General features: G+C 41.6%; 2 protein-coding genes across 3 annotated transcripts; one reads left to right on the top strand and one right to left on the bottom strand.

Annotated features, from left to right (window-relative positions):
• Positions 1-1,199: 1,199 nt before the first annotated feature.
• On the top strand, positions 1,200-290,817 carry EXT1 (exostosin glycosyltransferase 1). Its single transcript, XM_025922725.2, has 11 exons — positions 1,200-2,984; positions 254,064-254,157; positions 256,465-256,572; positions 261,470-261,589; positions 270,399-270,531; positions 273,007-273,125; positions 274,228-274,323; positions 279,203-279,292; positions 284,593-284,753; positions 287,048-287,219; positions 290,254-290,817. Exons 1-11 carry the CDS (start codon positions 2,023-2,025, stop codon positions 290,437-290,439), a joined length of 2,241 nt encoding a protein of 746 aa, XP_025778510.1. The 5' UTR covers positions 1,200-2,022; the 3' UTR covers positions 290,440-290,817.
• Positions 290,818-525,211: 234,394 nt separating this feature from the next.
• On the bottom strand, positions 525,212-545,677 carry MED30 (mediator complex subunit 30). 2 transcript variants are annotated; one of them, XM_086695923.1, is made up of 5 exons: positions 545,337-545,677; positions 537,644-537,802; positions 535,619-535,723; positions 535,461-535,525; positions 525,212-525,712 (listed from the first exon to the last, which is right to left on the bottom strand). In XM_086695923.1, the coding sequence occupies exons 1-4, from the start codon at positions 545,511-545,513 to the stop codon at positions 535,493-535,495; spliced, it is 474 nt and encodes a 157-aa protein (XP_086552049.1). In that variant the 5' UTR covers positions 545,514-545,677; the 3' UTR covers positions 525,212-525,712; positions 535,461-535,492. The 2 variants fall into 2 exon arrangements, with proteins under 2 accessions (XP_086552049.1, XP_025778547.1); XM_025922762.2 differs by lacking the exon at positions 535,461-535,525 and having other exon boundaries at positions 545,337-545,675.
• Between the last annotated feature and the right edge of the window lie 31,039 nt (positions 545,678-576,716).

The following is a 576,716-nucleotide window of genomic DNA, read 5'->3' on the forward strand; positions in this document are numbered from 1 at the left end:
GACCAGAAACCTTGTTTGGGACCTAGCACATCTTTGTGGGCCTGGAGGACACCTTCCAGAGGCTGCAGGTCTTTATCTGAGCTAATGAAGTTCCCTGGGGGCAGCTGGAGCTTGGGGCTGCAGTGTGGGAGGGCAGTCCAAAGAAGACCAACCATCTTGCACTAACTGGAAATAAGGTCATTTCCTGCCTCAAGTTCCCCTTGTACAGCTGGGACAGTTGGCAGTTCTACTAGTCATCCATTCCTAAGAGACATCTCCTTAGAAACCACCACCCCACCGCTACAAAAAGAGGAGAACATCACGTTAGGGACTGGAACCAGCTTAAATTTACCAGTTCCTCTTTAACCATTAGAAAATCTTTTTTTCACTGTGATTGGATCTCTTGGAAGCTATCTACAGAATGGACTAGGGGCTTCAGGAAGCAAGGAAAGGATGTGCATGTAATGAGAATTTAGAATAGATGTCCTTTCTCAGCACAGAAACAGACATGAATTGCAACGACTCCTCTTGATTATAAGATTTCCTCTGTATTTTTTTCGGGGGGGGGGGGGGGAATTGGGGTGTGTCTCTGGCGACCGAAAAAGCAAAGATGGGCTATGTAGGGAATAAGGGACCTGTTTAAACGCTTGGTAAGAAATTAAAATACTGGTCCTCAGAGGGTCGAAGGTGGGCGGGGAGAGACTTCCTTCTGGTCAGCGGTCGCGTTCTTTGAAGTCTTTCTTTCCTCCCCCATCCCTCGGGCTCGCCTCACCGCTCCATTTTCGAGCATCCTTCCCCAGGAACCCGCACACTCCCTGCCGCCTGCCCGGGGAGGCGTTCCCGTCAGGCAGCCGAGAAGACGGGATTCACGGGGGCGCCCGGGGAGAGCCGACCGGTCCCTGCCTCGCCGGCGGCCGCGCGCCCTCGGGCGCCTCTGGGCGGCGCTGGCTCCCGGCGTGGCGGCTGCAGGCGGTGCGGCCCAGGCCCGCGTACCCGCCCGGGCGCCCTCTGGGCCGCGGGGCTCGCACCGGGCCGCCCCGCGCTCCGCCCGCCGACCGCGGCCGAGGCGCCCCAGGTTCCCCGCGCCCCCGCGCCCCCGCGCCGCGCCGGCGCCTCTGCCGGCGGCCGGGGGTTATGAATGGGCGCAGCGGAAGCACCGCCCCCCCCGGACGTGACGCTCGGCCAATGGAAGCGCGGGCTGCGTGGATGGATGAGGTCAGCGCTGTCGTGTCGGGAATGGAATGTGTAAGTGTAACATTCAGAACCGGGTAACATTCGGCGACCGAACGCGGCGGTCGGCGGCGATCGCGCGGGGGCCTGCGAAGCGCCGCTCGGGGCCGGCACTGCCCGCGGGGAGGACGCGCCGCCGCCGTCACCCAGCGCCGCCGCCGCCGCCTCCAGCCGGGCCGCCGCGCGTCCCGGGGGCCGGCCCCGCGAGCGCAGGAGTAAACACCGCCGGAGTCTTGGAGCCGCTGCAGAAGGGAATAAAGAGAGATGCAGGGATTTGTGAGGTTACGGCGCCCCAGCTGCAAGATGCACTAGCCGGCTGAACCCGGGGATCGGCTGACTTGTTGGAACCGGAGTGCTCTGCACGGGAGTGTGGATGAGTTGAAGTTGCTTTCCCGGGGCTCGTTTTCCACGCTGCCGAGAGGAATCCGAGAGGCAAGGAAATCACTTCGTCTTGCCATTGATTGGGCATCGGGAGCTTTTTTTTCCCCCCTCTCTTTCTTTTCCTCCGTCTTGTTGCATGCAAGAAAATTACAGTCCGCTGCTCGCCCGCCCGGGGTGAGAAATATTCAGCCCCGCTTTCTCCCGTCCATTGTGCAACCCAAAGATGAAAGACCGAAGGGGAGAAAGTTAAAGAAATCGCCCACATGCGCTGGATCAGTCCACGGCTTGGGGAAAGGCATCCAGAGAAGGTGGGAGCGGAGAGTTTGAAGTCTTTACAGGCGGGAAGATGGCGGACTGGAGCTGAAAGTGTTGATTGGGAAACTTGGGTGATTCTTGTGTTTATTTACAATCCTCTTGACCCAGGCAGGACACATGCAGGCCAAAAAACGCTATTTCATCCTGCTCTCAGCTGGCTCTTGTCTCGCCCTTTTGTTTTATTTCGGAGGCTTGCAGTTTAGGGCATCAAGGAGCCACAGCCGGAGAGAAGAGCACAGCGGTCGGAATGGCTTGCACCACCCGAGTCCGGATCATTTCTGGCCCCGCTTCCCGGACGCTCTGCGCCCCTTCGTTCCTTGGGATCAATTGGAAAACGAGGATTCCAGCGTGCACATATCCCCCCGGCAGAAGCGAGACGCCAACTCGAGCATCTACAAAGGCAAGAAGTGCCGCATGGAGTCCTGCTTCGATTTCACCCTTTGCAAGAAAAACGGCTTCAAAGTCTACGTGTACCCGCAGCAAAAAGGGGAGAAAATCGCCGAAAGTTACCAAAACATTCTAGCGGCCATCGAGGGCTCCAGGTTCTACACCTCGGACCCCAGCCAGGCGTGCCTCTTTGTCCTGAGTCTGGATACTTTAGACAGAGACCAGCTGTCACCTCAGTATGTGCACAATTTGAGATCCAAAGTGCAGAGTCTCCACTTGTGGAACAATGGTAGGAATCATTTAATTTTTAATTTATATTCCGGCACTTGGCCTGACTACACCGAGGACGTGGGGTTTGACATCGGCCAGGCGATGCTGGCCAAAGCCAGCATCAGTACTGAAAACTTCCGACCCAACTTTGATGTTTCCATCCCCCTCTTTTCTAAGGATCATCCCAGGACAGGAGGGGAGAGGGGGTTTTTGAAGTTTAACACCATCCCTCCTCTCAGGAAGTATATGCTGGTATTCAAGGGGAAGAGGTACCTGACAGGGATAGGGTCAGACACCAGGAATGCCTTATATCACGTCCATAACGGGGAGGACGTGGTGCTCCTCACCACCTGCAAGCATGGCAAAGACTGGCAAAAGCACAAGGATTCTCGCTGTGACCGAGACAACACGGAGTATGAGAAGTAAGTGGCTCGGCTGGCGGGCCTCTGCCGGTCACCCTGGGCCCTGCCCACCTGGGCCAGGTGTGAGGTTGGGGGATGGGGCGCGGCCGAGGGGCCCTCTCTCAGCCTGGGACTGAGCAGCCTGGTTCTGGCGTGTGGCTAGGAGCTGGGGACCCAGAGTTGGATCTCCGGGCCAACGGAAAAGCCCGGAGCACTTTCGTGGGCCAAGTAGGCGCCCGTGTCTCCCTCTTGCTTGGAAACCCTTCAGGGCCATGTGTCTCCTATGAAAGGTGTGGGTTTGCTCCAAGTTTGGAGACCGCTTCTTTAGTGGGTGTGGGAGGGTGTTTGTGAGGAGGTCTAGGGACCCCGAAGAGGCTGTAAATCCACCCACAGTCTGGAGACCTTCCATCCCAAGATTGATGCTTTATTTGTTTTTCTCACGAGCGGGGGGCGGGGTGGGGGGGGGGGGGGGGGGTACTGTTTTCCCCGGGGATTTCCCAGCCTCCAGTTGTCAAATTTCTGTAAGCCTTGAATTTGTGTTAGCGCTGCAAGTGTTTTAATTTTAGCTACTAAACTTTCAGTGCCTGTCCCTCCCCTACCCTCCGGGGCATTGGCCTCTGTGAAGGGATACCTCAAGCTGATCTAGGCCTGTGATCTTTCTTTCTTTCTTTCATTCATTCACTCATTCATTCATTCATGTGTATGTTTGTATCCTGTCTCCTTCCTAGGGAGAAGCTGTTTTTAAAATCTGGGCCTCAGCCCCACTGCTGTAAACTCCAGTTGCTAATTTAGATTTTCCTTTCCCTTTTGTCTTTATTATTTGCATGTAAATCGAAGACTTACTCTTTGAATGGGCATGAGATGCCTCCTTACCCTCAGTAGTGAGGCAAGTTTTGTCTAGTTGCTAAGTAACTGAGTTGGATACTTTGTAGCCCTTCTTTCTCTTCCTTTTCCTTCCAGGAACAGTAACTGACACACGGGATTTGGGGGTCAAAGCTAGTTTCCACAAATCTGCTTTAACCTGAGCTTTGGCGGGCCAGTTCCCAAGTTGGTGGGGTCGGAGCCCCAGACTCTCACTTGCATCTCGCTGTGAAAGAGTTAGTGAGCTCCTACAGTGCATTTCCACGTTACGCCAGTTAAAAACCCGAGCAGCCTTGTGCTACCCAGGGAAGGAAGGGGAACCTCTCAGCTGAGTACAAGAGGAACTGGCAGAGGTTGGCAGATTTTGCAATTGATTCATGAAATGCAGAATAGGGGAAACGCTTCGCAGACCTGATTGGCACAGGAAGGGCTATGGTGGGAAGCAGCCCTGAAAATGAAAGGTTTGATTGTTGTCTGTGGATTTCCTCAGACACTCAGGCCTCCGTAGGAGTGATTGGAAGGGAAATTAAAGTCCTCCTATCCTTGATCATAGACAGTGAAAAAGAAAGTATCAAACCCCCAACCCCCAACCGAATTCCCCAACCCCCAACACCTCTTGCTTTCCAAGCATAAGAGAAAGCCCGAGGCTAGGGTCAATTATGAAATCTGTATTTCCCCCTTCTTCAGGGGCAGTTGTGTGTGGATGTTGGGTGCAATTGCAATGGATTAAAATTTTCTCACAAGGGAAACAAACTATGGTTAGTAATAAACTGCTTTGTTTTCACGACATTTACATTGACCTGTTCCTTTGGGTGCTTGTAAGAAAAAAATGCTTGTAGCCTTTCAGGAATTTCTTTGTCTGGCTTATGGTGGAGTAACTCGCAATGAAGTCTAACCCTTCAGTGTCTTCTAAAGCATTCTCACTGAATTTTGTGCAGGGGTCTCGGTGGTCCTCATTCTTCCAGAGCGGCTGGAGCTGAGTTCTCAGTTTAGGAAATCTGAATTGCACATTTCTTTGGGAAACACCCTCAATCCAATAGAACAATCATCTTCTTTACCTTCTTATTCCTCCAAATAAGTATTAAGTCTCTACATTCTCCACTGAAGCTTTTTCTAGAGCTTGGCAATGAAGGAAGGAAGGGTTGGTTTCCTAGAACCTCTAATTTTTGCCAATTAAATGTAACTAATTTTTGACCTCTTTGGGATCCGGCCAGGAAATCTGACACCCACACTCTTGTTTTGGTTTATGTTTAGAGACCACAAGGGGTCAGGCCCTCAGGATTGGGTCTCATCTGAAAAGTGGCATTTAGTTAGGAAACCAAGTTTTTTGCTCTTTCTCCCGAGCAGGGATTTCTTTAGCAGAGGCACTTCTGGATGTTTTTCATGTTCCCCTTTTGCATACTTTCCAGCTCTAACCTTGCTCAGTAGGACGGGATGCTGCTGTGGAACGTTTATGTTCATTAGCCTGGTCTACCTGGAGTTTTAACTCCTTCCTCTCCCGGATTGTCAGAACTCTTGATCACTGAGTAACAGTGCTTGCAAACATCATCGCCTTTTAGTGTTGCCTTTGAAACACATGCAGATAAAGACTGACCCCTGAAACACCGTGAGAAATGCGCAGCCAGCAACTGCGTGTTGGGCTCAGAACGAAGAGCCGCTCCTTTGCTCTCTGTTGCTTTCTCTAAGTCTGTCATGCATATCTGAGATGCAGAACTCAAATCCAATGCTAGTGTCCCTTCAGGGTTTTAGAGAAGGAAGTGATAGTGAAGTTGGGTTGTCCAAGTCATGTAAGTCTGACTTCTTACGTACGACTTTTGATTTGTCACCTTGAACATCAGTTTATCCTTCTGTGGAATGGGCTTTTGACTGCTCCGGGAGAGCTGTACTCATTCATTTGGTGATGGCTTGTAAAAACACGATCAGTTTTCATCCACTTCTCTTCTTTATTAGCAAGTGCCTCTGAAAAGTCTTCGGTTTAATTTGCTCCCCAAGCAACTGACATAGAAGTTTGCTTTGGTCTTACGGGGTCAGATAATTAGATTGAAAATGTATGGTATCATGGCCTAGCTAGGGTATGACAGAATATATATAAGCGTATCAACTAAAAAAAGAAAAAAAATGGCTTTTAGTGAAATTGAGCCTCATAAAGGTTTAGTGCTAAGGGGTTGAGGACTTCCATCTCACCTGCACTTTTGTGAAAATCAGACATTTGTTATTCAAAGTACAAAAGAAAGACACAGAATGAGGGGAAGTACTTTTTCTCCTGTCATAGCAATGTTTTTGAGCGCCAGACTTCTAGGATTACATTAAAACATCCATCTTCACGACACCCATAATTAATTGTCATCAGTTACATACATTAACAGATGTCGATGATACTGGCTAAAACAAGTGGCTGCAGCTATTACATGATTCGTAGTGAAGCTTTAGAGAAATTCTGTTTCACTCCTTTGAGCTTCTCATGCATCCTTACAGGGCTCCTATATTTCTTGCATGAACTTCGTAGTTCAAATCCCTTGAAAGGGCATTATTGTGAAGCTTCAAATTTGGCTTTCTGAAATAGAAGAAAGAGAAGGAAATGAGAGGTGGCTTCTATCTTTGACCCCTCCGAGGAAAGCAGTGGCGAATATTTTAAGCAGCTCTTCTGGGAACAGGCAGGATTTTGTGCAGGCCTTTTTGATATCTTTCCCTGTGTCTGCTGAAGCTGTACCTCACAATCTTGGCATTTTTAAGAGTCTTGAAGCTAAGTGATCATTCAGCTTCCAGGATCCTCCTTTCACAGATGTGGAAACTGAGGGATGGAATGTTTCGGGGATTTGCTGCAGGTTAAGAAACTGGTTAGTGGCAGGGGTGGGTGAATTTTCCCCCTTGACATACAGTGCTCCGTCTTCAATTACAGATACACTTGAAAGCCCTCCAGCCACTAGGAGAGCCTTACTGATGCTGTTCTTACGGGATTTCTCTTGGAATCCTCGGGGAAGCTGATGAAGACCTTGGACAAACTTTGAAAAAAGCCCTAGGAACTACATACATGCACAGCCTGTCACAGAATTTTCTGGGTGGATGCACAGCCGCTGGTCCGGGCATCCTCAGACTTCCAAATTCTTGCTGTAGGGCTCACCTTCTGTTTTTCATTGCTGCCTAAGGTGTAGGTGCCTGCAGCTGTTTCGCCTAAGTAGGAGGTTCTTGGACCTTGCATTTTGGACCTAAGGGATTTGGGGACTGGACTGTGACTTAACCTAACAGAGAAGCAGAATACAGATGGAGTTATAGAAAAAGAAAATGTGCACAACAAGTAGTCTTTGTAAATGATTTATTTGTTTACTCCCCACCATCCCAAAGCATATTAACAGACCCCTTGAGCAAGTTCATGAGCCAGCAGTGAACCTTAGGTGAATGCTTTCCTCCTCTGAAATGAAAGGTAGAAATTGTGCTTCTTGGGTTTTAAATGTAAAATATGAGTGCCTTCCCCCCTACTCACCACAGTTGTATGAGAGCACAAAAGCATTTCTAAAATAAACCATACAAGCACAGTTTAAAAATAAAGATAGGGAACATTATGCAAAATTATGAAATTGGCAAATGTGTCTTCTGGTGCCATGGTTCTAGTTCTCTCTGCTCCCCTCTTCTTCCCTCCATCTGAACTTGCTTTCTGGAGAGGACCCGGGAGTCTCATTTACAAGGAATCCCCCACATAAAGGTAGGGGTGCTGTGTGCTACATCTGGGGACGTTTGCATATTGATTGAGTCCCCTTCACCAAAGGACTTGGTTTCAAGTAGAATCTGACCTAAACTGGGATTCTGCAGGATTTTGTTATACAGCGAATGGCTTGCTCCTGAGGCTTGGACAGGCCAGACCGATGGGAGGCCACCTTTGGTGCTGCTGACGGAGCCAGCAGCTTTAGATGGCACAGACTTGGCAGAGGGGGAAGCTGTCACACCTTCCGCTGGTGATTGTTCTCTTTGTCTACAGACCTGTAGCTCTGCCTCCCCAGAAGACAGTGCTAGAAAGTCACCTTGAGTATGCTAATATCACTTCAAAGATTGCACTGGATGCGGCCTGGCTGCTTTGCTCACAACCATCTTGCAAGGTGTCTTGTGAGGCCATTTTACAGATGTGTAAACTGAGACCACAGGTGGCACAGCTCATAAGTGGCTGAACTGAGACCACAAAGCCAGGTGTTCTGGCCCCAGTTCTCCGGTTCTCACTGAGGCCTGCTGCTGCCTCTGCACAGCTGCTCAGGGTGAACCAGGTCAGGCTAAGTGGTCACTGGATTCTGCAGTCTCCTGAGCGTGTTCCATGTGCAAACGTGAACACCGGGCTCATGTGTCCGTGAGCCTAGTGACTAATTGCTTTCCCTTGGAGGCTCTTCCACTTGTGACCACATTCTTTTCATAAACAGGGACTCCCTCAAAACTGCGAGATTTGTTGAATGCCTGTTATTTGAGCCTTTCAACAACGGTGTGAGGTGGGTTAAATCCCCATTTTACAGATTAGAATGCAGGCCGGAGAGGGGAGAGTAAGGTGCCCAGAGTCACATGTGGTGAGTCAATGGTGGCGTTCTAACCGGGGGTCGTGGATTCCCGAGTCCGTTCTTTTTTCCTCTACAAAATGATACCACCTTAAAGGATCTAATGAAATTTCTACCTTATGCTATTTATTATGTTTCTTATGTTATTTATTAGTGAGTGTAGTGTGATCCAGGTATTGGTGGATCTTATCTTTGTTTCCACTGCTTTTTAAAAACACATGTTTCCCAAGGAGAAAATTTGGCTCAGGGATGTGATCAAGGTGGCCCCTAATTTTGACATTTAAGCATTGAACTCCTTAAACCCTTCCCATAAAAGCAGATTCTGCTTTTAGTTCTCTTCGAGAGATCTTCCAAAAAAGAAAAAAAAAAAAAGCGAGGAAAAGGGACAATGGATGACCTTTGCCCTCACCGATAAAGTGCAGGGGTTTCCCTTTCTAGTTGTAAGTGAACTGTGAGATGGCACAGCACTGACTGTCGCCCTAGGTAAACAGCATGTTCCAGTGGAAACGGGAGACCCAACGGAAGATTCCATTTGTGAAAGAAATGCACCACACCACTGCTTCCGGGTCCTCAGGCTCCGTGAAGAAGAGCAGTGCTTAAGATATTATAAAAGTCAGGGGTGCCTGGGTGGCTCAATCAGTTAAGCATCCAACTCCGGCTCAGGTCATGATCTCGTGGCCCAGTCCGTGGGTTCGAGCCCCGCGTCGGCCTCTGTGCTGACAGCTCAGAGCCTGGAGCCTGCTTCAAATTCCGTCTCCTTCTCTCTCTGTCCCTCCCCTATTCTTGCTCTCTCTCTCTCAAAAATAAATAAACATTAAAAAAATTTATAAAAAAAATATTATAAAAGTTACCGAGTGCCTTTGTGGAAAATTGGGAAAATAGAGAAGATATAAACCTGCAAACAAATTCCTTCTCTAATCCCCTTGACAAGAGCTCCCTGTTAGGGGAAGTAACCACTATGATCAAGCTTCAGGGTAGCTGGCCTGTGAGCATACACGCCTTTACGAGGGTATCATTGTACCTCTCGGGTCCAAGTGCTTCATATGGATATGTTAGTTACTATTTAATTAATAGGAAGCAAATCATGAATTCCACACATTTTCCTTAAGTGCCTTGTTTGTGCCAGACGCGCAGGGGTTGGAGCTAGGGCTGTGTCTGCGAACAAACCACTCAACTGTCCTCCTTCCCATTCCGGTCCGTCGGTCTTGAAGTCAGACGTCAGATGTTTTTTTGCATGTTGCTTTTCTCTTTACGTTATCCAAGAACATTTTCCACTTCTACTAAGTAGGAAAATCCTATTAAAATATTAAAATCGGGTGTTAATGGCTGCATGAGGTTTTTCACTAACCCGTAGCTGGTGCCATTTACATTTTCTTAAGAGATTGGTTGTTGATTATTTCTCATTTTTATTATTACAAATAAGAGGTTTTTTAGTGTTGGTTTTTTTATTATTATAATTGTTATTATTTATTATAAGTAAGTCTGTGGTGAATTTCACTGTCGTATTCGTCTTCCCCTCCCCCCCTCCCGCCAGTGAGGTCTCTCAGAAAACATGGCAGAACTTCCTCTCCCCACCCACCCCCCAACCCAGTCTTTTTGAGAGGAACAGCTATTTTTGAGGGGAGGCTGTGCACCCATTTAGTGAAGTAGCCATCATTAAATGGCTGCCTAGATAAACATTTGTAGGTGTTAATTGGTCCTGCAGGGGGTCTTTGAAGCTCCCACAGCTTCTGCTCCCTTTGAAGTTTTGTTTTTGCTGGAGCCAGAAACCTAGGGGAGCCTCTCACTGAGCAGGCGCCCTCAGACTGCCTTCTCCTCACAGCCTTCCCTCAGGCCTGACCTGAGTAGATGTCATTCTCTCAGCGAACAGTATCACTTCGTCAGGGCCCTGTTTGTATTTCCTCCTTATTATTTGTATATTATTGTTGACTCCACGGTGCCTTGGAGGTGGATTGGGGCATCCACTTAAGGTCTGGACTCCTCGGTGCAAACGAGGCCCTCGTCCAAGTGATTTAAAAACCAAGACTGAAAACAAAGCCGGCCACCAGTTTACGACTAGTTCCGTTCAGGGCCTTCTCTGCATCGTAACTGCTTTGAACAGCAGTGGGATTTGTGGGGATACAGGGCCTCATTTTGTGTGCCTTCTAGTCTTCTTGGAGAACCTTTAGAAGACAGCCTGTGACCCCAGACCGAGGAAGGAAGTGACCCCCACAGATTCATGGATGAGGTGCTCACTCTCTGCCTCAGTTTCCATATCTGCGAGTGGAGACCCTAACACTTGCCTCACAGGGTCGTTAAGGGGTTCAGATGAGGCGGTGTGTATGAACCTTCCTTGTAAATGCTAGTGTGTTCTGCAGGGTGGTGTTATTACTAAAAACCATCTTCCTGCCATTTTCTAATCAACTGTAGTGGTTTGCTTAGTTTCATCACTTGGCTTTTCTTTTTTTCTTTTTTAGTTTTTTTGAGTTTATTTATTTTTGAGAGAGTGAGAGACAGAGCAAGTGGGGGAGAGGCGTGGGGGGAGAGAGAGAGAGAGAGAGAGAGAGAGAGAGAGAGAGAGAGAGAGAATGAATATCCCAGTCTGCTGACTGTCAGCACAGAGCCCAGTGCAGGGCTTGAACTCATGAACCATGAGGTCATGACCTGAGCCAAAACCAGGAGTTGGACGCTTCACCGACTGAGCCACCCAGGTGCCCCATCACTTGGCTTTCCTTAACTAAGTCCCAGAAATAACTCTGCTCCTCTTTTCCTTGGCACCTAATCCCCAAGAAATGGTGGTAGGCACCTGGGAAACATAGCTACTGTGTCTGTGGGCTGTGGAAAGACCTACACAGGGCCTTCAAGCCGCAGCCTACAGGTGGCATGGGGCAGGGACAGGGTGGTCTCTGGGGCCATCAGGCCCTTCCTTGACTCCACCTTCCCCAAGTTCCCTGGTGGGCTGTTCCAAGAATACAGGTTACCTTTCTGCAGTTGACTTGTGCGCCCTCACCGGCCAAGGGTGACATTTGTGAGGGACCCGTCGTAAGAATGGAGCTGAGCTACTCAGTAACCTCCCTGGGCTGGTTCGCCAGGCCCTTAGGTTGCCAAAAGCAGAAAATTACTCAGGTCACTTTAAGCCACAGGATTTATTTGAGGGGACGTGGAACAGACACTCGTCTGGAACTGCTCCAGGAGGTTCTCAGAACTCAGCAGAATACCCTTCTTCCCACTCTGCACCTTGATATCTCCCTTGGCTAGCACCCCTGTTCCTGTGTGTGTCTGCCAGCTACTGCCCTGTCTTTCCTGAAAACTCTTGTCCAGGCCCGGGAGGAAACCAGGCTGGTTGACTTTACTGGCCATTGTTACTCCTTCTGGGGAGAGCCGTTCACAGTTGGCCACATCTCGGGTATGGTGGTGATCTCATCAGTTAAAAGACTGCCCCGCCACTTTGCCGCTCTAGATTTAAGTGGCCATCCTTTTGCAAAGAACAGCCTAAAGTTGCTTCCTGGAACAGGGGACTGTGGTTAGGGGAAGTTGGCGGTGGCAGGCACTGTTGAAGCCATATCCTGTTGGCATGACATATTTGAGCCCAGATGAGACGGCGATAATGGCAATAGCAACTAATCCTTCTTGAGAGTGTACTGTGTGCCTGGTGATGGGCCGTATCTCCTTCAGTCTTTATGCCCACCCAGCAGGAAGATACGCATTTTGGATGCCTAACCGAGACAGAGGGTCTCTGTGAGTCACTTACCTGAGAGCGCACACCTGGGATGTGACCCAGGCCCGCCCGGCTGCTGAACCCGCCTTCTTTCCCACGGCTCCTTACTGCTTCTGCACAGCTGGACTTGATGTCAGAAAGACCACATCCTCACCCACAACAGTGTGATCGATTATCCCTTGGACTTGCCCCCTAGTATTTATTTAATCTTACTTTAGAGAGACAATTCTAACCAGTTTGGCAGTCTGGTTTCTCAGCCCACAGTAGATTAGACGCAGTAAAATGGAAAAAGAGGGGGATTCTTGCAGACAGATCTAGGAGGACGGGACAGCCAGCAATGTGAACGTGAGGAAGCAGGCCAGGGAGTTATAAACTGTAATGCCCAGCAGAAGGAGAGAAGCACTACAGTTGGAGAACAGCTGGCTCAGTGCCCGAGACAGTGTCCTAGAGACTGTGCGGGAGTGTCCCTGTCAGCCCCACCGCCTAGTGCCACGCCTGTCAGAGGCATGGCTGCTTTAAATATCCGATGAACGACTTTGTGGGCCATCACGCCGTCCTCTGTTAAAGAAAGTAGAGGAACAAGCAGTACATTTTATAACTTTTTCTTTTAACCCTGACGGTTAAAAGCAAAGTGTTTTGCTGCTCCTAAGTTCTCCATTTGAAAATTTGTCTACCAAGCCTAGGAAGTTCCCCAAGGGCTCTAGATACATGGGGTGCCCTCGGAATTAGCATTGAATTTCTGGGTGTTTGTTGCTAACTCAGATTTCTTGGGGTTTATGACACATATCAGTACTTTAAAGTTATGAGAAATGAAAAGTTTCCTGGTATTGCGGTGTGGGCCTGTGACGCTAGCTACTCTTGATTGACTAATACCCAGAGTGACTTGGGCCGTGGGCTCAGGTGAGAGAGTGGCCCCGGGCCAGTGCTTGCCGGCTTGCCCCAGGTGTGGCACATAGAGGTTGGAGATTGGAGAAGGGAGGTGCCCATGAGAGTAGAGGAGGCATGAAGTGTGTGCCTGAGGGGTCGTCCTGGCGGGCGAGTCAGAGCACGTGACGTCAGCTTGCTTTGCCTTTTCCCTGCACCCAGGGGTGCCCGGGATGGGCACTGATGGGTGGAGGTATAACATGGATTTCACGCTTCCTGCATGTGGTCTGGCACCCTGACAGGTTGGTGGAAATCACCACAGCCCCTGACGGAAACTACGACCTGCCACCACCCTGGCTGGACTTGCCTTGGAGGCTTCTCCTAGTTTGACGTGATATCAAGGTGGGGTTGGTCCAGCTCTGCCTGCCTGTCCTGCAGCCAGCCCATGGCAGAGCCCCTTTCCTCCTCCTCCCTCTCCCCACATGCCCTTTTCTGTCCTTCTTGGAAAGCTCTCCCCGTGCTCCATTTTTTCTTCTTCTACGGTTACTTCCTGATGCCTCAGACTTGGTCAGATTCTCCTGGTATGTGCTCTAACAGAACGTGTAATACTTGGCTGCAGCTACCGTTTTATGCTCATTTAACTGTTTGTTTTTCTCTTTTCTTAGTAGATTGTACAGGCCCTGAGGGGAGGATTCGTGTTGGTTTTTCAGTAATGTACTCAACAGATATTCATTAAGCACCTACTGTAGGCACAAGGATTCAACAGTGCGCCAAACATCCCCGCCCTCTCGGCGCTCCCCCTCTAGTGGCTGGAGGCTGGCAGCTGCCGGCGATGGCATGTATGAGAAGGTGCCAGACGGCTGCAGAGAGAAGCAGCACATGGCAGGGAGTAAGGCAGCGGATCTCAGCCTGGGTAGTTTCTGGAAATGGGGCCTGGGCTCTACTTGTGGCTAGACTGTAGGGACGAAGTTCCAGGTTTTTAAAAAGCTCTCACCAGGTGATTTGGGGGCACCATGCAAATGGGGGTGATGGAAGGTTTTGCAGTGTTAAATACGGAGGGGAAGGAAAGCCTCGTTAGGAAGGGCCAATGAGCTCAGTGGCCCTTACATTTCCACATCCTAGCACTGTGCCTGACCCACCCATACCAGGCACTCAGTTCTGGCTGGGTAAGTGAAAACAACTTACATTTATTTAACTGATGGAAACGTTACCACCGCTGACTGTGTATTCAGAGTACGGATTCTCTAGACGCCACGCTCTGGTTTACAGGACAGACCTTCCCATGTGCCCTCCGGGTTCATTGAATCACTTGTTGATTCACCCAGAATTTCTTTTCATTTTCGTTTTTTTTTTTTTTTTAACTAAAAGAAATATGTTTTATATATATTTTTAAGTAATCTCTACACCCAATGTGGGACTCAAACTCACAACCCTGAGATCAAGAGTCACACGCTCTACCGACTGAGCCAGCCAGACGCCTGTTTCATTTTCATTTTCAAGGGGATGTTTCTATCAATAAACTTTTTAACCCTAAGGTAGTTTCTCTCTTTTTTCTTTTTCTCTTTCTTTCTTTCTTTCTTTCTTTCTTTCTTTCTTTCTTTCTTCTCTTTCTCTTTCTCTTTCTCTTGCTACCATTCTGTTGGGTAAGTGTGTTAGTGAAACCAAATTAAAATGAATTGAGCGGGTTTGCTGCATAATATGAATCTAAATAATTTATTGTTATACGAGAAGCCGTTATGGTCTTTTTATTATTTAATTTTAACAGTCTGTAGATATTGAGACTTTTTGTTCCTCCTTAACTGCAATTTTTCTCCGAAATGGTTGGTCAGGTATAACTTTTGGCTTGTGTTTTTCACTCAGGTTACTTCCAAATTCTGTTAACTGATATTGAAGCATTGCCCCAGAGTATATAATAACATAGTGCTTAATTGAGCCATCAGGCTTCTAATGAATTCATACCGAGATTTATCATTTAATTAAAGAGCAAAGGGGAGAAAAAGCAAAGGGAAAGGTGTATGATTGTTTCTCCCACTGGCCTCCATTTCCTGCATTTACAGTCTCCTGGTTTGTGTTAGCTTGTGTGTGCAGTATCGTGTACAAGTGCTGCAGGTGTAGAGAGAAATAAAATGGAGGACGCACTGTATCACAGTTACTTCTAATAGGTCTCAAAAATTGATTCAGCCTTGGTGGCAATCATATGGCCCTTGATTACATATGAATTATGTTTCATGTTTTTACAAAGCTTGGTGAGGTCACTCACTAAAATTATTGCTAGATCTGAATATCTAAGCCAATCTGAAGACCTAATCACAGGGAATCTCATACTGAAATGCTTTTGCTTTACTGAGAGGTGGAGAATAAATTTTTCTTGAAAACACCATTTCTTATATGCTACATGGCTCCTTTAAAATTCACACTGCATTAAAAAAGCTACCTGTAAGCAACACCTTTCATGATAACTGCACTTTTAAGTATGCAAGTGTAATGTTGCCAACCTGTAAATGTAGGGCAGTCTTTTATTGATTCAAAGACTGGAAATGTATAATATTTTCTGTATTTAGGTTGGAGAGTTATATTACATGTTTTTTTTTTTTTTAAAAAAATGAACAGTATTTTGTGTTAAGATAAAATTTAGGTACCTCTCTGTTTGGTATAGTATAGTTTAAAGGCTTGGAATGATATTTCCTTGTGCTTCGTTTAGATTTAGCCGTGTCTAAGAAGTAACCCAAGTAGGACAAAAGAGGCCAAAAAGATTAAATATCAAAATAAATCCTTCTTTAAACCAATATATAATTGACATTTAACATTGTATTGGTTTTAGGTGTATAGCATAATGATTTGATACATAACAGTTTTTTTCTTGTGATGAGAGATTTTAAGATCTTTCTTAGCAGCTTTCCAGTATATGATACATTCTTGTTAACCATAATCAACATGCTGTATATTGCATCCTCGGGACTTATTTATCTTACAACTGGAAGTTTATACCTTTAGACCCCTTTTACCCATTTTGCCTATCTCCCACCTCTTGTCTGTGGCAACCATCAATCTGTTCTCCATATGTATGTTTGGTTTGTTTTAGATTCTGCATAGAAGTGAGACCATACAGTATTTGTCTTTCTCTGACTTATTTCAGTTAACGTAATGCTCTCAAGGTCCTTTTGTATTGTTACAAATTGCAGGATTTTCTTCTTTTTTTTAGGACTGAATAATATTCCATTGTGTATCTATACCACATTTTCTTTATCCATTCATACGTGAATGGGCACGTAGGTTGTTTCCGTGTCTTGACTGTTGTAAATAATGCTATCAGAATAAATCTTCAGTTTTTATAAAAATAAGTCAAGAAATGAACATCCTTAAATTCAAAATACAAAGTAGATATTCTCTGGGAGTACTGGTGACTGTTGAGCCTCCTTGGGCCTCAGTCTCCCTCATCCAGTTTTCTTGCACAGAGACTTATGAGCTCATGGCTGATTGCGACTTCTGTACACATACATTTGTGTCCGTATGTCTGTCATATGTTTGTCTGAGGATGGTGTTCAGTCATGGTACCAGATAGTTTTGTCTGGAAGACAGCCATAAGATCATGGAAATACCTTAAAGATTCAGTGTAACTCTTGCATTATACAGATAAGGAAATAGAGACCCAGGGAAGTTGGGCAACTTGCCCAAGGTCACGTAGCCAGTGGTGACAGAATCGGAAATGGAACATACATCTCTTGACTTCCAGCCAAGTGTCACATGGAGATTATACACGTGGGCTCTGGAGAGTAGTGGCTTGATTTCCAGTGGCGGCTCTGCCACTGTGAAACCTTGGGCAACTTTCTTCTCTGCGTCTGTTTTTTCACTGGTAAAATGGGGAAAATAATAGTCCCCACCTCATAGTGTTACTATGAGGATTAAATGAGTAACGTTACGCATTGTGCTTCCAATGGTATTTGGTACATAGTAAGGGCTCAGTCAATAACCACTCTTAACCATTGCCTTTAATCTGATCCGTGAAAACATGTTACACTGTGTATCATTTCAGACTTAGCGTTTGTGTGTGTTTATCATTGCTTTCATTTCATTTCTTTTATTTGACCTATCTGTTTACAGCTCATTATAATTGTAGTGCGCAATATGATACAGCAGCTTGCCAGTCATATAGGTGCTCAAGGTGGTTTGGCAGGTGCCCAGAATTCCAACCACCTGTTCTAACTGTTGCCAACATACAATAGATTTTCATCTCCAGGAAAGTGTTCAACCAAGAGTCCGAATCATTAGTATGACTCTGTGTCTTTAAAAAAATTCTTTCTCCTCTTACAGAAGTGTTATGTTTCCTACTGGTTCTGTGCAGCTGAGCAATCACATGGGTCTTCCTGTCCCTGCCTCTTGGAAATGCATTAAAACAGTGGCAGATGTACCAGTGGGATCACCTGAAATGACTTTCCGGGATAAACCTGGGCGAGATGGAGAAGATAAAACTAGTTTGTCTTCGCCAGCAATTCTGTGATCCCATCACTGTGCAGTACATAGCAAGTCAGGAAACGTTAACAAGGAATACCTTTCTACTCTCCACAATCTGCATGGCTATTAACAATCAGTGGCTTTTCCTTTAGGATGGTCTTACCAGCAGTAACAGTGCCTGTCCTCTAACTGTAGTCGGGGTGAACGTTAGGGAGGAAATTTTAGCCGGTGTTTGGAAGATCTAGGTGGCGGGGGGTGTTCAGGCACAGCATAAGTTACATTTCCATCCTTTCTGCAAGGGGACCCAGCTGCAGTAATGCACAAACATATCGTAAGAGCTTTTCCAAAATACCAGTTTTGCCACCAAACCCAGATGTGATCTGCTTCCTACTGGATTCCACACGGTAGCAGCCCTCGCTGTGATTGGGATATACCACCAGTGAAATCCTGTCTCTCGGAGCTTCATCATATCAGAACAAATGAACAAACATGTTAGAACGGCATTATATCCTTGTGGTAAGTCACAGAATCACGGAGGGTTCTCTAATGTCAGCTCTTGGAAAAGGGACTCTGCGTATGGTTCACTAAGGGTAAGTGAAGTAAGGGTATATACACAGGAAGCAGTGTATATATTTTAATGACAAGGTTGACTATAGGTATTTGTATTTGTCTGTGGAATAAATATTCAAACTCTAAAAGTTTTTTTTCTGGAAACATTCCTGAGTCAGGTGTCAGATATTATTTTCTGCCAAGAGTCAAGGTGCTATTTTTTAAAAATACTACTTTTTTCATCTCACCCCTTCCCATTCTTTGTCCCAAAGTCGTCTTATCTCTTCTCCACAAAGTAAAAATGGCCTTTCTTTCTCCTGGTAAGCTGACTTGTAGATTCAGGTAGCAGATTGATAAGAATACCGTATTGTATTTTCAGTGAACTCATTTCATTAGATGAGGTGAATTAATTGGATTTTTTTGACATGTCTCTGAAAGTCTAAAATACTCGCTTTTGGAACTCCAGGGTATCATGGCTTGGACGTTTTCTCAGTTTGCTCCTATTCAGGACCTGGTACAAGACCTGTCATTTGAGGCTGTCATTTGAGTTCCCCTTGGGGGTATAGAAATGGTCTAGCGAATTTTCAGAGAGCAGAACATAAATCAGCCCGCTACTTGGCCTGCCCTTCAGTCCCGGGCATTGTCTGGTCATCACCAACCTCATCAGCAGTAGCCTGGATGAAGCATTTCTCTGTCCACACAGGGCAGGTGAGATGGTAATCTAAGGGACTCTCTGAAGTTTTTCTACCCGCCACCCCCATCCTCTCACCCTGTGTAATTTTAGGGATCTGGGCATGCAGGCTTTGAGAGGGTCCTTCTTCTGTCCTGTCATGACAGGGCCCAGAGAAACTCTAGAAGTTAGGCTGAGGCAGTTTTAAACCTCAGATCATTCTGCCTTGCCTTGCAATTACTTAGTTCTTGTCTCTCTAGCTTTCTGTGCCTTCCTGGGGAAAGCTGGCCCCTCTTCTGTACCCTAGGGTTTACCCACCCCTGCAGTAGTTTGCTCGACAGTGCCTCCTATATCTGATTAGCTCGCCATCCTCCTTTCTTTAGTCTAGAAATTCCTGAACCAAAACAGATGGAGGAAAGGCTATGGTACATTCTAGAATTCTTCATCTTTTAAAGTTTTTTTTAGCGTATGTCTTTTTCAAGTACAGATCAAGAGGGCCAGACCAATATATGTACGTATATTTTGGGATCAAAGTATACAGCACCTCCTTTCACGGTGGAAAAATGTAGCCAATAGGCTCTTTCTTTCCACCATTTGTCTCCAAATACCTTTTAATCACAAAGTTACTGGGACATTTCACACTTTATATTCTACTTGCATTCAAAGTCCATTGTAAGTTATGAGTCTGTAGAAGTCAGATTTAAGTCAGGTCATAGTCTTGAATGTCAGTCAGCTGAGAGAGAACAGAGATGGTGTGTATTTCTTTAGAATCTGTTTCCCTGGCATCAGCACAGTGCTGAGCATGCAGTAGGTCCTCGAGAAATACTTGCCAATCGATTGTCTTTTGGTCATGGTGGCCTGTGGTACAGAATAGAAGACTTTGGAACTGAATTATCAGGATCCTTTAATTTTGTTTGGAATCAGCAACCCAGAGGGGATGTTGAATAGGGAAATGTGGTTAGAAGAATTCCTCCTTCCTGCTCTCCACCTTGAGGTGTGAAATTAGAGATTCACCGACATCACACGATGATTTGCAGCTTTGGAATAAGCTGTGTCTTTGTCATTTTAGCTGTGAGTGGGTTCCCGATCATAACTCTGTAATATCTCTAAATGCCTGCTTTATGGAGCCTGAACTGCACTGTATGGCGTGGGACAGGCCTCGGTTCTTGGCTAGCTATGGTTTCTGTCGCTCCGAAGCTTGCTTCCTTTTGAGGAGCAGGCTGACATTGCAGAGATCCATTGCAGAGAATTGTGGTGGATCCAGGCTACCCCACGGCGGAAGGGCCCTCTCTGTCTGTCCCTTGGTGGGTGCTCTGACTGCCCCCCTCCAAGGAAGGCAGCCACTGTGCTGTTGGGAACCGCGGCTCGCTCCCCGCCGGCGGCTGCCGAATGGTACAACAGCCTGCCCCGCTTGGCCAGCCGCTGGGGGGGGGGGGGGGGGGGGGGAGCCTCTCTCCTGGGCTCTCACCCTGTAGCTCCGGCCTTCCTGCGGAGGCACAGGGGTACAGTTCTGTGGCCCCCTCTGCCAGGAACATGGTTTCCTACAAGCTGGCTTTGGCTTCCAAGGCTCGTCCCCAGGCCACTTCATTCTTTTTTACAGGATTTCAGTTGACCCTTCTCTGCGAAGCAGCACCTGGCACCTCCCACTCCCACCCACAAGGATGGATTTTTTACCACTCCTCTTTTTCCTTAGGTCCTCTCCAGCTGTACCAGGGAGCCACCAGAGGCATTTGTGGCCTTTCTGAAAGCTCCCCTCCCAGCCGGAGTCACCCCACTTACTTTGTGCCTCTTCCTTCTCATTCCTTTTTTTTCCTTCGTAAAAATTTTATTATTTTTTATTATTTATTTTTTAAAATTTATGTATTTTGAGAGAGAGAGAGAGAGCAAGAGCATGAGCATGTATGTGGATAAGAGGCAGAGAGCGAGAGGGAGAGAGAGAATCCCAAGCAGACTCTGCACTGTCAGTGCAGAGCCCCACACCAGGCTCGAACCCACAGGGAGATCATGACCTGAGCCAACATCAAGAGTCAGATGCTTAACCAGCTGAGCCATCCAGGCTCCCCTCATTACTTTGCCTTTCAATAACTGACTCTCCCTCCCTCCTGGGAAGGTTTGTGCTTGCATGCACATCCAAGGGCAGGTGCACACACACTCACTCTTCTTGACCCCTTGCTGTCCCTCATCCTACGTCAGGCCTGCTCGGGCCATTCAAGTCAAGCTGTTCTCACTTCTAACAATTCTCATCTTGGAGACTCAATTTTACATTTAACCTTGAAGATAGAGCCACCCAAGAGTTACAGCACAAACCGCAATCTGGTGATGTTTTGGGGAAAAAAATTCTTTTAAAACTCAGATTGCAGATGGCAGCAATAATACTTGAGCATTGTTCAAAGTTCAAATATTACAGAAAGTGAAAGTTACCTACACTATGTCTCCCATTCACTACCTATTTACTAGAACATATATATATATATATATATATATATATATGTTCTCTTTTCTAATTTCTTTTTTTTTTTTTTTAATTTTTTTTTTTCAACGTTTATTCATTTTTGGGACAGAGAGAGACAGAGCACGAACGGGGGAGGGGCAGAGAGAGAGGGAGACACAGAATCGGAAACAGGCTCCAGGCTCTGAGCCATCAGCCCAGAGCCCGATGCGGGGCTCGAACTCACGGACCGCGAGATCGTGACCTGGCTGAAGTCGGACGCCTAACCGACTGCGCCACCCAGGCGCCTCTAATTTCTTTTTTTAATCACTTCATTATATATCAAGCATCATTCCATGTCCATACATATAGATGTCTCACTTTATTTTAACAGCTGAAACTATTCTGTTGTGAAAATAATCCTTTGGTTAGATTATAATAGAATGTAAAATGGCATTTGACTCCTGATCACAGTCTGTTTTCCTGTATATTCACCCCCAGTTCCTTAGTCAGAATGAGGAGTAGCCCCAAGCTGGTTTTTTTGTTTATTTGTTTGCTTTTAGCAAAATGAGTTTTTTGGAGGGATCACTAGTTTAAATGCTTTGTTTTCTCAGTTTCCCACAACTGTTTAAAAATCTATTTTAAAGGCTAAAAAAAACCTTAGGATTTTAATCGCTTTTTTTAAATATAAAAATCATAAACAGGTTAGGGCGCCTGGGTGGCTCAGTCAGTTAAGCGTCTGACTTTAGCTCAGGTCCTGATCTCATGGTTCATGGGTTCGAGCCCCACATCGAGCTCTGTGCTGGCAGCTCAGAGCCTGGAGCCTGCTTTGGATTCTGTGCCTCCCTCTCTCTGCCCCTCTCCTGCTTGCATTCTCTCTCTGTCTCTCAAAAATGAATAAATGTTAAAAAAATTTTTTCTTCAAATCATAAACAGTTTATTTTTTCCATCTAAGCAAGAGACCACGGTCCACTAATTGAAAAGACTTAGTCTCCTGTGGAGGGAAAATTGAGTGAAAGCTTTGCCTCAGTCAGGACAACCCGGAGGTTCAGAATCACAGGTCTTAGAAGTTGAGGGGTGCCTGGGTGGCTCAGTCGGTTGAGGGGCCGACTTCGGCTCAGGTCACGATCTCGCGGTCCGTGAGTTCGAGCCTCGCGTCGGGCTCTGTGCTGACAGCTCGGAGCCTGGGGCCTGTTTCAGATTCTGTGTCTCCCTCTCTCTGACCCTCCCCCATTCATGCTCTGTCTCTTTCTGTCTCAAAAATAAATAAACATTAAAAAAAAATTAAAAAAAAAGAAAAAAGAAGTTGGGGTGTAACCCCTGTCAGTAAGCATGACCGGGAAAAGGTTTGTTGATATTCTTTGTGGAAAGTTGGTTGCCAGGTACAACTACAAACTCTTCCACGTTTCTTCACACGGTGCAGTCAAACTGTTTCTTGTCGGCTTGGCACCGGTGTCTGCAAACCAGGACTGGTGGGATGGTACGGCTCTGGGCCCGAGGCAGCGAGTAGGGCTCACTCGGACTTTATCAAAAGCGAAGAAGGAAACAGAAGCAAAGGGGGAGAAAAGTAACAGAAGTATACCACATTTCCTCATCTGGGGACTAACATGCTGGGTGCTGGATTTTCACTTTCCGATTAGAACTGACAGTTGAACAGATATGATTTGTTTCTGAGGTTGTGTGTCCATTGCTGCAAGAATAATATAGACAGGAAGAAACTGTCAGATTGTAGTGTGACTGTTCTTTTCTCTGTCCCTGCCCCCCCGAGCTTTTTTTTTCTCTTTCCTTTCCTTTCCTTCTCTTCCCTTCCCTTCCCTTCCCTTCTCTTTTCTTTCTTTTTCTTTCTTTCTTTCTTTCTTTCTTTCTTTCTTTCTTTCTTTCTTTCTTTCTTTCTCTCCTTTTTTTGTTTTTAAGCATGGCTGTATTAATCAGACAGCTACTGTTTGACATGTCCTTCTGTGGTAAGTGTTTGCAGATCAAGTCTGCCAGAAATCACCATGTCAGAAAGAACCATGCCAGAAATCACTTTGCATTTTTCTGATGTAGCAGAAATGAACCTGGTTCATTCCATCTCAACAGCTTTACCCAAAGGGCTCAGAATGGACCAGACTGATTTCATAAAGGAAGGCTAACGTGGGGTCTGGTTCAAATGGGTGCCATTAAAACAGGTAGATTTTTTTTTTTTTTCTTCTCACCTCCAGGTTTTATATTTCCATGAACATTGGCCTTAATTTTCCCCAAACGAGTCTGTGAATAACCTTGTTTGAGTATCCCTGGCTGGTTTTCGCTCCCAAGTAATAAGCCTGGGAATGTCCGCTTTCTCAGCTCAGCAGGAAAAAAAGGGGTATTCCACTATTGTGTTCGATACATTTACTTTCTACCTGCTGGCTTCAACCAGTATTAATTTTTATGTGCTCATTGTGCATTGTGTTTAATTAAAAGCAGTTCTATCCGCAGAGGTACTTGTAGGATTTTTTTTTCCCCCTGAAATGAATAAAACAAATAGGCATCTGGTATTTGTTTTGTATAACACAATCCCCATAAAATGAAGAGTAATAAAACATAATTATCTGTAAAGGCTTGTTTTATAAGCCTGAGAATGGGCTTGTTTCTACCAGGTTTTTAAACTCTACTTACACGATAAAGAATCTCTTTGTACATGAATCCGTAAGAGCAGTAACAACAAAAGCTTCCCAATTACACGTGTGAATTCAACTTACCTTTTATTAAACAAATGGGTTTTTTTTCTGTTATAGTGTGTATGATAAAAGTTTGTCATCACATTTCTTTTACACAAACACATTAGGTTGAAGGCAGTTTCTATATTCTGTTCAGCCGGTATAGCTTTATTTCTGATTGTTCCCTTTAATTTTGTAGTCACTTGTTGCATTTTTTTTGGTCTCAGACCACTCCGTGGATTCTGAACCCTTGCGGAAAAGTACACATCAAACTTTTGCATATGTTTTTATGAGATTTGGAGACATTCTGATCCTTGGTTAAAGACCCCTGCTAATGTCTGCTGATGATTTTGAAAAGTGTGCTGATAATCTGAAGCTAGGGTTTTAGCTTTCGTGCATGGATATCTGATGGAATAAATTTGGTTTTGGAGCATTGGATTTAATTTCAGGGTTGGGCACCTTTCTAGGAATGGAGGAATCCTCTCATCTGAGGGAAAAAAAAAACATTCAGAATGTGGGAAGTATAAAAATTATTAATTCAGAGGTGGATTTGCTGTCAGATTAGATGGCAGTGCCTACCTCCCTGGGGGCTCCTGTTCCCGAGACTGTTTTTATTGTTTCTATCCAGCGCTGGGCACGAGCCTTGAAGTGGCAAATCCATCCTCTGAGGGTGTGTGTCCGTTGCGGCAAGAATAAAAGGGGCAGTAACAAAATCATGCAGCGCGGTATTTCACGATGACAGTTTTATGTGGTTGTGTGATGTCGCGGAGTCTCGTATGTGGTATCGCCCCTTTTCTTTAGAATCAAAGCACAGAGTTTTACTGGAGAAAGGAGGCTCTAGAAATAACAGAGTCTAACACAAAATTAAGCCCCTAAATAGTTCTCCCATTCTGTCTACTATTATACTTAATTGCTTACAGGAAGTGAAAGTACATGTATGTAATATTTATATCCAGTTTGAGTAGTCATTTCTAATTTTAGAGTTCTAGCCCTTCTTTACACTATCCTATTGCGTTGAAATCGCACTGAAACATTCGTGTTATTATGAATGTGCGCTGAATTAAATAGACATAGCTACTTGATTTCTCCCTTCATGTTGTCATCTGTTGGAGAATGAATAGCTTAAAATAAGAGCATCAGTTCCTCATCCAAAGGGAGGCTGAATATTCCAATTCTAGATCAGCAGTCACTTTGTGTGCTTTATTCGAAATACCATTTTTGAACATACTTGGCAACTTAAAGTGCCCAATTAAAAAGAACTGTAGAGAGAGGAAGTCTGTGGATGTGCAATTAGTCCTTAGGACTCGGGGCATTTCCTTAATGTATGGAAGTCACTGGACACAATAGCTTTATGTCAGGTACTTAGAATAGAAGACATTTTCAGGATTATTTCTGTACTCTTGCTCCTAAACCGGTTTACCTAAAGAGACTCCCAAGTCCATCAAAATACTGGTTGTGGTGGTGGTGTGAAAAATATTTGGTGGTATGCTCTCGTACAATTTCAGGCAGTTGATAACTACAGCTAGCCACGTAAGTGACAATCTTTATTACACAAGAGTGCCTACGTTCTCGGACTCTATTCTATTGCGTTGGCCACCTCCTCCCAGCTCTTATTTTCTTTTATTTAATTTTATGTTTTTCAAGAGGTGAGGGTTAGCTGCCGGAGAATTTGCCAGATACTGTGCTACCCCTTACTACAAAATGAAGCCCTCGTGAGGAGAGCCCAGTGAGCTGTATATGCTGAGACTATTTTTAGTATTTATGGTAGAAAGACCAAAAACACTAAGCACTTAATGGCTTTCCTTATTTACAAGTCAGCTTCATCTAAGGGGCATTGCTCTTGTATTTTTCTGGTGCTTGAAATATTCCTTTAAAATAGATTATTGGGGAGGAAACGCAGGGCCACAAGATTTGTTGGTGGTGAAAATGCAGAATGGATAAAGCTTTCCGTTTTTAGTGCTGTGCACCAAAAAGAAAAAAAAAATGTTCATTTTATTTAAGTGAAAGCACTGCTTTTTGTCTGAGCAAAGTCATACACATGTAACATAGGTGAGTGTGTGTGAGCATTGGGTAATCCCAATTCTATAACAGAAGCATCCCGTTAAAGTTGGCAGTAGAGTGAGGGTCTACTTAAGTGAATTATTTTTCCCTAGTGACTTCTGTAGAAATAGTGTTGTCTTCCGCTGGCTGTGAATGTAATATGTTTTCATGTAAGACTACCAAGAAAAAAGAAGAGAAAGGAGAAATCCTTTCAATACCGTAAATCTAAAGGAAGCAGTTTCTGACGAAGCTTCTAATGACACTCAAAATATGGCCTGTCACAGTTAAGCGAGAGTATATGGCATTAATAACAGAATGGCAGTACACAGGCGGGTCACAGCTCTGAGAATGGTACTTCTTCCCATCGTCCCCTCGGGAGAGAGAAGAGTCCCCAAGGTTTTAACACGTAGGTTATTTTAACAGTCTCAGCAGCCTTGTCTCCCTACCTGTATATACTTGACGTCCAAGTTTTGTTTTGATAACTTAAATATAGAAGTTGAAAATACCTCTTTCTAAACATTGTGTCCTCCCTCTTCACCAATTTGCGACAGCATCTGTGCACAGAGGAGTGTTAGCCATGATAGTTAATGCTTAACCATCGAAACATCCACACCTCTGAAGCAACAAAGTCTTACACACCCCAGTTCCTTTCAGTTATCAGCTATCGGGAGGCAGCATGGACTGTCGACGGAGCTGTGCTTTGGGCCCCCTCCCCAGATGCCTGACACGTATTAAGCACCATCTGTATCAGGAAGGCGCGGTGCTTCACACGCACTCTTTCTTCTCATCCTTGCAAAAGCCCCACGTCCTCATTTTACAGATGAGGACAGTGAGGCACAGACTTGTTAAATGACTTGCCTGGAGTCACTCAAAGAGTAAGAGGCAGAGCTGGCATCTGCCCTCAGCTGAGCTGGAACTTTGGAACCTGGACACTTACCTCCTGCCGTGCCCTGGGTATGTGCCCGGGCTGTGCTTGCAGAATCACCCAGGGACTCACCAAAACACTGATGACTGTGGACTCAGCATCTTGAGAAGCTGGGCCCTGGGCATTGTGTCTTGAAGGTTCACAAGTGACTCTGATGCTGTCACGCAAGCCTGACAGCGACTGAATCCTGTCACCTCCGTGGCTCGGTTTCTCGCTTGGTTGTTGAGCTGCTGACCGATCTCATCCTCACAGTCTTCAAGCCTGCATTCCAGTGAGGGAAATGCGTGCGCGCACAACCAGACCTGAGCAAGATGCATTCCGATGAGTGCCGCGGCGGTGTCTTAGTCTGTTCTGGCTGCTATGACAAAATGCCGCAGACTGGTGGCTTCTAAACACCAGACGTGAATTTCTCACGGTTCTGGAGGGTGGACGTCCAAGATCAGGGTGCCAGCATGATCCAGGAGGGGTTGCAGACTCCTGACTTCTCCCTGTGTCCTCACAGAGTGGAGGGGGAGAGCCTCTTTTATAAAGACACTGATCCCATTCATTAAGTTCTGCCCTCATGATTTAATCACCCCAAAGGTCCCACCTCCTAATTCCATCATCTTGGATGTTAGATTTTAACATACGAATTTTGGTGGGTGGGGGCACACAAACATTCAGATCATGGCGGGAGATAGAGGCGTTGTGCTCTGTAGTAATGCTCATGAGGGGCGTTACAGTGGAAGAGGCAGCGTCTAGAACATAGTCACTTCTGCAAGTCCTGTTTATTCTAGCTCAGAAGAGTTGTTGCATCTTTACCGTGCAAACCCTACAATTAAATACCGGAGAGCCTTGGTCTCGGTTCTCCTGAAAGCCCCAGTCAGGGATCTTGAATCTTCTCCATTCCGTTTGTCTGGGAGAGCTTGGGTGGTAAGACCAGTCGTTTGTCTATTGCTTCAATTTTCTCCCCAAACTAATGAGTGTATTCCTCAGGGTCCACCTTAATGGTATTATTAGATCAAGGATAAAGCATCAGCTAGGACTAAGAAGGAAGACAGGCTTTGCTGGCTTTTCTTATTGAGACCCATTGAGCAAAAGCTAATGCTTGATTCCTGAGTTTAGAAAACCTCTTTTGCGCTGCTTGCTTCCGTTCTGGGCAGTGATGACATCAGCATGACAGTGGTTCTTTAGAAGCCGATTAAACTTGTCTAGGTTAGGAAGGCAGGTGTTGAGGTGTCAGCTAAGGCATAGGCAGAAGACCCATCTCTCTAATGATCCTGGGATTTAGTTCTTGAATTCCTTATATTCAAAATATGGATTAAGGCCAGGCTGGCTTTGACCACCAGGATCATTAAACACTTATGGTGACCGTTGGGGGATTGGCCACATTATAAGGAGATGTGTTCATAACAGCGAATAGGAGCAGTGGGGACCTGATGGAGGGTATTGAATAGTAAGGTGTTCTCCATAATTGTTCTTTAATTGTGGAGAGGACCATTCTGTGGATTTATTCATTCACGCATTGAAGACGTATTTATTAAGTGCTTTTTGTATGTCAGACTCCTTGAAAAGTCTAAATTTCAAAGTTGGCTCTTTGATCCCTTAAGTCTAAAGCTTAGCTAAAAAGCATTTTTATATCTCAAAAAGGAATTTTATCAAATTATGCTTAAAATAAGGGAGAAACTGTCTCTCCATCCTCCAAGCCCCATCAGTTCTGCTATTGATTGGTCTTGTCCAACAGTTTTAGGAGGTATAAAAATTTCTTGAGCCATAAGTACCACACTCCACAGCATATCCTGGTAACACAGATTGAGAAGCTGATTGGAAGAGAAGTGTAATCATTACCGGTGGCCTCGGGGTTCTGAGATTTCAGGTTTCTTTCCCTCACCACAAATTTAATTCTTTCATCTCTGTTTTCAATTGCAGAAGAACTTTAGAATGAGTGAGGGAAATCAAAAGGAAGTTGGGAAGACCAGCAAAGATGTCATTGGTAGTGTGGAGAGGGGTGACTTGTGACAAACTTATCTGAAGTTGGATTTTAAAACATGTGGTCGGCTCCATATGTAATTACTTTTAGCCCAAAATAGTGTTCTGGGTCACATTATCTGTGTTTGGAACTTTTTTTTGTTGTAGAGGCGCCTGGGTGGCTCAGTGGGTTAAGCGTCTGACTTCAGCTCGGGTCATGATCTCACAGCTCGTGAGTTTGAGCCCCTAATCGGGCTCTCTGCTGTCAATGTAGAGCCTGCTTCAGATCCCCTGTCTCCCTCTCTCTCTCTGCCCCTCTCCCTGTGCTTTCTCTCTCTCTCCCTCTCTCTCTCTCTCAAAAATAAAATTTTAAAATAAAAAAAAATAAAACCCTTTTTTTAAAAAAAAACAAACTCTTTTTGTTATAGGGGATATTGACACCCTACATTTTCTTAAATTAGCTCATCCTTTTCTTGCTTAAAAAAAAAACTGTGGGCATCTGATAAAATATCTTTGTTTTAGTATATAGTGATCTTACTGTGACTTTGTAACGGGTTCATTTCTGGAGAGCTTTATTCACATTGGTATGATTGAGACAGAGCAGGCAGATCTTATAGGAAAATAAATGTAGAGCTTTCCAAATAATAAAATGAGGTTTCCAGTTGTAATCTTAAGATGCCCTCTCTTGGTGTCCACTTTTAGAAACCCATTCTCCCCCAGGTGTGAGTAACAATGCTCTGTAGGACAATGGCGACAGTGCTTGAGAATTGTCCTTCTTGCATTGTGTTATGGTGCATGAGGTTGAGGTTTAGAAATAAACACACCCCTGGACACAACAGGCCTTAGTTAAGACATCTACTATCTTTAATACATTTTGCTATTTTTGGCCTGGTGTGTTATCTTAGGGTGAGAAAAACCATCCACTTGCCTTGTTCTGAGGTCATACGTAGCCGTCAGTTCTCTGTAATGGATTAGATGATGTTATGGGTTTAAAATAACTGAAAATTAACATTTCTTGCCCCCATGATCGTGGTTGCAGCCCTCTATCATTTTTATGCTATTAACGACACTCCTCTTTTACGAGAATTCCACTTCCCCTCCCCCTCCCCCAGAAGTGAAATGCCATAATTTAATACACCTAAGTAATGCTTGGCTCAAATCCTGTAATGTTTTGTTTTGTTCTCAGCTTTTGTGATGGTGTTAAGAGGAAGGCAAGTGGTGTAGGGATTGGGTTGAAAGAGGAGAGAATGGAGCAGTTGTATCCCCCAGGGACAGGGTAGGAGATTGTTAATACATTAATGGCAGGAGGGCTTCTCCAGAACATATGATGGTACAATTAAATGGGGGCTATTAAAAGCATGTCGGGGTCAATTCATTAAATGACAATGGCAATTTCTTTGTCAGCCCCTTTGGTCTTTCTCCTCTTGCAAGTCTGTATTTTCCGGGAGGAGAGCAGAAGCCCAGAGAGCAAGGAGGCTGCCAGGGAAGTGGCTACAGTTACTTACATGCCCCCCATCTGTCTCCCTCTCTTCAGAGGCCGGTCCTCTGATGCAGAGATTTTATACAAGACCCCCCCTCCCCCCCGACAAATACCCCTTTGCAGCTGTAGACATTGGGAATGAAAATGGGGCATCGTGGGGGGACGATCTGGGACTGCATTCCAAAGCACTCTGGACTTCATCATCAGGTCCTGGGTAGGAGAAATCTGCTTGAGGGTAGAACGGAATGAGTCTTGTGGAAAATTTTGGATTAGAATCTTTTTATTCCTCAAGAATACTGAATTCACATTTGGCAGTCTTGTGTAAAAAAACTGCAAAAATGTTTCCACTTAGGGAAACAATGTGTTTTAAGAATCAGTTGGAATCTGATTGCCTGCATGGTTTAGTGAGACCTTCAAGGCTTGAGTTGAGTGGTTAAGCATGTTCGATGTCAAACAGTGTAGTGGGGAATCTGTCCTAGCACCTGAAGCCCCCACTTACTCGTCAGGAAAGTGGGGATTCTGTCTTACTCTAGTTGCCCTGTGAGATTAAACAAGATGCTGAATGAAAAGCATTTAGCATAGTTCCTGGCACAAGGTACGTGCTCCCTAAATATTTACTGGTTTTATTTTCAATTTAAATTTAGAATTAAAAGAACTGCCACAAAACCTGAAAAACATAGCGATTCTATCTGCCTATTGAAAGGTAAGCGACGAGGAAGCTGAGACCCAGAGAGATTACGTGTTAATTTTTGGTAGAGCCAGAATTAGGATCCAGATCTTAGGACTTTTCATGGGACCATGGTGCTGCCCATAGGTAGGGGGTTTTTCTGCATTCTGTAAAGGAGAGTGCGCCCTTAAGAATTCTTCTGTTTTCCCAGGCATCACACAGCCCGTAGGGATTGTATGAACTTTTCCATTTGGCCTCTATACTTTCTCATTATTGTATACCCCATTACATACATTATTACCTACATACATATGTGTATTACATACATACATACCCCTATTACATACATACAATACCCCATTGTATATTTGAGGCATGGTATTTATTCCTTTAAGAATAAATTTTTATATATTTAAGAACCTCCATTGCCTTGATTTTTTTTGGTGGCAAAAATCTCTGCACTTTGGAAGGCATTATCATTGTCCAGGTTTTAAAAGAACTACCTTCAGGGGCGCCTGAGTGGCTCAGTCGATTGAGCGTCTGACTTCGGCTCAAGTCATGATCTCATGGTTTGTGAGTTCGAGCCCCGCGTCGGGCTCTGTGCTGACAGCTCGGAGCCTGGAGCCTCCTTCAGATTTTGTGCCTCCCTCTCCCTCTCTCTGCCCCTCCCCAGCTCACATTCTGTCTCCTTCTCTCTCTCAGAAATACATAAGACATTTAAAAAAAATAAAATTAAAAAAAAAATAAAAGAAGTACCTTCAGAGAAACATTCACAGTTTTCGATTATGCATGAAGATGGCAGAACACCATTTGAACCACAAGTGATAGAAAAAGGCAAAGTATTTGATTAAAACCAATGTCCCTTAAAGACTAATGTCTCAATCTCCATCCGATCTTCTCCAAGGGAGCTTCGATGTTTGCTGATGGTGGGGTCCCATTTCTCGGGAGTTAAAAGAAAAGGCAATCACTTCCTTAACTCGTTTATTAACTTCCAGACTTGATCTATTGAATCTAAAAAATGGTGTTAGATAATAGAAGAAGTCCAGTGCTTACAAAATGTGTGACATGTCTTGTACTTTCAGGAAGCAGCTATTTGATAAGATTTCAGTGTGGTATGAAGTTCTCATTGATAACAGGCAAGTGGCATTTATCAGCTGAGCGACTCAGGCAGCACAGATGATTTGAACTAGTGCAGACATCCTCCGTCCAATTTTCTGCATTGCTTTTGTGACTGTCGTGACTGTCTGAGTTCTCTCCCAAGCAGACACGGACATTCATAGCTCCAGTCCACACTCCAGCATGTGCTTTTCCCCAGCCTGGTGCACCGGCTACTGTGAGCCTCACCTCGCCTGACTTTTTGGCTTAGGTTTGTCTCTTTCAAGACTCCGCTACAGCACCTCCTCTGAGAAAGTTGCTTCTTGCCTTCCTCTGGCCATCCTGGGCCAGGGGCCCCTCTCATTTGGATTCCATAGCACCCTACTTTTGCTTCTTCTCCTGGCCCTTGTGGCGCAGTGTTACAGTTGTATTACAATCATCTGTGTAGTGGTCTCTCTTTTGCAGTTATTCTGTGAGCTCTGCGGGGACAAGAACCACTTTTATCTTTTCATGCAGTGCCCAGCAGGGTGCCTGGACAGAGAAGTGAATGTTCATTGAATGAATGAATGAATGAATGAATGAATGAATCACTTTCTGCCCAAACCTGGCTTCCCTGACTTGATATGCCCTGTAACCTTTTGTAAGTGAAACCATTTCTATATAATTAGCCATTTCTATTCTTTTTATTTTCCATGTAAATCTTGATGTGTACACCCCATGTGGCTCATGCTTTTTCCTTTTCTTAAAAAAATGTTTTTGGAGAAGTGTGAAGTACAAGATAGAATATAATGTGGGCTAAAGCCAGGGCTATTCAAGTTGACTAGACTCTTAGCCTTCCAGAATGTTGAGAAAGTAATTAGTGGGAAGGAAAGTGTTAGAAGAGATGGCTGCAAGTCTTTGTATCGGAAAGAATGTTTCTCCTTGGTGATGAGGTAGGCATTGTCACCCTTCTGAATAAATCTTTAGCAAAGTACAAAAACACCAGCAGGCGAAACAATGGCTGGCTGCTCTCCCTTTGGGGTTGCAGTACCTTGTATGGGTAAGTTTAGAATTGGGTTTCCTGTTCAGATTTTTGAGGAGTCATAATGTTGAGTGGCAGGCTAACCTTTGAACTTTCTGTGTATTTGACATCAAAAGGAATTCTGTGCTGTACCAAAAATGTTTAAGCAAGGAATTGATACTCTCAAGGTTCAGAGGGAAGTTAGCATCAGACGTGTGGACTGATGGTGGAAAAACTAGTAACTTTCATTTGCTTAGTTTATTTGGACTATAGTTGTTGTTGTTGTTGTTTTTTAAGACGGGAAGGTCTCATTTCTCTAATGTTTCCACATGTTGCTTTTAATACCCTTAAAATTGTTTTCCTTATGCAAGATTGAATTTGATGAAAGGTTGTTTTATTTTGTTTTTGGTGACTTAAATATTCCCCTGATTCTCCAGTACATCTAACTGTGTTAACCTTACTCATGAAAAATCTTGCCCATGGGGGGCATGTTCTTAGTAACATTTTTATAGCATCTAACACCTTTTATAGGAAAAACATGAGTCAGGAAGGGTGTGCTTCTCACAGAACTTCTCTTTTAATGGAATTTAAAATCTTAACTCGTTTTGGCAGCAAAGTTTTGCCACATGGTAAGTTCTTAATATTGAATTGAATCCCCTATTCTTTGTATTCTCAAAGTTTGGTATTTGTTGCATTTTGTCCTTCATAGAGAGGTGTTTTTGTTTTTTGTTTTTTGTTTTTTTCTCCAGTGCACATGGAGATATCATGTTTGGTTTTTCTAGTCTTAATTTTTTTTTTTTTTAACTAAATACGTCCTTTACTCACTGTTTCCCTGTTTTTGAATAAGAGCGATTTAAACCTTTCCGACATGGTGTTCTGCGAGGTGTATCCTCACTGGAGGCCACCCCTTGTTTGCCTTTATTTCTTCGCTCACCTTTCAGTTTTAGAAAGATGACTTACATATTTATTACCTAAAATGTCTCTCCCCATGACCTTGAGGTTTTTTTTTCTAAAATGGTCTTCACCTAGGAAGACTGATTATTAAAATTTTTAAATTAAAAATCTAGGCAAATGCCCCTCATTTTCTAACAGATGAATAGTAAGTTATGTGAGGAAAGGGTTAGAAGGGCAACCTGTGGAGCCACAGACATAAAGGATATAACAAATTCTGTTTTAAAAAATGGGCAAGTCTAAATCATAGTGTCTAGGGAGGCACAGTTGGATGATAAAACTGTATGGAAATGCAACATATGACTATTAAAAGCAGTCTATGTTGCTAGTAGTACACAGAATGATCACTTAATTTATGACAGAAGCATTTTGGTATTTATAAGTGTTCTCTCTAATTTTTTAAGAAAATGCAAATGAAATCAGATTATAGGCTCTAGGCACAGGTGTTAATTGTACCTAATATGAAAGTACTGAGTTATTAGTAAAAATATAAGGAATATTTTTTGAAGTACAGACCTAGCAGGAATACTAAGTAGAAAGGTGGCTCTGTTTTGTTTTTTTTTTAAACTGTGAAGTAAATTTATCATCATTGCATTTGATATTTATTACTAGAGTCCCTATGTTAATTCTGGTTTTATTGCTTTTTAGAATAATTAAGACCTAAATCTTCTGCTGAATTCTGCTTGATTTTCTGGCTTCTTTTGCTTCGTTCATGCATCTTACAAATATTTTTGGTCACTTTCACTATGCTGGGCCTTGCACTGAGGCTACTGTGATTAAATACCATAGGGTAACCCTGCTTTTAAGGATTGCCCAGAATAGGGTCTTAAATAGTCGTAAGGACTCAAATTGTTTTTGCTGTAAAAGTGTATTCAAGATACATCCTACAATGCCATTCCTGGGGTATATGGCTTTTCTTTTTTGGTTAAATACACATTTTGCCCTGTTCTGTGGGAATTTGCTCAGGGTGGTCTCCGTTGAATCTTCATTAGGGAGGTTTCTGAGCTGGATCCTAGGGGATTGTCCAAAGCCTAGTGGTGGTCTGAAAGGCTTGTGAATGTGTGCAGCCAGAAGCCCACTGCCCACTGATGATCCCTTCGATGTACAGCAGGAGCCTTGGGGTTCTGAGTCTGCTCCTTTGAAAGACGGTTCATTGCCTCCTAGGAATTCTGGACCTTGTGGGAATCATTTGTGTCCATTATTTTTCACTACACTTGATCTTAGCCAAAAGGCCGAGAAGCGATGTGTCCATTATTTTTCAAAATAAAATCTAAAATGCACTCTTTGGGGAGAAAAATGAACCTGTTAATTTCACTGCAACCACTTAGACTTTTCCATATGTGTTGGTTCCTTAACTGAAAATTCTTTCTGGAAACTGATTTTCAGCCTCTTCCCTTCTCTCTAGTTTAAAAGGAGGAATATGGGAACATTGCTTTCTAAACATTTTAACAGAAACAACCCCTCCACAAGTAAAATCCATGTAAGGTCTGTGATTATTTACATTACTATTCCATTTTAATTTTCCTATTAATAATTTTTCTTTATGTCTTACCTATGTGAAGTCAACCAAAAATTACGATGTCATTTCCTTGCAGTTACACGGTCTTACAGTCTGAATACACGATAAAAATAATTTCAGTAAATAATTGATTTTTCTAAAAGAAGCGTCTCTGTCTCCAAAAGTTCTATCAAATGTTCATTCAACAGACACTTTTTTATAATAGTAGCTCATGTTTATGGAACATTTACTCTGTGCCATGCATTCGGTCTCCTGAAGAGTCTGTGCAGTACCCAAACTGGTCTTGGGGAGGATGGTGATGTAAAGCCATTGATTGGCCTCCAACAGCTCAAAGATGGAGGGTGTGCTGTGGGGAGAGGGCCCAAGGTGGACGCCTGCAAGGGGGGAGTACTTAGCCCTAATGTAAAAGAGTACAAGGATGTTGAGAGCAGCAGAGATGAAGACATTCTGAAAACATTTGTTGTTAAAACTCATTGGAAAGCAGCCAGCGATATCTACACCCTCAGGAATGAAAGTACACAAGGATTATCATGGACAGTGTTCAAAACTCCACAGCTGAAACCATTCCCTTTCCCTTGTAGAATGGGAATGTAAAGGGGAAAATGAAATTTGTTCTGGAAACCTTAGCAGAGAGGATAGCGTTTACATTAAAAAGCAGCCAATTTTGTGTCTTATGGCCTTTGAGATCATATAATCCTTGTATTATCGACTGGTGACTAATCTGTGAAGATATTTTTGGAATTATTTTATGTTTGGTTTCAGGGATATGGTTTCCTCTCCCCTAAATTATAATGATGGGAACATATAAATCTACCCCCAACCGAAAGCATAACCTTGGTTGTATTTATTTTCTCTTTTCAGCATATAAAATATAAAAGAAAACAGAATAAGTCCCCCCTGCAGTACAAATAACAACTTCTTCTTCCAAAGGAACTTATTTCTTTGTTTAAATAATGAGAAATGTGTGTCCTTAGTACCATTATTTGTTATACATTGTCCCCTTACTACAAACATTTCCGTGCCTCCTAGTGTTTTCCTGACCCTTCCTTAAGATGAATAGATTAGCTTCTCTTCCATTTGTACAGCTGGAGTGAGATGTAGAGACCCCACACAACCAAGATTCCCGAAAGCACAGAGGCTTGGGTCAAGCCAAGCCTACATGTTAGGATTCCCTGACCCTGTCCTCTGTCACATGCAAACACTACACAGCATGGTCTCTCAGAACCCAAGACTTTGGGTGTTTTCTGAAAGACCTTCTGCAGATACCGCTGGAAAGATGTCTCAGATCCAAGTTTATTGCATCTCTCATTTTCTTGGTCAAGAGAGATTGTCTGTGTCAAGAATTTGGACCTGTGTTTAAGCATGGCTTAAAGCAGTTAACGTCTGTCAAATGTTGACCATGTCGTAATATTTGAGGGGAAACATTTTTATGGGAAAAATGCCCTTGAGGAGAGTGGGGGTAATTGAAAACCCATTTTCTGAGTAGTGTTTTATTGTAGTCATTGGAAAGGAATAGGATTGGGATCCACACTAGTGGAATGGGTCTAAATGGAACCTGCAGCCAGCCCTGCTCTCCTGGATCCCAACCTCCTGCAGTCCAGATTTTCATATTCTTCCCAGTTTGCCCCAGAGCGTGCTGTGACCCTCATCCATCTTTTTTGCATTTAACCAAGTTGTAAAGGGATTTATATGCTTTCCATTAGCCTTAGCAAAGCTGCTGTCATGAATATTTAATGGTGAGCACAGTTTGTTTTCTTTTTCTTTCTTTCCCAGCCTCGTCCCCCTCCCCCGCTTAGGCAGCTAGGAGAAATGTAAATATCTCAGCCCCGCACCCCTGGCTGGGTCCCAAAGCGGTCCTGGGCTCCCTCAATTCAAAGCCTTGACCCCGTAAGGCAAGGGCTTTTTTCTTTTTTCCTTTCTCTGCACTTTTTTCCCCTCCTCCCTTTCTTTCAGTTCCTCTTCCTGCAGGATTTGTGAGCCCCTGGCGCGGTGGCCCTCGGTGGCGCTGGGACAGTCGCGCGTGGGGCTCTGCCTCCCCTCCCCCCCCCCCCCCCCCCCGGGTCTCCTGAGCCCTGCGCTGCAGCCCATCCGCACGCCCCCCCCCCCCCCCCCCAGCAGTCCTGGACGGTCCTTTCCTTTGAACTTCACTGAAGCACAATAGCTGCCCTGCAACTTTGCTGGGGCTCCCTCAGATGCATTCCTGACACTTCACGGGTCGCTGGTCCCTTTCTCTTTGCAACAGCAAAAAGGGTGAATGTCTGGGACAGAAAATGACTTTTGAAGACACTAAAAGATTTACCGTGTCTAGAGCAACCTCTGAACTCTGGTGGTTGTTATCTCAGAAAAATGCACTTTTCCCATTGGTAGCTTGGATCACCCCCTTCCTGCCTCCCTTCCTGCCTCCCTTGCTTCCCTCATCCCAGACTTTACTGTGGAATTTCTCCATCTCTTTCCCGCCTCTCCCCACCTCCCATCCTGGCTCTCCCTTTTTCCTGTTTGCCTTGTCTGCTCCTGGAGACAGGGGAGTGTGAAGATTCTAAAGGTGAGGATGGGAGGGGACCGATGAGCTAAATCTTTAACTGAAGGGGAAGGTTAAAGGCAGTAAAGTCTCCCTTCCCCATTGAAGTTGAAGCTGTTTAAATGTGCGATCTCCAGTAACCAATCCTCTAGATACCTGGAAGGATTCTTTGAAAGAGTAGGCAAGGAAATCCAAATGAAATGTTGAACACGGTATTTGACTACAGTAATTGCTCAATAAATGTTATCTGTATGTTATAATTAATATTATACACATTTCCTCCTTTCAGAAACTCCTCAGTGTAGTCGCAAAAATTCCTATGTGTTCTAAATCTTTTTCCATTTAATTAATTGTAGAGTGGGAATAAACGTTAGGGCAACTGAACTGGATTCTGTTTATTTTTTACGTGTCCAAATATAGCTTTCTTTTTGCACGGTTAAATACAAAGCTAAGGAGCATGAACTTGGATTTTTCTTTATTGGCTTCAGACTTTCCCCTTTTCCATGTATCCCGGGCCTCTCTTCTACCTTTTTCTATCTCTTGGATCAGACTTTAATCTTAGTTCCTTTTGGTGTGATTTTACCCACTAAGCACATTTTCTAAACCCTCAAAAGTAATGTCTCTTCCTGATCCCGAATGCAGGGCATTGTGTTGGCACTTCAGCTGGTCTCCATACCTCTCCCACTTCCTCTGTTTATAACAGTAAAAATTCTCTGTGTCTCCTCCTACCTTTAATTGCAGACACTATTAAAAGATGTTGTAACATCACAGCAAACACCATGTCCCAAGTGATATCTAATCCTTTTAGACTTCCCAGTGAAACTTACTGTAAAGCTAGTAGTGAACCTGGCCTGTGTGTAAGTCAGATTTATTTGAGGATATTAAGTGGTTATTTCTTATAGGAAAGAGTGGGAAAAAATTGCCGCAGCTTCAGGAAAGTCACCAAACAAATTTTATAGGAGACTCTGTTAGCCTGCCCTTGGGTTCCTGTAGAATCATCCTGTTTGCCTGCCAGTGAGTAGTATCGTTATTTGGTGAGCTCAGTGCACTAGCCATAGGAATGCACATAGCTATTGAAGGAACTGAATGGGAACGTGAGTAAGCTTTATCTTCTGGGAGCCTGTTCATTTGCAAATCCATAAAAACATATGACAGTGAGTGGGTCCCTCTCTCAGAACAAATTATTTTTACTAGATCCTTAAGTGCTTATCTATCTCTAATGAACACCTACCGCTGTGTGCTTAATTGATGGGAGTGTTGTTTCATTTCTCTTTGGGTAACCTAAAATTAATTAGTTAGCATGTGGGTAACCTTATCTCACTAATTCATAGTGTAGTTACAATCAATGAAAATCTCTCAAAGATTTCTACCTGGGCTACTAATTAAACATCTCCTTCGCTCTCCTGTTTGGTGGGCTTGACTACAACTTTTATAGATTTCTATATTAAATTTCTTGTTAATAGATTTGGCCCCTAATTCCAGCTGATGAGATAGTTTTGGATTCTGTCCCTGAAGTCTGTCAGATCACCCTTTCTCAGCTTCAGGCTTTCTTCCGATTTGGTCAGCATGCCCCTGGTGTCTGCGATGGCTTTGTTGACAGACTAGTAAGTGGGAAGGAGCTCTTTGGTGCATCTCTATAGACCTACTTGCCTTGAGTTGATTCAGACCCATTAGTAGGTCCCTTTGGGTCAGAGTTCCCACTGGCAGTATTTTCCTCTCCATTTCTTTATCATGTTTTGAGGCTGACTGGAAAGATCTTGTCAGATGTCTTGCAAAAATTCCAATATACTTGTGAACAGATGTTGGTATGATTAGGCTGGATGAACAGAAAACACATATAGCCAGATCCGTTTCTTGAATAAACCAATTTCTACATTGCTTTTGATCTCATCCCATTATGTTTCCTGTAAGTAAGACTTCTGGTGCAAATATTAATTGATGTTAAGTCAACAAGCGCGGAGGGTCTGGTCACAGGGGACTAGGAAAGAGGGAGAGAAACAAAAGGGGTCTCTCCTCTGGAAGTAAGCTAGAGCCTTGCTGGGTCAGACAATTAGGTAACAGTGTAAGGTAATATGTAATTAAGTGCTAAATTACCTGGAGGAGATGATAGGAATTCTGAAATGGGAAAAATGACTCTTACATCTCTTACATCTGGAACGGATTTCAAAATTGTTTCACGCAAGCCTCTCTTCTTTATTCTGAGGCTCTTCACTGTCAGTGACACTTACCTTTCTTGAAGCAATGACAATTGTTAGTATTTTCTGAGCACTTCCTATGTATGAGGGGATAGGTGTAGGAACTGTACCAATACCAACTGATTTGACCCTCACCACATACTTCTAAGGTGGATATGCTTCTTTTCTCCATTTTACAGATGAGGAAACCGAGGTGGGGTGGCTATTACTCACTCAACATGAGCTTTGATTAATTCCTTCCTCTTGCTGTGGGTGGCCTGTAGTGAAGGGAGCCAAGGAGAGGCAGTATTGCCTTCTGTGAAGAGAGCCTAGATTTTATTTTAGTCCTGGCTTCTTTTTACCTACTTCTACCTCTGTAGGTAGGACCTTGGGGCAAGTTGCTTAACCTGGTCAGAGCTTCTCATTTGTAAAATGAATCCTTATTTTAAAGGATTTAAGTGCTTCCCGTATAATAGGTGCTCAGTGAATGGGAACTGTTGTTTATTAAAAATAATGATAAGAATATCATTATCACATTCTCCACCCAAAGAGACCTGTTGGAATTGTGCAGAAAAGGAACATGTCAGCCTTGACAAGTTTTTAAGCTCCAGTACCAAGTACAGTATCAGTCCTTTGTGGAAGATTTGTGGAATGGATGGGTAAACAGACAGAACAGGACAGGGGCCAGGAGAGCTCTTGTAGCGAGCAGAAGCATCATCCTTTTCCAATGGAGTTATTCTGTTCCTTACTCATCATTTATTAATTTTATTAGCCTTAGCCGCCACCATTTGTGATGGAAACGGTCACCGCCTGACTTATTTCCTTTGGAAAACACAAACAAAGGTGTCTCTTTCTCTCACGGAGATTTTAATAGTACAAACTCACTGCATCGTTACTCCTGTCTTGTATTCCAGACAATAGTAAAGGACGTTGTACCATCACAGTGTCAACACAAACGAAGAACTATGTAATTTCACCCCATATTAATACATTGTCGCACAGAAGGTCCTATCATTAGCAATCTATAAAAATGGCTCCTGAGACCAGGCGTGGGCACGATTATTTATTCTTCAATTATTTATTCAGTCCGAAGGAAGGGAATGCTGACAGATGCTGCAAAATGCACTACCTACCAATTTGCAATAATTGAATGACGGAATCATTTGCAGACTGAAGTAGCTTTTTATTGACACTATTTTTATTTACTTAAATTCTTACTTTCACGGCCTAACTATGTTTACTACACCCACTTAGACGACCCAAATGAGAGGCTGTTTTGTTGGTAAAAGCTACTTCAACACAAATAAATTAGCATTTAGTCTGAAAGGGTCAGATCATAAATGGAGGCTTTAAAACAGTCTCGGGAACGTTCAAATCAGTCTTAATATTTTACATGGTTTTGTGTTTAGATTAGATATTTTATGGAAAGCCTTTTTTTCTAAAGCACTAAAAACTGCTTGTACCACCTGAGATCCCTTTTCTAGCTGGGTTGGGGAGAAAGTTACACGAAGCTCCATTTGCAGTAAGTAATTTCAATTCAGTGTATGTCAGGGGAGATCACCAGAAAGTTCCTGCCCTTGTCTCTTTTTTCTCCACTTAACTGTATCGATAGGTGCTGTTCTGGTGATTCCAGCGTGTTATTTGTGTGTGATAAAGTAGGATTCGTAAGACTTGGCACACAGCTGTCATGAAGACATTAGTTTGGACTTAACTCCTGAAGTTTCAGAGCTTATTTGTATTTGTATTGATACGCAAGTCCAAAAATCGAATCTTTTCCCAAATGGTATGGCTTTCTTCAGAGATCAGTTTCAATTTTCATTAAATCAGTTATTTTCAGTTTTGATTTTACAAACTCTTGGGTGATTCCCAGTTAATCCTGCCTTCTGAGACTTCTGAAAGGAAAGTAACTTTAATTTACATTAATTTCCAAAATCCTTATGCCAAACACTAGTTGATTTGAGAGGATTGACTATGTAAACAAAAATCCTAAGAGAGAGAAAGAACTTCCAGTGTTTTAGAGGTATTTTTTGAAATAGCCATAATGCTTATATTAGGTCTATATGTGTGTGTGTATTCGTTTATGATGCACACAAACACATATATGGAAATTTATGACGTGTTTTTAGAATCCTGGATCTGTCAGAAAAAGTAAAGTAAAATAAAAATTTTTGAAAATATATGTCCTGGAATAAAAGTATACCATCAGTGTTACATTTCTGTATGAATTAAATTTACTGAAATTTAAAAACAATCCACATTTTTATAGTTACTTTAAGCTTGGACATAACCAGATATATCTAATGTTGACATCAGTTACAGTATAAAAATGATCACTTTTTTGCTTAAAGCCTCATTCCCATGGCTAAAACAGGTAAGCAAGGATATCATCCTGTTCATGAGGTTCTTGTCAGAATTAAATTAGCTAATACAGTACAGATCTTTGTAGTGTGCCTAGATGACGGGTAACCCATACAGAAATATCATTGCATTATTACATTCCTAGAGGTAGGCTTTCATGCTGGGTCTTACCATGAATCATTTGGTAGTAAAGTACATGATACAGAGTAGCAGATTAAAAAATCCCTCCCAAACACCCATGACATTGCTACAAAGTATCTTTCAACTTTTCCTGGGAAGCTATTTCCTGGAGGTAAAGTTGGCCATCCAGATGACCCGTCTTGGTGTTCACTTGATTTCTGCAACACCTCTCAGCCTGTCCATCTCCACTAACTCTAAATATGTACTCCTGCCAAATACACATTTGGCCCCATGCGTTTTGCTTTCTTTTCAGCTAAATGGGAGAATTTTATGATTTGCAAGTCGGAGAGAATATTAGGTTTGCAAGATTAACCTCCAGCAGGAGTTCTGAGACAACTAGTCTAGAGAGGAGGAAATGGAATCAGAATAACAGAATGGGAGCGGACAGGGCACCAGCTGAAGATCACGTGGGCAGGCAGCCTTTTGGGAATGACACTGCCAGAGTGACAGGTAGGAGACTGTCCTTTGGTTCTATGTGAAGAAACCTTAAGCTAAAAATGACAGGTTGTCGGGGCGCCTGGGTGGCGCAGTCGGTTAAGTGTCCGACTTCAGCCAGGTCGCGATCTCGCGGTCCGTGAGTTCGAGCCCCGCGCCGGGCTCTGGGCTGATGTCTCAGAGCCTGGAGCCTGTTTCCGATTCCGTGTCTCCCTCTCTCTCTGCCCCTCCCCTGTTCATGCTCTGTCTCTCTCTGTCCCAAAAATAAATAAAAGTTGAAAAAAAAAATTTAAAAATGACAGGTTGTTGCCTCTCTTTCTGTAAAGTTATTACAGGTGGGAAGTTAACCTCTGCTACATAATACTGACAAAGACAAGTCATGGGCAAGTAGAAAAATCTAAGTGGCTTATCTTCAGCCTCCTGTAGTCTTTCTCATTGTCTTGGGTTACTTCATACTACTTGCTTCTTCTAGCTGGTCCAAGCTGTGTTTATCCAAGTAGGACCTGCCATTTAATGAGCACTTGCTATGAGCCAGGCACTGTGCTGTTGGTGGAGGGTAGGTATTCAGGGGGAAGGCCTCCCCAACAGGTTAGCTTGGCCTTGTTCACGTGGCCCAGTGTTCCAGGATGGCAGGAGTGGAAGCCAAAGGGCTTCTCGCAGTATAGACCTGGACTGAGCGAATAACAACAGTGGCAAAACAACAACAGGAACAGTAATAATATAAACCACTCTTCTAGGAAATCTGAGACAGATCTCTTTGTTCATTGAATATCAGAAATATTTAACGTTAAAGATTATTTTAAAAATCGTTCTGAGCGTTGTGTATCAGGCATGTGCACTTGGAATAATGTGTTTTTGTAACATGTTCTGCCACCTCAAAAGAGCCAGTATTTATTCAGACACAGGCACTGTGCAAGTTTATCACTTTTAGTTTCTGTTTATCTTTCATGTTATTGCATTTAGCCAGTCCTGTTACCACATTAGCCATGTGGATTAAAAAAAATGTGCTTTTTCTTCAAGACAAGATTTTGGAAGTATTATCTACGTTTTGAGTTCTCTTTCAAGATGCCAAGACGAGGCTGACCACTGTGCTGTGTTTTAGGAATTGTTAAGAATTCAGGCTTTGGAGTCTGCCAGACTCCAGCGGTCCTTGCCCAGCTCTGGAGTAGGTAAGTTCTGTGGCCATAGCTTGCTGAACCAATTTACTGAACTATAAAATGAGAATAATAATATCTTTGTATAAAGATGAAATGAGAATGTAGTTCTAAAGATCTGAGTACACTGGTGGGGGGTGGCTATCTCGGGTCTTCAGAAATTGTAGTTGTTACTGCTTTAGCAAATGCTCAGAAAGCAGGCATCAGTGGCTATTTCTTTTTTTAAATATATATATTTTTATGTTTATTTATTTTTGAGAAAGAGACAGACAGAGCACGAGTTGGGAGGGCAGAGGGAGAGGAAGACACAGGCTCCAGGCTCTGAGCTGTCAGCACAGAACCCGATGCGGGGCTCCAATTCACAAACAGCAAGATCACGACCTGAGCCAAAGTGGGACACTTAACTGGCTGAGCCACCCAGGCGCCCCTCAGTGGCTGCTTCTTATAGATGGTGACAGCAGCTCACCCTCCCCACCGGAGAAATAAGTGACTACTTCCCTTCCATAGCTGTCACCGGGTTGCTCTGGCCTCGCAGTGCATACAGCATGGGGCCTATGAATCATGGATCAACACAAATGTTAACCAGCTGGGAGAGAGTTTAGCAGAAGTAGGCCTGTCTCCAGATAAGGTCTCTGACTTAATGTGCAATTTCTAAAAACCAGCCAGCATTTAACTGGCCTTATCCCTGCTGAGATAAGATCTCTCTGGATAGTTGCTTTGCAATTTTAGTAATTGGGGGAGGATAATTCCCATAATTCCCAATTAGTATTGATCTGACTGCTGCTTTGGGGACGAAATCCCTTTGTCTCGGTCTGATTTCCTCAGCTGTGGCATGCATTGTCCACACCTAAAACTGGGCTCAGTTTTGTCCCCGGTTCAAACTGGAGAAAACTGAGCAAGGAACAGAGAAGAGCGGGTCTCCTAAGCAGAAAAGGCGTCAGCCAGTGCATGCTGTAGAGCTTACTTCCATCTCGCTAGTGCGTCCTTTCTCGTTTTTGTTGTGTTACTTCATGCTACTTGCTTCTTCCAGCTGGTGCATGGCAAGCTATGCTTGTCCAGGTAAGAACAGCCACTTAATGAGCACTGGCTATGGGCCCGATCCTCTGCGGGGGGGCCTGGAGGGGGGCGGTCTAGGTGCCCCCAGGGGGAAGGCTTCTCCAGTGGGTTAGCTCAGACTTGTTTTTGTGACAGCAGTGTCCCAAGAAGGCAGTAAGTGGAAACAGTAAGATTTCTCACAGGTTAGGCCTGAAAGCCTTGTGTTGTCATTTCTACTACATTGTTTTGGTCACAGGTCTGTGAGGGAGGGGACTGGTCTGTGTCATGCATGTAGGGAGAGGGACTATGATGGCCACGTTGCAGACAATCTACCAGAGACATAGAGATGGCATCTGTCTTTTTTCCCATTTGGCTTCATCATTTATGAGCAAACATTTGTCAAACAAATATTGGATGGCAGAGTGTCATGCTATTAGGTTTTAAGTTTTCCCTTTTTAACATTTTTTTCAGAGTTTAACTTCATCTGCAAATCATTGATTGGCACTTCTATAAAGCCTACATTTCAAACAGGGGTGGTGGCTAAGCAAGAACTTTTAAGACTGTTCAGGACAGGGGCGCCTGGGTGGCGCAGTCGGTTAAGCGTCCGACTTCAGCCAGGTCACGATCTCGCGGTCCGGGAGTTCGAGCCCCGCGTCAGACTCTGGGCTGATGGCTCAGAGCCTGGAGCCTGTTTCCGATTCTGTGTCTCCCTCTCTCTCTGTCCCTCCCCCGTTCATGCGCTGTCTCTCTCTGTCCCAAAAATAAATAAACGTTGAAAAAAAAAAAAATTAAAAAAAAAAAAAAAAGACTGTTCAGGACAGTAACCTCATTAGAACTAGAATGGTCTTGGGGCACCTAGTGGCTTAGTCAGTTAAGCGGCCAGCTCTTGATTTCGGCTTAGGTCATGATCTCATGGTTCGTGAGTTTGAACCCTGTATAGGCTCTGTGCTGACAGTGCATCCTCTGTCTCCCTCTCTCTGCCCCTACCCCGCGCTTTCTCTATTTCTCTTTCTCTCTCTCTGAAAAATAAATGTTAAAAAAAAAAAAAAAAGAACTAGAATGGTCTTTAAACTCTTGAGTTCAGTTTCTTTTCATCTCCTTTCCATGAGCTTTTTCTCCCAATGTGGCAGCTGGGACCAAGGGCAATTTCAGACCCATGGCCTAGGTCAGGCAGGTATTTAGTGACAGAGCAAAGACTCTGGCCCGTTTTTGCAGCCCCCCTGCTCTGTTGCAAAACCTGGACGAGAGGAAATTTAAAACATGCTCACCCACTGAATTTTATCTTTCTAATTCTGCTCCCCTGCCCCCACAGGTACGCTCAAATTGGTAAAAAACTTATCTTTGATTGGGGTGCGCCTAGGTGGCTTAGTAGGTTAAGCTTTTTTTTTTTTTTTTTTTATTAAATTTTAACATTTATTTATGTTTGAGACAGAGAGAGACAGAGCATGAATGGGGGAGGGTCAGAGAGAGAGGTTGACACAGAATCTGAAACAGGCTCCAGGCTCTGAGCGGTCAGCACAGAGCCCGACGTGGGGCTCGAACGCATGGACCGTGAGATCATGACCTGAGCCGAAGTCGGATGCTTAACCGACCGAGCCACCCAGGCGCCCCAGGTTAAGCTTTTGACTTAGGCTCAGGTCATGATCTCGCGCTTCTTGAGTTTGAGCCCCGTGTTGGGCTCTGTGCTGGCAGCTCGGAGCCTGGAGCCTGCTTCAGATTCTGTCTCCGTCTCTCTGCCCCTCCCCTGATTATGCGCTCTCTCTCCCTCTCTCTCTCAAAAATAATTAAACGTTAAAACATTTTTTTAAAAACTTACCTTTGATTGTGCTTGGTTTACAGAATGTGTGATTGGAACCACCCTTTCTTTAGCAAATTCCCAAGAAGTATGTTAAAATGCAGAAGGTTTTTTTTTCCCCCGAATGCTTTAACAGTATGCAGTTTTACAACACGTACTAGATTCTTAGATTCATTTGGTGAAGGCTCTGATTTAAAACCTTTAACATTTTTCTGATTTGAAGCTAGAGAAGAAATAGAGAATGGACCTTCTTTTTTTTTTTTTTTTTTTCTTTCTGACACAACTTTGTGAAATCACGGTGTTCCTGATCTTTCTGGTCTGTTTGTTGCTACCGTTTTGTTCCTCACTTGATCTGTCCTAGTGTTGACTTTAGAGAGTTTCTGGAATGTAATCCATTGGCTCCTGGGGAATTGATTCTTTTCAAAGACTCCATCTGGAGGCATATTTAAAGGCATGTTTAAAAGCGTGTAGCTCCAGTCTTAACTAAAGTGTATGATGTTTGTTTCCATGTAAATAATAGTAATGTAAGGACTGAGAAGTTCATACTTTAAGTAAAACCTTCGGTCTTCTGAATTGGGCTGGTGATCTCCCAGTCCCGTTGTAAACTCAAGGTCAGAACTTACAACGAGTGCTGCAGTGTTATTTGTAAGAGGGTATTTAGTCCGTCACAGTTAAACAGACTCCTCCGTATCCCCACAGAGAAATAAGGCAATTTGTTTTCAAGACTCCAAAGAGCAAAACATCTGCATGTGGTAGGAATATCAGCAAATGCAGTGAACCTGGTTGTCACATCAGTTGCCATGTTTCAACTCTGTCCAAACCGATTGTGTGATTAGGGCTTCAGTGAAGCTTAGGAAAATGCCTCAGCCACTTTTGTGCGAGGGAGAAAAATAAGTGGTTGCTCTCAGTGAACACTGCCAGCCTTGTCGAAGTGTACACCTTTCATACAAAGACCGCTAGATGAACTGCAGTGGAAAATACGGGTTTGTGATAATTTTGAATGATGTGTGATTGCCTTGATTAGCACTATAGTTACTAAGCAGATATGCGCTTCTTTGTTTTAAAAGGGAACTTGAATTTTTTTTTTTTACTGTAACTGTCAGTTGCTTCATCTCTACCATCTTAAAAAAATTTATTTTGGCCCCACTAATCTGTGCTCGTCAGTGATGTCAAGTTTTAAAAGTAACTCCAGTTAAAAAAACAAACAAACTGGGGCGCCTGGGTGGCTCAGTCGGTTGGGCATCCGACTTCGGCTCAGGTCATGATCTCACGGTTCGTGAGTTCGAGCCCCGCGTCGGGCTCTGTGCTGACAGCTCAGAGCCTGGAGCCTGCTTCACATTCTGTGTCTCCCTCTCTCTCTGCCCCTTCCCTGCTCATGCTGTGTCTCTCTCTGTCTCAAAAATAAATAAACATTAAAAAAAAAATGAAAAAAAATTTAAAAAAACGAATAAAAAACAAACTAACAAACGTACCAACTCTACAGAAGCCATCGTCTGTTAAAAAGTTTGCATTTGATTTTTCCTTTCAGGGAGAAGTGAGACATTTTCTGCTTTTTTTTTTTCCTTCCAGATTTGCACCTTTGAGGTTCCAGAAAGGTTGGCGTCCATGTTATTTTGAGTTTATAGGTTTATAATGACCTAATAATAGTTATGACGTGGTTGGGGGTGGAGGAAGTGGGTAAGTCACAGAAAAATGTTAAGCGGAATAAATTGTACATTCTTATCTCTGACACATAGTCTAACATGCGGCTCCTTGCTTTCTTTAAATTTTTTTTTTTTTCAACGTTTATTTATTTTTGCGAGAGAGAGAGACAGAGCATGAACGGGGGAGGGGCAGAGAGAGAGGAGACACAGAATCGGAAGCAGGCTCCAGGCTCTGAGCCATCAGCCCAGAGCCCGACGCGGGGCTCGAACTCACGGACCGCGAGATCGTGACCTGGCTGAAGTCGGACGCTTAACCGACTGCGCCACCCAGGCGCCCCTCCTTGCTTTCTTTAATCCACATACAGAACTTCTCTTTCTGAAGCACTGATCCAAGTAGGCCAGTTTCTTGTTGAAAAGCTTTTTGTATCTGCCCCTTTCCTGTGGGCAAAACACTCAAGCCTGGAGACGAAGTTCTTCCAAAATTGGCCCTAAGCATTCTTCTTAGCTCATCTTTACTTCTGGTACTCATGAATGTCTCACATCCTTAGACTGCTAACGTGCTATTCCTTCTGCTTTGGGTGCCCTGAAAATCCCCTCTTCTGCCAGCTGGTAACTTTGGAGACTTAGATCAAATGTCCTCACTTTGTTGAGTCTTGGGATAATGCCCTGGGTAAAGCTGGCCAGGTTGGTTCCTCTTCTGCTTTCCGAACCCTTGAGTGATCTTTTGTGAAGCACAGACCGCCCTGCATTGTGAAATCTTTGTCTACCATTCTGTCTCCCCCACTGGGATGTGGCTTATTCATCTTTGGACTTTGAGGCTAACCAGGACTTGACATGTCACAGGCCTCTGCCTAAATATTGAGAAAATCAATGAATGAGCCTTCGTTGTAGCTTACCAGGCACCAGATGATCTTTCCATAGAATCCGTGTTAACTGGAGAAGGATTATTGCGACGCAGAACTCATAATGATCAAGAAGCTCGAAAAAGGTCATTGAATGTACGATGTCCCTTTAGTTCACCTCTAAAGATGAATGAATGCTACCTGACTACAGGTGTCTTTGTTTCGTTAATGAAGCTCTACCATTACAAACCATTTCCTCTCTCCGAGTTTCCTGTGGAATTTCTTTCCTTGTCAAGATAGTAATGTTTTGGCGTTTTGAAATTTGTAAATCCAGTCAAGGCAGTTTTTTTCATTTTGCCTCGTTACTCAGAGTCTTGTCCTGTAAAATGGGGATAGTGTCCTTGCTATTAATTTATCTTGAGGGAGATAGAATGGAAATACTATCTGATCTGCAAATCTTTGGAGATGAACAACTCTGTTGACTGGTCTCCATACCCGAAACCAGCCTGTGATTTTAAAATCTTGGAATATTACTTTGCTGACCGACTAGACGTAGAAGTATTTTCCTTCTAGCTTTCCCCCTTTCACATGACTTGTGGTTGAATTCTGAGTTTCAGGTTGAACAAAGTGCTTTTCAAACTTCCCCAGAGACCTAGCCAATCCTAGCCCTCACCCAAGGGTGTGCTGAGCCAGTCATGGGGGCAATTTGCCTTATTTTTCATTTGAACATTCGGGTAGAAAGTTTAGGGTATTAAACCTTGTGGGTTATGAAATGGTTTTAGGTATCTAATGAGCCACACCATGTTTCTACACAGATGAACAGTTTTATTACCACATTTTCTAGCAAATGTATTTGCTGGTTACTCCTGGAGCAAACCAAACACCGTCTCCAAACTGCATCCCAAACAGCCCCAACTTAAAGACTCTTGACTTACAAATGTCTTGATTTACAGCTACTGGAGTGGCTGCCAAAGGCGTCCCCTTCCCTGTCTTGGTTGAATGTGCTTTTAATTTTGGCGTGAATGGTCTTTGTTGATAGTAATAAAACAATAACAGTCATTGGAGCCTTTATTGAATGTGTATCCCAGCCCCTCTGCCAAGCACTTTGCATGCAGTGTTTACTTCTTCCTCACAACAGTGCTCTTCTGATGACCGATTTCAGATCAGAAAACCAGGGCAGCAAGGAGGAAAGTAGCTTACCCCAGGTGCCTGGCCAGTTTGCAGAAACGGACTTTCTATGGAGTTTTTGCATATCTTTCTGACACTCCTGCTTTCTTCTCTCAGGCTTGGGCATCTGGGCTGCAAAGCATTTTCACCTGAGAGCATCCCTTGTGCAGCGACTTCTGCTTTTCCTTTCGCTGTCTTCTGATGTAAAGAAAGAGAAAACAACACTAGCCAGTGTTTTTAATAATAGAAAGCAGATACATATATATCTTCCTTAAACTGCTCTCCTTGGGGGAGAGTAACAGACGTGCTCCACAGGCTCTGACGGCGTGATTTTTATCTGGAGCTGCCGAGCGGGGTGGTGTTACAGCTTGCTCCTGGACATGTTGATACAGCCCCTTAATTGCTTCAGGTATGTACCTCTTCTTAATCACCTCTGCTTTAATGTGAGAGCTGTGCTACACTGTGACCTGGAAAATGTAGGCATTTCTAGCAACCCCAAATGTAAATGGCCCTCCCTGGCAGAGACTCCTCAAAACTACAAGTCACCAGCCGAGAAACACCCTAGGACAAAACAGTTGAGGAAGCTCAGACGGCACGCAAAGGCTACGTCTTTGAGCCTTGGAGGCCCCCGAGTACTGGCTTCCCAAGAATGAACACCAGTTGGCGGCTGCAGCCTCACATGTTCTCAGGGTCTAAGCAGGTAGTGAGTGGAATGCAAAGTGGAAACCGAGATGGTGGCCATGTAGGAAAGTGGGGCTGGGGCGGGAAGGGGGTAAAATTGTCTGGTTTTTCCGGAGAAGTTGGAAATGTGAAATTTGGGGAGGAATCTCCCTATTTCTCAAGATCTGGAACCAATTCAAACATTTGGAAAAGCCTGAAGGCCAAACCGAACATGCCTGTGGGCCGGAATCATTCAGGAACCGAGCTGGCGACCACTGTTGGTATGTGAATTTATCGGTACTTGACTAACAGGGTCTGGGAAAGATTTATTTTATCTTTCGGGTAAGAACATAACTCACAGGAAGGAAGTCACTTATTCATCATTACTCAAGAGTTAATTGTTCGACTAGCAAAATATTGGAAACTTAGCTGTTTGGGGTACTTGGTGCGCTGTAGAGGGCTGTCTGCCATGGTAGTCAGCTTTGGCATGCAGATCTGCAGGGGTGCCGCGTGGCTCTAGTGTGTGGGTAGGTCATATGTGTGGGACTGTAGAAGCGTGTTCCTTACTGAGCTGTGTTTTGGTCCCTGGGTCTTGTTGCTGGTCGCAAGTGGGTCAGTAGTATGCATTATTATCCTTTTATCAGCTAGGTTTCAGTCTAAGAGGCAGAGCCATGGTGAGTGCTATAGGATTAAGGGATTTATAGAAATTGACCCTTCCTGAAATATGGGAGGAGCTGGGAAATGAAAGTCTGAGGAGGGGATGGGAGTGTCAGGGAGTTAGAGGAAGTTCCACCAGGAGGCCACCCAATGGGGACCATGAAAGGAAGCACATGAGAGGAGTCTAAAGGCCATTGCCACTGTGTCTGTGTAGTTCCTACCTCTGCCAGGTATGGCCAAGCATCTCCTAGTAGGCTAGGGCCGCTGCTGGGTGGCAGGGCCATTTTGGGGAAGACAAGGGAGTGAGAGCAGAGGGAGACAGGGACAAGCTGGGACCCACCAGGAACCTTCCATCTGTTTACCAGCTGTTTGAGAGTAATGGACTGGACTTAACCTGTGCTTTCAAATCTCGCACAAGCCCCTCATGTGGCTAGCTGGAGCTGGATCACAGCGGGAAGTGCATTCTGTTTAATGGAGTTCCCAGCTAAGCAAGTTGACAGTGGTAGTGTCCGTGTAGTCTGTGAATAAGAACGACTGCCTCCTTAGAACTGGGTTCAGAGAACTGCTGGATTCTCCCCTCTGCTCCTGAAGGACTTCTTCCCACTCTGAAGCAGAGGACTTAAGTAATGGGGTTTGGGCTCCTGCCATGGTCAAGCCAACGTAGGTATTTTTCTGTTTAAGATCCTCTCCACGTTTAATCAACCGTTTACATGCATTTTCAGGTTAATTATTTTATCTGATCTTTCTTCCTGGAAAATTTTGGTCTGGCAGGTTGGAGGAAAGAGGGATGTTGGGGACCAACATGCCAAGAAGCAACGCGGGCAAGACAGAAACTTTGGAGGTTGGGTTGAGGGAAGCTGAGTTCAGTTTTTGCCTTGGGTCCAACCCGTGTAAATCTCCTACATTATAGTTTTGTCCATCTGCTTATCCCTCTGTCTGTCAGTCAGTCCATTCATCCATCAATCATATAGATATATATATTTATTTATTTACAGTATATCTATCTAATCTATATCATACTATATGCACATACATGACAAGCTTTATAATGGGAGATTTTATGGGTTTTTGACCCTCCTGTGTTAAAAGTGTTCTGTATCAGGTAAACACCTTTATTTATTATTTACTTATTTAGTACATTTATTTATTTATTTATTTAATTGTAGAGAGACCACGTGTGTGCACGTGCATGTGAACAGGGGAGGGGCAGAGGGAGTGAAAGAGAGAATCTTAAACGGGCTCCACGCTCAGCACGGAGCCCAATGCAGGGCTTGATTCCATAACCCTGGGATCATGACCTGGGCTGAAATCAAGAGTCGGATGCTCTATTGACTGGGCAACCCAGGTGCCCCTCGTAATAAGAAATTTCAATTTTAGAAATTCTCATGTAAAATAAAACCATCTTAGGTGTCTGCTCTTTTTGACCATGTAGTGAGATCATTGGTTTCTTTCCATATGAGGGGATGCTAAGGTGGATAAGAACTCCCGAGTTTGTCCACCCTCTGCCTGACTCCAGAGTTGTTCTTAAAGAGTTAAGTCTTGGTGGTAAAGGGAAACATCTTTGTATTTTTATGGCTGAAGTTTGGCAATTTTTGCCAAAGTATGAGCTGCTTTTAGGTGATACTTCAGCTTTTTATTGAAATATTGGCTACTTGCACTTCTTGACTGGTGGGTAGTATGACTGCTGAATAAGAGAAGGTAAATTACTTTCAAACCTCAGAACATTGATTTGGAAATTCTAGAGCACAGGATCAGGTTTCCCCCTTATTTCCTCTTGCAGCAACTAAACTCTTTCTTATCACCTACTCCCAATTTGATAGATGTTTCTTAGTAAGTTTTGCTTGCCTCCAAAATGATCAAGCCCCATTTTTCCTTCTCATGTTGTATGTTTCTGGTGTATATTTATGTCTCTCTCTCTCTCTCTGTGTGTGTGTGTGTGTGTGTGTGTGTGAGAGAGAGAGAGAGAGAGAGAGAGAGAGTGGGGGAGTCACGTGGTGTCGAAGTTTTGAGAGATATGTTGTCATCAAGGAATATTCTCATGAAGCAGCTAAATATTCTGAGTAGAGATAGCTTTTGGCTCAGGTGCAGATCATTTTAGATTTTTTTTTAACGGAGCAGACATTTATTCAACTCTTCCATGGGCCAGTCACTGCTCTGGGTACTTGGCCATCCTAGGTGCTCAATAGGAAGATTGCCTACTGGTCATGCCCATGCCCAGGTGCAGAACAAAAGAATGGAAATTGAACGTTCGTGAATTCAACCCATTACATTCATTAATTTCGTACCCATTTATTGAGCACGTAGTATATGCCTCAGGCATTGGGCTGAGTGCCAAGGATATAAATGGTGAGCAAAAAGACAGCCCTGTTAGAGCTTACAGTGTAGCTGGGGAGCGGACAATAATCAAATGATTATGCAAGCAAGCATATACATTCATTACTATGGTAAATGTCTGAGGGGACCTAACAGGTGTGACAGGAGCATGAACTGGGGACCTAACTAGGGGAGTTGGGGAAGGCTCTTGAGAGAATGCATGGATTTGAACAGCTGAGGCTGTGAGAGGAGAGACTGGCCTTTCTGCTGTGTCTGCCTCATGCTATCCTGCTGCCCTCTGCAAATGGTAATCGGAAAGGAGAGCATCCTTGAACGTGTTCCTGTTCTGCATCCTTAGTTTTGGGAAACTAAGTCATACCCCCAGGGCTGTTGGTTAACAAGGCATAGCTGCCTCTTACTCCGAAGAACTGTTGTCCAGGCTGACTGAGTCGCCTCCTGAGTTCTCTGGCTACACCTGCCAAGCTCACTGGGCACTTCATCGCCAGCCAGGGTCGGAAACTCACACAAAGTTCCCCCCCCCCAGCCTCTTTCTCTGGGAGCAGTCCCTGACACTCTGCCCTGTCCTGCCGTTCTTCCCATTACATCAATGTCTAGTTAGTGTGCCCTTCATCTTTGTGGGAAGCTTACTGTTTGTCTAGGCCAGACTGCCCCGTGCAGGATCCCTTCCTGGCCTTCCTCACAGATGGTCACCCAGGCTCAAATTACAGAGCATATTTCTTCTCCACCCAGGGCCAATTACTTCCCTTCCGAACACTCCCTTGTCAGACTTGTCTGCACATGTGCAGGTAGGTACAAGGGGTGGGTGTTAGGGGCCAGGTTGATGGGGGTGGGGGAGGTGGGGTAAGTAAGCCAGTGTTCAAGAATTATTTATCACCGTCTTCCTGGAAACTAGTTGGGTTTCATTGAATCCATTCATTTCCTTCTCTCTGATGAATGAATAATCAGGTGACTCACAGTGAGCTACTGGTTAGAAGGTTGCAACATGTCCTCACAAGCTCTGTCCTATCAGACTGGAGGAAAAGCTTATATTTGATATGTTTTTAGGCACAATGTGTCAGTTCTTCTGAGATTTTTATTAAGAGCTTTTTTTTTTTTTTTTTTTAATTTCCACACAGGAGGCAGAGTTTAAAAAATGTTTAAGAAGTACTGTGTTAGATCATCTTTTGTTTGTTCTCTGATTTCGAACTGGTACTGTGATTATCTTAAGGTAAAATCAGTATAAAGGAATTTGGGAGAAATAATAGGAATTTGTTTGAAGGCATAATGAAGCTTAGTCATTTTTCACAATAGATATTCACGTTAACAGTAATCATATCCCATAGTTAGCAACACTCACCATCCATTGGGCGCAGGGTTATGATCGTGTATGGATTATCATCATCATTTAATCTTTACAACAGCCCTGTTCAGGAGCTTCTGTTATCTTGATTTTATACATAAGGAAAGTGAAACAAGGTTAAAGTATTACTAAGGGATGAATCCAAACGACGGGACAAGCCATCTGTCCTGGAAGAACACGCTCCTCGCCATTTCTGCAACATGCGCTCAGTAAGAGGGCGTGCTTGATGCTGGAAAAAGGGTTGGAATTTAACACAGTTTGATGATCTGGCAAAATTTTTCTTTGGATGCGGCCGAATTTAAAAGAGAGCGGTGACTTGTACACGAATGCTCGTAGCAACTTGTAATGTCCCTCAGCATTTGGATAGATAGACAGTGCATATCCATACGATGGCATGATACCCAGCAGTAGGAGGGGATCAACTATTGACACACCCTAACATGGACGAGTCTCAAAATGTTACACTAGAGGAAAAAAAAGAGTATTTGTGTTATATGATGCCATTTATGTACAATTCTGGGAACTGCAAATTAATTTACACTGACAAAAAGCAGGTTGGTGGTTGGCTGGGTAGAGTTGGGGGTAGGTGGGGGTGGGGTGGTGGTTAAGGAGGGGACCGTGAAGAAACTTTTTGGGGTGATGAATATATCGTTAACTTGATTTTGGAAATGGTTTCATGATCATGTGTCTATGTCAGACTTCCGAAGTGCACATTTTAAAAATGTGTGAGGTTTATTGTATATCAATTTTACTTTCATAAAGCTGTTAAAAATATATATATGCAATCGGAAAAAGCAAGGAGAATGGTGTGTTTGTGTGTGGGGGTAAGAAAAGAGAAATTTGTACAGCGGGAACCTCATTCGCAGCGTGACCTCTGAACCCCAGAGAGGTTGTTATTGTGAGATCAGACTATCAGTGGGTGTTTATTGAAGAAGGCACTTTGGGAGAATTGGAGGTTTGTGTGAGGCATGAGTTTTGCTGTGTGCGGCAGTGGGACCCATTCAGAAAGAGCCCGAGCATTACAGTCAGCTGGATGGATATAGACTTGAATCCTGGCTCTCTCACTTTTCAGGCTGAAGCCTTTGAATTCCCTTAACTTCTCTGAGCTTCAGATTTGTGATGGGGAGAATGGAGATAACAGTATCTTTATTTGAGGTTGTCTTAAGGATATAAATATATATCAAATGCTTGGGCAAAGTCTGGAGCACATGGTAGGAACGTAGTGGCAGTGATCATTCTTGTCAAACCTGTGAGCTGGGGGTGCATTGTAACTGGTGAACTGGAGACACACATTATAGGGGGAGGAAATACTGGCCGTAGGCTGGTCGTCTCAGGCAAAACTTCACTTGAAATAGCTTTTGAAGCCTGTGCAGGAGTTAGATGAAGTAGAATGAGCTGAAATGTACAAGTGCAGAAATGGCACTACATAAATCGGTATTTGGGGGGGTGGGTAGCAAGGAAGAGGTCAAATAGGGGAGGAGCAAGAAAGCCAACTTTAGGAAAGTTGGTTTCCTAAATAGTTTTGGGTGCAAATAGTCAATAGATTTGAAGGCAGTGGTTGAGGAAAGGAATGGAAGGAAGATCTTTGTCAAGAAAGGACTTACCTGATTATTCGTCATTATTGACATTTTGTTCTGGACAGTTCTTTAGTGTGGGGGCAGCCGTGTACATTGTAGGATGTTTAGCAGCATCCCTAGCATCTACCCATTAGACGCCAGCTGCACCTGCCTTCCCGTTCAAGTCAACCAGAACTGTCTCCAGACTGCCAAGTGTGCCCTGGGGGGTGGGGGGGGGTAGGCACTGAGGACCACTGCTCCGGTGGTTAGACCAGGCTTCATTGAAGAGGATAGTTTCTTTTCCACATTGGAAGGGAGAAAGGATTGGAGCTTGTATAATAATGCAGTAAGCTGTTCTCTTGTAGAGGTTTAGCAGAAGGAGAGTGGTTTCCAGCATTGATCAGGAGTCAGAACTGATTCAGATCCTGGTACCGCCAATTACAAACATGGCCTTTGGCAAATGACCTCTTTGTATTTGAGTTCACTTATCTGTAAAATGGGGGCAATTATGGTACTTACTGATAGGACTGTTGTGAGAATAAATAAATTGTAACTGAAACCATTAATTATTTGCTTAAAGAAAACAGCCTACCGTTTCTTCCTGTATTCACAAGACTTTGAAAGCCACATATGGGAAGACAAGCAAGTCTTTACGTCTCTAGCAATCTTCAGTTGATTTTTAAAGCGCCCATGTCTTGAAAAGACCTGTTAAAAAAATTAGCCTGAAAGGAAGGTATTGAAAGATAAATGTAGGAAATGGTACTTTGTCCCCAAGCTCATTCTTCTTCCTCCGTGGACCCACTGAGAGATCCTTGTGTTATTATGTAAGAGCCAGGTATCCTTGAGCAGAGCAGAAAATGACATGGAGGGCATGAGTGGCTGTGTGCTGTAAAGGAACTTGTGAGAGCAGCACTGGCCCCAGGCAAATCTCCATCTTCTCACCACTGAAGGAAGACCATCCCAGACACAAAAGCAGACCGTGAAAGGGCCTTCATTCCAACGGGACTTTTCAGTGACACTGGAGACCTCGTGTGGTAGCCAGATTGTCTTCTGTGACCATTTCCAACTGAAGCCTTCTGTTGCTTTTACAACACACTCGTTTTAGAGGCTGCTTAGGAAATGCTATTAGGGATGTGTCAGGCTTCAACAAATGAGAATTTCCTCCCCGCCACCCCAGCGAGGGCGGGAGCAGCGTAGAGCCTGGCAGAATGACTGATGCAGTGGCTTATCAAGGTCAGGAGTGGCAGCTGGCCCCATTGTCCCACATTCAAAGAAGGATTCCCCAACACTGCAACACTCCAGGATTCTCACCCAAATTCCTCAGATTCCACACACACAAAGGCAGTGCCATAGTGCTGGAGCGATCCTCCCCGGGGAAGGCAGATTATTTTAAGCCCCTGTGTTGCTTTTACTACAGAAAGATGGGCCTCATCTATTCTAAATAAAGAATATTTAATAACATTTGCTTCTTATCACGAACTTTCTTTAATCACCTAATTTCATGAATCTAAACTGCTTTGGAACATCATTTGAAATGTTCCAAAACAAAATGAGAATCATTTGGCCCCACACTTCCTTTGCAGAAGGTGGCTGTTAAAAAGGGTTTAAGGATTTTTTTTTTTTTTTTTTAACCTTACAAGAGTTGAAGCTTGTTCTGTGGCCTAACATATGTTATTCTGTGAGTACAACGTTTAAATCAGCCTAGTTGTCTTAAGAGTATATACAATCCAGGGCACCTGGGTAGTTCAGTAGGTTAAGTGTTCAACTCTTGGTTTCGACTCAGGTCACGATCTCATGGTTTGTGAGAGGGAGCCTTGCGCTAGGCTCTGCGCTGACAGCACGGAGCCTGCTTGGAATTCTCTGCCCCTGCCCCTCCCCTTCCCCCCCCCCCAAATAAATAAATTTTAAAAAAAGTATGTAAAATCCTCCCAATAATTTAGATTCATTTGACATTCTTGGCTAAATTTATTATGGTTAGGGCTGATTCAAATGTGAAAACAACAGAAATACAAGTAACCCAAAACAAAAGAAAAGAGCTAGTAAAGCAGACAGTGAAATAAAAGCAAAGTGTCTGTCTACGTGTTGTCGTTCAGACCTGTTGATTGAGAAAAACAAAGTGCACAGATGTTAAAACTTCAAATGCCAGTATCAGGAGGAAATGTTCTAAAGATTTTCTTGGACAGTCTTTCCTAAACATTTCAAGCTGACAATACGGATAAAAACCTATCCTGTTACCCACTGGCTAGTGTTTTGTGGTACGTTAGTCTCTGAATTTTAGGCAGTAGTGTTTCTGTTGCTCACTTGTAAGTCTCTTTCCTATTGCTCAAGGTGGGACAATTGTAAGGGTCCGTTGACATGATTCACGGATGACTTTAATGCATAAAGACCTTCAAGGCAAAGTCTCCCAGTGTCTATGTGTGTAAGCTTCTTCCCCTCAGAGGTGCTTCTGACACTTAACAGCGCTCCCACCCATTAGCATACATTTACTTTGCGGGTAGCATGTGGTATGGTAACCCCCTTTCCAAAGGCGAATGGTAAAGCCATTGCTGATTTCAAAACGTGGTTACACTTTATGTTGGGAATGCATAGCAGAAAATAGCCGGCCAGCCATGTGGAGAAACAGAACCAGAAGAGACAGTATATTTTCAGGAGCAATTTAGTGCATGATTGATCTTACTGATACTGCTAGTGTAGTGGTTATCGTTGACTGGCTTTACCCAACTGGCCAGCACTCTGTGTTTGGGGGAAATCCTGGGAGGAAACACATTGATTAGATGGTAAGTTAACTCCACACTAACGTTAGGAAATCAGCCTGTCATTGCTATCTCGGAAAGACGTTCAAAGTATTGGATGCCTTACTAATCTCTGGCCGTGGTTGCTTCTCTCTATTTTCCTTGCCGAGTCAAGTCGTCTCCAGTTTTATGATTTTCAACTGATTTTATTTATGATTTTATGTTATTTTTTACAGTTTGTTTATTTATTTATTTTGAGAGGGGGTAGGGGCAGGGAAAGAGGGAGAGACAGAATCCCACGCAGGCTCCACGCTGTCCGCGCAGAGCCAGATGCAGGGCTCCAACTCATGAACTGTGAGGTCATGACCTGCGCTGAAATCATCAGTTGGCACTTAACTGACTGAGCCACCCAGGCACCCCTCAACTGGTTTTATTTAATCTCCTTTTCCTTCTAGAATACCTGAGGGGCAGTTGTACCCAGGAAGCAAACTGATGCTTCAGAGATTTTTTTAAATAGAGCAAATTTCAAAATTGTATGCTAGTGTGTGAGCTGAGTTCATTTGAATGAAACATCGCTATATCTGTATGTGTGGATTATTCTTTCTCTGCTAGTATCAGTGGCAGCAATTTATTTTTTATTTTTTATTCCACTGGTGTGATGGAGAAGATACCTGGCCTGCCATGAAATGGGAATGAGGTTTTAGATGAAACAACACAGGACACCTTCCCCCGATTCCCCCCTCTAATTCTTAGGACAGTATACTCTCCCTCCCTCTCCCCTACCCACAGCTTAATCAAGATGTTCAGTTCATTGAGTGTCCGACTTCGGCTCAGGTCACGTTCTCGTGGTTCATGAGTCAAGCCCCACATTGGGCTCACTTCAGAGCCCGTTTCAGATCCACTATCCCTTTCTTTCTGCCCCTTCCCCACTTGTAGTTTTTCTCTCTCTCTCAAAAAAAAAAAAAAATGTTATCTATGAATGTCGTAGAGCAAGGCTGACTGACAAACTATGGCCTATGGCCTACGGGCTAAGAATGGCTTTCACATTTTTAAATGGTTAAAATAATCAAGAGAAGAAAAACATTTTGTGATGTGAAAATTACATGAAATTCAAATGCTAGCATCCATAAATAAAGCTTTATTAAAACCCAGTCATGCTCATTCCTTTACTTACTGTCTTGGGTTGATCTCTCCCAGTAGTGGAAGAGGTGAGTCACTGCAACGGAGACCTTATAGTCAGCAAAGCCTAGAGTGTTTACTCTCTCTGGCTGTTCACAGAAAAGTTGCCCACCCCTTCTGTGGAAGCCGACTGAAAAAGCCATCAGCAAGAAAAGGAGCACAGGCTTAGAGTCAGGTGGTATGGAGTCCATTCCTTGGTTTCCTCAAAGGTAAAATGACTCCAGATTGTTCTACTTCTGAAGGTTTTGGTGAGGATGAAATGAGATAGTGAATGTAACATAAATAGATATGTTTATAGACACATGTGTGCACACATATATATGTATACACACATGTATATATATACACACACACATACACACACACACACACACACACGTGGCCCTTGAACAACACAGGTTTGAAGTTTGTGGATGCACTTACAAGGATTTTTTTTTTTTTTTTTTTTTTATAAATACAGTCCGGTACTGTAAATATATTTTCCCTTCCTTATGATTTTCTTAATGATGTTTTCTTTTCTCTAGCTTACTTAATTCTAAGAATTCAATATGTAATACATATACAAAATGTGTCTGACTTGACAGATGACGCTATGGGTAAGGCATCCAGTTAACAGTAGGCTGTAAGTAGGTAAGTTTTGGGGAGTCAAACGTTATAGGTGGATTTTAAACTGAGTCAAGGCCCCTAACCCCCTAATGTTCCAGGGTCAGTTGTACACGTGCGTTTATACACATGCAGACTTTACACAGATGTATTATATATGTGTATGTATATATGAGGTGGAATAATCTGTAATTGTATCTGTATAATACATATTTATATACACACCTCATGGGCACTCATCGTGTCTTTCCTTTTCAGTGTTACCGATATCTCAAGTTCATTTCCTCACGAATTCAAATAGAACTATAGCAGAAAATACCTTTCCCAAGTAGCCGAAGAATTTAGAAGGAAACTCCTCCTTCACTCCCACCGTCTTTTTTCCTTTATTCAGTGTCTTTCTTTCCTCCACGAAACTTGCCGGCATTCAGCCCTTGAGAGGGCAGTGAAATGTCATTTTACCTTGAGGTGAATGGGTATATAGAATCGGTCTTAACCTTGAATGAGAGCAAAGCACGTCAGGCAGCATCCAGTCAGTGGAACTTCAGAGGAGCCGCTGGCTGAGCGTAACGTGGTGCATTGACCTCTGGTGGAGACTTTCACACGTGACATTCTGAGCCCGGTGCAGAATGTCTCCGCGGACAGAAGGGGGAGGGGCGGAGGGAGGGACCCCCGCAGTCACGTGGCCACCTCCACCTACAGAGCTGTGTTCTTTCCGTTATCACGCTTCTTGTTCAGCCCCTGTGGTTGCTTTCTAAACTGCATATCCACAGGCCAAAAAGAAATAAAAAGCTTCTCCGCGTGAGGATGAAGGTTCTTTGGCACTATTTTCCTCCGTCTCTTAGTGAGCACAGCAAACAGAGAACTCCTTTCTGACTTAAGTTACACATATTTTTTCCCTCTTTTTTACTTTCAAAGCTGGCAGCCTCATAAGAGCAGAATTCAAGTAGACTGAGCCAAGGATGCGGGGCGTCATGAAAGGAGCATTTCTTGTCCTCCTGGCCCCCCTTCCCTTTGTGCTGTCTCTACCACGTATTATTAGCCACCTTGTGAAGTCGGAACTTTGCCAACGCCTGGCTTCTGGATCCCGTGGGTCGCTGCCTAAATCTGCCGCTTGTCTAGCAGAATGAGTTCGTTTCTACAGTTCGTAGAAAAAAGCTAATCAGATTTTATCAAACCTATTTAGGTTATTAGTACATGTGGTAGCTCATCTAAGTACACTGGGGGTAAGGCTGATGCTATGCACTCTTTACAGTTTGGTTTTTAATGTGAATTTTGCACAAGTTGATGAATGGTTGTGCCCATTTGGCCTTTTAGTTCTCTTGCTGGTTAAAAAAAAAAAAAAAAGACAAATTTCTACCTTCCTATCTTTTTCCTCTTTTAAAAGTATTTTCATGTGATCTATCAGCCCCAGTTAGCTGGCCATAAAGCAGGGTGGGAGAATGTCATTTCAGATCTTTTATAACTTGGGAGGTTTTTTGGTGGGGGGAGGTGAATAACAGAGCTACTTTAGTTCTTGTTATTGGCTTATGATGATAGTCTGGAATTATTTTATAGATTGTGTTTGGCTGCCAGCATGGTGCTTGGGTGTGATTAATTTGTGCAGCTTGCCATTGGATAAATAATATTCATTCCTTGGATCCTTGTACAGAAGGGATTAGCCAAGTGAACTGGAAAACATGCCTTTGCAGGAGAGCTTTTGGTGTTTGTGATAATCAATGAACAATCTAGTGGCTGATTTAATTCAATTCTTACAGAACTAGCTGACTCATTGGCTCTTAATGCTTCTTAACTTCTTGTGCAGTGTTTTAATCTTCAGTTTCTTACACATATACCAATATTACAGTGGACACAGTTCAGAACTTAACATTTCCCCAGGGACCTTGCTCTGAGAATTCAAAATAAATACCTTGTGAAATGGGTTTCAAGAAAATTGTTTTTCTGATGGGTCTGTTTTTTCTGCCTTTCTTTTAATGGGAAAAACATTGCTTTGAAAAAGTAAAATAAACTTAGCTTTTTTTTTTGTAAAGGGAGGATTAAAACAAAATAAAACATAAAGCACGTGACACCTTAGAGACCTGTGTGGCTTAGAACTCTCAAAGCCTATACCATGGCTTTGGGTTTTGGTCTTGCATCATTTATAGGGCTAAATAATTTATAGTTAAGCTTTTGCCCTGTGGGATGGTTGCAACATGTTCCACCAAGAGGCAAGGGTTTCTGTTCAAATTTACAGTTTGCTTGATTTATGTATCAGATAAATGACTGCAAAATAGAGGGGCCAGCTCAGGAAAGCTTTCTTCTTTCTGCTCTCCTTTGCCTTTGAATAGTTTCCCAGTGCGTTTTGTTCATCTGAACAATGCATTGACTTGCCCTACAGGGGAGCTGGCTAGTTGCTTATCATTATAGTAACATGTCTTTTGGCTACCAGGGAGCGAAGCGGTAAAGGTCCCAGGTACTGATTTGTTTTACCTTTCTTCGTTTGGTTTTTGTTTTTGTTTTTTGGTTCATCCATGGACTGGATTCTGCCTCCTCACCTCAATTTCAGCCTACGTTTAGATGACAGGTGAATGTAGGCTTGCGAGATCTAACTAACAAAGATATGGGGTGACCAGGTAAGTTTGAATTTCAGATACACAGCAAATAATTTGTAAATATTGAATATGTCCCTGTATTTTATCTGGCAACTCTAAGGGACTGTTAAGGAGCTAGGTTTTTCTATCCTGAGGGCCCTCAAATTAGATCAGGAACACAGAGATAATTGTGGGTGGGATATAAGAACGGGAAAAGAGGGATGCCTGGCTGGCTGAGTGGGAGGAGTATGCGATTCTGGATCTCGGGGTCCTGAGTTCGAGCCCCACGTTGGGTGTAGAGATTACTTAAAGTAAAACTTTAAAACAGTGGGAAAAGAGAGCGCCATTTACTAAGCATTTTTAATGTCAAATCCTGCGTAGTTAGTCCTCACCTTGTGAGATAGGCATTACAAACCCCTTATTCCTTTAGGGATAACAAGAGCTAACGTTTATTGAGTGCCTTCAACATGCTGGGGCACTGTTCTAAGAACTTCCTTGTAACCTCTTCATTCAGTGCTGAAAATAACCTCTGTGAGGGGTAAGTACTCTTAGGATTCCCACTGGACAAAGAGGAAACGGAGCTGAGGTCTTGTAGCTAGTAAAGGATTGTTTGGGGTTGAAGAAAAAGGATGCAGGAGCAGTCTCTTGCTCAAGGTCACATAATTAGTGGTAATTAGTGGAGCCAGGATTCCAATGCAGGACCTTCATTCCAGCAGTTTTTACTTTGGCTGCATATTGGGATCCCCTCAGGGTGGTGGCGGGGGTGGGGGGGGAGGAGCCATTAAAAGCCACAGATACCCAGGCCCACCCCCAGAGAGCTGGATTTACTTGGTCTGAGATTGGCCTGGCTCTCAGGATTTTTAAAACTTCCCCAGGCGATTTTCATGTGCAGCCAGGGTTGAGACCGGCTGCTTTACCCCATTTTTGGCGTAAAATGAATTACTCTCCTTAGGAAATCGAGTCGCTCTATGTGGCCATTCCCTTAGTTCCAACCCCTCCTCCACAGAAACTCACCATTCCAAATCTGGCAGCTAATTTTTCATGGTCTTTGTTTCCTCAAAATTATTTTCAGGAAGTCCTGGTGAATATATGTTGGGGTATAAACAAACCACAAAGAAAGACCTCTTGGGGGCATTCTGTTGATGGATTTTCAGAGCGATCTTTTCTTTCTCATTCCTGTTCTACTTCCTGGAGGAGGGAATAGCCCTTTGTTCTTCATTTAGCCCCAGCTGGGTACCAGGCTGGGTATTTGAGGAGGTTTACAGATTAATAAAACTAGACCACTACCCTCCAGGGGTTTTCAATTTTGGAAGGGAAGTATATAAATGTAATTCTAGGTTTAATTTTCTCAAAGTCACTTCGGAGGAGTACAGAGCAGGAGGGAATCCGGGGACGGCAGAGGCCGGGGGCGAAGCGGTGTGGAGAGTGGCCTCTGCCGGCCGCAGCCCTGGGATGAGTTCCCGCTCTGCCACTTCTCCTCAGCCCCGCCGGTCTCCGTGCCCTCCTTGGCACAGTGGACGTGCCAGGCCTTTGATGGGGAGCGGGAGCCGGTCGGTGCCCGTGGAGGGCAGACCGCCGACGTGGCCGGGGTGACGGCGCTGTTCCAGCAGGCCGCGGAGCCAGGGCGTGAATAGTAGGTTACTAAGCTCTAGCTATTGTTGCTTGAATTCACGGGGCCAAGGACTGTCCTTTGTTTGGTAGCTGGTGAGCAGTCAGGAAGGGGCAGGAGTGGGAAACTAGATGTATTTCTAGAAGATAACCTGTGGCTGGCCCAGTAGGAACTGGAGTGGGATGGGAAGGGACCCCCAAGAGCCTGAGTTGGCTAAAAAAGAAAAAGGAGAAAGGATTTCTAAGCCAGAGTGAATCGGGGCCTTAACAAGCTTGAACGCAGCAGAAATACAAAGGGGGAAGGCTTTGGGTGCAAGGACTCGGATACCTATGACATATGGTGAGTGAAGGAAAGAGGGTGACGGCTTCCAGCCTTGATGGTGACGTTCACAGATGGACAACAAAGGAGGAGAGTCTGAGTGTTAAAGGGAAGAGGATGATGAAATAGGTTCTGGGCAAAGTTACATTGCAACCTTCATCACAAGCCAAGGGCCACATTCCACATTATTATGTACACGCTGTGGCTGCACATTGGGGCTGATGTAGCATCTCCCTTTAACTTACACTGGCTGTAGCACCTGCGTGAAGAAAGGTCCATACCACTACTACCCATCCCACCTGTCCTTTATGTTGAACTTGGGCTTTCCTGGCCTGGTTTGGTGAGGTCTGAGTGTAATACTTTGAAAAGGAAATCGATAAATCTTCTTCTATTGCTATTGGCCAATGGGGCCGTTTCTTTATTATCAGACAGTTCTGCGAGCAATAAATACTTCTGGGATCCTGAGTGTACTTATTTCTAAAGGGGAGTGAGAGTAATGAGACATTTACTAATGCCAGGCTCAACTTATAATTCACAAACAGAAGGCAGATGACTCGGAAAGACTGTTCCCACTCAAGATTTTTAAGGTCATTGGAAAGCTTCCATTTTTGTTGCAAGCGCTGTACTTTGTGTATGATATGTTGAGCCTTTTAGAAGACTGCTAACACTTAAACATTCTATCTTTGCCAGTATAGCCTGGACCAGGGGTTGGCAAACTTTTTCTGTGAAGTGCCAGACAGTAAATATTTTAGGCTTTGTGGGCCACACAGTCTCTGTGGAAACTCTTCAGCTCTGCTGTTCTAACACGAACACAGCCATAGACGACATGCAAAGAAATGAGCTGTGCAGCATTTCAATAAAGCTTTGTTTACACAAATATGTGGTAGGCTGGACTTGGCCCTCAGGCCTCAGTTTTCTGACTCCTGGGGTAGTAGTTGGGCCGCGGAGGAAGAGCGTCTGGTATCACCTACCAGTTCTCAGCTGTGTGCCTTACTCTCCATTTTGTCCGCTGTAAAATGGGATCAGTAGAAGAGCCACCCTCATAGGGGTTATTTTGGCATGAAATGAGATGACAGGACTAGTTTTACATAGTGACCAGAACATAGGAAGGGCACAGGAAAGTTAGTGAAAGTGAAAAAGCAAAACAAAAACAAAACCGATGTCCCGTTTCAGTCTGTATCATACACAACCCTGATGTTTGATTACAGTCATTTTTTTTTAAAAGTTTATTTATCTTGAGAGAGAGAGAGCGCTCACGAGCACGAGTGGGGAGGGGCAGAGAGCGAGGGAAAGAGAGAATCCCTAGCGGGTTCTGTCCTGGTAGTGATGTGGGGTTCGATCCCTGGAACCGTGAGATCATGACCTGAACCGAGATCAAGAGTCGGATGCTACCAACCTATCTGAGCCACCCAGTTGCCCCTGACTACAGTCATTTTTAAGGTAAGACAGAGAGAATGTAAAGCAACATTTTTGCAGGACGATGTAAGATCCCAGCCTTGCACAGTGAACCGATATTATAAACTAGTTATGTATTGGCTTTCACAGACTAGAAGTTGATGACATCATGGACACTCCACATGGCCAGCACTGTTTATTCTTTTGGATGGTTTTCTTCTTGGAAATTCTGTGTCATTCCCCTTCTGGGAGTGAATTCGACTTTGACCTAATTTTTGGCATTGATTTGGGCTCCCCTCCAGCCCCCCCGCCTAGCAGAGGTGTAGGGAATAATTTCTGCAAGTGAGATGTAACAAGCGCTTATTGAGCGCCTGCTGTATGTTCATATTGAGTGTTGTGTTTTCCGTTATCCTAGAGCTTGTGGTGGAGTTAGAAAAGAAATATGGATGTATGTGAAACAGCCAGGCACGATGCTAATGTATATAATCGGATATAAAAAAAGTGAGGGCTCATATGACACAGGGGACCATATAAAGGTGCTGAGGAGATTGAGCCTGAGGAAAAAAGTCAAATCAGGTGGCGTTAACCCCAGTGGATACTTCCTGGAGAAAATCCGGATGGAGCCTTGTGAGTACAGTTTATCTTGGCTGCATAGATATCTTTCCTAGGAAATAATTCAGTTCTGTTCCCCACAGGCATCAAGGTCGATTTTTGGTGGATAAAGTGTCTCCTCATTTTAAAAACGGCACCGAGTCACCAATGCAGTGACATAGAGGGTAGAATTTTGTGGTGACAGCCCATGGGGACAGTAATGGCTTTAGGCATTTAGTTTTCCTTCACACTTCAAAGAACCTAAAAGTGAGGTGATTTATTTATTCATGAAAACATGCTGCACACACCTGCTCGTTGCACCTGGAGTTCTTGTTGTGGGTGGTCAGGCTGGTCTGGTGAGAAGGGCTGGAAGAGGGATGAGGAGTAGTCCCTCGCCAGGATGGCAGCCGCCTGGAGCAGGCATTGGGGGCTGTTGGGTTCACTGCCATAAACCCAGCGGCTTGAAACAGAGTGTGCCATAGAGTCAGAGCTCGATGTTTTCTCGATAAGTGAGCAAAAGAAGTACGTGAGGTGCACCTACTGCCCTCAATCTGGTGTTGGGCGTACAAGCAGGGTAGTCTAATGGCAGAATGGATATGAAACAAGTGAGAATTATTCCACAGATGGGGGCTGTGATAAGTGTTCAGGTGGGCAGAGATGAGAGTGCCAGCTGTCCACCCCGGAGTTCAGGAAGGCTTCGGGTGTGGTATTGTATGAACTTGATCTTTAAAGGGTGGGCGGAACGATACCAGGCGTACCAAGGTAAGGAGAACAGGGAAGGGCACGCCTAGCAGGCGAGTGAATAGCTGGGCAAAGACATGGTGAGATGAAAGAACAAGATGGATTCGGGGAGTCACAGGCCCTCCTTGATGGGAGCCAAAGGCTTAAGGGTCATGGGCACATATCCCTGGAGCCCCATTGAAGCTGACTTCTTCTTTTTCTTTTTTTTAATGTTTGCTTATCTGTTTTGAAAGAGAGAGTATGTGCACTTGCACAAGTGGGGGAGGGGCAGAGAGAGAAGGAGACAGAATCCCAAGCAGGCTCCACATTGTCAGCACAGAGCCCAACTCGGGGCTCATACTCATGAACCATAAGATCATGACCTGAGCCAAAATCAGGAGTCAGACGCTTAACCAACTGAGCCACCCAGGCACCCCGAAACTGACTTCTTGACGTTCTTTGATGCAGGGACCACAGTTAGATTTCTTGGGGTCCCTTCTTGTGTTCTAAGCATCGAAGACCCTATGGATGTTCCCACCCTTAACGGGAGAAGTGTCTTCTTCAGCAGGGCAAACAGTGGGGTGAGAGTAGAGAGCAGGGGTCTCATCCATGCAGTTGGCCAGATCACCTCACCCAACCCTGGGTTCCATGGGGTGACAAATGTGATACTCAGCCAACATAACCTGCCTTGAAAAAAAAAAAAAAAGTATACCCAGCATACTTCTTCCTCCGTCTTGTAGGAAGACATTTCCTTCTCTAAATAATAGTTACTGTTTATTGAGGAGCATGTTCATGCACCAGATACTGTTCTAACGGCTTTACCTCTAATCCTTGGTGTGGAATTACATGATATCCCTATGACATGGGTACTGTTATTATCCCTGTTGCTACTGCTTTCAGGCAGACCTCATCTGTTCTCTGCTGTATGCCCCATGCATAGAAAGACGCCTGGCACGTAGTAGGTGCTGGACTTTGAAAGGATTAGTGAAATGCAGACATAATCTATCCAAGTCATACTGGCTCCATGTGGGAATCGGAGACCAGAAACATGATTTCAAAGTGTGGATCCTTCACTCTGTACGATATCACTTCCCTGATGCCTACGGAGGAGATCCCCATGTTTTTTCGGTCTTGAGGACTCCTTTTTAATGTTCCAGTTGTGAAACACCCTGCACAGATACTTCTGGTCATTCTCGTATTTGTTATGGATAAAAAGTTTACAATAAACGAGGTGATGTTTAGAAATGGCTTTGTATGTCATATATTAGCAACAACGTGTGTGTGTACTTCTGGTTCCATCTCCTGACAGTGCTTGCTCTGTACAAGAATTGGGTCTGCTGCAGGAACCCAACTCCCAAATGGACAGACTGGGGGAGATGTGGCTTAGCACGTGAAGCCTGCTCCTTGGGTGTGAGTCAGGCCCGAGTCTGGACTTACCCTAGAGCTAGAGATTTAGTGGCTCAGCTGACAGAGGCCCTGTGAGCCCTTGCTGCCAGTCCTTATCAGACAAGGAGTTCGTTCCTTGTCTTCTCAGGCCATGTCTTCTGTACTGGGAGAAGTAAGAACGTTCTTTGCCCCAGGGAGCTTGTCTTCCTCGGGAGGAGATAAAGATGGAAATGGGACAGACCACCGTAAGTGCATTAGTAGAGGCTGCAGGAGAAAAGAGGAGAGAAGAGATGAACGTTGGAGGCCGTCTCACAGATTTCTCCGTGGTCCTTGGATCTGGACGAACACCACGATTTTCTGTCTCGTTCCAGTTGTAGCATGGGCGTTCTTGAAGGAAGCATAAAGGAAACTTCCATTAATAGAGCTGAACATGGCACTGGTTCAGGAGGCTTGCTATCCAGCTTATGGAGTCAAAGCAAAAACAGAGACGATGGGAAGGAGGAAATGAAGAGAAAGGTGTCTAAGCAATTCAGGAACCCAAACAACTCTGTCTAGCGGCTCCTCCTACCCTCATCTCCCAAGGTGACCAGGAGAGAGTTTCATAAAGATAGTTCCCTGCAGCCTTCCATCACTTTGACTTCCATCACTTGGGATTCCCATCTCTGGGGAACAAAGACACTCTCGGAAGGGAGTTGCTACCGGGGTTAGCATGAATCTGTAGTCTGAGGACTGGGAATGAGGCCAGCAGATTTTGTGTTTTATTTTGTGTATTTTTTTTCTTTTTTAGTGATAGAGCAATTTGTTAAAGATAATGTTTTAAAAAATACATCAAAATCTTGTTTCTCACCATAATGAGAAGGAAGGTACGAGAGGTCAAACATTGGCTCTTTCTACTTCTCATTTGAAATTTTTATGAGCCAGAATAGCTTGTTCATGAAACAGCAGTTTCGACATTGCAGGACTCTCTGTTTTGGGGAGCTGTTGTGCTTTTCACACAATTTTTGAAATGTAGCCACACTTTGGGAGGAAAATGCCAAGTGCAGATGCTAACATGGACAGAGTGGATGTGCTTTTATCTGCCTTCCTCCCATAGTGGGTTTGTTTTGTGTGTGTGTTCATTTATTTTTGGAAAAAAGCATCGAGCCTGCTCAGTCCTTGACCTCACCAGCCCAATGAAGGCAGACCATTTCAGATCCTGTCACCTTCTCCCATAATTTATGTGAATTTTTGGTGCTGGCTTGGGTGTTCAAGGAAAATAATTCATTAGCATTTTCTTCACAAAAATTCTCATTTTTCTGTCATTTTGCCTTGATATTACCAGATGGCGTCTTTTCCATTGCACTTCCTGGTTCTTCATGTTGAAACAGAATGTAGACCTGAGCCTTGGAGTAAAAGAAAGAATTAGCAAATAGATTATTTGGGCCCATCTAGCCCAACATACTTTTTTTTTTTTTTTTAGATGAACTTGTGGGGCGTCTTGGGTGGCTCTGTCGGTTGAGTGTCCAACTCTCGGTTTCTGCTCAGGTCACGATCTCATGGCTTTGTGGGTGTGAGCCCCGCATCAGGCTCTGCGCTGGCAGCATGGAGCCTGCTTGGGATTCTCTCTCTCCCTCTCTTCTTCTGCCCCTCCCCCACTAGCACTGTCTCTGTCTCTCTCAAAATAATCAATTTAAAAAATAATAAAAAATGAACTTCTGTCATTTGGAATTAGATGATGCCACAAAAGCTGTTGAGTTATTCATCCATCCCTACACATATTTATTGAGCTCAGTCTTCCAGATGGCTAGCGACAGGGGACTGAGCTAGAAATTCAAAATCACTGCCCTGAAGGGGCCTCCATTCTTCTTGTCGGAGTGTGTGTAGAGAGAAGATAGATAATCTAATAAACTGACAAGATTGTTTCAGAATACAGTAAGTTCTGTGAAAGAAATAAATGGTCCATGTGAAAGGGAAGATGATAAGAAGGAAGCATCTATGGTCAGTGTTCAAAGGATCCTTCTCTGAAATGGATGGAGGCACCAAGTGGACAAATTTATTAGGATCTTTCTGGTATCATTTAATGAGGAATGCTTATAAACTGAATGTTTGTGTTATGCACCACCCCCCCAACTCCTTCATGTTGAAACCTAATCATCAGTGTGACAATATTTGGAGGTGGGGCTTTTGCAAGGTGATTAGGTCATGAGAGTGAGCCCATATAAAAGAGACTCCAGAGATACCTACCCCTTGTCCCTTTCTACCATGTGAGAAGACAGAGTCTATGAACCGCAAAGTGAACCGGACATTGAACCCCGCCTGAACTTTGATTTTGGACTCTCCAGGCTCCAGATCTGTGGGAAGTAAATTTCAGCTCTCAGCCACCCAATCTGTGGCATTCTGTTAGAGCAGCCGAGTGGACTAAGTCAGAATAATGGCTTAAAATGAGACAGTGCTAACTTTAAATCTCAGCTTTATTCTTGGATTTCCTCTTAGCAAGTAGGAGAAGTAGTTATCTGCAGGGTTGTTAAAAGGACCAAAGACAAAACACAGCGTCCCAGGGCACAGTCCGTGCTCAGTAAACAGGAAGGGCTGTTATTAGTGTTTGGTGTCCTATACAGGTCCTCAAAGTGAATTACAACTTTGGAAGAAGGGGACGTGGCTGATCTGAACCGTTTTTAAATTAAAATTAAAACCACCTGATATAATTTGGCAAAGGCAAGCCTGGAGGCTATGTTGAAACAGAGTCCAACACAGGGAGGGTAGCTGAACTTGGTGGCCCTCGAAAGGTCCACCCCTCCTGCCTGATATGCAGGTTCGACCCCTACTGGGGCATCGTGCAGTGTCCCTGGCACAGAGCGAGCACAACAGTCTGCAGTATGAAGTAGCCGTTGACTTCCTCAGAATTTATATTTAATCCATTAAGGGAGCCAGTAAGCCTCCAACGTTAAGTTGTTCTTTTTAGAACTTGTCCTTATTCAACATTTTCTTTTTTCACGTGTTGCATGTTTTAAATACCATTAGGATGTCTCTCCCTCTCCCACTGAAAACAGAATACTTTTGGGGCCCGGCACTCACATTCTTCTTTTCCAGCTGATTTTTCCTTCCTTTGAAATCTCTTCCTTATACAAGGAGGATCTAGAATGTTTCATAGGAGGAATATTGAAAGACTGGTCAGAGAGAAAAGAAGAGGTTTTGCAGTTTTCAGTTTGCAGTGGAGAACCCATATTTGGCTTTAACTGTGTGTAACTGGTAGAACACGCTCAATAATGCACGTGCGCGCTGCTTAGAGGCAGTCAGGTCATGAAGCATGTGTGTGCGTAAGAGAGAATAAACACGAATTTCTCTTTTAGGGCATGTCATAAGAGGGGAATGCTTACAAGAATGTTCTCATGGTGGGGGTGGGCCGGCGCCTGGGTGGCCCAGTCGGTTGAGCTTGAGCGTCCGACTCTTAGATTTCAGCTCAGGTCATGATCTCACAGTTCATGGGATCTAGTCCTCATCGGGCTCCGTGCTGACAGCATAGAACCTGCTTGGGATTCTCTCTCTCTCCCTTGCTCTCTACCCTTCCCCTGCTCTCTCTCTCTTTCTTAAAATAAATAAGCTTAAAAAAAATGTTCTCATTGGAATATCGTAAGGTCCGTGAGGGCAGACATCAGTGTCTTTAGATCTATGTGTGTTTAGGTGTGCAAGCCTGTGCGAGCTCACGTCCCACATCTCCTGCCTTTACATACTGCACACCTGTAACTTTCCAAGGTCAGTTGGGGCTAGCTTATTTCACACAGACATTTTACTCAGGTTATCCTGGAGAAAATTCTGAAGAGTCATATGCATTGATCATGAAATTAGAAAATATGACTTGTAAAAGGACACCGAAATAGGAATTTAACATCCCTTTCCCTTTTTCCCTCAAGCATTTTCGAGGTCAGTGTTTCCCACTCTTGCTCGGATACAAGCAGCACCTGGGGAGCAAAATCTGGTTTATGAGGTTTTTTTTTCCCCGCCTAGGGATTCTGATTGCCTTGGTCTGGTGTGTGCCACTGACCTCTGGTGATTCTCACGATAAGGCAGATTTGGAACACACAGGGAGATGAGAAAAGGGGCATAAGACACAAGTTCACTAGGAGGTGACACTAGGAACAGAGTTGGCAAAGTCTTGCAGGTTCTAAGAGTATTGAAGAAAGGGGCGTGGTCCTGGGTCGGGGGTTAGGGTGGTGGGAAGAGAAAGTCTGTAAATTCTTTGACAGGCACTTGAGGAAGGCCTTGTGTTCAAGGCTAAAGAGTTTTAACTTCATTGCTGGCCCGGTGCTGTGACCTTCTTCACCATGTACATTTTTTGTTCTTACTGATGATCACAAAAGTGATGTTTGTTTATTAAATTGAAACATTATAGAGTTAAGTTGACCCCCAAAGAGAAATTTTCCCATAATTCTACCCCACCCCACTCAAATGAAATTACCACTGTGAAGTGTTCGGCATGTCAGATGAGTGATTTAGAATTCTAGCTCTGGCAGTGGGTGCGCAGGAAATGTAGTGGGAAAAGAGAGAGATTACGCAATTTCACTGTCATAGGCAGGGGCTGAAAGAGGCTCCGAACTAAGGCACCGGAGAATATAGACCAGGGGAGGCAGCCTGGAGGTGCTGGGACGTGGGGGAGCAGGGAATGTGGGGAGAATCCCAGGGAACGCTGAGGTTTCTGGCTCTGAGTTAACTGGCTGGGTAGTGGTATCATTAAGCATGCTTAGGAATCTAGTGGAAGATGTATGTTCGGGGACCTGTCAACACTGAAGTGTCCAGGGTTGTGTGTGTGTGTGTGTGTGTGTGTGTGTGTGTGTGTGTGTGTGAGAGAGAGAGAGAGAGAGAGAGAGAGAGAGAGAGAGAGAGAGAAATCATTGGAAATCATTGTCTTCTGGGGTAAATTTTGTTCATGAAATACATTTTTTTCCTATTTCTCTAAATATTCTAGATTAGGAAGAATTGACCAGGATTGTATCTTAGTTTAAAAAGTTTGAACTTTAAATAAAGAGGGCACAAAAATAATTTTATTTTTCAAATTTAAAATAGGGTGTTACGTGTACGTGGGTTTGTGGCAGATTCGAACAGCGTGGGTTTGGAAAGCACGCTGACCTCCCGCGGCTTCAGCCCCGTCGGCTTCCTAGGGCTTCCGAGCATGGCTCTGGAGGTGACCCAGTGCCTCTGAGCTTCAGCCCTCCTGTTTGCACGTGAGGATAGCAATCAGCATTGCTCAGGATGGTTTGAGGATTAAGTTACACTCTAGATGAAAAGCCCAAGAACAGTTGGAACCTGCCCAGGGTCGGTATTCAAAAAATGTCCATTGCCTTTCCGTTCTGTCCTTTCTGGAAAAAAAAATCATGCTCTCTTTCTGTTAAGACTCTTTTGTAACATTCTGTTTTAACAGGATACTTAATACACTGTCAGAAACCATGTTTCCCAATGCATTTAGTGCACTTTATAATTTTTCATTAAAAATTTAAAGCTTTTTAGTTTCATAAACTCATCTTTTACTGCTGACACCCAGCAGGGTGGGGATTTCTATTTCTGCTTTGCTGGTAACAACGGAGTCCCTGCTCTCCCAGTAGTAAGTTGAACCCCTGCGTCCAAATAGAACGTGATGAATGCCATGTTTTGGCCATCGGTGGAATTACTGCTCCTGCCTCTGCAGCCTGTGGCAAAGGTAGAATCAGAGAGGCCCCTATGTCAACTGGTAGTCATTCTGAATATCACAGCGGCCCAGAAATGTAGACCACGTCAGGAAAGTAGCAAGCAAGGATCCTCTCCAGTGCCACCCCATTCAGACATGCTGCCAGTCATCAGGACCGCTGTGACTTCGCATGTGTGCATGAGGCCGAGCCACTGTCACATTAATATCTGTGTGATCTAAATGCCATTTTGGTTTTCCATCATTGTCAGGGCTGCTGTTGTTTCTGTGTCTAAAAAATGTCGCCTCAAATAAACAGCCCACGGCCCACAACTCTGAGAGATGTTATCGGCCTTTATCACTTTTCTCTTTGAGAAGAAGGTAGACTCGGGTTTCAGAAATGTTGTCTTAAGATAGCTGGAAGGAAGTGTTTGAAATGGCACATGGGCTTGTGATTCTGGTAACCAAGGAAACACGTCCCTGATCCAATGCTTCCTTTAAAAAAATGCTAGTGTCTTTTGGAGATTGTCTCAGAAGCACCCACAGGATTCCAGAGGGATTTGAAATTAAACTAGGTCACTTCCAGAAACTGTATCAAGAATTAGCAAAGTGCACAAGGAACCACCTCGTTTAAAACACACTGTTTACAAGAGCAACTCAGTGCATTGTGGGTATAATATCCTCCCACCTGCATAATCTGAATCTTGCATCCACTGAAATGGATGTTGAATAAATCTTACCTGGGATGAACTTCCCTCTGCTCTTGCCCCATTATTTGTATTCTAATTCTTATTCTTAGTTTGCCTCCTATTCCCAGTTGATTTTCAGATTCTTCCCACCCCTTTGTAACAGTCAGTGATTAAAATTATATAGTGGCAGTGCAGCTCAACAGCTACCCAGCCTGCATATGGATTTTGCCAGTACAGGCATCTTGTCTAGAATCCTAGAAATTGGAGTTGATTTGGGAGATAATAATATACAAACTTTTCTTTCAATAAATGAGAAGCTGAATCTTTAGGGAGAGTTCCTTAGAGGCAGAGGCCGTGCCTTGAATCTGAATATACACATTTTGGTAACGTTCTTCACACAGAGACCGAGCGTCGTACAGATCATGTCGAATGATTACCGACACCATCTCAACATTTCTTTGTGTTAACAAAAGATTTCCGAGCACCGGACAGCAGGAAAGAAATACAGAATTCACAAACAGTAAAAGGATGAAGACAATCCTTCTGAATGCAAGGGTCTCAGTCTCATGGGCCACAGCGGCCAGGCAGGCTTTACAATGTTGCAGACTGGTCTGGCGTAAGAGAACAGGGGGTGGGCAGGTATTTGGTGAAGTGCAGGGGGGCACAAACTTAAAGTTACCTAACCTTTGGTGGGACTCTTGATAGCCAGACTCCCGATAGCCAGATGGGTAGCCACCTCAGCCTTGGGCTGTCTCGAAGTAAGCTGTAAATTGAAATCATGCTGCATTTTTCTAAGGGATATGTTTCACAGTTTAGGAGTTTGAAGTGGAAAGAAGTAGAATTTTCACTTGAGAGCACATTTTACTTATTCAGTATTAATTTTTGTTTTGTTATTTTATTTATTTCCAAGTTAGTTCACATACAGCATAATCTTGGCTTCAGGAGTAGAGCCCAGTGATTCATCTCCTACAAATGATGCGTGTACTCCTCCCCACATGTGCTCTCCTTAATGCCTGTCACCCATTTAACCCACCCCCCCCCCCCCAGCCACTCCTACCCTCCAGCAATCCTGTTTTCCCAGTATTTGGTTTGTCTCCCTCTCTGTGTTTATCTTATTTTTCCTTCCCTTCCCCTATGTTCATCTGTTGAGTTTCTCAGATTCCACATATGAGTGAAATCATGTATCTTTCTCTGACTTATTTTGTATAGCGTAATACCCTCCAGTCCGTCCACGTTGTTGCAAATGGCAAGATTTCATTCTTTTTCATTGCCGAGTGGTATTCCATCACACATATACACCACATGTCCATAATCCATATGAATGTCCATTCATCAGATGATGGACATTTGGGCTCTTTCCATAATTGGACTGTTGTCGATAGTGCCGGAGAGCACATTTTAAGCCGAATGCCTGGGTATTAATTAAATTATATTTTTGAGATTAGAATTTCAGCTTAGTTTGAAAGTTATATTCTCCCTCTCTGTGAAAGACATGGTAGGGTTTTGATGGGATTTTCGATTCCAGATGATTAGAGTCATGAGAAATTCCACAGACCTCGAAGCAAATCTCTTGCCCTAAAGCACTATTTTGCGACTGCGGTCTGTACCAGAATGACCTGGAAGGCTTCTTCCTGCAGGTTTCTGGGCCTCATCACCCTCAAATTTCTGACTCACTAAGTCGAGGGTGGGACCTGAGAATTTGCATGTCTAACCAGTTCCCAGGAGATGTTGCTATTCTGCACTTTGAAGACCTCTGAATTATAGAAAACCCAACTATTTACTTACTCTAATAGAAGTATTTTGTTTATTTATTATTTTTCATATTAGCTAACATTTATTGAATACTTGTTACATATCAGCAACTGTGCCAGAAGTATTCCATTGACTTTGGCACTTTTTACTCTCAGCCTGGTTGCTCAGCCCATCACCCAGAGGCCTTGGCACCTTCTCTAGAACATCATAAGCAGCAGTGTGCTGGTAAACAGCTCACAGTTGGCTTTATGTTTCAGGAGGAGACCTAATTTTAGTGTTGCTGGTTTCTGTGGCATAAATACTTCCATCATGACCAATTTATTCTTTTTTTTTTTTCAATCTATGAAATTTATTGTCAAATTGGTTTCCATACAGCACCCAGTGCTCATCCCAAAAGGTGCCCTCCTCAATACCCATCACCCACCCTCCCCTCCCTCCCACATCGTGACCAATTTAAAAGCTACCTATCAACCAGTTTGTGTAAAATTCCCGAAATTTAACAATCATCTGTCTTCAGCACACCTCTGAATCCTAAGGAAGTATCAAAGGTCACGCTGACATTTAACTTTAAGAAAAGGGAAACTGTGCACTGTTGGTAGGAATGTGTACTGTTGATGGGAACGTAAGTTGGTGCAGCCTTACGGAAAAACAGCATGAACGTTCCTAAAAAAAATTAAAAATGGAACTACCACATGATCCAATGATCATCTATATTTCTGGGTATATATCCAAAGTAAATGAAGTCAATTTCCCAAAGAGATATCTGCACTCCCATGTTTGCTGGATCATTATTCACAGTAGCCCAGATATGGAAACGACCTGACTGTCTGTCAGTGGACGAGAAGATAAAGGAAATGTGTGTATATACAGTGGAGTATTATCCAGTCATAAAAAAGAAGGAATCCTGTCATATGCAGCAGCATGGATGAAACTTGAGGGCATGTTGCTAAAGTGAAATAAGCCAGCCAGAGAAGGGCAAATACTGGATGCTATCACTTGTGTGCGGAATCTTAAAAACTCATACTCCTAGAAACAGAAAGTAGGACTGGTTTTCATGGGCTGGGGGATGGGAAAAGGGAAGATGTAGGTCAAAGGGTATAAGCTTTCAGTTATAAGATGGACAAGTTCTGGGGATCTAACGTGTAACGTGGTGACTGTAGTTAATAATACTGGGTTGCATACTTGGAATTTGCTACAAGAGTAGACCTCAGGTGTTTCCTCCACTGCCACCACCATCAAAAAAAAAAAAAAAGTATAGGAAGTAAGAAGGAAAACTAATTTAATCTTGAGAGACGGAGGCTTACCTTCTCTTTGAGAGTCAGGTATGGAGCGGGATGAAAAATAAACCCTTGTTTATCCCTGGGGGGTCAGACGGAGATGGCTGTGCTCAAAGCACAGTGGACACTAAGGTTCAAAACTCAAAGGCTGGCTGCCCACGGAAGCGTTTTTACTGGCTCTGAAGCCTTTTAATCTTGAATTCGTTGCTGACTTGGAGATTCTTTGCATGAAAAAAAAAAAAAAAAGAAATAGACAAACCCTAAATTTCTATCTTTTATTGAATGAAACATTAGAAGTTGTGGCAACTCAAGGCCCAGATTCTTTCTCAACAGCCAGGGACTGGAGCTGAGTAGCAGCGGTTTCCTCTTCCTCCATGAGCATTTGGTTCAGAAGGGACAGGCTTTCCAGGCTTTCCAGGCTTTCTCCAGGCCCTCAGCTCTGCCTCATGAGGGGCCTACTTCTTTCATTTAGCTAGCTCTAGCTTGCCCTTGTGCCCTCTGCACCATTTGAGGATGCAAATCCGGGAGAATGAATATGCATCCTCCTTTCTGAGTGCAAATTTCCAGTGGGGGAAGGAGAAGCATTTGATCACCTTGGAGAACCTTTAAGAATTTAACAGTGGAAGTGAGTTGGGCGTTTCTTTGTGTTCCTTCTCCAGTGTTCTCACCACGTCGCCTCCCCCCCCCCCCCCCCCCCCCCCCGCTTTACTTTGGGAACTGTAAAGGAGGAAAGAGGAATTACCCTTTCTAGAAGCAGAAGTCAAAACACGGAGAACCCTCTTATTTTGCTTTCTAAACTATAGACCTGAGGTCTAGGTGAGGGGATTCCAGATAAGAAAACACACGCTCCTAGGTGCTTTAATTATTGTTTATATGGTATAAACACTTTCCAGAATCCTGTTATTTATTTGTCACTCCACTGTTTCTTTTCCCATTTTTCTCTCAGCGTCTTGAATCTGCCCTGGCCAGGTTGGCTTTTATATCCTTAGCTTTTGTTAGTATGAGAAAACCCAGGTCAGAAGAAAATTCTTCTGGCAAAATCTTCCACCTGCCCGAGCTGCTCTGTGGTTATTATATTTGAGGGTGGGGTGTGGTGAGGGAGACAGAAGATTCTCAGAGAGAAAAGCCGTGGATTTAAATCTGATCATTATCAGATTGAGAGCTAAATATTTTGGCAATTTTCATGAGGAAGTATCCCTGGGAATTTTCTGGATAAATACCATTCTTAACTTTTAGCAGCCTGCGGAATTCAGGCCCCCCACATCGTGTGGGGCATAGACCTGTTCAGAGAAGTTTAAATGATGCGTTTCAAGAGTTTGGGTGAACTTGTAACTTAACCTGGGGGAGAGCAAACAAATACTTGTGGGAAAATATTTGTACTCGGAATCGGTAAGGAAAGTGCAAGTAAGTTGCCTGCATCTGGGAGCGCAGTTGAGATTAGTGCCGGATGGCATTTGTCCACAGCAAGCAGAGAAGAGCAAAGATGTTGACTCTCGGTGGGGTACATTGACTAGCTAAGGAACATTACTACTGGCTGCTTGGCTTATCACGTGCAGGTCAAGTTTTTTCACACATGAATGATCGGTAAGATTTGTTAAGCGTTTTCTTTGTGCCATGTGGTACAACACAGGAGTTTAAGCGCTGTCACACTGTCAGCATGCTCACTTGTCAGATGGGGAAGCTGACTTCTGGAGATCCGTTACTCTGTGATGGTCTCACACTTGTGTGTGAAGGAGCCAGGATTTGGGCCCAGCTCTACTTGACTCCACACTTTGAATCACATATTATGTGAGCAGGTCATGGTCCTTAAAGAGGATTGCTTGCAAATCTTAGGGTTTTATATTCATAAATGTTGAATCTACAAAGACATCTCTATAAATGTTTCTTATTTTATTTATTTTTTTTTTTTATTTTTTAAATTTTTTTTTTTTTCAACGTTTATTTATTTTTGGGATAGAGAGAGACAGAGCATGAACGGGGGAGGGGCAGAGAGAGAGGGAGACACAGAATGGGAAACAGGCTCCAGGCTCTGAGCCATCAGCCCAGAGCCTGACGCGGGGCTCGAACTCACGGACCGCGAGATCGTGACCTGGCTGAAGTCGGACGCTTAACCGACTGCGCCACCCAGGCGCCCCTAAATGTTTCTTATTTTAAACTGGGTACATATAGCTCTTTGTATATTGCCTAGCATACATACACTGTCTATCCAACTAGGCATGAACATATTTTTTAAACCCTTTTTTAAAAATATTTATTTTTGAGAGAGAGAGAGCGCGCACGCGCGCCCATGTGTGAGTAGGGGAGAGGCAGACAGAGAAACCCAAGCAGGCTCCTCACTGTCAGCACAGAGCCTGCCTGACACAGGGCTCGAATCCACAAAACTGAGATCATGACCTGAGCCACAATCAAGAGTCAGATGCTTAACCCCCTAAGCCACCCAGGTACCCTATTTTTATAGGGTACATATTTTTATTTTTTATTTTTTATTTTTTAAACTTTAAAGTTATTGAAGTGTAGTTGACATACAATGTTATATTAGTTTCAGGTGTGCGACGTAGTGCTTTGACAAATCTATACGTTACTCACTGCTCACTCACCCTGGTAAGTGTAGTCGCCACGTCACCATACAACATTATTACAGTATTTGTGGTTATATTGCCTATGCTCTACTTTTCATCTCCATGATTTATTTTGTAACTGGAAGTTTATCTCTCTCTCTCTTTCTCTCTTTTATTTTGAGAGAGACAGAGAGAGCTTGAGGGGGGTGGGGGTGGGGCACAGTGAGAGAGAGAGAGAGGAAGAGAGAGAGAATGAGAGAGAATGAATCCCAAGCAGGCTCCACGATGTCAGCGCAGAGCCCGACTCGGGGCTCCAACTCACAAAACTGTGAGATCATGACCTGAGCCAAAATCAAGGGTTGGATGCTTAACCAACTGAGCCACCCAGGTGCCCCTGGAAGTTTGTATCTCTTGATGTCCTTTCCCTATTTTGTCCATCCCCCCACCTACCTTCCCTCTTTCAACCGCCAGCTTTCTGTATTTGTTTATTCATTTTGTTTTTTGGATTCCATATATAAGTGAAATCATACGGTGTTTGTTTTTCTCTGCCTGACTTATTTCACTTAGTGTATTACCCTTGAATTCCATCCACACTGTTGCAAATAAATGGCAAGGTCACATTCTTTTTTATGGCCAAGTAATATTCCATTGCATGTATAGCACATCTTTTTTTATCCATTCATCTGTTGATGGATACTTTGGTTGCTTCCATATCTTAGTTATTATGAATAATGCTGCAATAAACATAGAGGTGTGTATATCTTTTTTGAATTAGCGTTTTTCTTTTATTTGGGTCAGTGGCCAGTAGTGGGATTACTGGACCATTTGGTATTTCTATTTTTATTTTTTGAGCAACATCCATACTGTTTTCCACAGTGGTTGCACCAATTTACATTCCCACCAACAGTGCACAAGGGTCCTCTTTTCTCCACATTCTCTCTGGGACTTGTTATTTCTTGTCTCTTTGATCCTAGCCACTTTGTTTTTATTTTTGGTTTTTGGTATGAGGATATCATTTATTTACTTTTCTGTTGGTGGGCATTTGGGTTGTTTGCAGCGTTTTACTCTTCCGAACAGTGCTGCTAAGAACTTTCACATGTCAGCTTGCACCCATCTTCTCAAGTACATGGCACAAGACTTCTAGCTTATCACTGGGAGCGATTTAATGATCATTAAGGTGTTAGGATCTTCAACATTTATAGGTCATATTCCTTAAAAGCTTTTAGAGGGATGAAAGGCTTGTGTTTAGGGTGCTTCAGGAAGCTCGACATCACAGAAGTGTGAAGTATAGAATGGAAGAGACAGACCTGGAGGAGGCTGGGCAATGAGGAAATGCTTAAAACCAGTCCACTGTTGAGACAGAGTACAGCACAGAACTGAACAGTAGAGAACTGAACACGAGTACAGCACTGGGCAGTGTCGGTGAAAATGGAAAGGAAGAGGTGGATGTAAGAGACCTCCTAATGGATTTCCTGGGACTTAATAATTAACCATATTATGAAGCGGAAGACTTTAAGGCACTGTTCATTCATCCAGAAGTCTGCTTTGGGCCATATGTCCTGCTGGGCCTTGGTGAAAAGTACACAAAACAGAGACAGACAAGCTGTCTCTACCTTCATGAAGCTGGCAGACATGAAGAGATCAGGAGACAGAGGGGAATATAGATCAATAAAGAGGCAATTAGGTCACAGGATTATATATTGGCTAGGAGATGTACAAGATGTTACAGAGCATCCCCAGAGGGACGTCTGGCCAGAGGAGTAACACAAAAGAAAAGTATCCCAGGGGCTAAAACACTTGGTACCCTAGAAGTAAAAGTAGTTCAGAGTGGCCAGACCACAGTTTTGAAGGATACTAGCCAGTTTGACTCTCTGAAGTGATATCTCATTGTGGGTTTGATTTGCATTTCCCCTGATGATTAGAGACGTTGGGCATCTTTTCATGTGTCTGAACATATTTTGATTTTTAACGAGTATTTATTTACACATGTGTATCTGTTATGATGAGTACATCTTACCATATAACACATTGCTTTATGCCTTACCTTTGTTTTTTTTCCTTCTTGTAGTCAATTTCGCCACCAACCAGCCATGTATATATAAAGAAATTCATGTTTTAATCTCCTTTCTTTCACTTAGTTAAGTTGGAAACCACTTAACTTTCATTTAGTTAAGGTTTTCACACACCCACCTAAATAAAGTAGGCAGATTCTAATATCGTTTAAAAAAAAAAAAAAAGAGCAGTGTCTGGTGAATGGAGCATGTTGGAATTTCCATCGAGGATTCTTTCGTGCGTCAATTATCTGGTGATGCGTGGTGCTCTCCCAGTTGACCCGGAAGTATGCTTTTCTAAAGAGTTCCTGTTTCCTCAAGGCCAGATGTGTCCTTGCCCTTTCTCTGACATGGCTGTGGGCCGCTAGTGGAGTGTTGGTATCTCTAGAAGAGAGTGACTGCTTCTGGGGCCCGAGCAGTGGACTCTTCCCCATCTGTCCAGTGTTGTAGGCTCTCATGGCTTCAAATGTTGTCCTCACCACAAGGGCCTCTGAGGGTCGGGGCCACAACTCTCCCTCTGATTCTTCCCTTACAGCTGCATAATTGGATGTAAAACTTTCACTGTAGGTGAAAACTCATTTTGGCAACCATTAATTTCCACCGTAATTCAGGTAGAAACTGCAGCATTTCTATTAATGGAAAAGTGAGCTCACGCATCAAACAGCCTGGCTAATATGTGTTGATAATTGCATATTGTTGATAACCATAAACTCCTGGATTCTGCTAATAAAAGGTCATAATTTCCAGGACAACCAGGAAGGGGACTGGGGAGTGGTTGTAAAGTCAGCCCTTGCCATTTTGCCATTTCGCTATGTTTAAGTTAGTGGGAAATGATCAGAGTGCCAGTAATGCATTGGGATGCTGGGGGCGGGGGGGCCTGCTAAATAAGGGTGACTGGAGAGTGAAGACTTTGTGTCCAGGTGGGGACATGAGATGTGACTGCTGACGAGGCAGGTGGTTACTCTGATAATTGCTCAGAGCGCGTGGGCAAGTGCTTCCCAGAAGATTGCAGCTCAGCACAAAATTTGTATGGGCAAAAAGGAATCTGCTCGCCTTTTGGATCCACATTCCATGTAAGCTGATAGCCTGAGCAATCCCTTGTAGAGACCAGGTGATGAGGACAATCAGAAGGTGGGGGCTGGAGTCTGGCTCTGTCCTTTAGCCAAATGTCCCTGAGCCACAGCCCTTCAATTCAGTGACCTCAGTTTCTTCTGCACATGAGAATGTAGCTGTTGCTTTGTGGCTATTGTGAACATTAACTGAGATAATGTATATATGGGACGTTCCTCTGCAAACCGGAAAGCACTCTTTAAACATGAGGAACCTGGATACCTACCTTTCTTAATTTTCTGATGAGACAAATGGACCCAAGGGAAACATCCCTGTAAAACTGTCTCTTGTACTGCAGGTTCTTTCAAAACACCAACCCTGAGTACTCAGTGCTTGTAGTTTGTCTCTTTGAAAAAAAAAAAAAAAATTTTTTTTTGTTAAAAAAGTCAGCCCATGACTCATTGCCTGGGGCTGGAAGTGCCATTTTTGGTAATCCCGATCCCTGCGGCTGCACATTGAGTCATTAGTTTGGACAGTCTGATGCCTGAGAAGATCCTGTTCCCTGTGTTCCAAATGAACCCTCTTGGGTTTGAAGACAACACTGCCCAGAATGTGTGACTAATGGATCATTGAAGGTGTTAGATGTGGTCCCAACAATCCAGTGAATCAGTGACTGACTGTGGGCTTCAGTAGCCAGCACCAGGTTTATCTCCAAAGATAAAAGACCCAGGAGATAATTAAGTTGACTGTAACAGCATTTGTGGCAGAGCTGGAAGTCAAATGAAAATCAACTTTGCTTCTCGTCTTCAGGGGATTTTTCCCAGTGGCTTAACGTCGGTCATACTCAAGATGAGGATGACGATGAATATATTGATTATCTCACGGAGAGAGCTAGAAGTCATGTTTGTTATGGTTAGTTAAAATTTAAAAAAAGATTAGAGGAATTGAAAGAGAAAAGAGTATAGAGATTGTTACCTTTTTAAATTGTTATCAAGATTATGCCACAGACTCTGAGTAAATAAAAAATAACAACCCAAGCTTTTCATCTTGGGACCCTAATGAGATCATTGCTACAGCTGTGCTATTTTCTCTCCGAGTCATCATTTCAACTGGGTACCAGGGGTGTCGTGGACAGAGGGGTTAGTGTTTTCTGTGAGCTAGGTGCTAGAATGCTCTTAGAGCCAGCGTAAATCCCATGAAGACGGTAGGGCTTGGCATTGGCCCCTGGGTTTCTTGTTGTGCAGGTGGAGACCTATGTATTTTCACTATGGTGACAGAGGCGGGTGGTATCTCTTTCCAAAATCTCTGCATAGCTGACCCCCAACCTCTGTAACTCAAGGGACAGTCCTGACAACAGAGAGCCATCCTTTGCCACCGGCGTGGGGCACCCCTTTTCTGCATGAGCCTTTGTCTCACATTTTTGCTGTCTGCAGAGCCTTCTCCAGCCAAAGATTGATGTGCCTGGATGATTTATGGCAGTGATTGTCAGGGACTTTTGAAGCCCATCCAATTTCAAGATTCAGGTTCTCATTTCTTGTCATTTATGGCACATTTGATGAATTTTCACTATCAGCTGATATGTTTCATAATTGTCAAAACTTTGATTGAAATGGTAGTTCTGGAAAAAAAGATATGGGGGGAAAAAACAACAACAAAGCTCCTTGACCACATTTTTTCCCCTGTGCCCAAAACTGCTTTGCCTGAGGTTCGCAGCCCATCATTTAAGCCACTCAGCGACTTGCTGACCTTGCAGACGACTCCCCCCCTCACTCTCCTTTTACAGTCTTGTGCCTACATTTGCTGGGCCTCATATTTTGCTTGATGGGGCCTTTTCTAGTCCAGATGGTAAAAACCGTTGAAAGTGGCACTTTGGAGAAAGTTTCTCGGTTTTTCTTCAAGTCTTTCAAGATACATCAGAGTGGGGCCTGCATAGATGGTGTCAAGCTCTTTCCGTTATCTTAAACCTGGTGTGGTTTGTTTTGTTTTTATTCCATAAGCCAACATTCTTTGGCTGGAACACAGGCTCTCCAGGTCTTTGGCTGCTTTCACAACCTAGAAAACCGCTCTTGCACTTTGGAGTTCTCCCCACACTTCAGCCAGCGAAAACCTGTCAGGAATGGATCTGGTTCTTTACTGTGTAGAGTGATTCTGTTGTTGTTGTTGCTTTTTTTCTACTTTTGCTCACCTCAATCCTTCCTAATTCAGTGACGGTTTTTTTCTGTTTTTAAAAACATTTCTTTTTAATGTTTATTCTAGAGAGAGAGAGAGAGAGAGAGAGGCAGAGCATGAACAGGGGAAGGGCAGAGAGAGAGGGAGACACAGAATCCGAAGCAGGCTCCAGGTTCTGAGCTGTCAGCACAGAGCTCGACGTGGAGCTCAAACCCATGAACCCACAAACAGCGAGATCATGACCTGAGCCGAAGTCAGACGCTGAAACGACTGACCCACCCAGGCTCCTCCATGACAGTTTTTTTCTATAGCAGCAGACTCCTTTCCCTTCCCTCTCTATCCCCAGGGTATGGTGACAATGAAGTCTCTCTTCTACTTCTCGCTTGTAGTCTCTTGGTCTTTTCCCCCAGATGCAACCAATAATATCAGTTCTTTTTATATCCTTCTAGAAATATTTCACGAGCTATAAGGATTCACTCACACACATATGTAGAAGCACATACGTATACAACAACATCCCTGATAGGATCCGAACTCATAAATCTGGATTTCTGACTCTGTTTAAAACACGTTGATATCTGGCGTCTCCTTCCTGCTCTTTTGGTGGAAGACAATCTTATTAAAGTCCTACAGTGCTGACGGGCCTCGTGTGGTCTGGTTCCTTCCTGACTCTCCAGCCTCATCTAGCATCATTTTCCCTCTCTTTCTGAGTTCCCTTGCCTATGTCTTGTTCTTCTGTTAGTTTCTCAAACAGAAGTCTTCCTTGCTTCCTTGTATCAGACCAGTTACCCCGCTATGTGCTGCATAGTGTCCTGGACTGTTTGTTTATAGTATTTATCACAGTTTGTAAATTCTATATTTGTGTGACTATTCAGATAGCACTTCTTCCCCCGTATTTAAACTACAAGTCCCAGGGTGCCTGGGTGGCTTAGTCAGTTAAGCATCTGACTTTGGCTCAGGTCATGATCTCGCGGTGTGTGGGTTTGAGCCCCGCATCGGGCTCCACACTGACCGTGCAGAGCCTGCTTGGGATTCTCTCTCTCTCCCTCTCTTTCTGCCCCTCCCCCACTTGTGCTCTCTTTCTCAAAATAAGTAAACTGAAAACTACGAGTTCTATGGAAATAAACTTTTTCCTTTCCTTTCCTTTCCTTTCCTTTCCTTTCCTTTCCTTTCCTTTCCTCCCCTTTCCTCCCCTTTCCTCCCCTTTCCTCCCCTTTCCTCCCCTTTTATCCCTAGAGCTTGTGCATTGCCTGGAATATAGTAGGGTCTCCATAGAAAATAGTTGAATGAATGGATGAGTGAACGAAACACAAACGGGTGGCTGGCTAGATGAATGAATACATGATATAGAAGCTTCCTTTGGGTAGGGAGGAAATGCTGCCTTTTGGAAAATAGTTGCACTTCAGTATCCAAACACATTTTTTATCTTTAGATTCTAGACATTTCTTGTTGTTGTTTTTAACCAATTCCTAAGAAGTCAGCCATCCTGGAAAGGTTGATCATAAAGCACTGTCAAGAAAAACCTTGGCGGTTATATTGGGTATTAACTCACAGTGCTTACACTTCCTCACCTTTCTTGATCTATTTTGTTTCAGCTGTGGTTTATTTTTTCAAACACGAATACCCCCTATTTTTATTTTGAAATTTCTCCCACATTGTCAGCTACTGGTGAGGCATCTAGCATGTAAGAAGGGGAAGATCAGAGATAAGAAGAAGGGGAAAGTGAGTGACTGCCAGCTAAACTTACAGTCCGCTGAGGGCAAGATCCACATCAGATCTCTGTTTCCAGCATCTGGCACAAGTGATGTGCTTAATGCGAGGTGTGGAGCCGAAGATGACGGTGAGCGAATGTGCAGGAAGAAAAGAAGAGACAACACTGCTAATTCTGGAACTGACATTATCATTAATGAGCAGCTCTGTTTCTTTGCTCAAGCCCTGGTCCTGAAAAGCTTCTAGAGATGTGCGTTGCTCACTGCTGTGGTCACTTTTTCTTCCAAACTGACCATCGCTTCTTTCCCATTTATTTTTTTCATCTTAACTCCTCAGTTCCATCTTTTGTCTCCAAAAAAGAAAGAAAAGATAGGGAGAGTTTGGGGCCAGGGCAGGATGCTGAATATTCGGGAACTGCTCTGTGTCTGGACTTGGTGCTTATTCATTTCTGAAGGCTGAGGGTTAGCTGATGACACCACACTTTCTTTGTAGCCCAGGACTCAGTTTTCCTTTCCATCAGTCCACTTCTTGCATCTAAAGTGGCCAAGGGTGGGCCGCCTGGGTGGCTCAGTCGGTTGAGCGTCCGACTTCAGCTCAGGTCATGATCTCACGGTTTGTGGGTTCAAGCCCCGCATCAGGCTCTGTGCTGACTGCTTGCTCAGAGCCTGGAGCCTGCTTCAGATTCTGTCTCCTTCTCTCTCTGCCCCTCCCCTGCTCACGCTTTGTCTCACTCTGTTTCTCAAAAATAAATAAAATGTAAAAAAAAAAAAAAAAAAAATTTAAAGTGGCCAAGGGAGTGGAGCCATTCCTGTTTTGAGACTCCCCCTCTGCTGACTGAGCTTTCTTATTCTTCTTTATTTATTTTTTTATAATGTTTACTTATTTTTGAAAGAGAGAGAGCACACACACATGAGTGGGGGGAAGAGCAGAGAGAGGGGGACAGAGGATCTGAAGCAGGCTCCCTGCTATTGACAGCAAGCCTGTTGCGGGGCTCAAACTCAGGAACCATGAGATCCTGACCCGAGCTGAAGTCGGATGCTTAACCCACCCGGGTGCCCCTGACAGAGCTTTCTTCTAAGCAAAGCCAGGGCAGGAGAATTTGTTGCCCGCTACCTTTGTGTTGAGTGGGGTAACGCCATACTTAATTGGCAGTGGTCAGGGTCATTCCTTCTTAATAGGAATTTTTGACGTTTTTATAATTAGCCCATCGTATACCAGTTGTGTTACCGTATTTGAAGTGCTCGAAAATAGTTTAATCTCCTGTAAGTCAAGGATATCTCCTTGTTTACCTGATTCTCTGCAAACTTCCTTTTTTCTCAGCTAATAGGAAAGTCAACTTTCCTCTAGTTCATCCTAAGTAATGAAACCATTTTGCCCTTTTATGGAACATTTTGAATACTTCTGTAACATTCGGTTATTTTCCAGGAAATAATGGGACCTTGTCTTGAAACGTTGTGTGCTTTATGACTGGGTTTATGACACCAGACGGAAGCGACGGACTTAAATCCTCTAGCCACCTGGCCTTCCTTGCTACCCTTCATTCGTTTGGCTTTTGACTTTTGATGAAGTTCTCACATCCGAAAATATGCCTGGGTGCCGAGCCTTATGCAGTGAATGTTCTAGGGTTTCAAATATTTGACCCTCACCAGTTTCCCCAGGCTTTTTACCTCCATCAGTGATAGGACACACTTTCTTTTTGTCATAAAAAGTAATTGGTTGTTTCTTTTAATCTGCTCAGCTGCATTCCAGAAAGTAATAAATCTTTGAAATTATTGAAATAATGAGCAACAATTATAGATGTTGTTGGGTTAACCTTGGGAACTAATCCTAAGGGAAATGAAGAATTTATCCTATTTCAACATCCCTCCCATTCTTCTGTGTATTTTTTTGTTTGTTTCCGTTATTACAGATTCATTTATATTAACTTTACAGATAACCAAACAAGTTATTGCTCTTGGGTACCATAATCTGCACCTACTATGAAAGCTGTGTCCAGGTTTCTCTGATGGGGTCAGTTTACCCGGAGTTTTATCAGTTGGGAGACTTACTGAAATTCTTGGTTTTCAGCCAAGTTTCTATTTCATTACAGGTGGAAAACCTGGATCTCGCTCTACATTCACTAAAATAGGTTGATGGGGGCAAGTAAAATGATCAAGAGGGTAGCGTGGGTTCCAGAAAGCAAAGAGCAAAAAAATTAGGACTCCAGAGTTACAGGATGAAGGGAGAGTGTAGGGGAAGGGCAGGTAGGCCGTGGGCCTGCTCTGGCACAAAAGGGCATGTCTCTGAGCTAGAGGGAGGTAGCTTTAGTTCAAATCAAGGGAACTGGACTGTCTTAGAGGCTAGCAGGCACATCGAGCTCATTATCCCAGGCCCCTGTGCCCTCTGGCAGGCCAGGGCTGTGGACTCAAGAATGATTTAGGCAAAACCTGCTGATGTCCTTGCGACATCCAGGCAACGTGCAGACGACACCTGAAACCTTTGAGTGTGCCGTCACACAGGCGAGTGATTCTGTTGCACAGACTAGGTTTTGATGCCCTTGTCAGACATAATGTCTGGTGAGACGTGGACTTCTGGTCCTACCCAGGGTGGCAGTTTTTATGTTCTTCAAACTGGCCATCTTCCAGAAGTCTCCATTTTACCGTGCTTATCCCTGAGTACCTGAACTTCTGTAGAGAATTTTTATTTGAGTCATAAATTTTTAATGTCAAAACCTTCCTGACAATTATTAGCAAAATGTTTAGTCCAAGAAGAGAGATTAAATACATATATCTTATAACTTAGCTACCAAATGACTTCACCCAGTGAGGGTTTTCAGTTTAGAAGTAGTTTCCTCAGACTTTGGGGACAGACACCTAAAGATCTCCTAGTTTAGTGGTCGTAGCATAACCTGTGTAATATATTGTCAGCTGCCTGCCATGTAAAACATATGTTCACAGAAGCAACCCAAAATATATAGTTAGGCAGTTCTTGCCAATTAAAGCCTCCTTCTTTAAAAAAAATTTTTTTAATAAAAGTTCATATTTGCACAATAAATGATTTATAGAGAAATTTTAATGTGTAAGCTTTCCACCGAGTCTAACTGAAATTAGAAAGCTTTGAAATGAACTCATAAATATTGTTGTAACATACAAAATATACTGGAAGCTGTAAAATGTACAGCAGTTTATCACTGGAAAGTTAAGCTACATTAAAGGATGTAGATTTGGTTTAACTCTGTCTTCCCCTCGTGGCTCAGCGATAACTTTGTACAATGCTGAATAGTTTGCAAAGTACCCTTTATGTATATCGTTTAATTTGATCTGTGTAACCAACCCTGTAAGTCAGGAGGGGTAGGTCTTAACATCCTGGTTTTATAGCCAATGGAGCTGTGGTCACAAGAGGCTCGTGGAGGGTCACCGAGTAGCTGAGTGAGGACTGAAGAACACACAGACTCTGTGACTCACAAATCCAGGCCTCTCTCCCTTCAGCCGTGCTAACCCATAATATAATACCATTCGGTCAGGCACAGTCCTGGAATAACCTCAGACAGTGCTTAACGCCGAAGGGCATATGCTCCGTTTTAATCAAAGAAGACTATGGCAGCAAGGATTAGCATCGCTGTCCCTGTGTCTAATGCTGGATAGCTGCATGTTTGAAAAAGCTCTGTATTTGCATCTTCGATCAGATAATACACTAAGCATTGTTTTATAGAGGATTACCATAGCATCTGTAGTGTGTTTTAGATAACACAATTAAAATAGCTCCTATTTTGTGTGATGCCTTTAAAGCCACCTCTGACCTTGGACACATACATCAATAACTAGATCTGGATTGAAATGTAGCACTGACATTACAAGCAAAGGTGTGTAGAGGACAGACCATGAGCTGTCTCTAATTCTAGCAAGGCGGGGGGGGGGGGGGGAGATTTGTAAATAGAATCTCTAATAATGTCAGAGTGAACTCTAAGAGTGTCACAGTGAACTGTGTTTACATTTTATGTTGCTGTAGGAACTGAGACCAGATGGGTCGATTGCATCTGTCGATCATTTCCAAATGAAATTTTATTAAAATTCTCTCCAGACAAGTGTCTCTGTAAGGATTATTAATAAAGCCTAAAATACAAATTTTAGGTTCCTTTCTTTTATAAAAACAAAGCCAAGGGTTTTTTTCGAAGCTGTTGGAGGAACATTAAAATGATAACTGCCAATAAAGGTGGAGGGGAAGCAGAGACTAAATAATCCCCCAAGTTGGTAACCAGGGCTGACTGAGTGGCCCATGTTGCTGGAATCACTTTTTCACATTGGAATCACCGGGGTTCTGGACATGAGACTAAAGACGCATTTCCTCATGCACTGGATATATTGCTTCTGGTTACTTAACTGTTGTTTTTTAGACAGCAGCATTGGTGGCGGTTAAAAGACCAGAATCTGGAACCTGGATTCTAGATTCCAGGTGAGTTCAAATCCTGGCTCTGCCATTTACCAACCGAGTAAGTACCTTTGGGCAGTTGTTTAACCTTTGCGACTATAAAAAGCGATGCTGACAGTAATCCATTTCAAGTTTTCAAAGTAGTTTGTGGCCCACAGGATCCTCATTCTGTTCAGATCACCAGGTTAGAATGGTTGGGGATGGTGGGAAAAGAAAGGTAAAGAATCTGGGGACTTTACGGCATGGTAGAAGATCATTCCAACAAAGATTTAAGGATTGCTTTCCTGGGTCCGGATGAGGTGGGATGAATAGCCACAGGAAATGAATCTTTCCACAGTAGAACCGGAACCTACCATTTCCCTGAGGCTCTGCTAACAATTTAATGCTGGGTTATTCATTATTCATCATTATTCCTGTTCTGACAGGCAGGTGTCCGATTCTCACACACACACACACACACACACACACACACACACACTCTCTCTCTCTCTCTCTCTCTCTCTCTCTCTCTCTGTCTCTTTCTCCTCATGTGCATGCACATGCACACATATGCATGCACACCTTTTTTCAAGTGCAACAGTTCAGAGGACTACTTAGGGTTGGTTATATGCGCTCAAGACTTGAGTCTTCCTCTGTATGAGAGTTTGAGTCTGTTTCTCTATGTCTCCCTCCTGTTTTGGACTGTCCCACCTTCCTATTTCCTAAGTGAAGGGGGAAGGAATCATTTAAAGAGAGGGAAATAAAAGGTTTCAGAAATGAAGAACCATGGATTTCTAAAGCCACTCACATTGTACCGGGTTATTTTGTGTATATTTCTTTAAGGTTTTTTTCCCCCCCGCCCCGTCTCTGCCTCTGAAGCTACCGAAAGCACATTGATCACTTTTTACAGCTTTTCCATGATAGGTGCAGTAGTTGCTTTTTTATTGAACCATAGATTGCAGCATTATAAAACACACTCATTCAGAGGAGTAATGAAGGCCATTTTTAATTGCACTTGGGAAGCAGGGCGCTATTATTAAATTATACCTGCATCTGTATTGGAAGGAAGAGAGAGAAAACCAGATCATGTTTCTCTTTGGGATTTGAGGTTTCCCAGAGCTGAAGTGAATTCAGGGCTGCGTGACAAAATTTGGAACTTTAGCCTTTTGGGATTATGAGTCAGAATTTCCCCAGTCCTGTGATTAACCTCACACACCCACAACTATTGCAGATCTAACAGCCGAGAGGTTAGTAATCTAAGGTTATTCACTGGTGGGTGACTGCCTATATACAAATAGGACACATTGGCACACAAGGTTTTTAGTTAAAATTTTTGTGTAGATACATGTATTTGTTTGCGAGGGCTGCCATAGCAACGTCTGTAAACTTGATGGTTAAACACAAACCTCATAGTTCTGGAGGCTAGAGGTGCAAGATCAAGGTGTCGGCAGGCTTCCTTCTGTGGGGCTGTTAGAGACAGTTCCATGCCTCTCCCCTAGCGGCTGGTGGTTTCTGGCAGTCTCCGGTGTATTTTGGCTTATAGAAAGAAGGTTCCTAACTCTGCCTTCATCCTCGCATGGTCCTCCTTCTCTCCTTCACTTTTTCTATCTCCCTCCCTTCCTCCCTTTCCCTCTCTCTCTCTCTCTCTCTCTGGGTGTGTATGTGTATGTCTGCGTCCCTCCAAATTTTCCCCTTTTATAAGGATGCTAGTCATTGGATTAGGGGCCCATCCTACTCCAGAATGACCTCATCTTAACTAATTATATCTGCAATGATATATCTTATCATTATCTTATCTCCAAACAAGGAACTTCAAGATATAAATGTGGGGGTGGGGGAGGACACAATTCAACCCATAACATACAGCTATAGATTTCTCTCTATTGGTGTATGTATATATATCACAATGTTCATGCTATAGGTTGTTGAGAATTTCTAAGAAGTGTAGGAATTAGTTGCAAGAAAAAGAATTTTGTGCAACGAACGGTACTAATTTCCTTCTTGACATTTCTGGAAAGTGAAATTGCTCTGAGCCAATGCATCAATGCATGGAAAATCCTGTGCGAGAGCTCGCTCCTTTTGTTGCATTCTTCCAAGGATTCTTTTGGCAGCCTTGTGTTCAGTCCAGATGCCTTCCACGTCCGGTGGTTATGCATGTGTGTACACGATTGTGTGCAGGGTTGTGCGAAGCCAATTACGGTTGGAAGCAGTTGCTTAGCTGGCAATTAGGTTCCTCGCAGGCTCGAATTACGCTGCTTTGAATTAAGATTGTGCAGATTTGAGTTGCTTTGGTAATTTGCAAAAGCCATCGCGGGGTTATAACTAGAAATATAATCTTCCAATTAGGTTTTCTATCCAATACCTGTTTTGTTCATTAGACTGCAGGCCCATTTTAAGTATTTTTCGAAACCAACGGTAAGAGTGTTTGCATGCCAACCAGGGGAGTCCCCAACCGCAGATTTTTTGAGGACCCAATTCTGGCATTATTATTGTTTAGCAACTCAGGTACAAACAAGCATCAGATAACTCTTCCATTGCATATAAAACGTGAGGTTTTGCCATCGACAAAACCTTTCAAAAGTGAGATCTGTTGTTTAAATATGAAGTAGTAGTCTATTATTAACCTAGGCCAGCCAAGACCCACTCTTTAATTAGCATGCAAAAGAGAGGATAATACAGGAGGAGAATGAGGTTGATTTTACTTAGTAATGTTTTGGGGTTTTAAAATCCACCCTAAAGTGATCAGATTAGGGTCCAGGGAGACAAATGGATAGAAGTATCTTAAATTCAAGATGATGGACGTCTTCTCCTTAGAAATATGCTTGTACCAGTCCATCTGGGGTAACAACATGCTAAATGTTACATGCCTTGCCTCTTTCGCTGGATATTTTATAAACGCCGCACGCAGACAGAGAAAGAAGTTCACGAGTCGCACACTCAGCTGGATGATTTTTCACAGAGTGGACCCCTTCCTGTGTAACCAGCGTGCAGGTCAGGACGCAGACCCCCAGAGGCTGCTCGTTCCTCTCTTCCGGTCGCTAACTCAGACTTCCGATTGTGCTGAAAAGGTGCTTTGTTTTCCACCGGCAGTAAATACTGGTAAATTTTTTGAGAACATGCTTCCATCGCGGTGTTTCTTTAGCCATAGTTTAATTTTGACTGGGGGTGTTTTCGTGTGTCTTGTTCACCCTGCTGGAGGCTGGGTTTCACCCCTTAGAGTTGAGGCTTCTGGCTGACATGACACCGAGCTGACGATGGCCTTGACTGTGGAGGGAAGTGTCCTCTTCACTGATTGCGCACGCATGTCCGGGTCTCATCCCCTTTACCTCCCTGCTGCTGTGTTAGTTCCCAGGGCTGCTGTGACCAAGTACCACCGACTAGGTGGCTTTAGATGACAGAAATTTGTTCTCTGACAGATCTGGAGGCCAGAAGCCCCAGATTAAGGTACTGCCGGGGCTGCGTTCTCTCTCAAGACCCCAGATGTTTTTCCACGCCTCTTCCAGCATCCGGTAGCCCCCAACATTCCTTGATTTGTGGCAGGACAGTTCCAGTCCCTGCTTCTGTCTTCACATGGCCACCCTCCCTGTGTCTGCGTGTGTCTCTCTCTTGGTGAGGCATTCTCCTCACTGTCCCTTTCCAGTTCTTATAAGGATTCCAGTCATATTGGATGATCTCATCTTAATGAACTCTATTTCCAACAAGCCTATTTCGAAATAAGATCGCATTCGGAAGTGCTGGGGTTATGACGTCAGCATAGCTTTTGGGGACACAGGTCAAGCCATAGTATCTAGTTTTCCCTCATTCTTGGTCTAGATGTCACCTTCTCTGGGAAGTCTTACGTGATACTGCTTTCTCCAACATCTGGCTTTGACATCCCTTTTGACGCCAGAACTTCCTCACTGGAATGCCTCTTAGCCTATCTCACAACTGATTCTGTGTTTTTAGCCCTCTGCTAGGCTCTAAGAACCCTGATGTCAGAGATAATTCAGGATATTTTAGAAATATTTTTTCAAGTTCTTGGAAGTGTTACGTTATAGAAATGTGGATACCTTTATGCATTTTGATGTAACTTGAAATATTGGTATCGTTCCTCTTTTGGGGGAAGAAATGATACTTAAACACTTACCTAAAAGCAAAACCTTGGGTGAAACGTTAACCCCTCCCTTGAGTTTTTGTCATTGTGGACAAATGCAGTTTCTAAATCCTTGGCTTGAGATCACACAATTGTGGAACAGATGTGGGATCCAGTGCTCTCGAGGACCTTAAGCAGCTTACCGATCCAGCCGTTTAAAGACTGTTTACTGGCTGTGGCAACATTACTTCTGGTTGCCTGTCTTAATTCATTTTAGATTAATCTGTCTTGTAGTTCGAAGGAAAATGAATTGAGTCAGTAACTTCAAGAGTTATGTAAAATCTGTACAGTGCTAAATAATTGAATGGGGTTTTATGTACGGTCTTGAAATTGGAATGTCAATTTGACACAAATGCTCCAAAACAGAGTGTTAGATGAGCTGATCTGTTCCTTATATAAAAGCTCTGAAGCTTCCATTCCTGTATCACTCTAGAACTTTCCATGCCCCTCTGTCACAGCATAGTTAGGACCCATTTCTTTTCCTTGAGGATGTTAACTTTGGGAGAGGCAGATCTGCCACTGTGGCTGCTGGGCCTGGAGTTGAGGGTTTGGGGGTAATGGTGTCCAGACTTCTCTGTACTGATGAGTCATCCAGGGGGTTAAGTTAGGAAGGATGCTTTCTGCGCCCCACCCCCGAAACTTTGATTCAGCAGGACTGTGGTTGGGTCCAGGAAAGTCCTTTGGAACCACTGGTGGTTCCAGTACTGACATCCTCAGACCACATGTTAAAGAAATAACAAGTTTAGGGGCTGTGAGGGAAAGAGTATGTGGACTCTCGAGGGGAGGCTTAAGATGATTTCCCATTAAATATATTTATCACAACTAGGTGGACCAAATATTATTTGAGTGGGAGAAGGAGTTTTTGCCAACCCAAAGAAAAGAAATGCTGGAGATTTTTCCCAGACATCTGTGGGAGGAAGGCTAAAGTATCATTCTTACCAGAGAATATATTAGAGTTCTATTGCCATTCCCTTTAATCCCATTTTTCAGATGGGAAATATTTGAGGCTCAAAGAGCAATGAAAACTAACATTTGTTGATCACTTAAGAAATGAAGCAGCAACAATACTCATAGGTATTGTCATTATTTTTATTTCATTTACCCTGTAGAACAGCCCTGTGAGATGTCATCACCGTTTATAGATATAGAAAGTGAGAGGTCGTTCGCCTAACTTCCAAGGATTACACATTTAACATGTGGTTAAGTTGGGATTCACACACAGCTGTATTTGAGTTCAAAATCCATTGTGTTGTTACTACATCAGGTAGATTTTTAAGATTGTCAAAACACAGGATGCCCAGTTTAATTGGAATTCCAGGTGAACAATGTGTATTTTTAGTATGGCTCATGATGTATTTGGGACATATACTAAATTTACTAAAACCTTAGTGGGAACACCTATACTTTCCAAAATTAGTGGGTATACTTATACTAAAAAAATTCATTGTGTATATGAAATTCACATCTGACTGGGCATCTCTATTTTTATTTGCTAAATCTGGTCACCCTGTATATGGCTAGGGGGTTTCACATCATAGGGTCATCTCCTCCTGACTTCTGACTCCAAGTCCATTCCCTCCTTTCTAAGTGCCACATTCTGTACTCCTATCTGGGGTTCTTCCCTCTTCTCTTTGGGGCCAAAATGAATGGCCTATCTACTCTGTCCTTTATTCTTAGGTAGGTAGATCATAGCTCAGGTAAGAATAGGGTCTGTCTGAAGTCAGTGAACACCTGGACATAGCTCGCACTTTCTTCAGCCATAGCATAGATATTTTCATTTGTTGAATTTTAGAGATAAGAGCAAGGGCCAGGGTCAAGTACCTTCTTAGTGGTGATAGAATCAGGCCACTACTCAGCCACAACAAATTTAGGGAAAAGGCTTTTATTTTGGGTATCAATGATTAGAGTCAGAGCGGTAAGGGTGAGTTAAGAAAAATATTCCCTGGAGTAAAATTTTTGTGAGAAAAATAATAATTATATTTTGGTTAATGTTAGATCCAGTGCCCGATAACAATTATATTCCAGTTAATGTTAGATTGAGTGCCTATTACGTGCCAGGCAATTTACATACATCATCATTCTTACAGGCTGCCCTGTGAGGCAGTCATTATTATCAGCCCCATTTTAAAGATGTGGAAGCTGATAGAGAAGTGACACGCGGCCCCAGCCCCAGGTCTAATGGTAGTGACGCACAGGACTGGAGTCTCTCCCCACAGCACTGTTCTTCTGTGCCCTATGCTGCCCTTAGTGCTATAAATCCTGTTAGTTGGGCGCAGTCCTCCCCCCTCTGCCGCTGTAAACTGTCCTGTCAGGTGGCCCTTGTAGTAATCTGTGCTCTGGCGTCAGAGGCCCACAGTCCCCGAGGGTTTTGTGAGCTCGGCCCGAGTGTGCTGGTGAGGAAATCGGGACTGTGCACGGGGACACGAGCACCTCACTCCCTGTAGTTTTAGACATAGTAGCTTCCCAGGAACGGGGCCATGCCAGCAGTGCCTTTTAATACCTGTGGCAAACTGGGAAAGCCACTGCAACTTCTTGAGGACTTAGCTGTTGTCCCAGGGGAAATACTGTCAGATGTGCCCTGTGTGCGGTGGAAGCTTCCAGCAAGCTGCTTAACTCTCGATGACTGCAGAATTGCTTTGGACTTAAAACTGGCTCTGGCATGCACTTAAACCAAGATTCCCTGCTTTTGGAGAGAGCTTGTGAAAGCCTGCATCTATGGGTTTTCCTTTATTAGTAAATGATAATGAAGACTTTAAAGAAAAGAAACACATCCACAGTAGTATTCCATGCTGTTGTGAAGACGGAGTGTGAAGACCGAGGGCAGGACTTTGGACGTGCCCTTGCCTCGTGCCCCTGCAGCTACATGTGTGAGCGTCTCTGTTCGCCCCAGGGCCAGCTGCTTCTGTTTCTCTCTGGGCCTCGCCGGTACTCTGGCTGCAGCAGACATTCTCCCTTCTAGAACCGTTGATAAATACAGACTCTCCCCATTTCTAAGCAGTTAAAAGGGTTCCTTGAAATAGTGAGATCCAAGCTGGGGATTTGTCTTTAAGTGAATCTCAACTACGTGTCAGAGGCGTGGCAGAGCCATACCTGATCCTTGAAAACTCAACCAAAAGCCTTCTAAGCCAGAAAAGGGGGGAAAGTGGGAGGCAAAAGGTGGGGAATTTTGGAGTTCGAGAAACCAGAAAAAATCACTTTTCACATCTATGATTTTGGATAAGTTGCCTTAGTTTCTCAGGACCACATTTTTCCTAATCTTCTCCATATCATAAGGTGGTAGTGGGAAATGGATTTTGATTTATAGAAATCTCATTTTACTTAACATTTTTTTTTTTCAGTGTTTATTTATTTTTGGGACAGAGAGAGACAGAGCATGAACGGGGGAGGGGCAGAGAGAGAGGGAGACACAGAATCAGAAACAGGCTCCAGGCTCTGAGCCATCAGCCCAGAGCCTGACGCGGGGCTCGAACTCACGGACCACGAGATTGTGACCTGGCTGAAGCCAGACGCTTAACCGACTGCGCCACCCAGGCGCCCCTAGAAATCTCATTTTATAGGAGTTTTTAAATTAAAAAACAGCTATTGCATAATTCCAGGTATTCATTTATTGATGTTCATTATAGAAATACTTTGTCAACGCCTATGGCAGGTATGCTTTGAGGCACTCGGGGATAGAGTATTCACGGGGCAGGTTTCCATTCTAGGCAGGGAGATGGCTAATAGACAAATCAGTAGATGGAGTGTACTTTTTTCTTTTTAAAGTTTCTTTATTTATTTTGAGAGAGTGAGAGGAGAGGAGGGGGCAGAGAAAGAGGGAGCAAGAGAATCCTAAGCAGGTTCTGCACTGTCAGCTTGGAGCCCAGTGCGGGGCTCGAACTTACAAACGGTGAGATCATGACGTCAGCTGAAATCAAGAGTCAGACGCTTAACCGACTGAGCCACCCAAGTGCCCCTGGAGTCTACTTTTTTTTTCTTTTTAATTTTTTTAACATTTATTTTCGAGAGATAGAGGGAGAGAGAGAATGCAAACTGGGGAGGGGCAGAGAGAGAGGGAGACACAAAATCCAAAGCAGGCTCCAGGCTCCGAGCTGTCAGCACAGAGCCCGACGTGGGGCTCGAACTCATGAACCGTGAGATCATGACCTGAGCCGAGGTCGGGTGCTGAACTGACTGAGCCACCCAGGCGCCCCTGGAGTGTACTTTTAATGGCAGGTATGATGGTGAGGACAAGAGACACAGGGGATTTAGCTGTGGGGGCAGGGAGTGCTTGCCTCCCTGAGGAGATGGCTGCTTTGCTAGAGATGACAAGTAGCCATGGCGGGCAGGCGCACCTTCCCCTCATGGAGACCCCATTTTCTTTTGTGCGTCTTTCTGGCCCTCACTTTTCTTTCCCCTCTTCTCTCCTTCACCGTTGCGCTCCCAGCGTCACATTACCGGACAGAATAGAATTACCCACAGAAAGCTTTCGTTGATGTTGCTCTCCTGTTGGAGTGTTACCGGAAACCTTGGCACCATGAGAGCCTACCGCCGAAGGAGCTTCTAGCGAAAGGAGAGACTGAAGCCTGAGATGGGCTAGAGTGAGAAAAAGGGAGACGTGAGCCGACAGAGTTCTTAAAACTTTCATGAGGTTCGGTAGACCCACGACACTTGGGGGCCGCTCTGCCGCTTGAGAGAATTGATGCCTTCAGCCCCGCTAATGGAAGGCTCCCCGCAAACTGAGGTGCTCTGTAAATACACTTCTGATGGTCCTGAAAGCTAATATCAGCACTAACTGCTCTAAAGCTTCTCCTTTTAAATAGGTGAGATGGATTTCAGGAGGTCAGCGTAACACATGCAAGTGAAATTTGTGTTGGTTTTCTTTGTAAACAGCCACAGCTGGAAGTCTCCCCAGCTGGTGGTCCAAGTGCTGTTTTCTTCTTGTTATTTTGCTGAGATTTGGGGAGAGTTGAAGTAGAGGTGGGGGTGAATAAGCTGCCAAGTGTGAAAATATACATGGATCCTGCCAACTCTGAGTCTCAACATCCATCTTTTTAAAAAATATTTTTAATGTTTATTTTTGAGAGAGAGAGAGAGACAGACAGACAGAGACAGAGCACCAGCCGGGGAGGAGAGAGAGAGGGAGACGCAGAATCCAAAGCAGGCTCCAGGCTCTGAGCTGTCAGCACAGAGCCCGACATGGGGATCAAACCCATGAACCGTGAGATCATGACCTGAGCCAAAGTCGGACACTTAACTGACTGAGCCACTCAGGCGCCCCTCAACATCCATCTTTTTATAGACAAATAAAGACACTGGGGCAAGGGCTGCTCTAACTTCCCGTCTGTCTTACACGTGGTACAGTGCCCTGTTGGCGGATTTGCCCTCCCTGGTTCTTAAGCCTGTCCCTAACTCTTGTCCACCTCCTACACCTCCATACCCTCAGCAGCCTCTTCCCCTCTTTGTACTGGATTCATTTCTGGTGCAGGCAGATGTAGACCGGGTGTCAGCGTGTGTGATACCCCTGCCATTACAGAGCCCGCAAACGTTGGCCAGTATCTGGTCATTGCTTGCTTCGACCGGTCCTTTTTCTCCACACGCTTTTCTCAAATTGCCCCTCTGTGGACCAGGGCCATGACTCACCTAAGGGCTCATTTTGTAGTACTGAAAATAGGGATGTGAGATCTTGGCCAAGTTTTTGATGTTTCTTCCAGGATCGAGAGGTAATCTGGGAAATGCAGTTTGGCTGCCAAAAATTTGGCATTTCCAGGATACTTCGGTGGTTCCTTAGAACAGAGAAGGGTATTAGAGTCTGAGAGGTGTGGTTACTTTCCCGAAAGCAGCTCAAAAGCCACTTTCACCAGAAAGGACTAGCAAACTTCTGAAGTCCCTATTGTGCTGTGTGGCCTCTGGAGCACCCGGGGCCTCCGATCCCCCTTCGCTGAAGCCCACAGCCGTCTCATTTCACATACTGATTTCCCCAGTCTTCTGGGGTTTCCACCACTAAAACCCCCTTCCCATTTCCTCTTAAATGTCCTGGAAGTTCTACTACTAGGAATTTAGCCTCCAGATAGACTTAAATAGGCATGAGATGACCTGTGTAATTAATAATAACCACACCTGACACTTGCTGAGCACTTACCCTGTTTCAGGAACTAAGGATTTAACAGCTCTGTGAGATAAGGCTAATCACATCTTTATTTCTAGATAAGGTCATTGAAGCAGGAAGAAGTTAAGTAACTTGACTGACCTTTTTTTTCCTTCTTTTTTTTTTTTACTACACTTTTGTTTTTAATAACAGGAGATTGGAAACAACCTATTCAATGTATGTCTAATTAAATATAACATGTTTCATTTGTACCATGGGCTTGCTGTGCATGCGATGGGAGTAGGGACAGAGAGAGTTGTGGGGTTGAGGGGTGATACAGAGGACCTGAAGTGGTCACCGTGCTGTCAGCACAGAACCCGATGTGGGGTTCGAACTCATGAACCATGGGATCATGACCCGAGCCAAAGTTGGATGTTTAACCGACTGAGCCACCCAAGCACCCGGTGTGTGGTGACTCTTATGTGACCTGTCTGCAGACATGTTTTCTTTGACCATCAAACAGTTAAAAAAAAATTGAATTTATTACCATCTCCAATGATTGGGAAGTTTCACATAAATGTTGGGATCCAGTGCTTAGGTAGGAAAATTGGAAGGAAGACAGTAGGAATCTGACAGTACTAGACTTGTATCACTCTGTGGGGGCTCCCTTCCAGAGCCACGTGGGGGGTCGTTTTCTCAAGTTTGCATCCGATCACACTCAAAGCCAGCTCTAGTCTAAATGGCATTGGCTTGGTCTGAGGATAAGCGGATTCTAGTTTCTTTTATCCCTAAAGCAACTCATGACAATGATGTGCATCGTTGTCTGCTGAGGATGGAAAGGAGACTCTGAGACATGAAATGACATCAGCCCATGTTGCACAGTGAAGTGGGTTAGGATAACATGAAACTTGAACTCAGATCATCCGACTGTAATGGTTTCTCCGCCAAACCACAGTTGTCTCTCATGATTTTATTGGACCTTTATAACATTACTAGAGGTGGGTAAAGTATTACATCCATTTTTTGGATGACCAAACCAAAACGTGGTACTGCTGTGAAAAAGGAAGGTGACATAACAAAAGGGCAGAGCTGGCATCTGGTCCCAGGTTTTCTGAATCCAGACACTTTACCCTTTTAGTTGTATCCATAAACTACATGGACCTATATGAATTCCAAGACCCTTTGCAGTGGAAACATTAATGATTCTAACATATTTGATTCTGAACAGAAGCAGGAAAGGTGGAGGGAGCCTCATTGTTGATGTTGTTTTAGAACAAGTGGAAAGTTCATGGGGGTCAAACAACAACTTGTAGGAGATTCACTCCTTGCAAGGCACTAACTGGTCTGGGAGCTATAGAACATGAAAGCAGGAGAGATGTGAACAGGGATAACAGATTGCTTTCCAGAGCTCTATAAACTCTGATGGGGACCTAGCTGTATACAGCTGGAAGGATTTAAGCACTTTTATAAAGACTACACCTCAATAAGTACATGTTAACATTATTTCAACTGTGTTCTTATAGAGTAAAAGGGTTGTCGTGCTGTATGATATCAGTTAGAGATGGCTGCTTGATGCTTGATGGAGAGTTCTTTTAAGACATTGTATAGTGCTATTTGGACCATATTAATTAATGCTGGGTATCAGCCACTACATTTCTAAGGTGGAGGTTCTCTGCCATGAATGAAGAAAGATGGGGTGTGCTATTCACCCTGATGAGATTGTCCTTTGAAGAGTTGGCAGTCAGCCTACAATCTTCACTTCCAGTAATGTGGAAGAAAAGGTGCCAAGCAGGCCCAGGATCCCAAAGACAGTCGGTATCGTGGTGGAGATCCTGGACCCAGAACCAGCCTGCCAGGTTTAAAATCCTGGCTTTGACACTTACCAGTTGTGTGACCTTAGATCATTAATTTATTGGACTGTTTGTCGCTTCATATTTCTCCTCTGTAGAACTAAGGAAATAAATTCATAGGTCATAGTATTGTTGGGAAGCTCAGTAAGTAACTTGTGAAAAATTTGGAGGACGGAGCCTGGCACATGCTAAATAGTGCATAGGTATTAGCTGCTGCTGCTGGTTTTTGTTTTTGTTTTTGTTCTTGCTTTTGTTTTGTTGTTTGTTTTCTTTTTTTTTTTTAAATCATTGTTGAGATGCCTGTCTCTGAATTGCTGTGTTGTAGCAGACAGAGCTTGGGATCCAGAGCCAAGAAAGTGGTGGGCACAGACACTGTAAATGGGTATCGTCTCGGGCTTCATTCCCTAAACCTTAATGCGAAGACACTGACTAATTCCCTGTAGTGAGGCTGGGACAGCCCCTTGCATACAAACCCCTGGCTGTCAAAAGACCCGTGACCTTGGGGAGGAACATGAGACTTGACCTTGAGTTCTGACTCTACCCGTCCCCAGCTCTAGGATCTCATGCAACTCACCTTTATTCAGGGTTTTGTCTCCCTCACCCCCATGTAATAGTGGGATAAAAATAACATCTTTCAGGATCTGTGCAGGGAATAAGTAATGTTTGGTAAATGCCCAGAGAGTGTGGTGTGTGGTGGGCTTGTAGATGCTCAGTAAGTGCCAGCGTCTCTCAGTATTATTATCAATGAAAAAATGAAAAATTCTGGTCTCGGATCCCGGAAATCAAAATACTTTACCCTAACTCCATAGGCTATATATATATATATATATATATATATATATATATATATGCAAAATATATATATGCACTATATATATTGCATATATATATGCAAAATATATATATGCGAAAAAAATATATATGCTATATATATATATATATATATATATATATATATATATATATAGTGTGCGTGTGTGCCTGAAGTCATACAGATTGCATGTTACTTGGAGAACGTGGGTAAATGAATTGCAGCCTGGCAGGGAGTGACTTGCTTGAGATGAAATTAAAAAGAATTTCCTGGATTTGTGATGCAGGGAAGTTCACAGTTGGCAGTGGTTAGAATAGAGGGTAACTGAAACACCCCATGTACAGGACCCAGGATAATGATTGCAAGTGGTTGCAAAAGTAATAGAAAGATTGAGCCATGGACTGAGTTTAGTTGGACATCTACACTCTGCTCCGGGTCCAGTTTCTCCCCTCCAATGGCTTAAAGATTTAGAGTGTTAGCGCTCTTCCTCCCCAGCCAAATCAATCTCATTTTTTTTTTCCTGTATTTTGTCCACACTCTCTTGCTTGCATTTGCTGATTCATTCAATAAATATTTAGCTTCAGGGGTACCTGGCTGGCTCAGTCAGTAGAGTGGGCGACTCTTAATTTCGGGGTTATAGGTTTGAGCCCCACATTGGGTGTAGAGATAACTTAAAAATAAATTCTTTAAAAATATAAATGAATGAATGAATGAATGAATGAATGAATGAATATTTAGCTTCTATTATGCGCTAGGTTGTGCAGGTGTAGCAGTAAAACACACACACACATGCATGTGCATATATGTAAACACACACATGTGCACGTGAATCCCTCCCTTTATAGAGTTTACGTTCTAGCTGAGGAGGACAGAAAATTTATTTCAAAATTTCAGTGATATATGTAGTTTATTTTCCTTAGGATTGTTGAGGGTTTCTCCATATTTTTTTTTCCCCTCTGCTATTTGGGAGGTTGTGCGTTCTGCTTCTCTTCTTTGAAGGACTTCTGGTCTATTTAAAGTTCACAAAACCTGTTCTTTGTAGAGCCTCACAGGATTTCAGGGAGCATGGTTTGATCTGCAATTCATTCAAATGTTTGGTAACATATTAGAATGTGGTGGTGATCTTGCTTTTCTGTTGTGCTAAAAGCAAAAGTATAGATAAGTACACAAAATGTGAAAATGTACCTGTTTGGAGTCAATAAATATGAAAATGAAGTATATTATTAAGCTCTGCTGGAGGTCAGTTTCAAATGTATTCTGTTTTTCTGTGGGATTTTTCTTCAAAAAGTTAGTAACTACTGGGTTGGTATGTTGAGCAATATTTAAATTGAAATCAAAGTAGAATAAATCTATATTTTGACCAGAACATGTATGCCTGATTATGGGGAAATGGAACTTGCTGACAATAAAATTAAGCTTCAATTTGAGCTTGTAGATACATTTGGCAAAATCTCTGAGCTTATGGTGCAGCTGGCTGGCCCGTGAGAAAACTGATGGCTTTCTTTTCCATTTCTTTGTTTCTATCTTTTTGACTCTTGACTTGAGGAGTCCAGATTCCCATAAACATTGCGTAAATAGGTATATTAGGGCCTCAGAACTAGAAAAATCTCATTGCCTAGTGGCTGGTTGGAACTTTAGAAAACATACAAACACATTTTTTATTTAAATCTCTCTAATGTGAAGATAACAGTTAACAGTGTGTCAAAATGACATCTTTTTTAAGTGGAATTCATACTAAGGAAAAATGACTTTGAAAATAGTGTATGGATGTATTTCCATTGTTAGATTTTGTTGCTATAAAGAATATAGCACCCCCCCTTTCCTATCTTCTCATTTTTGAACATTAGACAATGACTATTTACTTTGTCTAAAAATCTCCCAACAGGAATCTCAGTGGTATTCTTTTGAAATTGACTTGTTAAAGGGGCACCTGAGTGGCTCAGTTGGTTAAGTGTCCAACTTGTGGTTTCGGCTCAGATCATGGTCTCATGGTTCATGGGTTCCAGCCCCACATCAAGCTGTGTGGAGCCTGCTTGGGATTCTGTCTGTCTGTCTCTCTCTCTCTCTCTCTCTCTCTCTCTCTCTCTCTGCCTCTATCCTGCTCATTCTTTCCCTCAAAATAAATAAACTTAAAAGATAAAATTTATTTGTTAAAAACACAAAGATCCAATTTTTTCTGATAAGTTTTAGAGAACATTAGTAAAGTAACAATATATTGGTGAGTTTCAGTAGACTCTTTCCTATGAACTTGCTGGGTAGGATTTATCATCTCGGTCATGGTTATTTAAGTATATCCCCAAATGTACTTACATTTAGATTTACTTTTCTTTGGTAGCTCTCTTACTGCAGTGGTAACCCTCATTAATCCCAGGTGTTGGGGGAGAAACTTTGAATTTCAAACCCGGCCTTTGAATGATTTGCCTATAAAATAAAAAGTATAAAAATAATGAAGCGTGTTCTTTTTCTTTTTAAATTTTCTTATAATATTTACTTTTGAAAGAGACAGACACAGAGTATGAGTGGGGGAGGGGCAGAGAGAGAGGGAGACACAGAGTGCAAAGCAGGCTCCAGGCTCTGAGCTGTCAGCACAGAGCCCGACGTGGGGCTCGAACTCACAAAGCGCAAGATCATGACCTGAGCTGAAATTGGGCGCTTAACTGACTGAGCCACTCAGGTGCCCCTAATGAAGCATGTTCTGTCTGTTGCTTGTAGTTTTCACTAAATTTTTTCTTACTATTAAAAAATAAGATAAAATTTATTTAAAAATATTATTGCATCTTAAGTTTGTTCTTTTTATTGTATATTCCATAATACATATTTTTATTCGTAGAGTAGAACATGTATATTACATGCTCAATTAAAAAAAATTTTTTTTTAATTACTAGGGTGGGTACTCAGTAGGGAATTTAGAAAACTGGTGTATGAGATGATATCCTATTAGTGCCAAAGGGTTAAAAACACTTAACTGTCTGGTGTGTTACTCTCCTGGCAGGGGCATCCCAGGAACGGGCTCCTTGTACATTTTACTGTAGGTGTTTTATGAATGACATGCATTTCTGTTACTGAATGATGAAAACATACAGGATTATGGGGAATGACTTTTCCCTTCTTAATCCATCTTTTTTCAGATCCCTTTCTCTAGGATATGCTGAACTCCTAGTTTCAATTATGTGGACTAGTACATTTTGCTGTATATGGGTCAGATCCCCTTCTTAGAGCATGTAGATCTGTCTCCCTCCCTCCCTTCTTTCCCCCTCCCTTGGCCGCCCCCCTCTCTCCCTCCTTATCTTTCTTTCATGGAAATAATAGCGTAACTCCCATATCCATGATATGATTTGCCCAGCGCTCTATTTCTAGTTACAGTTACCAAGGAGTCGTAAGAAGGCGCTGGAAGTGGCACTCGGCCTCTGCTTACCTTTGTTCAGATTGGCTCTTTTCCAAAGACCCATAAGATCAACGACGCATGTAGTGCTAAAGGGCAGCCGCAGGGTCAGGGTGTATTTATTGCTTGCTGGGGCATGTTATTGACCAATAAGAAGTTAAACAGAGCCTTCCAACATTGGCTAAGACATTGCTTCCGAGCCAGGAAGACAAGAGATCACCTCCGGCCACTTCCGTTTACGTGAAGAGGTGTGCAAACGGAAACAAGGCTTGCAGCTCTAGGCATCCCACGTGTCTGTCAGAATTTTGGCCTATTTGGTCACGGTGGAAAGGTTTTGAGACAGGTCCATGATGCTGTTTTGTTTTTTCTTTGTTTTTGTTTTTTGTTTTTTGGTTTTTTTTTGACTTAGCCTTCCTCAAGGTGGACATGGAGTATTCATTTTGAAACCTCTGTTAGGTACACCCAAGTTCACTGCAAGGTTTTGGTTTGGTGAGGTGTTTTGGTTCATGTTTCCTAATGCTGATCTGTCTACTTATTTGTGTGTATCTTAACCTGTGTATCTATCTATTAATCATCTTTATGCACACAAACCTATTTATAATTTTTTTTCCTTTGAAAGTCATAAATTAGCATTAAAATGAGAGAGGGGCAGGAGAGATTTTGATAACATTTGATGAAATACAAGCACACTTTACATGTGCTTCAATGAATAAAGAATTTCAGAGGTGCACTAATCAGGAAAAAAATCAAGCCATAATAATATAACATATAATAAATATGATATTACATAATAATATATTACATTATAACATATAACATATGTGTGTGTTTAAATTTTTTATTTAATTTTTTTACGTTTACTTATTTTTGATAGAGACAGAGCACAAGTGGGGGGGAGGGGCAGAGAGAGAAGGAGACATAGAATCCGAAGCAGGCTCCGAGCTGTCAGTACAGAGCCTGACGTGGGGCTCGAACTCACAAACTGCGAGATCATGACCTGAGCCGAAGTCGGACGCTTAACCGACTGAGCCACCCAGGAGCCCCTATATGTGTGTGTGTTTAAAAGAAATATGTAGTGAAAAATCTCCTTTTAGCTTTAGGTTGTGTTCTGAAGCTCAACTCTTCACGTTTATAGTCTGGCTGTGAAGAAATAAAAGAAAAATTATGAAGTTGTCAAAGAATGTTTCTTCTCTCTTTTTTTCTTAAATGAAAAATGTGCTATTTTTGTCAATTATCCAAGGAGGAAGGACAGGCTAGAGCAGGGAAAACACTAGGAATCTAGACTCCAGGGCCCCAAGGAGTAAATACTAGTGTTTGTCACCCACCCCCACCACCAAGTAAGATAATTTCATTTGGTTCCTCTAATTGAAAGAGCATTGAGGACTAGGTTTCTGTGTGAGCCACGCAGAGTTTGTGTTCCGTGTGTTTTTCTAACCACTTGCTTATAGTGAAAAGTTTTGTTCTGTTAGGGGCAGTGTGTTAGGGGTGAGGAGGATCAATGAGAGTGACATTAGGAGTTAAAGAAGAGCATCTGGGGGCGTCTGGGTGGCTCAGTCCGTTGAGCAGCCTGCTCTTGGTTTCCGCTCAAGTCGTGATCTTGCAGTTTGTGAGTTCAAGCCCCACATCGGGCTCTGTGCTGACAGTGCAGAGCTTGCTTGGGATTCTCTCTCTCTCTGTCTCTGTCTCTGTCTCTCTCAAGGGTAGGTAAATAAACTTAAAAAAAAAGAGCATCTAAAACTAAAGCACAGGTATATTTTGTATTGTTGTTTAATTACATTTAATGAATCTACAAAGATGATAAACCGTGTATGCCTGAGTTAGGAAGGGGGGTCAGGCTGGGGACACAAATCTTTGGGACCACCCTGTATTTTCTGCAATCCTAGTCTTTAATACGATTGAAGTATAGGAGTTAAGTTGTGGGGCGTTTTGTATCAATTTAACCAGACGGTTCTCCTTTAAAATTGGAATCAAATATTGACTTGTTTGTTACTTGGGCATTCTTTGTTCAGATTTTCACTGTTTCAGGTAATGGGGGGATGTTTTATGCAGAATTTGGTTGTTTTTAAACCCTAAAGTTATGCATTCTATTGTTTATAAATAATTTGATCAGACACTAAATTAGAACAGCCAACTTTATAATTGATGGTACTGTTGGTTTTTCACATTCTCTTTTAAAATCTAGCTGGTGTGCTATATGCCAGCCTCTCATTCCAGAATTTCTGAGAGGATGAAGAGAAGGTGAATTAGCATCTCCCAGGGCCTGCTGGGTCCAGGGCATTGTGCTCTGTAAGACATACGTCTTCTCCTTTCTCAGGAGAAAGGAGAACATCCTGGGATGTTAGCCATATCACCATCTTTCCCCAGTGCAGAAGGGTTAGTTTACCTGGGCGGGGCCACCTAGTTAGGGAGTGGTCAAGCTGGGATTCTGATTTCAGTGCCTGGAATCATCCTGCTTTGCTTTCGTGAAAATGGGCTCATTTGGACTCATCTGGGGTTTTTCCAGTTGGCGTTTGGTTTCAAGGGCCTAGGAGCCTTCACCCATGTTCAGCTCTCTTGTATCTGTGTGATAGGCACAGAGCACTTTCTTATTTATGCTCTCTTGTTTGCAGACCAGCATGATCCTACCAACAGAAACAAATTCCCTGCCTCAAAATGCAGAATTTACCTATACGTGTGAATGAATAAGAGTGGGTTCCCTTTTTCAAAGAAGATGCTTTGCAAAAACATACAACTGCCAGTCACAGAGGATACTGTAGGGAAGGACTATGCAGTCAGCATGGCTTTCCTGGGGCCAAGGAGCTGTGGGAGCTCCTTGGGGAGCAGAGGTGACCCCAGATGAAGCAGCTTTGCATGAAACCATAGGGCAAGGAGATGAGAGATGGGGAGGGAGTGAAAAGCAAGCATCCTGCTTAAATAAGATGCTTATTAGCTTGTTAAGAGATGAGCTTATTGTCTCTGACTAAGAGACATTTGAGGAGACCAGTCTCCGTAAAATAAAGGGTGTGCTTTACCGAGGAGAGCATCTCTGGACTGCGCGTGTGTGTATCATTTTAACAGCCCTCTGGAAGAGCTCTCCCTTGGCAGCGTGCGGATGGCCAGTGGAAGGCTTGGTAGGGAAAACCAGCGTGGGAGGTGAGATTCTGTGCCACCTGGGAATAGTCACTGATGACAGCCTACATTTTGTGGAGTTTCTTAGGAGGAGGGAGAACCACTGGTACTGAATTTTTTTTAAAGTGTAAGTTTTGCATCTTGAGACCAGAGTCATCTGTGGAGGGCATGAGCTTTACTGTAGGAAAGAACTGGAAAAGTGTATGAGCCGTGTGGTGCTTCCTGTACATTTGCTTTGTGACTTTAGATCCTGGGTGATCACACAGGTCACTATGATGTCATGGAAACAGTCAGGCTGGGATGGCTCTATTCACAGATTGGCCAGGGTGTGCCTGGGGGTAACAACCATGTGCTCCTGATTTTGTCATCTGTAAAGTGAGGATGTAAATTGTCGAAATGCTTACCTAACCCTGAGGTTGTATGATCTGTTGCCTTCATCTCCAATAAGAAAAGAGCAATCCAGACACTTGATTAATCCAGTAACCATCCAAGCAAACTATTTTCCTTTTTACATTCTTGCCAAATGAGGGGAAAAGGTTTTGTAGTTTTGTGACTTCAAGTGCCCTGGGATATTAATGGAACAGACGTTGTGCCTATTAACTTATAAAAAATAATCAGAATAAGCTGAATCTGAGCCCATGCTTTCAGACAAAGGCCAGAGTTGGCTGTTTACTATTCCATGCCCCTACTGAATGATGGAAAATGTGCATGTCAGTTCAGCTAGTTCAAGTTTTAATTTCTCTTGATCTCTTTCCCAAAGCAATTCCTATTTGAGTTCATGGCATTAACCCTTTATCTTTCAGTCTATATATGGGTTTGGCAAACTATGGCCCAGGCACTTTACAGAAAAACTGTGTCAGTCTTGACCTATATTAATGATTTTGGCTTGATTGTATCTGTGCATTTATTGTAAACAACTTCAAATTCTTCCTGAACATAGGTGGGTAGAAGTCTAAATATATATCTGTCGCTGTATTCCAGTTGATCATACTGAAAGTTGGGAATTATCCCTTCCCAGTGTGCTATGGCAATTTGGAAAAAACAAACACAAAACAACCACCAAAACACAGAGAAGGGCCAATGCCTAACTTCCAGGATCGCCTCTCAACTTGACAGACAAATGGAAGGGAACTCTCCCTCTCTCCTAACTACTGAGTTGCATTGTAATAGAGGATTTTGAGAGTGGCGCCATGTTTTTCAGATGGCCTTCCCAGTTTCAAGACTGCCACTGCAAAGGGGTAGGAACGTGGAGAGAGAGCTGACCGCTCCCTGAGATTTTGGCATCTCATCTCTCAGTGAGATGTCCAAGGGCAGGATAAGACCATAGAGTAGTGTTCCAGAACGAAGGTGGTTATTCCACTGGCCTGCACTCAGAAAAGAAACTGGTAGAAATTTTTGCTGCTTCTCCTCCAAAATGTTGACCATCAGCCCATTCTGGGTAGAGCAGTTAGTGATAGATACTGAGTGTTCAGGTGTTGTAGTAAAAGCCATCTCAACAATGACTGCCCTCTGCCTGTTGCTTTTCTCTTCCCCTTTTCCAATCCTGCTTTAAGGAATGTAGGAATAAGGTAGTTTTACAAAGAAATATGTAGAAATTGTAATGCAAAATACTGTTTTTCCGGTTATTAGGACTGTATCACAAATTACTCCAAAATTTACTGGCACAAACAGCTGTTTATTATGTTGATGGATTCTGTGGGTCAAGCATTAAGACAGGGCAGAGCAGAGATGCCTTGTCTTTGCTCTGTGATATATGGGCCCGCAGCTGAAAAGCTCGGAGGCTAGGGTTGGAATCATCTGAAACTGTGTTGTCTAATGAAGCTTTCTGTGATGATGAAAATATTCTATATCTATGCTGTCCAATATGGCAGCCACTGACCACACACAGCTACTAAGCAATTCAAGTATGGCTTGTATAGTTATGGAACTGAATTTTTATTTTAATTCAGATTTAAGTAATCACTAGTGATTATTGGGCAACACAATTCTGAAGACTTGTTCACTGAGCTAAATGTAGATTTGCACTATCTAGTATGGCAGCCAATAGCTACTAGTTGAGAATTTAGTTTGGGCTGTCTCCACTGGAACACCCCTGTTTGACCTCATGACGTGGCCTGCTCTTCCTCAGCATACAGTGGCTGGGTTCCAAGGGTGAGCTTCTTGAGAGAAGGAGCTGAGGGACCCAGCATTGGAATAGATAGTAACTGTTTCTGCCATATTATATTCATCAAAGCAATCACAAAATCCCACCCAGGTTCAAGAGGAGGGGCAGTAGACTCCATTTCTTGATGACATAGTGGCAAGGTTCTGGAAGAGCATTTGGACTAAAAATACCACTCTAGTCATTTCTGGAAAATACAGTCTGCCCCAGTTGTTCTAGTAGCCAGTTCATCGATTCATTTATTCATTCAGCAGACACTTAGTGCCCACTCCAAGGCTGGCATCCAGTTATTTAGGGGATGGCAGTTGAGAGTAATGAAGCATAGGGTGGAAAGGGTGGGTGCAGAGGGTACACATAAGTATTTCCAAGGTAGTGTGGTCTGTGCCACAATAATATGTAGGAAGAGATGAGTAGCTCAGATGCACAGGAATCTCTTTGAAGAAGCAACATGAAAACTGGATCTTTTTTTTTTTAAATATAATTTATTGCCAAATTGGCTTACGTACAACACCCAGTGCTCATCCCAACAAGTGCCCTCCTCAGTGCCCATCACCCATTTTCCCCTCTCCCCCCACCCCCCATCTACCCTCAGTTTCTTCTCTGTATTTAAGAGTCTTTTGTGGTTTGCCTCCTTCCCTCTCTGTTTGTAACTGTTTTTTCCCCTTCCCTTCCCCCATGGTCTTCTGTTAAGTTTCTCAAGATCCACATATGAGTGAAAACATACATCTTTCTATGACTGACTTATTTCACCCAACATGATACCTTCCAGTTCCATCCACGTTGCTGCAAATGGCATGATTTCATTCTTTCTCATTGCCAAGTAGTATTCCATTGCATATATAAACCACATCTTCTTTATCCATTCATCAGTTGATGCACATTTAGGTTCTTTCCATAGTTTGGCTATTGTTGAAAGTGCTGCTATAAACGTTGGGGTACATGTGCCCCTATGCATCAGCACTCCTGTATCCCTTGGATAAATTCCTAGTAGTGCTATTGCTAGGTCATAGGGTAGTTCTATTTTTAATTTTTTGAGGAACCTCCATACTGGAAAACTGGATCTTAAAGACAGACTAGACTGACCAAGGAGTTTGCCAGAGAGAGATGAGTAATTTAGGGAAAAGGTTGAACATATTACAAAGGAGGAAAGTGCAAAGCTAAGCTTTTCCTGGGGATGCCTCAATTCTACAGTGCTTGTTCAAGAAATAAGACTGTACAGTTAACCCTGCCAACCACGTCCTTCATTTTGAGTGTGTGTGCCCACCCATACCATGCATATTGAGAACCAGCCACATACCTAGCAGGTTGCCAATCCAGAAAAATCCATAGCCCAAGGGGATATCATTGATGAATTACAGACAAGTTGCCTGTCAGCAGGAAACATGGATTGGATTAGAGAATCCTCATACCATGCTGGCTTTTCTAAAGAAGGTCTGGCTCTGAGAGAGGAACAAAGATGCCTGAACACACATGGTCAGCATTGAAAACAAATATTGATTGGCCCCTGCTAGGAAGCTGAGCTAGAGTGGGTTAGAGTCTGATGTCAAAAAGTGCTGGGGTGTGGAAAACCATTAGCTGTGCTGATTGACCAGAATAAAAGCTCCGTCTATTTTTAAGATCTCAAAAATGAAGGTGAAATATTTAAACGGGTGGAAGGGCAGAAGTGACAGTGAGAACCCACAGCTGGGCAAAGGTCCTGTCTCCCAGTTGGCCTCTGTTGCTCTGGCCACAGGTCTTGGACCACACTTCTCTATCTCCTATTCGGCGTAGTGTTTTTCCGGATCTGTGACTATTTCTTAATGTTGTGCTAAATCCCCTTAACTGAACGAGAATGTCCAAACGGCTAATGTTCAATGGTGTTCAGATTTAGAATTCAGACCGTCTGCTGGTTTCTTCATAAACTGGTAGAAAATGCTGTGGCTCTAACTGATTGCATCTGACTGTCAACTGAGTTAGAAATATCTCCTTCACTGCCAGATGTACAAGATACTGTAAAAGCATTTCTCCAGCAAATTAGACTTGCTAGCTCCGTGGATCTAGATTGAGTGAAACAGCTTGTTATTTGAGGGATAAGTCTGGATTTAGTTCAGTCATTTCTTTTAAATACAGGACGTTAGAAGCCTGATCTAGAGTCCTTTCAATGAAGATTTTCAAATTCTGTTCCTTTACTTTGAAACCTGTAATTTGTTTGTCCTTCCAGAGCTGTATTCTCAATAGAACTTCCTGCAGTGATGAAAAATTCTAAATGTGCACGTTAATCATTAACCACATGTGGATACTGAGTACTTGAAGTGTGGCTAGCACAACTGAGGAGTTCAGTCTTAAAATTTTATTTAATTTAAACTTAGCAACACGGTGCTAGAGAGTATCCCATTGGGCAAGACAGTTCTAGGATCTGTTTTTAGAAATGGTATTTACTGACGTGAGTATAAGAACTTTGCTAACTCTCTAACTTTTTTTGTTTTTTGTTTTTTGTTTTGTTTTGTTTTGTTTTTGTTTTTTTTTTTTTTTGAGAGGGAGCATGAGCAGAGAAGAGGGGCAGAGAGAGAGAGGAGGGGAGAGAGAATCTCAAGTAGGCTTCATGCTCAGTGTGGAGCCTAATGGGGGGGCTTGATCCCACGACCATGAGTTTTTAAGTTTATTTTTTATTTTTTTAATAACCTCTATACCCAACATGGGGCTTGAACATAGGACCCAGAGATCAAGAGTCACATGCTCTTCTGGTTGGCTAACTCTCTAACTTGTTAGCAGTGCCTTAACTCGGGAGTCACTTCTTTTCTGTAGCAGCCATCTCTAGAAGCATGGCTGGGGTGGCATTGGTACACTAAGGCCTGGGGGGAGGAGGGGAATGGGACAGGATTATGAAAGGACCACCAAGCCAGCCATGACTCATTTTTCCTATAGCATTCTCTATAAGATGACCAGGATATTGCTAGTGGGTTAGATAGCCGAAACAGTTTGGAGAAGGCCTGGCTAAATGCAATCATGTAGGTTTCCTTTCTGAACCTTTTCTCAGCCTTAAATATGCTCATATGGGTGGTGAATCTCCAAAGGGGACTGAATATATCAGTACCAAATATATTTGATCTCAACAGACCCCTTTTCTCTTTCTGATGGTATTCTATGAGACGTGCTTTGGGAAGTATGGATTTAAGCAATGATATACTCTCTGCCAAAATAGAGGATAAACTTCAGGTGTGTTATAGGCAACGCATCTATCCTCTTCTGGATTTCCATAGAGTTTAAAAATCTGCTTTTGTGTTTAGAGTCTAATCATTCCTTCACTGTATTTGCATTGCAGTTAACTCCTGCAGTCCATAAATATCCAGGCTGGCCTGGCCCGACTGCATACCCTGCAAAGCCAAGGACACAAGTGTATTCTTTTTACAGCCTTATCCCTTTAACCCAGGGCCGAAACACCCAGCGTTGGCACAAAATGTAGGTGCCGGGGAGCTAGGCTATCCTGTTCCCTTGACACGAGGCAGATTAACAGGAGAAAATTCAAATTTAATTTCATATGTACAGGGAATCCACACAGACGTGGACATTCCAATGATAGTGAGGTAAAACCAATGATAGTGAGGTATATATGTCATTCTGAACTAAAGAGAAGGGGTTAGGGATTTGGGAATGTCATTCTCAGGAAGATGAAAAAGAGTAAATGTTTAGTAAACAAATGTTTGCTCGGTAAACATTCCCATCAGAAACAATGGGATATAGAGGACTTTGATCCATCAGGCCTTGCTAAGTTCCTCCCTGTCTGCCAGACCTAGTCCATAGGATGATGTGATTATCTATGGTAATAGCTCTCTTCCTGGTGCAGATCTCCTATCTAAATTCATTTTAGGCAATTGGGTGTGTATGGGGGGGTGATAAAGAGCTTTTTCTGAATCTGCTGGGTTTTGATTGTTTATTAACTCAAAATCATCTTCATGCCAAAGCGGCCCATCTTGGGGACAGCCTGCTTTCAGCCTCTGCATAGGAAAAGGTGGGACTTACTATCCCCACTACTTTTGTGCCTCTGCTGTTGACTTTCTGAATGGCCGAATTTAGTTCTTGTACTGGAGAGATGCTGGCCTTTCCTTCATCCGTAATTATTCACTCTCTCTCTTTTTTCTCTTTTTTCCCTTGATCTCCATATAGACATGTATATGAACGCATGCTTGCTTCTCCAATTTTTTTTTTTTTAATAACTTGATGAGCCAGCAAGAGACCAATACAGCAGAGCACATCACCCTGTTCATTTAATCAAGTGAGTCACAAAAGGTGGGGAAAAGAAAGAAATGCAAAACTGGAAGAAAGAAGTATTTCCCTACTGTCCTGCTCTTTCTTCTCTCTCTCTCCAAAAAGCGTTCAACAAGTTATCTGCAGAAAACATCTGTCTCCCAAAGAATAAATGTAATTTGGTTTCTGAACTCGGCATGTCCCCCTCTGGTTGGAAGGGAGAGTTTCTGTCACAAGACAGAAGTGAAATCAGCCAAATGCTGTCTGTGAAGCTGAAATACTGAGCTTGATGAGATGACAAGAAAGTAGCAAAAAGTGGTGTTTTTCTGCTTGACGGTGTCACCATCGCGGGGGTAAGAAAGCATTCCGAGAAGAAGACAGGCTCAGAGTCTACAGCTGTCCCTCCCCGTGTCCTTCTCCATCTTGCAGGCCTGCTGCTGTGGAGTGAGAGCCCTCGCCACTCCCTCCCTCCCTCCGCCTCTGTGCTTATCAGGCTTGTGCTGATTATCTTGTCAGGAGACAAAGGGTCTGCCAAGTAGGTGCCTGTGAGGAGTGTCAACAGCATCTCTGTGGGGAGCAGGACCTGGAAGACCTGGGGAGAAGATGCTGGGCTAGTGTATGAGGCCTGGAAGCTTCTTCTTTGTTAAGGAGATTCATGGGTCTCCAAGGAGTGGAGTAATCAGGGCTAGGGGAAGATTTGGGGCCAAGTCTTTGTATCCTGTATCCATCCGCTTAAAAAAAAAATTTTTTTTAGCTAGTCAAAAAGAAGAGGTCCCATTGAGGCTTATTTGAACAAATATTTGCTCTCCCTAATTATGTACCCAGAGCAGCTCTCCTGAATGTTTAATGCAAACCTTAATATTTACAATAGCACAAGGAAGAGTTTATAACGTGTTTGGGAGGCTTCTGAAGTTGGGGCAATAATTCTTCTTTGCACTTATATAAGATCTTTCTTCCTAAGAGACCTCAGCCACATTTACTTTAGCCGCTGTTCACAGAATGAAGCAGGGAGATGAAACCCCAAGGAAAGGAGGAACCCCTCCGGGCAGCTGCCAGCATGTTCTGTAAGGTAGTGAAACACTTGTCTTTGCCAGAAGTTTTGTGCCAGCCACAAACTTGTATTTCTGAGCACGGAGAACAGGCAAGCTAGGGATGACGAGTACCTCCTGTGACACGAATGGCGAGAGTCCCTAGCAAGGGTCGGGCAGGGCTGTTGACCTTGTGATGGTGGTGGTCTTCTGGCCCTTTTCCTCCTCTGTGATAGGCCTCGCCCATCTCTTTTTTATTCTCAAGATTTGGTGAGTTTGAATAAGATAATATTTGAAGACCTACATTGAAGACATTTGGGTCTAGAAGAACTGAATTGCAACCTTCCATCCCGTGTATGGACCTTCCATCCCGTGTATGGACCTTGGGAAGGTTGTTTAACTTCTTGGTGCCTCGGTTTTCCCATCTGTGAAGTAGGCACAATAGACACCATTTGCACACGTTTGGTATTAAGATTACAGAGTTTGAGCCCGTTTCAAGCCCAGCACTCGACCCCGGGGATGGACCATTGTGCTGGAGCGGTGGTTATTATTTCTGTCATCAACCTAAAACGCCTTTTGACAGCTGAGGGCCACCTTCATTTTGCAGGTTAAGTGAAAAGGGCTTCTGAAGTGATTTCCAGAGTTTTTCTTCCATGCAATTCATGGTGCCCAGCACAACACAAACTGGGCAAAAACTGCCCGTAAAAGAGATGAAAACAGGACAGTTGTGCCTAAGGCAAGTAAGGGGATGAAGCACATGGCCACGTCCCCATCTTTGGAAATCTCTAGGGAATCAGGTTGTGGGCAGCGAGGATACAAATGGAAGGTCTGACTTCCGGCCGTGGGTCAGCACACCTAACTCCTGTTTGTCAGTCTCAGTACTGAGGCACTAACCACCCAAATAGGTACAAACGGCTCCTGAGCATTTTGTTGTCAGGAAAAGCATATATTTAGGTGAATACGTACAAATACTCACTTTCTAGGAGGCTGGAATGTGTCAAGATGCCTCCTCAGCTACTTTTCGTTCAATCCGGTTCATTGGATGCTGTGCCCAGCTGCTGGGTGGTTCAGTTCTCTGGAAAAGGAAGCCAGTTGTTTCCGGTCTACAGTCTTGAAACAGAATCACTGTGCTTATTACTGTCTACGGGGGCAGGAGGAGAGGGAGACCCCCACCTGGCTTCCAAGGGGTCATTATATTTTTTTTCCATTTTGCACACAAGCAAATGCATTTGATTTGTGGCGTCGTTGGTGTCACATGTGCTGGTGTGGGCACCTTCTGGCGGGGCAGGGCTTCCGGAGTTCCTCGGCACTGACAGCACCTGTCAGTAGATGACCTCTGACCCCGACTGATGACTGCCAATCCTGAAATCTGACTTCCTGTCCTGGACTTTTCTCTTTTGAGCGGTCCGAGTGGGTGACTTGGCAGTTTGTAAATGATGCCTAACAGACTTCTCCAAGCGGTACTTCCAAAGGAGAGGAATAGTTAACAAATGGTGGGCTTTGAAGTCGGTCAGTTCAGAAGAACTACTGAGTGTACTCACTGGGCTCCATTATGAGGTCTGGGGCCACAGGAATGAAAGGCACAGTTAACGGTCCTTTTTCTCTAGGAGAACATAGTCTAGTGGGGGCTGATGGACAAGAAACATGGCAGCAAAAAGAAATAAACCTACAGAAGACCGGGAGAGGGGAGCGGAAGCAGGAGAGCCCTCAGGAGGCACTTGATATACTCCAGACCATAGTAATTCAGCTTAGAGCTAGATGGGAGCCAGGGGAGACGGGATATTCTTCCCTCCCTGGTGGAGGGAAAGCCAGTGGAATTTGCTGGGTCTTGCCTCTGCTGTGGCCTCTTGTCTTTAAAACCTTCATTTTTTTTTTCCTCCATAAAAGGGAGATAGTAGTGAACTTACTCCACAGAGTTTCAAATGCGCCTATGTTTTAGTTGTTATATAAGTTGTTGTCAGAGAACAGGCACCTCACGCTGGTTTTCAGGGGACAGCCCCTCCCCTGTCTTCTCTCTGTGTGGCCGCTTGCCTGGCTCTGAGTCGGGCCAGCCGGAACTTGTGCTGCTGCGTCCACAGGGACCTGGTTGGCGTTTGGCATTAGGAGGCAGCGGCCCCTTCCATTGCCGGGTCTGCTGCAGGGAAGAGGCAGCTTCAGCCGCTCCCGCTGCCACCTCTGCAGGGCTGTTTCTGACACCGTGGGGGGCTGGAGGCGGGGCAGTTGGGGGTCGGGAGGAGGGCAGCCGCACACCTGCCTTGCCCTTCCTCTTCGCCGTCCTATGGTCTCTCGGTTCCTAGCAGCTGCGCCTTCTTCCCTGATAACGCAGCGCTCAGCCCTTCCAGCACTGGTTCTTACCGTGTGGCTTGCGTTTCCGGTTGCAGCAGAACCACCTGAGATCACTGTTAAATAAACCTGCAAACTCTTGGCCTCACCCCTGACCTCCTGAATCGGCATCATTGAGGCCGGCCCAAGAATCTGCATTTTCCGACGAGCTATTTTGCGAGCCCTGTGCACCCTAAATTTGGGGAAGCTCTCCATTCAGAAAGTCTGATTTTGTTTTTGTACTAATAATAGTCACTAATATTTGTTGTAGATTTATTGTATGACGCTGCTCAATGTTTTGCATGCCTGAGAGATAGATCCTAATAACAACGTTGTCTTATCGGTGGGTAAATTGAGGCATAAGGGATTTAAACAAGTTGTTCAAATACGGATTAAAGGGTCAGTGTTTAAACCCAGATTTCCAGCCCTTGTCCTTCTCTTCTCTTTGGCCTCTCTTATGTAGTGATATTCCATGAATGAATCTTCTAAGTTTGTTTTTTTTTTAATGTTTTATTTATTTTTGAGAGAGAGAGAGAGAGAGAGAGAGAGAGAGAGAGAGAGTGCCAGCGGGAGAGAGACAGAGAGAAAGAGAGGGACATCCATAATCCAGAGCAGGCTCCAGGCTCCAAGCTGTCAGCACAGAGCCTGACGCGGGGCTTGAGCACACAAACCGCGAGATCGTGACCTAAGCCGAAGTCAGATGCCCAACCAACTGAGCCACCCAGACACCCCTGAATCTTCTAAGTTTAAACCGAGTACAGGGCGACTTCATGTTGTATAAAAGCTAACAAATTAAACATAGAATATTTTAAAATTGAGCTTTAACTTCCATTAAAGCCTGAGGTTTGACTGGGATTTTGACTTAAGTCTCCATCATGAGTACATCATTTTTAAGGAATATTCTTTTTTGTCCACTTTGGTCCATCAGACCCTATTGTGTGGCTCTGCTTCTCTCGTAAACTTTATCCCCTGTGCTACTTACTCTGTGTGCATGAGATGCTCTCAACTGCCCTGGGCCAGCACCTGGAAAGTTCTCTGCTAAGGGGCCAGCACCCATGCAAGTGTCAAAGGCCATGCTTCTCCCCCCTCCCCCCACACCCCTCACCATTATTCTGCTTCTTGGGAGGCTGTGTGAAGAGACGGAGAATCTGGGGTTTTCCCGATGTCTGGAGGTCGCTAAACGTATTTATTTTCTTCTTCGTGGTTCCAGATTAGTGTCTGAGAAAAGTTGGCCATCAAAATAGGACCAGCCCAAGCAGGTCTGAAGATAAAAATCAATCATTCCATTCATAGTACTTTCTTCAGATTACCGTTGCTTCCAACTCCAGGGAGGAATTTGCTAAATAGACGACCTCACACGTAAGGTAAGGTGGAGAGAGGTTTTCAGTATGCATGGACCTGTGGGTCGTTAGAGAATATCTTACAGGATCAGATGGGTGGGGAGAGGTTTCTGCCAACATGCTCTGCTTGCATCTCAGATTCTGAACCCTGCACAAAATTTCGACTTGTGCCTCAACCTGGGTCACAATTGCGCTTCTGAAAGGAGTTTTGTTGGCTTTAACTTCACTAGAGCTGTGACCGCATTGAAGATCCAAAGGCGAGTCTTTATTAAAAAGTAATTTTAAAACATAATGATCTTTCACCTTAAACATTTGCAAGTGTGGTTTGTTTGTGGCAATGTGAAGATTTAAGACTAAGTGTCCCATTAACCACTTGCCAGATGTTTCCATGTCTTTGTATGCATTTTACAAGTTGTTTGTGATAAGAACTCTTCATATTTTCTGGCATGTTTTTTTGGAAAATGAATGTATGATCCATGTACCAATTTTCTCTAGAGCTTGTATCTCATTGTTAGTTTGAGATTCTTCCCTCTGTTGAAGGGCTGGGTATAGAACACACATACTGCAGAGATGTGCCATGTAGAGACTTTATTTCCATAATGTTCTGGATTAATCGGCTTTGGTCTTCTTTTCAGTCTTAAAGTTATTCTCTATGAAAAAAAGAGGTAAATAGGAGCATTTTTGAGATGAGACAGGGACACCAGAGTGTTGGAACTTCGTAGAAGAGAGGAGTATAGGTCCAAGCAAAAGACCAGTTTCTAGCTTTCTATCAAGAGCAGAAAGAGGAGGGTTTGAGCAAAGTGTGTGTGTGTGTGTGTGTGTGTGTGTGAGAGAGAGAGAGAGAGAGAGAGAGAGAGAGAGAGAGCGAGAGCGCAAGCACGCGTACATGTAGATACATACATACCTAATGGTAGGATTCGCCTTAAACATCACAGAAAGACCTTGATACCCTTTTATTCCTGAAGTGGATGTGGGCTATCGATTGTGAATTGGTTCCTTTTTATTTTAACCCAGAATATGTAGGGTCACAAACAGTAACAGATATTTGGTACCTCTATGAAAGGAATAGCCTAATATCCAGGAACTGCCACTTTCCTTTTTCAAAAAGGCAAGAGTACAGTAGGTTTCTGTTAAGGAAGAAGTGTACAGTCCAAATCCCTGAAATAGGGACACAACATCACATTATATTGTTCAAGCTGAGGAAGACTCTGCGGGAAACTGTCCCTTATTCCAATATTCGAAAAAAGTGATTTGTGAGTCAACCGTAACGTTTTTAGGCCTGTGTAAATCACAAAATTGATAAATTAGCCAAGGAGCCAGCAATTGATGTCATCTCATGTTCGCATATGTTTTGATTTCAAGAATACAAATGCAATCACGGTGTCTGTACTCCCCCCCACCTCCACCCCCCGTCACTTCGTCCCTATACAGTTTATAAAGTTAGAAAAAGTAGCTGAAAATGAAGAGTTTATTTCTTTACATTTTCAGTGAAAGTTTTTCTAACATTTTTCTTCAAATGACCTCTTAATTTATTTCCCATTTCCTCTCTTCCTCGAAGGCATAGGATCACTTTATACTCAGAGCACCCTGTACATGCAGACTCAAAGGCATCTTTTCTTTTGGCTGTTTTGCCAAACCAGGAACACTTTCTGCTCCCGGGGGTCCCATTCTAAAGATCGCCATGAATAGAGAAATCTGCAAACATTGGGCTGTGCCTGGTGCCATGTGCTGGGAAGTCTCCCTAATTGAGGGACTGAGTTACAAGGTGTTAACAGGCAAGATCAGCGCTGACTCACAACTTTCTCCCTGGTATCATGGCCAGGAGAGCCTTGGTACTGAAAGGGCAACCGTGTGCAAAGCTGCAAAGCAAAAGGGAAGTTAGGGAGAGAGATACGTGGCTTGTGCCTTCGAGAGCTGGCAGGATGAGCGAGCAGAGACTTGGTGAGTGGCCAGGCCACTCCTCTGTCCTCCAGAGGTTTGATTTGGTACGCATGGGTTCTTTTTGTTAATTCCTTCATTCAGTGGTTCAGCGTTCCAGAGTTCCATAGAACTGTTAACAGAGTTTCTTCCTGATTCTTGGGGAGCCTGGCAAGTGGACACCGCTTTCTCATAAGCAACCATTTTGAGGAACTTTCCTTGAGATCACAAGTGGGGAGCCAGAGCTCCATGGACTCATTTGGCCATTTCTGAGGTGGTGGAAGGAGTTAAACTGTTTTGTTTGTTTGTTTGCAGAGGAGGGTCCCTCTCACTCAGCCAGTTTGTGATCAGCTCCGTATCTTCAGATTCTTACCAGTACCCTCTTTCAAATCCTTTCTGGTCTCCTCTCTGCACTCTGTGGGAATGCTCTTTTTTGTGTGTTAAGCCAGATCATGGCATTCATCTGCTCAAAACCTGTCAATGGCTTCTCATCAAAAGATGTGGTTCGGGTGCTCAGGCCTCCCTCCTCACCACACTGGCCGCTCAGTTCACTCTGCCTCAGCCACCCAGGGTTTCCAGCTCCCTGCAGACACTCTTGCAAGGCTCCAGCCTCCAGGTTTCTACCTGGACCACTCTTCCTCAAGACTTCTATGTCCTTTTTCATGCCTTCACCTTGTGCTCAGTCGTCCAAGAAGCGTTCCTTGTTTGCCACATCTAGAAGTGTCTCCAGCCCCTGCGGCCACCACCCTGCCTTATTTTTCCTAATTACCACTTGTTACATTTCTTCCCCTGCCCTGGAATAAAGTAGGGTGCCACAAAAGTAGGGGAGTTCTCTATTTTGTTAATCAGTCTCTCCAATAGCACCTAGAATAGTGCCTGGCATATTGTAGGGACTTAAGAAGTCTTTATTGCTGAAGTATGTTGAATAGTGGATTTTTGTTCTACATTTCTTTATGATGTAATCTCATTTTCTGAAAATTACAGTAGGAGGGGGAGCCGAGAAGACAGATACCATCAACAAAATAAGGCAAGATAGATAAATTTAGAGTATGGAGGACCAGGCAAGATGCATCATCATGACTAAGAAAAATACCTCTGCTTCAATATTATGGTTAGGTCTGAAAACAATAATGCGTCTATTTGTGTAGCCCTATGCAATAAACACACACACATATATTAAATTGTTAGATTTCCCCTAAAAGGCCCTATTAAAACGGTATTCCATTTTTTTTAATGTCTGTGATGTTGACCTTGTTTGAAGTAGGATTGCCTTTATTGTTTTGAGGGGAAGGAAGGGTATTAGAACTACTGGTAGGTATTTAGAACATGCCTGAGAAGTGGGGGCTGCTATTACTGAGTCTTGCATGTTGATGTTTGGAGTTTTCTGATAGTCTTTATTGTGATATTTAAGGCTGATATTCATTACTCCTTCTTCCCTGCCCTGACTGATGTTACTTATGTGGAGGAAAAGAAGAGAAAGGCCTTAATAGCTGCCTTCAAGGAAACTACAAATCTTGTTGGCGGGGGGGGGGTCTTAAAGTAACACTGTTTTATGTTGGCCTTGATGAGGTATCAAGAACACTTAAATCCAGAGCAGAAGACTGGTGCTGGCTGGGCAGCAAATTTAAAGTTATATTTTATCTCATGAAAACATCATTAATTTTTTTATAATGGGGGAGTAGGCAGAAAACAAAAATGACCCCCAAGATTTCCACACCCTGGTCTATGCACATCTTATCCTAGCTATCTAATTGAACGTTAACGTGGGTGCCACTTTGAAAAGATGATCACAGTTGTAATTAAGGCTCTAAATAGTTGGCCTTAAGATAGGGAAATTATCTTACGTGGATCTGACCTAATCAGATGAGCCTTTAAAAAGGGACTCGATACTTCCCTTAAGATGCGATTCAAGCCATGAGAGGGATGCTACCTGAGGGAGCTTCTCCATTGCTGGCTTTGAAGATTGGGGGTCCAAGGTGTGGGGGATATGGCAAGACATGAAGGTGGCCTCTCCTGGCTGTGAGTGGCCCCTGACGGATGTCCGGGAAAGAGATGGACCTCAGTCCTACAACCACAAGGATCCGAATTTTGCCACAGCCATATGTGCTTGGAAGAAGCAGAGAGAAATTCATCATGCTGTGCCAGGACTTTTGACCTACAGAACTATGCACTAATAAATTGGTGGTATTTTAAGTCCCCATGTTTATGGTAATTTACTACAATAGCAATAGAATACTAATGTAGAAGGAGATGTCATCCATATTAAATTTTTAAAAAAAACCCTCCTAAAACTTTAAACACAAAATACAGTTTGCTTTCTGAAGGAAAGTACCTCTCTCAGGTACAAATAGCCAGCACACAGCCAGTGGGATCAAGCTCACATCCAATTGCCTATTCCTTTGGGTCCTGGTTGAATGAACCGATAAAAACGTTTTTGTAATTAGTAGATCAACTGTTTATAAATTAATGAGTAGCTCCAAATTACTAGGGAAGACCTAAAATAGTTTCTGCCAAGTGTTTTATCCATTCTTGGAACCAGCCTTATTCGTGCATTATAATTTAACAGTTCTTTCTTGGTAGACAGTAAAAGATTGGTTTCAGCTCTCCTCCTGTCTGAATACTGTAGTTTCTGAATTAGCAGGGATGGAATTGATTGTCTTAAAAAAATAAAGTAAATAAAGCACTTAAGATTCCCAGTGTTGCTGGTTTCATGCAGAGAGATAGCCCTCTTTGATGAATATCATGATGTTCATAGATGCTTTGCTACAGAGGCAGATTTTAAAATGGGTTTGAGTAAATGAGGTCCCTTTCCTTAGACTTGAGCAAGGCCTTCTTACACAAGATGCTGTCTACATGCAGTCAAAAAACTCATGCAAACAGTCCTTTGTGCAAGGAAGCCACGGATGTAATCGCAGGCTGGCTTTTCATGAATGACGGCGCAGTAACGGGAGAGCAGACAGCCGCTCCCTGCTTGTCCCCTGCCATGACTCGCACACCGCATGGGGCTGCCCTCCCAGCGGGAGTGTGTGTTTGTCCTGCCGACTGGGGACTGTGGTTTGGCCTCTTTGTTTACAAGAGGGAGGACGGCAGCCTCTGTCCTCCAGCTGCTGTGAAAACAGGGTTGGAAAACCAGAGCGAAGTTTCCACTCATGAACTTATTAGCCTGGAAAAACCCTGCCCAAACAAACAAACCTTTCTTAATGAAAGACCATCTGGGTTAAAACACAGCCCTCTGGGTTAGAACCCAGATGACAGGAAAAATGTAATGAGAATAGTTGTTCTTTAGCAAACTTTCCGAGCGGGATTTCCATATATTAAGTTGGCAAATGGCCCAGCGGTGAGAAACCGGAAACTGGCTCACATGCAGTTTGTACGGTTTGTAATGAAGATTTTTAGCAGTGGGATTAATTGTGCATGTTGGTCAAAGACTCCCCATCTCTGAAGGTCTCCCCAAAGTGAAGTATGTGCTGAGGATCTGGCTTCATATGGTCTGCAATTTGGGGGGGATTTACTGTGTCCCAGGAGCCAGGCTTACATTCTCAGCACAGGATTGGTAAAAATACACCACGATCTCTCCTTTCTTGGAGCCAGTGCTCTCCTGGGGGAGATAGAAAATACCAATTATTTTAAATTGGGATTTAAATATAATAATTGGACAGGGTAGCCTTATCGTTAGAAATTTTGCTGTGAAATGGAAGACAGTCACAGAATGTAGTGATACACAGTGTGCTGGGGTGGGCCGTCGGGAGGGCACAGTGACAATAAGACACAGCCATCAGAGGAGGCCGCTTTAAGGAGGTGGCATTTAAGCAGAGACAGGAATTCAGGATGAATCAGCCCCTGAAGAGTTAGGGAAGAATCCTCCAGACGGAGGAAAACACACTCAAAGCCTGACTCAGGAAGGAGTTTGATATAGTCTGAGAACTCCAAGATGGCCGGTGTGGCTGGGACAGTGATCACTAGGAGGATGTCACCAGACAAGGATGGAGAGGTAAGCGGGGGTTCCTCGCATGTGGTCTTCAAGGAGGTTTTGCTTTATAGTGTCAGAGTGTTGGGGAGCCATTGAAGGTTATACAGCAGGGGAGTGCCGTGCTCTGCTGTGCATTTCAGACCTCTCTGCCTACTTTTATGAAGAAGGGACTGTAGAGGGGAAGGGGAGCAGCAAAAGGCGAGGTGACAGCGGAGGCAGATAGGGATGGATTGGAACAATCCTTTGGCAGAAGCAGGACTTGATGATGGGTGGCATGTGGAAGGTGGAGAATGGGGGAGGGGGGGAAAGGCCAGGATGATACCCAGACCATTTTTTCAACCCTTTGCCTTGCCCCTCTTCTTATCTATTAGCATCTCAGGAAAAATAAGAATGGGCTTCTGAGATCATTGCTTTGATCAGTCGGTGCCAGAACCCAGTCATCTAGAATTCTGTGCAGAGCATCTTAAGCCCTCTGGACATTGATATAGAGCACCGACCTGCTGAATTAATAACATACCCATGCTATTGTAGACAGGCAGCCACAGTCACTTACACCACCGGGCCCTCTTCATTACAGCTTTGCTACCTTGTCCATCGTGTCTACAAGCTTCACATTAAAGACTTTGGTCCCAAGGTATCACTGAAAACACCTGCACTAACCCGTGGGACTCTGGGGGAAATATTGGGATGCAGGCATATAATGAAACAATTTAGTTACGTGGGAATTTATTTTTTCTAGCTTTTGTATGTCACTCACTAAAGGTGCAGTGGTCCAAATAAAGGCTGTTTTGTATGTATGTTTCCCCATGGCACTCTGTTTTACTACAGAGCTTTGGAAAGATGAAAAGAGTCACTTAACTCATTCAGGGGTACAAGTTAGGGGTGGAAAGATGGAACATTTCATTGCAGAGATGATGCATTTACTTATGTGTTAACTATGTGTTGCCTGGTCTGGTTATTAAACTGTGGAGGGGAGCTGTCTTTGTAATGTTCTTGTTACCCCCTTTTCCAGTGTCTTTGTACCATGATAGTCTGGTGTCTTCCATTGTCTAGAGTACATTTTTCTCTTCTTTGATATTTTTCAGGCATCACACTCAGTTTTAGAACTTTTGTTACCTGCTTTACCATGACTGTCCAACCCCCGCCCCCCCCCTCCCCAATTATAAAAATATGCCCTGGTAATCGGTAATGAAGGCAAAAATAAATGGTAGATGGGGATTGCAGACTAAATGATTCCATTTGGTTTTCAACCCATCATAGTAATGATATCTTCCTCTTGGGACCAGGGCCTGGGGGACTTAGCCTGAGATGGTGGGAGAAGCCTGTGTCTCGGAATCATTTGCACAGGGTCCAAAGCTGAGCTGTGCCGGTAACTCACAGTGGGACCTCGCTCTGCTCCGCTTCCTCACGTGTAACGTGGTAACAGCACCCGCCCTGCCTCCACCACAGGGCTGGAGTGAAAAATCAACTGGGAGAGAAAAGTCCGGCATGAAGCGGCTTTTGTCAGTTGTACAGACCGTGTTAGCATCCGTGGCTGTTGATGTCGTTTCTCCACCAGTCACGGGAATGTTAGGTGTAGCCCCCAACCAAACCTAGCCTTCCTAGTTGCTTTCGTCTGGTGGTAACCACTACTTTCAAACAAGCACCCAAAGGCCCAAACTGAAAGTATGAATAATACAGCTGCAGCACATTTGAAAAAGGATAAACCTTCCTGGACTGTCTTGGGAATGTTTGGTTAATTATTCCTATATATGTCATCTAGAGGAGATCTCTCCCCGCTCTACCCTCCCACAGACTCATATGGAAACACAACCCAGTCTTGCTTCCCCCCCCCTTCACTAGTTTAGATAAATTGTGAGTTTTAGGGAGAACATTTCAGATAAGAAGTACTTTTACATGGTTGAATGTGACCTCTAGATTCTTTTATGTCTCCTAGCATTTGCATTAAAATTCCAAAGGGGTGATATACTGGCTGAGGAAGCTGACACGGAGGAGATGGGAAAAAGTCATTAGCTCATTACTCGGTTTTTATTTTGTAACCACTTAGAATAAGGCTCTGTATAAAATAGGAGTGTAATGATGTGGTTTTAGTTGGAGCCAGATGTGGTTGTTCAGAAATAAGTAAGCAAAGGGTTGCCAGACATTCACATTTCACTGGGCATCCTGTATCGTTGTTGTTTACTAAATCTTTGCAATCCTTGAAGCAAAGTAGGATATCTCCATTTATTGCACAGCACCTACGCCCTTCCTCGGCAGAGAGGCTCCTTCACATCATGGGACAGAGTGGATATTGAGAGGGCATGCATTCCACACCACCTTTGTGCAAACAGATAAGGTCCTAGGCGCTGAGTTAAAGTAACTTCACTGTTAATTATTGTGCTCTGGAGTTATTTTCCTTGAAATGAAACTCCTATCACTCTACCTATTTCCACACTCACTCTTTTGTTAAATGGCTGGGTTATGCATAGCCCCTCTTGGCTAACTTCAGGGTTTGATGTTATAGATTTGTGTCCTTTATTGTGTACCCATCAGGCCACCGATCTTGGATACCGAGTACAGAGATGTTTATGTGAATCTCATCCCTCTCACCGAATCCTTCCTATGACCAAGGCCAGGCTGTGATTGAGAGGACCCCAAAACCTGTTGAGGGACCACCTGTGCTTCATTTCGTACAAGGATTTCTCTACCTCTTCTGCCATCTGTGTTCCTTGCTCTTTTTATATGTGTTCTTTGTATTAGGTTTACAGATTTAAAATGGCTTTTGGTCTGCTGTGAGCCCCACATCATCTTTGCCTCTTGAATTTATCAACTCATTCTAAGTTCATCCTAGCCTCAAGCAGTTTCTTTTCCAGCTAGCAGTTTCTTTTACTATTTTGTCATACTAGCTGGTGTCCCTACTAAAGAAGCACTTGGATATATGAAAGATCTTAGGATTAAGGGTCCTTATAAACCCTAATGCACTGCATAACAATGGGTTTCCTGAGAGATCAGTCCCAAAAGATTCTGCTCACTCTATCCAGGGATGCAAACACTAGAACATTAATATCCAGGGCCACTCCTCCCTTCAGGGGGTCACGCCTGGGATACCAATTTCCTGACATCTTTTTTGCTATCACTACTCCGCTCATCCAAGAAAGTCCCTATCCCTCTCTCCCCCAGGATCATGTCCCTCTCCACCACCAGCCCTTCTCCTACTGTACTGTTTTAGGATTAAATCTTACATTTGAATTGTTAAACAAATGTATACTTATTTAAACTTCCATTGAAGTGTAAACCTTATAAAATGTTATGCATGTATGCACCCATGTAATTATCACCAGATTCAAGATATAGAACATTCCCAGTGCACTGTAATAACCCCCATGCAATTCGTTGATATTTTCTTTGCATGATTTTAGACTTCATACAAATGGAACCATACTGCATGTACCTTTTTTGTTCCCACCTTCCTTAATTCAGCATTATGTCTGTGAGATTCCTCCAGGAGCTTGTATTCATCTTGGTTCATTCTTTGTTCTTGCTGAGCAGTATTCCATCGTATAAATGTGCCACAGTGTGTTTACCCATTAATGTTATGGATGAACATTCTGGTTGTTTCCAGTTTGAGGCTCGTTATGAATATAGCTTGTATAAACATTTTTATACATTATCTTTTGATGGAAACACTTTTTTTTCCCCTGCCGGCTATATAGCCACAAGTGGAATTGCTAAGTGATAGGTTATTCAGATGAGACTTTTAAAAAATTTTTTTTTCAAGGTTTATTAATTTTTTGGGACAGAGAGAGACAGAGCATGAACGGGGGAGGGGCAGAGAGAGAGGGAGACACAGAATCGGAAACAGGCTCCAGGCTCCAAGCCATCAGCCCAGAGCCCGACGCGGGGCTCGAACTCACGGACCGCGAGATCGTGACCTGGCTGAAGTCGGACGCTTAACTGACTGCGCCACCCAGGCGCCCCCAGATGAGACTTTTAATGGGAGAAATTGAATTTGATTTTGAGAATTATGCTTCACAGTAAGTTTTGTGGGGTATATTTTTCCATAAGTTGGGAAATAGCTCTAATGGAGGTCTGAATACTTTTTGCTTGCTACTCTTGGAGAAACTGTTCCTCCAAGTTTCCAGTGTTATTTTGAACATGAATTGGGGTTTGTTTATTTTCTTTATGTCTTAGCCCACGTTTTGTAGCTCATGTGACTATTTTCTATATTAGCCTCTTTTCTCCTCCAGCATTCAGGTTCTTTTTGAAAAATAGTAACATATGGATCCAGGGTCAACGCTGTCAGAGTCTTTCTTGTGAAACTCCTCCTGGGTTGACACTGAACTACAGATGACAAGTTTGCCAAATTATATGAAGCAAAACTAAAACTCAAGTGAGGAGGTTAATTTTTCAAATGGATTTATTTGGGCAACTAGCGTTGTATGAACCCATCACTCTGTCAGGTACCGTAAAACATAGCCATTATTTGTAAGGAGCTGACAGTTTGGTACTGGCAGGGGGCGGGGGCCTGCAGAAAAGGAAACCAATGTTTTTAATGTCCTTTATATATTGTCCTGCATGTTAGAGGGGAGGGCAGGGGTGTGGGGGCATGTATGTCAGACCCGGGGACTCAGAGAAGGCTTCCTAGAGGAGGAGATTTTGAAGGAAGAGAAAAATGGACGTATTATGAGAAGGTAGGGTTGGGATAAGGGACTTGTACTATAGGCAAGGGGTCCAGACAGCATATTTAAAGGAAGGGACGCATGAAATAGTATTATGCATCTGGTAGCCATTTTTAGGGAACAACAACAATTTTAGGGAACAACAACAAACACCTAAAAAAAAGTTTTTATTCCATTAATGGTGCTATTGCTGTATACATTTCTGAAATACCTCTTTTGGAATGACTTTCAGAGCTAATTTTCAAGCCACACCAGAAAATCACCCTTGATACTTTATAGCTTTGACCCAAATGGTACACCCCAGCTGGATACTCAGCCAGAGCTGTCTCCTGAACACTTTTGGCTCATTTCAAAGAAATACAATCTGTCTTCAGAAGGCTTTAAGACTTAACCACTATTAAGGACATTCAAAAGCTTGTGTGTCTCAGGCATCAATTCCAAAACGGTACTTGTGTGCAAAAAGCACTTCTCATTGGAATAAGTCTGTAACCTTCTCCGGTTGAGGCTCAGTTTCCCAAAGACTTGTCTTTCAACCATATTTCTATTTTAGAAACTTTTTTGGTCAAAATTGGATCATTTTATGTGGCGAGAGATAGTGGATGTGCTTCATCGTAAACCCAGGTCTTTGTGAGGAAGAACTTTATTATGTAGCATTATAATTAGCCTAGGCTTGGTGAAACTGGCTTGTAACCCGTGGAAACAAGGGTCCTCTGGGAGACAGCCCTGAGAAGCAAAAGCAAAATCCAGGTGATGGTCATCAGTGGTATCAGCCTGATTTCGGCCAGCAGGAGGATCCATGAAGCCATGGGGCAGCAGGGGAAGGATGAGGGAGGGTAATAGAGTAGAGAAGAGGGCCGGGGAAGTAGGAGGCAGAGCCTGGAGAGTCATGGAAGCTGGCCCCACAGAGCAATGCTCAGTTAAATGCCTAGCCTCTGGCTGTATATTTTGAGTTGACCTTTTCTTAGTTCTTTGGCTCGTATGACATGTAAACAAAAATAAACCAAATGATAGGTCTTATCTGTTGTTTCCCATGTTTTTAATCAATCTGAGTTATTTTTGAAGATGGGAATAGTTTTATGACCCAGTGAGGTGAAAGGGGATGGGAAAAATGATAAAATTTTTCACATCATGTAAAGACTTTATTTAACGAGGGACTAAACTTTGGAGCTGGCCTACACTGGTCTACAAGCTTACGCAGAGTCCTGTCCGTCATTTATTTGTTTCCACTGCCTCAACAGTTTACTTGAGTTGTTATCGTGAACTTGGCTTCAACAAAAACACATACACCATGTAATTCCCAGTAATTAGGTTCCCAGCTCAGTTTTGCCAGCATCTTTCAGGTGTATTTGCAGACTTTTTCTATAAGGTGTAAAGACCCCATATTAAACTAGCATCACTGTTAATATGCAAATACCCAACAGCATACTTGGGGATGGAGATCCTGAAGACTGCTAGAGTTGTCATGTATTTCTTCACACACGTTACAAATTCTCATGCAGTTTTGGTTAGGATGCCCCCGAGGATGTACCTGCGCACCCGAGCCAAGACCGTTTCCAGTCGAGCGGTTGTAGTGGACGAGGAGGGACTTACTGGTGATCCCCACTCTCCTGTCATTTTGTCTACTGCCCTTGCATCACGTGTGGCCGTCAGTTCATTGTCGGCACTGTGGGAGTGTCCACATCAGATCGAGGAGGAGAACCAGCCCTGAATTTCTTGTAAAAATAAAACATTTCCACTGGGTCTACGAGTTCTCCCACCACCACCACCACCACCACCACCACATAATGTGTGTCTGCAAACAGCATTGAGCCTCACACGAGGGCTTTTCTTGGGTTTCAGGATCTTTCTTTGACTTCTGCTGAAACTTATGAAAACTAGTGAAGAAAAGTTACTGGTATTAGACTTTGCATTTGCCACCGTAATATGTGTGCACGCATGTGTTGTGTGAGCACATGCCCTTTTTTCTCCCCTGGAATAGACAAAAGGTGCTTGGAGTATAATGAAGTTGCTCCACTCACAGCTCTTCACCTCTTCCTGCCATCTGAACGAGGATGGTTTCATATATTCTCTGCCAGCAATTGACCTTTCCCGTGTCTACCTATTACTTACTAATTTTATTTGTGCCCAGCGCCCTTGCCACAAATTTGCTTTTCAAGTAGAAAACGATAAATATTCCTCTACAATGTTCTACTGCTCTGCAAAATAAATGGGCAGAGGTTATAAAATATGGCACATCGCACAATGGATTCTTCAACTGCTCTCCGGAAAGCCAGGAACCTCTTCTAGTGCCAAACTTGATTTAATTTTTCTGTTGTTCAGGTTGTCTTGTGTTATGAATGGCCCTCTTGGTGATCCCAAACACATTGGCAGAGACCTCAAGAATGTCTTTTCGGAAAAAATCAAGATGGGGGGTAGCATTTGCAGAAGGACTCAACCCAGATGACCATCAGGCATCTATAATTTACACTAACCATTCATTCAATAGGTTTGAGGGCAGAGGAAGGATGCTGAGCATTCTTTGGCTCTTCATCACTGATGTTGGTTTCAATGGCTTCTTTATTTCCTTGCAGTTAAGTCATTAATAATCATGAGGAGTCTATAAACTTTGGATTTAATCTTCACCAGTAAGTGAAACCCAAGGAGTAATATCCTTTGACTATAGACCGTTTCTCTAATTTATCCTCAAAACTGACTTTGTCCCTTCAGGTTTCTGTGGTCCCCTTCACTACAAGAAGTAAATCCCGTGGAATGATTTTGATCAGGAAACTATTTGATCAGTAACTATTTTGTGCCTTTTAGCTCCAGCTGTGCTTTGTGTGGGTTGGCCAGAGTTTATCACATCATTTCCACTCCAGGAGTTTGCCCATTACTCAGGCTCTGGGGGCAGGGGAAATGTAGTAGCGTTGTGGAAAGAGGTACGAGATGCATTTTCCTTTGACTTTCTATAGCAAGTGAAATGGTTTGGTTGGAAATAAGTTCAGGTGGTTACAGGCCCCTCCCTTTCCAAACAAGACAAATTAAGGTCATTTTGCTCTTTCAGAGAGCCAAAGGCAAGTCTACACAGGGGAGGACACCTGGGGGCTGGGACTGGAGCCAGGAAAGGATGTCACAGGGTTTGAAGACCTTCTCTGTAGGACAGACCATGCTAGGTAATCCCTCAAGGTCCCTCATCCTTCCTAGAATCCTGTGAGGTAATTCTTACTGGCTTTATTTTTCCACATGGAAAAACTGAGATAACCTGTGATTACACTGTCTAGAAGTAACAGAAAATGGCAGATTTAAAACCCTTGTTTTTCAAGTATAATCCACCATGTGCGTTCTCCCACATATGTGTTCTCAGTTCATTTAAATCAGATTTGCAAGGAATTTTGGCTCTATCTCAGTCAAGTTTATAATTGCTAAATCATGATGTGAGCATCCAGATCACTAAGAATTTCAACTAACCCAGTTTCTCAAGTGTGGTTGTAGACCACTTACCTTGAAATCACTTGGGAGGACGGGGCGCAGGGAAGGAGTTGTTGACTATGCTGATTCCTGGGCCCTGCCTCCGACTAACTAGATCAGAAGTTCTGAGGGGTGAGGCCCAGTTGTAAACACTCTGGGTGATTCGTTTGTGCACTAAAACGTCAGAGCCATGCAATACAGCTTTTTCTTTTTTATAGATTCCCCGTCTCCCCCTCCCCCTGCAAAGGCCTTGGGGACAGAGTATGTCTACAAACTGCCAGTTTGTGAATTCTGCTCGAAGATCACCTGGTTTCATCTCCTCCTCTTACACAAAAGGAAGCTGTGGTTTACAGGGTTTAAGTAACTTGTTAAAATTCTCATGGCTTATTTGTGGTAGAGTGGAGTAGACTAGAACCAGTTTTCCTTTCTCTACGCTGAAGCTTGCTGCCTCCAGCCTTTTAAAAATCAGCTAATCAAGGAAACTTGGATCCATTTCAATCCTGTCAGTGACCCTACACTCCACATAAAAGATGAATCCTGTGAGAACCACCGTTCTGATTCACACTCATTTGAATGTTGAAAAAAAAAAAAAAAAACAGTGCATTTTCCTGCATCCTCTGTAGGAGGTGGAAAGATTCAATAAGCTAGCTAAAAAGGGTTCTGTCTAACACAGGCACATGCACACGTGCACACACACACACACCCTGCAGGTGGATCCATCACAACATGAGGCACGCATGCAGGATTTAGGCAAGACTTCCATGGATTTTTTCAGTATTTGGAGATGATTGCTTTTTTTTTTTTAATAAAAGAAATGTTTTTAACATTTATTTATTTTTGAGCGAGAGAGAGCGAGCATGAGTGGGGGAGGGTCAGAGAGAGATGGAGACAGAATCCAAGGCAGCTTCCAGAATCTGAGCTGTCAGCAAAGAGCCCCACGCGGGGCTCGAACTCACGGGCCGTGAGATCGTGACCTGAGCTGAAGTCGGCCGCTTAACCGACTGAGCCACCCAGGCACCCTGGAGATGATTTCTTAAACTGTACATTGAAATAGTTCCTTAAAGATTAAGCTAGAATTTCACCATGGCCTCAGAAGTAAGAGAATTTGCATCTCTGGGATCCACGTGTATATTTTAACAGGGGCGTTTCACTTTTTGTTACACAGGGAGCCTCACACTGTGGTTGACATTTTAGTTTACAGGGCTGGATGCATCGATTGTGGTACAGTCCTGGAAAAACAAAATGTGGAGGAGATTGCTTTGGAAAACTGTCCAATTCAGTTAAGAAACAAATTCCTGAGTACAGTTTATTTTTTTATGAGTGCTCATAGACTGAATAGCGTGAAAGATACTTTTTGGATGGGGGTCCGTGGGGAAGACACTGAATCCTGCTTGTTTGCATTTTCACTTGGGATCCCAAATAATGAGTCTTCTCATAGAAGGCTCGGACCCTGCCTGCAGGCCTTCAGTAATAATGAAACTGCTTTGTTTTGCTCCCTAATTGTTTCATTTGTAAGTCTTCCCTTTCCATTGGAGGTGGTAAACTCCTTTGCACGAGATCTGCTTTTTGCACTTTTTGGTTTGTTTATATACCATCATAGGTATAGAACCTATTTTTGCTTAATAAATACTTTGGGGCACAAAAGGAGGTACGTATTTGTTTTTTCTTTCAACATGGTGTTTTTGCATGCCTTCTCTGCTAAATGTTATACTTCATCCAGATTACTGAACACAGCTGCATGCAGTAGGTAGTTTGTAGTCAAATATTGATTGCTTTGCATAAGGCAGGATGGGTAGGGTTTAATGCAGAACATGCGCTTTGGGAGGAGGCAGGCTTTCTGATCCCCAGCGGTGATCCTTACTGCCCCTTGTGTGATCTTGGACAAGTTGCTGAATACTACTTACCCTTTGTTTAGTGTGAGTTAGAAATAACTCGGCAATGTTGTGAAGATTAAGTAGCAGAATGCATGAGTAAGCAAATGACAAGTGTGATGGCTAGTATTATTGTTTTTAGCAGGAACAGTAACAGCAGTAGGTCCATTTTTGTTCTGTTGTTTAAATGTAATTTTTAAAGTTTTATTTATGTAAGTGATCTCTACGCCTGACATGGGGCTCAAACTCACAACCCCGAGATCAAGAGTCACACACTGTACCGACTGAGCCAGCCAGATGCCCCAATCGGTCCATTTTTGAAGGGGGTGGCTGTGCCGGATTATTTAGGTAGATGCCAATTTCATTTGACTTTTGACCTTTGGAAGGAACAGATAGGCTTAATTTTGGGGTTTTCCCCCAAAGTATGGTGTGTTCAGTTCACATCCATATTTATGATGCTTCCATTTTAAACATAGTCTCCCAAGTTAACCAAGCTGAAATTCTAAGCTTGGCAGCCTGAAGGTGTCTCCTGTTCGGGAAGAATTTGGTGTTGTTGTTTGATGACTGTTTCTTCTCAAGTTTTTGGTCTGAGGAAAGGGCAGCATTTCCTTGGCTGTGGGCCCAAACAAAGACATAAAAATAAGAACAAGAAACTGAATAGAAATGGGGGGTTTTTGAGTGAAGAGTTGGTCATCTCAATAGCTCCCCTCCCATCAGACATTCAGGTGCATTCTGGGAGAGTTAACTGAATTCAAAACACTCACCTTGACAGGGTCACCTTTAAGTGCCAGGCGCAAAACTGTAATGAGCTTTCTCTTCTCATAATTCTTCTTTTCATGATTTTCTCAGCTGGATTCTTCAAAGGATTATTTGTAAAGACCTTTATGGTGTGTTATGATTTAATCAGATGTAGCTTGAATTTCCCAAGATGTGTTAATTATCATCGCCACACAAGTGCAACCGAGGAAGCAAAATGTTTTTCATTTGGGCAGGTTGAAGGTTTGTTTAAAATGTACTTAGGGCCATTAGGATCAAATCAAAATATAGTGCATGGTAATTATGCATGAAATAAAAGATTACCTGCTGTTTAAGTAGCCAGTTTCCTGATAATATTGCAATAAGTCTCGAGAGAAAATTGGTTTCCCAATAGCAGTAAAACACCTTATTTAAGGGACAAAGTGAACTGTATTAGATTGAAAAATGAAGAAGAGATCAAGAAAAAAAATTTTTTTACCTAAATTATCAGTGGATCTTATCATCAGTGTTAAGGAAAAATTACTGTGTTAATCTTTCCCTTGATCAAAATGGAGAATGATTTGTTAGCATTTAGATGGCAGTGAAGTTGGTGTATTTCAGATTTGATTAAATACAGGAAAGAATAAATGTCTCATGTAAGAAAGGAAATGCATATGCGAATGCCTTACTATGAGAGCAGTATGAAGCCTGACTTCAGACAGGTCCCAAAATGGAAGCCCAGTTCCCATGCTTACCAGCTGTGTGACCTCTTCCTTCCATGTTACTTAGCCTCCGTCCCTCATTTTCTTTATTGGCAGAGTGGGGATGTTAGTCCACCAGACCTTGCTGTAGAGATTAAGTAAGATAATGTATATAAAGCACTCAGACACATTTATCATATAGTAGTGATAAATTAATATTAGATGTGGTTATCATCTCAGCCAGGGGTGTGGCTGATTAAAAATAGTCTGGAGAGCAAGGGGGAACCCTAAACAGTCATATGATATACATAAGGTAGACATCTCATTCTGTGTTGGAATTGGACGCTGCTTTGTGGACCTATCATAATGAGGACGATACAAAGTTTACAAGTGTGCTGATGTGAGGAATTTCCCGTGTCACCCATTGGATCATTTTTTACCTTTTAAGGAGAATTAAATGTTGAAATAGACCCGTTTGTGGTAATTTGGCTAGCAGAATAGGTGGTTTCTATGGAGTTGTTTTATTTGTTTGTGGATTGTTTTTGTGTTTTATTTTTTGGGTTTGTTTGTTTGTTTGTCATACACTTGCCCTGGATGAAGAAGAAAGACTTCTCTTGGTTATTCCTCTAGGGGGAAATTTGTACATTGCCCCTCTCCTCTGTTCATGGTGAGAGGAGTTGCTATTTACTCCACAGGTCTGAACCATCACACATATGGTTAAACATTGACTAGTTTACAGAAAGTCTTTTTTTTTTTCCTTCTAATTCTAAAAATGTAGCTTCTTTTTGAGTATTAGGAATGAAGTTCAAGAGATTGATTAATATGTATTGAGCCTATTACATAGCTGATGATGTACTTAGTGCTTTCACAGTTTCTACCTTAAGCATAACTGGAAGGAGGGAAGCTTGGGCGGCTCAGTCGGTTGAGCATCAGACTCTTGATTTCAGCTCAGGTCATGATCCCAGGGTCATGGGATCCAGCCCTGCGCTGGGCTCTGTGCTGAGCATGGAGCTGCTTGGGATTTTCTCTTCCTCTGCCCCTTTCCCCGGCTCCCCTGCTCACACTCTCCCTCCCTCCCTCCCTCCCTCTCTCTCTCTCTCAAAATAATTAAAAAAAAAAATAACTGGAAGGGAAGAGGAAGAAAGAGATTCTTTGTCTCTGTGTATTAGAGAACTACCCTTTAAGTGTCAAGGTTTGTATATGGTCTTCTCAATTGCAACATATCTATTGAAACTATGTAATCAGCGGCTTCTGACCCCAAAATGCCAGCATCATCTTTGGTGGACTTTGAAGCTAATTTCCCCTTGTTTTCCATGTAACCATTGAAAAACTAAATGGAGACATCTAGTGCTCTGCTGTGGGGGAGCCCCCCGAATTGGCAGCACTGATTTGGCTCCAGGTTGGTAATTGAATGGTAGCAATCAGCCTGTGTGATCTTTAATATTCTAATATTGCCGACTGACGCCCAGGACACCAGACGTCTTGTAATTGAACACGAAATCATCCTGTGCATAAGACTGAAGAAAAACAACACATAATTTAGACCATATTTTATCTTCACCCTCAAGTTCCAGTGGAAATGCTGGTTGTATCTTTCCACTCTCAAGTCCTCCCTTATCTCAAGTACAAGGTGAGGGAATACTGAGAGTAAATTAGGGTGAATTCATTTCTTTCTGACTCTCCTTTTTGCTTCGTTTGTTTAGCCAACAAATCCTTATTGAACGCCCACCGTGTACTAGGGGATACATGTCTAGGCACCTGGAATGTAACAGTGAGGAAAACAAAAATTTTTATTTGTGTGAAATTCACTCTCCTCCTGAAGGGAGGTTGTTAGGATTCTTCAAGTTGTCCTTTGCCTCCTGTGGTTGTATTTGGAATGAAGAATTAAACCAGAAGGCAAAATGCACCGCACATCCTGTTTTGGTAAGCAAACCTCTATTCCCACACCCCCCACAATTTCCACACTTCTACCCACACACCTTGGTGGGAGGAGGAGGGGAAGATAAGATAAAATACACTGTACATAACAGTGTTTGCTGTGATCATACCAAAGTGTGTATAACTCAGTCTCTAGTCTCAATAATTGGTATTTTATGGAACCGGCATTGACTCTTTCCTTGTTGCCCCAGTGGACAATTCTTCATTTTCCTGGTACCAAAAGTTCTACCTTCTCCATAAATTTATGATTATGGCAGTTTTTATTTCTTTCTCTTTCATGTGCAGTAAGTACTCTACAAGCCAATGTGATAGCTGACCTCAGGGGATCCTTATAAAAACTTAGCAGACAAAAATTGTAAGCACTTCATTGGAATTCTACTAATTCTGGAGTTTGGATCAACTGGGAGGGTTGTCTAGACTGAAGCTTATCTTTGTTTTACATTGCTATCTTCAAAGATCATGCAAATTAAGAGGATAGAGAGGGAAATATTTAAAGTATATAAGTAAACAAATGATAAAAAGCATTGTAATTCCCCAAAGCAGGTTCTTTGAGAATGCACAATGGTTTGTGCTTAAAATTAATATTCCATATTTTATAGCTTTCACCAGCTTTAATCAGCATAACCACTTAGTCAAAATTATTAAGACTTTCTTCAAATGAACCTGACTCCCCAGTGATGGGGAGAGGAGGTGGGTTGCATGTAATAAAATCAATTTATATTTGGGGTAAACAACCGTACACATTACGCTCTTGGGAATAAAATAGTTAGCAGTGGCTAAATTTGATCTGCCACATTTCCAGCAGCAACATTAGCAGGTTTTGCTTTTCATAGCACAGATTCCTAGAAAGAAGAGTATTCCAAATGGATAATGGCTTCCTATAGCCGCGGTATAGCCCACAGTACATTCCTCTACCAGGAGGTGGCGACTCTTTCAATTCAGGAGGCTGATCCCCTGACCAAGATTGAGATTACCTGGTAACTGACTGAGGGAGAAACCAGTGACCAAAACTGACACATGAGCACTTTGAGGTGAATCTATATAAATGGACAAAATCTGAAGCAACTGAAAGACTGAATTGAGTGTCTTGTGAGCTTTTTGCCCGCGTGTTGATCATTAGTTATAAACTGAGGTCTTGCTTACAAAACAGATATTGAATCACTAATTTATGAAGGCTACTAAGTGAAGAATTCATAGTTCACTCAGAGAGTTGGGGGGATCTCTAAGACTCCCCCTTTTTTAAAGTAGGTTCGAAGCCCAGCATGGGGCTCGAACACACGACCTTGAGATCAAGCATTGCATGTTCTACCAACTGAGCCAGCCTGGCACCCCTCTATGACCCGTTTTCGACTGTGGTTCTGTGCAAGGCAACCACAAGGGAAAGGGTTGTTTAGACACCATATTTCAAGGCTCCAGCTGCTCTTCTGCCTGTAAAAGTACTGTTCTGGCTGCATCTTGTTGTAGGGACCTGCAGCTGGAAACTTTCTTGAGAAAGACCTATCTTTCAGGTGCAAGACCTATGCTTATTTTCTGTGAGAATATTTGTTCCAAACAGAATACAGCTGCGTCTCACTCTATGTGAATTCTGAAAATAAGTGTGTGTAAGTTGCATGTTTGCAAATAGTGTCCCATTTGAAAACTTAAAAGCTTTTAGGAATCCACATAAATGTCAGCTCACTTCATAATGATTCTTTGGGTACATCCAGATTTCTGTACGTTGGGTTTGCTTGAATTCACTATAAATTTTAATTGCAGAGCATGTTCAAGTCAGTGATTAATGTCAAAGATATCTATTTATCCTCAGGCCTGTGCGCTAGGATCCCCCCCACCCCCCCCCCCCCCCCCCCGCCACCTCAATTCCATATGCTCTTTCCTGGACATCTGCTTCAAACTCAAGAAATTCTTTGGACAAGCAAATGGCCTGAAATTTCATCAGGCTTAGAGTCTCCTCAATACTAAAGCAAATGGTACTGAGATTATTCCCCAATAATGTTTTCTTGCTGGGAGAATCACCGGGGCAAGGAGGGCGTAGCATAGAACATCTTGGGCATATCTCACCACTGTGGAATTCTACCTCGTTATTATTTGAAAAACAAAGGATTCCTTGTAGCCCTTCAATGCACTAACACTCGCATAGTTTGCCCCAGGCTTCTCATAAGTAGCAGTATCCAAAATTAAATGTCTAATTTCACTGCTTAAACATCCTTTGTCGGCACAGTATCCAGGATGCTTATTATCACTTCCCCAAGATGGCTGCCTAAGGCAGTCGACTCCGTCAAAACCAAATTGTAATTAAACTATTTTTGTTTTTCACGCACATGCCTTCACATTTTTGTGCGTTTATTATGCATGGTGAAAATTCCTCATTGCCCAGATCCAGGTACTTCTAATTATGTACAAAAGAAATTGTTTCCTAAGATTCATTCACTCCTTAATTTCCTTTTCTATCTAATCTCAGTGGAGTACCTCTAAGACGAGGTGATGGTGGTGGTGGTGGTGGTGGTGAATAATTTGTTTTTGGTGTAGGTGAATGAAAACTGGAAGAGTCCATTAGGTTTGGAACTTTTTGTAAGTTTTTGAAGAAAGCAAAGGCATAGTGGGGATAAAATTTGGGGGGAATACATTTAGATTACTCTTACAAAATAGTTTTGAGGTTAGCCATAGAAAATGCAAATCTTACTCAATTTGCAGGTAAATCCATAACTTAGGTTTTATATTGGGTATCTATTATGTGTACTCACTGTGCTAAATCTAATGTTCTAATCAGTGTCATCATAACCCTATGAAGTCATATTGAAGCTTTGGAATTCTAGGTATCTTAACCCATGGTTATGGAGAAAGTAAATGGCAAAAACTGGGCATCCAGGGAAGAGGTGGGATGTGAACTTAAACATCCAGCCTCCTTCAGTGTGGGTTCCTCACCTCTAATACCGGTCTTCAATGCTTGGTTCAGTGTAGCTTGGACAACTGTATCATGAGGAAACATTGCAATGTGCTCTTATGAGTCTGGGCTCTGGAATCAGACAAACTTGGGCTTTCTCTCCATCTTTTCTCCTCTCTATGACCTCGAGTGTTCCCACCCCGTGAAATGGGGACAATGACTAGTTACCACAGAGGGTGACCGGGAGGTTAAGTAAGATACTCGAAGGTATTTATCTTGCACCTGCCTCGAGCAGGTGGTGACAATAGTGACAACCATGAGAATGGTGTAGTTACATGTTCCCCTCCCGAGGAAGCACCCCCATCCCTGTGCTTGTAGCATGAGGTCACTGCTGGCTTGGAAGGATGGAACATCTTTGGTGTATGGGGATCCTGAAGCAGAGCAGGATGATGGAAGTGCCAGTAACAAAGCAGGGCTGGTCAGCAGCAAGGCCGGGGAGGGAGACAGGAGGTCAGCAGGCGGGCCCTGTGCCAGGCGTGAGAGTTCTGTGTCTCCTCCAGGAAAATGGGCTGCCCGCAGCCAGCTTTCCCCAGTGAGTGCAGCTTTGCCACACACTAACCATTCTCAAGCTGTGCTCATTTCCCTCACTCCAACCGACGTGTTGCGATTTTCCCAGGTGGAAAGTGATGCTTATTGGAGCAGGTGTTGAACATTAGACCCCAGAGTTCATCCGTGGGGCCCCCAGCTGATAGGCGCCCATTGATTTTATCAAAAACTAGACGCTTTGATAAAGGGCAGTAATGGGAACTCAGTGCAGATAAGCCCATCCTACTGCTGGTTTTCTGTGGCTTCAGTGGCAAGACTTACACATGGAATACAATGGGAATGCTTTAATAGAGAAGCCAGAAAGGAAGTGCAGGACTTGTAGGTGGAAATGGTGTGTTGGAGGTGAGGGGAGAAGATCTTTGAATCTATTTTTTTTTTTTTTTAATGTTTATTTGGTTACTTTGAGAGGGAGAGAGAGAGAGAATCCCAAGAATGTTCCACGCCATCAGCGCAGAGCCCAATGCGGGACTCAATCCCATGATCCGTGAGATCATGACCTGACCCGAAATCAGGACTCAGACACTTGACCCACTGAGCCATGGAGGTGCCCCATATTTTTAGCCAAACAATTTAAATTTTAGAAAATCACTTACTTTTGACTGGGTGAACTGAAGAAAGGATCTGGTTCTACAGGCAGGGATTAAAACTGGTGCCTTTGGGTCATAGTTAAATGCCCAATAAATATTTGCTAAGCAGTGGATCAAGATTATTGTGTTTCTCTGAGTTTAGTTTATTATTGTTGTTGTTTTAATTTGGAAAGCAAATAAGCAGCCAAAGAATTATGTTAGAAGTAGCAATTTCAGTAGAAGGAAAGATGAGTTTTTAGACTAGATTTGATTCAGAGAATAGTTTGATGACCCAAGTTTTGTCTTGGTTTATGAGTGGATTCAGCATCCCTGTTTTTCCTTTACCAACAGTGGTTTATGTTTGACTCAAGTGTGGGACACACACTTTGGACACAGGTCTGGTTCGTTTTGGAATTCAGGTCCTTTTTGGAAGGTTTAGGCGTGTGATGGGTCATCATGGCGTGTCTCTGTGGGTTTCATCTTCTGGGCCCTGTCCACACTCTGGCACTTCTCATTTTCCCTCAACTTTTGTTCTCTTGTGTACTTCAGTACTTGGAGGCTTTCCTGTGGGATTGGAATATTGTTCACAAAGAACCCTGCCCTTGAGAAAAGTCTTGCAGGATTCCCCTTCTGCTTTAACTTTGTCCCCATTTCAGTGAGTCTCTAAACCTTTGAAAATAAAGGGCACCCAAGTCGGGACACTTGTTAGCAGAAACTCTCGAGGTGGTGTTTGGTTTTGCTAGAGGCATTAGAAGCTGTCTCGTTCCTTCCCTTTCCAAAGAAGCCAGAGTTCTGTTGTCTCAGTTTTAGAATGAGCCGATTGTAATAGCCCTGAAGGTAAGATCGTTATGATACCTACTGGTGATATTCTACGGAAGCCCATTTCAGCAGAAACATAGTTAAGTATCTTGACCTGCATAGATACACTTCCAACTTAAAGCTGGAAATGAGCATTTTAATCTTCCTTTAGAAACTGGTCAAAGAGAGAAAGAAAAGAAAGAAAAGAATGGACTTTTTGCACTCCTTCTACCCCAAACCATCCGTTAAAAAATAAAGAGCGAATACAAATATGCTCCCATTCTTTGAAAGTCTGTGGGGCGCCATTAAAATGTCTCACACGTTTGTTCTGAGTGTATAACATGCAAGACAGGGTGTAGCTGTCTTGAAAACTTACATGTACAGGGACCTGGAGGAGTTTGCATTTCTATAACCGCCCTCCCCACACACATACACAGATGTACATAGAACCGTCTCAGTCAAATCCCTAATACTTTTCAGATCAGATTAGGACTCTGCAGACGCAATTTCACAGTGAGACACAGTCCTGATTAAAACATTACATGGTACCTAGTAAGCACTTGCCTCCTTTATTGTTTCGATAAAATTTGGATTTTCTACTCTACAGCCGTGGTTATATCCCATTCCAGAGTCATGGACTGGTAGAAGTGTGTTGGGTTTCTGATCTTCTGGGCGAGGAAACTGAGGCCCAGTGAGCGGAAGTCACTTCTCCGGGGCAGGGCCAGGCCTATGCCAGGGCTTTCTCATTTCCTATTTCAGGGTCTGTCTACCGTTCAAGGCCCCGTAGGTAAGATCTGCAGCCGATGAAGAGCAGTCTTTCTGTTCTGAGCACGGGCAGCACAAACTCATCGGCATTCAAGGAATTATTGGCTGTTTATCAGAGGCCCTGGCATCCCTTTAGACAATTTAATTTAGTGGCACTGTTTTGCTGGTTGAATAGGTTGCAACTTTGTCAAAAGTAATGGATTTAACCAATTCCCTGCTTTTATCTTGGTGTCTCAGCAGTCTTCAAAGAACATCCGCTATAATGAGGCGATGACGAATACTCTTGAAACACTTACACGTGGGATTTTCTGCTTTTCGTGTTTGCTACCGTTTCTCTGCACTTGCAAGCCTCTAACCCCCGGCCTGGGTATAACTCTTTGTGACTGCTAACACACTGTTGTCACCAAGACACAAAGCTGGGAGGACCACTTTTCCCAAGCTGTCAGATGGGTCAAGTTACAAACGAGATTATGACTGTGTTGTTACAGCCTGGCAGAAGTGAAACGGCGGGTTTCAAACTTGCCACCTCATTTATCAGGCTGGAGATTGCCTCGGTCCTAGGATTCAGTTCAGCAGAACTGAAGGCAGTGCCTTCCGCATGGAGGCAGGTATCTTGAGCCGGCTCTCCAGTGTATTGATACCCCCCAGACTCTCCTCTACCTCCTCTACCCGTGGGGAATATTTACCCATTGGGAAGGAACCCTAGGTCAGTATGTCCATTGCCTTGCACCGGGGACTCTTAAGCTGAGAAAGCAAATTAGCTGTTTTCTGTGATTTAAAATACTTTCTTGGAATCATCTGTGCCTGTTCATAGGATAGAAGTTGGGGTCTTCCAACAGTAGTAAGGAAATACTGTTTTTACTTTTCCATTTGGCTGTTTGTTTTTTTAATGTTTATTTAGTTTTGAGAGAGAGAAAGAGAGAGTGTGTGGATGAGCAGGGGAGGGGCAGAGAGAGAAAGGGAGGCAGAGAATCTGAAGCAGGTTCCGTGGACTTGGGGCTCAAACTCATGAACCGTGAGATCATGACCTGAGCCGAAGTTGGATGCTTAACCAACTGAGCCACCTAGCTCCCCCTGCCCCCTGCCATTTTGCTATTTGGGAAAAAAAAAAAAAAATCCATACTTACAACTTTGGGACCTTTTGCTATCGTGTCGTGATTTATTAATAACCACACTTTGCAGAGGTACAGGAGGTTCGGGTTATCTGTAAACAGCAGATATTCTAAAATCATTTTGATGTACCTTTTAAATTGACTGCTTTTGCTGTTACTTCTATGATTCCATCTTCTTTGAGTCTGTTGTTATAATGAGAGAACTAGTCATGCCCATACACTTGGGGTGGGACATTGTCCTAGGGAGGCTGGGGTTAGGTGGTGCTTTGCTCTTGGTAGCACATTTGTCTAAAATAATTCACAGATGCAGACAGTTTGCAGAATGGAGTTTTAAATTATAACCCTGCTGGGCACTGGTGGGGTTTAAAGCAAGGCTCGCGATTCAGGCCAGGGTTTGAAGCTCCAGTCCATTCATTGTTTGTATCATTTAGCAAAAGGACATAGGTTAATCTGCCCGCAAGGAGTACGGTGGTGGGTGGGGAGCTCCAGAGTTGGTTTATTCCGTGGCTCAGGCACACCTGTGGCTTTACAGGCACTTTGCACCCTCCTGCTTTTGCGCTCCAGCTTTGGTCACAAGCTGATTCTTTTCCTCACCTCAGGGCATGGTGACTTTTAGAAGCAGTCTCCTCCTTGGTCTTCTCTTAGGAGTAAGGAGACCTTTCCGGGAACCCCTTGGCAGACCCCCTGCCCACATCATCCCTGGAGAGCAGAAGGGCAGCGCTGTGACAAGCTGACCCAGTCTTGATCAGCTGGAGCTAGGGTTAGTTCCCTCAGGCAAATAGCCCTGGAAGGGAGTAGATATGCGATGGAGATTCTTCTAGAAAGGAGGGCCCAGCACAGAAATGGATAATCAGGATGCTTACCACAGCCCCAGTTTCCTCAGAGGTAGAGGCAAGGATAATAATGGTACTTAATAGGGTTATGGTGAGAATCCAGTGGATTAATACATATAAAGCACCTGGAAGAGTCTCAGGCACATTAGAAACACTTAATAAGCAGTAGCTATGATTATTACAATGTTGAAAGTCTTATCATTCATTGGTCTCATAATAAATGTTAAATTTGAAAATGGAAGAGGCAATAAAACAGTGGTGGGAATGACCCAACTACATGGCTGCATAAGAGACTGCCGTCTGGACGAGAAGCACAGGCATCATTCAGGCTCGATCATTTGAGGCTCCTCATTTGGCATACCTGAGCCATAGGTATTGGGAGCTTTCGGGAAGGCATGGTCGGAAGAAGGGTGGCCCACCAGGATAGGAGCAGCAGCAGCAGAAGCAGAGCAGGACAACTGAGTGCACTCTCAGGGCATTGTTGAGGCCGTAAGCTTTATTGGCATTCACAGTACTGGAACAAAACCATTCTCAGAATCATGGGAGCAGAATGGCTATTCCTCCCATAATCTGAGGACCCAAACACAGTTATGCCGACTGGATGGTTTTATGAGGAAAGATTAAAGCAGCAATACGTATATTTGTGTAGCTTGGGTAAGTGACAGCGGAGGGGCCACCTGGATTAGAGCTCAAAATAAGATCATAGTCTACAAATCCCTGGAAGGCTTGAGAAACAAACGAGAGAATTGTTATTTGGGGACACTGTTGGGGAAAGTGGGTAGAAAGCCGACAAGCAAATTAATTAAAATACACACGTCCTTGCCAGTATGAAGAGCTATTACATATTTTAGTTTTCTAACTATATTATTCAGCCCTGTGCTAAATATGGCTTGTAAATAGGTCAGTCAGTGAAGACCATATTACTCGGAAGTTGCTGAACCTCTTTGGTGCACACAAATCCTTCTCCTGTCTTTCCGTGGCTTACCTCGCGTAAGGCAATGCAGAATCGGAAGGGAGAAGAGAATCCTGAGGCTTCTTTAGAAAATGTCTTCTCACCCACATTTTTTTGACAGTTGATTTTGTTTTCGTGCTAAATTATAGATTCCTTCAAGGAATTGTGGCAGCCTCATGCTTTTCTCCCCTTTAGCAGAATACCTGGAATGAAGTCCTTACTCTGCAAATGTTGGCTGAGTAGGTGTTGAACATGTGAACCAACTCTATTTCAAAGGTAATATGACACTAATTTTGTGTTCAGATAACATTTTAGTATTTCACTCTTTATTATCTATACTACTGAGGCATGTGCTAGCTATTTATTTATTTGTTCGTTTATTTTGAGGGAGAGAGAGGGAGCCTGAGTGGGGCAGAGGCAGAGAGAGAGAGGGATAGAGAAAGAATCTCAAGCAGGCTCCACGCTGTCAGCATGGAGCCCGACGTGGGGCTTGAACTCATGAACCATGAGATCATGACCTGAGCCGAAGTCAGATGCTTAACTGACTGAGCCACTCAGGCGCCCCAGGCATGTGCTATTTAATAAAGACAGAATGTGGGAGCACCTGGGTTGGCTCAGTTGGTTAAGCATTCAACTCTTGATTTTGGCTAAGGTCTTGATCTCATGGTTGCTGAGTTCAAGCCCCAAGTCAGGCGCCGTACTTTCGGCTTGGGATTCTCTCTTTGCATCGCCCACCCCCCACACTCTCTCTCTGTCTCAAAATAAATAAACTTAGAAAAAAAGAGTCTAGGTTTGTCTCTTAAAAAAATATATATATACACACACACACACACACACACACACACACACACACACACACACACAGAATGTGATGATGTATATTAAAAAAAAAAAAGGATTATTTATGACTGACTTGAGGTGGGTCCTAGCATTGTCCTAAGATGATCACAAAATAAGCTTCAAAAGCCACTTAGGAGCCATGTTTTTGTATTTTCCAATATTAATAATTTCTGATAATGATTTAATTTACCCTTCAATAAGGTCCTAACCTTCTAGACCAAGGGTCAGCAAACTTTTTTCTTTGATAAGCCAAATAGAAAATATTTCTGGTTTTGTGAGCCATATGTACCGTGTCATAACTATTCAGTTCTGCCATTGTAGCGTGAAAATAGCCATAGATCATACTTAAATGAGTGAGCATGGCTGTGTTCCAATAAAACCATTTATGAACATTGAAATTTGAATTTCATGTAGTCCTCTTTTTTTTGACTTTTTTCTTTTGTTATTCCCAACTATTTAAAAAGGTGAAAATCATTCTTAGTTTGCAGGCTGTACCAAAACAGGCAGCAGGCCAGATTTGGCCCTGGGCTGTAGTTTGCAGACCCCCTATGTAGACTGAAGTCGTCTACTTACTAAATGTGCGGTTAGCAGAGGAGGTGCTCTATATAAAGAGCCTAATTTAAAGAATCAGGAGTAGGCAGAAGAATGGCTTATAGGTAGCCATTTGTACCTACCTCGATTGTAGTCCTAATTCCACTGGTTCTTTACTATCTGTTTTTTCTTAAGGCAACAGATATCCCAAGTGAGGACAGAGTCCTGGTTCATTCTTCCCTGTAGTCCTGGGGTCTGGTGCTTATGAGTGAATGAGCAAAAGAATCAAAGAATCAGATTTACGTGTCACAGGAGGGGCTTATGATTATTGAATTACAAAGGATGACATTTCTTTGGAGGAAAAACAAAGAGGAGACCCACTGCCGTGCTATCATTTTGTCTGGAGACATTGTACCTTCATAAATAGGCTTTGTAGAACATCTGGAGGAGTGACCAGTGAAGGGGGGGGGGGGGCTGTTTTAGTTGGGAAATATGCAAATCATTTTTAGAAGATTTCCATTCCTGGGGCACCTGAGTGGCTCAGTTGGTTAAGCGTCCGACTTCAGCTCAGGTCATGATATTGGGGTTTGTGGGTTTGAGCCCTGCATCAGGCTCTGTGCTGACAGCTCAGAGCCTGGAGCCTGCTTCAGATTCTGTTTCTCCCTGTCTCTCAAAAATAAAATTAAAAAACAACAGCAACAAAAAGTTTTCCATTCCTACTGACCCAGGGTTGCCAAGGTGTTTCGGTTCTTCCCTGAAAATGATCTCGCATTAATGATACTCTAAAATGTTACCTCTTCTCCATCTTTCCACTTAAACAGAGGGTCTGATTGGCCAACCCTTAGGAAAGGTTTCCATAAGTAAATGATCTCAAATGGGATTAGATTTTGTAACTAAGAACCATCTTTTTATATGTATTGATACTCTTACTTCTGGCATTGATTATCTAATTAAAGGTCAAAGTTCAATAATGTTCCCCCCAAACACAGATTGCTCCCCTTTGTTTAAAAATAAGGAAACCTACATTTTTTTCTTTTTACATTTTTGTTTCTCCATGGATACAGTATAGAGAGCCAGTAAAATCCTCCCACTAATAAATATGATAGATAAGGGCATATACTCAGTGTAGTTAAAGCTCTGGGCTAGTTTCCATTAAAACAATCAAGGTGAATTTGAGTATTATATTTGAGCACAATTCATAGGCCATCCATTTAATGGTCCAATATACAGATTTTTTAACTTCTTTCAAAGCCTGTCTTTTCAACCTGCTTTTTACCCTGGTGTGATCATACCTGGTTCTATCAGGTTAATATTATGTAAGCCCAAGAGGGAAGATTCAGACTTGGCTATGATACTGGCCGAACACAGCTTCTCTTCCTATTGTGACCACTTGCATTTAACTATCATGTTGTTCTATTTGACAAAGTAAAGGTTCACTGTGGCAGGAGATTAAATAAACAGGAATTGGACTCACACCCCATTTCCAGGAAAAAATGGGAACAGCAAGTATTATCTGATGTAATTAAAGTGTGTTGAACCCTGAACAAAGTACTAAGTGTAAATCCTCATCTGGCTTTTACAGCCAACTGGTTTAGAATCAGTGATATGAATTACCTGTTGGATGGAAGGTCTATGGCCTCTCCAAGGTCATGTTGTAGATTTTATGGCCAGCCTACTAGAGGTTTCCTTGGTAGTAATTTTAGAGGGACACTCAGATGTCCCCTAGTCACCCCTCTCTGAGCACCAGTTACCTTGTCTACAAAATGGATATAATTTCATTTCCCATGTGGGATTGATGTTGGGCTTAAAAGAAGTATTTTTAAGTACTTAGCAGTTTCTCAGATTAGTATGTCCTCAAGAATGAGTGACTGTTACCTATTGTTCTCTTTCCTTTTCTAAACATCTCCCAAAAAAGTCTCAATTTGTAAAAGATATATTTTTTTTTTTAAACCAGGTTGAAATCTTTACCATATAACCTACTTGCTATCTTATATTGTTGGAACTACATGTCATATTATTAATGATGTGTAAAAAAAGCTGAGTTCTAATTTCAATTTATTTTGTTAATTCTTCACAATTGACTCCTTAAGGAAGCCTGAGAAAATAACGTTCAGACGTTTAGATCTTTGTGCCCCGATATTTGTGTCATCCACATACATGTATATGAGCATGTACATGTGCACGCGCATGTGCATATATACATGTACATATACACGTATGTGTGCATAAACACATGCGTGTACATATACATATATGAATACAGGTATTGACATTAAAACTACAGGTACTAACATTACTTTTACCTGCAAATTTTAAGTGTCAGCTATCTCTCCAGTCCACTGTTGATTTTTTTTCTAATGCTGTCAAATATTTCCAAAGCTTTAACTATGTAGGCTTATGATAGATCTGTTGACCTCAAATGGATATTTGTTATTTCACCTCAATGCTATTTAGCCAGTTTCACCTGCCTTTCTGTTTATTCAACTTAATTTTTTCTTTCTTCTGAAAATGATCTTAACAAATTTCTGACATATTTAAGACAATAAGGATTAGAAAATTGATTGGGAGTTTGCAAATTCATCTGGTTCTGAGGGTGGGGATGAGTGTTTGGGATATTTGTCTCCTAAGGATACATTAACCTATCTCAAACACAGTCAACAAAAGTATTAGCGTCATTAGACAACATTTAAAATTCAGCCCTATCCGCCCTTCCAGTTCCAAGTTGGAATAGAGTTGTCTTCCACTGGGGAATAATTTGTCTCCATTAATGGAGAACAAATGTGCATGGGTGTTTTAATTACACAGTAAATTAGGGGAATTTAAGATGCAGAATATGTGAAAGCCAAGAATTCAAAACCAACAACTCAAAAACATAAGTAGATAAACAGGGAAAATATCTCAGCATACGAGTGCAAGCAGGTCCCAAGATAAAGAAAGAAAAAAAAAAAGAACAAGATCAAGACAAATTACTAGGGTTTTACTAAAGCTCCCTTCAAGCGGAACGATTCTGATTTATGATTACAAGCCATTGTTGGCTGTTGCATGGCAGGTGGAAGAAACCGTATTCATAGGGTTACTCCAAGGTGTCTGCCTTCAATAAGTGGCCTTGTATGCCTTCAGTGAAGAAGAAATATTGAGGATTTCCTAGGTGAATATAAACTTTAAAGAGAATTCCCATAGCAAGTATATAGCCTAGGTCTGTGGAACCCTGAAGAGTATATGCAAAACTATATGATTATGAGCTGATGCGGGAACGGGGTCTAGAACTTTCCTTAGATTCTCACTGGAATCCATGATCTTAAGACATAAGAGTCAAAGCTGCTGATGAGCAATGTGGCCACTTGTTAACTTTGGTCTCTGTCATTTAAATGAACTAAAAGTTGTCTTCTCATAAATGTACAGCTTTTTTTTTTTCAGGCAAGGAGAGTTAAATGGCTCCACCACTCCCACCCCCACGCCCACCCCCATTGTGACCACTAAAATGCTTTCAACCGAACTTGGTGCTTTCTAGCAAGACCACCTAGTTTGTATCTGGTTCAGAACATCTTTCTCTCTCTTCTTACTACATACATATTTAGGTATTTCACTTTATTCTTTTTCTTAAAAAACTGCTCTGGACATATGTGTATTTATTGCAAGCCACTGTCAATCTTCTCTGGAAGCAGGTGGAATATAAATAACAGGCCTCCGCAAGATCTCAGAGTGCCTGTTGATTGATTACAGAGTAAGGGGGAATGGAGGATACTTGTCTGTTCCCCATGATGGTTGAGGGAATACCTACATCCTCTAATTGTCCTACTTCTGGAGAGTGGGGAAAGCTCTCTTCAAATGAGCGGCCCAGGAAGGGAGGAACGGGGACTTTGGCTGACCTTTGGAGTGAAACAAAGATAATTTCTGCCTTCCTGGTACTACTTATTCAAATATGCTTACTTACACTGTTTTCCTGCTTCCACTAGAGGTTACGTCCTTGCTGTTGTTGGTTCATCTTGTGTCCCCCGCCTTCCGCACCCCCCAGCAGACTTTGAGCTCCTTAACAATGAGGGCCCTCATGCCTGTTTGTCCGTTGTTCTTCGGCAGCATTTCCCACAGAGTAGGCAAGAATGTGATTTCAGTTAATGATCAAGACACTAATCTCTCACCGATGCAAGTTATCAGCTTTTGACTTTCCTGCCTGGGAGCCTAACGTTGTCTGCTTGTGGAGGACCCTGACGTGAGCCGCACTGGCCCATTTGTGGTCCACGTGTCATCAGCTTCCCAAAAGTTTCAGAACTTAGTGATGACCTGTGCTTTCCCCAAACAATTTGCTGGCACCAGCGCTTCAGAAACGTTCCCTTTTAAAGACAGGTGATCGAGTCTAACCTCCTAGTAGCCGATCCCTGAAAATTACAAGACACAGGTATGTCTTTTCCATACAAACATTATCTCAAAAGAAATGGAAAGGAAAGGGTGAATTTAGGTAAATGTCAAGTACAACTTATGTGTTATGTGTTTGAGACCTGAACTAACTGCTAGATCTTGAGGTCCCTGAAATGTAGAACGTTCTACCCCTCTGTAACTGGGATGCAAGTGTATTTACCCACAAACGTGGCTTATTTTCCTTGTGTATGTGGATTCAGCACATCTGTGTATAATCATGTCTGCCCTTTCTTCTCCCTCAAATCCTAAGTGGAATTAATAACTTATTATGGTCCCTTTAAACAAGATAGGACAGATCTCTGCTTAAAGCTTAGAAGGTTCCTTTATAACAGTTCTTGGCTCAGGTGCCCATATACTTCTCAAAAATACATCCCGTAAGGTTATGAAATTGGCCACAGAGTCCTCCCTGGTTTCCTCTGTGAAATGCTGATGAAGCAGTTGTGGAAGAAGGAAGGAAGGAGCGTTCTCAAGGAGGAGCCAGAAGTCAATTCTTTGCTGTTCCCCAATGTAAGTTTCCCTTTCCCCAAAGAGAATGGTGGAAAATCCCTCAGGACAGTGCCAGGTGGCACAAGGGCCTGTGGTGAAGCCCACATGGGAGCATGAGAAGTTAATAATCACGAAGCTGTGGGCCTCCCGCCTCCCCCTGGATCAGTGCCTGTTGTTTGCTGGGACACGCTGCAAGCCTGCCCCTGGTCCTCATGCCAAAGCCCCATTGTTGACGAAGCTTTTTGTCTGCCTTCTTATGATCCCAGTCTACATGCTGGCTCCTGTGGGTTGTTCAGCTCCCTGGTTGTGTCTCAGCAGGCCTTGGCCTGTCTGTACCTTCCTTCTGTGTGACTGGCTTCAGGAACAGGCCCCGGAGGGTGCCAGGATTAAGCACCACAGCCCTTAACACAGGGTTTTCCTGTGTGCTAAGTGCTTTGCCTTCTCTTTTATTGGTTCTCACTGAGAGCATTGATGTAAAGTGAAAAATCATTACTTGGGTCTTAACGCCAAAGGGGAAACTGAGATAGGCAAGTCACATAGGCCTCACAAGTATGTCCTGGTTAAAATGGGCACCCTCGAAACCCCGGTCATGCTTTTTTACATAACATTAGTTTCCTCGAATATAACACAACATAGGAATCTTCTACGTCGACACTTGTCAAATACTCTGTAACTCTAGAATCTCAGGGGTATCTGAGAGAGGAAGGTATCTGAAAGAGGAGGGTAGAGCTCTCTCAGATCCATTAAACTCAGCCCCTTGTGTCCAAATGGCCTCTGAGGGGGCTCTGGATTGAAGCTTGGGAAAACCCCCAGGGCCCCTAAGTGCTAGCACGGAGCCTCACAGAGGGAGAGCCTGACGACATGACTGAGGAAAGGTAGCACATGGGGAGAGCTGGCGTCAGTTCCCAGCTTTGCCAACTTGCTAATTAATCGTGTGCCCTTAGGTTCTTAACCTCTCCAATCCTCAGTTTTGTCATCAATAAAGTGGGAACAGTGAAAGGGATCATGCCATTTAGAGCCCTCTGCATGGGCCTGGTCCACAGAAGTGCTGAGTGAGTTCTGGCAATATTATTTCTCTTGTTATAAAAAATCAATAACCGTACTTTGAACTTGGGAGAATAGGTTTAAGAACAGAAACGGTCTCAGTAATAAAAACTGCCCGTTCTTGTAACAGGTGTGTTCTTAGTAGGCATTCCAAACATGGTATGGGTTTTTCCAGTTGGGAAGTCCAGAAGTGGTTCTGTCTTACAACCCGTCATGTATGTCCTAAGTAGAGCCTGTATGCGCAGCATAGTTGCAGCTGGGCAAAGCTGGTATCTAATGAATTTTTACTTCCTCACAATCAGCAAGTGGGAAAGAAATACCAAATAGCTGTAAAGAGTAGTAAGAGAACAGTTAGAAGTGACTGAGCGCTGGGTCAACGCACAGCCGTAGGGGCTTTCTATTCCCTGTACCCATTTCCTTTCCTGTAGTTAAAGGTAGAATTAGGGAGAGATCAACAGATAAAAAAACACCACACCTTCCTGATCTCCCCTGTACCCATTATACAGAAATGAAGCTGAGGAACTGGAACTGAACAGCCAGTAGATAATGGGACAGTCACCTAGGGAACAGACCGCGGCGGTGAAGCTTGGTGAGGTTTGCCGGGGCTGCCTGCAGGATGCCACCAGGAGTAGGAGGCGACCATCAGAGGGTAGCAGTGCCCGAGCTACCCATCCTGGCCTGGTATCAGGAAGTTATTTCACGTGGCAAACGAGAGACAAAATCCACATGTTAGTACACGTGTGAGAAATACGAGTGTTACCCACCTCGGATATTCCTGTGCATTTTGAACTGTGTGCCCACATGTGCACTGCACACGTGCATACGTACGTACTTTCCTTTGCAAGAATACCACCATTGCTTTTTGACATGCTTTTTTCAACCAGCAGTCCACTGTAAGCAGTTTTCCATTCTAGCAGATTTCCCGCCATAAACGTTTTTTTGTATGTGGCCGTGTAGTGTTCCTTGGCATAGATGGACTATTACTTATCGAAGTATTTATTGTGGGCCACGTGGTTGTTTGCCATACGCATTGTCATATTTGGGGCTGTGATTATAATAAACGTAGGCCTTTTTTTTTTTTACATGCCTCCTTAGGGATTTCTGTAGGAGAAATAGTCAAATTGCCCTCCACAAAAGACCTCTCAGTTTACTTTCTTACCAGCAGCTTCTAAGTGTCTATTTATTCTCACCCTTGCAGGTATCAGGTAGTCATCTTAAGGGGGAAAAATTCTTGCCAATCTGTTAGACTAAAAAAGGTACCTCGCTGGGGCATCTGGGTGACAGTCGGTTAAGCATCCGCCTCTCGATTTTGGCTTATGGGATCAAGTGGAGCCTGCTTGGGATTCTCTCTCTCTCTCTCTCTCTCTCTCTCTCTCTCTCTCTCTCTGCCCCTCCCCTGCTCACCTTCTCTCTCTCTCTGTCTCCCTCTCTCTCTCAAAATAAAAATTTTTTAAAAAGGTACCTTGTGTTAATTTGTATATTTGTGATTACTGATCAGTTTGCAAATCTCTTCATCTGTTTATTGACCATATGCATTTTTTTTTCTTCTGTGACGTGCCTGCTGATGCCCTTTGCCTAATTTTCTATTATGGTGGCTCTATTTTTCTTATTTTATAAGAATTCTTCACATATTCAACCTTATTTTCTCATTGTTGGTCATAAATCCTGGCAGAATTTCCTCACGACAGGGACATGATCTTCCAGGAAAGGGAATATCCTGGGTACAGTATGATTCTCTGTAGGCAGGAGAAAGAAAACCCAAGTACGGCAGATTCCTCGTTTCTTCACAAATAGGAAGCCACTGTTTGGGGACTGTTTAGGGATTGGTTGCCATAAAGAGAGTATGCTTCTACATGAATTAGTTATATGTGCTCGCCTGACGTACTTGAGAGAAGACAGGCAGTCACCACTTCATTATTAGAACATTAAGAGTAGCTAGTGATTCTCTACCTCTCCCTTTCAATAAAGACGGAGTAGGAGAAAGCTTCTGTGCAGAGCAGTCATATGATGGTGCTGGGATATTCATGGCTTCAATCTGGATGGTTCAGGGCAGAATATCATGTTTACATTAAAGATTTTATAAAACCACTTTTAAAAATTGCCTGAATAAATGTTTCCTTAAATACTCTGAAAAGAAGAAAGTCAGGCTTTCTGGTTAAGTCGCTTAGAGCTTCTGCATGAGTATTTTCCACAAATACACATTTAAGAGAGCTGCTAGAGAATTAGATGTGGGCTATCTCATTTTAGCATAAATGTGTATATCGATTAGATTGGAACAGATCTGGGGCGCCTGGGTGGCGCAGTCGGTTAAGCGTCCGACTTCAGCCAGGTCATGATCTCGTGGTCCGGGAGTTCGAGCCCCGCGTCAGGCTCTGGGCTGATGGCTCAGAGCCTGGAGCCTGTTTCCGATTCTGTGTCTCCCTCTCTCTCTGCCCCTCCCCCGTTCATGCTCTGTCTCTCTCTGTCCCAAAAATAAATAAACGTTGAAAAAAAAAAATTAAAAAAAAAAATAGATTGGAACAGATCTTTGTAATCACTGGAGAGTTTCTAACCCAGTGGCCTCACAGGTTCCTGTGATCCACGGGCCTGGGGAAACTCCGTATTTTCCCGTGATCACTTGATCACTATGTGCCGGGAGAGGAGGAGACCCCTAGACCATCTGACTTTTTATCACATGTGATTCTTGTTGCATGAGATTGTTTGGCAGGACTTGGTGGGGTTTTGAAATTAGAAGTTTTCTTATCATGTATACAGTTTCTACCAACTAGTATGCTGGGCTCTGGGAATATAAAAGACGTGGGTCAGGTCTACCCCTGCCCTGTGGCGTTATAGTCTCCTTGGGGAGAGGCCCAGAAGAGTCGTGGTAAAGGAATAAATGCCTCAAGAATACAGAATACAGATGAGCACAAGGGTACAGAGAGAATGCAGGGGAAGCTGTGTTTCATTTGAGGTAAAGTAATAGGAGTGAACCATGAGCTGAGTGTAAGGGAGTGAGGAATTGGGATTTAATCGATCAGTGTGTCCTCGTGTTAAAATTAACGAGTGCGGACATTAATGAGGCTGAGGAGGCCGTATGACATGGAGGAAAGATCGTGGGCTTTGGAGACAGTTAGACCTAAACACATCAAGAGGTCGGTCTGGCCCCTTGAACAGTTATTATTTTCCGTGAGCTTCCATAGTCCCCGCTGGAAATAGGATGAGAGTATGTATTGAACGTGTAGAAACTGGATTGTGGGATTAGCCCAGCGCCTGGCAGGCAGATGGCAAGTAGAAGTGGCAGAGAGTGACCGTGGTGGCGTCAACACTATGCAGTGACCTGGCCGGGGCCGGGGGGTGGGGTGGGGGGTGCGGACCGCTCAGCTTCTCAACTTCTCACTCTGTCGTACATTGGACGGCATGAGGCTCAAAGCTGTGATGTCTGCCCTGTGGTTGCAGGACAAAATGACTGGTCCCCTAAAGAAAAGGGACAGTGCGGGGTGCCTGGGTGGCTCAGTCGGTTAAGCGGCCGACTTCGGCTCAGGTCATGATCTCGCGGTCCGTGAGTTCGAGCCCCACGTCGGGCTCTGTGCTGACAGCTCAGAGCCTGGAGCCTGCTTCAGATTCTGTGTCTCCCTCTCTCTCTGCCCCTCCCCCGTTCATGCTCTGTCTCTCCCTGTCTCAAAAATAAATGAAATGTTAAAAAAAAAAAATTTAAGAAAAGGGACAGTGAGCTTTGTGTTTAGAGCTTTCCGCAGGACCTGTTCTGGAATGACGGAGGATTCCGGTAGGAGGGTGTGAAAGGTGTAAGAACAAAGCCCTTCCGTGACATCTGGCTGGAGAAGGTTCATTTACAATCAGCCCTTCGTACATGGTACGTGGCGAAGGCCTTGGTCCGCTGTGGCGGCGGCTAGTTTGCAAGGTGTGTTTGTTGCTGTTTCTCGAGCTGCCCCTTCTGCATCCACCCTCCTTCCCAGTCCCCATCGCCACAGCCCCAGATGCAGCCTGCCTGGAGTTTGCTCAGTCCACCAATTTGTAAAATGACAGGCCTAGCCAAGGCATTTCTTCCCTCCATAGATAATAGGAGCCACGTTGTGGCTTTCAAATTTTGCAATTTAGAGACTCTGATGACCCTCTCCGCCTCTAAAGCTGTCCAGTGGCTTTGCACTGCTGTCATAAGAAAATGCCAAGCTTCTTACCATGGCGTTTAGTAGGTTGCCTGTATTCATCACATGGCCATCACCCTGCCTTCATCCCCTGCCCTCCTCCACAGCTTCTCTGTCTTGGTTGCTGTTTCCCTTCTTGCCCATTGTGATGGATAGGGTTCCTTAGAGACAGGGACTGAGATGGAAATTCTCCTGTGGTCATTGACTGAGAGAGCATGCTTTATGAAACCAGTAAAGGCATGAAGGAAGCAGGATAGGGCAGGGCAAGAAGTGAGGCAAAGATGTGGGTTCAGTTATAGTCTGACCCTGGGAGTTCTTAGAGCCTTTAGGTTCCCCGTATCCATCAGTCCCTGGGCTGCAGGCCGCCCTCTGGGTCGGGGAGGTAACCACCCAAGCATTTCTGATGGAGGTGAAAAGGCCAGCTACTGGGACAGTTCTCTGAAGACATGAGCAGCCAACACTCAAGGCACAGGAACAACTGCTGGTCCAATAAGGGGGATCTGGGTAGGATGCCAGCAGCTCCCACTCTTCTCACCATTCGGACTCCTGATCCATCAAGACCCAGACAGATGCCACCCACCTGTGTAAAGTTTCCCCCAGCCTAGAAATCCTCATTCTGAATTAATGATGTTCTCATCTCTGCTTTTGCTTATCAAGCTCTACCGTGTGTCACTGGATTGGCTTAATGTCCAGCTCCCTGCTAGACTAATGAATTTCTTGAGGGCACAGTATGTTTTAATTCACCTTTAAGTTGACACACTCCAGACCCCAGGACTGTTTCTATGTGGCTGTTTAGTAAAGGCCTTTTGAATTTAAATGAGCTGGAACATTCTTCCAGGCTACCTAGTGCTTTAGCTCCAAGGGGCTATTCCTCCAAGCCTTTCCAATGTGGGGTATGTGGGGCTTTTCCAGTAATGCTGGCTCAGCTTGCTGCCCTTTTCTCTGCAGAGTTTCAGGGCCATTGAGATGGTGCACCCCTCTCTGGGTTTTCTTCCTGGGCTAGTCTTTTCTTCCACCTGTATCCCTGCATGCACCCTACTCCAACACCAGTCAGCCCAGGCCAGTGGCTTGCTGTCATCTGCTGCCCACGTGGGCTGGACCCCAAGGGAGAGGAGTCAAAACAAGCATCACTTCTTGGATGACACTCTGGCTGCCACTCAGAATCTGGCAGTTGGTAAATCCTGGCTTGTGTTGTTGAATGTCATGGCTTATTGGTGCAACTGTGAAAATTGTTCAGAGGACAGTTGAGACCTCCCTGGCATACCCCTTTGGCAAATCACCATTTCTGGCCATGGAAAAGGGCTACCACTTTGTAGTTTGGTCCAGAACTGGTTTCTGAAAGATGCAGTCCTAGTCCGATAGTCAAATGAAAGCGTTTGTTCACTCATTCGCTTGTTCAGTCTTTTATTCCCTGTTTTCTGTTTTGTGCCGGGTGAGGGCAGAAATGTGTCAAGTGTGGTCTTTGCATTCAAGGGATTTCTAAGGAAGGAGGATGGGATTGAGGCAGATAGGTACACAACTTTCAACTATCAAAGGAATAATAGAATATGCTCCACAAGAAAAGAAACATATAAGGCATGGGTTAAGAATTTAGTCTCTGAAGCTGGAGGGCCCTGAGGTCAAATCCCAGCTCTGTTATTTATTAGCCGTGGGACTTTGGGCAAGTAATTTTTCTAGGCTTCACTTTTTTCATCTGTCAGATGGAAATAACAGTGGTATCCACCTCTTAGGGCTTGGGAGAATTAAATAAGATTATCTGTGTAAAGTATTTAGCTGGGCACAATTGATAAATGTTAGCCATTATTAAGACTGTTATTGATGGGCCAATTCTCACAGAGGGTAGGAGTCCATAGAATAGGTGGTGTTTGAGTGAAGTCTTAAACTGAAGGCAAGAGAGGCTTCCAAGTGGAAGAAACAGCCTGGAAAAAGAAGTGAGGGGGTAATTTATTAGGGAATTTACAAGTGGTCTGGACTATCTGGGATATACTGAGGAATGTTTGATGGGTTTCTGTGGGTGCTGAAGCTGTGAAGATAGGCTAGGGTCCGTACCTTCCAGTCAGTGAATGCTCAATAAATATTTTCTAAATTTCTTTGATCTGTAAACTTTGAATTACTTTTTTTGTTCATGTGTTAACTAACATTTATGTTAATGGTAGGGGGCATTGGGTCCAAATTTATCTTACTACAAAATGAAAATAATTATGAGCATACCGCCTTTAACAGGTAGGGGATTTTCAGAGATTGGCATGCTTCTTAATCTGGGTTGTCCAGTGCACCAGCCATAAATCACATCGGGCTAGTAAGCACTCAAAAGGTGGCTTCTATGACTAAGAAACTGAATTTTAAATTTTATTTGATTTTAATTCATTTAAATTTCAGTAGCCCCATGTGGCTAACGGCTACCATGATGCATGGCACCTGAGTCTAGAAATTATTTGGGGTATCCATAGAGGGAATATACAGATGTGAAGCATTGGGTTTGGATTGGTGTGAGATAAGGGAGAGGTTGCTTATTGAGGCTTCTGCTACTGCTGTAATTCCAAAAGGGAAGGACCACAAAACTAGCTGTTTATTTTGATTAGTATTGTTTCAGAGAACATTCAGGCAATCTATGACTAGGATAAGCAGTGCTTTAGTAGAGTGCCTTGCAAAATACCAGGCTGATTATGGAGCCACAGGAAGCAATTGTCATAATCAGGCTCTGTTAATAAACTACAGACCACAAACCAATGTGTGTTCTCCACCCATCCCACCCCCCCTTCTCCCTCTCTCCTCTCTCCCTCTCAACCCAGTGTTCACTCTGGCACATTGTTATTTTTCTACCCAGCCTCAGCTTTTAAACAAATGGGAAAAGGCTCTGAAACACATTGAATACGGGGAAAACCTTACAGCCTTTATTGTGCGTGAACGGCTAATGAGGAAACCGTTTGACAAGAGCTCACTTTGTGTCCTGGCTTCTGGCCTCCAGCCAGTTTATTTGCTTGCTGGGACGACTATATTCAGGCAGGCAGAGTTGAGCAATGGGGAGGGGGCAGCATGAAGAAACACAGACTTCATAAATCAGGACGATTCAGCAAGATTCCTTTTGAATTGAATCTGGGCCAGGGGCATGAGCACCATGGAGTGTCTGCACGGAAGCTGACATTTTAATGATTTGATTAGTTTAGGAAGAATATTTTTATGGGTTGTGTCGTCGGTTATATTAAGTACTGAGTGAAGTTGTTACATGATGATGAACTTCCATTACCTAGCTTGGCTGTGTTCAAGTCTCTGTGCAATGATTTCAGCCCAAGACCCTAAGGGTAATCTCGTGCAATCCTCTTAAAGAAAGCACTGTTTAATGACTAAAGCTGTTAATCATATTAAATACACACAGCCACTCTGGAAACAAAAATGCCCAATAAGCATAAAGCTAAAAAAGGTTTTTGAATTAGCTAAATGGGGTTTTGGGGGTGGGGGGGGCGTGTTAGGCCGGTGGGTTGTAATGGGGGAAGGGGATGGATGAGGAGTTGGAGGAAGACAGTAATAATAGCTCCAGGAATGGTGCTGTTTATTGATCTCCCATATGGCAGGCACTGGGTTAAGCGAATGTATCAGAATGCTTTGGGCCACACATAAGAGACTGTCCAAGTAGCTTAAAAATAAGAAAGTTATGATCTTACCTAAAAAGAATTGAGAAGGTAGACAGCTCTAAAGTGGTGCTTCTCATTGTGTTTTGTGTGTAAATCAGCAGACCCCTGTGTCAGGATTCCAAGTTGACATGTCCGTGATTCTCTTCGTTTTCTCTGCATTGGTCTTGTTGGGTGACATTCAAGTTGAAGAGTAAAACTATCAGCTGCCTCCATACTTCTTGATGTGTGCAGATTTCATTGACCAGAGAGGTGCCTGGGTTGTGAGAAATCCCATGTAGAGATCTCTGAGGTGTCAGTGACAGGGGATTTGGAAATTCTAGACCCACACTCCATTGGAGGCACTGCTGAACAGGCTCCAGCCCTCACCTCACCAGAAGCCAGGCAGGGAAATTCCAGTCTCAGAGGTTTTTGTTTAAGCAGAACATGGATACGGAGGTAATCATGATCCCGCGGCACCTGTTTTGGGGTTTTGTTTTCATTTGTTTTTGTTTTTGTTTTTGTTTTTGTTTTTGTTTTTGTTTTGCACGAAGCATTAGGATTAGGTTGCCAAATCAGACCGCCATTCTACTTGAGGAAATATCGTGCCCGGTTTTCCAAATAAAGAAGTTTTGTGGGGTGTTGAGCTGAACTGAAGAACAACCCTGCTCTTTTTCCTTAGCCCTTCTGTTGACCAAGGCAAGATTTTATAAGAGCGTCTTCGTTCATTCCTCCACTTGGTGTTCTTCTGTAAACCAGAAGCAGGGAGCCTGGTACATAGTATTGAGCTGTAGAAGATGGCTTTCACTAAATATTATACCTGCCTGTAAGGTTCACAACCTAGTGTTTTGACAACCCAGGCTCTCTCTGCACTGTGATTTTCTGTGTTGAGACTATTACAGAGGTCCATACATGAAAAATAAAATAAGTCAAGAGTTAGAGAACTACATATTTGCATTGGGCAGTATTCAAGAAAGGAGCTTGGATGGCATGGATTGTAAGTGTGACAGTGACAGAACAGAATTTTATGCAGAAGACAGATCTGGGTTTGATCGGGTGAATAGAAGTGGGCAGCCTGACCTTGGCAATGACCCCATTGGTCTCCTGCCCCTATAGCTGCTGTGTTTTCTTGAAAGCCCACTTCTTTAACCCCCTTATCACTTCATTGTGCCCACAATCCTGGGGACTCCGCAGGTCCTTATTTTAGAGATAAATCGAGGCAGAGTTTAGTAAGTAATAGTGGATTTTCAAGCCCAGGTCTGTTTCGATAACAAAGGTCTGCGTTCTCCCCAGGGATGCTCTTGAGGCTGTGTTCTGCTGAATCCTAGAGACCATCTAGGACAGATGCATGTCTGGGATCGATTCAGGGAGAAAGAGCCAGAGTGGCTTTGAGACTCCCAACCTCTGCTTTTAATGGGTTCCTATCTTGAGTTTCAACAGACCACTTTTGTGGAGGAAAAGGCCCTGTGCTTTGATAAAGGAGAGAAGCATGCGCAGGGCTCTCCTTAGCCACAGTACAGGGCACCCAGTGTGGTGGCATTATAGAGAGAGCAGAGGCAGAGCGGTCCCAGCTTTTCTGAGGCCCAGCCTGCTGGCTGCCTGTGGGGACACTGCATTCCAGCTCTCTCTCTATAGGAAGCCAAAGGAAGGGGCCCTTTGAAGAGACTGGGAAGTGATGAGGGCCATCAAGACAAGAAGGAAGAGAAGTGGAGTGTGACATTCCTCAGAGGGAATTTCCCCAGAGGGCACTGCCTCCAGAAATTCCACACTAAAGCTTAATGGGAAATCCGATTTCCACTGTGTCTGCTGATGCCCCGGGGGCCTCTTCCCACACCCTGCGGACTCCCCAGATTCCGCCATTTCTCCTTACTGGAAGCCCAGAAACTGGCCTACCTCCCTGCTCTCCCTGTTCTCTTACAGAGCCAGCCTTGTCCCACAGTGTCCTCATGCCTTCTGGATCCTTCCTTCTTCCTTCTTCCTTCTTCCTTCTTCCTGAAGGCAAGTCACAGGCCTTTTCTCTCCTTTATGGCATGAAGCTCTGCAGGGAAACTGCGGAAGAGAACAAAACAAGCTCTCCTTGACCTTGCTCCTCGTGTGGTGTGGGGGGGGGGGGGGTAGTGAAAACTTACAGGTGTATCCCCAACCGAAAGAGTTGTGAAATGCTGTGCTGCAAGCCATGCCTGCTGAAGGAGGCACAGGCTATGCCAGCCAGAAGGTAACCTTTGTCCAGAGTCTGAGATGGGAAAGGACTGTGGCAGAGCTGGGGCATGGAGTGGGGACGGCTTCAGGTGGGGCAGGGCCAGGGGGTAGGACCCCACCAAGCCTGCTAGCAAGTCTGGACTTGGTCATTTGGGAACAAAGCAAGAAGAGGAGTGTGATGTGGCCCACTGAGAATGGGTGATAGCGGACAGAGTCAGAGAGAGGGCCAGCTGTGTCCTCTTCCTGTGCCCTGTGCTTCCTCCTTCCTTTGTTGATTCATCAGGTGATTATTAATTACTTATAATGGAAACTGTGGTCCAGGAACATGGGGCACAGCTGTATTCAAGACCAAGAAGAACCAGTTCTCATGGGGCGTATATTCTGGTAAACAGAAAATAACCGAACAAGACAGTACTCAGAATGCATTATCCCTGGGGCACCCGGGTGGCTCAGTTGGTTAAGCATCTGACTCTTGGTTTCAGCTCAGGTCATGATCTCACAGTTTTTGAGTTCAAGCACCACATGGGGCTCTGTGCTGACAGAGCCTGCTTGGGATTCTCTTTCTCTACCACCACCATCCCCCCCCCCCCCCCACCACACACACACGCAAGCACGTGCTCTCTCTCATTCTCTTTCTCAAAATAAATAAACTTAAAAATTTTTTTTAAACTTCAAAAAACTTAAAAACTTAAAAAAAAAAAAAAAGAATACAATGTCCCCAGATAATTAAAATAGGTTTATGGTATGGGGTACCTGGGTGGCTCAATTGGTTGGGTGTCCGACTTCAGCTCAGGTCATGATCTTGCAATCTGTGTGTGATCGAGCCCTGCGTTGGGCTGTGGGGTTCTGTGCTGACAGCTCAGAGCCTGGATCATACTTCGGATTCTGTGTCTCCCTCTCTCTCTGCCCCTTTCCCACTCATGCCCTGTCTCCCTCAGTCTCAAAAATAAATAAACATTAAAAAAAATTTTTTAAATAGGTTTATGGTAATGCTAGGAAGTGACTGATCTTCTAAGACGAGGAGGCCTGTCTGAGGGGGACTTTGAGGTAAAATGTGAGCATAGAATGGCCCCAGTCTTGTGAAGGTCAAGAAAGAACATTACCTGTGGGTGAGAAGAGCCAATGAAAAGGCCCTGAGCAGACCAAAAGAGTAATATGTTCAAAGAACAGCAAGAAGGCCAGTGTGGCCGGAGGTGAGTGAGCAAGGGGGAGAGTGTTGGGAATGATAAGTCTTATATCCCTGCTAAGTGCCCTTGAGCAAATCGCTCAGCCCCTCTGTGCTTCTCTGGCCTTGCTGCCAGCTCTGGGCTTTACAGACTGGATTTCGGGTGCCCACAGATGTGAATCCAAGTTCTCTTTCACTTTATGTCTTCATTTTGATCATAATCTTGAGAACAGTCATAAAAGCATTTTCTGGGTCATCTTGATGATCCCAGGTCTGAGCAAAGCTGCAGATTTCATAACTATCCGTGCTTGTTTTTGCAATCGGCTCATGCCAAAATGAAGGCCCAGGAAGTCGGGGCATGCTTCTTGCAGGAAGATTTTTGCAGTAGCTTGACTAGAACAAAAGGGGCAGGGGAAGTGAGCCATCCTAGATACTGAGGCGTGTCCCGGCCTTGCTCAAGAACCTGAGCCAGGTACTCAGTACATGTGTGTGCAGAGTGGGATTCCACTTTCACCTTTCAGCTGGCCACGTGTGTTCAGAGCAGGCTTAGCACGTGTGCACCGTAGCTCTGTCCCCTGGTCTCTGGCTCAGTACCTGGATTAGACACCATTTAACACAGCTTTCAAATGCCTCAAAACTAGCCTTATCTTCATTTGAATGAAACACCTTTTCAGATTTACCCTAGTGACTGCTCAGTCAGGTCAGCATCAAAGGCAGGATGGCTGCCTGGTCTCCATTTGGTTAAGCTGAAGGCTGATTATCTTGAAAACCTGAAAACAAAACTTTGAAGTCCCTGATAACTTTTTGTTCAGTCTGCCTCTGTAAAAGGAAGTTAAAACACCAAAAAAAAAACCAAACCCCAAAAAACCCCTTAAGTACAGAACCCAGCCAGCACGCTATTTTTCTACTGTAAGACTTAATACGGACCGGTGGGTTTTAGCAAAACAACATGATTTCAATGAAAAGAATGTAAATTTCTCTCGTTTTTAAAATTTTTGTATTTGTGCATAAGGAGGAGCGTTTCAATAATAAAATAATAATTTAAGCAAATGAATTCACTTAATGCATTCCCCATGTGGGCATTTTCTTCTTCAAATATGGTCCACAGTTACTTGAGATTCACTGCCCCAGTTTATAAACTAGCTGCAGAGCATTTCAGGTTGTCCAGATTCTAGGGCCCAGATGCAATGAATGCAAAGCTTTGAGATTCTGCCTTTAGCTCCTTGAGGGGTGCATACAGTTATTGCTGTGACGTCCCAGGAAAGGAATGGGATTTTGCAGCATGTAGTTGTTGTTCACTGGTGTAACTGGAGTCAGGTCCCTTTGGAAGCATATTTTTGAAAGTCACCGTCTTCAGCCTCTCCGTGTCTCTCAACTTTGGGTTTCTGAAAGACTGATAAACGCCGTAAACAGTCATCTTAATATCCAGCTGATAACCACTCCTGTCTGGTTTTCCCTCCCTCCTTCCACACCCTCCTCTTTTCTCCTTCCGTTCCTCCTTCCGTTCCTCCTTCCCTCCCTCCTTCACACATGCACGCATCAACATAGTTTGTAATTTATAAAGATTTATCAATTTCTAATATCTCAGTCTGCGTTGTTCCTAATCACACATCCTCTGGGGTTCATGTACAGGAAATGTATCCATATATCAGTCTGCTTGGCTGTTGGAGAAAACGTTGTCACCTTGTCATGTTGCCTATATAAATATAGAAACATATATTTAAAACCCGATAGACGTTTTGTCATCACATTCTCTTCTCTCCCACATCCTCTAGCCCAGTCCATTTTTAGAAATGGTTTTTGGGGGTGGGGAAAAGACCAGATGTGGATATTCAAAGATAGGTCTACCAGCTTTCCAAATGGAGAAGTCTGTGTTGTCTTTGACACCTGGATTGTGTGTATAATTGCCCTATTCTTTTTGTATGTATGGATAAAAGAATTAATTTGCATTTAATTGCCTAAGTCTGCCTTCATAGCCTGGGGGGGAAATGATGGTTTGTTACTTGGTGTCACTCTTCCCGCCTCTCCCCCAGTATCTTTTGGTGCTTCATTTCTTCCTGTCGTGTGTGAAGATTTCAGGAAAAATGAGGACTGACCCACTGGTAGGGGTGACAGTGAGTGACAGGTAGTCTCACACTTCTCGATTAATGACAGGATCAGCCACTTGGCCAGCTCTTCGTGTTTGTTCCCATCAAACACGTAGCTGCAGACAGATATCCCATATTGAGAGAAGCACGTTAGTGTCTGTGCAAGCCTTGCTAGTTAGGGGTTGCTGGGAAGGTCTTCATCTTTGGGACACTGCTCCGACCTCATCCCTACAACCCAATAGGACATTCCAAAAAAATCTGTTGAGCCTACTTCTAATTGTTGGATTTTTTTTTTTTTTTTTTTTTTTGGTCATCATTTTTCATTGGTTCATTCAATTCAACAAATCCTAAGCTCTGACTCCATGTCTTGTAACTGCTTTCCTGGCTAGTCTGTAAGCATGACAACAGGAGGGCAATGTGCATTGTATGCTATCGTGTCCCTGTGTCTCTCGCAATGCATAGCGTGGCGTAGGCGCTCCTATTCATATCTGTGCACGGAGCCATCGGGGAAGTGCTCTGAGAAGGTGATGCTCGTATATTTAGGTCACCTGCCCATAGATCATCTTTTTTGAGCGTTTGACCGGTGTCTTCACCACATGTATGTGTCTTCACCTTCCTCGGATCTCTCTCTCTTGAGCTCGGCATCACACACACTACTAGACAGAACACTACGTGGTCAGGCTTAACCCAGAAACAGACAACACTTCTCGAGAACTCTTCCTCGCACTGCGTATGTCCGCACGCATTTCCTTCTCTCAGAGACTCAAGAGGTATATGCTTCCATTAGCACGCGATTGGCAAAGCCAAGGATCACAAGGCATTCAGACTTAGCTCACGTGATCCACCCAAATAAAGGAGGCTTCGTTAATCAACCAGCGGATCAGGTATTTCCGTTTTTGTTTTGGCCTTGGGCTTTGGGCTTGTTTTAATGGGAGCGTTACTCAAAGTCTTTGGCCTTTTCAGACCCATTTTAATCTGTGTCACAGGTAGTTGCTCCATAAAGAAATAGTCTCACTTTTACTTCAGTCTTTAAAATCCTCCTCTAATGCATCGGCTTAATCCTTTGTTTCTGAAATATCGACCCATGTGCCAGAAGACCCCATGGGCTCAGAGTACATGCATCTGCAGACCTGTCTGGTACACACTCAGGCCCAAGGTTCCACTTACTCCAGGGCAGCTGGGGCGGGGGGAGGCAGGGGGGAGTGGATAGAGCTCCCCTCTGTTGGATGTGAGGTCTGAGCCATTTGCCAGAGAGGTGTCTCGGCCTTCCTCAACTGTCGCGTTCTAAATAAATGTTATTGTGGTAATTATCATCATCATTATTTTGCGAACCCTGCTTGATATTTTTCCGGAGAGGCATTCCTTTCTTGAAAGATTTAAAAAAAACCAAAAAACAAAAAGCTGAAGGTTTTCAAGAAAGTTTAAGTAAACAAAACAGAGTTTTTAGGTTCTGTGCCCTGTGGGATACAATTTATTTTATTACTTTTTTTGCTTGCTCGTGCATACATACATACATGTGTGTATTCAACCAGATATTTATTTGCCCCATATGGACAGTGTGCCAGGCTCTGTTCAGAGGTGCAGATTTACAATAATCAGCCAGCCAGACGGACTCCTGCCCCTGGCTCGTCCAGCTCATCAAATGGAACCTAAAGTAGTCAAAGAGCAGTGGCCTTGGTTTTATGCTGTCTTCTAGGAACTTTTTATTCTTTGGCGAGTCACCCAAATGTCCAAGCTCTTCACCTGCAAAACGAGGCTGTTGGCCAAGATGTTCTCGATCGACTCCAAGGTCTCAGGGATTTATGACGAGGGATGTGCCCACCCAGTGAAGATCGGCAGGCATCATTCATATCAGGTGTGTTCCATGAAGAAGTTGGCCTGTCAGCGTGAGGCTGTCCTGAACCAATAATCTTCCCTATTCTGCCTGCGGTAGGGTTTCTCATTTGACCACGGCGGCTAATTTGAAAGGGAGCTGTTCATAAGCCAGCGAGACTAATGTTTGCAGGTCTTAGCCTGCAGGCAGGACCAGCTACATAATTCACAGGGTCTTACACAAAAGGAAAACATGGGCCCCTTGTTCAAAATTGGTTACGAATGTCTAAGACTCTGGAGAGCATTAAAGCAAGCACAGCACTGCTCTGGGAGTACAGGGTTCCTGTGTCACCTCATAGGCCACACACCCACGAAGCCAGCCCTACCTGCACGTGAATCTAAGGACGGAAACAAGTATCTTCCTATTGTGTAAGCAGATTTAATGGGTATGAGTTATTATTTTTATTCTTACTATGATTAGAGGCCACCCCCTGCCTCTCTTCTCTTACGAGAGTATAAACTCTCAGACAGGGTCTGCAGGTTACCTAAATTTATGATTGCCTGCAGCCAGATGACTGGCATGAGGTATGTGTCAAATGCAGTGAATGCAATGTCCATTTGTTGTAAGGAGAAATTGTGATTTTTTTTTTTTTCCAGAGAGACTACTTTTTTCCCAGGGAAATGGGTTTGAAAAATCCAGTTGAAAGGAATCCAGTTTAATTAGGTGTTTGTAGGAACTGAGATGGGCCATTTGGCGAAGTGCTCTGAAATCAAACTGGGCCTATACACTGTAAGAGGGAAGAGACTCCTATCACAGTGAGTTGGAAAAAAACCCTTCCAGTGCAACACAAATCAGTATTTTTGTTGCTAGTAGGGACTTTATGAAAGATGGTAGCCCGGTGAGGTAGAGCTAAGAAAGAAAATCCGTGAGCGAAATTTACAGGCTGGCGGTGTTCGTAATTCTGCATTTATTCTGCGTGATATTTTAAATAAATGGTTTTCTTATGTAGGGGATAGTTATTACTGAGTATATCCCACATAGCAGAGAACCCAAAAGAGGGCTCACCGAAGGAGTTATAAATTGCACATGTAAACGGCTGGACTTCTGAGTGCTGGTAAAGCCTCTGAGCAGAGATTGATGAAATTCATTGTGACATTTGGGGCTTTAGTTGCTAGCTTTCTTTTAGAATTTTTGGCAGGTCTTTAACCAGCAGAGCAGTTATTTTCAATAACCTGGACTCTCCAGGAAAATTTAGAAATCCGTCCAAATAGAAGGTAAATAAAGATGTTTGTAGGCAAAGGCTTTTCTGTAAAGCATTTTTGCTGGGTGTGGATCTTCTAAACGGACAGAGTTAAACTGCCTGCCCTATTTTCCATATTCTCTTTGACCTCCTACGTTGTGGCTTTGGCTTCAGTGACCTTCTTCTCCCCCCCACTTTCCTAGAAGCAAGTTGTCATTATGAGCTAATGCATTCAGGTCCTTTGGATTTACTCAGTGATTTTGGCAATTAATGACTTTTTATGGGTTCGGTCACCAGGCCCCACCACTCCATCTCTGCACGGAGCCATGACAATGTACATTAATGATGAAGCCTGAAGGAGGAAACAGCGTATACAAGAAAGTAAGGGACCGTGTCTAAAGAGCAGTCAGTTAGGTGAGCATTAGATGAGGGCCTGATCTGGGCTTTTGCCTAATTTGTCTATTTTTGTTTCTCTTTAAGATTTTTAAGTCTTCTTGGGGCACCTGTGTGGCTCAGTCGGTTGGACACCCGACTTCGGCCCAGGTCATGATCTCACGATTCATGGGTTTGAGCCCCGCGTCGGGCTCTGTGCTGACAGCTCAGAGCCTAGAGCCTACTTCAGATTCTGTGTCTCCCTCTCTCTCTGTCCCTTCCCTACTCACACTGTGTCTCTCTGTCTCTCAAAAATAAATAAACATTGAAAAAAAATTAAAAAAAAAAAAGATTTTTAAGTCCTCTCTACACCCAATGTGGGGGTCCAAACTTACAGCCCCGAGATCAAGAGTCGCATGCTCTACCAACTGAGCCAGCCAGGTGCCCCTTCCCTGGTTTGTTTTAAAAGGAACTCACCCGAGTCCTAATCCTTAGAATTGTAGGCCGTGAAGCCGTGATCAGCTTATGTCCCTTTGGGGACCGGTAAATCTTCCTAAAATATTGTGACTATAGAGAAGGTAAAAGATAAAGAAAAAGAGAAGTTCTACCACCTGAGTGATCTGAAGAATAGGGTCAAAGTCTGCTATGCCCTCACCCTTGCACTGGGATTGTACTGGGCTTACAGATCTATGTTCCTCTGGGAGGCTCACAGTTCCCTCTTAGAGCAGGAGGTGTCAGCATGACCGAGTGAAAAAAAGGCTGTACTGAGCTGGGGAGCTGCCCAGCCTGGGCTCTGTCTGGTCCAGGCTCTTCCTTCAGACCCAAGATAGATCGCTTAACCCTCAGGGGCTTGGCTTCCTTACTTTTGAAAGGAAGCAGCTCAAGGAGACAACCTATGAGATGGCTAGTGCAAGATAACTAGGGTTTTAGAAAAGCTGTTACTTGTTTGTTTTCTTAGTTTCTACGCCCAGTGGTAGGGCATAAACGCACCATCCCCAGATCAAGTGTCACGCTCTACTAACTGAGCCAGCCGGGAGCCCTGGCAATTTCTTGTTTTTAAGCCCAGAGTGCATCAGATATATTCTCATATACCCAGAATCCTGTGCCTTCCATGACTGGAGAAGGCTTAGGGAACGCCGGGAGGTTACAGCACCGTTAGTCTGCAGGCTTTTTGAGAGCAAGATACTTCTCTCTGCAACCTTCGACTCTAACTCTAGAGTATGCTGCTAAGTTTACACCTGTAATAATAAGTGTTGTTATTGTTGTTGTTGTTTAATTGATCTGTTCCCTCGTTCAACACTTAGGTGCCAATGACTATATTAAATGCTGTGAAAAGAATGTCAACAAGACAAGCACAGCTCCTGCCGAGAAAGCTCTTACAGCCTTCTCTCATGTAGGAAAGCCATAGACTACAGTGTGGGGGGCGGGAGGTGACAAGTACCGTGGTCCCTCTTATCTGAGGTTTCCATTTCTACGGATTCAGTTACTCATGGTCAACTGTAGTCCAGAAGCTGGTGATGCTCTTTCTGACGCATCGTCGGATGGTCCACAGTGACCTAAAGCTAGCTCACAGTGCCTGTATCATGCCCTTTACATCATTTCATCACGTAGACATTACATTGTCTCCCACTGTCATAAGACAGAGGGTAAGTAAGGTACAGAAAGGCATTTTGAGAGGTAGACCATTCACCTAACTTAACTACAATATATTGTTATAATTCTGTTTAATTATTAGTTATTGTTACTCTCTTACTGTGCTTAATTTATAAACTTTATCATAGGGATGTACGTATAGGGAAAAACATATTACCGAACCCTATATATACTGTCTGCAGTTTTGGGTATCCAGTGGGGGGTCTTAGAATGTATCCCCTGTGGATGGTGGAGTGGGAGCTACTGTTTTTATAAAATATTTCAAAAGCATTCTTTAGGGGCGCCTGGGTGGCGCAGTCGGTTAAGCGTCCGACTTCAGCCAGGTCACGATCTCGCGGTCCGTGGGTTCAAGCCCCGCGTCGGGCTCTGGGCTGATGGCTCGGAGCCTGGAGCCTGTTTCCGATTCTGTGTCTCCCTCTCTCTCTGCCCCTCCCCCGTTCATGCTCTGTCTCTCTCTGTCCCAAAAATAAATAAAAAACGTTGAAAAAAAATTAAAAAAAAAAAAGCATTCTTTAGTCTAAAGATCTCTACTGTAGCATTGGGATGGCTTTAATACAGTCCCTAACTCCCTGAAAGATTTCAGATCTATCTTTTGGGATATTTTCCTCCATGGAAACATGTCTACATTTATAATAAAAATCGTTTAGGAAACAAAATTAACAGAACACATTCTTAGGAGTTTTTCGATTATTAGAGAAATAGGAAATAGGTTGCAGTTTGGGGCATCTTATAGCCAGTCCATTACATATCAGAAATTGTATGTATTTCAAGGGCCATTTACTTAAGTGCCTTATTAATAACTCCTATGGATGATATAAAATCGCCTTTAAACTGGCGGACTCCAATACACAGAATAAGGGGATGTAAATTTTGCGAACCCTCTAGCCAATTTGTGTTGGTTTTATGTCCTTCTAAACCTTACTGGAACCGTTGCCCCCACTCCCACCCCACCCAGCCCCTACCCCTGCCCTTCTTCTCTCGAAGTCTGTTGTGCTTCCCTGGATTTCCTACTTACTCTACCTGTTTCGACCTGTAGTGGTAATTGTTTTTCTCTAAAACGCGTGATGTTACCAAGGAGGCCAGTGTGAGGTCAGTAGTATTCACATGGCACAGTCATTACTGGAAACTGTTGATTGCCTTTGTGCCCAGAAGATTTGGAAAGATGTTGCATAAAGGCATAAACAGATAATTTTCTTTTAGCTTCTGTTAGCAATGCAACCTAAAGGAATCCCACTCATTTAGCATTGCTCCCATTGGCTTTTATAGCAGCCAAAAATACCTCCTCCCCTCCGCCAGTACTACTCTGGAGGGTAGCTGATGACATATAAAGTAAATCTCTTCATTGTATATGAGCTATAGATCAGTCAGTTCCTTGTATGTATTCCAATAGTTCTAGTCCCAATACCATGCACAGAGGGGCATTTAAGAAATGTCACTAATAAAGTAGAGAAAGAGAAAAGAATTGTTTCCAAATCAGGCAATTTTAGAATTGACTGTGTGAATCATCTGTTTAATTTCTTAAAATGCAGGTTGCGATTCAGTCGATTTAAGGTGGAGTCTAAAAGTCTGGGTTTCTAACCTGCTACCATGTGATGTCGGCTCCTCTGATCCGAGAGCCTCCTTGAGTACAAGCTAAGCAATACTGGGACCAGAACCCAGCTGTTGTAACTCTCAGTCTGGGAGTTCTTTCCCCCACGTCAGTGGTGGTGAATACATTCCCCCGTGCTTTCCTTCTCCCTCTTACACAGCTTTTAGCCCTAGTTGACTGGTGAGCTCATTCCCTCTGAGCCCCCAAGATGCAGCGTCAGACTTTCTCAGTGGGGTATTTCATCCCCAATACCGGTCAAGTAGAGCTTTGTTCCAGACCATACTTGCTGGAGGCGTCCAGGAAGGTCATCCTTATATTCCCTGTTTCTTAAGTCAGTTACACACATGATAATCCCCAGCCCCATCTGGCATTAGCTTTAGAAAATGTTGCCTCTGTCCCATGATAAGTCCAGTGAAGGTTCATTGCAACGAACGATAGAAACTGACTATAGCCAAATTCAGCAGAAAAAGAAATAACCGAGGAACACTGGACAGTTCATAGCATTGACGGGATGGTAAGAATGAGACTAGAAATACTGGTTAGAACCCTGACTGGGTCCTTCTCAGGAAATGCCAGGTACTGGATCCTGGGCAGTGCCACAACTGGATCCTAGATGCGGCATCTGGCTGGCTACCTTAGGTTCCATACCTGACCGCCTTGGGGCAGGGAGAGAGAGAGAGGGTGGCCTTTTCCTGCTTCCATAATGGGAGGCAAACCCTGCCCCCTCCCAAAGCCTCTCACAGTGGAGAATTCCTCAGTCAAAAAGATGGGATCAGTTATTAGGAAGTCAGAAAAACGGTAGGTGTCCGCTGTCACTTTTATGCTCTACTTAGCAAAAGTTTCTTGATGAAACTCAAGTTGCCTACCAGCCAGCTCAAGTCACACAACAACTTGCCCCTCTGTTCTTCTGAATTCTGACTTCTACTGATAGTTTCTCACTACACTGTCAACCTGTTGGGGAAATACTGTATATGTGTTTGAGCAAATTGCCAGGTTTCTTTTGCATTAGACCTTGCAAGACAAAATCCGTTTACTTCTTCAAATGGATGGAGGTGTGTCCCTTTCTCCTTTAGGAAGGGAGGCCCTGGGGAATTGTAGGAAGGCGTTTGGGGCCAAGTGCTAAGGGCCGCATAGTTCAGGTAGCCCATGATGGTTTTGAGAAGACATATCTCCTTTCCAGGAGCAGCCTCCTCTGAACCAAAGTGGATTCTTTCCTCCAGCGGCAAATCCAATTGGCAATTGAACATTTGCAGTTCTTAAAGGGATTTAAGTGCAATTTCAAAGCTGCAATTTTTGTAACTGGGGTGAAAAAAAAAGAAAACAAATCTGAATAAGGCAAGATAATCCTATGTAGAGTTTGAGTGTGTAGGTCTATTTCTTCTATCCTGAATGTTTTCCAGGCAGAGGAAAAAAAATTTTTTTTGAATGTTGAATATATGCAAACATTACAATCAAGGATAATTGTTGTGTCTGTATGCTCTGACTCTGATTTTGCTTTCTCTCTTTCATCTCCTGTACCCTATAGGAATATGATCACAGACATAGAAATAGAATTTGCATCTATATAAATAATGCCCAAGCTGTTTGGAGGAAAGGCTTCCTGTCTAGGGCAAAATGTTTAGAGATGGCATTTTCCACCTCAAATCTAGGTTTGGCTTGGATCATAGAAATAAGGCCTTTTACTTGTAGGCATCAGAGTTTACTCAGCACCTTTACATCTATTCCTTGACTTGAACTTGACTCTAACTCGTGAAGCTGGCTGGTCGGACATTATTACTCTCATTATGCCAATGAGGGAATGAGGCTCAGAAGAAAGCATCCAGATCAGAGATTTCTAGGCAATGTTTATAATGGCATCCTCCAGTAAAATTGTTGTTATTCTGTCTAGTATATGAGCTGGTTGCCTTTTTCTCGCTCTGGTGAGCGGGCTGCCCTTTTATGTTCTGGTTGGGTCTGGCTCTGAGCGGCCTCATGAGACTTAATGAGTAGTATCTGTAAGGAGCATCAGAAGGACCCTCGGATGAGAGGCGCCCCTGTTAGTATTGGTTAGGAAAGAGTAGAGCTTCTTGAAGTGCTGCTCCCTTTTTGTTCGAGACGCCGGCCAGATGTCCTGGGCTTTGCTTGAAGCCTTTACTAGTCATTACTGTCAGGAAATGCACCCCGACTAGGATGGTACTTTATATACTGTAAGTGCATTTTGAAAACAGAGCAAGGAAAACAGAAATCATCTTTTTGATGTAAAAGGATAAAGGATAATCTGTTACTATGATCCTGTGTTCTATGAATTTGAAGACCTGGGTTTGTTCTGAATTTTACGTCTCCTGTGTTTTAGGGCTGGAAGGTACCAATAGATCCATGCTGTTAGCAGGGCCATGCAAAATTTTTTGGAGGAGCAAACTGGGAGCACGCTGGACACAAATTACTCCTAAAGTTTGCTGTTGTTGTTGTTGTTGTTGTTGTTGTTGTTTTTAATTTATTTTGAGAGAGACAGAGACAGCACAAGTGGGGGAGGGGCAGAGACAGAGAAGGAGAGAGAATCCCAAGCAGGCTCCACGCAGTCAGCACAGAGCCCCACGTGGGGCTTGAACCCACGAAGCCTCGAGATCATGACCTGAGCTGGAGCCAAGAGTCAGACGCTTAACTGACTGAGCCACCCAGGCGTCACATGAACCAGCCACTCCTCTTATTCCAGGACAGCCGTGAATAAGTTGCTTAAGTCCATAGGCCTGTTTCTTCCTCCCTCACGGAATCCCGGACATGTTTAATGCTGACCTACTTCCCCAGGCGTTTGGAAAGAGTAACTAGGGGATGGTTGTAAAGGCATTTTGGACATATGAAGGCACACCACGAACACTAACTGCAATAACTAATAAGGACACAGCAGTTCCTCTTCCCAGGAGATTTTATGGCGGTGATTTTCCATCGTGTTTTCTTTGGGAGGTGAAAATGCTGCCCATGCTTAGGACATAATGCGGGAGAAAAACAACACTCTAGACCAGGACCCAGGAATATGTTACTATTGGTATATAATTTTGCTGCTAAAATCTCAGTGATGCTGTTAAAAAATAGACATTTGGTTATTTCCTCTCTTATTCCTTCCACTGGTTCCTTTCCCTCCCTTCTCACCACCATCCACATCGTTGAGTGATCTTGCCTCATATGAATCTGAGAAAAAGGAACCAGACTTTAAAAACTCATGACACATTGTACATTAATCTTTTACTACATTAATTGTTTATAAAATATCATATTAGCTGACCTTGAAATAACATAGACTGAGTCTATGTTATTTTGAATTTGGACTTGAAATATAAAGAGGTTATTTCTAGAGAAGTCAGGTGTCCTTGGGGCGCCTGAGTGGCTCAGTCGATTAAGCGTCCGACTTCAGCTCAGGTTATGATCTCACAGTTCATGGGTTCGAGCCCCACACTGGGCTCTCTGCTGTCAGCACAGAGCCTGGAGTCTGCTTCAGATTCCGTGTCTCCCTCTCTCTCTGCCCCTCCCCCACTCACACGTGCATGCACGCTCTCTCTCTTTTCAAAAATAAAACATTAAAAAATATTTTTTTAAAAAGGCGGGTGTCCTTTTATTTTTCACTTTATTGAGTATGAAAGTAAAGAGAAATCCTTTTAGTATTTTTCTATAAAGTTGCATTCTTGGTTGTCCAAGGATATGTGGGGCAAAAACAAGAGTCTCTTCCACGAGGGGTATTGAATTTAGTAAACCTGTAGATTTGTGTTTCCCTCAAGAATTTTAGATAGTCACTTAGGGGAGCTGATCCATGGATTTTGTTCTCATGTTCTACTCCTACAGTCGGTCTAATGCCTCATGTTAGTGATTAATCACATGAGTATTAAGACACTCCTAAACATAGGAACTTAAAACAACAATTTATAATTTCTACATTGACTGGGTTGTTTGTCTGTTCCACGTGGTGTCAGCTGGGGTTACTCATGCGGTCACGTTCAGCTGGTGGCTCAGCTGGGGCACCTTGGTTCCCCTCTGTGCAACCTCTCTCCAGCACGAGAACTTGGACTTCCTTACAGCAGGTCCCAAGAGCAGATTCCTAGAGAGCAAAAGCAGAAAGACTAGGCCACTTAAGGGCTACACTCAAAATAGTGTCACATCTGCGGTAGTGCTGCTGGTTAAAGCCAAGTCACAAGACCAGCCTGGATTCAGGAAGAGGGGAAACGGATTTCACCTCTAGATGGGAGAAACAGCATACACATTCAGGGAAGGGAGGACTTGATGGAGGCCGTCAGTGGAGACGAGCGTGTGCATTATACCTGTGCAGTGATCATTACTATGCATGCTGGACCACATTTCCAGGTGAAAATGACACATGGCATTCCCTTGGGGCGGGAACCATAGTATTTTTCATGTTCCTCATAGGACCTGACACCGTGCCTCATGCAAGGCAGGAACTCACTGTTGTTGAACGAAGAGCATGCTGTGAAATTTTAGAAAGTTGAGTATCACATAAATCCTAAGATAGGAAATACTAACTTCATGTGTCGTGTAGTGATGTCTCTTGTCCCACCATGTCATGCTGCTTAAAGCTGCATTACAGGAGTCTTTGAAGCTCAGAAAGGCAGTCATTCGGCAGAAAGCAGTGCTCGCTGGTGGTTTAAGTCACATCTCTGGAAAGAACAGAGGACTCCCCCATTAACATTCACTGCGGCAGGATCTGTGCTGCCAGCTCCCCCAACAGTATGCTGGCCGAGCCTTGGTCATCTGTGTATCTCCAGAAAGGCACAGAGCGCACGTTAGGCACTCGATAAATCCCCAGTTGGTGAGTGAGTGAGTGAAAAGAAATGAGGGATTGTAGGTCCTGTACACCAGTATCCGCACCAGGCGAGGACTTCTGCACGGAATGTATGATTGCTTGTTCAGGCACACCCTCGTGTCCCGTTCTGTCTTCTGTGCTGACCGACACCATTCTACTGGACAGACGGACACGTGTACTCTGTGCTCATGGGAATGTGCAACTGTTCTAATCCTGCCGGTCCGAGGAGAGCCTTCAGGCTATGCCATTAGCTCTGTTAGATGCGTATTAGCCCATCCATTCTCAAAAAATCTCGAGTGAGGATTTTATGAGGGTGTATTAACAATGAAATTTTAGAGAAGCATAAATGGTTTTGTAGACTTTGCTGTGAGTATTAGGATGAAGATTTTTGAAAAAGACTGTAGCTACTGGTAAAAAAGATGTCTATTAGGTTGTGGTAGCTTCTGAAAATCCTTTTCCTCTTCTCCTTGTGTTCTTCCTTCCCATCAATACTAATGCTAAGGCTACTATTTCGGTAACGTCCAGAGGGAAGAAATTGATTTTGATAGGTGTTCTTGAATGATGTGTGTTCTCTTATCGATGATACTCTGAAATAGTGTTTTCCTTAATCAGTATTGTTAAGTAACATTTGGATAGTAATCCCAATTCTTTGTTAAAAGTGCTAATTACCGACTTTAATTCTTAGTCATTTTTAACTTTTCTACCCTTTCATGCCATTTTAAATACGTGCATATTGTCATTCCAAAAACAAAGTTTCAGGACAAGTGAAGGGCTCCATCCTTGTAAACTATAAATCTCTTAAAGAAAAAGAAAGAAGAGATCTAGCTAGGTTTCCAAGAAATGACTGTGGTTTTGGGGGGGTGGGGGGCGCGTGCGTGTGTGTGTGCTCGCACAGGCATGCGTGTATGCGTGCGTGCTTGTGCTCTGGGCCCTGGAAACTGGTATCAGAATTACTTTGACCTAAAAATGCACTCTAGATTTTAACACACCTCCAGTAGAAGAGAGGAAAAAACATTTGCTGCGTGGAATTATCGGTCCCATTACCACACAGGTGTCAAAGAAATGAAGCTGTTCTATTAAAAGATTGCAATAAATCACACAAGAGGATGACAACCTCATTAACATGGGTAAAGTTACTGTAATTTATGTATAAATAACTTTTCTATGTCAAGACATAGTATCACTCAGTCCCTCCAGAATAACGTCTTTTCCTTGAAAAAAGTGAAATGCCAAAAAAAGCAGTTTCTGTCAGAGAAATCCACAGAAGGCAATGGCTTCCTGCTATAAAACTGGCTCTCACACAGCCCACAGCAATTCGGCTTTATGGTGTTAGGTTTTTGCGTTCAGCGTAAGTGGAATATCTCAGGTCTTATCTCAAATAGTGATTTGCTATATTGTTGGCTTTGATACCTAAATTGGCTGGGAACCAGTTTCGGGCCATACCAATTAAGGATCTCTTGGGTATTCTCTGGAAAAGGGGCCATGTTGAGTGAAGAACGTCTCCACTCTTGATTTTATACCCAACTCATAGTATCGTCAAGAGGATCTTCCACTTGGCTTAAGGAGGGGAAACTTTGCCCAGAGTCCCTGGAATGATTGAAACATCTAAGAGAGATCCTGAACTGCCATCATGTGCTGAGGCCCCAAGACTGGAGGTGAGCCCAGGTGTTGTTAGTAGGGCATTCCCATGGTTTGAGGTTAACCCCCGGTGAGGGGACAGGCAAACAAGGGAGACTGGGACCCTTATGTAGGCAGGGGTTTCCTTGGAAGGCCTGATACCTTCTAACAGATGCTCAATGGTCCTGTTACCAGTGGGAGCTCTACCACCCACATTATTACCTCCCTGTATTGGGCTATAATCTGGAACCTGTCATGGCTTTCACATGGTAGCCTGTCCACAGTTATTACCAATAGTGTACTGGTTTCCAGATATTTCTATAAACTCTGGGAGGAAATTTTTCAGGGCATTGGTCTTGACTTTGAGACATTATATTTATATACTTTCTGATGGCCATGTTGGTTAGAGATACATTTCACTGGTCGGGGTCAGTATCCAGTCTAGCCAGAATAAACTCATCACGCTTTGCTGCCTCACCTTGGCTTCTGCAACCCAGGGCTATGAGTGTCGACATGGTAAGTGCAGGAGGCACAAAGAACCCGGAACCCCGGGTTAGCAAACCTGCATCCTAGCCCTGATATGGTCTTGCTTATGCCCCCAGTTTTCTCCTCAGTGAGTGAGGAGATTGAAATTAACCATTTTCAAGACCTCTTCTAGCCCCGAAGGAAGATTATTTTTTCTTTCTAATTATTTTTTCAAAAAAATTTTTAGCGTTTTATTTATTTTTGAGAGAGAGAGAGAGACTGTGTGCGAGTAGGGAAGGATTAGAGAAAGAGGGAGAGAGAATCCGAAGCAGGCTCCAGGCTCCGAGCTGTCAGCACAGAGCCCAATGCAGGGCCTGAACTCACAAACCTGAGCTGAAGTCAGATGCTTAACCAACTGAGCCACCCAGGCACCCCCTAGTTATATTTTAAAATGCCAATTTTATTTTTTTTTAAACACAAAACTAGTATCTGCTCATTGAAAGAAATAAATGAAATTAGAAAGTATGGAAAAGAATAAGGTAAAAAAATGGAAGTTGTGCCCCCTCCGTAGGTCCCAGAAGATAAAGGGGGATATCTCTGGGCTTGAAAATTGTCAAGGTTATCTTTAATGATAGCATCGTGTAGCCCTGTAAGGTTTTCTAAGGTATTGTGTTGCATGCTCTGCTAATAGGCAGAACCATTCCCAGGGAAGGGATCTTTGCAGCTGGTGCCTCCAGTGGTCAGCAGCTGGCATGTCTCTGTTTGTAACTTACTGCTTCAGTAGTCTTTCTTCTGCTTGTGTTTAAAATGTAGCTCTCTTGTCTCCTGTCTCTGTCCTCCTCCTTCTTCCAGCTCCCCTCTTCTTTCATTTTTCTTTCCTCTTCTGCATTTCTCCAAGGGCGTCCTAGAAATAACTAAGTCCTTGTACTCCCTGTGACAAAGAATGTTCCTATTGTAGACCGCCACTGGTTTTAAAAAATAAATTAATTCCATTAGTCAAATCCACAAATATTCACTGAGCTCACTGTGGATAAGACATCAAAGCGAGTCCGAGAAAAAGGTGCGATGATGTGGTATGACACTAAAATTTGTGGCTGGCCAGCTCGGATGGAAATGAAAGCTGAGGGAGGGTTCTGGGTGTCCTGGAAATCGGCACTCTTTGCTGAGAAGGTGAAACAGATGTTAAAGATAATGCTTCTTATGAGCTCCCCCAAAAGCATATGGGAAACGTACAGTTTGGATCCACCATTTGCCTTCTCCCCGAGGCCGATTCCCTGAGAAGGTTTCCCATTTGCTCTTTGCTCTTGATTTGCTTCTGTTCGGCTTGTCAGGTGTTACTTTTTGTTGACGGTCAGTTGTAGACTTTTGCATCTCTAAGTGCTTCATTTGTGGTTTTTAGGCTCAATTACTCATCGGGTAGGGACTGCGAGCAGGCCATTCAGACTGAGCGGATTTCATCTCTCCGGGTATTGTGGTCGGAGTAATCACGCTTCAGAGTCTCTGCTTTCTTCCGATGGTTAGTGGTACATGCTTTCCAGCTACCCCACTGGATACCAGGAGATAGAAAGCGTTGGCCTGTGTCTATGGCCTATCTGAGGATCATCTAGTCTGTGATCCTGTCCTGCCCTTGGTTTGATTACATAACTGGGGAAAATTGATCATGGACGAGCTTATTTAGTAACTCTAAAGAACCCACTGCGTACCAGGATCTGCACGAAGCACCTGCTTACACCCAGAGGCAAGTACTATTATGCCCATTGTAGAGATAAGGAAGCTGAAGTGTGGAGGGGGCCAGTGACTTGCCAGAGTCACTCAGCTAATCTTGGAGTCAGAAGTCAGCCTTGGGCGGTTGACTCCAGAGTCCAAGCTCTCCTCCTGATGCCTTCCAACATCATCCATCCCTGTAGCCTGACATCTCGCAGATTTACACCTCCTGGGCATGTCTGTGGTTTCATTATGTACAGGTGGTGCCTAACAGCAAAACTGTTTCTCCAACATGCGCTGAGCGCTAATTGACTGCATCGTTTTGCTAGTCTAGGATCTTATGGATCTTGGCACAGTCTTGTAGAAAGGTTTCTCAAGGTGGAGCCCCAACAGTCGCATTGCTAGACTTCTCTCAGCCTTGGTCAACTGATCTGCAAGATGAGGACAGTGGCCCGTGATGGGGGGTTGTGAAGATGGGTAAGCTGCGTGACACATGAAATAGAGATGGGCTCACACGTCATTGGTTCTCAGTTCATTTCATTTCCTTTTCCCCACTCATTCATCTCCCTCTCTGCCTTTATTTCTTGATTTTCTCTCTTGCTGTTGCAGTAATTCAGCACATCTACTGCCGGGCGTCGTTTCAAGTCGCAAGAAAGCAGAACTGGCCGTGTTTACGGCAGTCTCAGGCTCTCGGGGAGCCGGTTGCTTGCGTGTGTTAGCTGTGGTCAGATTCTGCACCAGGTGAACCCCATCCTTCCTGGAGCGGAGAGGCAGCACCTGCAGGCAGACAAATGCATCACAGGGGGAGGTGGCCCGCAAGTGGAACACACTCCAGTTCCCGTCTCTCTCTGATGGGGGAGTGATTTTCATCTTCATCAGCAGGTCCGTCTTGACCTCCCCAGACTTGACTCATGGCAATCCAACAGGGCTTGTGAAAACGTTGGCTCTTGTGTTGCAGACCTCCCGGGGGGGGGGGGGGGGGGGGCGTTTCACCTGCTTGTGGAAGCAGCCTCCTAAGAGGAAAGGGAACGCAGATGGAGCTCATCCTAGGGAAAGCGTCTGAGACCCCATTCTGGACATCCTGTAAATGAATTCATTTATAAATTTCCTCCAGCGGGAGTTTCCAGGAAAGGAAAATGATCCTAGAAATGGTGACAATGAATATAAACCTCCTGCTGTGATTTTTTTTTTCCGAGTTGAAATTATTAACAACATAAAGTTACTGACATAGGAAATAAAAATAGCAAGTTTTTAGGAGATCTATATCACCAACAAGTATAGGCCACAAATCAGCCTTTCCTATTTTAGCTTATTTCAAAATAATTTTATGCTTTACAAAAAGTTCTAGAAGTAGGATAGAGACTTCCTTCATATTCTTCACCCAGCTTTTCCTAAAGTTCACATATTACATAACTGTAGTATAATTATGCAAACCAAGAAATTAGCATTGGTACAATACCATTAATTAAGCTACAGACTTTATTTGGATTCTATCAGATTTTTCATTGCTTCTCTTTCTGTTCCAGGATCCCATCCAGGATCCCACACTGCCTTTAGTCTTCATGTCTCCTTCAGCTCCTCCGGTCTGTGACTGTCACCAGTCTTATCTCTCATGACATTGACAGTCATTAATTCATTGTATTGCTCCTTTCCAGTCCTTATCTCTAATTTGTTTTATAGTCAACATTATTGTACTGTAGCTATATTTTTCCATTTAGCGTCCCAAAGTAAGACACTCTCAATGAATGAATGGCATGGTAAGTGGCTAGAATTTCTGTCTGCAGTGAATGTTAGGGTTTGGCTTAATGATTCAGGCCTTACACTCTAATAATCACAGAAAGAGCAAGAAACAAGTAGTTTTCTCCAACCACCCTTGTCTTGCCCACAAAGAAACTGAGGGCAGCGGAGTGAGGGGACATGCCAGAGACACACAGACTGGGATGGTTAATGGAGACCCCAGCCCCAGTGTTTTGGAATGTGGGAACCTTCTCTATCTGTATAGGCATAATTACAGTCGTGGCTCCCATACCCAAAGCTGGAGATAGGCTCTGAAGGTTAGGCAGGTGTGGCATTGTCCTTGTATTAAAAGCTTTTCTTGGGGCACCTGGTTGGCTCAGAGTGGCTGACTCTTGATTTTGGCTTAGGTCATGATCCCAGGGTCGTGGGATCAAGCCCTATGTCAGGCTCCCCGCTGGGCACAGAACCTGCTTTGGGGTTCTCTCTCTCTCTCTCTCTCTCTCTCTCTCTCTATTTCTCTCCTTCTGCCTCTCTCCCCTGCTCATGCTCTCTCGCTCTCTCAAAAAAAAAAGAAAAAGAAAGAAAGAAAGAAAGAAAGAAAGAAAGAAAGAGGCCTTCCTTAAGACCTGTAAAGTTTTTCCCATTGTACTTAGAATTAAATCTAGTCCTGTGATGTACAAGTTCCTCAGAGACCTAGCCTTGGCTTGCCTGCCCACCGCATCTGCCCTGTTTCCCCACCTCACTCATTAGTTTCTAGCCACAGCGGACTTTTCTCCCCCTCAGGCATTAAAAGCTTATTCTAGGGGCGCCTGGGTGGCGCAGTCGGTTAAGCGTCCGACTTCAGCCAGGTCACGATCTCGCGGTCCGTGAGTTCGAGCCCCGCGTCGGGCTCTGGGCTGATGGCTCAGAGCCTGGAGCCTGTTTCCGATTCTGTGTCTCCCTCTCTCTCTGCCCCTCCCCCGTTCATGCTCTGTCTCTCTCTGTCCCAAAAATAAATAAACGTTGAAAAAAAAAATTAAAAAAAAAAAAAAGCAAGCTTATTCTTACTTCCCACCACCACAGGGCCCATGCACTTGTCAATCCTTCTGCCAGCATAGCTTTCTGCCTAATCTTCACAGGGCTACTTACATCCTTCTTCCCATTTTGGCCTCTCCAGTATTCAAGGACAGTCTCTTCAGACAGGCCTTCCTTGGCCATCCTTTTTAATATGGGATGCCCCCATATCACTTTCAATTGCTAAACCTTGGTTTATTTTCTTCCTCTCGCCTTTTACTGTTGCAGGTGACCTCTTGCTTGCTTGCTATCCCGCAGTAGAACATGAGCTCCATGAGTGTGGTAGTCTCCTCCTGCTCAGGACTGTATCCCTGAGCCCAGAACCCGTGCCTGGAGTCCAAGAAGTAGCTCAATAAATAAGCTGACCAAGTAAGGCCATTTTCTGAGAGAGTGGTTACATTGTCCTTCTCTTTCTTCTGGAGCATGTGAGAAGTCTTTCCTGAGTCCCAGTCAACAAGAATTTATTGGAGGTCCCCACACCTAGCGCCACAATAGCACTTTTGTTAAAGCTGCCCATCCTTTTTTTTTTTTTTCCGTTTAACTTGAATAGTATAAGAGACAGCAAAAATGATGAGCATTTCAAAGGCATTTAAATTAATGTCAGCTCTGCCCTAGGCCTTTGGTGTGTTCTTTTCATTGAGAAACCTCCCCTTCCCTTAAAGGTGTTACAGGACACCACTTTCCCAAACATTTGGAGTAGAATTAGAGTCTTTAAAGGATAATAAAATGCCACGGTTTAAACACATTTCTGTGACTTTTGACAGCTCCTTTATACCGTATTGTCATAGGAGTGGCAATGGAGGAGCCTGGGATGGGCCTCTGCCTGCAGATCAAAAGAACGGAAGTCCTTAAGGCACCCCGGCAGGACTCTCAGCCTGAGACAAAAGGGCAGCTCGTCTTTTCCTCAGGCCTGTACCTCACCCCCAGGCTATGCTTTCGTATTGTTCCATCTGGGTGGAGACCTGTTTCATTGGAGAGCTGGGCAGGCTTTTATTGTTTATTTATTTATTTTTGTAATGAAGTTTACTGAGCCAACTCATTAGGTGTGATTTACAGGGACCCTCCTGCCATCGACTAGAAATGAACAAACCGTAGGTCATTGTGAGCCATTCTAAACTAAGAGTAGGACGTTAAGAGATGCCAAATGAGGCCATTCAGATGCAATTAGAAATGTAAGACAACCCTTTTGGCTTACAGGGAAAGAAACTTCACTTCTAGCGTGCCATCTTTATAATGTTACCAGTCCATTTTATGGATGAGTGCAAAGATATCAGATAATAATAGGCAATGAAATGTGAACCGATTTTTTTTTTTAACATTTTATTTTTAAGTAATCTCTACCCAGCATGAGGCTTGAATTTAACAGCCCTGAGATCAAGAGTTGCACGTTCCGGCTGAACCAGCCAGGCGCCCCTTTTAAAATTATAAACATGAGGGGCGCCTGGGTGGCGCAGTCGGTTAAGCGTCCGACTTCAGCCAGGTCAAGATCTCGCGGTCCGTGAGTTCGAGCCCCGCGTCAGGCTCTGGGCTGATGGCTCGGAGCCTGGAGCCTGTTTCCGATTCTGTGTCTCCCTCTCTCTCTGCCCCTCCCCCGTTCATGCTCTGTCTCTCTCTGTCCCAAAAATAAATAAACGTTGAAAAAAAAAAATTTTTTTTTTAAATTATAAACATGAATATATTTGATCCTGTTTGTGGACCAGCAAGCATTATACTAATTTATTTAGTAAACAATATGAATGATGAATAAGTTCTAAAAAAGCTTTTTGGTTTTTGTTCCCATTTTGTTTTGTATTTATTTCAAATGCACAAAAACACCAAATTCAGGCTGAGCAAGAACTCCTTGAAAAGGAGGACCATATATGGACCCAGGAAGCCTGGGTACCGCCTGCTTCCTTTCCTCACTAACTAAACCATTTTTGAAGGGGGGGGGGGGGGGGGCGGGGCACTTAGCATCTCATTTCACCACAGCTCCGTTTACCTGGATGGTTCTAAATTTTTAATCGTCTGATCCGATTGTAAAATGAAATCTTCAGAAACTGGTTTGTATGAGACATAGAGCAGTTTTAAGTTGCATTTATTTTCCTCTCCAGGTTTGGAACATAGTTCTCTTGGCAGAAAAAAATAACCATCTTCCTTAATTCTATATCATTGATAACATTTCTTTTTTTTTTTTTTTTTTTTAATTTTTTTTTTTTTCAACGTTTATTTATTTTTGGGACAGAGAGAGACAGAGCATGAACGGGGGAGGGGCAGAGAGAGAGGGAGATACAGAATCGGAAACAGGCTCCAGGCTCTGAGCCATCAGCCCAGAGCCCGACGCGGGGCTCGAACTCACGGACCGCGAGATCGTGACCTGGCCGAAGTCGGACGCTTAACCGACTGCGCCACCCAGGCGCCCCGATAACATTTCTTTGTATAAAAAGACCAGGCTCATTTGTGGATATCAAATAAATGTTGCCTAACTTAGTGGAAAAGTAATGTTGGCTAAAATGAGCCAGAGAGTTGTTTCTTTGAAGTTTAGACCTTATTTGAGCAAGAGAAGTGTAATCCATCTTGATAGATTGACTCTCAATGTTACAAATGATGAGGAAGTCGGTGTTTAACTTTTTCCAAAATGTTTTCTAACCACCTCTATCTTACTACTCAAGTGTGTTTAAAAACAAACAAAACTCTCAGAGCCTGGAGCCTGTTTCCGATTCTGTGTCTCCCTCTCTCTCTGCCCCTCCCCCGTTCATGCTCTGTCTCTCTCTGTCCCAAAAATAAATAAACGTTGAAAAAAAAAACAAACAAAACAAATCCCATATGTGGCTGTTGTGTTTTATAGGCATATGAATACCTGAATTTACCAACAGGCTGATCAGCAAACTTTCTAGGTTACTTTAAAAAGTAAGAACTTAAAAAAAAAAAAAAAAAAAGTGAGAACTTCCTAATAGTGGAAAAATACCCACCAGTTCCTTTGTTTAAAAAAATGTCAATTTGATCAGGAAGACCAAGTGACATGTGAAATGACAGTAAACCTCACAGCAGCTTTTCTTAATTCATACATAATACGGCAAAACTAGTGGCTACTGGAAACAGCAAAGCAAGAGGCTATTTTTCATTCAGAGCATCTCATTTTCCATTATTAATAATTAATAGAGCTTTTCATTTCTAAGTGTCAGTACTGAAAGCACCAGTGTGCTCAGCAGTAAGCGATTACAGAATGTTATTTTAAGGTAACGGTGTTCCCACTAACAACAAAAGTCAGAGGATGGGCAGAAAATGCACTTACTGTCAGAGACGGGCCTCGTCCTGAAACAGACAGAGGCTTTCTGGATTGCACAGGACTGTGTTGGTAGGTCCCTACACCAAGCATGTTATAGTGTTCCAAACCTCTGGAAAATGGAGATGAGGAGGGAACAAAATTCTTAATGGTAAAAATTGCCAGACCCTTAGATGGGCTAATGGTCTTAACTATGAAAACTTTGAGAATTCATTGTCACCTGTTTGTGTTTGGGCAACAGTCTGGATATTGGTTGACTTGCCTTTGTGAAAGCATGTGCTTTGCCGAGGCAGCCTTGTTTGATCTGAAAATTGTTTGAACAGGGGGTGTGGGGTGAAGGATATCAAGAAGGACTTCTATGGGGAATGCTATGTCTTTTACTAGAAATCAGGGCTGTTGATGGGTGAAAATGTAGGGTCCGGCATGGTCTGGGCCATCATGATACTGAGGGATAAGGGAGATGTGTTAAAACAAGCCATCTGTGTTTTCTGTAGTTGGAATTCTTCAAATTTTGAATAATGACAGTTCCATATCAGCCAAATAATTTAGAATGGGTTTGTGGAGTGGGATAAGTAGACCTGTATGACATGACCTCTGTCTTCTGATCTCATAGATCTGATACCTGTTAATGTGTCATCATCATTCTCCTTAAAATAGATGTAAAACCTACACTATTCTTTCCCATGGAGACAAGTGTTTTCCCTGTAAAGTATTTTTCATTAATTTTTCAGGTGCCCATGGTATATACCATCTTTTGGTTGTTTTGAGGTATACCATTTCCATGTAAGAAGTTTGACGTATAAAGTATGAATGTTTTGTGCTGTGAGGATTTACACAGGAAATGGTGCATGTACTAGGGCAGATTTCGGAAATGTGCTCTGAGGTTATAAGGTCTTGAAGAGATGTCATTTGGGAGGATATTTATTTATGGGGATAATTAATAGATTTCAACTGATGGCAACTCAGATCCCTTGGTAGTGGCTTCCTGGACTGCTGTGTTGAGAAGGATTCTAAGGGCTCCTGAGCGCAGTGGGAAAGAAATCCATTACTTATATCTGCCACAGGAATCAGTCTTATCATGTGTTTTGCCATTGCTGGTTTATATATTTTTCTTACATGAGACAGATTGAGTAGTGATTTTGGCTAAACCAATATTTAGATGGTTCTTACCGGTGTTCCAAGACTTAAGTCAATCAAAACTAATTATTTGTCGAGCTCTTTATCATGTGTTACTTGCTGTGAAGAAAATAGATGTGAAAAGTTAAAGTGAAAGCTTTAGGTAAGATATTGAATGGTGGAGAATGGGCAGACACCTGCCATGGGAATTGGGAGGGAGCAAATACCAGGCCAGAGTTAGGAGAATTCTGGAATCAGCGACACTAAGGAATGGCAAAGAGGAAGCTGCTCCCGCAGGGAGAGATGGTTTTATGTAAGCAAAGGCAGCTAGCAAGAAGGGTAGTCTGTTCAGAGGAATGTGAGAACAGCCTCTTTGCAGAGATTGTTTGTGATTGGGAGAAATGGGGAGCCACAAGCTGGTAGAGGGTCTTGGAAATGAATGGTTTTTATGAGTCCCTCTTGCTACTGTGTTCTAGATTATAGGTCTCTAGAGGGTAAGAAACGGGCTATCAATCACCTCCTTCCGTGCAGCTAAGATTTATTAAGCTGCTTGCCATATACTAGGCACCGTATTGAGATGACAGGACTTGGTGTAGACTCTGACCTTGAGGATTTTTCAGAGTAGGAATCAGGAAGGCAATTACTGCCTGGTCATACCTACATGTCTCTTGAAGGAACTTATCATTAGCTTCATTATATAGAAGGGAAAATGAAGTCCCCAAAATGTTAACTTGCCCAAGGTCAGCTTGAAGAGCTAGACTTGACTCTGGATCTCTTGCACTTGAATTCTGGCGTCTTGTCACAGGAATACTTCTAAGTACACTTGGATCAGGTGGTCTATTTATGGGCCTTCTTGATTTAGATTCTCCTTTGCCCAGAGCTAGAGATAGAATGTTCTTGTAGTTCTTTTTGAAAGACATTTAAAGGAAGCATTTTTATTGAAGCATACATACTATTCATGCAAAAAAGTCCACAAATCAGAAGTCGACAACTTGAGCACTTTTCACAAAGTGAACACACCCTTTGTAACCACTGCCTAGAGGAATGGACTTTCATTTCACTTGGAGTGGAGACGATCCATAGAGTATTTTTTTTTTTTTTATATATTTCTTTCTCTCTCTTTCTTTGTCTCCCTCCTTCCTCCTCTTTCTCTCCTATTCCCCTCTCCCCTGCCTTTTTCCCACTAATTCCTCCAGGCCGAAGTGTGATCTCTTGGACTTCTTGAGCTCAGAACTTTGTCCCAAGGACTTGCATGAAGCTACCTGAGGGACCGGAGGGGACAGTGCCCTGAGGTACCCCTTGTCTGGGAATCACTTAATAGAGAATGAATATGACAAGTAACAGAAATCATGAGTGCTGATTTAATTCTACTTCAAGTCACATTCTACTAACATTTATCATATACTTGGAATATATTAAAGAATATAGCTGTGAAATGGCTATATATTCTTCATAAATATGCCCATACAAAGAAACGGAAGTTCAAAGAGCTTAAGTGACTTGTGCAAAGTTATAAACTACCTCGTAAATGGTAAATGTCTTTACACTCCTCCATTTTTCTTTAAAATACACCATAGCTGCCTGCTTTTACCTTCACTCTTTGCTAAACATAAGTTTGCTCGCTTAAGAATAAAACTCAAGAAGAAGAGCATAGACACCAGGTTTGTTGTAGGACCTGTTTTGTTTCTTCCCTTTCTTTTTTAGAATAAGAACTCTGATTCCAGATAATTGCAGTCCTGGAAATAAGACTAAGTCCCGTATTTTAAGGAGCTGTTCTCACATTTCCAGATCTCTGTAGAAGCTGGTCTTTACAGCCTTGTTTACTAACACTGTTGTCTTAAAGCTGTTGCAACTGACTTTCTTAGCAGAACTAGAAGTTCCTAAGGAGATATCAGCAAGAGATAAATCTGATCTCTTTTGCCTTCTAGTTAATTAAAAAAACAAATTTTAAGAACTTAAGTTCAATTACTGTCCCTTGAGTAACCCAGGAAATATTTTACATGCCCTTTGAATTGATACAAATAAAGTTCAAAAGAGGGGCATCTGAGGACGTGATTGTTTCCACCTTCTATCAGTAGAACAAGCTCACAGATTGAGTTTTGTGGGCTGAGAGTCTATTATTTCTAGTTCTTTCTCATATCTTTGCAAATGCAGGAATACTAACCGTTGGGATTGAGCCTGTTGCCCTTAGATTCTTGGCTGTAGGCACCATACAGTTTGATATTTTGGTAAAGACTCTGTCAAGTTGTAAGACTAACTTCTATGTGCAAGCAAGGGTCTCTGCGTGGAGGAAATGGGAGTTTCCGTACAGGCCATCAGAGATAGACAGTAATTTTTTTTTTTTAATTTTTTTTTTCAACGTTTATTTATTTTTGGGACAGAGAGAGACAGAGCATGAACGGGGGAGGGGCAGAGAGAGAGGGAGACACAGAATCCGAAACAGGCTCCAGGCTCTGAGCCGTCAGCCCAGAGCCCGACGCGGGGCTCGAACTCACGGACCGCGAGATCGTGACCTGGCTGAAGTCGGACGCTTAACCGACTGCGCCACCCAGGCGCCCCTAGACAGTAATTTTTAATACTGTCCACGTCCTTTCAGGAATGCCCTTTTGCTTCATGTTTAGTTGAATCCGTGGTAAATCTTTAAACGTTTTGTGTTGTTTAAGAGTCCATTCTAATTTGAGTGATCTGATGCTTTGGAAATTTATAAAACGCTATAATATATTCATAAGAAACATAGAGTTTTTAAAGTGGAAAATGAGTCTTCTTTCCTCCTATCACTCATCGGGGAGTTCTGACTCCTCCGTGAAGTGTGTTCTGTGGACGTCTGGGGAATCCACGGAGCTAAATGAACACCCCTGTCCTTCCCCCTGTTCCTTTCCTTCATAGCTTCTGGAGTATTAGAGTTTTTGCCTTGGCAACTTCCTGCTTCTTCTTCTTCTTAGTTTGAGCCTTCAAAGAGAGCCGAACTTAATAAAACATCCCCCAAATAGGCAAATACCACAAGGAAGGATACATGGCCTTACTCTTCCTTTGTGCTTGGCGGAGTTGTAGACACACCGGTGGCGTGTGCGTATTAAGGACTTAAATACCCTTAACGGAGTGAATGGATGAACGATTTGACACTGAAGATTGTATAGTTCAGTGGTGCGGTGATATACGCAGATCCTGGTTTATAGCTCTCATTGGTGGAATGAAAACAAACAGCTCCCTTTATAAAGCTAGAGATTTGATGGGAAAACCAAGGAAGACCTTAGTGAAGAAAGAAAGACATTTCTTATGCCCAGATTATTGAATGTATTTGTAATATCCCTGTTTCTGACAGTGACAAGGATTCTATTTAAGGGTCTGTGAGCTAAATCAAGAACCTGAGCTCCTCCTTGGGCTTAACAGAGGAGAGAGGGAAAAGTGAGTGGGAGAAGATATGTCATATATTGTTTCAACCTCAGGAGCCCCTCCCTTACCTGCTTTGCACAGGGTTACCGGAGGCTGTCGCAGGGCATGGTGTTATGTTCTTTATATGTTTTGCTATGCCACCGTGTTTGGCTGGCAAGCCCTGTAAGTGCTGGGTGGCTAATTATCATAACAGTGCTTGGCCAAGTATCGTAAAATGCTCTGATCTTGCCAAGTAGTGCCTTGGAAAATGCTGGACTCAACACTACTGGATCTCATGTCTGGCAGATCAGAATTCTGGCTTCACTGGGACTTCTTACGGGGTCCTCTGCTTCTGTATAGGACTAACTCTTTGCAGAGGCCACACAGTTTCTATCTCAGTAGGAATCAGAAAAAAAAATTTTTAATGTTTATTCCTTTTGAGAGAGAGAGAGAGAGAGAGAGCGAGCAGGATAGGGGCAGAGGGAGAGGGAGACACAGAATCTGAAGCAGGCTCCAGGCTCTGAGTTGTCAGCACAGCTCGAACCCAAGCTGTGGCTCGAACCCAAGAACTGTGAGATCGTGACCTGAGCTGAAGTCAGATGCTTAACCGACTGAACCACCCAGGAGCCCCTCAGAAAATGTTTTTAATGGTACAGTAGGCTTTCAGATCAGGCAGACCCGTGCTTGAACCATGGATGTTCCGCTCATTAACTGTATGTCCTTGGGCATGTTACTTAACCTCTGAACTTCATCTGTAATTCCAGGAGTGGTATTATCTACTTCCAAAAGTAACGAGGACTTGAGGAAAAGTAACTGCCAGTAATGGTAGCTACTAGTTTACTGATATCAACTTTCCCTTTTCTTCATCTTGCCTTTACCCCTAGTTCCAGGAGCCATCGAATCTATTGCTACTAAAAGCGAATCACACAAAGGTTGTGGGATCCCGGGCTTAGAGACAGTACACTGCGTTGTGGAGGTTGGGTCTCCAGCTAATTCTAGGCTTCTGCTGCTTCCAAGCCAACGGAGTTGAGTTCACTCACCATGGCGTCTGCAGCTGAGCAATATGTGGTAGTTTTCCCCTATTTGTCAGTAACGGGAGTGATTTGGGTTAGAACACATTTCTGCTCCTGAAGAGACTGGCAGTGAACACCCACCATCAGCCGTGTAGCCAGCCATTCTGAATCTTGACCTGGGATGAACTCCGTAAGCAACCATGTGTAGGTATTCTCTGCCAGACACAAAGAATACGGTACAATTGTTTTCAGCCTGCTTTTAAAAATAGAAGAGCTTCCTCACATTTTCTGTACGAGAAGCATGTAACATTTATAAAATTCCATGTCTGTGAGGAATGACCGTGTTCACGTGGCCCTAGCATTATTGTCCTGCTTAGCTGAGTGCCTGGAGACCACACTCAACTCAGATGTCACTTCTGGCATCTTTCCTCACCTCCAGGTGGGCCTCCGTCCTTGCCATGCTCCTGTGGAACACTTCTGTCAAAGCACCCGCCACACGGTGTAGAAGTGAACTGTTTACATGTTGGCTTACCCCACAAGACTCAAGCCCCACAAAGGCAAGGATTTTCCTGGTAGCCATCTTGGTGAATCTCCCTTTCAGCCCAGCACCTCGGATGAAGTGAGCTCCATCCATTGTGCTGGTTGGTCTAAACCTCACCAGTGCATTAGAGGGCTCCATGCCTGTCCTAACTCCAGTTTGGATTTAGACTAACACTTCTGAGCACGCATGGAGTGCAAGGGAAGATATTTTGACTCAGAGCATCCTTTGCACAAATTGCCACATCTAGAGAACCGTTTTCCTCAGATATATACTTTCCTGCTTCTCCAGCCCCAAAAGGTGGCACCAACTACAAAACCCCAACAGCTGATACGCTTTGATTTTATGCTGGTTGCATTTATCTTGCTGCTCCTTCGAAACACGGGCCTATATTGCCTCTGAAACATTATCTTTGGTCTCCCCCTTCCCTCCAGATTGGATTAATAGATGTATGTAGCTGTTGAACACAAGCTGTCTCAGAATGTTTGTGTTTTAACCCAGTAGGAACCCAGCTGATCCTTTCAAAAGCAACTTTTAAGAGAAGCTGATGTCCTGTGAACATGTTAGCAAGCTGTCATTGTGACTCTGTCAGCAGGCTCATCTCAGAGCAACTGCAGACTCATTTTGCGATCGCCTAATTATTTATACACCCAGATTTCTCTCCTTTCCGGCGGTAGGCGGTAGGCTGAGACTGAGCCAGCTTTTAAGTATGAGAAGATATGTTATGAATGCTTTGTCGTTAAAATCGGTCACTTTTGGGGGCACCTGGTTGGCTCACTCGGTTAAGCATCCGACTTTGGCTCAGGTCATGATCTTCCGGTTCGTGGGTTCGAGCCCCACGTCGGGCTTGTGCTGACAGCTCAGAGCCTAGAGCCTGCTTCAGGTTCTATGTCTCCCTCTCTCTCTGCCCCTCCCCCACTGGTACTCTGTGTCTTTCTCTCTCTCTCTCTCTCAAAAATAAATATTTTAAAAAATAGGTCACTTTTCTATTATGTTTTCCAGGTCCTTAAAGCTGGTATTAGAAAATTATATTTGTACTAGCTTCAAAAGTCGTAAAACTGTTCTTTAAAAAACTTGCCTTATTAGTCTTTGCAAATGTGAGGGCAACACGTTCCACTCGGTTTAAAGTACGTGTATTTGTGTATTTGTGTGTGTGTGTGTGTGTGTGTGTGTGTGTGTGTGTGTGTGTTTAGACAGAGGATGTAAATTTAATCCTAGTAAATGCCTATTCTGAAGACAGTCTTCTCTCCTGTGTAATGTGTGTTTATCAGTATGGAATAAATGTATTCAAAAAATAGAGTATATGGCCTTTTACTCAAATTGCATATATGTACTTTTGAAATCGTGAACACTTTATTATCAATGACTTTATTTTTCCTCCACCTACAGATTTGGAGATTAGAGAAAGAAAGCATGTGGGGCTGTTTTTTTGTTTTTGTTTTTGTTTTTAAATCAAAACAAATCAGGAATTGGCAAAACTGTAGTTTTCTGACTGTTTACTGACCTGATTGGTATCATTTTCTGAGCTTGGGAGAGCCGTGTTCATTCATTTTTATTTCTCTTCTGCGGACTGAGTTTAGTAGGTAATGTTAAAACCATCTACCATAAATAAATTGCTGCAAGATAACAAACAGAATTGGAATCCATGCTTGCATTTGTCTGAGTTTTGTTTTGTTTTGTTTTCCTCCCTTCTATCCAGCTCTGCCTGGAAAAGCCATTAGTGTGCTTTTTAGGATGTTTACCGTTACGACTTACAAAGCTTCATGTGGCCCTCAGCTGTTCACACATTTCACAAAACCTGCAGAGGTGGCAGTGGGGGAGGTTAGAAGTCAGCTTGTCACAGAGGTATAATTTAACAATAGCTGAATCAAAAAGATGTGATTAAAATCACACTTGAAAATGTGAGGACATCGCGATGCCATTAAACAGACTACATCTCTGAGCCACCTCTGTCTCATTCACCATTTCCATGGCTGAAAGTCCCAACCTCATATTCCACCGCACTCGCAAGATTGATGCTAGGAAAAAAGAGTGAATCTTCAGAACAGCTTCATGATAGCCACATCTGGGACAGTGTGCCTGGGGTCCCATAGGGAAGCGTTTCCTTTGAAGAAGCGACTCACCACACATTCCTTCTGAGATGAAGGAAATCGTCGAGACTCCAGTATGGGATTATGGAAGCCCTGAGATCATTCATGGCTAATTTGAAGGTTGGATTGTAATAGAGCCCTAGGCACCTCCATCCTTGGTGTTTCTCCCCAGAATATGGAGATAATAGGGTGTCGTAGAAAAAGCACACACGCTTTGGAGTCAAGTCAGATTAGGAGCGCATTCCTGGATTTGCTTCCCGGACAAACGACTTTACTTTGCATCTATAAAATGGATATTAAAATAATCACAAGAGCCACTTAGGAAGCACTTCCTATGTGCCAAGTCTTGTGCTCAATATTATTCTTGTAGCCACCTTATAAGGTAGGTTCTTACATTCAAAGAGGAGCAAACTTAGAGGCTTAAAAATGCCAGCTGACCAGCCAAGATGGCACTGTTAGCAAGTGATGAAGTGTGATTGAAACCAAGGTGGGCTTTCGATCTAGAACTCAGGTTCTTAACCAGTATGACTTTACAGATTGTTACAAGTGTTCATCGACGTATTTGAATAGTGCCTGGCATTGGATTCTGGCACATAGTAGGCCCACAGCAAAGGTGAACCTGGAGCTTCCATTCCTTGGGGAAAGCAGTCAGACCTTTAGTTGGGCCCTTAGAGTTAAGAATGCCATGCCCCCAATACGAGATGACCAGCCACTTTTGAAATCACCTCCGCTTAGATGGGTGATGTGTATGCTCTGTGCCCTGCTGGATACAGTTTAATATTCTCATTTATATATGGGGGGAGGGGGAGTCAACATGCTCTACATTACAGGTAAAAAAGCCACAGGCAGCTACTTTTGTCCTGAATGGCGAGAACAACTGGTTCTGGTTGAATTACCCAATTTTTGACTAGCTGCTGCTTTGGCATCGTAGAAACAACAGCCTATTAGCCTCGTATTCTTTCCAGTTGAAAAATGTAATGTAGTCGCACAGCAGAGAAATTCTGTGGACACATAACTGGCAAGTAGGGGCACTCAGTGGGGAGGAGGAGATGATGACGGGGATGGGAGCTAAGTGGGTTGAGGCCAGTGAAAGAACTTCAGCACAAAAGTTCACCATTTCCCTTGGGGACAAAACCTGCAAAAGTGAACCCTTTGTTTAAGGGCAGTGAGTTTAGAAGGCAGCTATTCTGTGCCCTGTTCTCTCTAAATGTAATTAAGAAGACTTTGAAGAAGCAATACTGTGCTAAAGCCGAGATAAGAACCCGCTCTCTGTCCACTTCCCCAAATCCCTAAAGCCTCATTTGATTTTAATATTTTTCTTTTAGATTCCACTCTGCTGCTATGTTGAGGGGGCAGCAGGTGGGGAGGGTAAAGTGGAGGGTTCCTGGGGAGGCAGGAACCTTATGGAAACCCGTTTTTAATCTGGATGATGGCTTGGTAATATAAGCAGTGAGTTGGCAGAGGAGTGAAAACTGTAGGATTAATGGCCTTGAGCCTAATTCCCAGATAGCTTTTAAAAGGCCAGCTAACCAGCTGGTTTTCTCTTTTTGCTCCACATATGCTCCCTCCCATATCGCCGGTGTTTTTTTAATGTTCTTTTGGCCGACTTTTAACTCCTCTGAATCTGAATTTTTGCACCAAAGCATGGATGAGAGAGTTGTTATGTATATGATCATTTGCACTATAATAAAATATCGGGTTGATTATTTGCATTCTAATCTGTGAGGTTTGGGGATACAGGTTTTTAAAAAATATAAACTCTTGGGTGCCTGGGAGGCTCAGTGGGTTAAGCGTCTGACTTCGGCTCAGGTCATGAACTTGCAGTTTGTGAGTTCCAGCCCCACATTGGGCTCCGTGCTGACAGCTCAGAGCCTGGACCTGCTTTGGACTCTGTGTCTCCCTCTCTCTGCCCTTCCCCTGCTCATGCTGTCTCTCTCTCTCTCTCTCTCTCTCTCTCTCAAAAGTAAACATTAAAAAAATGTTTGAAAAAATGTAAACTCTTACTGATTGTGTGCTCATGTATACATATATTCATGCATACGTCTGCACGCACACGATTTTCGAAGTTTATACCCTTGAAATCTGTATTTTCTATGTGAGGAGAAATAAAACCCAACACATGTCATCAATTCTAGCAATGTTCCATATAAAATATAAATATGTAACCGTCACATTTTAAAATCTTACTACTTTCCGTAAGTGCCCATTTATGTCTTTCTTTTTTGAGAGAGTGTGTACGCGTGTGTCTGGTAGGGAGGGGCAGAGGGAGAGGGAGAGAGAGAATTTTAAGCAGGCTCCATGCTCCAAGCCCACACAGGGCTTGACCCCACCAACTGTGAGATCACGACCTGAGCCGACAGACGCTTAACCAACTGAGCCACCCAGGCGCCCCTCATATATGTCTTTTACAAACCCATGCACTCTTTAAGACGGGGAGGCCAGTGTAGAAGTAAAAGGCAATGTTTTGGGATGTGCCTGTGATCTCCTGAAGGCATGAGTGCCCAGGTGCTGAGCATCACTTTGGGTGTGAATGGAGGCACTGGGCAAGAAGCAAAAGGAGTGTGGCTGACTCCAGCAGACAAGGATGTGATTAGTGTTTCCAGCGTGAAACCTTTGAAGTGGGTCAGCAGGAAAGGAAGGAAAAAGTAAAGCCAGTGAGGTGTCAGAGAGTAAGATTTCTTCTTGCCTGGGTTATTCCGGCCGGCGTTGAAATACCAGCTCCTATTAGTTTGGTGGGTAAACATTCTCATTATTTTCCATAATTTGCATTATGATTGGAAGGTAATTAACGACATGAACATTTTCATATAACACTTAGACCTGGATGGGTCTTAATGACTTCCCTTTAGTCTTGCGTGAAGTTGTTTACTGTTTGATTTTGGAGTGCTTGAAACTACTTACGATTCTGGCTGAGAGTGGACTCTGCTGGGCCTGCTGTATTTTATAATATGATTGCATTTGCCTTGCCAGTCAGATTATCTTCATTCTTTCTGCCCTGGCCCAGTGTCTGGCCAAGGTGGGTGCTCAATGAATGATAGCCGTTCTTATGATATTTGTTAAGCAAAACATGGGAGCCTTTTATAACTCTTGTCATCGTGACTGCTTTGTGTCTGTCGACACTTTGGGATATTTTTGGACTATAGAGTGCTTTTCCCAAGTCACAGATAAACCCCCATGTAGACTCTATCAGAGCTGAGCCCAAGCAAGCTAGGATGTTATCAAATCAGTCTCTGTAACTTCACAGCCTTCCTTGGTTTACAACCATTTTGATCATGTCATCCAAGATTTCCCATTGACAGTGGATTAGTTCACCCATCCAGAGGTTTGGCCAATTTGATGCAGCAAGGCCACGGAGCTTACAGACCTTGTTTTCACTGGTTGATCCTCTATCCATTCAGCCTGTTTATATTCAGTGAAATTCACATCTCCACATCTCCACGCTTATTTTTAGCTCCTTTATCACTTCCTGTCATTTTCTTTTGCTGCCCTCTCCTTATCCCCAGATACAGTGCCAGGATTAAACTGGACATTGTGATAAAGGAGGCAGCATCACTGGGAGTCTGTTTCTTACACTTTATTTAACCTGCCGCCATCAGGATCAGCCAAGGCATCTCTAACTACAAGGGACAGAGGTGGTGGTCTTGGGAAGAGACACAGATACTGTCCATTCTCTGCTTTGAAACGGGGCCCTGGACGAGGTGGGAAGGATGTGGCATAAGTAACTCATAGTCACTTTAAGTGCATTACCAGTGGGGACGTGTTTCTCCTGTATTCCTTAAAAAGAAATTCAAGGTGGGGGTGAGCAGAGCAAGCAGTCTTAGTTAGGAATGTAAGTACACACGGGGCTGTCTTCTTTGTTGTCTTCTCTCTGGACTGATTCTGTCCATTTTAACAGCATTGTGCGATAAAGATGGAACCAGGAACCCTGTGCCACCGCCAGTCACCTCACTCACCTTACTGCCATCCTCATTCATAACTCCACCAGGACCACTATGGAGGGAAATACTCCAAGAGGTGTTTGCTCCATTGGTCACTGTCTGGTCTCAGTAAATGTACCCACCCGTTCAAAGCGCAGTGAGTTCCCTTCAGGGTCAGAGAGGAAGGCCCCAGGGATTAGGGACAGGCATAGATGTTAGGCACCACTTGGAGTTTATCAGCCTGCTTGAGTGCAAACATCTTGAATTTACATGCTCTACCCCACAGAGGTCAGCCTGGATGCCTCTTGCCTCACTGCCCAAATTCCATTTTCACCCAGCAATCCTCAGAGGATTCCAGAGACCTTTTGTTTCTTTGTGCTATTCTCCCGGTAAGCTTCCCATATGGCCTTGGCGTGGAACAGGTTTATCTAACCCCGTGGCATTAACGGCACGGCTTTGGCTGGTCTTGGAGATCTTTGGTTCGGCCCAAATGGCTTTTCTGTGTCTCCTCTTGAAAGATTAGAAAATGCTCATAGTTTTCCTTTAACTTCATTATACTGCTACTCGTTTAATTATTATTTAGCAGAGAGTTCACTTAGACAAGAAAGATGGCATATCATGGCCATTTCTGTTTTGAGAGAATTGCCCAGCTCATGAAGAGAGGGGAGCATGCCATCCATCCATCAATCCATTCTTATTTTCAATACACATATAATGTGCACATACACATTCACATAAATAGATATACATGTGTGTATAAATGTGGCTATAATGTGTCAGATACCTTTTTTCAGGAATGTCCAGAAATGAGACAGTGAACACAGTTTTTTAAGCATAGAAGATGGTAATACATTTTGGAATAACATATCCAAAACCAAATTCTTAATTTCTCCCTGTTCACCCTCCCAAATGTGCAATATCTGTAGGCATCCCATCTCTGTGAAAGGCAAGTCCTTTCGCAGTCACTGAGGCCAAGCCCTTGGTGTTGTCCTTGACTCCTTCCTTTCTCTCATAAACCACGTCCAACTCATCGAAACATCCTGTTTGCTGTGGCTTTGGGATTCATTCAGAATCTAACCCCTCACCATCTCCACGGCCTTCTCCCTCGCCCATGCTGTGGTCACCGCTCACCTGGCCATGGCAACAGCCTCTAAGTCCATCTGGGCTCCTGTAGCAAACACCACAGACTGGGTGGTTTATTACCAAGCATTTATTTCTCACAGTTCTGGAGGCTGAAAGTCTGAGATCAGGATGTCAGCAGGGTCAGGCAGGAGCCCTCTTGTGGGTCACAGACTTCTTTCTGTGTCCTCACATGGTGGAGGAAGCTATGGATCTCTCCAGGCCTCCTTTTTTTTTCTTTTTAAGTTTATTTATTTATTTTGAGAGAGAGAGAGAGAGCACACGCAAATGGGGTGGGGGTGGGGGTGGGGTTTATGGAGAGAGATAATCCCAAGCAGGCTCTGCACTGTCAGCACAGAGCCCAATGTGGGGCTCAAGCTCATGACCGACCATGAGATCATGACCTGAGCTGAGAATAACAGCCTGACGCTTAACCCGTGGGCCACCCAGGCACCCCTCTAGGTTCTTTTTATAAGGACATTAATTTCATTCATGACCTAATCACCTCCCAAAGACCCCACCTCCTAATCTCAGTGGGCATTAAGGTTTCAACAAGAGTTTTTGGAGGATGCGAACGTTCAGACCATAGCAGCTTCCTAACGGACTTCCGTGCTTCAACCCCCACCTGTGCCCCACTACAAATTCTTCTTCGCGCCCCATCCCCCAGAGGAATTCTTTTAAAAAATCAGTCGGTTCTCGGGGCGCCTGGGTGGCTCAGTCGGTTAAGCGTCCGACTTCGGCCCAGGTCGTGATCTCGCAGTCCGTGAGTTCGAGCCCCACATCGGGCTCTGTGCTGACAGCTCAGAGCCTGGAGCCTGTTCAGATTTTGTGTCTCCCTCTCTCTCTCACCCTCCCCTGTTCATGCTCTGTCTCTCTCTGTCTCAAAAATAAATAAAACATTAAAAAAAAATTTTTTTTTTTTTTAAATAAAAAATCAGTCGGTTCTCATCCCTCCTGTACTCACAATTGTCCATAGTTTCCTCACAGCAGGATCCGCGTCCCTTCATGTGACCTGCAAGTTGCGAAGCCTGATACCATCTTCCAACACTTCTCTTCCTCACCAGTCTCCCGGTTGACGTGTACTGTTCAAACAGTAATAGTAGTAGAAGAAGTGGGGATAATTTTCTTACCAGATTTAAGCTGACTTGTGCTGGCCAGAATCCTCACATCAAAAATATCCTTGTGAGATTATTTGCTTTGAGCCATTTCCTAGGTGGGTGCGTTGCAGACCTTACTGAGCAGTCCTGAGGCAGCACCTGGCACTGGGTTGTATGCTTTGGGGTGGGCTGGAATCTTTCTTCGACTGTCCAAAGCTCAGGAGATGGTTAAATTGGGAACAGAAGCCACTGTCAGGGGTCAGCCTCTGCCATCAGTAAACTCGTGCTAAGAAGGCATTTCCTGCTTAGGACACCGCCGTCAGCCTGTGTCACTGGGATGGGGAAAGCCCTTCTGAATGGTTTCTATGTCTGGAGTAATCAAGAGCAAAATAAGCATCGTGGCATTTGGTGCTGCCACTACATCCAGGAATGCTCAGTGACTTCTTTTGACTTCCTATGAGAAGCATATTTAAATATATTGGATCCAGGGCCATGATGTTGATCGCACCCACTCTGTCTTCCTGACTTGGAGCCTTTTTTTTCCCCCCTCAAGGGCATTTCCAACAAAGGAGTATAGCTTTCAGATTTGTAAACTGCCACCTTATTATCCTATTAGTCAATTACAGCTGCTGAAGAGCAGGGAAAGTGACAGTCTGGCAGATTACAGCAATTTATTTGCCGTTCTCATAGTCTTGTTCAGCATATCATCAGGCTGTTTAAATTTAATGATAAGACTTTCACATGTGTTTTAGAGCAGTTAAAGTTGTAATCAAAATGTTTAGGAAAACCCCCACTGACCCGCCTGAGAGCTGCCTTTAGTGTCGCTCGTAATGCCTTGTTGTAATCTTTATTAGCCAAGCTGCCTCTAATTAGGAAAGGCAGCCTACTTTCCAAAGAAAAGCAGGGCTTTTTTGGCATGCTTGTGCACAAAGCTCGGGAAAGATGGAGGTGGTTGAAATTTTTTACTTCTGTTGGTCCTTAGGGATAAGTAAGTAACTCAGTCCCCCTGAGAAACTTGATGGACTCTGTGGAAATAGAAGGGATTGGGCCATGAGGTCAGGACGGGTGTGCAGTGTGGGATTGGGAGTTACTTGAAGGAAGGAGAGCAGTGGGTCATGGAGGAAAAAGAGCTGCCCTCTCTTATGTTTGGTTCTCTTTCAAGCTTCAGGCGATACTTTTTGTAGTAGGGGCCGCAGTGAAACAACAAGAAAATGTGTGTAAAAAGAAAAAAAATTGAATGCTTATATAGAATCTTTGGCTCTTATGTGACAGGATGAGATATTGGAGAACCTGTTACCTTGAACTTGTTCACACCTTTGGTGTCAGCTGGTGGACGTGAGGAACTGTTATTAACTGAATAATCGAAAGAGTCAAAATAAATGCCATGAGGTAGAAGAACAGGTGTACAATAGATTTGGCTCAGGGACTGTCTGTTCTATAGCTTGCACTGGTATTTGCATTTTTGAATCCATAACCACTAGGTCACAATTTCCTTAAAAGCTGAGGTTGTTTCTCATGTGATTTCACATCCCTGGAGGGCTTGCACAGTCTGGCTCAGAGAGCCCCATAAATCTTTGATGAATGTCAAAGGATGTATATTTTATCTCCATGATGATATGCAAGTTCCTAAAAGTCAGAAACCACTTTTAATCCCTAACTCCATGGCTGTGCATAGGAAAGGTGCTCTGTAGACCTGTTTTGATAATTGCTGACATATTCGATGTGTTCCCCCTCCCCTGCCATCCCCAGAAAAACATTTGCAGAAATTACTGTGCATTCAGTGATCCTTAATTATGGAAGGAACACAGTGTGCCAAAGATATGAAATTATCGTTAGGTCTAACTGCTTAGGAAAGTTCATACAACCCCACTGTTCTGCTTTACGGCAGCAGTTTTAATTAGGGTGATAAATAGCTATGAATGACACAAAACTCAAGGAAGCAGTGCCTCAAGCAAGATACATGTTTGACTCTCAATCACCTAAATGTAGGCAGCTCAGGGCTGGTAAGCAGGCTCCACAATCATTAGGGATCCAGGCTCCTGTTTTGTTTCCCTACGTTATTCATTAAACATAGAGCTTTCATCTTGTGATCCAAGGTGGCTGCCCCAGCTCCAGCTATCACAAGTGCATTCCATCTCTTGGAAAAGAAGGAAAGGGATCAGAGAAGGGCCCCTCCCTTAAAGAACATTTCCTGGAAATTACACCTTCTATCTCTCTTGGACCATAGGAGCTAGCTCCTGGCAAGCCACCATCAAGGTGAGGAATGTGTTTGGATTGACCATGTGAACATCATCAGATTAGGTTTTTGCTTCAGGGAAGAAGATTGGTTCCTTAATAATGAAAAGAGAATGGACTTGGGCAGGCTAAAATTTGAATACAGTCTGTATTACCTACTAGTTAAGGGAGGAGAAAGTAAGTGCTAATTGACAACAGATGTTACCAGAATTTAAACAAAGTGTGAGATCAGGGGCCTTGGCAGTCCAGGAAGGCAAAGGCAAGGAAGTGGGACTTGAACGGGACCTTGATAGAAAGAGCTTGGGTAAGCAGAGACAGAGCGAACCCAAACAGAGTCCACTAACAAGAGACATACCAGTTTCTGGCTTCTTTACAGGCCATAGTTCAAGGGCATTTAGCTAAGACCTGAGAATAGAAAATAGATTTGTACATGGAGGTCCAGTAAGTATTCTGTTTTTTTTCTATGCCACTTACAAAACCTTTAACCCATATTGCCTTTTCTATATATATATATATATATATATATATATAATGACTGTATGTGGTGACGGCCTTCAGGATTTTGCAGAATGAGAAATATCACGTTACTCGATTCAACCTATTTCCCAAGCTATTAAGCAACCAATTTAGAAGGTCTGAGACTCATACTGTTTCCATCTACAAGGATCATGAATCTATATGAATGTAACTGTATTATTTAATCTATTATTATATCATCTGTTATTTTTATTATCACCATAATCTTGAGACAGTTCATCGTAGCATGAAATGACAACCTCTGTGCAAATGACTTGACATGTATTTCTGCTAACTTCATATGTGTGTCTAGGTACCACAAGTCTGCAGAATTTTTGTTTTTAATGTGTTCTTTAAAAGTAAATATTTCAGAGAAGTGGCATTTCGTTTAATAGAATAGTCTTATTGTTATCCACTTTTTGTCAATAATCCTTCAAACTGTGGATATTTGATAAAAAAGAGAAGTCAGATAAGCAATGAGAGACAGAAAAATTATTGAATGAAAAGAACAGGAAAGGGTTTGGAGACATTCTGAAAACATGTTCTGCTTGGTGTTAAGTCCTTACAGTATTTCTGGAAGATTGACTATGGCATAGTCTGCCTTAGAGGAAGAATAAAAAGTACCTGAGTCATATAAATATGTATCATTCTGAGTGAACCCATAGATCTGTGTAATGAATTGTTGGCCAGTAGAATATTGGCCTTCGAATATTAAGGTATGGCCTGGAAAATAGAACAATATTTGTTACAATAAAAGTAAGACAAAGATGATCACTTTTCATGAGAAGAAAGCTTTCTTCGTTGAACTGTAGAGCAGAGATGGTGTTATCAATGGCATGCTTCCCATGACTTCTTTTATTACTGTTTAATAGATGTGTAGCTGAGGCACAGAGAAATTCATTAACGTGACCATAGTCACAAACTAGTAAGTTGCAAAGCTGGGATTCAAACTCTGTCAGTCTAACCAGATCCTAAGCTTTTATTTTTTTATCCTAAGATTTTAACTTCTATATTATACGGGTTTTCCAAGTAGGAAGATTGAAACCCTTGAATAATTTTGCCCATTTAAGCACCACATGAGAGCAGGTAAGTTCACCATCTGAAACTAATAAGTGATATGCACATAATTGACTTAGTTAGCCTGAGCACAGAAAGGGAAAACCGAGGGTAAAGCAGAGACCTAGGAGTCTCTCCAGAGTCTTGCCCAGTGATTGCGTGAAGATCTAGTTTCTGATGTGTAACTTTCCTTGGGATTTCACATTTTTTGTGCTCAGCCAGTTTACAGGTGAATCAGTCACCGATGCCAAGTAGCACTGGCCATTTGTTTAGTAAATGTTTACCAAGTCATCAACCTAGACACTTTGTCTTTGAGGGTAGGAATGTTTACACTCATTTTTGTATGGAGGACACAATAGGTAGCTACCAAACATTTGTGGAATCAGATTGACTGACGAATTGCTTGGGTTGCATTTCTGTTGGAGCTCACTAATATGAGATGGAAAGAAATTAACACTGAAGAAACCCTAGAGACCAGCATTCACCATGTGACTGAATGCAGTACAAGGTGTTCCATTCTTTACTACACCCAAGAAGAATTAATTGCTGAGACATTAAAAGAACTTTATTCTGAGGTAAGCTCACTTAAAAGGTATAATTTTACATTTAATGTAGTTGCCATTTTTTAAATATCTATATTATGTGTCAGGTTTTTAACAAATATATCATCTCATTCATGGCTAATAACAACCTTATGAGGTGTGTATTCTTAGATTGATCATATAAACATGAAGACTGAGATTCAGAGGTCACACAGTTGAATTTGTACACAGTTACACAACTTTCTTAGCTTTTTTTTTTTTTTTTTAGAGAGAGAGAGCACACACGTGTGCAAGCATGAGCAGGGGGAGAGGCAGAGGGAGAGGGAGGGAATCTTAAGCAGGTTCCATGCCCAGTACAGAGCCCTACACAGGGCTTGATCTCACCACTGTGAGATCAGGATCTAAGCCCAAATCAAGAGTCAGACGCTTAATTGACTGAGCCACCCAGGCCCTCGAGTTATGCAACTTTTAACTGGTATTTGAAACCAGCTCCAATGGACTCCTAATTCTAAATTGATTTCACCATTCCCTTGGCATATTCTACCAGTGGTGGATTAAAGACCAAAGGGCCAGTATCCTGGAGAAGACCTTAGAAATTGTGTCCTTCAGGGAGATTGTGGAATTAGGAAGTCCCCAGCTGTACACTGGATTAGAGTGAAGTGTGAGGCAAGTTAAAAAAAAAAAAAAAAAAAAAGAGTGACTTCTTTCATAAGTTAATCACTAAGGAGGAGCCCTGAACTTCTTTGAATGTGTGAATGGCTATGAAAACCACAGAGTCAAGGGTGCCTGGGTGGCTCAGTTGTTGAAGCGCTTGACTTCAGCTCAGATCGTGATCTCACAGTTTGCAGGTTTGAGCCCCATGTCGGGCTCTGTGCTGACAGCTTGGAGTCTGGAGCCTGCTTGGGATTCTGTGTCTCTTTCTCTCTGCCTCTCCCCGCCTTATGCTGTCTCCGTGTCTCTGTCTCTCTCTCTCTCTCTGTCTCTCTCTCTCAAAAGTAAATAAATAACAAAATAAATAAATAAAAAATTTAAAAAACACAGAGTCAAGACAGGAAGGAAAACCTTGATGGTACCAGCTAGTTGGGAAAGAACCCTGTCAAGAATTCTGCCACTACCTTTTGAGCCAAGAGATGTCTCTATCGCCTTCCCTCTTCCTGACATACCCTTTTAAATCTCTAACAGGCACTGAACGAGTTGTATGAGTTGATAGTCTAGATTTTTTCTTCCGTTTTTCATTTTCAGAAAAAAATATTACAGGGTTTCTTTCCCCCTCCTCCACCAATGCTAATGTCAATATTGCTAGGACAACTTTAGATGATAGATATTAAGAAACAGTGAGTTAATATACCAATTTGATTTTACTGTTTAATTTACATGTAAATCTCTAGGCGAGTTCTCATCATTTAATATTTACTTAAAATATTTACTTTTATACATATACACAGCACTTGGTGGGAATGCATGTAAGATAAGTATTGATTTATTTGGTTTGTTCTTTACTAGATAATGCCATCTGTATCGGAATGAGTTAGAAGGGGGTCATTACATCCACTAACTCTTCATCCTAGAGAGTATATCGATGCTATGCCTGGCACCATTTTCTCTACTTCGATAGTGTAAGGTAGCTGGATGTTTTCAAAGTAAATAATTATTTTTAGCTGCATTTTTAAGATTCATCTCTAATGTAGCACTCGGGGGGAAAAAAAACCTCAGGAGACCTGTATTCACTGGGAAACCACTTTTGTGTTGCATTTCGATCCATTTAAGCTAAAGCTGATTAGCACTTTTTGAAAAGTAAATCTAAATCCTTGTGTTAATCAAGGGAAATTGAGCCATGTTGTTACTTCAGAAAGCCAGAGAGAAGAACAGATGTAATAGTAACTTTCTTTTTTATTAATCATACACATACAACTTGGTTCCATGCCCACCCCCTTCCCCAACAAACCCCTCTCCTAAGTGCTTGTTTAATAAAGTAACCCAGCAGGTGAATATTTAGGTGTTAGTGGGATGCAGGTAGTTTCATTTCGGTGCAACAAGAAGAATAGAAAAGAATGGGGGCAGGGGCTATTTCCAGCATGCTGTTAAGGAAAGTGTGAGGCCTCTTATACGTTACGGACACAGTGGTAATTTGAAGCATGATGTGTTTGTGAATTTGATGCATGTGTTTACTGTAATTAGTGGCTATTCATCCTTGGGTGCTGTTTTATTTGATCAAATGTTTATTTATTTTTGAGAGAGAGACAGGGCGCCAAGTGGGGGAGGGGCAGAGAGAGAGGGAGACACAGAATCTGAAGCAAGCTCCAGGCTCCGAGCTGTCAGCATAGAGCCCAGCGCAGGGCTGGAACTCACAAACTGTGAGATCATGACCTCAACTGAAGTCATATGCTCAACTGACTAAGCCACCCAGGCACCCCCTGGGTGCTGCTTAAAAAAAATTTTTTTAATTTATTTTTGAGAGAGAGAGAGAGAGAGAGAGAGGGAGAGAGAATGAGTGGAGGAGAGGCAGAGAGAGGAGGAGACAGAAGGTCTGAAGTGGGCTCTGTGCTGACATCTGAGAGCCCGATGTGGAACTCAAACCCACAAACTGTGAGATTGTGACCTGAGCCGAAGTCAGCCGCTTAACCGACTGAGCCACCCAGGCACTCCACCTGGGTGCTGTTTTAAAATGCACCTTTTAAGGGCTCCTGGGTGGCTCAGTCGGTTAAGCGGCTGACTTCGGCTCAGGCCATGATCTCACCTTTCGTGGGTTCCAGCCCCGCGTTGGGCTCTGTGCTGACAGCTCAGAGCCTGAAGCCTGCTTTGGATTCTGTGTCTCCCTCTCTGTCTCTGCCCCTCCTCTATTCATGCACATGTGCTCTCTCTCTGTCTCAAAAATAAATAAAAACATTTAAAAAAATTTTTTTTAACTTTTTTAATGTTTTTATTTATTTTTGAGACAGAGAGAGACAGAGCATGAGCAGGGGAGGGGCAGAGAGAGGGGGAGACACAGAACTCAAAGCAGGCTGCAGGCTCTGAGCTGTCAGCACAGAGCCCGACGTGGGGCTTGAACTCATGAAGTGTGAGATCATGACCTGAGCTGAAGTCGAACGCTCAAGCGACTGAGCCAGCCAGGCGCCCCTAAAAAAATGTTTTTAAATAAAATGTACCCTTTTATTATTATTCAGGTATGGTGGGGCCAACAGGTGATTACTGTTGCTATTGAAAAGACAGTTTGTTACTGACCATTCCCAAGGGGACGGGGGCATGCCCAGGGCCACATGGGGAAGCACCTAAGTTGGTCAGGAGGCAGAATAAGGGGAAAATCTGGACAAGAGTCTTTATTGTGGTTTCTGTTGGAAGGACAGGGTGGGGCAGAGTAAACAGGTTTAAGATTGGCTAATTTGAATAATTTCAGCAGACCCTGGAGCAGAGTGGCTACTTCTAGTTGTCTGGTACCCAGCCCTGGGGGGATTAGGGCAAGGGAATAGTGGCATGCACAGGGTGTAAAAGCCTAATAAAGGAGGTGATTAGCAGTGTGGGCTCTGGGCTGGTTGCTTTGCATATGAAAGACACACTCAGACTGTTTCCTGCCTCTGGGAATTAGCTGGGGGCCCACAGTAGGAATGGGCAGCCCCACTAGTGTCTGCAAGACCCCAGACGTCAAAAGCTTTAGAAGAAAACAACTTGCTTAATCCAGGTGGTGGGAGCTGATGGCCCACTTCATACATTTGACATTGATGATCATATCTAGGAAGACCGCTCATCTGCCTCTGCCATTTCCATTGGGTACAAATGCCAACAGCTGGGCAGGTGGGAGTAGGGGCAATAAACTTGTGGCTAATTTCACTCTTTACTAAGCAGTGATATAGCAGAGGTATTTGCTAATCCCTTTCTTCCTTCCTTTTCTTTGTGGGGGGGGGGGGGGGTTGGGTGGGGCGTGACTCTTGGGACTACCAGACACCTCTTTGTCTTCCTGCTGTCTAGTATGGAGAAACTGATGCCACGGAATGGGGCGGAGAAGTGAGAGGGAGGTATGATAATATTTACTTTTATCCTTTTCATGCTTAAACAGATTTAAGGAATTTTCATTTTCTCAATTAGAGTCACTTATTAACCTCTATTTCCGTAAAGAGGAGCTCTGGAGTCTCTTTGGAGACACAGAGAAAAGATCCAGCACTCCCTCCAACCCTCTCCAAATCACCAGTGCTACTCAGAGCTGGTTGAGAAGGTTAAAAGCTCAGAGATGTGAAGACAGAAGCAGATTTGCCCTTCGTGGCATGAAAACTTTGATGTCTTCTTACAGAGAAAGTACCCTGTATAATCGAAAATTCTCAATGTACGTTCAAGACTGACGGCAGTTTCCCTGCTCATACTATCACAGTGATATCTTACCTAGACTCCAGCTGATCTGTGGTCTCTGAAAAGACAGACACGTAAAGTCCCAAGCGTAGCTCCTTACCCCTCTGAAAGGCCTCTCCAGGGCACACTCCACTGCAGCCACTGCTTAGCTAGGGGACCTTCCTAAGAATAGCTCTGGTTTGAGTTTGTCTAGTTGTGTGCTGTGAAGGTAGCAGGGATCTTAGAAAGCCAGAAAGAGAAGTGGTATGGAGAGACGTGCCTTTGGATGAGAGCCCGAATGACTCAAGAGTTAGCTCCAGTCTTTCCAAATTGCCAGTGTTTCATAGCTGTGATGATTTTGATGGGACTTTTATTGTTGCTTTCACTGATAGAACCATCCAGAGGCAATGAGAGTAAGTTCTGTCTGGTGAAGAGCAGTCTCTGAAATTATTTGAAAGTGGTTTGTAATCTCAGGAATGGTAGCACAGGGTCCAGAAAGAAGTTTATAAAGGAAGTAGAAGTTGGCAAGATGCCAAACAAATGGACGTTAAAAGTTGATTTTTTTTTTTCAAATGCTGGGTGCCAAGACCACTTTTTAAATGCTCTAGTACTTAAAAGGAACATTCAAGACCACTTCTGTGGACGCTTTTCTTATGTGTGATTGAGGACAACATGTACACCTCTGGGGTGGGCCAAGTGGATTAGAAGCCTTCACTGAAAATTGAGTTGTAGTATTTTGTATTCATTGCTTTTTTTTTTTTTCTTTTTTAGTCCTTGGTATTTCATGGGCTTAGACATTTTGTTCTCCCATACAAACCAAAAACGTTTTAAACAAAAGTAAAATGCCATATCATATTTTTTATACCCAGAGCACCTAGCACAGTGATAAGCACAAAGGACTGATTGCGAGATCCTGCCTTGGATGAAATGAGTCAACTTACAGCACCTCTAAAGCTGCTAAGTAATGGTCCCTGTCCTTATTCTACCCTGAAGAGTTTACTGAGGCTAATTAGGGATTGGTAGAACTGAGTATTAATGGGGTAGACAGCCTTAATAGCAGTGACATTAACAGACAATAGGAAATTAAGGCAGGTTGCTAGACATCTCTCCCCCTGCCCAACAAACAAACCTGCCACTTGCTACTTAAACTAAATAACAACAGTAAAAATCCAAGTCACTTGGTTTTGTCTGGTGTGTTTCCTTCAGTCTTGAGGTAAGTGTTAAATGGCAAAAAATTCCCATTAGATTTATCACTTTTGGCTTTTCTTAATTGCATTTCTCAGAGAATAACGTTTGGGGAAGCTACTGTATGCCAGAACAATCCCAGGGAATCTCTGGAAGAAGACATGTATTTTGTGTGCAGCAGCAGCTACAGTTTGGGAGCGGCAGTGGGCGTGGTTTCGTGGTTTCCTTCTTCTCAGGGCAGCTCATCACTTCAACCACAGAATCACTGCCAGCCTTCAAGAGGGGAAAGAAATATATTGGCCAGCCTACATTTTCTTTCCTTTTTTTAAGGACAAGCAGTGACTCGGGTTTTTAGAGACCAGGCAACTTAGTTGTCTTTGGAGCTCTTCAATATAGTCTTTGCAGAAATGTGGCTTAGTTTCTACATTGCTGCAAACCAAGTCGTCTGTGCTAAGGTTGGCCTCTCTCCTGGAACCGCAGAAGTGGTTTGCTGTACCAGTTGACTCATGCTGCCTAACTCCTGTGTCACCATAAGGAACCAGCTCCACTCACCAGACAGTGAAAAATGAAAGAATGGACACTGCTGGCCAGCCTATGGTAAAAGACCAAGAGTTATCCATTCATTCATTCTACTATTTTTTTTACGGAGACCCCCAAATTAGACAGGCATGACTTTGGGGGCTGTGGCTATAGCAACAAACTGGACCAGCAGTTGCAGACTTTTTCTTTGAAGCGCCAGGTAGTAAGTATTCCAGGTTTTACCATTTCTGTTGCAACCATGCATTTCTGCTATGTTTTGCAAAATAGGAGCCATAGCAGTGTGCAAATATTGGCTGAATGTTCTAATGAAATTTGATTTATAAAAACAGGCAGTCATGGCCCATAGTTTACCACCCCTGAACTAGCCAGCCCATAATATTTTTGTTCTTGATGAGTGTACATTCTACTAGGGCATACGTGCACTTGATTTCTACTAGGTGGTTATATTTTATAAGGAAGATCTGTTCCGAAACACCTCACCTAATTCAAAACAAGAAAAATTCAAAACTTGAAGCTTAGTTTCACAAGGTATAGGATTCCTGAAAAGATTACAGTGTCAATAAAACAAACAAAAAGATTCAAAAACGAGTTAAACAAAGTGATTATTTTTTTTAAATCATGCCGATTCATTTACTAATTATGATAAATAATTTTGGAATATGTTTCCCAGATATTAAACATTCCAAAGAAAACTAAGTCATCTGTAGTTTTGGATGAACGGACCTTTCCTTCAGTGCTGTGTAGACAAGATGGAATCTCATTATTAACATCAGAAATATGAAGTTTTTAAGACTACTCCATGCATAGTTTAAAGGAAGAAGATGGTCACAAATTTGGTGAATCCAGCAAAGTGGTTATTCAGCATGCTGTATTTGGTGAAATGGTCATTCATTGATTTGGTAGCTTGGCATGTTGACTTTGAGCAAATCAATTTTTGACAGGTGAAGCTAGAACAAATAAGTGTAGTTCTAGGTACATGTTGTGACTTAAAATGCTCTTTGGATTTCTCAATCCATTATGAATACATGCATGGAACCAAACTTGCTGGTAGAATGGTATTAGTTGTTTAGGTTATAGGGCTTATCAAAAATTCCTGAATGACAAGGAAATTTCATCCATGATTGTGTACAGGAAGTGTTTGCTTCTGGAGTTCAAAGGCTGATTCAGTTCTGGACATACATCTAATTTTTCCCTTGACATTTTATTTAATTCTCAAACATGTAGAAAAGTTGAAAGAATGGTCCAATGAACACCATTCTGAATTTTAATTTTAATTTTTTACTTTTTTTTTTTTAAGATTTTATTTTTAAGTAATCTCTACACCCAGTGCTGGGCTCGAACTCACAACCCCGAGATCAAAAGGTACATGCTCCACTGACTGAGCCAGGCACCCCATGGATTTTTAATCATAAGTGATAGGCTCTTGGTTTCCAAACTAGCTAAAAGAATACCAATGCAGATCTCTTTTAGGACCACATCTTCTCAGGAGTGACCAGAGACTGACCGAACAATTTCTGGTTCTCCTTTGTGTTTCTTGGGGAAAACCATGAAATATACCTTCACCTTAGGTTGTCCTTGCTCACTCTCGCTTTCAAAGAGTTAAAAAAAGACAAACCCTCATGTCTACTGGGTTTCTTTGAGTGTCACAGAGTCACCATTGCCAACCCTTACAGTAACTGAAATCGGCATCAAAAGTTTTAATGCCAGGTATGAACTCATATGGCTGAATACTGAAGTGTCATTCCTCAGCATGTTGCTAAGAAACCAGAAGGGCTATGATGGCCTTTTGAATTGTTACGGTATGTCTTTCCCGTATCCCACTTCCATTTAATTGCTGCAGAAGGAAACTCCCAAGAGATGTGTGTTAACCCAGCCTGTCTCCTTCTACCTGGCAGTGTAAAGTATCACGTGGATCTCAGAACGAATTTACTAGCTGCAAAGTAAAACGCAGTCTTCCACACTGTAATTTCTTGAGTTCCTTTTCCTTCAAGTGGGAAGGAATGATTGAGGGGAAAAGAAATTGTTTGACATCTAACCACAGAAGGAAAAATTGGTCTCCTCAAACTTCTCCGGGCTCTGTTTCTGTTCCATTCTGCATCCTGTGTGCTTTTGGTCTGGTGAGGAATCATGATGTGAAAGGGAGTTATTTCCCTTCAGAAGATTCGGCAACAATCTAATAGTAATCACAAGTTTGGGGAAATTGAAGGGTTGGAAATATTTTCTACGTCTTTTTTGGTAGTTGGCTACATTCTGATAAATGCTACAACCTACCCATCATTGATTGTTTTGTTCGCCACTCCTGCCTGTGGGATAATAATATATCCTTGCCCTGTTGACCTCATACTGTGTTACCTGCTTTGGCCAATGAAATGTGAGCTCAAGTCACCTGTGCCACTTGTGAGGAAAAGCTTTAAGAGCCACTGAATGGCTCTGTCATTCTCTGTGTTCCTTCTGCCATGAAGGCAGTAATGTCCTAGGGGCAAGCTGCCCTACATCCTGGGTCCCCTAGTGAAGATGTGGAACATAGACCACAGCTGACCCACAATGGACACCTTGTAGAAAGCCATTGATGTAGATGCTGTGGTTGTTTGTTACTACAGCTGCCTAACTTCACCCAAGCTGACTGGAATGCCACCCATATGTGGTAGTGCCTGTTCATACTTCTGTGGTCCTGGAATAGAGTCATGGAAAGATTGGAAACCTGGACTTGCATGAATGTGGGAAGAAGGGAGGGCTTTGGGCCATTGCCTTTAGAACAGTGGATTCTTCTGTGTATAGTGATAGGTGATTTTAAAAATCCTCTTTCCCCTTCCCTGATTCTCCTCAAATTAGCCCTTGAGAGGCTTTAAACTGAGTCACAAGAACTTGGCCATCCTTATGGCAGGACACCTAATTTGTAGAGGATCTTTGTGTACGTAATGATTGCCTGTGGGCAATCCATGTGTTCCATGTGGGCGGGGCACCTGGATGGCTCAGTTGGTTAAACATCTGACTCTACGTTTCGACTCGGGTTGCGATCTCCTGATTCCTGGGTTTTCAAGCCCCACATCAGGTTCTACACAGACAGTGCAGAGCCTGCTTGGGATTCTCTGTCTCCCCCTCTCTCTTCTCTCTCTCTCTTCTCTCTCTCTCTCTGTGTTTTCCTCACAAAAATAAATAAACATTAAAAAAAAGTAAGTTCCATGTGGGCAACAGCTTGGTTACAATGAAGTGTCTCAAGTGCCTGGTGTAGAGTGTGGCAGGATTCTCACACAGAGAGTCGTGACTCCGAGGCTGTTCTTTTCAGGAAGCAACTTTATTTGTGCCAGCATAGTTGGCAGTTGGGTTCAAACCCGAAGAACTGAGCCCTGAACGCCACGTGGCATAGTTTTCTATATGTTTTCTACTTCTTTGTCTCCCATATGTGGTAACACACAAACATGTATTCTGATTAAGTGGTCTCCCGTTACAAGGTTGTGAGGGATGTCGTCATGTACGCGTATAACCAGGTTGCCTTGAGGTTTTCTGTTCTTTTTCCCCCCTTACAGAGAGGACCCTACCACAACAGTACATGCTCACCAGATATTTGGTGAATTAATGAACTACGTCATTTACTTCCAATGGGTTTCTCTTTTGATTTTAGTGAGTGTGTAGTCAAAATAATCACATTCCTTAACTATTCCTCTGTGCCTCTACTAGAAAATCAGATTCTGGTTAATAAGCCGAATATTTACTTTTCTCAATAAATGAATAGATACCACAAGGTTAAGTCACCAAGATTCATGACCTCAGTTTATTATAACCGAGGTATTGTCAATTGCTTGAAATATTGTCTTCGCCTCATCTTGGCAAAAAAGTTTAAAGACTGGTAGTTTAAAGGAAGGGTTGATTCTGAACGAGTACCTTTCCCAGATTCTGCTTGACTTTGGCATTCTAAAGACTGAATTGGATCAGGAAGGAAATATACGTCATTATATTGTATTCATGGCCTTTCTAAGCCATGCCTGTCATTTAAGGGTGAGGGGCCGGCATATTTCCGCAGACTTTTTAGCACATTCACTCATTTCCTCTGCTTTGTCATCGTTAGGCTGGTTTTAAGTAGCATTTCTGTAAGGTTTCCCACTGTGAAATTTCAACACGAAGAGGTTTTCGGATCTCTTTAAAATAAAATGGTTAAAAATAGACCTTGTGGGAACAGTTTTCCACTTCAAGAACAAAATCCTGCAAAAATGTTTTAATGCAGATTTGGGACCTAATTATTTTTTCTCACCTCAGCTTAGCTATAGTTGCGCTGCAGTGGGAACAACAAGCCTCAACTTTATAGACTCCGGCCAGCGAGGCTTCCTGTGGTTTCCTACGGAGCTGGCCGGGCTTGCTTCCCCTCCCCTCCCTGTGGACCCTGGAGTTCCTCATTCATTCACGGACCTCCCCGTCGGAGGCGCACAAAGGCCCAGCCACGTCAGCTGCCCTGGTCTCCGGTGACTGCACACCTTGACATCTGCCCTGGGCAAAGTTGAAGGACTGGGAGGGAAAATAGCGAGGAGAGACTGTAATTAAGGTCCAGGATGCCCCGTTGGCTCAGTCGTTAGGGCCGCTTAAATCAAGCCTCTGTGACTTGGTTAGTTTGGGGCAGATGCAGGGGGCTCTCTGTGTACAAAAGTAGACTCCTGCCTGGCCGTATCATGCTCTTATTTTAATGTCATCCCCTTCACCACGACCGAGGGGCACCACTATCTATGGACACTGGTTTTTGTCGTTGCTGGTGTAGCTCTGCTACCTTAGAATAGCGCCTGGCCCTTAATACATGCTCAGTAAATAGGTGTTCCATGAAGAGTGCATGACAGACCGATAAATGAATCTCTGACTCCTGGTGATGAGTCGTCATTTTAATTCTATGTCTGTGTTCAGTACCTTACTGACCGTGGGGTCTGATTATTGACTATATCAGGAAGAGGACTCAGACAGAGTTCAGATCTTCTGCCGCGTGATGATTCATTCACCGTGACCCACATGCATCATCATCCTCATCATCGGTCATTATTTACCCTCTGCCCTTACCTCGATCAGCAGGTAAAAATCCTTTGTGAAAAATGGCAGATGATCCCAGCACTGTCTAGTGACAAGGACTGGAATACATTTCTCTAAACTCCCGCTGGACCACAGGTGTGGGGCATTTTTACAAAGCAGTTTTATAAGAATCCGTCTTCAGCCAGTGGGTCCGGGGTGTAGTCTCTCTGAAAATGAATTTGAATGCTTCAGAAATAAACTGCTCTCTGCTTCTGCCTGTTTCCGGTGCAAAGTTCTCACTTCTCTTGCGCTCTTTTGCATTCTCTCCCACTGCACAAGTGTGTTTCCTCCTTTCCCTGTCCTGATAGTCCTGTCCCTTTAAGATCCCTATCCTTTTAAGATCCATTTCAAGTGTCACTTCCTTTGGACACACCCCCCTGTGAATTAGATGCTTCTCAATCTCCATGTCTCCCGGTACACTGTGAGTACACTTCCAGCATTGAGCATTTATCACCGTTTATTGTTGCTGCTTGATTAGCAGTTAGATGGTGAGACTCTTGGCTCCTGTAGGTCATGGCCTGAATATTATTCATTTCTGTTTGGTGGGCATCTGGCATGCTGCCTGGCACCTACTGGTGCTCAGAATATTTGTTGCATGAATCGAATTGTTTATGTTCTAAAGAAAGCCTCAGTTAGGTGCTTATCGCCCTTAGCATCTGTCTTTAGGTTAGGTAATCGCCTTCTTCTCTGCCTAGGAGGTTTGAATTTAGGGCTTGATCGTACTTGCGGCCGCAGAGCCCATAGCCACTGCTGTGTGGGAAGAAGGGCCAGAGAGGCATTTGTTGAATGGAATCCTGGGTCCTGATACATGTTGCTCGGCTTCCAACCATATTCTTCCCTGTCCTTTTTTTTTTTTCGCCTCCCCTCAACTCCTCTCCCCTTAGTGGGGCTTGAGAGCTGATTATTTTGCTCACTTGAATGTCACAGAAATACAGCAAATTAAAGAGTGACCCTGACAAAGTCACTGAACACAGCTGGAACATTGCCTAAAACAGTTTTGCGTGTGGAATTAGTAGTCAGGGCTCTGAAATCCCAGCTGTTGCTTTCGAAACAAGAGGCTGGAAGGGACACATACAGAGGCTTCTTCCTTCTTCATCCTTTACTTCTAGCTGGTCATCCTGGGCAGGTGATTCTCAGCCTTGATATCAAAGCATAGGGAAGACGACCACCATTTCTTTTGACAGTCTCCTTAGCTGTCTCATCCGTGGAAAACCTGACCAACATCTTCATTTTTTTTCCCTCAAGCTGCAGTTTAAAATCTTTCCCTCTTGCAGCTTCTATATGTAGAAAAAATAGCTAGCTGGGTAACTCTGTCGTAGGAGCACCTACTGGACCGTTGGAGAGAAGGAATTCAGGAAATAAAGCAATGTTAGAAGCTGGATAAAGTAATTTTTAAAATGCAGCCAGTCACCTGTATCTGTGACTTGACACTAAGGAAGATGGAAAAGGAACATATTTACTAGTTTCTGTGGTCGTTAGTATTGGAATCCATTTGGCTGAGAGACCTTTTGAGGTTGATGTTGTCAGTGAAGTCTTGCCTACATTTTTATGGACACCTGAGTGAGGGTCAGGAGATCAATTGGTGGGGCTGTATGAAAGTTCATGTAGCTAATGACCCAGGATAATTGGGGGAAAGGTATAGGGTTTTTATTTTAAAGATGTAGTAGGAAAAATCGCCAGACTTGTCAATTTGCATTCACTCCTCATTATGCATTATGAACTGGCCTACTAAAACTATTTTGCACCTCTCTGTTCATTTCTGTTCGAAATAAATGCTTACTTAAAATTTGGGAATTCCTCACAGAATCAATTGGGCAAACTCCTATCCAGATCTACTCAGCCACTGGGGATTAACATGTAAATTAATGCTGAGGTTAACAAGGTTGAAGAGGACTGGAGTGTCTTGAACAAAGGAGATACCTGAGAAGCTGGCCCAGGCCACCAGTAACCTTACATTCGCTCCCACCTGTCTTTCAAGATGGAGGGAGATAGGCTTTAGTGTGTTGTGTTTTCCTGGCATCCTAAACAAACCAACTAGAAATGCAGCCCAGAAATACAGAGTGAATGCCCTTTCGGGTACTGACGAACTCTTATCTGTATGGATGTCAAAAGTCACTCCGATCCTGTGGGCGTGCACATCTATAGATACCACTTTGGTTCTCTTTTTGTAAGTGAGAGAGAGATCAGTCTTGGTCTTAACTGTGCTTGCTAGTTTTCTCCAGTTCCTTAACCTCTCCCAGTTTCAGCGGAAATTATAGTTACCTTCAAAAAGAGTTTTGTGGTCAGAGATTTCTCTTTTAGGGAACTAGTGTGAACTGAGCAATCCAAGTATTTACTCTAAAAATGAGAAAACCCTCTTTCTTTAACTTTTCCCTAGTCCTTGTACAAAATTCAGAATCTGTTATGTAAAATTCCATTTGGCTTCCTCAACCCTAAACTGGATATTCCCTTTCAGTTTTTTCACTACCTCAGTATTTGATTTTCATGTGCTTGGAAATCTTAGAAATTGAGTAAATAGTAGAAGAATGTATATTATAGAAATTAGATACCAAATGGCATCGTATGATGTTGCCATTTCTTTCTTTTCCACATTGCTCACATTAAAAATAATAATTTATCTTTTGACTAAAATACCAACAACCAAAAAGGTCAACTTTTTTTTTTTTTTTTTTAATGCTGCACAATTAGCAACTATCCAGACATCTCGTGGTAAACATGTTAAAATCCACACTCAGCATTTAGGTAACAAAATGTACATCAAGACACTCTTCATTTTGTAAATTAGGCAATCCCCTTAACATTTGATATTGTTATTCTCAATTCTTATCTGTAGCTATACAGTCATTGAGCTGAATAAAATGTCGCAGTGTAGCAATTAAGAACACCCTATCCTTTTTTTTTCTTTAATCCACAAGTTCAGTAAATTACGACTTGATTGTCTGAGTAAACAATGGTACCGGCTGTGGCTGCTTTGTTATAGAACAGAGTTCTGCATGCAAATTAACAACAGTCAGTAATTCCCAGTATGACGGAGCATACTTTTTCTAGAACTTAAATTTCCCCTTCTCCATCCCAGGAAAACAGATTAAGACAAACGCGTCGTCATATTATCCTTTTTCTCCACAATTTCTTGGCCACAGCCAGCCATGCCAACCCCAGCACTACCCTGGGGGGCACTGTGGAAGCACTGTCGGGAAACATGCTTGAGTGTGCTTTATCAGCCCTCCGCTCTCTCAGTGGCATTGAGCAGGACTTCACCAAGACATACACAACTTAATCAGAGTAGAGGAAATGCCAACTCGTTTTCTCATTAGGGGATAGAAATTCTTAGGGACTGGAGTATGCGTAGTCGTTCTTGCATTGGGGTAACCTGTGGTATTTCAGTGAGGTCCCGCTCTTGTGTACCGCATATGGTTCGCTGTCAGATAATTTAACACCCAAGAAAATCTTCCTTGAATAAATTAGAATATATTTGCAAATTAATTGGTTAATTAGATTTTAGACATCTCTGGGGGACTGAGCTGAAACAGATGTGTGCAAAAGCCCCTCACAGAGCAAGGGATGAGGGATTCTTGCTGAGCTTTCAGAAGGAAGAGCTCTCCTATCACTTGATCCTGTTGTCGGTGCCAGTGTATTCCGATATGTGCATTTATGCAGCATAAAGCGGCAGAACTACAATTCCGCCTTGGGAGTTAATTGTTTTAGGGACATGCTCAGAAGGTACCAAACTCGTCAAATAACTGGACTGTAAAATAAAGTACTAGTAGAGTGTTGATTCTTTCTTAATTATGTCAGGAAACCATATGGGGATCCAGTTACAGCTAACGAAAGGCAGATTAGAGGATGCTTTTAAATAATTCCGTAAGACATGGGCAATGCATGTGAAAATACCATTAAAAAGCGAAAGCTAGAGCTCAGGCCTTGGAGTTAGCAATCAACTCGTATTTGTCATTTAACTTTCTTTTTCTTCTCTATTGCTTTACTATAGAACAGAAACTGAGTTGGCATTCCTGCGAGTACTGTTTATAATATGTGACTTTAATCACTGAACCATTAAAGTGAATTTCATTTTGTTCCTTTATTCGTTTTCCTCACGAAGCAGTTAATATTTATGGTGCACCTGATGGGTGCTGAGATGGATGCCGCACACAAAATAGACTGATGTAGCCCCTACCTTCAGTGGGCTCCCAATCTCTTGACGCTTCCTGGAATGGTGAAGTTGGTTTCTATTTTCTAGACTTGCAGTGGGAAGAGGCGACCACCCTGCAGCAAGTTGCGTAACAGGAAAAAAAAAATGTAGAGCTAAAGACTGATCATAAACGAGCCTCGTGTCCACAGTTACAGACGCACTGTTAGCATGAGCCACTCAGCGGGGACTAGTATAGGCTGTCGGGCAGTGTGCTAGAAGTAGGGAACTAATGGCAGAGCCAAGCTATAAACACCACCATTACACCTTTCCTTCTTTCTGCTTGGTGCCCACTTGCTCCATTAATTGTCAGCTCCCAGAGGACTGACATCTGTGTGTCACCTGTGCCTAGAAAAGTCCCTAGCAAAGAACACCCTGGCAGCAAATATTGAATGTGAGCAGATGCTCAGACATAGTGATTCTCAGATGTTTGAATAAAGGGGACCCACACCTTGAAAGTCGCAGGGGAAAATTAGGGGTCAAAGATGGATTTTTAAGGCAACATGCATCCCATTTTACTGAGATTTGAGAGGTATGTCATATTGTCATAATTAGTTGCTTCGATTTTAGTTTTGCTTACGCGTTAAGAAAAAGGAGTCATCATGGAAATAATTTATGAATAATTGGGTCATCTTTAAACAAAGTGTCCGTTTCCTAAATCTGGTTTTTATTTTTTTTTAGGTAAGAAGTAAAGCCCTAAAGCCCTCAATAATACAGCAATGATATTCTCATTTGAAATCAGTAGTGCTTAAGCTTTGGGGACCGTTGTTTCCTGTAATCAGGATAGTAATGTCACCTCATGCTGTATTCTTGCTTTATCTTACATGGTAAATATTTTTTTCCCTAAATCTCAGAAAATTAGTTCATAGTCTAAAGTACTATTACATATCTGGGGCACCTGGGTGGCTCAGTCGGTTAAGCATCTGACTTTGGCTCAGGTCATGATCTCATGGTTCGTGAGTTCAAGCCCCACATCTGGCTCTGTGCTGACAGCTCAGAGCCTGGAGCCTGCTTCAGATTTGAGTCTTCCTCTCTCTGCCCCTCCCCCACTCGCACTCTGTGTGTGTGTGTGTGTGTGTGTGTGTGTGTGTGTGTGTGTGTCTCCCTCTCAAAAATAAACATTTAAAAAAAATGAAAGTACTATTACAAATTTTTGTAACTAAAAAAAAAAAAATGTTTTTAAATAATCTCTACACCCAACATGGGGCTCAAACTCACGACCCTAAGATCAAAGCTCACATGCTCTACTGACTAAGCCAGCCAGGCAGCCCAAAAGTGTTATTATATTTGATTTTATTTTCTCAGAGCTACATTATTAATAGCACTATTCACCTAGCATAACCTTATTTCAAGGAGAAAATCTCAACATGCATATTTTTTTTAATGTGAGGGACAATAAATACTTATGGCAAAAGAATTTAAATTCCATTCTTTTCCAAACAATCCATTAAAATGTAGCTTAATCAAATAAGATTATTTTAAAATCAGAAATGTATGTGCTGGTTGTGTTTATATTTGACATTAAGATAGGAATAGCATAAAATGAAATATTGTATTGAAAATGGGCTTTGTTCCTGCTATGCTGTCCTTCAGTAAGAGCCAATGATGACCAGAAAAAAAGGAAATTTACTAAGATATTTTATTTTGATTTCCAGGCATGGTTTATAAGGGAGGGAGGGAGACGTTTTAGAGGATTTAAAAAGTTTCTGGTAATTGAATTCACTCGAGACTAAAACATTCCTATGCACTCTGTACTCTGGAACAAGAGTTGCCCTTTAGCCAGTCCTGAGTGGGTTGAAGAGAAGAACTGTTCACAGGCAAGATGGAGCTTCTTAACCTATGGGAATTTCCATTTGAATACCACAGATTGGCAAATAGGGGTTCTTTCATTTAAGTTCTTCCCAATTCTGGATGTGGAGACAGGTATGGACAGATTAGTTGAGGGTCACAGAGCAGACCAGAAATCCTGCACCTGGAGAGAAGCCTTACCCACTGGAGAGGGACGGGGTGGACATCTACAGGTGCTGGCAGCAACTCGAGCCCACCAGGCAGAACACACACAGCAGGGAAACCAGAGTTGTGCAAAAAGTGAGATTTTTGGCAGGCACTTGGCACTGGGGAGGTCCTGAGAGCTCCAGGGCAGGTGAGTGGAGGAAGTTGAGGAGCAGAGGTATGGCGAGAATGCACATACTCGGCTGCTTTTCATCAGCATTAATATGGTCTGACATTGGTATCAGGCCCTACTTCCTGGGATGGGATTTTGGCAGGACTCCAGAATTTGTTCTGAGACATGTTTTCATGGTAACATACCACTTGATAGTGAGGATGTGTGGAAAGATGTATGTATAGTTTCTTCCTACACTCTTGCAGATACTACCAATATTGAGTAAAAGAACCTGACAGTAGGAAGCAGCCATATTGGCTTAAAGGATTCCCAGCACCATACCTGGAAAACCGTGGCCTGGGGAATGTGGTTTTGTGCTGGTGGCTTACACTTAGATCACCAAGGCCCCTAAGGCTAGGAATAAGGATCAGTCCCACCCACCCCAAAGGGACTGGGTAGCTCCCCAGAGGAGAAATGGGTATTGGAAAGGAAGGAAGTGAAAAATTATTCAATGTAGGATAATCCCACCAGAATTCCACATGTGCTTTGGACTGAAATCTACCTTGGACTCTTTTCCTCAACGTTGTTCACCTCAGTGGGAGGCTCCATTTGCCTGGACAGATTGTGGACAAAGATGTTGTTGGCTAGTGGGGGGTGGTTCCTGGAGCCAGCGTCTTGAGCCTGAAGTACAGAGCATGGACTTGGAGTCTGGAGCAAGGGGAAGAAGTCGAGACCAATAAGTAAAAAGAGCTAATGGCATTGGTTGTTTGCTGAATCCCTCAACTTGAATTGAACCTAAGTTTCTCAGGGCTTCTCTCAGAGGAAGGACTGGTTCTAGAACCTTGTAGGTTTGGTGGTAATGGGTTTCACTATGGGGTTTTGAAGACTACAGGGATAGGGGACTAAAAAACTTACACGCTACAGTGTACAAATTATTATGGGGTTCGTTGGTCAGTAGGTATGGTTTTGTTCAGAAGAACATACATCCTCCCAATTAGCAGGAGAGCATTTTAAAAAATAGAAGTTAAGAGAGAAAAGAAGGGAAAAGAAAGAAAGGAAAAGAAAAGGATATGTTTAGAGGAAGTAGGTAGGTTTGAAGGAATCAAAGTCCCTCTGAAGACTGTTACATTCAGCCTTTTTACCTCCAAGCCTTCAATCCAGCCAGGGTGTTGGTGACTGAAAATCATTATTTTATGACCATTTGCTATTTGGTGGGGTGTTTGGAATAGCTAGTTAATCCCATTCCAATTCATAATGGGCAGGTAGCCAATTCATACAAAACACCTTGACAATCCATACTAATTGGTTTGTCTCCATGGAGCAGCCAAAATTGAATTGCCCGTGGAGATGGGCATTTCCTTCCACCCACCCCCTTCTTTCAACTCTCCTCCTCTCCCTGACCAGCACCACCCACCCACCCACACACACACACACACACACACACACACACACAGTGTGCACACATACACAGCCTGCTAGAGTGATTTTGCATTTAAATAGCATCATTTTTCCACCCATCTTCCTGGGCTATAAATTTCCCCAAGCTTTCTTTCTAAAAGAGGGAGCAGATCAGAGGTAAGAAAAGTAAACTGAATGTCCTTGGGACATTTTCAGGGTCATTTGTATTGTCAGAATTGGTTTCATTGCAAAGGATAGTAGAAGGGAAGTTATCTGTGAACAAAGCAAAATGCACTTCATGTTTTGGATGGCCAGGGAAACATTCCTAGACAAAGATTCATACCACCTAGAAATAGTTCCAGAAAGATCTACTGACCCACAAAAACAGCCAGCCCACAGAATCATCTCTAAGAATGTCTAATCATGTACTACTGAGAGGACCCCCCCCCAAATATAAACATATGGGTTTTTATAACTGTGCTATCTGGTTCCTTTACACCTGAAAGTTGGCCTTATCAAGCACTGACTACCTTTGCGCTCAAGCATTTCTAAGGGGCAGGTGGGATCGATAGCATTCCCTCCATTTTGTTAAAGGACCTGTTCAGTTAGCTAGCTGGGAATGCAGTAAAACAGTGGAGCTGGGCAGAATCCTGCGGGTGCTCCTTACCAGCTGTGTGACCTTGAGCAACCACTTAACCTCCCCGTGTTTTCACGTTTTTTTTTTAAACCAACCATTCTTGAGATAAGGTTTCTACTTAATTGGAAATTGTATATTATAATTAAATAACATCTTTATCTTCAGTTTTAAATGGCTTAACTTTTTATACATTTGGGTTTTACATAAAGAAGGGAAACCTCCATGTAATAAGTTGTAATACTTTCTTCCTTTATTAATGTGATATTGCCCTCACCTTTCTCCCCCCGCAACCGAGGGTAAATTAAAATAGTATAGCTCAGTGCAAACATTTGTCAGCCCAAATGCATTTCTAGATATTCAGTGTGCACAGACACCTGGTTATTTACACAATTTATACAGTGAGTGCCATCATCTGTAGGTCGCATGATTATCTATCAAATACCTGCTCCTAGTAAGCCTTGCTGTGAGTTTTGACAGTCAGAAATACATAACTTTACCCATAATTATCTCTGCCTGTAGAATGTGGTAGATAGAGAACAAGGTTATGAAACACTCTAGCCTCCTAGGGTCAAGAAGGATGAAGGAAATAGAGAAAGTTTTCATAAAGTCTAAGACAAAAAGTAAGTCATTTCAAAGTAAGTTCATCTGATACTTTTCTCGCTGTGTCATCTGAAGGCCTAGCTACCACTGAGTGGAAGACGATCTGATAGACTTCCCTTCACCACAGGGTGAGAGTCAGGGAGGTTTGATTGGAGCCTCCAGGCCTCCATGAAAAGTCAAACTGGAAGTGAAATTTACGAGGAATTGTAACAAAATCAACAAATGTTTGCTTTGGGCTCACATCACAGCTCACACTCATTCTGGCCTGCAGATGTTCTTTGGGCTTCTGTCGTTGTAATTGGTCTCTTACGCAGATGAATAGATACTAGAGGCCTGGAATCCATAAAGAAACCCGGCTTCTGCTTTCTTTTTTTTGTTTTGTTTTGTTTTGTTTTGTTTTGTTTTGTTTTGTGTTTTTTTAGTGGGTTTTTTTTTTTTGTTTTTTTTTGTTTTTGGAAAAGTCTGTGTATCTTTGGAGAAAAGGGACTAAGGGAGGGAATCTCTAGACTTACCAAAAGAAAACAAGCCAGGCTTGATAACCAAGCTCTGCCCCCTGGGGTTCCTCATCACCCATGTGCACAAATCACTAGATAATCTCAAGGATACTTATAGGAAGAAAGAATAGTGGGTAAACCTGTTCCTTGGTCTGGGAGAGAATGGATTTTTTTTTTAATTTCAGATTTTTGTGTTTTGGCACTTGGTTTGGAACGTCTACTTAAGCACTTTTTAAAAAACGTTTTGCTGTAATCTGTTTTTCAGGATGACTCTTCACCCTCTTGAGAGGATGGGGGTGGGGGTGGAATTGTCTTGCGATTATGTCAATATAGTAAAATTCCGTGCAACTTGTTGCCTATGAAAGAGGTTGGAATATATCATAGCCGACCCAGACTCACTGGCAGCAGAAACTTCCCCCAACAAGTAAAACAACTTCATCTTTTGGAAAATCGTACCCAGGTAGTAAAGGCTGACAGTGATTTATGCTGACTCGGCTCTCGGCTCCTGATATGCATATGTGAAATACCGCTGGGCTCCACTGGGTTGCTTAAAGAACTGCTCTGGAGCTGCTTCTTGCAGCCTTCTTCCTCAGCCTGGATTGCTGACATGTCTGAAGTGTGATTTGAGGGTCTGCAGAAGGAAAGAGCCAGGATCTGGAGCCATCTGGAGCCTGGGAGAGTAAGCACAGGGTGAACATCTGTTTGAAACTTCATGGAGATATGTAGCACACTGATTTACAGTCCTTTGGGGAGCCTGTGTACAGAACCCAGACTCATGAGGAAGCTGGCGTCTGGCAAGAGTCGGGGTACACAATTGTGCTTGATTATCAGGACGTTTGATACGTCTGTCTAGTCTTGTATTCAGTGCCAAATTGTAGATTTCTTATTTGGGGCCACATCGGTCCTCTGTGCCACCAAAAACAAAACAAAAATGCAAAGAAAAAAAAAAAGCCCAGACTTATACATCAAAATATACACGGCAGTAATGAAACAAAATGATGCTTCTCACAGTCTTTAGAGTGTGGAAGTCAAGAGCATGCACTTTGGAGTCAGACCACCGGGGTTCCTGTGGTCACACAGTAGCTGTGTGACTGTGGGCAAGGCACTTAGCCTCTCTGTGCCCTAGTTTCCTCATCCGTAAAAGGGGGATGATAGTATTTACCTTTTAGGGTTATTTTGAGAAGTAAATGAAGTTTATACATGTAAGGAACTTAAAATAGCACCTGGAAAATAAAGCTCTATCTAATTTTGTGTGTGTTTGTTTTTTCCCTGGAAGGCGTGAGTGTGCATCAGAGTGAGGGACGCCCACTGCCCTGTTGGACAGATGCCTTTGGTCGTTATCACGTACCTTCCTTCTTCTGCCATCCCGTCCGCCACCAGCACCCTGACTGGCATGGTTTCTTTCCCTCGTTCCTTGAGTGCGTCAGGAATGTTTGAAACTGGGGCTCTGTCCAAATGGCCCCCACTTGCTGAATCATTCTTTCCATGCCACTTTTAGGACACTGGCTTCTCTTCAGTCCTTAGGCCCAGTGTCAGTGTTGCTTCTTCAGAAGGGCTTTCCTGATCACCTCATCTCCACTTCTATGCCTCTGCCGGCTCATAACTGCTTTAACGCCTACCTGTTCTACAGCGTCTTTAGGATCTGTAGCTGTAGCTACCTATGACCTGCATGTGTATTTTAACAGGGTTTGCATCCCACAATGGATGATGGGGCACGTCCCATTTCTGTTTGAGCCCCTGTTGTAGATTTAGCATGCAATCCGGTATAGTGCCACCATATATAGGCACTCAGAAAATATTGGTCCATAGTTAGAGTCAGTGACTGACTGTATAACTGATGTGCTTTCTAGAGTATATTCACAGTGTGTGGGCAGGGAGAACATTTCTTCCTTTTGAGCTGGCCAATTCTCATTCTCCCCAGTGCAGCTGGTCTTTACCCCTTTTTATTTACATTGTAATAGGAGTGCAAGAGAAGTCCAGGAAATAATCAAATGCCTCTTCTAAAGATGAGCTATATCCTCCCCCTCCCCATGTATCTTTTTGACTATTTGGGAGCGAAGGAGGGGGAAGCAGGACCTATTCCCCTTTCTCACCAGGCAAGTTCAGTGGGAACACTTGCATGTGGATGTGCCCCATCTACTGGTTGAATCCGGTGGCTACATTCTTTGTGGATGGCATTACCCTGTGCAGTTAAGGTCTTTAAAAGCAGTTGAGATGATGCTGGTGTTTGGGTCACAGGTTGCTATCCTGCTGGCAATGAAATTAAAGGTAAAGCACAGTTTGTTTATGGAGCACGTGTTCTAGCATCTCTAGTGCGTAGGTATTTATTTGAGTTGCACACATTCTGTCATGTGGGTTTTGCAAGCTTGAAGTTAGTTTCACGCTTGTGTCCACGGGTTAAAATCCATTGTTTAACATCTGCGTACACCATTTTGTTGTTCCCTATGTGCATTATGCTTGTGTAATTTATGGATTAGCTCGTAAGTAGATGTAGCAAAGGCTGCCCAGCAGGTCTGTGGGCTGAGGGCTAAGTGGGCAGCGTTTCTGACACCCTGCTGCTGTTGTATTGGGGATGCCGCTGTCTGAACGTGGAATTCAGGTGGGTATTTTATAGCTTTTTATAACTTGTGCTACCTTCCAAGGATTTGTCTAACATACCCATCCAGAAGCATCTTACCTCACACCACCCCCTCCAGATTGCCACATCAGAAATAGCAAAAGCATGAAACCATCTTAATTTTAAGTTTTAAGGCCACTTGCTGTCAATTACGGGGTTTTTTTCTTCTTTTAAAAATTATGAGGTAGTTGTTAACTTACTCTTCCTCACTGTTATTCTGTAGTCTCCACTCAGTCCCCAAAGGGGAAGGTGTTGAATGCAGCTGGGTTTTCTGAGCCTTTGTGTTTCGTCGCTGAGTTGTTTAGCACGAGAGGATTTCACGGTGTCAGTGCAAAGTGAACAGACCAGTAGCTTACTTTGGTTTCTCATGGTTCAGGATGATTTCAGACACCTGAGAGTGCCTAGCACCCTCTCAGAGCAGAGATGTAAAAAACGGAAAGCCAAGCAACCAATGCATTAACTTAACCAGAACGCAGCCATCGGGAAAAACCTCAGAATAAGCCATTGTAACGTCCGCGCGCATGTAATGTCTGAATGTTAAGGTTTGGTAATACTTCATTGGAATTGCCTGTTGGAACAAGCATCAAAATATTTCCAGTGCTGATGCTTTGAAAGATCTCCTCTATGCCTCTTTCTTCTGGAGACCTCAAATACTGCCAGTACAAAACACCGCTGAAGAACAATAGGCAGGTTCTCAAACTTCTCAGAACACACTTGAATTCTGATTGTCTTTATTTACCGGCTTTATAATTCTGGGCAGATTATCGAACCTCTGTCAGCCTCCGTGTTCAGTTGTAAAATGGGGGTGATCGTACTGACTTCCGATTGTGACCCCCGTCTGTCAAGCAGTTAGCATGGTGCTTATTAGCATACACGTGTGCTGTCAGCTGGAGCAATTGTTATATTTTTGCCATTATTGTATTTGAGTATTTATTTTTTACCGGGAGTCTTTCCTTGGACTCTCATCATCACCTTTCTTTTTCTAGGCAGGATTCTGATTTCAAGAATGGAGAATGTATGTTGTGATGTTAGACACACATATATTTTTCCCTCCAACCTTTTCTTCCAATTCTTTCCTAAGGGCTTAGCAGCCTTAAAGATACAGGTGGCAGCGGTTTGCTCTGGTCTGACCTCACGATCCGATCTTTATTTTGCTGTGTCGGAGGTTCTTGGTAGGTCCTGTAATCCCTAAGTGAGTCTAGGAGGCAGATGCATGAAAGCCATGTCTTTGTTGGGCAAAGCCCAGTTGTGGCTTTTCTTTTGTTCCCGGCTCCAATCCAAACTAATGCCTTAATAACTGAAATTCCCTCTTGCACCCTTCACCTTAAGGACTATTAAATCAGCAGGAAGGACGTATCACAGTGGCAGAAAGATGCCTTCACAGCCCTCCCCACCCCCCACCCGGCCACGGGCCCTGGGCCAGGCCACACAGCAGTCAGCACGGGAGGACGGGCAGAAGCCAGACCCCAGGGGCCAAGTGCACCCTCCCGGTGGGAGCTCTGGCTGCCTTTTCCTCTCCATGCACTTTGACGGCACTGTGAGGCTGCCTTTTTCTGAGACTGTGTCACCTCTGCCTTTTCTCTCATGATTTCCTTCCCCCTGGAGATGTTCAATGGTAGGGCAAAATACAGGCATTCAAGCTGCTCGTAGCATTTAGGGAGTTGGGGAATTTGCCTTTTAATTACTGTGAAAATATGATTATTTAGGGACTCAGCACAATCTCTACAGGCTTGTAGAATTTTGTGACGACAGGAAAAGGGGCTCACAAAAGCTATAATAGGTGAGTTGGCAGGTCCTGGGAGGGAAGAGCAGGTAAAACGAACAGAGCAGTCCCACGTAGCTTTCGTTAACTCGAATCAAGATGTGAAGGCTCTTTCCTGCCACAGCCTTCCTTCTGTAACACAAGTTAAGACCCGCTGCCCGGTGCCATTGCCGAGAGGGTGCGTGGCGTCTAGAATGCTGTGCACAATGGACGTGTTTCACGGAAAGTGCTTATCTGCCCGGACAGCCAATCCTTCGTTCCACTCCATGTTACCAGGCAGCAAGAAGCCCCAACCTTTGTTTTACACACACATCCAAAGAGTTCATCTTTGTCACAAGACGTTTTTGACTTGTTGAGATGACAAGATGTGTAGTATGTGTCTTTTGCTTGCCCAAACGTATTTTAAATTTCTCTATGGCCTTTGACAGTTTTCTGTCAACACTGCCCACAGCACTTCATCTCAACCCCAGGCCTCCTGACCCTTACGGGGTCTCAGCTCAATCCCCTCCTCCTGACAAGGTCACTCTCCTCTTTTATGTGCTCTTGTAGAACCATTAGACTATCCTTTGAACACTCATTAAAAATTATTTAATATCGGGGCATCTGGGTGGCTCAGTCATTTGAGCAGCCAACTCTTGCTATTGGCTTAGCTCATGACCCCAGGGTTGTGGGATCAAGCCCCACATTGGGCTCCACACTGAGCATGGAGCCTGCTTAAAATACTCTCTCTCTTCCCCTCCCCCTCCCTACCCCCATCCTTCTCCCCCACTCATGTGCATGCTCTCTCTCTTTCTCTCTAGTAAATAAATAAATATATAAATAAATAAATAAATATTTAATATCAGCCCTCCCAACAAGACTGGAAATTCTGTAAATTTGTTCCCCATGTACTCCCTACTCCTAACAGCAGTATGCCTGGTTCTCAGGTGGCTTCATAAGAAGCATTATTGGTAAATGGGTGGATGGATGAGTAAGTGAATGAGCGAGATGCCAGTGTCTCCTATAGATGCCAGTGTTCATTTTGTGTCTCTTCCCTGTCCTATTCACATGGCCTTAGGGATCTGCACACATAGGAGTTCCAGGGACCTGCACACATAGGAGGGGTTCCACACAGTTTCCTAGGTAACCAAAGGATGCATTGTGGGTCTTGGTACCAAAGCCCTGTGGTGGATTGGGGATGTAAACTTATCTAAGTTCTTAGAAAGAGGCCTTGAGGTTCACTGTTCTGACAGTGGTCCTGACCGGGATAAAATACAGCAGACGGGCAGCCGTTTGTTTCTCACCTGCTCTGTCTACTCCCCAGGATCTGGGAGTAACACTTCTCTTGGGAGGGGACCTCAGGAAGGATGCCTTCTCTGATTCAGAGCCAGATAAAAGAACTGGTGCAGTGCCAGGCCTGTCTCTAGCCAAAAGACCATGAATCTACCCAGAAGATTCCATAGTGGTTCTCATGGTGTCTCTCAAGACAGAGCTCACTTAGCTAGTCCCTGGGCCATCTCCAAGAAGCATTATAGAAGCAAGATATTGTGCTACTATATGTTAAGTTGGGCCCTCCAGTCAGAATGCCTGAGTTCAGGGGCACCTGGGTGGCTCAGTCGGTTAAGCGTCTGACTTCGGCTCAGGTCATGATCTCACGGTCTGTGAGTTTGAGCCCCGTATCGGGCTCTGTGCTGACAGCTCAGAGCCTGGAGCCTGCTTCGGATTCTGTGACTCCCTCTTTCTCTGCCCCTCCCCCGCTCATGCTCCATCTTTCTCTGTCTCTCAAAAATAAATAAATGTTAAAAAAAAAAAAAAAGAATGCCTGAGTTCAGATTCTACCTGCCTGCTTATTAAGTGAATTTAGACAACTTAGGTATAATCCTCAATTCATTCTTCTATAAAGGAGGAGACATAATATTATCTACCTCACAGGGTTGTTGGAAGATCAAATGGCCAGATATAAAGTGCTTTGCAGAAGGTTGAGCATGTAAGAAGCTCACAAGAAATGTTAGCTCTAATTGTTATCATCTTTTCTTGAGAGAGGGAGAAAGAGAGAGAGCACGCGAGCAAGCAAATGGGGGGGGTGGGGGTGGAGGTGGGCAGAGAGAGAGAGAACAAGAGAGAATTGCATGGAGCCCAACAAGGGGCTCAATCTCAGAACTGTGAGATCATGACCTGAGCTGAGATCTAGAGTTAGACACTTAACTGACTGAGCCGCCAGGCGCCCCTAATTGTCATCATCATTTTTATCGATAGCAAGAATTCCATTGCAATTCCAAGCCAGTCCCCCTGAATGCTTGTCCATCCAACCCCTTTTAGTCTGTGCTGGGACCCATGTTTTCTTGCCCTCCCTGCTCTGCCTACGTGTACTGAGCTCCCATTTTTACTATGAGGCCCCAAGCACAGTATCCAGGAGTGACACCAGTGATGCTGCATTTTGCCTTCTAATACCTCAACCACTACTGTAAAGGCCAACTTGGACCACCTGAAAATCTGTACTGTATGGTGATTTGCCGGTGCGCACACACTGTGTACAGGTATTAAATAAATTTTAATTTATTAAATTAAATAAATTTAATGTGTGTGTGTGCCCCACCAGATTGCCCTGCTTTCTTAAAGCATTTAAGCACACTTAATCTCACGGAACATATTATGACTGCAGCAGCTTCTGGAGAAAAGTTGGAGAAAAAAAATTTTTTAACGTGGCACCAACTAAAACTCCCATACGGTTATTTAAGGCAACTTCGGCACTTCCACGGAAACTGGGCTCTGTTGAAGAAATAGCCACTCCTCTTACAGAATGATTTTTTTTTCCCCTTTTAAAAAATTCCTTCTTTTATTTTTAGAGTTTGGATGAGATTGGAACTCCAAATCTATTTTCAAGCTGTCTCTTTCTTTCTCCGCTTGCTCTGAACTAACCTTTTTATCTTGCTTCTGCCCCTGGTGGTAGTATCTTGGGCAAGTTACTTGACCTCTTCCTAGCTTCGCTTTTTTCATCTGGGATGTTTGGAATGGATGATCTTTGTGGTGCCTTCTAGCTGTTAACATTTTTTTGATTTCATGATTTCTCTCCCTTGTTATTACAGAAAGCACAAGTGTTGTGCCGCAAGCATAAGATAGGAAAGTATTCATTGATCAAGTTGAAAAACCTCCGCTTGCCACGTTCCAGGACTCTGAGTTTGGCCTTAGAGAGTTACAGTTGTTTTCAGGCAGTTTTTTTGTGCTAATGGTGGTAATGGTGGTTTGGGTTTTATCCCTGTTGTTGTTGTTGTTGTTGTTGTTGTTGTTGTTGTAGACCTTATTGGACGTGTGGCCATTCGATCTTGGTAGAGACCTACTGTGTCATGACATACACCGTTGCCCTTACCCTTGGCGTGTCTTGGAAGCCCACAGGCAGGACCTTAAGGCTGTCTGAGTCACTGTGAATGAACCAGGCCGCCTAAAATGCTGTGATGGTCACCTTTCGGCACTTGGCAGGAAAATCCTTTTCATGTTAGTTTCAAGGTTGTCAGATATCATTATCTCCAAGTATTAAAAATTTCAAAGAAAGGAGGCAGTGTGTTTGATTTATAGAATAATTATCTAGCTTTAGCTCTCACTTGGCTTTGGCAATGGTTTTGCAGGCACTCGAAAATTAAATCCATTTTTTATGGCACTACAAGGTATTATCTCACAGCAAATGATAATTAAACACCTGTGAAATCAATTAGCCCTTTAAGCAGGAAAAAAAAGTTTTCCAATTATGTTTTCACACCTCCAAAACTTTTATAATTCCAAAACCAACACTCGTGAAGAGGGATGTGGTCGATCGGCGTTGCAGGGTTAACTTTCCATAAAGAGCATCCCTAAATTTTGCTTTGACTTAACCCCAAGCAAGGAAGGCAGTTTATGGTACCAGCTCCCTTCCAGAGAGGATGCAGCCACCTTTGGAGCTGACTCTTAGCAGCTATCTATCTGACACACCGCCAAGCTGTCAGCTCTTCTACAAAGGAAGTTACTCACTTTGTGTTTTGATGCCAAGTTTTACTTGACGGTTTATTTAAAAGCCAAGATACCTTAGTGGAAACTAAGCAACAAGAGGTTCCATGTGACAGAATTGCTCTCTCTTTAAGGGCCCTGTAGCCAAGAGTTCTGAGCCATCTTCATTACAGGTTCGTACTCTGAAAACAGACTGATTGGCTAATAGCTGAAAACTAACACAGAAGAGCACTGGGAATCATGGCCGGTTTTCCAGACCCTTTTAGGGTCCTGCGTGTTTCATCATTGGCTTTGGTAACAAATTAACTATTCCAGATGCTTCTTCTGGAAAATGACCTGCACTTCTGAAGCATTGAATGTGTTTGGGGTCGAGGCCATAATAATTGGGACTCAAAAAAGAGGAAAGGAAACGAAACAGCACCAAACCTCTGACATCCTCTCCATTATGCCTCACAATATGCAGACCATTCCAAGAAGCCTCTTTCCTTGTGTTCCCTGATGTTGCTACGTGCTTTAGTTTCCAGAAACTTCTCATGCACTCTGTCCCGTTAGATCATCAGTAGACCTCGTTAGGCAGGCAAGACTAGTATGATTGCACCATCTTACAAACAAGTGCGCATTTAGAACCAAAGCGCCTTGCTTAAAATCAAGCCGTTAATGCCAAAGTCAAGACCAGAAACTATAGTTTCTAATATTTGTTCATGCAGGTTTCATCCTATCACTCTACATAAGCCTCTCTTAAAGACATTCTTTTAAAAAAAATTTTTTGATGAATCTTAACATTAACCGGAGAGATGAGGCTGGTATTGCACACACACAAAAAAGACGAACAAGAACTTCTCTATGTTCTTTTAGAAGGTTGTCCTGTGGGTTATCACCACAAGCATGGCCAGCAACTGGGACACTTTGTGGCCTCGTGAGTATTATCCCTTGAGGAATGAGAGATATGGTATTTATGCAACAACAAATTTTTTTTTTAACCTGTTAGCGTGATCCAGGGAGAGGCAGAGGGAGAGAGACAGAGACAGAGAGAGAGGGAGAGAATCCTAAGCAAGTTCCACACTCACTGCAGAGCCCGACACTGGGCTCGATCCCACAACCCTGGAATCATGACTTGAGCTGAAATCAAGAGTCGGACGCTCAACCGTATGGGCCACCCAGGCAGCCCAACAAAAAATATTTCTTAAGGTCACTACGGTCCAGGCACAGGTCTAGGGGCTGAATAAGAGCAGGTAAACCCCTTTCCTCATTGTGTGTGTGTGTGTGTGTGTGTGTGTGTATATATATATATGTATATATATATATACATATATATATATACACACATACATACATGTGTGTGTATAATATATGTGTATATATGTGTGTGTATAATATATATATTATACACACACACATATATATATATTATATATATATAATATATATTATATTTAGGGAGAAGGAGAGTGACCCTGTAAAACAACAAAACGGGTGAATTCAGACTAGTAAATCCTAAGACAGAGATGAAACACAGCAATGGGACAGTGAGTGTTTGGAACACAGGCTAGTCTGTGAGGGCCTCTCTGAAGACGTACTGTTTATCTGAAGGCTGATTTGCATCTGGGGCAGACTGGGGAGAATGTTCCCAGCAGAGGGCGTAGCAAGTACAAGCCCAGGAGATGGTGATGAGTGATTTGTGTGTAAAGAAGCTGAGAGGGCAGTATAGCAGTAGCTGGTGAGTGAGGAGAAGGGCAGTCTGAACTGTGGGCAGAGGCCAGTTCTCACGGAGTCCTGTTGGCCATGGCAAGGGGTGTGAATATTATTCTAAGTGCCATGAGGAGCCACTGGGGGGTTTTCAGCCTTGGAGTTAACATTTTAAGGGTAACTTTGGTTGCTCTATGGATTGAACCCATAAAGATTGAACTTACTCTGACCTGAAACTAACATGAACCAGAGCATGCTTCTAATTGCTCTGTTCATGTGGAGACCCAAAGGAATAGAATTAAGGGAGATCTAGGGAAGGGCGTGAAGAGACCGGGGGGTCCTGTGTAATTACAAAAACGATTGAGGGCACCATTGTTTCCCCTGAGTGCAGTGTGCTGTCTGGCACAGAGGAGTTGCTCAGGATTCATGTGTCCAGTGAACAAATATCAGAGCAAGAAGGCATCTTAGGGCCATCTGGTCTACCCCTCCCCTATTAAGTGCTTAAATTTCCTCTGTTTCACAGCCTCTTCCCAAAATGAGGCCACCTAGGAGCTGGCTAGCTTCTCAAGGGGAGCTGAGCTGACCAGAGCCAGCTGGAGGAGGAAGGAGGGGTGACGCTGAGCTCAGACTCTATCCCCCAGGCACTATAGTTCTTCTTCCAAAGGAAATGGCACAATCTGAGTTTATGGGCCTTTCCAGTCTCCAATGACCAACCCCTCATGGGAGGGTGTTCTGGTAAATAAACAATATGCACCGTCAGGTCATTAACCATAACACACATTTGTATGTCCCATGGACCCATATGCACCTGGACATTTATACATTCTCATACCCAGAGGGAAAGAATAAACTTTCCCTAGTTAACTAGCTTCACGCAGCTTTCATATTATGTTGGTGTCCCATAATTTCTTGAGGATGCACCGTCTTCACCTGTGCAGAATTCTGAGACCTCATTTGCTTATTCAGCATGAAGAGTCCCAGAAGTGAGCTGGCCCTGACTGTCAAAGTCAGAAGGTAGATGCCCAGGAATGGCAAAAATAGGAGCAGACTTAGGAAGGTGAGGTTGGCCGAGCCAGCTGTTATTTCATTAACTGTAATTGGATTCTCAAGGTATTTTATAATCACTTAAGTGCAAGGACCAGACGAAAGGCTTAAGGGCTGACGAAGAATGCAGGGCATGTCGTATTCACCACTGGGCAGCCACTCCGTGGGGACGAGAACAGCCCAGAAGGAATTCCAGACATCCTCCTAATCCCAGGGCTGACCAAGTCCGGCTGGGCAGGAAAGAATGTTTTGGCTCAAGAATGGAAGTGGTCAGAACACTAGGTTGAGCCCAGTTTTCTTTGGGGGATGGGGAGGCCTTGCCTTTGGACCAAAGCAGTGTTTGTCGTGATGAAGCCAGGAGGAGGGTGGACCGTGTTTGTTTTTTGGTTTTCGGGGTTTTTTTCCTTCAGCTCAGACGTGGAGGAAGACCAGGAGAAGGTTCACTTTGAATAGCACTGCCCATACATTTGACTCGATTTGCAAATAATGCTATTTATCAGGGCTGGTGAAACACAAATCCCCCACCCTCACCACGGTGCAGAAAGAAAATGAAACTTTTAACAAACTGCCAGGCCTTTAGAAATAAAGACAAAGAAGAAGGGATAGAAAATGTACAAAAGGAAGAGAAAAAAAATAGTTAAATAAAAGACCCTGTTTTCCACTGTCTAGCTTGGGCTCAGCCTCAACAGAGAAGTGCAGGTCGTCCTCGGAAGACCAGGCACACACAGAGATGTTTGTTACAGCTAAATGGAGATGATCGTAATGAAGAGGGGCTTGCGTCTCTTGGTCTCTCTGTTGATCTCGCACCCGCTGCACCCGAAATGCAAACCAGTGCATGCTGACACTTTCCATCCATTTACTATTTTTCAAGTGGCTCCTGTAGGGCCAGGCCCTGGGGGAAGGGCTGGTTCAACAGCAAGTAGGACCGAGGTCCTGTCTCCTGGAGTCCAATGAAAGGAAAACAAGAAAACAGGCAACTTAATACAATGTGAGCGGAAGACAGGTCAGACCAGGGCGCTGGGTGAGCAGCAAGAGGGTCTTTGGCCAAGACTCAGGGTTGCAGCGAGGCTTCCTCCAGCAATGCATGTAAAGCAGAGGAAGGAAAGAGGGCCGTGCTGAGGGGACATGCCCCTGCTTCTGCTCCCTAAGACTCAGCTTGTCCGGGGCGGCGGGGGGGGGGGGGGGGGGGACCCTGGGGGGTGGCGCGGGGAGCTGCCATTTAGGACGGATACTCCGTGCTGGCACTCTCAGCTTCAGTCCACACTTCCTGGCCCCGCTCCCGTTGGCCAGTCTCCCTGGTGCAGAGCCTGGTGAAAAGTTAATGGTAAGATAATAACCTCGGGATTCCCAGTGGCCCTTGGGAACTGAGAAGACATTTAGCTCCTGCAGCCAAGACCTTGGTGTACCTCTTGTGGACCCATTTATCCACCTGAGGTCATTGTTGCTGCTGGCTTTTTTTATGGCCTCTCCCTTTTCTGTCCCCCTGTACCCAGGTAGCACTTTGTGTAGCATTTTCAGAAATGCTTTCTTTCTTTTTTTTTGTTTTTAATGTTTATTTTTGAGAGATAGAGTGCAAGCAGGGGAGGGGCAGAGAGAGAGGGAGACACAGAATCCAAAGCAGGCTCCAGGCTCTGAGCTGTCAGCACAGAGCCCAATGCAGGGCTCAAACTCACAAACTACCAGATCATGACCTGAGCTGAAGTTGGAGGCTCAGCCAACTGAGCCACCAAGTGCCCCAGAAATGCTTTATTTCTAACCAGAGAATTGATGAGACCCACATGTCCTGGAATTGCATTTACCTTGGAGCCGTTTGAGTTTGGCTATTGCTGAGCACAGAAACCGGTGCTCTAAAACCTCACCCCGCCAGACAGCTGAGATCAGGGTCACCTGGCACAATGTGGTGGAAATTCTTTGTTTTCACCTTTGCTGTCCCCGTGTTACTCCTTCCTTCTAGGCAGCCCTGAGAGACAACAGAGCATATTGTGGATTCTGCCCTCCTTCTACAAGTCTCATAAAACTTTTACTACTGTACTTCATCATCTGTAAAATGGGGCCATTTCACGTGTGCTTGTAGAGATAAAGTGCAATAATGAGCACAGGTTGTTGCCCTGCACACAGGGAACATGTAATCAGCATGTGTATGTGGCAGGGGAGGGGGCCAGGTGGTCATTACTGTAATGTTACCTTTCACGACTGTCCTATTTTATCACTTTTACATATTAGCCGTTGTGCTGCTATTTAATGACGGGGAACCAAGATGGTCTTCTACCCATCTTGAAATAAGAGATGCATCTAGCACTTGTTGTATTCATTAGTATATGCAGGTGGCGATTACCACATGGTCCAGGTTTACAGTTCTGAGCTGTCAGTAGCTAGGGTAAAGATGGTGTAAGGGAATTTTGACATGATATGGGGTTAGGATCCAGCGTGTTCAGACGGGGTGTTGGATTCCAAGTGTCTTCTGACTCCTGTTCCCTGTGAGAAGCTGGCATAACCATACTTACCTCCTAGTGTGGCTGCGAGGCTTAGGTGAGAAAATGTGTGCAAGAGTCTGGCTTCCCATGGGGCCTCATGCCCCAACGAGAGCCTGCAAAACCTTAACCTCCATCCCTTCCCTACACTGAAATGGATTTTTTTAAGATTTTATTTTTAAGTAGTCTCTCCACCCAACGTGGGGCTCAAACATGCCACCCCAAGATCAAGAGTCACATGCTCCACTGACTGAGCCAGCCAGGCGCCCCTGAAATGGATTTTAAATGGACAGTAAAGAGGAGATGGTCTTCTCCTTCAAGTGTGAAGGATGCCCTTCAAGTGTGAAGGATGGATGTAGATGCATGTCCCTCCTTGTAGCCAACCACTGCTCTCTGCATTGGGAAACTTGGGGCCAGCAGCATCCTTTTGAGAAGCATTAAAGAGAAATCGCATCCTAACCTATGGCATGACCGGGTGCCCCTGAGGTTCTGGCAGCAGGCAGCGCTCCAGGCAAGAATCACCCATGTGAGGAATCACAGCACCTCCACAGCAAGTGCCTTCCGGCTGCAGGGCAGTAAATGTCCCTGAGGCTGCAGCCAATCTGGTCAGCCTGGGCCAGTACCACACATTAGTATAGCTCTGGTCATTTACCCGACACTGGAGCATATGGAGTTCATTCATGTGCACAAGAGCTGTGTGAGCAAGTGGTGAAGAAACTGAGGCTTAGCGTGTCCCACGAATTCTCAAAGACCACGGGGGCCTGTTCTCCTCTGTATGTATGCTTACGTGACAACAGATAGCCATACTATAGTGGCCAACTGGACCCATTTTCTGACTGAAAGGTATGTTTCTCAGTTCAAATTTGTGTCTTGGGCCAATTTCATGTTATTACATGTTATGGGCTTTGGGTTTTCTCAAAAGTCATTGAAATTTTACGTGTTGAATCTGTGAAGTCCAAGAAAGGGTCTAAGGCAACATGGTAAATAAAAACAGAGCACCATCTTGGACCGAACTGCTCACGTGACATGATGCAGGGCTTTGAGTAGAGGAGAAAGGGTCCTCTTAGCGGTAGCCACTTGTTACCAGTGCTTGACACTAGATGAACTGCTTAGGGATTCGCTCCGTAAGAAACATTTCGGGGGCGCCTGGCCAGCTCAGTCAGTGGAGAGCGTGACTCGTGATCTTGGGGTGGTGAGTTCGAGCCCCATGTTGGGTGCAGAGATTACTAAAAAAGAAAGAAAGAACTTTCAGACCTTGCATTTGTGTGAGCTGACCAAAGAGGCAGCATGGTGTGGTGGAAGGCAGAGGCTCTTTGGTATCAGAAAGCGTGGAAGTGGAGCCCTTTATGGCTCCATAGTTGTGACCTGCATTGTTGGCAAGGTTACCAGACTGTCTGCACTAAGCACTCGCCTGTGAAGTTGTGTTCTATCAAGTTGTAAGAATGCCATTGGGAGCGTGTCCTTCTTCTGCTTGAGCCCTTCAGTGACTCAATCCACCACACAGGATTATGTCTGAGCTCCAGGAGATACCACATTGTCCTCCCAGTGGGACCCCACCCTACTGGTAGTTTCACTCCCCTCCCCCCTCCCCCACTGCCTCGCCCTCCCCAAACTGCGGTGGGTTCTCTCATCTTGGTGTTTGCTCCCGCTGTCTGTTTCTACCCCCAGAAATGCCGATTGCCTCCTCTCAGCCTTACCAGGCTGATTCTTGCTCTTCCATTAATAATTAGCTCCGTCTCCCTTCCTCCTGGAGGCATCCCTGCTTCTCAGTCTCCCCACCAAAGCCAAGTTGTCGCTGTTGTTTCTCTGCATAATCTCCACCTCATACCTCCATCCTACCGATAAATAATAATCATTGATCATCATATTCCCTCACTGAATAACAATCAGTTGATAACACATCTGCCTTTTCCCTGGACCGTTGGTTCTTTGAGGAATGCGTGACACATGGTAGGCATTCAGCTAATTAATGTTGTTTGAGTGAGTGAAAGAAAGCACAGGGGAGGTGCTAAGGACCTTGTTTTATTTCCCTCATCCAGTGTACTTAATGGAACTACAGCGGCCATACATTGGTTTTGTTTTCTTTCTTTTTCTCCTAAAGGATACAGTTCAAACCTGGGTGTAAGCAAAGAAGATTAAGTACTTATGAGGATGGGGACTGGAGGGAACAGATAGCGTAGATGTTCACTTTATAAATAAATACTTGAGACAAACTGTAGCAACATCACGGGGAGACTGGAATTGCGTGCCTACACAGATGAGAGGCTGGATCGCTTGGCTTCTTCCCTACCCTCTTTGATTCTTTGATTAGCAAAAAGCAGGCTCACATGGCAACTGTGTGTGCTACAGAGGGGTTGAGGGAAGCACGGGACGGCCGGTGGGCACGCTGCACCGGCAGCATCCTTGTCTGTGTAGCTTTTGAAAATAAGGCAAAATCCTTTCAATTAGAAGCTGCTGTTCTGTTGTGATTCCCAGCTTCTGTTTGCATTTTATTTTAAAGGGTCTGTTCCACATTTGTCTCTGGCTCTGTCTTGGGGAATCTGTTCTTTCTTTTCTTTTTTCATTGTTCTTTTTTTTTTTTTTTTTTAATGTTTTTATTCCTCTGGTCCCGATGTAATTTACCACAACAGCTTACAGTTTGCCTAGTGCATTGCAGTTTATAGGGCATGGACTCGATCTCATTTGATCTTAACTGCTTTGGAGCATGGAGAACTTCTTTTACACAGGGCCATACAGGAAGTGGCAGATCCAGAACCCAGGTTCCTCAAGCCAGCTCCTCTAACTTTTCAGGTCGGCTTTGTTTTCCATTATATCTGTTGCCTTCCTTCAGCTGTAATGATAATAGCTACCATTTATGGATGGGTTAGGATATGCCCGTGCTTCAGTTAAATTGTACCAGCTAAGCCTCACAGTAGAAGTATCTCCATTTGCCCACCAGGAAACCTGAGATTTCGTCAAATAACTTTCCCAAGATCACCCAGCTTGTAAATAGCAAAGGGGAACCCAGGTTTGGCTGTGTCTAAAGCTGCTTAACCCACAAAGCTTTGTGTTCCTGACCTCTTAACTCAAATCTTCTCTGAGCTCTTCGCACAAAATTTAGGATGCGTCCTAATTACCTGGAGGGCTTGTGGCAACAGGATTCTGGGCCCTTCCTCTGGAGTTTCTACACCAGTGGGCCTTGGTGGGCTGGGCATTCCCATTTCCACAAAGTTCCCAGGGGGTGTGGATGATGTTCCTGTGGGGGAAGGCACTTGGGGAACCCTGCACTTGCCACGCTGACCCCCCCTTCCTCGGGTACACTGAATTGCCGCCAGCTACAATGTGTTTCATGTGGGGGGGAAGGACTTCAATTTTGCATTGTTACAGGGCCCATTTTAAATGGGGTGTATCCCATCCATTATTCGGCACAACTTTAAGGCGAAAATTATTGCAGCCATAGAGTGGTTCCTGGTTTCTAGGTTAAATTCAGGCCGTGTCACTTTATTGCGTTTTTCTTTGCAGCCATTTATAAAAACTGCTCTAACTTCTGTATCACCACCTACACAATGGGGAACTTAATGCCCATCTGAAGAGGGTAACAAAACCATTTATTGACTTGAAGTGGAAAGGTGTCTGAGATTAGTTGCCTGCCCTATCTACTTACCTTTTTGCTTAGGATATCATGTGTTAATTACCTCTCATTTTGAAGATGTTTATGATTCCGATGTGATTTACACTTCTAAACTTAGTAGGGGAGAATTCATCCCTCTGAGAAGCCCGTCCCCCTCACTTGACCTGTCCTCTCTCTGCCTGTCCTTCTCCCCCATCTCTAACCTTTCGTAACTACTAATCTGTTATGTATCCCTAAAATTATGTTACTTCACGAATGCTATATAAATAAATAAGGCAGTATTCACCTTTTTGAGACTGGCTTTTTCACTTAGCATAATTTCATTGAGGATGTTGTGTGTATCGATAGTGCATTTCGTTTTATTGCTGAGAAGTATTCTAGGCTGTAGATGTACCACAGTTTGTTGAATTATTCACCCATTGAAGGACATTTGGATAGTTTCCCGTTTGGGGCTATTAAGGATAAAACTGCTGTGAACATTCATGGACAAGTTTCTGCGTGAAAATAAGTTTTCATTTTCTCTGGGCTAAATGCCCAAGAGTGCAATTGTTGGGTCATATGCTAATCCCACTTTTAGTTTTAAAAGAAACTGCCCAACTTTTTTCCAACGTGACTGCACCATTTTACATTCCCGGCAGGAATATGCGAGGGTTCCAATTTCTCCTCAGCCTCATGAGCACCTGTTCTCACCTGTCCTTTTGACGATAGCCATCCTCGTGGGTGATTTGCATTTCTTTAACGGTTAATGATGTTGAGGATCTTTGTGCTTATTGGCATTTTGTATATTTTCTTTGGAACAATATCTGGTCAATCCGTGGCTTGTTTTAAGATTGGATTATTTGTCTTTTGATTGTTGAATGTCAGAATTCTTTACATATTCTGGATAACAGACTCTTACCAGATCAATGATTTTGAGATATTTTCTTTTTGCTGTGGGTTGTCTTTTCACTTTCTTGATGGCAACTTGTGGGAGAAGGAGCCCAGCCTTCTTGACTGAACTTGCCTGAGATGGAGCTTCTATGAAGCAGAGCTGGGAGGGGTTGGTAATGGAGCAGACCATGGTTCAAACGCCACAGACACTCAGTGTTCTTGCCAAGATTCTGTAGCTTCTCCCGAACAAATGTTTTTCCATTTGTCATTAGACCTTTAGGACAATTTCCAGAAAATTTAAATGAATGAGGTTTTTGGTTTTGGGTTTTTTTTTTTTTAATATTTTTTACCAGTTAAACTGTTGTTTTGTTAGGGAGAGTGTCCAGAGTTCCTTAGTGTCTCCCTTTGCAAGGCCAGTCTTCTCGAGTGTTGTACTTTATAATGCAGATTTCCAGGTAATTTTACACCTGGAGTTCTGATCAGCCTCTCCTAATTATCAGATGATTCCTTGATGATTCCTTGATAAGCCTAGTGACTGGAGAAGGGTCTTCTCTGCACAACATCTGCAGGACTAGAACAGGGCCTGGGACATAGTGTTTTTTGAGACAGTGACTAAAAAATTGAATGAGTTCAAGCATTGAGAAGGAGGTAGATGTGGGTGTGTGAGAACACCAAAATGGAGAGATGGGTCCCAGAAAGGCTGAGTGGGAGGGCACCAAACACAAGTGCGGCCCGCCTGGGAAAACTACCCCCCCTTTCAGGGTATCATTACTCCCTCAGTTAGAACACACTTATCCATTCATAGGTTCCCTCTCACTAGAGCCCAAAAGAGAGGCTGGCTGACAGACTGAGCATGGTTAGAAGTCTGAAAATCATTGTTCTAAGTTTTGTGTGCACATGTTCTGTATATGTCTTTATGTGTTAAACATACATTGTATACACATGAGCAGATATTTATACATATATATATGCATATATGTATGTGTGTATATATATATATATATATGCACACATACATTTATACAAGGGTTTTGGAAACCTTTGGAGCAGTGGGATATTCTGAAAGGACATTCTTCTCTTTTTTTTTTTTTTTTAAGTTTGTTTCTTTATTTTGAGAGAGAGAGTGTGTGTGACCATGAGCAGGGGGAGGGGCAGAGAGAGAGAGAATTCCAAGCAGACTTCACACTCAGTGCAGAGCCCTACACTGGCTCCATCCCATGAACTGTGAGATCATGACTTGAGCTGAAATCAAGAGTCGGATGCTTATCAACTGACGGAGCCACCCATGCACCCCAGAAGATTCTTCTTCCTCACCTACAAATAACATAAAGAATAATGGAGTGTTCAGACAATCTCTAGTCATTTTGCTGATGAGGAAAGTAAGGCCCGGAGTGCTCATGTGTTTTATTCCTAATGTCACAGCTACCTAGTGGCAAGGATGTTCATCCCACATCTCCCTTTACCTGCTGTATGAATGAACACAAGCTTCAATCATGTAAGCTTTATCCCCTACATCAGCAAATATTCCTGTGCCACCACTTAAAAACCAACACCCTAGAATAACTGTCAGGTGATTTTTTTGCTGTAAGTTTTCTGCCTTCTCTCTACCTCTACTCCTTCCCCAAAGTAAATTCTGCAACTGGCAACTTTGAAACTTGTTACAATCCAGAACATTAATAGGGTTCTACATTTTTAGCAGCCTAATGATGAGGGTGTAGGACCTTCTGTGCTAATCCCTCAGGGTTTTCTATTCTGGGCACTTACTAAACTTTGCTGTAGTCTGAAGTATATTTGACCTTTTTATATTAAAACAATTTGAGTTTAAACTTTATATGTGTGTGTGCACATATTTCCCTCTTCATCGGTTAAGGGAGAGAGCCAGACATTTTTTAACAGTTGAATTTGAAGATAGTTATCAATTACTTCCCCGTGTTTGGTGAGCAAAGGAGAAGGCATTACCATCATAATTTAATATTTCTTATTTAGCCAAATTTGAGCCCTCTTAAAAATCTTTTCTACTTTCAAGTCTATTTTGCAGTTTAATTAATGCAGCAAGGGTTTTTATTTTACTCTCAATGGAGATAATCTTAATCCATTCATGGTGACCTTTTCTTGTGCAAATTAGTTGTACAAGCTTGTTTAAGCAAATGGTCCTTTGCATGATGTCTCTTCTTAATGACGGGTTTATAATTGAAAATTGGCTTACTCCCATATGCCTAGTTTGTATGAGAATATAAAAATAGATGTGGACTTTAAAAATATAAATGTATATATCAGTATCCTAAAACGAGGAGGGAAGAATCCGATGCCTTCAGGCTATGATTAAATTAGACTATTAGAGTCAGAAAATGCTGGTGACATATGCTACTGTCAAAGTCACACCTGTCTGCCGAGCATTGCAAGCTCTTGAAAAATGAGAGTGATTTCATCTTAGCTCTGAGAATCTAGGCTTGCACAGGGCACGAGCCATTTCTGCTTCCCCAAGTTTGCTTAAACTCATAATGAATCTGAAACTGCGTGTTTAGGAATGTGTTTGCGGAAGCCACTTTTAAGGGCATATCCCTAAACAAAATGAAATGCTTGTTGCCTTTCCTGCACTTCCCCAGCCTAAAGAGACAGCCGGCGCTCATGTTATATTTTGCCTTTTTTCAAGCGCAAGAACCGTGTTGTACCGTCAAGTGGTATCTGAGTAAAAGAAACAATCCTCTCTTCTGCACCCTGGTTTTCCGCACCCCACGCTATGCTTTTTTTTTTTTCTCCTGTTATTCTTATTTTCACATTTCTTAGGCCAGCTCCTTCTGTCTCTCTTGTGTTTCCGCTGTAAGTTATGTTATCCATTCTTATATATGAGTATTTGTCTGGCGTCGCTGCATATTCTTGGTTAAACGTAGAAACTCCAGCTTGAAGGAGAAAGTAAATGTTCTGTGCTTGTAATGGAGGTTTCCTGGGTAGGTTTTAACAGCATGGTTTTGTGGGGTGGGGAACAAGGACAGTCTTAGTTTTGCTGAATGACATGGCATTAAACAAGAACTACTCGTTGTGATCTTTTGCTTTTAAGCTCATGGGGACAAGACATTTCATCAAGACACAAAAAATCTGATTTTTGGAAGCAAACCGTGGGCAAGCCAAATTGTTACTGGGAACATCAGACTTGCCTTTCATGTACTGCTTGCAAAACACCCTAACTACTTTGCCCCTCGTGAAAGTTCACATTTGTTGTTCATGCAACACCCCCCACTCCCCAAAGGGGAAGTGAGAACTGCCTGCCCAGCGTGTCTCCTGAGCTGCTCTGGGTAATTCCATGTTACGTATACACCCGCAGATGTTCACTGACCCCTCCCCACACCCCACCACTCCTCACGGGTCTTCGTCTGCTGATTGTTCCTGATTGTTCCTCCTCTCTTTCTAGGTATGATTATCGGGAAATGCTGCACAATGCCACTTTCTGTCTGGTTCCTCGTGGTCGCAGGCTTGGGTCCTTCAGGTTCCTGGAGGCTCTGCAGGTAAGAGACCCTGAGACCTCCCCAGAATAGGGCTGAGGGCTGAAGTCAGGGTGGGTTTAACCTTAACCCTTCTGCAGGGATCTAAGCAGAATGCATAGTTTGCCTTGAACACCTGGAATCTGTTTCCCCAAGAAAGTCTGTGACATTTTTTATAAGAGAGGGGGTGGAAAGAGGATTCACTCCTTGTCTTTGGACCTGAGAAGATTAAACGGTTTCACTACCAAGGAGGAGGTGTTCAGAGACATGTTTGCCGACAGAGGGTGGATCTGACTGCCCAACAGCAGCCTTGCAGACACTATTCTGCTCCTGGAAGCCGGTCTCAAGAGCACTGGCTTAAGAAAATGACTTATTGGGGGCACCTGGGTGGCTCAGTTGGTTAAGCATCCGGCTTCGGCTCAGGTCATGATCTCGCAGTTTGTGAGATTGAGCCCCACATTGGCTCTCTGCTGTCAGTGCAGAACCTGCTTCAGATCCTCTGTCTCCCTCTCTCTGCCCCTCCCCCCACTCAAAAGTAAGCATTAAAAAGAAAAGGAAAGGAAAGGAAAGGAAAGGAAAGGAAAGAAAAGAAAAGAAAAGAAAAGAAAAGAAAAGAAAAGAAAAGAAAAGAAAAGAAAAGAAAAAAAGAAAGAAAATGGCTTATTGGTGGTACTTCCAAAAAATAAATTGTCTTGGGGCACCTGGGTGGCTCAATCAGTTGAGTGTCCAACTTCGGCTCAGGTTATGATCTCATAGTTCATGGGTTCGCTCCCCATGTTAGGCTTTCTGCTGACAGCTCAGAGCCTGGAGCCTGCTTTGGATTCTGTGTCTCCTTCTCTCTTCTCTCTCTGCCCCTCCCCCACTCATACTCGATCTCTGTCTCTTGAAAATAAATGTTTAAAAAAATTTTTTTTAATTAAAAAAAAAGCAAATTGTCTTTTCTGCCCATCCTCCTCAGTCATCTCTTGGTGCCTCTAAATTCCAAGAGTGATGCACAATGGGTCATGCTATTCTCTTGGCCCAGCTATTCTGAGGCTCTGCAGCTCCGGGGCCTGTGTGAGGTTCTGCTCATTAACCTCACTCTGCAGAAATGCCTCACCTGATGAGACACTTGTCCGACATTAACCACCTGAGAGTTGCAACCAGCCCTCCTGGATCTCGAGAAAGCGTGCTCCCAGCTAAGATTCTCCTCCTCCACTCCTTACCTCTTGGCCTCTCTGTTCTTCCCCCTCTATGTCCTGCACCTTGCCAGAATCTATGCTTTTTGCACAGTACTCCATAATGTATGCCATTCTGTCATGTCCTTCAACAGAAGAGCTTCCTTTTCTTTAAGGTCCTTTCCAGTGCGCTCTGTGTTCCGTGAAGCATACGGTCACTAATGTTCTGGTAGCCTCGTTCGGATGTGGCACGAAGCAAATTGTTCTCTGCTTTGGAACCAGACCCGTGTCCTTAGCCTGGCATTTCTTGGCTGTCAGATCACTGTGCAGACAGTACATTGTTACGACAGTGGTTTGGATCCCTCCACAGTGACACGGAACAAGGTTCTGGCTCAGATGTTTGCACAGCAAGGGAAAGGTGAACACCCTGTAATAGTTAAGTCCACAAAAAGCTTCATTAGGAATGCCAAGCCCCATTTTGCTCTTTGTTGCACCTGACAGTGGGATAAACCACTTCACAAGCAGACTTGTGGCAGTTACATTGACAAAACTGTTTATATTCAAGGTTGGTTTTATGCTAGGATATTGTTGGTGCACGATTTTGTTACATCAATAAAACTTCTCAAACAAGGCCAGCCGTCTCCATGGAGGTAAGGTCAGCCAAACCATGTACTAGAATAGAAATGGGGTTTTAGCATTTGAGGGCAAGACTTGCAAACATTAAAATCTTGGCTGGATATGTACAGCCTTCACATGACTTGATAACTCATATAAGCTTACTTTTCCTTTTTGGTTTTTTAACTTTCTTTATTTTGAGAGAGAGAGAGAGAGAGAGAGAGAGAGAGAGAGCATGAGCAGGTGAGGGGCAGAGAGAGAGAGACAGAGACAGCATCCCTAGCAGGTTCTGCACCCTCAGCACAGAGCCTGACATGGGGCTCAAAGTCACAAACTGTGAGATCATGACCTGAGCCAAAATCAAGAGTCAGAAGTTTAACCAGCTAAGCCACCCAGGCACCCCCGTAAGTTTACTTTTCTTCTGGACTAAGCAGTCCAGGATCCACGCAATGATCCAAGCAAGAAATGCCAGTAATTGAATTTGCACTGATGTCACCTCTGATTGGAATGTCCCCCTGCTGCTTCCTTCACACTCATGAATGCCCCCTTCCTCACCCAGGCTGCCTGTGTCCCTGTGATGCTCAGCAATGGATGGGAGTTGCCATTCTCTGAAGTGATTAATTGGAACCAAGCTGCCGTCATAGGCGATGAGAGATTGTTATTACAGGTAAGGAAGGGGCTCCAGCCTTCAGCAGATGAGTGTATTATTGCTGCCGCCGTCCAAACTTTCAAAGAAGATGAATCCAAAAGGTCAGCTCTATAAAAGAAATTTTATCAGGAGAAAATTGCCTGTGTCGTGGCGAATATGAAGTCATTTAATATGACATTGTTCACTTTCCAACACAAAATCCGCCCAGGTCTAGGGAATATATTTGGAAAAGGAGAAGTGGCAGGTGAAGGGCATGAACTTGAAAGGAAGAAGAGGTGTACACCCATCCTCTTCCCTATCCAGGAGTTTTAGAAATGATACAAGAGAGCTTTTGTACCATCCTGCCACTCCATATTCCTTTCCCTTGTTTCTGTAATTGCCTTCAGATTAATTTTCAGAAAGAGGGAGGTCTCTAGGGTTGATTCGTATAATTAGTGTTATCATTGCTCAAATGATCTGGTCTGGGAGCCTGAGCAGTGTTAATCTTTAACATGTATATTTAAAAGAGCGGCCCCTGATAAAATAGGTTTTTTAAATGTGTTTTTTTGCCATTTGGATCTCTATTTTATTTTATTTTATTTTATTTTATTTTATTTTATTTTATTTTATTTTATTTTATTTTATTTTACTGTAGCAAGAACACTTAAGATGAGATTTATCCTCTTATTTTTAAATGCACGATACATTATTGCTGTGGGGAAATGTACTGCATATTTCTTGAGCTTATTCATCTCGCTTAACTGAAACTTTATGCCCACTGATTAGTAACTCCCCATTTCTTCCTCACCCCCAACCCTGGCAACTAGCATTCTGCTCTTTAGTTCTATGAATTTGGCTGTCTTAGAGACTTCAGGTAAGTAGAATCATACAGCATTTGTCTTTTCTGTGACTGGTTTACGTCCCTTGGCCTAATATCCTCCAGGTTCATCCATGTTCTCCTGTATTGCAGAAATCAGACTTAATATTATTAAAATGGTCATCTTACCTAAATTGATCTACAGATTCAATGCAGTCCCTATCAAAATCCCAATGGCATTTTTTTACAGAAGTAGAAAACTAATTTTAAAATTCATATGGAACCACAAAAGACCTCAAATAACCAAATCAGTCTTGAGAAAGGACAAAGCTGGAGGCATCATAATTCCTGATTTCAGAATACATTACAAAGCTACAGTGATCAAAATGATATTGTACTGGCATATAGAGAGAGATACAGACCAAATGCACAAAATAGAATGCCTAGAAATAAATCCACTCATATAAGGTCAACCAGTCTTCTACAAGGATACCTAATAAAAGTTTGAACTTCTCAGGAGCTGCCTGGGGAGAGGAATATGATACAGAGAAATCCAAGGGCAGTAATTGTCAGTCACTGAGGATTTCTAAAGCCCTTTCATGTAATAATATTGTAGGTTCCACATAATTTGTCATACTCCTTTCTCTAAAATTATAGAATATTTTAATGTTTTCCTTTGATGGCAGTATATACTCTATCTTGAACTACCACAATACGGTAGAATGGTTTTTTTAATGTCCTAGCTTTAAAAAAAAAATTATTGGGAAAATTGAGTTTCTGGGGCACCTGGGTGGCTCAGTCAGTTAAGCGTCTGACTCTTGATTTCTGCTCAGGTCATGATCTCATGGTTTGTGGGTTCGAGCCCCACATCAGGGATGTGCTTGGGATTCTGTCTCCCTCTCTCTCTGCCCCTCCCCCTCTTGCTCTCTATTTCTCTCTCAAAATAAAGAAACATTAAAAAACAAAAAAAAGAAAATTGAGTTTCTAACTCTCTTGTTGCTTCTGCTTGTGCTGCTGGCCAGTCTGCTAGCTGGCTGGTGAAGTAACACAGTAGTCTTCCTAAAGTAACGGGTGACGTACCTGTAATCAAGAGCGCTAGGGATTAGGCAAGCCAAGCTGAACACAGCTCCCAAAACATGGCTCTCTCCGGTACTCAGGTAGATCACTCTATGGCCCCTGGGACCTCCAACACAAAAGAAGAATATGTCACCTAGCAAAATCCTCCCCAGGCAGAATGGCATATGCTGAAAACATTGACTCATGAAAGGCCAGACAAAACTGATCTGTGTGGGTCCTTTCCACGTTGCCTCTTTCCTCCTTTTTATGATTTTTTTTTTAAATAATACATGATCATTACAGAAAGTTTGGGAACTAAAAGGAATAAAAAACATCAGCCCTAATATCTCCCGTTGTTCACCAATGCTCCTGTGAATTTGATGTGAATAACTTGGGAGTTTGTCTTGGACAGGAGGGCATTCCGGGATACTTGAGTGCAGTTGTCCAGCTTCTAATGTTTCACCAAAGGTGATATGTATTTCACCTTCCGCAGCAGTTTTTGGCTTAACTCTGAAGATTTTGTTTTCGATCCTGCACCCACCCAAACTTGCTTTCGTTCTCCCATCTCGTACGCAGTCTGTCTTTGCACAGCTGCCTCCATGTTGAACAGCGACTGCACTGTCGTTGACAATGGTTGTAAAGGGCTGGCACCGAGCCCAAATGTCTGCTCTGGGAAATGTTGTTGTTATGTTACAATTTTTCGTTTCTTGTTTTAGAACAGCTCGGATGTTTTTATTTGAATATATTCTTGTCATTATGTCACCAGGAGAGCTGAATGTTGCTTTCCTATATCTATTTTGGTAGATTCCATTAGTTTTGTTGCCATACGTGACCTTTTATTAAGACTTCATTGAGTTCTGCGACACTGAACAATCCGGCCAAATTGGAATTAATTTATCACTCTCGCATATACCTGTCTCTCAGGACAAGCAGATTAATAACCAATAGCCAAATGCCATTAAAACTTGGAACTCTTGTCTTTTCAGTCACTTGGAATTCTCTTCCAGAGCACTTTGCAAAGGGCTGTCACTTATATTATACGTACAAACAGGTAGCATGTATTTTATTTGATGTCCCAACATCAAGTTGTGGCTTCTATAAAAGAGGGCAATGTACTGGTAGGTTAATGTATATATTCCCTCTCTTCTTTCATAACTTCAGCCCACTTAGTTTTCTGGAGACTACACAGTGGCAGTAGCTTTTGGCATTTTCTAATGGACTGGTTTCCTGTGATCATGACAAAACAGTGAAGTCTACCTATAGGACTCTTAGAAAATACCATTGGCATTTAGAAGAGAACCTGATCATGAAATTGGTCATGGTAGCTTTTTCCTAGTCTTTTTTGGCAATCTTGGTAATTTTCTCAGTAAATAAAAATAGTCTTTGACGTAGCAAGGATCCATAATATGGATGGTTTTTCTGCCTTCTCCAAGGGTATTTTACTTCCATTTGACCTTGAGCTCTGATTCTGGGCTAATGTTTGCCTGCCATTGCTTTTCCTTTACCTGTTGCCTCCATGCTTCTTCAGTGGTGGGCATCCAGATACACACTTTGGGGCACAGATTTGGTATCTGCTTTAGGATATTGCCAAAGCAAGTGAGCTTGTCCTTGTGTTCTTATTGTGAGGCGGTTTCATTGCTCCTTCGAAGAATAGTCTTAAGTCAAAAAATGTGCTACCACCTCCTTCTCCCCTAGTGGAAATTCAGATACAGGCTTGGTCACAATGCCGTGAGTAACTTTCTTATTAAAGCAGCTAACAGAGCATCCCTACTTCAGCCCAGGCCCCCACATCTGTCTGATTAGTTACACATTAGCAAAGCAAGCATGCAGAAAGAGGTGAGCACAAGACAGCAGTTGCTAATCACAAGGACTCTCCTCTAAGAGTATAGACTCCATAAATGAAATAGACCTTGAACTATAGGTGAAGATAGGGAGCAAGCCCAGCAAACTCACCAGAAACCCAGGAAGTACATGTCAGACAGAGCTCCAGATCCAAGCAAGTTCACATGCAGACATTAGGCAGCAATTGATCCAACTTTGACCCTTATGTAAATAATAATAATAATAGTGGTAGTAATAATTTGCTATGTTAATTAAGCTTCCCATGTTCTAGGCACTGTGCGAAGCACTTAGATAATTTCCATTACAACCTTGTTATGTTCGTACAGTATCCCCATGTTATAAATGAGGAAATAGAATCTTTGAGAGATCAAGTAACTTGTCCAAGAAAACACAGCTGGTAAATGTTAGAGCCAAGAATCCCACTTTGGTCTAACTTCTGGTGTCCCTGTGCTTAATCATTAAGCTATATTGCTGGTAAAAAATAATGATATCCCTATGGTGGCTTCAGATAGCCATGTTCAGTTTAACTCTTATTTCTTGAATAAAAATCACTCTTCTAGCCTTAAAATGTGTAGCATGATGGACAGGACATAGATCTCTCCTTTAAAATCATGTAGCCTGGTAGAGAACAGTGATGGCTGAACATGGATGATGTTTGGCAGATCATTGGGGTAAGTGCTAGAGGCAGGAAGAGAGGTCGGGGAGCAGAAGAGCTCTCAGGGTGAGATAGCAGGTGTGTGCATATAGAAATGACTGTCCAGCTGCAGATTAAATGGAGAGACTCAAAGACATTCCCTTAAAAGCCCTTTTGTAGATCATTTGTCGTCCCTGGCATGGCATGTCTTGGAAGTGTTTGGAGGATGATATCTTCCAGCCTTTCCCCAAAGCTGATAGCTTCTTTCTCTATAGAATGTGGTTGTGTGCAGGACTGAGGATTTGTGGAACCCTGAACAACTGATAAGCTGCTACCAAATCTTAGAGGTAACTTTAACTTCCATGCATTAAAGGTGGTTAAAGCTGATCCCCAGTAAGTATTGTTTGTCTGTACCTGACACCTTCTTAAGGGCATTTCAGTTTAAGGATTGGTGATTTTTGGGAGATCTGTACACTAGAACCTGAATGCTATGAAGTATAAAAGCCTAACCCAGGTGGGTTATTTTGATCAAATGGTATCTCATTGTTTTACAGTTCTAGTTATTATGTGTTCACCTTGTGTTACAGATTCCTTCTACAATCAGGTCTATTCATCAGGATAAAATCCTAGCACTTAGACAGCAGACACAATTCTTGTGGGAGGCTTATTTTTCTTCAGTTGAGAAGATTGTATTAACTACACTAGAGGTAAGTGAGACCACTTAGCTCTTTGTCTTGAATAATGGTCCTTTATACACTTCTGTTGGCTTTCTTGTCTGTTATTGGTGAGGTGTAATTGAGTCAAATGCGACAAAACTGAATTTTATATACTTGGATATGTCAGTTAACCCTCTTTTACCTGCCCTGCCAAGCCCAAGCAAATCCCTCCATTCCTAACAAAGCTCCATAGGAGAAAACTGACATGAGGAGAAATTCCACTCCTTGACACAGAGATTGGCTCAGTCTTACATCATTTCAGCAGTATGTGGTTAATGACTACCCTCCTGTCCTTCACACTCAGTGACATCCTTTGAAGACATATTTCTGGACCTCATTTAGAAAACCAATAATGACCAAGTAGGGGAATATGTTCTACCATTCTAAAAATATAAGCAGTTTATTGGACACCAATGGCATTGGGGTACAACAAAAGTAATTTTCAACCCCACCTGCGCAACCCAACCAGCATCAGTGTTGTCGAGAAGAAACCAGCATCAGGATGTGTCGAGAAGAAAATCAGGATTGCACCTCTCTGGTGCAGAAAGTGTTAAACTTTATGAATGCAGAAAATCTTCTAGGCATATGGGTGCCCCTTGTAAGTTGCTTTTTATTAAGGCAGGAGGGAAAAAGGAGAGGGAAGCATGGAGATGATTAAAACCTTTGGAAGTAGAACAGATAGTGATGGCCCGAGGCTACACCACACTAGCACAAAAAGCTAAGAAAAGATTTAGGAAACTGCACACTCATGAATTACAGGCTTGCAGGAAGGAGAGCAGAGGTCCTCTCGTGAGGCACAGCATTGAGGTGATTCTGAGGTGTTCGCATAATGCAACGGGGGCATTTGTGGCCTCACTTTGGAGTATTTACTTTGGAAAAGTGTTTACTGCTCCAGAAGCTAATGGGATTTGTAACATACACTGAGAAGTCTCAGTAGTACCAAGGAAAATTGAAAATCACCCTGTCTTGTCCACAACACTGTTCTCCTGCCATCCTGGGTATTACAGCCTGTGCTGGTCATGCCATGAGCACAGTGGGGTGTTTACTTGCCCCGAGCCTAGCCTGGGCCCTTGCTCTGGTCAGAGTCTTCTCATGAATGGTGCACATTTTTTTTTCATCCTGGACCTAGGTGAAAAGGGCTGTTTAGGACCCAGGCCCAGTCCATGAAGGGGACAAGGTCAGAATGGCTTCCAAGGGCTTCCTTATTGCAAGCAAAGCTCTTACTCCTTAACATTGATTGCATTTTCTCTTCTGTTCATAGCAGCAGATTTGAATATATAATAGATCTTACTTTTCTATCCTATCTTCCATCCAAGACCCTTCCTGGGCCCTTCTTAAGGAAAGTTGAATGTCAATTCTTTTTCTTTGTGGAATGAGTGCTTTTTATTTAAACAAGTACATGTATAATGGAAAATACTTAAAGCATACAAATAAAATCATCTCCCCATACAAAATCACTATTTATGTATAGGTATGCACAAACACATATATATTGTCTTTTTCTATGTGAATTTATACATATGTTGCATTTTTTAATTTAAAGAATAGTCTTTCAGGGGTATCTGGCTATCTGGGTTGGTAGAGCTTGCAACTCTTTTTTTTTTTCAAAGGTAAATTTATTTATTTTTGAGAGAGAGAGAGAGAGAACAACCAGAGGAGGGGCAGAGAGAGACAGGAAGAGAGAGAGTCCCAAGCAGGCTGGCTCTACACCGTCAGTGCAGAACCTGACATGGGGCTTGAACTCACAAACCATGAGATCATGACCTGAGCTGAAATGAAGAGTTGAACACTTAACTGACTAAGCTACCCAGGCTCCTGAGCACGTGACTCTTAATCTCAGGGTTGTTCAATGTGAGTTCAAGCCTCACATTGAGCATGGAGCCTACATGGAGCCCATACGTACCTTGGATTGCAGGTAACTTGTTCTGTGAGTGTTCCGCAAGACGTGCAAACATTTCTACTAAACTTTAACATGATGAACGGGTGATGTCTTGCAATATTAGTACGTGATGCCAAATGTCACATCATCACAGCTGAGCCAATGGTTCTTGAAATTCACTTTGATATACAAGTGTTTTCGATTACAAGCATATTTCCAGAATGAATTATGCTCGCAAACCAAGATTTCACAGTGTATATATATATATATATCATATATATATATACTATATAATCATATATATATAACTTATATATATAATTTATTTAGATTATAATTTATTTATTTATTTATTTATTTTTAATTTTTTTTTCAACGTTTATTTATTTTTGGGACAGAGAGAGACAGAGCATGAACGGGGGAGGGGCAGAGAGAGAGGGAGACACAGAATCGGAAACAGGCTCCAGGCTCTGAGCCATCAGCCCAGAGCCCGATGCGGGGCTCAAACCCACGGGCCGCGAGATCGTGACCTGGCTGAAGTCGGACGCTTAACCGACTGCGCCACCCAGGCGCCCCAATTATAATTTATTTAGATTATACATATAATCTAAACTTGTTTATAATCTGTTTTTCCTGCTTTTAATAATATGCTGTTAACATTTTGTCATGTTAGATGTTTCTATACTGATTTTAGTGACCATATAATATTCCATTCATAATATCACTTAATTTCTTTAATTATCCTCAATTTGAAGACATTACAGTGGTTTCTGCTTTTTAAATATTTATATGCATTGTTGAGGCAAATAGTCTCAGCACCAAATTGTTGTGCAGGTTCAAAATGACTTCCTGAGGATTAATTCCTTGAATTCAAAGTCCTGGTTCAAAGAATGTGACAAATGCTAAGATTTCTAATAAGTTGTCAATTTTCCTGCAATAGAATGGAACTAATTTATATTCCCTCCAGCTTATATGAGAGGACCTGTTTTTATTATTTTGGGTAATTTTCACTTTCACCAATATTGGACATTATATCTTTCAAAATGATAAATCATTATTATTTAATTTATATTTCTTAGGCTATTAGTAAGAATGAATATTTTTCATATTTCTTAGGCAACTCACAAAGAAATAGAAATGGCCACAACTTTGTCCCACTTTTTCTCACTAATTTTTAAGAGCTTATTCTACTAAAAATATTAACCCTCTGACTCTCTTGTTGCAAATATTTCCCCCAACTTGTAGTATCCCTTTCTATTATGAGGCAATCTTTTCATCTGTGGCGTTTTCATTTGCTACTACTGTTTAGAAAAGATCTTTTGACCGATAATTTAATTTATACGCACACTCCCTTATATTTTTCTAGTACTTTAATGGTTAACTTTTTTACATTTAGCTGTTTAATCCTATTTACTTTTATATATATGATCATATATAGGATCCATGTTGAAAAATCTTTTTTGACAGATTATTGTGTAGTTTGTCCCAACATATTGTTTTCTTTCCTCAATATTGTCACATGCCACATTTATGCATCTTTGAGTCTGTTTCTGGCCTTTTGTGGGTTTTTTTTATTTTTTTATTTTTTTTTATTTTTTATTTTTTTTTCAACGTTTATTTATTTTTGGGACAGAGAGAGACAGAGCATGAACGGGGGAGGGGCAGAGAGAGAGGGAGACACAGAATCGGAAACAGGCTCCAGGCTCTGAGCCATCAGCCCAGAGCCCGACGCGGGGCTCGAACTCAAGGACCGCGAGATCGTGACCTGGCTGAAGTCGGACGCCAACCGACTGTGCCACCCAGGCGCCCCGTGGGGTTTTTTTAAATGTTTATTTATTTTGGGATAGAGAGAGAACAGGAGAGGCAGAAGGAGAGAGAATCTCAAGCAGACTCCACATAATCAACACAGAGCCCAACATGGGGCTTAATCCCATGAACCATGAGATGATCATGTGAGCCGAAACCAAGAGTCGGATGCCTAACTAACTGAGCCACCCAGGCGCCCTGTTTCTGGCCTGTTGATTTTGCTCTATTAGTTGTCCACTCTAAAATACCGAGGCCACGGGGCGCCTGGGTGGCGCAGTCGGTTAAGCGTCCGACTTCAGCCAGGTCATGATCTCGCGGTCCGTGAGTTCGAGCCCCGCGTCAGGCCCTGGGCTGATGGCTCGGAGCCTGGAGCCTGTTTCCGATTCTGTGTCTCCCTCTCTCTCTGCCCCTCCCCCGTTCATGCTCTGTCTCTCTCTGTCCCAAAAATAAATAAAAAACGTTGAAAAAAAAATTAAAAAAAAAAAAATAAAAATAAAAAAATAAAATACCGAGGCCACTTGTTTTCATTTTCCTGCTCTGTATGTCATCCTTTGGCGGACCTCTGTTTGTTTACCTAACCTACTATTATTGACTATTAATGTTGTTTCTAGTTATTTATTTTGTATAGATCTAGATCTAGATATCTTTATCCAAGCAATGAGTTTCTGCATGTATCTTAGGCTACAACTCTATTTCTTTAGGCTAGAGTCCTTAACGTGGGATTGTTGCTGAGCCAGAGTCTAGGTTCATGATAAGCATTGCCAAATTACCCTTACAGAAGGATGCATCAGTCTGGACTCTCATAAGCCATCTGGGGGGACACCTTCTCTAGCTATGCTCTTGTGAGCCTTAAGGATCATAATTAAAACACACACATACACAACTTTGCAGATTTGCCAGATGAAAGATGGTATCTCATTAATTACACTTCTTTTGAGTATTCTGCATAGAGCCAGTCTCTTGCCTATTCAGTTAGCAGTGTGCAGTTATCCCGAGAGAACAGTTGGATGTGTTATATTCATCAGAGTAGAATCTTAAGTCAAGCTGTTGTCATCTCTGCTGGAAAGGCCTTCTTCCCCTTGGATTTAAGCCATGCAGTTCTTTAGCGACACAGTTGTTTTGAAAACACTATGAACCATATACTTCATTCAAATTTATAGCAACTGTCAAATCTCCGTATATAGTTCCAAGATTGGATTGTAACAGTTTGACCTCTCAACCGAATTGCGTGAAAGATACCATCCAATTTCCCTTTTTAATTCAGAATCGGATTACCCCAGAATTCAATGTAACTAGAAAAGCAGAGAAAATAGCAAGAAATGCCATCCTCATACACAAATAAAGCCAACATGTTTATGAGAACAACCTAAGTATCACATATCAAAAATGTCTCCTCGGCTTAGAACTTAGATGATATAAGTCAGTCTGTACTAGAGCTACTAAGTTATGAGGATAATTCAAAATTGCCCTTAGACAACATAGATTTGAGGATCCTTTCTTTTCAGGATGTTCTACACTCAGACTCTAAAACTTTGGGTCTTCCTTGCTTGCTATACATGAGGCCATGGAAGGGGATTACTCAGTCTTTGAAGATTATGAGCCTTAGTGTTGTAGGTAATGCTTAGACACAATTGAAAACAGGATGTCTTCTCTCCAATGCCAGGGTCAAGTTGTTAGTGCATTCCGCTGCACTGCACTCTGTCATGCTTGGGAGCTGGCTAGCATTTCCAGTCTGATAGAAACTTCCTCATTCTGCATCTTGGAATTAAGGAGCTATTTAATAGAGCTGGGCTCTTTGGAGCTCAGTTTTTGTGTGTGTATGCAAGTTGAGAAGTGATGATGGGACAATGATCAAATATTGCAAAGACAGTGCTCCTTCATGGATTCCATTATTTGTCAGAATATTGCACAGCAGTGACCTGGCACTAATGATTAAACCATACGAGCTCAGGCAGAATCAAGGTGAGTGAAAGAAAAGTGCACTAGATCGTAATAATATATGAATAGAGCTAATGGTAGTTTGGAAAGCACATTTTTAATGGGGTTTTATGAATTTTTTGTCTTCAGTTACCTAACAATGCACATGCAAACCGTGGTATTGCTGATGCTGTTGTACAGTGAAATATTAAAATCAATGAAATAATGGAAATAGAATGCTTTGGCTCAGAGTAAGGTGGCATATGGTGGCACTGTGTGTGAGAGGCAATATTGCATTGGTCAAAAGACCAAGTCAGGGCCACACAGAATGACTGCAACCTGTAACCAGTAGTCCATTATTTAGAATACAGATGGCACATAAAAAAAAAGAAAAATAAGGAGCCTGCCATTCTTCCCTTTGAATTCCTATTAATGAGAAATATTATCCTTATCGAGGGTACCATTTGGGTCTATAATGAAGAACTTTTGTATTATGAGTGTATATGTATCTATGTGTATGTTTGTGTTGATTTTCTTTATAGCCAAAGAAATGCCCAACTTCTAAATGTCGTGTCTTCTTCCACAATGATAAAGATTGAGCTCTAGATCCCTGAAAGGACCCCAGGAGCTGTCCAGTGTAGCAATAGGGAGAATTGGCCATTAGGAGAGGGACAGAATGACTTTTCTGTTTGGTGAGATGAGATCCATACTTGTTCAGACTTTTGAGAAGGCAAGTTGATACAAACCTTTTAGAAAACATTTGTCAGTACATATGAACTGTTTTAACAGTGTTTATACCCTTTGACAAACTTCTAAAGAATCAATTTTAGGGGCGCCTGAGTGGCTCAGTTGGTTGAGTCCAACTCTTTATTTTGGCTTAGGTCATGATCTCACAGCCTGTGGGTTTGAGCCCCACATTGGGCTCTGCTCAGAGCCTGCTTGGGATTCTCTGTCCCCTCCTCTCTCTGCCTCTCTCTCTCTCTCAAAAATAAATGAACATTTTAAAAATGAATCAATTCTAGATGTGGAAATTTTTAACTCGTAAATATATTCATTGCTCTGCATGGAAAAAATTACACTATTGTTGGTCCTTTAGGATACATAGCCCATGAATACTATTAACCATATGGAAAGACACCTATAATATCTAATATCTGTGATATTAAAACTATGTACAAATGGAAAAATCTATGCCTAGAAAATGGATTCAGGAATGAGACTTTTTTAAGGCAAAAATTCAAGTCTTAAGTATAAAAACTTGGGCAGCTCTTCCTAACAAATTCTGAGAGGTTGCTAGAATTTACATGATATTTTATTTTACTACAAATGAGAAAAGTGAGACATAAAGATGGCAAGTTGCTTGACCCAGGTTAAATTAAACATTTCCTGTTGCTCTTATAACTTTACCGGTATCTTCCTAATCAAGATTCATTTGAAGAGAGTATAACATGCCTACTGGTATCTCAGAAGATTGCTATAACTTGTTGTATCCTTGAATTTGAAATGATAACAATATTGTGATACTGAACCAGAAGGAGTATGACAATGAGAAGCATACTGCCCCGAGACTCGAAGTGAATGGTGAACCACTTTGTGGCATCCTGAGCTCCATGTCATTCATATATATGTCGGATTTATGATGCTGTCTACTTTCAATTTATTCTGTGTCTTGATGTCCAAATTCATTTAAGTGACCACATAAATTTGGAAAGCAAAAAAAGAGGATCTAAATGAAAAACTAAAAGGGAAAATAGACAATAGATTTGGAAGGTATAAATAATATTATAAAACTTGAATAAATGGTATAGAAAGTGAAATCGTTAGCCACATAAAAACCCTTAACAACCATAAGAAGTTTCTCATAATTAATGCCTACACAACAGCATTTTTAACACACCCCTGTTGTACCACAGAGTGTAAACATTCATATTTTAGCTAGCTTCTTAAACTCTCCACCAAATTAGAAACCATTACCTAGCCATATAAAATTAGCAGTTTTGATCTGGGAGTAAGAGAAAATACAGAAATCACTAAACTAAGATATTTGAGTTCTTTCAAATTACCTCCTTGCTTCCTTTCTTCTCTCTCATTAAGAAATATAAACATGATAAGGTTTGCAAAAATAAATGTAGCTTGCTTTATTACTTATCTATCACTATGTGGGATGAGACAAATGTGTTAATAACCTTAACAAATAATAAAGCTCCAGTTAAAATGGTCTTTACTTAAAATCACGTTGCATTAAATGGGAACCTGGAAAATAATGATTTAGGTCTTAAATCTCTTGAGAGGCATGGTAGACTTTTTCTTTTTTTTTTTTAAGTGCAAAAAAAAATTGCTACAAACATGAGATCCTGTATCAAGTTAATTATTTGCCAAATCATATCTTAATGAGTGGATGGTATAATTACAAGAGTTTGAAAGTCACAGAGAGAAATCTGTAAAGTGGACTAATCATGTTCATCTGACAAATGATTCAGGATGGGAGAATGTTTGACTCTAAATGTAGAATTTAATGATCTGCGAGGTCCCAAAGTCCAAAGAAACTAATGAACTAGCATGGCTATTAGTCTTTATATGCCATGATTCTTGTCCTATTATGTGGGATGTTTGGAGCAATTGTTAACTCACTGCTTTTTGAGGTGAAATGTAAAAAACGTCAGCTAACCAGTATGCCAAAGTCCTACAGTTGACTTTGGAAGGAAAATGAAATATGACAGGTAAATCTGCCTCCTAAATTTAAGGAACAGATCAGAACTTCAACAGCTTCTAGAATGTGCCATGCCTTCTGTACCCTCCCCACCCTGTCTCCACATGGATATGTGTGTGAACCAAGAGTAGATCATCCTGGCAAGGATCTAGAACCGCAGCTGGAGGCTCGACCATCAAGGCAACTGTTCCATGCACTCTGCTTTCAAATGAGAATGGACTTACTATTATAGAAAGCCAAGGTAGAATTTATGGTTAAACTGAAGTTTAATTAGGAAATTTGATTAGCCATAATTCATCTCTTTCTCTCTCACACTCTCTTCCATTGCTCTGTCACTCTGTTTGTGTCCCAGACGCTTTTATCTGTGAAGAATTTGGGGGTAGTCGCTACTTTGAGGGTCATCATTCCCCAAATTTGGACTGAACACGCTCCTTATCAAATACCATCAGGGTTTCATCCTCACCACACACTGTGTTTTTATTTTCTAGATTATTCAGGACAGAATATTCAAGCACATATCACGTAACAGTTTAATATGGAACAAACATCCTGGAGGACTGTTCGTACTACCACAGTATTCATCTTATCTGGGAGACTTTCCTTACTACTATGCTAATTTAGGTAAGTGAGTTCCTTTCAGGGTGCTACCTTGTGTTTACCCTCCAGCTGTTGTCCAGGTTAAAGTCCCTTGATTTTTCTGTTCTAGAGCAGGGTCTTCCTACCAGCCTGCATGGGACATTGCTTCCTAGGGCCCTGTCATACATGGCGTATTGAGATCAAGAATTATAAATCTAGCAGAACATTGCAAGATGAAAAAACTCCTTTCTTGTCGGAGCAGCACTTCACATTTAGTGGAGTCATTCCCTTTTGAGACATGGGCTCCCCAAATGATGGATCATTTTGAACATGACAAAGGGTTTGCTGTAATTTTACGTCTCCTCTTATATGAAATGGAACCAGAAGAGCTCTCCCTAACTCTTTCTTGTTTCTTCGTTTGCGATCTCAACGTATCTCTCTCCTACCAAAGAAAAGTGGAATTAACAAAGGGAATGGAGAAAGATTTAATAATGTATGACAAGAGAAAAACCTATTCACCCATTTAACATTTATTGTGCTCCTCTTATATGTTCCATTAATGCAATGCTAGGTGGTAGAAATAAAAAATCAGATGAGACACAATCTCTGCTCTCTGGCAGCTTCTAATCTAATCCCAATGAGGAAAAAGGAATGGGCAGGGTCCTAGACAGAGCTCGGCTATTACTGCCATAGACGTTTACGTTTTTGCAGCCCCACTTGTGCTAGTGTTAACAACATCTTAGACATTTCCCCTCATTCACAGTTCCAAATTGGAGAAACTCTGGGACAGTAAAGCATCTTTCAAGATATTGTGGGGAAAAGACTCTAGATTTTCCGCCCTGTGCAGATGTTCCCCATAACGATCTCACCCGTGAGTTGTGGGTGTTTAATTTGAAACTGCTAAAAAAGAAACTGAACGAAAGTCCTGGCCCGAAGTATCAACCAGTGACAAAGAACCCTTTAATCCAAACCAAACATGTTATGGGGACTGGTGGTAAAACCAGGGTATGGTCCACACTGGGTAATACATTTAGAATTTGGTAATTTTTAGAATAAGGCCATATTTGATAAAAATCCCTACGTACTTCTTGTAGAGCTAGTGAGATCTTCATGGGAGCAAGCACATTAGAAGTGTGTACATGATGCTGCTCAAACTAGTACAGGAAACGTTAAAGCAGTGACTTGTCCTCACCGTGAAAAAGGAACCCCTCCATCATATTTATTCTTCCTTGGCAAAATTTTGATTGTGTATCTAGATAGTGAGGAAGTTAGCTTCTTTCTAACATGCTATTAAAGTACCAATTGGAAGATACAATTTGCTCTACAAAACACCCATTGAATTCTTTAATATGTATAGTCTGATTCTTCCCTTTACTCTACCAACACCAAAGCTGAACTTGAATGTCACTGCACACTCTTGTTTGCATTTAAGCTACCAAAATGCAAAATTTGTGGGTCTAAACTAGTGAAGTCTTAAAAAGCTTTTAAACCTGTCTCCATTTTCTTAGTGAGTTCTTACGTAAAAACTCACTTGAGGGAGAAGCCATCTCACTTCTTTCGCTTTGGTGGCAGTGCCTGTTTTGCATATTTATGACACCTTTCTACCTAAGGCTTCAGAGCACAACAGTTGGCAGAGGTCTGGGTCACACACTTATTCTCTCAGCTTCTGTCAGCACCGCACAGAAAGAGCTTCTTGGGAGCATAGAAGCTTCCACTCCCAAATGATGGTGATGATGACAGTGATGATGACGGTGATGGAGATGATAGCCATGAACAAATATTGAGCACTTACTATTTGCTGTTTCCACTGCTACCTGCTTATAAAGCATTCACTCCTTTAATTCAGTTCTGATAATAACCCCACAGGTTTGATGCTCTGACCCTGAGCCCCATTTCATAGCAGGGGAAACACCGAGGGGAAGATCCCACCGCCACTGGGGGGTAGCACAGAGATTCAGACCTAGACAGTGAGGCTCTGGATGCTGTTCTTTTAACCTTTACCATTTGCTGGTTATAATTTGAAATAGTAATAATCAGGCAAAAAAAAAACCACACACAAAAAAAACAATAAAAAACCCTTAACTACTTTATTAAGAATAAGAGCTATTCAAATACCCAAGGAGAGAGAGTACATTTTCTTAAGTCCATATTACGATATAAGTGCCTAGCATAGACTCTTTCTGGAGTAGAGGGAGGTGAGTGGTGGGGTGTGTGTTAAGACTTTGGGTACCTAAAGAGCAGACGGGTGATCAAAGATGCATCCCCAGGGGAGGAAAATGTTATCAAAGGAAGAACCTGCAGATACACATTGAGCTGTAAATTATCGAGGTCCTGGAGCCTCAGGCAGCAGTTAACTAGCAGCTTTTCACCTTGTTTTTGTTCTGTCAGGACATAAGAGGGGCAGGACAAATATGCTAGGAGGGAACATTAGCTTAGGGTGAGGCAATGGAGCGAGGAGGAATGATTTTCTGAGTGTTGTTTTTCAGTGTTTCATTGGCTCCTCTCCCCTTTCTATTTCAGGTTTAAAGCCCCCCTCCAAATTCACTGCAGTCATCCATGCAGTGACCCCCCTGGTCTCTCAGTCCCAGCCAGTGTTGAAGCTTCTCGTGGCTGCGGCCAAATCCCAGTACTGTGCCCAGGTGAGTGGGGGTGCCAGCAGCACCTGCCTCCTCCAGCTCAGTGGACCCGAGACCCCCCCCCCCAGCCCCCGCTTTTACCTGCCCTCCGCTTTGCTCCCTGGGACTCGTCTAACATCATGCCCTGCTACTCCCCTTTCATTTGTCATGCCTTGTTACTCCCTTTTCATCAACTTAGAGGTTCTTGGAAGTGAAATCTAGCACAGGTAAGGGATGGGTTACAAAGAGATTTTCCACTGGGGTTACGTTTAAATATATACACCAACACGTTCTTTAAAGAATGCGTAAGCACACTATTTTGTTTTTAAATGTCACCGTGGTAAAGTAACATCAGAAATGCCATGGGAGGACCCAGAAAACTAAGTTTCAATGGAAGGAACAGACTTGCTGGTTTCAGGATGCATCTTTCATAGCAACCATGACTTAATTATAAAATTGGGAGCAGAAGATTACATCTTTGACAATAAAATTTTCCAAATCAGTGTCACTCCAATACTCTTAACAGTGGTTTTCTGATTTATAATTGAGGTTGTATAAGAAGGCTTACAAACAAGGAAAGAATTAAATCATGTTGAAGTATGCCTTTTGGAACACATTTATTGGAAATAATAAAGTCAATAAAATCAGCAACCAATGCTGATTTGGAGAATCCAAATCGTGAGCTTACCAGGCTGGTTCCTTCTTGAATTCTGTTCTCTCTCCCACATTGTGTGGAGTAGCACTGGCTCATAGCCAGAATTCAGATGCTCACTATATGTTTTTATTTAATTTGGTCAGTGTTGTTATCTTGCTCATAGTAAGACATCAGAACTTAGGAAACCACTATATTAAGATTCAGCAACCCTGAAGTTTACTTCTTTTCTCCCCAGCTTTCCCCTACCTCCTTGTTGTGTTAGGTTACTCTTTCTGCCCTGTCTCTCTAGTTGTTGAGGTCACCAGGTTCTGAAGGTTGTGTGGGAGGGGACCCTCTTTAAAATTCAAGGTTGATGTCTGCCTCCTGCTAAGGCTTCCGTCTCTTCTCCCTCTGTCTCGAGAAGGAGCTGGGTTGGAGGCCTATATAAAGCCAGCCTTCCCGAGCCATCTAACGATCCCCTTTCCCTTTCAGATCATAGTTCTATGGAATTGTGACAAGCCTCTACCAGCCAAACACCGCTGGCCTGCCACGGCTGTGCCTGTCATCGTCATTGAAGGAGAAAGCAAGGTAGGATGGGAAGGTGGCCCTGAGTGTGGAACCACCATGGAGCCTTTGTTTCTCTGTGGGGTGCTTTGGGCATTGGCTCTAGATTACTTCTTCCTGACCAGGGGAGCTTCTGGCCCTGGACTCTTTTCTCTAAAATTGCCTCTGGGGCCCCTGGGTGGCTCCGATTCGTGAGTTGGAGCCCCACATCGGGGACTCTCTGCTGTCAGTGCAGAGCCCACTTCAGATCCTCTGTCTCCCTCTCTCTGTAGCCCCTCCCCTGCTTGAGTGCACTCTCTCTCTCTCAAAAATATAAATAAATAAATGAATACATACATACATACATACATACATAACATACATAAATGAAATTGTCCCTGTCACTGAATATCCTCAGCTTTGATTGGGTCCTAATAAATAACTCTTTAGGAGCTTTGTGACCCTGAATATATTTTCCTTCTCTGAGCCTCAGTTTCCTCATCTATAAAACAGAAGTAATAACACATACTTGTAGGGTAGCTATTAGGATTAAATGCATTCAGGACCTGGCAATGGTGATCTTTCTATAAAAGATGAGTATCCAGATGAGGCTGCCAATGCTGGTGATGCATGAGGTTTGCTTGGCTGGTTAGCCTGGATTACTTGTGCCTTTCAGAATAGTTGCTGGTCCTCACATTTGTCCTCCAAAAGACATTTGCATTTTAATTTCCTTTGCGTGTCTCCACCAGAGACCCACAGGTGCCACCTAGCTGGCCTCTTGCTTCCATTCTCCAATTCATTTTGCCTAGAGCGGGATGAACTTCTTAATCATCTTTCAGCCTCAAGGGATTCTGTTTGCTAGTGCTTTACATTAACATTTGAGGCCATGTGTAATCTGTTCTTGGCCAGCCTTACCAGTCTTCTCTCTCATTGCTTTCCCCCACAGACCTTGTCCTCTCACCAAATTTGATCATCCACGGTTACCTAAATTGCCTTCCTGCCTCTAATTCTTGTCTTTCCCTTTTGCTCTAAGTCTTGACTATCCCTTCTCAACTCTTCATCTCTGTTATCAAAATCCCCATGTATTCTTTCATCCCTGCTCCCATGCACCCTCCCCTTTGGAGTTTCTTCCACTCTTGGCAGCATTCTTTTTTTCTCTAGCTTCTGCTTGTTACTTCTTGTAGGCCATAATCCATTGTGAGGCAATTAGTGGCTCCTAAATAAAACAGATTGGTGAAGCAGTCATCCAAGAGACCTCTTTTGTCAGTGCCCAAGGAGTCCAGTCATGAGAGATTGTCTCACACTAAGTAAAATATCTTTGAGCCAGAATAAAAAAATATCAATTGGGTCAGACCATTCAAAACAATCACTTGACTTGCTAAAAGTGGCAGTTTCACACAGTTCAACATGATGCAGTGAGAACTGTGACTGTCATGTGGGCAAGATGATCAGTGCATTATCCTGTCATTTCCAATGTTATGACTGCCTACTGTGTGCTGGGCACCATGCAGTGTGATGGAACACAGTGTAGAGTACGATACATAGAATCCCAGCATTCCCAGGGCTGGCATCCAGCGACGTGGGTATCCAAGAGCTGCTTTATAAGCATTTAATGAGTAAAGATGGCAATTAGAAAATCACCTGCCTCTCGGCATGCGTCTTACCTACTCTTATGAAATCCGTCTCCCCACAGATGTGGTTTTACAAGAGGGATGGGTGCACAAAAATCTCCCGCCTATAATCCCATACATCTTTCACGCCATTGCCAACGCCTGAGGTCCTGAATGGTGCTCAGATGCATGCTGTCAACTTTGGACTTGGAAATTCATTGTTTTTGTGCTTACATGGGTGACTAGATCTTCTGGTAAAGAAGTCTTCCTTTGGATTTGTTAGAATATCCATACAGGTTCCAGTCGGACTGACTGGGAGCCGTTCTGACTTCTATGGCTCACAGATTCATTGGTTGATTTTATATTTTTACCCTGCAAGTAGTCCCAGTTTCTTTATTTACGAGACAGTGGGTTTTATCAGATGTAGCTTATAAGATACTTCATTTTCTCCCCGCCATATCTGTGGCCTCTTGCCATTTGTTGAGTCCTAGCCTCCACCTTGGCCACTGATTCCAGTGGGCCATGTGATTCCTTTGCTCTCACTCCCACTACTCTGGGATTGCACCACCTAGTAAAGCATTTGCACTCAATTAAGTATTGCTTAAGGCTCTGTATTCCGGTTATCCTAGGCTAAGACTCAGGCCCATTTTGAGGATTCAGTGAGATAGTACATTATAGGTGCTTAGCCTGGTTCCTGTTATACACCAAGAGTACAATAAATGTCAGCTACTCTTCTGCGGAGGTATTGTAATGTTCGTATCATGGACCGTAAGACGAGTTACAACTCTCTGTGCCTCAATTCCTCCTTCAGTAAATGGAAGCAATCATAATACCTAACAGGGTAGCTAAAAGATCAAATGGTACAACACTGTACTTGTAAACGCGCTTAGAAGTATGTGTGCACGTGGTCAGTGTTTGGTAAACGTTAACTCTTATTGTTCTTTCTATAATTGCTTATGGATATTTCTTATCTTGCCCATTAGATAATAAACATCTTGAGTCTTGGTAGTCATTTTTGTTAATCCTAGAAGAGGTTGGGCTGGTATATGGTAGCTAACTGTTTCTTACACGAACTAACAAGCAAAAGCCAGTTCACTCAGGATTGACTTTGTAAGTACACCAGTTCCTTTCATGCTAAAGCATTCAACTTTTGGAATGTAGCTGAGGCAAGGTATTTGAAAGAGAGCATCTAGTTTCTACACTAGAATTTGAAGTGGCTAGATTATGGGCTCTTAACCTCTGTCGATGAAGCATGTTCAGAAAAAGGAAGTGGATCCTTTTAAAACCAGTGGTTGGGAACATAATGGGAAAGGAGTCATAGGTCTCCTTATTCCCCATTTTACATTTCCATATCTAGCCTTGAGTTTAGAGTTGATGTGTTTGCTGCTTTGGCTGCAAAATTCTCTTTTGAATTTATAGGCCTTGTCTTTGCAGCTCTCCCCCTAAAGACTTAACAAGGGAAAGGTCAGGGCATCACTAAGCTGGCAGCTAATGGTTTCTGTGTTAGTCAGTGGACATGTAAACAGTATCAGGAGAATTGCTTCAGGCTGAGATTTCTGAGCACTGGGTATATGGGGTTGCTGATCACTTTATATTTTATTTTATTTTATTTTATTTTGAAAGCCTGAAAAAGAAAAAGAAAACTTGACCCAGTTGACAGATGTGTAGGAGCAGACCCTGGAGCCATTTATGCTACAGATCCATCCCTTGAGCTCCCAGAGATGGGAAATGTGGGCACTTCCCACCCTTTGATGTCAGAAGCCCTCCAGTAGCTACACAGGCACAGAAGCCGATTCTGAGATGTGGGTTCATGGATGAGCTAGCTTCTTGGGGGTTGGGGGCCTCTGATTTGTGGAGAGCTGACCCTTGGTAGCCAGGTTCAGGGTCTCCCTTCTCCCTCTGTCTCCAATGACCAACTGCTGCATTCCCTGGCCCTTTGTGCCTTGGAAGTTGGTGGCAAATGTGCCTTTTCTCTCAGTCTCCAAGTGTGAATTTAGAGAGGATGTCACAACTGTGAATATAATTTCCAGAGGAAGGTGGTGAATATGAGATCACTTTATGTGCCCCCAATTCACTTTTGGGGTCCTTGTCAAACCTGAGGCAGGTCCAGCATGGTGGATGAGGTGCTCTGTAGAAGCTCACCATCTGGGATGCAATGCTGGTGGGTCCATCTTGAGCAAGACATCTAACCTTTCTGTGCCTTAATTTTCTCAGCTGTACAATGGGGTTATTATAAAGATGAAATGCAATGACGTGTATAAAGAACTTGGAACATTTCTGACACAAAGTAAATGGGTTTTTTACCATGTTAGTTATTCTTACATCATCATTCTCATGGTTAGTTATCCTGTGGTACATTCAGCACAGAGGTCGAAGGTATGACTGTCATAGAGAAGTCTTTCTAGACTTAATTTTACCAGCTGGTCCCTTTATCCCCAAAGCCCTCACCACCACCACCACCACCACCCCCCCACCAAAACACACACACCTCACCATGCCTTATCCTGGAGTTGCCCAAACTTTATTCATATAGTACCTTCACAGTGTGCCTAAATCCATAGACCACATGTGCTATGTTTATTTAATATTTTTCTATAAATCAGCTTACTTTTCGTTTCAGTGAAATTATTTTTGAATAAGTTTACTGCTCCCTGTTATTGCTATAGCCACTAATCTCTGTGTATGTATATTTTCTCATCTGTGCTAACATCAGTGAAGAGTAGAATTTTCAAATGTGTGTCTACACCTCCTGAAATGACATGGCCTTCCAGTAGTGTGTGCCCCACACTTGGCATCATGGCTCCATCCATCCACTCTCTCCAGGCCTCAGGGTGCTGGTTCTTTCCTCTGTGCCTTATGTCTGCTGAGCGCTGTTTCTGCCTCACTTCTTTTCATACCCGGTGGATTCCTGTCCATCAAGTCCTACTTAAATGTCCCGCCTTCTCTAAGGTTTTCACCTGCGCTTCCAAGTGGCTGGCTGCTGCGTCCTCTGCACCCCTGGCATGGTCCATATCGGGCTAGGACTGGTCAGTGGCATCTCGATGGCTGCGGACTGTGAACTTTCCCAAGACAGGAGAAAATGTCTTATTTACCTTGTCCTCCTTTTGACTAGCAAGGTGTCTGTACACAGTAGGTGCCCAGTAAGGGTACATGATTCTCCACCGATGGGAAGTGGAAATATTCAGTGTTGAAGGATGACACGGTGGTAGAACATTCTTTTAGAAGGTGAGGATGGGGGAATTTTCCTGAAAACGGGTCTCCAAATTTACTTTTCTTTAATTCCTTTCCTCCTGTCTGCTTTCTCCCCACCCCAGGTTATGAGCAGCCGTTTCCTGCCCTATGACAACATCGTCACAGATGCAGTGCTCAGCCTTGATGAGGACACTGTGCTTTCCACCACGGAGGTAAGGAGCGGGCGTGGGCTCTTCAGGCAGGTGTCCGAAACCCCAAGGGGCCAGCGTTTCCTTTGCCCTTGCCTCGGCTAACTTGAAAACCTTTTTCAAAACTTCCTGCACAGTCGGTTTTAATCAACCTGGTTCCTGATAGCACCTTGCCACCACCTGGAACCCTGATGAGGGCATTTTTTCCCCCTTTGTTTTCTCTGCTAATTGGCTCCTCATTTGCATGGCTGTGCCTCACCTCTCCCCTCCTGCCTGCCCTCCTTTTGTTTTTCAACAGCACATCTGTGGGCACGTGTGCAGAGCCAAGGGGAGTAGTGGGGGCGGGGGTGGGGAACCTGGCTAGCATCATCTTGAGACCACACAATCCAGAGCAAACAGCCCATCCTTCCCCGGTTATCCTAATGCCTATGTGCGTGTGTGTTGCCATTGTTAGGGAAAACTATTCTGGGTTCTGAAGGCAGGCCTTGTGTCTCGGATTCAAGCGCTCATTTTCCTTCACCCACACCAGAGCAAACGGTTTCACTCTTAAGACGGAGTCGGAGATCCTTGCTATTTCAGACGTTCAGGTATTTGTGCCAAGAATAAGATTGCACAAAGAACGTGTGAGGAGGAGAGAGAGAGGAGGAGAGATAGATATGATAGAAAACCAATTTTTACAACCCGAATGAGTATTGATCTCAGAAACCTTACTTTAAACCATCGAGGGGACCAAAGACAGTTCTATAAAAATGTCATATATCGGAAATGCATTATTAATGGTGGCTGCTGAAAAGCACAGAGACTGAGCTACTTATACCTCTACCTTTTTTCCTCCCTCTTATTCATAATCATTTTCTTTCCAATTTAAACCTCGACACTTACCAGCATGCACTTTCCTGGACGCTGGACCGATTCTAATGGCCTGCTGCCTGCGCAGCTAGTGCTTGGTGTTAACCTAGGCCAACAGTCCCACGGCCTCTTTCTTGAAATTCGGTGGATGCTTCCAATTTCCATCAAATGGAGTTGAACAGAAGTTATGTGCAAGAGCTGCCTAAATAACCCCAGGATGAAATGCCCTGGGCCTCACTCACCTTGGTAAATGCTTTTTCTGCAGCCCAGGCTCTATAAATACTCAGTGAATGAATGATTGGAGAGATGTGTGCTGAGGTGTTTAAAGCCTGAGCACAAAGCCAGTTGCAGCACGTGCAAGTCTACAGGAGAAAGGGGTTTGGGGGGGACAAGCTCTGCCTAATGTTCGAAGGGAAAGACAGCTGTGGAGTACAGGGTGTGGGACACTCCAGCTTGCATGTTTCTGCTGCTTCCTGCAAGGGAAGCCGGCATCCCAGGAGCACATTCATTCAACAAGTATTTATTGGGGGATTTCCTTGTTCTGGTCTCCACGCCGGGTACCTTGATGACCCAGCTCCTGCCTCTAGCCATCACAGTGGTGGCAGCAAACAGAATTCAAGTCTAGTGATTTCAGTGAAGGGCTTTAGGATGACTTAGGTGGGCGGGCTTGTAGGCACCGGGGTACCTGGAGAGCGACAAGAACCACAAGCAGCCCCCACCCCCAGGGGTGAAGAAGGGAGAGGAGGAAATCGTGTTTCATCGTCTTTGAGAGGAGACTGCTCTCCAGGAGCTGTGACAACAGCGGAATATGGCAGATGGGGGCGAGATAGGGCAGATAACGGCGGGATAGGGAAGATGGCGGTGGGATAGGGTAGATGGCGGCGGGGTATGGTAACTGCCAAAACTCTGATGCCAAACCTAGGAGGGAGCCGGGAAGAAACACCCGGACCTCTCTCTTTCTCCCTCTCTGTCCCACCTCCATGTTCCTCCTGGTGACTGCCATTGACCCAGCTCAGTCGGCCAGCAGCCTGCAAGGGAGACCAGGTTGTGCCATCCGTAGGGTTCCATCCTGCCCGGCCACAGAGCATGGCCAGAAGAGCAGGGAGGGGACGTCGGAGAGCAGACGCGGGGAAAAGCAGCACGCTGGCCTGGTAGAATGTGTGGTCGAGACATCTGCGGCATCTATTTAAATCATTATCCCATGGCCTCAAATACTGATGAGCGTTACATCTTCCCCTGGGCAGAAGGCACTTAGTCCCACTCTACAGGTGTTTTTATCTGTCCCACGGGCAGGTATCTTGCAGCTTCTTTGACGTTTCCATGGGCTGGTGAACGTCTTTTCAAAGACTAGCAATTCCAGCCGCCCAGGGCGTGCTGGGAGGGACACGAGTCCTGTGTGAAGTAATGAGAAGTCAGCGTTGGGGGGGGGGGGGGCGGGGGGAGCGGTGTCAGCGTCGTTGGCCAGGGGTCTGGTTTACTTTTGCCTGCTGACCGCGAAGTGCTTGTGTGACCTAAAACGGCCAAGGACAAGGACTTCTCTTTTCCCACTTTTTAAGTGAATGGATGTCGGTTCATTTTATTCCCTCTCTGAGGATTCTTTGGTTGTTTAAATGCCTCTCTGTAGTATTAAGGATAGATTTTTAAACAGCATTCTGTAAAGGGTATTAGATATAGTTGGTTTACAGTTATTTACATTTATCTGGGTTGCTGCAAATTCTCAAAAGGAAACAGATGTTGGTTTTTAAGAGAAAAGGCCCTAAGCTGACCTTTGCCTCCTTTGATGTGTTAATGATCTTCGTGAAAGCAGAACTATCACAAGAATCGTAGTTTTATCTGAATTTACTTTCCAGTTCCTTTGAAATGACTTGAAACGGCTTTGAGATAGTAAGAAATTCATGTGATGAAAAAAACCCCATCGGGTTCTATAGCAGTTGCCAGTGCGTGTGTTTCCTTTTCAAAGAATAATGGAAAACCCCAAAGAGCGCTGACAGCCAGGCTGATTCTTTGACGCCGGGCTGCATAATATACGGGCCCATCAGTTGGCGCCATTAGTATCGAGCGCCAGTGACGGTGTGCAGGTTATCACAACCGATTTCAATCTTCTGGCAGATACGGTCCACTCCCCTGCTGCTGGCTCCGAGATACCCTGCCCCCAACAAACTTTCTTAATGTATTTTCCAACGCCTGGCTGCTTTCCACCACCCCCGCCCCCCGCCCGGATGTTTGCATTTGGGGGAACAAGCTACGTTCTTAAAGCCTTTCTTATCTTGAGTTAGGGAAACTAGATATTCAGAAAATTTTGAATTTATGGCTGGTCACAAAAATAGTGACTTCTGGCCCCCAGTGAATTCAGAGATAGAAGGACCCTCACAGATGATTCAGGCCAGTGTTTCCTAGAGGATGGTTTGTGCACAGTAGTTTTGCATGGTTCATGGCAAGCATATCTCATTTCAACAATTGTATTTACTGTTTGCTAGAAAACAATATAGCCAGCAGTGAAACCTAGGATTTCACTGACATGTTTACATAGGATGAGCCTAAGTAAGAAAAGGAAAAAAACAAACATAGGCAATTTAAAGAAAAATATTAAATACGTGATTGTGTGGTGTGGGAGTGTGACAGAAAAGAGAATGATGTTATGCATGTGGTGAATGCTTGGGAAATACTGATCTAGGCTTATTTTCTGTGCTCTTTATTTGACGTAAAATTCACAACATAACCATGAAATTAACCATTGTAAAGTGAATAATTGAGTGGCATTTACTACATTCACAATGCTGGACAGTCATCAGTTCTGTGTCATTCAGAAACATCTTCATCATCCCACAAAAGGCTCCATATCCATTAATCAGTCACTCCGTAGCTTTTGGAACCGCCGATCTGGTTTTGTCTCTATGGATTCCCTTATTCTGGGCATGTCATACCATATGTGGCCTTTTGTGTGTGGCTTCTTTCACTCAGCATACTGTTTTCAAGGCTCAGCCATGTTCTAAGTACTTCATTCTTTTTTATAGCTGAATAATATTCCATTGGATGGAGATACCATGGTTGGTTTATGTATTCATCAGTTGATAGAACTGGGTCGTTTTCGCTGCTGGCTGTTGTGAGTAGTTATTGTAAAGTATTATGCTTTTCAACCTCTGGGGTGGTAGGTACCGGCCTTGCTGCCATCACTCAGTTCCCAGCCACCATCCCAGCATAGCAACTGGAAAAATTTGTAGAATAAATGGAATTTCCATTTGCGTGGCTTATTGAGAAGAGATTGGAGACAGGTCATGGGGTGAATGTGGGACCTGTATAAGAGTTAAATTGCTCTCAGTACTGTAGCAACAGAGGTAAAAAGGAGGCTAATGGTAACAGTACATACCAAGTCTGAAACCAGATGGCTGGATTGAAATCTTGGCTCTGCCTCTTACTAGCTCAGGAGAATTACGTGAACTTCATATACCTTAGCTTCCCTCTCTGTAAATTGGAGACTATAAAATTACCCACTTCACGGGGTTATTATGTGGGTTAAATGAGTTAAAATGTGTAAGTACCTTGCACCAAAGCATTACATGATTATGAGCATTAGCTGATCACTTGCTGTTACTGTTTTTATTTTTTATTTATTTTTCATTCATCAAACAATCATAGCAAGTCAGAAATCAGCCCACACATTTGAAAACAGATTATTTGCTAATTATAAATGTCAGTTTCCAGCATGTTTAGAGAAGTACCTGCTTTGGGTTAGTATAAGCACTGGAAAGTCATTTGCCTGCGTTTCCTTTAAAATAATCATGTGGCAAATAATAATAATAATAATAAAATAACCATGTGGCTTCACTTGGAGCTTTTCCCCACTTACCCTTAGTGACTTTTCATTGTGGCTGCTTCTTCTAGATTTCCTTTTTACTGAGCATCTTCAAAGCTGAGAGGTCAGACTTACATTTCTTTATGATATCTGCTCTGAATTTCTGGTAGAACTTGTGTGGTTTTTAAGCATCTTTTCTCTTGCTCTTAAGAGGATGCTTTGATTCTAGTCACTTTGGCTTTGCCGTATGCTAGTCATGTTGCGTGCTCTATATTCATACTCTGGATGTATACAGGAAATCTCCCGTTTATAAAACAGACACATTTGTGCCTCGTGTGAATCAGTGGTCACGTGCACCCTAGAGGAAGGAGGGGAGAAAGCAACTGCTTTTTTGACTTGTGTTTTTTCTTGAACAAACTGGATTCTGAAGGACCTATCAGCAATTTCTTTTCTTCTTTCATTTCTACACTCATCTGAAGTTTCTTCAACAGAAAACATTAAAATGTGCATAATTATGGGGCAAAATGTCAAGCAGTCAGTTTAATTTGCTGATGAATACATGGAATTAATGTTGCGCAACAGTCCTGGGATTTCGCATTATGAATTAGCAGGGGGAAGGTAATGTTTTGTTGACATTTGTTGACGCTGTTGATTGCTTGTTTGGCTTGTGTTCTGCCTGCAGGTGGATTTTGCCTTCACAGTGTGGCAGAGCTTCCCCGAGAGGATTGTGGGGTACCCCGCGCGCAGCCATTTCTGGGATAACTCTAAGGAACGGTGGGGGTACACGTCCAAGTGGACAAACGACTACTCCATGGTTTTGACAGGAGCTGCTATTTACCACAAGTGAGGAATTTAGACATCTCTCATATAGATTTTTACGTAACTCCTGTAGATTAGCTTCTGGCTGTTGCATAAATCGGAACTTGGGCCAGATCTTGTTAACAGTATTAACAAAAATTAGTTTGCATCACTGTTTAAGTTCTGTCAATGTGGCCAGCATGTGTCTTTGAAACCAGTAAAACCCCTTGGCTTACTGCATTTCCAGAAATAACGGTAGAGTAACGTCTTCAATTTGTCTGAAGTTGGAAGACATACTCATGTACATTGAGTAACTGAACATTTTGAATAACAACTACAAAAGTAAATACTTAATTGTGCACTCCCCATTCTGAGTGCTTGGGGTTTACCTTTGAGTAAAATTAAAAAAAAAAAAAAAAAAAAGGAAAAGAAATTCCTGCCTAAGTAGGCTTTCTCTTTTAACAAGGGGAGGACACAATATTCATAATAATTTTACAATAGGTTAAGGGGGTGAGTTATATAGCAAAAAGGCAAAGTCAAACAGGTCAAGGATCATGAGTGCTGAAGGTAGAGGGGAGGTTCGAAGGTGGCCGGTGATCCTTATTGAACAGGTGAGATCAGAGCAGAGCCTTGAGAAGAAATCATCCAAGAGGATATTTGTAGAAAGAGTGCTCTGGTGTAGGGAACAGCTGAACTAAGCGAGTGCCCTGAGCCAGAATATCAGGAAGACGAATGTGCCAAGAGTGGAGTGAGTGGAAAGCAGGGGAGAGAGGCATGGGAGCCAGTGCAAGGGTTTGAACAGAGTAGAGACATCTTTTTTAGGCATCCACTCTGGGTGCTGTGATGAGAACAGATGATACAGGGGACAGGGTAGAAGCAGGGTGACCTATCAGGAGGTGATTGACATCTAGGCAAGAGATGATAGAGCCTGGGACCTGTAAGTGAGCACTGGAGGTAGTAAATAGGGATCAGATTATGGGCATATTTTGAAGATGCTCCAGTCTGATGACTAAGTTTTTTTGACGTAAGGAACTGGACGGATAGGAGTCATTAAAAGATGGAAAAAGCTCATATAGCTGAATTACGTATTAGGGAAAATACAGGAGTTCAGTCTTGTGCATGCTAAGACCTCCAAAAAGGTATGTTGGAAAAAGGGCAAGGATAGAGATACACATATGGGAGTTGTTTAAATATATTTGGTCTTTAAAGCCAGGGGACTTGGGTAAGACTACCAAATTAGTGAGTGTAGGTGGCTAATGTTAGTGACTCAGTCATTAATAAATTCCCCATTCTTCTGCCTTAGTAAGGTGAACACACTAATCTTAACCTAGTCTTCTTTAGTAAAGAATAGAGAGTCTTGCCATCTCAGGGACAGAGTTACAAGTGCACAAGGTAGAAGCATTTAGGTTGACTGAATCTTGATCTTAAGACCTTACCTCTTTTTTTTTAATGTTTATTTATTTTGAAAGAGAGAGAGCAAGGGAGGGACAGAGAGAGAGAGAGAGAGAGAGAGAGAGAGAGAATCCCAAGCAGGCTCCATGCTGTCAACGCAGAGCCTAACACGGAGCTCAAACTCACAAACTGTGAGATCATGACCTGAGCCAAAATCGAGAATCGGATGCTTAATCAACTGAGCCACCCAGGTGCCCCTTAAGACTCTACCCCTTGAAAGTTCATTGTTCCCTTTCTTCCTGTCCCTACCACTCAATGAATCCGATTCATTCAAATGATTTTTCCTATAAATATATGCTATTATATCTATCTTAATAGTAGAAAAAATAGTAGAGGGAGAAATAATTCAACTTAATTTTGGGTTCTCCATAACGATTGACCACCAGATTAATTAGGGTTTTGATCTAACAGTGTAAAAATGTATGGTTTATAGGCCACAAAAATGGAATATTGTTGGACTCAGAGCCTTAGGATAGTTGAATACAGTTCTGATTAAGCCAAAAATTAAAATTATACAGCAGTTTTTAAGGATAGGTAGATAATGTGTGAATAACTTATCTTACCATCTGAATATTCACCTTCTAACCAACCACCCTGATATTAAAGTCACACTGGCCAAGCATATCTGCATGTTATTTCCTTATCTGTGAAGCACGGGTAATGACGGTACCTGTATCATAGGCTCCTTATGAGGGTTACACAAGGCCTTTCTTGTAAAGCATTTTAGAACATTATGTGGCATATAGTAAGTACCATATAGTGATAGCTATTGTCATCATCTGTGATCCGTTTAGGGATTCAAAGAGTAAGTATAGGTTTCCTGTCAAAGAAGACCACTTGTCATTATATAATGATGGCCACCTATGAAACCTGTCTGGTTTTTACAGATATTATCACTACCTGTACACCCATTACCTGCCAGCCAGCCTGAAGAACATGGTGGACCAACTGGCCAACTGTGAGGACATTCTCATGAATTTCCTGGTGTCTGCTGTGACAAAATTGCCTCCAATCAAAGTCACCCAGAAGAAGCAGTATAAGGAGACAATGATGGGGCAGGTAAGAATAGAACTCTCCTCCTCTGCTTTGCTCTCTGGTGGTTCAGCCTAAGGTAATAAGGACTCACTGTTCTTCTAGGAAGCATGATGAAGAAATATACGTGTGTGTTTATATATACATACGTACACACACACACACACACACACACACACACACACACCCCTAAAAGCTTTAAGGGAGTATATGGTTGGCACATGGATGAATAGGAAGACCTAAGTCAAGGGTACCTTTCTATCAAGAACATAAAAGCTCTTACATGACCTACAAAGTGCCATGAGAAAGATGTATCTTATCCAGAGTTAAAGACCTACAAGAATTTATGTAAGTTTATTGTAGGTGCTTTATGTAATAAATAGCTAATAATACTGTCTTCAGCAGAGCCTTCTGGTAAGTGCTCTTGAGTTGGGTGAGCATCACAGTGACAGACCAGGAGTCATAAGCCTTGATTTTCACCTAGAACTAACATCTATAGGCTATACACTTCTGAAACTCAGTTGGTTCATTCTTAAAATGGAAATAGTAAAAGTCTACCTCACGGGGTTGGGGTGACATGTATGAAAACTTTTATGAAAGTAAAATATTGTTGAGTCATGTAAGGTTAGTAGTAAGTGGTAGTAGTAAGTTTAAGATACTTGCAAGGAAATATAATTCAACTTTCTCTTTTTACAAGTAAGGAAATTAGGATCCAGAGACTTTAAATATAGTGCCACAAGTCACCTACTATTAGAGACAGAACTGGGAGTTGAATCCCAGGCTCTGTTCCTTCCACTGCTCATTATTTTACACTTCTAGGTTCCATAGCAGGATGATCTAGATATGCTGTAGTTCATCCACCTTTATTCGTCCTGGACAGAGCCCAGTACCAACAAGAAGCCAAAAACCTTTAGACCATTTAGATCCACCCAAGTTAAATCGAGAATCCAACAGTATGTGAGTCAACCTGGAAAGATGTACTTTTGAGGGTTCTATCAGTTCACTTGTTTGGAGCTTCCCATGTACCTGTTCCAATCGTTATTGAAAATCGTATATAGATCTAGTTTTTTGCAAAGGAACACTTAGCCAGGGCTCATATTAACACAATTGATGATTTTTCATTCACTGAATTTAGTAAGAACAAAAAACGTGCAGGATTTTAAGTATATAAAATTTCATAATTCAGTATTTATGAATGTGTAGAGTATCAGACACTGTTTTAGATACTGGTTGTGACAGAGCTGCTGTCCTTAATGAGCAAAGAGTGTAGTGGAAAATTTTGTTTCCCTCTAACTACTAAAAGAACAAGCAAGAGGATTTGCAAGAATTTTTCATCTTGAAGGCTGACAGAGTATTCAAATGCAAGCAAGATGTATTGAGTGGCTACTGTGTGCCTAGCCATTTTCATCTATGTCACTTAGGGATACAACATTCCTTTAACATTGTTTGCTCAGAGAGTTCAGTGAACTTCCCTGAGGTTATACACTAATTAGGGATGGAACTCTAATAACACATGTTTTCTTGGGCATTGGTTTTATGTTCTTTTCATAGACTTGCCAGTTCTACCAAACCAGTATTTCAAGTGATTTTGCACATATTTGGGGACACATCTAAATTCAGCCTTAGATATAACTTGATGTATCTAGTTAATATGTACTATACGTGCCCCTGCTTCCTATCATGCACATTAGTTTGTTGAATGTATGACTGGTGAAGTAAATGGATATCATGTGGTATGATTGTTTTTATTACACAGGAAATGGATCTTCTCTAAGGTGTTGGTTGACCAAAAAATAAATGTTGAAATCTAGAGGCAAAAATGATACTTGAATGACTCAACTGGATTCTTTTTTTTTTTTTTTTCATTTGTAAGAGAGACTAAGCAAGCTCTTGACAGTAGTTTCATTTGCATACATTTGCATATGTGAGCAAATGTCTGGGGGTAGGGAGTCTGGCCTTCGGGACAGTCTGCTCTGCTATGAACTCAACTGGTCAGCTTAATTAGAAACTTTCTCTGACTTACCAAGTAGAGTTCTCCTACCATAAATGGTAGAGGATGGAACTCGAGATCTGCCCCTTTCTAGCCTTGAACAAGTAAATGTAATTTCCCTAAACCAGCTTCCTCATCTATGCAGGGGGGGGATGTTATTACCTGGGTAGATAACTTGACCAGGTTGTTGTTATGAGGCTCAAATGAGCTTCATGGAAACACTTTACAAGTAGTGTTTTGTTTGTTATTCTGCTGCTCAGAGGTAACTTGACATTCGTGTTTACCCTCAATGGTTCTTTTCAAGCACGTTGACACTTAGGTTTTTAAGTACTCTGAGTGATTCTCACAGTAAAACGTACCTTCCTAGGAAAGTATTCTCTAACAGTACATGAGAATAAAAACACACACACGTGCATATACATCATTGTACAGTTGCCTATTGATAAATGTGTTTGTGTTTTTCCCCCATAATCTGGTAGCTCCCTTTTTCTTTGTTTCATAAAAACATGGTTTCAGAGATATTATGCTTGTTTAAATTTCAGTGCTTAAGCCATTTAAGGCTTTCTTTTAAATCAGTGTTATCCACATGATCTAAAAATATTTAAGCAACCTTAGGGGAAACACAGAGAGCTAAAGAGATGGTAGGCATCTTTCCTACTTACCCAGAATCAACCAAGTAAACCAGAAGGTTTTAGAAACTGTCTTTGAAACCATAAACACATTGTTAGTCATAGTATTTGATCGCAAGTACAAAGGTTTATGTTTACTGACCATAGTAGTTGGAATTCAACCGGTATATCATTCCAGACCAGGGAATTAGTCAATATGGAGCTTTGTCTGTTCGCCTGTTTTTAACATCAAGGAAAGTCGCGTATCTTGGGAAAACCTTCTGGCGAGGCTGAAACCCAGGACTAGTGCTGTCATCATCTTCTGCGGGCGCGTGGGACGTTTGGTGGCCCGTCCAGACCCCAAGCTCTGTCACTTGCCCTGGAACCTGACTTGGTTTTCTGCGGTGTTCCAGCTCACCTTGCACTGTCTCATTGTCTCCCTCATCTCTCTCCCTTTCCCCAGACTTCTCGGGCTTCCCGCTGGGCTGACCCCGACCACTTTGCCCAGCGACAGAGCTGCATGAACACGTTTGCCAGCTGGTTTGGCTACATGCCGCTGATCCACTCTCAGATGAGGCTCGACCCTGTCCTCTTTAAAGACCAGGTCTCCATTCTGAGGAAGAAATACCGAGACATTGAGCGACTTTGAGGAATCCGGCCAAGTGGGGGAGGGGCAGCGAGAAGGGACGGGGTCAGGCTGCTCTCTCTTCCCAGTGCAGATCCGCTAGCAGCGGAGCCAGATTGTGCCAAGTATCCAAATAATCTTAGATGAACAGAATGACAAAAAAAAAAAAAAAAAAAAAAAGGAAAAAAGAAAAAAAAAGGCCAATGAAAACTCGACTCCTGGCTCCTGGGACTGCACAGGACTGCTCAAACTCACCTCACTGGCTTCTATGTCCCAAGACTAGGTTGTGTACAGTTTAATTATGGAACATTAAATAATTATTTTTGAAATGATTGCTATGCAGGTTTAAACTTTTTTAATGATCAAAACTATTAAAAACCAGAGTTCTTTCTTTAATCAAAATTGTGTTGGTTGTGAATATTTCAAAGCTGCTACTCTTCTTCCCACAAACATCATTGCCGTCGGTCACGCAGGGTTCGCAGCAGTTACAGACGCTCAGACTTCATGGAAGACACAAGAAGTCACTCCACCCAGTGTCAAGAAATAACCGAGCCTAAGTTTAAGACAAGTTCATGATTCCACTTTGCCAGTGCAAATGTTTTCCACTTCCGAATTTGCAGATCCACTTGAACGTCTATCTCTAATATGTTGCTGCATGGGAGAAAGTATTATGACCTCCAGGTAGACAGTTGTAGCAGAAAACTTTATGTTTGAGACACAGAGGTCTGATCATCTTTGGCATCGGAGGGTGGGGGGAGTTAGTAGCAGGAAAAGACTGTACAGTTAAGAATGTTCAGTACACACAAGGAACCATCCAGACAATCCACCAGCATATTAGTGAGATGGAAATAGCGACCCACAACAGTGACCCAAGGCTCTTCAGGGATGTGGGCTAGATCATACCTTTAACCGTTGACACAGGGCCTCTGAGAGCTGGGGGAAGGCTTTGGTTTAGAGGCAAAGGAACAGTGAATGTGTCCATGGCAGATCAGCAATCACAAGACAAGCTCTTTATATTTGTGAAAACTTCGAGTTTCAGAAGCTTCTCATGAGAAGTAATCATATAGACACTCTCCCCATTGAACATGAGCATTGCTGACAAGGAACTGAGGGTACACCTCACCTCACCACTGGGATCCTTATACCACTCTTTGGTCAAACCTTGTTTTGAGCAAGAATCCAGCAAACAAAATAACCAGAAACAAATGTGAATACCGTTTCCTGACACGTTAATGTCTCGGTGTGTGGAGAAGCTGTGTAGGGCTTCTTGTTAAAAAGAACACTTCTATTCCTGCAAATGCTGCTTTCAGTCTCTGATTATTGTGAAACTGCAAATAGAAACAGAAAATATATATGTATCCATTCACTCCCTTCTAAAAGACGGAGATTTCTGGTATCAAATGCCCCCTTCCACTGGGAAGAGGCAAGAGAGAATAGAGGAGAACATTATTCTGTTATTCTGAATAAACAAGGTGCACTTTAGTTCTTTCCCCCTGGACTCCCATATAGCTCATAAACTTATTTCTAGTGTTGCTTAGAAGAAAATCCCATTACAGAATTATGTTCCAATCATTCCAAGTGCCTGGCTTAGGTCAGTGGGAACCATAAATTCGGGAGACTTGAACTCCTCTTGCTTTGTAGATGTCCGGAAGGGAAAGAGGGGTGGGCTAGAAAGCAAGGACGGAGGGCCCCCACAAACAGGACAGACACTGGGTGTTTGCAGAGTCCCAGAGAGGTGACTCCATGCTGCCTCACGACAGCACGAGGGCCGGCCCACGCATCCAGACGCTGTGTTGTGAGTGGTGGGCAGGCAAGGAGGTTCAGCGAAAGGGGGGGCCTTCCTTTGCAGCCTCATGACTCAGAACAGTTGTTGAAGTCTCTCTCTCTCATCCAGTTTGACCCAGCTTTAGCCCACTCTCAAGCATGTTTTCTCCTAAGTGGATGCGATTCTGTCTTCCGTATTTGTTGAAAACTAATTCTTAGGTCCACGGTACCTGCACTTGTTTCTCTGAAATGCCCCGTCTAATAGGTTCTTTGCCATTTAAGCTGCAACTCTTAGTGACTTAAGCGGTAAGCAATTAATCCTTACTCATCTGGCCTTTGCAAATTTGTATTTAAATTAATTTTTGAGGACTGCCAAATTATTCTTGCGTCTTTCTCTTTTGCAAAAACGCATGCAATGTTTTGTTCAATGACCCCAAGCCAACTTGAAACTCATGTTGTCACTTGGCTTGCAGAGCAGTGTCCCTGATTGTACCAGTCAGTCACATGAATGGATTTGAGGGACTGCTCTGCCAGATTTACCTGCCCCAAAGCTCACAGGGCATATTCTCCACGAACAGTATGTGTTCCATGGAAAAAAAAAAAAAAGTAATTATAAATGAGAACAACATCTGACACACTCAGCCACTTCAAATCTCCATGGTTTCATTTCATGTCATTGTCTGAGCAAATCTCTTTGGGATGCTAGCTAGTATGTTCTTTTCCCATTCGGAACATACAGCTGGGAATTGAACAATGCTTAGCAAATCAGTGAGGCTCAGCAGTAAGATGTAATTTTAATTCACTTAGGCAAGAGTTGTATTTCACTGCAGCAAGTTGACAAATCATAAGCATCTCTGTAGGGTGTCCAGAGTTATCTCTCTCAGTCAAGTTTAATGATAACCAGGTGTCCCTAAGTGGGCCAACATGAATTGGGAAGAAGCCAAGGCCAGAGTACAATGCCAATCCCATAATGAATTACATGCAGAAACTCCGTAGAGGACTCAGCCACTTAGGATTTCCACACGTTTTCCAGTTCCACATTAGAATAATTTTTTCAAAGCTGGCTTCTGTATTTACATGAAATGGTTTGCAAATACACAATCAAGTTTGCACATACCTGAAATAGATCACCTTTGTTGAAAACGAGATAACCGAAAACGGAGAGCGTAGAGAAAAATCTATGAACTAACCCCAGTAGCCATGCACAAAATATCACATATCTAGGTGGACCCACCTGGACATAAAAGCACACTCTCCAGAGGATGCTTCAGAAGAAAGTGAAATCTCTCCTGCCCGGAATCTCATGTGCATCACGGTTTAATTTCTTCTTGTTGCCACTGCTGCTCAAAGGACTTCCTTCAATTCTTTTGGAGTGATTTTTGTTTTTCATTTCCAGTAGGCTATGTTAGCCTTTATTTTAGCTGTTCTGGATACCTGGTCACTTGAAGGTCTGTCGTGCCGGTGGCCTTTCATAAAGGCTACTGAACTTAATCTAACCGGGGGCGACATGAATGAATATGAAGAGACCCATATACTGCCTTCTTTTTTTTTTTTTTTTTTTTTTTTTAAGTGGGCTCTTGATTTAAGAACTAATGAAATTTTCATCAAACCTGTTTGGAGGGCAGGAGTAGGGAAAAGGCAGAGAACTCTGCCAGGTTAGAATCTGAATAAGACTCTTGCTGGACAAGCTGAATTAAGGATGCAAAAGCCGAGGCAAACTTCCAGACCTGAATGTGTCTTATGTTCCCCCCGGTCTGAGACCTCCAGTTAAAAAAAAAAAAAAAAAAAAGTACCACTTACTGCCATGAACTCTGAAATAAAAATGTCCCTGCCTTCTAATAGTTAATAAAATCGACATTCAGCCAGTGCAGCAGGACATCAGTTGCTGAATTCATTTACCTAGTTTCCATTTTCAGCTGGCCTTGTCATTCTTGGCCAGATTTAACCCAGAAAGTTCTTTTACTGCCGGCCTCATTTTCTCAGGCATGCTTGAGGGGGACAAAGTTGCTTTGACTTGCGTTTTCAGGCAATAAGCATTAATATCAAACTGTGCTGAACTTGTCTCCCTCAGTCTTAGAACTTCAGCACGCAGACATTAGATGATTCTTCGACTCCGGGTCTACTTTTATTTTTTTTTTTTAATTTTTTTTTTCAACGTTTATTTATTTTTTGGGACAGAGAGAGACAGAGCATGAATGGGGGAGGGGCAGAGAGAGAGGGAGACACAGAATCGGAAACAGGCTCCAGGCTCTGAGCCATCAGCCCAGAGCCTGACGCGGGGCTCGAACTCACAGACCGTGAGATCGTGACCTGGCTGAAGTCGGACGCTTAACCGACTGCGCCACCCAGGCGCCCCTCCGGGTCTACTTTTAAAAATGGGATCCAGCCTCCTTAAGAACACGGCCTCCCCCATCGATTCTGTCGTGACACTGTCTGGATGCTGTGGATGGATATGGAAAAGCTGCTATTTACAAAATAATCTCAATAATGAAGATGACTCCTGAAAACCATCTCTTCTTTTACCTTTTCCAGAAACCAAAGGATTTTATTGTCATCGTTTTTACTTAGGTTCTTATCTGTAGTCATTAAAGTTCCAACATGTTCCATGTTGGGAGCCTAGATGAACTCTCCAAATTGCTGACCTCCACAGCCCAGTTAAGTAGGTGAGGAAGTCTGTGTTATCCTCTGGAACAAGAGGCAAGTAGCCGCCCTCAAGAAAGCCCTCAGATTGGCATGGTCCCACCCTTGTTTAAAATCAAGTCAAGCTAGCTTTACAGTCGCTCTGCTTTTGTAATAAGTTGCCCTTTAGGCTTCAAAGGCCATTTGATTTCTGCAATAGTTCTCTGTTCTTCTCCTACAGGACTACATCCCTTTCCTTTGGGTTGTGATTATTACTAAAACTGGGGCCATGCAAATGACCTGGTTACCATGTAATGAACCTTGTATGTTTACTTTGAGAGAAAAATATGTGTAGGATATGTTGAGGGGTAGAAGAAAGGCAGTAAAAACGAACTAATTTAGGTGGCAAATTGTAAAGCAGAAAAAAAGAAAAAGAAATATACCTTATTTTGTGTCCGATGTACATTTGGGACAGTTTTCCAACAATGTTGCCAATATCTCTGTAGTATCATCACAGGACTTCTCGGAAGTGTTTACCCCGTTTGTGATAGACTATTAATTAATGCAACGAAGCCCTGAAGTGCATTGGAGAGAGTGTGTGTGAGAAAATACAAAGCCATAGATCTTGATTTACTTCATTGACCTGTGTAACTTTATGTCTGAGTTTGCCATCCAAGATAGATTGTTTTATAGCAAGTGTCGCCAAAGACTGTTTCCTTCCAATTTATAGAAGAAAAAAGAGAGAGAGAGAGAGATTATTAATAAATGACATGACTTTTCATCTGCGTGGTTTTCATTCCACCTTTTCTGTTGATGACAGAAAGGTGTCGGTTCTCAGGAGGACTCTGTGTGCTGGGGAAGGCAAAGCTTTGGGGAGATTTGGGGCGGTGGGGGGCAGGCAGAGGAGGTTGGACCACGTGTACTGGGTGCAGGTCCAACTCTCCCCGCCCGGATGCAGCCCAGCGCCCAGCCTCTTGGGCACCACGGTGCTGCCAGCAGCCGTCTTCCAGGCCAGACGCAGCTGGGGCTGCTGGAAGCTGGCCAGGGTGAATGCTGGTGATGTGCCCAGTTCCCAGTGTTCCTCCACACAGGCGCTGGGACATCGTGGTGAGGCCGGGTCCAGAGCATCTGGAGCCTGACAGCTGTGGCCATTACCTCCTTTGGTTTCAACTACTGTGTAGAGCTCGTGAATTACTGGCTGGCGAAGCATTTATTAGACTGGCATTTCTCAAAAGAATTTATAAATGGTTCCAGGTGTGAATGCAGCGCCACGCGTCAGGACCATCGTAGTCAGGTTTATCCAGTAAGGAAACTCTTGTCAATCCCTCTTCCCTCCTTCCTTTCCAGGGGCATCTCCTCATTGCTTTTTCTACCCTCTTTCTTGGGACATTTTTAGAGAAAAAACATCAGTCACCAATGTCACCAAGTTGCAGGGGAGCAAACGCCCAACTGCACTTGGGGGTGTTGATTTCCTTTCGGGTATCAATCAAGGTTTATGTTTTGTGTTTCAGTTTGTCCATCTGTAAAATGGTTACTTCCGAATATTTATTTACAAGTATTTTGTAAGCAACTACTGTATACTCAGCCCTGTGCTAGATGCATCGGAGGGAATTTTTTAGAAATCCAACTCCCTGTCAAGGGAGAGAGAGGTCAGGGTCTGGTTGGACAAGGCAAGCCATCAAAGGAGTCTCAGCAAGGAATTTGCCAAGTCCGGGGTTCTATGGTTCTGACAGTGCTACTTGTAAAATCTGGCCCCATGGTGTTACTGATGATAGAATCCCAAGTGTGAGTGCACATTAGAAGGCCCATTGGAGAAGCAGCTTTAAAATTCAGTCCAACCCTACCTCACAGATGTTTCAACGAATGCATAGCATGCAAAAACACGTTGAGCAAACCTACTTAATAAATTAAACATGGTGTTGCTTTATAATCTGAGCGTTTCCACCAAGTTTCATGACAAGAGAAAACTAGAAGTTATTAATGGACACCTGAGTCATTCCATACTGGCCACCCTTAATGTTAGTCTGATTGCAGGAACTCATAATACAGGGGGAATGAATTAGGCTATGTCTCCTACTGTTTGAGGCTCAGCTATACTTTGGAGGATATAATGGAGGTATTTGTTTACTACAGAGGATCCAAGGTTTTTATTTGCATTTGACCTCACTCAGATGAGCTGTTCAAGTGCACTGGTTAAAGTCCCAATCTTCTTTTTTAAGATTTATTTTATTTTTAGGGAGAGAGAGCATGCAGGGGTGAGGGGCAAGGAGTGGGGTGAGAGAGTGAGAGAGAGATTGAGAGAGAGAGGACCTCAAGCAAGCTCCACACTAAGCAGAGCCTGATGCTGGGCTTAATCCCACAACCCTAGGATTGTGACCTGAGCTGAAATCAAGAATTGGATGCTCAACTGACTGAGCCACCCAGGTACCCCAAAGTCTTTGGAACACAGCCACCTGGTTTGAATCCTGATTCTGGTCTTGATAGTTCTGTGACCTTATGGAAACTACCTGCCCTCTCTGTGCCTCATTTTCCTCAGAATTGCATTAGCCTGTACCTCATGAGGGTTCTCATGAGGGTGAAATAAATTAATAAACACAAAGTTCTTAAAATAGCATTCAGTATAGCATAAGAAGTACGTAAGTTTTACCTAACATCAGTAGTTAATATTTTGCCAAAATGGTTTAAGAATCGTTTCCTTAATCTGTTAAAAAGGAAACATTCTGAGTTTAATGTTCAGGATATTAATACTGACCCAGATTAAACTGTGATCTTTCTAGTGTCCCAGGCATCTCTTGTTTTCATCTACAATTATATTTTAATGTCTGTTGACATGAAATCATCATAGCATCCAGGAATAGGCAATCCATCAGCAGAAATTACACAAAGTCAGGTTTTTATTTTCTGGCTGAACTTCTTTGAGGAATGGTCTGTTTTTTATTCTCATTAAATGGAATATAGTCAAGGTGGCTGAGGACTAAAAGGAAGTTTAGGTGCCAATTATTAATGTTTCTTTCCTGGTGGCTTCAATCACATTACGAAAGAGAACGTGCTCTTGCCAATATGTAAATGATTTGCCAAGTTGAAATTTCTTTTCCAAACTAAATGGCAAATAACCTGGTTTCTTTGGCTAAATCTACTTGTAAATCAAACCTAGAATGTGTCTTTAATCAGAGAGGATCAGTTATCCCATCTCAGAGTAGGGAAAACAAGGTTAAGCAATGAAAAGGGAGACTTGGAGGATATTTGCACTGCTCCCCAAAGATTTATATATACATGTTATTTTATAACATGCTTTTTAAAACACATAATATATAGCAAACATATTTCTATGTCATCACATCTTGAATAATCAAATTATAATGAATGCATAGTACTGTGCTTTATGGCCATTCTATATTTTCTTTACCCAATTTTTAACTGTTGGAAATTTACATTTTTTAAATTTTCTTATAATTATGGGATAAATATTGTAATCAACATTCGGTCAATGTAAGCCATGTTACGATAAGTATTCCCAAAGAAAAATCTTTGTTCACATCCATAACCAGTCTCTTAGGATAAATGATAGACCTAAAATTAGCAGGTCACATATTATAAATGTTTTAGACTTTTGCTGCATATTCACAAGATATTTCAATGTACTGTAATGCCTACTGAAAGAAAATTTAAATTGACCTGATAAAAAGCTATCTAGAAAATACAATTGCAGTTTGGCATCCATCATATTTTTAAAATTGGGGTCCAAAAAAATATAAAATTGGGGTCCATGAAGGCAAAATTAACAAATGGTCATCTTCAGTGGTTAAAGAAAACAGTTGGATATCATTCCCCAGGAAGGACTAGCTTACTGGTATTAGCCCTCTCGTTGAATATTGGAAAATTTTTTCTAGGTAACATGTCCCTTATGTCTTTTCTTTTTTCAAGTTTATGTATTTATTTTGAGAGAGACAGAGATAGCATGAGCAGGGAAAGGACAGAGAGAGAGGGAGACACAGAGTCTGAAGCAGGCTCCAGACTCTGAGCTGTCAGCACAGAGCCTGACTTGGGGCTGGAACTCATGAACCATGAGATCATGACCAAAGTTGGATGCTCAACCAACTGAGCCAACCCAAGCACCCCCACTGGTACCTTAAAAAGGAGATACCATCTTTTCTCTAACATTATGTGCATAATACAACGTGGTAACCTTTACACTAATGGCATAGCAAGGCTATCCCAGAAATGTTGGAGAGTAGGCATTTCACATGTCTTGGGGGGAGACTTCATTGAAGATGTGTGTTTAAGTGAGACCTTAAGAAATAAGTAGCAATTTAGGGCACCTCGGTGGCTTAAGTGTCTGACTCTTGGTTTTGGCTCAGATCATGGTCTCATAGTTATGTTGAGTTCAAGCCCTGCATCGGGATCTATGCCGACAGCCTGGAGCCTGCTTGGGATTCTCTCTCTCTCTCCCTCTCTCTCTGTCCCTTCCCCATTCATGCTGTCTCTGTCTCTCTCAAAATAAATAAATAAACCTCAAAAAAAAAAAAAAAAGCCAGGGCTGGGCTTTTTAAAGAAATAAGTATTGGGGCGCCTGGGTGGCGCAGTCGGTTAAGCTTCCGACTTCAGCCAGGTCACGATCTCGCGGTCCGTGAGTTCGAGCCCCGCGTCGGGCTCTGGGCTGATGGCTCGGAGCCTGGAGCCTGTTTCCGATTCTGTGTCTCCCTCTCTCTCTGCCCCTCCCCCGTTCATGCTCTGTCTCTCTCTGTTCCAAAAATAAATTAAAAAAAAAAAAAAAAAAAAAAAACGTTGGAAAAAAAAATAAAGAAATAAGTATCAATTCAATTAACAGAAAAGAGTGGAAAGGACACTACTTACAAAGGGACATGAACTCAAATACCATCCATCAGAAGTATGTACAGAGGGAAAAGTGAGAGCCTAGATCTGTGAAAGACATCCTCACACAAAGACGTTGTTGGTTCAGTCTGACATGGCTTAGGACGACTGTGTGGCTAATGGCAGGTGCTCTCAGCAAAAACTAGAGTAAGGAGGTAATAATAATAGTAATAGTAATAATTTCATTGAATCCCATTTTCTTTTCTCCTAATGCAAAATTTTCAGTACAGAACACTGAAATTGTGGGTCATATCTGATTTTACTGCACTCACCAAAGTATGCAGAGGGGAGCAGAAAGCATATTCTTCTCAAAATCTTTAGGAACGGTCTGGATCTGAAGACTTTTGAAATGGAAAAATTGACTTCCATTTCTGGTTAGGATGTAGAAAGTTGCAGGAGACTGTCACACTCATCCTGATAATGAGTGTAAGTCCGGTAAGTTACAATATCATGGTAATTTAAAGCCTGGCAGAAAACAGTAACTTAAAAACAGAAACTTAAATGAGCTAAATCTTAGGAGGAGACAATCCATTCCCAAGAGAAGAGTATCCTATAGCTGCTTTCATCCTAGCAACACCAGAGTGTTACTCCCTTAGAGAGTGGGGAAAGGAGAAATCAAGTGAGTTGCTAATAAACTTTCAGTGGCCATGTGCAGGCTGGCATGAAGGACTCAAATTCCCAGGCGATACCGTCGCCTATTGATCCATGCCCACCTGCCAATTCTTTCCCATGACATCCTCACCAATTTTGTAGAGCAGGAGACCGAATGCAAGGCAAGAGAACTCATAGAAACCATTTGAGTCACACTGAGTCTTCACTGGGTGAAGATATTCGTATACCACTTCAGTGGTATACGAATATCTGGAGGAAGGGGAGGAAAACAGAAAATTCTTCTCATCCCAACATGTAGAGGACCATCACAGTGCAAAACAGTGGCCCACTGAAGGTTGGGGGAAGATCAGGAAAGCTGAGATCCCCCCAAAACACGCAGGAGAGACCCCCTTCAAGATTCACTGGACTTCCACTTAATACATGACCATGACCAACCGAAGGCTGGGAGAGGACAAGAAAATTATGAAAAAATCCCCCTGAGGTTCACAGGACCCTCACCAAATGCAAAGCAGAAACTCCTCAAATTGTGGAAGCAGGGCATGAAAGACGAGAGCGTCCCTTCAAGGTACATAAAGCCTGTATCAAATGCAAGTCATTGGCTTACTGGGAGCTGGGGACAGGGCAGGAGAGCTAAGATAGATGCCCTGAGACACATAGAACCATCCATCTGGCAAGAATGTGAAGAAAAGGGAGACCTTGTGAACTGTTGGAGCAAATTTATATTGCACTAGTGACTATGGAAAACAGTATGGAGGTTCCTCAAAACATTAAAAATAGAACTACCATATGATCCAGCAATCCCACTTATGAATATATATCTGAAGGAAATGAGATCACTTTCTGGAAGAGATAGCTATACCTCCAAGTTCACTGAAGCATTATTTACAATAGCCAACATAGGGAAACAATGTAAGTGTCCATCAATGAATGAATAGATAAAGAAAATGTGATATATACACATATAATATTATATATAATATTTTGTATATAATATATATTGCATATATGTAATAATTATATATATTATTCAGCCTTAGAAAATAAAGAAATCCTGTCATTTGCAACAACATGGATGAACTTTGAGGGCATTCTGCTAAGTGAAATAAGTGAAACAGAGAAAGACAAATACTGTATGTTCTCATTTATATGTGGAATCTAAAAAAACCAAAGTCATAGGAATAGAGAGTAGAATAGTGGTACCAGGCAATGGGGGTTGTGAAGGTGGGGAGATGGGTGAAGAAGGTAGTCAAAGGTAAAAACTTCTAATTATAAGATGAATAAATTCTGGGGATGTAATGCATAGCATGGTGACCATAGTTGACAATACTGTATTGTATATTTGAAAGTCGCTAAGAGAGATCTTAAGTTCTCACCACACACACACACACACACACACACACACACACACACACAAATGCAAATATGTGAGACAATGGATATAGTAACTAATCTTACTGTGGGAATAATTTTGCAATATACACACATATATCAAATCACCACATTGTACTTACAATTACATTAAATTATATCATACACCTTAAATTTATAGAATGTTATATGTCAATTATATCTCAATAAAGCTGGGAACAAAGTAAGTTCAAATGTTAAAATTGATGGTATTTAAGAAAAGATTAGAAACAATCTTCTTGACCTTGGCTTTGGAGTAAGCAAAATGTCGAAGGATTAAAAAAAAATTACCAACCATAAAGGAAAAAAATTGATCTCCATTAAAATAAAAACTTTCTGTTTACAAAAGACATCATTAGGAAATACTCCTATGAAGTCTGAAATAGGCAAAACTAATATACAGTGATAAAAATAAGAACAGTGGTTGCCTCTAGGTTGGGGTAGATATGAAAGTAACTAGAAAGCAGTATGAGGCAACAGCCTAGGGTGATGGATATCTTTCTATATCTTGAAATAGGAGATGATTATATCAGTGTGTGTAATTTTCAAAACCCAAGGAATTGTACACCTGTGTATTTTATTGTGTGTTATTTATACACATCAATTTTTAAATATGTTAAGAATACATAAATTCACTAGCAATAAAATAAACACAATTTTGAAAAAAATTAAAATAGGGTGCCATGATTCCAACCTTGGCTAATGAGGGCCTCAAATATTAGCCAATGAGAAGACAAAGCAGCACCTTTCTTAAAAGTAGGGTGGTGCACCAAAGTGACACATTTGAACATAGGAAGGAAGGTTTTATCCTACTATGAGACACTAAAGCAATTGTTTTTCAAACTCTTGGGGTCTCCGACTCCTTTGAAATTCAATCAGAGCTATGATATCTGGCACAGAGATATGCATAAGCCACATTCACACAATATTCGACACACTATATAAGAGGTCCATGATCTCTCTGAAAGGTATCCATGGGCTCCTATGATTCCAGTGACACCAGGATAAGAATTGCTTCCCTAAATCCTCAAAGCCATAGAAAGCTACAGCACAAGAACCTAGTTTTACAAAATAAGACAGTCATGTTTCCTAAGTGCTCTTTCTAAATACTGGATTGTAATTTTGTAAGAACATTTCATCCTCCAGTTTACATGACATTTCCACTAAATATAACATGTCAAATCCCAACACACCTTCTGTTACTGTTTGCTATCCAAACTGGTGGGAGTGCCCAAGGTTAATGAAAAGTGTCAATTACCTAAGGTCCTAAAATGGAGTTGAATTCATTGGCCTTTGGATTCTTGCTGGGAAAATGAACCCAATTCTAAATGGAAGTCATTCTAGGGGCACCTGGGTGGCTCAGTCAGTTGAGCATCTGACTCTTGATTTTGGCTCAGGTCAGGATCTCACAATCATGATCTCAGAGTCATGAGATTGAGTCCCACATCAGGCTCCACACTGAGCATGGAACCTGCTTGGGATTCTCTCTCTCTCTCTCTCTCTCTCTCTCTCTCACACACACACACACACTCTCTCTCTCTCAAAAATCAAATAAATAAGTCACTCTGAGTCAAAGGATCAACCAGTGAATAGATATTACCAAGAATATGATTCATGACACAGAACCACTTAGTAGAAACAAATGCCTGCATGGCCATGATATATAAAACTGCTCTAAAAGATGGGAGAAGAGGCCAGGTCTATGAGATGGTAGACATTTTGTATTTTTGACAGATGTGCAAAATTATCTTTGGCTAATTAATTTGTTTTCTTCACGATCCCAAGTGCTTGGACTAGCTCTGGTTTAGACTATCTATGCATGGATATTATCTGACCTAGTTTTTCCAATAAGTGGGTATGATATTCCACCCCCTTCCTGAGGTAAGAAGAGAACATTCAGATTTTTTTAGAGTATCGTATCTACAACCTATTTCCAACTTTTTTGAAGAAAAAAATCTCTTTAAGCCAAGCATATCTCAGAAGGATTTCATGCTGGTTTCTTCTTTTCACTCCCTAACTCCTTATTTATAGCTTCTAGATATTGGCAGGAACAAATTCCTTCAGCTATTTTTTGCATAACATTGTCTAAATACTTTATTTTGAGGCCCCTTTTTCCTCACCCATCAACTCATAGTGTCTATAAAAATAAAGCCTTAAGCTGCTTAAAGGCAACAACTCTGCAGTATATCACTGAATCTTTAATTACAAAAACAACTGTCTTCATGTTATTTAGGTGAATACCTTAGGCATTCTACATGATGCTAAAAACTACTCCCAAGATGGCCACCCAAAAGCCAAGTATCCTTAGGTCATCCAGGTCTCGGATCATCTAAGAGAATCACTTCACTATGTTATTCTGAGTAGGTTATAGCCATTACATGAAAACCTTATTCAGTTAGGATTATTCTATTGTAACCTTTGAGAGTAAAATCACATTCTTTGTGAAGTTAGGACCTCACTTGAGGGGTGAAGTCATTCATGATGTGAATAAACAAAAGAGACAGGAAATGAAAATGTGGGTGATTCCTGGGGAGGCAAGAGTTAGGGCCTAGCCCTCTTGTTCCAGACGAATCGTTCCTGAATTTATCTGGCTATGAACTCTACCAAAGAAGTTTTACAGATATACATAGATTACTAAGCCCATGTTTGGAGTCTGATTCAATAAGCATGGGGTGAGTTCTATCATCTAAATATTTTAAAATGTGACCAGACATTTTTCATATATGCTCACATTTACTATTCCTTCTTATATCGGGATCCATAATCCTTCTGTGTCATTGATGCCTTTCAGAATCTGATGAAAGCTATGGGTCAATTTTGTAGGAAAAAAAAAAGCATATATACAAAAAAAGCATGTGGAGTGGTTCATCTAAATAACATGTCTGATTACATTTCTCTGCTGCCTATAAGCACTCAAGAATTCTCTATTTCCTGGCATTCTCAGATTCTTAAACTCCTTTACATGGTTTTCTAGGTCTCCCATAATGTCACCACTGAAGCCTCTTGTGTCCTTCTAAGTTTCCTTTCCTATTTGTTTTTAGCCTGTTGCCTTTGCTCATGCTGTCCCTGCTGCCTGGGATCTGATTCTTTCCTTCCCAAACCTATTTTTTCATTGATTCCTTAAGAGTAAACTCAGCCAATACTTCCTCCAGAATTTCTTTTTTTCTGTTAACTTTTATGTTTATTTATTTTTTGAGAGAGAGAGAGAGAGAGAGAGAGAGCAAGCTGGGGAAGGACAGAGAGAGGAAGAGAGAAATCCTAAGCAGGCCCCATGTTGTCAGTGCAGAGCCAGATGCAGGGCTTGAACTCACAAATTGTGAGATAATGATCTAGGTCAAAATCAAAAGTTGGACGCTTAACCAACTGAACCACCCAGGTGCCCCCTCTTCTAGAATTTCTGATCCATTCTCCCCAGTCCTCTTTCCAAAATGTATTAGGTCCCTTCACCTGTTATACCATAGTATCCTGTATATATTGCTTTTATAGCACATACCACATTATGCTGGAGGTTTCTGCCTAGGTGTCTATCACAGATGGAGAGATAGGTGAGGGCAAGGAGGGTATCTTTGTCATTTGGTGTACCACTAAATAAAGCTGGGATTGGATCTGGGATTACTTGTGGCACCACTATCATTTTTAGGCTTTACCCCTTCTCCTTCCTGGACCATGTCCTTTGACCTATTTGAGTCCAATATGATATACTAGCTCCTCAAGAATAGGGGAGTGTGTGTGGAATTCTCTCAGTGGGTTTGGTGAAGCCTGAGTATGGTTCTAACTTCTTCATTTGGCTCAATTGCTTTCCTGCTGCAAAACCTAAGGAGGATAATGATTCTCTGAGCCAAAAGATCAGGACCAATTGCTTGGAGGGCTCAGCTTGAAGAAAGCAGCCGCTGGGGCCATTTGGCTCAAACTTCAAACTTTGCTTCAATTGAATAGTCAGCTGACTAGTTAACATAATGCATGGGACCCAGAAGACAATGGAAGGAATATTTATGTTTCTGAAAGAAAATGATACCAACGTAGAATTTTTTACCCCAACAAAATATCCTTCGCAATTGGAAATGAAATAAAGACATTTCCACACAAACGAAAACTGAGGAAGTTAATTTCCAGCAGTCCTGCATGAAGCATGTAATGAGAATTCTTAAGGAAAAGACAAAGACTCCATTTGTAAACCTAAAAATGCAGAAATTAATGAAGGAATATGTTCATTAATTCAGACAATATTATTTCATGTCTACTTGAGGGAAGATTTTACTGTGTTTTGACTACAAACACAATCTTTGTATTCAGGAACACTGTTCATCAGCCTTTATTCATGCCATTCAGGGCTCATCCTTTTTTTCTTTCAACATGCCAGGCAAATTTATGCTTCAGGACATTTGCATTTTCTGTTCCTTCTGCCTTGAGTGCTCTTCCCCTGAGATATTTGCATGGCTGGCTGCCTCACTTCTTTCAGAATTTCTCTCAAGTCACCTTCCTGACCACTGCATCTAAAATGTCAAACCCCTCATGCAGACTTCCTATCCCCTTCCCTGATTTCTCCTTCCTCTTTAGCACCCACCACTATCTAATGTAATACAGATTTTTCTTAATATAATAATTTCTCCCCTCTAATGAAGTATAAACTGTAAGCAAGGGTTTTTGTCTGTTCCATACATTTGTTATTGTATCCATAGTGTCCACAGCAAGAATAGCAGTGTACTCGATAAATACTCCTTGAATTAATGAATAAATGAGTTGAATACAGTGAGAAAGCTATGGTTTATATTTTGGGGGGAAAAAAAGAGTGTAGATGTAATAGGGGAAAAAATAACACTTTCTGGATATTCAGAAGATGGAGAGGTCCCAAGTGGTTGGTGTCACCTCCAAAGCCATGGCTTCAGAGCTGGGTCTTAGAGGATGGAAAGATGGCAGCTGAAAGTGGGGATTTGAGGGATTCCAGGTCAGGTGGATTCTTGAGTAGGAACCAGAGAGGGAAATGTGGAGGATCATGAGAAGTACTGTTTGAATAAATATACACAGAGGTGAGACTGGTATGTCAGAACACTGAAATTCTCTGATTCTCTGAAAGTAAACCACTGATTGTCGTTTACTTTCATAGGAAAGAGGACTCACTGAAGTTTTTCAAGCAGGGATGTGACAGAACTGAAGCTCTGCTTTATGAATGTCAATTCAACTATCAGTAGAGCGGTTTGGGCAACAGGGAGATGGGAGGTGGATAGACCAGTTATGAGGCCATTTTAATAACCCAAGCAAGAGTTACTAAGGGTTTGAATTAGGGTGACAGCAAACAGAATGGAGAGGAAGAGGCAGAAAGAAGAGGAGTCGAGGAGGTAGAAGTGACAGGTCTTGACAACTGATTAGGAATGGTGGGTGAGGGAGAAGGACGCCTTCATCCTCACTGTGAGGCTTCAAGCTTGAGTGACTGACAGATGGTGAAAGCATTAACAGAGTAAAAGAATTGAGGGAGAGAAAGGACTTTGAGGATGGAGTTGGGATTTAGGTTCTTGACTGACTCTGGGATTGCTCGTGGCGCCTTTATATGTTTTTAGGCTTTATCTCTTCTCCTTCCTGGACCATGCCTCTCTGCCTTATGGAATCTCACACTTTCAAGTCTGACCTGATATATTAGCTGTTCAAGTGCAGTGGAGTGTGTATGGAAGTCTCTCAGTGGGCTCTTCTGGGCGGGGGCTCAAGCTTCAGTGAAGCCTGAGTATGGTTCTAATTTCTTCATTTGGCTCAATTGCTTTCCTGCTGCAAAACCTAAAGAGGATAATGATTCTCTGAGCCAAAGGATCAGGACCAATTGCCTGGAGGGCTGGGCTCGAAGAAAGCAGCCTCCAGTGCCAAGGCCTCTGCAGGAAGGAGCTGCAGCTCCCCCAGCGTGCCCCCACACCGCCTCCAGGGATGCTCTGCAGCTGAAAGCACAAGGTTGGCAATCATGATGGTTTCCTCCTGAGACGCTTGTCGATAACTTACTGAGCCCTTGTTAAGAGTAATGTTATCTACTTTAATGAGCAGCAAAATACTGTTTGTAACGAAATAGTGGCTTCCAGTATTCTTGGAGTAGCCCTAGTTGTATTTAGTGTACAGAAAGGGGGGACAAGAGAGAGGATGGTTTGTATACAGAAAGACCTTGCTTGGTGTTAGTAACTTATTCTTGAAAGTTCTAGGAAAGTCAAAATTCCTATATTGTAGCCACTTTTAATTGCTAGCGAGAAGCTCACTATTTAAAGAAACTAGGCTACACTTGTGTTGGGAAAAAGTTGTTTAACAATGTGACTAACCATTTTCTCATTTATTTGGCTTGTAAATTTTGAAGTTTCTTCAGATAGGAATAGTGAGGTAGACAGGAAAAAGCCTGGGCATTGGCATGAGCCAGACCTGCTTCATGTTCCAGCTGGACCACGGTGGTGGGTATAGATGATTGCCTATCTCACATACTTTCTGTCTTTCTCATTAAGAGAGCAGCTTTTTTTTGTGGTTCAGGAATATATGCCTGATTGGCTTTAGATAGTTCATCTCCCCTTGCCAATGATCGGTTCATGAATGGGCATATGAACCCAAATTGGGCCTCAGAGAAATGAGGAGAGGTCTGCTGGGGCATTCTAAGAAAATTCTTGCTCACCCTTCAGGGATGTCTTCTTAAAGGGACCCTACTAAATGTGAAGTAAAAGCCACCATCCCCATGGGTGTAAAAAGAACTGTCTGTAGGGTGACACTGAACTGTGAATGTCTGGCAGAAGGAACATGAATCCTTGTGCACACTTTGGAGTTTCTAGATAGAATAATTCTAAATTATGTGCTATTTCTGGATTTGCAGGTTTGTGAACCAGCAAATTTCCTAGTTGTTTACAGCTGTTTGAATCACTACTATTCCTTGCCTCAGAAAGCAGCTTACTTGGTAACAGCCACTAACTAGTTTGGGATTTGGGCAGGTTGCTTCACCATGTTAGCCTCAGTATCTATACCCATAAAAGGAAAAAAGAAAAGGAATAGGGAGTTTGGGGAAAGATGGCAAAAATCTACCTGTTGAGTTGTGGTGCTTGAGGCCATCGAAGTTGACTTCTCTCATGTTGCATTTCCTCTGAAAGCCATGGATTCTTCCAAATAGGTTAAGAGGTTTCTAGCTGGACAAGATTCAGTGGCATGACTACATGAACGTGAGATCATGACCTTTGCTGAAGCTAGATGCTTAACCGACTGAGCCACCCAGGCACCCCATGCTGTTCTTGATTCCTAAATGGACTTGGACCTGACTCCTTCTATGGGTGTTAGAAGTCGTTAGATGTTAGACGTTGCTGGAGTATCATTGTCTTTGCCCCAGTGACCTTTCATGCAAAGCATCTTCTGAGCCTCAAATAGGAGAGAGGGTTAGGAGTCCACGGAGCTTCCAGACCTGCTTGTGTGACTAGTTTCTGTCTAGTCACGATAAATGTGTGGCTGCATGTGGTCTGAGACCTACTTTCACCAAAACCTGGGTGTCAACTATCAGCTGCTGCATTTATCCTTGTATTCATTCAACAAGTAATTACTGAACACCTACTGTGTGCTAGACACTTTTCTAGGCCTTGGGATCAGTTTGTTAGAGCTGCCATAACAAAATACCACAGACTGAGGCAGGGGCAGGGGGACTTAAACAACAGAAATTTATTTTCTCCCAGTTGTGGAGACCAAAAGACTGAGACCAAGATACCGATTGGCAGGACCAATTTCGTTTGAGGCCCCTCTCCCTGACTTGTAGGTGGCCGTCTTCCCTTTCTGTCCTCACATGGCCTTTCCGCAATGTGGGCACATGTCTGTGTCCAAATTTCCTGTTCTTTTTTTTTTTTTTTTTTAATTTTTTTTTTTCAACGTTTATTTATTTTTGGGACAGAGAGAGACAGAGCATGAACGGGGGAGGGGCAGAGAGAGAGGGAGACACAGAATCGGAAACAGGCTCCAGGCTCTGAGTCATCAGCCCAGAGCCTGACGCGGGGCTCGAACTCCCGGACCGCGAGATCGTGACCTGGCTGAAGTCGGAGGCTCAACCGACTGCGCCACCCAGGTGCCCCAAATTTCCTGTTCTTAAAAGAACATCAGTCATCCTAGATTAGGGCCTACTCTAATGAACTCATTTTGATTTAATGACTTCTTTAAGACCTTATCTCCAAATTCATTTACACATTCTGAGATACTGGAATTTAAGGCTTCAACACATGGATTTGGAGGGAACACAAGTCAGGGCACAACAGATGGGATATAGCTGGGCACAAAAAAGACAGATCCTGAGAGGCAGCTTCTTTTGAGTGGGAGCAGTTTGCCCGTGATGCTCTCTTGATTTGTTTCCTGAGCCATCTCTCAGTAAAGTGATAGACTGAAGGGTAGCAAACAGAGCAGCAAAGGAGCTCTCCTAGATGGGGTCTGAATCCCTCCTGTTCTTTACAGGAAGCTCTGATCCCTTACAAATATATGCCATTACTCACTGACAGTACATCCTATTACTGTTTTTGCTGATTCTATGCAAAGTGATAAATTTAGCCTAACTCTTTCTGAGTTGTAGGTAAAACGCATTTGGAATTACAGATGAAGAAACAGCAAGCTGTCTGCAAAAATGTATTCAGTGGCAGGATGACTATAATCCATGGAGATAATGTTCACCTGTAGGTATAATACAATTACAGATCGCCTTCATTAAGCATTTGTTCTATTACAGGCTTTGTGCTAAATTTGTTATATATGCCACCTTGTTAATCCACAAACAATGCCTTGATATCATCATTCCCATTTTTTAGATGGGAAAAATTGACACTGAGAGAAGTAAAGTGACTTAGCTCAGATTTGAGCTAGACCAGGTAGACCAGGATTCCGAGCCTGTGCTATTAACTGTAATGCCCCCGGTTTCGAATCCGAGAGACCACCAAGGAGCCGATACCGATGCAAATGCACAAGGGTTTATTTGCAAGCTCGAGCTTGGGCCCAAGTATACCCGACACAGCGGAGCAGGGACTTGGATCCCTAGGTTAAGAGGCGTAGCAGTTTTATAGGGGCCAGTGGCCAATGAGATTGTAACACACAGAGAAAGTTGCATAGTCATGTCAGTCCACATGCAGGTGGCAATTGAATTACAATTTACCCTATAGTAACTGTTTGAACTAGCCTATCACTCTGGTCAGAATTGGCGCGCAAGTTTGGCGGGCAAAAGGCGGGGTTTACATTCTTTGGCGGTTAGTGGTTCCGCATTCCTATATGAGCCGGTTTCCAGTAAGGGTGTGCTCAGCGGCTTGACTAGGGTGGGGGAGTGTCTTAAGCAATAAGTAGGTCATGTGGGGGTTATACGTGAGATGGTGGGTGTAGCACAAAATGGAGTTAGTCATGCTCTGCTTGTCCAGGGGTAGGGGATTTTTGTTAAATTCCTTGGGTCCCACATTAACCACCAAAGAATACTGCTAAGGAAAAGTGGCATTGATTTTTGTTTAGGGAGGCATGGAGGAGGAAGTGATAGCTGGTGGTGCTTTGCTGAACTTTAAATTATATAACTGGAGCTGGAAGGGACTGATGAGATCATCCAATCTTCGCTCAAAGACATACCTTGGGTGAATTAAAAAGAAGTATAATTCTGGTTTTCTAATTCCACATCTAGTATTCTTTACTGTATCCCCATGAGGTCCCTCTGATTCCTCAATTACCACATAATAATAACAACACAAAACCATATTGTTATTTTTAGAGTGCCTTTTTGTTCTCATAACGTTTTCACCTACTTAAATTTAAAACAAAACAAAACAAAACAATGGGCTTTAATTGGCTAAACAGGAAATGCCCTGGGCTCTTCCAGGCAAAGAGAAATTTAACCAAGCTTAACGGGAAATGTCTGAGCAGTTGTGTTTCTCAACAATTCTGTGTTGTTTTTATCCTGGGTCCCAGTCATGAAGATTGACTAGAAGGAGCAGACTGTAAGGCTTTTGGTCATCAGGTGAGGCAGAGAACAAAACTTCAGAATCAGGACACACAGGACTCAGTGTAAAGAGTAGAACTGTAGCTTAGAGGAAACACAAAGAGAAGGCATTTCCAGGGTAAAGCAAGAAATTAATAAATCATTAAGATTCCTTGGGAGCAAGCAACAGAATCCTATGCTGGCTAAACTAGAGGGAAAGAAACAAAAAGAAATGCATTGTCCTGCTCGAAGGAACCTCATCAGGTGAAAAGAAAGGCTGAAGAAATCAGGCTTAGAACAGAGGAAGCAGGCAACTCCAGATTATCTCAAAAATTAGAATGAATGAACAGAAATTGTATGTTCTGCCACAGTTCTAGAAAATACAATTGGCCAAGCTTAGGTTATGTGCCTGCTGTTGACTCGATGGTGTGGTTAACAAAATACCTATAGAGGTGGCCTCCAGGGACAACTTCAGTAGCCATGGGAGAGGAGCAGGCACTGGGGTTTACCATCCTTCCCACTGAGAATACAAAATGATCTCAGGACCCTTTTAAAATTACTGGGGACCCCAAAGAGCTTTGACTTGTGTAGATATCATATTAGAAATTAGAACTGATAAATTTTAAAATATTTATTTGCTAATTTATTTAAAAGTAACAATAAACCAGTTTCTTTTTATTTATTTATTTATTTTTACATGTTTATTTACTTTGAGAGAGAGAGAGTGAGAGCGCAGGAAGGACGGTGACAGAGAATCCCAAGCTGGCTCTGCTCTGACAACAACACAGAGCCCGACCTGGGGCTTGATCTGGCAAACTGTGAGGTCATGACCTGAGCGGAAATCAAGAATCAGATGCTTAACTGACTGAGCCACCCAGGAGACCCTATAAATGTTATATTTTAAAAATAAAAATAGCTGTATTTAATAAAGCCAGAAACATTAGTAGGAAGAGTTTTGTATTATATTTTTGCAAATGTCTGGTTAAATAGAAGACAGCTAGGGGTGCCTGGGTGGCTCTGTCGATGAAGCAACTTACTCTTGGTTTCAGCTCAGGTCATGATCTCATGGTTTGTGAGTTTGAGCCTCTCCGCGCTGACAGCATGGAGCCTGCTTTGGATTCTCTTTCTCCCTCTCTCCTTCTGCCCTTCCCTGGCTCGCTTGCTCTCTCCCTCTCTCAAAATAAATAAATAAACTTAAAAAAAAGAGAGAGAGATAGCTAGATTCTCATATTGTACTCACTCTGTTGTGATATTTTATTCTGTTTAAAGTATTTAGAGAAAAGCTGTCCTCACAAAGATGTTTAGGAGAAAGAGGGAGGAGTATTTTAATAGCCTTTCACACAATTGTGGAGATTCTTCTTTCGTATTATACCAAAGCTCAACAAATAGTAACTTCTTAAAAATCTGAAACTTTATTAGTAAACATTTCTTCCTAAGATACTTTAAAATCCATTACTATCTTTTGCATTTTGAATGTGTCTTTTACCCACAGGAGATTTTGTATCATCCTGCATTGGTCATTTGGAAAATATTGGCTCACTGAGTTATGCAGATCTTCCAAATATTGACATGCTTTATTTACAATGTGCAAAATCATAGTGATTAATATCACCACTGATCTCATGAGTAAAGTATTTAAGCATCGGGACACTGTCAGACTCATGGTGGCAGATTCTAAGTTTTGTAATATTTTCTAAGTTTTACGTGAAGTCTTAAGTGTTATTAGTAGCAAAAATACTGTTAGTGGCTTTCCTTGAAGTGACTGGCCCACTTTGTTCATTTTTGAGAAAGTGTCTGCCCAATCAGTACTCAGGTCTGAAAAACCATAGTTCATCTGTGAGTCATCCTTTTGAGTCGAAATGGAATTCCATGGGAGGAAAAAAAACCCAGTTAATCCAGCTTGCACTCAAACAATTGTACAAATGCTTTTCCTTGAGACAATGATCATAATTTTGCAGAAAATGGAAATGCTTTATGGTGTGCTTCCCATTTCATCATAAAGAATATTAAAATGGCATGTACCCATGGGTCGAGACTTAAGAAGTTAATCAGTCTTATTGCACCATCAATGACTATTTATTTATATATTTATTTTTAATGTTTATTTATTTTTGAGAGAGCCAGAGATACAGTGCAAGTGGGGGAGGGACAGAGAGAGAGGGAGACACAGAATCTGAAGCAGACTCCAGCTCTGAGCTGTCAGCATAGAGCCCGATGTGGGGCTCGAACCCACGAACCTTGAGATCATGACCTGAGCTGAAGTTGGAGGCTTAATTGACTGAGCACCCAGGTGCCCCCATCAATGACATTTTAAAATGAAACTGGCCTTTAAAAAGTTGTTAGCATGTGGCTGTGAAGAAAGCAGTACGATGGCCACAAGAGCTGTTGGGGACACAGCCTGAAGGTGTGCCAAAGTGCTAGTGATTTGACTCACTGTTACTTTTTCATCACTTCTTACTTGGAAATAATTGTCAATTTAAACGTTTTCAAAAACGAAAGCAACACAAAGAACATCCATATATTCTCCATATGTTTACTTTGATTCACTATTTTTAACATTTTATTCCCTTTGCTTTATTGTTTGCCTTTTCCCCACCCCCACTCATTTTTCATCTTTATTTTATTTATTTATTTTTTTGCTGAATCATTTGAGGGTGAGTTACACACATCGTCATTTACCCTTAAATATATCAGTTGGTATTTCCTAAGAAGAGAGGTATTCTCTGCCATAACCACAGTACAGCTATCAACTACATAAAGTTACATTAACAACACATTTCTATTGTCCTTCTTCCAGTTTTGTCAGTTGACCTAATGAGGTTATATGTACAAGATCCAGTGTGGAGCTGAGTGTTCCATTTAGTTCTCTTCCTTAGCCTCCTTTAATCTGGAATATATTTCCACAATATTATTTTTTCCTCTTTTAAGACGCTGATATTTTTGAGAGTAAAAGCCACATTCCTCCCTGCCCCCATGGGGAAAACAAACAAATGAACAAACAAACAAGAACATTTCCTCATTTTGAGTTTGTATGATGTTTCATTGTGATCAGATTCAGATTATGCATTTTAGGCCAGAATCCTGCAGAGGTATCTTTCTCAGGAACCACATCTGGAAGCCCGCCATCACCATATGTCTCTCACTGATGATGTTGATAATGTTCATTGTGATCACCAGTCAAGGGGTGGTCCAAGCTCTCCACTGTATAATTACGATGCTCTATTTTTCTCCTTTACCACAGAAAGTAGTCTGGTGCTCAGAATGAGGAATGGTGCTCAGGGAGAGACATGCCAGGAGCCTCACCCATAGCTAAACTTTATTTAGTTGATGCACTCCTGGGCTTCAAACGAGTGCTGTAATTGTTTGAGATTTGGTGGTCTTGGGAGAAGGGAAGATGTACTTTGTATGAGAGAAAGGGGTGAACTTTCTGTTCCCTCCCCCTTGAATCTGGGAAAGCCTGTGGCTATGGCAGAAGTCATGCTACCAGATGTTCAAAGCTACACCATAAAAGTCAGTGCAGCTTCCACCAGGGGGTCTTGGACCCTAGCCCCATGCTGTGAGGAACCTCCAGCCACAGGGAGGGGCCACACACCGATGTTTTGGAAGGCAGCCTCAGGTGAGGTCTCAAATGACCTGACCTGTGAGCAAGGAAGCCATGATGATATGTATCTTCAGTGCGGGTGCTGTCTGACTGAAGCCACATGAGAGACCCTGAGAAAGGACCACCCTACTGAGTCGAGTTAGCCCTCGGAGATTATAATACACTGATGATGTTGTTTAAGCTGCTACATTTTGGGATGTGTGCTCATAGACTCTTAAACAGTAGCGCCTGTACATAGGTGGGCAAGGCTAGAAGCTATATGCCAAACATGGGCCATGAAAGAGGTGACAGGTGACAGTGGACACTTGTACCTGCTCGGCGAAAGCCGCGAGAAGAAGCCTGACGAAAGAAAGACTTCAGAGACTTGTTGAATGTGGCTGTCCTAGAACCAAACCAGAAAGTGAGGAGGGGGTGTTTTCTGATGTCGATGTCACACCCTGAGTGCCACATGATGCAGCTATAGATGATCCCCCACTCTTCCCTTCCTTTCCTTTCCCTCTCCCCTCCTTTCCTGTACCTCCTTCTCTTATCCTGACTCTTCCTCCGTTTCTCATAGCAAATTGATGCAAAATGAAAGAACATGAGTTTGAAGTTAAGCAGGCCTGGGTTTGAACCCTCTCATTCGTCACTCAACTTTGGGCAGATTGTCCCCCTTCTCCCAGCCTCACTTTCTCCATCTGTAAACTGGAAGTTCTGCTACAGAGTTGCTGAGATGACCCACTTTTGTTAAAAGCACTCAGTGCCTTGCAAAGTGCACAGAAGGTCCATAGCCCAGGGTCCACATTCATTTGCTTCCCCGTCCCTGATCCAAAGCCAGTTTTCTCCTTTGCTTACTCCAAAGCTCCTTGGCCTTTGTCTGTAGGTTATCCCATTTCACAGATGCTGTTTTGTTGTCACTCCTGGTTTGCTCTGCCAATGCCTCCAGCAGACCTACAAATTCCAGATGCTGAGAGAAAAGCCCTTGATTCAGGCTGAATGCAGGGATGATACGCGCTCCAATGCAGATGGCACATTAGATACCTGTGGGAAGCTTGTGTACTGGATCAGAAACAGACAAAAACAAAATTTCTTGGCAAAAATCGGTTCCTGGTATAGGGCAGGCGAGAAGAAGCAGAGGCCAATGGAGGCTGACTGATGACGCAAGCTTGCCCTCTGAAGCCAGGATCTCCCGACCACGGCCCCTGTGAAGTGTAGAAGAGGGAGTGATTTATCTGAAGGACATGAGAGGGAGAGCTGGGGCTCAGGGAGATGATATCTTGGAGAATAGACCCAAAATCCACAGGGTGTTTGATTACTCACCTTGGTGTCAGATGGTTATGCAGGTTAAATGGGCCCTATCGGCAGCGAGTGCACAAAGTCAGTGGGAATTTTGAGGGCAGATCAAATGCACCACTAGGAAGACTGTGGACAGACTTTTCTCCCTGTCTTCTCAAAAATTACAGATTCTATACTTCCTTTGGCCAACCGCTACTCATGAAAAATATCTCTTAGATGTCACCATTTACATTTTGGCTCTAAAGTGAGGTCACTTCCCCTTTTGGGAGCTTCCTAATATTCTGAAAGACAGGTAATAGTTTAAATTCACGTTACAGTTCAGTGGAAACTAATTCAAGATTGTTTATAACATTCATTTGACAGATGTTTATTAATCACCTACTGTGTGCCAGTTATTGTGTTAATCACCATGCTTTCAGTAATGAGTGAACAGGTGAACAAACACCCCCCCACCCCCCCCCACCCCCCCACCCCCCCCCCCCCGCCAGACGCACATACAGCTACAGAGAACAGAGAGACAGAACACACACATATACGGCAGAGAAAGTCCTGGCATTCATAGCTGGTCCTCCATTTAATACATTGTTGGGGAATAAGGGGAGTATGTTCAGAGGTAGTTATTTTTGCTATAAATTAGTCAGATCTTATACTGTCATATTTGGCTCATGAAACTGTAGGAGAATTAGAAAAAAAGATTATTTAAAAATGACTCCCATAGGGACAGAAATAAATGACAGTGAGGTGTTTAAATTAGAATTTAGAAACCTAAAGATGACTTAAAACTAACTGGAGTATGTGAACTGGCCATGCTCTGTCTTCATAGAGAACTTTGCAAAAGGAAATGAACTTAAGCACCGTGGAAAAGATTGCGTTGTTACCTAAGGAAGAAACATTTCTTAACACTCAAGGTGAGAAACCTAGGCTCTGGGATCTAGAAAGAATCTGGAGAGGAGAAAAAAGCTCCTTTTCTTGTTGGTCAGTTCTCTCCTTCCAAGTTCTTGGTCAGAAACTGTTATGGTGATCTTTCCATTCTTTTCTGCAAGATTTAGGCAGATGCATGAGATTCCTGGGGGCTTGTGGTCCCCAAGTTCCTGCTCTGCCCCTCTGGGCCTGTCCACGGCACTGACCCCATCAGACTTCCCTAGTGAGAGCTAGCCTCCCGGGTCTCAATGCCATGCTCTGTCTCGCAGCCACCCCAACCATGTTCTTCTGCACAGGGGTTTAGGATCTTGTACTCCAAATGTCATTCTGGGCTCAGCAAGATCATCACCACCCAAGATCTACTGACTCAGTCTATAGTTTAATACAGTCCCCAGTGATCTCTATGCATATTAAATTTTGAGAAGTTTTGCTCTAGAATACTGGCCACCAAGCCAGCCAGACTTGACTCCAAAGCTTGGCTCTGGTACTGTCTGACTCTATGACCTTGGCTAATTCACCAACTCTGAGACTCAGTTTCTTCCTCGATAAAATGAGTACAATAGTTCTTACTTATTAGGCTCTCAGGCCCTTTCTGGTTACCTTATTTTATGTGGATCCTTCCTTTTATATTTACCTCAGTACTTTATTATATTTTTTCCTTGAGAAAAATTATTACAACTTGAAATCACCTGTGTCTGTAGTGTTCTGAATGTCATTTCCATGAAGGCAGGAACCATTTCATCCTGTTTCTCCGGATATCCTTGGGATCTCATACAGTGCGTGGACCTAAAGGATGGCTCAATACTTATTCAAATAACAGAATGGTACAAGGATTAAATTAGATGATGCAAGAGAAACCTCAGCTCAACTTTGACTTGTAGAAAATGCTCATTAATGGTAGTGAATGATGAAACTGCATAATTTGTGAGGCCCAGTGCCAAATAAAAATGCAGGACCCCTTGTGAAAAAGTTATTAAGAATTTCAAGGTGGTGACAGCAGAGAAGTAAACCAAGCATGAGTCCCTCTCATAGCCAGAGGCTTTGCAGTCATACAGGCTGCATACCCAGCAAGCCAGCCTTGGGGACTGACAGTCTTCCTATTATGGTGGTGACTGTGGGAGATGTTGCCACCACCACCCAAGGATGGGGTGTCTCGCCTTTTCCCCTGAGGTGGGACGTCCTGGGCAAGAGCCCCAGTCTCACATTGCCTTCCTGAGCTCAGCTTTTCCCTTCCTCACCTCCTCAGACCATGAGGCCAGGAGATAACTTGAAACTTGAGAAAGTACAAAATGGACCCCTTTGGGGTGGCCAGTCCCTCAGTACTCCTCACAGCAAAATGCTGATTTATACCTGATGGGTAATTGTGGCAGCCATTGAATCAGCAAAAGTTCTGAAAATGTGTGCTAAACAGAATTTTAAATGAGCTTCCATAATGCACGTACACATAATGTATGGCTTTTAATTTACTTGATAATGTAAAAATACAGTCTGAGATGAGGAGGGAGGCAGACAGAGTCACTCAATTCTAATGTAACAACTTTTCTTTATGAGAGCCTGAAAATAAGGGCAGGGCTCAGAATATAAAACAGTCATGAGGAATTGAAGCTAAAAACAGGACAGATGAGTTCACTAGAAAACAGCCCGCCTGGCCTGGTTCCAGGATCTGCTGAATTGTTGGAATGTGGTTACTAAAAGCAAAAGAAAGATATTTCCAGGGGTCCTAGCCTTTCCAGATTGAGAATGACATCCTTAGTGGGTTAAGTTTGTCCTTTCAGAGGCTGGGCTCCGTTAGCTGTTAAGTGGGGAAAATCACCCACCTGTCTCACAGACTACATTGTAAGGGGATCAAAGAATGCTGCTTCTCTTGTGAAAGTGCTTTGTTTGACATTATGGCGTACACAAATAAGGTGTTGTACTCCGTAGACAAGGGCACTACACTGGAAGTCAAAAAACCTAGTTTCTGACATAAATTTGCTTATTTATGAACTGCCCGTCATCGGTGTTTGGGAGCTGCACAGATAGAACTGGGTGAAAATCCCAAGCCTGTCACTATCTGGCTGTGTAAGCTTGGGCAGGTTCTTTATGCTCTCTGAACCTCAGTGTTCTCATCTGTAAAGTGGGTTGAACTCCATCCTGGGGAGTATTAGCATACCTGACCCACGGCAAGTCCTTAGAAAATCTTTCTTGGCTTCACATTTCTGTTGATTGGGATAATGATAATAATAATAATAATATATGAATATATATATATATTTATTTTGAGAGAGAAAGAGAGCACAAACACAAGTGGGGGAGGGGCAGCGAGAATGGGAGAGAGAACCCCAAGCATGCTCTGCACTGTCAATGCAGAGCACAATGTGGGGCTTCATCTCACCAACCATGAAATTGTGACCTGAGCCAAAATCAAGAGTTGGATGATTAACAAACTGAGCCACCTAGGCGTACTGGGATAATAACGTTTAGAAAACTTCAAAGCACTCTCCTGCTATAGGATATCCCTGTGTGCTGAATTCAAGCTGGGGAAGCTGAATTGCCCCTACAGCTCCTCTTCAACCTTCCACCGGCCCCAAATTTCCAGTAGTTTTCTAGTTGTGGTGCTAGAGTCTTTTGTTCAGTTATTTGTTATCTACCCTTCCCGAGTTGTTAATTTGTAGCTATGATAGTAGCTCTCTTATAGGGGTTTGTGCTTCACTGAAAGATTTTGAAACTAAAAGAGCTAGCTGTCCAGAAGCAAAAAGGCAACAGGTAAGGGGAGATAATATTCGGAGACGCCTTGCCCTACTGGGTGTACCTTCAAAAGGTACAGCTCACGTACCACACAAGTCTAGGATCTTAAATACACATTTGGCTGGAAATACAAGTATCCCTTGACATTGCTGCTTGGCTTTAATGATTGTTTGGTATTGATAATGACCCCACTTCTGCCATCTCTTATTTTATTGGGCATAATTCTCAGCATTACATGTGTTTAGTTAACACAAAATGATGGTGGCTTCACAGTTCATTATTTCCCCAGTAGCTGTGTATGTGACTCCCCAGCTCTTTTAGCAACAGACACTACCCAACTCTAGACAGCTTCAAAGACCTTGGACCTAGGTTGGACTGATCAACATTAGCTTCCCCTGTCAGAGTGAATGGGTCAAGAGGTGGCCATGTGACTCAAACAGGCCAATTCTGTCCTTTGTCTGGATTTTCCCAACAAACTGGTGACACAGGGGAAAATGTGAGGTCAGAATGGTCTCCAGCCCAGTTTCCTTGTTGGTACACAGCTATAGAAATGAGACAGATGGATAAGTTGTACAGAGCATCCTGATGATGCTCTAGCCAGGTCCACTCCTTCCCTTCCCCAGGGTTGAGGATGTGAACCAGTATGCCCCCTCTCACCCTTAAATCCTAGAACAGTTGAGTTTGTTCTTGTCCCTTATAAACAGAAGTCCTCATTGTATAATTTGATACAAACATCCATATGGATAACCAACAAGAAGTGGTTTCTCTTGGAGTTGTGGTAGCAGACATGATATTACAGAAACAATAGAGTGAGGGACTGTCACTAAACAGAGGCTGGTGGGTACAAATTACTCTTGCAAGAATGTTGGTGGAGAATGGAAAGAAAGAGATTAGGCTATAGTAGGTGTGATATTGTGGTATGACAAGAAGTATATATTTGGTCTTCCTCCCTGGTTCCTGGCACAGGACTTCTGGAACCCTTGGAATTTCCTGAGAAATATGGATGAGAGGAGTATCTTATTATTCATAGTAAGCCCTTTTCAACCATACCTGAGTTTATGCTAATGAAGTGACTCTCAGTAGGCCCCTAGATAGCTTCTGGTTGGGAGCTGGTTGCCAGAGAAACCAACTATGTGATTAGAGGGTTGGAACTTTCAGCCCCACCCTCTAACCTCTGAGGAGAGAGGCTGGAGATTGACTTTATCACCAATGGCCAGTGATTCAATCAACCATACCTACATAAAGGCATCTCTATACAAACACCAAATGAAGGGGCTCTGAGAGCTTCTGGGTTGGTGAGCTCATCCACGTGCCGGGAGAGTGGCAAACCCCAAACCCTATGGGAGCTCGTGCTCTTGAGACCCTTCTGAACTTTACCCTACGTACCTCTTCAACTGGCTGATCACTTGTGTCATTTATACCATCTTTTATAATAAACTAGTAGTCTAAATAAAGTGTTTCCCTGAGTTCTGTGAGCTGTTTAGCAATATACTGAGCCTGAGGAGGGGGTCATAAACACCCCCGATTTATAACAGGTCAGACAGAAGTACAGGAGGCCTGAACTGGCATCTGAAGTATGAGTAGTCTTGTGGGTCTGTGCCTCTAACTTGTGTGGTCTGACTCCAACTCCAAGTAGTTAGTGTCAGGATTGAACTGAATTGTTGGACACCCAGTTGGTATCTGGAGAGTTGAAGAATTGGTTGCTGTTGTGAAAAAAACCTCCACATTTGATGTCAGAAATTTTCTGGTGTTATAAAAACAGTAAATATTACTAGTAGGGTAGCAAGCTCAAGGGAAGGTATGCTTTTCAGGCTGGAGGAGAACTTTAACTGCCTGACTTATCTCACTTCTCTTTAAGACAGGGAGGAGCATTATTTCAGGAGAAATGGAGAATACTGTGCCAGTAAAGGCAGTAACATTGGTCAATAGGGAGAGAATTCTCCTTTGAGAGCAAGGGAAGAGAAGGTGAAAACAGAGAAATCTGAAAGATGAAAAGAAGTCAAGAAAGCTCATGCTGGGGTAGCCACAATTTTTTCAGTGCCAGAGAATATTCGTGGGATTGAATTGCTATTTGTACAGAACTGGGGTCTCTCTGGGGCTGGTGCTATGCTTCCTCCCAGAGCCAAGGAAAGAAAGGAAAGAATGGTAGCAGGAACAGATCTAGGAATGGCGAGGTCTTTGGGATTGATGTCCATCTTGTAATTGATAATTTGGCATTGACTGTCATATCTCAGACTCCCTCTCATGGCAAGGGCATCTGTTGAGACTGTGGAGATGTGTTGTGCACGTAGCTATGGAGAGAAGACAGGTTCTGCTAAGTCAGTGAACCTGACAGAGCAGAGAGAATCAGTGGGCTGTTTGCCCTTGTAATCTTTCTTTCATCTCCCGGTCAACTGCTATATTTCCCATGGGGACATTTTCTGATATCCTGGTCCCCCTGGTATTGTGGAGAGTGACTGTCCTGCATTGCCATGGCTGTTTATTATTCTCTGGTCCCTGAGACAACAGACTCATATGAAGACTTTCAGTAGTCTCCACTGTCTTGGCAGCTCTTATCTGCCTTAAGAATATTCTAGACCATATCCATTGTTTGCCAACTTAGCTTTTTGTCTTATTTTGACCTTCAAATATTTAGCGGAGACAATATAAATGTAGAGTTTAACCTACACTGTATAAACTCTGTATAAACTCTGAGGTGTCTGATTGTAAAGTTAGGTGGACCTGGTTTTGAACCTCATTGCTGCTTCTAATCACCTCATGTGACCAAAGTTATTTAACCACTTTAATATTCCATTATTCATTGGTGAAAAAAGATACTAAAAATCCCTACTTACTGTGTCATGTAGATTAAATGTGATAACATATGTAAAGTTCTTAGAATATAGCCTCTTAGAATATAGCCTTAGAATATAGCAGGTATTTACATAGCTAAATTTAATTAGATAGCTAGTGAGGGAATCCAGGGTTCCTTATTTCTTCTTCTTTTTTTTAAGTTTATTTATTTATTTATTTTGAGAGAAAGAGGCAGAGAAAGAGGGAGAGGTAGAATACCAAACAGGTTCTGTGCTGTCAGCACAGAGCATGGATTCGAACCCACAAACCATGAGATCGTGACCTGAGTGGAAACCAAGAGCTGGCTGCTTAACCAACTAAGCCACCCAGGCATCCCCCATATTACTTCTTATATAATGAGTTTTTGAGGATTTTTTTTTGTTTGGTTGTTTTTGGTTTTGTTTTGTTTTGTAAGTTTATTTACTTATTTTGAGAGAGACAGAGACGGAGAAACACACGCATGCACGAGCAGGGCAGGGGCAGAGAGACAGGGAGAGAGAGAATCCCAAGTAGGCTCCAAGCTGCCAGCTCAGAGCCCAGTGCAGGGCTGGAACCCACAAAGTGTAAGGTCATGACTTGAGGCGAAATCAAGAGTCAGATGCCCAATTGACTAGCCACCTAGGAGCCCCAGAGATTTCTTTACAGAATTAATAGGGAGGTCACTTTAAAGCATCCATTATTAGCTTTATTTTTAATTCAGGACTTGTTTAAAGGTAAACCACTAAATATCTCTGGTGTCAGTAAGTGTTATCACCTGCAAAATCTAATCCATTGGTATGACCACCTGGGGCATGGTCATGAGGATTTTCTCGGCAAAATTGAAAGGAATGGTGTGATTGATTAGTGATGTCTACCATGGAAATGGTTAAGGGTACTGACTTCCCCTGTTCCCTGTATAAACTCTGTATAAACGCTGAGGTCATAGATCACAGGTGCAAGTCATAGACCAAGGAGTGTTACATAATTTCCAGAATTGCCAATGCTCAAGGAGAAGGTACTGGCTAATTTGAAGAAGCTAGAGAAGCAGCTGTCATTAAACCCAAGGTCATGGAACAGTGGATAGCAATAATGAGAAAGATACATTGCATTCTGCAGTCTTGTACTTGGAGAATGACAGAGCAGTGTGCATGCGTAAATCTGGAGCCTCTAGAATTGACAGGTTTAAGACTATGTCTGCATGATCTCAGGGAAACTGTTCGCAAAGCTTTAAAAAATGTGCCAATCAACTGGTTGCTGATGTCGGGACTTGTGTCTTCTCATCTGTTCCTCTGCATAGCTAGATCTACTTGAATCTCACCTGTAGCTCAGCTGGTACCACCCTATACCCTGAGCCTAACCCTTCCTGCTGTCAATAGGGATTTTAAGAACTCTGGTAGGCTTCCAGATAAGCTGGCACCACCCACCCTGGTATCTAAGCCAGTTCTGCTCTGAGTCTGGCCATGTTGCCTTGAGCCCTCAAGAGTTGGGATCTCCTTTTCTGATGGCCCTCAATGCAGCCTATTGTCCTCCTGTCTGTCCAGATCTCTGAAGAGATTTTTCTTCTGGATCCTTCATACTCAGGATGTCCTGCTACCTCTTCCTTTCACTGGCCAAAGCCTTTCTTAGATTACAGCCTATATCTTATTAATGAGACTTTTCATTTCCACAGTGTCAGGATGGGCAATGGAGATAATGTGCACTTTAAAATAAGCTAGACCTAGGTTCCAGTTGTAGCTTGACTTTTTCTTAACTATGTGGCTTTGGACATGTTGCTCATTTTTCTCATCTATAAAATGGAGATGGTAATTAATATGGCAGAGTGTTATATCTTGGAGGAAAATAGACAAATATATTGGAGGACCTAACACATAGTAGCTGCTAACACATGAACAATAACAACAACCTAACACTAACAATAGCTGTTATTTATTGAGAAATTAGCATGTATGAGGCATTGAACCAAGTGCTTTCTTTAGCCTTTTGCCCATAATGAAATTAATACTACAATTCACATTTCATAGACAAAGAATCTGAGGATTAGCCAGGTCAGTGACTTACCCAGTATTACCCAGCAAATAAAGGGCAGAGCCTGGATTTGAGCCAAGATCTGTCTGTCCAACTCTAGAGCCTGACCTCCTTCTATCCCACTTTATGGTCAACAAATAGTTTAAGCATCTCCCACCCATTTGGATGAATTTTCCCCTGTTCTCTGAAGCTAGGTTTGTCCCAAGCATTTACTAGACTCTTCTAGACATAAATGATTGCAACTTTCCTCTTCCCACTCCTCCCGTTCCCATGGAACATTTTATGACTGGCCATGTCACAAGTTATGACATCCTCAAGTCTATTATACCAAACAAATTTGAGTTTTAAAATATTGAATCGGTTTTAGATACAGCCATGGGAGTAATTTAAAAATCTGGGCTCCCAACCAACAAAGTAATTTCCCTTTATTAATGGGAAAATAAACATCTCCTGTAAAGAATGTTTTCTTCCTTCCATGGCCCTTGTCCTCAGAAATACAGGGCTAGGTAAGCATCAGTCATGCCTGAGGATATCATGTGAGACTAGGTGAGCAGGTTGTGGATCCACAGCAAACCTTGTGTATGTGTCTACTTGATCCTGCTTCCTGCTCCCTCAGTTCCTACTGACTGTTAGCTCTGTCTTCTCTTTAAAGGTCAGACTGGAGTCATAGAGGGACCCCTTTTTGGGGTGTTTTTAGCAAGCCAATGAATTAAGATTTGGCCCCTCTAGGTACCAATCACCATCAGGGTAACGTGGCAACAGAGAAGAGGAAAACTGTAATTTACGGATCCAAATATTGGTCCAAGTATTTTGTATACATTATCTTATTTAATTATCCAATAACCCTATAAGAGAGTCATTAGTATTTCCATTCTTACAACACTGTGGTTCAGAGAAATTAAATAACCTGTTTTACATTAAACAGTTACTAAATAATGGTACAACCCAACACATTTTATTATAAAGGCACATCTTTTGAACCCAAGGTTCATATAGTGAATAATGAGTGTTAACTCTCAAAACTGGTGTCAGAATTTCTCATTGATTCAATACCTATTATATCAGATGCATAATTAGAATCTACCCAAAACTGATGTGAGTTTACAGCCAGAGCCTGAAATGGAGAGATGCCGTTCAGCTATTTGCATACAAATAGCCTACAATTATTATGAAGTATAGTCCATTATAGAATTTGGTTTAGCTTGCATTTTAGCTGAAACCATAAAGTCAGCTAGGAAAGAGTTAGCTTTATCAATTACATTTGTGTGAACCCAGTTTTGTTTTTTAAGGTTTCTAAATGGATATGCTAAGGGAAAAAATACCCATGGGCTAAAATTATGTAATCAGCATTGTGGGAAATGAGATTGAAGTTTTTGAAAGTCTGAATCTCTTTCTAAGGAATATGCCCCAAATCCCAACTAGTGTGTTATACTTTTGGCTGTGATCTCAGTATTGGATCCGCACTTGACTGTCCACTCTCGAGAAACTTGAGGTAGCTCCCTGGGGCATAAGAGTCCCAGATTCCAGGCACATAGCTCTGGCTCTTTCTCTTTATTTTTGGACAACAATGGACCCCTGGCTACCACAAGAGATAATGTATTGGATTTAGTTTTCCTATAGCCTCCTCATCAAAAAAATAAGGATTTAATAGATACCTCGAAGAGGTTCTGTAAGAGTTAGATAATAAATGTAAAATCTTTAGTACAGTTCATGGTACATAGTAAATCACTCTGAATACAAATTATTATAATTGTTATAAGATGATTTTGAATGTGCATAACCTAATAAATTCAGTGACCCATATGGTCCAATCATAAGAGTGGTATGTCACATTCAAGGAAACAATTTAACAACTAAAGGTAGTTAAAAGCAATAGAAATCTCTATTTGCATTTCCTGGGGATCATCAAAGAGAATCCCATTACTAAGCCACCTTGACATTTTGTAACATCACTTTTCCTTTTTTCCTGCAATTCCCTTACATCCTGTAGCCACTCCAGTATCTCTCTCTTAAAAATTTAGCTCCAAAAGACTCTTCCTATGGTAACAGGCTGTAAAGTTTTTGATCTTTATTCTCCTTATCCCTCTTTCTATCACTTTATTATGTGGGTTGACTTAGCTTCTTTCAGTAAGCAAAAATCCTTCCTTAGCAGGACTGGGAAGGAGTGGGGACTGAGCAGGCAATGTAGGATTATTTTTATTGGACTGGAGGTGGAGTGGGGGTGGCTGTGAGCACTCAAAGACTAATAACTTTAGTTACATCACATAAATATAACTCTGGAGCGAGGAAAGTTCTGGCTTCTAAGCTGCTCACCCTGTACCTGAAGCCCTACTTGATGAGGAAATTTGATACACTTAACTACATGGAGAGGGAGAGATAGATAAGAAAATCCTATGTCAATGAAAGGTCATTCCATATGAAAAGTAATTGAAGGGCCTGGCAAAAGGGAAACTCAGGGATGTTATGACAGCTGCCTTGAGGATATCCATAGATGGCAAAACTAGTCCAGAGAACTTAGAGAGTAGACTGTTAGCTCAGTGTATTGAAGAATGTTCTTGTAGTGAAAGCTGGAAGGCAAAATGAGCTCCCCTAAGAAGCAATGAGTTCTTTCTCACTGGAGATATTTAAAATAAGACTGATAACTTCCAGGCAGACCTATTGCAAATGGTGTAAAACATCTGAGAAGAGTTGGAAGAACCATAGAGTTCCCTTTCCATGCTAAGATTTCAGAATTTGATTAATTAGAACAGAGTTCAATACATACTTCTGATATCAACAACTGGTAGCTCCTTACTTGAGGTCCTGCTCATGTATGGCAACTGAGGAGTATATATTTTGGTGGGATTCTGTGCTCTAGTGCCTTCTCTGGCCCTGTCTTTTCTTCCCTTGGTTTTAGCAGCATAGTTCTCATCCTTATCCTAGCCCTTGTATAACTTCTATGAAGTGGTTGGTGTGATTTCAAACACCATTGCTCTCTTTATGCCAACCGAGAGGGTCAGAGGAGGCATGAGTCCAACAGAACAATACTATGGCATAGGTCAAAGTAATGACCCTTTGTCTGGACTTAAGGGGTTTTTGGCTCTTGGCCAGGATCTGACACTAATTCTATAAGCCTCACCACATCCTTCCATCTCCTTATCTTTAAATGAGGTATGCATCTTTCTAAGGTTCCCATGTTCCTTTGAACTCATGACACTAAGGACCTAAATACCCCTCCAGTGCTAGTGCTTGGAGAAAGCTGAAAGTTAATTTGGGGCTCTGAACCTCAACTAAACAAAGCTTCCATATTCTGGCTCCTCCTCACCACGACTTTAACTTTATTTCTAAAAATCTGTTTTGGAATTCCCCAATGTAATAGGCACGTAATGAATGTAAACTAAATAATAACATGTCTAGTCAAGGGGGGGTCTACTTTTTAAATTGACAGTAAACATTTCTTTCTGTACAGAAAGGTGACTAAAAGTGTATCTAATGATATCAAAGAGAGAAAAATTTTTTCTTCCATGCACATAATTACTAAGATCTATGCACATTGGGCAATGCATTCTGATTTCCTATAATTTTGCAGCCAGTTGCGTCTTCAGAGATCAAAAATAGCCTTTAAAAGAGAAACTTTCAGGCTGATTCCAGGAACAGGAATCAAGCTGAAGGAACGCGTTTAGTATTTTAGCTCTTAATTCCAGGAAGGTGAGCTTCTTTTCCTCTTTAAGATATCTGGAGTAACAACAAAAATTGGTGAAGGTGTAAGAATTAAGCCAAGTCCACAGGGCGCCTGGGTGGCTCAGTCGGTAAGCGTCGGACTTCAGCTCAGGTCGTGATATCGCGGTCCGTGAGTTCAAGCCCCACGTCGGGCTCTGTGCTGACAGCTCAGAGCCTGGAGCCTGTTTCAGATTCTGTGTCTCCCTCTCTCTGACCCTCCCCCGTTCATGCTCTCTCTCTGTCTCAAAAATAAACAAACATTAAAAAAATTAAAAAAAAAAAGAATTAAGCCAAGTTCTATAGTGATAGGTTGGGGATATTGCCAATTTCTCACTGTTTTACCATCATTCATGGACTGTCCTTTAAGGACTAATTGAAGTTGATGAAGCTACCTTTCTTACATCTTTACCAACTCCTCCTTCTTCTGATCTACTTTTACTTCTGGAACATGATTCCATGGTACATAACTAATCCTAATAAATTGCAATGTTGTATGATTGTGTGTTTGCCAAGATTAGGCTGTGAGTTCCTTGAAAGTTGATTGTATCTCATTGATCTTCATATGTTCTAGTAGTTAGAATGTATATGTATGCAAGTAACAGAAAAAAGTCAAGCTAACTGAACAATAAGGAAGTGTATGAGATTAAATAATTGGAAACTCAGACCTAGAGCAGTGTTAAAAGCTGAGTTAATCTGGTAGTACTGATCCTGTTTCCCTATAGTGCATTTGGCCCTTGTTTCTCTGTCTTCAAACTGGTGGCAAGATGTGAGCAGTAATTAGGGTCTTTACATCCATATGAGGTCATAACCAGAAGAAAAGGGAGGTGTTTTCCTGTGATGGTTTCTTCAGACCAAGGAAGAGATTTCCCAGAAGTCTCTAGCCAACTCTTCTTAATCTCAAAGGCCGTGTAGGAATAAATCACAAGCAAGATGAATGAGTGTGTCATGATTGGCTTAGGTGAGTCAGTTCCCCTAACCATATGGATGTTATCCCAGGGAATACTAGCAGGGAAGAACAGGACTGTAGTGAAGAAAGACCACAGTGCTCTCTCCGTACATCCAATCTCTAACACAAGACATGGTGCTTAGATAATGCTCAGTATGTGTATGTGGAATGAATAAGTGAATTACCATGACCCCTTACCTGATATGCTCTTTTTAGAAATATTGTGTTTATAATCAGTATTTACTTAATTATATACTTTCTATTGTTTGATAATGTCATATGTGTCAGTCTTGTCTTAACAGATAAAGGCAGGATCCGTGGCATGTAAGTGTTGGTTGATTGAATTAATAATGCTTTCTTGGTGTCCTTTCAGTGTGGAGACTGGAAATGTATACATGTGGTAAGTGTAGTGGGTTGTTTGTGAATTCTACTCTCTATTAAAGAGCAAGGCATGTGTTTCTTTGATAGGAAACCAGTGAAAAGGGGGAATGTGCTTTTTGCGTTTAATTTAGCTAAGGCTTTGTGGAGCTCGGTTTAAAAAAACCTGGAGCCAACAAGATATTAATCACTGGATCAGAAAATCTTAGCACTTACTGTAATGCTTTGCTCTTCATTAGGCACGATGTGTTTGCGTGACTGAAATAAGTGCTCTCTCCTCTGTCTGCTGGAGTGAACTTGGCATGGTTTTTCAGGTGTAAAGTACCTGGAAGATAAGCATCAGTGAGACGATGAGCTGTGCCAGGTTGATGAAAGTGTCCACGTGCCATAGAAGTGGTAGAAAAATGCCTTGCAACTGCTAACATTTACTAAGCAATTCTATGGTGCCAGGCATTGTTTTAATTGCTTTTCATATAAGCCATTTTTATCTTCTCAACAATTTCAAGATGTAGGTGCTCTTATGAGCACCATTTTGCAGTTGAGAAAACTAAAGTTTAGAGAATTAAAATAACTTTTCCAAGGTCATACTGTTAATATATTGGTGGTGTCAAGATTTGAATTCAGACATGCTGGCTTTTGAGTCTGTACTCTTACCCACTACCGATGAATGTCTCAAATTCAAGGCTAAATACAAGGAACAAGGAAAGGTTATCTATCAGAAGAAAGACTAGAAGGTTAAAACCAGGAAAAATAGTTCAGGAAGCAAGAAATGGGATGAATTAGAACATATGTCTCAGGACTCTATTGTGAATAATGTAAAACATGGAATGAAGGCCTTCTTGTATGTGAAGCCAAGTGTACAGTATGTTGGGAGGATGAGTTCTAATGTTCAAGAACTGGATGGTTTCTTTCCTTATATGACTTATGACCTAGCTGAGAAGGTAAGAATTATATAGGGAAAATATTAGTGAATTATGTAAGAATGTAGATACTCAAGGGCAACTGAATGAGCATTGTGGATTATAGAGAGATTAGATGAGAGATCTCTTTCTCTGCTCATCATTCCATGTCTAGCAGAGACTGGATTCACGGCAAAACTGCGCATTGTCTTCCCTGGAGTCCGAAGTTCCAAGTGCCAATGGACATCTTTTCCTAAAGTCTGTAGAACTGTCTTTATGAGCAGTACTTGGAGAAAGCAGTAGCAGAACAGCTCTGGCCTGCCTGGCTGAAATACGTCCGGTGGTGCTGTATCATGGAAGCCTTTACAGCCTGAGACTGGTTGTTGGATGCTGTTCATCTAGGCCTTCTGCAAGAAGGCTTGTTTCCTTTACTGTATTTGGCTAGGACAGCACTCCTGTGGGTGGCTTCAGTATTAAGTTTGGAACAGAGGAAGTATTCCAACACATGCCAAGAATTGAATTTTATTTTTAAAAGCTGCTTTTTACAGAACTGAATATATCTGTGACCCTCCCTGGTTATAGCAGACCCACACATGGGAATTGGTGTAGGGTGGGTGACTTGGGTGTCTTTTAGTAACGGGTATATCTCAAGAACTGTTCTCAAGGGATACCACTTCCTTTTGAGAGCCCTAACATGCTCTCAGCCTCTTTCTTGTGGCTCTTGTTTTGTCTGTTTCTATCACTGTATTTTAACATCATGACAAGCTTTGGGACTGAGGTATGTTGCTTTGCTTTGTGAAAGAGAAAGTGTATTTTGTTGTTTCACACTTGAGTGTCCTGTTCCTCTGTCTGAGCACCAGGATGGAAGAGTTCAAGCATAAATCTGGGAAGGGGGATTGATGGAGCAAATCAGGACCTCCCACAGCTTGTCCTGTGGCCTTGGGAAAAGCATTCACCTACTCTCTGCTTCAGGTAGTCCTGGGTACCCCAGGATGACTGTGTTCCCTGGAAGATCTGGTGAGAGAAATGATGGACATATGAAACACTGGAGAAGTCTGCATGGAAGATGGTGGGGAAATACCAATAGCACCATTACCCTCCTATCCCACCAATTCTCAGTCCTCTTCTTTAATTTTTTAGCTGTGGCAATGCCCTGGTTTTTAGGGGATGAGTGCACTGGTGACGCAGTGGCCAATGGGCAGGAATCCCAGATCTCAGGGATTCAGAGGTAAAGCTGACCCACTGACTATGAGAGGAAAACATATATCTGTTTCCTCAACTGCAGCATGGGGATCCTGATCTACTTTTGTGAAGGCTGTAGGCAAGATCAGTGTGCTAGTGTTGGTGTGGCATTAGGAAAATAGGACAAACTGTTATTGTTCGTGGGTGGTCTGCCTTCCCCTTCCTCAGCTCTTGCTCCTGGAACTAGAGGCGTCTCTTTCCAACAAAACAGTGGACTGCCAAGCTGATTGCTTAGAAGGACTTTGAAAGCATTTCAGAGTAGTGTCTTCATCAGACACCTGCCAGGACAAGCTTTGCTCAGGATTGCTATCCAGTTGGCTGTGTCCTCCCTTGAAATGAGCTTTTAGTTAAGTGATTGATGTATTTGATTTTTGACTTAGCTTAATGTAGGGTATTAACTCAATGCTCAGTCTTGTCAGCTGTTAGTAAATGCTCTGGAGACAGGATTGAGGCGGCTTTGGAGAGAGGTCCTCATGGTAAAGACTGCAGCTCAACGCTTTAAACATCAGTTTTAGATCTGCCCTTCCCCAACTACTTGAAATGGGAGGGGGTGAGGGGTAAGGAGAGGCACCTCTGCTTCTTCTCTTGAAGGCTTAAATCTTTCAAAAGGCTTAAGTGATTTCAAGGATACTTTAAATTGTTGCAAAAATTACCACATGCACAAAAACACCACAGAAAGATAGAGCCTAAGAGAGCGATATGCTTAGAGTCCAAAAGTCATACTTATCAACTAAAGGCAAAAGGATATGTGTAGTTTTTATTAGTATTTGTGTACATATGTATTTGATTGATATCCATCCTCCAGGCAGGAAAACATAAGGGGCTTTCATGCCAACACATGGCACATTCTTGACGTGTCATGTGATCTAGCCTAGTTCACGGAGAGTGATTACTGGCATCTAGAGCCCAAGCCTCACACGTCCTTTTCCTGGCCCTGTCTCCCGTGAACATAAAGGACTGTGGCTATGACAGGATAGGGTGGTGTTTACCACTGGTGATTCCAGGTCACTAATGGGACTGAGATGGGAGTGTGGTGGCTGGAGAAAATCCAGGGGCGAGAATTACTCTGAGGTTTCTTTCCCTCCCAGAAGAGAAAAGTGGTCTGATGTTTGGCATTTACATCTCAAAACCAAGCAAACAAACAAACAACAACAAGGACAAAAAAAAAAAAAAAAAAAAAAAAAAAAAAAGAAAAAAAGAAAAAAATGCTTGGGAAGTTGGGAAGACAATAGCTAGAGACTGGAAAGGTTAGTAGAATCCCCTTGTATCTGCTGATAAAGAAATGTGAGGCCCAATCTATAAACATAAAGTATCAGTTAAGCAAGATGAATATAAGCTCTAGAGAGCTGCTGACATTTTACCTCTGGTCAAAAATAATGTTAGTACACTTAAAATTTTGTTAAGCAGTAGATCTCATGTTAAGTGTTCTTCCCACAATAAAATAAAATGTAAAATAAATAAATGCATAAAGACAAAGGAAAATCAAAGGGTATGCAATACCTAGACTACGGAGGTGGGTCAACATTGCCTTCCTGGGGTAGAGGCAGCATATTCTGGGTAAAGGACTAATGGAATCCTAATTGTATCACTTATTGGCTAGAACCTCTTGGGCAAGTGACTTAACTTTTCGAAGTCTCCATTTCCTCATCTATTATATGAAGTTATTTCTTTTCATTTTTTTAAAGTTTATTTATTTATTTTTAGAGAAAGAGTGAGTAGAGGAGGGGCAGAGAGAGAGGGAGACAGAGAGAATCTTAAGCAGGCTCTGCATTGCCAGAGCGGAGCCTAACACGGGGTTTGAACTCATGAACTGTGTGGTAATAACATGAATCAAAATCAAGAGTCCAATGCTTAACTGACTGGGCCACCCCGGTGCCTCCAGAGTTATTTCTTTTTCTGATAGACTTATTACATGCACAAAATGATATTCTATATAGGCATACCTCAGAGACATTGCAGATTTAGTTCCAGACCACCACAATAAAGCGAATATGGCAATGAAGTGAGCCAAAGGAATTTTTTGGTTTCCTAGCATACATAAAAGTTATGTTTATCCTATTCTGTAGCTTGTTAAGTGTGCAATAGTATTATGTCTAAAAAAAGCAATGTACATACCTTAATTAAAAAATACTTTATTGCTAAAAAATGCTAACCACCATCTGAGCGTTCAGGGAGTCATAATCACCGATCACAGATCACCATAACAAATATAATAATAATGAGAAAGTTTGAAATATTTCACGAATTACCAAGATGGGACATAGAGACATGAAGTGAGCAAATGCTGTTGGAAAAATGGCACTGTTGGGTTGTCACAAACCTTCATTTGGTAAAAGAATGCAATTATCTGTGTGAGGTAATAAAATGAAGCAAAATAAAAGGAGGTATGCTTTGTGTGTGTGTGTATGTGTGTGTGTGTGTGTGTGTATACACACACACATATATCCCTCAGAATAGTCCCTGGCACTTAGAAAGAGCTAAATAAGTGATGCTTTTGCAGTTTGATTAAAGGATAGAATTTTGGGGGAACAGCAGGCCATGGGCCAGTATTCTTAAACTCAGCTTATGTCAGAAGCACACTCTCTTCCTCTTGATGGTTCATAAAGATGTGGGACTGGAAAAGCAGAGTTCACTCACATCCTTGTTTGGTGCTATGCTCCAATCACTATTTTGATTATCTAAAGCTATTTAACAGGGGCTCCTGGGTGGCTCAGTAGGTTAGCATCTGACTTCAGGTCATGATCTCATGGTTCATGGGTTTGAGCCCCACATTGGACTCTCTGCTGTCAGCACAGAGCCTACTTTGGCTCCTCTGTCCTGCCCTGTTTCTGCTCATCCCCCACTCTCTGTCTCTCTCAAAAATAAACATTAAAAAATTAAAAATAAAAAAAAATTCTGTTACATTCTTTATCTTGTTCACAAATACAACATGTAAAACTTCATCAAAAGTCCTGCAGAAAATCAGATATACTATACCTACAGCATTTCTCTGATCTATCTATCTAGTGGATCTCTACAAAGGACATACATGTGTAATAGATTCATGCTAGTTCCCAGAAAAAAAAATTCTGTGCAAAAAAAAAAAAAAATTTTTTTTTAAAACTCTATATAACAAACTACCCCTAAACATTAGCTTAAAATTACAGCAGTCATTTATTTATTCATTGTTCTGCAATTTGGATGGGATTTAGGAGAATCAGCTCATCTCTGCCCCATGGAGCACTGGCTAGAATGGCTCATCTGTAGAGGGTCAACAGGGACCTGAGGATCTTCTTCACTCACTGTTGTTCACTCAGCAGAGATGGCTAGTGAGTTGATGCTGGCTGTTGATGAGAGCTTAGCTGGGACTCTCAATGCCAGACTTAATTCTCCTCCATTTGAGCTTCTCACTGCATGGTGGCTGGGATTTGGGTAGGCATGTCTCCAAAAGAAGCATTCCAAGAGCATTCTCTCTTTACATCATGCTTGCTAATGTCCCTTTGGCCAAAGCCAGTCCTGTGGCCATGCCTAGATCAGTAGGGGCAGTAGGACAGGTAAGAAGTCACAAGTCATGGATGCTGGCATTCATGGTTTGTTAGTGGCCACCAAAGTGAGGTTTACTAAAAAAAGTGAGAACTGAGAATTTGCCACCAAAATCCTGTGTTCAGAGCAGATTCTATACCTATTAGCCTCTCTTCTTCATTATAATAGATTCTTATGAATTATTCTTGGAATCAATGCTATCTTCAAATAGCCTTGGAAGGTGCCAAGCAGCCTTTGTTAATGTGCTGCTTCCCTCACCCTCCATTTCCCAAAATATAAACATTTTAGATTAATGTGCAAAGAGTCCAAGGCTGGGTGGATCAATGATTTAGATCTAAAATGTGCAGTTTTCTTGAGGCTGAGATGAACCATCTAAAAATGTCCTCAGATCTCATGTCCCTCTGTTCGCTGTGCATGAACAACTTTTTAAAAAAATATTTTATTGACAAGGAATGAATTCTCTGAAACCAGGAGCAGAGCCACTACGTTTTAATGATAGGTGTACATTACCTGAATAAATGAATAAAAGGCTTTATTTGCAACAGGAAAAAAAAATCCATTTAGTGATTGAAACAACTTGCTCTTTTACAGCTTGTAATATTAATTAGCCTCCCCTTTTATCTCCCCTTTTAAAAAGAACATGTTTTAATTGTTGCCTTTTCCATATTCCTTGTTTTATGTCTGCAGTTTCCAAATTGATACAGGGCCTGCTAGTAAGAGCTTAAAAATAGGCTTGCATTATTTTTGAGAAAGACAATTTTCAATTAATTATAAATGATTTCATTTCAAAACTCAGAAACCTACTGCGAAGCCTGAACCTAATACTTATCTTCTCTAATTGCATGAAGGAGAACGCAGAAATAAATGTGGTTGAATATGTAATTGGCATGCTTGGATTAAGGTTATTGTTTTAGCCTATTTAGGCTTCCCAGGGAATGTACTGAAGTCTCCACTCCCACCAAAAGCTTTTGAATTCTTTGGCATCAAATGGGTTTAGGGCTGGAAGCATGCAGATGACAAGTAGGGCACCCACAGATGAACCAAAAAGTGGGGGATGGGGCCGCTCTCCCTGGAGTCCTCTCCAGATGTCTTTGGGTAGATGAAGTCATACTCACAAGTGTTCCATGGTGCTGATTTGTGCTAGAGCCAGAGGCAGGAAAAGAACCTCAACAGTCCCATTCACTCACAGTTTTGTTTGCTTTCTCTTCCTCCTTCTTCCTTAACCTCCCTCTTTGTCCTAGGCCTGCCTCAACACATACAACCTGATAGAATGGGGTTAATAATGACTAAGCTCTTATGAAGTAGCTGTTGACTACTTCATAAGCTGCCTCTTATGAAGGCAATGCTGTTGACATGCATCTCCCACGTCTAAGAAGTAGATGTCGCTACTCTTCTTTTATAAATGAGGCAACCAAGGTGTAGAAAGTTTAAATGATTTGTTTAAAGTTACCCTGCTTGGTCCTGAGCTTCATTTAAAGTTCATTTCTCATAAAAGACTGTGTATTATATGATCCTATTGATATTAAAAGTCCAGAGGAGGCAAATCTATAGAGATAGAAAGTAGATTAGTGATTGCCTAAGGCTAAAGAGGATGGGGGATGGGGAGATACAGTTGAAGGTTATGGGTTTCTTTTGGGAGTGATACAAATGTCCTAACTGTGATGTTTGCACAACTCGGTGAACATGATAAAAACCATTGAATTGTACACTTTTTATGGTTCAATTGTATGGTATGTGAATTATATGTCAATAAAACTGCTTTAAAAAAAAAAAAAAAGAGGAGCGCCTGGGTAACTGTCTGACTTCAACTGAGGTCATGATCTCATGGTTCATGACTTCGAGCCCCAAATCAGGCTCTGTGCTGACAGCTCAGAGCCTGGAGCCTGCTTCAGATTCTGTGTTTCCCTCTCTCTGCCTCTCCCCCATTCATGCTCTGTCTCAAAAATAAATAAATATTTTAAAAAAATAATAATGTGGTCTGAGAGGCAGAATCCTTGTCTGTGTTCCTGTCAGACCTCCTCCAGTCAAATACCCATGTGCTGGTGGCCCCAGTAGATAACTCTATGCCTCAACTTCCTTACTGGTAAGATTAGAATCATTGTACCTGTTCTATGGGGCTGTGGAAAGGACTTTGTGCATTAAAATATATGGGGCGCCTGGGTGGCGCAGTCGGTTAAGCGTCCGACTTCAGCCAGGTCACGATCTCGCGGTCCGTGAGTTTGAGCCCCGCGTCGGGCTCTGGGCTGATGGCTCAGAGCCTGGAGCCTGTTTCCGATTCTGTGTCTCCCTCTCTCTCTGCCCCTCGCCCGTTCATGCTCTGTCTCTCTCTGTCCCAAAAATAAATAAACGTTGAAAAAAAAATTAAAAAAAATAAAATAAAATAAAATATATAAAGAGGATGGAACAGTACCCAACACCCATAAGTTCTTTTTTTTTTTTAAGTTTATTTACTATTTTATTTGAGGGGGAGAGAGAGAGAGAGAGAGAGAGAGAGAGCACTGAGGAGGGGCAGAGAAAGAGAGGGAGAGAATCCCAAGCAGGCTCTGCACTGTCAGCACAGAGCCCAGTGCAGGGTTTGGTTTCATGAACCGCAAGATCATGACCTGAGCCAAAATCAAGAGTCAATGTTTAACTGACTGAGCCACCCAAGAACTCCATAAGTTCTTCATAAACATCTTATTCCTGTTCTTACCATTCTTATTATCATTATCAAATGAATGCAGCATCTGACCTATGAGAAATGCTTAATAGATGGTAATAGCAATGGGGGTTGTTAGGACCTCACTATTTAAGGGGATTACCTGAATTTTAGAAATTCCGTGATGGGACTGCTTTTGAAAAGTCAAGCATAACGAACCTGCAGTATGCTGGTTGTCCTGCCCCAGAGGCCGAGTTTGGGGTTCTGGTGCTTCTCTCTTGGTCCCATGCCCTGGTTGCATCATTGGAAACTCAGTGTTTCCAGGCATCATCAGGAAAGTCCCAGTGTGACCTCTTCTCAGCCCCCAGGGCTCTGCACAGGGTGGGAGCTCCCACTCCAGGGCTGAGCAGGAAGGGGCTCCTGCTGCCCCTGGAGCTCCCTCAGGAAAGAGATGCTGACGCCTGTCTCCCAGTTTCTCAATATTCGAATTCCTCAGTGCTGACTTACAAACACTTCCAATCTGTTCCTTTTCTCTGGCTTAGTTTCAGGAAAACTTTAAGCCAACATTTTGCCAGAGAATGATAATCAACTCATTTCAGGCTACGGATAGCACGTATCCCTTCTGTTTCCTTCAGATGAACTGCACTGTTTTATTCGTAAACAGCATTGTTTCTTAAATCCTATCAGGAGCAGAAGGTGCTAGAACCTTCACTTAATGGAAGCATAAACATACTTAATCTTAACCAAATAATACTTGTAACTGGAAATGTAAGTAGGGCTATTTTTTAATGCCTAACATGAAGTTCATCTAGAAACTATAGAGACCATTCAAAACCAAAGAAATTTGCAGGATGAGGAAAAAAGAGGAGGATTCGATTCATGAAGCCAGTTTCTCCACTGTGTTCGTGAAACTTCTGGGAGATTTGCACATCAGAGCCGAGGGAGAAGTGGACATCCTTAGCTACGTAAGAGCAGAAAGCTGGGGACCCACTGGAAGACCGTGCCTTTGGCAATCCTCATCACTTACCTTGTTATCTGCCAGGGAGAGAAGTTGAGCGCCACAGGCATGATTGATAGAGCTGGGCTTTATATTGGACTGCATTTGTTTTTTTCGTTTTAAAGGGGCAAGTTTGTGTGAAAGCCTCCATTCCTCACATGGCAGCTCTGAATCATCACTGGAGCCGGATCCGTCATGGAACGCCAAGAGCCTAATACAGGCTGATGTGTTGTCTTGGCCAAGAAATCTGGGAAAGCGGCATTGTGATAAAGTTGCTTCTTATTTGACTGCCTTTCTTTTAAAATAGAAACTTCTGTTACTCACAGGAAGGTGCCAGAGGCTGTTTGCGTCTCCTTTTTCTGTGCAAAAGTGCTTGATTTTTAAGCAGCCTATTTTTATCATCCTTTCCCACACTTACCAGGACTTCTTATTGTTGTTTGGAGGACATTGGAGTAATGTCTTTTGAACATGAACATTAGCGGTGGGCTATGAGGCTGAGGGCAAAGGGATGGACCGTGAAGTTTGCTTGGCTTTTATCCTATTTGGAAACTGGAGAAGAAAGTCACATTTACAGTGAAAATCAGAGTCCTTGAATGTAAAACAACTGCAGCTTTAGATTTCCCCTGAGAATGCATTCATTTCAAACCCTTGGACTGAGTGCTTACTAAGGACTAGGTGCTGTGCTAGGTGAGGTCTCGGGAAGGTAAAGATAATTAGGCGTGGTCTCGGAGCTCCAATGAGGAGCTAATGGGGAAGTTGTAAAGGGATGAGTATATGATCAATAATGGCAAAGAAAGTATTATAGTTCCCGTGCTAGCATCATGCATAAGTCATGGTTGGGGGCACAAACGAAAGGGTGGTCAGTTCTTCCTGGGAGGTGTCAGAGAAGTCTTTATATTGGAAGTGACGCTCAGGAGCTTTAACAAAGAATAAGTGTTCACTTTGTGGAAGGGGGTGGAGGGCATTTTTGCTCCAATGATTCATCCTAATTATGACATGAGGGAATTTATGTAATGCAACAAGGATTCTCCACAGTAAACAATAGCAAGGACAATGCTTGACATATCATTGGATCCCTGCTGTGTCAGTGGATGGGAATCAAAGAGAGACAATAGGGTTTGTACATGGTAACAAGATAGGACTGTAGCACTATTGACACTTGGGGCTGGATAATTTCCTTTTTATAGAGGGGCTACCTCATATGCTGTAGGATGCTTGTCAGCAACCCTGGCCTCTACCTGCTATATGCCGGTAGTACTCCACCTCCACCGGTTACTGCAACTTGAAATGTCTCATTGCCAAATGTCCCCCAAGGGTCAAAATTACCCCCAATTGAGAAACAATGGTTAGGAAGATAGGTGGGACAATTCTGGACATGAAAAATAGTAGCTAATAGAACTTTAGAAATATTAGACACTTGCAGGCCTATATAGAGTTGCTTGGGAGAATTGTTGATTATTGATTTTTGTTGATTATTATTACAAATAACTCCCTGGAGCTACTCACCTGGGGAGCAACATAGAATATAAGAAGCGCATGATTGTGCATTAACACCCATGTTTCAAACATCTGAAAATTACTAATAAATGACTTTCCATTTGGAACTCATAATTGAAGCCACTGTTGATGTCCTCAGTCTATAGAGTCAAAACACAGAGTAGATCTCTCCCACGTGGCATTGAATTTTGACTTCTCTGAAAGATACCAGCCTTTCTCAGTGAGGTGGCCCCAGGGACTCACCAAATAAATTTGACCTCTAAGTCAGACCATCACAAATGTACTCACCAAATGTGTCCAAATTCATCTGACCATTTTTGCGTGATTTATTAAGATACATGCAGATAGCACTTGCATTTTATTTTACAAATGTGTTAATGTGTATTCAAAGCATTAAGACAGAGGCTCTTTTTTTAGAGCCACACCATTGTGAAGCATACAGCTATGAGGGACACACAGTCCCTGTTATGTGAGAGCTCATGGAACAAAGATTACAATTCATAGTAATCTTAAGTTAATTAATGTCTCTGTATCTCAATTTTTTACCTTTGTAAAATGAGGTAATATAAATACATACCTTCTTCCAGTGTTGGTGAGAACTATAAAAAGACCCCAACCAAGTAAGCCATCAGCACAGTAGCTGCTATTCAGCAAGTACTTTATACATGTTAACTGCAATTTATTATCACCAATATTTTATTTTATTTTATTTTATTTTATTTTATTTTATTTTATTTTATTTTATTTTATTTTATTTTTAATATATGAAATTTATTGTCAAATTGGTTTCCATACAACACCCAGTGCTCATCCCAAAATTATCACCAATATTTTAAAGGCTACCACAATATGCCTGCATGTTTTGAGAGCATTGAGATGGGATCCTTAATTGAGAATTGGCAATGGGAGTCAGGAAATGCTCTGACTGGTGGGAGGCACCCAAGAGGAGTTCTGAGAGATGAGAAGTTAGAAGAAGCTGGGCAGAGTGAGAGGGACAAGGAGTGGTTTTCAACTTTGCTGTTCCCTCTGCTTGAATGACCTTCCCCAGGTATCTGCAAGACTTCCTCCAGCAGAATTTTTCTCATTGAGGCCTTCCATCCACATTCTATTTAAAACTGAACTTCTTATTCTTTTGCATCCTATCTTCTTTCTTGCTCTGTTTTTCTCCTTGGCATGTGTCACCATATGACATCTTACTTACTGATTTTGTTTATTGTCTGCTGGTAGGTAGGCTCCATGAAGACAGAACCTTTTTTGTACTTTTATGCAGGTATATAACCACCATCTAGATTGTAGAACAGTGACTGTCACAGAGCTGGAGTTCAATAAATATTTGTTAAATAAATGAATTCCAGGCATGTGGGCAGAAGCATGGAAGTGAAAGAGAACATCTGTTTAGGAAAATGAAAGTAATTTGCTATGGCTTAAATATAGAATATATGCTTTGAAGAAATAAGGAATTAGGCTAGAGAAGTAAGCAGGGACTTGATCACAGAAAGCCTTCTGTGAAGGGATGAAGGCCGAAACCAGACACACATGATATGGATGAGGAGACAACTTTGAAATGAGGAGGTTGAATTGGCGAGGTATAATGATCAGTATGAAGAAGGTAAATGTATAGCAGGAATCCAAGATTATTTCAAGATTTTGGATCTGGGCATTTAGGCAGCCAAAAAGCAGGTAGGTACCCCGGGCTTAGTCCATCTGAGGCTCTAGTCTAAGACTTTGGATCTGGAGTGAGGCATGGAAAGACAATGCACCCCTGGAATGTTTTAGGACCCCTGGTCAGCAGCAGTGCCCTGCAGAACAACAGAGGTAGGCACCCTGAGGCCATGTTTCTGACTGTTTCCTTTGCCCTCTAATAAGAGGTTTATTTGCCTCTTGCTCTGCCTTTGTCTTGGTTTAGATTAGTCCTGGAAGCAGATGCTGAGCCTAGGATTTGAATGCAAGTAGTCTGTTAGGGAGGTGATCCCTGGAAACACTGGTAGAAGAATGGGAATATCAAACAAGGAAGGGAAGAAAGAGTGCCCTGTTGAGGAGATTACCACTTCTAGCAGCTGGGGCTCAATCCCCCAGGGGCCTCTGGGAGATCAGGTAGAAAGTAATTCTTAAAATAGTCCTAGTAGTAGCAGCAGCAGCAGCATTACCTATAAACATGTTGGAAATGCAAGTCCACAGCCTCTGCTCTGACCTAGTGAAGTAGAATTTCTGGGGATGGCACCTATTAAACTATTTTAACAAATACTTCAGGTGATTCTTATACATAGTCAACTTTTAGAACCACTGGGATAGGATATGCTATAGTTAGTGTTAGCCCCCATGAGCAGCAAAAAATTGGGTGTAGTTTCTACTAATTCATTTCTTTAGGCCAGGAAAGAGTAAATGGGGAATGGATGGTTATACTATAACCTTGAGTGAATTGATTTGGCATTTTTAGGTATATAATAATTCTGTGCAATGAAGCACTTTCCACGATTATACCCAAATATTATGACTTACAAGGTAATATTTTCAAAGCACTGTGGGAAGACTTGAAATTGACCTTATTCTATTTTTTCCCACACTAGGGCCCTGCTTCACTAGCTGGCACGTATTTCTTCTCACACTGAGACCTCTTTTCCTTGTGTTTGACCTGTGCTGAGTTGGGCACCATTTACAAGAATCATAGAAAAAAAAAAGAAAGAAGAGGTGCATATGAAAATTGGCATACTTGAAACGAGCTGAGTGACAAAGACTCACTGGCTCTTGATGTGAAGTTTTAAGTAAACTTGGTTACATTTCAGAAAACTTCATAGACTCAGAGGTCTTTGAAATGAAGACGCAGGTTGTTGCCTAAATACCAACCTAGGGAGTGGTGTGTGGGAAGATTGCTGTTTGGTGTTTGGCTCTTCCTTTTGTGATTTACTCACTGAATTTCCGTAAAGCATCTGCATGGTAGGATTTGGTAGGAGACCTGCTCTCTGGCTCCTTAGAGATTTCACTTGGTTAACAGGGCTAGTGAGAACATTAACACTACAGACTTGCAGATGGTACTCATGTGGAGAAAACCTAATCCTCAAAAGTAAATAACACACATCCAAGAGAGTATTTCTCTACTCTCACCTAACAAGGACTCTTACATCCCAAAGTGCTGTCCTTTTATAGATGAATTTCAGAATCGGGAGAGGGAGGAGATGCCAACTACTGGGGTGGCCTAGAAAAGTCATAGGCATCCTCTCTTCCCCACATCCTAATCCTATCATTTTAATTGAAAGAAAACCTGTACGTTATTCTTTGAGCATTCAAAGCCAAGGTCTCCCCAGTGACAGTTAACAGTAGTTAATTCTGTTGGTAACCGGATCTCACTCTCTCCATCTCTTCTCTTTTTCATTTTCACTCTCCCTAGGGGATCTCCTCACTCACAGGGCTTTAAATACCATCTGTATGTTGACGAATTCTAAACTTCTATCTTCATTTTAGTCATCTTGTGTGTGTGTGTGTGTGTGTGTGTGTGTGTGTGTGTGCGCGCGCGCGCCGTAGATTCAGGTATCTGCCTGACTGTTGACAGTTTGTGTGGACATCTCCTAAAACTCTACCTGTCTAGAAGGAAGCTCTTGATCCTTCTTTGGGGTCTTAAGGGGCTTCTTCTGCAGTTTCCCATTTTTAAAAAAAATGGCATCTGTAATCCAGGCAGTTGCTCAAGCCAGATATTTGGAAATCATCTTTGTCACTTTCTTTTCCCTCATTCTTTGTAATCTCCAACTACTTAGGGTTGTTGATTCTACCTCTAAAGTGTATCTTGACTCCATCCACTTTTCTCCATCTTCGCTGCTTCCATCATGGACCAAGCAATGGCCTCTGGACTGGTCTCTCAGCAGCCTCTTTGCAATCTATTCATTACAGGGCTGCCCCGGGTGACACATAACTGATCACGTCCCTCTCTTGCTTAAAATTTTTCAGTGATTTCCCATTGCTTTGAAGATTAAGTTATAAAGATCAGGAAGACCCTCTATGATATGGCTCTCTAGCCTCATCCCTTCTTTTCTGTGACTCAAATTCTTTCTTTATTCAAGGACTTTATCTCCCCTCCTCTCAATCTTGGTGATTCATATCTCACTCACAGAAATGTAGACTTTTCTGAAGGTGGCCTTGCATCACTCCACTGACCAGGTTAAAATTGTCTTGCTCATGATCTATTGTTTACTCAACTTTTCTTTCACAGCATGTATCAAAAGTGCAGTTATAAATTATCCAAATGATTGGGGCGCCTGGGTGGCGCAGTCGGTTAAGCGTCCGACTTCAGCCAGGTCACGATCTCGCGGTCAGTGAGTTCGAGCCCCGCGTCAGGCTCTGGGCTGATGGCTCAGAGCCTGGAGCCTGTTTCCGATTCTGTGTCTCCCTCTCTCTCTGCCCCTCCCCCGTTCATGCTCTGTCTCTCTCTGTCCCAAAAAAATAAATAAACGTTGAAAAAAAAAAAAAATAAAAAAAAAAAATAAAAAAAAAAAATAAATTATCCAAATGATTATTTATTTACTATCTATTGCCCAAGCCAGACTATATGTTCACAAGGACAGAGACCATATCTCTTTGGTTTACTGCTGAATCTCTAAGACATTTCACAGAGCTAGACACTGAGTACTCAAGTATCTGGTGAGTGAGTGAATGAATGATATTGGCAGTAGTTAAATTTCAGCACATAAATAGTGGTAAGAGTATTTTCAGTCCACCAGAAAAGAGGACTGGCATGGTGAGCCAGTGTAAGATGTTGGAGATGGAGAGGCTAAGACTCTTCCCTCTTCATTCTATGTACTGAACTATAGAGAAGAGATAATAAGGATCACAAGTCATACGGGACCAAAGTGTCTACTTAATGATGCTGAACAAGAGTCAGTCTTACCCTATAATTCAGAGCTCCTGGTAACCTTGCTGGAGAAGCTTACCTGCCTAAAATCTTGGGCCTAATTCACACACCCAGTCACTGGTACAAGATGGAGGTGGAGATGAGGAAGAGATGGAGTTGGAGGTGGGGGTGGAGATAAACACATAAAGAGATGAGGGTAGAGGAACAGAGAGGTCCTTTATAGTAGGGAAGCCCTTCCCACACTGAGGCAAGAAGCAGAAAAGAAAGACCCTTTCTGGCTGAAAGCACAAATGTCCAAGTGATCAAGAGGCCACTTTGAGGGGCTCCATCAATGGCAACTAATTAGCCTGACTGCTGTCTCCTGAGAGAGTAAACCAGTAGCTGGTGAAATAAGGGACCTAAGTGCTTGTTCTCATATGGCCCCCATTATCATTAGAGAACAAAAGTCCTTCTAGTGAGGACAAGAAATAAGGTTTCTCACCTTGTGGCTAGGAGGTTGAATGTTATTAGCACCTGTGGAGAGAATCCTAAGAATTTTCTCCTTTAATCTATTAGTATGATGATTTCCCATTGCACCTTGTATCCATATTCTTTATATCCCTTATATTATTAGATGGTTATTACTTCCTTATAAATCAATGTCTCCCAACAGTTTGAGCTTTTGGAGAAAAGACCACACATTTTCATCGTTGTAACTCCTAGGTCTATGCAGCTTTTGGCACATTTTATACTCCATATTTGTTAAACGAATATCCATGTAGCTCCCATACTGTTCTGAATCGCTACAGTAGTCCCTGATCATTAAAATTCTGTAATGCTCCAAATAATCCATGAGTATATATTTTCATACCTTTTTCTCCATAAACAATGCAGGGAGAGACACGAGGCAATCATGATTCTAGACATGCACCATCCACATAGATTTGCAGGACCATTCTAAGCTTATGAAAAAATCTCTGGGGCTTGTTGCATTATTTACAAATAATGAACCAAAGTGACTAACCTTCTCCTGTGTGTCTGAATAAGAGTATGCTTTTTATTTTTTAACCAAGGTTTTGTGTATGAGAGTGCAGGGAAACACTTTGAAATTAGAATAACTAGTACCTTGCTTTTAATAAGGACCCCAAAATAATGAGATCATAGAACCAGCGTGAACTTGATGCTACACAGCTAATTTAGTCCAAGAATTTCTATGCTACATAACAAGACAAAGGGCTTAATCTTTACTGAGGTCTCTCTCTCTCTAATGATGGATTTACCAAAACACAGGGATGTATGTCGCAGCTGCTCATGTTTTAAACTAAAAACTATGTTTTTATCTTGGCTGTAAAATCAGTGAGATGCATCAGTCCTCGAGACACCATCAACCAGTGTCAAAGCAGGAATGAAAATGTACACATTTTCTGCATAACACTTCTTTTTAAAAACATTTTTTATTTTAGAGAGAAAGAGTGTGAGTGTGGGAGGGGGCAGAAGGATTGAGAGAGAGAGAAAGAGAGAGAGAGACAGAGAGAGAAAGAATCTCAAGCAGGCTCCACACTCAGGGCTCAGCATGGAGCCCAATGCAGGGCTTGATCCCACGACCCTGCGATCATGACCTGAGCCAAAATCAAGAGTTGGCTGCTCAATTAACTGAGCCACCCATGTGCACCTCTGCATAATACTTCTTAAGGCCAACAGGAGACTATTCAGAGATTTGAGACCAAACATTATAGTAGTAATATTTCTTTTTTTTTTTTTTTTAATTTTTTTTTAATTTTTTTTTTCAACGTTTATTTATTTTTGGGACAGAGAGAGACAGAGCATGAACAGGGGAGGGGCAGAGAGAGAGGGAGACACAGAATCGGAAACAGGCTCCAGGCTCTGAGCCATCAGCCCAGAGCCCGACGCGGGGCTCGAACTCACGGACCGCGAGATCGTGACCTGGCTGAAGTCGGACGCTTAACCGACTGCGCCACCCAGGCGCCCCTATAGTAGTAATATTTCTAATAGGAGAAGCTTAGTTGTTATGAGAGTCACATCTATGTATTTGGAAGCAGAGAATTGTTGCATGTAGAGCAAAGAGAGAGAGAGAAAAAAACATGTTAAGTTATTCAAAGAAGTGTTCTCAGTCTTAAGGACTTTTTTGAAGACTGTTTTAATTTTATATATTTTATTAGATATTAGGTATTCTAAAAATATGTGTATTAGATAATTAGTTATTTTTAGGTACTTAGATATCTTAGAAATTAAATAAAACAGGATTGGAGGGGAGACACTGTGACAATGTGCTACATAGATTCTGTACTTTCGTGTGTAGGGTGAGAGATGAAGGTCTCAGGTGAGCCTAAAAAAAATTCAGGATATTTGGGCATATTTATGAGGTGGTGGGGGCAATAGCCTTGAGCCATCTATTTATCTGAGGTGATTTATATAAGTTAGGGATTTTTTTAATTTTTATTTTTTTAAGTTTATTCATTTTGAGAAAGAGAGAGAGAGAGAGAGAGCACAGGCAGGGGAGGGGCAGAGAGAAGGAGAGACAGAATCCTAAGTAGGCTTCACGTGCTGTCAGCTCAGAAGCCTGACGGACACAGGGCTCGATCCCACAAACTGTGAAATCATGACCTGAGCGGAAATCAAGAGTTGGACATCAACTGAGCCACCCAGGTGCCCCAGGAGGGCTTCTTTTAAAAAGAGATTGATGCTTGGTCCATGAAAAGAAAGAGGGTTGGAGGACATGATGAAAATAACTGAGTGTCTGAATCCATACTCATAGATTCATATTGGTGCCCTGTGGTGGTTCAGGTATGGGTGTGCAAGGGCTAATTATTGGTAGAAGTTGGAGGCCTCATTTCTACCAGTGAGACTTGAGAAGAAAGTGGTCCTGTTTGGGGGAAATAGGGGCTAACAATATGATGGTGACTGTGAAAAAGAGGTATCTCCCTACTTCTAAAGGACACTACTTAGACATTATAAAGGTTTGCTTATGGATCACAAGCAATTAGGATGGTCTATCCTGGTGTTACTGGAGGGAAAACATTAATTGTTTAAGTTCAACAAGTGTTCTGCACAGATGAAGAGTATATCACAGTATTGAGAAGGACATCAGCATTCTTCAGTCCTACTCCTCCTTCATCATCCTCTCCAAACAAGAGGATGATGATGTGAATATTAAAGAGGAGAGCAGTTAATGGGTCACTGTGCTGGGCATGTAGCCTCATTCTTCCTTGGGATTTCTTCTAATATGCAACACTCCTGAGAGAAGTAACCTACTAGTTATTAATACTGAAGATGTAGAATAATGTGAAAAAAAATGACATAAGGAAATGGAACACTTGATGAAGAAGAAAGAGTGCAGGAAGAGAAAGGATAGGATGGGTCACAGATTTCATTGACATTACAAGTTGGTGTGGGACAAGATTTGCTCACAACCATTCTGTTTTCAGTGTGCTATACCCACTTTTGGTGTTCCCACCTAAAAATGCAATTTTGCCTTCTCTGATCTCATGAATTCAGAGTAAAAGTACTCCTGTAAAACTTGAAAGTGATATATTATAACACAACGTGGATCTCACAACATGATTAGTTCGGAGTTTGTGCTGGCCATAACACAGGATCTTTCATCCAAAAGCGACAAAGTGCTTTATACCCAGTCTGTATTCTTCTCAACTTTTTCTAATTAATGGAGAGAGAGGTAGAGAGATGGCTGGCTGGTTAGAAAACAGAGGCAGAGCCAGAAATAGAACCTAAAAGTCTTCTTTTTTTCTTCACACTCTTTCTAAAATTATGGAACCGTTTCCTTCCTTCTCCTTGTCCCATTGCTCTTCCCACTTGTGACTGTTGTTCACACCAGTGCTTCACGGAAATGACTTCCCTGGAAGTAAAAAAGACAGAATTGTGAAAGCAAAGTTCTGAATTTTTAACAGACTATATTCTTGGAATGCTAGAATAGGATATTTCTTGTCATCTAGACAGATGTTTAGAACTCATTATGAAAGTGTTACCAGGAGGGCTAGACTCATATCTAAGTCAGTTATCACTGGACTTTGTTTCCTTATGTTAAAACTTAGTGTTATGATCTATAAATTGGAGGTAAAGTTGCATCCATGGCAGGGTGTTATTAGTTTTAAATGAGATTAGTTACATAAAGTGCTTTAGCTACTTTTTATTTTATGGCCACAGACTAAAGGGAAACAGGTACCACACTGCAAACTTCAATTTAACACAATTGAAAAAATTTCAGTGTCATAAATATTTCCCACGTAACTATTTAAAGAAGTGTACATTCCTGGGAACAGGAGCTGGTATTAGCTGAGAGGTGTCAAGTTTTGATTCTATGTGGGTAACTACGGGAACCACTGTGGAGGAAAACAACGTACCAATAACAGTGTTGGTACCATCTTTATTGGGTGTTTCTTTAATATAGTGTTTCAGAGCATGGATTCTAGAACTAAAACTGCCTTGCATCCAATCCTGCCCCTCACTCTTTCTGGCTGTGTGATCTTGGCAAGCTTTTTAATCTCTCCATGTTGCAGCTGCTTCATAATAGTGCCTATTTCATAGAGTTTTTGTGCCATTTACACTCAATTCGTGTAAGACATTCAGAGTTATACCTGGTTTGGTGATAAGTGATGATATGCTGTTACCTCATATTCTCATTTGTGGTAGTTTGACCCATCAGGATGTACTATCCTCTAGAGGATTTGGCTGACTATCCATCATGGCCTCACAGGAGAAAGAAACTTACTGGGTAACTGTGTTCTAGAATCTAGTTCTCCATTTACATGTTCAGGCTCATAGATTTATAAATTCACTAAAGCTTAAAAATCTGAAGGCCAGTTTACTAATTTGTCACAATAAATATAATTGCTATGTGCTGTATTGGTTAAAATTATGGACTCCAGAGATGTGTTCTTTTTTAAAATTTTGTTTTAATGTTTATTTATTTTTGAGAGAAAGAGAGAGACAGATTATGAGCAGGGGAAGGGCAGAGAGAGAGGAATATACAGAATCTAAAGCAGGCTCCAGGCTCTGAGCTGTCAGCACAGAGCCCAGTGCAGGTCTTGAACTCACAAACCATGAGATCATGACCTGACCTGAGCCAAAGTCAGACGCTTAACTGACTGAGCCACCCAGGCAGCCCTCCAGAGATGTGTTCTAACCTTGCTTTTGTTCAGACATAGTTTTGTGTTCTAGGACAAGTTACTCATCTTAGCTATGCTTTAGTTTCCTCATTTGTAAGGTTAGGATAATATGAGTACCACTTTTTAAGGAATGGGGTGAAGATTACATGCTGTAATTCATGTAAAGAAGTTAGTAGACGTGGAAGAAATTTTTGGATCTGTCAATGTTTAGGTTCTCCTTTCTGAGCACTCAGAATGTCAGAAATGTCAGAAAGACATTTCTCAGCTTCTCTTGCAGTTAGATGTGACTATGTGCCTGAGTTCTGGCCATTCGAATGTGGACAAATGTGATGTGCATCAATTGCAGACGGGCTCAACATACCTACTATGTGCAATCTTTGCTCTCTTTCTCCACTGACCAATTGAATTAATACGTTTCTGAGAACTTGGAGGACAATGGTGCCAATGATATGAGAGGCCTGGATGTCTGACTGAAAGCCTGGATTAATGCCTCCCTATTCTTTCTCACCCAAGACAATAAGCTTGACAATAAGTGAGGTGGAAATTTAAAAACTTATTGGGTTAATCCACTGAGATTCAGGCTTTTTAATGTAGCACTTTTAGCCTATCCTGATTTAGCTTATCAAAATGATTAACAAATGTTAGCTAATAACCATTGCCAGCAATCAGACCATGATGCTCAGGGTCCCATTCTCTCCCCGCATATGATTCCACTTGGGAAATTAAACAAAGCCTCTTTACCTTTCTCAAAACATTTATGAGCAAAGGAATCAGAGGAAATGAGTGTTTAGACCTAAAAACAATTTCATCCAGGCAATGAACTCCACTTATCCCTCAATAATTAACTCCTTTCTACTAACCATGATAGCCTCTGATCCAAAGTCAAGACGAGGTAGGTAAATATTGATACATTTGTTCCCTTTAGAATAGGCTTTTATAGATGGCATGCCCACCAGCCCCATTATGCTTGCACATCCTTTCTTCCAACAAGATTCAATGCAGTTGATGAGATAAAAGCTCTGACCACGTTACCAAGAATCAATTTTTTTTTTCTAAGTTGGCTCTCCCTGATGACGTGTGTATGCAGTTTGAGATACATTCATATAACTTGCACTTCCTTACACTACTCTCTACTTGCCTTGATTGGAATTACTCTTTAAGAACTGATTGGTCAGCACTGACAGATGTCTTGGGTCATATTTTAGGCCTTGATTTTGGTAATGTTATGTTCAGAGTAACCTCATTTTTAAGTTATTAAAGTCACTCCACTTTTGTCCATACTATTGCCTAACTGTGTTGAATTTCATTTATATTGGATGCCCTTCAAACTTTTACTGAGGCCATTTGACATCACTGGACATTCTTTTACATCTCAGCATTCTTAGATATCCCTCAGTTTCTGGGCTTATTTGGGATTGGTGTTTTCAAAACCTTGACTATCTCCATGTGATAGCTGGCATGATTTATTGGCCCAACACAGTGGAAGCAATGGATTCCTAGAGATTTGCCATCTGAACTACATCATCGGATGAGTTAGAGAAAGCACTCTAAAAGGGGAAACATGATAAACCTATGCCCTCTCATTATTGTAATTCTGTTCAATTCAATAATTACATATTAAACACCTACAAGGTGCCAAGAAGTAAGAATATAATTGTGAACAAGCTCCTGTTTTGTCTGGAGGAACCCATAGCCTTGTGAGGAAGAAAAAGGACTATTATTATTATTATTATTATTATTATTATTATTGCATGGCTGTTGTTTTTAATACCTTAATTGTTTTTCTTTGCTTAAAGAATGCCTAAGTAATGCACAACTTTTGTTTTGTACCTTCTAACTGAGGTACAATTCATATATAGTGAAGTACACAAATCTTAGGTATGATGCTCAATAAATCTTTATATATATACACATGTATATATACATATATACACATGGAACTATCATTCAGTTCAAAGTATAGAACATTCCCAGCACCCCAGAAGGCTATTGATGCCTCTTATTAACCAAGACGCACCATCCAAAAGGATACCTCTGACCCTATAGATTAGTTTTGTGGCTTTGAATTTCATAGAAATGGACTTGTATGGATCTGCTTGTGTCCAGCTTCTTTGGCCTAATATTGTCTGTATCTACAGCAAAGCTTGGTTTTGTTAGTTAGTTCTTTAATTTTAGTCATCCTCATGCAGGGGTGATGATATCTTATTGTGGCTTTAATTTTCATTCCCTTGATGATTAATACCTTTATTTGTTGACATTTGAATATTCTTTTATGTGAACTGTCTTTTAATAATTTTGCCTTTTAAAAAGTTGGAGGTGCGTCTGTGTGGCTCAGTCAGTTAAGTGTCTGACTTTTGATTTTGGCTCAGGTCATAGTCTCACAGTTGTGAGATTGAGCCCCACATCAGGCTCTGTGTGGAGTATGGAGTCTGCTTGGGATTCTCTCTCTCCTTCTCTCTCTGTCCCTCCCCTGTTTTCTCTCTCTCTCTCTTTCTCCCTCAAAATAGATAAATAAACATTAAAAACATTTTAAGTTGGATTGTTTCTTTTTGTTATTATTTGTGTGAATTATTATTTGGACTATGAGTATTTTGTAGGACTTATGTATTATATTCTTATAATTTCTGTAGGAACTGTAGTGGTGTCTCTCTCTTTTTCCTTATATTGTGTCTTCTCTGTCTCTTTTTTTATTGATCAGTATTGTTCGGGGTTTATAAATTTTGTTAATCTTTAAGAAAACATTTTCTTTGCCTTTGTTGGTTTTTCTTAATTGCTTTTCTGTTTTCTATTTAATTGATGTCTACTTTTGTGATTATTTTTCACTTTTTTCTATTTACTCTGGGTTTAATTTTTCTTCGTTTTTTAGCCCCTTAAAATAAAAACTTAGAGCATTGATTTTAAACGTCTTTTTCTAATATATGCATTGTTTTAGGTTTATATTACACATTTTAACATGTAGTCTTCTCATTGTCATTCAGTTTGAAATGTTTCTAATTTTCCTTATGACTTTTTAGAATTTGCATATGGTTTCAGGTTTGCTTATTTCACCTTTTAGTTCTGCCAACATTACTTTAAATATTTGGAAACTGTGTTAATTGCATAAAAATTCAGAATGTTATATCTGTCTATTGAGTTGTCTCTTTTATTATTATGAAATGCTCTTTTTTGGTTTGCCTTGATGTCTACTTTATCTGATATAAATGTGGCATCAGCTTCTTTTTATTAGGTTTGTATTGAATAGCTTTTTTTATTTTTTTAGTTTCACATTTTTTTTTTTGTGGACTTTTATATAAGTTTTGATCCTTACATACAACATGTAGATTTTTGTTTAATCTAGTTTGACAACATATGCCTTTTAATTTGATCTTCAAAACCCATTTACATTTAATGTAATTCTGATACAGTTTTTATGCTTACTATCTTATTATTTATTATATCTATTTTTTGTTCCTTATTTCTTTTTCTTGTCTTCTTTTGTATTAATCAAGCATATATTTTGTAAATATATGTTATGGGTACTACAAGATATTAATATTGTTGTTACTTTAAGGCTTTATTACTTATTTTTATATTAATAGTTGTTACCAGAATTCTTCTGGTAAAAGCTTGCGGTCAGGATGGGGCCACAATTAGTTTGCTGCTGGCAAAGGACTCTGCTTAATATTTGATGAAGGGGGACACAAAAGAGAATGGGGGGATGGGAAGTACAGCAGGAGCTAATGTGATGACAAAAAGCCAAGAACTCTCTGATATGGTTGCCAAGTGGACTAGGGAGACTCCTGGACCTGAGGCCTCTACCCAGCCTGTCCCCAGAATGTCGCCAGAGGCTCTCAGTCTCCTAGCAGGAAAGAATTCAAGGAAAGACCAGACACAGTGGTTGAGCAGTAGAAGTGAGAAAGTTTATTAAAGTGAGAATACACTCTTGAGATGTGACAACAGGCAAGCTCAGGAAAGAGTTGCATGCCCCAGGGTTTGGGTTTCTATCTTTTATTTACAGTTCTTAACTAGGGGTGTAATATTTATTATTTGGGGAAGGGATTTCTTAGGAGCTGGATTTCATGTCTTTTCTCCTTTACTTGGTCAGGGTTTCTGGCCTTCTTTGTCTTGGGTCTGTCTGGTTTGATCCAGTTTGTTGTGGCTTTGTTTTTGGAGTGCTTCCAGGACAGGAGGACAGGTCTCTAACCTTGCTGACAGTTGACCCTGACTCCCTCTTTACTGGCCTCCTCCAGGCATCCTGTTAAAATCTAATTAACTGCCTACTCTAAAAATATGATTTCTCCTTGAAATTCCTCATTGCCAGATCTTTTATAAATACTACAGAAATATCGAAATACTTGCTAAGTATTTTTTTTTGTAGAATAATTTATTTATTCAACCATTATTTATTCATCTGTAAAACAACTGACTATGTATCCAAGTACTGGGTTAGTTCCTTAGTATAAAATGATGAACATAACATAGACACAGTTTCTGGTTTCAAAGAACTGATAGTCTAGTGGGCAAAACTTACATGTAAGTAGATATGAAGAAGTTCTTGTCTTGTTCAGACAAATGGTTTGATAATTTAATTAGGTCATTGGTATCTTAAAAATCTCTGATAGAGTTCCATTAAACTTATGAAAAAAATCTAAGCCTTTTACGTGATCTACCACTACCTGTCTATTGTTGTCTTTTATGGCCATGCTCTCACTTACTACCTTTTTTTCAGGACAGACAAAATTTATCACTATCTCAGAGTTTTTGTCTTTATAATTCTTTCAGTTTACAACATTTGTCTCAAGCTCATCACAAAGCTGATTCTACTGTATATTTAACTCTCAGTTCAAATATCCCACCTCCACAGATAGTCCATGCCTGACTACACTATCCTAATTCATCACTGTCCACCCCTCCAAGTAAATATCACATCACCACAAGATGAGATCATCTCATTTACCAGGTTTTGTGTGTGTGTGTCCCCTGTACTAGAATGTAAGTTTCATAACAGTAGAGCTCTCATCTGTTTTTCTTCATCTCTGTATTCCAATTTCCTCACATATAGGGGTGCTCAATAAAAAATTGTTGAATACATGAGGGCTTGGAGTAGGTTATGACTCTCAATTTTCAATACTCTATGCCTACTTCTTTGTGGTTCCTTCATTCCAAGACCTTGATGGTAATTGGTATCAGGATTCTGGGGAAAATTGCTCTGCATATGAAGAATTTGAGGAAATATTTTGCTTATAAGAAAGAGGAGAAAAAGTAAGGGTCAGAGCAAGAAGACAGTAAAAGGCAAAGTACTGCACTTCCTGACTCCTTTTGATGTCCTAAATCTCCAAAATTATGAGATTCATGAATACCTGGTATTGATTATAGAAATCAAAGAAACTGTTGAGTTTCATCTCAAAGTGTATGATGACAGGCATATTCAATAATAGAGAAAGATGAAGCTTGAGAGATAGAACAAGGCAGGAGATGCAAAACCTTTGGGAATTAACAAATATTGAGGGAGTACTTCCTGTGGTCATGGAATGGGGAGTTCAAGGCAATTTTGCTTAGCTGTAATGGTTAGAGAGATAATTAAAATCTCTGATACATAAAGAATTGTGCCATAATAAAGATATGTGAAAGTGTGAAGGAAATGGTTATGAAAAAGATTAAGACTATCACCTAGATGTGGGAAGGGTGCTTTTCATACTGTACATAATAACTAAGATACATTTTGAAGAATTGTTTGAGGTTTCCCAGGTAGACAAAGTAGTTGTGAGTGAAGAGTGTTTCAAGAAGAGAGAACTATCTCTATAAAAACATAGTGGTATGAATCAGTCTTCATTTAAAAAATAATCATTCAACCAAACTTTACTGAGTACCCACTGCCAGGCTCTGGTCCAACAGGGAACTGCAGGGGTTCAGATAGGCTGGCATATAGGCAGCAGAATGGAGTAGAAGTTCAGAGCATAGGCTCTGGTGTCAGATAGACTTGTGAACTACTTCTGAGTTGTGCAAACTTGGGTAAATTATTCAATCTTTCTGTGTCTTGGTTTCCTCGCCCATCAATACTTGCTGTGAGTATCCATGAGAAAATGTATATAGAGCACTTTGCCCAGTGTCCTGTATGCCATCAGATGTCAGCCACCAGCACTTCTTTAATATTGCTAATTTGGTATAAATGAGTACATAGTACTTGTATGGGTGTATACGATAATAAACTTTTTGTAAACATTGAGAGATCTTTTTGTGAATCATTATGAGGGAAGCAGGATGCTTTTTCAAACTTATCTCCTGGGAGCAAGGGTGGGGATTCTTGATCTCATTCCATTGGTTATGGGAGAGTTTTCACACAGAGACAGCACACACTGGCCTCTCTCCTGGGGTGTGGGGAGTGTTGTAGGGTGGATACATCTGCATCACAGCTTTTCTGGGTAAAGTGGTCACTCCCCACTGATTTGTTATCATGCTAAATGTTCCTCCTCCCTTCCTTTCTGGAGCTTTTGCAGCTGTTCCTTGAAGGAGACCCAATTGAAAGGGTTTGTTATGGATCAGGAACAGCTGGGATCTTTAATGATCTGTCAGCAGCTCCTAGCAAAGTTCCAGCACCCTGAGGTAATGGTGGGGGTGGGGAAAGACTCAGGGAGGAGCTGGTTTTGCAACAAGCTGAAAGCCCCCTTTGAAATCAGGAGACACAGCTATTGAGAGGCTAGCACTGGAGAAGGACCTGGGGAAGGCTGATGAGAGACATTCCTCTCTGGGGATGACCTAAGGCAAACAAATGAGATCCTGTGGGAGATTCCAGTATGAGCAGTGGGGGAGAAATCCTAGGGCCAGGAAATTACATGCTCATAATTAGCTAGTCAGGGCAATCAATAGTCATGTCGATTGTCATTTGCTTGCAAATTGCACACCTGGTGTCCCTCAGAAAATCTTGGCCACTAGACTTACATTAGTGTTTCTGAAGGTTATAACAGTAATTACTCTGTGTCCCATCAGTCAACACAGTATCAGCCCAAAGATCCTTGCTATCTGGATTCCAAAACAAAATGCAAAGGACCCAGCAAATTCGTTTGGAGATGCTGGAGGCAGAGGGGCACTTCCTCTTGCATTGTTGATGGTCCCTTTTGTTTGGTTTTCAGCAAGACTGATAAAGAGCTAAGAGATCTCAGGCCTTGGGATTTAGTCCTTGAGGGGGGTTGTTCTTTAAAAAATTTTCCCACAACCCTAGATTACCACTGCATGTTTTCAGCAACCCCCACCCACCTTTTTCTGTTATTGTTGCGAGGGACAAAAACCTAACTTAAATTAATAAATGAGAAAGTGCTTGTGTTAGAGGAAATTTAAGTCAAAGGGTATTTATTTAGTTTATTCATAAATTCAGAGGATCACATGCCTTGGGCATGGTTCAATCCAGAGGCTCATGATGTCTTCAGGACTCAGTATTTCAATATTTCTCTATTGTAATCTCTTAGCTTTACATTTTTCTGTCTTTTCTGTTATGTAGGAAGTCTCCCCCAAAAGATGGCAGAGAGAGCCATCTAAGCCTTTACTGGCTGCATAAACTCAACATAAAAGGGGAACTCCTTTCCCACAGATTTCAGTGTACAAGTACTGAAAGACTCTCATCAGCTGAATTGCACTGTGTCTATCTTGGAATAAATCCTGGTTCTTCTTCCTGGCAAAGCCTGAGTCACATGCGAGTCTGTCCTTGAAAGGGTAATAGGGTCATTCCCACATGAACCAAATGAATGGAAATGGGAATATGGTGGTTCCCTAATGGCAAATCGGGGTGCAGTAAGCAGAACATTAATGAATGTGTGCTGGGGAGGTAAAAATTACAGACATTCTACCCTACCCCTAAGCAGACTAGGTTTCATACCTGTGTTGTTCTTCTGTTCATAAATCCCCACAACAGAGGATAGAAGGTCTAGTTCAATTCAACAAACATTCACCAAGTATTTATGTGTCAAGATCCATGGGAGTCTCTGGAAAAGCAAAGATGAATGAATCTTTTGCTGTCAGAGATTCACAGTTTGGTGACTAAGATTATATTAGTATAGTAGGTTCTGAAGTGGTGAGATGGGCAAAGTCCCATGAAAACACAGAGAAGGGAGTATTTAACACTGGTCGAGGGGTGGTAGGTGCTGAGAAGACCCCCCCCCCAAAAAAAGTGGTAGGTGCTGAGGAGGATTTTGTTGAAGCAACTGAAACCAAGAGAAGTATTCATAGCAGAGACACTGGCCTATGCGAAGCTGTAGAGGTGCATCATATGGATGAATATGGATGAGACAAGACAAGGTAAGAGCACATGTTAGGTTGTAACAAAAGTTCATGTGAAGTTTTAAATTCCCAAATTTGATCAGGGTTGTGTTGTAGGCAGATTCTAAGATGATATCCAATGATTAATACCCTTGTGATGAGGTTTGAAGTGTTGGGGTTCGGAGCTGACAACCAATAAAGAATTCTTGAGACATCTTTCGTGCACAAAGGTGCTTTTGTTAAAGCATGGGACAGGACCTGTGGGCAGAAAGAGCTGCATTGGGGGTTGTGAGGAGTGACTGATTATATACTATGGAGTTGGGGGTGGGGATAAGGAAATGGGAGGTTTCCAAATGGACTTTCATATGCTAAAGAGGACTCTTAAGATACTGGAGGCCTTGCTATTGTTGAGCTAAACTTATTTTTCCCTCTAGTAAGACATTAACATTAAGGCAAGACAGTTGGGAGTTTCTTGGAAGAATGTTTTCCTCTACCTTTCTCAAGCATTTATCAGTGGGCTGAAGTTTATAAAGAAATTTAGTTTTATCTACATTTTCTTCCTCACATCACTATGGAGGAGAGGGTAATGTTAGGGCTCTAGAAAACTGAGTCTGGGTTTCCAGAAGTTAGGCTATTGATAAGATTGCTTTTTTTCTTGTAATTCACTACAAATATCTATTTGTAAACAGTTGGAGACTCATATCCTCCATGACTGTGGTCTCTATCAGTTAACTATTTGTCTTTTCCTTCTCTTAGCTTTAGGGCAGCCAGGAATGCCTGAAGAGTGTCACACAAGTCCCACCCAAGAGTCATCAGTGGCAGGTGGGGAGGGTAGTTGTGAGGTGTCAGCTTGCCTTTTGCTGCCTCATCACTTGTATAATCTTCTCCTTTTTGAGTGTGGGTAGAATCTATGAATATGATGACATATCAATTAGTGATTAGATCATGTTATATGGCACAGTTGACTATAAAAAAGAGAGGCCTGGTGGGCCTGAATACTTTAGGGGCAGAAGGTTTTCTCCAGCTGGCAGCAAAAGCTAACAATGGATGGATGGATGTGGTCACCTGGGAAAGACTGGAGGGTGGCCTCTGGCAGCTGACAGCAAACCCCAGCTGAGAGCCAGCAAGAAAACAGGGACCTTAATCCTACAACCACAGGAACTAGATTCCACCTATAACCAGAAATGAGCTCCAAGGTAGATTCTTCCCTAGAGCCTTCAGATAATAGTTCAGCTGAGCTAGCGCCTTGATTTGGGCCTTGCAAGGCCTTCAGAAGAGAATTCAGTTGAGTTTGCCCAGTTTTCTGAAATAGAACTGTGAGTTAATAAGTCGATATTGTTTTTAACTTCTAAATTTGTAGTTATTTGTTCTGCATCAATAGAAAACTAATACAGGTAAGAATAATGAAGAGTTTATCACTAGATTGTACATATTTGATTCTAAAACTCTCCCAGAGGTATAAGCTCCTCAGGGCCGGAGTTGTTTTATTTACCAATATATAGCGAACACCTATCACCGTGCCTGGTATATACAAGACAAAAAACAAGAATCAGTTGAATGAATGGATACATGAATAGCTAATTCTAAGCACTATTAGATGAAGGTTTCACTTTGTACATCCTCCAGATGCTAGTGAGCAAATAGCCTACCTGTGTGTGTACCACCCTGCCTGCAAGGCTGAATTCCCAAAATGACCCAGCTAACAGCAGCCAGGTGCCCATTTCCTCAACCAACAAGTTATTTTGGAGTATCAATCCATAGTGCTGTGCTGGGCTTTCTGCAGGTAGAACCCTAAGGCAAAAGGACATGCATCCTACCTTCAAGTTGACTTAGTGGGAAGTCAAAATCATCAAATAGAATATAATTAGAGGCAGTGAATTATAGGAAGAAAAGCAAGGGATTTGTCATGAGAGGGCCTGGGTTTAGGAGCTATCTCTGCCACTAACTAGCCATGTGACTTCAAGTTATTACATTTTCCTTTTAAGCCTCAATTTCCTCCTTAATCAGGGCACAATGATAATATTTATCTCTCAGAGCTGTTGTGACACTCATACAAAATGCTTGGGAAAGTGGTTTACAAACTGTGAATTTTTACTCCATGTTAGTAATGAAAGAAGATCACAAGAGTGTTATAGATACCCTGGGAAGTGCTAGAGAGAAACCAAAGGAAGGCACTGACTTTAGAGAATACTCAGGCAAGCCAAAGAACTCCAGTGAGTCTTGCAAAAAGTCTGGCTTAGGTTGAGATTTCAAAGAAGTCATGGGTGTGGTTTGGTAGGAGGAAGCAAGGGCATGGAAAATGTAGGGCGACTCTGGGGCAGAGTTATATCCAGAATTCATGTTTTTAACCACTCACGGCAGAACCTTGAAAGACTTTTCTCCTGGTGGGAACCAGCTGTGTTCAACAAGTGCTACAAAATTTGGCAAACTAAGAACACAGAGACCTTGAGATTCTTTTGTTATTCATGGATGCCATTTTTTCCCCCACAGTGACTAGAGCAATTCAGTATCTTCTGAAGAGTTTGGAGAATAACTCTGATCTCAATAAAAAAGCAAACTACTTCATTGGATTACCAAGTACTTTCTTGACAGGCTAATCGGGCAAGTCACTAAGGTCAAACTGAATTTCTTTCCTACAAGAAAGGAATGCCTAGAAGCAGAGCCCCCTTGTGTGGCATCACCAGGGACTTGCTCCAATTACCCCAGACCCTATGTTTGAGGCAGTTAGGAGGTAAAGCAGATTCCCAAGTAAAGGGTGCCTACTCCCTTTCTGTTTGGTAAACTACTAACTATAATTTGATACTGTAGAGCAGGCAGGCAAGGGAGAAATACTAAAGAAATGTTTTAAGGTGACTGCAGGATAATAACAGTGGCAAGAAGATGGTAAGAAGAAATCCAGAATGGTGTGGGTTCCAGGCAAAAACCTTGGGCAAACTGAATCTGGGAAGAGGTATCAGCTCCAGGATGGTGATGGCCATAGTGATTCAAGAATGGACATGTGTTATCAGCCTGTTCCAATTGGTGAAAACACTCTATGATCTCATTTTGGGTGGATATGGATATTAGGGAACATTTGGGTGGATATGGATATTAGGGAACATAGTTTTTGTTAGGCTGCTGGGGTAGCTAGGCTAGATCTTGGGCTACTGGAAACAATCAGGAAGAGACTCCATAGAAAGGCACATCTAAGACAAGGAGAGGGACAGAACCCTGATGATGTATTTTGATCCTCTGGTCTAGCACTATCTGAAGTCACTTACTTGACTTCCCTGTTATATGAGACTGAACTGTTTGTTTGTTTGTTTGTTTTTTGCATATGTCAGTTTATCAAGCCCCTACTGCTTGCAATTGAAAATGTTTTAACTCATGTGAGTACCAAACCCAAAGATCAAAACACTTCCTACCCTGGCAATACCTGCATTAACTCATTAGCCTAGAGCCATGCAGGCATTAAGTACAAGGTATCATTCTAAATGTTAGCAGGCTACCAAAATACATTTATTCATCAATTAATAAGTACTACTGAGGTACATGTATGAATCAAGTGCAGAGGTTATTATAATACATTTTTTCCCTTTGAGGACATCACAATTTAAGGCTATATATAAACAAATCACTAAAGTCCACAATGTTTTCAAAGTTCAGAGCATGATGCTTCATGGTTAAAGATTACTTCCAAAATCAGATAAAGATACAAACATTTGATTAAAATGTCAAAAGCTTGGTTCTAGCTGTCAATGAGTTTGCTGTTAAGATAAGGAGGAAAGGTTCTCAACAAAATGAAATGAAAACCCATGGCCTAGAAAATAGTGTGGGATTGAGACCCAGTCATAGTGGTATAGTTAGCTGCTATGGAGCTCAGACAAGGGAGAGATCCAGGAGTGCAGCCATTCACCAAGGATGAGGATGGCTTCATAAACAAGGCTGATCTTGGAAGAGGCTTTCATGACTAGGTTAGATTCTGACTGGTTGCCCATGATGTGGCTGAGGACTTTAAATCTGTGGATAAGCAAGCCAGTAAGGAGATGGGCAGGCAGCACCAGCCAAGCAGACCAGCCTTGTCTGGTGCCTGAAAGCACTTCAGGGGAGACTGAAAAATTGCCTGAGGTGAGGATTTGTCATTAACAAGTCTGGGATATTCACAGATCTCCTGATACTTCTGTATTAGATCCGATTTACTTTCATCTGCAATAACTAAGACTGACAATATCTTTGATTTAAACAGGACAGATATTTATTTCTCTCTCATCATTTGGGGGCTAACATGATTCCTCCAGGGTTCAGGGACTTAGGCTACTATTATCCTGATATCAACTTTCCAGAGGGTAGTGCCCTTGCCCATGTTGTCCAAGATGGCTCACCACTGTGTCTGTGTCTCATGCAGGGAATGAGAAAGAGAAAGGGGAGGAAGTACACCCTTTCCCCATAAAGGCAGGACCTAGAAGTGCATTCATATTCCATTGGTTAGAACTCAGTCACACGGCCATGGCTAGCTACAAGAGAGGCTGGGAAATGTAGTTTTCTTCTGAGCATCCTGAGAAACCCAGGAATTTTAGCCTTGAGGAAAAGAGAAGCATAAATTTTAGAGTACAACCAGTTTCTGTTATACTCTCCTTTTTCCAGGAGGCTGTTGAAGGGTTAATGACTAAGAAACACATACACGCACTGAAATTCTTTACAAGGACTGATCTACTTTCTTTCTTCCCACCCCACCCTTCCACCTCCTAATGAAATTGAGGAAAATGAAAGAAGGGAGAGAATATTTGTTGAGCACTGTTCCAGGAACTTTCTGCAGCAAATTAATCTTCTACCACCTTTATAAAATAAGCATTATTACCTTCACTTTAAAAATAATGAACTGAGATTCAGAAACAGGACATAGAGGTGGAGAACTAGGTGTTATGACCTATTAAAAAGAACCAGGCACTTTATATTCATTAAATCTGCCAAACATTTAACGTTTGTTAATTCATTAAATCCTCACAGTTCAGTCAGATAAATATCATTATTTTCTTTTATAGATGGGGACATCAAAATTGAGAATATAAGCCTGGAATTTGCATTCAGGTCTAACTCCAAAAACCAAAATATTTCTATTGTACAAATATATTATTTCCACTACTGTTGGGTTACAACTTTTTTTGGCATGAGTTGATTACTTTAGTCACTCATTAATTAATTAATCCATCACTTCAACAACATTTAAGTACCTAGGATATGTCAAGTTCAAGTCCCTGACTTAGAGCTCCCATTCTAGTTGGGGAAATATTCATCCATTGAAACAAACAAACATTTATTGTATGCTTATTATGACTAAGACTGGTGTTACAAAAACAAAAATGCAGAACATTTGGCCTATCGTACTACTTAATAAATATTGAAGTAATTAAAGACATAACCCTCAGGGACCTCACAGTCCATTAGTTCAGATTCAGGACTATGTGAACTTGGGAAAAGATGTTCTGAACATCATTATCTTGGCTACAGCTGCAAACTAAAAGGCCATCTTTGGATGTGCTGGGTGTGGACAAACTGTTGGAACTAGGTCTGTCTTCTTAGTGTCTCACATGTACATTCTCTTTCTCTGAGCTCCCTGTGAATAGGATTTTCTCTGAAAACTAAGGACATACAGAACCCAGGTGGGAAACAGTACCTGAGCTTGGAGCCAATGACTAGCAGATGCGTTCATTCCTTGGGTCTGTAGGGGTTGCCTTTGTACTAAAAAAATCTGGCCATGATTTCAGGGTGACTAAGGGCTACTTAGAAAGAGGAAAAAGACAAGAACCCCTTAAGTACATCTGTATCAAATCATCCCTGGGTTTGGTTTTGAACATGAGACATTCCTGAATCAGATGGGCCCAACATGAGGGACATGTTGCTGGATACTTCTGTTTATTACTCTTTGTTTTCCCTCCACTGCCTGTCTCCCTCTGGGGTACTTTGAACCACATATGTAAGACTTATCTATGCTAGAGGCAACGGTAAAGATTAGTTGTGATGGAGATTTCTTAAAGGAAGATATGAATTTTAATGGCTGGATGGGTGCCCAAGTATGAAAAGAGGAGAGAGCATTGAAATAGAATGCCTCTAGAATGGAAAATAAGTGGGAGAGTGTGTAGGATTCTCATTATTCCAGGCACTTCTATGGGGCTGCTGGCTTTTTTGTGGGATGATCACCATCTCTACTCCTGTTTGATGGTTGGGCTGTTGACAGTTGGCAAGAGAATCTCTGATTCTGAAAGAGGCAAAATGGGAGATGATAGCAATTTCTTCTTGAACTTTAGGCTATCCAGGGCCCCATCTTCTAATGAGATTGTGTTTTGAGTTGGAGGGATGGTTATATGTTATTTCTTTAAAGATAGAAACATTTAGTCTCAATGTGGGTGCACACCTCCACAGTGGTATCAAGCTTGGAATATCTATAGAAGGAGAGAAAATGATTTAAATTAAGTGAACAAAGCAATCAATCCAGATGTGTATACCTAAAATCAACGCTACCATTAACTGAGTCACCTCAGAAGGTTACACATGGATTTCTGTGAAGCTACCACTTAAAATACATTTTTAGAATTTCTTTCTCATTTTTTAAAATCCCTTTACAGCCATGGTCTGTGCACATCAATAAAGTAAATCTCTTTGCTTTCTAGTTATTCTTTGTTTTAAAAATACATTGGTGTATTAGGATCGATGTTAAGAAAATTAGAAAAAGAAAAGAAATATAGTTGATCTGTTAGCAAGAAAAAATTAATTGCATTCCTTTAAATAATAAAATGACCTATGTTAATTGTAGAAAATTTAGAAAATGATAATAAATACAAAGAAACACATATGAATTTTCCTATAATCCTAATACCCAATGAAAAACACTTGTAACATTTTTCAGGCTTAAAATATATATATATATGACACCTTTTAGGCCTTTTTTAAAAATGTATTTATTTATTTTGAGAGAGAGAGCTCACATGCAAGTGGGGGAGGCGCAGAGAGAGAGAGGGAGAGAGAGAATCCCAAGTAGGTTCCTCACTATCAGCACAGAGTGGGACACAGGGCTTGAACCCACGAACTGTGAGATCATGACCTGAGCCAAAATCAAGAGTCAGACGCTTAACCAACTGAGCCACCCAGGTGTCCTGACATCTCTCAGGCTTTTTAATGCACATATATGTGGCAGGTTTGATGACCTGTTCTCAGTGCTGAGTTGAAAGAGGATAAAAATGTAATTAATTCCCCCACTTCTCCCATTCCATGCCTTCCATTTTTATCCTCTTCTCTCAACACACACAAACTTTTGAGAAGAAAAATATAAAAACCATTTTTCCCTTTGTATTCTAAGGTTTAAGCTCATCTGTGTGTGGGCTTGCGTGGGGTTTGATTGTGAGTGTGCATGTGAATGTGGATTGGGTTTGAGGGATGGAGACTGACAATTTATTTGGATCTCAGGGGTCATTGAAGAAATAACCAACCAAGGCCTTAGTTTGGAAGATTGGACTGATCATGGAATTAAGGCAGAATTGTCTTATATGGGGAGGAAAATACAATGGCACTTAAAGGGTAGAATGACCCTAGAAAACAGCTGAAGTCCCTAAAAGAGATAGAGAGGAGGGGCGCCTGGGTGGCCCAGTCGGTTAAGTGTCCGACTTCAACCAGGTCACGATCTCGCGGTCCCTGAGTTCGAGCCCCGCATCAGGCTCTGGGCTGATGGCTCAGAGCCTGGAGCCTGTTTCCGATTCTGTGTCTCCCTCTCTCTGCCCCTCCTCCGTTCATGCTCTGTCTCTCTCTGTCCCAAAAATAAATAAACGTTGAAAAAAAAAAATTAAAAAAAAAAAAAAGAGATAGAGAGGAGAGAATAGCACAGGCTCCTTTTGAGTCAGAGATTTGTGTCCCTCCCACCCAGCCCCCCCCCCCCCCCGCAAGGGGCAAAACCTCTGGTGGCATATCCTTGGGGATAGAACACTGACAGCCATGGCTTTGAGATCAGCAGTACATGGGTCCCATAGCCACCCAATGACAAGTCCAGTGATACAAGCATCCCCTCTTCTCCCACCTCCAGAACTGCAGCCCTTGTCAACAGCAAGGGGTGCTTTGAGGAGCTGTGGAGACAGAGACACTGACCATGGTCTAAAGATGGGCACCTCTTCCATTTCTTGGTACCACATGAGCCCCGGGAAAATAGGAAGATCCAGAGGAAGGCATGAGCTGCGTGTGCGTGAGGGTGGGCAACAGTCCCTGACACAGTTCTTCCTCTCAGCCAGGCAGGATGGGACTCTAAGCCAGATTTCATTCCATTTAGAGAAATAAGGAAATGTAATAATTCTTGCACCTGTATGGAAGAAGAAAATTCATGCCTGATATAGATGTGTTTTTAAAAACACAGTAAGAATGGAATCACACTGTATAATGTATCATGATCATTCCATGCTGTTGAATATTATTTTGGAATATAATTTAAAATAGTTGCATAGTAACTCACTGTGTAGCCAAAGTAGAATTTGTCCACTTCCCTATAACTATTTATGTGGCTTCTGCTAGTCTTATAAAAATTTCTGACATTGACAATACTTCTGCTATATATTTTTACTCAGATCTCTTATTTCATTAGGATAATTTCCCAAAGAATCACTAGGTCAAGGATTTTACAGAATTCTGAAGTTTTTGGACTCCTGATGCATGTTGACAAACTAAGCCACAGAAAGGCAGCATCAACTTACTTCTCACCAGTAGTAGGATAGGAAATGGCCCATTTCCAGGCACTCTGTTCAATCCTGGGAAGTAACATTTCTCAGATGTTGGCAGTTGAATTGGTGACAAATGATATTGCCATATTTTAACACCATTTTTTAAATGAAAAGGACAATTATCTCTGCTATTCATACACCTTTAGTTTCAGACTTTTGACTAATTTATAGATCTGATCCTCTTGTATGGATTAGTGTTTGCCCTGTGGACAAATTGTGTTGTCACAGGATGTATATCTCGCCTTCTGGTAAGGTGGCTCCACCTGGATGCAAAGTCATAGGGGCTACTGGGGAATGCCTCTGGCTTGGCAGCTGCTTCCTAGCCACAATTCTCCATTGCAGAGGGGAAGGTGTGCATCTTGGGGGGCAGCTAACCATCTTTGTGATGAGTACTAAAATTGAGATTCTTAGGGTGCCTGGGTGGCTCAGTTGGTTGAGCACCCGACCTTGGCTCAGGTCTTGATCTCACGGCTCGTGAGTTTGAGCCCCGCGTCAGGCTCTGTACTGACAGCTCAGAGCCTGGAGCCTGCTTCAGATTCTGTGTCTTCCTCTCTCTGCCCCTCCCCTATTCATGCTCTGTCTCTCTCTCTCTCTCTCAAAAGTAAATAAACATAAAAAAATTAAAAAAAATTAAGTTGAAATTCTTTTCTGTATTCTTTCTAGTTTTTATTTGCATGTGTTTGCATAGCTATAGTCATTATGCATATATAACTTTATACCCTAATATATGCATTTATATTAATTTTATATTGATATTTGGTCTTTATATTTGTCCTTTTTGGTGTTTCTACATTATTCCCTTGAGTGACTGTCCTGTAGTTTCTGACAATTTGGATATTTGGAAGTATTTCTAATTTTTGATTATCATAAATAACCATGAATATAAACATTGTCTTTCAAATGATGTTTTTCCAAATTTTGACTTAGTCTTTAGGGTTTCAGAAAAGGGGCATCTGGGTGGTTCAGTCAGTTAGGCACCTGACTCTTGGTTTCAGCTCAGGTCATAATCTTACAGTTCATGAAATCAAGCCCCAAGTGGGGCTCTGTGCTGACAGTGCAGAGCCTGCTTGGGATTCTCTCTTTCCCTCCCTCTCTGCCCCTCCCCCACTCTCTCTCTCTCTCTCTCTCTCTCTCAATAAATAAATAAACATTAAAAAATGCATTGCCAAATTGTATTTACCAATTGATGATGCCACTAACAAACTAAAAATACATTTTACTGAACTTCAAGTATCAAGGTTTTCTAGCTTTTTGTTATTGTGTTATGCAAATTTGCAAAGTAATCTCATTGCCTTTTGTTTTGCATTTTTTTATGACTTGTGATAAACAGGTTTTTTTTACTTACTAGAGCTAGTTATTCTTTCTCTTTTGTGATTTTCTTAGAATGATTATGATAGCTTCTTGAATTGAATTCTCTTAAAACTAGTTTTTTTTCTCTACCTCAGAACACTATTAAATTGCCGCCAATGGTTATTAAATACACACCTGTGTGCAGAACTGTCCAGGCTCTCAGTGTGGGTATAATAATGAGGGAGAGCTGGAGTGGACAACAACATGCAGAGGCATGGTAGAGAGACAGGACTCAGGATAAATAATATGCAGCCCAAAAGGAGGAAATAATGAGGCTAAACATCTTCTTGGATATTTATTGGCATTTGATATTTTTTGTGAAATATCCATTTAAGTCCTTTGTCCTTTTTTCTATTTTTTCTTGAATACTGATACTCTCTCTCTCTCTCTGTCTCTCTCTCTCTCTCTCTCTCTCTCTCTCTCTCTATATATATATATATATATATATATATATGTTTTACTTTATTTATTTTTTAAGTAATCTCTATGCCCAGTATGGGGCTCAAACTCATGACCCCAAGATTAAGATTCACATACTCTTGCAACTTAGCCAGCCAGGTGCTCATCTTTGTATCTTTTGATTATGTTTTGAAATGTTATGGTGTGTGTGTGTGTGTGTGTGTGTGTGTGTGTGTGTGTGTGTGTGTGTGAAAGAGAGAGAGAGAGAGAGAGAGAGAGAGAGAGAGAAAGATATCTCTATATTTCTATATAGATTGGATTTGTTTTCTAGGACTCCCATAATTAAACACCACAGTCTGGATGGCTTAAAGAACAGAAATTTGGGGCGCCTGGGTGGCGCAGTCGGTTAAGCGTCCGACTTCAGCCAGGTCACGATCTCGCGGTCCGTGAGTTCGAGCCCCACGTCGGGCTCTGGGCTGATGGCTCAGAGCCTGGAGCCTGTTTCCGATTCTGTGTCTCCCTCTCTCTCTGCCCCTCCCCCGTTCATGCTCTGTCTCTCTCTGTCCCAAAAATAAATAAACGTTGAAAAAAAAAAAAAAAAAAAGAACAGAAATTTATTTTCTCACAGTTCTGGAGGCTCAGAGTCCAAGATCAAGATGTCTGTAGGTTTGGTTTTTCCTGAGGCCTCTCTCTCTTTGGCTTATAGATGGCGCCTGTGAAATAATAGAAGAAAAATAATATTTTGTCCCTGGTCCCTGACACAGAGCTCCCAAACCCCTTATAGCTTCCTAAGTGATTAGAGAACTAGGAGCATCTTTAATTCTGACATTTGGTCTTTGATCCTGGTTCCTGACACACGTCCCTAAATCTCTTGACACTTCCTGGGTGATAGGACTGTCTTCTGTTATAATGAAATGACTCTTTGTGGGTTCTTGGATAGTTTCAGGATGGGGGCTGGTCACCAGAAAGATCAAATCATGGTTAGAAGCTTGAAAATTTCAGCTCTCTCCCCATCCTCTGGGAAGGGCAGAGGGGCTGAAGACTGACTTATTGATTGATCATACCTACATCTACATGATGAAGGCTCCATAAAAATTCCCAAAGTACAGAATTTGAAGAGCTTCCAGGTTGTTGAACATATGTATGCCCTGGGACAATGGGGGAACCCAAAATCGACAGGGATGGAAGCCCCTGCACTTGGGACTCTTTTAAACATTGCCCTATGTATCTGATACAGCTGACTGTTCATCTATATCGTTTATCATATCTTTTACTATATAATAAAACAGTAAATGTAAGTGTTTTTCTGAGTTCTGTGAGGTGTTGCAGCAAACAATTGAATTAATAAGGTGTGGTGGGAACCTCTAATTTGTATCCAAGTTAGAAGTTGTGGGCAACCTGGGGACTGACTACTTGCAATCTGAGTTGGGGGGCAGTCTTAAGGGACTGAGGGTCTGCTCTTACATTGGTTAGTGTCAGTCAGTTAGTGTCAGTTAGTGTCAATTCAATTGAATTGAATTGCAGGTTACCCAGCTGGTGACAGAGAATTGGTTGATTTGGGAGAGAGGGGGCAGAAAGAACGTGCATCTGGTGTTAGAAGTATTCTGTGTGTGAGTAAAGGAAAAACACAGGGAGTTTCCCTGGACAGCTGCCTTCTCACTGCGTCGTCAGATGGTCCTCCCTATGTGCAACTATGCCTCTGTGTGTTCAGTTTCTTCTTATAAGGAGACCAGTCAGATGGGATTAGGGCCCACTCTAATGACCTCATTTTAACCTAATCACCTCTCTTAAGGCCTAATCTTCCAATATAGTCACATTCTTAGATACTGGAGATTTAGGACTTTAACATGTAAATTTGGGAGGAACACAGTTATACCCATAACATAGATATATGTCTATACACACATATATGCATACATGTGATAAAATATCTTTTCAAATTTATTCATGATATCTTTCCACATAATAGTCATTTACATTTTTATTTAGTTATATCAGGTATCATAGTTGAGGTACCTAGAAACAGAGGCTGAACTGGAGATTTGTCTACAAGTGATTTAATAGAGAAATACTCTCAGGGGAAAACTAAGTCTTTAAGTGAAAGTTGGGAAGAAGGAAGGGTATACTCTTGGGTTGAGTCCAGCCTCAGTTTCAAGCAGGTGATGAAAGAAGGTCAGAAGGTCACAGCAACTTTGCCTTAAATTGACAATGGGCAATTCTCCAGAGAATCTATGGTAGCAGTACCTGCAGAAGTGGGGCCATGGCACTCCCAAGAGAAAAAAGATCCCAGGAGACCTGGACGAGGTACCAACAGCATCCATAACATCATCTTTCACTTCATTCTTCCTAACACTTTGCTTCTAGGTAGAAGAATGGTCTCCAACATTGGCTCATATTTTCTTCTCATATTTTTATGGTTTAAAAGGCCTACCTGGAATTAATTTTTCAGTCTGGTGTGAGGTAGAGATATAAGATGATCTTTACTCAATGGCAAATGAGTTTTCTTAACACCAGTCATTGAAACAGACCATTGGGACAAAAAAAAAAAAAAAAACAAAAAACAAAAAACAAAAAAAACAAACAAAAAACCCAAAACCCTGGAAATTGCTGTTTGGTGCCAATCTGGGGATAGAAGTTTATAGACAAGCTTTTGGCAAAGCTCTTACTTCTAGCTCCCTTACTAGTTCTCCTTGGTTTAAGACCAAAGTGTTCATCCCAGCTCTACCCCCAGAATAGCAGGAAATATAGAGGCTGAAAGGAAATTTGGGTGTAAGGAAGGGGGTTCATAACCAGCCTTGACTTTCAGCTCAAGCAGTGAGGTCCTCCCACATCTAAAGTTTGGAGAGGTGGGTCATGCCTGATCTCTGACCTCCTGAAGTTAAGACTCTGAACGTATGGAAGACTAAGCCTCTCTCACTGGGCTTGTGCTCATAACAGCTTCTCTTCCTCCTCAGGAGCTCCAGGGATTCCCTGGCTTGAGTATTTCCAAGTGGACTTCCAGATTCCCTCTACCCTGGAGATGTTGTTACCCCAGTGGTTGTCACTACTCATTGTTTTCCTTAGTGAAATCTCTTCTGCCTTGCTCTCCGAGCATTTTCCTCCCTGGTGAGTGCTGAAAAGACACATCCATCCATATTTTCTGTAATGTCCAACTCCTCTGACAAGTGACCTTCCTTCTAGTCTTGGCAAACCCTGCTGAGTCCTTAGTTGGCCTCTTACTCTGTTTATAGTAGAAAAAGAATTGTTCTATTATTTGTCTTAACTTCTCATAAAATCTTCATTTCATTCTTGACTTCACTTTTCTTATCATTTTGGTGCACTCCCTTAACCTCCAGTAAACTTCTCCTTCCTCCTCAGCAAGGATACCTGATGTGTATATTTTTAAAACTCCTGTGGCTTTTTCTTATCTCTGATTACTTCATGTTAAATTAGCTCCGTCTGGCTGGGGGCACTCACACATGATTGCTTCGGTGGTACAGCGACCTTGCTGGAAAGGTCTCCTAGTATTGCTGATGAACTATCTGAAAAATGCTGACTTCAGCTTAGCGTGTGACCAAGTCAGGGATCGGAGTGGGATATATCCCTGACTTCAGTCCTATAATTTGCTTGCTCAGTTGAGTCTCTCAGAAGCTAATGTCACAGGGAATAAGTCCTCCTAGCAATAGTGAAGAAGGAAGAAGGGTTACTTTCCATGGTAAATTATACCACATGATCATTAAGTAGGAAAATGGGCAGAGGTTAATGAATTTCCAAATTGAGGCTGAGGTTCCTTTTTTTTTTTTTTAATTTTTTTTTCAACGTTTTTTATTTATTTTTGGGACAGAGAGAGACAGAGCGTGAACGGGGGAGGGGCAGAGAGAGAGGGAGACACAGAATCGGAAACAGGCTCCAGGCTCCGAGCCATCAGCCCAGAGCCTGACGCGGGGCTCGAACTCACGGACCGCGAGATCGTGACCTGGCTGAAGTCGGACGCTCAACCGACTGCGCCACCCAGGCGCCCCAAGAGGTTCCTTTTAATCAGCCTACAAATGGCTTCGTCAAGGTCAGAGTCAAGGGACAAGGCAGGGTCAATGATCATTGGGTCTAGGTGTGGGTCCTGAATATCAGTGGAGCACATATGGGGCAGCAGGCAGGCATCCTTCCTGAAGCTGCAGGAGCTTCTGTGCAGCTCCAGAAGCTCATATTTGGAGATGAGATCAATATAGCCTGTTTGATCCAGTCTCTAACCATTTATATCTGTTCTACAGCAGGTCGAGGCTAGCCCTGGGTCAAAATTGCGAAGTTAGTAGTTGATGTTTCCTGTGCCTCTCACCACATCTTTAGTTGAGGTGCTCTGCTTCTCCCCTTCATCCTCAGGTGCTAAGGGCCACCATTTTTACCCTCTCTCTTCCTAAATGACCCCTTCTCCTTCCTCCTAAGCATTGAGTTGCTTCTTTTGACTCTTGCCACCTCTCCGAAACATATCCCTGTTCTCACAGAACTCTGATGAGTGATGAGCTGGACAATCTAGTTAACCATTCACCTAAGGTGAAATGCAGTCTTAACTGTGAATGACCCATATGGGAATTTCCAGCTTTGGAAATTTCCAGCATTGGGGAGCTGTTTGGAGAAGTTTTTTAGAGAGTGCCATCATGGCAGGCAAATTAAAGGGGTATACAAGAAGCTAAGTACTTTCAAAGCATAATTTTTTAAAAGTTGAAAAAAAAGGAGTTTCATACAAAATACCATGAATTTATGTCAAAAATGTATTCAGCTCTTTAATGAGGGAACCAATAATATGACAAAACTAATTCAAGGGGAAATGGAGGAACTAGGTATTTATAGACAATGAACAAAGATAGTTAGAATAGGATTGATAGGTTAGACATAGGTTGTCAGATAAGATACAAAACTGCGTAGTGTCCTATAGGGCAATTTAAGCATAACCTCGGGTTATCTTTACTGCTGGACAGGAACCGTTTGCATGTGGACTGGATAAAAATGTACATGTTGACTTGTAAAAGTGCTGAGCTCTAATCAATAGCAAGGAAAAGGTCAAACAGAGGTATATTCCCCTAGGTGATTAAATGATTTTGGGGTAGGCCTGTGAAATAATACTGTAGCATGATGCTAGAAAGGATATACTTTCTTTTTTCCAAGTGTTGGGAAATGGATGTTTTATATCTGTGTATGTGCATTTTTGTGTGTGTTTATATGTGTATATGTATGTACTGTATATATGATATATATCCAAATTATATGTGTATATATATATATATATAGTATATACATACATATTTATATATAACAACATGCATAGTCTATATATTTATGTACATACAGATGTACACACATATACACACATTTTCTATTTTACAGATATATACGTAAAACCTCCCTAACTTCTTTTTTTTTTAAGTTTATTTGTATATTTTGAGAGAAAGAGAGAATGGGGGAGAGGCAGAGAGAGAAAGAGGAAGAGAAAGAGAATCCTAAGCAAGATTTGGTGCAGGGCTCGAACTCACGAACTGTGAGATCGTGATCTGAGTTGAAACCAAGAGTCGGATGCTCAAATGACTGAGCCACACAGGCACCCCCAAACCTCCCTAACTTCTAAAGCAGTGATACTGCTGCTTGGTAGCACTGGTAGCGCACTGCTGTTGGCATCTGGATATTGTCTCCACAGATTCTGCTTTAAGTGGTTTAGGATGTACCCTGGGCATCAGAATTTTTCAATGTCTGCCCCAATAATGACCTTTATCCCTTTCCTAAGGGAGCTTTTCTGTAAATGAGTAGAGAGTTTCTTTTACCTCATGGGGAGGGAATCCTGCACCATCTTGGTGGGTTTTTCAGGTTTCCTGCATTTAGATTCTCCTTGGTCTCATTATTCTTCATTAGAAGAGTGGGACATCCAAATAGCTCCTCACCTGGCTGGCTAAAATAGCTGAGCTCCAAACCCGTGTAGAATCAGTATTTTCTGCCAGGAATCTGGTAGCCTATTAAGATGGGGCAGCCAGTGTAAAAAGGGTGCATGGAGGTGCAAGCCTCCTTAACCAGGAGAAAGATCTGGCATATGCAGCTGGTGGCAGAAAGGGCAGGGTAGCAATAGCAAGCATTGGATTTCTCAAGCACAGTCTTTGCACAGATGGCTTCACTGTCAGCCACGTCCTTTATGAAAAGCTGCTGCTTGCTCTCTTCTTGGGAGGCCTATGGCTACCGTGAGCCATTGATCCTGTAATTTCTCAGCTAAGAATGTCATTTTCACCTCCCCACTGCACTTTTGCCTTTTCCATCATGTCCTGCAAGCTCTTATTACATGACCAGCTCAGTTTTCTTCACGGTCTCTTATGTTCTGCCCTGGCTTCCAGTGCTCTTGGGACTTTTCCTGGTGAGGTGGGATGGGGGGCACAGTGTCGAAAAGGAGCATGAGATGCTTTGGAAAGTACCAGAAGTTCAGTCCAAGCTTGGGACTGTCATGTGTTGAGTGCTGTCCCTCAAAATTTATATGTTGAAGTCCTAATTTTCAGTACTTCAGAATTTGACCTTATTTGCAAAATGAGTCACTGTAGATGTAATTAGTTAATGTGAGGTCATTAGTGTGGACTCTACTCCAATATAACTGATATTCTTATAAAAAATGGGAAATTTGGACCCCGAGACAGACAGATGCCCAGAACTTCACGTAAACATGAAGTCAGAGACTAGGGTGATGCTTCTTCAGGCCAAGTAACACCAATGATTGCCCCCAAACTACCAGAAGCTAGGAGAGAGACGGCACAGAACAGATTCTACCTCCTTTCTCTCAGAATGACCCAGCACTGCTGATGACACCTTGATCTTTGACTTCTAGCCTCTAGAGCTGTGAGACTGTAAATGTCTATTGTTTAAGCCACTCAGTTTGGAAACTTTGTAGTGGTGGCCGTAAGAAGCTAGTACTGGACCCAAAGATGAGGGACCTCTTCTTCCTCTTCTGTTTGTCCCTCAGGCAATGGAGCGGTTCTCTTCTAACTTGCTCCTGAGAGATGAAAACTTCTCAGAGCTGCCTCAGGGTCCGAGGAGGACCAGCCAAGGGGCCCCTTTCAACAGAGCAGCTCTATATCTTGTCTTTTTATACCCTGAACCTCCATGTTAAATTTCATTTGCAGAAACAGATCATCTGTCAAGAGAGTTAGAAACCCCCACTGCTCTCAAGATGAGCACCTCTTTTTGCCAACATTTTGTTAGTCTTCCAGATGTTCTCATTCTAAGTGTTTTCTTAGTTGATTCCTGGACTACAGTAAGCCCCTCTTCTTTTAAAAAAAATTTTTTTTAATGTTTTATTTATTTTTGAGACAGAGAGAGACAGAGCATGAGCAGAGGAGGGGCAGAGAGAGAGGGAGACACAGAATACAAAGCAAGCTCCAGGCTCTGAGCCATCAGCACAGAGCCTGACACGGGGCTCGAACTCACAAACCATGAGATCATGACCTGAGCCAAAGTCGGACCCTCAACTGACTGAGCCAGCCAGAAGCCCAAGTCCCTCTTCTGATCAACTCTTTTTAAGGTTGAACTATGGACCTGCTTCTGAAAATGTGGAGTCAGGAAGGGGGAAAACTGAGAAAACAGGCCTGTTTTTCCCTGATCCTGAAGGCCAGGTTTCCACCAGGCCCTTCCCAGAGGGCAGGTCCTATGAGCAGCATGGCCTTGTGGGAGTCGTTCCATGTGGCAAGAGGAGAATGAGAATGGTGAGGGACCTCACTGCTGACACAACTCATCCCAACCCCGTGTTAATTTCTTAGCTGGCTTGGGTCTCTCACTCACCCCTCTGGTCCAGAGTCATGCTTACCACCTTTGCTATCATCTGGTAACACTGAATTCCTCCCTCCAGGAACAAGGCTTCATTTGCTCCATCACATGGTGGGTGCCTACGGCTACCTCCACTGTGGCTGCTTCAGACTCTGAAGCATACTCTGACCTTCCTGCTGGCCTCTCGGAAATGTTAACTGTTCTCATCACTTCCATGCTCCAACAACTCTGCATTACCCACTTAGGGAGTAGTTCGTGAGGACTTATAGTTCAAGGGCACTTTTGTAACTATACCTGTGACCAGGGGAGCAGGCAGAAAGAGCTATGCAGTAATAAGAGATAAAAATTAGCACTTGGGCCACGCATGATTTTATGTGCTCTTACAACAACCCTATTAGGTAGGCACTATTATCCTCAACTAACAGATGATGAAATCGAGGCTCAGAGAGGTTAAGTAAGTCGTTTAATGTTGCATGGTCAATCAATAGCAGAATAGGAATTCAACCCAGGTAGTCTGGCTCCAGAGCCCTGTTCTGAAGTACCATGTTAACCACCCTTAATGAATATTCACAGCAGAGGGCTGAGTTCCAAGCCCAGGAGCATGTATGTCTGGATGGGTTTCTGAGGTCTAAGAGAGAGCATTGAAAACAGTGGGGAAGGTGCAGGTTGATAGTAATTCACAAATCAACAGGAATGTTGCCTGTTACGTAAAGAGCATAATGAGGCCTATAGGAAGTACTGAACTAAATGGCCACTGTGAAATTTTTTCAAGTATGTATTTATTTTTGAGGGAGACAGCACGAGTGGGGGAAAGGCAGAGAGAGGGGGACAGAGGATCCGAAGTGGGCTTCGTGCTAACAGCCCTACATGGGGCTCAAACTCATGAATTGTGAGATCATAACCTGAGCTGAAGTCAGATGCTCAACTGACTGAGCCATCCAGGTGCCCCATACCAAATGCATAAGTGGCAGATAATTACAGCTTCCTTTTGGGCCTTAGGCCAACCTACAGGAAATGTTAAAGTATCAAAAAGGACCTCTGTCTGAGCCACAGTGAGGTGGTTCTACATCTTTAAATATCCAATCTGTTTTATTGTCATTACTATATCTAATTTTCCTGGGAAGGTAGGGGCCTTTGCCAAGAATTTCCTGGGAATAGATACAAACAAAAAATTATTTCCTATACAGAGTAACAGATTTTTAGTATCATACTGGTCATATGGTCCTTCTTTTTCGTGTTGTGGTATTGGACTGCTTTGTTGGAATGATAGCCTTTGCCACTTGCAGGGTCAGCCGTCCCAGTCCTCCTCTGGAAACAGGTTTTCAGTATGATCTCTATGGCAGGATCCAGACTCAACCTGCATGCAGGGAACCCCGGTCACACTTGATTGATGGCCACAGCTGCCTGGCTAATTGGTGTGTGGGTCCTTCCCGCTTCCCTGCCATGCTGGGCTGTAGCTTAGGCTTTATTGAATGTCATTCTCTGCTTGTCCCCATGTTGGTGGAAAGTGCAATTTCCAGCTTCGACATGCGGTGCTGTGGGCTCCCGTCTAGCCAGGCTGTGTGCTGGTGAGGTAATTGGAGCTGGAGCCTCTGCTGGACTCCCACTGCCAGGCTGACCCGGAGGTTAAAAGACACAACTGCTAACAGGCACTGAAAGCACTGGTGTCTCCCTGGAGGCATGAGGAGCTTGCACAGGAAATCGATATGGCAGAGATTATCCTGCTCTACCTTTGTCCCTTTTCACCAAGACTAGATAATAGGAGGGATGTCCCCAGGGTACGTCATTCATTTTGCATGAAAAGTTGGAGGTGAGACCAGAGAAGGCAAAAGCCCCTCTTTCGAAATGCCTTCTGCTGTGGACTTTTGATTATAGAACTATTGACCAGCCTGTTCTTCCTCACAGATCTTCTCTTAAAAAATATATCCTACATGGAAATTCAATATATGAAACAGAGGAGCAGATGTAGCAGGAGCCATAGATGCCTTGCTCCATGTTGCACTGGCCTGGTTTGAGTTCACCAGCCAAGATGGGCAGATTGTATCCCTGCTTCTCTGCCCGTGAGTTTTCTTCTATAGCCTCTACAGAGGTTCCCTCAGGTGGCCTGCAGGAGTGTATGGGATTGAGGGGTTTGTGATCCCCTCAGGGCTGCCCTCAATCAATGGGTTCCAAACATGGTGGAAAAATTCTCTAGATTCCTGCCACTTGGTGGGAAATATTTGAGGTGAGTTCCACACAAATCTTCAGAGGGCCTCCAACAGACTTTGTCTCTGCTATCCTCAGAAAATCTACTCATTAATACACAACTTGTGGCTCTTTCTCCCTTTCCAGTTTCACTATCTGTATTTGTGCTTCCTGGGAGTCTAAATTTGGGGGAACCAAATCAAGACAGTAGAACTTACTCTGGTATAGAAAGGATGAGGAACCTAGGGTGAGATAGCTTGACTTTCTCATGTCCTTTTCTCATGTTGCTGACCCCACCATCCTCACGAGGTTGGTCCCTGAACCTCCCAGAGAGCTCCAGGTATGCTATTCAAGAGGAATCTATCTCCTTTTCAAACTGAAAATATCCAAGGTGTGCCTGGGTGGCTCAGTTGGTTCAGTGTCTGACTTCGGCTCAGGTCATGATCTTGCGGTTCCTGAGTTCAAGCCCTGCGTCAGGCTCTGTTCTGACAGCTCAGAGGCTGGAGCCTGCTTTGGATTCTATGTTTCCCTCTCTCTGCCCCTCCCCCCACTCACGCTCTGTCTTTCTCTCTCTCTCTCTCTCTCTCTCTCTCAAAAATAAACATAAAAAAATTTTTAAAAATACCCAAGACAGAATTGATATATCCTTCTAAGTCCTGCCCTTTTCCTTTCTTTCCGTATCTTGAAGATGGTCCCACCACTCCTGCATTTCCGTAGGGCCTGAGTATGGTCTTGTACTTCTTTTTTTTTTTTAATTTTTTTTTCAACGTTTTTTATTTATTTTTGGGACAGAGAGAGACAGAGCATGAACGGGGGAGGGGCAGAGAGAGAGGGAGACACAGAATCGGAAACAGGCTCCAGGCTCTGAGCCATCAGCCCAGAGCCCGACGCGGGGCTCGAACTCACGGACCGCGAGATTGTGACCTGGCTGAAGTCGGACGCTTAACCGACTGCGCCACCCAGGCGCCCCAGGTCTTGTACTTCTTATGGTCCATCAACTAATCTCCCCTTGTGCCTTCATATGCAGTTAGCTCTATGTCCTCCCAATTCTACCATCTAAATAGTAGCTAGACACCTCCCATCCTAACTAACTCCACACCATACTTACTTCAGACTCTAAGTGTCCTGAGTTCTGTGTGGTAGATGCTGTTGGTGCCATAGCTGGGGTCCCTCTGCAGCTGCTATAGCTCTTCCCCCAGGTACAGTGCATGTATAAGCTAAGAACTTATACCTGTTGACTTCTGCAGAGAATTACCCTTAGGTTCTGATCCATCTAACCCAGGAATACTGAGTGGCACATCCAATGACTGACTGAATCAGAGTACATATGATACCCAGGCCCTCGCCTCAAAGTGGGACAACTCCATCATGCAGTCTAGACTCCAGCACACCCTGAGGATCAGGTAAAGTTTAGACTTTATCTGAGACTGTATCCTTGTTATGTTTCTGCTCTTTTCCTTTTCCCTCACTTGCTTATCTATTTTTTCCTAGAGAATAGTCCCTCAGCAAATCATGTGCACTAGAATCTCTGTCTCAAGCTCTGCCTCTGGACAGCCCAACCAAAGAATCTTCGTGAACTAAGTGGTGGGGACTCTCTGTAAAATACCCTCCAGTAGATCAAATGCCTGGGAAGTTCGTATAGACAATGTCGTCCATCATTTGCTTTCAACCTTCTTTGGATTGAGTTTCCCACATTTCCTTTCCCTGAATTTTCTCCTTCTCCCCTGCTCCTTTGAATCAGTTGCTCTGTGGGACAATAAAACTTTGCTGCTTAACTGTGTTAAGAATTTCAGTACCTATTTTCACAGTATTGATATTGGTCTGTAGTTTCTTTTTTTTGAAATGTCTGTGTCTGGTTTTGGTGTCACAATAATGCTGGCCTCATAGGCTGAGTTGATAAGCAATGTAGAATTGGTTTAAATTATTCCTTAAATATTTGGTAGAATTCACCAATAAAGCCATTTGGGCATAGAATTTCCTTTCCTTTCTTTTTCTTTCCCTTTTTTTTCTTATAGTTCATGAGTGACCTCTGCCCACTCTCCACTCTATCTAGCTTAGGCCTTACAGTATGAAATTTTCTTTGCTGCTGGATGTCAGGGGATATGCTTGTCCCTCTTTCAGATGGACAGGAATATTCCCTATCCACTCCCACAGTTCTCCATGTGTGAGTCCTACTGAAATAGCTGTGTGGTTGCCTGTATTCTGTAGAGCCAATAATGGTAAACATATAGAACTTTCTGCTCTGGATTCCCAAGTCCCTTTCACTGTTGCTATGTTGAGGCATCCACAGCCATGTTCGGAGATGATGATGGAATACTAACACAGCCCAGGTTAAGCTGTACCTGCCAGCTCTGGGCATAGCTGATGTGGGTTTAAGGTCTGGGCCCTGGAAACCTTGGGCTACCAGCACTCCTGCTTGGTAAAGAAACTCAGCAGAGAATATACCACTCTGTCCCTCTTCAGTATCAGGAAATATTAAATTTAATTCTCAGTTTATGTTTCATTCTTGGTCTTAGTGAGAAAGATAGTGAGATGGTAAGGATCCTGGCTGTTTGAAGACAATCCACTCTTTTTGGGAGAGGTGAGAAATGCTTGGCTACCTCTCCAGGTACCAGGAACAGGATCTACTACTGGAATATTGGTATTTCTTGCCCAGGGTGAAACACTTCCTAGGGTGGTCTCCAGTGTCAGTATCCTGGTTGTAGCCACAGTGTCAGTATCATGGTTTTAGCCACTTTATACCTGGCTTTATCCTTCCTATCTTTTTGTCCCTTCTCAGCATCCAGCCTCCCTCCCAATCCAGAATTCTGCAAAGCCTTCTATAGTCATATAGACTTATTTTACACATTTATAAACTGACAGTGTTAAAATATATAGGTTCCAAAGTCCCTTGCTGTGCTAGCATTCTGTATTTCCAAGATTGACTTGCATGCCCCTTAAATTTTTATCTGTTTAAAGAGGGGGATTTTCCATCCCCTCTTGGTGACTGAGAATTTTATTATTTCCTTGATTGAGACATCAGACTCTGCAGACACATGGCAAGTATATAAACATCAAACAAATATACAATTCTAATGAATTATTTACATTGTGTATAAGCATTAGTGCAAGTGGTTTTGTTGAAATGGAATTATAAGTAAAAAATCTGTGCTAGATGAAGGGAGGGGAATCTTTCTTCACTTCCAGTTAGTTGGAAGAGAAAACAAACAAACTGGAGGTTTTAAAGACTTTTGTATAGGAAGAGAGCAGAAGTAGCCTGAAGCCATTTTGGCAAAGAGGAAATCTCCAGTTATAGAATTTGGAACAAAAGAAAAATTAGGATGCGGGCAAGAGGAGGTGTGAATTAGTTTCATGGGTGGGCTCTGGGTATGCCTTTAACAAAGCAAAAGCCAGAGGACTTCCCACTCTAGGCCACTTGTATTGATGCCCAAGGGTATGATGCACTTCATAAAGGAAGGGAGCAGAAAATATTATGAAAATAATAATAATAATGAACGTAAGTACAGACAATATTTCCTGCGTGGTTACCATATGCTAGGTTTGGGGCTAAATGCTTTACGTACAGGACCTTGTTCAATCATCTCAACATGTGGATGCAAAAGGTAACATGATTTCCCCTTTACCCATGAAGAAACTGAGGTGTATTGTTGCTAGCAATCTGCCCAGGGTCATACAACTATTAAATGTTTGAGAGCTGGAATTCAAATTAAGGTTTGTCCAACTCTAACGTACTATACTGTTTCTGATGCACCAAAATAAATTCTTAAATAAATAAATAAATAAATAATATACATATCTAGAACAAACTTAACCCTGAGGATATTAATTCAGCTCTCTGGTTGGGGTGACCTTAGCTCATAACCTTGAAATTTTCTCTTTATTGAACATGGACTCTTTAGGCCCTCAAGACTTTCTAGATATTCAAACCATTTTCTTAGGAATTGACTGTTTCTTTGCTGAGAATTATAATTGGGATAACTTCATCACTGGCAGGCAAACATTTCAAATTGCATGAGTATAAAGAAATATTGATGTGGTTTTCAGAAAAAGAAATGTTATCTATTGTTTAATATTTTTCCTTCCCTTTTGTTCCCTGTCATGTTTTCCTTCCCCTTTTCCTTTCTTTTTCCCCCCTTCTATGCCAATCTGAATAAAGTCTGCCTTTATCTTTCAGATTCCAAAAAAAGTTTTACCTTCCAGAATAAATAACACCTACAAAGTTTTCCCATGAAATGATATTAGAAGGGAAATTTCAAGCAACCAAATTTAATATCATTTCTTATGAAATCACTATCCACAATTGAGCTTTTTTGAACGTGCCGGACATTGTGCTTAGCATATACATTATCTCACAATACCTTGTGGAAGTAAAGGCTGTTATTATCACAGGTTTAAGTGAAGTGATATCATGATCTCCATTTTTAAAAAGAATAAAAAAATAAAAATAAAAAAAAAAAGAATAAACTGAGGTTGATAGAGGAGAAGTCACTTGCTCAGGGTCACACAGCTAGTAACTGGTGGAGGCGGGATTGAACCTAAGCCGCCTAATTCTAAGGATGGTGCACTTATCATACATCATATTGCACGTCACCAGAGGAAAAGCCAGTCTTGCCAAGTCCATAGGTGACAGAAATCATGGTTAACTATTAGATATCTATCCATCTCTTTGTGCATTCTTTCATCCACTCACCTATCCAAAAAGTATCTATGATGTACAAACAGTTCATTGGCTTTCTTAACAAGCAGGGAAACCAGCTTCTTGGAGTTTTACATTTCCTTACTCGTCTGTAATGTTTCTAAAAAGGATAGAACTAGAGGAAGAAGGTGCTGAAAGAGTAAAGTCGGGAACCTTGTTTCTCCAAGTAATTAAGGTAGTATGTGGCACAAAGAGGCGAAGGATTAAGAGGCTGGGCAGGGCATTCCAAGTGGGGTCAAAATGATACATCTCTTATTCTCTGATTCTTGGCAGTTTCCTTTAATGAGGACAGGAAACACGGTGTGAGTCACTCAGTTTGTCCCACTTTCTTCCTGCCATAGCAGGCTTTCCAGATTTCCCCTTGCTCCTTGTTTCTATGGACTCCCTCTATCTGGAGTATAGTCAACAGCATTCTGCACATACTCTATGCCAGGCACTGAGGAATATGGAGTCCCTTCTCTTTTGTAGAGTTCAGTAAATGAAATTTTCTCGCGTTTACAGTGTTGTGCTTTTCAAATGCTGGTTTGGCAACTGGATTCATCAGAATCACCCAGAGAGATTTGCAGCCTTCACTTTCTTTTTTTGAGAATCAGTACAGCACAGCGATTAAAGGCAGGCTCTGCAACCTGACTGCCTGGGTTCAAATCCCAGCAGTATATGGCATTCTCTGGGTTTCAGTTTTCTTATCATAAAGGATGATGATAATAGTTCCTAATTCATACAGTTATAATGAGGATTTAGAGTTAATATTATACATAAAACACAAGCTAAATTCTGTCAAATAGTAAATGCTACAGATTATCAGCGATTATTATTATTACTAAAATTATAAATCATGAAACTCTGCTCAGATGGACTGGATGAGAACTTTTGGAGTTGGGGCCCAGGATCCTTATTTTTTATTTTATTTATTTTGGTTTTTCAGGTGATTGTGCCACTAGGCTTTGTTTTAGACCCACTGATGTAGAATGTCCAGTGACATATTCTTAAATGCATGTCTGTGTCCTACCCTAAGTCTCTTTCTCTCATTATAATGTATTGCTTTTACTCCTTTATGTCCTGTTAGAATCTCATTTCTTCCAAGTATCTTTTTCTTGCCTGGTTTCTACTGAGGCCCCCTAAGAAGTTCTGATGTTGATCAGAAACCGCTGCTCAGAAACTAGTGGCTGATTAAGTCCTTCCCCTATATGGGATCCATCTTCTCTGGTTGTTATCCACACAGTTTGGTTGGACCTGTGAGATTATAAATATCTTGTTATAGACCCCACACCTATGGGGTTGCACACAGAGCTCAATAAATATCAAGTCTGGTAATGATCCAGACACCTAGTTCAAGCAGGTGTTCTGATTATACCTGCTGCAAACATTTGCAAAGGCTCCATTCAACTGATAGAAGTACTTTTCTTGATATTAGCCACTATAAATAAGTATTCTACTTTTATACGTCTTAAAAATATGAAATCGATGGGGAAAAAATCACATAGTGAACAAAATATCAGGAGTTTTCTTCTAGCTTTATATATCTAGGACCCGTTGTCTACGTGATGTTCATCACACAGCATAAATAAGACTCACAGAATCAGAACATAGTTCTAAGAAAAGCAAGTAAAGTAAACATGCTTGCAGATAACTATATTCCTAATGACTTCAGCAGGAAGGACAATAACTTTAGAAGACACAGATTGGCTTCCTGGTCAACAGTGATTCTATTCTCCTAAGACTATAAAGTAGTTGTTCCTCTCCTGTTCCATCCAGTATTCTAGACCCCTCTATCCTGATTTGCCACTCTGATTGTCCAAGATATGGGCACAAGACCTGTGTTGGGTGCTTTAGTTTGGGCTGCTATAATGAAGCACCATAGGTTGGCTTGGCTTACAAACAACAGATAATTGTTTCTCACCCTTTGGGAGGCTGGAGGTCCAAGATCAGAGTACCAGCATGGTTGGGTTGTGGTGAGAGCCCTCTGCCAAGTTGCAGATGGCTGACTTCTCATATCCTCAAATGGCTTGGAAAAAATGGTAAGAGAGCTCTCTGGGGTACTTTTATTAAGGCACTAATCCCATTTATGGGGGCTCCACCCGTATGACCTAATTACTTCCCCAAAGCTACAGCTCATGATACTATCACACTGGGGGTTAGGATTTCAACATGAGAACTGGGGGCACACAAAATTGAGACCATTGCATTGGTTCAGCAGAAGCTTCCCCTGGGAGTTTCTGAATTGAAATTGCAGATGAGGATCATCTAGATCTGCTATGGCCATGACTGGCCTCACACAGTTGGTGGCTTAGAGAATAAATCCAGCAGGCAGAGAGATGCATAGACGGGAGATAGTAACAGGGAGATATGGAGTCATAGCAGCATGGAGGCCCTGGTTTAATTCTTATAGCCTGACTCCAATCTCATCCTCTCTACAACGCAGTATATGAAGTCACTGCTTTCTCCTTTTTGTTTATGTTAATATGAATTAGTTTCATTTAAATGTTTTGGAATTCTGCCTCGGTAGAGTGGAATACATTTAGACTGGAGACCCTGTAAAGCTTATTCTTCTATTAATAAAGTTGTGTCAGCATAAATTTTTGAGTCTAAACAGTGTCACACTGTTGGTTCACAGCAAAGTAGAGGTTAAGTAACATCCCTACACATTTTTCAGATAAACTTTTGTCTAGTTATATTTCTGCCTTTCTGCAATGGGCATTTAGTTCTTTTGAATAAATGCAATATTTTATCCTTGTCTTTCTTGAGTTCCATCTTGGGGTTACAATCCCATGTCCTAACATACATAAAGTTTGAACATTGATTTTTGTCATCTAACACGTTCTCTCTCCTTTCTGGGTTCGTGACATCTATAAATTTGATATGTGTGTGTTTTACATCTTCATATGTGTATCCAAGTTATACATATTCAAAATGTTGAAAAAACTTGAGTGTTTTTGACCTTGCAATTTCCCTTCTACACATTAATCCTCTCACATATACTTAAGAAGACAGGTTGAAGGCTGTCCTTTGCAGAATTATTTTAGAGAAAAATGGGAATAACACAATATGCCATAATTAGTAGAGAAATAAACACATGGTATATTCAGGCAATGAAATACATCATATAACTAAAAGAAGCCAACTATAATGCTAAGTATGAACACTGTTCCTAAAACATACCAATGACAAAGAAAATGTGCAGCTTGACCTGTACAATGCAACATGGTATTATAACAAAATGTTATATGACAAATGTTAAAAATGGTCAATTCTCGGCAGTAGGAACATGGGTAATGTTATTATCACTATAGATTAAATGTTTGTCCCCCCAAATTTGTATCTTAAATCTTAATTCCCAATGTGATGGTGTTTGGAAGTAGGACCTTGGGGGGTGTTAGGTCATGAAGGTGGAGCCCTCAAAAATGGGATTGGTGCCCTTAGAAGAGAGATCCCAGAGAGCTCCCTCACTTCTTTCTGCCCTATGAGGTTAGAGCAAGAAGCTAGCCCTCTACGAAGCAGGAAGCAGGCCCTTACCAGACAGAGAATCTGCTAGTACCTAGATCTCAGACTTTCATTCTCAGCATTGTGGGAAATGAACGTTTGTTGTTTAAGCCACCCAGTCTGTGGTATTTTGTTATAGTAGCCTGAATGGACTAAAACAATTCTATTATACTTGGGATTTTTTATATTAAAAAAAAAACTAAGATACAGTCTTTGGCATTTTTACAGCAGCATCCATCAATATGGCTGACCTACTTCATAAACTTATCAGGAAAGCCAATGAATTTGGTTTGACATGGCCAGTTTATCGGAGATTGGGTAGGTATGCCCTGATCTTATTCTTCTTGGGCATTAAGGAAGATTACATTTACCAAGATCCCTTGCATTTGAGTCTGGGCCATGTGACTGGCTTCTGATCAATGGAATGTAGATCTGGCCATCAAGCTTCCTGCATGATCCTCTGTATTCTCTCCTACCTTTCATAGTGACAGTGGAGTCCAAGAAATGAAAGGAGTTACTACTCAAAAGACAACCAATGAGGGCAGCTGTCCCACCTACATCAGACTATGATGTGAATGACTGATGAACCTCACTTGTGTTAAGTCACTGAGAGCCAGGGGACTAATTTTCCATAATTAGTGCTGCTTATCCTTTTGATGCCCAGCTCTCCCACAAGGATTTATTTCTTGTGATAGTATTATTAAAACATTAAAGGGAAACAAAACAGATAATGTTATATTTTCCTAAAGCAGCTTTTAGCATTTTCCCCTTTTTACATTCCATTATAACCTATAGACACATTTAAAGGGAGTTATAATTAACTTGTTGCAAAATAATTGGGAACATTATTCTCTAAGGACAAGATTTCTGAAGAAATCTTTTTTCCTTCTTTTGAGAGTTATTTTAGGATACATTCTTGAGGTGCAGACATACTTAATTTTTTCCAAAGTAATTGTATCAGTTTGTGATACCATTGGCAATTTTCCTGCAGTATTACAGTATTAGCTTCTAACAATTTTATTTTTTAAAATGAAAATAGTTGCACCTTTCTGTATATAAAAATCTTAAAATATGCTTTGGGAACTTCAGACAATGCAAAAAAGTTTGAGGAAGAAAGCAAAAGTCACCCATATTGCCACTCTCTGGCACCTATGATGACATTTAGGTGTGGAGCCCTCAGTTGTATGTACATGAGCACCTACACTTGTGCACACACACAAAAAAGTGAGCTGTAAATACTCCCTATGTGACCTACCTTAGCAATATATTATGGATATTTTTTATGCCAACAAATGCAGATTTCTCTTATTTTAAATATGAGCTGATGTTTTCAGAAGTCACTAGCCAGTGCAACTATTTAAATTCAGTTAAATCAATTAAAATGATATCAAATGAAATTAAATTAGAAGTTCAGTTTCCTTAGTCCCACCAGCTACATGTCAAACCCTCATTAGCCACATATGAGTAGTGACTGCTTACTACACAGCATGGGCATGGAACATTTCCATTAATGCTAAAAAAATTTGTTGTACAGCACTGTTACACATTTATAAAGGTGTGCACAGGTTCGTTGAACTAATCTTCTGTTCTTTTTTTTTTAATGTTTTTTATTTATTTTGAGAGACAGAGAGAGAGAGAGCTCGCAGGAGAGGGTCAGAAAGAGAGAAGAGAGAGCATTCTAAGCAGGCTCTGTGCTATCAGTGAGAGCTCAGCATGGGGCTTGAACTCATAAACTGTGAAATTGTGACCTGAGCTGAAATCAAGAGTCAGACGTTCAACCGACTGAGCCACCCCGGCGCCTCACAAATCCTCTGTTCTTGATATTCAGTTATCCCCAACTTACTTCTTCCTCTATTCTAAATGATACGGCAAAGAACATTTTTGTAGTGATCTTCGGGCAGATCCATGCTGACTTTCTAAACTTCAAGGCCTGACTCCAACATAATGGCACATACCAGTCTCAGCCCTGACCCAGCTCTTGCTACACTGGTTTCCTGATTTTCTTTCTTTGACTTTGCTACCTCACTGTTAATCACATCTGGGTTCCGTCTTTGTCCTTTGAGACTGCTATCATCAAGATCCCATAAACTGAATGCTTAAATAACAAACATTTATTTCTCACTTCTGGAAATTGGGAAGTCCAAGATCAAAGCATTAGCAGATTCTATGTCTGGTGGCAGCCTGGCTTCCTGGATCATGAGGACTGTCTTCTCACTCTAGCCTCACGTGGTGGAAAGGGGGATCTCTTTTCTAAAGGCACTAATGCTATTCATGAGGGCAGAACCTGACCACCTCCCAAAGGCCCCATCTCCGAATAGCATCACATTGGGGCTTAGGATTCTAACATATCCATTTTAGGGGGACACAAACATTCAGTCTATAAGCAGATATCTTGTTATCTCACATTTTAACTATTGTTTCATAGGCCTTTTTAATCTTTGTGGTCTCTGTGTAATTTTTCTTTACTTTGTTTTTCCTCTTTTCTTGAGGTAACCTTTCAAAAACAGTCTCCTCATTTACCTTATACTTCTGTGTAAACCAGTACAGGTGAAGTTGTGCTACAGTAACAAAAAAAAAGTCCTCAACTTCTTAGTGGCTTAAGACCATAAGATTTTTATTTGCCTTCATGCGATAGCAATTGGCTGGGGCTCACTCCTGTGATAGAGAAGTTGCTTGGCAAGTTCATGCAGTAACTCAAAGTGGCACCCCAGAAGGGATAGACTTGACTTCTACTCACATTTGGATGATCAAAACAAGTCATACCACCCTGCCTAACTCTAAAGGAGATGGAAAGTTCACATACCTGGGAAAGCAACTGGAATACTTGGTAAAAAGCCATAATGATACATCCAATATTTATTTTGCAAAAGGCATAATACTATAGTGATGATAACAATTCCTAACAGGTACCATGCACCAAACATTTTGGAAATATTTTACATACATATCTCATTTAATCTTCACAATGTTCATTTTCTTCACAGCGATTTCCCTTATTTTATAAATGAGGCATAGAAAGGTTAAGCTTCAAGGGTGTATAGCTACTAAATGGTAGAGCTGGGATTCTGATTCTAGAAACTCAATGCTTAAATGCTTCCTATATGACTTTATGTTGTCTTCTAGATGCATATTGGTGGTTTTCTCCTTTCTTATCTTTGAATGAGGGAAATTTTATCCCTCAATAATGCATAGGTAAGCTTCCTTCTATGGTTGTTTGTGTACGACCGGGCTTTTCCCCATAGAAATAAGTAGAGGGCTGGATGAGGCAACATCATATGAGCAGGTGAGTCTGTTTTACCTAAGAAAGGTGCAAAGGCCCCATGGGCCATAAACATTGAAAACCTGGGTACTTTACATAAATGTTCTCTTGAAACTACCATGGAAGCGGTGGCTTCACTGAGCTAGGAGAGTTTCCCTCCCTTGGGGAGGGTCTTTCCAGTCCTGTGTTGAGCTTCTGGCTTAGAGCAAAGGAACATTGTTCAAAATAATTCAGTTAAGAGAAAAACCCTTTGGCCTGAGGGCTTTCTGCTAGATGTGGCTGCAAATATAAACTCCCCAAGTGCTGCCTTTCCTTGTTATTCACAGTTAATTAATCTTCATCTCTCCCACAGTATGAGTTTGCTTTTAGATCTTACCCCTTCAAATCAGGAGAATTTCCCCTCTCAAGCCCATATTTACCTTGACTAGTGCCACTACAATTTTCCAAAGATGAGAAAAATGGCCAGGAATGGCACCATGATTTCTCTTCCCTTTCTTGCCAACAGGGCTATGTATATCCCTAGCTGTGGAGAAGTGGACTCCAGATATGGCTGTCTTCTGTCTGCTCTTAAACTGCTCCATGCCTTCACTCTAATTCTACATCCCCTTCCTTCCTATAACTGTCTTTGAGAGAAAGTAGTTACTTCTTTCACTGTTGGTACCAAAGCTGGAAGGAATCCGCCACTTTGTGGTCCATGTGTGATTGGCCCCCGTTCCCTGGGTTGCTGAGGGCAGCTTATCCCTGCCCTATCTCTTTCCACTTTGGTCATTTCAGGACTTTCCTGGGGCCGGGGTGGGTGGGAGAGGTGGGGTGGGATGCGGAATAGAGACCATGTTTATGTTGTTATCCTTCCTGTAAGTCTGGTTTTTATTTTTTTCAAACATTTTTTTAGGCTTAGCAGATGTTAAAAAGTTGCTTAAATTTGCATTTCTTGATTACAAGTTAGTTTGAACATGTTCCCAGACATTTGTTTCCTATTTGTATTTTCTCTTGTGTAAATTTTGTTTGTTTGATATTTAATCATGCTAGTGCAGTCCTGTGGGTAGTTTCTAAAAATATATGTTGCATTCTGAGATCATTAAGGAATCATTCCTTTCTATCACTTTTGATGCAAATATTTTCCTTGTAGCTATGTTTCTTTTTTATTGTATATACATTTGATAATAACTTTCTGTCATGGTATCACTCTTCAGAATTGCCTTCTTTCCTAATCTGTGTACCTGTTTAGTGCCCGACTCTTCTCCCTAGAATGTAGGTTCCTTGAAGGCATGGGTCCTGTCTACCCTGTGCTTGGGCACTATGTACTGACACTGACTTCCTAGTACATAGAGTAGTTGCTTAATAAATATTTATTATATAAAAATATATTTTATCCTCCAAAGTGACCATCTCTTCTTGATGGTATAAATGTGTAATCTGTTTTTTCCCCCAGATTGCTTGATTAAAATGAAAGCATTTGATTCTTTAATTTTACTGGAATACATCTACATTGTTTTCCCTCAGACTATTACCTCAATCTCATATATTATAACACATTTCTTCTTTTGCTTTTGTACTAATTTAAAATAATATATTAAATTATTGTGTTTCATGGATTAAATTTCCTAATTTTGAAATATTACCATATGAGTTTTATTTATTGCTTAAAATAAGATTTAAACCAGATCTCATAAGTTTAATTTTCCCTCACAGTTCTTTTATGAATACTACTTAATACTTGTACTCCTATTCTTTCAAGTTAATTTTAGAATCATTTGGAGGTCATTATTGATGGGTGATCATAATTACTACCATCTTTTCTAAATGACTACAAGCAAAATAATTGTTAATTTGGTTATGGATTGACATCAAGCTTCTTAGTTTGTCACTGCCAGCATCCACCTTTCCCACATTCTAAAGCCCTGAATAATATTTTACCATCTCTAAGCTTCTGAAGGCTCTTCCATTTTTCATGATTGCTTGAATGTTAATAACAGTAGCTCTGAGATTACACCTGTGAGTTTCGTTAAGTGTCTTGGAATGCAATTCTCTATGGATTGTTGGTTAAAACTTATTAAACAAATGAAGGGCTTTTTATATGATCTTCATTGATATCTTAAATTGCAATCTCCACCCCATATGCATTCCACCCTTCTACTTTAATGATTTTAGCCATAGTTAAATGAGAAAGTGAACTCTTTTATATAATCTATGTAGCCATCCATTCACTTCCATTTTCTTTCAATCAAAAAAAAATACTTATGTTCCAGGTTCAGTACTAGGCTCTGTGGGTTTTTTTTTTCCACTTAGTGCTAAACAAAATAGTCATAGTCCTTGCTCATCTGTACAGTAAAAGCTGAAGTCTTCTTTTCTTCCTTAGTCCTAAAAATAACTAGAAGAAGGGAGGAAAAAGAAAAAAAGAGAAAAAAAACCACTGGAGTTTTCTAGCCGTCAGATTTCTAATGAGAATTGTAGAATTTTTAGACGCACATTTGAATTATTTTCTCCAACTTTGTCATTTGTTCCACATTCATCAAAAGTAAGTAGCAATTTGTGGGCTCAATGAGCCTTGTCAGACTTTCTGCCATTTCTTGGATGTATGTTTCAAGACCACAAACCTACGCAATTGCTTTTTTCAGGTCTGAGCCCCGTAGAAGGAACTTACCAGCCACCTTGATGAGTCGCTTCCCTTTGGGGAACTAGCTGTGTTCTTCCCCAAAGTATGAACCTTTATATTCTTAGCAGTCAGTACAGGGTAGTCCTCCTTCACCAGGACGTTTGAAGTTAATCTCCAGGAGTAGACTCTGTTGTGCTCTCTCCACTTACTTTTCCCTTCTTTCTTGCATTCTTCTCTCCTAACTCTGACCATTCACTTCTCTAGTCCATACTGCTCTACTGCTTTCTTTCTTTTTATTTTTTATTTTTAATGTTTGTTTATTTTTGAAAGAGAGAGGGAGAGACAGAGCATGAGCATGGGAGGAGGAGAGAGAGAGACAGACAGACAGAGAGAGACAGAGACAGAGACAGAATCTGAAGCAGGCTCCAGGCTCTGAGCTGTCAATACACAGCCTGACATGAGGCTCGAACTCAAGGACCGTGAGATCATGACCTGAGCTGAAGTCAGATGCTTAACCCACTGAACCACCCAGGTGCCCCCATACTGCTCTACTGCTTTCTGTTTGCATTCTTTCTACCATCCATTTTCAGAAGTTATCATCCTCTTTTATAAGGGTAATGTGGGAGAGTATTTCTCAACTCTTTCATTCATGTTCTTCTCTAACAGGATACATAAACAGTAAACAGCAAATGCAGTTAAGTATTTGGCATGCACTTTGAAGTCCCTTAAAACAGTTCCTTTGGTATTCATAATTTTGACGATCAGATTAACAAACTCTCTCCTTACCTCACCCCCCCCCCCAAGGAGTTCTTTCTGTAAAATTTGTAAATAGAGTTTAAAAGACTCAAGTGTTTTTTTTTTAATCATGGAGATTATAAAATTGAGAGATACAAGTATAAGCTGGGCTTCTGGCATATATAGGAGTTGATAAAGGAAGTTAGAAAGAAGTTTAAGATGTATAAAAATGGCACCATCTAAAGGAAAGGCAAATTGAATAGAATCTGCTTAAAGGGCCAAAGAGAGTCTTACTCTGGTCAGTGTCCTAGGGATGACCAAGCCTGAGAAAACTCATACCAAGTACAACACTTTGGAATCTGAGGCAGATCCACAACCAGAATGATTAACATTGGCCAAATCAATACATTCTCTTCTTGTAGTCAAACTGTATTCATTAATTCAGTGCTTTTTATTCAGCATCTATAATGTGCCAGACACTGTGCTAGCTTCTCAGACTCTAAGGAGACAAAAGAGAGACCTGGCTCCTGATATTAGGAATCTTAAAGAAGTTTTGAAATACCAAGGGACAGATAATAACATACTGATAAGAAGGGCTATGATAAAAGAAGTGTAGGATGCTGTAGAAACATACAGGAGAGTTATCAAATTTAGATCAGGTGTGTTGGAGAAAGCCTTCCAGGAGAAACTTATTTATAACCTAAGACCTGAAGCTAAAAAAGTCAAAGGTGAGTTGAGGATTGGTGTGAGTTGTGGTTCTGGTTGGGGGAACAAGGTAATATAGATGTCACAAACCATCAAGTTTTATTAAATGTAGGCCTCTATTTCATCATAAATAAATTGAAGTGAAATCCACTTAAAATCTACAGTCTCTATCCAGCTACATATTGGAATTACATTACTCTATAAACTAGAATACTCTAAATCCAATAGCTAAAGCTCTGTTCTTCCTGGACAGTGCTTGGCTGGATACCACCAATATTGGCTTTGATGATTTCCTTTTTTGTTTTCATAATTGACCAAATTTCTTCCTTTCTCCATCCTCAAACTCAAGATCTACATAATCTCAAAACTATGATAATACATTCAAAGTTCTGTTGGCCTGAAAGCCATCCTTCCTCCATCAAGGGTCTCTACATATGTATGTTCTGACCAATAGTTCTTATTTTGCAATCTGATGTTCAGAAGGCAATCTATTTTGTCTGTGGTCAAGAGTCACTTAATTGTGATTTTCCAAATTTGTGTACTTCTATATATGTTTGCTTTCTTTTCTGTAGGCAAAAAGAGCATACATTTAATATGGAATCAAACAGACCTTCTTTTAAAAGGATCACTGTCCAACAAAGGAAATCAACTGAAAATATTCAAGGCTACCATTGAAAACATCCAAGCATTGTTTGGTGATTTTCAGCAATGGTATAAATGTGACTCTAGCAGTTGAGTGGAAGTTGACTCCATTTTCCAAAGATCCTTTGAACCTTAGACTCTTGCTTAAAACTAGTAGAGATAAATGTAAGAGGATCATCAGAGGATAAATTTAAGAGTTGATATAGTCCAATGGCACACAATCTCTGAAATGAAGATGAAAATGTCCAGAACAAAAGATCTTAACGGCTGTTGTTCTCACTGTATGAACAGAGGAAAACATATCTTTATGAGACTCCTGGCTCAATAATACTGCAGAAAAATCAGGTCATGCTGCACTTTAAAAACTCTTAGATGACCTTTCTGGCCTGTCAAAATTAGTGGAGAAAATTTTAATGATATTCAGATCTATTGATGTTTTATGCACTGAACTTTCCTAGAGAAATCAAGGGACAATTTGCCATTATAAAGTTTTAGTTCTACTTCTTCTCTCTCACTGACATAACTTTTGGTCACATGTCTTTTTTTTTTTTTTTTTTTGGAAGAAAAAGACTATAAAATGTCATCCTTGAGAGTCTTGGTCGATGTTTTCAGGGTTTGTCATTTTGGTTAGTCATCAGATGGCTCTGTGTCATTTATGTCAACATATGGGAATAATTGACCAAGACATTTCATTGACTGATAACATTGATCATTCATACACAAGTATCTAGACCTCTCTGCAATAATATTTTTTAGAGGAATGATCTCCCTAACTTGCCATTTTTAGCCCTTGAGAAGTAAGTTGCTCCTGAAGAATTATATGATCTTTGACCTCTCCACATGAGGGAAATGAAAAGTGGCTTGTCTGTGGGTAACCACAAAGTGGTCCTTTGGTTATGAACTCATCCAGAGTTGACTTGCCAATGTTTGTGTAATAGTTACACAGAGACTCGAACACTGTGGGTGCATTGAGAGGTATCTGGGAAATGTAATGTGCTTTAAATTACCAAGAAGTAATTTGATCTGAATAAGGCAACTCCAAAGAGAGCTCATTATGTTTCACCAAAATGCAATTGCAAACTGTAATTGGATTTCTTTTTAAGATGAACAGCAAACCCAGGGAAGTGGTGCATTTATCATTTTTGTCAGTCCCTCTCTAGAATGTGAGCACTAGGGGCGATGGCACAGTGTCACCCCCTCAGGAACAGAGAGGGTAGGCAGACATTGCTGTTGCTCTTCTCTTGTACACAATGGCCATGAGTGGATTTTAAGCAGAAGAGGCAGTGTTCAGTGAACATTTTTAGAAGGTTAATCTGAGAGAATGTTTAGAGAAGACGAGGGGTCAGAGAAGAAATTAGACGAAGATAGAGTATGAGACTATTATACTAGTTCAAACCTATAATGTTAGGGGTTTGGACCTAGGTGTGGACGGTGGGATTGGAATGAGAGATGTGGGTATGAGTAATAATTCAATGTCGCTGCACCCATAGCATTTAATAACTAGCTGCCTATTGGGGATGGTGTGTCATGGGAATAACCCTCATCTAAGTATGAGGAAGAAAGAGGTTTTCAGAGCAAGGTTGAGGCCAAGTTTCCTATTTTATGAAATAAAGGAATTGAACTAACAGGAACTCCAATTCCTTTCCAAGCCTAACATTTTAAGATAGGAAGATTTTAAGGCATCATAGATTTGCCCTCCATGCATGTGGGAAAGAGTGAAAGGCACAGTTGCTCTTTGGGATCTCCCTGTTTGGTGTGTCACTGGCACCCAGGCACCCCAAATAGACCCATGGCTAACAGAGGTCCCCAGTTTGACAACCATATCAACATTTCTGGTCCTTCTTCAGAGTCAAAGATGGTCTGTCTTAGATGTACTTATGTTGGTGGATTGCGTCTCTTAAAATAATTTATAGTCTACCATGGCTGAAGCATTTTTTCTCAGAGATAATATTTTATCTTTGTATAGTCAGCCCAATTTTTCGAAAGATTCACATTTCATTTAGACTTTTCAGGAACACTGTGAGGCATATAAATATTGGAGGCATCAGTATGCCAATTCTACAGATGAAGAAACTGAGGCTCAGGACAATTAAGTATGTTCTATAGGATCACACATCCAATAAGTGGCAAAGATAGAATGGAATATAGGTTTTCTTCAAACCCAGTACACTTTCTACTATATTTGCATATTCATGGAAATTTTAAATACCTGGGCCAGAATCTGAAAGAAGTATCTTTGGGCCAGGGGTATTTGAAAACATTCAAAGATCACCATTTGGCCTGCTTTCCTACTTCCAAATATAGTTCCTGCAACCATCTCATTTTGAATAGTTCTGACAATATTCTACCTAGTAATCCATAGCAATAATGATCATAATCACGCTTTCTCCCTGACCATCCCAAAGAACGTTTAGTGTATTAATGTTGTTAATTAATCTTCATGACATCCTGGCAAATGAAGCAGATTGCAAGTAGGATGTCCCACTTGGCTGACTGGGAAGCTGAGGTAGAAAGCAAGGTTACAGAGCTGCCTCAAGGTGAGAATAAATCAGCAGAGCCGGTGAGCCAAGAATAGCCTTTTCACAGCTGAAGCTTAAAAGTCTGTTGGGAAGGGGCTCTTGTTATTCTCCTTAGAAGACTACTGTTCAGACACCAGAAGAAACAAAAATTTCACTTCAAAGCCAAGCTTTTCTTTGCTTAGTTATTTTTCAGTGATTTTGAATTCACTATTTTTCTTCTATGGGATTCCCATCCTTTTGCAACTGAGGTGACTCAATCTTTGTCTCTTCTGGGAGAACATGCCTAATTGTCCTATGGATGACAATTTCCTTTACCCCTATAGTGTCACCTCCCTTTTACCTTCTGTTGGGTTTTTAATGGTTTCCCTGGAATTTTGTTCATTGGTCTTTGCTTCCTTTACTCAGAGATGTAGAATGGAGTCTGGTCTTCCTAGCACACATTTCCCCATTGGGAGGAAGAATATTTGTTTCCTATGCTGTATTTCAATATTTTATTTTCATCAGAGAGAAGACTGAGTGACTTCATCTGTGTTAAAAATGATGATTGTGTCCACAGTCACGTGCTCAGTCCAAGCTCTGTGTGGTTTCTGTGGTTACTGCAGCACTGGGAGATTGGCTCGTGTAGCAATGACTGATTGCCCTGTGGTGAAGCGAAGGAGGAGAGTGTTGTTTCTCTGTGGCAGGGAATCCAGTTACACCGGGGGAAAGGGAATGGGATTCCTGTAGGCTGACAGGAAGACCAGGGTTATCTGTGGGAAAAAGAACAATTATGTTGCTCTGTTGTTGGGAAATGTGGTTGTCTTTAACCTTGAGCCTGACCAAAGAATCCTGTTGTGATTTACTTTGACACTGTATTTAAAGCCCCCACAATAATTAACTGTCTTTCAAACATCACCAGGAAGTGGGTTATCAAAATAATATTACTCTGCTGGTAAAAGTATCTTTAAAAGCCTAAGCCACTTAGCTCAGCAAAGATAAAGATGCCAAACGAAGCCCACACCAGAACATTACCAAAATGTTTGCTGGCCCTTTTTTTCCAAATCACTGTCTGTGATATTTTCTGAAAATTTCATGTGATCCAGATGAGTAGTATAGGAGGGGAAAGAGCTCAAGTTATCTTTCACGAAATATTTGCTCAATACTTATCATCTGTGACTTGAGACAAATGAAATGGTAGACGAGGGGGTTAAAAATGCTGGCAGAGTTCTAGCAGTTTCAGAGGCAGGGACAGCAAATAAATGCTATATTTGTTGCTGTCTGCCATTCCCAAGTTCATGGAAGACATCACTAATGGATCATACCACTCTTCCCTGCTGAGACTGTTCTCAATTCACCGTCTATTTCATCATGGCACTAAACATAGCCACAATCGAATGATAGGACTTGGTTCTCTAGTTGAAAACCTATTACTATCTCTGTTTTAAGGCAAGCTGACTTGCCCTGTTTTCCTCCGGAACAAAGCCAAAGAAATTCGGTGTATGTAGTGGGCAGGGAAAATTGTTGGTGTTAATACAACAGTTATTTTCCAAGAGATCTGAGCTAATCTGATGTCTGAGGCTATGATAGAACTATCTCCAAATTTAGGACACTTAAAAATATTGCATCATTAAAGAAAGAAAGTCAATTTAAAATGTCAATGTTTTATTTTTGGAATTAAAAGTTTGATCATGCAAAGAGTTTGGGGAAGGTTTGGAGAAACATTGTCTCATTCATCTTGGGTTAAGAGAAACTGGATTCACCATAATTTTGGAAGTCAACTTAGGAGTGTCCAACACAAAAATTAAATGCATGTATCACTTGTCCCAGTAATTCCACCTATAGATATGTTTCCATAAGTATTTAAAAATATGTATTTCAAGGGTATTTATTACAGCATTGGTTGCAAAAATAAAAATAAATGTATAATCTATATCCCTCTCCATAGAATATTATGGAGATATTCAGAAGAATGGTAGATGGCATTGTTTCTTTTTTAATCATTCCATTCCTTTTCATCCTAGCTGTGCTTCATTGCTCCATTGACTTATGCTTGGCCATATCACATGTCTTGCCATTGGATATGAATGGGTATAATATATGCCATGTTCCAAAATATGATTGCCTAGCTTGGCTAAGCCTTTTGCTCCAACTCTTTATCACATGAGCATAATGTTACATAGTGGCTACTTTATTAGCTTAGATTCCAAAATGAGAAAATGAGTTGAACAGAGCTTATTGGGGAAGAACCAGAGGAGCCCACCTAAGTCAAATGAAGCCCATGGAACCACAGATGATCTGTAACCATCATCTAGCAATAGCAATGAATAAATACTTGTTGTAAGCCACTGAGATTTTGAGGATGTTTGTCATATAGCACTACTACAACAAAACCTGACTGGTACATCTAACTTCAAAAAAATGTCAGGATAAATAGATACTTTTCCAAAGACACCCAGATGGCTAACTGACACATGAAAAAAAATGCTCGACATCACTCATCATCAGGGAAATACAAATCAAAACCACAATGAGATGCCACCTCACACCCGTCTGAATGGCTAACATTTAACAACTCAGGCAAAAACAGATGCTGGCAAAGATGCGGAGAGAGAGATCTCTTTTGCACTGCTGGTGGGAATGCAAACTGGTGCAGCTACTCTGGAAGACAGTATGGAGGTTCCTCAAAAAATTAAAAATAGAACTACCCTACGACCCAGCAATTGCACTGCTAGGTATTCATCTAAGGGATACAGGTGTGCTGTTTCAAAAGGGGCACATGCACCCCAATGTTTATAGCAGTGCTATCAACAACAGCCAAAGTATGGAAATAATCCAAATATCCATCAACAGATGAATAGATCAAGAAGATGTGGTATATATGTACACTGGAGTATTACTCGACAATCAAAACAAATGAAATCTTGCCATTTGCAACTATGTGGCTAGAACTGGAGGGTATTATGCTAAGCAAAATTAGTCAGGGAAAGACAAATATCATATGACTTCACTCATATGTGGAATATAAGATACAAGCAGATGAACCTAAGGGAAAGGAAGCAAAAATAATATAAAAACAGGGAGGGGGACAAAACATAAGAGACACTTAAATATAGAGAACAAACTGAGGGTTGCTGAAAGGGTTGTGGGAGGGGAGATGAGCTAAATGGGGAAGGGGCATTAAGGAAGACACTTGTTGGGATGAGCACTGGTGTTATATGTAGAGGATGAATCACTGAAATCTATTCCTGAAATCATTATTGCACTATATGCTAACTAACTTGGATGTAAACTAAAAAATAAAGAAATAAAAAAGATGAAAAAAAATTAATGTCAGGAATAAGCTTAGTGAAGAAAGTATATAACCTAACAATAAATGTAACTGGCATTAAAAAATCCATCCATCCGTCCATCCATCCATCCATCCATCCTAACTTGTGTATGTATAGAAAATATCTGAAAAGATGTGCAGAGAACTGTCAACAGTAGGCATCTCTGAAGTGGTTGAGGGAAGGAAGGTTAGAGGGATGAGGCATTTCGTATTTAATTTAACTTACCTGTTTGAGTTTTTCATCAAAATGTGTTACTTTTAATAATAAAAATATTAAGGAAGGTTTTTCTTTTTAGTCTTTGCTATTTTGGGTATTTGTTCTAATTTTGACTATTGATTTTATTATGTCACTATACCTTTATTATGTCATTATACTGTACTGTGGGTTCTGGTGGGGAAAACATCCACAAGAAATGTCAAGCCTCTGATAAACAAAACAAAAACAAGTTCTGTATTCATTCCTTAGAGACTTAACTCGAGATCTAACCTGAGATTAGTCCCAAGTGCTGAGGAAGTAGGTGGAGAAAAGTGAAGGGAGGTGTCCATATGAGTCGCTGCCTGAGTTTGTGTTTCCGAGTCACCAGGATGAAGACAAACAGGGAAATTTGAAAGCAGATTGGCAAATACATTCTCAATCTCTCTTTCTCACCAGATTTGACCCTTTTCTCTGAGAAAATCAAGGAATCATAATCATAGCGTGTGTGACTTTTTTTTTTCTAATTTAATGAAAAACCTGACCCCAGACAAGACTGAGAAGTAATCCTTTCCCTGACCTATCCTAGACCAAGAAAACCCACCTTTCCTTTGTCCTATTCCTTTGTGATTCATATGCTGGAAAAACAAAGATCTCTTATTCCTTGAGGCCATTGTTCCTACAGTTTCCTCTCCACGGAATATCCCTCCCTTACCTCTACTTTCACCTCCAATAATTTCTGGTAACCTTCAGAGCTCAGATGTCACCTCATCCAGACACCTGTCCTGCCCCCAAGGCCAGGTAACTGCCCTCCTGTGTGTCTTGGTATCACGGCATGTATAAGAGAGTATGGGGCTATCCTACTCTGCTGTCATTGCCCACTTGTGTTCATGTCCATTAAGCTCTTTCAGGTTGGGCATCCTGGCTGATTTGTCACCATATCCCTAGTAAGTCATCCTGTGCCTGGGTTGCAATAGGTGTCCAATAAATATTTGAATATATATTCAATTGACAAAGTGTGATGATTTGATAGTGATCTGTACTCAGATGTCAATATCTGGCTTTTCAGGAATTTTTGCCTTTTAAGAGAAATTGGCATGGGCGCCTGGCTGCTCAGTTGGCTAAACATCTGACTTCGGCTAAGGTCATGATCTTGCCGTTTGTGAGTTTGAGCCCTGCATCGGGCTGTGTGCTGACAGCTCAGAGCCTGGAGCCTGCTTAGGATTCTGTGTCTCCCTTTCTCTCTGTCCCTCCCCTGCTCGCACTCTGTCTCTCTCAGAAATAAATAAACATTAAAAAAAAAATGTAAAAAAGGCAGGAATTTTAGATTCTTCCATTAACAAGCTCTTAGTGCACCAATTCCCCCCCAACCTCCCCCACCCCCGGAGGAGCCTCTGACTCGTGGAGTGATCAAGTGTCTTGATTTGGTCTGTGACTGAGGGGTTTTCTGGGATGTGAGACTTTCACTGCTAATGCAGGAATAGTTGTGGGCAAATTGGAATGACTTGTCACTCTGTTTTTAGATCAATCACATAAGAAAAACTTTTACACAGACCAAGGCACACTGTACCATCCTCCTCATTAAAGTTCAGAAAGAATACCACAACTAATATGTTATTACCAATATTGCTATCTCTTCTACCCCTCAGAGGATAATCACATCTTCATTTATAACACATAAGTGATGTTGATTGAAATCTCCCATCCCTTCCTGCTGTGTCCACAAGAAGTTATCACTCAATGCAAAAGGCTAATTAAGAAACTAGTGTAAGTACTTCGAGGGCAGGGGCTCTAGCTGTTTTTATAGTGACAGGAACAGTGCTGAACCAATGCTGCCTTCTTAACCTTCTCATACCAGCAGTGGTGATGAGAGAGAAGGGTTTCAAGACTGTTAGACACACTACAAGATATCACAAATTATGCACTCTGGCTAGGAGTCAAAGACCCCTATGCAAACACACCTCAAATAGTCTTCCAAGGAATGTTATGTGCTACAGGTAAACAGACAAGCTCTTGTCTCTGTCAAGTCTGCAGGTTTCTACCAGAAGTCAAACTGCCTTCCCCGTAACAGGCAAAAGTTGGCTAAGGCCAGGTGGTGGGCACAGCTGTGACTTACAGGGATTTCCAAATCCAGACTCCATCAGGAAATCAGTTCTCTGGCCGGCAGCTGTGCTCCAGCTGTGATGGACCACAAAGCGCTCTCCCAGAAGACAGCTGAGACTGAACTAGATCTCTGCTCCCAACTGTTCAGTCTTCTCCAGAACACTGAAGTTTTCTCTGGAAGCATCAGGTTACACCAAATAGGGATATTCACCAAACTGTGGCTTGGCAAAGCTTTAACCTCTCCATGGTCTTCCTCTTTTTTCTGTGCTTTCCTCTGAGCTTGTGTTTTGGGCCAGTTAGAGGCTTGGGAGAGAAGGGGCAAAGAGAACATTAACTTGAAAAGAGAACTGCCTTGGCCATTTATGCAGTCAAGAAATATTTACTGAGCATTTATTCACAGCTGGGTATTCTCTGTGGCAGCAGGCTCATAATATGTAGTATAGCTGTGACTTTCCTTATTTCTTATATTCAGTGGTGAGGCTCTTAGAGCATCCTGGGGCTGAACACCAAAGTGGTGTGTTTCTAGGTGTAATCTAGGCACAATCCACAAAAGGGATGTATTCAAAATATGTTTTAAAGATAATATATTGACAGCATACTTGTTAAAAGTGATAATAAAATGTTAGAAGAATCAGTATAAAGGTAAGACAGTAAAACAGAGTAGGAGGCAGAGAGAAGGAGGACATCAAAGATTGACTATGTAGCCCATTCCTTCTTCCTTTCCCTATCCTCAATTCAGGCTTGCTCTCCTGACATTATTACCTGGATAAGCCTCTTATTCTGGGGATGTTCATGATGCCTACCTTTGTTGGCTTCTCCTGTGGCTCTGGGTAGAGCTGACCCCTTGAATGGGAGTGGTAGCCTTGAATGGTGACATGGCAAGCAACACCTGCCTCCACAGAAAGAGAAGGAATATCTCCTGTCCTAACTACTATTCTGTGTAATAAGCCACCCTAAAACCCTATGTCTTAGAATATGACAGATATCTATTTTTTTCAGAGATTCTGTGGGCCAGGAACTAGGACAGTACAAAGTAAGGATGGCTTGTCTCTGTTGCATTATGTCTGGTACCTTAGCTGGAAAAACCAAAAGACTAGAAGTGATATGATAGATGGAGGCTGGAATCATCTGGAAGCATCTTTTATCTTTAGAGGTTGATGCTGACTGTCAGCTGGAGACTTCAGCTAGGCTGTTGGCCGGAGCATCTTCATGTGGTTTCCTCTCCAGTTAGTCTCTCTGAATGGACTAATTGGACTTCCTTACAGCACGGCAGCTGGTTTCCCAGAGCCAGTGTTCTGAGACAGCAAGAAAGAATGGCATTCTTGATACATCCTTCTGTTCTCTTCTATTGGTTGAGACAATAACAACTTTCTACCCAGGTTCAACATGGAGGAGACTTGAAAAGGGGAATGTTAAGGTCATGGTGTAAGGTGAGCATGTAGGATGGTAGGTATTGTTGTGGTCATCTTTGGTAAATACCATCTGCCACATCTTCCTAAGTTAAAAGTTCAAGAAAAGAGGTTAGAATTTAGGTGAGATTGGGGGACTGGAAGCCATTAATTTTTTTCTTTGGAAATTCTTCTGACTTTCTAAATATGCTCTGCTGATTTAGCCTCCAAACCATTCCCTTGTGGTTCACTCTACCATGTATGTACCTTCTCATCTTCTTTACCAGGCATTCTTTGATTTGGTGTCCCAGACATTATTCTGTTTAGCACTTCATTGCTTAAATCTCTTCTGATGAATCAAGATAGAATTAATCACACATTTCCCTATTCTCCAAATAATAACTAATATGTAATCAGCACTTTTCTATGCACTAGGCACAGTTCCAAGTAATTTACATGTTTTAAATAATTTATTCTTCCCAGCAAGCTTATAAGATAAAGAACATTATTACTCATATTTTACAGATGAAGAAACTGAGGCACAAAAAGATGAAATAACTTGGCTTAAGGACATATAGCTTAAAAGTGATGGCAGAGCCAGGCAGTAAGCCAGACCCACCATAAGGGACAATTGGGAGAAAGACTTCAAAATGATGTTTATCATTTACTGAGTCATTTACCCAAAGAGAAGAGGTGGGAGGTGTAGCCAAATTCCTGAAACCTTGGTCAGTTCAGTCCTTTCAGTAATTTTAGGCACCCTCCCCCATAGTCTCCAATGAATCAAAGACCCAATTAAGACTGGGTATCAAAGTACTAACAGGAAAAATTTTCTAGCAATGCAAACCTACTTTTAGAAGAAGAGCATAAGAGAAGCCTGAGAACATACACTTTAAAAATCATTATTTTATAAATATTTCTTGAAGTCTGGGAAGGGTTAACGATGTGATCATCTCTTTTCTCCCCATGGAAGAAAAGCAGAATTTTAAATAGCTCTTCTTCCCCTGCTTGGCAGTATTCTGACTTCGGAGGATGCCTCTAATTGCTCAGAAGCACAACCTTCTCTCCTTGAGAATCCTGGCAAGTGATTTAGGCATTTTGCTGTTTCTTTTCAGCTTTCCCTGCCTTTCCTACCATTCTCCCACCCAACACACATCTGTGCAGTTGCTAAGCATCAGTGAGAGTTTATTTGACCTCATATTCCAGGCACCCCCCCCCCTTTATTTTTTTTCAGAAGAGTTTCTAAAATGAAAGGGGCTAGGGATGTTTCAATGTAATTGGGTCATTTTCATTTTTTTGGAAGGAAAATAATGTTAACTGTAGTCTGATTACATGGGTAGTTAGCATCAAATATCCATACGCCTGATTCATTTGGAGAGAGTTACCAGTCAAGATGCCAGAGATTGTGGAAGCTCCAGGGAGGGAAAAACTCAAACTTCTCAGAGGCAGAGACTTCATCCAAAAGTAATCTGGGACTTTTATTTCCTGTCAGAGGCTTTCCAAAGTCTGTGTGGTCTCATTTTTCTCCTGCTACTACTGCCACAGACCTGAATTCTCCCTCCAAAGTCTAAGTAGGGTTACAGGAAGCCATGAATCCTTTCTAATTTTGGAAATTGAACACTTGCTCTCTGTCAGAGGTTTACAAAGTGATCCAGTAGCCAAGAGGCAGGTTAAAATGCTTACCTGATTCCTTGTTGGAGGAGGTCATTGAGAAGACTTGAGGGCCAGTTGACCTGTGAGCTTAATTGGGACAACTGGAGGCTCAATAGCCCCTCCGCCTGTTCCCAGAATAGAAGTTCTTCCCATTGTTTCCACAGTAGGAGCTGTTCCAAGGATGTAGCCTTGAGAGAGTAAGGTGTTATTGAGACCATCTTGATGGTATACTAACTGAACTCAGCTAAGATCTCTATATAAACTTTTAAGATTCTGGTGGGGAGGGGGTGGAGATCTATCCATCTTGTGATGTCCAAGACAAGCCTAGTATGTATGTTCCTCCACGAACAGGGGCCAGTTTATAAACCAACACTCAATGTGACCAATATCCTCTTCTTAACCCTCAAGCCTGAGATTCCCAACAGGGCAGTCATCTGCATACCACATTATTACCTTATAATTCATCTTTTTCTAGTCTTATTTTTTATTTGCCTATGATCAGATGGTGGAAGTTTAAGGAAATAATGATTGGAAGCAACTGTAGGGTTTTGAGACTGAATATATCAGAATTTAAGATTTACGGTATTTTCAATGCGTATTCCCTGAGGGGACCATTAGCTTTCAAAAGTGATCTGTATTGACCAGCATTTTCTTTTTGATGAGTTTCAGTCCAACATGGCTTCTCAGTCATTTTTGTGCACTTCATTTCTGGTTCTTTGTTAAATGATTGATTGGAAATTTGTTCTTTGGGCTAAATATCATTGAAATACTTTTGTTTTCTGTATTTTTTCTATTCTTTTGAATCTCAAGTAACATTTCAGATATATTACATTGGCTCTGCCTATGGCTACTTAATACTCAAGTCAATCCAAATATGTGCTTTGGAAGAAGGGACACGTGGCATGAAACGTAAATTGCTGTGCTCTGCTCCTCAGCCATCAAACATCCTTTGTTAACATTCTCATTTTCCATTAAATGAGCTATTGTTGCTACAAGTCAGTGATTCCACTACAGAATTTGTAGCACAATAAACAAAGTGTAAAATGTATGTAATGAGGACTGCCTCTAATTTCCCTTAATTGCTCATTGAATTACAGCCAGCATGACCCTGACACCAACATTACTTCCTCAATACATAGCCTTGATGTACAGCAAATTTTTCTTCCATGACAGGTTTATTTCTTTGTTGAAGAACTGTTTAAGAGGTATTTCATTGTATGTTGCAAAGATGTAATTGGGCTCTGGCTGGTTTATTCACTTAATAGGTGTGGTAATAATTATGTGTCACTTTTTAGTATATGGGCTCCTCATTCCTTTCCGGGTTGATTGCTTTATCTAGGAGGCATCTAATGGAGTTGCTCCAAAATAATATCTGTGGGAAGATGAACTGCAGATTTATTTCTCTCTGTAAGCTCAGAGCTTTGGTGTGTTCAGAAAGAAATGGCAGCTTCATATCAAATAATCAAAAAAAGAAAGGTAGTGGAATGTGTACAGAGGATTATTTTTACTTAATATTTAAAGTATATTTTTCTTGAATGGCAGAGAAAATCATTCATGTTGATAGATATTATCTTCATCATATTATGTAACCCAAAACTACTTTTATTTTATCTTTTGCACTTCCAATCTTAGTCCTAACTGCTTATCCACTTTGAGTGTTGTTTTTCTTATTCAATTTCTGTGTCTCCTTTTGCTTTTTCAACTGTATGTTGAGTCTAAGGTGTATTTATCATACACTTTAGAAATATTAATGTAGGTATTGAGGATAGGTACAATTGAGAGTAGGAAAAATGCAAAAGTTAGGAAGGGACTGTTAATTCTGGGTGTAGCACAGTAGGACTCAATGAATCTCTAGCAGCAATCTGATCTGAAGGGTCATTGGGTGATAGCACAGTAGCACTGCTTGGACAAGCAGCAGGTTGAGTATAGCTACGATGACATTGGTGATGACAGGAACATGGTTGGTTGTGGTCATCAATGGTGGCTGCTTCAATAAACTTGTTGTTCCATATATATCTTCAGTGGTGGCAGCAGCAACACCAGTAACTGTCATCAGACCAAAGCAGTTGCCCTGGTGTCTTCAGTGGATGCCAATGGCAATTGACATTTTTGATGTCATGAGTAGCTGAAGAATTCACCATAGCAGTTAAAGAGAGAGGGGAGGAGAGGAATTGAAACTCTGTGGTCTGCAATTAAACTAATGTTCCAAGGACAATACCTACTGTGAATTATCTGTGGCTGAACTTTGGCTTTGGAGTGGGAAAGTTATTTTTCCAGTAGAGCTGATAGGAGTAAAGTCAGAGAGTAATAGTATATGTTGTGTAAGACTGTGGTATTAAATGCAATAGTAAGTGCAAAGCACATAAAACAATGCCTGGTACACATTAAAATTACTAATTTTATTGATATAATATGATATGATATGATATAATATGTAATATTATTATTATTACTATTCCCTCTCGTTAAGCACTTAGCAAGCTCAGGAACTGGACTAAGGTCTTTAATTATCTAAGATGGACAATATTTTTTATCACTCACCTTTAGTTTATATATTGGTAAGGACTGAATTGTGTCTTTCCAAAATCCATATGTTAAAGCTCTAAGCCCCAGTAGGACTGTTATTGGAGATGGGGCCCTCAGGAGATTATAAAGTGGGACCCTAATCTGATAGTCTTTATAAGAAGGGGAAGAGACACCAGAGTGAGCACAGAGAAAGGGCCATGTGAGGGCACAGGGAGAAGGTACTATCTGTAAGCCAAGGACAGAGGTCTCATCAGAAACCAAACTTGTAGGTACCTTGATCTTGGATTTCCAGCCTCTAGAACTGTGAGAAAATAAATTTCTGTTGTTTAAGCCACCTAATCTGTGGCATTCTATTATGACAGTCTGAGCAAATTTAACACATACATTAAAAACAAACATAAAACCAACCCTCCCCTTTCCATAATTTCATTTATTTTCTATGACTTAACTTTTTGTTGTCCTACCATATTGATGGGGAGAGCAGTTAATCTTGTCAATCAAAGATTTCTTGGCTTTCTGGTTTATATCCAACTGTTTGTACAGTTACTCCTTCCCCTCTACTTTCCCAAAATGGCATCTACCTGGAAGTAGAGGAACACTTACCTCTTGAGGTTTTGGGGCATGAGGTCCTTCTGATCTTTTCCTGGGAAGGAGTTTGTGCTACATCCATTGCTGAAGTATTTGCAGTAGCATAACTAGTTTGCATCACATTTAAGGGCCTGGTGATTTCCTCCATGGTTGACTTGGGCTTCACCTTAGTTATTCCTGGGGCTGCTAGTCCTTTGGAGCTGGCTGTGACTCCTGTTGCAACCCTAGGGCTCCTGGGAACTTCAAATTCTCCACAGACCTTGGGAATGAGGTAGGGGCAGGGTTGAGGGAAGAGGGTGGAAGAATGCTCTCTGGAGCACTTCCACTTGGTATATGTGCTGCCGAAGCGAGCACCGGAGCACATCCACTTGGTACTTTCCTAGGTCGTTTCTACTCTAACAACTAGACATCGTGTTGGCCTTGCTGCCACATAGACTCAGGTCATCTGAGAAAGGCATGAGCTCGGGAGGTGGGGGCAAGGAATAAGGACCCTACTTTGTAATCCCTGAGTCTAATGAGAGGTTTTTAGATACCACTCCTCCTCCCATATTGATCTCAAAGTGACAGGAAAACAAATTCACTTTAATCTGCTCCCCAGCTTCTCCTCTTCCCCCATTCCCAGGATCTGTATTCTCATTTTCCACTTCAACTCCAGTGACATCAATTGCCCTTCAGTCCCATCCTCCACTTCTCCAATTCAAGGCTTATGTTAAAACCCTGTACTCTAGTCTTTCTAGCTTTAGATTCTGATGTATAAAGCTCAGTTTTTTGGAGTTCAAAGAACACACCTTATCAAAATCCTGGTTTCTGAAAATTAAAAATGCCTGTCTTTAGCCTATTGTCCTACCATGAACAACAACAAACCTATCTTTAAAAAAATTTTTTAATGTTTGTTTATTTTTGAGAGAGAGAGAGAGAGAGAGAGAGAGCACGAGCAGGGGAGGGGCATGGAGGGAGGGAGACACCGAATCTGAAACAGGTTCCAGGCTTCAAGCTGTCAGCACAGAGCCTGACATGGGGTTCAAACTCACGAATCGCAAGATCATGACCTGAGCCAAAGTTGGACGCTTAATTGACTGAGCCACCCAGGCATCCCAACAAATCTATCTTTTAAAACTCAAAGCCAAGCAATGATTTATTTGATCTAGGATGTTCTAGCTTCTGTCTCTAACATTGAATGCCTCAAAGGTGACAGGGAAGTGAATAATAATTAAGGGTTTAAAGGGAAGACAATACATTGATTAAATATTTTCAAACATACTCTTCCTGCTATAATCTTCTCTTAGTAAATCTTCCCACACTCAATCCTTCCCCTCAAATATCTTTAATTTTGTCTTGGTACCTTCCTGCTTTCAAATAAAGTGGGAGCCATACCCTGCTTACATTCTGTTTTCATTTCTCCTCCCTCTTCTTAACAGAGTTCAAAGACAACAGGCAGAGCTTTTGGGGGGAGTAGAGATAAGTCTTAAAATGACCTTGAATTACCAGAGGGTGTTAAGCAGCTTTTTTTTTGTTAATGTCTAGAGGCAGAAAAGGCTGCCACTCTGATCTGCATCCTCATCATTTCCCAGACTGACTGACCATTTTGTCTCTGGTCTTAGCAAGCCAAAGAGCAGCACTGGCTGCACTGAGACCACCAGAGAGAAAGAGTAGACTCCAGGCTATGACCTCAAGCTTACTTCTTTGTAATCCAAGTTATGGGTTGTCTTTCCAGCCTGAGTTTGGAATCTGGGTTCTTTCTCTAAAACATAGCCTGTCCAAATCACCAAACTGATGAGGTGGCTTGTACTTGATACAATTACCCTTCCCTTTTCAGGAAAGGTTTTGTTTTTTTCAGAGACTTAGATTTCAAGAAATGGACTTTAAGTTGCTTCCTTACTCATCCTTTTCTTCTTTAATTTGATTATTCCTGAATGCTTCCTCTCTAGGTAGAGAGACCAGAGCTTCAAGTCTAGAGTTTGTGATTAGCCTAGAGTTCCTACTTCACTGACTGAAGAGAAACTGGGAGACTGACATCCTTTCAGAGAAGTCCTTTTATTAACTATTTTGGTGTCCAGTATGGTAGAGTAAGTGTGGAGGATGGATAGGCATAGGTGGTGAGCTGCAGGTAGCTTTCCTGGGTCTTATGCACTCTAGTATGGTATAGATGGAGTAGTTAAGAGTTCTCCAAACTCCCATGGGGGCTACAATACTAAAGAAAAAACTGATAGACAGGAAGAAGTCTGAGGTAAGGAGAGAGAAGCTGAAGAAGGCAAGGATCTTTGGCTGGGAGTACCAGCAAGACATCACAAAAATCAGGCAGGGCCAGCTCTACTTGAATAGATGCCAACTTAGGATGCCCCATTTACCAGAACTGAAGAGAAAGGAAAGAGGCCAGCCACCAAATGCCACACAGAATGAGATCTCTCGGGGCACCTGGGTGGCTCAGTCGGTTGAGCATCCGACTTCAGCTCAGGTCATGATCTGGTGGTTTGTGAGTTTGAGCCCCACATCAGGCTCTGTGCTGACAGCTCGGAGCCTGGAGCCTACTTCAGATTCTGTGTCTCCCTCTCTCTCTGCCCCTTCCCTGCTCATGCTCTGTCTCTCTCTGTCTCTCAAAAATAAATATATGTTAAAAAAAAAAAAAAAAAAGAATGAGATGTCGCAAGTGTGAACCAGCAAAAATCCAAAGCCAGGATATTATAAAACACTCTTCTCCACAAATTTATTCACCCTAAGGTAGAAGGTGAGGTGCAGTAGGAGAAACTTTAGAAAGAATAATTTTTACCCAAAAGCATCTTAAATTTGAATGGGATAAAAATGGAGAAAATTATACTTTAAGTTGGCTTTATAAAAATCACTGAATAAGAATGGACTGCACTGGAATGTGATAAAATATATCTTCTGCTATAGGCAGACTGGCAGTTTATACTTTAAGTTGGATTCACTTATTTTAAAAAAAAAAAAACTTACTTTTGTTTCTCAGACCTGAATTTTTATACACACGCACCATGCTTGTTTGATATTTTAATCAATCCTATAAGGAAATTGGGCTCAGAGAGATGAAATACTTTGCTTAAGGTCACAGTTGACAATTGGTAGAGGCAAGATTTAATTTATCTGGTATAAAATTCTGTGTTTCTAACCACTATGCCTAAACCTCAGAGTTATATGGTTATTATTTTTACCCATGTATTGTTTTTAATCCATAGGAAAGTGTGATCTGAAAAATAAGAGTTATAACTGTATCCTGTGGCCAATGTTCTTTATTTGCCTTTGTCTTTTTTCTCATTTTTTTCCTCCTCCACTTCTTTGACCTCTCTGACCTTGTCCTTTTTGTTTTATTAGTCTTCCATTTTGTTCTTCTCTTACCACTACTGTGAGCCCCCATGGTTGACAATTGGTTTCTCTTGGGGACCTCTTTGCCTACAACAAGCCATGTGGCCCTCAGGATATAAACCATATCAGATAGAGCTACCTAGCCTGGCGTCTTCCCACTAAAGTAGATTTTTAAAAATGTCAGATGGAACTAAAACATTTAAGACATATGGTACATTAAGTAAATGTTTAAACATTTGCCTTTAGCTGCGTGAACATGTCATTGATGAGATGAGCTCAGTGAGCTATGTTGAAAATCTTTGACTGAATCACTGTCCAGTAGAGAGTTCTGTTTCTTGAATCTATTTAATATAAACCATCCCCAGATGCTTACAACAGATACCAAATATGTGTTATAATTTCACTGCTGAATGCAAATGGATGTAAAAATGGAAGATCCAAATGAGAAAATGTATCTGTAATCTCCATCATTACCTTTTATTTGAAATAGGTTCTGTAGAAGAGTGCAAAGAAGAGTATCATTACATGAAAGAGGAAAAGTCACTGGAGTGCCACCACCCTATTCTGCTATTTTCCAGAAAATCTCAATGCTTTAATGCATGGTCAGCAAATAGGCAACTGTGGGAGTGCTCCCCCTCATTCCATGTCCATAGCAAATACTGTTAATCAATTATAACACTTAATTTTCCTGCTGAGCCTGCACTTGGCCTGAGAATTTTTCTCCACCCAGCACTCCAGGCAACCACTGCCAATTGATCCGAGTTGGAACTTAAAAAAGAAACCTATTTGCAATCTCAAGATACAGAACAATGATAGAGCAGTGGGGTGTTTTTATATTTAATATATCTAACAGATGGTGATAATTGGAGATACTGGGCCAATTTACTGTTGCGATACTATACAATAAATTGGGATTTATTCCTTAAATTTACAGTATGGTTTTGGGGATCCTTGAGTTCTGGAAGAACCTACTAGAATTTGTGTTGGCCTCTATCTAGTTGGATAAAGGGCCAGTGTTCTGTCTTCCAGGCAGACTGGTTCCTCATATACCTATATCCCTTCCTTCATCCTTCATACTCTGCGTTTCATAAACTCAATAAAAATGCTAAGAATCCTAGACCCATTTGAAATAGAATGTGTCAGGAACTACCAGAGATCTTAAAACTAAGATAATCACTTAAATTATGGATACTGCAGAGAACTTCTTAGAGTAAAGGTGTGTGTGTGTGTGTGTGTGTGTGTGTGTGTGTGTGTGTGTGTGTGTGTGGGGGTGTGAGGACTTGTATTTAAGATTTGATCTTATATGCACTCATATTTCCTGCACAGGCTTCACACAATAACAGCTGCTGTTTAAGCACCAAAGGTATTAAGCACCAAAGGACATGGAATTTAATTTAATTTTCATGGCATCTTTCTGAAATACAAGTTGTCCATTTTATAGGTAATGAAACTGAGGCATATAATGCTAGGAAACTTATCTAAGATCACATCTAAGTACACGTCTGTGTTGGACAAAGTCTTGATAGAAACAGATGGCAGATTCTAAAAGACAACTGAAGATAGTTCAATGATAGAAAAGTTGACAGAGGTGAGGGTAGGATTATGGGAACCCCTGAAGGATAGCTCCAAGGTCTCCAAAGATAGGCAACAACTGGAATCCTTTCCCATCTTCAGCACAGTGTTACTGAAACAGCAATACAGGTGTGTGAGAGAGATCCCTGGATGTGAGCTGTCTCCTTAAGGAGAAGATGTTCTTTACTTCCCAAACCTACCATGTCTTGGCTGGCTGGGAGGAATGGAGCACAGGGGAGAGCCTGTGCTTCCCAATGGTCAGATCTAACCAGAAGTTAGAAGGTGAAGGATCCCAGAGGTGCAGTCCATAGAAGTCAGCACAAAGCAGAGAATCATCTGAGGGGACAATGAGAATGATGAACTTGATGGTGGAGTAGCAATTAAACCCAGTATTGCTCTGATCCTATTCTTAAAAAGCTGCTTTATATTCCACCCCTTGCCTGAGGTTTAGGGGGTCTGGAAGTAACAGCCAGTGCTTGCTTTTCCTCCAGAGGAGAGAGGAAGAGACCTTAAACTTCCTGAGTGCATTATGGTAATACACACTGTCCTTGGCCCATAGCAAGTGCTCAATGAATTCTATTTGTTATTATTATTTCTTCCTCTTCCTTTGTCCTTCCCTTGTCCAATTCCCCATTTTTACACCTTAATTTCTTGACTAAAATAATGGTACTTAGTGTACAGGAGGTTGACTTGTAATTTCCAAGGCTTTACTTACAGTACCTTATTTATGAGATGTCATGTGGATGGGTATTTGTTCCCAATTTCTGGAAGAGGAAAATGAACTTCACTAATTTGGAAGTCAGTATTCTTCCAATACTTGAAGCTTCCTGTAGCAAATCAGCAGCAGTAGACTCTTACAATATGAAAAAAAAAAGATGGCTATTGAAAAAAAAGACAGGAGCTATTTTAATAATTGTTAAATTTATGCAAGACTTATCAAGGCACAGATTACTTAAGCTTTGAACCATAGAAGGCTCTAGGGCCATCACTCACTCCATCTGCCTTTCTCTTGCTCTTCTCTTCAGTCTCTTTTCTTCAGTCTCTCCCATATTTCACTTTTCTTCAGTCTCTCCCATATTTTCCCTTTATTCCTCCTCAACCCTCTATCATCTCCTACTTTTCTTCTTCCCACTTGTTTTCTCTTCTTTCCCATCTCCTTCCCCCATATATATTTTTCTTCTTTTCCTTTTGTTTCCCCTCTCTCAGAGTGTTGGAGAGATACAGCTTAACGGTTTATGTTTGCAGGCTCTAAATGCAAACTGCCTGGATTCAGGACCTTATTTCTGTCATTAGTAGGGATATGACTTTGTGTAAGTTATTTCATCTTGTTGAGTCTCCATTTCCTCACAAGTAAAATGGGATACAAATATGCTCATAGAGTTGATGGAAACATTAGTAATGAATGTGAAGGACTCACTAACACAATTACTGTGTTCCCCTCTTCCTTTTTCCAACTCTCACTTCCACCTTATCTCTTTCTTCCATAGCTGTGGTCCTCAGTGTCAAAATGCTTGCTGACTTGTCAATTAATAAAAAGCTAGAGGACTGGTGAGTTCCATGACTCAGGTTCTAGAATAAGTATTCAGCAGAGAAGTAGGCAGCACCGGAAGCATAGTAGGGAATTCTTATAACTGAAAAGTTTGTTGTTGCTCATGTGTATTTTGAAAATGTTTCATTTTGTGGTCTGAGCGACTTCCTGAAGGCAACGTCCCTGTTGCATTCAGTTGTGAGATAGAAGCAGCAGCCTTCAGGAATAGTGGGTATTACTGGACAGCCACCCTTTTGGATGGGAGCTGCAAAGACCCGTGTGTTGACAGAAGAGTTGTGTAATTGTTCAGTATTTAACTCTCCCTGGAATGGCTCAAAGAGGGAGCTATGTGAGAAGTGAACTTGTAGATAAATAACTCTGGCACACAGCTCCACACCATCTGCAGACATTGCAGAAATGAGCAGGGGAAGCCAACGAGCTGTGAGTGACAGAGATTAATCTTCAAAGTCACAAAGGCATGTAGTTCTGTTTGGAATTCAGGCAACACTGGAGAGCGTCACAGCCCCAGAACATTTCTTTGAGGCAATGAAGACATTTATCAGCCATAACTCTCAGGTGACTGTGTGTCCTGGAATCCTTGATACCTTCGAATCAAAAAGAACCCAGAAGAGACGCTTCCTTTTAAAAGTAGGAGAGGCAGCGAGAAGCTTATGTTCAATTCTTCACTTAAAACACTTCCCCAAGATGCCTGAGATGAAGCTGACCTACCATATCCAGAAAGCTGGGAAGGAAACAGCTGGAAGGAAACAGGAGGTTACCACACCCCACAGGCTATGCCACTTTCTGGTGGCATACAGACTGCCTGTTTGGGATGCGTGGCCATATAATTATTGTTAGACTAAAAGGGGATGCTTCAAAATTTAAATTACGCTTTCTGAAATGTTTGCTTATTGATCAATGTATTTGTTTTTATAGAACACATTTGTATTTGTAGAATAGTTCTATAGAAAAAAACATTTCAAAAATATAATTCTTTCTAAAACATAGCATATATCCATTTATATTTAAACAAAATAAAAAGGCCTTGGTTATTACTTGGTTATCACGTCTTGGTTTTACATTAGTTATTATGTGATTATAAGAAACATTAAAAATAACATAAACAGAATATGTTTGATCTACTTTACATATATTAATCAATTCCTTAGCATTATCTGTTTCCAATGCCTTTTATTCTCATACTCTCAAAAATGTATCTTTTCTGGGGTGCCTGGGTGGCTCAGTTGGGGAGGCATCTGACTTAGGCTCAGGTCATGATCTCATGGTTCATCAGTTTGAGCCCCACGTCAGGCTCTGTGCTGACAGCTTAGAGCCTGGAGCCTGTTTCTGTGTGTGTGTGTCTCTCTCTGCCCCTCCCTTGCTTGTACTCTGTCTCTCTCTCTCTCTCTCTCTCTCTCTCTCTCTCTCTCTCAAAAATGAATAAAAACATTTAAAAAATTTAAAAAAATGTATTTTTTCTAATGATCTCATTTTTAATTTTTTCCCATAAAACTGCCCACAGTCTTCTTCCAACTGCAATTTATGGCTAATAAATTTGAAATAATTATTAGCATATTTAATTGACTCATCTATGGACCATAATGTTTTTAGTGAAGAAAATTCTCTTTAGATACAGAAGGACTTGGTAGCTAAGAGAAAATGCTGCTAATGGAGTATGTTCTCAGTTCCATTCTAAAATCAAAATGGGGGGGCGCCTGGGTGGCGCAGTCGGTTGAGCGTCCGACTTCAGCCAGGTCACGATCTCGCGGTCCGTGAGTTCGAGCCCCGCGTCAGGCTCTGGGCTGATGGCTCAGAGCCTGGAGCCTGTTTCCGATTCTGTGTCTCCCTCTCTCTCTGCCCCTCCCCCGTTCATGCTCTGTCTCTCTCTGTCCCAAAAATAAATAAACGTTGAAAAAAAAAAAAAAATTTAAAATCAAAATGGGTAAATATGTCATCCCAAATGTTTTCAGACTTATGCTCTTTTTGCCTCCATTCAGAATATCTTCCTTTGAAAAATATTTTATTTTTTAAAGTTTATTTATTCTGAGAGAGAGAGAGAGAGAGAGAGAGTGAGAGAGAGGCAGAGAGAGAGAGGGAGAGAGAGAATCCCAAGCAGGCTCCATGCTGTCAGCACAGAGCCCAATGCTAGGCTTGATCTCACCAACCGTGAGATCATGATCTAAGATGAAATCAAGAGTCAAATGCTTAACTGACTAAGCTACCCAGGCATCCCTGAAAAATATTTTAATCGAAGATCTTTGGCTGAGACGTCTTTGTGATTTTTTTTGAATGTTTCTACAAACTCCTATGTTGCAAAATCAGAGGCTGAGACGTCTTTGTGATTTTTTTTTTTTGAATGTTTCTACAAACTCCTATGTTGCAAAATCAGATGCTTATTTTTCACTCCATTCCAAGTATGGAATATAAATTTATTTAATTAACAGGAAGAGTTAAATTCAGAATCTCACCACAAATTGAGACATTCCAAAGTACATGTATAGAATTTCAAATTAAAATTTTTTTAATCTTTATTTTTGAGAGAGAGAGAGACAGAGTGCGAGTGGGGGAGGAACACACACACACACACACACACACACACATACACACAGAATCCAAAGCAGGCTCCAGGCTCTGAGCTGTCAGTACAGAGCCCGACCCGGGGCTCGAACTCACAAACTGTGAGATCATGACCTGAACTGAAGTCAGCCGCTCAACCAATTGAGCCACCCAAGCTTTCCTAGAATTTCAAATTTAAATATTATACACAGCACGAGGGTTCATCTTTTTATTTATTCACTTCCTCCTTTGATATTTTCATGATAAGTTTCATCAAATTGTTACTTTCAGGCAAACCTGAGCAAAGTAACTACTAGCTTTTGAAATAGATACTGATGCCTTTTTAGTAGATTTGCATGGTAAGTTTTCAATGGTCATGAATCTTCATATGGTCACGAATATCATCATGGCCCCCACATTAGATGTCACACACCAGAAAACATTTTGTGTGAGTTAAGTGTTCATAAAGTTACTTAATAACTAGAAACTCAGTACTTAAATTTTTTATTAAACATGTACATTTGCCTCCTAGAATTCGCTGCTGCTGAAAAGATTTATTAAAAAGTTTTAAAGCAGTGAGTGACCAAACAGCACCATAAATAAAAAGTCATACAGGGATGCCTGGGTGGCTCAGTCAGTTAAGCATCTGACTTCGGCTCAGGTCATGATTTTGCAGTTTGTGGGTTCAAGCCCTGCATCAGTCTCTGTGCTGACAGCTCAGAGCCTGGAACCAGCTTCAGACTCTGTGTCTCCCTCTCTCTCTGCCCTTCCCCAGCTTACACTCTGTCTCTCTCTCGCAGAAATAAACATTACAAATTTTTTTTTTATAAAAAAAGTTGTACATTTTGAGGGTGTAATAAATGCTAAAACCACAGTAGTAGGAACTATGCTCTATACTTTCTATGGAAGGGCGCTCAGTCTCTATTTCTCACGCATTTTACATACACCCATCCAAAATTTCCCAAGTTTCTCTGCCTCTATGGCCTGCTGTTCTGGTGGCCTCAAGCATCTTGCAGGCTGTAGGACTGGCCACGGCCCCAACTGCACATATGTTACCTTCATTGGAGGGGAACTGGTGTTGAACACGTCTTCCCAGCTCCTAGTGTACAATATCATTTCCTTTCCTTCAAAGGGAGGTATTATTGCATTGCATCTAGAAAGGGTCAAAGAGAAGAAAGAGGTCAGCTGTGGTTGCTTTCCAAATATAACTAACTGTTAAATTCTGAACTCTATGGCATGCACGTTTCACACATAGACTAGATGAAACTGTGGCAGAAGCTGGAGGTGAAAGTGAATCCGGCATTTTTTAATGCAGCTATTAATAATAATACTCTTATAAAAACAAAAAAAAATCTGAGACACATGCTAAGCCAGATGGAATGTCAGAATACTAGACATAAATAGAGACTGTTGGAGGCAAACCTGGTATATACTTCCTCTACTTGGCAGTTAAGAGCCTAATCTACCGACCATCCTGGACCAAATTCTGGCTGTATCAATTAATAGGTACATGATCGTAGGTAAATATCAACCCTCAACCTTTTCATTTGCAAGATGAAGGCAAAAATGTCTGCCTTACCAGGCTGTTGTAAGGAGAAAATGTATGAAAAGTACCTAGAGCAAAGACCAGATGCACAAAATAACATCACAACATGAGGCAGAACTGTTATTATTACCATGCTTCTCTTACCAATGACTTGTGAGGCATCAATACCATGAGATGGTTGCTACTCAGGCTAATTTTTCCCGTGAAAAATGAAGCAGGATCAGAAAGGCTCAGGGCAAACAGAAAAGGGAAGAAAAGTAGGTCGATGGTTATGTTGGAGTAATGGCCCTGCAGTATTGGTATGATGGTCTAAATTTGTGTCATTAGCTCTTCAACACAGGAGGAGAACCATGATTTATGAAGCACTTCTGTAAGTCCAGCCCTGGAACAGGTACTTACTCCTTTTTATAACGGGGCTATAATAGCATACTGGTGTTTTTTTCCATAACTGCCACATGGGGGCAGTAACACCATCACGTCCATTTTGCAGATGAGCAAACTGAGGCTTCAAGAGGTTAGAGAACAAGAGCTCACAAGGATTGTCATCAGAAATAAAGCCCATGCTCCTAAGCCCATGCTTTCTACCTCTGACTATGTTACTTTTTGGAGTTAAAAACGTCCACAGTTTACCCACATCTGGAATGTCCAACCTATGGTTCTGCTCATCAATACTAGGTAGGATTTTATGAAAAGATAGGGTTGTCTTTTCTTATTAACAACCTCAAAGAGTTAGAAATCCATAAAAGCCTGTCAGGGATACTTCATCTCCAAGTTTATCTGAACAGTGTTCTGAGCCTATTTGTAATTTTTACCTGATGGCAATAGCAAGTTCCAATTATGTCTTAACCATAAAGCCATAAATGGAGTGTATGCTGCAATAACACATAGCCTGTAGATTTCAGTAGCTTAAGGTAACAAGGGATTATTTCTGGGTCATGCTACCTGCCTATTGCAAACTAGCAGGGATTAACTCCTCAAGGTAGTAACTCAGGGAAGCAGACCCACAAGATAGCCATTGCCAGTTACCTGCCAAGAGGGAAGAGAGGCATTGAGGAACTCACATGACATGATCCAGATCACAAGTGACATACTCATATGCCCAGATAATTCATTGGGCAAAACATGGCCCACCCAAGCACAAGAGGGCCAGGAAGTATAATTCTGCTGTGTGTATGCAAAGGGAGAAATGAAAATAATTGCCAAACAGCAATAATCACTGCTACACGTGAAGTTACTGCAAATGTTGTGATTTATTAGTCTCTCTTTTTGTAAAATGCCCTATTTCAAGCTTCAGGTGGTTCCCTCTACTTAATACAGTCTGTTATTAGGTAAACAAATCCTTGTTCACGTATTTTAATAAAATTCCCACCCTGTTTCCAACAGAACTTGAGGTTTAAGAATCACTTCTGCCTTTTCTAAAAAGTTCTTTTAAAAAATGACATCAAGTCCTAGCTAACGGGAATTCCTTAAGGAAATGTGTCATTTTCTTGTCTAGAAGTCAATGAGCTCAAAGAAAAATAAGGGTAGGGCTGAAAGGATGTGGAATAAAAGACCCAGTTAATGCCTAAAAGACGCCAAATTGGAAAGCGTTACTGTTCCTTCTATCATCTATCACTGCAAATGGCTCAGCAGGAAAAAGACTATCTCAAGCTGGCAGTCTTGCCATAGAAATAGATCATTTCAATAAGGGTGGCAGAACCATGGAGCTCAACATGGCCAGCGACATACCATTGAGTAGTTCAGAACCGAAGAAAGGTAAGAACTGAGTGAATGAAAATTCAATCAAGTCCTAATCAAAGTAAAGTTCAATAAATCTGGGAAATATTCTTCTGCTGGATTTGGGGGGGGGGGATTCGTAAATATTAATCAGCTGTAAATTACTTCGAGGCTCTCCATTCAGCTTTTAAAAATGGATTGGCCTTTTCATAGAAATCTGTATTCAATGGTAAAGATGGAATTTAATGTCCTTGGCTTAGATTTACTTCATAGAAGTGAGCAGTCTTTCTTGGCTGCATTCTTAGCACATAATAAAGAATGAGATCGCAGCAGACATTTCAAGTTCATGGGGCTGCAGACATGCAACGTTGAAATTGGGAACAAATTCAGCTTTCAGGGCATTCAATGCCACACACAGAAAATTCTTGATTGTGTCATTATTAAACTCCTATTTGGTGATCATGAATAAGTAGGATGATTCAATTGAACAAATGGTTATTGAATACCTACTGAGCTATCTAAAAGTGTTTTGCATTCTTCAATGAAATATATGAGATGAAAAGTTGTCATTGCTGATGGAATGGTACCATACTTGAAATTGCCAGGACAACACAGGTCAGCAAAAGCAGGCAATGGAAAGTGATCAAATAATAAACTGATGGATTGAAGTTATTGATCAAGAAGGTTTATGATTTCGGGAGTGAATGTGAGTCCGAAGCAAGTATTGGTGAAAAATCAATGACTCATTTTGATGTCTAGCTAGGTCAGAGCACATTTTAAATATGTGCAGAACAGAGAACACATTTAAACCTAATTTTATGACTATGGAATTCTAATTTCTGATTAGAATTAGCTGATTAATTAAGAAGTTTCTCTATGTGATGTTAACTAAGTCAGCATTCTTAGGTATCATTTGAGATCATTGTAGACATGGACATGATTGCATGTTGCTTGGCAGCTGCTAGCTATGAGATGTTGTGAGAGAATGACATCAGGTGCTCTTGAATGAAATATTTTGAGGAAAAAATTATAAGACTACATCTGAAAATGTCTTATAAAATTAAAAAAAACCTAACTTATTAATGTAACACAAGAATGGTACATCAAAGGTAAAAATATCTTTTAAAAAATTACTGTATCGGTTGAAAACATATCATTTCAGCTAGCTAATATAATTATTATTTTTTACAGAAGCTAGCTGATATAATTATATCAATAACTGACAAAATATACTTGAAGGAAATAAGTACTACCAGAGGCAAATGTGACCACTAACTAATGAAAAAATATCCAATTTGCCAGGATAATGTAATAACTCTAAACTTGTATGCACTTAACAGCCTCACATATATACGACAAAAATTAGTAAGACTACAAGGAGAAAGTGACTGTTTCAGTATCAGGTGCAACTGTAGCGCTTTGGGGATCCAATTTTTCTCTCAAGTGATAGGTCAAGCACATAAGGAAATCAGTAAGAGCGTTGAAGACTTGAAGGGAAACTGACAGACATTTACAGAGTCCTGTATCCAACAACTGAATCCAGAATTCATCTTATTTCCAAGCAAACATAAAAAAAATTAATGAAATTTTACCATAGCTCCACCACAAAACTAGTCTGAGCAGATTTCAAAAGATGGCCATCTGCGGCAAAGAACGAGCTAGATGTTCAGTAACCGAGCTTCCTCTTTCTGGGCCCACGTTTTCTCCTTGTATCTGGAATGGGAACATGGGATTCGTTCCAATCAAAGGAAAGAAAGTAGGTGAATGTGGCTATGCCATCTCCACACATCCTACGTGATCTCAACGTACTTTCTTTCTTTACTCACCAGCCAGCTCAGTGTGGCAGGCTGTCCAGTGGGGCCGGAGCAAAGCAAAGCTATGACACGGATGCTGCCAGGCCCCATAAGCTGTTGCTCAGAGGAGAGCCACTCTGGAAAAGCCCACTGACCAGTTGCTGTGTGTGTGTGTGTGTGTGTGTGTGTGTGTGTGTGTGTCAAGCCACTGAGATTCTAGAACAGCTCATCATATCAAGTAGCTGCCTAAAATAGAATTGTACAAGCTATATTCTCTGACAAACTGCAGATAGGTTAAAAATCTGGAATAAAAAATGAGGGAAAAGAAAGCTATATCCTTCAAAGTCGAAGAATGCATTTTTAAACAACTCGCATGGAATAATGATGGAAATCAGAGCATACTTAAAACTGTATGATAATTACAATACTAATTATCAAGATGTGTAAGTAATTGCTTAAGCAGTATTTACAGGAAAACATTGTAGCCTTAAATGTCAACATTAAAAATAATGAGGGGTCCAAAAGAATGAGCTAGATTTCTAACTTAAGGAATTAGAAAAATAACAGCAGAACGAAGATTAGAGCAGAAAGTAATAAAAGAAAACGCAAACACATAAAAGAGAGGATCAACAAGCCAAAGGTTGATTTTTTTAATTGAAATATAATTCATGCAACATAAAGTTCACCATTTTATTTATTTATTTATTTATTTATTTATTTATTTATTTTAAGTTTATTTATTTTGGGAGAGGGAGAGCAGCAGAGAGGGGGGTGGGGAGAGAATGCCAAGGAGGTTCCACGCTGTCAGCGAGGAGCGCTGATGTGAGGCTCCATCTCATGCATCATCAGATCATGACCCGAGCAGAGATCAAGACTTGGCCACTTAACCGACTGAGCCACCCAGGTGCCCCGATGTTCACCATTTTAAAGTGGACAATTCACTAAGATGTTTTGTAGTAGACTCACAAATAGGTACACCCATCACCACTATCTAATTCTGGAACATTTCCATCACCCCTAAAAGAAACCCTGTAGCTATTGACAGTTCTCCACCCCCGGCAATCACTAATATGAATTCTGTCACCAAGTGTTTTCCTATTGTGGACATTTCATATAAATGGAATCATACAATATGCGGCCTTTTGAAACTGGGTTCTTTCGCTTGGCATAGTGATTTCAAAGCTTTTCATAATGCTTTCAGTGCTTAAAAAAAAACCAAAACTATGTTATAGCATGTATTAGACCTTCATCTTTCTTATGGTCAAATAATATTTCACTGTATGAATATATCACACTTGTTTATCCATCATCAGTTGATCCATCACCAGTTTATCCATCATCAGTTGATGGATAGTTAGGTTGTTTCAATCTTCTGGTTACAATGAGTAATTCTTTCATGAAGATTCATATGCAAGTTTTTCATATGTGTGGACATATGTTTATACCTATATATATCCAAGGGTGTGCTTGGGTATAAAGGGTATGTATGTTTATACTTACATATACCAAATTATTTTGGGTATGTACCTAGGAGTAGAATTGCTGGGTCTTGATGGTAATTCTATGTTTAACTTTTTGAGGAACTGTTGAACTGTTTCTCAAAGCAGCTGTACCATTTTCCATTCCCATTAGCAGTGTCTGAGGGTTTCAATTTCTTCATATCAACACCAACACCTGTTACTTCTATCTTTTTTATTATAGCCATTAGTGAGTGTAAAGTGGTATCTCATGGTTTTTCTCCAGTGGCTAATTATGTTGCGCATCTTTTCATGTACTTCTTGGTCCATTTGTATATCTTTTTTTGTAAAAATGTTTATTCAGTGTTTAATTGGGTTGTCTTTTTAATTATTGAGTTCTTTTTTAAAAATTTTTGTTAACGTTTATTTATCTGCGAGAGGGAGCAAGAGACAGCGCATGAGCATGGGAGGGGCAGAAAGAGGAGATACAGAATCTGAAGCAGGCTCCAAGCTGTTAGCACAGAGCCCAACGGCGGGGGGTGGGGGCTCGAACTCACAAACTGCAAGGCCATGACCTGAGCCCAAGTCGGATGCTTAACTGACTGAGCCACCCAGTGCCCCTTTAATTTTTGAGTTCTAAGAGTTCTTTGTATATTCTGGATACTGGGCCTGCAAGGATATATGGTTTAAAAATAGTATCTTCCTGGGGCGACTGGGTGGCTCAGTCCGTTGGGCTTCCGACTTGGGTTCTTGAGTTCAAGGTTCCTGAGTTCAAGCGCCGCGTTGGGCTCTGTGCTGACAGTTCGGAGCCGGGAGCCTGCTTCGGATTCTGTCTCTGTCTCTTTGCCTCTCCTCTACTCACTCTCTGCACTCTCTGTCTCCCTGTCTCTCTCTCAAATATAGAAGAAAATAAATAAAACATAAAAATATTTTTTAAAATAATACCTTCCCATTCTTCCTTTATTGATGGTATCATTTGCAGCACAAGAATTTTTAATTTTGATGATGTCCAGTTTACTTTTTTTTTTTTTTTTCTAATGAGCATGCTATTTATGGGTGCCCATGTGTACAGCACTGACTGTCAAGGCCATGTTCTGCCTCACAAAGCTGCTAATCTTGACTCCAACACCTTTAACTGATTTGTAATAAACATATAGACCCTGGCTGGAGGCCTGCACATATAGCCAGAGAAACTGGGAAAGACTGGCCACCATTTCCCCAGGTGAGCAAATAGAAAAAGTACAAATGGAAAGACATTGGGAAAAAAAAATCTTAAGAGAAAAGCCATTTCAAAAAGGGAAATGATCATTCCCAAGACCAAAGTGTCCTATATACTTAAAATCAAGTATTATTGTATTTTAAAGACATTAAGATAAAGGGTACAAACTTCAAGATGCTTTCTTGTACTGAGGCATCGGGTGTCCCCGCTTGGGCTATAGTGCTTTGGGGACCCAAGTGGCAGGGGGTGGGGGTACCACCGGGCCCAGCCACCATGCCCATCTGGCTTCTCCCTTCTGGGCTCCTCAAACACCCTGTCAGTGGGTGGCTTGCCCACTGGAGGCTGGAGAGCGGGCGGGCGTCCCTCAGTCCATCCTGGGGGTGCTCAGGAGGCACTGGCTGAGGCTCTGCGTCTCTCCTACAATGTCCCCAGCTTCCTGCCCTGGGGTCTTCGGGGGGAGTACGGCCGCTCCTCCCTGCGGGCCTGATGGAGTAGAGGGGAGGCAGGGGCCACTCCTTTCCCAGCGCACAGGCGGGGTGGCTGTGGCCGCGCTCGGCCTCTGGGACGTACAGCTCCGGCGGGACCTCGGGGCTGCTTTTGCACGTGCGCGCTCCAGGGGTCAGGAGCCAGCCGGTGGGGTCCTTGAGTGTCGGGACGACGCCGGCCTGGGTCTGGATCTCCACCTCCTGCTCCGGCGGCGTCCTGTCATTGACCGGCAGATGGACCGGCGAGCGCCACCAGGTGGCTGTGAGCCGCCGCAGGCCCGGCGTGAAGGGTACGGCCTCCCGCGTGCGGCGAGGGCGCTCGCGGTAGCTCCCGTGCAGCGTGCCCAGCGCGCGCACCAGCTGGACGCCCTGCCCCGTGGTGCTCCTGGGGCTGAAGGGCAGCTCGGTGGCCTCGAAGCCAGGAGGACTCTCGGCGTGGGCGCCAGGCCAGCGGCAGCCAGGTGAGCAGCGTCTTGCGGCCCTTCCGCAGGTCTCGCCCCAGCGGTTGTAGATGGCGGCCCGGGTCAGGTGGCCCAGCAGCCCCTGCTTCTAGGATTCAGGAACGGGGCTGGGCTCCTTGGTCGGACACCCACAGGATCCAGGTGACCCTGAGCTTCTTGGGGTTCTGCCTGAAGCTCTGCTAGACGGCCAGGAGTTCCAGGTACATGTAATAATAATACTTCCCGCTCCAAATTGGTGGGCACCACGGCACCCTAGGCCATGGCCATAGCGGCCCCAGGCAGGGGACGGTAGGGAAACTTGAAGGGGTGCAGCCACAGGAGCAAAAGGGATGGCCGTCCCTTTTGACTTCTGGAGGAACCACTGAGAGGGATGGCCAGGCCCTCTGACTCCTGGAGGAACCACCAACATGGGGTGGGGGGTGGCCCCTCAGTTGGAAGATCCACCCACCCAGACTCTCCACCAAAGCCCAATTTATGTATTTTTTCCTATGTTGCTTGTACTTTTGTTGTGATATTTAAGAACCGTTGCCTCATCCACAGTCTTGAAGGTTTGTACCTTATTTTTCTCCAAGAGTTTCAGCCTTTATATTTGGGTATTTTTTATTTTTAGTTACTTTTTGTATGTGGTATGGCATAGTGGTCCAGCTTCACTCTCTTGCATATGGAACTCCAGTTCTTTTAGCATCGTTTGTTGAAAGACTCTTCTCCCCCCATTGGATTGTCTTGGCACCTTTGTTGAAGAGAAATTGACCATAAATGTATACAGATCCGCTTCTGGACTGTGAATTCTATTCTATTGATCTATTTGTCTACCGGTATGCCAGGACCACACAGTCCTGGTTACTATAGCTTTGTAGTAGGTTCTGACTTTGGGAAGTGAGGGAGTCCTCTAATTTTATTATGCTTTTACAAGATTGTTTTGCTGAGTCATTTTCATTTGCATATGAATGTCATACATTTTTTGCTAATTTCTGCAAAAAAACCCTGGTAGCTGCTGGGGGGAGGGCGCCTGGATGGCTCACTTGGTTAAGTTTCTGACTCTTGGTTTAGGCTCAGGTCATGGTCTCACAGTTTGTGAGATTGAGCCCTGCATTGGGCTCTGTGCTGACAGCCTGCAGCCTGCTAGAGATTCTCTCTCCCTCCCTTTCTCTGCCCCTCCCCTGCTGTCTTTTCCTCTCTCTAAAAATAAATAAATAAACTTAAAAAAAAAAAAAGGTAGCTGTTATTTTGTTAGGAAAAGAGAAAGAAGAGGAAGAAAGAGAAGGAAAGGGAGAGAAAGAGACAGAAAGATCAGTGTCAGAATGGTTGTTACCTCTGGAGGAGAGGAAGGGAAGTATTGGGGATGGGCTACTCAGAGCACTAATGGGGTAATAATGCTGAATATCTCAAAACTTTGGTGAGCACATGGGTATTTTATTATTTCTTTCTCAGAAGTACGTGTAAATTTTTATTCACTCTTTAATACATATATTTTATTGTAAAAATATATTCAGCCAGCCATCAGACTCTATTGTGTTATTCTCATGTTCTGTTTACAGAGAATATGGCTTAGGGATCAGGATAGGCTGTGGTCCTTCTGGATTTTTAAAAGTCACAAAAGTGACTTTTGCAGCTGCTTTCTCACAGGTCGATGAGAGGGTGTTTAAAAATTTAGCTTTGAGAAAAGAAGGGCATGTTACAGGGGATACCCAGTGAATTACTGTCTAGGATTAGAATCTAAGCAGACCTTCCCAGAAGGGTTTGGTCTTAGGTAATGTGTAGAAGTCTGTGTCATTCTACAAATCCCTGTGCAGGTGCAAAATGATAACCAGAGCCTGGTGTTACCATGTGTTGTAGTTAGATCTCTGACTCCACTTTCCAAGCGTCTACAGACAAGTGGTGTGGACACATTACAGGTTTAGAGAATGTTTTCAGAAGCAATCAAAACCGAGGCAAGACATGTTTTGCAGTGTGGCCAGGGAAGTGTGTACTTTCACATCCTGGGCAAATCAAGAACCCGGTGCTGAGAAAATTGATGTCATAAAGGAAGATGATATCCTGAAGTGACTTTTGCAGGGTGAAAATAATTGAGATAAATGAAAATTTCAGAATAAATATCTAAATGGGCCAGATATATTTAAATTAATGTAAATTAATGTAAAGTGCCTTTACATTTTGCTTCTGAGGACCAGTCTCCACATAAATTCTTTTGACTGTCATGATCAAAGGAAAGAGATCCTTTGACTGGCCAAAGAAGTTTGACTTAGGCACAGCTTAAGTGGTATCAGTGAGTTACTGGACATGCAAGGTATAAAAAAATAAGGGCTACAGCTTTCTTATACCTGACTCTGAAAGCAGAAAGAGTCGAGAACATTCAGCAAAGGAGCAAGCAAGCCTTCCTCTTCCAGGCTTCCTCTGTGATGTTGCCCTGTGCAATGGCTGATAGCCATGTGCTAACTTTATCACAGAATATGTTAATAGCTTTTGTATATATTTAATTCAGCTGGAAACTGTGTCATACATCTGAGAAATCTTTCCGTCAAAATTAGTTGGAATAGACTTTTTGGCACGACAAGGGAATCAGTCTTGGTTATCAAAAAAATCGCATAGGACCACCTCATTACCCAACCATCCCGATAAATGAGGCATTACTCTGTGTCGCTGAGTGTGCCATTGTGTGGTGCAGAACAAATTTTTTATATTATAATAAAATATGATTTTTGCAATATCATAACTTTATGGTGGTTCCTAAGGCAGCAAACTAGTCAAATTTCAGGCATAGTAACAGAATGAGAGTCTAGTTCAAATGGCTTACCAAATGGATAAGCTCAAATGTTTTAATATTTGAATGTGGGGTTTTCCAATATTGTGGGATGTCACACAGCATGTGCAAAAGGCCATGGCAACGCATATTGTTACCTACACGTATGTGTATTATAAAAGGACAACTATGCATCTAGATTTTTAATCAGAACAGAATCTAAAGGGTGTTTTTACCATGATGGCAACACTTATTTTGGTAAAGAAAAAATAAGGAGATGGAGGGAATAGTAACCCAGTCTTAAGCACCAGCAGATTTTTCTTTCATTGATTATCCATTTATTTTGTAGGATTTCAACAGTGAAAGAGACCTGAGAAGCCATAAAATCAATCCCTCAAATTGAAGTTGGGAAAAAAGCAAATCATCTCTCGCACCTACCCTGATTGGTAGTAATTAACTTGGGAGCATCTCAGTTACTCTTCCATTAAGTAATTCTCCTAGGGATCGAACTTACTATAGTTTATTTATTGGATTCATCCTAGGTACTCAAGATGCTTTTGAAGGATATGATGCAAATTGTTAGTATCATTTCACATTTATTGAATTATAGCATCATACAGCTTAGAGCAGACACTAGACGTAATGAGAAAAGCAAGACATTATTCCCATTTTGCAGCGAGGGTAACTAAGGCAGGTGGGTAGGAGAAGGACTCATCCAAAGTGGGACAGAAAATTTTGAGAGGAGATCAGAACCTAGCTAGGTTATCCTTTTCATTTGTATATAAGCCGAATTTGCTGGAAAAGTATATCTCAGGAAGAAATAAAGTGTATTGAAAAAAAGAAAACTTAATTCTTAGACTCTTAGAATGGTAGTCGGGATGCTTAACTATAAATATTTGGAGGAGTGGTGATTAAACGCGTGTATTTACTTCACCATCATTCTGTTTGCATCCCGTTTGCATTTGCCAGTCTCGCCAATTGAGATCAGTCACTAGCCAATGAGACAAGGAAGGGACAGGAAAGGGAAATAGTAAACCCAGATTATCTTTTATAAGTGCTTAAAGTGATGGATAGGATAGACTTTTTTTCAATGTGGAAACAAAGTTCTGTGCCTAGTTTTATTTCAAAAAACAGTCTGGTTTTGTCAGTAGGCCCAGAGCCAGTGGTATTACTTAAAATGCTTCCTTTTAGGGGCACCTGGGTGGTGCTAACAGCTCAGAGCCTGGAGCCTGCTTCAGATTGCCTATCCCCCTTGCTCTCTGCCCTCCCCTGCTCATTCTCCCTCTCTCTCTCTCTTTCTCTCTCTCTCTCCCTTCCTCCTCAAAAATAAATAAAACTTTAAAAACATTTTAAATCCTTCTTTTTACTTTTAAGTAATCTCTACACCCAACGTGGGGCTCAAACCTACAACCCTGAGATCAAGAGTCACACGCTCTATCAACCGAGCTAGCCAGGTGCCCTTAAAATCCTCCTTTTTGATTGGAAGGAATAAAAGAGATCCAAGACCACCAGGGGATTTTAGCTTCCTCATTGCAGTGCCCCCCCCCCCCCACTCTCCCCTTGGCCCCCAACATAGAGCTGACACCGAGCTCCTTCCATGCTGTTTCCATGGTCATGACTGCCCACTACTGTTCTGGCCCTAACTTTACTGTGATTTTGACCCTAAGTCTCTGGCTGAAGCAGGCTGCTTAGAGCCTGCAGCCTGCGTTGAGTGGAGGGAGGAACATGTGTCTTGCTTTAGGTTGGGCCCTGCCTATCTCTATGAAGAGGGCCATCCTAGAAAGTCTATAAATAGGATCCTAATCCTCTGCTCTTCTTCCTGGGAAATTCCAACCTGGTCCGGAATTTTGTATTTATTTTTCTAACAATGTATTAAGGCTTTGGCCTCCTATACCCCATCCCCAACATCTTGTTTTTATTCTTTTCCTTGATTCAAATAAAGGCTTTTCTACTGAAGGAGAAATAAAGTGGGAACAGGGAAAGATGAATTCTGGAGGTTGATTAATGTATTAAAAACACAATGATTATTTTTGATTCATGACTTCTGAAAATACGTGTGATGGTTCTTCATCACAAGGAAAAAGATGAACAAACACAAAGAGAAAATCTTTGTTGTTTTATTGATCTGCCTTAATTGTATTCTTTCATCTCAGAAATAAGCTTGCACGGAAGCTGCTGCCTGTACATGCTGTCTGTCTGGATGCTTCTGTGTCCCTATGATTCCTACTGCTTTTGCCATTCCTCAGCCCCTGTCAAAGGCAGCCTGTTATAATACAAACAAAACCATACAAAACATCTGAGGATCTTTTGATTTCTAAATGGATAAGAATTTGTTTCTGAACAGAAAGGAACATTATTTTCCCCCTAACAAAATCTGATCATTTCAGGATACAACTTATGATAAGTCAATACCACTTTCCTGGTGACAGCCCTGAACAGGGTGACCTAGCAAAAGGACTCACTGACCAATTAAAAACAAGAGTAATAATAGTTACTGTGCTAAAGCACAGAAGGGTGATAAACACACCAGTCATGACTATATATTTTCTGAATATGATTAGTATCATAAGAGACTGACGTGTGTGTATTTGCTTTGGGGACATGAGTGGAGGAGAAGCTGGTGAATATTTGGGGACTCACAATGACTTCATGGAAGAGAAGATTTTAGAGAAGGGTATAAAGAATGTCTAAAGAGAAAATAGAGTGGAGTGGTTCCACATGTGGAGGTGGCGAAGGTGAGTGTGCCTGGGGAAAATGAGTCATCTGAGTGTGGGAGCCCTGAAGGATAGGGAGACAAGGCCAGCAGAGCCTATTGTGGAGGTCTGAAACATTTGCACTTGAATTGGTAGGCAGTGGTTTTGAGGAGGAATGTTAATGGGCTTGGAGTTCAAGAAAATTAGAGCGTGGGGTGGAGAGAGACTGGAAGGGCAGTGGAAATGGCAGTCGGGAGAATTTTGTAATAGCGTAAATGAGAAATCCTGAGAACCTAAGCTGAAGGAAAAGCCCAGATTTCATCAGCTGTATCTTCATGAAACTGGGGTGTCTCGTGATTGAATAAACCATAGGTCCCTTAGAAAACATAATAAAAATCTCTGGAAACCCTCCAGTAAAAATCGCATTTGCACATATTCATAAAATGTTGCTTGTAATTTCAGGGGTTTTACAGATCCCTGAGAGCCAGGCAGCATTTAGGATATTGTGGACTGCAAGTTAAGTATCTTCGAGTCTGACTGATTTGATTGGCCCTTAAACAATGAAATCAATCAGTTGTGTAACAAAAATGGTTTACCGTTTAGACATTATGTAGATCAGCGTTTCCTACCTTTTTTTTTTTTTTTTTTTTTGTAAGCTAGTATAGAGTTTGTGGTCAAACAGTTTTGGACACTGCTACATACTCTATTATCCTCTGGAAGATTAATATTACTTATGTCCTTACTAAATGTTCTGCAGCCAAGAATGCTGGCTTAACTTTGTTCACTGCAGTACTTGCCACCATTGACCTAATGGCAGTCAGAGCCTGTGCCTGCCGGCTTCACCCAGGAACAGCTGCTAAATGGTTTCGTGGTTGGTATTTATTTATTTATTTATATTTTAAAAATTTCTATCTTGTGACAATTTTATTGAGATAGCATTCACATCCCATTCAATTTCATACACACTCATTTAGAGCGTGCAGCTCAATGGTTTTTAGTATGTTTACAGATCTGTGCAGCCATCACCACAGTCAGTTTTGGAACATTTTTGTCACCATAAAGAGAAACCCTGTACCCTGTACCCTGTAGCTGTCACTGTCCTAACCCCTCATTCTCTTCTTGCCCTAGGCAACCACTAATCTACTTGCTGCCTCTGTACCTCTGCTTATGCTGGACACGTGATATAAATGGAGTTGTGCAATATGTAACCTTTTGCATCTGGCTTCTTTTATTTAGCATGGTGTTTTCAAGGTTTGTTCATGTTGTAGTGCATATCAGTACTTTTTAATGGCTGAGTAATATTCTGTTATATGGATACAACACATTCCATCTGCCCATTCATCCAGTGATGGACATTTGGGTTATTTCTACCTTGGGGCTACTTTAAATAATGTTGCCATTAAGATTCATGTATAAGATTTGGCTGAACACCTGTTTTAATTCTCTTATGTATGTACCTAGGAGTGGAATTGCAGGCCATGTGTTCCATATGATTTTACTCATCTGTGTAATCTTAAAAAGAAAAGAGAAAACAAATGAATAAACAAACAAACTTAAAGCAGAATCAGACGTATAAATACAGAGAATAAACTGATCGTTGCCAGAGGGGAGGGGGGATAGGGGAAATGGGCAAAATGGGAACAGGGGAGGGGGAGATAGAGGTTACCAGTTATGGAATGAGTATATCACAGGAATAAAAGGCACAGCACAGGAAATATAATCAATAATATGATAATAGTTTGGTGACAGATGGTAGCTATGCTTGTGGTGAGCACAGCATAACCTATAGACTTGTGGGATCACTATGTTGTACACCTGAATCTAATGTAACATCGCATGTCAACTCTGCTCAAATAAAAGCAAATGAACACAGTCTTTAGGTATAAATGGGGCTTAGACCGAGGGAACATAAAGTCCCTTTGTCCCTGCCATCACCTCTCCCCACCTTCCTTACTGTGAACCAGAGGATAGAAGTTCTTTACCAACTAGCGGTGTGATCTTGGAGAAACCATGTACATGATAATTCATGTCTCTAAACTAGGATGTGCGCCGTGCAGATCTTGCTCTCGATCAGTGGTTATCAAACTTGGGCGTTCATTAGAGTCATCAGTAAGGTAGGCAAACACAGATCGTTAAGTCCCGCATCAGAGTTTCTGATTCTGAAGTCCTGGCTGGGACCTGAGAATTTGTACTACTGCAGAGTTCCCAAGGGGTGCAGAGCCTCATGGTCCGTGGGGCAAACTCTGAGAACTGCTGCTCTGGCATTTTTGTGATCCTGTCAACTCAGACTCTGTTCCCTTTAAGTCATCTCATCTTCAGAGCTGGTGACTCTGCCTGGCTGCTCCTGTTTTGTGTCTGAAGCTTCATGTATTCTCAGTGCATTATTGTGTGTAATTGTTGCCATCGCTGTTTTCTGAGGAAGACTACTGCACCCAGCATAAATGCATTTTTAAAATTTGACATGTGTAGGTGGCATTAATGAATTGTGTCGCCATGCTGCTGACATGGTGTAAATACAAATTTTTTAAGATACTACACATTTGATGAACCCAGCAAACGTACAGATGGATTTGGTTGTACAAAGGACCAATTTACGTGGTGTTTCTCTTAGGGGAACACTGCTCTTTTTAATGTGTGTGTTCGTGTAGGTGCTGCTCGAATGTGGAAAGGGCTCTATTCGATCTGCATGTGAACAGCTTCTATAGAACCAATGTGCCAAAATGATGACATTGATAAAATTTGACCTTGGGGTCCCTTCACTCTATGTTTAATCAGTTAATAAATACTTAACCACTGTTGACATAGGAGGCATTACACTAGATGCTTTGGGGGATATGAAGATAGATCAGATCAAATCCTTGCCCACAATGGAACTTATGACCTAGTGTAAGACATAAGGTGTACACATCCATGGAGAGAGTGAATGGAGTTGCTGTATTATTGTCTGGGCTCAAATGACAGTGAATGTAATGATTAGTTGTATGACCTCAGACAATTTATGAACCCCTTTGAGCATCAGCTTCATAGTTATAGATAGCTAAAGTAATAACCCCTGAGACCAACTGTGACTTCACTGTGAAAACCCATATAAAACACTTTCCACCATGCCCCCGAGTATAGTATGTGTTCAATAAGTGTGGAATTTGAGAAACTTAACAGAAGACCATGGGGGAAAGGAAGGGAAAAAAATAGTTTCAAACAGAGAGGGAGGCAAATCATAAGAGACTCTTAAATACAGAGAGCAAACTGAGGGTTGATGGGGGGAGTGGCGGGGGAGAGAGGAAAATGGGTGATAGGCACTGAGGAGGGCACTTGTTGGGAGGAGCCCTGGGTGTTGTATGTCGGTGATGAATCATGGGAATCTACTTCTGAAGCCAAGAGAATGCTGTATACATACCGTATGGATGTATACAAGCTAACTTGACAATAAATTCTATTTAAAAACTAAATAAATCGACATTAAAATAAATAAATTGACATTTATATTTATATTATAAATATATTATATTTAATTTATTATATATATTATATTTATATTATATTATATAAGTTATGTTATATATATAAATTATAATTTATATATATTATATATATAAATTATATATATTATATATATAAATTATAAATTATAAATATATTATATTTAAAAACTAAATAAATCGACATTAAAAATGTTAATGTATTAAATGTATTAAAAACATTAAAAAATTAAGCAGTTCTTAACACTGTCATCATGAAAGTAGAGAGTGATAAATCTGATGGATAATTTTTGAGTGCTGACTGTGTTGACTATTGAATTAAGTTTTTGATGTATTATTATTCTCCTCGGTGCTCACAACAACCCCTATGAAACTGATAGAATAATTTTCTTCCTTTTGTAGATGAGAAGCAGGGACTCAGGGACCTTAAATAATTTGCCCAAGGTAACACATCTTGTAAATGTCTTAGCTGGTATTTAAACAATGGCCTTCTGGTTCCAGGGCTTGTACCCTTAACTACTATGTATATTGCTCCTTAATACATGCTAGAAGAGAGATAACCAAGGCATTTGGAGAGGTCAGAGGTAGGAGCAAAGACTTTTCTCTAGAAGGAACTGCTAATATGATAAAGGGTTTGAGCTGGGACTCAAAGGATAGGAGGATTTTGGCTCTGCGCATTTTCATCTGCCCTTTTCCTGTTCAACATATTTATTTATTCAATAAATATTTATCCAACATTTATGTTCACAAGGCGTTGTGGTAGGTGCTGGTGAGGCACGGTATCTCTGATTGAGTGTCCATGCTGGATAGAACTGAGGGTCCAGAGGTGGAGGTGGTGATCCTACAGGCACTTCATGAGTAATTCTGATGGAGAAATTTCAGATGCTGTTTAATTCAGGAACTACACCCTAAGGGCTTTTTCTATGCCATGCTGTGCTACATTCCATGAGGGTCGCAGAAGTGAAAAAGACATGGTTTTGTTCTATTCAGTAGTTAGACGTTCCCTGGGAAGTACTTTATGCTTTTTGCTTCATGTTTCTTGCAGCTGCACATATTCCTTGCTGCAGATGAAATGTCTGTGGTCTAGGATTCAGTCATTTATGATCTCTTACTTTTTAAATAAACTAATGTGATAGGATAACATTTTAAAATTATTGACCCATTCCACCCCTCCCCCAGCATTTATCTTTTATCTCTCTCTTCTGCCCCCGCCTCCATTCATGCAGCTGAAGCCTTGTACACACATTGCCAAAAGAAATGGATATTATAAGAAACTGAGGGGAAAAGTCAGTCTTCCTGGCTGTAGTTTGTAAAAGCCTATGCCCTCAAAGGAAGGGATAGGACTCTTGGTAAAACCCACGCCAGTTACAGGCAGGAAATGCCTCTAGCAAGGTTGGGAAATGCCTGGGATTATGTTCCTATCATCTCGGTTGTAAATGAGGGATTGAAAAAAAAGTTCAGTGAAATTATAGAAAAATAGAAAAAGTTAATATTTCTTGCCTGTTTGTGTTGGTAGATGATATTGGAATCCATTGCACTGATTCATGTTAAGGCTTATGATCCTTTCCAGATAGTTTTGGATGTCAACAGTGACTTGTAATACTATATTAAAATACTATATGCATAAAGTACTATATGTATATGTATGTGTGTGTGTGTGTATACAAACACAGAGCATCCACTGTGTGGATGTAGGTGGTGTAGGTGAGTGGTAGAGGCTAGTATTACAATGTGGAGTAAGACTAGACACGGCTCTTGCTGAATAATCTTTACCTTCAAGGCAGAAAGTAATTAATCAAATAGTTACACAAATAGATGTGAAATTACAAATGTGGGGAATCTTCTTCCACTGAGGAAGAAGATACAAGGACTATATAGCAAGGGCGATCTGACCTCATCTGGGGGGATCTGAGGAGTCTCTCTGAGAAGTGACATTTGAATTGGGCCCTGAAAATGAACAGGAGCTACCTAGATAAAGAGGAGTAGAGAAAGCCAGCATTCCAGGCAGAGCGAAGCAGGATGTTAGGCCCTTCTTGTGGTGGCAAAGCCACTAGAAAAAACATCTTGGTTGCAGGGAGAGAGAGACAGACTTTTGATCAGAGAATGAGGGCAGCCACTGACATAAGGGATTTTCCCGAGTGTGAAGACATATTCTGTGTGTGGGTGCTGCTTGTGTGTGTCTCCCATTACCTTTGTGTGTGTTCCCGAGGCCTCGAAGCCCAGGGTGTTCAAGGCTAAACTGTTCATCTTTCCCTCGATCTGCTCCTACTCCTGAGCATCCCATCTTGACAAATGACAGCTCTGTCTTTGCATTTTGTGTAAGCTGCAATGCTCAACATCATCCTTTCCTCATCCTTCTTCCTCATCTCCTACGTCCAATCAGTCTCCAATTTCCGTCGATACTGCCTCATTAATATCTCTCACATCTAATGCACTGCACTCCATTTCCACTGCCACTGCCTTAGCTCATGGTCAACATCTCCACCCTGGCCCTGTGCATCCCGAGCTACTTGAAGCACTTTGAAGAAGGCTGCATCTTTCTCTCTCTCTCCAGGTTTTTGTGCATGTCTTTCCCTCTGTCCAGAATTATCCTGTTCCCTCTATCCTCAACTGAAGTACTCCTCTTCATATCATGGGATGCTTCTCTTTTTAGAAACTCTCTCTGACCTCCAGCTACAACCATCATGGAGATGAGGTTGGCTTTTCCTCCTTCGTGTTCACTCTAAATATTTTGTGCTTATTCCTATCAACTAGATCTTTGCTCATCTGTCTAGGCCTGGGCTATCCAATATGGTGGCTGCTAACCACCTATAGTAGCTATCAAGCACTTGAAACGTAGCTAGGATGAATTGAGATGTGCTGTAAGCATAAAATACCATATTTCAGTGAATTAGTATGAAGAGTATGAATGACGTAATTAGTAATTTTAAAATGCTGGTTACATTTTGAAATAATATTTTGTAAATATCAAGTCAAATTAAATACATTATTAAAGTTAAGTTCACCTTCTTGCTTTTTACTTCCTAAACTGTGCCTACTAGAAAATTTAAAATTATATTCATGACTCATTTGTGCCTCCCATCATATTCCTGTTGGATGGTACTGGTCTAGGCTGTAAACAACCAGAGCAGGGTTCAGCAAACTATGCTCAGTGGGCCAAATTTAGTCTGCTACCTGTTTGTGTAAATAAAGTTTTATTGGAACACAGCCAGGCTCATTAATTTACATGTTGTCTATGGCACTTTCCCACTATAGCAGGAAAGTTGTACAGTTATGGTGGAGACTATGTGGCACACAAGCCTAAATTATTTGCTATCTCTCTCTTTACAAAGAGTTTGCTGGCTTACATCCTAGAAGGCTGAGATTGCATTTTATTCATCATTGTATCTCCAAATCATTGCACGATACCTGGCACACAATAAATGTTTGCTGAGTGAATAAATGTCTATCTAAGAAATGTTTGTTGAGTGAATACAAGTTTGAGAATTGTATTGCCAGGATCTTCACTGAAATTAGTTTATGACCCACAGCTGTGATGATCATATGACTGAAACTAGAAATTGAAATATAGCCTAATAAGTGGGTATGTACTTAAGTAGTAGTCATATATGACATTTAAGATGGGAACTCTCTTTAAAAACCCAGAATACATGGTCACCACTTCTGACATCATGGAGTATTTTGATTTTGGAGTGGACAGGTATTTTAATTATGCCCCAAATGGGATGGAGTGTTGTGTGAGGAAGAGAGCTATCTCACAGGTTGGATATTTGGGTGAAGGGTTTAGGTCATAACAACTTTTGCTGTCCCATGTGACTGGTCACCCTGATAAGGATCTGTGTCCTGTACTGGTTTGTGGAATGGAATCTGGAAACTAGGGGGTAGTAGTTATGGGGACTAAAGACCAATGAAGAAGAGGCTCCTGAGAAAGCAATATTCCTGTCCATTTACAAGATATCCCTATCTTCCAGAAAGGATTCCTAGATGTAATTTTCCTGTACGTTCTCCCCATAGAAGCTTTCCACAGGCAATTTTTTGCCTGGAAATGTAAGCAGTGATTCACATGGAAATCTGAATCTGGTTTGTGTGCATGGGAATTAATTCTTATATCTTAAAAATGGGGCTGAGAGTAAGTGTTGGATGAGAATTAAGAATATCTTCACACTTTGATCCAAATATATGCCTGTCATTTACTCTCCGCTCACAAATCTGCAGCTGTTAGAAGACACAAAATCATTTTCTTTTGCTTTTCTCTGTCAAATTGTTGATGAAAATTATTTCACAAAATTGAAACAGCCAGAGTTACCATAGATGAGAATCAAATTTCAGGTCTTGGTTATGAACATTATCTCATCTCGTAAGAGCCAGTCATTTAAAAAAAAATCATAACATCTCTCAGTGTTGAGTTGAATCTTTTCTTTTTTAGTAATTAAAGTTGTAAAAGCAGCTCTGTATATTCATTAGAGCAGGTAGGTTCCACAGGGCTTTTCTGAAGGGAGGAAGAGAGTTTTCTTCTTTTAGAGCAGATTTGGGCAGCAAACGAGAGAAGAAAACCAGTAATATTCATTAGTAATGTATGTGATCAATATAGAAAAGAAAATTAAATATTTGGTGATTTTTATGTTAGCTAGTTCAGAGAAATGAATGGTTATAAAGTTGATAAGATCACAGAGCTGCATGTTATACCCACTCACCCACTCATCTATCAATCTACCAATAGTCACCTATTACATTTATTAAGTTACATGTATTAAATTACTGTTTGTCCAGCTCTGTAGTAGATGTTATGGGGGATACCAGGGAAACAAAAGACAGTTCTGTGACTCTAAAAAGAATCTTCTAGGTGTGAAGATATTTTAAAGATGATGTTATTGTAATTCAACACTCTTTTTTAGAGAGAAAGAAAAAAAAACAGTTGTTAGGTGATTTGTGTAATGTAATACTCAAAGAATTTTATGGTAGACCACAGGATCCCTAATTCCTATTCTAATAATTTTTCTACTGATACCAGGTTGGTTAGTCAGACATATATCTATCCACCTAAAATGTGAGAGAATAAATAATTCCAAGTCATCATGTAAGCAAGTGTAGGATCATCAGGCACGCCTGATTTGGGGGACTTTGAAGAATATGCAACATTGAGTATAAAAGGAAGATGGAAGGGTAGAAGTGAGTGTGGAGCTGGATTTAAAGGAAATACAGAAGTTGGGATGTACACAGTAGAGAGAAGATACTCTAGGTGTGACCAACCAAGGAAAAAGGCAAGGGAAGGGGAACTGAGCAGATGAGAAGGGAAAGAGAGACAGTTGGGTTAGACAAGTATTAACAGAAATGGTAGAGATGACCTCTAGTGGAGCCGAGGGCCTCTGTGGAGAAGCAGGTGGGGTGAGATTGGGTCAGTGAGGTGAGTGCTGTTGATGTAAGAAGGCTTAATGCCTCCTGGAGAAATTTTCATCTATTAGCAAGAGACTAAAGTGTAAGCCAGGTTTTTGGAAGATTTATACAATGCATTCCCACTCTAGAGAAAGACAGAGTATTCTTCAAGGACCCAGCAAGGAACCCAAAGGAAAGAAAATCATTCTGGCAAATTAGATAAGTATGGCAGTAAGTGTATCAGGTTTCCTTTTTCATATCTTTATATTGCACACCACTTCCTGATGTCTGATCAAAATTTACTAGTTTGGTGGAAAATCTAAATGAGAATATTTGAAAAAAAAACCCAAAACTAATAATATTAAGGATATGCATGCACTTATTTTCAGAAATAGTCCATTTCTACTCTACTAGGGTTTGGTTTTTTTTTTAAGGTTTTTGATATACTGCTCAAATTATTGCTTATGTAGGATGAAATGCATCCTTAAACACTATGCTGTCACAGTAATACCTACAAATCACCCAGATTGCCATCACTGGCATATGGTAAATATTTTATATCTTATTGAAAGATAATATTTTCCTTATAAAGTATTAGAATCATATTCCTTTTATGCTCTCCCCCAAAGTCTCCCTTGAGAGGCTTAAAAAATAATCTGACTAAAGCTTCATCATACAAATTTGCCAGGGAATTTTCAGGGCAGGACTTTTTGGTTTGGGTTTTCACTTCCATGGATTCGTGTACCAGATTCTGTTCTGTAACATCACTGTGTATGGCCATTGTGTATGCCTGTAGAATTGGTATGGAAGAAGAATCTATAGCTTTCTACTTTAAAAAATTTTTGGTTTCTTACAATGTAAGTAGAAAGTTTATATCCACATAAATAATGCCAGCCTACAGCTATTTCTCCTATTCCAATTTTATGAGTCTGCAAAAGATGTCCAGTAATCGTGACCAGTCTCTTTCAATAGCACAACAGTTTCCTCCTTTATTTGCATAATTAACTTGCCTTTCAGGGAACTGGGATGGTATGAACAGAGGGAAAACATGGACATTCAATGTTTGTTGTGACTGAGAAAGTGGAGCTGGAGAGTATAGGCAGGGAAGTGATTTACCCTTATCTGAAGATGTGGCTTGGGTGATTGGCTACCTAACACTTCCTTAAACATTCCTTCTTCCTTATTCTTTTTCAAGGATGTGATAATCTAGTGAGGGAAACAGACATGAACAAATAACTTGTGGAGTGAGAGAAGTGTTATAAAGTGGACTAAACAAAGCGCCATGAACATGTGCTTTTGTCCCTTTTCCCAAGTTGATGAAAAGAATGTTGACTGCTCATTTTAGTTTTTGAGGCACACTCTTCTGAAAATAGACAAGTGTATTTTGCTTATTATCATCATCTTCAAATCTGGGCAGGACATTCTGAACAGGTGGTTTTATGATTGTAAGAAGTTATTTTTGTAGCTAAGGCTGTGGGAAAGTGGGCACTCATACTTCGGTGGTAGTAGGGTACATCAGAGCACATCAGTGGATTCTCTCTAGAAGCATTTTAGTAACCTGCTCTGTGAAGTCTTTTTGCATCTTGATTACTATGCAATCTTTAATGCCTAAAAATCAACTTGAATAAATAAATCAATAAATGCCAAAATGTTTACAATTTTGCATATAAAATGTTGCACAAATTTCACTTATAAGAATTAGAAATTATATGAGCCTACTGTTAACATTTAGCTGTAAGAGAGAAAGACAGAAATCATATGTTTTCACTCATATGTGGATCTTGAGAAACTTAACAGAAGACCACGAGGGAAGGGAAGGGAAAAAGAAAAGTTACAGAGAGGAAGGGAGGCAAACCATAAGAGACTCTTAACTACAGAGAACAATCTGAGGGTTGATGAGGGGGTGGGGGGGGGGGAATCGGTGATGGGCATTGAGGAGGGCACTTGTTGGGATGAGCACTGGGTGTTGCATGAATCACGGGATAAACCACAGGAAGCTATCCCAAAAACCAAGAGCATACTTTACACACTGTATGTTAGCCAGTTTGACAATAAAGTATATTAAAAAAAAGATTTAGCTGTAAGAATATACATTATATTGTTACTTATAATACTAAAAGCTCAGAACAGCTCATTTAGGTTTACCGATATTGGATAGAGTAAAAATTACATAACATCCCTACTATGGACTATTAAGCAGCCATAAATGATAATGTTGCAGAAAAATATATAAATGGTACAAAAAGATGCATGAGACTGTTTTGTAAGTAGGTCATAAAACAGTGCATAGAGTCAAAATTCATTTTTATAAAAGGAATGAAATGTTCTGACCTGGAAGTAAAAGATGACATTTCTTCTTATAACTCATTGGCCAGGTCTAGTCACATGTCCCACCCACCCAAAAGGGAACAAGGAAGTGTAATTCTCGCATGTAATTGGGAATGAGATAATTAGAAATACTCAGTAAGCAGCGCTAAAGATACCACTCATGGTCACCAATATTCAGCGCACTCAGTCTGAGTGAGGGAGACAACTCAAAAGTCCTGTTCAGTTAGGGGCACTTGTGTGGCTCAGTCAGTTAAGCATCCGACTTATGTCATAATCTCAGGGTTTGGCTCAGGTCATGATATCAGGGTTCTTGAGTTCAAGCCTGTATGGGGCTCTGCACTGGCGATTTGGAGCCTGCTTGAGATTCTCTCTCTCTCCCCCCCTCTTTCTCTGTCCTTCCCCTGGTTGCTCTCTCTCTCTTTTTCTCTCCAAATGAATAAATAAATAAACTTTAAAGAAAAGTTAAAAAAAAAAAAAAAAAAGCCCTATTCCATCAGAGCATCAAAAACTCCCAAGTCCATGATTTCTGGGTAATGCCTGATGGTCTGGATGTGGTTCTTTTTTTTTCTTTTAATTAAAAAAATTTTTTTTATTTTGATAGGGAGAGAGAGAGAGAGTGCATATGCATGCTCGCACAAGCAGGAGAGGATCAGAGAGAGAGAAAGGGAGAGAGAGAATCCCGAGTAGACTTCACTCTCAGTGCAGAGCCTGATGTGGGGCTTGATCCTGTGACCCTGAGTCAGCTGCTTAACTGACTGAGCCACCCAGGTGCCCCTGGACGTGGTTCTTTTTGATCCCCAAGCCAACTGGAAAAAAATAGATTCTCTCTTTCCCCCATATCTAGTACACAATAACAGAACAGGGGCCGGGTGTCTACAACATTCCTGTTTGGAAAGGGGAAGTCGCTGCTTCACGTCAATTCTGAAATCTAACTGCAAGTCCCAGTCCCCTGTCGGTGAGAAAGCTTCTTGATTAGTTTCTGACCGGGCTCCAGGGTAGGGGTTTTCTGAGTCCATTGTTCTCCAGGGCCCCTGACTCTGTACTTTAGGGGCCTTTCCTTTTCTATTATTTGGCTTGGCTACTTCTAGAAAGTGCATTGTGGAATGTGCCCTCCTTCAAGGTTTAGAAGCTTTCTTAGCCTCCAGCTTGCTCATAGAAGCTCACAAGCCCAACTGTTGTTAAAGTTTCTGTCTTTAGACTACGCAAAACTGTCACAAACATTTTTAGAAGGCTCATAGTTTCTTTGGCTGTACAAGTTTCTCAAGAATTTAATCAGCTTCTTTTTATACTTGATTTTGGTCAGCTCCTTGTGCCAATAGCCACATACACCGTTCTTTATTGAGACATCCTTCTCTCTGTTTCATCTTAAGTGCAGGTGTATTAAGCCCATCAGCCTTCATTGGAAAGAGCCACAACTTCAGTCTTTTTTATTTGGATAATTTTGTCCAAGTGTAAGTCTAACTAAGTGCCATCTTAACTCATTCAGAAGTTTAACACTGGGTGTGAAAACCATACCCTTGATGTATCCCTTGACACAAGGCTATGTTCTAATCTTTCAGTTTTTCACCAATCAATGATAAGAAATAATGGTCTGTTCCAATCCTGCAAATCTCCTATTTTCTGGACCATCTCTGTTACTTTCCATGCTTGCTTACAAATCAGTTAGTTCTGTTCTTAGCTCATCGTTTTTATTATAGTATCTTGTCACATTCAGTCAACAGCAGTCAACAACCTGCTAGAAAAGTTCTCTTTCCAAATTACTTCCTGTAAAGCTATAAGTTCAAAAAGTATATTACCTTTTAAGTTATCACAGGTGACAGTTTTACAAAATAGATAATCTATTTTGCAGCTGTAACCAAAGATTCCTTGCTGCCTACCAGCTGAGCACTGAGCTAATGCCACACACTTTAGGTTTTTGATATGTTATTACTGCACTTCTAGGCACTTATTTTTGTATTGACCAGGATGGGAGAGCTCTGTAGTGCTTAGGTTTGTAGGTTCCTTAAATATGATTGTCATCAAATGATTTTGTCCCAGGCAACTGGAATATACATTCAAACTCATAAGAAGTTATGGATAAAAATGCTGATTTGTTAATTAAAATTAAAAGTCTACTTAAGTGTTCTCTAACCAGAACATGTTATTCTCTGAGTCAAGAGATTCCAGAAACTAGTATTGCTCAATCACGAGTGGGTATCATTGTGGGATATTTCATCCAATCTCTGTGGAGCTTGACCTCTGTTATGTCACCATGGGGCTCAACTATTCTTTGACCAGGACTCTTGGACTGGACTCTCTCCTTGTAGATTACGTTCTAAGGGGCAGAGACAGACAACAAATACTGAACACAAAATGTCACTTACCACTTATGTAAGTCTTTTTTTTAAGTTTTTTAATGTTTGTTTATTTTTGAGAGAGAGAGAGAGAGAGAGAGAGAGAGAGAGAGCGTGAGTGGGGGAGGGTCAGAGAGAGAGGGAGACAGAATCCTAAGCAGGCTCCAGGCTCTGAGCTGTCAGCACAGAGCCTGATGCGGGGCTTGAACTCACAGGCCATGAGATCATGACCTGAGTCGAATTCAGCCGCCTTAACCGACTGACCACCCAGGCACCCCTAGTCTTTTTAAACTAATAAAACTAGGTGATGGGATGTAATGGAACTTGGAGGAAGGAATGGAGGAAGACAGTTTAGCTGGAATGGCCAATGAAAGTCATTCTAAGGAGGGAACATCAGAGCTGAGACTCAAATGAGGAGAAAGAGGTAATCATAGAAGATCTGAGGAAAGAAAGTCTATGCAGAGGAATACCAGGTTCAAAGGCCAGTGACATGAAGGAGCTCAGTGTGCTAGAAGGCTAGGAAGAAGGCCAGGGAAGCTGGAGAATGGTGAGGAGAGACGTATGTGGTCGTGTTTGAGAGACTGGCAAGAAATGTATCATGGATAGCTTTGTTGGTGATGTGGAGGAGTTTTTTACTCTAAGTCCAATGGAACTGTTGGAAGCTTTTAAGCCCTAATCAATTTGACCTGTATTATGCTTTAAAAGGTCATTCTGGCTGGCTGCTGTGCGGAGAATGAACTCTGCAGAGGAAGAAGTAGAAATAGCCCATTGAAGTCCAGGTGTGACATATTGGTTGCTGGGATTAGGGCCAGAACAATGGAGATGGTGATAAGTGGCGGGCTCTTGAAAGTATTTTGGAGATAAGAATTGGCAAGATTTGCTGATAGATTGTTTGGGAGGAGTGAGAAAAGGTATTTTGGCCCAAGAAGCTTGGTGGTGATGATACCATCAACTGTGATAAGGAAGACAGCTGGGGGTAAATCAAGACTTTTATTTTGGACATAACTAAATTTGAGATGTCTATTAGATAGCTAAGAGGCGATGTCAAGTAGGCAGTTGGATGTATAAATCTAGAGCCCAGGGGAGTGTTAAGAGCTAGAGATAGAGATTTATGAGTCATCAGTACGAAAGTGTTATTTTAAGCCATGGAAGAGGATGAGATCACCTAGAGAAGGAATTTGGAGAGAAAAGAGGGTGGACAACAGAGTTAAGGGTTAGCAGAGGAGGAGGAACCAGAAATGGAAATTAAGAAGGAGCAAGGTTGAGGTTGGAGGAAAATCAAGAGTGATAAAGATATTTCTGCAAGAAGAAAGTCAAATGCTGAAATTTGATTAATGCCCTAATTCTGTTTCCTGCTTTGTATTTCTCCTGAACATCCACAATACCATGCCCTTCTCCCTAGCATTTGATCCTACTGGAAAGGAGGTTATTTACAGAATAGTCATTGTTTGTATTATTTTATAATTTCTAAAAGTTTATTTATTTAGAGGAGAGGGGAACATAGAGAGAGGGAGAGAGAGAATCCTCAGCAGGCTCCATGCTGTGTGTAGCCCGATTCAGGGCTCAAACTCATGAACTGTGACATCATGACTTGAGCTGAAATCAAGAGTTGGGCGCTTAACCAACTGAGCCACCCAGGTGCCCCCATTGTTTATATTATTATTCCCTTCTGGTGAATTATAATAAGAGGTGGATGAAGTGGCATCTTGATGGATCAGGAAGGTCATGGGTCTACATTGACATGACTGATGATAAGAACTCACTTGCTATGAGAATGTAGGAAGGTTTCTTAATCTCCCAGAACTTTAGTTTCCTCATGTGTTACCTGGGGATAAGAATACCCAGAGTTTTGTTATGGGGGTTGTTAATATAATATATACAAAGCACTAAGCTCAGTGCTGGGACGAAAGTAAGTAGATCACAAACGGTAGTTTTTATTACTTTTCCCCTGATGCTAATTGGCTAACTATGGAAATGGATCACTATCAAGTAATCCTGGGAAGATGAATTGGTTAATTGTTCAGAACTATGTTGGAGAGGTGAGTCTACCTACTATTGCTATAGGATAGAAGCCAAACACTCCACCAATAAATAAATGCCCCCTGCAACCTTAGTCCTCACTGCCCAAACTGATGATCCTTTTCAGAGTCACTATATGTAAAATTCAGTTAAGTGATGTTTTAAGAGTTGGAGAATCAGTGATAGAAACATACCTCTGCTTCTCTGTGGAGAATTATCTAGGCCCAGCCATGAGACTGGCAAATCAGGCTGCAAGTGAACAGATAGGGTAGGGACAGGGGCCTCCGTAGAGCTAAGAGAGGGTTGTGAACTCTGTTAAAATAAGCAGGCATTTCCCCACCTTTGGGCAGCTCACAAGCCTACCTTATCCTCTGAAGCACAAGAGAATGGGTCAGGGATATAATTGAGCAAGTGTCTCGGATTCATTTTCCAGCAAATGAGGCTGTTAGCCCTAGCCGCTCTCTGAGAGGTTTTTGTTAAACATAACAATTCCTCTGCAAATGTTACAGTTCCCCTTATAGTCCCTCTGCGCCAACCACTTTCATCTGTGGGTGCGGTTGGGTGGCAGTGACTGGCCGGGAGTAGGGCAGGGAGTCTGTGCTGATGGAGGTATGGCAGCCCCTTCCTCCAGACTGAAACCCCCCAGCCCCTCCTTGAGGTCATCTCATCTTGAGTTTGGAAAGAATGCTCCACACCCACCGTTCAACTCATGTGTCTAGTTTTCAGTTCAACTTAACCTGTTAAATTAATTTTCCCTTGAGGAGAGTTACCACCTTGGCCTAATTATCAGAAAGGTAGAACACCTTCTATGGAGTGGGATTCACTCAGTTTGAATCTTGAGTCCAGCATTTAAGATCTCTGTGATCTTGATGCAGTTGGTAAATCTCCCTAATCCTGTTTCCTCATCTGTAAAACGGGACTAACTATTGCATAGCATATCATGGAGATTAATCAACCCGCACAAAAGATTTCTTTAGCATTATTAATTTACACCCTTGAACAATGCCGGGGGTTAGGGGTGACACCCAGCCTGCTCAGTCAAAAATCTGCATATAACTTTTGACTCCCCAGAACTTAACTACTGATTGCCTACTGTCGACTGGAAGCCTCACCCATAATTGACTGGAAGTCAATTAACACCTATTTTGTATGTTATATATATTATATACTGTCTTCTTACAATGAAGTCAGTTAAATCAAATGTTAGTAAGACAATCATAAGGAAGATAAAATATATTTATAGTACTGTATTTATTGAAAAAAATCCACATGTAAGTGAACCTGCATAGTTCAAATCCATGTTGTGCAAGTGTTAACTGTACCATTAAGTCTATAATAAATGTTGACAGGATATTTAATCCATATTATGCAAAAAACACTGAGAAACTCATTTTAAGAGGCTTCTTTATGCTGTTATTTTCACTAGTGGTATTTTACATGTCATTGTTGGTTTACACATTTTATTCTATCCTCTATGATGCTTATGAAAAAAGAAATACCATGTTAGGAGGATCTAGGAAACTAGCTTTATGATACAGTAGAGAATAATGGCACCTCCTCCAGTTTTATATTTATGAGAATGTCTAACCCGTCAAACAAAATGTCAACATGGAATCGGAGTCATTTGGCGAGTATGTTTATCTTTAGGGTGTTTTCAGCTGCATGTAATGGAAAACCTTGACAGAAACTGGCTTAAATAATGGATAAAAAACGTATCTCACAAAGCTAAAAGTCCAGAGATGGGATAGCTCAGCCATATCCTGAGGGATCCATTGTTTCCACATCGATGCCGTGCTGTCTTCCAAGGGTTGTCCTTGCCTTCAGACTTGTCCCTCTCTGGTCACAAAACGGCTGTTGGAGTCATAGGCATCACCTCCAGAAATGGCTTTGTTTAGAGAAAGAAGGGCCATTGTTCCTCATGTCTCTTTCTTATGATGCCACTGATGACCCTAACAAATTGCTGGCATTGGCAGCCTTCCTTAGGCATGTAGATGGTCTCAAGAGTTCAGCAAAAAATAGTTCAACAACTTGCCAGTGCAGCACACCAGCGTCCTCTCTTCCTTCTGTCCCTACCTTTTTCCACACCGGCAGTTGCACATTTTAAAGTCTACATTCCCAGTTCCAATTGTTTTTATCAGTTTGGGTTATCTGCCACAAGCAACAGAAAACAACTCTGGCTGCTTGAGGCAGGACATACATTTATTTAAAATGTACTAAATAGTTCCAGAATGATCTTAAATTTTCTTTTGCTATAAAGGACATCATTGGGACACTTGGCAAATTCTGAATAAAGTCTGCAGATTAGATAATAGCAGTTTATCCATACTGATATGATGAAAATTGTGCTGTATGTAAGATAATTTTTTTAAGTAAATACCAAGTGACATTTTAGGGAAAAGATACCATGTCTATAATTTACTATTAAGCAGTTTAGAAGAATTCTAGAGAGAAACAGAAGAAAGCAATGCAGAATAATAATATTGGGGAAACTGGCTGAAGGGTGTCCAGAAAGTCTTTGAACTGCTCTTGCAACTTTTGTGGAAGTTTGAAATTATATCTAGTTAAAAAAAATTTAATGATGCAAGCTATACAAAGTTAAGGTTGCAGTGCTTTATTAGTTACAAGAGCTTGCTTTAGTAATTCTCTAAAGACAATGAGGAAGATACTTAGTGAATAGCCCAAGAACAGCCTAGATTGCAAGAAATTCGGGCCAAAAGGCTTCAGAACTGGAAACAGTGCTTCACATAACATCAAGGAGCTTGACCTTTGCCACAGAGCAGCCACTTCCATGATGCGCTAGATACTGCCCTTTGCATTGCTGCGGTGGCTGGTACCCGACGCTATACCACTGTCAGCACAGTTGCTACTGCTGTTCCCACCACCACCACTGCCAGGGACTGTCTTTAGGACCTTTCCTTTTTAGCTCTGCTACGTGACCGTCAAAGTCCATGCTGCAAGAATCAGACTGATAGAGCTCACGTTGTGGGCTTGTACCTAGAAGCAAGTCAGACTTGTAACAGGAGTATGGAGACTTTGCAATCTCCAGAGGTGAAACACAAGTTCTGCTTTGCCACAAAGAGAGGAATTCCCCGAGGAGGAATGAGTTTCAGATACAGCACAACCCACAAGGATAGAGGTCTGTTGCAAGATGGCTTTTGTATTCCCACGCTTAGGATGTCAAAATACACTCCTGCTATTGTCTTGTTGAAGGTAGGAGCAAGGGAAAGTGTATTTCTCTCAACTTGAAGGGAGTAAAGTATTCACAGATGTTAGGTCCAAACTCACATATACTCACACACACTGAGGGTTGATATGGAAGAAATTAGCCTTGATGAGATTTAACCACTTTCTGACGTTGCGCGGAAAAGTTGAGCCCTTTGTTTTCAGCTGGATTGATTTTATTCTGAGTATGCTTTATTCTGGATGTTGATATATTTTTCTTCATTCTCTTTCATACACATTTTGAAGTTTCCTCCTTTTCTATTTCTTGTTGTAAAAAATGACGAGGTTATTTCACATGACTCTTCTGTTTCAGAAAATATTCAGTTCATGTCTCTCAAGAAAGCCCAGCCCTCTGCTCTGGCCTAATATCTACTGTCTGAGACTCAACATACTTTTGTTTCTCACTCAAACTTTCTTTTATTGTGTAATGTAAATATAGTTATGTAATATATAATATTAGAGTCTTTTTCTGGCCTAGTAGCATGTTAAGTGCTATTTGTGCATTAAGCATTAAAATAATTTTTTGCTCTTTTGCTCTTACTGGAATAGAAAGGTTCATGCTTCAGTTAAGGAAAAAACAATAGCGTCATATAATTCTTCAGAGCATAATATTTTTATAAATGTTCCCCATAGAAAATCATTAGAGGGAAGTAGAAATGTAAGAGAAATGGTACTCTAAAAGTATTTGACATCTGGTTGGAATTATGTTATTTGATTATTGAAAGCTTCTTCGGAGGGGTTGAGGGAATTTTAACATTTCATTTGGCAGTCAGGTAAGAGACGAATTTAACTGGCCTTCAGTACTGCTGGCCCATTCCTGAGAGCTAGCTGCTGAGAAGAAGGAGGTGGGGAGGAGGAAGAAGCCTTTACTTACACTCCATGAGGGATGATTCAGGTAGACAGCCTGAATTATGTGACTTATTGGCAGCAAGTTAAGTATTGCCTGAGTGGATTACTGCAAAATGCTTTAGCTGGGGACGGCTTTGAAAAACCACTCATCAATTACAGATGGTACCTGGTATAGTAGCATGAGTACCCTTGAGTGCTTTCGTCCAGGAAATTTGAAGGAACCTGTTATCTCTGACCTCCTCTAACCACCTCTTCCTTCACAGGTGACCTTTCTTACCTAAAGACCTCAAATGTTTATCACGAACCTGCACTCCACACTGGATATCAATGATTAAACAATGCCCACTGCAGGACTGTGACTTTAAATTGTCTCAGAAATTACAAAGACCAACATTTGTCTTTGTTAACCCACTGGGTGATTCTTTGTCTCCAGTGGTAAGTGAAAGGATCAAATTAGGGATTTCTAGAGTACCAGAATCACATTAGGGTTAAGCAAAACTCCAGATTTTCCCAGAGTAACTTTGGCTATAGATGTTCCTTATTTGAGACAGTAAGTAAGATGAAATGTTCTAACATGGCTAAACGTGATAGGCAAGTGAATTCATCTAGGGACAGTAGGTTCTAACTGTCCCTACTTGGATCCATGTAGTTACCCAGGGTGACTTGGGTCCATGGATACCTGAGAGGTCCATGGAAACGGTTCAGGGCATTTGTGAGTCTATTCAAAATGTAAGCAAAATTTTGTGTGTATTTTCTTGTGTGCATTTATTTTTCTGAGGAATATCCATACTTTCCATTGGATTCTCAAAGGGATACAGGTCCTAGAAAACATTGGAAATATCCCCCCATAGCAAATAGCCACAAATCTGTCTAAATCCAGGATGTCTTCAGCCTTAAGCAGAACCAGGTTAAAGGAAAGAAGAGAGTTAGCTTCCTGGAGTGCCCTCTGTAAGGAATGCTAAATCATTGCTGGAATAAATTGAAAAAGAAATGCAAATTCATCTCACTCCTGGACATTGCCCTTGAGTGAAATTAAAAACGGAGACTTTTTTGACTTTTGAGCATTTTTGTAAAGCACCCTTGTAGTCATAGCCAAAATTCTGGAATTAAATGATGAATATAATTTTAAGTATCCTGGAAACCTAAGTGGCTATTTTTTCAAGGGGAACTGCAGTTGAGTAACCACAAATAATAGTAACAAAAATTTGTATTTACTCCCGTCTCTCACAGAAAGCATATCCATGCCATACCATATTTCTCATCATTTCCACTGCAAATGTACAAATCCTCATTCCCTTCACTAGGTACCCCTCCATAGCCTTTTTTTTTTTTTTTGATGTTTATTTATTTATTTTGAAAGAGAGAGAGGGAGTATGAGTGAAGGAGGGGCAGAGAGAGAGGAAGAGAGAGAATCCCAAGCAGGCTCCACGCTGATAGTGCAGAACCCAACTCAGGGCTTGATCTCATGAACTGTGAGACCATGATCTAAGCCAAAATCAAGAGCTGGATGCTTACCCCACTTAACCAACTGAACCACCCAGGCACTCCACCCCTCCATATCCTCTATCCCAGTCCATGCTACTTATGCTACTGATTTTTCTCTCTGGTCCTCTCCCCATGGCCTTGCTCTGTATTACGTAGATCAACATGGTGACTTTGGCTTAGTCATTTCTCCTATCCATAGGAGATATTCCTATATGCCTGTCCCTTCCTGGGCCTGCCCCTTCCACCCATATTTTGTATTTGGCATCACAAGTATTCTAGTACCTGATTTGGGAAAGACTCAGATTAAAAACAGGATAGATGGAAAACCGAGAAACACCCACTTCTTTTATTTATTTATTTATTTAATTTATTTTTTAAAAAATTTACATCCAAGTTAGTTAGCATATAGTGCAACAATGATTTCAAGAGTAGATTCCTTAATGCCCCTTACCCACTTAGCCCATCTCCCCTCCCACAATCCCTCCAGTAACCCTCTGTTTGTTCTCCATATTTAAGGGTCTCTTATGTTTTGTCCCTCTCCCTATTATTATTTTTGCTTCCTTTCCCTTATGTTCATCTGTTTTGTATCTTAAGGTTATCACATGAGTGAAGTCATATGATATTTATCTTTCTTTGACTGACTAATTTCACTTAGCATAATACCATCTAGTTCCATCCATGTAGTTGCAAATGGCGAGATTTCATTCTTTTTGATTGCCAAGTAATACTCCATTGTATATATATACCACATCTTCTTGATCCATTCATCCATCAGTAGACATTGGGCTCTTTCCATACTTTGGCTATTGCTGATAGTGCTGCTATAACCATTGGGGTGCACGTGTCCCTTTGAAACAGCATACCTGTATCCCCTGGATAAATATCTAGTAGTGCAATTGCTAGGTCATAGGATAGTCCTATTTTTAATTTTTGAGGAACCTCCATACTGTTTTCCAGAGTGGCTGCACCAGCTTGCATTCCCACCAACAATGCAAAAGAGATCCTCTTTCTCCACATCCTCGCCAACATCTGTTGTTGCCTGAGTTGTTAATGTTAGCCATTCTGACAGGTGTGAGGTGGTATCTCATTGTGGTTTTGATTTGTATTTCCCTGATGATGAGTGATGTTGAGCATTTTTTCATGTGTCGGTTGGCCATCTGGATGTCTTCTTTGGAGAAGTGTCTATTCATGTCATTTGCCCATTTCTTCACTGGATTATTTGTTTTTTGGGGTGTTGAGTTTGATAAGTTCTTTATATATTTTGGATACTAACCCTTTATCTGATATGTCGTTTGCAAATATCTTCTCCCATTCCTTTGATTTTCCTTTTAGTTTTGCTGATTGAAGAAACATCCACTTCTAAATCTTGTGGCTGCACATGGCAGAGTGCTGATTACAAGAAATGAGCCATTTCTTTCATTACTTGATTTTTGAAGCCATTTAATATGCCTCCCAGGTAGTTTTCTGATTTGGAAAACCATAAGAGAAAATAGAAATGTTTAATGCTTTCCAGAATTCTTGTTTTAGAATTCTCCTTCAAATTGTGGAGATGAATTTGTACGTGAATCTGATTCTGGATGTAGTTTTGATTAATTTAAAATCTGTTTCCTTCTATCCCCACTCAGAATTGATGGGCTTGTACAGATCTTTCTACCTGAGCCAGATGTCATGCAAGATCCTGGCGAAATGGAGATGAAAAGACCCATACCAGCTTTCAAGGAGTGGCTGTCAGATAAGTGGGCGATTGCAGTATGTGAAGGTAAATGCACCCACAGGTGGGGGGGGGGGAGGGGGAATATGTATTGGGCAATGGGAACTGGTTGTGGGAAGCATCTACATTTGTCTACAGGAGGGGAGCCTTAAGCTAACTCCTATAAAATGAATAAGCATTAAGCTAACGTGAGAGGCACATAGTACACAACAAATGAAGGCACAAGACGGCATAAGAAGGCATGTAAAGTGGGGTACTTGGTGGCTCAGTCAGTTGAGCATCTGACTCTTGGTTTCAGCTTAGGTCATGATCTCACGGTTTGTTGGTTCAAGCCCCACATTGGGCTCCATGCTGAAAGTGTGGAGTCAGCTTGGGATTCTGTATCTCTCTTGCGTGCACGTGCGCTCTCACTCTCTCTTTCTTTCTTTCCCCCTCCCCTATTCATGCTTTCTCTCTCTCAAAAATAAATAAATAAATTTAAAAAAAAAAAGAAAGGAAACCAGAGGGGGCTAGTCAGATACCTTTAGTCTTCACAGGAAGGGACCTTTGTTTTCTTCCTGGGGGATTCTGAAACTTGGAGCCACTCATCTGTAGCCAGCACTGTGGGGGTTCTCAATGTGGCATGTGGCTAACGGGGTGGGTTCAGAGATCAGCCTGCCAGGGTTCTCTTGTTCGTGCTAGTGTAGTGACATTGGACAGTTTTCCTGGCTTCTCTGTGTATCACTTTTCTCATCTGTAAAATGGGGATGTGATATTGTCTCCTTCACAGGGGTGCAGTGAAGATATAATGAATCTATATATGACATTTAGAATTATACCTGGCATAGGCAGTAGAGTACAAAAAATGTTAACTGGTATGTGCATTCCCTTTCAAACATCAATAAATGGAATGTTCTGCAACATTCCAAAGTTTGATCTTCTATCAGGGTTGGCCCTGGGAGTAGATAGGTGGATCAGACACCTCTTTAAACAGTTTTTTGTTGTTTTTTCAAAGTTTTATTTATTTATTTTGAGAGAGACAGAGAGAGCATGAGCAGGAGGCAGCACAGAGAGAGGGAGAGACAGAGAGAATCCCAAGCAGGCTCCTCTCTGCCAGCACAGAGCCCGGCATGGGGCTCAATCCCACGAAACCATGAGATCATGACCTGAGCTGAAATCAAGAGTGGAACACTCAACCTACTGAGCCACCCAGGTGCCCCGATTAGACACCTCTTTATATGTTGCAAGAAGAGTAGTGAAAACTCTTCTCTATTCTACCATATTTCCCCTACTTGGAATGGGGATACCCACTTATTAAACCTTACTGGTCAGTGAAGATAGTTGATAGTTAAACCATTATTAGGCACTAACATCTGCTTATCTGATATGTTATCTGATCTGCTTATCTTACATGTTATTTAGTAAGTTATCAGAGCTGGGAACATAGCCTAGAGGGAATGGGTCACAAATCTGGTAAGTCAAAAGCATAAATGAAAAGTGAAAGAATACAAATTAAATTTTGTCTGTAGCATACTATATAATTTAAAGTTTTGGGGCGCCTGGGTGGCGCAGTCGGTTAAGCGTCCGATTTCAGCCAGGTCACGATCTCGCGGTCCGTGAGTTCGAGCCCCGCGTCAGGCTCTGGGCTGATAGCTCAGAGCCTGGAGCCTGTTTCCGATTCTGTGTCTCCCTCTCTCTCTGCCCCTCCCCCGTTCATGCTCTGTCTCTCTCTGTCCCAAAAAAAATAAATAAACGTTGAAAAAAAAAAAATTTAAAAAAATAAAGTTTGTTCACAACATAGATGTATAGCTATTGTTTATAAAACACTTTAACATTTTATCTCATGGGATAGTTAAAACTATCCCAAGAGGTGTAGGTAGAGCATTTTTTACTATTTTTTTAACGTTAATTTATTTTGGAGAGAGAGAAAGAATGTGAGTGGGGGAGGAGCAGAGAGAGGGGACAGAGGATCCAAAGTTCGATGTGGGGCTCGAACCCATGAGATCACTGCCTGAGTTGAAGTTGGACGCTCAACTGACTGAGCCACACAGGTGCCCCAAGCATCTTTCACTACTAAGAATACATTCAAAATAAGGAAACCAAGGCACAGATGAAGACAAATGTGGCAACTTTTGTTCAAATGCCTCTTCCCACCTCATGCTTCCTATCTAGTTCTGCAATGTTTTTATTGAGAAGGAGAGAAATGTCTAAAATCCACTTTGGGGAGTTGTATGACTTCTAGTGGAGCACTTGCTATATTTATCAAAAAGTTATAGCCCCTGGTAGTATCCTTCACTGAGTATCTGCTGCCTGGGGCAGGGAACTTGCTTGGGAATATATGTATTATTCATATTTACAGGCTTGCCTGTTATAACAAGACTTTAGAGTTGCTACCTCATGTTTACAGACACATAGCAACAACAAGAGACAAAGACATGGGTTTGGAATTTATCCCATGGATATTTTTATAACCTATGCTGTGAGTAGAGTCACCATGGAGTGACTCAAGAAGCATATAGACAAGTTGGGGAAGGTGTGAACTGCAGCTATAAAAGGTTAAATAAAAATAAAATGAAGTTAGGAAATGAATAAATGAAAATATCTTTAGGTACTATGATTCTGTAGGTACTATTGAATAAGTGGAAATAAGCATCTGCTAATGTCTCATAATCTCAATTTCCACTTAAAAATGTGCACCCTCAGTTCATGACCCTACCAGTCTCTCATGTTTCAGAAAAATCCTTATAGAATAAGCATGTGGAGAGAAAAGAAATTAAAGAGAAACCCAGATGGAGACAGCGGAGCCTCAGCTCCATGAGATCAGGGACCAAGCCTGAATTATTTGTTAAATCCTCAGGGCTTAGTATACTACTTTAGTAGATGCTTGATAAATATTTGCCTGGTTAAGGAATGAGTGGGTGCATGGGGAAATGCCAGAGACTATCATAGGATTGGAAAAGCATACTGAGTGTGTAGCAAGGTGGGTGCAGTGTATTTTCATCTTTAAGCTTGGCAGGTAACACGTAATAGGTGTTCTAGAAATGTGGAAGGAAGGCAGGAAGGAAATGAGAGAGGGAGTTAATACCATAGGATCATAGGACTGGAAGGAAATTTGCAAGGGCATTCGTCCTTCCCATAAGCTTCAAGGAAAAGTCTGAGTATAGGGGATAACAAAACAACCAGACCAACCAACAACCAACCAAATAAAAAGCCTCAAATTAGTGACATTTAACATTGTTAACCAGACTGATACGAAGACACAAAAGGTTTGGAGTTTGAGAAAGATTTTGAATTCAAGTCCATTTGAATCCTGGTTTTGCCTTTTTTCCTTCTGTCATCTTGTACAAGTTGCTGTTCTAATTGGGCCTCAGTTTTCTCATCTCTTCAAGGGGAATGAATTACTATGCTAGAATTTTTATAAAGGTTAATAAGATAGCGTATTAAAATGTGCTCAATAGTTCAATAAAAGTTTGTAAAAGAAATTCCTCAAATAGATTGATGCTGAGGAAAGATTTTTCTCTGGAATCTTTTAGAAGGAGAAATGCTAACCCAAACCACAAGTATCTTTTCTTAAAATTCAATTTATGGAAAAACCTAGTGCTTTTGGTTGATGGCGTGTCTCGGGATTTTGCATACTAGAGAAAGTGCTTTAAAAAAGTAATAGGACATGGTAGTGTAAATTATTTGGCAACAGGCTGTCATATTCTACCACAAGAATTCTTTAATATTTAATGAAAAATTCCAGCAACTTAAAATTCAAGACATGTCAGGCCATTAATTGAGGCTCTAGACTAATGTTGGAGGGCTTTGATTGTCAGCTCCAAGGCCAGACTTTCTCTCCTCGTTCAGATTACTGGAACGGCTTTGAAAGAATGGATCTAGCTGTTGTAATGGATACCTATGGTTGCAGCAGTAAGTGTAGATATCAGTGTCTATTTTGATGTGCTGTCCCTGTCCGAGTTTGGAGAGTCAGAAATGGAAAGAAATGAGAAGACCTGTCAGAGCCAACAGCCCCGGAATCTCTTGGGATATGTGTGAAGGGTGGCCTTCAAATCTGTAGGGGTTACAGCTGTGCCAGGAGATATATAAAGCTTTAAGAAAATGAAATAAATGAAATTTGTCCTTTTAGTTTCTTATACTATGCACAGTACCAGTGCCAGCCCTGGGCTCAGGGACAAATCTACTGACAAGTGATTAATATCGGGGAGAATCATCCAAATCCAGAGGCATACATAATTCTGTGTCCGTCTCTTGTTGGTTGACAGACGGTTGGATAAGACATGCCAAACAGGTCGAGTGTGGTCATAGCAGAAGTTGAGTTCCAGTTTATCCTTGCTGCCAGTGCTCTGTCATTTAAGGGATCCAAGAGGGAATGAATATTTGTTTTATCAGACCCCGTCTTGGTGAGCTGGGAATGAGTTTCTTCCTCTCTCCTCTTCAGAGCAATGTGGTCAAGTCATACAAGGAGATATCCAGCCACCTTTTCCCCAGGTATCCCTCCACCTACTCTGACCTTAAGTAGCTTAGCACCTAACTAAAATTAGAAAAATAGAAACAGGGAAAAAAAATTACAACCAACATGTTTCTTTATGGTCATGCAGTTACCTACCCACACCTCATTTTAAAGGTGAGAAAGTTGAGGACTTGGGACAGGATGTAATCGTGTAACTGGCTTATAATCAGAACCCAATCTAGAGCTCTCGAATTGAATAGCAGAAAAGAGGAAAACTGGGAAAAGCCTATAAAGAGAAAGTCTGAGCAAGAGACATCTGCAGATTGAGTGCAATTCTAAGAAAGCAAAAGAATTTGATATGCATGTGAATAAAGTGAACATTAAGAAGTATGTTAATGTTTAAGTGTTAAAATTAAAGGAGTCTGTTAAAGATTAAAAGGAGTGAACACTGATGGCCCTCCAAGGAGATGAATGAATGAATGATTGAATGAACCAAAGGTGTTTTTGTCTTGATATTTCTTGACTCCATATTCAAAACCTAGTACAGAACTAGTCAGTTATATAAAAGAGAGGGAGGGCAGTGAAAATCCGTGTGAGCCTCCCATCTCCATGGGCTTGATCTACTAGAGAAGAGACACATGCATCATTGTGGGGACCTGCTGAGCTGGAGCCACAGATTCTGGTCTGTCTGCATACGGTTTCTTTAATGTGAAGGGAAAAATCAATGGAACTGAAAGAAAAAGAAAAGGAAATTTTACTTTACGCTTGTCACGAATTGCCAAAGATTTGAGTTATAGGAGAATAGCTTTGAATTCCCTGGGAATGACTGACCAGTTAAAATATCCCCAGCCCTTGGATTGTCCATGAAGCCTATTTAATCAAACGGCTAACTGGTCAATCATTCCGTTAATGGGTCAATTCAGTCCAAATGGTTCCCTGGTAGGATACAACAAATACAGCGTTTGTGACTTCTCATCTTTAGATTCTGGGCAATGCCAACTTCCCTTATTGGATAAATAGTCCTTTGAGGTTATGATGTTGGGATGTACTGACTCATGTGATACATCTACAGAGTGGATTTTTTAGATAAAGTGGTAAAATTTGGCAGCAATCAAATGCTGAGTAAGGAAGACCACTGGACTAGGTAGGCTCCAGACTACACAAATCACGGAAGAGCGTGCTTTAGAATAGTGTCCAAGATTGCAGGCTCCACATGTGGATTGCCTAGTTTAAATTACGCCACTGTCTTTATTGGGTCTTTGAACAGATCACTTAACCTTTTGCTGTATCAGTTTCCTCATCTGTAAAATGTAGGAATAATAATTCTCTTCCCCTCAGAATATTGTGAAGATTAGGAAATATTTATGAAGGGCTTAGAAAGAGGATGTAGCAGAAAATAAGTGCTTCATAAATATTAATATTATTAATTGAATTAATGCCAATTAATTATATTAATATTACTTAAATGTAGACAGCCCTGTTGACATAAGGAAATGATGGATGAACATGATATATGCTTTAAGCACATGCAGCAACATCAAACTGTGACATAAGGTTATTAATTGTGGTATTAATATTACTGGAGGCAGTGATTGAGGGAATACAAGCAAGAAATCTTTTGGGTTACTTCATCTCCCTAGAACACCAAGTAACAATCTGCTGGAAACTTGGTAGCCTAGGGCTTTTATCTTGGAGTTTAGGGGGAAGGTCGCTAGCTCATTGGTTCAACAGGCACAACAGAACAACTACATTGAGCTTCTACTGTAAGCTCAGAAGTTAAAGAAATATGCATAAAATATGCTTCCTGTCATCAAAGGCTAAACAGAATAATGGGGGAGAATAACATAAAATAACATAAACCAGTAGCTCTCCTCCAAAGAATAAGAGCCATGTTATTTTCTCAGAGAAACCACCTTTGGCTCTTTAACTGCAGCTAGTTAGCCCTCCATCCCCTCATCTCTGTGCCCCCTCCTGTCTCTTTACCTAGCCTAGGCATCCTTACTGTGCACCCTAACGCTCCATGTTCTTATCCTTGGTAGCTTTTATTATCATGTAAACTTAAACATTGTTTTTGCAGGGGTCCCTGGGTGGCTCAGTCAGTTAAGTGTCCAACTCTTGGTTTTAGCTCAGGTCATGATCTCATGGTTCATGAGTTTAAGCCCCACATAGGGCTGTGCCCTGGCAGTGCAGAGCCTGCTTGGGATTCTTGCTCTCCCTCCTTCGCTGCCCCTCCCCCCTCAAAATGAATAAATAAACTTAAAAAAAATTGTTTTTGCATTTTTCCATCCCACTTGATAATAACTTCTTGAAACCCCAGACCATGTCTGTCCTTCTTACTGCTAATTCCCTAGTGCTTAGGACTACACCAGGCACAAAAGTACTTTATACCTATTTGTAGAAAGAATGAAAGTGGAGGGTCCTTCCTGGCAGAGCTGAGGAAAGGTACACAGAGGAGGAGCTGGACTTTGCAGGGTACAGAAGAGTCCATGGAGGAAATGCATATATGACCATTTAAAACCAAGTGTGCATTTCCAAATAACTAAGTTGCCTGACTTGTTCCGACCACTTGGATCCACTGTTGAGCTGAAATGTGTAATCATTTTGACATTTTGGAGAAATATTTACTAAGGAAGATAAGCTGGCTACTCTAACAACTAGGTCAGGCATCTGATTTCACGTTCTATTTCTTCCAGCTAGAAGCTCAGCATGTGTGGCTTAAGTCGTGTGAGCCTCAACATCCGCATCTCTATAATGGAAGTCTCAAGGATCATCCTCACTGAGCTATTGTGAGCATTGAGCCAATACATAAGGAGGAAACCTTTTGTAAACAGCAAGCATATATGAGACCTCCTTATTAGTATACTTGGTCATAACTATGTTTACAAAAGTAATAACCACAATGATATGATGAATCCTATGGTCATAAAAGGAGGTCCCATGGAAGTCCCTAGAAGTGGCAAGTCAATGTGTTTTTCAAACCCAGGTTCTCCCTTAAAGGGAACCAGCACATCAACAAGACAGGAGCTTGTCAGCTTTCTCTCTCGCTGAATCTGGGCCAGGCCCATTGCCTGAATTTTATGTTAAATAATAAAAGCACTGACATTAAATGTGTTGCCACGAATCAACAACCTATTTAAGGTAAGGTATTATGGCACAGCGGTCCCCAAGCAATGTGTGTTTTAAAAAAATATGCTTAAAACTGCAAGTGCTTTGTGTAGCTGCTTCACAAAATCACTAGAGCTGAAGTATTTGTATTTTAATGTTTATCCCCAAACTGGCCTGCTGTTTTCAAATTGCCCAGGAAACAAAATGTTGAAAATGGAAGGAAACCAGCACAAGCTAGATTTAGAAATGCAGTGTTAGTAAAGCAAGCTGTGGGGTTCTGATACCTTAAGAGCACCATAAAATGCTCATAATTAAATAACTGTTTTTCTTAACACAGCTATTCCTATTTTTCCCCCAGCCACTTATGTAAAAGCATTTAATGTTCATTCTTTCATTACCAACCAGAGACTCTTGTAAAGAGGGAGCTGGTCCCAGAAATTGTTAAAAATATTTTAATAATGGGGTCTTTTACAAGAGGAAAACTGTGTTAGGAAACGAAATCAGGCTCTAGATACTTCCTGTGGTTATTTTTATTGGCAATGGGCCCACAAATGATTTATATGGAGGAGGATCATGCCATGGAGCTGCTACCTGAACAACAGTGGTAAAAGCAATAACAAAATGCATTCTGGTTGTCGGTGTCACAGAGACTGTGGAGGAGCAGGGGGCTACCAGTATCTGAAGAAAGAGAGACAAGTGTGCCGGGGAACCATAACACGGAACAGCCGGGCTTCCAGATAATTAATGGAAGGAAGGAAGGGGATGAAACCCAAATCAGGTGGGATTTCAAGCGCTCCTACCACGGATCGGCATAATTTATACAACATTTTGAAAGCCTCACACCAACTATATGAGGTGAATGTGCAGCCAAGGCTGAAATCGCTTAAGTAACTCTGTCAAGTTTGCACAGGGAGGAGGTAGCAGAGATAGTGGGATGCCTCACGTCTGCATGACTCTCAATCCCGTTTGTTCTCTGCTATTCAGTGAATAATACTGAAGTAGCAAGTGAAAGTATGAATGAAGTGGGAAGTGTTCGAGACTTGTAGCAGAATGCAAGAGAAGGAGAAAATGCTGTTCAATGGTATTTCCCCAAGTATGGTCCTGGGTCATCTGCCTCAGAAGCACGTCAAAAGTTTGTAAAAAATGAAAAATTCCAGGTCTTCCCACTGTAGATTACGGAATCCGATTCCCTAGGTGTGGGGCTCAAGGATATCAGGTTATTCATTTATTCCCCAAGAACCTAAATTGATTCTCATGCACACTTAGGAGACAACCATAACCACCAATATGTCTTAATTTGTTCTTTATACTTAACTTAATGGGAGGGTACTCCGAGGAGATACCTCTCACAACACTGTCGGTTAGTGAAACACATTTTCAGAAATGCTCGTTCATATTTATATAATTATAAACTTGTCCAACCCTTCTGCTGTGTGAACAGAGGACCCTTAGGAACATGAGTTTGAGGTTATTGTAAATATCTTTGCTGTGGTATGATGGCTGTTTCTAAGAGACATTCAGTAAGTGTTCATGTTCCTATACCCAATGGGAAATCTTTTTTCAGTTCACACTTTAATCAGGAAGTAATTTTTCCCACGAGAGTGGTGTATTAGCTGTTGCTGTGCAACAAATCACTGCAAAACCCAATGCCTTACAACAACAAAAAGGATGCATGTGAAGGACATGCAAAAGACAAAGCCAACCTCAGACGACCATATATGATATAAATTATATAACATTCTTGGCAAAACAAAATTACAGAAATGGAGAAGAGATCAGTGGTTTCCAGGGGTTAAGGATGATGTATGGGATGGATATGACAATCAAAGGGTAGCATGAAGATCTTTGTGGTGATAGAGAAGTTCTGTACCTTGATTCTTTGTCTTGATTACCCTGGTGGTTATAAGAATTGACACCATGGGTAAGATGGCATAAAACTCTACACTCATATGCTACCTGCTTTGATTTTTGGTTTTGATTTTGTACTATAGTTTTATAAGATGCAATCATTGGGGGTAACTGGGTGAAGTACACATGAGATGTCTCTGTAGGAATCCTGCAGTTTCCTGTGAATCTATAATTATTTCAAAAGGAAAACATTAAAACAACTTAAAAAAACCTATAAACAATTGTTATCTCATAGTCTCCATTGATCTGAAATATAACGGTGAGTGTTCCTGGCTCAAGGTCTTTCATGAGATTTCAGTGAAGCTGTGGCCTGGAGCTGAGGAATCATCTGAGGACTGCATGGGAGGATAATCTGCTTCTAAGCCCATTCATGTGACTCTTGGCAAGATTCAATTCCTCGTGGATTGTTGGAATGAGGACCTTGGTTCCTCACTGGTTGTTGGCTAGAGTTCTCCCTCAGTTTCTTACCACTGAGACCTCTCCATAAATCAGCTCACAACATGGCAGCTGGCCTTTCTTAGAGCAAGTGAGAGAGAGCAGGTGAGCACTCAGATGGCAACCATAGTCTTCTTAGAATCTAAGCGGGTAGGTGACATCCCATTCTTTCTGTCATATTCTCTTCATTAGAAGTGAATCAAAAAACCCAGCTGACACTCAGAGGGGGGGAGTTACATGAGGAACATTAGGAACTGCGGATCATTGGGAGGCATTTTAGAAGTTGTCTACCACAAGGACTTTAAAAAATATCTTTCTTTTAGACACAACATGAAGAAATGATAGAATACACAGTGATCAGATTAGAGGAAGTCTGATATAGTTCTGGCATTGAGTAACCATTCTGAGGTTAATAACTGAGGAAGCCAACTGGTATTTTTTAATCTATTAAAAGAAGCAAACTCCACACCAATAACAATGTCAAAGACTGTACTGAGGGGGAGACATCAGTAAACTCATAAGCAAATTCATAAGCAAATATCAAAGATTTCTTGCAAATAGTAGTAGAGACCCTGATATGAAGAGTAAATAGTATGGATATTTATTTCAAGATATACCTGATTATACCTTTGCAGGCTGGGAAGGCAAGAACTAAGGTGAAGATCACCAACAAGCAGTGTATATCTCTTTGCTTCATTTGCTGAGATCATTGTCATGAGGACTGGTCTCTCTCCAACACGGGGTGTACTAGTTGTCTATATTAATCAGGTGAAAAACTTCTAAAGCCTTATAGTCTGACAGGCAAGATCTTCTACCCTAGGTCCCACTGAGACATAAATCATCATTTGCTGTGGCCAGAATTGAACTTGGACTAAGAATTGGAATAGGATTGTCTGACCACTGGTAGCCTAGATGGGCCCTTGGTAGTTATGTGCTGTACCCATGTCCTGCTGGTGGAATATTTGGGCTGTCTTCCAAAAGCCCAGACTTGCAATGTGTCTACTCCATGGGCAAGTCTCTGTCCAACTCTTTATTCCACAAGATGATAGATAATGGTGTGACAGACCCAGATGTTAGCTAAATAAGTTTTGAACAGCCTGCTCTGGAGTATTGAGCACTGAGGAATGGCTAGAACATTTTCTCTAGAAATGAGTGTTGCCAGAAGTATTGGATATGGTGTAGTGATCTTAGTGGGATTTAGTGAGTCTTATGTGCAATCAATAAGTGCTGAATGCCAATGGTGAAAAGGACTTGCTGGCCAAGGGAGCTAGGATAATGGTGGTCATGATGATAAATGCATGCTTGAATGTGTGTGTGTGTGTGTGTGTGTGTGTGAGAACATGTGATGTGTGTACCCCATGTCAGCATTGTCTACCATCACAGGTGGTAATAGTTGGGACCATGACCCTCTTGTTCATCATCATACTTTGGCATATGTTAGCCATTCAACAAATAAATTGAATGCATTCTTGAGAATTCCATATTATTTCTGTTCTTTTAACATGCCAAGGGCTGAAAAATCAGGGCCAGGGAGATAATTGACAGCTGGGTTGTCTGTCCTAGTGTGGTTTGGCAATGAGGTGGACAGAAGGTGTAAAACCAAATGAGAAACAGAGGGGAACCATAAAAAAGGAGACTGGTTATACATTATCAGGGTATTTCTGGAGGCAGAATGCAGGGTGAAAGCCTTAACTTCCCATGATGGCAGACGTGAGTGTGATGGGTATATGTAAAGGCACAGGCTGGAGAAAAAGAAATAACAGTTTAGTGAAATCAGACTGTTCTCAAGCAGTAGAAACTTATTTTGTATCAAACTGTGTTGAAGCAGAGGTGTTGAAAATAGTAGAGGAACTTTCTAATGTTGACAGTTGTGAATTGTGTTTATCGATCCATTAACAACTATTATGATCAGTGGCACAAAAAAATGTAAGGTACTGCCCGAACTTGAGATCCTAAATAGTTAACCTGTAGTATTTTGTTTCCAGAATGGTATGTGTTAGAAACACGTACTCCTGAGATGTGTTTATGTCAGGATGAGGTGGCAAACGAGCTGCTTGGTGTTGCCACTGGTGAAGACAGCTGTGTGCTTGGGAGAAGTGGGAATCAACTTCCCTAGAAGCCCTTCCTATCAGGGGCTATTTGGATGTCTCTGGAGTTGCTTCAGGGCATAACACTTAAGTGGAAATTTCTGTCTGCCACAACACTGGTAGAGGGAGCTGGTGCTCACCAACGGCTTTGTTTCTCTCTTTTTTTCCTGGCCACAGTACTAAATGGTACCAGACCCTTTTCATGTAGGTGGAGCTGCATGCCACAGTGTGGGCAGAAGGGAGGGATGCCATTTTGTGGACTGGCCCATAAAATCTTCCATGCATGATCCTCCACCTGTGATGTGAATGAGAAACAGTGTTACTGAGCTAAGCCATGGAGATTTGGGGATATTTGTGACAGCAGTTAGCCTTCCCTGACTAATACAGCCATTGTTCCACAAGACAAGGTCTGAAATCAAGTATTTTTCCAAAATATCTGATGGCTCTGAGAACATGTTTCATTGCCTCGCACACAAGAACACAGTGCAGGATGGCCCCCAGCTTGTATTTACAAACAGAAAACAGTTTAATATAAGTGAATGAAAAGAGACAATTTACACTTGAACACTGTCAAGTAACCCATGGTTTCATTTGTGTGTGTATTTGTGTTAATGTGATGCCAAAATATTAGTTTGATTAAAATCGTGCACATTTCACAGTATTTGGTTACAGGCTAGTCAGTCATAATATTTAGTGTGAGAGATACTGTCTCTCATCATAATGTCCTTTCATTATTTCATACCCTGTTCATATGAACATTGAACCTAAGATTCAGGGGTAGTAGGAATACTGGTGATAGACAAGCCTGTCATTTCAATGTAAAAGGATCAGTGATAAGGTAAAGGGAATTATAGACACTAAGGGAGCACTGGAGGAAACAGATCTAGCTCGTCTTGCCCAGAAGGGAAGTGCAACTGTCAGCAAGTCTTAGCAATGGATGTTCTTGACTAGTGGTAATAAGAACCACAGGAATTTAGAGGTTAGTATCCGAGTCAGATTCCCTGGAAGCTGAGCTTGAGATGGGGATTCTTGCGGAGGTGAGGCTGTTCTCACAAAGAAACCTATAAGGAAGTGAGACAAGCAAGATAGGACTCAGGAAGAATCTAAGCTAGCATCATCTTTATCTCAGTGAGAGCTCTGAAGCAGTAATGGTATCACAGCTGTATTCCACCTTGAGGCATCAGTTAGTCATTTGCTGTGGACCGTTGCTTGAGGTGAGGTGTATAACTTCCCAGACATTCCTGTGCAAGGTGGCTCCCATTGACCAATGGCAATTCTCCAGAGAAGGATATAGCTAGGGATTATCAGTAGCCATGGTCACAGTTTCTGGGAGATAGGTGCACTTCCCTTACAAAGGGGATATAAATAGGGCTCTGATCATATACTCCTGTTCCCTGCTTCTATTTCCCTGTTATTTCTCATATTATATTTACTCCATTTATGCAAAGCCCCTCTAAGATTCTGATTGATCATAGTTGCTAGGGAAACTTACAAGACTGGGGCTTAGTGAAGGTAATAACCCAAGGTCATAATTAGTACACATCATCTCTCCCCTACTGTCCTTTCTGGATTCTCCTCCTCTCATCTAGCATCTCTGCTAGTCAATATGGCTTGCTTGGTAGTGTGATCCAGATCTTCATCCTTGGGGCGGGGGGGTCTAAGTCCCTAGTTCCCATGCCCTTACTTACCTAGCTATGGTTGCTGTCCTTGCCTGTTTACAACTAACCTGAACATGGTGGTGCCAAGAGGTGCCCAGTTTATTCTCTGTGTTCTAAACGTATTTCTACTTTTATTATGTAGCAATAGCTCTAACTTTTCATGATAAACAGGGTTGGTTAACTCTGTACACGTAGAAAATCTAAGTTATTGGACAGGAGTGATAGTTTTAAGTTTAGTGAGACTCTTACAGTATCCCTGATGGAAATATCCTTTCTTTGTGAATGAAGACCTCTGTAACCACACAAACTAAAGTTACAGGGATGAGAAGTACAAATTCCTAACTAGGTCACTGAGAGTGATGGAAAACAGGACCATTCTTACTTTATCCCTTGGTTCCTGGACCCATGTGTATTCCACTGGTTGGACACACAGTATCACACCTCTCTCTGCCCTTCCCCCTGGGATTTGATATTGGTTTTTAATTATTATCTTGGTTGAGAGGTTTCTGCCAACTGCTAAGCATGTCCATTCTTATTTGAGAACCAAGGAAATAGCACTAGGTGGTTCCGTGTTTCCAGTGGACCTTCCAAAGGATTGTGATTTTCCTTTGGGGCAGTTGACTTCAGCCTGCTTAGCCATCCTTAATTTATTTTGATTATTTGTATTAAGCAGTATTCTTAGGGATTGTCCATCTATTTTGCCCTTAATAACACCATGTTCTTTTAGCCATATCTGTAGATTGCTGTGGTTCAGGGCCTCCTGGCAGCAATTCCAACCTACATGCCAGTTAAGGTAATTATGGCCACCCTCCTTCTCATGGTTAAATGCTGCCAACTGCCTTCTGTCTGTTTTGGACCCTTATCATCCCCATTGCTACCAGGGAGCCTAGTTTGATAATAACATGGCCAGCTGTCAGTCCTTCTCTGCAGAGGACAGACAACAAAGAGCTTCTCAATGGTGCTTCTGTCCCCATCACCAGAGCTTGGAAAAACAAATTATTCTCTGAGCCCTCGAGAGGAACATAGTCAGTTGATGGGTTCCTGGTCACACAGAGTAGATCCATTCTTACACGCTCACTTCTCTGAGTTTTTTTGACTCTTTATACTTTGCTAATGACATTCTGGCATCTCTTCTGCACTTAATATGGCCATTACTGGGGTGCCTGGGTGGCTCAGTTGTTTGAGCATCCAACTCTTGATTTTGGCTCAGGTCATGATCCCAGGGTCATAGGGTCGAGCCTCATATTGGGCTCCATGCTGAGCATGGAGCCTGCTTGAGAGTCTCTCTCTCTCTCTCTCTCTCTCTCTCTCTCCCTCTCTCTCTCTCTCCCCCTCCCCCTCTAACCCTATACTGTGCTTATGCTCTCCCACTAAAAAAAATAATAATAATTTGGCCATTACTCTTTCTAAGCTTCTGAGAGCCATCCCTGCCCTGTACCAGGAACAGTGCTCAGGCTTTTACCAAGATGTTAAGTCCTACATCATGAGAGCTGTCTCTGTATTGATAAATTATCTCCATCCAGCTTTATATTTCACCTCTTTTAACAACACCCAGGCTTACTCTCAGTGTCAAGGCATGACTTTTCCCCTATCAGTGTCTTGACCTTGGTTTAGGAGACTTCATGTCAATGCTGAGAATTCAATTCCCTGTGAAATTTTCTAACTCTTAAAGTTAGGTTCTTGGGCTTAATTTTCAGCATAACTGGCCCCCCAAGATGTAGGAGAGAGGGCTCTTTTTAGATACTACCAACTAAAGAGGCTTTTTGATGTTCACACCTTGCTTTGAACTGTTGATTCATCTACCCAAAACTGCATGTTATGTCTTCATGAAGCAGCTACCTCATTCGACACTCCTTGTAATTACTACTTCCTCAATGCCTCTGAATGCCAGGGATGTTACACAGAAGCCAGTGCATACCCTTCTACCTAAATTACAATCCAATTCATGCTAGGTGGAAATTGCAAGTCCATAGCTACACGTGCCAGGGACTTTCAAAAACCCATCTACCTCTGAGGATGGGGCTTTGATTACCATTTAGAGCTGAAAATGGGATTCTTGTGCAATTAATTTATTAAAGGAGTGTTCTCAGGAGAAACCAATAAAGAAATGAGAATGCGAGTTATGACAGGGGATGAAGCCAAGCAAAGATGAGAGTTCAGTTAAAGTCTAGTCTAATTCTGTTCCTACAGGGAGCTGTGGTGACTGACAACACAGGATTGCTCCATCTTCAGGCCAAGGGACCACAGGGACCACACTTTTGGATCCTTGAATCATTCTGTCTTTGCCTGTTTTGCCACTCCCAGGGAGGGGTTATGTTAACTTCTCAGACATCTACAGTTGAGGTAGCTGTTGTTCACTGATGACATTTTCCAGAGAATGGTGCAGCTACGTGCCCTTAGAAGTTGACATGCACAAAAGCTAGAGGATGGGTGCACCAGCCTTTCAAAGGGATCTGGGCAAGGTGCCAATGAATCTATTATAGGGAGAGAGGTCTCTGCAGGCTGAGTGGTGAAGGAAGCTACCATAAATATGGAGAGCCTTAAACTCTGACGGAGAAGAGTATTATGAACCACAAGCCTTGATACACTAGTTAGTTTGGTGATGCATTAATTCATTCATGCATTCACTTATGCATTCATTCAGCAAATATGTCTTGCATACATAGGTATGTCAGATGCTGCCCCTCTTGGCACTGGATATACAGCAGTGATATAGGAAGTCCCTGATCTTAAAGGGGCTTACATCCCAGTTAGTGAGGGAAATAATTGCAGCACTATTACAATGGAATTTCACTTTGTGTGTATGAACAGTCACCAGTTAGATTATATGCACTCAGAAAGACAAAGATTTAACAATTTCAATGGGGTGGGCTCCTTTGCCCAAGACCAACTCAGTGAATGCATGCCCTGAACTTAGCAGGAGATGGAAGATGTGAAATCACTGTTTTCTCAGTCAGAACTCGGCCTGATAGAACCTAACTCCTGTGTTGAGTATTATTCTATGGTTATTTATTTTTGATTTTTTCAGCTTAATTTTTAAGGTTAGCTTAACCACTTAACTACTGTTTCTAAAAAAAGTGAGAACACAGTCTGTGAGTGGAGGGATATCCATTTCTGGAAGCTTCTGAGTAGGCCTAATGCATGTAGCTGGGTGTAAAACTTAAGCTGGGTCTAGATGTCTATAGTCTGGTCTACCAGTTTTCATAGGTGCCAGCCAGCCCTTGAACAATTTTGCATTGGCCTGCGTTTTTCTCTAAGTGCAGCCTGTGAGGAGCAATTCGAGCCCTGGAGTGGGGAGACTTTGCATAGGGGGAAATGTTAGTTTCTTTAAGAGACAGCATTTAGGTTCGCCCAGACTGATTTGCTGATTCTTGGTCCTTGTACTCTGTTTTCCATTGGAGAGAGAGAGACCTCAGTCTTCGTATTGATTGGTTGCTGCAAGTTTGAGTCAGATGATGTGTAGCAGTGGCAGTATTGAGTTGTTGAGTTGTATTTGTGGCTTACGTAGGAATGAAAGCTTTTCATTGGATTATTGTGAGGATGGGTACTGAAGGCAGATAGTCATAGAAGTTATTGACGACTTTGTGTTTGGAATCAGGAACCAGGGTACACAGGGCGAGCTGACTTGCTAGGTTTAGCCATAAAGTATGAATGAGAATTAATTGGTGAAATGCTTGTTAATACATCATCATAATGCATTCTTTCCTTGTCTATTGGAGAAAATTTCAGCGTCTGAAAAGGAATTTAGTAAGATCAATATTCTGTTTTGCAGCATATTTTTACAAAAATAATCTATTAGGGTCAGAGAAACTATGGAGTTACATGACATCTACTGACGGTGGGGAGTATCACAATTTAGGCTGTGTTGAGAGATGGTCTCCCCCACCTATAAATATTTGTAACAAATATCTGCATGTGGATATACTGTGCCTCTGGCCTATGAAACTAGAAACCGAGTGCTGAAGTTCCCTAGTCAGCTCTTACTCTTGCCGGGGATTGGATGGGAAGTGGTCGGGCCCAGGAGCTAGCGTTCGATTTAACTTCTTTCACATTGAAGGATGATGCCAGCAGCCTACGTCTAGCCCTGCCAGAGAGCAGCCTGCATGAGATTTGTGGGCTGTATTATACACAAGAGCAAAACACATCACTGTCATTCTACCAGAGGGGTGCTGCTCACTCTCACAGATAGAAATCTAGCATAACTCCTAGAATTAGGGACTCTGTATCTAGGCAGAGAAAATTAGATTCCCACCATAGGAAAGGGATTAAGACCCTTGCTCTGTCAGTTATTTGTTGCCACAATAATGCTGCATAAAAACAACCACAACCTCAGTGGCATATGTTAATAAACATTCAGTTTTTGTTCATGTATCTATAGGTCGATGAGGTGCTGTTGCTATTCTGGGTCAAGCTTGGGTGAACTTATATGAACTCATTCATGTGTTTGTGGTCAGCTGGCAGGGTGTCTGGGGGCTGCATATCTCGGGTGGCCTTGATTTTCCTCCACATGGTCTCTCATCCTCCAGTGGACTAGTCCACAATTATTTGGCAGGTGAGGCAAAGTCTAAGAGAGCAAAGGGAAGTACTCAGGGCCTGTTGAGGCTTAGATTTGGAACTGGCAAGCCTTCACCTTCTCTGCATTTTTTTGGCTAAAGCAAATCAAAGGCAATCCAGAGTCAAGGGCACGGGAAGAGCTTCAAAACCCTATGCAGAGGGCATGGATTCAGGAAGGCATGGAGAATTGGAGCCATTTTTTGCAATGAATTTACCATGCCCAATTGTGCAGGAAGGCTTTAGGTAAAAGGATAATTTATTGCTAAATGGTTCATGATAAGCCAGTCAAAATCAGACTTGCCCTGTGTAAGAGGAATCAGTACTTCGGTCAGTCCTTCCTGAACTAGATTTGTAGACCGGCCACCCTCTGACATAGGTAGTTTGTCTTTAGTGTCCTGCTCACCTGATTTTGTTCCATCCTTCAGTAACTTTCCACTTTTCAAATCTGCTTTTTAGCAGTGTTTAGAAAAAAAGCTTACAAATTATTTCCCACTGGGTAAAAATGACTGATAATGGCAAAGTGCATTGAGTCTCACTGGCCTTTTCATGGAGCGAACCAAAAAGAATGGAGTGCCAGGTGTAGAGTTTTAGGCATTGGACAATACATTGATGCTGGGAAGGTCCTTCTCCTGGAATTGCTTCCCTGTGGAAAAACAGAGCCCTTCGGTCAAAGATCTGGGTTCTGATGGAGCTCAGTAGATGCATAGGTTTTGGCAATTTACTTGGCCTCTCTGAGCCACTGTACCTTCATCAATAAGATAGGAATATTAATATATACTTCAAGACTTACTGTAGAATTCAGTTAGGTAATCTAATGCACTCTTTGCTGTGCCTGGCAAAAAGACTCACAGCAAAGTTCATTGTCCCATCACCCCGCCACATATGACCCTCTACCTCTGACTCAATGTCCAGGTTGACTCTATGGTTCTGCTGAGAGTCATTGCCAAGGTAAGAGAGAGCAACAAATCTATTTTGGATATGTGTCTGTTGGCACACGTTGTGCTCATTGGTCAATGAGGATATGAATATGTGTATGGGATGGTTCCTGCCAGTGAGGCAGTTGTAATTTGGTGGTACTTAGGACTGAGACTGAGAACTTGAGCCTCTGGCTAAAAAAATTCAGTGTCCCATCTCTACTCACTGACTTTTCATGACCTTCACTAAGAATCTGATTGTTTAAGAACAAAATGCTCCACAGTGAGAACTGGCTGAGTCCATTTGTGGTTCAGCAATGGGCAGGGCCACAGGCCTAGAAGAGGAAATTTACTGGATAAACATGAGTTAGTAGGGTAAAGCTCCCAACAAGATGCCTACTATATGGTAGGTCACTGAAATAATATATCTCTTCCTCTTTCCTGTAGTGGCCTCAGCTAAGACTCAGAAACATCAACTTTTGTCCCAATGTAAGTAATCAAAAGTTACAAAGTACCCAATCATCAACCCAATCATCTTTGAGGGAAACAACTTTTATTTTTCTTCTGTGTGTCTTTAAAGCATACTTCATGTATACATTAAAAAAAAGATATTATTCTTTTTTTTTTTTTAATTTTTTTTCAATGTTTTTATTTATTTTTGGGACAGAGAGAGACAGAGCACAAACGGGGGAGGGGCAGAGAGAGAGGGAGACACAGAATCGGAAACAGGCTCCAGGCTCCGAGCCATCAGTCCAGAGCCTGATGCGGGGCTCGAACTCACGGACCGTGAGATCGTGACCTGGCTGAAGTCGGACGCTCAACCGACTGCGCCACCCAGGCGCCCCCAAAAAACATATTATTCTAAAGGATAGCATGAGAAAGTTCTTTTGTAGTGACAGAACAATTCTGTATCTTGATTGTAGTGATTGTTATATAATGTGTGCATGTGATAAAATTTCATAGAACTATACACACATAGATCCTACTAAATTCCATAGATCCTACTAATGCTAACGTCCTGGCTTTGATATTGTACCATAGTTTTGTAAGATGCTACCACTGGGGGAAGCTGGGTGAAGGGTACAGCAGACTTCTCTAAGCTATTTTTGAAAGTTCCTGTGAATCTATAATCAATTCAGGATAAAAACTATTTTTTAAATAGATGTATTAACATTTTCTATATGCTTTCACAGTAACTCCTATTGTTTTTGTTTTGTTTTTTTTTTAGTACAACTTATCTTACTGTTTGCATATCTTTCCCTTGTGAGCACCAGAAAACTCAGTCCTGCTTGCTATTGTCTCCAGGACTAGGCCTGGCATTCGGCAAGTAGTTACCAAATAATTGAATGAGTACTTAAGTGAATGGATGGATGAGTGAATGAGTGAATCTACCTTTTTGAGTAATCTAAGGCTTGACTTAATTAAGGCCAATTAACTAAATTTTGTTTAGGTCACCTGTCTGCATTCATACAGTTGGTAGTGCTTGGAGGATTTTCTGATTCTGTTGCTCTATACTGTCCAGGAAATGACTACATTAGTTACCCAACGTCTGATGACTTTGTATTAAACTGGAATGGGTGCCCATCTTGACTGTTCTTCATGGGACAACATGCATCTGAGATTAAAGTGAAGCAAACAAAGCCTTACTCATGCTGTAGATTTTCTCTTCCCCTAAAAGGGTCTGTGTTTATCTACATGTAGCAGCAGGACAAGATGAGCTGATATGGGGAGACCACCACAGAAGAAAAGCTTGTCCTCAGGCTCTACCACCTGCTACTACTCACGTAGGGTCATTGTAATGATATTTCTTATTTTGCTTTCCATCCACAAAACCCTTTGCAGCCATTAATAATTACTTTTTGGCCAGAGTCAATAGCTGTCCAGTGTGTTGCCTTTAAATATTTAACTATGTTCAGAAAAGAACAGCAAAATCCCCAAATTGGCAAGCACGTGGCATTATCCAATACCAGATAGGACTTTCCATTTTCCTCTAACCAGGATTATGTTGCTTTGGAGCACAAAGCCCTGATAGAACAGGAGATGCTCTAGGAAGCAGAGAAAGATTACCCTGTGATCATCCTACTCCCTGTTTAAAATCCTTAGTGGCCTCCCTTTGCTCTTGAAGTATAAATTTATTGCCAAAGCTCCCAAGGTCAGAAGTTACCTGGCCTTTGCCTCCAGCACCAGGTTTTTTCTGTGCTAAGCTCCCAGTTATTTTCTATACTCTGGTCATATTGGTCTTTGCTGGCTCTCACATTTACCTTCTTCCTTCCCTGTGCTGACCTGTATCCTGCAAGGCACTTCTGCCTTTTCCTTTTCTTCTTACCACCTTCTCATACTTTACATTCCCAGCTATAAGAGCAAGTTTTCAGGAAAGACTTTTCTGTCCCATCCTGGTCTAGGTTAACATATGCTATTTTACACTCTCAGAGTACTTGATATTCTTTTGTAGCCATTATCGTAATAAACAAATTTAATGATATAATTAGCTGTTTATCATCTGCCCTCTCCTCTATGCTATAGGCTCCATGAAATTCTGTGCCACTAGCATGAACAATAGTTGTTTGTTGAAAAAAATGAATCAATGAATGAACTAATGAATTAATTTCATGAATTAAGAAAGAGAGTGGGAGGAGGTGGGTAATGATCTACAAAGCAACATTTCATACATCCTCTTAAGCTACTAAGTCAGCCACCTACAGAGAAGTTAAAATGCTTCCCCAGTGAATGTTTAAAATAAACATGGTCTATCCAGACAGTGGAATATTACTCAGCACTAGAAAGAAGTATGCTATGGAGCCATGAGAAGATGAGGGGTGCCTGGATGGCTCAGTGCGTTGAGCGTCTGACTTTGGCTCAGGTCATGATCTCACAGTTTGTGGATTCAAACCCCATGTTGGGCTCTGAGCCTGGAGCCTCCTTTGATTCTGTGTCTCATCCTGTCTCTTCTGCTTCCTCACTGGTACTTGCTTTCTCTCTCAAAAATAAATAAACTTAAAAAAAAGATGAAAGAAACTTAAATACATATTACCAAGTGAAAGAAACCAATCTGAAAAGACTACATACCGTATGGTGATTCTAACTATATGACATTCTGGGAAAGGCAAAGCTATGGAAACAGAAAAAAGATCAGTGATAGCCAGGATTTGGGGGAGGGAGAAAGATAAATAGGCAGAACACAGGGGATTTTTAGAGCAGTGACAATGCTTCGTATGATACCATAATGATGGAAACATGTCATTATGCATTTGTCTAAACGCAGAGAATGTGTAACCCCAAAAGTGAACTGTAAAACTATGGACTTTGGATGATTATGATGTGTTGATATAGGTTCGTCAGTTGTACCAAGTTACCACTGTGGTGGAGGATGTTGATAATGGAGGAGGCTATGTGCATATGGGAAAAGGGGATATATGGGAAACTTCTGTGTTTTTCTCTCAATTTTGCTGTGAATCTAAAACTACTCTAAAAAAATAAAGTCTTAAGAGAAAAAAACAATTGGTTGCTCCAGAGGCTGGGGGAGGTGGGAAGAATGGGGACTACCTGTTAATGGATATGGGGTTTCCTTTGGGGGTGTGAGAAAGTTCTGGAAATAGAGGTGATAGTAGCAAAGTATTGTGAATATACTTAGTATCATGGAATCATACACTTCAAAATGGTTAATTTTATGTTTATGTTATGTAGATTTTACCTCAATAAATAATAATAAATTCTTCCCCAGAATTTTATCTGAGAAAAATGGCCTATGAAACCGGTAGTCTGCCTCATCCTATGGTACATACGGAGATAAAATTAACCTAATTTTTTAAAAATGAAAAAAAATTAACCTAACATTTTAAGGGAGGATTAATATGCAGACTAGCATTATAAGCAAATTCTCTGTGGTTTCAGAGCTCCAGACCTATATCTCAAAGAAGAAGGTAAGAGGGCTGACCAATAATCTCACTTATAATTTTCTACTCAGTAAAAGAGATAAGCTTAGGCGGAGGAATATAATTTTTTTCGTGTTTATTTATTTTTGAGAGGTGGGGAGGGACAGAGAGAGAAGGAGACAGAGAATCCCAAGCAGGCTTCACACAGTCAGTGCAGAATCCAGCATGGGGCTCAACCCACAAACCGTGAGATCATGATGTGAGCCAAGATCAAGAGTCGGATGCTTAAAACCTGAACCACCCAGGCACCCCAAGAATACAATTTTTGAATATGAGTTTTAATAGTCATTTTTATTTTGAATGAGAAAATGTAAAACATACCAATTTTAATTAAAAAAAGTTAATTGAAGTATAGTTGACATACACCATTATATTAGTTTCAGGTGCACAACATAGTGATTTGACATTTATATACTTTTTGAAATGCTCACCACAAGTGTAGTTACCATCTGTCACAATACAAAGTTATTACAGTATTACTGACTATATTTCTTATGCTGGACTTTACATCTCTGTGACTTATAACTGGAAGTTTGTACTTCTTAATCCCCTTCACTGCCTCCTTCTTGCAATGATCGGTTTGTCCTCTGTATTTATGAGTTTTTCTGGTTTTTTGTTTGTTCATTTTTTTTTCAATTCCACATGTAAATGAAATCATATGATATTTGTCTTTCTTTGACTCGTTTTACTTAGCATAATACTCCCTAGGTCCATCCATGTTGTCACAAATGGCAGCATTTCATTCTTTTAATGGCTGAGTAATATTCCATTGTGTATATATACCACATCTTTATCCATTCATCTATTGATGGACGTGTGGATTTTTTCCATAAATTGGCTACTGTGAATAATGCAGCAATAAACATATGGGTACATGTATCTTTTTGAATTCATGTTTTTGTATTCTTGGGGTAAATACAGAGTAGTAGAGTTACTGGATTGTGTATTTATATTTTTAACTTTTTGAGGAACCTTCATACTGTTTTCTGTAGTGACTGACCAATTTATATCCCTACCAAGAGTGCATGAGGGTTCTCTTTCTTCCACATCCATACCAACACTTGCTAATTCTTGTCTTTTTGATACTAGCCACCCTGACAGGTGTAAGGTGATATCTCACGTCAATTTTGATTTGCATTTCCCTAATAATTAGTGATGTTGAGTATCTGACTGATGTGTCTGTTGGCCATCTGTATGTCTTCTTTGGAGAAATGTCTGTTCAGGTCCTCAGCCCATGTTTCAATCATTTGGGTTTGTTTTTGTTTTTGTTTCTTGGTGTTGAGTTGTATGAGTTTATATATTTTGGATATTAACCCCTTATTGGACACATGATTTGCAAATATCTTCTCCCATTCAGTAGGTTGACATTTCATTTTATGAACGGTTTTATTCACTGTGCAAAAGCTTTTTAGTTTGATGTGGTCCTAATTGTTTATTTTTGTTTTTGTTGCCATGAGAAGACAGATCCAAAAAAAATATCACTAAGACTGATGTGAAAGACTTTACTGGCTGTGTTTTCTTTTAGGAATTTTATGGTTTCGTGTCTTAAATTTAGGCCTTTAATCCATTTTGAGCTTATGTTTGTAGATGGTGTAAGAAAGTGGTCCAGTTTCATTCTTTTGCATGTAGCTGTCCACTTTTCCCAGCACCATTTATTGAAGACTTGGTCTTATATTGTTGCCTCCTTTGTCATAGATTAATTGACCATTAAGTATGGGTTTATTTCTGGGCTCTCTATTCTGTTCCATTAATTTTAATTTTCCTTGAATTGGCACTTATATTAAAAAGACTGTTCACTAAACTCTGCAGCCTTACATATTGGTGTCTTCCTGAGGCACTTGCCTTCTTTGCAGCTTCATTTTGCATCTTAGAAGCCTTGTACCGACTTCCAACAGGGGTCACCTGTGTCACTGAAGACTTTTTCTTTTAAAAAAATTTCTGTGCATTTCATCTTCCTTCCCAAGTTTCAAAAGTCTAGTTCTGCTCCCACAGAGGATTTTTATGACAAGAGCAGTTTCCTTCTCATGTTTATGCCAGCTTTCATTTCTGAATGCTTCATATCAACTGGAAAAATATAAATAGAAGCATGGATAATAATATTAACATATATGGATATCTTAGTCTTCTTAGACTGACTTAACAAAATACCATGGATTGGGTGCCTTAAACAGCAGACATTTATTTTCTTACAGTTCTGGAGGCTAGAAGTCCAAGATTAAGGCACCAGCATGACTGTGTTCTGGTAAGAACCCTCTTTCTGGCTTAGTTCTTGCTGTGCCCTCAAATGGCCTTTCCTCAGTACATATACAGGTTCCTCTTTTTATATGAAGAATAAGAAGAAACCTCTCTCTCTCTTTCTCTCCTTATAAGGCCACCATCCCATCAGATTAGGACCCTACTCTTATGACCTCATTTAACCTTATTTACCCCCTAAAAGCCCTATCCCTAAACACAATCACATTGGGGGTTATGGCTTCAACATATGAATTTGACTGGGGAGGGACACAATTCACTCCATACAATGAAAAGTATTAGTTTCCGAGCAAATTCTCATTACATTTTTTATGTGATTTTACTTCATTCAACATGCTTTATTTCATTTGGTTAGTGATTGATGTTAATATATTTCAGATTCAAAACATGGAGAATTAAGAGATAAAAGTGACTTTTCAGGGTCATATGGCCAAGAAATGGCAAAATAGGGATTCTAACTCATATTTTCTGATTTCTGCTCAGAACTTTTTCCACTACACCTATGTTTTCCAATGTTATTTGATCCTGGAACCATTTTTCCCTCTAGAATATCAATTAATACCCTTAGGAAAATACTTAGGATAATCTATGTCTAATCCCATGGCTGTGGAACCTGTAGGAAAAGGCTGAACAAGCACTCCCGTAGGAAAATGAACTCTCAGGGACCATCTCTGTCTTTATAAGAAATTGGCAGATCTGTTTCTAAGATCTCATGTTGCATATTAGGGTTGGTGGGACTTGTGACACTAAGATGACCCTTCTTTGTTCAAAATGATCCTCTTTTTCTTCATCCGTGCTGCCAGACATTCCACCAGTTAAAAAGATTCCACTCTACACACACACACACACACACACACACACACACACACACACACACATACACAAATTCCCCCTATTCCAGAACTTTCTACACAAGTGTCCCTACTTTAATCTCCACTCTGTCAGTAGAGCCCTGTTAGTGCTCCAGACATGTCACTGTTTTACTTCATCACTCCCCTTTTTGACCAAGGCCCCTGATAGTCTTCCCTGATAGGTCCCATCCTTTCTTTCAAACATTAATTCTCAGTACATGCAGTGAACATTCTGAGTTATGTGCCTTTGTTCAGGGCAGAAAGTTCCCTCTGAAGAGTACTTGGGATTTCATTAGTGACTGAGCCCCCCTCCTTTGCCAAGGGCATCTTCCCCAATTCAGCAGATCTCGTGACCCCTCCTCCTCTGTCACCTGCATTGCTCAGTGCTCAAGAACTATGCCTTTTGTCCTTTCAGTGGGTGTTGGTTGACTTGACTCAACAAATCCCCCCCTACAGTCAAGATGAGATCACAGGCAATATTCATCTGATAGTGGTACTGAATCCAGTTTTTCCTGTAGGTAGGTGTATAAACCTAATTTACCTATTCACCAGAAGGTATTGAGCACAATTATGCCCCATGCACTTTGCCTTTCAGTCGGGATGAAGTAAAAATAAAATACAGTCCCTGTGCTCATAGAGCCTGAGCTCAGGGAGAGATGTATAGGCTACTAATTTATGATTCACTATGCTGAAGAATCAAGAGTTCTGTGCAGATAGTGTTGTTGATGGTGAAAAGCCAGATTTTCATCAGTAGCTATTTTATCCATTTACCAAATGCATAACAGGCAACTGATTTATGCCAGACATTTTATTAGTCCATAAAAACACAGGACCAGGTAGAATAAGGGTCTTGTCTTCCAGAAGCTCAGGGTCTTTTTTCCCCTTTCTTTCTTTCTCTCTCTCTTTTCTTTCTTTCTTTCTTTCTTTCTTTCTTTCTTTCTTTCTTTCTTTCTTTCTTTCGAGGCTTACGTGGGTGTTGGTTACATGGTACACGTGGCACAGGAATCTATAAATGCCAGTGTTCTAATCTAGAGACTTGGTTTATGAATGTGTAAGGAATACAGTCACTGTAGTTGGTAGATCTTGTCCAAGGATCCCCAGATAACACACAGGGGAATGTAACTGTTGAGATCAAAGGCTCTCCAGCCTAGTCTGGGTACCAGGCCTGGTTCTGATCATCATTGCTGTGTGACCTCAGGCATGTTACATTTCTATGCCTCCATATCTCTATCTGTAAAATGGAGATAATAATGTCTACTTCATAGAATTATTGTGAATATAAAATGAATTAACTTATCAAGTGCTTAGAACAATGCCTGGCCTGAAACAAGTTCTCAATAAATAAACAGAAGCTATTGCTATTGGTATCATATGCTTGTGCCCAGTTTCCCATTACTGAAAAGCTCTCCAGTGGAGCAGGAAAAGATGCAAGTACCTCTGGTATTCACTAGTATTTTTTCCTTTCCTAATCCCAAAGCCAGTGAAAATGGGCTATTAAATTTTGTACTGGTTTGAATATTGGTTTTTTTCCAAAAGGATTGAGAGCTCTGGATTCTAGTTGGAATTTTTTGGCATCTTCTATATCCTTAAACTATTTAATATTAACCTTTATAAGGCCTAAATTTCCTCAAAATGGTGGGAAAACAGCTAACATCCCCGTGAGACCTAAGAACACTAGACATGAAGGTGTACCCACCTGTTTCAAGTCTCCTGTCCAGCCTCTGCTTCTTCCCACTAGAGAGGCACAGGTGCAGGGAGACCTCAGTCGGCCTTCAGTGGGGGGCAGTTGGCCCCAGTGTGGGTGACATTCCAGGCTCCATGTGTGGGTCTGACCCATTGCTCATTTGCCTTGTTTCAGTTCTTTGAACTGGAAGTTTTTAAAAGGTACTGAACACCTACTTTCAGATAAAAGTTATCTCTTTGTGAATAATGGATTAAATCCTATAAATTAAATATTACTCAAATTACTAAAGAGTTAAATTAAACATTATGAGTGGTTATGAACCTAGGACCACAGTGTAATCCTGGTTCTGGTTGGCCAGTCCTGCCTTACTAGGTGAGGGTCTCAGCCCAGTTTCTGGGACCTCTTGATCTCAAGTTGCTTCTCTTTCATCTTCGCTCTGTGTGCTCCCAGATGCTCCTCACCTGCCACTTGATTTGCCCAGGACACAGGTTTTGCTCTCCTGATTGCTCATATAATCTACCCGTAGGTGCTCACTTCCCTCCTGCGTGTGCTTTGTCTCCTCTGCTCATCGCCCTCTCTGCATCATGCAGGCTCTAGCCTCTGCACGCCCTGTGCCTCACCTCCTGGGACTAAGCTTTGCCTTCCACTTTGCTTCTGCATGCTCCTCACTTTCTACTGGTTTGCCCTGTGATGCTGGGCTTGCCCTGTGGCACAGCACTTCTTTTCCAACTTTCTCTGAGGTCCTACTTGGCATGAAGACCGTCTCCTTGGTGTCCACGTGCCCCCCAAGGTCAAAGCTTGGCTGCCAGATGTCACCCTGGTGAGCAGGCCCCTCTGGTCATGGATGACTTCTGTTTACTGTATCCCTTTGTCTTAAGGTGATCCACTCATTCTTTGGGATGGAATGAAGTAGCTTTCTGCAAAAGGCCCCCCAGGAAAGTCCTTGCCAACAACAAATACCTTATCTCAGATACCCATCAAAGTCCTCAAAATAACTCCCTGCGAAAGGTTGATAGGAATCAGAGTATCCAGGCAGGCCAGGAATAGCAATAGCATGAAACCCTCTATCTCTATACATATAATCCTTTCTTATCTGCTTGGTATGGTTTATAAACACATTTTGGACAAAGAAAGGAATATGCAAGCATAGTTGTTTTGTCCACAGGAAATCATATTTTTTTATAGTAATTGAGTCAATTTTTGTGATGAGTCCATTTTGTATGGAAATGTTGAATCACTATATTATATACCTGAAACTAGTATTACACTGGATGTTAACTCACTGGAATTTAAATAACAACTTAAAAAAAGGAGTTGAATCAATTTCATCTGATTTTTTTATTGAGATACAAAACCTTGCACATATTTAATGTATACAATAATTTGACAAGTTTGGTCATATTCATATTCCCATGAGAATCATATATTTTTTGAAGAGTGTACTTGGAACAAGAGGGAGAAGCAGAGAAGTAGAGAAAATATTTGAAAAGAAAAATGTAAGCATCCTTTATATGACTTTTGGCTCAGGGAATTTCTCTGCTTTGGAGAAAGTATCCAGTGTCCTGAGTTTCCATTTTTTCAAATAGGAAAAAAATACATATTCTCCATATTTAAAAAAAATTTTTAAGTTTATTTATTTTTGAGAGAGAGACAAAGTGAGAGAGAGAGAGAGAGAGTGTGTGTGTGTGTGTGTGTGTGTGTGCGCGCGCGCGCGCGCGCACAAGTTGGGGAGGGGCAGAGAGAGGGAGAGAGAGAGTCTCCCAAGCAGGCTCTTCACTGTCAGTGCAGAAACTGATGTGGGGCTCTAACTCACAAACCATGGGATCATGACCTGAGCTGAAATCAAGAGGTGGAATCTTAACCAACTGAGCCACCCAGATGCTCCCATATTCTCCATATTGAACTAAGCCTAGTAAGGGAGAACAAGTGATTGTAATAGTGGCTAACAATGTGGTGAGTCCTTCTTATGTACTTGACAGTGTCCCTGACTTTCCTTTTTTATGCAAATTTAAATTTTACTTGAACGACTGCTGACCTTCTAGCTATAAGCTCAGTTGCTCTCACTTGGGTAGTCAGCGAAAGTTGTGGGTACTAACTCTGCAGAAATCTGAGCGTGCCAGCAGGCAGAATCTATCTGTACAGCTTTGCTTATTCAAAGTTGGGAAGGGACTGGCCGGTCTGGCTTACATTATTCTTGGTTTTCCTTGCCATTTATTTGGGGCACACTATCGTGCAATTTCCATATTGTGATATGGAAAGCAGAACCAGAGGCCCAAGTTCCCAAAGTCATGGCTGCCAAATACAATATCCAATATTGGCCACCAATATCCCCAAGACATTAAATGAAGAGAAAGTGACTACATGATGGGGAAAGACTTGTCTTGGTAGGTCCTGAGAAGGACACTAACCCAGAGGCAGCTGCAGGCAGCTATTTTGGATTTAATGCAAATGTGAATCACAGTCTGTCAGGCGCTCTCTGATTATGATTGACATATTTACTGTTGACAATATAAGGTGAACTTTGCAGTCCTCTTAGATATGTGGCTCTTTGCCTCTAGACAACATGCAGGGTGAGAATGGAATGTGGGATTTTGTTCCAGATGCACATCTGCTGGGGAATTTTTTAAAAAACCCTCTTGAGAATTCTCCAGGCTTCTCTTGACTGACAGCTAGCACAGAAGTCTTGTCATCTAAGCATGTAAATCTTCTGGCAACTGGCACATGTGTTGTTTATAGAAGGGGTTTAAGATCTCGAGTGGGATGGTTCTTCCTAACTCTTGGTGCCTTGTACCATCACAGTTCTTTGTATATTTGGGTTATTCATTGATCAATGGATACTCTTTTCCTAGAGCTGGTAATTAGAAGTTACATTCCTGAAATCATGGTAACAAGGGTTTGTCTGAAGAGGTTTTTTCCTACTTTGGCAAGGTCCAAGTATTCTGGCCAATCTAGAAGTGTCCAATATTGCATTCCTCAGGGCAGGTGGTTTGCAGAATGTTAATAGGTGCAAAATTCCCCACAAAACTGTGTAGTCAAATAAGTCTGTACCACTCTTCTGCCCACGATGCCTCACTCTTAGAATTTCATGATGCATAATGAAATTTCTGAGAAGCTCTGCATCCTAGTTGCTTGTATAATTTCAACCACACCGCCCCAGGTAATTGATTGTGGAATACTTTCCCAAAGCATCTATTCGTATCCTTAACACCTGTTAACATTGTGTAGGATGTATTTTGGAAAATACTCACATAGGAAAAAGGCTCTCATTCCCTGAAACGTGGGTTCCCAAATGTGAGCAAGCAACTCTAATTGTGGAAAGAGAGGAGGAGAATGATGTGGGGTTTTCTGGAAAATGCGGGCCAGGGGCCTGTGAGCTGGTGAGAAAATGGCTAGTGATTTAGAGGCTGTGTACTTATTTTCTCTGCAAGGCTCAGCCCAGGCCCTTCCTGCCCATGGTAGTTTCTTGGGTAACCCTATCCCAGAGTCACTTCTATTTCCTGCTCCTACTACTCATTGACTACTTGACTGCACTGCCTCCTAGCATCATGCCGAGTAAGCATTTGAAACCACCTTGAAAAACACAAAATCCAGCCCTTATGTTTGAAGTGATGGAGAACCAGAGTAGATATTCAGTTCTTTTTCTACATGCATAGATGACTTCGTGACATTTTTGTCCATATGTGGAATTACTGAATAAAGGAGTGTGAATTTTGTGAAGGTTTTTGATACCTATTACCCAAATTACCTTAAAAAAAAGTTTTACCAATTTACACTTCCACTGGCCAAGGATGAAAGTGGTGGTCTTGGTGGATAGAATGTATTTTATCGTGGTTATATGGTTGTTATATTACATGGTTGCTATTATGTTTAACTCATTATATGATCATTAGTTCCTGAGAATAGAAAGGAACAAATAGGTTCTCAAATCACACTAGAGGCTGCCTCCTCCCCACCCCTGAGTAATTCTGGGGCTTTCAGCACAATGGGGCTGCTTGGTGATGGGAGGCTGTCATCAGCAGCATTCAGGAGCTTCTGGCACTTCCAGAAAAGTGTTTTCCTGTCCAATTCCTGCCTGTACACTTTAACTGGGTCTGTGCATGGCAGCTTGACAATAGCCCGATATTTACATGTGTGATCACTTCACCCTGCAAATCCGGGGGGTGCACCAAGGAAGGCATACCCCACAGCCAGATCTGTCTGATCCTAGTATCAAGGTAGACAGCCCATTTGTCACAGTTATGCAAGCCCTTGTCATGAAACAGGACTGAAAAAAGGATTTGTACAGACTTTGGTGTCCTACAGATCCTGGTATTCCCCAGACCATATAATATCAATATTAAAAAAATAATAAGAATAACAGATAACATTTATTGAAATCATACCATATCACCAGCCCTCTGCTAACTACTTTATATGCATTATCCAGCCGTCTGAAGGATTTTGTTAAAACTTAAGATTATGTCACTCCCTTTTGAAACTCTTCAATAGCTTCCCGTATCACTCAAAATAAAAGACAAGTTTTTCAGATGCTCTACATGGCTCCCCCACCTACCCTCTCACCCACCGCACTGTAACCTACATGAACTCATCTCTTACTCTGCTCCAGCCACACTGGACTTCCCCGTTCTTCCTCAAACAGCCCAGGCACATTTCTGCCTCAGGATCTTTGCATATACTCCCCACTCTGCATAGGATGTTTTGAGAACCAATATCTCTAGTTACACAATCACTCTTCTCTAGTCTTTACTTAAAAGTCATCTTCTCAGTGAGGTCCTTTCTGGACAGTCCACCAACGTGTTACTTCAAATCTTCCTTTCCTTATTTATTTTTTCTTCACAGGACTTCATGTGATCTATATGGATGATTTCTCTGCTCTCCTGCCTGCTTCTCCCATTAGAATATAAGACACTGGAGGGATGGTATTTGGCTTTTTTGGTCACAGTTGTATCACCAGCACTTGGAAGAGTGTCTGGCACAGAGTAGGTGATCAATAAGTATTTGTGCACTAATGAATCAACTCACCTAACTTGTATATCAGCCTGAGGAGGAAGGAGCTGTTGTCTTTTTTATGTTCCAGGTGAGACAGCTTAAATTTGGGGGAGGTTAAGTAATCAGTCCGGGAAACAGTGGCCCTGGGGTCTGAGCCCCTGCTCTTAGCCACTGTTCTCTGTTTCCCTGAGAAAGCAGCGAGAAATCAAAATCTTCCTCCCACACCTAGTGAGGCTCAGCCTCCATAGCCAAATATCCAGGACTGTGCAGGCTGGCCCCAACCTAACTTTCCAAACACAGCGTCCGCCCTCAGCCATCACACCCTGACCTAAACAGACGTGATGTTGCCAAACAGACATGATGTTGCCACTTGGGTGATTTTGCTTACACTCTTCCCTTCCTGTCAACCTTTTCCAATCCTTTCTCCACTTGTAGGCTCAAGTCAAATGCCACATCTCTGTGAAGCCATCTGATGATCCTTACTTCTGTTGTTCATGATAGCTGCATAAGGATCATCTCTTTTCTACAGTTCTTGGGGCAGAGGCCATGACCGTCTGACCTTTGTCTTTTCCACAATGACGTGTGGAGATTCTCTACTCAAAAAAAAAAATCTATCAAAAATTTTTAACTGCCAAAAAGTCTATCACAGACAGACATCTCTTGACACAATGGAGTGACATATTTCAGAGTGGGGAATATTTCCTAACACGGACATCCTAATAACCATGAAAATAGACTTTGATGCTGAACACGAAGCTACATTTAGGAAAGAGAACGATTAAGTGGCATGTTGGTTACAATCCACTCAATCAACACAATTTAGAAAATCAATCAAACCAGGTGTTTGGCTGTTTGACATTTGTAGACAAAACAGCAAGTAGATTGAATTTCCTCTGCTTTATATGGTGGTTTTTGCTGTTATATAAAATGCCCTTAGACGTTTAAGATACTCTACAGACATTAATCTATTATTTTTTTCAGAAATACATAATCACTTAGTAGCTTGGGGGTGGGGATTGAGAAACAGAAAGGGAGGACATATTTAGGACTGATCTACATCTGATGATATTTCACTGACAGTAAAGAAGAATGCATTTTAAAGCCACATGTATAGCTTTATTTTGCATGTAGTAACAGAATTTAGTATATTGGGTAAGAAGAAAGAAGTGGTACCCTCCCCTGCCCCTGTGGCTCCCTCTGTGACCTTGGGCAGTTGACTCATTTGGTAAGCTTTGTGATCTCAATGACCAAGTGAGAACACTAACATCCATACCCAAATGTCACAGGCATCTTTTAAAAATAAAAGTTATTTAAAAATAAAATAACTTCTATGAATATAAAATAAAAAAATAATGTATATCATATGAAAGCATTGTAAGCCTTTAGCATAACAAATATTGTAAGAATCCAAATGTAGTGTTTCCCCTCTGAGGCATTGCTTTCCATGTTTAATGTATTCATTTAACCAATTAATTAATTTACTTACCTGTCACTTGAATTCTATCCAGCACTCCTGAGTGGCTCCCACTTCTCTGTCACTGCCTTCTTTTTCCTGCCACCCATCTTTTGCCTCCTTGATTCTTCCTCAATGCCCAAACTACAGACTGGTAGGAATGGTGGATAAGGGGGTGCTGGTTGAGCAGGAAGGTGGGGAGCCCGGTTAGACTTAGGCTTCCAAGAGGAGCCCACCACAGATCCTGCCTAGACAAAATATAACATCAGTGTTGAGAACTTTTATGAATTGCATTCCAGCGCTATTTTTAAAAACCATATTGTCAAGCATATCAAAATATGCATTTAAAAATATCTCAGCAGTGGTCTTATAGACCAGGAAACCATGATGATGAGTCATTTTCATGCCAAAACACCTCTGAATAAAGCTGAAGGTCTTAAATAAATGAGTGCAGTCTTATGCATAAATACTGACATACCATTAATATGCTTTTAAGTTGTTTTTCCATGGCCCTGGGCATCAAGAAAGCTTTAGCACCTGTCTCTGAAGTCAGAGTCAAACCTGAATCCTCAGACTGTTACCTTTGTGCCCTCTTAATAGAGGTCCACAAAGAGTTTCTGTTGACAAAATTAATTTTCGAAATGCCTGGTGAATCTCTGTTAACTAACAGGGTTTTTGTTTTCTGTAAGACTTTCCAAGCCATTATCATGCTATGCCAGGGATAGTGAATCTTGGAGGGAGAATATAGATAGCATGGAATGTTTCCCAAAGTGATTGCATCATGGGACCCCCCCACTCCCCCTTTTTTCCAAGGGCATCTGTAAGACTAGTTTTATGTGGAACACATTCTGGAGAACACTGGTGAGAGGTACACATCAGTGTGGAAGATTTCTGTGTGAGAAACAGGAGCATTAAATAGGACTCTTGTGTGGGGGTGCAGCCAAGAATGAAAACTCAAAGACAACCCCGATCTTTAGGGGGCAGATTTGGAATGTGAACGGAGAGAAAGCTGAGTGGAGAGATCCTAACTTTCCCTGCAGTGCAAGGGAGAAGACAGGACATCAGGTTCCATTTGATAATTGAATCATAATTAACATGGAGTTAATTATAATAAGCATGGAGTCAGAAAGATTCGATCATGAGAAAGAGAAGACATTGACACCATTTTCGTATTAGCAGGGTGGAATTAAACCTTCTAATTCTTTTTTTTCTTTGTTTTACCTTTCCACACTTTGAAATGGCAATTCACAGAGCACACTGCACTTATAACTATATACAACTACAAGCAGGTCTCCTTAGGTCCAGAGCTCAGCTTGGTAGGAACCCGGGTCACCTGCCACTTCAGGAAAGAGAACTGTTGGACTTCAGCACAGGTTGAAGCAAAACCGCAGAAATTCCAGAGCCATTGCTTTTCAGCCTAGATTAAGCCTTTAAATTCTTTCTTGCGAAAACTGCTTACCACTTCCCGTTGAAATTCCATGTGATGACAGCTCTAGAATATGCAACTTCAGTATTTCCTTAGACAGGTTGCTATTGAGACGGCTGTCATAGGGACATCTTTTTGTGTATTTCCGGTTGCAAGTGGTCAGAGCGACTGGTCAAGGCGTCTGTTCTGAGTGGCTGCTGGGAGAGCTGTGGCAGCTAAGTATCAGTAGAAGATGAGCTCTGAGCTGCAGCTCCTCCACTCCTACACCAGTGATTTCACACTGGTGAAATTCCCTGGAAGTAACCGAACTAATGACTTAAATGGTCCTTTTGAAAATGGGTTCATTTATTGGCTTAATGGCTTAAGATGCATTCTTTGCAAATTCAGCCCTGAGGGTCCAATCAGAAGATGAAATATGTCTGGCTTGGCCACTGTAGGAATTGATTAAAGGAGGCGCTTGTTTGCTGGTGCTCTGCAGAACAGGAATTAAAATGCAAACCAAGATGTTGTCCCTAACTTGAGGGAAGATTTTGACTGAGAGGCTTCCTCCCTCAAAGTGGAAGTGACTGAGGCCGCTTCAAAGGAGAATCTCAGTTAAAAAAAGTTTTTTTTAAAGAAAAGCTTTTCTTTTTTTTTCTTTTTCTTTTCTTTTCTTTCTTTTTTTTTTTTTTTTTTTTTTTTTACAATTTTTTAATGTTTATTTTATTTTTGAGAGAGAGGGACAGAGCACAAGTGGGGAGGGCATCATGGCAGAGAAAAAAGGGGCACTGAACTTGAAGCAGGCTCCAGGCTCTGAGCTGTCAGCACAGAGCCCAACGTGGGGATCGAACTCATGAACTGAGATCATGACCTGAGCTGAAGTCAGACGCTTAACCGACTGAGCCATCCAGGTACACCCAAAAGAAAAGTTTTTCAAAAAGATGTTATTTTGACCCAGCCCTGTGTGGTTCCAAACATGTCAGCTTTGCAAGGGTTGGAATGAAAATTATTCGGTGCAAAGATTGGCCAGGTAAAGTTGGCCAAGGCTACCCTGGGTTCTTTCTCTACAAAAACTGGGAGCACAATTGGATTATCTAGAAAGTACCTTGGCCACAAGGACTCTGATGAAAACTGTCAGGAGTGAACTTTCCTTCTCCTTATGGCTCCTAGTGACTCAAGAGAAAGATGGAGCCTCGGGGGTCCATGGGAGCAGGGCTCTGAAGACCCCTCACTTGTGTCTTCTACATCCTACCCCATCTCCTTTGGGATGGTGAACTCTGTTCTGCTTCTCAGTTCAATCTAATCCAGTGATTGAACACACCCGGGCACAGAGATAGTGAAAGTCAGGACTGTGTGAGTTACAAGTTACAGAAACTCTATTCAAATTGATTTTTATTTATTTAAAAAAAATTTTTTTTAACGTTTATTTATTTTTGAGACAGAGAGAGACAGAGCATGAATGGGGGAGGGTCAGAGAGAGAGGGAGACACAGAATCCGAAACAGGCCCCGGGCTCTGAGCTGTCAGCACAGAGCCCGACGCGGGGCTCAAACTCACAGACTGCGAGATCATGACCCGAGCTGAAGTCGGACGCTCAACCCACTGAGCCACCCAGGCGCCCCTCAAATTGATTTTTAAAAAGACAATAATAACAGTAATAACAATGGGGGGGGGAGAGAGAGAGAGAAAGTTTATTGTCACTGTAAGTAAAAAGTACAGGTGTAATTTCCTTCAGGCATAGCTGTACCCAAGTGCTAAAATGTCTTTGGGAACCTGTCTTTTTTTCTCTTGGCTCTTGTCCTCTGGTTTGGCTTCATTCTCTAGCAGTCTTTCCGTTCATGAAAGTAAAATGGCCACCAGTAGCTTAAGGTGTAAATATTGCATTAGTTTAGCAACCCCCCATGGAAAGTGAGTGTTTCTTTCTTCTTAAGTCCCAAGATTCATTTAACATTCCTCCAACAAGTGGTAGGAGACACAGCAGTGGGCAAAGGCAGGTGAAGTCTCTGCCCTTTCTGGTGGGCACTCACTGGAGTAACTAAGGCAGAGTGTGCGTCCCTGAATCAGTTGCTTTGTTCAGGGGTCTGGGGACTCCTGCTACCATCCAGTGAAGCTCATATATTGGAGGACAGCTCTCCCTTGCCCCCAGTATCTCACTACGTAAATGATACTTTCTATTTCTCTGTTCATCATAAGGCTAGCACTGCATGGGGAAACTTAATCATCTTCTCCAGCTTAGGCAATAGTAATAATAACAATAGTAAATGCTTATTGAATGGTTTTGCATACATGAACACATATAATCCTCATCACAACGCATAGATCATATGCTCTTTATGATGTCCATTTTAAGGATGAACAAACTGAGGTACAGCGAGGTAGGGGTGTTGCCATAGTGCGGAGACTATAGGGAACTGTGAGACTGGTGCTTGCTGAGGATAACCTGACACTTAGTACGCCCCCCCCCGCTCCTGTCTGATTCCTTTCTCTTAGCAAGGGGAGAAGGTGATCTAGAGAGAGTTCAAGGGAGAAAGTACGTCCTCTCTTCTAAGCGGCAATCTCCTGGGATGTATTTCACCTCAAGTAGTAGGTATATTTCTGAAATAGGTTTGAAATTTCCCTTCCATAAATTAATTCCTCCTTCCCCTTAGAGTCTTTGATAAAACACCTGATAAGTAGTGTAGACTCTTTCACTGTAAAGGAATTTTCTTGAATGGATGATGACTTAAGACAATTGGACCCTGGTTAGGGCTTGGGAGTCTTTTTATGCAATGGTGGCTAATGGTCCAATGGGTGCTTATTGAAGATGGGTTCTTACCTATAAGCCATCTATGTCCTCCGAATAGGTAAGTTGAGTCCATTTTTATCATTACTGTTCTTAAAGAATCGGCTCCCCTCTGATTTACTTGAAAGGAATAGTATTGCTTTGCATTTATTGTGGATTTTTAATATTGTTTTTCTCAGCTAGGAAACATACCAGTTTTTTTTCCTGGCCTGTATGTAAAGGTAACTTATATTCTTGTGATGTTTTTACTAGGATGAACTTTATAGATTAATAAATGTAATGCTATTCCTGGCTAGGTTTTGTGAAACCATATGACAGCATTGTCTTGAAGTGGCCAATTACTGAGCCTCTCCACTAGTTAATAATGAGAAAATGAAGAGAAGTAGATTGTTAGATACATACTGGCTTTGACCTACTCTTTAAACTATTGATTCTAGGCACTGATTTTCATATGCTATTGATACAGGAGACTGTTTGGATGTATAGTAAGCCAATTATCAAATATAAGGTACTGAGTACTCATCCTGTAGCACATTAAAATAATTTTGTCCTTCCTAAGACTTTTAGAGGAAGCAGAAAATAGTTTCCAAGAAGAACTTCTGTTTGTCAGTTGATTAGAAAAAATGGAGGATATGTCCACTCTTCCTTTAAAAGAGTTGATGTTTCTTAGAGCTTTGGAAATAGAAAATGAAATGCCCTTGACCATCGGGTCATCAATTTCAGAGGCTGTCATTTTCTGGGTAGAGTTCAAGGTTTGTTGTGTTTGGTGGTCATTTGTAGCTTCCTCTGAGTAGAATAGATTTTCAAGTCACAAACCAGCAGCCAGGTATCAAACTGAATGTGAAAATCAATGACCCATCATGGTTATGAGCATGTAGATGATGGTGCCTTGATAAGTAGACCATTGCAGGGAAGGACATGCTTGAAGAAGAACAGACAAGGTTGGCTTTATTTATTCACTTCTCTCTGCCTTCTACTCCCACCACCCCAATCTGCCATTCAAATGTATCAGCGAATTTAAGTCAAGTAATAATCTGTGACTAATCTATATGCTGCTTCTAAGTCACTTCCTCGGTTTTAGTTTAGTAGAGGCTTCTAGTCTACATTGAACAACTTCCCTCCCTTCACAGAGATCCCTCCTGCCATCCTCATTTACATAGAGTGTGCCTTATGTCTTCATCCTCCCAGCAGCTTCTTGTGACCTTGGAGCTCTGTTGGTTATTTGTAACAATACCTACTGTTTCTGGGAACACTTTCTATTTTCAGGCGCTGTGGTAGTATTTTTAAACCTTGTCTAATAAGATCCTTTGGAGGTATCTATGAGCTGGGCATGATGATTCCCATTTTATAGATAATAAGGCAGAACTTCAGAGAAATCAAGTAAAATGATTTCAGACCAGATCTGTATTCTCAGCTACAGCACAAAAATTAAATTTAGAGACTCAAAAATTTTACCCAGTGAAATGCCCTTCTCAGAAGTGAATTGTAAAATTGTAAAATTTTTAGCTTTTTTTTTACTTTTTAAAATAAGTTTAGCTTTTTAAAATAAAATTTTAATTTTAGAATAGTTTTAGACTTAAAGAAAAGTTGTAAGGATGGTACAGAGAACTCCCATATACTCTGAAACCAGTTTCTCCTACTGTTGGCATATTAGTATGATACCTTTGTCACAACTAACGAATGAATATTGCTACATTATTAGTCATAAATTACTGTAATTCATTTGTGTTTCTTTTAATTTTTCCCTAATGTCCTTTTGCTGTCTCAGAATCCCATCCAGAATTCCACCATTTCATTTAGTTGTCATGTCTTCTGGACTTGGACAGTTTCTCAGACTTTCCTTGTTTTTTTTTTTTTTTTTAATTTTTTTTTCAACTTTTTTTTTTTTTTTTTTTTTTTTTTTTTTTTTTTGGGACAGAGAGAGACAGAGCATGAACGGGGGAGGGGCAGAGAGAGAAGGAGACACAGAATCGGAAACAGGCTCCAGGCTCCGAGCCATCAGCCCAGAGCCTGACGCGGGGCTCGAACTCACGGACCGCGAGATCGTGACCTGGCTGAAGTCGGACGCTTAACCAACTGCGCCACCCAGGCGCCCCGAGACTTTCCTTGTTTTTGATGATCTTGACAGTTTTGAGGAGTACTGATCAGATATTTTGTAGAATGTCTCTTAGTATGGGTTTGTATGATGATTTTCTCTGGGATCTCCTTTGACTGTTAAATAAACGCATGATAGCATGATCAGGAAAATTTCTTGAATAAGCTTTATATTGCCAGAGCCAAGGCATACAGATGAGGGATGAATTCTTCTGTGCTACTCCAGGGTCAGTTTTAAATGAGCCATTTAGGAAAAGTGTACATATGTACAGCAAGGTCAGCTACATTGTTTTGAATGAATAAATAGAAGGACACATTTCATAAGAAAGCCTTCACCACAGAAATCTCTCTCTCTCTCTCTCTCCCTCTCCCTCTCTCACGCACACACACACACACACACTAGATATTTATTAAAAAGTTAAAAATTTACAGAAAAATAAGGTAGGTGAGGCCATGATTTGAGTTAATGATAAAACTGTTATTATAAATAGCATGTTCATGGCCAACAAAAACAGATGTCCATATAACAATTTGGAGCCATCCAATGCATAAAGCAATTGGTAGATAATCTCCTCAGCAGATATAGTATCAAAAAGTATTCATTGTCAATTAGATGTACATCCAGGCTGTGTGTCTAATTGACCAGTTAATTTCCAGGCTGTCTGTCTCAGGAGCTACTAAACATGGCTTAAAATGGAGCCCTTGGCACCACACCTCCGAATGACCTAATGTTGATAAACAGAAGAACAGATTCCTCTGCTTGTTCAAGGAACATAGAGTTCAATGTGCTCCGTTCTGTATGCAAAATCAGGTGCCTCATCAAGCTGTTGTTGACTCCATCTGAATTGGTAACATAATGGTGTATTAATGTATCATCCCCGTTTGAATGACTGGCAACTAAGATTATTATTTAAAAAAAAAGACATAGTTCACAAAAAAATTGAAGACATGGATATGAGACCCCAAATGTTCAATCACGTCAAAGAAAAAAACCTTATCAGTGAAGCTTTTAAAACGCACCTGATTTTGGTCATTTGCGTGACTGACAAAGTCCATCTCTGTCTTTCTTCTTCAGTTCACAGCTTCCAGGAGATTCTGTCTCAACTCTTGGTGTCCATTTAAAAACTCCTTACAGCTTCACGACTGGACCATGTTTATTGTCTCCCACTCTGATGACTACACATAAAAATTACTATTCCAATTTCTTTTTAAATGAGGAAACAATATGCATTAGAATAAATAGACAAGATTCATTATAATAGGATTAAGATATTTTTAAGCAGCAGTCAAGGTGATTTTTCTCAACACCCTACTGACAGTGATGGGTTCCTGTATGCATTTTTCTGCCCCCAATTCCCAGTTGTCCGTGGCTGGAGGCGTGGCCATTATACTAGAATGTAGCCAGAGAAAGAGTCAGAAGAAGTGGGGGCCTCTGACGGTTGAGCAACATGAGGGCTTTATCTTCCATTAAGGGGTCTAAATTTTCTTATGGGACTTGGGTTTTGAAACCCCTCACTTTCTGGAAGCCTGCACTATATCAGAAGTTGGAAACAGTCTGTTATTGATTGCAGCTGTGTCCTTGTTTGGTGGAGGACGAAGGGTGTAGAAAGCAAATGTAGTCCCATTTGGCAAGGACACATTCCAGGTGAACAACAATCAGGAAAGATGCCTAGAGGCAAGGTTACAAGCCACAGAGACAGAACTGACAGTCCCAGGATAGATAATAAGTGCCTTGTCTTTTAAAACGAATCTCTTTCTCAAAACTATTGGGAACCAAAACCAGCTTCCTATGTACTCAGATACTCTTTACTTATTAGGACACAGGGCAAATGTGTATGTGTGTGTGTGTGTGTGTGTGTGTGTGTGTGTGTATACACATGCATTACAAGCCCTTAACAGATTTGCCCAACCTCCATACACACTTGTGTTTCAGAGTTTCACTGTATGTCACACATACTATCAAACGCTCTTTCACTTGATTTAGAGAAAACAAATATCAATGTGTTTGTGCTCCTTTACACATATCCACACCTGAACTGGGCCTGTAGACAGGTATTTGGGGATTATTAACCTTGGAGGTGTTAACGACTCACAAAACCCCAAAGAGTTCTTGATGCGATGATTTGTCCTTCAGGTGAGGCACAAGTTTGAAATTTTTCCTGCAAGGTTTGAGTTATTTATCTATTGAGGACTTAATTGCCAACTCAGCAAGCACATCACAGTGGGGTTTTGTGGTAGAAGAATAGTAACTCTTAGGATAGAGTAGTGTCTTGGTTTCTTTGTTAAAAACAAAAAGTCCTGCAATGTATTCCATTTGATGGACTGGGTATGGAAATGGAAGTCAGGAAGACTTTGGGTCAAATGTGGAAGGTTATACATAGGTGTGTATCTTCTCTAAAACTGAATAAAGGAATTTATAACGTGGAAACTAATCAGAGCCAAGAGAGCTAAGGAAGAGGCAATAGGAGACAAAGGATAGTAACAGAATTTTGAAAAATGGCCAGTGGATTAAGGGCCAATAACTGATTTACAGAGCAGAGGAAGTTACATGCTGAGTGCCCACAAATGCAGGTACTGCATGATTAAGACACTGAGTATCTTGGCAAGTGGGAGAAAGGCACAGGACTAAAGACAGATGGATTGATAGAAAATGTAGTATGCATCTGGACTCCCAGGTCCTTTTCTCTAACTCTTACAGCTAGATAGTTTCTCCCTCACTTGCCCTCGACACACACACACACACACACACACACACACACACACACGCATGTGCACACATGCATGCATGCAAGTTTATTCTTTAGAGAAACTTAACCACAGGAGAAGAATCAAGCAAAACAGAAGTGAACCAAGCATAGGAAGAGTGGTTGAGGGTGAAGCTGAAAATGGAGAAGGAGGAGCTACGTGAAAGCCTGCAGAACTGAAGGTCCTTCAGGTCGCTTTCTCTCCCCAGTCTTAGGATCTTCACAGGTATGCATACAACTTTGAGTAAGAAATGGAAGGATTTGTTAGTAAAGGAACTGGGCGTCTCTATGGAAAAGACTTACAGATATTGGTGCCTGTAATGCAGGGGACCCTGCAATGAAAAAGCCAACTCAGGGGTTCCTGGGTGGCTCAGTTAGTTAAACGTCCAACTTCGGCTCATGTTATGATCTCACAGCTTGTGAGTTCAAGCCCCATGTCAGGCTCTCTGCTGACAGTGTGGAGCCCATTTCTGAGCCTCTATCTCCCTCCTCCCCCCCACCTTCCTCGCCCCCGCTCATGCATGTGTGCACTTTCTCTCTCAAAAATAAATAAACATAAAAAAAAGAAAAAGCCAACTCAGGGCTCAATCACCCTATGGTAAAAGCCTGCCAGTGAAGAAGCCCTACCCACTCACACAAAATTAAAATTTTAGTAACTCATCCATATACTGCCTGAATTCTGGTGAAAACCTTCAACATGAAAGATGGAGACTTTCTGGAACCATCCTGGAAAACAGTAAGGAGGATTCTCAAAAAATTAAAAACTACCCTATGATCCAGCAATTGCACTACTAGGTATTTATCCAAAGAATACAAAAATACTGATTCAAAGGGGCACATGCACCCAATGCTTATAGCAGCACTATGAACAATTTCCAAATTATGGAAGGAGTCCAAATGTCCATCAACTGATGAATGGATAAAGAAGATTTGGTATATTTATATAATGGAATACTACTCAGCAATGAAAAAAATGAAATCTTGCCATTTGCAACAACATGGATGGAACTAGAGTATGTTATACTAAGCTAAATAAGTCAGTCAGAGAAAGACAAATATCATATGATTTTGCTTATATGTGGAATTCAAGAAACAAAACAGATGCACATAGGAGAAGGGGAGGAAAAATAAGAAAAACAGAGAGGGAGGCAAACCATAAGAGATTCTTAAAGAAAGAACAAACTGAGAGTTGCTGGAGGGGAGATGGGTGAGGGGATGGCAAAATGGGTGATGGGTATTAAGGAGGGCACTTGTTGGGATGAGCACTGTGTTCCTATGTAAGGCATGAATCACTGGGTTCTACTCCTGAAGCCAAGACTACACCATATATTAACTAACTTGAATTAAAAAAATAATAAATAGAAAAAAGGAACTGGGATGAGAGTGATGTGAGTGGGCAAAGAAATGCAAGGAGCTGAAGAAAACACACATATTTATCTCAGGGAGATAACAAGGATATGTGTTCCTACTGGGAACAGGAGCAGTCAAAAACATAAGGTAAGACTCTTGGTACTTTAAAAAAAAAAAAGCCATGATTGATAAAAATAAAGTTTTTAGTTCAAAATTTTGAAAATAAAGTTGAAGTAATGCTCTAGAAGACAACAAAAACCAAAGAAAAGAAAATTGAAGAAAAAATGTAAGGAAATTAGAAATTCAATGTAACATTTAAAAATCCAACATGTAGAAATTTTGGAAGAAAAAAAGGGGAAGGGATCAAATTCTTGAAGAAGTAATAAAAAATGCATAGAACTGAAGTACATGAGTTTCCAAATTGAAGTGGTTTGTGGCATGCCCAATGATGAGCAGAAGAAAACCCTACATCAAACATATTATGATAAAATTTCAGATACCAGGGATACAGAAAAGATCCCCAAATAAGAATGAAGCTGGGTTTCTGAGGAGAAACACTTGAATCTAGCCCAAAAGACAACAAAAGGGCATCATAAAAATTCTGAGGAAATATGTTTTTAACTTTAAATCCCAAATCCTGCCAGATCTTGATCAAGTGGGAGCATAGAATTAAAAATGTTTTCATATATGCAGGGACTCAAACATTTTACCTCCCAGGCCCTGTTGCTTAGGAAAGTGCTGAAAGGAAGAAAGAAAAACCCAGAAGACTTGAAAGGCCATTAGTATAAAGATAAGATGAAGAAAAGTCCTGAAACAGATAGTGAGCTGGCCTAAAAGGCAACTGCTCAGATTGAGCAGGAAGATGAGGGGTCCAGAAAATAGCTGATAGGTTATTGGATACATTTGACCATGTGGAGAATAGTGTGTGTGCGTGCGTGTGTGTGTGTGTGTGCGCACACGTGTGTGTTTTGGGTAGGGAGGGAGAATAGATCTACTAGAGCCATAAGGAAGAATTAATGATTGGCACCTAAGAAGATTAATCAAATGAATAAAACAAGACAACTATAAACTCCAGGAAAAAACAAAAGTTATTCAAGAAAAGAAGCTTTGCTTAGTCTGTAAAATATAAACACACAGTATGACTCAACCACAAAATGTGGACAGAAATATCTTTAAAGGACAAGCATGTGGGCAAGACCATATGTGTCAGTATCTGTGAGGAGGAGAGCTAACCTTTATGTACCAGGATATAAGTAGTGAGTGTCTCAAATTGATAATACATGAAACAATGGAATCAGCACATTATGAAATTATGGAGGTATCTTCTAGAAGAAACAACTAAAAGAGTCAAAAGTGGTTGTTATTGGGAAACAGAACTGCCATTTTCTTTTATAAACCTTTACTGTTATTTGGCTTTTTAAATGTTTATGTATTGCTTTGATAAAAAATCAAAATTAGTTAAAAAATAAAAGGCATTGATAAAATTTTTAAAAAGATATTGAATAGGTCTACATAATTGACTGGTTCTTATCCAAAAAATAGAGATCCATGATAAAGTAAAAAGTAGGATATACTGTATTAAAAAAAAAAAGCATCTGAAGATGTCACTTACAGTATTCAGTTATACTTTGTGAATTTTATTGGGGCAGGAGATGAAAAATATAATGACTTTTTCACATTTGGAAATTCTTGAAGATCTTTGATTACATCCCTATGAATGTCAAAGATTTATTGAACTAAATCCAAACTAACAAAGCAGATAAATTATGAATAGATTTTTGGCATCAGGAAACATTACTTCGTTTATTGAAGTGTTTGTGAGGACTTCTTTAAATATCAGCCTCCCCTGGTACGTTGAAGTGTTAGTAGATATCAACCTCCAGCAAAGAGTCTAGGGAAGATCAAAAGAAGGAGTAAATCTAAAGAGCTAGGAGTTACTGCTACTCCTTGATTTATAGAGAGATGAGACACAGCAGCTCTGGCACTGTGGTGAGTTAACAGCAATAGACTTCCTTCCCCAAAGTTTGATATCTATGCTACTTGTGAGGAGCAGACCCGCTGCTTTATTAAGCAGGCTGCGTATTTACAACTGTTGAATGCAAAGACCAAACGTGAACTTTCTCAGCTTGAGTTGGAAACTGCTGAGAATAAGAAACTTCCAAATCACCGAGAACATTTTTTTTTAAAGGAAACAAAAATCAATCCCCTTGAACAAAGTTAAAGGTGAACTTATGTCACTTTTGAACAATTTTCAACCCTTCTTGTTGCAAAAAATAATGTAACTGTGGGAGTTGCCTTTACTGGCAGGAAAACAGCAATGTGTACTAAGTCTTGAGGGGGTGAACATAAAGGGTAGGTTGCCATCTTGCAGCCTCATTAGGCAAAGCTCACTGAAACTGAGTCCCATTCTTTGAATGGATGGTTACACACAGCCCCTTCTTTATCACCAAGCTTGAAAATGCATCCTCTAGTTATAAAATGAAAGAGCTGTTTAAAGAGCAAGGTTGCACACAGCTCCCTCCTGGTGCATTTTCTCATTTTGTTGACTTCCAGAAAGCTACCTACCACCTTCACCATAAGAATGTCCAGTGCATCCTAATGAATGCTCAAGGCATCCTCTCTGAGGTGGGGCCAGATGGCTCCCTTGGGGTGTTTGGGGGTAAAGAAGGACAAGAACATCGAAGCAGCAGCCTCTTTTGTTGACATTCCAGAACAGAAGGACATTTCAGTCTTTGAGGCATCTCCTCAGGGAGAGAAGATTCCTGTGTAACAGGAGGGAGGCCGGCAGTGTTGTGTAGTATCCGGATTTATGCAGCGCTGGTGAGATCTGAAGATGTCTCCTTTTTCAGTGTTGAAAGGACACATGAGCCCCAAGCAGCAGCTGGGTAGCCTTTTGTTGCATGGACCCTAAGAAGAGGCTTCCCTGCTTTTTTCTCCTTGCGAAGCCTGGGTGGCCCCCTGCTCCTCTCACTAATTCCAGAGGCCCTCACAGATGCCGAGGCCAGCGGCCCAAGGTTGCTGACAAAATTCCGTAGGAGAAGAGTTTAAATGATTTGGGATGATGATTCCTTGCTTTACTGCTGAATATTGGTAATAGTAACCACTTCATGGAGCTGTTGTGAGGATTAAAGGAGTTATTAATTAAATGGAATGTATTAGAACAATGTGTGGCTCAATAGTGTCAGCCATCATTAGTACTGATAGTTGTGGTAGTATTTGAAAGTTCAGTGAGGACGTTAAGAGTGAAACTACAGTTTACCTAAGGAGGCAGCTGGGTGACTGGACTACTGTTTGTTATTACCTGATTGAAGTAAAGTGTCACAGGTCTAAATGAGGACTTCTGTGCTGGAGGAAACAGGTCAACAGAGCCCTGCAAACAGCTCAGAGGGGTTATGAAAACCAAATCTATCAGAAGTCGGATGTTGGTTACAGAATCGTTGGATGTAGGAAGATAAATATTATCCATTTATTCATTTTGAGATTTTCATCCAGAGTCTTATTTAGTAGTTGAGAATATTGAGGCATCAAGAGGTTAGATCAGTGGCATCTGAGTGGCTCAGTCAGTTGAGCGACTGACTCTTGATTTGGGCTCAAGTCATGATCCCAGAGTCATGGGATCAAGCCTCATGCTGCATGCTGAGAATGGAGACTGCTTAAGATTTTTTTCTCTCTCTCCCTCTTCCCCTGTCCCCTACTCTCCTGTTTGTGTGCCCTCTCTCTCTCTTAAAAAAAAAAAGAGGTTAGATCAGCCTTTCCTAAGGACATGCTCTAGAGAAAGTAGGAGTCCCTGAGAAAGCCTTTGTCCATCATGTCACACTATCTCCTCCTATTGAAAAAAAGTTGATAGAGTGGAAAGCCCACTCTTCCAGGGCTTGTGGCTGCTTTTGAGCCTCACCAGTTATACAAGTGGGACATGATCTGGCTTCCTTAAACAAAGGTAGAGCAGCTGAATCTCAAAGAGGCATTCAAGGAGGAGGGCAGGATAGCCTGGACGTATGGATCGGGGTCTTACATCGCATCACAAATGATAATTATAATAACAGTGATGATGATGGTGATAATATAGCAAAGTCATTCAGATCCTTCCCTTGATATTTTTTCTTAGGTAAGTTACCTAAACTCCCCAAGCCTTGATTTCTTATACATGTGAAACATGGTTAAGTATGGTAACTGCCTTGGAATTGTGACGATTAGGAAAAGAGCTAAAACCTATAGGGTGCTTGACACAGAGCCAAGGTAACTGCCTAATAAATGTTAGCTACTAAGAAGAAGTTCCCTTGCAAGAGGGATTCCAAGTTTTCCAGTTTCCAAGGAATGCAAATAGTATTGTACACTAGGATTTGAACACAGAGCTCTCAGACTCCAAAGCCCACTCCCAAAATGTACCATAATGTAGGCAGCTTCAATACAAAGCAGAACTGAGGCAGAGACAGATGGGAAAAGGATTCTAGGTCTGTGTTTTAGGTGTCACTTAAATGCTCACATTTGATTCTAAACTTAAGAGAGTGAGTTAAATTCTAAACTTGGCATTGTGGTTGCAACGGGCCCCTAAATATGTTGCCAGTCTCTTGGACTTCTTCTGGGTGGGTCACCTGAGTTGTTAGAATTCTCCTGTTCAGTGCACATGGGTGTCCAAGGGAGAAGGCAGATTGAGACTGACCCAGAAGGGTTTGAAAGTGGAAAGTGAGAACTGGCCTCTGACCTGTAACTGTGATGCCCCAGGCACTCATTAGCATGTGATGGCCGTGGCCTGTTTGGCAAAAGTCTTCTTTTGTTAAGGAAGAGTAGGAGCAACCCCTCTGGGAAAAGATGGCAGCTGTCCAGTAGAAGGGGAAATCAGGGTTCAGTAATAGCAATTGCTGCAGAACTGGGCCCTGAAGAGGTGAAAGCATCTCTCATGTGCAATTCAGCAATATACATCCTAGGGACAGGGTTAGATCCACAAACTTATAATAGCGTAATTCTGGAGATTTGATGCCTTCCCCACGAATGCAGGTGTCCCTACCCTACGTTAGTTCAGCATCCATTCATTCAACAAATACTTCTGCATACCAAGTGGGTTGTAGGCACTGAGGGTACAGTAGTGTTTGTTGTTGTTTTATTAATGTGGACAAAGTTCACGGATCTTACATTCTAGAAGAGAAGATAGGCAACAAACAAGTAAAGAAATATAAAATTCTGAGATATGGTGTGAAGAAAAAGTAAGCAGGGTAAGGAAGAGAAAATGTTATAAAACTGGGCTGCCAGGGAAGGGCTTTCTGATGCGTGACCTTTGATCAGAGAAAGATGGGAATAAGTGAGCAGATGTCTGGGGAAGGAGAATTCCAGGCAGAGGAGACAACTACAGAGTCCCTAAGGCAGATATATGCGGGTGTAGCAAGGGGCCTGGGGTAGTCAGAACAGAGAGAACAGGAAGGAAAGTGCAGGAGAGAGGATCAGGCAGGAAGAGGAAGCAGCGCATGTAGGATTTTGATGGCAGGGAAGCTTGACTTGTATTCTGAGATCAGTCTGTCTTCTCACTTATGTTTTAATAGTATTATTTCATTTAAGATGAGGCCAGAATGTTGGGTTCCTAAATGTGCCCAAAGAAATAGCCTAACAGTGCTGAAAAGGAGAATATGAAGAGGAGGAGGGGGACCTTACAGGAGGGGTTGTGTTTACATCCCTTCAAATTTTAAATGAATGTTATTTCTGCACTTTAGAAGTCTCTCTTAAAGCACAATGGCATAGCTGTCCATCAACCCTTCAGCCCCTCTCAGCTGTGGGGATGGAGAAGGAGGAGGAATAGTGACTTAGAGAATTCAAAATAAGCAGGAGTTCATTGGACCAGTGTCTGAGAAAATCATTTAGAAGCAGTAGATATAAAAATTAACTTGTGTCCATGGCTGGGCAATAGAAAAAGGAGGCAGGAGCCCAGTGGTTGTCCTGGGAAAGCTATGCCAGCCAGTATTTAAAACTTCCTAAAAATGGTCCACAAAACAGATAATCCATATGTGAATTGCAGGTAACTGAAATTCGGCAACAGTAAGACAGTAATTGAGTTGAAACAACCTCCAGAGCTTATGAAGCGATTTACAAAAGAAAACAGATTTGCTTATGCCTTCTAAAATGGGCGAGTGTTGGGGCGCCTGGGTGGCGCAGTCGGTTAAGCGTCCGACTTCAGCCAGGTCATGATCTCGCGGTCCGTGAGTTTGAGCCCCGCGTCAGGCTCTGGGCTGATGGCTCGGAGCCTGGAGGCTGTTTCCAATTCTGTGTCTCCCTCTCTCTCTGCCCCTCCCCCGTTCATGCTCTGTCTCTCTCTGTCCCCAAAATAAATAAACGTTGAAAAAAATTTTTTTTAAATAAAAAAAATAAAATGGGCGAGTGTCTCTGTAACCATCAGAGTGCAAAGGTCTCGGGAGGGAACACAGCAGGCTTTAGCCGTTTCCTCCCCATCGCTCCACCTGCTGTAAAAATGTATCCTTTGGATTGTTGATGAGAAACAGCTCTGTCTTTGACTCAGACTCCTCATCCTGTGCCCTTGATGTGGAAGAACCTCAGGTATCATGACATCTTTGGACGTTTGAATCTCCGGGCCACCAATGGGTGGATACTTCCATGTCATCGTGCTGAGTCCTGACGCATAGGTACTGAGGGTGCAGAGCTATGACTGTGGAACAGGACTGCCCGTATCTGGATCTTGGCACTGAATCCTGGCTCTGTATTTGCTGCTTGGGCTTGGACGCACCTACATTTCCTCATTCATGAAATAAAGGGAAAAGAACAGGGCACCTATAAGAGCTCACTGCAAATACACTTGTACACACACACACACACACACACACACACACACACACACACACACAGTAGTGCTTGATACAAAAAGTTCCATGATCAGTGCTATTTGCTCATACTGTTAATGATATTGGCTATAGTTTTCTTATTTTTCTTTCTTTAATTCTTTCCTTCTCATTCTTCTTCCTCTTCAGACTTCTTTTTTTTGCATTCATGTCTTCTTTTTTTTCTTATCAGCATTAACCCTCCTCATGTCATTATTATGACTGTATCCTAAGAATAAGCTGTAGACTCACTTACTTTGATAAATAATGTGGCATGGTGGTGAGTGGGAATGTATGCATGGTCAGTGTTAGTACTTTATAGATGATAAAAAACTTGAGCACACCTTTTTATCTACCCTTGTCCAGAAGGGAGGTAGGTGGAGACAGGGGCAAGGGAGCAGAGGCGTTGTGTAGAGGAGGAAGGAGGGGGAAGGTGGGAAGGGAAGGGTGAGAAGAGCCACAGAAAGCCCTTAAGGGGACATCCCACGGTGTAAAGAACATACACGTGCAATCATCTCCCAGGGTGCATTATCATCTTGTGAAGGGGCAATTTATCCTTGATTATCACCACTACTCTGATTAACCCTAAAATGTGAACGTGTGCTTCAGAAAGGCCTGATTTTGCATGAAAGAGGTCCTTACGGGCCACCAGATAGGCTAGAAAGGTGTAAAATGCAGTCGGAGGTGGAGACCAAGAGGAAAGAAAGCCTTTAGGGAAATCGGATGAACAGGTTGATACAATATCAACTAATGGGCTGCCACGGAAGCAGATAAAAAGCATTAACTCACACGAAGAAAGTCAGGAAATACTCCACCTTTTGAGGAGCGGCTGCATCATCTTCACCGTGACAAGCTGCTGTGTATCTGGCTGGCAGCATGTTGTAAAGTGCTGGAGGGCATTGATGAGAGTGGAATGTCCTTATTATGGTTTCAGGTGACACCAGGGAGAGAAGTTGTCATCTGGAACTGGGGAGATGGATCTGAAACCCAGATGGGACGAACTGACCCAACACGCGGTGAGAAAGGCATGAGTGCTCTTCTGGGAGAGGTAGAGAGACAACCAGGCTGGCCCCTGACTTGTTTATCCCGCTGAGTCCTGACGAGCTTCATCGGTCTGAGGACAAGAGCATGCCTCACACACACCTAAAGCCTGTGTTCCATGACCCAGGACAGAAAGAGTGCGTTCTGCCCCATCCAACCATGGGAACTTGAGCGCAGTGCTTATCCCTTCAAGGACTCAGCTGCCTTATCTGCAAAACGGGTGATAGAAGAGTGACTTCAGATCAGGTTAGTGTTATTAATGATATCCTTTGGAAGCCATCAAGGACAAAGGCATGAAGGGATGGGGAAGGTGGGGAAATGTTGTGTTCCAGCTTTGCTCACAATTATGCCTGCCTCATCCAGAATAGCTCTACTTACTTACATGAATGATGTGATTGCACTACGGGCGATGTTCGGTCTTAAAAAGGGTTTCAAGGCTAAGGTTGGAAACCCATTGGTTCCGCCATCTCTAGATTGCTTTGACCTCATTTTCTGTTTCTCATGAGGTGACATGAGAGTATATTGTGCTGAAAACATGCTAGAGAAAAGGACCCAGATAAAAATAAATTGGAAAACGAGTCTGCCAAGGATGCAAGGGCTTTGGCTCAGGGGACCCTCAAGTCCTGCTTAAGAAGCAGCAGTGGAAAGGTTCTGCACCAGAGGGGGTCATTTCCTCCTGCCTCCTTCACATTGATCTCTCTCAAATGCAGAACTAATCCTGCCTGCTTCAGATCATGGGCAGAAACCTGTTTAAAGCGCCTATTTCTTGTTAAGAGTGTGTTATGTAGGCTGTAATTTAAAATATATCACCCAAGACAGTATGATAAAAACAGGTGCTGCTAGCTGCACCTAATTGGACACACATCACCGTGTTGGTTTGCTATAGGGACGGTTACTACAAGCATCTAGCTCTCTTTATCTCTAGCATCTCCAGCGACACCAGAGTTTCAGATATTAGCATGTTGTTATAGATGGGTTTGCAATGATGAAATTGCTGGTATTCAAAATATGTGGATTCTAGAAATATTATAAATATTATAGAAACCCTAGGGGCACCTGGATGGTTAAGCATCTGACCCTGGATTTCGGCTCAGGTCAGGATCTCACAGTTCATGAGTTGAAGCCCTGAATTGGGTGCTGCTCTGACAGGGGGGAGCGTCCTTGGGATTCTCTTTTCTCTGCCTCTCTCTTCCCCTCCCCCGTTCATGCTTGCTCTTGCCGGTGCATGCTGTCTGTCTCAAACTTAAAGGAAACCCTAATGGCACTTGCACAGAGCATAACAATCGGGGGAACCCCTAGTCTGTACTGTTCACAGTGGTGTCTGGAGTTTGATTCTGAAACTCCTTTGTCTAGCAATCAATTCTGGGATCGTCTGATTCATTTTCTGAGGTTAACTGAATCTCTGCTTCCAGAACACTGCCACTTTTGGTTTATACACAGGTACGGTCACAACAATTAACAGGGCAAAGATCTGGGACCTCATTCAGTTTCTAGAATATGACTGTTTTGTTCTTTTACTAATAAACTCTCACGAGTGGCCAACTTTGGTTTGAGGTCTGTTTCCAAAAGAACCTGGAAGCAAAGTTTTGGGGCAGAAACTTCTACCTTTGCTACTCAGAATGTGGTGTATGCAGCCAGCAGCATAGGCATCACCTGGGAGTTTGTTAGAAATACAGAATCAGGCCCACCCCAGATGTACTGAATCAAACTCAGTATTTTAATAGGATCCCAGGCGATTTGTGCACACATTAAAGTTTGAGGAGTTCTGTTACAGGCTTCACCTACCTCCGACTTTAGATACTTATTGATACTGAAAAGAATCTAATAACTGGAAGCATGAGATGGGCTTAGGCCACTTTGCAACAGAAAGCAAGAAGGAAAATTTCCGAGGACGTTATGCTACGGGCCCTCTGTGAGAGCTTGGAAGGAAGGGGAGGAGAGAAGCAGGGAAGGAAGAAAAGCTTAATAGAAGTTGCCAAGTCAGATACTGGTAGGGATAAGGCCGGTTAGGGAAACAAGAAAGGTGGGAGGGATGGGAGCCATGCAAACCTGAGAATTCATGCCTCTTTCCAAGTCAGCTCCCGTTCCTCAGCCTGGACCCTTGGCACACGGAAACATGGGCCTCATGTTGTCAGACCTTCTGACTTTCTTAGAAGCCCAGAATCTACATTTTAATGGAAAACTCCATGATTTTTATTCATTGAGGCCCGATAGACTAAATCTAATTCTATCAGCTAATAACAGCTGAGCTTACTCAGTCACCAACTCCTTAAAAGGGTCTGTGGCAAGTCCCTTCTCCTCTCTGTATTTCTATTTGTGTGTTCCTTTCATGGGTTATTATTAGAGAACATGTAATTTCCCAAATCCATTAGAATAATAATGATGTGCTTGGGAGACCTGAACCAAAGGCTCTGAGAATACATTGCTGATTTCAGCTGGAGTTGATCTCCTTGGAAGGCTGTCAACGTGCCGCTTTCTAACAGGGTCTTGATTTTCTGTTGGCAAACTCAGGGGTTCAGAAAACACCCTGCTTAACCATGCATTACTGTCTGAACAGGTGGCTACTATAAGCTTTGCAACTTGGTGATGTACAACTGAGTTCAGATTTGAGGTGTTTGATTAATAGAGTTTTATTTCTCTAGGGAGACACAGGGCATGGGGGGGGGTGGTGAACGGTGGCAGGAGGTGGGATTGCTCAGAATCCCCAGGTGAAGGTAGTAAGTTGCTTCCCCGGGGATGTGCCCCAGAATGGTATGATTTTCAAGGTATTGTCTAAAGACCACCTGCATTAAAATGACTTGCAGTGCATGTTTAAAATGCAGAATCCCAAGTATGATTCTAAATCTATTACATAAAAATCCAGGGAGTGAGGCCATGAAAATAGTACTTTCAACAGATACCCCAGATCAGTTTTATGCATATTAAAGTTGTAGAGCTATTATAGCCTATGAATGAGATCATGTTAGGTGGTAACCAATTGTTCTCCATTTCTGCGGAGGACAGCATAAACAGAAATGCACTTGACCTGCTGCAAAAATAATTAGAATGTTTTGGAAGTGCCAGTAGGATTGGGATACTTGCATGATGCTGTTATGCCAATGAGAGAGCACTCCCGCCTTAGACTAGGTGTATGGTGTGCCATAACCCACTTCTCTAGAGGACAGTGCTCCCGTTTGTAGTGTTTTCCTGGTTCTATGGGGCACACCCTCCCTTCATGGCCAATTTCATGCTATCAGTGTATCCTCACTGAATAGGAAGATGGAAACGACATGAAGAATAGGCTGTCACTAGCCTGTGCCAGCTGGCTCTAGCTCACCACAGACAGCCCCTAATGAAGTGGTCCCAGAGGGAAATTTAAGTACGGGGAACAATGGCATTGCTACATAAAAGAATAAATACTGTCTTTTTTTTTTTTTTTCAAGTAGAAATTTAAACCAAATACCAACATAGTTTGCAGTTTATAGACCTGGGCTGGGCTTCTCAGAATGTCCATATGAATCACCTGTGGGTCTTGTTAGACTGCAGATTCCAGTTCAGTAGGCTGGGCTGTGGTCAGAGTCTTTGTTTCTCACAAGCTCCTAGGTGAGGCTGCTGATGCTGGACCAAGGAGCACACTTTGAGAACCTCAGCCTAGAGTCCAAGCAAATTCACTGACTTTGCCCCCTTCCCTCAAATACCAATCAAAGCCTCAAATTTAACAATTCCAAGAGGTTGAAAGCCACACTAGTACCAGACTGAGAGCTCCAAATACTAGAAAAATTGTCCTGGTATTTGGCCAACCAGTTCCATAATGTTCTTCTTCTGGAATGGAATAATTAGAATAGGAAGGAAGATTTCTCTTACCTCGAGACCAGAATCAAAGGGAAATTCCCTGCCTCGGCGGGTATCTGAAAATGGTGATCATTAACAAAAGCTAACTCTGAAATCTGCTTTACTAGAGATGATTACAGACATGATACCTTGATTGCCCATAAAGACCATAAGGGACTTCAGAGGACCTGAGACGTCCAGTGAAAGTGGGGGTTCTGCTTCATGTCCGTCTTTTAGATCTACCACTTTAGGGTTCCTCAAATGTCTTTGTAGGGTTAGGACTGACTCTTGGGGCCAAGAAAACTAGCCTGTTACTGAAATAATAAATATTTCCTCCCATTGTCTGGACAGTAGAGTGTTTTTTATTGTTTATGGGTGTTAATCATTGTGCTAGATGTTTTATCTGCTTTTTCTCCAAATCCTTTACCATTCAGGCAGAGTCGGTATTATAATCCCCATTCTCAGGTGAGAAATTGAGGCACAGTGAGATGATATAACATGGCTGGTGCCAAGGTATGAGTAAATGGTAGAGACAGAATTTAAACCCAAGTTTGTTTCTCCTTTTTTTGTGTATGTTTGACCTTTCACTTCTTCTTACCTTTAAATTTTTAACAATAAGGGTTATACCCTTTCTTTTTTCTTTATTTCATCTTGGAGTACCCAGGTAAGTTGTATGTGTGTGTTTGTGTGTGCGCACGTGTTTATATACACAAAAGTCTACACAAGATGTTTGTTTTTTGGGGTCTGATAACTGTGCAAGTGAAAATAAAATAAAAATGTTAAATCCACATTATTTTTATACTTATATGTTCATACCAGTCAATGTGCTGCAAAAAATTGCAATAATATTTTCTAGTTATTACATGTAATTTTCAATATGCAACTGATAGAATCCACGAATGATGTGCAAGAAATGTCTATATGATGTGGTATGAGAACACACCTGGAGCACTCAGGGAGAAAGCAACAAACTCAACAGCAGAATGGAGTTGGATAAGCTTTTTTCATTGCCATGGGCAAAGAACTGAGGGACATTTAAAAGCCTGGCAAGTGCCTTGACCCAATGAGAAGTCTGAGGCAAGCCAAGGCTGAGGGGCCCTTCTCAGATCCCTACTCCTCAGACCCAGGAGTGTGGGCTCTACATGGGCAAGGCGTAGATGACCTTGAGTGGCCTATGGGGAAGGCTGCTTGGCTTCCTAGAGACCTCAAACTCAAGAGCCCCTCAGGAAAGGGAGTGACATTTCCTAGGTTTTAAAGAAAGAATCTCCATTCCATGGGTGCCAACAGTGTTCCTGGCAGCCTTTCACTGAGCTTGAACACAGCAGTGGTATTGAGGTTGTAGACTGCAAGTACTGAGGGAGGGCTTCCCACCCCTTCAACATGCTGTGGGGTAAGAGGTACTTGTGTTTTGACATGAGAGCCAGCTCTGTCCACCTCTGATCTTTTTAAGTGTACCAGACGCTGTTGGAGAACAACTTGGCCAACACCTTCTCCTTCCTGGCAAAGCCAGCCTCCAGTGACAGTGGCTAAAATACCATATATCCCCTTGTTGGGCATCCCTTATGGCTACAGGCGGCACGTGACCTGTTCTGCCAAACGAGAGTTCAAGAGAAATGTGTTAGAGGGTCTGAGTAAAATTCTCTTTCCTGATGAAAGAGGTGTCAAAGCAAGACATGTTGCATCCCCCTCTCCGTGTGGTGTTGGCAGTGTAAACAAATAAAGCCTGGAACTACAACAGACACCATGCAATCATGAGACAGGAAGCTTGAAGACTAGAAGACAACACAACAGGGATGGAGGTGTGAAAAGATGGATCAGAGCAAGGGTCCTTTTTATCTCATTTTATTTTATTTTAATTCCAGTTAACATGCAGGTGTTATATTAGTTTCAGGTGTACAATATAGTGATCCAAAATTCTATACATTACTTAGTGCTCATCATGATAAATGTACTCCTAATCTCCTTCACCTAGTTCACCCAGCCCCCCCACCCACCTCACCCCTTTGTTCTCTGTAGTTAAGAGTCACTTTCTCGGTTTGTCTCTTTCTTTTCCCCTTTGTTCACTTGTTTTGTTTCTTAAATTCCACATATGAGTGAAATCATGTAGTATTTATCTTATTCTGACTTATTTCACTTGACATTATAGTCTCTAGATCCATCCATGTTGTTGAAAATAGCAAGATTTATGTGGCGCCTGGATGGCTCAGTTGGTTAAGCGTCCAACTTCAGCTCAGGTCATGATCTTGTGGTTTGTGGGTTCGAGCCCCGCGTTGGGCTCTGTGCTGGCAGCTCAGAGCCTGGAGCCTGCTTTGGATTCTGTGTCTGCCCCTCCCATGCTCATGCTCTGTCTCTCAATAATAAATAAACGTTAAAAAAATAAAAAAAAAATAGCAAGATTTCATTTTTTATAGCTAAATAATATTCCATTGTGTATATGTGCACCACATCTTCTTTATCCGTTCATCTAACAGTGGACACTTGGGCTGCTTCCATAACTTAGCTATTGTAAATAATCCTGGTATAAGCAGAGAGGTGCATATATCTCTTCAAATTAGTATTTTCGTATTCTTAGGGTAAGTATTCCGTGCAATTACTGGATCAAATGGTAATTCTATTTTTAATTTTTTGAGGAACCTCTGTACTGTTTTCCACAGTGGATGCTCCAGTTTGCATTTCCACCAACAGTGTGTGAGGGTTCCTTTTTCTCCACATCCTCAGCAACATCTGTTGTTTCCTGTATTGTTAATTTTAGCCATTCTGACAGGTGTGAGTTGATATCTCCTTGTGGTTTTGATTTGTATTTCCTTGATGAGTGATGTTGAACATGTTTTCATGTGTCTTTTGGCCATCTGCATGTCTTCTTTGGAGAAATGTCTGTTCAGGTCCTCTGCCCACTTTTAATTGGATTATTTGTTAGAGCTGGAGTCCATGATACCATCATTAAGCTTGTGACCCAACCATGGGGCCTAGATTTCTGGACTTCTTGTTCTGGGTGATAACTCGAAGTGTTTTTTTTAAGTGTTTGTTTGGTCTTTTGTTACTTGTGCTTCAAAGCATCCTGAGTGACACACAAGTTCTACAATCTCTCTAAATCTAAACTCTCTTGTCTGAAAAGTGAGGCTGGCACCACCTAGGAGAGTTGGGGATAATTTTATAGTTGGATCTGCATAGGTCACCTGACATAATACTGCCTCTGAGTAGGTACTCAGTACATTTTAGTTAAATGTGAAGAAAAATTGGGAGCATGAAGCACAGCTTTTGACCAAATATGAATATTGCCACAGCTATTTGATGAGGCTCCTAATGTATAGAATGAACAGTACAATGAATTTTTGCTTTGTATTGCTTTATGTTACTACTTGATTTATCAATATATGTATAAATATGCATTTATTCATTTTTATAAATAAACTACATTTATATATATTTTTTTCTGCTGACATCTTTTTCAACGCTTTGTTAGGGAGCAGACTATTTTCCTCTTTCTCTGGGGAAGGAGGTTTCTCACCGCAGAGTTTAAAGGCTCGGGAAACAGTCTGTTTACTTTCAATAGCCCTGCATTAAGAGCTCCCTCTACATCTATCCAGGCTCGTTTAAGCCTCATCCTATCATATTTTCCTGGTAACATTTTCCAAGATCGTATAAGCTTCCGCAGGCCACAGGCTTTACCAGAACCTTGCACAGGATGCTCACTGATCTAATGTGAAAATACTGTGAAACCCATTTTCCTCCCAGACGGGGGAAATGCACTTGCTGGGGAAGCTGCCTCTCCTTTGTTTCCCCTCTCTTTGTCCCTTCAGAAGTGGCCACTCTCAGACTCTTGGGTGGTTGCTGAAATTGGCTTTATTTTTCTGCTTCTTAGAAAGCGATGAACTTGTCTGTGAAAATCATCTTCCATTGTCAGGACAACAATAGCTCTTGTAGCCTCCTCTCTGTCTTCAAGTAGAATTCAGAAAGCATTGGTCTCTTCCAATTCCACAGGGGCAGAAAGCAGCCAAGGTTTTGCTCCTAATGTGTCTGAGTAAAGTCCTCCCGTGTCTTCCTTCTCAAGAAAGTGTAAAAAAAAAAAAATGACCTGTCCTCACTGGGAATTTTTCTTTCTTTTTTTTTTTTTTTTTTTTTTGCAGTACACTATACTCCAAGATGCAGAGACCCATCTCTTAGCTGGTCTGGCATAGGTTAGTGCTGAGTTGGGCAAGGGAGCCCCATTACACATACCCACATTCGCTATGTAGATAGAAGTCATATGATTGTCACATCTCCCTAAATTCAGAACCCAAATATTGCCCAAAAGGTAGCTTTCACAAGTGGTGTCAACTCCTGGAGGCAGAGACTCAATACTCACTTTCCAGAACATTCTAGAACATACCTACTCAAGCAAAACAGCTCCTTCAAGAGTGGCCCCAAAGCATGGTTCTTAAAAGCATTCATCTTACACTGTGATGACCTGAATGTGAATCTTCTGTCAATTACTAGTTCCATGTCCCCAGGTCAAGTTCTTTCACCTCCACTTTGTGATTTGTAAATTGAGGGTTTTCATGAAGGCTACCTCCTAGTAGTGCCTGTAAAGGCAAGTTGATAACCACAAGGCACAGAAATCTGCACCTGTTATATACTGTTTTCATGAATTCTTTATAATCTCCTTAAGAGTTCTCGTTCATTCAGTAAATATTCTTGAGTGCCTATTATGCGCCAGGAACTGTTCTCATGCCAGGAACTATCCCCTTCCTGCTGATGTTCACAATGGTCCATTCACTTGAAAGAGTGTGGCTTGCTGGTCGGCTCTCCATCTCCTCCTATGAGCTGCTGTTGGAGCAGTTTCCCACAGAAAGCACGGCCTTGGCTGAAGAAGGCAGTCTACCCCCTACCAGGGATAGAACTCCTTCTCAGTCACCTTTTGTGTTCTGTAACCAAACCTGGCTTGTGAGAGTGTCTCAGATCTGCTGAGCATTCTGGGAACCCAGGGCTTGCTGGATTTTTACCGAACAGGCCTCACATAGTGAAGTGCTCTGCTTAGCCCAAGTATTGCTTTGATTTGCTAGATGCATTTGGATCCCCTTATGGTGAAATGCCTTGAGTTTGCCTGGTGGCTTCCGAGCAAGTATGTAACCAGAGACAAGGAAAATAGATGAAAGAAAGTACAAAGGAAATCTGGGGGCAGAAAAGATAAGGGAAGATGATGTGAGCTCTCTTTTTTCAGGTATAGTGTTCTTTTTCCTTTCCATGACCTACCTGTTCAAAGAGGCCTTTAAGACACTGCAGGAGGAGAGAATAAGAAAAAGGGTTTTAAATCCCTCTGTGAGGAGAAACCCTGACAAGGCAAGCGAGATGCCGTTTTTATGTTCTAGGGAACCTTAGTCCTTAAGTGGCATGGGTCATCCCAGCGTACCGGATGGGAACATGGTGGTGGAGTACTTATTTACCAAGTACTTGTATGAACCAAGCCTAAGTCAGAGGTGTACAAATATTATCACATTTAATTTCTTTTTCTCAGGGAAAGAGGAGTTCAAGTTCTGAACAGTCTAAATCTTGCAGGGACACTGAGGTCTTAATGTGGCACAGCTGTCTGAGTTATAGCCATGTTTTTGCCTCCTCTAGATGGTCCATACACTGGCTAAGAGTGAGGATGCTGGAGCCAGACTGACTGAGATTTGAGCCCAGTTCAACTACCTTCAAGCTGAGTGGCTCAGGGCAAGTTATTCAACCTGTCTGGGCTCCTGTCTCCTGGCGTGTAAAGTGAGAGCAATAATTGATCTTATTTCATGAAGTTATTTGGGTTGAATGAATCATTACATGTAGTACAGGGTCTGGCACACAAAACCTATTATCTTTGATTCTCTATCTTCTCTGAGGAAAAATACCCTTTTGTGTTCAGTCTTCACCCCTTTTCTAGCAGGTATCAAGCTTCCTGATCTGTAAAAGAGGATAATATCTATTTCCTATGGTTGTCTTAATGATTTACTATCTTTTTAAAAAAATTTTTGAATGTTTATTTTTGAGAGAGGGAAAGAGAGGGTGTGTGGTAGAGAGGCAAAGAGATAAGGAGACACAGAATTCAAAGCAGGCTCCAGGCTCTGCTCAGCACAGAACCCGACCTGGGGCTTGAACTCACAAACTGTGAGATCGTTACCTGAGCTGACATCAGACACTAAACCGATACTGAGCCACCCAGGTGCCCCAATGATTTACTATCTTAATGTATGTAAGTTATTGCCTTACATACTGTCTGTTCATAAATAATGGTCTCTCAGTAAATGAGTTTGAACTTTTCAATGAAACATATATGTATACTCATTAATATATATTTTGACCTCAAAAGAATTCTATCTTGCATCAAGTATAATGAAGAAAAAAAAAACCTTTAAGGCAGCATAAAAAGTAAAAAGATCACTTCTTCAGCAGTGTGAACTTATGAACTACAATGGATTTTGACAGCAGCAAACTCAGCCTCTATTAAGTGAATATCTGTGATGGGCATAGCATTGTGCTGGGTGGGGAAAGAGGGAGAATTAATCCTAACCCCAGGGAGCTTTCCATCTACGCGGGCAGACAGAGCACACACATGAAACTGGAACATAAGAGCAGAAAGCAAGGTGTGATTGGGCTGTGAGTCCCCAGAGCTCAGAGATGTTGGGAGTCAGTATGGAATGATGTCAGGGGCAGCAGTGTGGTTTCAGATGAATCTCAAAGGATGTTTAATGATTTAATCAGAGAAAGGGAAGAGCTCACAGGGCATCCAGGTTGTGGAAGAGGATGAGCCGGTGTTGGATTTGCCAACATTAGATGAGGCGGATAGGCTACAAGTAGACCATCCTGAAAGGCAACCATTGTAGTTACCCGAGTGTGTCTAAGGGAGGTTAACATTTAGAAAACATGTGGAATAAAAGAGAGCCACAAATTGGAGACTAAGAGGACAAGAGTGAAAGAATGAAACAGATGTGATCAGAAAAGCTCAGGGTACGGTAAGGAGTTAGGGCCTTGCTGAAAGAAAATGGCAATGGGGATGCATCTCATTGAGTTTTTGAAATCCCACTGTGAATGTGAGGAAATTTAGTGCTGCTTTGCTGAAGGCAGTTAGAGGGAGAATGGCTTGTGGAGGGGGTGGAAGTGATGAATTTATTTCAAAACCTTTACTTTGGACTGAAGTCCAGGTAGAGAAAGCAATATCTGATATCTACAGATCCTCTTTTCTTCTGTGTGGGGGGCATAGGGCTAAACAGTAATACACCTCCTCTTATTTCATCCTTTTCATATTTTCATAAGTTATTGAGGTGTTTGTTAGGTAAGACATTGGTAGATGTTAAGTAGATCCTTTAAATCTAAACCTCCCTGTTTTTGGAGTAGTTTAAAAGTAAAATCCACAGGAGAAAATACCGTTTGTCCCTTTTTCATTGGAGAAAGCCAAGTCCTAAGCAAGTTGAACAGTTAGACCGAGGGAGCAGCTGGTAAGCAGCATGGGTGAGGTACAGGCCGTTTGTCCCCAGGCCCCACACTTTCACCCACAATTCAGGACTCAGTCATGGGACAGGGTGAGAATTCTCGAAGAGCCAGGTGATCCTATTCTCTACCATCTGAGAGAGGAAGACCCTTCCCTATCCACTCTCTCCCTGTCCCCCACAAATACCTGACTACAGAGAGTGTTGTAAACAAGTAAATAACCCAATACCTTACAAAAATCCTGTAGAGGTATGCCCTGTCCCCCTCCCCCCCCCCCCCCCCCCCACCAAATTAAGTGCTCAGAAAAGAGGCTAGAAGCTCTAGGAAATGCCCTCTCTGACCGTTCCAGGTCACCAGACCATATTGCTACCACCTTGTGTGGATTGGCAAGAACAAACATTTAGGAATCCACCAAGGTGAGTATCATAAGAAAGAAACTTGCTACTACTTAATTCAAAGTCTACTGCTACGACTGTTTTATGTCTTAGTTATTTCTCACCTGGACTATTGTTGGTTTCTTGGCAAGCCCTTTCTGTTCATCTGTCATGGTTTTACTGTCTATTCAAAACACAGAAACACATTTATTTTTTTCCCCACCAGCTGTAATTCTCAAACCACCCTTTACTCAGGCAATTATACCAGTTTCCTGTTTCATCAGAGAATTCAATTTAAAATTTTAGTGCCAGTGGTTAAAATACTTACTTCATACATAACTTCAAGTTTGTATGGTTTTAATTCACATTTATGTTTCTGTTCACACTCTGCATTCTTTAATTGATTTATTTGTTAGCTATGCCATCTGTAGATTTTAAGTACTGAGCTTTCACAAATGACTTTTCTTCCCCCTCCGAAAGCTGTTTTGAAAACTATTTCCCTCACCTTATTGCAATTAAATCTGTGCTACATTCTCATCTTCCGGAGTTGAACATTTTTATGGTGTTGCCTTCTTGTATCTTTATCCTGAGTTAGACTATTAAACAGTTCTGGGCATATACAACAATATAACTTTTTAACCACATAGATACTATTTTTGTATGGTATCCCATGGGAAGGGGATCTCTAACTTGAGCTCTATAATCTGCTCTACAGGCATCATGAAAACACAATTCTCCTTGGAATAAGCGTTTCACAGAGTTCACTAGTTCTTTGGGTTGGTTGGTAAGCATCCCTCTTGTGGATGCACAGAAGTCCCCTGACTAGCCTAGAGTTTGTGTATATGAATAACTCTCTTCTAGCTCATATTCTATAACTTTGAGTGAAAGGTCCTTTCCGTCTTGTTATACCCAGCGCCCACCATCGTGTCTGGAGTCTGTAGGTGCTCAGTAAAGACTGTTAGATGAGTAAATTATAAATCCAGGTTGGTTATCTTATCAGTAAAAAAAAAAGATATGGCCATCTTCAGCATGGAACAGAGAACAGAGACAAATGTCTTCCCTTTGACTTCACCCAACCTCTTTAATGCCTAGGAAGTATTCTGACCTATGAGGATGAGAGACCACGCATCTGTTTCCGTCTTTCCCTTCGCCTGTAAAAGTGGTTGACTGTGTGGCATGCTTGTGGATGATGAGAGTGAGGGCTCTTTGTCTCTGGAGTTAGTCAAGTATCCTTACAAGAATAATGTGAGTATAGGTGAGTTTTAGGATTTTGACTTCTTGAAGTTCTTTGCTCCAAATATTTAACTGTGACTAGAAAAATCCATCGCTCAAGCTCTTTTCCATACCTATGGATCTACATAGAGCAATGGTTCTTACCTTGGCTGTACATTGGAGTAACTTAGGGAGCTTTAAAACACATTGATGCCTGGATCTCACCCCAGAATTCTGATTTAATTGGCTTGGGGTGTGGCCTTGGCACAAGGGATTTTTTACCATTTGCCCAGTCGATTCTAATGTGCAGCCAAGGTTGAGAACTGCTGATAATAGAGTATTATTTTTAAATACTCAAAAGGCTAGAAGTCTAAATACGGTGTAACATAATTTGTTTTAATATAGCGATTTTTGAACAGGTTTCATATAAAATTACTCAAATGACTCACTAAACTGCATAGAAAAATATTTTTCCAGTGTCAGTGATAGATCACTGGGAAACTTGTGAAATATGCAGATTTTTATCTTCCCTTAGGCATTCTGATTCAGTACATTCATGGTCAATCCAAAAATCTGTATTTTAAAAAGTACACCCAAGTAATTCTTGTGTACACTCAACTTGAAGAGATTCTGCCTCAAAAAGGCAACTGAGTGACTTAAAACAAATTGTGGTCGTTCTGACAAAGAGCATGCCATTTGGTTTTCTTCGGTTTCCATGCCGTAGAAGAGTAAGACCTCAAGGTACGGAGAAAATATAGGTTCACATTTTCTTTGTAAATATCTTACTATTCTAATTTTGGAATGTAGATTACCTATTGACACTAGTAAGAATTTTTGAAAAAAAAAAAAAGGTGTGAATCATCAATGCATACGTTTACTGACGTAAATATCTTAGTGCCTAATTTAATCCTGTGTGAAGATATAAACTGAAAAGGTATTAAATAAATTTAACTCTAATTCTTTAAGTTAAGAAAAAAAGATGTGAAAGAATTCAAGATTCCTATCATGTAAAAAAAAAAAAATATATATATATATATATATATGCATCCCAAATAGCTTTCAGTTTATGCTTTAAAAAATAAGTTCTTGGTCCACAATGTTTTATAGGAATAGAAACAATTTTAAGGCATCCAGTTATGTTGGACAAATTTAGGAGCACTCAGGATAACAAACTCTATGAGCTGTAGGGCAAGCACACATTTTAGTTTAAGGCTGAAAGACTCCTCGATCTAGCTTAAACTTCCTTGGGAATTTAGGAAATAAAATGAATTACTCAAACTGGAACTACATCAAAATGTCAAGTTAACACATTTTGGCTTGTAATGGTGCCAAGGGATCTAATGTTTGAATGATCAGGGCCTTAGGTTTCCCATTCATTTTAAAGATAATTTTATTACCATGATGCTGGAGTTTTCATTTTATTTTATTTTTTCCTTAGCTCTTTATCTTTGCTTCTACCCAGGCTAGACTAACCAAGGTTTGACAATATCACACTGTCCTTAATTAGAGCAGCTATAAAGGAAGATGTCAACATAGAAGTCCACAAATTCAGAAAACATTTTAAGTTTTCTCATGATCGTGAATAATCCATTTGATTTTCTGTAAACTCTTCTTGGGTTTTTGAGAGTTGCTTCACTCATTATTTAAGGTAGTGGTAGAACGAAGGAAGAGCAGGCATCAGTGGACTGTGTTTGCTGTTGTTTGTTTTTCTTGCAAATTTTCCTAATTGGTGCCCTTTCACCCCCCTCCCCCCCATATTTGTTCCCCACTCAATGACTTTTCTATAACTCTCACACTCAATTCCTGGCTACAGAGATGGGCTCATAACCTGGGTCAGTCTAATCATGGTACCCACATATGCAACAGTTGGTCCAAAGGTTGGTTATATGGCTCCAAGCTGTGCTAATCAGGGTCCACTAGAGTTCTCCACTTAGAGAAGTGGCCCAGCCTTGGGGGTCAGGGTACAGACATGTGAAGATGGAGAACCATCTTTCCATTTGGAGAAAGCCTACCTGCCGTAGAAAGAATGGAGCAGAGAGCCAGCAGAAATTACAGAGGCACCAAGAATCCTGGAGCATTGAATCTGGGCTCTAATTCTTGAAGCCCGAGTTCCTGCAGATTTTTTTTTTTTTTTCCACACAGAAACTAATAAATCCCTTTTGGCCCAAGCCATCTTGAATTGGGTTTCTAACATTTGCAACTAAAATTCTAACACAGATCAACAAATGCCACCTATCCTTTTGTAGACAAGAAAACTGAGATTAATGTGCCCAAGGCCATCTATCACAACTGAACTGCCCTCCTGGCTCTTTGGTCTACCTATTGGCATACTCTCCCTCAAGAAAAAGCTAGAACTTTCAGGATTAGTGGGGTCTGTGTGTTTAATAACCCCCAACCCATTCATAATTGGTCCCAAGTAGATCTGTGCATAACTGGATAAACCAGCATCAGTTCTGAGGACTGAAAGCACGCTCCCCGAATTTGGGCCACAGTTCTGTAGCTGAGTGTAGCTACACTGACTTTTGCTCCACAGTAGAGCTACTGTCTATAGAACCAAGGCCCCAAAGACATGATTTCCACATTCGCTCCAAGAGCTGAGTTTGTGGCACCTTGAATGATACAAGGAATCGAGTGTGACAGTTTAAACAGAAAACCATTTGGTTAAAACAATTTTTATAGGGGTGCCTGAGTGGCTCCGTCAGTTAAACATCTGACTTGATTTTGGCTCAGGTCCTGATCTCATGGTTTCTAGGATCAAGCCCTGTGTTGGGCTCTGTGTTGACAGCACTGAGCCTACTTGGGATTCTCTCTCTCCCTCTCTCTGCCCCTCCCCCCCACCCCGCGCGCGCGCGCGCACACACACAGTCTCTCAAAAATAAACATTAAAAAAACACTATTTTTATAACTGTTTATTAGTCAATACTCAAACGCTAAATTTGCAATCATAATCAGCAATCTACCATGCAAAGGATGTATTTATTATTAGTAAACATCTGTAAAAACCTTGCATGTCCAATTGGTGATAGGCTAAATAAAATATATTACCCTTAGATACTACAGATTTCTGAGGTAGATTGAATTATCGGTCCTAGTTCTTGTCCTTGTCCTAGCTTCATATGCCTTTACTTCTGCTTGAAACTGCAGTGCTTCCCAGTGTGGGCAGTTAACTCCCCATCTAACATTGGGCTTGCTCAGGAGAACTGCTTTGATAAGTGTAAGTTAGAGGGTCTGGAGAGGCCCACACACGGTTAGGCTTGTCTTCTTGTGCGTCTGCCACTTGGTATAGGTGGGAGTTTATAGAACTTAAAATGAAATGTCACCTATTTTTTGAATAGGCAGTATTTGCATGATATAAAATTTCAAAGGAACCAAGGGGTACACAGTGAAAAGTAAGCATCTTCCTCAACTGTCCAGATTCCCTCCCCAGAGGAAGCTTGTGTAACCTTCCAGAGAAACTTTATCCATATACAAGAGAAGTTGAGTAGCAGTATTACTGAGTCAGAAGCAAGTAAGATAGATAGGGGCTTCTGGATTAGTCTGAGAATCTGAATCTCTTATTTGAGAGTACACTATAATCTGAGAGATGTGCTCCTGTAGGCAGACCTATGAAGGACTTAGTGCGGACTGACCACAAATCTATAGAAGCACTTGTCACATAGAGCTATCTCATTTAAAACTCCTAAAAATTTACTGTTTCCAAAAGGCCCTCAAGGTTACTTTAGGCTGTATCTGAAGAATGAGGTAGGGTGTTGCCTCTTGGGCTAAAGCAGGTAGCAAATAAGCACATAGTTATGATTTCAATTTGTGCTAGACTCAAATTATTTGGTTCTCTCTGGTTAGACATAGATCATTCCAAGTAAGATCCAACACTTAAAGCACACATTAAAAGTAATTTTCATCAATTTACAGCAATATACAAGTTAATTATTTCCTCATTTTAACCTGTTTGGGAGGGGCATCTGGGTGGCTCAGTCAGTTGAACATCTGACTTAGGCTCGCTCAGGTCATGATCTCACGGTTTGTGGGTTCAAGACCCATGTCAGGCTCTGTGCTGACAGCTCAGAGCCTGGAACCTGCTTCAGATTCTGTGTCTCCCTCTCTCTCTGCTCCTCCCCCATTCGTGTTCTCTCTCTCTCTCTCTCAAAAATAAACATTAAAACATTTTTAAAAAATTAACTTGTTTGAGACTCGAAAAAAAATTAAGCTGAAATGGTGACTTACAAGTTTAATTAGTTTGTACTACAGATAAGACAGTACTTGGTATTTCCATATGCAAAAATGTTTAAACCTTTACTCCTAAAAAGGGTAATAAAATGAGCAAAACCACCACTGATCAAGTTGAAAATTTATTTACAAAACTTATTTTGCTTAAAAAACTCCTGAAGATTAACCAAAACATAAACCCTATCAAAGTTTATTACAATAGTTATTCACAGAATCAATAGCTTAAAAAACAACTGCCAATGAATACTTTAATGTAAAACTGCAATGTAAAAATAGGAACTTTAATTCTAGTGAGTAGAATAAAAGCAGATAAATAATCTTCTTCAAAGGGAAAAAATACTTGAGGGAAAAAAACAGCATAACGTGTAAAGCAGGAAATTTAAATATCAGTTTAGTTCCGCATTGCCAACATGGCATTTATATCCCAGATGAGATTTCGTAATTGATCCATAATTTGCTTCAGCTGTTGATTCTTCTGTTTGAGTTTCTGTAGAAACAAAAGAATTTATCAAAAATGTTTCATGAATTATAGACCATGAAGTGAGAAGATTAACATGTCAAAAGTTAGAACTCTAATGATCCAGACAGAAATAAGCTTAAATACTTCCTTCATGCAGAAAAGGTCTCTATCTTTTCTGGCCACATATATTCTCTGAAAGGCATAATGAATTCTAATTCAGCCCACAGAGGCCTCTGGTTCCACCCCTGTGCCTCCCTTTCTGCCTCCATTCCCAATCAAAGAAACTAAGCTAAACGTTTAATTGTTATAAAACCTAAGATACAGGTTTTCTAAGATGCAGTGTAGCCTAATGTCAAGAGTATAACCTCTAGAGCCAGAATCTCTTGGGTTCATGCTCCTCTCCTTCACTAACTACATATATGACGTTGGCCCAATTACTTAAACTCTCTGTGCCTCAGTTTCTACATCAGAAGAACAGGGATAAATTTGAACCTACCTCCTAAGAGTTATTATGAGGATTAAAAGATTTGATTCACATAAATGTTAAAATTAGGTTGGCATATAAGTAAGCACTCAACAAATGTTCCTCGTAGGCACTGAACATAAAAAACCGTGAATACAGGAAATAAAGTTTAATGCAAATACAATGCCTGATGCAACTGGTCTTTGAAAAATGTGGCAGAAGCCACTCCTTGCCCACAGCAGGAAGTGCAATCTGCTTCTGCTTCTGAAAACTGAAGACCAATTGGCACAGTCTCTGATGTAATCTTGTTCACAGCTAAGATCTGCAGGATGCCCTCCCTGAACGCACATGGCTCTGAATCTCCATATCTGGGTTTCTACCAGACCACGGTTTATAAACTTGTCTGTAAGCACTTCCTTCAAATCCCATGTAGCAAATGTCTGCTGAGGTAAAACAAAATAGAGAACTTCTGGTCAAAGTACTTACTAGTTATTATAATAATAATCATTACTATTCAGTGACCTTTTAGAACCTTACATTAGGAAATAATATCTTTAATTAGATAATTTTAAAGCTACTATATTAAAATACCTCCAGATAAAGCAGTACATTCATTATAAAGAGGTCTAAAAATCTTAATTTTGATTTCATTAAAAAGCAAACTAGGATTAAGTTATCCTATTTTATCTAGAGTCAGAGAGCAGGAAGAAGCTAAAAGGGAGGAACAGGAAACTTTTACTGGAAAACAGAAAACAATGCACATAGATTTGAATGTTTAATATTAAATTTAATTCACATTTGAGGAGAGAACACAACACAGATAAAAACAGGATATACAGTACACAGGGCATTGTGTACAGTATGCAGTCTCATGAAGCTCACGTTAACACTGTTTTTGGGAAAAAGATACTGTTAGTATTTTAGCTACTCAGTCTCCTTAGATTTCAGATTGGCCCATCTTCTAGTTCTGTTGTCACAAGTATGTGGCGGTTATTGAAGCAACTGTGCATAGAATCTAATCAAATGGACCCAGATAGTTGGGTGGAATGATGGGTGACCAGATGGCGGGTACCAGGCCCGTAAAGTATTTTCCATCCTAGAGATCAAGAAACAGGTACTTCTGCCGGCCATCAAGGGGAGCAGCAAGCAGAGGGACACAGGAGTAAAGGTGCCCTACTGTATACTGGGAGGTGGGGGGGAAACCTCAGGCCCAGTTCTAACTTTGCCCCTAACTTGATATTTCATCTCAGAAAAATTCCTCCTCAGTTTTCTTATGAGATGGCATCATATAATGGACGAGGCCCCTGCCAGTTCTATCTGTACACCCATATCTGGGAGCACAGTCAGTTACATAGACACCTGTGATGAAAGCCAGTGAGTTTAGTTGAGTGAACTAATTGCTGGCTTCAAAATGGTTCAGAGTCCGCTGCCATCCCCACTGAGCCATTGCTCACTCCCCCAGCCATGAGAGGCTGCCATTCCCACAACTCCCCTCTCTAATTTTTCAGGGACAGTGCAAAAGAGCTACTGAGTAAGAATACAAGGAACAGAAAGAAGGCAAGTTGATATTAAAAAAAAAACAAAAACTCATTTAAATTAGTACCTTCTGACATATCTTGAATATGATTACTTTTAAAAGTTTCAGAACTTTTCTTTGGAATGGAATTCTGAGCCTGTAACACATTCTGTTCTGTATTTACTGAGGATATGTTATGTACAAAGCTCCAGGTCAGGCATTGTAAAGGGAGAAAAATGAATAAGGAATAGTTTCTGCCTTGAGGAAATTCTGCATCAAGGAGGAAGAAAATAATGTCCAAGTGACTAGGCTGGTAGCCTGGGAAGGCAGATGCTGTGTGACGCCAGAAGACAGAGACCCTACTTCTGACTGGTGGGGCAGCAAACAAGGGGTCCAGAAAACTGGTAGTGAGCAGAGTATTAGGAGGAGGAACTTGGGCTTGGTAGTAGGGGCCCATTAAAGTTCTGGAAGAAAAAATATGGTTAAAACTTGAATGAAAAAGGTTAACTAGACAGATGTGTGAGATGGATTCTCCTGCATAATTTTAATGGTGACAAATCTGTGCCCATGGAAAAGAAGAAAGAGGAATGATTTAAATTTTAAAAACAACTGAAAACCATTCAAAGGCCAAGCTTGGTGAAACAAGCTCAGTGATCAAATTTTCAGTATAAATTAAGGAGTAACTGGAAGTAATAAAATTATATTCTTGAGTCGTTAAAAATACACTTTAAAATCAATATCAAAACAGGTCCAATGGCTCCCACAGTGGGTGCATCACTGGCATAAATGCGTAACTTAGCAGTAAGACTACTTTCAAAGAATATTCCTTTGGAAATACAAATTCTTTTTTTTTTTTAAAGTTTATTCATTTTTGAGAGAAAGAGACAGAGCATGAGCAGTGGAGGGGCAGAGAGAGAGAGGGAGACACAGAATCCGAAGCAGGCTCCAGGCTCCGAGCTGTCAGCACAGAGCCCGATGCGGGGCTTGAACTCACAAACCACGAGATCATGACCTGAGCCAAAGTCAGATGCTTAACCGACTGAGCCACCCAGGTGCCCCTGGAAATACAAATTCTAATGTACTTGTCTAAAAAAATTTTGCCTCATTCTTCAAAAATGGACCCAGATAACTGGGTGAAATGATGGATGACTTAAGAAATAAAGAGAACTAAAAAAATGTAGGGTTTTCTCAAGGTAATATTCAACTCTAGGTAACTGTAATTAAAAAAATATATATGGTATATTTTAAGGCACTTGGAAAATTTTTCTCAAAGATGCCACAAAGTTTTAAATTAAAAATAATTAGCAAAGAAAAATATCTAGAGCCAAAACACATCATGAAGCTATCAACAGCAAAGCTGACAGTTATGCTTATGAGTGGTTAAACTGTAAATAAATTTTCATGACATGATACAGGATTTAATATATACAGTCTTGCCCGGATTGATTTTAACAGAGGTTGACAGCTGCTATTATCAAAATCCATCAGCTGTGCCTAACTTGTTACATTAACAGGTGAATGTGTAAGTAGAGCAGACACTTAAAAATGTTTATGTTAAGTCATACCATGTAATTTAATATTCACATAAAGGTTGTGACCACTGGTCAAAAAATGCTTTAATTTCTAAATGCATGGACTCAATGATATGTCAACCCTGTAAAAACTACCCACTCTTTCATTTTTCCATCAATAAAATAGTTTAAGCAAAATAGAACTCATTCTGATGTCCTTAAAACATATAGTCTCAAACAGGTGTTCAGTCTTTACTTGGGTTATTAGGGATTATGGAGTCTAGAATGCACAAAGAGAAAATAAAAAATATTTAAATAAGCCAAACATCTGACTATTGAAACTAGACCATCCTGTCATCTCATGATTTATATCAAACACTAATTATAAAATTTTGTGTTGCCAAATTTCATGGCCTATGGTAGGTACTGGTGGTATATACATTGTTAGAAGCCAGGCAGACCATATATTAAATAGTAAACATACCAGTAATGTGGTGTACTGTACAATTTTAAGTACACAAAGATATAGTAGTATTTTGAAAATGACTGAATGAGAGTTCACTGAGGGGTATATAAAGCTTATTTTACATAGCTTATTTACAGTATAAGGAAAATATACATTGTAATTAATTTTTGAATAATTTTAATTGAATGCCAAGAATATTTTATTACTGATTAGGTCCATAAAGCAACTTAATCATTTAATATAAGCAAATACCAATGTATTAAAAATATGATCTGGTATATATTTATGTTTTTATTTAAGTTCCAGTTATTTTTGTAAATCTCTGTCACAACAAATGGGTACATGAAAGGGTGCTGCTTTGCTTCCACTAGAGTCTTCTGTCCTCAGAGAAGACCCCTAACCACTTGCATGAAATATGCATGGTGCCAGGCAACACACCTGACTGATTCGTGGCAGAAACTCCACACTTAGAATGATGGCTGGCACAGAGCAGGGACCAAAATATATGAGTATTTTAATATTCAATAAAAAAACCCAAAAAGCCAAAGAAAAATCTTTCTAAATCCTAGAGGAGAAAAAATAAACAAACAAAAATTCCCTAGCAATCATTTTGAAGCTTGTTCTGTTTCTGTTTTCCAGTTAAATCTGGTATGTTGGTATTTCAAAACAAAAAGAGATATGGCCATTATTAAAAATTATTCATTTTAGTAGTCTAAGACAAATTACTTTGATGTGTTACTAGCTAAGATTGCTGTGAACCTTAAGCTCTACTACTATCACCTAATAATAAAAATTTTACGTAACAGCAAAGAGAATAGATAAAAATAATAGACAAAAGGCATGTAAAATTTTAAGTTTATGAATATAGTTTCTAAGTAGTTGAAAAAACAAATCAAAGAATTTAAACTATTTTTTAGTAGCATCTATATGATCACAAAATTAGATCAGGGCAACATTTTACCATCTGTAGGTAGCTATTAAAAAAAATTCTTTGGGGCACCCAGATGGCTTAGTCACTTAAGCATCCCACTTCAGTTCAGGCTGTGATCTTGCAGTTTGTGAGTTTGAGTCCCACATCAGGCTCTCTGCTGTCAGTGTAGAGCCCACTTCAGATCCTCTGTCCCCCACCCCTCACCTCACCCCTCCCCTGCTCGCTCTATTCTCTCTCTCAAGAATAAACATTTGAAAAAAAATTCTAAAAAAAAAAAAATGATATTCTTCACAGAAACACTCAGGTGTGTGTGCCATCAAGGCAGAAAAATATATCCATTGATCACGAGCTTAGTGTTATAAAGATTTTCAATTACGGGAGCCTGGGTGGCTCAGTCAGTTAAACGTCTGACTCTTGATTTTGGCTCAGGTCATGATCTTACAGTTTGTGAGTTCGAGCCCCATGCCAGGCTTTGTGTTGATAGCGCGGAGCCTGCTTCGGATTCTCTCTCTCCTTTTTGCTCCGCCCCTCCCCTGCTCGCTCTCTCTCTCAAAAATAAATATACATTAAAAATTTTTTCAATTATACATTTTAATCTTGTATTCTAGAAGCGAAGTATAAAGTTGAATGAAATTGGAAGAAAAGAATAAATAAAATAACGTTAGTAGCACTAATTATACGTAACTTTATTAATAGTCAAAATATGTGTTACATTCAATTCACACATAATGTTTTATTTCAGGAATGAATTAAAACTTTTTTAGGTTAAAAAAATCCACTTTGCTTAGTTTTGGCTATTTTCTCTTCTGCCTTATTTTTTGGATTTCAGTTTGAGTTAACCAAATCTTAGTCGTCCCTCCTCCTTTTTTGTTTACACCTCTGTTTACTGCCTTATTCTCCATTCCTGTTTCAAAATATAATAACAGTTTCTAGGAAGTAAGAGAGAGTATGAGACCATCAAATGAGTATTTCTCCTGCCACTCAAGATACTTTCCCCCTAAATTCTCCTTTAAAAAATAGCTCCTATAGAAATCTAGGGCTAAGCTTTAAATCTGTTCAATTAAAACATCTAAACAGATTCTTTCTTCTTTGTAATAAACTTCAATATGTTAACTAAAACAAGTTTTACCCCAAAGTTAGAAGCACTTAAAACAGCAAAATCAGCATTCAAATAATTTAATCAAAGAAAGAGTTCTTAAATGCTTTAAGTATAGATAGGAACACAAAACTTGAAATATGGGCTTTTATTCCATAAACAGACAAACCTTCAGAAATACTGTGTATCTATTTTGTGTATTGAAATAAACCTGCTGCAGGTAAACACTGTGGACTAAATACCTGTGCTTATCTCTTTTTCTCAAAGCCCTAATAAAATGGCAGGAGATAAATGAAAAAAGCTATAAACCCATGTGGAGAAAAATGATCAGAAAGGAAGCAGCAGTAGATACAAGGTGGTAAAGTTTAAGAGGACAAGTAGAAGGGGAGTGGTAAATGACTTAGGAGGAAACTACAGTCCAGGTGGATGCAGGGACGATGCCACTGAGAGCAGGGAGACTGCTGTGCCATGGAAACTGCACCAGGCCTGGGGATGAAAACTGGAGGAACAGCTCAAAGAGCTCCAGGGACTACCAAGAGCCGCACGTGCTCACTCCCACTCCTTACAAACAGGTGACTGAGTACCCTCTCCCTGTGCCCTGTCCCACCTCTAAGGATCAGGAGGTTTGTTTTTTATGAAACTGAACCACAACAGCTGTGGATTTAGTCCTACCAGCACAGCAGAATGCAAGAGGACAAGAGCATATCTATGTAGGACACTGGAAGATTCTTCTCTGAAGAAACTGAACAGACTTAAAAAAAAAAAAAGCCTCAGAAAATGATTGTTGGGGATCCCCCAAGGAGAACACCTATCTTGACATGAAGTCCACTCACAAAGCCTATTATTAGCTTTCTAGAGCCTCATTCTTAAAATATAAATGGCTCATGAGTAAACATCAGATGTTCACCAGATCTTTTAGAGCCTCAATTTAGAAAGACAACAAAATGAGATAGCAGTTGCAAACTCTTGACACATGACCTGGTTTTGTACGGCCTGTGAGCTAAGGATGGTTTTTATATCACAACAAAGATCATGAATGTCTCACAAAGCCTAAAATATTTATTATCTGGTCCTTTAAAGTTTGCCAAACCCTATTTGAGAAGATTATGGAAGAATACCTTCAAATTTCTGAGGGAAATTAATTTACAACATAGAATTTTTATAGCCAGCCGAACTATCAAGTGGACAGCTACGGGAAGACTAAAACTTAAGTCCCTGCATTCGTTCTGAAGAAGCCACTGATATTTGAACCTAACCAACAAGGCAGTAAACCAAGAGAAAGGAAGACAGGAGACTGAGAGAACAGTGAAGCCAACAGAAGGGGTGAAGGAAGCCCCAGGACAATGCTAAACAGCAGGCCTAGACAGCATTCAATCCAGACCTTGCAAGATGATGGGAGGATTTGGGTAGGGGTGGGGGGAAAGAACCAATAAATTTCCTGATAATTCTGACTCTGTGGAAAGTTGGAAAACAGTACTGAGATGCTGCTACAGATGCATAAAGAACTAACCAAAAATTTTAAAAAATTACTTATTAACCTGGAGGCTAATTATTAACTCCAGATGGACAAAAAAAAACGTTCAAGAAAAGGACACTAGTTTAATATGTGGCTAAGGAATAAACAATATTTATATGCCTTAATACACAGAATATTTTCTAAGCCTCAATTATAACTGTATCGGAAACACTGGGGTAAGGAAAGTATGTAGGTGGGTCCATGAGAGGGAGAGACTGGAAGAAAGCTAAATCCTCAACTGGGGAAAGAAATTTTTTTATATATCTTATCCTTTGTATCAATCATATCCTTCTCTTAAAATTCACAAAATTCTAAATCAATAGCTAATAAGATTTTTTGGATTACATACTGTCAAAGTATTACTGTATTCCGACTATATAAAAGACCTTTTTTAAAAAATCAAGTGTTACTTCTAAGCCATCAAATTAGAAAAAAAAAGAAGAGGAACTCAGAGAAATGAAAAGTGAAATGAAACCTATATTAAGAAAGATTATATTTTAATTTACACAGCCTTCTTTTTTTCTCTAAAATACATAAAATCTTCTATGGTAGAGAACAAACTCTATGTCACACGTAGTAGTCTGAAATCAAAGTTACCACTATAATGCTATTTTGTTTATGTGCATAATCCATTGTATTTTATTAAAAAAGGCTTATTCCAGGAAAAAGTAACAGAGCACATCTATTGTGAATTAATGCATAGATTATCAACAGAAACATATAACACTTCTTTTTTTTTATTAAAAAAAATTTTTTTTAAATGTTTATTTATTTTTGAGACAATGCAAGACACAGAGTGCAAGCAGGGGAAGGGCAGACAGAAGGAGATACAGAATCTGAAGCAGGCTCCAGGCTCTGAGCTGTCAGCCCAGATCCTGACGTGGGGCTCGAACTCATGAACCGTGAGATCATGACCTGAGCCAAAGTCGGATGCTTAACTGACTGAGCCACTCAGGTGCCCCAAAACATATTTCTTAATAAATGAATGCTTCGTATCTCTACCAAACACCATTTGTTCTTCAAAATATAAATTAAAAGTTCCTAATCACCTCCTCACCCCCTACAGATTTCCTGCTGTATGTTCTTTATGCTCATTCATTACTATCAAATTTTCTTGAAATCTTCTTAATCTGTTTTTCTCCTTTTATGAAAAAAATGAAATAAAACTTTATAAAATCCAGCTTTTTCCTTTCTCCTGGTTTTGATATACATTTTTCTCTTAATTTTCCAATATTTTGTTTTTCAGGTCTTATTTTCAACTCTGAAATTAATTTTGACATATGGCATAATGTAAAAGCTAGCTAACTTCCCCTAAAGCTTCTATTTTTAAAGAAAAATTTTCCAAACAATCCCTCTTCTGTCATAATAAATTCTCATATGTAATAGGAAGACTATTTTTTCTGGCTATTTTATTAATCTGTCTCATACCAGTATTTCACAATTTTTTTTAATAATATTCTCCATACTGTGTTTTAATTTTTGAAGCAAAGAGATGTTTCATTACTCTTTGAGAATTTTCCTTGATGTTTTAGTTTGTTTGCAAGAAAAAATTCCAATTTGGATTTTATTTGGATTTGTTTTTTCATTGGTATTGCACTAAAATCTTATTATTTTGTGTACTTTTAAGAGAATTCACACTCAATACTGGCATTTTTAGAATATCTATTGTCCACACAAGAACTTTATGTGTTCTTTTAATTATTCAAAACTTCATTATGTATTTTGTATTATAATTTATTTATTCTGAGAGAGAGAGAGAGTGCGCGCACAAGTGGAGGAAGGGAGGAGAGAGAGAACCCCAAGCAGACTCTGTTCTGTCAGCACACAGCCTGATGCAGGGTTCCATCTCCCAAGCCAAGAGATCATGACCTGAGCTGAGATCAAGAGTCCACTTACCCGACAGCCACCCAGGCACCCGTTTTTTATGTATCTTAACAAGTTTAGTCACATAAATCATTGAGGTAATTCCTGACTAAATATTTGTTGTTGCAAATGTGAATAGGATCTTACAATCCAATTACTTTATAGCAAGTGAGAAATCAAATAATTATGTCCTGGGTTAGGAGATTATAGGGAACGTGTTGCAAAAATTTTCTATTTGTGAATTTTTATCATTTGCTGCTCCAAATATACCATAAGCTAGAAAGCAAGAATTCTGCCTAGAAAAGAAAAGAGTAAATGAGTTGTGACTGAATGCCCATGAAGTTTTTCTAACAGCTTTATGGCATGAATTCTGCAATCTCTCTTTTGACTATTCAGGTGGCTTTTCTGCTTACCTTTTTAGTTCTTGGTTATACTCTTAACTAGGTTACATTTGCCACAGAAACGACTTCATGTAATTCTAGAATGCAAATTATGTCTTTGAGTTACATAGACACCCTTGTAATTTTTATCCATGATTGCAAAATATAAAATACATAGACTGATAACTCACCTTATTCACTTCAGCAATTTCTCGCCTCTCTTCACTAGCAAAACGAGGTGGGCCAGTGCGGTCCTCATTCTTTGAGCCATCTTCTTCCACATATGGAATCAGTTGCTGAGAATGAGAGACGAGTTAAAAGTTAAAAACATGATATGAAGTTTGCAATTACATGGGTATACAAAATGTCTCTGATTAAGGTTAGTTTGTATGCTTTTCTTTTAATGGTATATAAATAAATTTCAATTCAGGTGATAGCCTAAAATAACAGCATTAGAAGTTTATCATTTCAGTGCCTTCTACACATTAGCTTTTCAGGTTTCTTTTGCAAAACAGCCCTTATAACATTACATTAACTGTTGCTTACAATTAAATAATACCCTATCCATTCAATCAGCAAATACTGAGTTCCCAGATGCTGGGTGAGACACTACAAAAATAATGACAAGTAAGGTGTGATCCCTGCCCCTAACAAATGTATAGTCCTAACAAATGTATAGTCCATTGAGATAGAACAGACTTTCTTTCATCTATACTAGAAAGAAAGGAACTTCATGGATGTGCATTATATAAATGTCATTTACTTTGCTATCTAGAACTTCAGCGTCTATGCAGATTTCTAGATGTCTTAACTGGTTGGGAGAAAGATATTTTGTAGGAGAAAAAATTATACAGCAATGAAACATCAGAATTAATAATGAAACATGTATGGCTTATGATAAGGTTTATTTGATGAAGGCCCTCATAAATGTGACAGAGACTTCAGGAATCATTTAGTCTTTTCCATCTTACATTAACAATGTAGGAACAGCCAGAGGTGAACACATGGTACAACCAGGAGTCATCTGGCCAAATTTCAAATTCTTGGGACAGATATAAACTTATCCACATCCACAACCACTCTGTCTTCCTTTCCTCTCCCAATGCAGAATTGTCCTCCCTCCTGAAGATGATGAATTTCTATTCCTGTGCTCTCATTTCTTCACCCTCCCCCCAGTCTCTCTCCATACTGCTTTCTTGCTTTATAATCTAAACATGTCTGGTCTCTCTCATTTAAAGGCTTTTTTCCTTTCCTTTCCCCCAAACCCTTGATGCCAACCATCCTTCCATCTACTGTTTTTCTCTCTTTTTATCTAAGCGTTTTGAAGATGAATGTCTACTTGTTGGCTCCAGTTCCTTATTTCCCGTTTAATCTTCAACCCATTGCGATCTGATTTCTAATTGCTAACATCTCACCAAAGCTCTGCTCATATAGACCAATGATTTCCCGCTAGCAAAATCTACTGGACAATTTTCATTCTCTGTTTCCCTTTGCTGCAGCATCTGACAATGTCGACCACATTTCTGATCTTTCTTCTGTATTTCTGACCACTTCTTTTCAGGCTGTTTTGCAGTTTACGCTTTTCTCTGTTCATCCTTTACATGCTGATCACTCAACAAGGAAGCACTCAACACAAAAAATTGTTTTCTATATGTAGTGAGAACATCCAGACCTTCCCAGCTACTTGTGTTGGCAGAGACAGAACTTGTCAACAGGAAAGGGCCACCTATAAAAATATCATATACCTAGTGAACTGAATATATCTATGACCCAAGATGAAGTTTAAGAAATCTATTTTACAACTAAAGTGATTCCACTCAGCTAATCTAAATTAATAACGATGAAAACATAATCTTTCATCTGTAAAGGGCTTACATGAAAACTATTTTAAAAGGATTTTACAACACTATCTAAAATTCCTGCTAAAAAAATCATGTACTGATTTAATACAGACACCAGCAGTATTAATAAAAATTGCCATAGACCACTCTCTTCTCTAACAACAAAAGTTCACTATAAGCCTAGATGTTAAAATCTGTAAGGTATTAACATGAAAAGATAGTACTAATTCTATGCATACGTATCCTATTTTCATCTTCTCTAGTCAGAAGTAAAACCAATATAATTCAAACTCTGGAAATACCGTGCAAATAGAGAGGAAAACATTACAAATGTCCTGCATCTTATATCATCCTCCCTCTACCACTAACACTTGCCTCCACTGGAATGGGATCCATCCCTCCACAATTTTCATTGCATTTGTCATAGACCAATCTCAGCTTCCTGAAGAGAATAGAAAGTTGGCGAAGGTGATCCTGTAGCTTTGCCAGCCGGTCTTGATATGTTCCAGTATGGTATGTGACACCATTTGGCAGCTTATCGAACAAAACAAAAACAAGAAAAATATGAAGTAATGACCATCGAGATTTTCTAGAAGTAAAGCTGGCAGAACAGAAATATTTTCTTAAGCACTGTATAAAAGCAAACCATTCCTCACAATCAAGTGCAAAATTTTAAGATTTGAAGAGTAATACTTGCTCATTTGTTACTCCTTGGCATACTGCTTCAGTGCTGTAAAACAGCTCTGGAAAAAACTGCATGATAAGCGTCTCTGTCCAGCTGAAAAACTTTCCCCTCTAATATTTGAAGTATGTTAAAACTTTAAAAATAATGCCATGATTTTAATATTGCTTACTATTTAAAAAAGGCAGCAAGCTGCTGAACTTACCTTGGAAGTTAAAAACAAAATGCAATTTAAACTGGGAAGTTAAAAATGAAAAAGCAAAAGAAAAGTACAAAATACAAAGTGAAGATCATGACTTTTCAGCAGAAGAAAGGAACAGTATACTGCTGCTATTGCAAAATGATCTCAAAATAACTAAAAGATCATTAAGATGCTCAAGGCATGCACTAAAGCATAAAGCTGTCACCAAAAGTTTTACTTTAAAAAGAAATCAACAGCAGGAGAGAGAGATGCAAATCAATCTATACTTGAGGATCATTAATTATTGCAAGTAACTGCTATGATCACAGCTCTGTCTTGGATGCTTATATATTTTTAATTCAGGACTTTTATCAAAAGAAGCCAAAAAAGTATGTATTGAAATGGTAAAATCACAGACATATGGAAATTGACTATTATTTAGAACTTATAAATAAATGCACCTTTTGTGCATTGCTGAACCTCATGAACAAGCTCTTCCTTTCTTTGTACATCAAAATATTCTGTACAGTATTTTATTTCCACAATTTGATGTGTGAAATCATCCTAACATTTGAATTAACAATACCTGTACCATGTTTTCTAGTATATGAGGTGCTTTGATTGTAAGCATTCACTCATACACTTATCTTGGGGATTGAAATGACTTAAAACCAAGACGCTAACTACTACCCGATAGATAAGATTAGCTAGTCTTTCTAAACCTCAGTTTACTCTTTTTTTCTAAACAGATGAGGTAGGAATACAAAAAAAAAAAAAAAAAATGCATAGGACAGTACTTGGAGAAAAAAAGAAGACAGGATACTATCATTGCAAGTAGATAAAACCATAAACATGAAAAAAGGACCGGAAAGGCCTACAAGTAGTTGATAAAAACATGTAATAGGAAGTCAGCTTGAATAATTACTTCTTTTCTATCATTTCCCAATTTCCTGCAATATTATGATTTATCAGTTAAGGAGATGGACCTTCTGAAATTATCTGAAATGGGTTATTAGGATTTTCAGCAATTTTTTTTTAATGTTTATTTTGAGAGTGTGTGAGTGAGCGCAAGGTAGAGGCAGAGAAAGAGGGAGAGAGAATCCCATGGGGGGCTCAATCCCATGGCCCTGGTATCATTTTCTGAGTCAAAATCAAGAGTTGGACGCTCAACCGACTGAGCTACCCAGACGTCCCAATTTTCAAAAATTCTCAAGCATTTCAACACTCTGAGGACGATACCTCCAAGAAACGTGATAAAATATCAAAGGCTAAATCAGTCGAAACTTTTAAAGAAAAAAGGCATTACAAGTTCACCCCCAAAAAGGGCTTGAACTAAATACAATGTAGAGTTTGTCAGGAACCTTCAGTTAACAAACTTTTGTAATAGTAACAAACCAGAGAACAGTCTCAGAGGCTCCCTGCTTTCCTGTTTGGGTGACAATAGGCGGTATAATGATTACATCTTGCATACAAAGCACTGTACCTTTACCTGTACCTTTATGTAGTAGGTTTAGTACTTGGCCCATATTTTCTACTTTGTGAAGACTGTAAGTTATTCACATTTATATCCCTGTTTAGTATAGTGCATACCCACAAAAGGTTTTAAAGTACAGTCTGAATTATTTTACTTCAATGAATTATTTTATCCATATATCTGTACTTAAAATTCACTAAGAAGTGTGTGTTATGTAAAAGAAGTAAATCCTTTCATAAAGAAAAACAAAATCCTTTTGAAATGCAAAGTGTCCCCCTCTTCAAGTATACCCACTTAACCAAGTCTGGGTATTAGTTTTCATAGACAGCATTAGATTCTCAAAGAAGGGAAGATTTAATTTCTCCAAAAAATTCTTTCACACTTTTCATGTGTCAGACAGTATTCTAAAAGCTAAGGTACAGTAGTGAACATAGGAGGCAAGGTTTCCTCTACCACAGAATATAAGTTGTAATAGTGCCTAAGATCTTTTGGTATATATCCGTAAGGTATACGTTTAGCTGAAAAGCTCATCAATCACCATCTCACTCTTGAATACTGAGGAAGATCTGTAAATATATGATCACATCCCTGGACACTAAAAAGGCGTTCAATTAAATTCAACATTCATTCTTAAATATAAAACAGTAAAAATTTCCCAGCACTATAAAATACATGTATCTTGGTTAAAAACTCAGCAGCATGATTAATGTAGAAACATTAAAAGCATCCTCACTGAAGTCAGGAACAGAACAGGATGTTTATTAAGACCACTAATACAAATAGTGAACACTATTCTGGAGGCCCTGGCCAAAGCAATTAGAAAAATAAAAAGTTGAAACATTAAAAAGGAAGTGGTCTAATCATCACTATATATGGATAAGATATAAATGATAAGGTGCTACTCTCAACAAAGGTAGTCAAGAAAGAGATGGGCACAAAACTAATAGAAAATAGCTTTGCTTTCATATATGAAAACAAATGAAAATGAGAAAGGAAAAAGACCCCACTTACAATAGCAACAATAAAGATAAAATACCCAGGAACAGACTTTAAAATTTTCAAGATAAAGAAGAAAACTTAAATAGTTCACAGGACAAAATAAAAGGTATTTGTGCTCTTGGTTAGTAAGATTCAACATCACATTGACGTAAGGTCTCTCTAGTTTAAATCAACGTAATAAAATGCTAGCAGGTTTTTCTCAGAACTAATCAAGCTATTCTAAAGTACATGTGGAAAAATAAACAAGGATAGCCATGGCAATTTTGGAAATAAGATAAACAGATTATAGAGTCACCATAAATGTAAGAAAATTTGGGATTACTACATAAATGACAGGCAACCAAATGTAATAGAGCATCCAGAAATAGATTCTTTTGTATGAAGTAGCATCTGAGATCAATGGAAGAGGAAAATGAATTATTCAACCTTTTGGAAAACAAAGGGCTGGGGCCATACCTCACACTTTATAGAAGGATAAATTCCATATGCTTTAAAGTTTTAGATATAAAAATGGAAACAAAACCCAGAAATCTTCCTGAATCGGCAGTGGGAAAGTCCTTCCTAACTAGACATAGAACCCAAAAGCCCTAAGAGACTGATAAATTCAACTACCTTAAAAAATACATATGCAAAACTTCCATAATCAGAGCCAAAGGGCAAACAACAGACTAGGGGAAAAATACTTGCAAGTTCTATCACACAGACCCAAGTTCTTCTAATATGTAAATAGCCAAATCTTATAAATTGAGGGAGAGGGTAAAAAAGACCAAAAAAAAAAAACCCAAAAAAACCCACAAACTAAAAAACAAAACACACACACAAAAAAAAACCACACAGAAAGGGGGGGGGGGCAAATAATATGAACAAGCAGCTAGCAGATAAGGAAATATGATTCATAAATGTATGAAGAGATGCTCCAACTCATTCCTCATTAAAACTAGAAGAAATGTAGATTTTCATCTATCAGATGATCAAAGGTCCAAAAATATAACTCGCTATTAGTCAGAGCCCGGTTGTTGGTCTCGGTTAGCACATGGTAGCATAAGCTGGTACAATCCCCATGGAGGGCAATTCTTCAAAATTTATCTAATTACAGAAGCACAGAGCCACTTCCAAGAATTCATCCTACAGGTATACTTGCACATTTATGCAGGAGGTTATTCACTGCAGCATAACAGTGAGAGATTAAAAGCAACCCAAATACCTAGAGAATGGGATGAATAAATTACAGTCTTTCCATGAATTGTGTTACCGTAATACACCCTAAAAGGAAAAGGAGATATATTCTGTGCAGATATCAACAAATCCAAAATATACCAAATGAAAAAAGCAAGGTGCAAAGTGTTGTGTATAATATACTGTTATTTGTGCAAAAACAGGAAAAAATGAAAGAATAAACACACACATTGCTAAAATATGCAAAGAATATCTAGAGGGATACATAAGGATAATCATAAAAAGCATTAACATTTATTGCCTGTGGAAAGGGGTTAGAGAGCCAGCAGACAGGGATGGGAGGGATACTGTCCATTTTATGGTCCTTTTTTTAATTTGTGAATTCTAAATATATTACATATTAAATATTTTTTTCATATTTAAAGGATAACAAAACCAAAGCAATATTTTCTTACGCAGGGAAGCTTAACCTGGGACCTAGCAATCCTTGAAGAAAATTCCCCCTCAAATTTTATTCAGAATATATAGATGTGCATTTTTCTGAGAAGAGAACCCATACTTTCCCATCAAATTCTTAAGGGGCTAGTGGAGACCTAATAACCACCTCTCTAAAAACACTTAGAAATAGGGTGTGTGGGTGGCTCAGTTGGATAGGCGTCCAACTTTGGCTCAGGTCATGATCTCACGGTTTGTGGGTTTGAGCCCCATGTCGGGCTCTGTGCTGACAGCTCAGAGCCTGGAGCTTGCTTCAGACTGTGTCTCCCTCTCTCTGCCCCTCTCCTGCTCGCATTCTGTCTCTCTTTATCAAAAATAAACACTAAAAAAATTAAAAAAATAATAATCTCAGGAGTTTGTATTTATGGTGCTTCATCCTTCTGGATTAGTAATATGGAAGGTAATTTAAAAATTTTTAAGACTAAAAACTGTATTAATAATTAGGTTACATGTAGTCCTGTTTGTTCCACTTCTTCTTCCAGCTTTTTGGAAATGAAGGATCACATTCTTGCTTCTTCTTCTGCCAATTATGACAGGTCTCAAAGTCTTACATGAGTTAAACCCCAGAATTCACAATGTAAGAGGCACCAAGAAATAACAACCATAGTCCCTTACAAATTGGTTTTGAATATATGTCTACATGTAATCTAGTTATTGATAATACTTTAAAAATATTTTTTTTAAGTTTGTTTATTTTGAGAGAGAGAGAGAGAGGCAGGGGGGAGGGGCAGAGAGACAGGGAAAGAGAGATCATCCAAAGCAGCCTCCACACTGTCAGTGTAGAGCCAATGTGGGGCTTGAATTCACTAACCGTGAGACCATGACCTTTTGAAAGAGTTTGGTTCTTTTAGTGTAGGTCATGGGTGTGTATTATACCTCTGTTAATAATACAAAGTGTTTGACAGCAAGTTAGTATTATAAAGCAATTAGTAGGAAAAACTACCAGTTATGTGTGATGTTTGGTAAGTTCTTCTTTCTCTATTTAAGCCTCAGTTTCCTTTACTGTAACATAAGGATAAAAATACTTCTTAGAACCTTACAACGGTTTGTGTGAGCAAGGAAAATGCTTGATAAATGTTAGCTAGAAGATCTAGTCCTAATTCACTACTTTGCATATAGTAGGTTAAAAAATAATCATGTATGGGGCAGCTGGGTGGCTCAGTGGGTTGAGCGTCCGACTTCAGCTCAGGTCATGATCTCACGGTTCATGAGCATCAGACTCTGCTCATAGCTCAGAGCCTGGAGCCTACTTCGGATTCTGTGTCTCCCTCTCACTCTGCCTCTCTCCCACTCGTGTTCTTTCTCTGCCTCTCAAAAATAAAGAAACATAATAAAAAAAATTTTTTAAATAAACATTTACTAAATTCTGAGAAATCATTTAACACTATAATCATTTTAGATATTAATCTATTAATTTTTAAATAATTACCAGATTTCATATCTTCTCTTGGATTCCCTTTGTATTATTTTTCACACTGGCCTATTGACATGGTTGAAACATTTTCTATGCACCTGGATTACTTGTACAGTATAGAACATTACTGAATTACAGTACATTATTGAAATCAGTTGTAAGAGTCTTAGACCTGGTTTCAAATTTACCCTATCACTGACTTGCTTTGCACAAGTCACTTCACCTCTCTACCAGAAGCCTCAAAAACAAGAATGGCATCCACATAACATACCAGTAAGATCAGCAAGCGTTAAAATTAAGTAGTATGTGTTAGAACAACTGGATATCCAAATGCAAAAAAATGCATTTGGATCCTTATTTATCATGATATCCAGGAAAATAAAGTCAATGTGCATTATGGACCTCCATGTAAAACCTAAAACTACAAAACTTCCAGAAGAAAACACAGGGGAAAATCTTTTTCACCTTGGGTTAGGCAAAGATTGTTTTCGGTGTGATGTCAAAAGTATAATCTGTAAAAGAACAAATTGATAAATTCGATTCCATCAAAATTTAAAATGTCTCTTCAAAAGGCAATGTGAGGAGAACGAAAAGCCACAGACTGGGAGAAGGCATCTGCAAAGCAAAAAGACATACAATAACAAGTGTTGTCAAGGATGAAGAGTAACTAGAACCCTCAAACACTGATGGGATTGTAGAAAAGTTTGAAAAGTTTCTCAAAATGTTAATAGATATTTGCCCTATTATCCAACAGTCCCACTCTAGGCATCTAACCGCTTAAGAGAAATGAAACACGTGTTCACACAAACATTTGTTAGGTGAACATTCACAGTATTCTTCACAGCCAAAATGACCCTCAGCAGATGAACAGATACACAAACTGTCATATATTCATACAATGGGACACTACTCAGCAATCAAAAGGAATGTACTATTGATATATCCTGAGTCATAGAAGCCAGACCAAAAACAAAACAAAAAACGACATAGTGTATGATTCTATTTATATGAACCTCTAGAAAATACAAAGGAATATATGGTGCCATAAAGCAAATCCAAAGTTGCCTGCGGATGTAAGTAAGGCCAGAGTAAAGACTTAAACGAGGCATGAGGAAAACTTTTTGGAGTGGTGGATAATGGTTTCCTAAGTATATACACATGCCAAAACTTTAAATAAATGCATTTTATTGTATGTCAGTTATACCAAAATAAAAATGTTTAACAAAACTGGGTAGCAGAATCTGAATTCTTCAGCTCCTTAGGTCCTTTGTATTTTGTTTGAAAACGAGATGAAAGTTAAGCCAGTCTAGTGAGGTTAACAGAGTGAGAGACCCACCGTTACCCTTAAAGGTACAAGAGTTTGCCTAATAACTAGAGAATCCGGTGGAATGTAGAAGATGAGGGTTCAATCTTCCAGAAGTCCTATCTGGAAAACATCACCTTAACATCGCAGAATCCTGGGGACAGGCACATCATTGGGGAATACTTCTGAATACAAATGGGGCGACCCTATACTTGAGGTTTGCCCAGGGCAGCCCCGTTTAACGCCCAGCGGCCTCACGTAACGACTAAGCCAGCGCCCCTTTCCTCCAAGAAGCATCCGCTCTCTCCACGCGCGGCCCGGAGCGCGCCCACCCTCCTTCCCACCTGCATGTTCCTTAGGAGCTGGAAGATCTCCATGGTGCGGTACACGATGTCCTGCACGGTCTCCTGCCCGATCCGGCAAAGCGATGCCGTGTTGACCTCCCGGGCGGCCTGCTGAGCCTGAGGCCCGCCGAAGGGCCCCGGCGCCATCCCCGACGCCGCCAACGGAGGGGTGGACATGGCGAGGCTGCGGCCTCAGGCCGATAGGGCCTGAGAGCAGGCGTCAGGGGTTCCCGTCTGCCTCGGGCTGAGCTGTTGCCGGCCTCTGCGGAAAGAGGCGCTGGTAAGACTACGGCGGCCAGATTTCAAAACAGCGGCTGGGACTTCCGCCCACCGTGACGTAACGCGTCATCTCAACGTCACGGGAACCGCCCTCTTGGTGGCCTCCTGGGAACTTACCTCGGCCTAAAGCCGGCCGGGATTGGACCGGAAGCCCGGGTGGGGCGGGACGGAGGAGTTGAGCAGCCAATCATCGGCTGTACTCCAGCCAGAGGGAGGTGCTCGTGCTGTGAGGTGGCTGAGCTTTCCCGGAGTTCTTTCCTGGAGTCTGAGCCTGTCATTAGAATTCCTGAAAAGAGCTCTTATTTTGTATTCGTTTGCTTGCTGAGATTTCTCGTAACAAGTCTGTGACGTTTGCAGACTCAGAGGGGCTAGTATATTTTGTTGAGTCGCATACCCCTTAACTGGTAACCTGCGATTTGAATTTAGAAAATGAAATTCCTGATCTTGTATGCTTCACTGTGACCGGATACGGACTCCGCATTTGCTATTGGCCCCTGCTCAGATGTTGGTTTATTCGAATAGCTTTCCCGATCACTCTAGAAAATTAACACTACACACACTCCCACACACTTACCTACTTACTTTTCTGACTTTGGCACTGATTACAGTCCACGCTCTATATAATTTAAAGTTTACTTTTTGATTTCCCCTCACCTTATACATACTAGAATGCCAACTGTTAAACACAGAGACTATGCCTATTTTATTCATTTACTGTATTCTCAGCACTTAGCGATTTGCATATAGAAAGCACTCAATAACTACATGTTGAGCGACATAAATGTAGGAAAAATTAAAATAAAATTAAAATAAATAAATAAAAATTAAAATAAAATAAAATTTGCAAAGGGGAGGGGGTGAGTCAAGAATGTGAAAAATGGTGATTGGCACAGAAGTTGTGCATTTTAAAAAGTATCTGAACGTTGTATTGTAAGTACTTAATAAAGGAAATAGTTACTAAAAATTACACAGGAATCATTGTAGACATTTTAAAGATAGTGATTTACAGGTCCTTAGCGAGCAATTATGATTTCACAAATCTTTACCTCCTATATGCTGGGTACTAGGAATGGAGATAGGAGTAGTGAACAGGTGAGGCAAAGCCCTGTCCTCCTGAGACAAACAGAACACTAATTATTATGCTGAGTATTTTGAAGCAAAAGTTAAAGATCCTAATACCAAGGTGCTAGCAATTTAGGAGATCAGGAACAATCTGAAGGGAATAAGTTGGGTCCTGATGGTGAATGGAAGAGGATGCTGAACATTGGAGTCTTTTCTATGAGAGGGTCATGGGACAAGGAAGGCCAGTGGCAAGTGAAGAGGCCTCCAAATGCTTTCTAGGGTCTGAAATTTAGCATGAGGATAAGGGTCAGGAAATAAGGCTGAGGACAGAGACAAGGCATGTCAAGCAGTTTGGGCTTTATTCTGAAACAGCGAGCCATTGAAGAGTTTCAGGAGAGAGGAATAATTATCAGAAATATTCAGTTTGGAAGGCTTATTCTGGCTGCTAAATGGAGAATGATGGGTATGTACTGTCTCCTTTTTCCCTCTCAAAGAAAGATGGTGATGATCTGTATTAGAGAGCTTGTACAGTGTGTAACTTTGAGTAAATATTTATAAGTGGAATCTAGAGAACTTGATGTCGATTGGATTGGAGCATGAAGGAGAGGAAGGAACTAAAGATGACACATGTTTCTGCCTTGAACAGATGGGTGATGTTTATGCCATTTACCAATAGGGTACACTGAAGAAAAAAACACGTTTCAGTGAAGTTATGACTTGTATTAGTTTCCTGTTGCTGCTCTAACAAAACCACCTACCATGGACTTAATGACTTAAAACATCAAAGTTTATTATTTTATAGTTCTGAAAGAACAGAAGTTGGAAATGAGTCTCATTGGGCTAATACCAAGGTGTCTTCAGCACCCTGTTCCTTTTTGGAGGCTATTGGCAGTAATCTGTTCTTTTGACTTTTCCAGCTTCTAGAGGTTACCAGCATTCCTTGTCTTGTGGTCCTTTCTACCTTCTTTAAAGCCAACACTGGCCAGTTGAATCTATTTCATGTTGCTCTTTCTCTTGTTCTGAGTCCAATGCCTCTCTCATCCCCTTTAAGAGCCCATTTGATTGCATTGGACTCACCCAGGTAATCCCACTTCACTTGAACAGCTAAATAGCATCTAAAACTCAACATGTCCACCATACTCATGATCCCCCCAACTTTCATCCATGATTTTCCCCATCTCAGTAACTGGCACCACCACGTGCTCTGTTGCTCATCCGACTTCTCTTTCCCACCTTACTTTCTAAGCCATCAGAAAATACAGTGGACTCGAACTTTCAGATATATCCTATATTGAGGCGCCTGGGTGACTTGGTTGGTTAAGCATCTGACTTTGGCTCCGGTCATGATCTCACGGTTCACGAGTTCAAGTCCCACGTCGGGGTCTGTGCTGACAGTTCAGAGCCTGGAGCCTTCTTCAGATTCTATGTCTCCATCTCTCTCTGTCCCTCCCCTGCTGGCACTCTGTATCTCTCTCAAAAATAAATAAACATTAAAAAATTTAAAAATTCAAATATATCCTATATGTGACCACTTCTCATGACTTTGCCTCTTCCACCTGGGTCCAAGCTGTCTTTTTCTCTTATTTAGATTATTGAATAACAGTAAAAAAAAAAATGTTTCCTAAGTGAACTTCCTTGCTTCTCCTCTTGCCCTCTTTAGCCTACTCTCATTATAACACCCACAGGGAGCCTTTTAAGCATATAAGTCAGCTTGTGTCCCTCCTCTGCCAAAGTATCTTCCCATCATGGTTAGAATAAAGCCCAAAGCTCCATGACCTGCAGAGCTTCACATGTGCTGGCCCCTGGCCTCCCCTGCCATCTCAGCACCTACTGCTCTCCCTTCACTCCAGCCACATTGGCCTCTTTGCTGTTCCTCAGATATCCTAATCTCCTCTCACTTCAGAGTTATTCCTTTGGGTCCAGAAAGCTCTTCCCCCAGGTATCTCTGCAGGTCTCTGCTTAGAGTGGTCTTCCCCAAACACCCCCTTTAAAATAATAGCCTGAATTTGTTTTCTCTTGCTGACATGACAAATTATCAGAATTTAGTGCCCTAATACAACACCACTGTAATAGCTTGTAGTTGTAGGTCAGCTGGCAAAGGTCTCGCCAGGCTAGCATCAAGGTATTGGCAAGGCTGTGCTACTTTCTGGAAACTCTGGGGGCAGAATCTGTTTTCTATTCATTCAGGCTGTTGTGAGAATTTAGTTATTTGTGCATGTAGGGCTGATGTCTCCGTTTTCTGCTTATTGTAACTACGGGCCATTTCTAGCCTTCATAGGCTGCTACATTCTTTGCCTTAAGGTCCCTTCCTCCATCTTCAAGGCCAGCAATGGGGGTTGAGTCCCTCTCACACTTTGACTATCTCCTGACTCTTCTTCTATTGTCATTGTCACATCGCTCTGACTCACGATTTTGCTTTCCTCTTTTACTTCTAAGGGTCCATATGATTTTATTGGGTCCATCTACATAATGCTGGATAGTTTCTCCATCTAAAGGTCCTTAATCTTAATCACATCTGCAAAATCCCTTTTCCCATATTGTGAAACATATTTTCAGGTTCCAGGATTAGGTGGGTAAGGTCAACATCTTTGTGGGGCCATTATTCTACCTACCACCTGGCCGTCTCCATCTCTCTGTCTACTTATGCTGCTTTATTTTTCTTAATAGTGCTGATCACAATGGTTGCTGATTGTTCAATCTTTGTCTCCCCCGCTATACAGTAAATTTCGTGAAGTTGGAGATTGTCTTTTTAAGTTACATTGGTAGATTCAGCACCTAGAGCAACACCTGGCATACAGTAAGTGCTCAATAAATAACTATTGAGAGAAGTATGAGTTTACTGTGGGGCATCTTGAGTTGGAAATGCTTACAAGATAGTCAAGCAGAGCTACGCAGTAGGCAACTGAGTATACTCATGGGATGTGGTATTTTGTTTTGTTTTTGATTGGTGGGATGTAGTAGTAAGCTCAAAAACAGGTAGCCTGGACTAAAATTCACACCCAGCACAGTCTAAGTGTGGACAAACCACATCAACCTCTGTCTTAAACTCGGGGGTAACTATGGCATTTACCTTTGGGGTTGTTGATAGGATGAAGTTAGAGTGTATGTATAAAGTGCTCACAGTTCCATGTATATAGTAAATAAACATATGTTATACTTTCTTTCACCATGTGGCACAGTGAAAAGAATGGGTAAAGTGGGAAGTGAGGAATGAAGTCACACCAGGACAGAGCCAATAGGAACACTAAGACACAGAGGGCAAGGAGGCAACAATAACAACAAAAGTTGAGACTGGCCAGAGAGATTGGAGGAAAATGAAGACAGTATCACACCATGGAAGTCTCAGGGAGCACAGATTGTTTCAGGAAGGAGCTCAGGGGGAGCAGTGTCAGATGCTGCTGAGAGGTGAAACAAAATAGTTCACAAGAAGGAGGTATTATCTTAATTTAAAGAATGAGAGTATTCATCAGAAGAAATGTTTGCTCAAAGTCCTGTAAGTAGTGAGAGAGTGAAACCGAGAGTACTATTTTTACCTGGTATCTGCCCTGGCTTATCCTTTGCAAAATAACATCTGGTTTTCTGGTATTTTAGCAAGTCACCCAGAATACAGGTATGTGTCAGTCTTCTTTTCATGTTGTTAGTCTGACCCTAAAAAAATCAATATTTGAAAACACACTGAATGGAAAGAAGTATGGGATTTGGGAGTAGAAAAGGGAGAAATGTAGATTACAGAAAGATGTAGTGGGACATAATGGAAGGAAGACTCCTCTCAAGTCAGTGCAGTGGGTACCAGACTTGTTTTATCTTTAAGTAGTTGGGTGGTCCTTGACTGCCTTCTAATCCAGGTTTGTCACCCTAAGACTCTTACACTTTTCAATATATTACACAAGCCATGGAAAATCCTCAAAACAACGTAGGTGCATTTGGAAATATCACTGCATTGGACCTAGCAAAGGAAAGGGAAGTGTGTAAACCATTACTGCCATGACGTTGGCCTTCCAGTAGCTATGTTGAAGTGCCCCCCAGCTTATGTGCAATTTATTCATGACGAATAGCCTATATTTTTCAATTCAGCCATGCATGTCAGGAATATTCCCTCTGGGCATAGAATTATTGAATTTAAACAAACACTTATTGGGCACCTATAATTGGTCAAACTAACAAGCATTTAGGTTGATTCAGACTATTGCCTACAACCTAATTAGTATTCCAATTTAACAAACTGTGCTAACTGGTCCCTGAAGGTTCATTAGTAAAGGTTTCCTTTGCTTCACAAATGTTCACTTAGAATTCCATACTTAAGAAATGAATGAATTAAACCACAACTTCATGTTCAAGAATGGTTCCTCCCCCAAGTTTAGAGAATTTGTATGCCCTGGTAAACTGTTTTGGACTCTTTGAGCATCAAAGACTAGTATTCAGAAATATCCAGGATAAGGAGACATTTGTAAATACCATTAATGAAAGCATGAGGCTTTAATTAAAGAAACATGGTTTGAGATGAAAGTAGTCAAGCTGTATATGAATTTGCCTATTGTTTGTGATTGATTCTCAGGACCACATGCCCAAGTAATAGATGTACCTGTGTTGTGCTAGAAGTGAATATTTTACTCCTCCTTTTTAGGTTTTGTAGTCATCAAAAACTAATCAAAACTTATTATAAGGCATTTGTGATAATGATACTTCAAGGTGGGTAGTAAGCAAGGCAAAATAAAGCAAATAATACACCTGTCAGAATATCCAGTACCCTACTCTGCTATAACTTCTCCTGAAGTTTTTTTTCCCCCAAACTTCTCAAAGAGTATGACATAGAAATATCTTCTGCATTTTTGTTAATGGCCTAAAGAATAGTCTTCAAAAATTTTTAATACATTAAAATGATTGGATACTTGTTCAAAAATATCAATATTACCTCCACTCCTCCTGTTTTAAACCACACAAAATCTATTGCTCCAGTATCTAATTGGCTGATGCCTAGAAAACTATTTCAATAGCACCCATTCTCTCTCCTTCCCTTAGCTTCTCAATTATATTTGTATTCTGTTAAAATTTCCCCCCACGTCCCACTCATCCTATTGAGAAGCTCTGACCCAAAAAAAGAGTAGACCTTTTGTTAGAAAAAAAAATATCCTTACATCAGAGAGAGTTGTCATAGGGTGAATTTGTTGAGTTAGGGTGATGAAGTAAAGTGGAAATTACCTGTATTACCTATTATAAAATATTTACACATTCTGAGGTAAACAATAGAGGTATGCTAAGTCAAGGCGTTTCTTTTGGGGGGCCATCATACACAGATTGAATTATGAGCATATTTTAGAAAGGAGTAACAGACCATGGTGAAGAGGGAGGGGAAGGCATCTTGTGTATTGGCAGAGGATGAAACAGACGAATCAGAGGTGAAGAATCACAAGTGTTTAGGATAGAGATGATATTAGGGGAAAGAACTTGCCACTTGCCAAATTTTCAGAAAGTACCAGTTATGACAAACAGCTCCCCCTTTTCACTCACACCTTCCCAAGGTCAGAAAGGTAATTGCATAATGAGATTGGACCCAGAATCTCTCTCTCTCCTCCTTGGTCTTAGGTTAGCCCTGCCACAGAGCATGCCTTCTCCTCCTCTCCCTCAGACTATGCCCCTACCCTGCCTGGGACTGGCAGGCAATTCCAGGGGAAGGCAAAGCTAAGCCTTGTTCTATTATCTAGCTTTATCAATAATAAGGCTGGTGCTGTATCCTCATCCCTTTGATTTCTGTGCATATTGCTCATCACATACGATCCAGGAGTTTAAAAGAAAGGCCATCTTATATGACCTTTAAATCTCAGTGCATGGCCTAATTGGAAAAGAAGCAGAAAATTAAGATAAACTTACTCTTTCTGAAACTACTTTCATCATGTAAATTTCTGTTTCTCTCTTCATATGAATTCTGGTCACTGCCATAAAAAGTCTGTTTCTTTGACCTTTCAAGGCCTCCCATGTTTTACTCCTACTCTACTTAAGCAATCTTTTTTCTCACTGTATGGGGCAGATCAGTCACACGGCTTGACATCCTCATGGCCCTTCCTAAAGGAACTGCTGTTCCTACTGAAGTGACAGTCACTTATGTACCATGTGATCCCTGGTCACAGCTGATTGGATTAGTGACGGGTGTGTGACCCAAAGGCAACCAATTGATAAACTGCTCAGCAATGCATCACATGGCTTTTTACAAAAAAATCTCTGCCCAAACAAGGCTTGAGGTAATGAACTGTGCCAATCAGATAGTCTTTCTCAGGGATTTGAAAGGGTAAAGAGTGAATCAGGAAATAGTCAAAGGGACAAGATGGTTGAAGCTGGAGATGTGAACCTCAAGAGAAACAGACAGAGAGACAGAGAAGTTGGTGGTATTAGGAGGGATGAATGGAGGGAACTTGCCTTTGACAGTACCTAGGGTACTGTCTACCTACACTGATTTATTTGACCTCAGAGGGCATGTTGTTTTACACCAAGTAGCAACACCTTTGCACATAAAATCTGGGATCCTGAACTTGGCCAGTGGGTCCTGCATGTTCTGTTCATATCCTACCTTTACTTAGCTCTTGCCTCTCTTCCATCCACGCACTGTCCATTGTCTCCTTGTCCTTGAAGCGTTTCAAAGGTACCAAGGTCTTTCCCTCCTCTATGTTTTCATACAGATTTTTCTCTCTGTATGGATTGCTCTACATCGTCCCAGTCACTCCCAGCCCTATTATTTTCCTGGCTGCTTCCTGTCATTTAAGTCTTGGGTGAAATGTCACTTCCATGGCTCCTCCCAACTGAAACACTATTCCTGTTTTATTCTTAGCACTTCACATGCCATTCTTTCATAGCATTAATCATATTTTTCAATTACATTTTTATTTGCATATTTATTTATTTGATGACTGCTCCTTCCATTAGTCTGGAAGCAATGTGGGGTAGAGATTACGTGCATTTTTGTTCACCAGTGTGTTCCTAGCATTTAGCTCAGTGCCTAGGACATTGTATATTCTTAATATCCTTTGAATGAATGAATGAATGAATGAATGAATAGTAATGAATTAATGGTTCCTCCACTTCTGTTTATTCCCATCTATCTCTCTCAAGTTCAGACATAAGACCCTTCCCTCCTTTTTCTATCTTGGTGTTTCTTTTCTAATCTTTTGCGTGTATACTTTGACCATTATAAGCACACTTGACATTTATTACTATATTATCTGTTATTCCTTAATTGTTTTATGTGCTCACTAGTATGCACTAGTAGAAGTAGGGAGAGTGGCTCATGCCATGTAACCCCTTCTTCCCCAGAGTGCCTAGCACAGTACCAGACTTGTTATGAAAATTTAATAAATACTTGATGACCCAAGACCCTTTCACCAAAAGATTGAGATGCAGGGTGCCTTGAAGTTCTAGACTACTTTTATCAGGAATAAAGCTTTTCAGTAGAAGGAGCTGTGCTTTCTATCATCATTGTCCCACTAATTGAGGAGTAAAGGCCCACAGGTACTGAGCTCTGGAGTTAGCACTGGGGAAATTTTAAGGACCATTTGTAAACATCGTTCTAAAATGTTTTTCAATTAAAACTTAGACAAATAAGACTTGCTTTGTGTTTTGAGTACTAATAATCAGACTCATGATTACTTTTGCATGAAGAAAGTCATTAAATGGTAAATGAGCCCTGTTTATTCATCTAAAAATTAGATTTTAGGTTGACTAACATAAAATTCAAAATTATTGTTCTTGGCTCTACTTTTTGTATCTGTTCTACTCAATTTTTTTTTTATTTTACTCTTTCATCTGTATCTCATCTCCAGATCTAGATTATAAAAATCTTTGAGAGTAGATATGATATCTTTTTTCTTTAAAAGTATTTATTATTTTAGCTTTACTTCTCATTAAAATTTTATGTACAATAAAACTGTACATATATAAAGTGTACACTTTAATGAGTTTTGATATATGCTTACACCCAAAACTATGACTACAATCAAGATACCAAACATTTCTAACACATCTAGAAGTTTCTGTGTACCTCTTACATTCATACCTTGTGCCATGAAATCACTGATATATTTCTAGGATTATAGGTAAATTTACATTTTAGAGACTTTTGTAGAAATGGAAACATATAGTATTACTCTTTTATTGGCTGTATTCTTTTCTTGATATGATAATTTTGAAAGTCATTCAATGTTGATGCATATATTAGTAGGTAGTACCTTTTGGCTGTTGAGTACCATTCCATTGTATGATTATACCACATTTTGTTTATTCACTGCTAATGAACATTTGTGTTATTTCCAGTTTTAGAATATTACAAATGAAGGTGCTATGAACACTTATGAATAAGCCTTTATGTGGACATAGGTTTTCATATGGATTAGGGTTATAGGTGATGGAACCACTGGATTATGCATGGCATATGTTTAACTTTTAAAAAGTCTGCTTGGATACCTGGGTGGCTCAGTTGGTTGAATGTCTGACTCTTGATTTGGGCTCAGGTCATTATCACAGGGTCGTGGGATCGAGCGCATGTTGTGCTCTATGCTGAGCATGGAACCTACTTAAGATTCTCTCTCTCTCTTTCTCTCTCTCTCTCTCTCTCTCTCTCTCTCTCTCTGCTCCTTGCCCTCTCTACAATAAAAAAACAAAATAAAAAAGACTGCCAAACTATTTTCTAAAGTGGTTACACCATTTAAATTCCCAGCAGTTCATGAGGACACATCATCCCAACACTTGGTATCGCCAGTGTTTTTTAATTCAAGCTATTTTCACGGGTTTTTAAAGGTATGTCATTATTTTAATTTTCTCTTGATGACAAATGATGCTGAACATTTTTTCCATGTGCTTACTATTCATTTGTATATATTCCTTTGTGAAATGTCTGTCAAATCTTTTGTCCATGTATCAATAGGCAAGTTGTAAGAGTTATTTATATATTTTGGATTCAAGTCCTTTGCCTGATTTAATTTTTAAATATTTACATTTATCTGCTTGAGGTAGAATTTTAGGTCATGGAGAATGGGTTGTATTTTTCTGGTTCTTTGTATTTTGAGTAATTTGGGAGTCTGTTATAGTCATTCTGAAAATTTTGTTGCATAGACTCTGGGTTCTATTATATTCCTCTGAGGATTTTTTTTTTTTTTTTTTACCATCAGTTAACCAGGAATGACATAAGCTATAACTCCTTTATGATTTCATGTGTATAGTGCTCTAAATATTCAGTTCTTTAATTGTTTACTGTGTTGCTTTAAATCTGTCATATGCATGGCTAAGGGGGGCAACCTGAACCTTTTTTAGTTTTCATACGTAGAACTAGGGGGTTCACTCATCTTACTTTCTCCCCCTGGGAGTTTCCTTCTCACTTTCCAGGGGCAGCTGTGGTTGCCCAGGCTCTTTCCTTGGCTCTTCTATCCAGAAAGATGGTGGTGCTTCTCTCATAGTTTAAGCTTCCTGGGTGACAGTAAAAGTCCGTAGCTGCAGCCCAACTGTGGGGCAAAGCCACAAGAAAACACCAAACTTGCTTGTTGGTGCTGCAAATTTCTACTGCCCTCCACAATCTGCCTGCTTTTGTTTACTCTTCAAAATCCTCAGCTTTGAATTCTTTTCCAGGGTCTGTAGTTGTTATGAGCAGGAGGATTGATCTATAAACGAGTTATACCACCTTGCTGGAAGTGAAACTCTGCCATATATTCTTCTATCTCTTTTATTCCTTGCTCTAATAGCTGTAGAACCAGAGCAGGGATTTAGAGATCAGGTCACTGTTTTTCTCTCTGCTTTTTTGTGAATATGTAAAGCCAAGACAAATGAAAGGACATATAGGCAACAAACAAAAGTTGGGAGGTTGGGGGAGAGGACAAAAGTGTCAAGGTTTTCCTCACCACAGAGTATATATTTTGGGTCTTAAGTGGGTGCCGATACATGGACTATATTTAATTTTTTTCTGCTTCTTTATAATAAATACCATTATTGAACATGGACTATGTGCCAGACACTGCACTTGGTGCTTTATATACATTATCTTTAATCTGTATGTGTGTAGGATTAAATATTTGTTTCAACTATGTGTCCCTATGTTAGGGAGTGGGGGCTCAGGAAGGTTAAACACAGTGTGCAATGTCACACAGTTTATAAGCAGTGGAGCTTGGGAGACAAATCTTTTTATCTCTGACACTGAAGCCCTGTCCCTCTTCCTTCATCACTGTACCTCTTGGGCTTGAATTCTACACATGTGTGTCTCTGCCTCTCTGTATTATTTTGACATAGGCATCATTTACTTTTCTTGACTTAGGGGGCTGTTAATGGGCCCTCCCAAAAGGGTTACCATCTATGCAGTAGGTTTCCAGATCTGTACAAAAACTGGGGCCTTAGAAGAATTTTATTTGCATCACAAAGGGAAGCCCAGTCTCATTTCCCTAGGTAGTTCCCCTTTTATCAAAAAGTACATTCCAGGTATTTGCTCACACAAACCTTCAATAATTGCTTGTTGAAATGAATTGAGTCTTTGGGAAAGTGTTTAGTGAGATCAAGTGAATCATTGAAATAACCGTGGCAGTTCAAAATCATATAGAATTTAAAAGATCTAGTAGTACCTTCAGTTGTGCCTTAACACATACATTGTAACAACTTGAAACTCATTAACTGCCTGTTCTCTGTCTTGTATGATCAATGGTCTGCTTTCACTTACAAGATTTTTTTTCTTGCTCTGCTTCGCAACAGAAGAAATGGGAACTAATGGATATACATACTAAAGTCAGAGAAGTTTTATATATTCTTAAGAAATTTCTCAACATTTCTTAATTTCTTTCAGAGTCAAAAACACAGCGGTTTTGTTCCTGAATTCTTTTCTATCCATAACATTATAGTTCTGTTTGTGTCTGTGAACTTGGTTATTTCTGAAAAGGGTAGGACTTTTTTCTTTCTATGACTCATTCAATGTGCACTTTGCAAACATTTATTTAGTACCTAACATGTGCCAGACACTGTTCTGAATCCGGGGTCAAAGCAGTGAGGAAAATTAAAAACAAAAACAAAAGCAAAAAAAACCACTATTGGCCACATGAGCTTACCTTCTAGTGGGGGAGACAGAGAATAGACTAATAAATTAATAAAATAACAAAGGGGAAAGTAAATATATTGTATGTCAGTGTTGATAAGGTATGTAAAGAAAAAGAAGTCGGAGAAAGGAAATAGTGCTTTTTTAAATAAGCCAGAGAATACCTCACATGATGGATAATCTTTGTGCCAGAACCTAAAGAAGATGAGGGATCAGGCTTTGGGCTATCTGAGTAAAAAGCATCCCAGACAGCTTGAGAGTCCGTAATGGCTTGTTATCTTTCCTATAAGACCAATGGTTTGAGGGCTTGTTATCTTTCCTATAAGACCAATGGTTTGAGGGGCCTGCATAGGGGAGGCCCTGAAGAAGGAGCTGTGGGCACATTCAAGGCACAGCAATAGGCCGGTGGGGCCAGGGCATGGCAAGCAAGGGGGTTAGGGACAGGGAGAGTGAGATCGGTATAGTACATAGAGCACTGTTTCTGAGGAAGACCCTGGGGGGGATGAAGGTGGGGTAGGTGGAGGGTTGACTTGAGCAGAGGGAGATGGTCTGACTCTTATTTCAGCAGGATTTCTGTGAATAGAATAGACTCTAGGAGATCCAGATCAAAGGAACAAAATAATGGAGGCAATGAAAATAATTCAGAGGTAAGATCCTGAAGGATTGGATCAGGGCAGTGACAGGGGAAGGGGAGAGAAGTGGTCACACTCTGGATGCATTTGCAGAGGGAGCTGCAAGATTTGCTGAGTGGAATGAGAGAAAAGAGGAAGTCAAGAATGAATCCCACATCCTGACCTGAGCACCAAGAACAATGTAGTTGTCATTAGCTGAGATAGAGAAGGCCTTGAGAAGACTATGTTACAAAAGAATAAGAATATAGTTTGTTTGTTTATTTAAAATGTTCTATTTATTTTTGAGAGAGAGAGAGCGCGCGAGAGCATGCACGTGAGCGAGCACAGGTTGGGGAGGGGCAGAGAGAGGGAGACAGAGGATCTGCGCTGACAGCACAGAACCCAACTCAGGGGTTGAAATCACGAACTGTGAGATCATGACCTGAGCCAAAGTCAGGTGCTCAACTGACTGAGCCACCCAGGTGCCCCAAGAATATAGTTTTTACCTGTGAAGTGTGAAATGTCCATCAGACACACAGTAGTAGGCAGTCGGATGCAAGAATCCAGAGTTTAGGAGACGGATTGGACTAGAGCCACAATTGTGAGAGTTATCAGAATATAAATAATAATTAATACCACGAATATGGTCAAGATTACCACTGATTCTTAGAGTGCTGTAAAATTAAGAGATCTGGGAGATGAAGAACAATAGGCGGGGAAGATATGGTCAGTGAAGTAGGGAACAAACCAGGAGAGCAGCTTGTCCCGGAACCCAAAATAAGAAAATATTTCAAGGAAGTGAGCAATCAATGCATCAGATGCTGCTAACAGACCAAATAAGATGAGGAATAACAATGTGGAGGTTGTTGGAGATCACGACTATATTAAAACAAGCCAAAGTAAAACAAGCCAAGTAAAAGAGCCAAAAGATGGGTTGCAAAAGTATTTTAGAGATACTTGGAAGAGAGAAACTGCCAACAGTGAGTGTAGAGAATGCCTTTCAGGGGGCGCCTGGGTGGCGCACTCGGTTAAGCGTCCGACTTCAGCCAGGTCACGATCTCGCGGTCCGTGAGTTCGAGCCCCGCGTCGGGCTCTGGGCTGATGGCTCAGAGCCTGGAGCCTGTTTCCGATTCTGTGTCTCCCTCTCTCTCTGCCCCTCCCCCGTTCATGCTCTGTCTCTCTCTGTCCCAAAAATAAATAAAAAAAGTGTTGAAAAAAAAATTTTAATAAAAAAAAAAAAAAAAGAAGAGAATGCCTTTCAGGAATTTACCTCTAAAAGAGAGGTAGACAAACTGGGGGTAGCTGGAGGCAGGTATAGGGTCAAGAATGCTTTTTTTTTTTTTTTTAGTTTAATAACATTGGAGAAATTGCAAGATGTTTGCTTGGGTGCTCCTGGAAATGACCCAATAAAGAAGAAGAAATGATGATGCAGGAGACCATGTGGAGAAATACTGACAAAAGTTGGGAAGGGGACGGAGGCTAGAACACAAGGGAGGGGCTGGCCTTAGATGAAGGATGGACAGCTCATTCAGAGCAAACAGGAGGGAAGACCTGACTCCCTTGGCAGATAGACAGGTGCATGTGGCACTTTCCTTCCAATTGCCAAAGCTGCTGGTGGATACCAAGGAAGATTAAACCATTTACAATTATGTTGGCATATAACATAAAGGCATAATAAAAATTCTTGATTTTACTGGGAAAAATAACAAAATCTGGAAGGGGTCAGCTTGTTCAGTGTTTCATTTTTCAAGATGAGAAAACTGAGACCAGGAAGTTATTAGCTACTTGTTGGTAGAATTGATGCCAGAACTCATGGTTTCTATCTCATAATCCTGTTCTTGGCTCACTACATTGTGTTACTTGGTTACTTAAAAAGTTATCATCTTAGTTGGTAAACATAATATTTTAAATGGAATATTTCTCTGTGAAGACATATCAATAAATAATATATTACCAAGTAGGCATACAGTAATAGGAAACCATGAATTGCAGTCTTTCGTGTTATTGTATCCAACCATCATAACAATCCTGAGTTGTGCGTGACTGTGACCAATTTTTCAGGTGAGGAAATTGATATCTTAAAGTAGTTAAGTAACTTATCTAAGGTTATAAGAGCCATAGGTGGTAGAACCAGATCAGAAATCCAAGTTTCCTGACTCAAATCAAATATAGTCTCTAATATGTCATTTCTAGTAATGAAATATCAACTCATGCTCCTGAGTTACCCAAAGGGTTAAATTTTTTTTCAATATCTTCCATTAAGGTAGAGAAATTATGAAGTCACATGCAATTGACTGTGCTTTAAGTGTTTTAACTGTTTTAACACTTGTTTTAAAGTGTTTTAACACTTCGGGAAATATGTTTTAGTTACCTGAAGATATCACTCATCCAGGACTTGTTACTTCCCAGCGATGGATGAGTGTTCAGACACAGAAGAGAGAACTGATGGTCAGAAGGCAGATTATGAAAATAAAACATTTGAGGATGAGTGCCACTTAAACCTCAGACAACCTGGTAGAAGAGTCATTGGTCCTTAGAGATACAGAAATGTTTTTCTTATTTCTTAGACTCTGAGATCATTGGTGAGGAGAGAAGCTGATATTTGAGAGGCAAGATTTAAGAGAAGATCCTGACTCTTGTCACTTGCGTGAGAGCAGAGAATCCAACCTGAAAATCCAGGTGAGATCAGGACCCCTTGGAAAACACTGCAAGATGTAATAAACAAATGTAAGACCAGTCATAGTGCCGATGGATAAGAAAGGACAAAGAAGACCCAAAAAAGTACCTCTGAAAGGAAACTAAGGGCAGGGTCCCACTCTGATTGAGCAGGAACATGCAGAGTCAGGGAAACCAACACAGCATTTTCAATTTGAAACCGAAAAAGGATAAGAACAGTATATTACCGTTCATGTCACTATGAATTAACTAAGTACTTTCAGGAGGTAGGAAAGCGAACTCTGTAAGATGTGAAGAGAACCCAAATCATTTGGCTTTTGACTTCTCTTATCTAGTCTTCATTTTTTATTAAAGCACTGACTACAAGGCAAGGTGAGTTTGAAGTGTCCACTCAGTAAGAACAGCGACTCTCAACTTGTAGACGGGGCCAAACAAGTAAAACTCAAATGTTTCTCGGTGCATCTCCAAGGTGGTGGCCCTATCATGAAAATTCTCCTTCAAGGTCAATAGAGATTTGTAGCTAGAAGGAGACCTTCAATTACTGGAAAGATTTTATTGTCAACTTGTTACCTCTCACTTTCCAACTTATCCCCTAAGGTCACTCTCACAAAAGCAAGAGAGTTCCAAGCCTCTGCCTAAGTCCTTCAACCATGAAAGAATGTGCAGAGTTACATAAGAAATGTTTACTAGCTGGGGTCGCCTGGGTGACTCAGTAGGTTAAGTGTGGGACTCTTGATTTCAGCTCAGGACATGATCTAACCGTTCAAGCCTCATGTCTGGCTCCACAGTGCGGAGCCTGCTTGGGATTTTCTCTCTCCCTCTCTCTCTCTGCCCCTTCCCCGTGCATGCACACACTCTTCAATTAAAGAAAGAGGTGAGGAGTACTTGGGTGGCTCAGTTGATTAAGCGTGGAACTCTTGATTTCTGGTCAGGTCATGATCTCACAGTTCATGAATTAGAGCCCCATGTTGGGCTCCGTGCTGACCATGCAGAGCTTGCTTGGGATTCTCTGTCTCTCCCTCTCTCTGCCCCTCCCCTGCACATGCTCCCTCTCTCTCCCAAAATAAATAAACTAAAAACAACAACAACAACAGTAAAAAGAAATGCTTACTAGCTGTACAGACCTGGGAAAGTTACTTAACATCTCAACACTTAATCACTTCATTTTAGCCTGCCCTCCCATCTGTCTAGGGCTGTGCCTTAGTGGGTAGGTCTAATTCAGCATCTATCTACTCTCTCTTCTCCGACTTTCATGTTTTGGATACAGGATCATGTTTCATTTGTGCAGTCTGATCATTCATTCATTCACTCTTCATTTATTTAAATCAACAAATATTTTTCAAGTGCCTTCCAAGTGCCAGGCCTTTTGTTATGTCCAAGGTATATATTGGTGAATAAAATAGACAAGATTCTTCCAATATTGAGAAGGTCCTGCGTTAGTGTGCTGGCATTTCTTCCTGGAAATCTTTGACTTATGCCGAGTTTTGGTGAGATTGCATCTAAATGAAAATATATCCTGGTGCATTTCAAGCCTTCATAGAGAATCTCAAGGAATGAAAATTTTCGTACAAGCACATTTCTGTAAAAAGCCAACTAAATGGCAAAGTCAAGTAAATAAGAATTAAAGGTAAAGGTAAAGCTAGTTAAATAAATGCATTTTTCTTAATAAGTGCAATTTTAAGTCTTTTATATTATTTTTGAGGTCTAAACGTAAGGAAAGGTGCAAATTTTCAGTATTGCTTTGGATGAAGTGTGATACCATGGGAACTGTTTGAATTCATCTTGCACTGTCTTTTGGTAGTTATCCCAATATGTGTGTGTACTTTTTTTTTTTAAACATGTGATATCTAGGATCCTGAGAAGGTAAGCAAAGTCCTGTAGCTGTGCTTCTGAGAAGCGAGAAAAAGCAGGTTAGAGGAACATCTGGGGACAGAATACACAAACCTGTCACCAAAACTAAGCAGCTATAGCACATAGTTTTTTTCAAAAACAGATTAATAAAGAACAAAAAGCCTGAAATATTGTATCATTAAAACATACACACATGTATGTGCACAAATATCCATATCCACCTACACACACACACACACACACACACACACACACACACACACACACTAAAAATCAGTGTCATTTGGGTAAATAATAATTTGATTTTTAAAAGACCCCTGGTCATGGTACTGTGCAATTACAATTTTAACAACGACAAACTTTAATTAACTAGCTGTGAAATGCAAGCTGTTCTAAGCTGCATAAACATTATGTGTTAAACAGGACTTTCTAATGGAACTAGCCAGCTTAATTCTAGTAATCAAGTTAATACCTAAGAGATTCATTGAGTATTGTCCTTTCCTACGTTTTATTAATGGTTTGTGGAAAACTCAGCCACATAAAATGTAGAACTGCTTCAAAATTACAGACTGCACTCCAAATTGGATGGAAAGAAAATAAATATCAAAAGCAAACTCTGGGAAACGGTGTATATGATTGAAATATAGTTGCTTGGCATGCATGTATTTTGATCATGTACTTTTTTCTTCATGTTCACCTTGATTCCTGTGTTTATTTTAGAGGTCTAGAATTTATACTCTGGGAATAGTGTACGTGGAGTGGTGAATCTGACCTTAATGACTTACTAATTCAGAAGCTCTACTTTTTCTTTAAAATATAATCTAGGGGCGCCTGGGTGGCGCAGTCGGTTAAGCGTCCGACTTCAGCCAGGTCACGATCTCGCGGTCCGTGAGTTCGAGCCCCGCGTCAGGCTCTGCGCTGATGGCTCAGAGCCTGGAGCCTGTTTCCGATTCTGTGTCTCCCTCTCTCTCTGCCCCTCCCCCGTTCATGCTCTGTCTCTCTCTATCCCAAAAATAAATAAACGTTGAAAAAAAAAATTTTAAAAAATAAAATAAAATAAAATAAAATAAAATAAAATAAAATAAATAAAATAAAATAAAATAAAATAAAATAAAATAAAATAAATAAAATATAATCTATATAGGGGTGCCTGGGTGGCTCAGTCAGTTAAGCGTCTGACTTTGGCTCAGGTCATGATCTCGCTGTTTGTGGGTTCCAGCCCCGTGTTGGGCTCTGTGCTGACAGCTCAGAGCCTGGAACCTGCTTCAGATTCTGTGTCTCCCTCTCTTTCTGTCCTTCCTGCGCTTGTACTATCTCTCTGTGTCTCACAAAAATGAATAAATGTTAAAAAAATTTAAAATGTAGTCTATATATTAATGCTCTGGCACAACTCACTATGATACCACATTTAGTATGGTACCAAGAATATAGTAGGTTCAATAAATATTTGTGAAACTGGACTTGATTTTGCTGGTCTCCATCCAAGTAATGACTGTTCTTTATTTCTCTTCCCTTTCCCTGTCTGTGAAGTAAAGCCTATGCGTATTCTATCTACAGTGTCCTATAGGATGCTCAAAACTCAACCTATCCAAAGAGAAATTCATCCTTGTTCATACATCTATGATTCATGGCATTAACATCTGCCTAATCATGTAAACCAGGAAAATTGAAGCCATCCTTTCTTTGCTCTCTTTAAACAACTCCTGTCAGTATCTGTCAAATTATGTGACTACTTCTCCATACCTCTGGCTGTTACCTTAGTCTAGTGCATTGTATCTTTGTCTAGGTTGGCACAACATGCTCCCAAATGGTCTACATGACTTCTCCCCCACCCCATTTTCAGTCATTCTACAGTCTGTTACTAGAGTTTTTTTCTAAGATATGATTTTCATCTCTTCCCTTTTGGTAATATTCTTAAGTATAAGATGGAGTCTAAACTCTTTGGTGTTAAGAGATGAGAAGCTACATGGTCTACTTTAATCTGTTTCTCTCTCATCAATGGCCACATTCTCCAACACTTCCTTCAAGCTCGCTGAAATTCTTGAAGTCCTAGAAATATACCATAAACATCTATGCATCTATTCTTCTCATAATGCTTTTTTCTCTTCTTTTTTCAAGTCTTAGTTCAAACAGTACCTTCTCTGAAGATTTTCTTCTCCACTTCAGATAGGAATAAATATTATAGGTTATCTGCTGTTTAAATTATTCCTCAACATCCTCTGCTATTATTTATTTAATGTCTGACTCGTCTACTAGATAGTGAATGTGGCTGTAAGAAGGCTTCCAATGAGTCTTATCTCCACATACTCATACCTGTGAGGCTCCTCTCCTTGAGTGTGGGCTGGACTTATTGACTTACTTCTGATAAATAGTGTGGCATCAGTAATGGGATTTCCCTTCTAAAATTTGATTGTATAAAACTTTGGTTTCTATCCTGGAAGCTTACCCTCTATTGTTCTCTTGCTTACTCTGAGGGACACCAGCTACCTTATTGTGAGATGCCCTTTGGAGAGGTCCATGTGAGGAGGAGCTGAGGGCAGTTTGTGGCAAACTGTCAGTGAGAGAGTGAGGCCTTAAGCCCAATAGCCTGTGAGGAACTGAATCCTATCAGCAACCACATAAGGGAGCTTGGAAAAAAGTGTCTTTCCAGCACACTCTCTTTGATATCAATGTATCTACTGCATCACACTGCCCTTCAAGAAAGGTTTATTTTAGGTCTCCTCCTATGTGCTACCCAGGTACTACGCTAGGGAGTCATTCAATTAAAAAAAAGACAGAGGCCCTTTCTTATTTTCTGGTTGCTTTTGCTTCCAAAGCTACTTCCTGTCTACCTATAGGCATGCTGAGGTCTTCCCTATCCTATGCAAATAAAGATGAAAACCCTAAAACCCTTCCCTCAACAACTGATGCTTTTTCAAACTACTGTCCTTTTTCTTTTCAACACATGAAGGGTGCTTTGAACAAGATTGCCAGTATGACTTGGACACAGTACAAAAGGGAATCGTGCATGAAGTGGGGCCAGAGAAGACCTAGTAAAATTCATACAGAGCATTATAGGTCATAATACAAAACTTGGTTTTATACCAAGTACAATGAGAAGACAGCATTATTAATGGTAACTAAACATCAGTTTTATCTATTAGGTTACTATAGGCTTAGTGACTATATTAGTCTGTGAGCTTGTCAAAGGCTGTTTTAAGATCTGGAAAAAAATCATTAGCTTAAAATGGAGAAAAAATAATTCCTGGAAAATCAGAATCAATAAAAGTATAAATAAATAAGTTTCTACAGGATGTAATATCATGTCAAATAGTTAAGCACAATTCAGTCCAACTCTACCTAAATATAAATGTAAGTTTAAACCACAAGAACAAAATAAATTATCTTTAAGCAAACTCCAGTTTATAAAAATTATTAAAAAAACTTAAAAAAATTTTTTAGAGAAACCATATTTAACATGTGATGTGGGTTATTTTGGCATGTTTGAAATGATTTGGGTGGGAACTTCCAAACTGTAGAATGCTGAGTGACCAAGAAGTTCTCGTAACAGACATGGTTCTGCTTGCTAATATCTAAAAAGAGCAGCATGTCTCAGAGGACAAGAGTCAATCAGAAGGTGAATAATCTCATGTATGTAACTATCAATAAATAATATCCTGGGATAGTAAAAATGCATATATATATATATATAATATTGGATATTCAATATAAGATATTACATATATATTTCAGGTGGCTGGGCTTTTTAAATTTCTATACAAGAAGTATGGAATCAAGACTTCAGCTATAATATATATGCCACTAGTATACAATCCTGTCCCTTGAGTAAGGTTCAAGTTTATTTTCAATGTCATAACAAGATGTATCTGGCAGTTCTTAAACCTAGACCCAATAAATATTTACTTGATATTTCCCTTGACATGTGTCTGAAAATTTATTTCCTAGCTGTCTATCAGACTTGGTGACTTCTTCCCTTTCTTAATCTTTATCTCATGTTTACTAGATATACACAAAAACACATACACTCATGTACACATACACACAAACATACGTATAAACACACAATTATAAAGATCAGGCATCTCACATCTCCAAAGAAAATTGAAATAAGATTTTTGCTTTTTCTTTATGTTTCCAATATAACCTGGAACCTTGCCAGCCACACCAGAATTGGATACCATCTGTGAAATTAATTTGAATTTCACTAAGTTTAATTTGCTTGCCTCTAAATCAGCCATGGCAACACTCCAAATTTATTTTTCCAAGTTTAGACTTTAATTTTATTCCAAGATCTTTCTCCTGAGTATATTTCGGTCTCTTTCACTAAAGAACTGTCCATTTTAACCATTCATATTTCTTATCTTCCCAGTATTTGAGTTAGTAGTTTGTGTCTCAGACTAAGCTCTAATAGAGTTAAGAAGGAATGATGTTTGTTAGTTCAGCAAAGAATCCAGGAAATTGTTCTCAAGTCATTTAAAAAAACATTTAGTATTTAGAAATGTTCACCCTGATTTGGAAATTGTACATGGCAGGAAAGAGGGAGGGTGAGGAAGAACTCAGAGAAGCCTTTCTTAGACTTGTTATCCCAGAAGAACCCTTGAACTAATTTTCAGGTCTCAGGGAATCCCTGCATAAAATTATTATATCTTTAGCCCTCTATACATTGGTATGATCTATAAGTTGTAAATACAATAATCCAACTAAACTCTCAATGCTCTTTTGGGTGTAAAAGATATTTTCCATAGATCGGTTTATTCAGTCAACTTCTGAGATTCTTTTTGTATGTTTCTTCCTTTTCACATGCTAATGCTAGTCAGTAGTGAGGGTGGAAGAAACATCAGTTCTTTTGGTTTCTGAATTCTTACTTGATTGTTTTTTAAGCCTCATCCAAGTAGGTTTGACAGTCTGATCACTAATTTTTACCACACAGTTGCTGAGGAGCTATTGAATGTGATAGATGACATGTACAAAAGCAGTGTTAGTCTACTTAAAACTAAAAAGAAAAAAATCTTTGTAGCCAAACTTTCTTTTTCTAATTTTTAATTACAAAATTATTTTAGAAAGAGCACAAGTGGGGGAGAAGGGCAGAGGGAGAGAGAGAGAGGGAGAGAATCTCAAGCAGGCTCCACACTCAGTGTTGAACACAACATGGGGCTCGATCCCATGACCCTGGGATCATGACCTGACCTGAAATTAAGAGTCTGATGCTCAACCAGCTGAGCCACCTAGGAGCTCCTATAGCCAAAGTTTCTTTACAAAAAACCAGGTAGGTAAGCTCAGCTCACCTCTTTTGAAATTATTCCCTTCTTTTAACAAAATTTTAAAATTCATAAGGCAAGATAACAAATTTCTGTTAAATAAATGATTTAAGTCAAAAAAGGGGCTTGGTAGGCAACCAAAGAGGGGCTTGGTAGATTTAATTTAAATGAAAGTTGAAAATAGATTTTAATAAATGTTATTTATGATATGAAAATTACTGATAGTGTCATTAATACATTGACCTACTTATATGAATAGTGGAGCCTTTCCAACTTTTGATACTGCATATGTCCTGACATTTTACTCACTTGAATATTATATGCTTGCAAATGCTTAGCAATTATGTTACTTTTACTTTTCTGGGCAGTAGTTTCTACTGCTAAATAACTTGGCTCCTGAACGTTTGCACTGAATATTACTTATTTTAATTTTTTTTAACAAAAGCTTTACTGTTTTGAGATTCCAGTAGCCCTTTAAAATAATTATCCCTCTTATTTGTCAAAAGGATATGATTAATATTTGTGTCTTTTAAACTTTGCTGTAATTCTAACTTTCTGGCCATAGAGGAGGCACAAAAAATTGGACAACTTGGATTATTAGCCCATTTAAAATCACTGATAAGTAGCTTTCACTGTAGTGCCAGTGTGTGTGTGTGTGTGTGTGTGTGTGTGTGTGTGTGTGTGTGTGTTTCACTCTCACAATGAAATGACTCAGAAGATTGTAATTCTTCATCAGTAAATGTATCAGACTTGTTTGTAGGCCAAGGACTAGAATCCTTCTTTTCCATTTTATACATGCCCTAAAAACTCACCACATTGTATCATCAGAGATGTTTCTAAAACAGTCTAGAAAACATAAAGGCATAAAAAAGAATTAAATGAGAAAATCACCCAAAGTATCAAAACTTCTCAACACAATCGAGTTTGAATTACACAATTCATATTTTGCAACCTTCACAGCAACAACAAAGTGGCAAGGGACAGCTAAGCCATGGCATGTAAAAATTCCTTCTTTAGAATAGAAATTTCTCATAAGTCAGTTGGTAGTATATGATGGGAAGTTGGGAGTGATAAGCTGACACTCTATTTGCCTTCTGTCCTTCCTTTTGTACAATGAAATGCTTACCAGTTATCAGTGACCTCCTTAATCCCACATCAAAAACTAAAAATTAACTCAAGCAAATGAATGTGGGCCTACTATAAACCCTGTCATGCAAGACTGAAAGACCTTTATCAAAATATGACCCTAACAGGGTCATTCACTGTTTACCTCTCTAAACACTGAGTGGCACATTAAGTTAAAAAAATGTGTCTGTGTGTGTGTTTTATTTTGGTCACAATCTGCTGTGGAACCCATAGTCAAATCTGAGAACCATAGCAATTCACAGAAACCCTGCTGAGAAACACTATGTTAGAATTAAATAGTCCCAGTCTTCCTTCTCTCTCTCCTCACCTTGACTAAAAAGTCAGAGATTGTTTTGTGTATCTACTGAAAATACAGTACAAAAATTGCCTTGTGATTTAGAGCTTGGGCCTGTTTAACTCCCAAGGCATTTGCATGAGAGAACCTAGACATAGCAGACGTGCAGGTGTGCAGTTCGTTCCCCTTTCAAGAAAGGACTCCCTGCCCTGCTGCAAAGGATGTGGTTAGCTGATGGTCTCCAGTTGTTTGTTTCCTCTTGACCCACCTCAACCTTTGAGACAAGGTCTTGCTATTCTCAGGGAAGTCTCAGGGAAGGTGGTGGTATGAGGGCCTGGCCATTTCTACCCAGTGTGGGAGCTACTTCAGTGAGCAGTTCTTGCTCTGAAGTTGTTCCTTTGGCGGGGAGAGGCTTGTGAGATCTGTATTGCAGCCTACTGGCTTCCCTGACCAATTTGCTTCCTTCATTTTCCTTTTATAGGAGGTTATTCTCTAAGAAACTATTTGCATTTCAAACTCCATCTCAGCCTTTCCCTCTTGGCAAATCCTAAATGGTACAGTTGTACCAGAAGTGGTCTGAAAAAGCAGGTGGTAAGATGCGACTTTGGAAATTGATCATTCACTGGCTATCTAGTAATAAGGATCCTATCCCCCATAGGTAGCCCCTAGGACAAGATGGTAGTCCAGTTGTTAAAATGTTCACCCATGGTGACCTGGCAGGTTGAGCTGGGATAGGAAATGGACTGGCCAGTGAAATCATTCAGGGTTTAAAACGTGCCAAGAAATAAGATCAAAACAATGGAATTGGATAATTATTACTAAATTGCATTGAGACTCTTTCTTATACAGCAGAGGAGCAGAAAAAGCTGGAGATCAAGCTCAAGATTTGATAGAGTGGCCGAACTTCAAAGATGATTTAATGTTCAAATGAACCAGATATGTTCTATCAAAGTCAAGGCAAATTGGAAAAACTTATAACTCTATACATGGGATGGGGACATTTGACCTGAAGATTGATTTTCCAGACTTATCTGATCTTCTGGCCTTGAAGAAGTTGCTCACTCCTCCCTTTAAGAGCTAGCCTTTCCCACTCCCATGCCCCACCAAGCCAGAAGATACAAAAATAGGTATTCCACCTCAGAAGCTGCCCTCTCTGCTTTCCTGACTCCCAGCCTATAACCAGAATTAAGTAGCAGCATAATGCAGCCAGGGATGAACTACATCTTATAAAAGAAAACAAGAACTGCACTTCAAAGGAGCTACAAGACCTAACTATCAGGGATCAACAGGGGCTGGAGTGAACCTATGTGCTGGAGAGTGATCAAGGGAGTCCAAACATAAGATTGGTTGAGAGAGTTTATTGGCCTGGGGCACTTGTTTGAGGTACAGGATTTAATACCCTGACAAGGGCTCTAGGAAATGGTACAAACTTGCAGCTAGGATGGCTCCTACTAGATAAAGCGATGGCCCACACCAAATAAGGTTGAAATACTTAACGTTGCTTAGTGATACACACAAGAGGATGGAACTAAAAGACCAAATGATGTGGATGTGCTGGAATGGTTATATAACATAAGGCAAAAAAAAAAAAGCACCAGGTGTTCTTATGTTCCATAGTTGGAAGGGTCCCCAAATCAAACATTGACCTAGGCCATCAGGAATTCACTGGGGAGAAGGACATCAGCATCACCATGGTGTTCAATGCTGCCTCTCTTTTGTGGACCAGAGCTGAAGGTAGAAGAGATGGGATAATTGGGTTCCAACACAATAGAGGCCAGGAAATAGTTCTTAACACTAGACCTGGGAGATCATTGCTCTCCTAAGCATAGATAAGATCAGAGTGGCAGCCAAGGGCACCTAACCCACAGAGAACTATGAAAATGGCTTATGGAATGTTATTATATTTTGCCATAGGAAAATAAATGGATTGCCAATACAATCAAAAGAAAACAAGAATTGATGAACAGGAGTCTGAGGTCTTTTGCTTGAATAAAGCCACATTCTCCTGCTCTGTTTCTGCATCTGAGTCAGTTTGCAGACTAGGATCCACTGACTCAAGAGATGTGGGATCCCCAGGGGAAGCACTGTATTAAACACTGTGACGGTTCCCATAGTCCTTCTCCAGAAGAGCCAGCAATTGATTCCAGTGACTATATGTTGGGGAAGGGATAATACCCAAACATACAGAGGCCTATTGGACATAGCAAGTGTTCTGACACTGATATCAAGTGACCTGATGCATCACTATGCCTCTTCTATTAGAGTATAGCATTTGGGGGGCAGGAAATACATCTACAGATCTACAGGTCTGTGGATGCACCTATTGGTCATTTCCCCATTTCTTGAATTCTTATTTGGAATTGGCACTCTTGGCTTTTAGAATAATTCCCACATTGCATTCTGGTTCTGTGTGATTGAAGCTATTATAGTGGAGAAGGTCAAGTGGAAGCTTCTTAAATTGCGCTCCATGCTTTGGCCAGGATGGTCAGTGAAAAACAGCATCACATCCTATGGACAGATGTTGGAAATTAATGCTACTCTTAAAAATTTAAAGGATTCAGTGGTGGTAATTTATATCATATCTACATTTAATCCCATTTGCAAAAACCTGATGGATCCTGGAGAATGACAAGAGACAACCACAAAATCAACCAGGTTGTAGCTTGTATATTGCTACTGTGCTGGGTGTGGTTTAATTACTATAGCAGATTATATCAGATACATGATATGGAGCTACCAAGTTGGCAAACGCATTTTCTATTTAAATCAGGAAAATGCTCAGAAACAATTTCCCTTCATATGGAACAAACAATACTATTTAATTTACTGTTTTGCCCCAAGACAAAACTCTTAGTCCTGTTACAGTCAGAAGAGCTCCAGCCCATATGGACATCCTGCAGAATGTCACATTGATCCATTACATTGGTGGCATCGTGTTGATCAGGAAGAACCAGCAAGAAGGGGCCAGCATTCAGGGAAGGACTCTGCAGAGGGCGAGAGGTAAATACTTGGAACACTCAGGGACTTGCCATCCACTGAAGGTTTAGGGGTCCTGGAGCGGAGGGTGTGCTGGGTCACCTCTTTCCAAGTAAGTTATGGGAGCTTGCACTCATCTTCATCTCAAAGGAATCTCTTGAAGTGCCTGGTCATCCACTTCAGGGTTTGAAGGCAACACATTCTGTACCTAGGAATACTGCTCTGATTTTGATAATGACAAGAGAGGCTGCCTGCTTTGAATGAAATCTAGAGTAGGAGAGGGCTCTGTAGCAGGTCCAGGTTGCAGCCACCTGGGCAGCAGACCTTTTGGAACTTAGTGTGGCAGAGAGCTTGTGGGGTGAGGAAGGGAGGTAAGGTAGGAAAGAAAGACAGGTGAATGGGCCGAACTCAGGGGTTGAGAGTGTTCAGTGCTCCTCTGAAGAATTCATCCTCCTGTGGGCAATTGGGACCCATTAACCCATTAATTTTTTGTTTGGTTTTGTAAAAGAATAGCTTAGTGATAAAAGTTTTATAGAAACATTGATTAGGTCCCATGTACAAGATGGACTGAAGGATGTTGGGTGTTCTCAAGAAGTTAATTGTAGAATGTTATAGAATGTTCCTCCTCCCTTTCACCTTGAGCATGCTCATCCAAAACATTTATCTAAACTAGAGCTTGGGAGGAGAAGACACAAGAGAGTGAGATTTTGTGTATGACACATTCCATTTTGTCCCTGCTTGACTCGGGGCTAATTTTTTCTCACTTATTAGTTTGCTGCAAAGCGGCTATTTCTTTCCCTGCTCCAGAAGACTGGGAAAGTCATTTCTATCAATGCCTTCATTACTACATAGATCCACTACAACCAAATTGCATGTCTTGGGGAATTCATTACAATGAGCTTCTACCTGTATATTGTAAGTACTACATTGCCTATAAAGGACTCTTAAGTTCCTTGGAGAATAATGTTATTTATTCTTTGCAGCTCCTTTAGAATCTCTTAAAAGTGTTTGACTTCCAACAGACTGAAAACATTTTCTAGCAGGAAAAATAACAAAACTGTTGCTAGTCATAAAACAATGAGACACTTGTAATAATCAAGCTAATCAAAGCAAATGAGGTCTTTTCATTTTGCTTCCATGATCAGGATAATTGAGTTAATTCTTGATTTCACTTGCAATAATAAATATTTGTAGAATTCATATATTAGTCATGTAATTCATAGTAACACTGTTTGCCAAATATGCCTTGAGACCACACACACACACACACACACACACACACACACACACACACACACACCAGAGGGAGGGAGAGAGAGAGAGACAGAGAGAGAGAAATTACACTTTGTTCTCCAAAATCTCCTTTTTCTTATAGTGAAATCTTGTTTTGTATTGAGAAATATATAAACATAGGCCTGGGGTAACCTTATGGGTTGGTGGTGTTTCTTGTATTTTTCTTAAGTGTAGGTAATTAGACTCCAGGATTTCCTTACAGGTTTCAATGTGTTTCAGAGTAAGGCCAAGTTAGTACTTGAGTAAGAGCTCCCTCCACTGGAGTCTGAGCTTTAAAACTTTTGTCCACTATCTGCCTTCCTTCAAGAAGTTCCCCTTCCAGCATGCACCCCACCCAGCGCTGGCAGATTAAACCAACAGGGCATTGAATAATGTCCTTCAGAAAAGCTGCAAGTAAGCCCATTTATCATTCCAAGGAGGTTGAACTGCAAAGAAAAAGAAAAACTCAGTACAGCAACTTCTTCACTCTTGAATCCTGTCGGCCACACAGAATACGCTCTTGGAAGCTTGGAGCATAAACTGACTGTAATCACATGCCTTCAAGGTCCTAGCCCAGTTTTTCATCAAATGCACCTTTTCATGAATTATTGCTTTCAAGAAGGAGTGGGAGATTTACATCCCAAAAGTTCTACCCCAGGGTCACTGTGCTTTCTTTAAGAAAGTTTACAAATTTGAGCTATCTTTCTGAAAAATAAAAACTCAGGATATTTAATATTGTATTAGGGTATTTTGGTTAATCAAATATTCTAGTTAATTCTGAATGACCACTTTTGTCATACTTGGATTGCATATTTTCAATGAACTGGAATAAAATAAGACCAGATAATTAGCACAAGCTATATAGGCCATGTTCAACCATTCTTGTGAGGTCTTGGGTTCACCATTATGAATATTCATTACTAGCTATGTAACCTTTATCAACTTACATAAGCATTTTGAAGATGCCTCTTCATCTAAAAATGGGGCTGTTAACCACATTACTTACCTCTGAGGTTTGTTCCAAACATTAAATGAAATAATGAATGTAAAAGTGTCTTGTAAACCGTAAAACCCATTACAGGAGATATGGCTATGAAGTAACAAGATAAATGTTTTCAGACTAGCTGAGCTTTATAATAAAATCTGTGAATGAGTATCATATGTGGAATTAATATCATTAATATAGAGATACACTGCATACCATAGCTTGATAGTGAGGACCAGCTAACAAGTAACATCTGGCCTAATGGAGAACATTATCTTTTCACAGAATAGAAATACACCATTTTTAAAAAACTGATGTTATTTTTCTAAACCCAGTTCTCCATTTGCAAAGAAAGAGAAAAAGTGAAATTTCATCTTGGAGGGCTTATTGTGGATTTCTTTTTTGAGCGAGCAAATATTTCTAGCTTATCATAGTTTGATAGTGTCAGTGAAATTTGAGTATTTTTGCATAAATTGCACTGTCAAAGTCAACATAAGCCAATTGATGCATATAGTCCTCCAAAAATAAATTAGATTGTGTGATCACAGTGCTGTCAGGATGTGTGTACGCATTTGATATGTTCAGCTTTATCAGTATCTACTCCTGACCGCATTTCTCCCTTCCGGTGTCACAAATCCAATCACGTCCGTAGGAGCTCAGTAAATCTTGGTTGAAAGTAGTCATTATACTTACGTATGGTAGAAATATCAAGCTCCCTGGAATAACGTTGAAATTAAATATTATAATTTTTCAGACATTAAAAAAAAATCAGAGACTGTTTGCCCATGGGATTACCAACGTGTACTTCAAATATTTTTCCATGGAGTGAGTGCTCCTTATCAAGTGGAAATCATTATATAATTGGCTCAGTAAATGTTTGCTAATGATTCTCATACTGAAATCTTCCAGAATTTGTTTATTGTGACCAAAGAAGATGAGAAACAATCTGTCTTTAGAGGTTCAAATTTTGTTATAGTTCTGTACTTATGACAGCTGTATCTCATTACTCACATCATTGCCTTCTTACCTTGTCTTTTCTGATAAAGTTATGTGTTTCCTTCTTGTGTTCAAGTAATTCTTTGTATATTCCATAATGCATTGCATTAGAAACAATTGTTTCAAGGACTCAAGGACTTTGAACTTTTTAAAGTGTGTTTGTGTATTTATTTATTTCTTTAATCATTAGTACCTAGAACAGTGCCCGGGGTCGCCACCATAAAGAATCTCACTATACTGTTGTATAATAAGAAAGTAACAAAAGAAATACTTTCATTCTTTCTCCACCTTGTTAAGATCCTTGAGATATGACAAGGTGGTATCCTCAGGAAAATATTCTTAAATGTAGGGGCAACTGCTTGCTTGCTTTAACAATTTGCCTATAAAGCCTGCTTTAAAAAAAAATCTCTGAACTTCCCAGCGGATACAAGTAAATGATAATTTTTTGTTGTTGTTGTTTAGGGCTGGAACATTTAAAGTGAGCAGCTGGGACTATATCCTCCTTGCACTTTGTTCATACATAAGGAGAAATGAACATTCTGAAAAGACATCTGTATTGTAAATCAAAATACATTGCTGAAATCAATGTTGAGTTGACATTCTGCTTGCAAATATTCTTTTGAGATTGGTTCTTGTAAATCTCTTTCCCATCTGGTTTTTATGTCTGCTTTGGGACTTGTATGCACATAGTTGTCTAGGATCTGCTCAGAATGTTGAAATAAAGTGTGTGGTTTTTAATAAAAGGTTAGCTGGGAGGGGAAGATACTGTCTTGGTCATATCTAAACTCACTTATATATCTTGCAGCTTGGCTTAACTTTTGGAAACTTTGCAAAGTGTTTTCTTTGAATAACAAAACTTATTTGAAGTCATGAAATAATCCTACCCTGCAACTTATATCTTTATAAAGAGCATTTGCTGGGAGGATAATTTTTATTTTTAAACA

This window comes from Puma concolor, chromosome F2, assembly GCF_028749965.1.
Source record: "Puma concolor isolate L17-30 chromosome F2, mPumCon1.1.hap2, whole genome shotgun sequence".
NCBI classification, from domain to species: Eukaryota; Metazoa; Chordata; class Mammalia; order Carnivora; family Felidae; genus Puma; species Puma concolor.

Coding starts and splice junctions, on each gene's coding strand:
- EXT1 (XM_025922725.2), top strand. CDS start 2,023: ATGCAGGCCAAAAAACGCTATTTCATCCTGCTCTCAGCTGGCTCTTGT. Junction 273,126..274,227: donor AATCCCAGTACTGTGCCCAG/GTGAGTGGGGGT, acceptor TTTCCCTTTCAG/ATCATAGTTCTATGGAATTG. Junction 284,754..287,047: donor GGAGCTGCTATTTACCACAA/GTGAGGAATTTA, acceptor TGGTTTTTACAG/ATATTATCACTACCTGTACA.
- MED30 (XM_025922762.2), bottom strand. CDS start 545,513: ATGTCCACCCCTCCGTTGGCGGCGTCGGGGATGGCGCCGGGGCCCTTC. Junction 535,724..537,643: donor TGGATCCCATTCCAGTGGAG/GCAAGTGTTAGT, acceptor TCTCATTCTCAG/CAACTGATTCCATATGTGGA. Junction 525,713..535,618: donor AAATTGCTGAAGTGAATAAG/GTGAGTTATCAG, acceptor TTGTTTCTACAG/AAACTCAAACAGAAGAATCA.